Source organism: Amblyomma americanum, chromosome 3 (assembly GCF_052857255.1).
Source record: "Amblyomma americanum isolate KBUSLIRL-KWMA chromosome 3, ASM5285725v1, whole genome shotgun sequence".
NCBI classification, from domain to species: Eukaryota; Metazoa; Arthropoda; class Arachnida; order Ixodida; family Ixodidae; genus Amblyomma; species Amblyomma americanum.
Window position 1 is genome coordinate 190999644 of NC_135499.1, and position 489002 is coordinate 191488645.

Sequence of the window (489002 nt, forward strand, 5' to 3'; positions counted from 1 at the left end):
GTATGGATATGGAGTCTGATCTCCACGCCCAGAAACGAAGTGGGTCTCCTCTGAATATTGCAGGCCCATCTTGCCCCCAGTCTAAGACAAAGAAAAGTAACGCAAGTCAAAATGCTAAGACTAGGATTCTAGAAAAGGCAGTCGCGGCTGCGGCACTCCCGCCAAGATAGGGTTCTTAAGAGTACTACACTGGAATTGTCGATCTATATTCTCAGCTTCAACAGATTTAAATTGCCTATGCAATCAGCTTCTACCAGATTTAGTTGCTTTACAGGAAACATGGCTAACTTCAAATTTCAATTATAATCTCAAGAATTACCGTCCTTTCCGGGTTGACCGGTCATCACGAGGGGGAGGGCTGTTAGTGCTCATCTCTACAAAGTTTTGCCACAGGGCATGCATTTCTTTCCAATATGCGGACAATGAATGTGAAATCCTTGCGGTTGACCTCAGCGTCCCAGGTCACCAGCCCTTTACGGTAGCTAATGCATATTTCTCGTCTCGTGTGCGTGACACTCGGCCCCTTGACTCACTCATGTCTAGTAGCCGATCTCAGGTTCTATTACTTGGAGACTTCAATTCGCACCATGTGGCGTGGGGGTTTCAAACAGACAACTTTGGTTCTAGATTATTTTATTCGGCTTCTGACAATAACTTGATCTGCAACAATTCCGGATTGCCTACGTTTGTTCGAAGCCAATGCCGCTCTGCCTGGGATTTAACTTTTTCCTCCCCAGTAGTATCTGTTATGTCTTGGGCGCCTGTTGACAATGCAACAAACAGTGATCATCTACCGATTAGTTTCAAGTTTGCGTGTAAATTAACTCTTCCTGAGCGACATCAGCGCACGTTAATAAATTACAGTTGCTTTAAAGACACGCTAAAATCAGCCCTCCAAATCACTTCAGACACTTGCGTTCCGACAAGTGCCAAAAGCAAGGCTGCACATCTATGTTCAGTACTGGAATATGCAAGGCAAAAGTCTGAATTTTTGGTTAAGAGAACCAAGGGTGCAATCGCGAACAATTGTTGGAAAGCTGAGTGCACGCGTGCATATAGACGACGGAAAGCAGCTTGGAAGAAACTTCTCATCAATCAATGTCCAGAAAATTGGTTGGATTATAAGTATGTTGCAGCAACATTTGAGCGCACCGTCGTCCGTGCAAAGGAGGAGTATAATACAAATCATTACGATTTTCTTTCACAATCGGGAAATAAACGAGCTTTGTTTAATTTCATGAGGTGCATCAAGGTGATTCCACCGGCTGCCAACATTAAATCCCTCGTTCAGTCCCCTGCTGATATCGCAAAGGCCTTAGAGGATATTGCGTGTGGCTTAGAGCTTCGCTATACATCTGCCTTACCTTCTCCTACTATATTTACATGCACCTCAAATAATTTCAATGAGGTCTCTATGCCTGAGCTGTCGCAAATTGTTCTGCGCTTATCTCCAGCGGCTCCTGGCCCCCATAAGGTCACTTCATCTGTGATCAAAATTTTGTTCAATGAATCTCCTGCAGACCTGTTGGCTCTAGTTAACCATTCTATTAAATGTCCTTGGATACCGCATGAGTGGCGTCTTGCTGAAATAGTTCTACTGCTTAAAAAGCAATGGGAGGGCTTAACTTTAGACAATATACGCTCTATTTCCTTAACATCAAACCTAGTGAAATTGGTGGACAGGGTCCTTCTCAGGCGTGTCATGTCATTCATTTCAGAAAATGCTATATTTAATCCATGTCAAATTGGTTTCAGGCCGGGTTGTTCAATTTGGCGTGCTCATACTGACCTAGATAGTCGTATTAAATTAGCTCGCAATAGAAAACAGTTTGCGGCGCTTGTCACCTTGGATGTCAGTAAAGCATACGACAGCGTTGAGCACTCGACTCTATTACTAAGATTACAGGAACTGAACTTCCCATGCTATTTTGTAGCCTGGATTTCTTCTTTTTTTGGAAAATAGAGAATTTTACTGCTGCCAAAATGGTGTTTCCTCAAGGAGATTTCCACAGACAAGAGGTGTCCCGCAAGAATCAGTTCTCTCACCTGTTCTTTTTAACATTTTTCTTAGCTCAATTCTATGCATTCAAAATGTGAACACTTAGGTGTACACCGACGATATTGCATTTTTTGCAACAGCAGGTGACATTTACATCTTTATCGAACCCTGCAAAATTACCTCAATGTTCTTGGCAACTGGTTAGGAAGAATTCAACTGTCCCTTAATGTGAAGAAATGCGCATTGTTAGTATTTCCAGTTTCTGTTCCTGTAAATATCTGCCTTGTCTATAGAAATAACATAATACCTCAAGTTCAGACGGTGAAGTATGTCGGAGTAATATACGGCTCTACTCTTGCCTGGCGGCCACACATTGAGCAACTTTCTGCAAAAAGAGTTCGGGCCATTGGTATCCTGCGTAGGCTTTGTAGTGCTAGCTCAGGCATGAGAAGGCATACACTTCTGATGATTTATAAAACGTACGTCCGCCCAATTTTGGAGTTCGGGTGTGTTTTATTCTCGGGAGCTCCTGCCTATAAACTTCGCCCTCTTGTGCTGTTGGAGCGTGAGGCGTTGCGCCTTTGTCTTGGGCTTCCAAAATATGTCGCCAATGCTGTTCTGCACCTTGAGGCACGGATGCCATCGTTATCAGCTAGGTTTCGCCTTTTAACAGTTCAAACATTTTTAAAATTGTGCGACTCACCTCTTCACGCTTCCAGTATAATATTTCTTAGTCAACCTTCCGCCTTTTTTAGTGCTGCCTGGTCTCGTTTTCATACCCAGCAGATATGTTACGTGCAGTCCCTCCTTGATACCATAAATATTCATTTCACAGATGTCCGCCAATTGTATAACAACTCATCATCTCTCCAGATTGAATTCGATGACATTTTCCCATCGAATGCAAAGCTGCAGCCCTTCCCGCTTCTTCAGGGTCTGTTGCAGGACCACCTAAGGTCCTTTCCCTCTCATGTTCTTATTGCTACCGATGCCTCGCAGGATCGCGAGAAGGCAGGTGTGGGAATTTTTTCGCCTTCACTGGATTGGTCTTTTTCTCTCAGTCTTCCTGACTTCACTGTCATTTTTCTGGCTGAATTATTAGCAGTAATCTTAGTCTTACGAAAATTAGAAACTACCGTTTCCCAGGTTGTGGTTATGACAGACTGTCTGTCCATTTGCTCTTCCTTATCCTCACCCACTGAGTCTCGGGCATTACGCCTCTTTAAGTTCCTGATTCCGCTCCATCTAAATTCGGTAAGGTTGCTTTGGGTACCAGGTCACATGGGTTTTCACTTAAAGGAGGTTGCAGATTCCTTAGCAAGAGCCTCTCTCTGCGGCCCAATTGTTGCTGTCCTACCAACGTGTGCATATACAGCTGCGGTCAGGTTTCGCAGCTACACAATATTTCAGGAAATTTGCTGCCTCGACTCTTACATCATCTCCCGAATATCAGCATCTTCTGCATCCTTGGAGTAGCATAGACTGGCGCTCACGCAGACTAGAGGTCTCTTTCACGCGCTTGCGTTGCCGGGTTCCACTTCTAAATTTCTACCTTCACAGAACTGACCTGGCGGCTTCCCCACTGTGCCTTTTTTGTGCCGAACTTGAGACAATAGATCATTTCCTGCAGTTCTGCCGCCGCTTCTCTCATTTGAGGAAGCGTCTTTTGCAAATTCAATTTCATCAATTTCATCAACTGGGCTTGCCTGTGTCTTCCGCGGTTGTTCTTTTAATTTGCGCTTATTTGCTTGGACGATGCGACAGGAGTGTGCGCTCTGCTGTGCAAAACGCAGCGCCTCCCATTCTAATTTCTTCTTCCCGCTCTCAGTCAGTATGACATTGCAACATTACAGGCATTGTGTACTATTATGCACATTAAGACATTGTCCCGTCTTCGATCTCCAAGTTAACAGGACCCCTGTCCTTCCGTCTTCCAATCTATCAGCCTACATCCTATTACCACTCCTTTTCCCGTCAAAACTTTCTTGTATCCAGCAATTAACCGCCTGTGTCTTGGCCACTCCCCCGTAGTGGGTATGTGCCAGCAACGTCTGAGGCCTTCCTTCCTTCCTTCCATTCGGTGAGGTGGAGAGAGATGATTCGTGGAGAATAGAAGAAAGAGAAGACGACGACAAGGCTTACGTGCACTAACGCCAAGGCTATAAGAGGGCGAGGGAGAGCGAGACACTAGGGGAAGAACAGAGAAGCGGAGGCTCCGGCGGTTCAGGGACGCCGGCTACTGCTCCGATGAGCTCGCATTCTACGGCTTCGCATCGGTCGGGGCCTTCCTGCCATTCCTCAGCCCGCTCCGGGGAGTTAACTGAGGACGCTACCACCTGCTACGGCCAGGGGCGTCTCCAGCGCTGTTGCCACCCATCCGGGTGGTGCCCCCAACGCCAACAACACCGGCATCAACTCCACGGGCGCTTGGACCGGGAGCTTGTACGGCGCAGCCAACGACGCCGCCAGCGACGCCAGCCCAAGCATGTCGAACGCCACCTCGACGCGGGCTACTGGACCGATGCAACGCCGCATCCGCATCAAACCAACCGTGAGCACGAACGCCGACCGCTAACAGTAGAACGCTAGTAGTAGACGCTAGTAGCTGTGTTCCCGGGCGTGTGTATTGATAGTCGTTGTGTTTTGCGTTAGTTCTGCTAGATTTTGTGCTTGTCGTTGTGTCACGTAGGGTGTATTGCATGTGCGTTTGTGTGGGTACACCTGTCGCCTAGTCCGTTCTTTCGGTCCAAGTGTTCTCCGGGGAGATCCGTGACAGTGCGGAAGAGAGAGTTTTTAAAATTGTATTGTAAATTATCGGCTCGCTTCCGAGGACTTGTACGCGGCATTAACGCTCGTTGGCTTTTTTGTACTCTATATGATGCGAGCTTTTTACCGCCAACCTGAAACACCAGTTTAAGGGACCCTTTAAGTCCTACGCTCGAGAGATTCAGCATAGCGCGAACTGGTTCCGCGGGGAGCTACTCGTGCATGTGCAGATGACGTCGAGGTGCGCACACCTGTCACTGCACAGGCGCATCTGGGCCCCCCGCGTAAGCCGGTCACGATAGCAGAACGCGAATCGCGTTACGCTCCACGTATGTTATCTTTATCTTATACGCGTACCCTTGGAACTACCGTCGGACGCTAACCGCGTACGTGCAGCATGCGTTCGCGGGCGATCCAATCTTGAAAAAAAAAGAAAGTAATTAAATAAATCAAGTATGTAAATTAAGAGTGAAGTAAGTAAAAATAAGTACGCCTGATTCTGTTTACTCTAGCTTGTAGTTACTGCTGTGTTATTAACTCCACATCTGGTTACTACCGTGTTATTCTGAGTATTTACAAAGCATGTTGGCGTTTGAAGTTATCTTTAAAATAATGCGTCGAAGCTAATACAGCGTTGTGCAACTTGCGACTGATGATTGACATCTTTGGATACATACAACGTCTAAGGATTTTCTTCAACATGCACAGGAAACACCAGACGACCGAGGAAATTTAGCAAATCCTACCTTCTTTGATGCTAAGGAGCACACACTTTGTCGCCTTGCTTAACGTTCGTTGGGTGTGAAGAACGAAGTGCTTTTTCGTTATGCACCGCAGTAGCTGGCGAGGTTGCAAAAGCTCTGGCTGACACAATCCTTGTATGAACTGCGCCGTGCTATAGTTTTTGTTTTGTAGTAGACATTTCTATACTGCCAAGATTCTGAATAAAATGCTGAAACGGAAACACTTGCATTTCACGGCGACGTAGGATGGACTCCTTCCCAACCCTTTTCAGGAGTTGTTTCGTGGTTTTCTGCCGGCGCTTTTGTAACGAAGCAGGCAAGTTCAGAAGCACGTGCACATTTGAATCGTCGTTCAGACAAGATGAAAGGCTTAGAACACAAAGCCCGCGACAGAACACAGGCACTGCTTTTCCAAGTGTTTTGTGCCGCTTGTCCTAACGGGATGAAAGTCTTGCGTTATCAATATTAAGGCGCCGGAGGCAGCCATGTATAAATACTACATTACATGACGCCACACGCCGGTTTCTGCACCAGACTCAAGGTGGAGTTTGTTGTCCGACGCTGTAATATTTTTTCCCGAACTGACCAGGTACCTATGAAATTAACTGCTCTTCAGCTAGAAATAACCTGATGTATCCAGGCAGCTAGAGTTCTAAAATCCAAGTACCCAAAATTTATAATGGGCTTCCTGCATGTTTTATTATTTATTGACTTCAAGAAACTTTAGCAAAAGAAAAGCCCATAGACACTGTGCTCATGTGTTGCAACGCTTCGACTCGTCGGAAAACTCGTTGATGAACCAGCCGACGAGTTTTACGAAGTCGCACAGCTGGTCTTCTGGCTTTTGACGTGGCCTCTTTCCGCTCGGTTTCGTCCCGGGCCGGTTTCTGCCTCCTCCCTCTGTCCGACTTGGTTTTTTGGCTGCTTCCGCTGGGATGACAACGGAGTCGCTGTCTATCACGTACACGTATCTGTAACAGACACATGAAGGTCGGAAAAGAAAACCGGCGAGTTTCTTGACAATCTGGCGTGTCTTCCCCAGCAACTGAGCAGACACAAAGCCGCGGAGTTGACGAAGATGTCAGTGCCAAAAATAGCTTGAGCATTGACCGTCATGTGCACGCTTTTGAAACAATCCTGGATGAGCCGCCGCGGTGTCTCAGTGGTTATGGCGCCCGGCAGCTGATCCAAAAGACGCGGATTCGATGCCGGCCGTGGCTGTTGCATTTCGATGGAGGCAAAATTCTAGAGACCCATGTACTGTGCGATGCCAGTGCACGTCAAAAAAGCCCAGGTGGTCGAAATTTCCGGAGCCCTCCACTACGGCCTCCCTCATAGCCTGTGTCGCTTTGGGGTGAGGCGTTAGCACAAACAATATTACACCTGTGCAACTAGTTTGTTGCTAAGCAACCGACACTGGCTGGCAGCCTTCGAGCTACTCTGAACTGCGCTCGCTAAGCGGGCGGCTTTAGACAGCAGTGTAAGCCAGGATGGCGGGGCAAACACCAGGAAAAATCTTTAAAAATATAAGGCCCTCTGGTGTGGTGTCGGCACACGTTGCATTAGAAGAAGGTGTTCAGATGTAATCGCATTTCATCACCACGCTTGGCACTCAGACGCCTACGAATTCTTTTTCAGAAACCAGAAACAGCAAGTGGTGTAAGTTTGGCAAGACCAGGAAATACTACAAGCTCTTTAAGAAGCTACTTGTTTAAACAAAGGTAGGTGGTAGAGAGGAAATAGCCGCTGATTAATAAATCAACTTTTATCATGCTCCCCACATGAAGACGCATTCTTATGTGGAACAGAACAGCGAAGCATTGGTCGCCTAGGCCTTCCTAACCACCTGACGGGCAAGTATGATGTATTGGCTGAAGTCCAGAATCGAAGTTGGTTGATCTAGTCGGTTGTTCGTGTCATATAAACAGTGCCAGTACAGGACGGGACATGAAAGTGCACACAGCAGCACGAACGCTGGTTTTAAACTTTTATTCCTTGGTGAGGCACGAATTATGTACATACATTTGTACGTTGTGTGCACATAAATCGTACCTCAGCAAGAAAAAACCGTTAAAAGCCAGCGCTCACGTTGCTGTGTTGCCTTTATCCTGTCCTGGTTTCGCGCTCTTTATGTGGCTCAACCCAGAAATATTCTGAAACAGAAACGGAACGTAAATGAACTCACTTTTAATTGTTTTTTTTTTTTACAGAGCAGTCCGTCAGCGTTTCAATGTACACTTGAATAATTATTTATTACTTCTCTGACTAGCCCTCAAGACCATGTATGGCTTTTTCCTGTCCCCCTCCCCCCCCCGCCCCCTTCCCCCCCATCGGGAAAAGAGCAATAAAACAGGTTTTGTACAAAATTACTAGTATGTTTTTTTAGCCGTCCTATCCCTATCGACAGACCTCTCTCACGTCTCTTGTATGCGTCTTATGCTAGCGCGGGCGCTGCCTCATGGCAACTGCTTTGCACTCGCAAAAAACACATACAAGCTGTGAAACATCGCTGTGTACAAATATACCTGGCGTTTCAGGGAAGATTTTAAGTGATTTTCAAAAATAGGATTTTTGAGGTAAATATGGCTTTTGAGGCATGGCATTGCCAGTGTTGGCGGACATCAGAAAACCGGTGAGTAGCAATAACTAGTAAGCTGGTTAATTAATTGCCAATAATACTAATTGACTTTTTGCTATTGCAGTCAGGCACTTTGTTGCACTTAGAGATTTGTAGCCGGTCGTCGGTAACCGCCATATCAATTTTTATACTTTAGAGAACGCGATTACCCTCCGTGGTGCGCCCCAACAAATTCTGGCTACACCGTTCCAAAATACATGCGCATTCGAAGAGCATGCATCGAAAGCAACCCCTCCTGTGCACGTAACTAGTCGAAATAGCCAAATTTTTTCGAGCCGCAGCGCCGAAGGTAATCGCGTTTTCGAAATTCTAAAAACTGGTAATGCGCTTACTGACAACCGGCTACAAATCTCTTATTGCAACAGGGCGCTTAACTATAAGCGTTAAAAAGTTAGTTATTGGAAATTAGTTAACCAGCATACTAGTTGAGAATTAAGAAAATTCATCGGGTTTGTGGTCTCCGAGAGCACTGGCACTACCGGGCAGTGAGAGCTATATCTTTACTTAGAGAATCGTATTTTTGAACGTTGCTTAAAGAATTCCCTTAAACAGCCGATATATATCCTTCTTCCACGCATCGTTTTGCGCAGAAATTCCCGAGACCACTTTTCTATTTCAAATCTACTTCCCAATCTTTTTATATTGTGCTTACTGCTGCAGTAAACAAAAATGATGAATAGTGCAAAGATTAAGTGTGCAAAAATTCATACGCAACTCTACATTTTGACACACCATGCTATTCTGGAACATTATGTGGCAAATCGTCCTCTAGGCTTTACCATGTGTTTCTTCTGACCTTCTTTCATATCATTTATTTTTGAAGTCACGGCAAACTCGTTGCTCCCAGAGAAAATGAAAGTTGTTCATGAAGATACGTAAGCAAATGTTATCAGGCGTTGCGCTTATCATAGAGGCTGGGATTCGGGTCATTCCACGCCAATTGACCAAGACTTTGCGCTCGACCATCTTCGATTTTCTTAAAAAAATCATGGTTTATTGCATTACTAGTACAAACATTATCAGTGCTAGTTTTTCCGAAAAAAGTTTTGTCCCTTGGCCGCCGCCCTAATTTTCCAAACTGTGGTAGAACCAAGCGTAACATAACACTTTGTAAAAAATGAAATATATTGCGCATGACTTAACTTTTATTTGCTTGTGAATAAAACATATTACTCTCTCGCACAGAACAATTTGAAAAAGTTGTTTTATATTTCCTTCACGAAAAAGGTTCAAATCTAAGCAATTTTAAAATTTCTTATAAAATTTTTGTTCTCACAGTAGATATTCCATCTATTTTCGCAGGCTGCCTGGAAGGCAAAGGAACCGATAAAAATCTTTCAGCGAGCAGAACACGTAAGCCACGTCAGAAAGAAAAATTCTCAATTTGAATAAAGTTGCTTATTGCGTCATATTTGCCTATCATTTGCATACTGAGGTGCTCTTATTAAAAGTATGAAAGGTAATAAGTTAAGTTTAATCGCAGTGATTTTTGTTTAAAGCGAGAAAATAATTTTGCAAGCTGCAACTGCACTTTCCGAATAACATGGTTCACTGGTCTTGGACGCTTTCAGCTTCGGTATAACAAAAATCTGCTAAAAAATAATATTAAAAACTAAGCTGCAGCGTAGCAGGAGCATCAGGTCCGACCGCGGCTTTTCGTCCGAGCATGAGGAGAGTGTTGCACAACGTGACCAGCACTGAACTGCCCTCCTGTCAAGAAGCGCTCTCTGCTGTCTGATAACAGAGGGAGAACTGCTTCGCCCGATAGTGCCGTATTCCGTGAGCGACGCGGAGCTGGGGTTGTTTGGGAGTTTGGCCGTACCCGTGGCAGAAAGAAGTCCCGGCGAACGAGTTCGTCATTTTCAGTCTCCGTCTGCTGGAGTAGGAGGCGCTTGGCAGCAAGAGCAGTCTTCAGAGGCCATGCAAATGTCGAATACTGCTCCTATGAGCTATTTAGAAGGACTGACAAAACTATGTAAGAGGCTGCCGCTCTCTGGATTGCGCAAGAAATTATTCAAAGAAGAGAAGTTGAACTCACTGGGCAGTTGGTAAACAACACTTAATCAGATTAGGTATTCATGTTTCTCAACCGTGCATGCAGGACTTACGTCGTATTCAGCGACCTTCCAACCCCCGGAAATAAGAGCATCAACTGCAGCAGCTTACAGCGGTGCTTATATTTCTTTGCAGCCGGCTCCATCGTGCACTGCAGTGAAGAGCGGGCACGGAGCAACACCGGGGCAGGGTGTCGGTGCTCAACTTGCAACATTATTTGCGTGCTTAAAACAAAATCTCTCCGATTTGAACTTTCTAGAACAAATGCATTGACTGGCACTCTGTAACTTACTACCTTTCATATTTCTGCTAGGGCAAACTCAACGGTATTGACGGCTGAACATGCCGCAAAAAGCAACTTTTGTCAAAATGTGATTTGTTTCGCTAATACTACTTTTGTTTTCTGATCGCTAGAACATTTTTATTGCCTCCTTTGCTTTCTGACAACTTGGAAAAATAGTTGGGATGACTCTTGTGGGAACATACAATTTATCAAATAATTTTAAAGTCGCAATAATTTGAGCCTTTTTCCGAGTTTTATAATAAACAAAAACAGAACTAATTACTCTCAAAAGTAATTTATGTGAAAGGGTAATGTCTTTTGTTTACATGAACACAAAGTAATAAAGTCATGCATAAAATATTTCATCTTTAGCACATTGTTTTGTTATCCTCGGTTTTGTTACCGTGTGAAAACTTTAGATTGAGACCACTGCCCCAATAAATGTTATTGTTAAAAAAAAAAGCTGGGAAAATGTTTGCCATAGTGATGAAATAAACCGCGATTTTTGTTAAGGAAATCGATGATAGTTGAACCCAGAATCTGTGTCAGTTGGCGTGGAATGACACGTTTTTGATCGCGCCTTGTCAACTAAAAGACATTAACGAGCCACGTAAGTGCCTATTGTGTTCAGTGCTGTTATCGTATATTCTCTCAATCACTCAGTCATGAGCAAGTCGCTTTTAATGCATTGCAAAGAAAGTCTATTTCAGGTGCTCCCTCCCTATGCTACGCATACCTCGCTACCATACCCCAGAGGTTTTCCTTTTCGGTAAGAAAAGAAACACCCGCACCAAATTAAAGATGCTGCCTGTCAGTACACCCAACGCGCAACCCGTGTGTCGTGATTAAAGTGCGTTCAGCCATCCTTTCACGAGAAGGTGCCTTTTTTGCGTTGCCTGTGAGGCCGCAGCATCGCTTCGCTATGGCCCTGTATTTTCGGTTTACCGGCTTCAAGGAACGTGGGGCCGGATATCTACCCGCCACCCTGAGCTCGCAGCCAACCATCATGGCTGCTGAGCCACCGCGCACTACGAAACAGAGTTTCGCGTTGGTGTTGGTTCCGAGATAAGCGCGAAATTTCGCATGCATACAGCCCAGCTCCAGCCAGCCAGCCCTGCCAGCCCAGCTCCAGGAGCCTGGAAGGCTGTTTTCCCCGGATTTTGAATGAAAGCGCTGTAATCAATCGAAGTGCGTTTAGGTGACCTGCTAGACTTCACTTAGAGGCCTTTGTTTCTTCATGAAACAAAAAGCGAATAATAAAAGAGAGGGAACGCACCAAAGTAAATTAGACAGACAACACAATTCAAATGCTTCTGAAAACGCTGTGCTATTTTTCATAATCAGCAATTCTCGACAAACCATTTTTGAGCGGAAAAGTGTTGATGAACGCAACGTTTCAGAGACTGCAAGATTTCACTATAACAATCAGTATATCCGCACAAATCGCCTCCGCAGGCTTGCAATTTGTCGCTGTGACGTTTGGCTATCGTCAAAAACGTTCCCCACTGGTTTTCTATTGCAGTCGTAAACACTTCATGCAAGCCATGGAAAAATTTCAAAAGAAAGTGTTAGGTAAGCTTAGAAAGAATGAACCATTACCTTTTATATTTCCATAACAATATCTAACAATATTCCAATATTTCAAAATGTTGTGCAAGAATGCTAGACTTGGTAATGACTAAATATTGTCATATATACAGTCGTATAGCTGCAATGATATTTTTTTATCACTGCCGCCCATAACGTCTAGGAACGCTATAAATTTTCGCGATAGCGTACACAGCTCTTTTGGTAGAAAAGCCGTCGGCGTAGTAGTAGGTAGTCGGCGCCGCATGCCGGAAACAATCGGGGGCTGTATAAGACAAAAGGCATCATGGTAATTTGTAGTTGTAGTGATTGATGAGTGTGTGACCGCATATGACGAGTTAGTGAAATAATTGTAAAAAAGTGATTATTTAAGAAAATTAAGAATTGAAAAAAATGGAAAGAGGAGGTTCAAGGCTGGAAAATGCTCAGAATGAAAAGCCAATGGTTGATGATGCTAATTAAGAAAAATTAGAGAGTGTAATCGATAAATTAATAAACTGAAACAATTGAGAAAAAATGAAAAATGCGCTCAAAGGTGTCAAACTGCTCAAAATAGAAAGCGAATGTTTGCTGATGCTAAGTATTGGGGTATATCGTCGTCCTAATAAAAAGAGTCCAGCAAAAAAATTCTAAAGAACCTCATCAGATGACACCCCAAATAGCGTAAGCTATCGCGTCAACTCAGAAGCGCTGCATTTTAATCTTCCTGTCGTTAAGCATGGTCATTGCATTATGCAGTAGCAACAGTGTAACAATTAGCTTCTAAACTGCAGAGAAAAGTAACCTCTACAGAATTAAAACCCGTTAAGGGACATAAAACAAGCCAACCAGCAGTTGGTATACTCACTGTTCATCGCCGAAGTGGGGGTCCTTCTCCTTGTACTTGGCGTCCTTGCCCATGATGATGTATCGGCTGCCTTCAGTCAGTTTGAAGGATTCGCAATTCTCGCGAGCCTTGACCACTCGCGTCTTGTTGAGAAGGTCCTGCTGTGACTCAATGCCTGTGTTAGAGGGATTACGCAGAACCAAAATGGTGGTTAGCATAAAAATGAGAAACTGCTTGCATGTCTCATGCGTCTGCCAAGAACATGTAAGATACCTCGCGATGCTGCTGCCTGCAAGATCAGTGCTTCGACAGGTGCGCTGTGTTCAGTCAGAACACGCTGCGGTTACGTAATGTATCAGCCCTTCACCTAAATAGTTTGCGCTGAAATTTCGAATAAGACGTAATGGTTTTCGCCTCTTCCGAACCTTCTCAGTAGCATAAATTCGAATGTAAATGGCAGCGTCAGCTGTTTTTTGTTGCTTTTGAGTGGTCTGTGAAGTAAACAGCATCCGACAAATTAGGGTTAATAAAATAGGGGAAAACATTTATTTCTTTATTTATTTGTCAAAGAACTCGCACTGCCAGAACATTACAATTAGAGGGGGGCGAGCTTGCAATAAAATTACGTAAATTACAAAAAATAATATACGGCTGATGCTAGGCAGCGCAAAAAGTATAAAAAACAAAACAGACAAATGGAAGGTAAAGCACTCAGACATGCACGTCTACAACATCGAAAAGAAAGTTTCGTTTGCCAAAAATCCTTCCCCTAAGTCATGCCGCATACACTGATTAAATCTTCTTTCTGGGCTTACATACCAATTCTGGTGTTTATAATAATAATTGGCTTTTGGGGAAAGGAAAAGGCGCAGTACCTGTCTCATATAACCATGGACACCTGAACCGCGCGTGCCGTAAGATAAGAAATAAAATAAACGAGGGAGTGAAAGAAGAAAGGAAGAAAGGGGTGCCGTGGTGGAGGTCTCCGGAATAATTTCCATTACCTGGAGATCTTTATCGTGCACTGAAATCGCACAGCACACGGGCGTCTTAGCGTTTTACCTCCACAAAAACGCAGCCGCCGCGGTCGGGTCGAACCCCGGAACTCCGGATCAGTAGCCGAACGCGCTAACCACTGAGCCACCGCGGCGTGTCCAATATCTAGTGTTTCGTCTCTCGTTCTGTGGTTGCACGTGTTAGCGCTGTTATTTTTCTAGAATTGCATACACCGAAATACTTAATTCTTTCTTCTTTATTCAGACAATACCCTGCAGCGTGAGAATGCATAGCAGAAGGGGGTTACAAGAATAGAAAAAAATGGCTGTGGTTTAGCTCTGGTTAAACCTGGAGTGACGCCATAGCTATATCTGGCCGAGTGGCACTCGCTCAGTCGTATTGCAGTCAGTCTTTCGCCACTCCGTTTCGCAGGGCGTTCGTTCATCTTCGTCCCTGGCCGTGGATTCACTCTCTCCCGGTCTCTCCCCCCCCCCCCCCCCCCCCCCCGTTGAAGTTCGCCGTCTCGCCAACTGAAGGACGTTTTCAGGTTTATGGTTTTCAGGGTTTTTTTTTCTTCCAGCCGTGAACCTGACTAGTAACATAATTATGCGCCTATCCACTCATTGGATCAGACAGGGCATTAACAACAACATCAGTCACAGAGTGCCCTCTGTGCAAGAAGCTTTGCGGAGACAGCGACTCCGTTCTTGCCTGTAGTACATGTCGCAATCTCTATCGTGTTGACTCACACGGCGATACTACTGATCAGTCACTCAGATCAGACAGTTGATCACCTCGGAAAAGCTGAAAATGTCAACCTATTAGAAAAAATAAGCCCAGCCAGGATGCCGGTTGCAGTGAAGTTGCATTGCACCTAGCGTAATTCTAAAACCAGCTCATGCCTTTAAGGGATACAATGCTAGAAATGAAGTGCTTCGTTCAGGACATATCCATCATGATCGATGACATTCTCAAACGCCTAAAGCAATCGAATAAGGAAATGAAGTCACTTAAAAAAACCTGCTGACAGAGTCTAAAAAAAAGTTAAGTCTTGAAAGGCTTTTCAGTAGGTACAAGAAGAGACCGTTAATCAATTTAAATAGCACAACAGACGCATGAATCAGGAATTTATGGGGATACTGATAACCCCTTGAGAAGACCTGCGAGATTTAAATGAATGACCGTTCTAGTGTTCTCCACGGTCCCCGTCTCGATTTGAATGACGTAGCTGCCATTCATCGCCTTCCGCAAAGGCAGCTGAAGTCCCAGGCATACTGGTACATTAGAGCCGCTAGGCAGACTGAGGTTATGACTGAAGAAGCGTAAACGTTTCAAACATAACGTGACGAAAACATAACGGAACAAAACCTCGAGCTCCTTCAAGGAACAAAATACTGGGCTACTAGTCAAGGATATATACCGCCCTTGCTTGGCGCACAAGCAGCAAAACTGTGCTGCAAACGGGCGTAGGTGACCCGGAAACCGCGATCAAGTCATTAACCCCGTTCAACGGTCTTACTTGATACGCAAACTTGTGTAGCACGCAATATGGGTGTCTGCCCCATGAATTTTTAGATTTGAGCAGAAGGCACAAGCCTTCTATTTCTTTTTAAAATCTGACTGTCGTCGCTCAGCGCAGTCTAAGGGTGTTTAATTTGAGATGTCTTTTTTGATACTCTCAATTTATTGATCAAGGTGCTTATACGCACTGGAACCTGGTATGACAAGTTCATAAAAGAGCGCCTCAAATTCTTACTGTATTCATATAGTAGTGTGTGGCAGTCCTGATGTCAGAAAGATGGCAAAAAGGCACGAGAAGAAATTCTCCGTTGGGCTGACTCGCAGTCACAAAAAGCTGAATGACTCGGCGGTGGCGATAGCAACAAGCGTGCCCTGCAGTGGTAAGCGATGCGCAGTAGACTAAATACTGCAGTCCCTTACAACGGACCTTAGCAGGAGGAGCGAGAAGGATACAATGCTGCACAATATGAATTCATAATGAGGGCTTGGAACATAAGTAACAACTTATTTGCAATGGAAGATGTTGAACAGTAACAGGCGAAAATTTATACCATTGCGAAACGTGGCTATGTATAAGTGTCATCAATTTGTCAATAGAGTTAACGGTAATATTCACACCAGAAGGCAGCTTGGTCTATCCCACAATTTATCGCCTATAAAGCAATATTTTTAGAGGTTTATTTTGGCGCGGTATGTATGCATGATGGTGCCCTGTATGCCAAGTAGTAAGGTGCATAAGATAAGGTTGAGTACTCATAGAACGTTGGTTGCATTTAAGTAAAATTAAAAACTTTGGTCTGAATTTTCCTTCGTGCTTGCATTGGTGGGATGGCTTATTCTTTCACTGAAACGGAGGGACAGTCGGTAGTGCGATATTTTGAAAAAATGAAGCGTAGGGCTTCGCGCTGGATTGACTCCAGTTCCTCAATATTTTGTTTGGCGTAGGGATCCCAGCCCGTACAACGATGGTCTAGTTTTGGTCTGATGGGGCTGTAGTATGCTAAGTGCTTTACCCTGGAAATAGCGATTTTTATTGCGTGGCAGAGAACGCCAAGTTTATGGTACAAGGACGAGCAAATGTTCGCAATATCACTTTTACAGCTTAGAAAGTTTGTTATGGTAACACTGAGATATTCACATTCATTAAATTCTATAAGGGTATGCGATAGAAGGGTGTATCTTAAGGAATGGACAAATTTTTGTTGGTAATATAACTCAAGGAGCCAGCGCTGAATGCCCCTCAAAGGAGGCGGTTCAGCCAATGGCGTCGACCGGTCGTCATGAGATGCACTAATCCCATTTCACGGAGACATCTGCATTAACCTGCGACGCGATGGTAGGGGTTAATCGCGACGTAATGTGAACAGGCCAACGCCATTTTTGTAGCTAAATTTAATTAAGGCTGATGTTATCGTAACAGACATTAGCGACCATTCGCCTGTTTTTATGTTTCTGTCCGGTGCGAGAGAGTGGCAGTAGGCGTGAAAAACAAGTCTTTCAGGACAGTTCAGAAACAAGTTTACGAGAGTTCAGAAGAAAAACACAAAAGGCTGATGCGTGCTCATATGGCGTTTAAGAATATATTTTATTCATGTATATATGCATCTTTTCCAATTAAAACTCTTAGGCACGCAAAACAATACCTTTAGCCATAAATAAACAAGAATATCCTGCAAAAATTAATCTTAAGAACCACCTTTACAGGAGCTTTGAAAATACATAATATACGTTCTACACAAACTACTTTACTAAAGAACAAAGAAATCATTATTAAAAATTTTAAAAAGCAATGCTTAACACTAAGGCCTTGCATCGGCTTATTGAAAGCTTTCGGTTACTTGTGCCAGAGTTCTTTGTTTAAAGATACGAGTAAGTAATGCACTTGGTGTCGCATATAATATCTGAGCCGCTTACTTAAAGTCCCGCAAAGCAAATATATACGTTTCACTAAATGAATACGCATCAGACTTAAAACTCATGATCGCAGACTATCGCGAGGAAGTATTTTGAGACCCATTCTTTTGTGATTGCACGAAATTATTTAACTAATATTAGGACGATAACAGTTACTCATCTGCAACGCAGACGAGAAAAATGTGTCCGTTAGAGGCAATTTTCTAAAGACACTGAAGCAGGTGTGAAGGAGCCGTTAATGCACCTGGAGTAGCCTTAGGTATACACATAAAGGGTAGAAAGAGTGAAGTCATCTGAAGTTTAGGGATTGCACTTCTCAAGCAATTTCACTTGGAACCACCACATACTAAAATCCATAGTAGACTATGCAGAACCATAGGCCTACACATGAAAGGTTCACGCTAGCAGACCACGTAAAATTATTGTAGCCCACTTCGTTAATTTGCCCAGTTTTTTCCAGCCTATATATTTGCTTAGAAAGTTTTGGGTAGGCTATTCGTGTTGCAGAAAAAGATAAATACGGTAATCTATTCTTATCGATATTGGATAATGAACGTACTCAATTTTTGCGAGTATATTTAACGTGGTCATTTTACCAGCTTGTAAGAAGGAATAACTCATCTCTAAATTACACTGCGATGTTAAAAATAATCAAGCATATATAACACAGGCGGCTTGCACCCACAGCCCAAAACAACTATGATTTACAATCTATGATGATGGTTCATTACAAATTTTAAGGGGAACCAGATGTATGCAAGAAGCTTGTTACAAAAGAGTTTGCAAGCTCTCTTTTTTTTTTCATTGTCAGAGCTTCCATGAGTGCACGTTTCATTTTTGCTCCTTCACTTTTCTGAATTTGTTCTCATAAATGTTCTTCCGTTTGTTTTGTTACTCTTTAAGTACTTATCATCATATATGTTCGCGTACAAGGGTTTCCCGGCAGCCGCAGTGGCTTAACGGTTATGTAAAGAGGTCGGCTGATGAATCCGAAGACTCGATTTAGGTGCCGGCAGCAGCAGTCGAATTTAGATGGAGGCGAAGTGCTAGATGCCCGTGTACTGTGCGATGTCAATTCATGTTAAAGAACCCCAGGTGGCCGAAATTGTCCTGAGCCCTCCACTACGGCGTGTCTCATAGCCTGAGTTGATTTAGCACTATAAAACCAGACCAAACCTTGTGTTTACCAACAGCCTGTAGGCGCCATTAATTTATCGAAGCTGTACACGAAACACTTGCCAAATGTGAAACTCACTTTACGCAAAACGCCTTGCTAGCCAAACAGTGGCAGCAACCCTATCAATATGTTTCTGACAGTAGTTTCTTCTTTTTTTTCAGCTGTCACGATTTTCGTAAAAGAAAGAAAGTGATTTTATTTGATTCGAAATTAAGATATATTCCTGTCTTACCTGGCTTGAGGATTTTGTTGATAAAGAAAGGAACAGTGATGAATCCATCTTTGTGGGCTCCATTAAGGGGCGTGCCAAGCCATACTGCAAAGAAGATAAAGGTGTCAGCGATTTTTATAAATATTTTGAAATCTAACCTTTCTAATGCCGGATTTTGCTTGAGTTGGAAGAGCATTCATCGCATGTGGCTGCCACTTTTCTGCCAGCCGCTTTTGTTGTGGTTTACGGAAACGTCCTACTTCATAGTAAAGCATTGAAGGAACCATTTATGTATTTGTGTTTAGAATGATTACTTGTTATTCACAGCATTTGCAATCGCTGTTCAAGGAAATTTTCACCTAGAAAGCAAGACTTGAAAACTATAGGATTACAAAAAAAGTAATATATATGAGGCTTCAACACAAGCATGTCAGTTAAAATTGTTATGCAAAGAATGTATATTTAACCGATCACTCTGTTTATTATTATGATGCAGAGTAATCCACCTAGTCCGTTCGCCAGTTCGTCACTCTTCCGCTTCCACAATTTTATAGTTCTTTTGTTTCTATTTCTTTTTCGGTTGCTTTGGGGGGAAGTAACTTACTTTCGCCCCACTTGCCTCCCAGAAAATGACTCAAAAAACGGGGCCGACACACAGCAGCTGTTTTCGAGATAAAACCTACCAGTGTTGCACAGAAAATTCACAGCGTCCGGCGCCCGCCTTAGTTACGGCTTGCCAGAACTTTGACGGTGGGCAGATCACGCACTTAAAGTGAGTGTTTATGAGGCTAACTGTGGCTGAAGTGCCGTCAGGTTGCCTAAGTAGGCCCGGCATCTTGGGTTAGATTGGTTGACTTTAATGTTAAGCCCAACATGACTTCCGTAATTCGCATCATGAAGCACAGATTTATCACGTTCTGCGATACTGAAAAGATGCGCTCAGTGAAAACACGTTATCCGACGAAGACACCAGTGCGCATGCGGTGTCAGCTTCTTGTCTGTGTCCTGATTTGCGATGCCGTTCATTTCATCATGCACCAACTCGCCCCTCAGGCCGTTATTCTGACGTTATCCGACTTCCTCACTATGGGGATACTGCCTAGTCAGCTTCGTCGCAAAAAAAGACACAACTTTTAAAGAAACGCTTAAAAAGAGTGCATTCCAGATCACACGAACCATTAGAATCGTAGGACTGTACCAATAATGGAGAGCTGATATAATGCCTACCAAAATCAACATTGTCGCAGGCGTGGTATCTCATGTATTCTCGGCAATCTGAGGTTTTCAGAACAGCACCCTCTTCTTTCGTGAACATCTCCTCGACTTCTTGGGGCGGGCAACCACCTGCAGAAGGAAATAGTTTGGTTACACTGAAGTAGGCAAAGAACAATGGGGGCGTGGCTCACCAAACACATTTCGCACAAATGTGCTTCGTAGGAATCTAGAACCTTTCTCTCGAAGTTTATAATGATTTGCGTTTTAGCAGCTTGGCAGTCGCACAAAGTTTTCAAGTGCAAAAAAAATTTGCGAAGAAACCAACTTAACCAATTCAAAGTGCTATTAAAAGGACCCTGAAGTGATTTCTATGGGCATATTCCAGTGCAACAGATCTGTAGAGGTGGTCGTTGTGGGTAGTTTCGAAAAACTTTTTGCTATGCGAGTTGGTGCATGCGTATTGTTAAACACAAATGCGTACACATAATGGACGAACACAGGAAAGACGATGTAGATGTAAAGGCCGCCAACTATCAACTGGTTTTATTAGGATCAGTGCTGCCTATATAGGCATTGTACACATGTGCCTAAAAGATACGGGGGTGGAGGGGAGAGAGAGGATCAATCAAGCTCAGGCACAAATCAACAAAATGCGCGCGGAAAGTTCTCTTTTTCTCCGCATTATAGAAGGCAACTGATGTGTCACTAATACATTCCTCACCCTTTAACTTGCCTCTAGCAGCACACGGCCTACTTTGTCTTTACTTATGCCAAGAATCGTCACACTCTAGAGCCGTGTCTCACAAGCATTGCGTGTAACTCAATGAGACGGCAAATTTACTCCTTCCCTCTCCCGAATTGATCGTGCGTGCTCCCCTCTGCATTTATTCCCGCAGCCGCCTGTCTGGCCAACTGTGGGTATTCGAGTCAAATTTGAAAAATCTGCGTGCAACCTATATTATGAAATAATTATTGGAAATCAGTGCTTGCAGTAGCTCACAACCGATTAGGGTGACACCTCACTGCGTGTCCTCTGTCCCGATGGCGTCAGATAGCAGTCTGGGCGAGCATTAACTTGAATAGCGACAAAGGCCAGTTATACAGATCTGTTGCACTAGAACATATCCATAGAAATCATTTCAGGAACCTTTAATGTTCATCTTGGCCCATTTTAGTTTGTCCGCTTTTGGGAACGGAGAGAAATTCTTCATCCTCTTGTCGAGTGTAAAACTTTCTGTAGTCGTCGTATGTAAGTTTCTTCTATCTTACTTTCTCGAAAAACAAGGCCTGTGTTGCCCTTCAATGCGACAACAAAGAGTTGAGAAAAAAAAGTGGAGCCCGTTGGCGTAATGAAACCTGTGTATCATAGTAAGCTAACGAATCAAAGCTGATCATAAGCTATTCAGGCTAACTGCTAATATAATCCAATTGGTTAAATCAATTTTTCAACGTTTAAATAGAGACGGTAAACAACAATTTCGTAATAAACAAGCATTTGAAGTGTCACAAGGAACTATATTTCGTGGTGTTAGTATCAGGGTAGATTTGTTATGAACATTTCTTTTTCTCAGACTATTGGAAGCATGTGGGACCACGAAGAATTGCGAACGATTCTACACACTTATAAGGAATGGAACCTAGCTAACCTCAGCACGAAATTCTGAGGGCGACCCAGGAAAAACTGCATGGTGCGTGTTTCCCTAAATGTCCTTCAATGTCGAAAAAAGTATCTCGCGCGCTGATTGAGTGAGATTCGAAAACATTTACACAATATTCCTATTGTTACAAAAAAATTACAGCCCCAGAAAGTAGTTTCTTTATGCTTGCTTAAATTTTTCACTGCTGATTTTCAGATTCTAGAGGAGTTGAAGTGTTAAATCAGTTATTTTGAAACACCTAATATCGAAGATATATTTCTCCTTGATGTACGCTACACCAAACATCACTGTCCAGTTTCAAGTACGCCAAATCTCACATTGTTTTTTGCAACTTTGGCTCATCTACAACCTGGAGGTGCACCCAAAACAGCCGCACCAATCTGAATGCAAAGAGGCAACATTTAAAAAAAGAAGACGTTTTCTTGCTCAGTGCCGGATTTAATGCATTATACCAACTCCTGTGCCAGGTATAGTATACCTGCACAGGACTAGAGAAGATGATGCTCATTTAGCTTACCTTCCAAGCATCTGCAGACTTCAGAGTGACCCTCATTGTCACCGCTGCAGTTTGACTTGAGCTTGGGACTGGTGCTGTCTGGCGAGTAGAATTTCCTACACGATATATCTGTAAAACAAATGGCAAATTAAGAGAAATATAAGATGTAATCTTGCAAGCCCAGAAAAGACCAACAAATTCCAGAGAACTCCACAGCGACAATCCCAATAACCTCCTTCCACTTATGCATTTATGTTCTGCTTACAGTACCAAGCCCGTACAGTTTACCAGGCGAATGGCCCATCCATGGATGACGAAAAATCTGGGCGACAGTAAACAACAGAAAAGGACATGGCACGAATCTTTCCCGCAATCTCTTAGTTCTTTTCTTATGTTTGCCCCCGTCTTATTACGAAGAGATACTTAACAAATGTCACTTCCTTCGGTGCCAGATGCAGTGTGCATTTGGTACAATGTTTAGGGGAATCCCCCAAGGTGGAGTGGGTTTGTAATAAGGGAGTAAGTACTCTTCGGCATCCACCCAAGCGCAGCCGTACGGCTACAAAGGAAAGCAACACAGCTCCCACAGAAACTTCGTGGTTAAAATAAAATTCGTCCTGGTCCGAGGTTTGAATCCGGGACAGCCGCTTCACCAAAGCAGTCACTCTGCCAACTGAGTTAAACGGGATGGCTAGCATATTTTAGGGCGAGAGCGAATCGATCAGCAACTCGAAGTTGGAACGGTTTGTACAGTTGTGTCGCGTGCAGCATTACCTAACTGGTGTCGAGGCTGTGAACGAAAGGATGTGAACCTCAACAAGCATAGTGAGATTCATTCTGAAGTAACACTATTCGCTCTCAGAAAAAGCTTGTGCCGGACAAAAAAAAACACTAAGCTAAAAACTAACACAACTCGTTTTATACCTAGTTACACAGCTCTAGGAAACGGACACTCATTTCCGTTAAAAAATTTTCTTTTTGAGGGAAGTAAAAGAGCGACTTAGAAGAAAAACAACAGACAGCTTCACTCTCGTGTATCACGTGACTTGCATTGAAGAATATTGAATGCAAAGTAGATTTTAAAGATGTTAAAAGTATTTACAGCGACTACGAAGTGACCACAGTTATTAATAAGAGGAATGAGAAAAAATGATTCACAACACATCGAAGCTAGTAAAGGTCGACTGACACTTATATATTGCGTCCCTGAAGGAAGGTTTCAGAGCTTTAGGTATGGAAGGCGTGGAGGATAAAGGGGGATACATAAGTAACCTTTAATTTTTAATTACTTTGTCATATTAGACAATCCTAAAGACGAAATACAGCGGGTAATGACGGCTTACAATCCGCAATCTATAGCGGTTCGCTTGAAGCATGATATGAGGACAAATGAGGTAGTCTTCAACATTCTACTCAAGAAACAACAGTTTACGCCGGACAGTGAGGCGTCGAGAGTATAGAAGAATTACGATGCCTGATCTGACTGGCGCTGTTACTCAGTTACCACAGTAGTGAGTGCAAGGAGGGATAGAATGGGGGCCTCTTAAACCTACACGTGCGTAATATGACTAACGAGGTGTTTTTGTGGGTCACTTGGTGCAGCTTACTAAAAGTGACCAAGCTGAAAGGTTTAGCTGTTGTAGGCTTAGCTGTTGTAGCCGTTGTAGGGTTAAAGTTGTATCTCGCTTGCTTTCTCTCATGCCTTATCAGCGTAGCGTTAGAGGACAGCGACTTCTATAGTGTAACACGCCAACTGACGCGCCTGAGCACCTTTCTGCAAAACGAAGTCACTTCGGGGGCAGAATGAAAAAGACGGTCGAAAACAATATCTTACGTGTACACTGACGCATGCGACTTACCGGGGTCGTAGTAGGCGTACGCCTTCACAGAGCCCGACTGCAACTTGCCTACGGCGAATGCCTGCTGCAGGCCAAACTCGACGCACACGCTGGCGTTCGATGGAATGGTCGACAGGTAGAATACCACGCTACGCTGGCTCAACTCGTACGAGTCCACACGTTTGTCGGCCACCATCTGGAGCAGTGCAAATAATGGGGTGTCGAGGTAAGATCTCCGAAAAGGAAGAGCACCAGCCCGCCTCGTATTGTAGTAATTTCATAATGTTTTAGCAACGACCTACAGCCGTGACGTTATGGCTGGACTTAACATAAGCCTTCGTGTGCACTGCTAGACTGGTCAAGACCTCAGGGAGCATTATACTAGAAGCTTCATAAGTGTGTCATGTGTTCCACGTAATTTTAGCGCGCTAACACTAGATGGGTCACTGGCGAAACAGCAATGACTCCTCACGTTGAAGCCGTGCAGTAACTCGGGCAAGCTCGGAGGAGCGTCACGCCAGCTGCAGCCGAGTCGAGAGAGGGTGTGATGATGAAGAGCGAGAAACGCCGTTCCGTGCACGTGCGGATGTCAGAAAGAAGAGGCGAAGGATGAGGTCCCCGGAGGCACGTGCTGTGCAGTAAAAGGTAAATCATGGAGGAAGCCGGTCTTTCGAGAGATTCAGAAGCCGAACGAAGTGCGCAGTGAGCTGAACAGCAATGCAAAAAAAAAATGGAGAGTGATAACGTGAGTCAACCGATCCAGTGAATATAGCGAGGCGGTAAGGCGAGGCGGTAAGGCGAATACAGTACAAGCTTGATAAACAGGAAACGGAAAAGATCAAGAAAGAGACACGCGAAGAAGAGCGAAAAAGAAGAAGCGAATGATAAAGCCGCCTCACTTGCCTCTATAGTTAATACAAGCCGGGATCACAGAGCTCAGCAGACGGTTTCATCTTTGCAGAATGAAATAGACCACTCAATATTCGCTGTGCCCGCAGCAGCCTCTAATAAACAGCCGTCTCCTTGGTGGACAGAAGAATGTGAGAAGGCCTATCGTCACAGAAAAGTGGCCTGGAAGAGGCTGTCCTGCAACCAGAGTCCGGCTAATTGGTTAAATTACAAATTCTTCTCTGCATCTTTCAAAAGAACACTTACAAAAGCCAAGGAGGAGTACAACCAAAATTTAAACACATATCTTTCAAATCCTCGTCATCGGAAAGCCCTGTATAGATTCATGGAACGTAACAAGAGTTCTGCCGTCCCTCTTCTCACTAGTTCAACAGTGTTATCACCACAAAAGGCTCAGGAGAGCCTGGAGTGTATTGCTCAGGGATTGGTGTTACGCTTCCAGACGCAGAGAAACGTCCCTTTGTGCACAATTTCACCCTCTTCAGATTATACCGAGGTTGACGCATCGGAGCTCCTCTCAGTCCTGGCAATGTTGCATCCTGCAGCTCCTGGACCAGATGGTGTCACTGTTGGTATGATTAAAATTTTAGCCCAGGAGTTTGCAAGCGCCCTCTTAGATATGGTCAATGCTTCTCTGGAAAATGCATGGATTCCAAGCATTTGGAAGACGGCGAAAATTATTTTATTAATGAAAGATGTAGGAAAAGGATACGTCTTAGATAATATTCGGCCAATTGCGCTGACTTCAAATTTAGTCAAATTAATAGAAAGAATAGTGCACAGTCGCCTCACAAAACATGTTCATGACATCAACGGTCTCAGCTCAGCCCAGATTGGCTTTCGTCGTGGATGCTCTGTATGGACCGCGCGTGTGGATCTAGAGAGCAGAATCCGGTTCTCGCTACGCAGAAGAGAAGTTTCAGCTTTGGTCACTCTTGATGTAACAAAGGCCTATGACAGTGTAGAACATATTATTTTACTTAACAGACTTGCTCAGTTACATCCTCCAACCTACATTTATGCGTGGATATCTGAATTTCTGAAGGACAGATTCTTTTACTGCGCCGAGGGAACCCTATGTTCAAATACATATTATCAATCAAGAGGTGTGGCGCGAGGATCACTGCTATCCCCACTGCTTTTTAATATTTTGGTCAGTGGCATCCCCATTTCTCCTGATATAACAGTTTTTGTGTATGCAGATGACATAGCTTTTTTCGCCTAGGCCAGGGATATCCACTAGCTTTACCACATTATGCAGGGATATTTGGATGCTCTTGGAGTATGGTCGCAGGGTATTAATTTATCCCTGAATGTAGACAAATGCGGAGTTATGGTATTTCCTCCAGACAGGCCTTTGCACATTTCATTAGTCCATCGCTCTCTCCATATTCCACAAGTGGAATCCGTAAAATATCTTGGTGTTACTTATCACCCAGCATTACATTGGAGCCTTCATATAAAGAACAATGCGTTTAAAGGAGAACGCGCTCTAGGCCGGCTGACAAGAATCGCCAATAAAAATTTTGGGATGCGCCGCGACACGTTATTGTTAATATACAAAGCCTACGTGAGACCTATACTTGAATTTGGTTGCATTCTGTTCTCTGGTAGCGCAAGCTACAAGATGCAACCCTTAATCTTACTGGAAAGGCGCGCTCTCCGCCTCTGCCTTGGTCTCCCAAAATCAGTTTCAAACGCCCTGCTTTATCTGGAAGCCCGTATCCCTGATCTAACTTCCCGCTTTCAAATACTCACGGTGCGAACTTTCCTCAGGTCGATGGACCCAGTGACTGATGTCAGTACTCCTATTTTTGTGTCTCAGCCAGCCTTATTCTTTTCTCATCATTGGCAACGGTATCAAATGCCACAAATTATGTTAACGCAGAACGTTTTAACACCGATTGGTGTTTATCTCAGTTCTTTGCAGTGGGTTGATGACACGCCGGCAGCAGTGGAATTCCATTTCGACCACATCTTCCCATCTCATGCGAAACACATGCCCGCAAACATTTTAAACGGTATTCTCTCGGATCACATAGAGGAATACCCCCATGATACGGTGCTTGCTACCGATGCCTCCGTCAACTGCCAAAAAGCTGCAGTTGGCATCTTTTCTCAGGATTTGGCATGGAGCTATTTTGTCCGCATCCCAGATTATATTCCTATATTCATTGATGAATTTTTGGCTCTTGGAATGGCCCTTCACAAAATTCCATGCCATGTGTCTCATGTTATTATTCTAGCTGATTGTTTTTCAGTGTTAGTCTCCCTTGACACTTCACAAGAAGATTTTTGAGCCGTATCTTGCGATTTTTTGTCCCATGCACTTTGAAGGTGGTCCGTTTTGTCTGGGTGAGCCGGGATTTCACTAAATCTCTGAGCCATTGCTCCTGAAAATATGGCTCCGGAAAATTCAATGCAACCTAATGTTTCTGCAACCCATGAACATTTGCAATCCGGCATTCCAATTTCCCAAGTTTCAATCATTAGTAATACTTCTGGCCTAGTCACCAACTCATGTTCACATTTACCACAAATCGTGAATGCAGTGTTATGCGAAGATAATCGTAAGCGTCAAATCTAGAACTGATACCATTAGACCCACGCGAAATGTTCGGTCTCAATGCGCTCCAGTCAAAAATTTTGAAGCCTATACGGCAACCAGCTGATGCCGCATGTACATTGCACTAAGGCAGGTTGTAACCAAAGCGACACACTACAACTAAGTACTCCGTCTTAAGATAAGAATGTTTAGTGCATTTTATCAGTACCAACAACTGGCTGCCCTTCAGTTACGTAAAGGCTGCCGGTACGCGCCACTAAATGGCAGACAATAGCAGGATTCACATGTCCAAGACGACTTCTCATGATTTCGGTGAGCGGGAGAGAGCGGTTCGATGCTAACCTTGTCCAAATCGGCCAACACGGGATTGAAGCCGGTTAGGAGACCTACGTCCAGGATGGCCATGCCTTTCAATTTTTTTTCAAGAGACCTGCAGTAACAAGATGTGAATGACACCGGCGTTTAAGCACGGAACGACACTTTAGCCAAGCTATACAAATATGTGGCCCTTTTAGGGGCGGATTCAGATTTCATGTTGGCACTCTGGCTGTGTTGTGAGCAAAGTAGATAGGCTTACCTCCGCTGAGATGCATGTTCCTCGCCTTTTTTTCAGATGTTTTTGGCCATCCCCGCCGCATTAGCAGAGTGGACAAAAAGACATTACATACCCCCTGAGCTTAGTCAGCAACGCTTCAATGCACTGCTACAATGTTTGGTGCACCAGTTTAACGGGCCAAGGAACTTTATGGATGAAAGCAGCATTGCGAGCTGTGAGGAACGCTGCGGATTTATTTAGACCTTCCGGGATTCTTCAACACGCACTGAACTCTCACAGCTCTCTGGCTTCTTTCTATCTTGCCTCTATCAAAATGCATTTGTCACAGGCGTGACTTTTGAAAGGTAAATAAGATATAACAGCGGCTAATTTGTATTTTCCAAGCACATCATTCCGTTCAAGCTTTGTTAGTAAGATACTCCGGTAGAGGGTTAATTCACTTCATTTTGTGGTCCCTTTTCGATAAATATGTTTTAAAGGCGCTGAAATTTAGCTGTTATTCGCTCTAAAGCTGGCTTTTTCTCTATAGCAATGCAGCAAATGTCATACTGTGGTCTCTGCAGACATATGGTACAGTGGGTCATAAAAGGAATTGAAAATAATGGTGCCCCGCCCGCAGACAGACAGAAAGACATCTCTGCAGACAGAGAGACGTCGAGCTTTTCGCGTGCGAATGAAAGATCTGTTCTTACCTCGCACAGACTTCCATCGAGTAAATCTCTTTGAAACTCCCTTTACCTGCACACAAAAATGAACGCAAAAGCAGCAGATAATTGAAAACACTTGCAAAGTTTGTCGTTGGCGCCACAGCTAATAGGAGCCAAAGATGACGCCGCAAGGCTTTCCCCGTGAATGATGGAAAGGAAGGAAATTTTAATATGTTAGCATTAGAGGCCCCATTGTGAACACCCGCCGATGTCAGCGCACGTAGGTACATGCAAGAGCCATATCTCTCTGCTGGCAGGGGAGAGGGGGGAGAAGCCGCGAAGTGGCTGCGACGGGAATAACTGCCTCCAAAAAATCTTGCTAAAGAAATGACCTTATGGCCGAAACAAAGCGGTAGGATTCTGGCAAATAGGCAAAGTCCGCCAAGAAACGCAGCTACACAAATCGTTACGTGGTGCACCAAGGCTTATAAAGCTAACGCATTGTAAACACGTAATGCAACTAAACGTCCTAAATTCTTCGTCGAATTTCTTGTGAGGGATGCGAGTTGAAAAGATGCAAGAAACATGTCCACAACTCGAGTGCATTCTAGTTTATTCATCTGAAATGAGATGCAAATGCAATTCCCATAACTTTTTCCCTGCCCCGAAATGCAAACGTGACGATAGCTGTGTCGCACTCGCCCTCCAATCCCTTTCCGTTCCCTTCTTTTCTCGCCACATTAGCGCACCCACTGTGACGTCCTCCTGCACCAAATGGCAGATGGCAGGCTGTCGAAGCAAAACGTAATGAAACGAAAGCTGCATCTAAAAGTGAGGTAATACTAGGACCATTCGGCCTTGAAGCACGTGCGCGCATTGCAAAACTCTCTGAGGTTTTTCAGAAGGGAAAATAGAATACCTTACCTTCCAACGCTTTCGACACGTTGACCTTGTGCTGTGTGAAGTTTATCTTCAGATCAAACTGCAAATAACGTGTGAAACAGCGTCACAAAAGAAAAAAAACGAAAAGCAAGTACATTCACAACCCGGAATAACGGCTTGTAAGCATGTGGGGTTTCATGAACGCATTTGGCTACAAGCATCTGTTAATTCCGTTTGTTTCTGCCACTCTCCGAACCGAATGGAGACGTATATTATCGACTGTAGTGCACCGAAGGTTTTTTCTTGGGAGCAATACACAGTCTGTTGAAGTCGTAGCGTCCAGCACCAAGCCTCTACTCAAGGTCATCCCACCGTTTGAACGTTGGACGATGAGACGACGCTTTTGTTGCTGTACTAAGGGCGATCACGGTTGACGACATGACGTGCCTGTCGGAAACTGTTCTTACTGAGATTCTGAGAGTGGCGTGTGGTGCAGTTTCTGGAGATGCGTCTTCTGTTACAGCGCGCAATGAGGTATGCAGTGCAACACAAGTCTGCAAGTCCATGTTGAGGACAAGCATGCAGAATTTCTTGGAAACAAAAAATTAAGGCCTTATTTAATATTTTCTTGTTTCCCGAATAGAAGCTAACCGCCCGACGAAATAATAAGCTCGAGAATATTATTCTTAAGACGCACTCTATATAATCAAGGTTAAAATCTGATTCCTTTTACTGCTGTGATTGGTCAGTAGAATAGTGCAGGAGACGCGGACCATGGCCTATTTTTTGTTACCAACTGTGGTGTTTCTTTTTCGAAGCTGATAACAAAACTTCTAGGCCTACAGAACATGCTGATAAGCTAGGTCTTAAAGTCCACGTCCCAGAGTACTCGCCTCATATTTCATCACGTCCCCATCGTTCATCGGGGTACAGAAATTAGCTCAAAAGACGAGTTCTAGACCAGCGTGCCTTTCATCCAAGCAAAAACACACGTATAACACTCCAGGCATGCCACACAGCATACTGATGTGTGGGTAGGGATATAAACAGCACAACATTAAGCAGTGCCCCACCTTGCACAAAAGGTCCACACTGACAGGGGACTCGTAGCTTGTGACAACGTACATAGTCGCCGTTCCAGTTCCTTTCACATTGACAAATATCTTGTCATTGCTGTCTGGAATCTGCGCAAACGACACGAGAAAACAGTTTGTGAATCAAAAGAAGAAATAGAGACAGGCATCCCGAGGTCATAAACTCTTGGCACGCACATGTTATTTTTTCTTGTTCTATGGGACCAATATTGCGATGCCAGACAAACTGGAGACAGCACTAACTGTAAATAAATAAATATTTACGCTCCATGGAATAGCAGCGTGTTTCTGCACGGCACAACGCTGAAAATATTTTGTGATGTGGTGTCCCTGATATCCACTCATTTTCACTCAGGTGTACATCGCGCAAACTGCACAACTTAGGGGAAGAGGAATTATTTCCGGTGCCTGCTGCAGATGTTCGAAGCAATCGTCTACAGTCATTCATTGCGCGTAGTTTTAATACGAACTGACAAAGGGTGGCGATTTATGCTAGTTTGTTCATTATAGAATATGCAAAGCAGCGCTAAGAACACGGATGACCGAAACAGACAACGCACGCGCCGACGAAGGGCTGCTTTACCTGTTCCTATTTTTTATGGGCAGCATGCCGGCCGCGTGACTCACATGCACACAGGCGGTCGGTCGGATCACCTGCGCGCCGGCGCCCACTCGCAGAGCTGGTTTGCTGGACGTAGCTCCGCTGCCCTACCGAACTTGGAGCACTCTTCGCGTTATACAAGATGGGGCCTCGCAAGGGGCCACCACCCACAGAAGAGGTCTCCTTAAAGAAAAGACAAAAAAGTGCCGTGCAGCCGCTGCCCTTACGTAGCGAAGCAAGATGATGCAAAGCAGCGGCGCCTACAATAGATGCGGGAAGTAGCCGATGCACGCCGATTGCTTGGGAGCAATGTGCCTACAACAGACGTGGGAAGTAGCCGATGCACACCGATGGCTTAGAAGCAACGATGCCTACAGCAGACGTGGGAAGTAGTCGATGCACAGCGATGGCTTGGAAGCAACGGCGCCTACAAGAGACACGGGAAGTAGCCGATGCAAGGCATGGGTTGGGAGCAACGGTGCCTACAACAGACGTGGGAAGTAGCCGATGCACAGCGATGGCTTGGAAGCAACGGCGCCTACAACAGACACGGGAAATAGCCGATGCACACCGATGGCTTGGAAGCGACGGTGCCTACAACAGAGAAGGGAAGTAGCCGATGCACACCGATGGCTTGGAAGCAACGGCGCCTACAAGAGACACTGGAAGTAGCTGATGCACACCGATGGCTTGGAAGCAACGGCGCCAACAAGAGACACGGGAAGTAGCCGATGCACAACGATGGCTTGAAAGCAGCGTTGCCTACAACAGACGTGGGAAGTAGACGATGCGCAGCGATGGCTTGGAAGCAACGACACCTACAAGAGACACGTTAAGTATCCAATGCATAGCCATGGCTTGGAATAAAGGGCGCCTACAAGAGACACGGGAAGTAGCCAATGCATAGCCATGGCTTGGAAGCAACGGCGCCCACAAGGGACATGGGAAGTAGCCGATGGCTTGGTAGCAACGGCGCCTACAAGAGACACGGGAAGTAGCCGATTCACAGCGATGGCTTGGAAGCAACGGCATCTACAAGAGACACGGGAAGTAGCCGATGCACACCAATGGCTTGGACGCAACGGTGCCTACAAGAGACACGGGAAGTAGCCGATGCACAGCGATGGCTTGGAAGCAACGGCGCCTACAAGAGACACGGGAAGTAGCCGATGCACAGCGATGACTTGGACGCAACGGCGCCTAAAAGAGACACGGAAAGTAGCCGATGCACAGCGATGGCTTGGAATCAACGGTTCCTACAACAGACGTGGGAAGAAGCCCATGCACAGCGATTGCTTGGAAGCAACGGCGCCTACAAGAGACACGGAAAGTAGCCGATGCACAGCGATGGCTTGGAAGCAACGCGCCTACAAGAGACACGGGAAGTAGTCGATGCACACCGATGGCTTGGAAGCAACGGTGCCTACAACAAACGTAGGAAGTAGCCGATGCACAGCGATGGCTTGGAAGCAACGGCGCCTACAAGAGACACGGGAAGTAGCCGATGCACAGAGATGGCTTCGAAGCAACGGCACCTACAACAGACGCGGGAAGCCACCGGCGACGGCGCACCCTCGAAACCGCCGAGAAACATGAGGCTAGCCTCGAGAAGATGTGTGAACTTTGGCGTCGTCGTGTCCCAGATCAACCATCTATTGCCGGGGCGAATCCTAGGCTGCGAATAACTTCATGCAAGAGAAGTTGGGAGTGTTTTGCAGGGTGTACAATAAACTTTAGTTTACGTCGGACGTCAAGCGTGTTCAACAAAGACACCACGAAGTGCTCGCATCGTATCATTGTGCTCATTGTTAGCTTCCTCGAAAATATCATGGCGAAGGCTCTCGCGTTTCACAGTCCACAGACGCCCCCCATGGGGCGAAAAGCCGGTAGTGTCACATACTTCACACTTTGAAAGTGGCAAATCTGCCAAGGTTGGTACAAGGAAGTGATAGCTGCGACCTGCCACCTGCCGCGGTTGGCAATTGGATATGTAGAGTAGGAAAAACCATTTTTTTGTACATGATATGTGTGGTCGTGCTCTGTCATTTCGCAACGAGGTACTTATGCTTTCACATTGTCACGGCCAATAGCAATGAGGTGTCTTCCAATTTTGAGTTTCGTAGTTTCGCTCTTGTCTGTGTCGGACCCCTGCACACAAAGAAGCACTGAAATACCACCTGACGCATAATCGCTCAGCAGCATTGCGCTGTAACATGTCAACGTATGAATGCTCAAATCCCATGTGCCTGACACGTAACTGAAGAAAGCAAGAGAAAAGAAGAAAGGACAGCTTTCCACCTAGTACTTTCAGTTCCTTATTAAGTTCAGCGCGCTCAAGTTTTTCTGTTTAAAATTGTTCTACACTGATGTCTTCTGGGTTCGTGGAAGTGACACTGACGCATCTCAGAAGTTAAGAGCAGAGCATTTAATTAACTTGAGAAAGCATGGTGGGTCTGTGCTACGAAGATGTTTCCGATGTCGCTGCACAGACTAGTTGGAAAGAAGCAGCCAGCGGACGGATAAAGAGCCGGCGTTACGTAGAAAGGTTAAAATCGAACGTCTGACCACATCTTCCTCTTTCGAAACTCATCCCCAAACCTTACCGCGATAAAATGATATAGAAGGGCAAGGGCGTTTGCAAAGACCGACATGATAAGAACGCGTTGCACTTCTCGGTGACGTCCCAAATGAAAATAGGCAGCTACTGACACAGCCAGTAGCGCTCAAGGCGCTATCCTTAGGGCGCACCTACCTCGATCCTGTTGCGCTGTTGGGCGTTGTCTCGCTTGATTCGAAGGGTGCGGTTAAAGTTACGGTCCCCGCTCAACGTCACTTCACAGGTCAGGTCAATGTCTGCGTCTCGTGCGTAGAGGGCATACTTGGACAGGGCTTGAAGCGCCACCACGGTATCCTGCGAAGACGATATTCCACAAGCGTTAAGTAGTTGTTAAAGAGGTGCTTTGAACCTAGACACAGTTGCAGTTTTGCTGTTGGCACTGTCGCGGTTTTTATGATAAAATAGAATCGATAGAATAGGTAAAATCAACTTTCGTCGATCCAGCACAAAAATGTGACTGGGGGTAGGTTCCTTCAGGAGCCTATTATGTGGTCAGAGAAAAAAGTTGCATTGCATAAATAATGATCAAAAGTCCATTTGGAAGCTAAATGTGTAAAATTACGCAAACATTTTTACATTCCCGCGCCTTTTAGTGGCGTCCCCATAAGTGGACGTCGCATCCCAAATCTGCTGCATGCACAAAACCACTGCAACATCTCTTTCATTTTGTTCTGTACTAATTCAATGTTTTGGCATTGATAAAATATGTTTATCGCAGAATGTGATTGACATGAATATTTTTTTGGTGCGCTACTTGAGAAAGAGGTATTTTTCAAAGATGTACAGAAATAGATTCCACAATTTTTGTACGAAATACGAATTTTAAAGTGCAGCTTTCACGTTAGCACAGTTGCGGGTTTGGCAGGCACATGTGCTGAGGCCATTGATTCCGCAATAATAACACATTGATTTGTCGGAAGTGGCTCAGTATTGTGAAGTTTTTTAGGCCATCTGTTGTCTTTCATTTCTCGGTCCGCTGCGGTTCTTTGGAGGTGCTCTCTTTTAGGCGAATTCGCTATTTGCTATATTAGTTTGAAAAACAAAAAAAGCTAACGCTCTTTTTTCGGAAGTTTTTCTTCGCACTTTAGAGGTTTTCCAAAGTATTGTAAAGAGTAAATTAAGTAAATTGCGAGACGACCCAAGGCCGTCGTTTCCTTGCTTATATAAGCAGTGAGTACAGGGAAAATGAAAGTCTAGCTTGTCGATGCCCCCACGAACTTGACAGGAAGTGTCTAAATGTTAAGGGCACGCAGTTGAAAGGCGGAAGTTCGCCTTTTATACTAGAACCTAATTACGTTTATGCCACGCGCGTATATTTCAACAAAGTGCCCGAAGGGTTTTTACTGCTTCTGAAAGACACTCTAGCGTGAAAGGCGGCAAATGCGACCTCATGTTGCAGGGAAGTTAGATTTTTGATCGCGCAACAGTGCTATAGTAAGTGACGGAGATCGTGCTTCAAAGCGAGCACTTCTCGACCATGTTTGCGTGGACTTCCTGGGCATCAACCTGCCAGTCTCCCTGCAGTCTTTATTTCTTCCCTAAGCTCGTTTTCCTTGGAAATACAAGTTTTGATTGCCCAATTGACAGATCCAAGCTTGTCACTCTCTGCGCAGCTTAAGAAGCTTGCCGCTAGTTGTGTTGACGTAAGCTGCAGCTTTCTTGGCCACCAAAACATTCTAAGGTGTCCTAAGGGAAAACTACACGCGGCCTCTCCGACAGGCTATGCATACATATATAATGGGTACGTCGGCAAGCTACTTAGCGGTATCTTACCATACCAGGTGAAACGGCGTCGCACCACGTTGAATGCCAGCAGGCGCATGGACCACAAAAATGGTGTTGTCTTGAATCAACCAAATTCTGTCTAAGTTTACATCAAGCAACAGCCATAATCGCTCCTGCTAATACACGCAGAATTGTTGTGAAGGTGGCAACAATACCGGCTTTTCAGAAATTGTTGAAACGCGCCATGCAACCGGCACAGTAACAACATGACAACTATGAAACACGCGGGCACAAGCATGCCGCCACATCTTGCTTGCCATAAAGGGGCATGTATGTAAACGCTGTCCATTGCGAACTGGACAGTTGTAGTGGGTAGCTTCCTCCTGCTAATCACTTGCTGGACTTGTTTCACCGAAATATGCTGACTGATTGAGCGGATCCTGCAACTATTGCTCATTCTAGATGTCCGTTCTTCTTCGTTAACATTCATCCGCGCACTGAAGGCGCAGGTAGAAGCCACACATTTGACGCTGTGAAACATGGCGCCAGCATGGTGTAAAAACATAGAAATATAGGAAGGAGTGATTTCCCGTTTAACAATGGAAAGCCACGAGTGCGTACCTGGCTGGACCGCAACGACCCGCTGGGGTTCATTCGCAGATTAAGCCATTGCACCATGGCCGTGATGTCGTCCCTACTCTCGCCGGCATTGAGCAGTGCCATGAGCGCGTATGACGTGGCCTGCACCGACAGTGGCTCGGAACCGGCGGACACATACAGCCCTCCTTCTGCGTGTTGAGTGACAGAGGACACAGCTGACAGCAACGTTTGAAGCACCGAGTGAAAGCTATAAGGCACAGAAGCAAAGGTTACAGCAGTCAGTATTCGGTTGACACAGGCGCTGGTGCAGATTATCACGACGTTCGATTATTTTCCGACGTAGAGACTGGCTGAGTAAAGACTTATCAGTGGCACTACGGTGTTGCAGCCAATGAAGAACAACAGAATTTCGTCTGTGTAAATCGTAAAGGGGCCGCCAACCGACCAGAAAGCGTCATGAGATTACGGTGGAAAAAATTCTGAGGGCTCTTGAGTCTTCTTACGTGGAGGATTGCGAAAGTATGTGCTTTGAGGATAACTCGTCACCTCTCTTTGCTCCTTTTTCTCCTCTAAGGAGCATTTCACAAAAACGGTCGCACAGTTACTGCAATTAAATCCCCCTTTCAGCACCTACATTCTGGTTTTTCAAATTTGGCCCCCATTGTGGCTTTCCCGTCCACCTACTATATCCCCGTCCAGCCCATTCAGCCGTCCTACGAATTTTGCTTCTAATTGATTAACTAATTACTGCATGTCAAACTTTATTGTTATATTAATTATCACTCATTAAACACATTTCAATTCATTTCAAACTATATTTACACTACTTTGCCTATGTTTTCACTATTTTGTCGACCATGGTTGTTTTCCAGTCCACTCGCTATATCAACATCCACGCTATTGCGACGTTTTTACTTTTTGGCTTTAATTAATTACCTAATCATCCTATCGCCCTCACATTATCATCATCCTCGCTGCCGACACATTTAGAGGACACGACCTCGCCTACAAAGCCAAGTAATGGTTCCGCATTAATGAAAGAAAACTTATCTCATAATGTCAGAAACCAACTCTCTAATCTTGAAAAAACGGATTTTTGATTTCTCTGGGGCACTGAAAACCGCGTAAAAGAAACTGATGCGAGATCTTGTGATTAAACTTTGCTATTTTCGTGTGTCTTAATTACCACGTGACCCCATCTTCGTAAAGTGGGTACAGTGTTCATTCATTCCTATTTGTTGGCGACGTTTTATTATATTTTACGCTACCTTCAGAGTATACTTAAACTGAAAGCAGTGCTTCCCTCTTACCTTCGTTAAAGTGCTCTGTGACTTCATCACAAATGGCACCACAGCCGTATATGCGTCTTTTGGTAAAGCGCTAACAAGGCTAAACTGTCGCCCACAAGACGCAGCCGTGCCGTAACAGTTTCGGTGTGGAAGCTGAAGTAAATGTTACTGTGCACTACGGATGTTTAATTGTTGCCTGGCGGCTATGAGTACGTCAAGTTTGAGTTAATCACTTATTCAAGAGAGAGGGCACTATCGCACTCACACATCGTGGTTGCCAGCATGGGGATATATAAAAACGAGCTCGTCCGCAGACTGAGGTAATCTTGATAAAAGTATTACACAACAATTCTAACACCGCAGTACCATAATCGGGCACCATGGACACTAGGCTGCCCGCTGCGAGGAACAAAAATCCCCAAAATTCAGTTTGCGATCACTCTGAACTTAACCATATATTTATAATATCAGTGTAGTGATTTGGAACGGCATGAACAACTTATCTTTTAAAAGTATAATGATACACAAGATCAAAAACTTACAAAAATTTCTCTCCAAGCCTTATACATATATAAAACACCCCTGAGGGCCCTTTACCATTCCCTCTCTGGAAAATGCCGCCGAGCCGGCGCAGGGTGTCGTTCTTTGAAGTGCTTTTGCCCAAGGAGAGCGCGTACGCTGCCAGCGAGAGCACGTAGGGCGAAGTGTTTGGATTCAGCTGTCCCTCGATGAACCCTGTTGCTTTTGCGAAGGACTCTGTCAGGCCGGCCATCTGCAATGATATGACCGACTCCACTTTAAACGAAGGAACCGCCGAGTGTTCTTCCACGATAGCTCACCGTATACCAACGTAGGCGCCTAGGCCTCGGGACGCCTAGGCGCCGTGAAGCGACTTTCCGGCTGGAGTTTCGCATGTGTGCTCCTTTGCGCATTCCCTTTCATTTATCCTAAGATATTTTGTGTCAAAAACGTCCAATTGAAGTTTACCTTCGTTGCCTTTGCTAGCAAGAAGCTCTTTCATTTCTCTCTTGAGCGTCAGCCTTAACTACGCAATTACCGTTATTATCAGCCTGACTACGAACACTGCAGGGCAAATTCCTCTCCCATGTCTCCCCAATTAACCCTGTCCATTGCCAGTTACGGCCACCGTATCCCCGCAAACTTCTTGATCTCATCCGCCCACATAACTTTCTGACGGCCCCTGCGGCGTTTGCCTTCTCTTGGAACCCACACCGTTACAGTTAAGGACCAGCGGTTACCTTGCCTTCACTCCACATGCCCTGCCCCAGCTATTTTCTTCCGCTTGATTTTGAATGGGATGTCATTAACCCGCGTCCGTTCCCTCACCCACTCTGCCTTCTTCTGGTCTCTTAACGCTACACCTATTATAATTTTTTTTCATAACTCGCTTCGTTGTCCGTATGTCTGTGCATTATCCGTGTGATCGTTGTCCGTTGTCTTCGGAATAGACATTGGCCTTGCGTTATCCTCGCTCGCAAAGAGGGAAAATCACAGTAATACTACAACCAATTTCTGGTAGAATTACTTTCAACATATTTTTTTAATGAAATCTTAATTTTTAGTGAAGCAGGTGTCATAGAACAAACAGATAGGCTAAAATCTTCTTATTTCTTCAGATATTTCCTTAGGTTGAGCCGAAAACACCCCCCACAAGTAGCGTCCACACTAAATTAAGACAATTATATGCGCCGAACGAGCAGTACTTGTACTAGCTCCCAATTTCAAATTTGCCTTAAAAATCGAGCGATTTATCCTTTTCTTCCCCATAAAGGAGCTTACATGGAACCCTATTCACTTGCCAGCAAACCTATTTGTCTTTCTGTCGGCTAGCTTGCTTCCAAAGTAGTAATAAAACACAGACCACTCTGCGCTATAATATACTACGGGGTTCAGAAAGGAGCCATCACCTGAACGCCTTCTCGATCGCATTCTTGCAGGGTGAGAAGGGTGTACGCGGTCAGTGGAACCGGTCCATTCACACCGCCCTGGAGTGAAATAGAAAAGTATCATACAATGCTAAGCCTTTTTCCGCAGGATGTAAACACTTGAATCAAGAAATATCGCGAAGGTATTTCGCATCAAAAAGATGAAGTGGGGCAGCTGCTGTTGGCCACCGGCCTCACTCGCACCAAAAGAACTCATTTTGGTTGCATGTTGTCTATCCTGCATAATTTGGCATGACAATGTTTTTCGTTTTCAAGCAATTATTAAGGTGTTTATTATTATTTTTGGTCTTTTATGACTGTTCTAAGTGCGCAGGTGCCCGCCTATGTTTCCTTGATTTATTTTCTTTGTTTCGGAATAAATTTTATTGGGAGTCCTGTTCCTGTTTTCTTGCATGTTCTTTTAGTCCCTCATCCCTCCAACGACGTTTTGCGATGAGAACTGAGGGCTCGAAATCTTAATCGCATTTAAGGCTACACTTTGATGATCCTAAACTTTGGCTTTATTGTCAACTTGCGGTTTATTATCAACGCCTTGCACTTCTAAGAGCAAACAAAATAGCTCATTATCATGGCAAGACGTACCGCACTGGCTGTGCAACTGCTGAAAGACAAAAATGCAGATTAAACAAATCCGCATAAGCCGCCACGCGTTTGTTGACGAAAAGCAATTTTCGCATGTTTAACGCGAGCAATTTAAAATTTTACAGTGAAGCCATCTCGGCCCTTCCGCATTCTGACACAAAGTGACAGAACGATACAGTCGAATTTATTATTTGGCTTTCATCGTAATCGTGATCATCATCACCATCCTGACTACGTCCGCTGCAGGACAAAGCCCACTCCCATATCACTTCGATTAACCTTCACCTCTGCCGACTGTGCCAACCTTACCCGCCAACTTAATCTCATCCGCCTACCTAACTTTCTGTCACCCACTGCTGCTTCCCTTCTGTTAGAATCCACTCCGCTTCCAGGTGCTCCTACTGTCGCATGCTAACAAGTGTTACAAGTGCTGGTACCCTGTTTGTCACAGTCTTTGTAGTGGTAGTTACAGTACGCCACCTCTACGAGCCTTCAGCGTGGCCACCGTGGCCACCCCAGGTCACGTGGTTGGCCACGTGGTGCGGCGCAGCTGCTGCTGCCGGCGGCGCGGTGCGCCGGCGAAACCCAGCTGCAACAGCTGTGCGCATGCGCCGTGTCAGGTGGGAGAAAGATGAAGAAGGAACGCAATCGAAACGGAGCGGCGAGAGACTGACTTTGAAATTCGACAGAGCAAGTTCCACACGGTCAGCTGTAGCTGCTTCGTCACTCCAGGTTTAACCAGAGCTAAACCACAGTATTTTTAAATAGCATTTCAGTCCATCCACATTCACCTGAGTGCGCATAGTGACGAAAATTGTCGTCATCCGCAGCAGCCTATCTACACCCACTGCAGGACAAAAACCTCTCCCATAATTTTCTAACTAATCCTGTCCTGTGTCACTTGCAGCCACCATATCTACGCAAATTGCCTAGTCTCATTCGCCCACTTTACTTTCTTCGGCCGCATGCTCCGCTAACCCTCCCTTTGAATTCATTCCGTTGCCTACAACGCCCATATGTTATCTTGCCTTCGCGTCACATGACCTGGCCAAGCCCATTAAAGATGACCCTTTCGTTAGCCTCCACAATTCTGCTCCGTTGGTAAGTAGCTGTAAGATAGAACTGTTATATATTTTACTCTTGAGAATAATCGCTATACTGTCTGTCATTCATGATCCGAGAGAACCTGCCAAATGCACTCTACACCATTCTTATTATTCTGGAAATTTAACTCTTGTGATCTGGATTTGCAATCACACTGCCCCAAGTCAATGTATTTTCTTACCTCTTCCACCGCCTCGCTACCAATCATAAACTGCTGTTCCTTTTCGAGACTGTTTAACATAACTTTGGTTTTCTGCATATTAATTTTACACCCACCATTCTTCTCTGCCTGTTTAAGTCAAAGATCATGCTCTGAATTTCCTCCCCTGAGTGACTTAGCAAGGCAATGTCATTAGCGAATATCAGATTACAAAGGTATTCTCTATTAACTCTCATCACCAGTTGTTGTCATTTGCTTCACTGAAACCTAAAAGTGTCCCAACTCTATTAGCGATTAGCTTGCTAAATGTCTTGTTGGCAAGGCCACTAAGCTGATCAGTACGTAAATGTTTCAAGTCATTGACGCCCCCGTTCTGATGCATTCAGATAATATTAGCGTTCTTCCACGCTTCAGGTACTCTTAAAGTCATAAAGCTTTGCGTATACAGGGTGGCTACTTTTTCTGACACAACCTCATCCTTACAAGCAGCTTTCTTCATCTGCATTCTTCTTAAGGCTTTTTTACTCCCTCTTTCGTTAGTGGTGAGATGTTCGGTTGTTGTGTAATACTACACATCTCATTTACGTCCTGATTTCTTTGGCTACGGTATAGATTTATGAACTATTCGGCTATTTTAACTACATTTTTAATATTGCAAATGACATTTCCCTCTTTGTCGCATAACGCGCACATGTGATTTATTTATTCACAGAGGCTGCTGTCTTTGGTGAGATGTGCTGCAAGAGTCGTTATAAATGCAAAAACAAAGAAGAACATGTTATTAGGTACTGGCAATGTAAAGGCAATGTACTGGCAAACTCTTCAGGAGGAATACTGTACAAGGAACCATAAAGGTTTTCCAAATTTCAGTCGACATGAGAAAACCAAGAGTACTTAAAACAGTCTAAAAAGCACGAAAAAGTACAATGTTCAGCGGGTCACTGCGTCGTGTTCTACGCAAGGAATGAGTAATGAAAGTGACAGGGGCTGCAATGGATCACAGTAGTTAATGGACGATCCTGTGCAATCGGACAATGCGGTCCTGCACACACAGTACTTTAATGGCTGGAGCGATAATTCCTTTGCAAGCGACGAAGGGGAAAAGTTACGGTCGAAACAATGACAAACAAAATTCACTGGTTTATTTTGAATGGATTCCAACTTTTCAATATCACATGCGCAGTGCGGGGACCAGACGTAGGCCTGTGCCTAGATTCCTCTTCACGGCTTTTAGGCTACCTCCATTCTTTCTTTTATCCTTTATCCGTTCTTCCCGTTATCCGTTATTCTTTCTAGCCACCCTACCGCCTACTTCTACTATACTCTTAGTAACGATAGCTGTGAGGTTATAGTTAATTGCTTGAACATTAAGGTCGTCGTCCGCAGTTAAAGCCTAATATCTGTTCTGCAGCGAGATCCTGAACATCTTTACTTTCCCCACACCGCAAACTCTTTAATTGGCTTCCACCTCACTAGTTTCTTCTGTTCCGTCTTCAAGTCTAGGCAAGTTCTAAAACTTACCTTCCTATTATCCCTACAATGCACCTTTCCGAGGACTCCTGTTTCTTTCATGATACTAGGGTAAGCGCACAGTATGAAGTCTATTTTATATTTGTCTCATCGTTGGGGCTATTACACGTAAACTTTATGTTCTCTCGTATGCTGAAGAAGGTATTCATGATCCGAAAGATGATTTCTCTCGGCGAACTCTACACGTAACGCCCCCTGCTATTCCTGGATCCTTTGTCATATTCGCCCACTGCCTAGGCTTCTCGCCTTCCCTGGCATTAATGCGCCCATCAGCAAAATCTTCTGTGTTTTCACTTTGCCCATTGCCGATTCCACGTCTTCAAAGACGCTTTCGACGATCGGGTCATCATGGCTGCAACAATAGCGCGTCAGCTTGTGCCACCTTCAGTTTGTACCTCTTATTAAGCTTAATTGCGATAATTACCACCCTCTCGCAAATTCTATACCATGACATATTATGCTATGCCTGGCTTTACGTGTATGCAGACACTCGCTGCATCACAGTGCGCCGTCCTGCGGCAGTAGACACACGATTGCATGAGTACTGTTACCAACCAGGGGTCTGAAGGGATAATGAGGCACGTAAGGTGCTATGAGACATTCCCACAGGCAAGTTGCGAGAGATCTGCGATTCGTATTGCTCGTATTATCATTGTTTTAAGCTGGTGAGGAGTCTTCCAGATGGCTTAACACGAGTGCTGTGATCTGCACACGTCTTTATAAATGGCGGCACTCATCACCAGCAGTTGCTGTGGAAGGGCTTTCTGGTGTCAAAACGAGAACCATTATATCGCCCATGAGCAAAGAAGTCGTCGCTGACAACATATAGTAAAGACTTTAGGGTACACTAATGTAGCGAAAAGCGTGTGTTTTTTATGATTTGCCACCTACACAGCTGGTTTGGTGTTTAAGAGATAGCGCGTAGTGTTTCGTCCAAATTTTATTTTAGTGCGAACGCTCTACGTCGTGACCAAAGCTACAAAAGTCGTATCACAGCTGAAACCGTCTAAGGAAAGCATAATATGCCCAGCCCTGTGCCTGGCACTCAGGCAGTATATCATCTTGTACCAGCACGTTTAAATATAAGTTCTAACTTTAGCTTCCAGACCTCGTTACGTACGCTGTGCGCTTAAGTGCAACAAGGTTTTCCCAACATGTACACTCGTACTGGAGCCCAAGTATCTGAGCCATGCGAGTACAAGCCAGTAACTCGTGCGTAATAATCCTCCAATATTGGTGCTCTGAGGGCGCAGAGCACTCTTAGCGGAGTCTCCTAAAGCGAGCTTAGTGATCTTACTGCAAGCGCCTGAGCAACGTGGTCTTTACTTTTGCTTGCCTGACCAAAGGATCGTTTCAGCCGTCTAGGCGAAAGAACCACGCTGCATCAATAAGACACCCAGTTCTGTACTGAAAAACGATGGGGCACAAACCAGGAGGTCACCGTGGATTAGGTTGGATATGTCGTGGAAACTGCCGTCCTGCTTCTGCTGGGTCAAAATGTAACGGAGCCCACTTGTGACGACCTTCTCGTCGATGAGGATAGACTTCCGGGCTTCGCACAAAGTTCTCACCACGAATGCTGTTAGCCTGCGAGGACATGAGAGTGAGACACGCGTGCGACGTCGTGTATCGCACAAGGTTATTGTACAGTGCCACTAGCAAACAGGTGTAATCGCTGCTTCACCCGCGGCCTCCCATTTCAGCTTTGGAGGCCACCCTGCTGCTCCTTCAGTACACCATATGATTTAGAAGACCAATATTGCTTGCTAAGATTTTTAATAAAATAGCACTTATAATGTCGTTTCACAAAAAAAAGTGGCAGGGTTAGTCCATAGTTAAACCGAGTAGACGTCCGAATGCACGTGTTTATCGTGGTTGGCTCATTGCCCGGCCGTCGGCACGTCTGGCGTATTAGACTGAGGCTGAGCTGTTATCGAGGTTAAGCTGATATGATCTGTTCTCGCCGAAGATGGAAGCTGATGTAAACGATGTGCAATGCACAACGCGAGATTGAGTCGCATTTTTAACACAAGGTGCGATCGGATGCCGCGGCAGCGTAGTGCCCTAGTGCAGTGGCCAGAGAAGCTGATCTGCTCGCGCCGCCGCGGGTTCGAAATGAAGCGGGGCAATATTTATTTCATTTCTGCATGGGCTGTTGCTTTGCTCGGTTTGGCCAAGGTCACCCTCCCATTGTCTACAGCATGCAGGAGCGACGCTACTCCGAACTAACCTGAGCTTGCACGAGTTACTTTTAGGCTTCACATCATATTCTTGGTTGGTATCGTCTTAAGTGGTGCTTTTGTACTAAAAATCAGACTTCTGAGTCACGAAATTCGCTGTCTGGTCGAGAGAGGTCGCGGGGCCTTGTGACGCCATCACATCCTGCCCACCGGAATGTGAACAAACTTCGCAACATTGCCCTATTCAATGCAACTGCCACCTGCCCATCGTGGCGCTGAGCATGCGCCTTACGGGAGCTCGGGAAGAGCACCTGGGTGTCACAAGCCTCACCGGTGGCTGTGTTTGAGGCAGTCACCTGACGGAGCAGTGGTGCATGTTTAACCGCTGCACCACTATTCCAGTATTGTTATGAAGGCTCCCCTTGATGTAGGAATTCCACTGAGTGGGCTGGGAGGTCATCAACTCCACGTGACCGCCAGTGGATCAATGATGGAGTGGAGCGAAATTTAAAAATCTGATGGCTTCCAAGATTTGGAAGTTCGTCCACTCCCCTAAATTCTAAATTACCCCAAAATTTTGGTAGAAACCCACCCTCCCACCTCAGAAAATGAGTTAAGGTGGATTAGTGGGGGAATTAAGGTGAATAAGTGGGTTGGTTTAGTAAAATCTCATAAGATAATTCAATGGAAGGTACATGAACATTCTAGAAGGCAATGACTGATGTGTACCATATAAGGACACTGGAAGCCGCCGCTGTGGCTCTGTGGTTACGGCGCTCGGCTGCTGACCCAAAAGGCCCGGGTTAGATCCCGGCCGCGGTGGTCGAATTTCGATGGAGGCAAAATTCAAGGGTCCCATGAACTGTTCAATGTTAGTGCACGTTAAAGAACCACAGGTGGTCGACATTTCCGAAGCCCTTCACTACGGCGTCCCTTATAGCCTGAGTGACTGAAATATTAAGCCCCCATAAACCGAAACCGCTTCCAGCCTTAGTTTTGGCGGGAATTTCTCAAGAAAGTGATTAGACACTGAAGTAGACACCATAGGAGGCAAACTATAGGCTATCACATTTTCTGCCTTAATAATGTGGTTAAGAAGGCCAGCAAGATTTTTTTCCTCCATTCGGCGAGAGTATAGGAACGCTTCAACGAGTGTTAAGAAGCTCAACACCTTTGACTTACAAGAGCAAGGATTTAGTAACACCATTGAATGTGAACTGCTGAAAAATGTGCTCTAAACACACTCACCATAGACTGGACCTGTAATGATTCCAAACCGCGAAGGACCCGTCAGGTTTCCGGAAATTGAGGATCCGCTGGTAGCCTGGAATAGGGCGAAGCATTTGTTCGCACAGAAAAACCACAATAACGGTGCGAGCTTTTCTTATTTTTTCATAACCGCCAACAACAGCGAAATGCAGGGGACGAGTCGTTCTTACACGCACTTTAGCCCAATTTAGCGCCCTTTAGCGCAATTCAGGGCACTTTAGCCCTTTCTGCCCTGGTCTCGTCAAATGACGACAGGACTTACAATCGGAATTTAAGCATGAAAATGAATCGAAACTGCTTGTATTTTCCCCCATTGTACTATTGGAAGTACTAGGGCCACCGCCATGGTCAGTCACGTGACTCTACAGAGCCGGGTCGAACGAGGAAGAAGAAATGACAATAACAAAAATGGCGGACAGGCCATCAGGTACGTGCGCTTTTTTTCATAATTGAATAACCCCTGCGTAGTTTACGTTGCGATTTTTTTATAGTGTCTAAACAGACTGCAGAGAATGCATGTACCTGAATAAGTGTCATTGCATCGTGATATTGCTTGTAAGAAGATGTTTTTTCCGTGTGCGGTTTTGACGACAACACGGCTTTCTGGTTGTATATGGCGTGCCGTCGGCTTGCCATTGCGTGCGATTTCAGTGCGTCTTTTTTCTTTTTTCAGGCCCGCCTATACCGTGTATACCGACAGATTAATTCTATTCCCACCACAACTTGCGTTCTAGGCATCTGGAGGAATTCACGGACGCAGTTTTCCGAGAACTTGATAATCGAAACTTGTCTGATGTGGAGAGAGAAATCGACGGATCTTCCGACAGCGGTGACGAGTTTGAGCAGCCTGAGCCAGAACAGGTGGAAAGTGAGGATGAAAGCTCGGACGATGATTGCAAACCATCGACAGCTGCATGGACAAGGAATAAGTTCGTAAAACCGGACACAAATTTTGAGTGCGAAGAATTTGCTTCATTGATTGCTGTCGAAAAAATGCGCTCACCGTGGGAGTATTTCTGTCGCTACATTCCGAGGAGCGTATTAATTGAACTAGCCGAAAAGACGAACCAGTATTCTCTACTGCAAGAAGGCAAATCTGTGAACACAAACGAACAAGAGATCCGACAACTCTGCACTTCACCTCGTCATGGGCTTCATGCCATACCCAAGGCTGCGGTTATATTGGAAGTCGGAAATGAAGACTAGGCTGGTTGCATCTACCGAGCTCTCACGCAACCGCTTTGAAAAGGTGAAAAACAATCTCAACATTGTTGACGTGTCTCAGCTTGACCGTGATGATCGCCTCTGGAAGTTAAAATCTCTTCTTGATAAATTCGAAGAAAGGTATCAGGCACTGCATGTGGAGGAGCGATTGTGTATCGATGAGCAAATTGTTCCCTTCAAGGGAAAGCTGGATATAAAACTATGTGGAAGGGAGACCACACCCCCGCGGTATAAAAATCTTCATGTTTTGTGGAGAGTCTGGCATCGTGCATTTTCGCTGCCGTATCAGGTGTCAACGACGTGGTTAGAAGAAAGCCACAAGCAACAATGTGGTGTGACAGGTCCCTGCGACAAGGGACACAGACTATTTTTCGAAAATTATTTTAACATCGCCATCTCTCCTGCGCGCGCTGCTAGACAAGGAAATATTTGCGGCAGGAACTGTTCGAACCAAAAGTTGTGAAAAATGCCAAATAGAGTCAGAGAAAGTTCTAAAGAAAAATGGCCCCGGAACTTCAGCTTCCATGTCAGCAAGGACGGAAAAGTAGCCGTCACGCGATGGTATGACAACAAAGCTATGACCATGGCATCGAACTTTGTGGCCGTCGAGGACGAGGACACCGCCAGGCGATGGAGCGAGACATATAAGTGCTACATTGAACTGAAACGCCCAGCTCTTGTCAGGATGTACAACAGCAGCATGGGTGGTGTCGATAAAACCGACTTCCTTGTATACCTCTACTGTACGAAGATTCGGTCGCGAAAGTGCACGCAGAGGACGACATTTCCCGTTATCAATGCCTCAGTTTTGAAGGCACGGCTGGAGCATAGACGTGATGCAGCTTCACGAGGGCTGATGCCTGAAAAGCAACTGGACTTTCTCGGCTTCATCCTCCATATTAGTGAAGCACTTGCACAAGCCGGCAGCCTGCCAAAGATGCAAAAGCGAGGAAGGCCGTCACTCTCCCCTCTGGTGACTTCGAAAAAAGCAAGATATGCTGAAAATAGGCCTGTACAAGACATCAAGTTTGATAAGGCAGGACACTGGCCTCTTCGTACTGACAGCAGGGAACAGCGTTGTAAGCTCGAGGGATACACAGGACAAACCCGTATCGTGTGCGAAAAATGCAACGTCCACCAGTGTCTTGTCAAGGCTCGAAACTGCTTCAGAGGCTTCCACATGAACAATTAGTGTGTTTGCAAGGATTGTGTTCTCCACCTCTGAATAAATAAGGTTTTCGCTGCCTTTCACAACCACTGAGTCCTGATGTGCAGTATTGACGACATGATTGTAAATCGACAAATAATAACACAAATGACTTAGTTTTTGCTCAGGCATGTTTCTGGAGTACTTGCGGTGTCAAATATGCGAAGCAAAAAAATATATGCAAAAATAGAAAATCCAGGGCTTAAAGGGTAAGAAATAAAATATTGCTTTAGTGCACCTTAAATACTCGTCAAATTAAAAAAAGAACTTTTTAAAGATGACTAGAGATGACTCAGTGCTGCTAATGAGAAAACAATGTTTGTGGAAGATGCAGTTCTTTGTCCGCACAGATGTCAATGCCACGACAAAATGATGGCTTTTCCTGCGGAGTGAAGGCAGCAAAACACAATAAGCAAACCACGTAAATGAAAATAATAAAAGGCGCTTTGCCGATAGTCAAGGCAATTTTTTCATGTACAGAAAACGCATAGGTGCGAATTTACCAGCTTAATTTCACAAGCGGAAATCAAGCAATGCTTGCATTCATGACTAAACAAGGGAAGGGCCAGCACAAACATTGGGCACAACGCAACAATAATCACTAAGACTCCTGCTTTCCTGGCAGGCGCATTCTGTGTGAGCGCAGGGCACTTAACGTCGCTCTTTGGAATTCTTTGTAGAAAACGCATTCATGACAGACACGCCCGTGAAGATTTTCGCAAAATGCCCTGTACCGATATGCAAGGCATCCGCGATAGCTAAGGTGCGATGTGTTTTAAGAAACCAGCAGAGGAAGTGCTACTGAGAATTATTCTAAAGCCCAAAGGAAAAAGGCGAGCACGAGCACTGGAACATATCTGACATGTTCAGGAGACTACGGATGTCAAATATGCCTATGCCGTCATAATTCTCGCGAGTACAGCATCTGCGATGACGGCATTTTTGCTTTCCGCCAGAGCAAGTACTTTAGGTCCTCGGTCCTATTGCTTTAGTTAGGGATGTTCGAAGAATTTCCGACAACAAGAGCTGTAATGAAGACCGAAGCAGGTGTTGAGCGCCGAGTGGCCGGATATAAATCACGTACCACTGCTGATGAAGCCCAGCGCTCTGTCCTCGTCTACGGGCGATATGCGGCTGGCGGTCTTCAGATACTCGTAGGCGTACAGCGTTGGTGCCAGGCCGATCATGGTCTGTTCACCGCAGCCATGTGGCATCCTCAGAAGCGTTCCCGGGTTCTTTACGGACGCCTCCAAAGCAGCGCCCATGTCATCACCTGCAGGGTAGGCACGAGAAAACAGAATGGAAAAACAATTACGGAGTTCGGCGACGGATTTAAGCCGAACATCACCTGACTGAAGAGAGACTACGGCATTCTAAAGTGGGCATAGTACTGATTAATAGGGCACCACAGATCCTAATCAGCACTAGTAATGAACGGGCCCAGTAATAATACTTGCTCTGAACACTTAAGTATACAATTCGTATACTGTATTCACTCTTGATATTGCTACAGAGCCCTGAACACTTTTTATGCGTTTGCCACTGCAAGAAGGGTTGGCGATGCAGTATCCGCATTTTGTTGTGAACATTCCAACAATACTCGCTGTTTTCGCACTTATGGCATAAACGTTTTCCCATTCGAGCTATCATCTCTTTAGAGCCTGGAGGCAATAAACACTGCTGTAAGAAAAATGTGCGTGTGGATTAGGAAGCGCAACTCGGAGATGGTTTTAGAATACTGCCAATTTTGTTTCCACAGAAACGATCTTGAGGCAGGCGCTGGACTGCACTGTCATATGATCGAAATATTGAACTTTTTCGACTATCCAAACATGAATCAGCTCTTTCAAACTTGTTGCTTCTCCTCCCACTCCTAACAACGTCTCTCCCTAGGCTGGATGAAACGTGCTTACCACAGCAGTTGGTGCTGTATGAGTATACTGCCCTCCAGTATCTGTGCGTAGAGATTCACAGGTGCAAGTAATCAAAAAGCGAGCTTCCGAGCACATGTCGTTTGCCAGAATTTTCTTCAGAAGGTGTGCTGGCTGTACATGTCGACGTTCTCGCTCGATGTGTATGTCTGGCGTTCATAATCTGACGGCTGTTTTTTTTAATAGATAGCAATGAGTTCTAGTAGAAGTGAAGTGGGCTGCACCCATCGTTACGTGACAAACACGGCGAGTACTTATAGCCAGCAAGTGTTAGTGCACTAATTATAGGGATATCTTGTGGACAAACCTGAAGCACGTCTAGCACTGCCGCGTATCGCAACGACGTGCAACTTTGCTCTATACAAAAGCACCTGTTCGCAAATATCAAGCGGTGGCTGACAACACCAGGGCTCTTAATTAAAAAAGCGTACTACGTGGCAATGAACAGACTACATCTGTGTGAAGCTTGCCACAAGCAACCTTTCTTCCTGCGCCAAAATCTCGAACTAGATGGTTTCTAAGCGTGCACCTCAGAACAGCTTCCACACAAGACATCTTTTTCTCACGTTTATTGAAACAATCTCTCAATATAAGCACAGCTGTCCAATGCAATAGACAATGCGTGCTCACCAACGATGTCGATCTCACAGCGTTCGGAGCCAGGAATCACTTCCTTAGGGGATCGGCCAGGCCGCTTCATCTGGATGAGTTGCTTGCCTCCAAGCCCGAACTTTTCTGCGGACAGCATGTTTCAGGCGCACCATCTTAAAGACAAGGCACCACTGCTTCAGCAGAGGGCGGTAATTATTATCATTATGAGAGCAATGAATAACTGCGCAATAAGGACAGGACAAGAGAGAATAACCACACGGGACAAGCGCAGACCAACAACTGGTTTATTGCACAAACGCCTACCTCCTTCAACAACAAAGCGCCTGCGCACCAACCACAAAGACAGAAGCCATAATCATCTCGTCAAACCAGGAAACTCCAACTCCTTGCGGTACAAGTGTATAGAAGCTTCGCTATCGCGTTTCTCAGGCCCGAATCTCACGATTTCCAAGACTTCGATAATTTTACATTCTTTCTTATTCCTTGCGCGTCCGATAACTTTAGTCCTGCCGAAAAGCGGAGTGCATTCTTTCTCATCATACTTGTAGGTCTTACAATGCCTAGGCAGTACCAACTAGCCCCTCACCGCACTCTTCTAGATTTCAATTATTATCACCACAATATAAATCAGAGTGCTTCATTCCGGCACCCAGTTTAATTTCCATGAATCTGTCCAGCAGTCCTTTCGATAGCTTTTCCGCGCGCCTATTCTGTCATAAACCTGTAGTAGATGGGAATAAATTCCATTTCAGTTCAGTTATAGTCAATTCAATTGATTTAAGCACGGTCAAGAAGAGGCTAAGCGTAGCTCTGTGCGGAAACCACTACGCGAAGTGTTTTGCACCATAATGCAAAATCTAGCCCAAAGCTAATTTTGAGTGCGAATACACATGCTGTAGGTCGCACCCGAGTACTTTTATGCTTATCCCAGTACTAAAGTACCAGTGTAAGGGGTTAAAGGGACGATTTCTTTCTCCTCTAAAAAGCTCGGGGAAGTTTACGCAAATCACGCCGATCTCCGCAGGCATCAATGGAAGAAGAGTCGTGGGAAAAAGTGAGAGGGCCCTCCTACTATCGAGACCGGCCCATGGCGCCGTCCTTAACAGCAGAAGGGCTTCGTCAGTTGGCGCCACCGTGTAGAGCGGCAATGTTCGGAACGCGATGGGTAGGGGGTCTTTTAGTTTTGCGCACGACTGCACAAGCCCGGTTTTTGAGCTTTTGGTTTTTCCCTGTGCTTTTGTTGCCTCTGGTGGCTTTTTGGAAACCACAAGGCAGCTTAGTTACGCAACAAATATCTCCAAAGGCCACCCTGTAGTACAGCACGCGGCACTGACAGGTGGCTTATATTTAGCACAGGGTTCCGTGTGGGTGGGTCGATATATATATATATATATATATATATATATATATATATATATATATATATATATATATATATATATATATATATATATATATATATATATATATATATATATATATATATATATATATTAAGGGATCCAACAGTTACCGGAACGAAGGTGCATAGGGGAATGTCTAATTTTTTTTAATGTGTAGAGCTGATCAGTGGGATAATAATACGTATATTTTATTTATTTATTTATTTATTTATTTATTTATTTATTTATTTATTTATTTATTTATTTATTTATTTATTTATTTATTTATTTATTTATTTATTTGAGTACCCTAAGGGCCCATTAGGGCATTACATAGGCGGGGGACGAAAAAGTTCAAGCATGAGTGAAATCTGTACAATGTAAATATATGAAGGCATTAGGAACCATAAAAAACATCTAGCAGAATCAAACAAAGAAAGAAAGAAAGAAAGGAAAGAGTAACGAAGTTTATACAATGTTTAGTAGCGTGAAACACACATAAGAACCTAAAATGTGAAGCAAACAATCAGTACCCATCGGAACACGAGTTTAAGGATACAATCAAATAAACATTTAGGTAAACAGCCTACACAGATACATATCAGATGAAGCGGAATAAATTTTACACAATGCCAAGCACTTGAAAACACTGTTTAAGTAAATAATCAAGGAAATGTGGTTTCGGACAGGTTGACACACTCTAAAAAGGTTAGCAGTGCTGCATGAAATGATGATGATTCCGTAAGCGAGACAATGTTTGCAGGTAGCGAGTTCCATTCGGCAACAGATAAAACTAGAGGCGAATTTTGATAAGCGTTAGTCCTGGCAAATATAGGTTTTACTTTATGAACATGGTCTGTGCGGGTAGAGATGTGGGGAGCGGGAAGAATATGGGCTCGAGCGAATGCAGTGTTGCTGTGGTAAAGGCTATGGGAGAAGGTCAACCGTGATAATTTCCTGCGCATGTCAAGTGGAGGGAGATTAAGTAATTTCTTTAAGGCGGACACACTTTGATATCGCGAGTATGAAGTTAAGATGAACCGCGCAGCTTTATTTTGAACTGATTCGAGTAGGTTCGTGAGATTAGAGTGATGGGGGTGCCAAATTATTGACGCATATTCTAAAGAAGGCCTGATAAGAGCATGCTTTTGTGGTGATGTGTTCAATGTGAGCATTCCAGCTTAAATTGGAGGTGAACAGGACACCCAAGTACTTGATTGAAGATACTGAGTCAACAGTAATACCGCGTATTGCATATTGGTCAGAGGTAGGTCGAGGTATCGAAGCAAATTTTACGTGTTTAGTTTTGGCTATGTTAATTTCCATCTGCCATGTGTCACACAAGTCAGTTAGTTTTGATAAATCAGACTGCAACACAGAGATGTCGGCAGGGCAGCTTATTTCATTATACAAGACGCAGTCATCTGCGAAGAGACGTATTTGTGAGGTAATATTAGTTGCGATGTCATTTATGTATATTAAAAATAGCAGTGGCCCAAGGACGGATCCTTGAGGAACACCCGAAGTGACGTGAGTGCGGTTGGAAAAGCAGTTGTTGAGACTGATTACTTGAAATCAGTTCGTTAGGAACTCCTCAATCCATCGCGTCGTGTTGTAGTTAAGCTGTAGGTTTCTAACTTTCAGTTTTAGTCGATTATGAGGTACTCGGTCGAAAGCTTTAGAAAAGTCAATAAAAATGGCGTCTGTACTAATCAATCTATGCAAAGAAATGTGAATATCTGTTACAAGTTCATAAGGTTGCGTCTGACATGAGCGATTTTGGCGAAAGCCATGTTGGCTATTGAGGAGCAGGTTATTATCGTTAAGATAGGCTATAATGTGAGAGTATAGGATGTGTTCCAGTAATTTGCAGCAGATAGATGTCAGTGATATAGGTCTGTAATTATTAGGGTCTGTTGTATTACCAGATTTAAATACCGGTATCACTAATGCTGATTTCCAATCTTCCGGTAGGCACCCTGTATCGAGTGATTGCTGAAATATTAGAGATAACAAAACTGAAGAGTAGGGCGAGGTTAATTTTAGAAGTTTAATGTGTCGGTGACTGTTGGATCTCTGTAGTTTGTCAAACGAGGCCCTCATTTCCTTTACCTTGTCTGCTATATATATATATATATATATATATATATATATATATATATATATATATATATATATATATATATATATATATATATATATATATATATATATATATATATATATATATATATATATATATATATAAACACATGAGACTTGATTAATTGGTGGTAAGGTTTTGAGCAGTATTTGCTTAAGCGTTTTTCATCTACAACACTACCCCAGATATCTAGCAATAGGTCAACTGCGGCAGCGATTACGTGAGCCTTTTACAGACCATGCTTCTTCCATTGTACCTTAAAAGTGCCCACCCAGTACCTGGGAACTAGCTGCCACGAAAAGAACGAAATCCGGTGTCATCACTGGTAAAGATCTTTGTGGCAGCCTAATTCGAGCTATTCCAAGCGAGAACTTCCAGAAATTATAGAAATATGAAGAAAACGGTAATTCCGCAGTGTTTTCCGCATAAATCCTTTCAAAATGAATATCGCTTCTTGGCATCCGATCCTTTATCTCAAGCTACCAACATGACCTAGACGGAATGATCCGTATAAATTGATTGGCCTTTAAAGGAGGATGGTGTTAAGTAATATGCACAAATATGTTAAAACATGAAGGCTTCTCAGCATAATAGACCGAGATCTTGACGTTCAAACCGTTATACCGACAGGTCTGTCAGAAATTATTTTCCTCACCTTCGTAGCTGTACGTGGGGCTCGCGACGTTCCGCGCTGGCCGTTTCTGTGTGTTTTGAGGGTCGAGAATGAGATTGAAGCTCTCATTCTTGCTGACACCAGGTGGCTAGAAAATAGAGATATGGCCACACATTTGTCAATCTTGGCCAACAGGAGAGAATGGGATAATGGGGAGTACTCTCCTTTTCGTTATCAGAGACATCGCCTGGGAAAACAAAAGAGCACTGATAGAGCAGCTTTTTAAAAGCAATGCATAACACACACACGCAAAACGCTGTCACAATTTGTCACTCACTCCAGTCGCTCTCAAGTATACCTTTTCCCCTTCTTTATTCCACCTTTTAGTCCCCTAAGTCCGCTTTCCCAGTGCAGTGTAGCCAACGGAACCCCTTTCTGGTTAACATCCCTGCCTTTCCCTCCTCCTCTTTATCTGTAAATCTATCTAAAAGCAATGCACGGCTTTTGTATCGCGTTAAGAGCCCAAGCAGCTTACTTCACGACCATGCTGTGCGGCTCGTTAAACATCGCCAGCTTCGCAAAAATTATGATCCTGGGAGGAACTCTCGTCGTCACCTCTCACAAGTTTGGACATCGACAGGGGCTGCTGAATTCCGACCACGAGGCTTAGCAGCAAACCTCTCGAGCTCCTTATTTTTGACAAAGGTTGTACGAGTCACGTAAAGTCAGAGACAAAAGTTTCACGGATACCGGTTCGCGAGAAAAAAAAAATCCTGCAGGAAGGAGGTCGACAAAAAACAGAAGCATGAGGGAATATGCGTGCTCCACCTGCTGGAACTAACACCACTTCAGTGGATAGCGGAACAACGCAAGAATGCAGCCTTATCCACGATCCCACACCGTGAAAAATTTTGTAGATGATTGGCGCCACTTTAACATAGAAGCGCAAAAAGATTTAGTTGACCAGACTGATGACTTATGAAGTTGCTCTGGCGGGCCATAAAGCTGGAAGAGACTCACCTCTACCCTGAGCATCACTTTGACAGAGTCCCTAGCTGACCCATCGCTAAGGGCGGCCACGCGGATCTCCCTCTCGCCAGCAGCCAACGGCACCACGGGGAAGACCACCGTGCGGCCCTGTCCCGCCGGCACGGTCAGCGTGCGCACCGATGAAGGCTTGCCTTCTTTGACACCCGAGCACACGTCCTTCGTCCCGAGCATCGCCACCCTAACCTGCGCAGAACGGCACGTTTATGTTCTGATGGGTGTCACGTTGCGCCCTTATTTTCAACAAACATATGCGAAAGGAGATGCTGCAAAGTTAGCTCCCAGGCACAAATCAGTCCCAACAGAACAAAGGCCTGCCTTGAGATCCTTGTGGTCGTAGTTGTACACCGTCGCCGGTATCTCGATCTGTTCCTCCTTGATCACGGAGTAAGGGAGGTTGACTTCGACGAAGAGCTTCTTGAAGACCGGAATCTGGAGAGGATCAAGTACACATATCCCGCCAGATGGGGCCACGCCCACAGCGCTGACCTCCCACGTGGTGATCGAGTCTGGGACGGTCACCTCAAGGCTAGCCTCTCCATGTTCCCTAGAATGTTGCACAAAGAAAGCATGTAGAGCAAAAATGATCGCACATGCGTATTCATTCATCTTTGCCGGAGCGTGTTTCATGGTCAGATACCTGGTTGGATACCTCTGTACTTTGGGAGTCGTTGCACATCGCTGTGATCAGCTACGCTATTAACTAATTATGTACGAATTTAGGTAACCTAATGCTACTACAAAGCAAAGGGCCTGGCTTTAGGCAATTACTGCGATTAAAATTCAGAATTAATCTGCTTGAGCCGCCCCTCTTCCAGACCTTATGTTAGCCTGTGCCTTACCCACTCACATTTTAAGAGCTGCCACAACTTGCTTCTCATAACTTCATTTGTCATAATCGTTGAAAGAAAAATAACTTTCACCATATATTGATGAGTGAAAAGTGCACTAAATGCAGTTAAGTGCCCATTAAGAGCGCTCCTGATATCGCGTGATGTTTTATTCCATGATCTGCCCTTGCGCGCTTCCTGAAACGAAGGCGAACTTCAATACATCTGCTTTTTTCCTCGAATTGCTCATTCTCTCTCAGTAATTGCAGTCAACAGCTAAATCTTTAAATAAACAAAGCTTCTGAATACGCAGTTCTAAAAGAGTGCAAATACTTCGTAAAGATTGTGTGCAAGAAACCTGTGAATTTCATTTGCAAATACGTGGTACAATTCCTGATCTGGAGAGTTAGCATCACTCATGTAGGTACGCCTTTCAAAAGAATTGTAGTCACGACTAGGCGTCAATAAAAAAAAAATGAATTCGTTACAACGCTTAGACGATTTACTTCCAAGCCAGGATAAAGTTAACAACTTCGTCAATGTTAAATGCTGGACAAAAACGCCTCCTTTTTCGTGCATGTGGGGAAAAATGACATGAACTCTGCATTAAAATATAGTTAATGATGATGGATTACTAAAAAGCGGAAATAACTAATGAGTCCGAACCGAGTTCACCACATGAGCATTCAGTCAGTCCAAAGTTCTGCAATTAAACAACGGCGTGGAAATCATTATTTTGAGGAAGGCTGCCTACCGTAGGGTTAGTTGATTGAATATCCACGTCTCTCTAAAGTTTCGCCTTTCTTCACCCTCTAAATCTTTGAAGTTGCTCATGCCCAACACGTCGGCTTCCTCTGCAGATGACCTTCCGACAGCCTGGTTGTCTGAAAGTGAGAAAAAAGGACCAATTAAGCGAACTTTCTGCGTGTTGCAAACCCGTCGGGGTTAGTGCGTCACCGGCCAGCACCTGACCAATGCTGCGATCCTCTGCCTTCAACTTAAACTAAGGACAGCTTGGAGCAAAGGCAGGTGAAGGGTGTATGTCTACACTGCTGTGTCTACCGGTACAACCCAAATGAAGTGATGCGGCGCCGTAGGCACAAGCTGCCGAAAGAAAGAAAAAAAGCTATGGGTGTGCCTAATAAGTAACCTTTAGAGCGGGAAGCGATAGCATTATATTTCACATCTGTCGCAGCTTCTGTTACCATTTCTGTGTGTGTTTGCATCAGTTTCTTTGATAGTGCCGATCTATCAATCACCATATTCTTAGCGCTAGCTACCGATGCAGGGTATCCGCTATTCTGTGACGGTGCCGACCTTTTCATATATCGCACTTTCTAATTTTTGATTTCCCTTCTTTATCTAGCCTCGTCTATACCAACTACGTTGCTCACAACCCTGTGGGCACGTTGCGATAACGTCACAAAATATGGTGGTTCTCTCGACCAATCATTAATTTAATTGCCGCCTACTATGGTTTTCAGGCTGCCGTCTGCCGCGGAGATGTGATGACGTAGCAAGGTCACGTGAACTCTCTCAACGAGTAAGCTAAGATAGTGACACCGGAAATCGGCGGGGTTTAGTTGAGACCAGAATTCTGATGCTATTGTATTAAAGTTTAAGAGGCGCTGAACTGCATTAAGCCTTTTAAAAACGGGTTAGGAAGAAATTTATGTAGCTGCGAAATTGCTGGGCGGACATTTCCTATTTTTATGAATGCTACCACTTTTCTTTTTGTAGCGATGCCTACATTACGGTAGCATATCGAGCCTTCAGCGTGGCAGCGCGCCACCCTGTGGCTGCGCCGCCACGCTGTCACGTGGTTGGTCACGTGGTGCGGAGCAGCTGCCGGCGGTGCGGCACCCTGGCTGATCACGTGGTTGTTCACGTGGTTGGTCACGTGACCAAGTTTCACTCAGCCAACGTTACTAGATAGGGTCAGTTTCAAAACTCCGCTCTGTTGCGCGGAACCACCACCGGTTCGCGCTTTAGTGGCGCTGCTGTCAAATCCGGCTCCACCTGCCACGCCGGCGCGACCAGGCGCGACTGCGACGGAGCTGCGCGTCGCGACTCGTCTTGGCCTTTCCGACTTCTGCGGTGGATGCGTGCGGGAAGATCTTGGTCGCTTGATGTTTGCGATTAGCAAGCGGTCACCATGCCCACGTGTAGCGTGCCGGGCTGCACGAGCGGCTACCGGAACGACACGAGCAGCTCGTCACGGCATTACTTTTCTGCACCCAGCGACGACGCCATGCGTGCTGCACGGAATCGAGCCATCCCGGGTGCTGACAGGGAGTTATCAGCCAAGTCGAGAGTATGCGACGTCCACTTCCACGACCAGGATGTCCTCAAAAATTACGTGCACGCAATGACGGCAAACCAGTGGAAATGCCTCGCGGTAAGTGGGCCCTCGTAAGTGGGGCTATTCCGAAAGTTTTTCCTAATCTTCCCGCATACATGACAAAGCCTCCAGCTAAGAAGCGCAAAGTACGATACAGCACAAGCGGAAGAATTGAACAGCGCAGCGAATTGCAGTGCAGAAGTGATCAGGACGCCAGTTTTTCAAGCTTTGAAGATACGCAATTCAGCCTAAGCGACATAGAATGTGTTCAAATGCCGAGGTCCTGGAAAAAAAAGATCGTTGAAGACGAAGGCGCCTAATTCATCGCAATCTACACACACAAGTCCGAAAACAGGCTACTGCGGATTGAGAAGTGTGTTGCTGTGGGTGAAGATGATGTGGCCGCGGCAAGTGCTTACGGGCGCGCCGCGAAGGCGTTTACAAAGGTGCGCATTCGCAACGTCAATGACATAAACTCCCTGGTGGATTCATTAAATAAGCTGCGCGTCTGCCAGGGCGGCACTGTCGTTGGGAGTGTGTGTGAAACTATTTCAGTGCAGCCAATATATGCTAGATGCCGCACGCAAAAGAAAAGGAAAGTTAAGGAAACGTGCCAGAAGAAAGAGCGTGTGGCGTTCATGAAGGAGATAAAGAATCTTCACAAGAAGGCCCTGAGTGCAGCAGCGGTCAGAGCTTTCTTTGTGAAGAACATAAATACCTTAAAGAAGCAGCTGAAGAATGAGCGTTCAGAGGCGATAAGGAAAGCATTGAACTCGTTGCCTGCACTGCAGCAAGTGGCCTTTGAAAATTCTTTAAGGCAAGTTGAAGCAAAACGACCGCAGGGGATAAGATACACACGAGCGTGGATCATGAACTGCCTTTTGCTACGCATTGCCAGTCCTAAGACATATAATTTGTTGCGCAGCATGAAGCTGCTTACACATCCAAAGTGGAGCCGCTTAAACCAGATTATTTCAGGTGTGCCATGTGAGCATGGCTACAATCAGATAGCCCTGGAAACAGTCCAAACATTCTTTAAAGGATTCAATATGATATAACTGTTACCTTGTTCTTTATTGCAGGCTGCCTCTGACTGCATTAATTTTAAGGATATTCAGCATCTCTTCGACACAGAAAAGAAGGCACACCTAAAAGTCGTCCCAAAACTTACAGCGCCGCATGTGAACCCTGGAAAGCTGAAAAAAATTAATATCCGGCTGGCAACTCAGGTGCATTCATAAGCTTCAGTGCTATTTGGTCACCCTGGCTGTCTTTGCATATTTTAAACATTTGCAACTGTCAATCAAGTTTGAACGTGCATGTTCTTTGCATTTCTTTCTTTATTTAACATGCATATTTTTTTCAGCTGTTTAGCAGAAGTGTTGGAATAGGATTAAAGTTTTATAGAGAGCAACGTACAGCAGGCTTTCAAAACACAGAGGGCACAGAAAGATTCACCTTGCGCATGAATGATCTCTTCAATGCTGAGATTGCAAGTTTTTACTTGAGGGATTGAAGAACTCTCGCCAGATCAAGGTAATATTGACTTTTTTCTGTATTCAAGTAATTGCTGTTTACTGAAGGCAACAAAATAATACATAATTGTGTGCATTTCTTTTGTGCGGTGTTGTGGTCATTCAAGATTTCCTTGAATTGCTGAACACAACCGAAAAAAAAACAGCCTCCAGCAAAACACGAGGCTTTTTTCCTCTCAGATGACAACATAGCCTCTCCGCGTGACCCTCATGTCTGTTCTGGATATAATTTCTCTGTTGCATGACAAGAATGTCCTACACGCCATGACTGCAAAGATTAATCAGGATCCCTTGGAAGTAAGTATACGTATATGTTGCTTTTATTCTTACTGGTCACTTCCTTCGCCCCACAAGTAAACAATTTCTTTAATCTTTTTACCCATAGCGCATTTTTGATGTGGTACGGAGCTTTGGCGGAGACGAAGACCACCCAACAATGACGCAGTTCAGCCAGATATTCAGGCTGCTTTGCCCCTACACGCCTTTAAAAATAGCGACAAAAGTAAACTGCTCTGGCGATTGCAGATCCGATGTTGGTGACAGTTGAAGAGAGCCTCAGCGGCGAGAGGCTAGCTGCTCTTTCAAGAAAACAAGACAGAGAGGAAAAAACTCAGACAGATGCTTCACAAAATTCACTTCAAGGATTCTTCAACGTCGGATCCAAACCAGCATGACTGCAATCGTGCCACTCCATTTGAAGCTGTTTTTTACTATCTTGCAGGCTATGTTGTAAAGAAAGCCAGCAGGTTTTCTAGCTGCCAGAACTACCTCTAAACCATCACTGCTGCCAATCATGTCCAACCAGTAGCTGTCCTCACAGAGATGAGGTATTTCGTATCTGGTGCTTTAAAGCACCCATCTAGGGCCCTTTTACAAATGCTTAATGCCATTGAATCTCTCACTGAACAGAAGACACAGGACAACGAAGTGTTAGGTGACTTGTTTTGGGGTATGGTGCAGGAACCTTCGAAAAACCTCTCGTCCCTGTAGGCTGCTCCACGCACTCAGAATAGCTTTGCGCCCGAATGATAAAGTTTTATCTAGTTACACGCATGCATTTTTATGCAGGTTTCTGAGGCAGCAAAAGCTCCCCAGTGTGCAAGCAAAGGCAGCAAAGAAGAAGGCAAAGTTTCTTTAGAGGCATTCTCGCTTAAATAGAGGCTGGTTGAGATCCGTAAAATTTGGATACGAAAAAAAGTATCGTGTGCTTTTCTAGCATGACATTGAGTAACAATGAATGCATTTCAGCCACATATTCGTTCAACAAGGCACAAATGATGAAAGTGTATAGCTGCATAGGGCGGCGCATGCTATGCGTGTGGAAAGATCTCCGCCTCTTTTTTTCTTCTAGGCTGCAATTACGTGCAGAATTATAAATATGCTATTTATGGCAAGCGGCACAACCAGGACTTACAGCCTGCGAAATAAAATGCTTAATTCTGTGACTCTAAAAGGTGAGCGCGCGTCAGCAGCCCGATACCAACGAACCACCGCGCACGGCCGCGAACGGCAGTTGCGGCAGTAAGCTGAGCCGGATGAGACGGTTCCGCCACATGGCAATAGGCGCAGGAATGGAGACGCCGCCGATGCATGGGGAGATAGGGGAGTTTTAAAACTGACCCTATCTAGTAACGTTGCACTCAGCCAGCTGTAGCTATCGCGTCACTCCAGGTTTAACCAGAGCTAAATCACCGCCTTTTTTTTCGGTCATACAGCTGCCTAATCAGATGCGGTCTTTATTTGAACTTTCAGAGGAGTGCCAAGGCAGGCGAAGGTGCTCGTCCACAAAGCCAGAGCCACCATCGGAATCTCCCCGATCTGCCACTGACTCCACTGCGCCAGTTTAGTGTGATGCGTGCGATGCCGCCCAGAAGCTCAGACCGCTTTAATATGACCACTGCAAAGCCCGTGGAGGGAGAATGGAGCCCCGTGATAACTTAAAGAGATGCAGAGGACGAATTGAAATTGGCCTGTACCGACCGACTGGCTTCTATAAGATAGAAGTTTAAAAAAAAAACGAAATAAGGGTGTCGCTATCATCGCCCGATTTCACAAATCAACTGCTTACTCCGAACTTTTTCTGAAGGGTTCCAAAGGCTATATTATGCCAATTTTCAGGTTTAAAACGGCGGCAACCAGCCCTTCTTGGTAAGGATGTCACAAGTTTGAATCAAGTGGTGGGAAGCATTTTAATTCAGTTTTGTCAATCACAAAAAGTTTTCTACTGCCGGACAAAGGTTAAATTTGTTCAGAAAGAGCCAGAGCGATAACAGAATGGAGCTGCCTTCAGTGTATCTTTGAGGGCCATTGTCTGCCCTCAAAATTTTCTTTTGACCACACAAGATACTTACAGAGAGGGTTATCTGTGTACGTATTGTTGCCATTTCTCTAGTTTTTCGTACAAGCTGAATGCTTCGCGGCTTCACCATCTTAAAATTGAAGTTTGAGCCACCGGAAAGGCATCTTTTTGTTAGTAAACGAGCTGAAATTCGCGCCTCATGGCGCTTTCGTCAAGGGCTACGGTGAAATTCTCAGTTTCCTGCAACAAATCCACAATGCGCAAAAGCGCCAAAAGGAACGTGGTGAGTTCTGGCGTAGCTTTCCATACCTTCGACATGGATGCAGCACTTGCGAAAGGCTGCGACACATTCTATCGTGTAGAGGGCCACGCCGGCATCCAGATAGCTGAGCAGAGCCTCCTCGCGTTCCGAGCAACTGCGTAGGAGCTGGTCAGGCTGCATCCCCCGCGAGCAGCAGTCTCGGAGCGTCTCGTTTTCGTACTCTTTCACTGCGGAGTAAAACCTCCTTTGCACCACCATTTCATCATACCATGGCCACTAGTGCACGAAAGGGAATGCAAGATTTGAAGTGGAGCGCAGTGGTGGGGCCATCGAGAGGACTTGTCATATAAAGCATGAGATGCTTATAGCCTCCTGTTTCCGGCAGTCTGAATCAAACTTTATACCGAAAACTAAACCCGCAGCTTAAGTTGAAACCCTCTGTTTCCAAGGGCATAAATTTCGCCAGAATTGTAAACACACGAGAAATAAAAGCTGGTAGCTCCACGAGCTGCATTCGAACCATCGCTAGCGCAAAGCGATAACGTCCGGCGTCTGACGTCGCAGGCCTTCAAGCCTTAGTTGCGTGGCACAGAGGTAAATCAGGCTAAAGTTGGTTGCTCTCAAAATAAAGTGTTGCTTACCTATGTCCAGCTTGATTTCACGTTTTGCGCGCCGTCTCTCTACCGCTGAAACAAGAAGTCACATTCTTAAAACAGGCTGCTTTCTTTGATGTCGAGTATTACAAGACATACACAAAACACAGGCGCTCTGTTCGGTTGATGAGTAAAAGTTCAAAATTTGTGGAATGCCTCATCACATTTTATTGCCATATTACTGCATCATGACAATAAATGCTCAGTACTGAGTAATAGCGATTGATGTTCTCTCTCACTGTGGCGTGCAGCATTACTTTCTACGGCGTGACAGCCTGAAAAAAAACTATTTTGTGGTATGTATTGACCCATCAAATAAGGAAGCGAGGCAGCCGAAAACGATTAGGATGAGATCGAGATTAATAACGGTGTTCGTACGATGTTCCACACACTTCTACAGGCCTCGTGAAAGACGCAGCGCTTAGGCACTTTACGTCACTTAAGTGCGGCCAGGGGGTCGTAACAGCAGCCTACTGTACGGATGTATTTTCTTCTGAATTGTAGCTTACGTGTGATGCCTCAAAAAGACATGTAGATATCATAAGACTGCTACTAAGGTTGTCAGCAGACTCACCACAACATCCGAGCGCATGCGGGTAAAATTTCGCCTTTACAACAAGAAATATTGCACAGACGAGACAATTAAAGTTTAGGAGCTAAATTAAAGAGACAGTAAACGGCGCCCCAGAGGATGAGGCTTATCCTGCTTTTCGTCGCACAGGCCACTGCATGTGAAAAGCTACGCAGGTTGAACAACTTGCTTTCGTATGCGAAGGTTCTGCGCGAGCCTTTTTCACTAAATGCTAAATCGTTGAGAGTCATGCTGGAATCTGATGACGTCGCATTATGTCGCAGTATTATTATCCTCATCAGCAATGTCCTCAATTTTTTTTTCTCTGCGACAGCAATTGCGAACACATTACCACATGGCTACACTTGTTTTCTATTGCATGTCCTAGAATATAGACTCCAGTGCGCAATGCGCAGAACGCGTATACTCATAGGAAAAAGGGCGACAGAGGACGCACTACTATTTCACTACACGCAGCACTTTGTCTACACACAGAGTGTGAAAATGTTTCCCTGCCTGGTGCGCCGTAGCTGGCCTGTGATGTGAGCAGCACAACGCCCGCATTCGCAAGGGTTTCCACCGCTTTCCTGCCAGCGTCCTGTCCGTTGCCCATGTCCTTCGCTTCCATGGACTGGAACACCTGCAAAAGAACCAATGCGCACGCGAGTTGTCCACGTTACACTAATCAGTGAACTCTCCTTATTGCGACAAACCTCACGCAGAAGGGGCGCCACTGAACCGAAAAGAAGCATCCTGGCACAGAAGTACAATCAGAGGCCCGTCTCAGCCCACGGTAGCCGTTCTAATAATTCACACTGATAGCATTTGTAGCATTTCTACGATCTCTTGTAGTAATGCTGTGTCCTGGAGCGAAACTACCAAAAATAATTTTTTAACGCAATTTTTGTTGATTCAAACAAAAAGCTGTCATGCCTGTGTCTCGGAGTGCCCCCTGACAGAGGTGGAACATTTAATAACAGCCTTTAAATAGTTACGACGAGAACGTCGGAGTTTTCTGTGCGGAGCTATCAAGGCACCCAGTACCAAATCCTGTAACCAAACAAAACGTACATCGTCAGTGCAAATTTTCATATTGAGCAATCGAATTTGGCGGTGCTGAGCAGCCGTCTAGATAGGTGTGAATATCAAGCACGTAACACGTTGCAGCCCAGAGATAGGTGTTGATCTCCCATTACACACAGTGATCCAAGCTACCCCGCTATTCCTCTGGGTTTGGCTTTTGTTCTTTACCGCTGTATTTTGTATCATCGAAGCTTACGCTGTAATGATCAGGGGTCATTACCATGGTTCTGTACAAATCAAATCAATTCAAATTTTATTTTCCTTCGCACGAGGTACAAGGATGGATCAGCTACAAATACTGCTGCTGCCAGCAGGTTGACTAGGCGACTGCTCTATTCTTAACAATTTCGTGATTCGGCTGTATTCAGTCATCAGGGGTCTTTATAGGCTTCGCTCACCTTCTTTCGCGTTAGGAGGTCCTTGCGTCGCAGAAGGTATACTGCCTGGTCCACGCCCAGCAAGCCAACTCGTGTGCCTTCTCTACCCTTCAGCAAGAGCTTCTCAATAGAACCGGGTTCCAGCACTGCTCCAGGGGTTCTCCGGGTCAAAGTGAACTGCACCGAATGACCAAGAATCATGAATGGAGTGTAGGTGCCAGCGAACAAGCGACCCAAGATGCCAGCAGTCTTCTGAAGAGAAAGCTTTCTGGACCCCAAGCTGTCCCTTAAATCTCTTCAGCAAGATAGGTGTTTAGCAGGGGATTTCTTCCTAGGACATAAATCTTCCCGTTCATGATAAACTGCCCTGAGGCATATGCCCTCTGTTTAGAAAGATAGGTGTTTAGCAGGGGCTTTCTTCCTAGAAAATAAATCTACCCCTGCATGCTAAAACTGCCCTGAAGCATATTCTCTCTCTGTAGCAAGATGGGCGTTTAGCAGGGGTTTTTTCCGAGACATAAATCTTCCCCTGCATAATAAAACTGCCCTGAAGCATATGCCCTCTGTTTTGCAAGATAGGTAGGTGTTTAGCAGGGGCTTTCTTATTAGGACATAAATCTTTCCCTGTATTCTGAAACTGCCCTGAAGCATATGCCCTCTGTTTAGCATGAGAGGTGTTTAGCAGGGGCTTTCTTCCTAGGACATAGTTCTTCCCTGCATGTTATAACGGCTCTGAAGCATATACCCTCTGTTTAGAAAGATAGGTGTTTAGCAGAGGCTTTCTTCCTAGCACATAAATCATCCCCTGCAAGCTAAAACGGCCCTGAAGTATATGCCCTCTGCTTAAAAAGATAGGCGTTTAGCAGGGGCTTTCTTCCTAGGACATCGATCTTCCCCTGCACGCTAAAACTGCCCTGAAGCATATGCCATCTGTTTAGCGAGACAGCTGTTTAGCAGGGGCTTTCTTCCTAGGACATAAATCTTCCCGTGCATGATAAAACTGCCCTGAGGCATATTCCCTCCGTGTAGCAAGATAGGCGTTTAGCAGGGGCTTTCTTCCTAGGACATAAATCTTCCCCTGCATGCTAAAACTGCCCTGAAGCTTATGCCCTATGTTTAGCAAGATAGGTGCTTAGCAGGGACTTTCTTCCTAGGACATAAATCTACCCCTGCATGTTAAAAGTGGCTTGAAACTTATGCCCTCTGTTAAGCAATATAGGCGTTTAGCAAGGGCTTTCTTTCTAGGAAATAATTCTTCCTCTGCATGCTAAAACTGCCCTGAAGCTTATGCCTTCTGTTTAGCAAGATAGCTGTTTAGCAGGCGCTTTCTTCCTAGGACACAAATTTACCTCTGCATACTAAAACTGCCCAGAAGCACATGCCCTCTGTTTAGCAAGAGAGGTGTTTAGCAGAAGCTTTCTTCTTAGGACAGAAATCTTCCCCTGCATGCTAAAACAACCCTGAAGCATATTGCCTCTGTGTAGCAAGATAGGCGTTATCTGGGACTTTCTTCCTAAGACGTGTTTCTTCCTCTGCATGATATAACTGCCCTGAAGCATTAGCCCTCTGTTCAGCAAGATGGGTGTTTAGCAGGGGCTTTCTTCCTAGGACATAAATATTCCCCTGCATGCTAAAACGGCCCCGAAGCATATGCCTTCTCTTTAGCAAGACAGGTCTTTAGCAGGGGCTTTCTTCCTAGGACATAGATCTTCCCCTGCATTCTAAAACTGCCCTGAAGCATATGCACTCTGTTTACCAGGATAGCTGTTTAGCAGGGGATTTCTTCCTAGGACATAAATCTACCCCTGCATGCTAAAATTGCCCAGAAGCATATGCCCTCTGTTTAGCAAGACAGGTGTTTATCAGGGGCTTTCTTCCTAGGACATAAATCTTCCTTCTCATGCTAAAACTGCCCTGAAGCATATGCTTTCTCTTTATCAAAATAGGTGTTGAGCAGGAGCTTTCTTCCTAGGGCATGAATCTTCAAGTGCATGCTAAAACTGCCCTAAAGCATAGACCCTCTGTTTAGCTAGTTAGCTGTTTAGCAGGGGCTTTCTTCCTAGGACATAAATCTACCCCTGCATGCTAAAACTGCCCTGAAGCATATGCCCTCTGTTTAGCAAGGTAGGCGGTTAGCTCGGGCTTTCTTTTTAGGACATAATTCTTCCCGTGCATGCTAAAACTGCCCTGAAGCATATTCCCTCTTTGTAGAAAGTTAAACGTTTATCAGGGGCTTTCTTCCTAGGACATAAATGTTCCCCTGCGTGCTAAATCAGCCCCGAAGCATATGCCTTCTCTTTAGCAAGATAGGTGTTTAGCAGGGGCTTTCTTCTGAGGCCATAAATCTTCACGTGCATGCTTAACCTGCCCTGAAGCATATTCCCTCTGTGTAGCAAGATAGGCGTTTAGCTGGGACTTTCTTCCTAAGAGCGAAATCTTCCCCTGCGTGCTAAAACTGCCCTGAAGCATATGCCCTCTGTTTAGCAAGTAGGCGTTCAGCAGAGACTTTCTTCCTAGGACATAAATCTTCCCCTGCATGCTAAAACTGCCCTGAAGCATATTCCCTCTGTTTAGCAAGATAGGCGTTTAGCAGGGGCTTCCTTCCTAGGACATCAATCTACCCCTGCATGCTAAAACAGCCCTTAAGCATATGCCCTCTGTTTACCACGACAGCTGTTTAGCAGGGGATTTCTTCCTAGGGCATAAATCTACCCCTGCATGCTAAAACTGCCCTGAAGCATATTCCCTCTTTGTAGCAAGATAGGCGTTAGCAGGGGCTTTCTTCCTAGGGCATAAGTCTTCCCCTGCATGCTAAAACTGCCCTGAAGCTTATGCCCTCTGTTTAGCAAGATAGGCGTTTAGCAGGGACTTTCTTCGTAGGGCATAAATCTTCAAGTGCATGCTAAAACTGCCCTGAAGCATAGAGCCTCTGTTTAGCGAAATAGGTGTTTATAAGGGGCTTTCTTCCTAGGACATGCATCTTCCCCTGCATGATATAACTGCCCTCTGGAATGCCCCACTACCATTCAGTCTCCCTACGTCCACTCCGCGCCCTATCTTTCATATAGTGCTTCGCTAGCCTCGGATCAGCTTTTAAGGGGCACTAAAGCAAAATACGAAGGACTTACAGGGTAGGCCTACCTCATGGCAGATAAGTCATTTTGAACCGGAAAGAAGGCTTTTATAATCCAGAAAATTGTGTAACAGCACGTCGCGCCATGCTATTACGAACATTGGTGCAGTGGCGGCGCAGGACGTATTCACCGTCTCGACCGGCAATTACCGTTCATATACGAGGAAAGCTGTGCGGCGAGCATAGCCGACAGTGCGAAAGGTCTCGTAACTAAAACAGCGCAAAACAGACCACGAAGAGAAATGTTAGTGACAAACACGAGCGCTGGAGCTTCCGCCTCGCATTCGGTGCACGCAAGCTGCCTGCAACCGCAAGCTCGAAACCGTCTCTATCTTTGTGTTTGCTACGCGGCCGGCGAAGCAGTTCCGCTCTCCCTTCATCCGTCCATTTACGCGCTCATACAGAGACGCGCATGGATGCGCGTTGTCAACGTGTGAAGAGCTATGCGAGTGGCATGGTCTACGGTGTTTTCTGCGCAGTCAAAAGACGAATATGCTTTTAGATGTGATGAGAGATATCTGAGAAGTTTCACACGCATGCACCATCACCTCTCATTTGGCCCCTTAAAAGTGAAGGGTTGCCTAGCGCGATTCATCGTGCACGCCGTACGTGAGGCGCCAGAGGGCAACGGAGGGTGATTCACGAGAAAAGCGTTCAACCAGTAGAGGCGCGTTCGCCAAGATTATGCGTACACCACCCTACTGAGAGGCAGTGTCCCCGTGGAATAAGCCTATCCATCTTGCCTAGTTTGATATGCGCGTTCAGTGGCCCTTTAGGACCAACTGGCCCTCGCCAGGCCCGTTAACTCTGGGTGGCCTTAGTTCATATATTCAGGAATAACGACGCAAGTTTTGCGCCGGCCGCGGTAAGCAACGGGTATGCTTCTTCACGGACTTTGTACTCACGTGCGAGTCCGTCGTGCACGTAGGCACAGCGTTGACGTAGACGGCGTCTGTGACCAGATCGTTGTCCACAAAGGCGACCACCAGGATTCGGAAGCTGGGCGTCATCTCCGGAGTCACGACGAAGGCCACCTTCGGGTCGAGGACACCACCTTCCGTGGCGATCTTCGCTGCCTCCATTACCCGGCCGCGGGAGAGGACCTGTGTGCAGAAGACAGCGTGAATCAAGAATGAACCAAGGGTTAACAGAATTAACCAAGAACACCATTTCTTCGCACACAGCGAGCCCCTAAAACCGAGCAATCATGCACTGGGAAAAATTGAATTGAAGGTCATTCATTCATTCATTTGTTCATTCGTTCGTTCATTCAATTTATACCTGTGAAATTGTTCACGAGATTTTAAGATAAATTTCCCGTTTATGGCCTAAGAAGTAAAACCCCTCATGATCCTAAATATAAAGGTGATCAGTTGCAGATCTTATAAATTTTGTAAACAGACGTCACATGACAGGCATCTGTGAAGAGTTTGCGTCGGTGAATATTTAGGATGAATAATTCAAGCAGCTTGAGCGAGCTCGAGACTGCCGGTCTAGACTGAATATTCTGATTTATTAACAAGAGTATTGAAACAAGGCCGTCATTCTCGACACCACTAGCTGTAAACAGCCTTCATAGATTTTTATTTTTTGCTTACGCATGTTTTTAGCAGCAAATGCTCAATTCGTTTGAAGGATAATGATGTTTATGCTCTTACTGTGTTCTCGTAGAATATAATGTGATGCAGATTCGAGACATATGTTCTTTTCCACGCACAGTTCAAGCCAAAACATCGCGAAGTTTTCTACACCGCTCTAGGCGGAATGACACGGAACCTGCGAAGCCAAGCCGTCCCGATCTCTGGCGAACGTTTATTAGCACGCGTTCTTTCCTATTACGCAATCTTACAATCACCAGAATAAGTTTTCCTAACTACTCAAAGCGGAATCCTTCCAGGCGCGTGGATTTGTTGAATAAGTGGAAGTCACTAACAGGAACCCAATATCTCCGTACGAGCTTAAAAAGAGCAGATTCCCCATTCCCTCTACTTTCACCTGCCGGATGCAACAAGTAGATCGAATGAGTTGCGTGCATCATTAGCGATTTTTGTAAAACGCTGCCTGTAGGACGACGATATTGCGTGACATTGTTGTAACCTTATGGCATTTGGAATTTGGTGTTAAATATTGCAGTTCTCCGTAACTACGGGCGCATTTTATGATTTTAGCCGTCATATTTTACTGTCCCGGCCCACGATGGGCATCTTTTTGTGTTAAATCAGCCGAAGCAGCTACGATTATCGCTACTAGTTAGGAGCAAAAACAGCCTTTCCTACAAAGTGGACTGCAACCTGAAGGGGACACGATGTAACGGTAATGGCTGCTAGGCTTTAATCTTTACGGCCTTAACCCTCCCATCCTGACAATGTACCGCCGAACGTCTAGACAAACTGTATCAGCACCACGAATCTAGTCATCAACAAATCGCAAGGCTCTCTTCCGAAGTCAATGAACCTGTTTATTTATAAAAGAAGTTTTTGAAGTTAGAGGCAAGTCAACAGTGTTCTGACTTGTCCGCTTCGCCTGTCCACTGTTCTACTAACACAGTGCTTCTTCCTGCAGTGACAGTTCATACCTTGTGATCAGAAGAGGGCAATTCCTGAGAATTCCGTAAATATTCATGGTTTTTTGTTTTTTAGAGTAGGGGAAAGAAAAATCATGCTCTACTCTGGTCAACTGATGCGTGCGTAAAGCGGTGTAGCTAGAAAACGCGATGGGCTGGAATGAGATTTCAGGGTTGTTTTCCTTACCACGTAATACGCTGATGTCAGCTGGGAGTTCTGAGGTTTGAAGATCGAGGCCTCATACGTGGAGCCCGCCTGCATACAAACAAGGAAGAAGCGATCTTACAGGAATTCCTGTTTCAGTTCACTGCTTGCAGCCATAAAGGGGTGGAATGCACGCAACATTGAGCACGCTTGAAGGTGCCCTTGCCCTGCCGAAGCCTCTGTGCCCTATGATACAGTCTATTGCAAAAAAAAAATGCATACACCAATCTTTCGAAATAAGCCACTCCTGACCAAAATAAGTAATCATAGCTTACACACGCACCGAAAGCATCTCATTCTACAATTTGTGCTGAAAACTGATCTTTGACTAGGAGCGTCTTTGACCGGGGAGGGTAACAGGGGAACATATACATACGCCCAACATAAAAGCACCATCACACTCCACCTAGAGTAAGGTTGACACATTAAAGTCAGCAAGCTTTGCCTCGACTAACTGCACTGCACTAAGGATCTTTGTTTGCTTATGTTCTCATAACCTCCTGACACCGTGACGCTTTTCAAAATGTGCTTTTATTTTCAAGCTGGATATAATTCCACGTAGGAGCGTGCACTAAATTCGCATACTGGTTGTAGTTGGTCAGGCGCTAAAAATTATACATGACTTACTATCAATGGCCAGTTTTTTTTATACGAGTGAAACAAAAATTGTTCTAATACCCATAAATTAAACACGATAAATAATGTTTCGCGCTCACGTTTGCAAGGTACGAAATCAGGGATAGAGAGTTAAAAGAACGAATACAGTTTGAGTGCTCCCGAAAGAACTCTTGATCGGTGGATATAGCTGATCGATACTTACCGCAACTAAAGCCCTGGGATCCTTCCTCTCGATGGCGATGTATTTTGCTGATCCGTCTTTGTATGCCTGCAGCATGACAAAAGCTTTGGCCTGCTGATCCTCCGGTAAGTCCTGGTCGGCGGTTTCCACCTGTGAAGGTCAGCACATTCTTCACAACACTACTTAATACACATATAGTGGCAAAGGCAGCAGTTTCGGTTGGCTACTTAAGAGCGATGTTCCTTTAAGTTCCCTGCAAGTTACTTTACAGTTGAAAGTTGTCCGCGAAGCATCAAAAGAGAAACACATCAAGGCACTGAGGCAGCAAAACTCACTGCCTTAAGGGTCTGAGGTATCAATAAAGAAATAAACAAATAACCTAACGGGTTGCAGTCACTCGGTACTTGTCAGGCAATAATTACACCGGTATAATGGCGTAAGGAAAAATTCAACTAAGACTTGCTTAATACCAAATTCACGGCACACCCACATATGCATTAGCGTAGCATGACTAAACCTCCCGCTTTCTGTGCGATCACTGAGGTGCCGTCTCATAAGTGTATCTTAAATATCCAGTGATATCAAAAGCAAAATATGCGGGAGCATTTCTAGCACTCTTCCCACATACCTGCCATTTTGCGAGCAGGTTAAAAATGCGCAACTAGCAAGGCCCCGTTCTTTTTTGTGTGTATGCTTGACAAACGCTACACCGTACATGTAAGCATTCCGTATGGTAGCCCTTCTATAAACTGCATCAAGCTTCCAATTTCTCGTTACGCCTTTTCTCAAGAGGGTACATGATGAGACCACATCTTAAGAGAGTGTGCTCCGTCATCAGGAAAAAGTCTAATAACAGCGCCAAATTTCACTTCTGCGCTAACTAAGCATACAGCCTAGCCAGTATAAGTAGACGGGCGCCGGCGCGCATCTGCTTACTAAGCCGCTCCCTTTGGTATCGGCTGCCCGAAAAGCCTCCGCGTGTGTGCGCACTTACCGTAAACTTGAATTCACCGTCACCAGACTTGGAAATTATGAGGAAGGTCACCACGCCGTTAACGTCCGTCCTGTGACTCATAGTTTGCACTCGACCGTTTTCACTCGTGAGTCTTGTCGGCACGCGCGCGGCTGGCTCACCGTTGGTGTACGTCACTTCCGCCTGCGAGAAGTGCGAGAGAGCAGACGTCAAGTCCGCTTGCAGGACGGAAGGACTGTCTTAGGAAGAACTGCGAACCAAGGTGGCGTCGCAGTGCAAACACACTGAGAGGCAGATAATTGAATTTAGCAAGAAAGACAGATATCAGCAGGAGCACCCACCCTGTGGTCAGTAGCTCTAAACTAGAAAAACAGGAAACCGGATATATTATTGTTGATGACAATGTGTACAGTAGGAAGATGCGAATATGGCCAGATGGCCGAAGTTGGCCTGAGGCCTTCAGTGCGTAAGAATATCAGTAAATTCCGAGCAATTTAGACATCTTGGCCAGTTTCTGTCCAGAGCACCAGTATGCTATAGAGTATCCATGCGACATCATAAGCCTCCCTTATCGCTCACGTGGAGTAATAAACTATGCTTAGTGCCGTAGCCATTGCAACCACCGCAGGTCTTGTCTGGCCATGCGCACACCAGCCGCGTCCTCCGGGCCCACAGAGAGAGCGAATACGCCCAGCGAAATAGAAGCAGTCGCCCGATATCACTAACCTCGCGTGAGCCACATTGTGGGAAAAGGGTGGCACAGCTGGCGCCTTTGCCGCAGCAACCAACATGGAATTTGTCTGGCTGTGCGCACTTTGGGAAGATCTTCGACAGGCTCGTCGCTTTTAAACTTTTGCGTCTTTACTTTAGAGCGGCTAGCGTTGCGGACGATAGAGCAGTGTGCAAAGCCCCACTCAGAAAATCGCGCCCCTAGATTGGCATTTTCTTAGTGTCAACTTGGCTTGGAATAGTGGGAACTTTTACTATTGGCTCAACGTATCCAACTAATTTCCTTAGGCGGCAGTGATAGTGACCAGTCTCCATTATTATCGTGCAGCCACTTCCTAATACTAATACTGGTACTAATACTAGTATTGGTAAGCAGGCGACGCCAGTCGCCATCTTGAACAAAGGAGACAAACAGCACTTGTGTCGTTCAGTGCTTAGGGAGAGTAGCATTAAGCATAGGATGGGAAACTTGTGCGTGCACTATAAGTACGGAAATTTATTTCATCTTTATTATGACAACACGATAGATGCTCTTCGTACCCCTCCTATCCCTATCAATTGCTCATCCCTCAACCCCGCCGTTGCGCATACTTCGGCGCCCTCACTCTCAACATTACCCTAACTCCACCCTCCCACCTTCTTTCCCTTGCCGCCTCCGTCCAGCCCTCCATGCCCCAGTAGCCCCGAATCCAGCGCTAATCTGGAATATCCTCTTCTCTCCTGCCCCGTTGCCGTAGAACCCCTCATTATCCGTACCCCTCTCCTACCAAAGTCGCGGAGATAGCTAGCATTTGAGGACCCTTGCGCATTATCTCCTCGACAACTAATGCTCAACCGCTCTAAACATTTACAGCGACAGCTGTTAGGCGCCTGTCCCTGGCCTGCGCCTCGCCGTCGTCGCCGTCGGCGTAACCGAGGGGTGCGTTACTATGGTTACCATGTTAATGGTAACGCACCTACCGGTTACCATGGCCCCCCGGGTATGGTTATCATCCCGCATGACACCACGTAGGATGTGTTAAGGCCTTTACTGATGCAATGAGTCTGTTTGGGTCTCGTCGTCTGCTGTCACTTATCTCACGGCCAACCTGGGTCGCATAAGCCTACGAGTGGCACTGTTTGCAACAGCCGCCTGCCAAAACTAAATGCCTGCACAACTATCGCTGAATCTCGCGTTTCGTAGTCGTAACCGTCCTGCGAATTTTTTTCTCTCTCCCTGACTCTTCACACTTCAACCGGAGCAATGCCCTATGCATGTGGTTAGCCTTATACCTCCAGTTAGCACTTAAATGTGATTCTCCCTCTTTTTTTTTGTTGCGGATATTTTCATCACGGAATAAAACAAAGCAGGGAAAATCTTACTGGCACACAGATGAGACAAGGCAACCAGATGACGTAACAAGAAAAGTGGGGCGCGGCAGAGATTATACACGCAGCTATGAAGTCTAGGGGCGCATCAGATAGGCAACACGCAGTACGCGCAAAAACAAAGCTGACGAAAGTAACGCTGAGCAAGCAAAACCAAAGCTTGGCAGGGCCTTTGTTTCTGTCTAGTCGCTGAAAAATTGCCCTGAATTTTTTTCGTAGCGTCGAGCCAAAATTTTTTACAGTTCAATTATCGATCAAGATCACAGATTTTTTATTTCGTTCAGGTTCGCCTACAGGGCAGGATTTCGTTGCAGGTCAAACCGCTGTAACTAGATGACACGTGTTCGGATAACTGAGGTGAAGCTGCTCTGAACAAACATCCCATCTTAGGAAAAAGGTAGAAATTTTGAGATAATGAATTTTCCATGTGTCAGGATTTGCTTTATCATATCAGTGCAGCGATAAAATGCTTACTTCACTCTTCGAGATGAAAATAAGCACCGTTTCAAGTTTGAAGTCGACAAATATCGTCAATGCGGTTCACGAGGTACCTCACAATGTAGTTCTATCGACGCGATAGCTCGCACGGTCCGCGACAGTACTTATCAGCAGCACTCCACGTCAGAAACGAAACCCGCTCACAAACTGACAAACATAACTTTTCTTCCCTAAGATTGTATGCCGCGCTCTATGATTAAAGGTAAGTTCGCTTAAGCCCGCTGAAGGCAAGATCTTTCCAACTTCTAACGATGAGATGTCCAGTGCAAATACAGAAATAGTAAAAAAGGCAGGTGGATTGTAATAATTCACTTTTTTTTTGTGGCTTCTGTGGGAAGGACATTGCAGCGGTTTCAGTTAATGGAGTAACACACTAAGCAAACCACGAGACCGCGCACAGTTCTCACCACCACGTAGAACTTGGTGCCCGGCTTGAAGCTTTTCTCGCTTCGTGCTGTCGATATCAGGTAAGGCGAGGTGGTGAAAACGGCCTGCTCATTACGCCCGGTCTCCTGGATGCCCGTGGCCTCCTCGGTGACGGTTGCCTCGACCACCAGGCGCGCTCTGGTTCGGAACAGGGCGTCCAGCTGTCCCTCGCCCAGCCGGGACACCAAGTCGGTGCGGGCCAGCTTGTAGGTGCAGTCACCTGCCACTAGCTGCACGTAGGCCATGAGGCAAAAGATAGCCTCTCGATATTTGCAATTTCTCATAAAAACAAAACGCTCAGTTAAAGCTGTATGCTAAGTTCGGCTGCTGCTTTTTCTACGACGCATCCTGAGATCAAGTAGCTATTGTTTGGCGGAGGCTATGAAGGTTAACACGGGAAAAAATGTGCCAGCACAGTATGGACAAACCATGTAGTTATATAGCTATTACTATGGCCCTGTGGTGGCACAACACAGAGAGAATATAATAAGGAAGTATTTATCCTTCGACATGCATTCAAGCGCGTTCAAATGGCTACAATCGAAAGCTATAGATCTTTCACTACAGATTTTATGCGGGAGCTCTGTAGCTTTCCTTTACAGCCGTAAGGATGCGCTTGGGTACTCCTTTATTCCACACCCTCTCGACCTTAGGGTATTCCTCTAAATTTTGGACCACAGGGGAGAAATTATGAGAGTATACTATCAGCAAGAAATGAAGCGCGAACAAGAAAACTGAAATGCTAACAGAAAAACAGCAAAATGTCAGCTACTGGCGATAAAGTAAACCCAGGTTTATTAACACTTCTAAAGGAGGGTCTTCGCACCTTTGGTGTAAAGTTAACGTCCGCTAGTACTAACATTTTTCCAGCTAAGAAGATCTCATTTTGCGGCGTGTGTTTCACTTGTCTTGTTCGCGTTTCGTTTGATGCTGATACTACGCAATAACACAGTGCGTTTTTCGCCATGCAGTATACATACATTGTCCATGAAGTAAAGTTTTCACGCAAACAACTTAGGTAAACGATGCCTGCCTTTTGAAGGAATCGCTTCAGTGAAACATTTCCCGTGCTTGGTGCTAGACGAAAGGGCCTGGGTCACTGCCCGGCATCAGTCTCTTCTAAAGCGTTCTGTCTGTGGTGGCTCAGTCGTTATGCCGAATATCGCCGGAGAGAATGGTTTGGCTTGATTTATCGGAGTTTAACGTTCCAAAGCGATTCAGGCTATGAAGGACGCCGTAATGAAGGGTTCCGGAAATTTTGACCACCTGGGGTTCTTTAACGTCCATTGACATCGCACAGTACACGGGCCTCCAGGATTTCGACTCCATCGAAATTTGACCGTTGCGGCTGGGATCGAGCGATCGAACCCACGTCTTTCGGGTCAGCAGCCAAACACTGAACCACCGCGGCGGTCCGGATAGAATGCTGGACACGGCCGCTGCACTTTGACGGATGCGAAACGCACAACACACACGCATGCTGTGCGATGTCAGTGCAATTTAAAGAACACCCAAGTTGTCCAAATCAATCATGGGCCTTCCACTATGGTGTCCCTCATGATCCACGTCCAGCTTTGGGTCCTTAAAGGCCACATACCGTACCATAGACTCCTTACACTATGCGAAACTCTCCGTGTGGTTAAGGATCCCTGCATGCATTTTGTGTAGACCCAGAGGTGGCTCAGATAGTAATTTCGAGGCGTGGGCTTTGGCACTCGAGAGTTCTTTCATGGGCGATACGCAATGCTGCATGCGTCAAATTTACGAGCAAATGGGGGTTTATCATAACGTGAAGCATCCGATTCCAATTTTCCTTCCGCGTCTTACAACCGCACAGAAGATGCAGGCGTTAAGCAGGAGTCCAGTTTCTGTCAAACGCGAAAGGCACGTGTTCTAGATTGTGGTAGCGAAATATTGTTTCAAGGTTAATTTAGAGCGCCCGCGGATGCGTCGGTGGCTGCGCCTGTGGATGCGTCTGCGGATGCGTCTGAAATTGGCATTAAGCCTGGACTCCATGTACGCGAAAACTCACGCGAACGCGAAGGCGACGGCGGCAAGCGACGAGCGACGCCGTCGCGCGAAGCAAAATGCATGTGTCGCTTGTCGTGTCGCTCAGATCTGCAGCCACAGAAAATTTCACTCGTCGCCCAAAAGTCCCCCACGCGACTGGCCAATCAGAGCCCCCCAAAGCCGTTTCCGGTTTGTCCACGGTTTCTCACGGGTACATCTCACGAAACCAGCGCGTCGTCATGGTCATCGCCACCGTCGATAAAATATTTGGTTTTGTAGCTGAGAGGCAGACCCGCATGATTTAAATAATTAAAACAATCTACTTGTTGGGCGCGGATGGCTAACAGCATTTGGAGCGGGCTACGCGAGCGGGCGTACTGCAGGGAGAGATGCGTGCCGAGCCGCAGGTACCGGCGCTCGATCCACCGTGCCGCTGCGCTCCAACTGTGCAGAAACCCTCGCGGCGCGCATTCTCACTGGTAAATTATAGTTTGCTCACTTACAATCAAACTGCGGTGACAGTTTATGGGAGTGTTTTTACTAAGCCGGAGTGCACAGGCACCGAACGAAAGCACACCTCCCCGTGAACCCGTGATGTGACTTCGTCTCCGCAAGCACGCCTTTGGCTATCTCCGCTGCCGCTACACCGCTGCCGTAGAGGAAATATTCCCTTGGCCCTGACTATGAGGCACACTCGCAAAATTTTAAGAGAGAGAACAGGTTACGGGCGCTTTTCTAAGCTTGAGTGCGCAAAGACCGCTGTGCGCGTCGCGGGTTCGCGTCTCCTGCCGCCTTCGCTTGCATGGAGGTTGCCCACAAGCGACGGAGCGAGCGTCGCCGTGCCGCCTTGTCGCGTCGCTCGCTCTTTCGCGCACATGGAGTCCAGGCTTTAAGCACAATGCCTTCAGAGTCAAAACTGGAGGATGGCAACGCCTTAACTTTTTTTTCTATTTTACGTCTACCCCGTCACCAGTGCCTGAGCTGTTTTCGCTACAAACACGCTGATAATCAAGAGTTCAGCTGTTCCATTGTTTTTCTTTGGCTTCCGATTGGATACTGCAGATCTACAGCATAAGACTTTAAGGCTGTAGGTACTCGGGGATAATTAAGGAAGAAGAAGTACGTAGAAAATGGCGCTATTGTTAGGTAGCTAAATATTGGGTCCTCACATCGCGCAAATCGGTAGCGAGACAGGGACTGATTTTCCGTACCTGTTTCGGCTTGTTGCTCGTGCCGATCTTTGTCAAGTCGCCGACCTCGTTCTTGACGGAAAACTTAAATGACACGAAACCACGGACGGGCTGCTGGTTGACAAACCTGTGGGGAAAAAAAGTGACCAGCGCCTCACTATTTTCTGAGTTTAAGCCGCGATGACAGCATGGCAGGAGAGAGAGAGAATTTTTTTGCCAGGAAAAACAACTTTAGTCGCAGATGTGTTGCGGAGCTGCCACTCCTTGCTGCATACCGTGCGTCCTCATGTCATCCTACACCTGGCTGCATCCGATCAGAGGCCCATTAAGAAAGCGTGAGTTATGCGCAAGAAGAGAACATGATTGGCCGACGTCTATTATCGCGCAACGCTCATTCGCCTTCGGCGAGCCTTTCTGTCTATTTTTCGTCATAAAAAAAGCGCATGGCGAGTCATCTGTTTAAGGCCCGCTGGCGGCGCTAACTTCACGACAGGGGGACTCTGGACTTCATTGCATTCATGATTACTCTGAGGTGACTCATTGGCTGTGCCGTCCTCCTCGGTCTGATCGCTCCTTATATTCCGGCAGCCATAGCGGATCTTTTTTTAACGGTAGTGCTATACATATGACAGCGTACTGAAGTTTGAAGCAGATAACAATCCGTGATGGCTGAAATAAATCCAGAGGCTTAAACGCAGCACATAGCTCAGTTGTTGATTTAGTGCGTAAAATTTATTTTTTTTAACTACTCATCGACATTATTACGAGGTGCGCGCGTAGACGGATAAACTAACCGCGGCGAATTCAGCCACGTAGCATGCGTCTCATCGCTTACAAACGAAAAACCCTTTCGCAAAGCGTATTACGCCTCGACAGTGGCTTACAATTTTTATATATCGCGTTACGCTGCGAAATGATAATTTCAATTTCAAGCCAACTGCCATGTTTCGCTGCATCCCGCTTCCTGAGTCTGAAGAAGCAAGGCAAAATGCACCGCCTATTGCAACACTTAACATTCGGTTACCTTCGGTGGTCTAGAAATACAAGACTTACTTTGCTCTGACATCAACCGTAATGTCGGCAAAACCAGGCAGAATGTAGCCGGGGGTGTGTGTTTGCACCGAAAATCTTGGAAGTACTGAAACAGAAAATTGATATCTTGATCAATGTTTGCATATAAAAAATGGGAATTTTCCCGCTTCTTTCTAAAGTCAGCCTTTTGTGACAATGCAAGGCTGCAAACTCTGGAAAAATGTGCATTTAATTAGCTCTGACCATTTTCAGCCTTATAAATGACGCCCTGTGATTTGCTGCTTAAACGCTGCTGCTGAAAAAGGCAAAATGACAAATATCTTTTTTAGGGAAACCAAATTTCCTTTCCCTGAAAAGCCTCCCGCATAAGGCGCTGTTTATTAAAATGCAGAAACATAGAGTTGTTTTGAACAGTCCCGGAAGAGTGCAAGTGCTTACGATAGGAAGCGATGCGTTGGAAGTGTTAAAATAATACGTTTGGTCAGGGCTGGCAGTGACCGCAGATTCGGACCACGAGAGTTAAAATAACTAAAAGAATAAGAATGGGGTGCAGTGATTTGGCAGGAACTCTCAGGTGATAAGTAGCAGTTTGTCAATATCCCCGAGAGAAAAATAAGGCAACTGTATCTTAAGGTTCGCCTATTGGGCAAAAACGTGGAAGCTAATGAAAAGTGTTCAACTGAGCTTGAGGACAACGCAGCGAGCTATGGAAAGGAAAATGACAGGTGTAACATCAGAGAACAAACACGAGCTTCTAGTACTCTTGTCGAAATCAAGTAGGAATGCTCATGGGCAGGGCATATAATGTGAAGACAAGATAACCTATGGTCGCTATGGGTAACCCAATGGATTCTAAAAAAAATGCAAGCGTATCAGGGGGCGGATGAAATTACGAAGTCTGCAGGGTTAATGCGGCCCCAGATGACACAGGAGAGTTATTGAAGGGTCCTTTGCCCTGCAGTAAGCGTAGTCAGGCTGATGACGACGGTGATGATGACACTGATTCATGACGACTTTTTCTTCACATGAGTTAACCCCGTTCACATAACAGAAGACAGGTGACCACTCGTGTACACTGGTTTTGCCGCAACTAAAGCCACCACTGAGGCCATTCATTACGCTTCAATAAAGAAAAATCTGACTCATTCTGATTTGGAGAAAGAAAGCACTGAGTACAAAGCAAGAAGCTGCCACAATCTTTGCTGGAGGTAACTGATGCTGCCCCTTTTTCTTCACTGTCTGAAAAGACAGAAACTTGTCTTTCTGACTCTATGCCTTAGTACCAAAGTGTCGCGCCGCAATAAGGTAGCCCCCACCTATGTAGGACCATCTATGCGCAAAGTAAGCAAGGCGTGCTTCATTCATTCGCTCAGCTGACGTTGTTTGGCGCCAGCTTCTGTGCATCCATTTAGACACACCGTGGGCACCACATGTGCATACAGGAGTGGGTTGATAAGAAGAGAAAAAAATGCAAGCACAAAAACTAAGCAAAACGATAAAAAGCAGCTCTGAAAATTACAAAAGAGCTCAATCATGTTTCGTTGCCATTATACGAGTGCATAATAAAAGCATCAAAAGCGACATACACGTCTCGTATTCCAAATAACAATTCAGTTTTATCGGTGATCACTACAGATGTGGTATTCACAACGTCATGCGGCAACGCTTTCCATGTCTGTATCGCCAGTTCAAAAAAAAAAGATTAACTTTATAATCACTTTCAACCAATGAGCCTAATGCGCAATGCATGTTTTCGGAAGGGTTGTTTAAGGAAAACATTCTTGTCTCTTTTTGTACGTCTACGGTAAGCGAAAACAAGAGAATTTCATAGATCTCACGCACCGGAGGAAATCAAGGTCGGTATGCATTCGCAGAGCTGTCACGGCACAAGTACCGGGGAGTAGATGAATCGGAGAACCAGGCTCTGGATTCTTTCCAGGTCATCAATGGGATATGTCTGTTAAGTATTCCACACTATGCTGCTTTATTCAGGTATGGGACGGATCAGCTTCTTGTACGATGATAAATTGACTTCAGGGGATCCAGCGCACGTTTTCTTCGCAGAAAGAATCAGTGTCTAAGTGCTTTTGCGCAAGGGTCCGTCACGTTTACATGCCATCCTAATGGGTCCATAGATGTCAGCCTCAAATATTATGCTCTCTTTTTTTTTTTTCTGTCACAATGGTACCCTTTAATCCCGTGAAACTTTTAGAGGATCTTTTTTTTTTTGACGCAATGCTGTTCAAGGTTTTCATACTTATTTGCGTCCCCCTCTTCTAGGCATCAGTCAGTGTTGTTGTTTAGCTACACGTTTAATTTTATCTGGTCTTCAAGGCATGCGAGATACTGGATATTCTGTAAGCTTCAACCGTTAGGCTCTATATAAAACAACAAACGACTACAGTTCATGTGCACCGTTAGGCCGCAATACAGAGGTGTTTAACTGTTTAAAGACTCGGCAATAGCCAGAAACTCTCCAACATCATCGGTAGTAAATAGCCTCATTGGCCTGTCACGCTTATGAAATCCACTCACCATATTTTTCCACAGCGAAAGTCGTTGTCGTGTTTTGCTCAAACTGCAATGCAGAGCAGGAAAAAAAAAACGAAAGCCAATGTTAAGCTTGGTTTTCTTCCCAAACCATGAGCACCTCACATTACTGCAGCTATGCGCGTTCAGGTAGCAAGCACCGAGTCGGTGCCCGCGCTAATGCTTGTCGTTCTTTCCCTGAAGGCAAGAAGAAAGGTAAGCAGCAGCAGGCGTCGCGGAGGCTCTCCAGCAAATGCATTTTTCCCATTTAATCATGTTAAATTCATTTTCAGGGATGTCCTAAATTTTTTTAATCGAGTGACGAAGACTATATGCTGGCTGCTTCCCCATTTATATGAAACGAAACAATGACACCGCCATTTATTTTGTACTCAAAAGAGCGAGGCATGTCGACCCCCTTGCGGTAGTAGTTGGCGGAGCATAGAAGCACAAAGAGCTCGACCACCACAGAACTCCTTTATCTCTCATTTCAGGTTCAAGTCATCTATTAAATCGGTTCGCAAAATTCTTCCCAAAGTTAGAACTGAAAGGAACATTACAGGCGCGATGAAAAGGAATGCAAAAAAGCGTGGCTTACGCGCTCCGCTGTTGGCAGTTTTATTCACCACGCTTTTACTTCGGCGGTAGCAAAAAGACACTACAGTCGTCAATTGTACATTCTAGGACGACTCTGACATCTTTTTCTTACCATCCAGGTAAAAGCGAGATGAAAAGAAAATTCTAACAGCGAAGCGCATTAACGCCGCGTTGTTAATAATAATAATTGCTTTTTGGGGAAAGGAAATGGCGCAGTATCTGTCTCATATATCGTTGGCCACCTGAACCGCGCCGTAAGGGAAGGAATAAAGGAGGGAGTGAAAGAAGAAAGGAATAGGTGCCGTAGTGGAGGGCTCCGGAATAATTTCGACCACCTGGGGATCTTTAACGTGCACTGACACCGCACAGCACACGGGCGCCTTAGCGTTTTTCCTCCATAAAAACGCAGCCGCGTTGTTCGCATTCCTTTTGATCGCGATTTTAAGCAGGCTTTCATGCGCTTGTTTTGGCGGCATTTAATCCTATCAGTCGCCGTTTGTAATTTCGATGCAAAAGAATATTTTTCTGCCCGAATATGCACAGGCCTCCAGAAAGACAATTCGTATAGGAGGTACGAGGGTCATTATTTGCTGCATTCGCTAGTTGTCACGAAATAGCGCCCATTACAAGATGAATTATGAAGGATCCTGAAAGAAAGAAATTATGAGCACACTCTGAGAAGAAGCTGAGTTCGCATAGTAGACTACTGTGTACAAAGTGCCCTAAAGGTTTAAGAGAAAGAAAGTTGTCACGCACATGCGTTGAGACATCATAACATTGTGCACAAAGTCGTTACGAGAAAAGAAAACCTGCCTTGTGTCCGTAGCGCATTACCAACGACCACTCGCCGAGAACGGTGGGCTTTGGCACTGAGAATTGGTGGCTCAGCATGATGTCCTGCCCCGGATTGAACTCCTTGGCCTCCAAGACCACGTTTTGAGGATTCTGGAGTCACGAAGCCGCATGGAAAAAGAAGTGCGGACGAAGTTCTGGAACTGTGCTGAGCTCGTCAAAAAAACATAAAAAACTTACTGAATTGACCACCCTGTGCCACGCTGGTGCTCATTAAATCGACCGGTGGCGAGGAAAGGCACCAATGGCAAAAAGAAAAGCCGCCCGTTTATCGTCTCTGAGCCACAAACAAACTTTAAGCGCTATGACAGAAACCACAGCATTGTGCGTGCTGCGGTATTAAGAGACGGCCGGCGATTCCTGTCCTCAGCTCCTCCTTTTCTTCGCTGTAACCGGCCATCTTTGACTCAGTCGCCTTCCACTGTTTTTTGTTTTTTTCCTTTGTAGTATTTATTGTGAGCAATGCAATAAAACCTGCAGTTTTAAGTCAGCGCTGTGTGTGTGCGTGTCTCCTTTCTCGTGTCCCGTGTAAGCGCGCTGTTTTTCGGTGACAGCAAAAGAAGACACAAAATACGAAAGAAATGGGCGGGATGATGATCGCTGATAATCGTTAGCAACAGTTGACGATTTCTAAGCAACTACGCAACCACAGCGACAGTGGTTGTGTGGCCTCCCAGGATATTTTCCTTAATGTCAACGAGAGAAAAAAAAAAGACCAAAATTAATACGCACCCTGACTTCAAGCTTGAACGGAATAGAGGATGGCTCCAGAGTTCCATTCAGAGCAATGAACCTGATGTTCACTGCGTCGAGCACACAGAAGGAAAAACGAGATAAATTAGGTGCCAAAATAGAACTGTAATATCTTTGAATATTTCAATCCAAACGCGTACTGCCGTGTCCCGCCGTTAACATAGGAACCTTAAAGCGAAAGTGCCGCTTGCTTACTGTCCCGGATCTACAATTATTGTTCTTAACATCAGCCTTAAGGTATCTTTCGCGCACATCGACCCTTGAATGTGAGCGTTCCTGGTATTTTATGAACAAAATCATGTTTTCGGGAAATCAGATGCAAGATTCTTCTGTAATGTTGAATAAACGAATAATATGCTACTCGATTCGAAGACAAATTAACAAAGCGTTCATAGGTTCAGTACTTGATCTGTTCACTTACTAACACAATCTTAATTCACCAGTAGCATGATTCTCTGGCTTGAGCACTGCTCTGCGATCACACATTTTTCGAAGCGACAATTGACGAGCCCAGAGATCGATGCTTACCGGTGGATCCGGGATGGTAGATGGGCTTATCCGTCTGCAGGAAGAGGTGGTCTGCGGATGCCCCGCTCAAAGGCAGCAGCACGTCACGACTCCACGCTCCGCATTGCACAGACAATTTCACCGTCGCGTCTCCTTTCGTGAGCTGCATATCGGGAACGTCTTCGGGCCTGACCAATACTTCGCCAACCACCGTAGAGCCTGGGAGCGCGCGCATAATCTTCATCAGCGTACACAGCGACTGGAAAGCTTGCGGGCAGATGTTGCCGCTAGTGGTGCTATTGTTGTCATTAAAGCGACATTTGTATACGGAACGCTCTCCGCGGTAAGCTGCTTCTTCACCGTAATATTTTGTGACCTAAAACCGCCGCGTTCGCCTTCTAGCGAATAAGATGTGTATTACAGGTGGATAGGGGGTATAAAGAATATGAAGGCTGGTGCCGGCGAAGGCGTTGTCGACAGTGTTCCATTTCAGATGGGTTTACGTCGTCGAGTCTATGCGGGCCACGTGATTATAGTGGGCTTAGGGGCCATGTCCACAGAATGTGTCATGTAGTTATCGCTGTCCCTGCTTTGCTCAGGAGGATGAAGAAATCAAATGGAGTTTTCATTTTATTTATTACTGTCATTACTAGAAAAGGAGTTCTTGATCTTGAAGGCCCACCTGGTGAAAACACAACCTAAATCAAATATAGTAACTTCAGTATTGAGTTATATGCCAATCTCTGAAATCAGAGGTGTGGCGAAGCGACTTTAATATCCGCTGCGCACATTGTTCTAATTTAGAGAGCAAACCGCCCTGATTTTCGGTAAACCTTCTGTCCCGAGCACCCACAATGTATAATGTCGTGAACTTCGTGACTCGTGTATCGGAACCAGCGAATAGCTGGGACAACTTGATGTTATTGGTTTCAGTATCAGGTAGCTGATGTTTTTAGTTGTTTGCATTTCTTTGAGTGCACCAACTGAATGGCTTCGATAGAGCTGTCGGACACTAAAAATATACAATTATTGTTTGAGTCAGTGGTTACCGTCCTTACCAGAAGGAATCTGCAGTGCGAACGGAATTTATTTACATCGGCTGAGGTCCATCACAACCCATTTAATTGTGAGTATGGTGACGCAATTACATTCTACTTGACTCAACGTAGGCTGGCTGCACGCCTAGAGTATAAATACTCCAAGACATCCGAATGGTTCGTGAGCACCGGTCCTGCTGTCCGGGTATTCCTCCAGTGCCAGTATGCCACCGTTGAACGAAAGCACAGGAGGCCCTGACTCTGCTTACAATTCATTATCATAACGATGCCATGCTAACGGCTGTGACTCAGTCAGAATCACAAGAATAACCACTCGCCGTTTCGCAAAGATAAAGGCGAGAATTCAGCTTCCACCCACCTGCTGCCACGTCCAGAGTCGTCTGAAAGAAGGCGCCGCGTCCAGGCCGGTTCCCCAGGAGCGAAATGCCGACCTTCTGGGCGCGGCCACTGGCCATGGCTACCACGGTCTCCCTGGCACCCAGGCGGAGAGCGTTGGGCGTCAGGACGACGCACTCACTGCGCACGACGTCAGCGTGGTACTGGTTAATGATGAATGAACTGCAAAAATAGCGAATAAATAGCAGCGACGGCGTAGAGGTATAGCATCCGCCTCGCTTGCCAGAGGAACGGTGCTCTAATCCCGGTGCCACGCAATTCGCCATCGGATAAAAAAAAACCGCTTGTTGATGGAATTGCACAAGAAGGCCCAGGGCGCGGCCTGATCTCGGTGGCCAGAACCGGTAACGCCCTCCCTCACCAGAACAGGGTGTGGCCACCTTGTTGTATTAATTGGCCACAACCTTCTACATGAATACGCCAATTAGCCCTCGGCCCTCGGGCCCCAGCGGCTACGGAGCAGCTGACCAAGCGGCGGTCTGACCTGCGACGCAGCAGAGGGTGCTGATAATTCCTGGCTTTGGACAGGTCGCTATTAGAAACTGACCCTAACAACGTTTAATTCTAAAAACTTATTCAGTGAGACTAGTCTGGTAATCTTGTTCGAGGAACTAGCGGGCATTTTTGAATGCGATTTCATAGGACATTGTGAGGCTAGGAGGACAGATGGGGTGTATACAATGCTAAAGATTAGCGGAGAGACCATAGCTAGATGTGGGATTCCTTGTCAATCAGGATACAGCCGGCAACTATAGAGGAATTATACAGTGTCAACGACAGGGTGGTAGCTGTAGCAATAAAGCTTGATAGCAGGTACGAACTGAAGGTGGTACAGGCCTACGCGCCCACATGCAGCCATAACGGCCAGGTCGTTGAAACTTTCTACGAAGACGGGGAGTCGCCAGACAGCAAAGAACACAGTACACGGCACTGATGGGTGACTTCAGTGTCAAGGTAAGCAGAAGCACGCTGGAGGCCAGGCAGTGGGCGACTATGGCGTAGGCTCTAGGAATGGCAGGGAATAGTTTGTTAGTAAAGTTCGCAGAAATAAATAGTTCACGAATCATTGATACCTTTTCTCCAAACGAAAAATTAGGACGTGGATATGGAAGAGGCGCAATGGCGCGACTGAAAACGAAATAGAGTTCATACTGTGCGCTCACCCTGGCATCGTGCAGGATGTGGAAGTCCTTGGGAAGGTACGTTGTAGCGACCACAGCATGCTAATGTCTTGAATTAGACTATACTTACTCTAGACTAGATTCCAGCACAACAACGGCTGCGTACCACCATAGTGTGACAAGCTTTCAGGCCTGCAAAGCCGACGAAACCGATCGGTGGATGGTCGCCACACCAGTCCTCGAGAAATCGGCGGCCAAGCGAAAACATTTTCACTCCGACGAAGCGACGGCCTATATACACATCCACGCTTCTCTCTGCATTATCCGTACGAAAAAAAAAATGGCCAGCGGTTTAGAATTGCAACACGAATTATTGTGCGAAATCACAGTTATTTACAAGTGAACTGCACCATACGTAACTGAAAGCGCGATTGAGGTGTCCACTGGCCCAGGGATCCAGTTAAGCGCGCCTTCAAGTTTTTGATCGTCAATGCCAATTTACCCAATATACGCCGGTGGTGGTGGTGGTGGTGAAAAACTTTTACAATGCTCAAAAAGAGAGTCTGGGAGTCAGAAGACCCCGCTACATGGTCGGGATCCTTAGTCCGGTACACCGCACGATCGAGTTCCCGTCTCGCGCCCGCACACTGGACTCCAGTGTGGAGCAGTTGAGGAGGGCAGTCTCCCATGCCTCTCGGGTAGGAGTACGGGAAGGGGAAAGGGGGGACTCTGAGTACATGCCCCCACCATGTGAAAGGTATCGCTGATCTCTCCAGGCATGGATTGGGAGCGACTTCTGTGTTGAGTAGAGCTACCGCTCTAAAATACAACACATGAGAGACCTTATTTCTTTTGGCGAACGGCACGTGCGCATGCTCGATGAGAAGAGCTGCGCCGGCTCCATCGGCAGCCGTCGCTGTCTCGTGTGGCAGCATCTCTCCGCCAGGGGAGAAATGCAGCGCTAGCGTCGCAGAGCAAACTCCCGTTTGCGTCCCTATCGCGCCTGAAGTCTTGAAAAACACTGCCAGAGTACCAAGCCTAAGACTGTTAAGCCACATTTTAGACCCCAGCCTTCCACTCCAAGGCGTCCATAATCCGCTCAGCGAAATTAAGAGACCCCTTCCAGCGGGGCCCGATCTGGGTTAAACTAAAGCCCCTTGATAATATCAAATTATATTATCAAGGGGCTTTAGGCGAAACTAAAGTCACTGGAACGGGAAAAGTACCGCAACCAGCCGCCATATTTGGTCCAGCGCCACTGAAGCGACGGCCGCGCGCAGTCTCTACGCAGGCATGAACTGCACAAGCGTCACAACGCGACTGGCAATGCTGTGCACGCTTATCTCGGCCCATAAGAGCAAGTGCTACGCAATCCTCCGGACGATCTGTGTGCCGGCGGCCGCGAGAAAGAAGCCAGCGGACCATTTATGGCGGTGACGTGGTCATTCCCCGCCATAAATGGTCCGCGCGCGCTGGCCCGCCGGCGGGAGAAAACGAATGCGGTACTTTTCCCGTTCCAGTGACTTTAGGCGAAACTGCATACGGGCGCCACCTGACGGAGCATTTATGCGGTCGAAGCCTACGCAGCGCAGCGCGCGAGGTGCGTCGCCCTGCTCGAGATAAGCGCCCGTCTCGACACCAGAAGTGCCTCGTCATGCGGAGCTCGTGAATTTTGGCCCGGTTCGGCACGCACCGGCTGGAGTCTCTTAGTTTCGCTCACGATAGTACTCCCAGCAAGCTCGACATGAGTGGGGCTCTCGGTTTCCCGAAACTACGTCATCGCCGCTAAGTTGCCTAACTGCGCGGCACGACCCCAGGTGCGCGCTTTTTTTAGAACAAAGCCTTTTAAACATTTGCGAAAACAGGAACAAGCAGGGAACTGTCACGATTAGTTTTAACATACCAAGGAAATTGAGCCATTCTATCTAAACTAAAATTATGTTGCAGTCGGCCTTGAAGGGCTGCAAAAATTGTTCACTCGTCTGCTCTCCCGCAAAAAAAATTCTAGGTGAGGTACACACGAAGTGCAGATAATTTCTCGGAGCATGGAACAGCGTAGAATCTATTTTCTGTCCACAAAACAGGTGTTTACGTATGGCGTGTGTTGGAGCCACAGGCTACGATATTGCAAAACTTGGGCTAATATTCTCCTTTTTATTTATAATTTAGATTTCGCAACCAAAACATATGGGCCCAAAGGCCCGGATGGTTTGCCTAATCCTTCACAGTAACCGTTTCTCCGGTGCTTTTTTTTCGTCACGAGATGTCTTGCGATCTTTTTCTGTTTAAAAAAAAAAGCCACAAATCTTACCAGCGGAAAAACCAAATCTTCTCTACATAACAAGAGCTCATTACACACTTATGGACATTGGTAAGGCAGTGGAGAGCTGTACAGTGCCACGAGTTTAGACGTCGTCTGCACGGACGGTTCAGTTGCTTGCGAACAAGTTGGACTAAACAGAGCAATTGAGTTTTCTCTTAATGGCAGGTGTTTCAGATGAGACGTCGAACAAGATAACTATCTCGTTAACTAAATTTTAATAGCTAAATTTCATTCAGCAGGTGCCATTTTTGTCACGCCCGCGCTGCGGTGCTGACTGCTGCTCGCTGCATTAGTCGAGGGGGAAGATCTCGTGATACCTGCGCCATTAAATGACGCCAATTGACGGGCGTCGCTCAGCACTCACCGCGGCGGCGCAATTTTCGACTCGCAGAATAATGACCAATGCTTGCAGAGCCACAGTGCCGACGGAGATCACGTTTTCGTAATTCAAGGAATTGATATGACTATTACTATCAGCCAGCTACAAATTTCTAATTGGAATCAGGCGCATATCTAATAGTTAAAAAGTTAACGATTAAAATTTGGTGACCATCTGTCTAACTTGTTGAAACGATGCGTCCGGCAATAGTGGTATTACTATTCCGGAAAAGCCATATTGTAACTTAAAAAAGCCTATTTTTAAATATGAGTGGTCAGGCCTCTAAAACAACTATTATATTCTACACAAGCAGGAGCAAGTAACCTTTTCTTTAGGTCTAATTTATCCAAGATTATTGTTACTCAGAAACGTGCGATAAGATTAATTGCTAACATACCATGGTATGCCCACACAGAAAGCTATTATTCCGAGTTTAACATCATTCAAGTGCCTAATCTTTATGCCTTCAAATTAATTCTTATGTACAAGAATGCTATTAGAACAAACAACGCAGATATGTTGATAGTATTCAACCTTCAAAGCCATGTGCCCATGTACAATGTACGCCGTTGCACCGCCTGGTCTACACCGTTTTGTCGGACTGCGTACAGATTTCAATCAAGCGCCTATAAACTTCCCTGTTACCTTAACACACTTGAACGTAATAACATCTCACTGGAAGAAATATCCAAAAATAAGTTAATTAGTGTCTTGCCGCTCCTGCATTAATGTATGGTGTTTCATTTCTGTTTTTTTTTTTTGCACTAAGGCTGTTGTCAATTTTGTGCGTATATTTTCTTACTCATCCATACTGTATTTTTGCCCTTGTACGTTCACAAAATTCGCAATGTATTCCAATGTTTCCAGTATTTCTCTGCATTTGTCATGACTAAGCTGTTCCCTCGTCATACTGTCATGTGGGGCGTACTGGGGCTTTTTCAAGCCGCTGCATGCGGCTTTTACCCTTACATCCGCTCTCATTCTGTATTCTGTGGAAAGAGAGAAATAAAGATTATTATTATTATTATATTATAAGTAACAAGCAGCGAATGCACCACACAGAAACATCCTCATTTTATTGTTTCCTTTCGTGTTAATGTTGCAAGTGCGATTTCTCAGGGTGCCCGGTCTACTCAGAATCATCATTGCATACGAAAAAGCTGCACGATGCTTCTGCCTACACCTGCATACAGCGATGTACTACCGCTGAGATGAAACTCAAAGAACCGCGCTGACGATGGATGGGTACATTAAATTTATGCACAGTCCTTCTGTTACACTTTTGACGACAGTGTATATTGTTACACCGAATAGACGTTCTTCTGCTCCTTGTTTTGCAGCAAATGAAATTCTGGCGAGCTGTAACATAGTCCACAAAATTAGCAGCTTAAATAGCAAGACAGCTTACCAATCGCAGTGCGTGAAGTAGCAAGCAATATTTCTCAGTGCTGTGCAACTCCTTCAAGAGCAATTTGTCTCGAATAAGCGAGTCTTGTTAAGATATAAACGGACAATTCTTTTGAATATACCTAACACAATACGTCCTAACCTATTCATTACTTATCGAACGGAACAAATAGCCTAACAGCAGGAAATTTGTTGTAAAGAACGAAGCATATCCGCCGGCAAAAGGACTTGTTTGGCGCCAGCGAACTGTTCAGACGGTGCTGTTTAGTAATAACGTGCCCATGTAGCTTCTAAATGATCGTTGATAAGTGTAAACAAAATGTCTAGAATAAGGCGTTTCTGAGACCACTGCAAGACATGAGTCAGCATCAATATGATTTTACCAGAACGTAACAACGAGTACATTTTCACGCTATTTGTTTAGTATAGTTCAGTCAAAAATAAATAGGGAAAACTTAAAACAAGGTTCCTTGTGTAATTATGCCTGCCGCGGAAGGAAAGGCTTGCCATGTCGATCAACGGTACCGTACACAGGTCAATACGAGGACAAGGGCTCACAGAACTCCGAAGCTATACGGCTGTACACGGAAACCAACTTTCAAAACATGCCGCTATATGCTCTCTTCACTCACAACGGCTGATGCTTTGTTCCTGACAGTAAATATGTGCACTCGTCCTAAACTTACACAGTGGCTAATTTCAGACACCATTTATGCTCTACGGAGAGATATGCACGGTTTGCATGGGGCGTGGGTAGTCAGTACTTCAGTGCTGTTCTTTTGCTCAGGAATTCAGTGAAACTGGCAACGGCCTGACTCGTCACTTGGGCATCAATTGCGCCCCGTGATTATCACGAATTGCGCGCTGTAAGCTTGGTTGGGTGGCGACTACGGGCTGCGCAGAGATCGGTACCTTAAGTTCGTGCAAAGAAAGCAGCTTTTAAGGATTAAGTTAAGTAAGGTAGGTTCAACCTCAAATACTCGTTTCTTGTTTACTAGCAACCGCTTAAAAAAACGAAAAAGCAGCACTGCCAGCAGTCTTTATAAATGAAGGCAACACGCCACCAAATAGCGTGACAAACTAGTACTTTCTTTTAGTCGTCGGCTGGTAAAGAACATAGAATCAACGTAGAGGGGATGAAATTCAGTAATTTAGGGTTACCTTTGCAATAACGCATTCGCAGCGAGAGCACTTGTAAGCAGAACTCGTCAAAACTCGTTTGCCTTTTTCCGTGCAACCTGACCGCCATGGCTATCTTTCTTGGCTGTCTTCTCGCAGCAGCTGTGCCCGCCTACGCCGCATAATTATGTCTGCGGACATTTATGATTCTGGCATGGTTTATGCTCAGGCTCCGCTTTATTGTGAAGCCCTGAGAAAAATAAAATTACCTGGAGTAAGTTTCGTAGCAACAAACCTCAGCTGCGTTATGGTGAACCCAAAGCTTACGGATGCATAATTCAGGCACCGTCCCTCCTGACGAAAGACACACATTTCGGCCATGACGACAACTCTATAAAACTTGGTCACAGTGACAAGGCGCGAAAGACGCCTCACATGCGGTTCCGCTCATCGTTGACGGACGAAGAATACACATTATCAGCCGTCGCTGACGCATTTGATGTCTCTACGAATACTTAAGCGACTGTGAAGTCGAAAATATGAGTTATTTGCGAATATGGAATTGTTATTACTCAGTGCTCTAATTATCCTCGCCGTGAATCAGCAAACATTGCATGGTAATGAACAGGCCCTTAATATAGCACCGTGAAACTTACTTATTTGCCTGGACCCGATTTGGCGTTGATGCGATGAGCGCGCAGACGGCCCAGAGGATGGGGCCCGCGTTCATGTTGGCGGCCGACAGCAGACTGAGCCCGAAGCCGATCTGGACGTAAGGATGAGAGTTCGGCCGACCAGGAACTTAGCCGCGACTCGCTTGCATCAGGAATAGGCAAGAGAGGGGCAGCTGCTTTGGCCCGCGGTATCTTCGCGAGATAGAAGCCAGCGCGCTAGTCTTAGGTTACACTGACTTAAGTGCGTCGCCTGGAAAAGCCACACTCGTGGCCGTCCTCTAACTGACCGTGTCGCAAGCTGGGTTGTCCTTGGTCAGCGCTTGAAGCACTTGGAACCCCGCGATTCAGACAGACACTGAGTGAGCGGGAAAAAAATCGTAAGGCAGCATACCAACCATTCTGCTCCTATGACACTCCTATAATTTTTGTGCCAGTCTTCCCTAAGCAAGGGCGAAAAACTTCATTTGCAAGGGGGTGAATGCAGAAGCTTAAGGACGGCCCATACTTTACCTGCTTGCGGAGGCTACGATTTTGTTTTACTCCCTGCTAAGCACATGGCTGTTGTCCACTCAATGCAGTGTAAGTCGCTATATCGCGCTTTTTCAAGGAGGTGGCGCCAGTTGGTTCACATATGTAGCCCCATTCAGGAGAGCACTGAAACAGTCGGCCGAAGGTTGATAGCGAACGAAGACCAAACAGAATAAGTGGCTTTTGTATGAGAACCACACATATCTGACGATAAATAGACGACATCTTTCTTAGTTTACGTGTTAGATCATGCAGAATTAAGCTTTGGTGGTTTCAAATCACGGCGGCTGCGTTTTTATGGAGGAAAAACGGTAAGGCGCCCGTGTGCTGTGCGATGCCAGTGCACGTTAAAGATCCCCAGGTGGTCGAAATTATTCCGGAGCCCTCCACTACGGCACCTCTCTCTTCCTTTCTTCTTTCACTCCCTCCTTTATCCCTTCCCTTACGGCGCGGTTCAGGTGTCCAACGATATATGAGACAGATACTGCGCCATTTCCTTTCCCCCCCAAAACCAATTATTATTATATATTTCAAATCAAGTGCGTAAAGAAATTATCATTATTTGCGGATGCATGCTACCGGCAAGAATTGCCACTTCAAGGGCGACAGCTCATTGTGGAGCACGCGGACTCGTTTCCCTGTACCGCCCGCTCTGGCGGCCGCGCAACAACCAAGCACTATGCGAGTGATGAAGCAGATTAGACAGGTTTTGCGTACACGAGTCGCAGACCACGTGGCCGTCACAAAATGCAGTGGTATTTGTAAAATGCTGTCGGTGCCAATTTATAACTTTCGTGTATACAAAGCCAAGAATATGTACGAAGCGTTTGGCTTTTGCTAACTTTCAGATTGCATGAAAGGCAAGAGGTGTAGCAAATTTGTGTGTGTGTGTGTGGGGGGGGGGGGGGGGGGGGGTATCAGAATATGTACGTTGCGGCAATTGAAACAAAGCATGCGGCTTCAGCTGCCTCACTTCTGGCTGAGTAGAAGCGGCGGGCGCACAGCTTCGAGCAATTGGTGGTCGTCGCAGCATGTGGGCAACCCCGTGATAATAAGCGGTGAAAATACGACTTCTCGCCATGAGTTTAGCTTCCCAACTACCGGCACAATGCCGGGTAGTCATGAATGGATGTTGTTGCTGTTTTCCAGCGCTTTTTTTTATTAACTACATGAAAAGTTGACATCGAAAAATGCATGGTAGTCGTGCTCTTGCATGAATTGTGTAGTAGTGATAAACTGAGAAACCTCGAGTGATTTTGTATGAGTCACAGTAAGTCCTGCTTTGACCTGCCTAACCGCGAAAAGAACCTTCTACACATCAAAATGTATTTTCTACACAAGCCTCTATGTTCGTGGCTCACTGAAGTGGCTGTAGCTAGCTATACGTTACCGAGGTTTAATAGCTCCTTCAGAACTTAAAAAGTCGTAAAGGATGGCGACATACGCCCAACTCCCCCCCCCCCCCCCCCCCCCCCCCCGAAGAAATTAAATCGTTAAGAAACCATAGCAGCCATTCCTCGGCACCTACAAGCAAATCTGACGTTCTGGACCGGTACATTAAATGTAACCAAAATAATTCCCGTTCGCGGCATCGCAGTGCCAAAGTGAACTAAATATTTATAGAGAAATAATTTTCCTAGGTGTGCTGAAAAAATGGTCAAATTAGAAGTAGCATAAATTCTCTTAAATTTACTTCGAGAGACGGGGAAAGGGACTTGGTGGTAGTTTATCGAACATGGATATGAGCAGGAATGCCGGCAAATTGTGGTTTCATATTTGGATTGGCTATCGTTGGTTATAAAGCAAAGATTCAGTCGTAACAATAACACTCTTCTGGAGCCAAACCTCCAAGAAATGCTTTGAAAGTTTTCATGCCAGCCTGGCGCGGATATTTCACTCGCGTTAAATGTATTCGAGAAGTGAAAAACGTTCTACAGAATAATTTATTCTGCTCACACAGGAGAGCACCGCAGCCCAGCTCCTGATTCCGAGGCAGGAATCAACCAGTTATGTAGCCACATCTTCCCCGCACTTCCTCGGTGGGTGAAGTGTTCTTTAAAGAAACTCGCATAAGCGACGGAGCCCTTAGACATAAGTTTGAAAAACTCAATGAGAATTAGAAACATGGAAACTCACAAGAGTTATACCTTTAGCAGTGGCGAAGAGAAATCGAGGTATGGAAACATCTCATTCGAGGCTGTCTGTTCCTTGACAATAACACGTGGGGGGCTAGTTGGTGCATATGAATTGAAAAAAACTGACAACGCACAGACAAAAATCAGACAACGCACAGAAAAAAAAATGTACAGGCGCCACTTGCAACTGTTTATTCACTGCGTGAGCGAGTGCATATAAGGCACATCAAGAGGGTACGGAGAACTCACACTGGGCAGTGGTGGGCAACCTCATGACGTCGACCTCAAGCTCAAAACGACCTCGACCTCGTGAGGTGAGGTTGAGGTGAGGTCGGCGACGGCTCGAAATTTTGTGAGTGAGGTCAGCAAATCAGCCCTCAACCTCACGCGCGAGTTTGCGGTTGAGTGAGGTCGTCATTCAGTGAGGTCGAAATTTAGAGGTCGACAGTTGCCACGTCGTACTCCGACGAGGGCCGCTTCCAAAGCGGAGTTGGAGCGCACCATTGCAATGTTCAAGCAATGACGCTTGGTGTTCGGTTTCCCCTATCTAGAGAACCGGATGCCGCAGTCCGCCCCGAGCTTTCGGGGCTGAGTCGTAATGTTCGTTCAGGCCGAGCCTACAAGAGGACGCACCCCTATGGCCTTCCTGGAAGGAGTGTTGCTGTACCGGCACGCCATCCTCTTTCCCCCTTGACCCGCTTGCGTAGCGCTCGTAACTTCCTGTCAGTCGGCTCAAGCTTACAAGAGCGCGAAAAGCACATAACTCACGTTGAACCGCGGTAGACTTGTTTGATGCCGCAAACAACTTAGTTCAGTCCAACAAGCACGCAATAAATTCGTCGCAACGCGGGATGGCCCCAAGCAAGACTGCTTCGTGTTCATGCTCGTTCCCGGCGCTGACGTCACGACTCTCGCCTTGCAGTCGAGTAAAGGGGGTCCTGCTGTACATTACAAGCAGACTTAACAGAAACTCGAGCAGTCGGCACAGGCGAGACAATGTGATTCAGGCGGTTCCTAACAAATACACCTGCTGATTTGATTAAAAAACCGCGATGCCAGGAAAACCTGTATAACACCGTCGAAGCTTTTGATCGGTGACTTCCCCTTTCGAATCTCACACCAATTCTGTATCTTCCTGTTCCGTAATGCAAGATGATGCAAATATAATTTCACTTTTTTACCCTTCCAAATAACCTCTCTTTTGGTCTCCGGTTACTTGTTCCGTCTCTGAAATTCACTTATTATGCCGAAACACCGCAGAACGGGGCGAACGTACCAGCATAGTGGTGTTACAGCGGTGAGAAAATGCAAAACTATAATTAATGTATGTAAACGTGGTAGCTGATTTCTTTTCCTTTTTTTAATGAATATCTGTGAATAGAACTGATTACGTCCTGGCGCTGTGCTGCTGAGTCGCTGTTTCAAACCTTCTAATAAGACGTTTAATGAGGCACACTGTTGTTCGCTTCTGTTTTTAGTGTGCGATTTTTGTTTGTATGTTTGTAATCATTTTTTTTCTTTTCTCATATGGGATCAGTTAGGTTGGTAGCCTTCCTTGCAGTCGACCAGGCACTACCGGTTATCTTTCTTTTAACTATTTTTAAAAGACCCATGATTCACTTTAAACGGCTTCGCAGAATGCTCGCGCGGTGCGTGCGGGTAAAAATCGTCGAGCATGCTTGTGTACCGTTGATATGTTCGATTTGGAAGAGAAACGAATGATTGACTTAAAGAAGCTTGTCTCAGACTGGTCGACGAAATGTTACCCAGAATTCTGTTCAGGTGTATGAGTATTTAGGCGGTGTTTTTTTTTTTTTTTTCGGGGAAGGGGGTTGGGAAAAGGTTTCGCTGTGGCGAAATTTGAGCGGAGAGCCGTGGTGCTCCTGACAGAGAGAGCGGTTCACGCTGCCCAATCTAGGCCAGTCGTTTTGTCCTGTGTGAAGTTAATAGTCGGCACTTTGTTCGAAGACATAATCTAGCCCTTTCCTGCAAAATGTCGCGGGATCACCGAGCCATCGGAGAATTCCCAGGATTTGGAAACCATTTCCATCGTGACCTGGAGGGAAGTGGCGGAAACGGGGGAGGGTCTTGACCTCCCAGTAACATCAACATCATCATCATTGATCATTAGCTGCAGGTATTTCCTTTTTCCCGCATAATAATTGTCTTCGGTTGCTGGGTAATGTACAATATTTAATCAGCATTCTGGCAACATTTAGTTTGGTAGCGGTATATCAGACTTCCCCGGACTCACAAAGATACACATTAGCATTATCATCATAATCGCCATCATTTTGAGAGTCAGCGGCATGTGTCGTGCATGATCTTTACAGTATGTCATACATTATAACTGACGCGTTTACTACTGGACAATCCAAATGTCATTAATGTGGACCGGGTTGTGGGAACCCTTTGTAATGCGTCATGCGCGCATGTGTAGTAATGTGGGATCCATATGGATCTTGAAATTGGGGTGGAAAGGGGCGGGTGGGGGCCTGGTTTGACGTGAAATGGCATCGCTGACACGTGACTAGGTGTGAAGTCGTAGTACATCGTCGTCAAAGAGTAGGTTCGACGTCACATTACATCGTTGTCACGAGACTTGGTATGACGTCACACTCACAGATGTCATCACAAATAATACTAATTAGTTTTAACATTATCTAGTTACATGAATTAGCATTAATTAATTATATGACGTCACCATCTTCGTGACTTGACTCGTCGGCTTGTGACGTCACATGGTGTCTTTTCTTGCGGACGCTTTTTCGCGGATATGACCTTGAAAGTGAGTCATCTAATGCTTTCGCATTAATAACATAAGCCGCTCGATTCTACACAGACATAAATGCAATGCGCCTCTGTTGGTGTACTACAGTCGCAGCTTGTTAAGTGTTTTCGAAAAGAGCATACAGAGGACTTAAAGAGCGTTCGCTGAGTGAAAAAATTATTAGCGACCTTTAGCATACCATGTACCGTGTTACCGCTACCGTGACCGGAGTACCGGGAGCTCGCGCGCCGTTACTGCGCATGCGCAGATCGCCTAGAGGCCGTCAGATGGCGCCAGGTACCTGGCAGCTGCGCGCAAGCTTTCCGCATCGGGACGAATTAGCGCATGCTTACTGCCGGTGGGCGGAATTCCGGTACTCCGGTCGCGCTAACGGTAACAGGGTACACGATGTGCTAAAGGTGTCTATTATCTATGTTAAGTCATCTCGCTATGCAGGACAGAGCAAGAAAATCGAAATATGCTGATATGCGTCTGCCTAGCCGTCGCAATGGAAAGTACATCGACGACCAGATTCTTTACATTCACTAACTATTCTCAAGTCTAAAAAGAGTAGCGTGAATACCTTCCCCCGCCTCCCAATTTCTGGTAGATGGTGTAGAAGGTCTGTGGTTGCCAGTTCGTGCGTGAATGAGCGAGAGGCATTCAATACGAACAATATATATATATATATATATATATATATATATATATATATATATATATATATATATATATATATATATATATATATATATATATATATATATATATATATATATATATATATATATATATATGAATCAGGTTGCCGAATATTGACACCGGTACAGTACTCACCGAGGTACTGGTAGTAGTCACCTATGGGACATCCCTGCCCGCAGGCCATAAACTCTTCAAAGGTTTATCCCAGATTATAAGCTTCTCCTACTGCGTGCATGTCAATAGTGTATGTATGCACCTTATTAAACAATACCATCATCATTTTGGCCTTCCCATCTCACAGGATTCTCAGAATTCTTTTTAACAGAAATACTTTATCGCTTTTTGCTTTTTGTCTGTTTTCTGAGGTCGACCAGCGGAGCTCAACCTCAATTTTCGAGGTTGAGGTCAGGTTGAGTGATGTTGGCAGTCGCCTCAGGAAAAGTGAGGTGAGGGCGTCTCAGGAGACCGCAACCTCAGCTGATGAGGCTGAGGTTGAGTGAGGTCAGCAAATGTTTTTGAGGTTGAGGTGAGGTCGAGATTTTTAAGGTCATATGCCCACCTCTGCCCACCTCTGCCCACCCATAAGCACAAGGGAATGAATTTCAGGAAGAAACAGCAACACACACGTGTCTCACCTCATGCTTTCGAAGAAAAAGCTTTCATTCCTATACAAGGTGATTGATGGGGTGCTTACAGGATCACTACCCTTTTCTAAGATAAGGAAAATCACGACCAGTCGTATCTTATCCTTACTCCTTTTTAAAATATTGGTGTCCCTAAGCCTCGCCACGCAAATGCTCGTGTCTTTTTTGCCGCACGCTCTACAGTGATGAGGCAGATGCGTGCGGAGTGGCGGCATGAATTTCAGTGGCACCTTGTTCACAAAATGGGAGAGTATCGCGACTCTCTCGAGCCGCCTGAGTAGCTCGTTGAAGACGCCTTCTCCATGCAAAAGGAATATGATCTCTTCTCCGTTCTCCGTTCCCTTACTGCACAGTTTGTGTGTCTACCGAGATATGTTGGACAGATACAGCGTCATCTCCTGTCCTCAAAAAGGAATTTTTATGTTTAATTTTTAATTATATCTGGCAAGTAATGTAAGGGGCTCGGCAAGTCTCGAAATCTCTTTCGACGAAACCTGAGCTCAGACGAAGTTCGGGTATCTACCGAGATATGTTAGACAGTAACGGCGTCATTTCCTTTCCTCAAAAACAAAATTTTATTTTTTATTATTTCTAGCAAGTAGTGTAAGAGGCTCGGCAAGTGTTGAAATCTTTTTCGACGAAATCCAAAACTTGAAGAAACCACAGAGGCAGGCAACCCCTCCTCCGCAGCAACCCACCAGACAAACGACCTCCCCGGAGGCATGTCAACAGCAGCAGGGAGATGACAAGATGATCACATAGGCGTCCCCCCCGCCAGCGGTGAAACTCAAAATTCAAGACGACCTTATTCAGGCTTTGGAAAAAAGGATGAAAAATTTGGCAATGTTAGATGCCAAGAGGAATGAATTTATGAACCATATCAGCATCTATATACAAGCAGTCCTCGGGGCTATTCAGAAACAGGCCGAGAAATGCCAAAGGCTAAGGAATGAGATGGCCGCCATAAACGGGTGACAACAGAGCATGGAGGCAGGTCGTCTCGCAAGTGAAAAGTGGCTAGGCGCACAAATGAAAATCAAATCTAAGATTTATTTATTTCTTTAAAAATATATAAATAAATATCGCAGTGGAACTCTCGCGGCTTCCGGCGCAAGCGGCCGATTCTGCAACAGTACCTTCCGCTATTAGATGACACTCAATTGGGGATTGCTCTCCAGGAAAATGGGGGCTCCACAAATTGTCAGACTATCAGGCATTTCATAGTGGCAGTGGGGAGAATTCCGCGGTCACAACGCTCGTGAAAAGAAATATCCCGACTATTGAACACGATCTAGAGTCGAGAGAGGTCGAGAACGTGTTTGTCGAAATTTTAACCGAAAAACAGGACTCTAGTCTTTTCCTTTTAAATTTATACAGCTCACCCAAGCAAAGGAAGTTGAGGTTCAGGGCTCTGCTTCGCAAGGCTCTCAAAATTTCAAGCAACCAGCTGCTGTTGATAGTGGGGGACTTTAATGCACGTCACCAGGAATGGGGGTACCCGCACCAATGGCCAAAAGGCAGGCAGCTGTGGGAGGATACGCATGACCTAGGGCTCAACCTGCACACGGACCCCGAGAGTCAAACGAGGGTGAGAAATAGCGTTAGTAAGGATACATCTCGAGATCTGATATTCTATAAAATCGTAAAAGGTTCAAAATGGCATAATTCGGATAAAAATTTTGGCAGCGACCACTACATTATTGTTTCCACGCTGAAACAAGCCCTTAAAACGCGCAGGGCTCGCGCGCCGGCCGTCGTTGAGTGCGATCAATTTAGAGATATCAGGAGGGCTCAGGAACTGGAGCCCATCAAAAAATTCGACGTTAGAAAGGCGACAAAAACTCTAGAATGGGATAACGCCCGGAGATTGCGGACAACCGTCTTCTGCTTACGTGGGAAGCTAAGCAAATAATGGAGCGTCGTCTCAAAAGCAGAAATGGAACCGCAAGGTCAGAAGGAGGATTGCAATACATAATAAGGATATCGAAGATTATACCTTCAGATTATGCGAGCAAAATTGGGACAAGTGTCACGAAATGGAGGGGAGCATGAACCTCTCAAAAACGGGAACTTCGTCCGGCACTTGCTGAACGCTGAAAACTCGGAGACGCAAACCGGTATAAGATTGGCCAAAGCAAGGCACGCATTCTAAAGGAGTGATGGTGATTTTGCGAGCAAATTAATTTAAACGTACGTGGAGGAAACTTCGCGAACTCCACTTCCTGACTATGGTGGAGCGCATAACGAGGCGCAGGACGCCCGCATCACAGAAGCGAAAGTAAGGGCAGAGATTGTAAGACTTACAATGAGGTTGGCTCCTGGTCCTAACGGGGAAAGGAAAAAATGCTCAGGAACTAGACGATGACTCAATTAGGTACCTAATGGAGTACATGCAGGAATGTTGGGAATTAAGGCGAGCTGCCACAAGAGTGGAAGACGGCAAGCATTATTTTAATACCGAAACCAGGGAAGCCTCCTCAATTGGCTAATTTGCGACCAATTTCCTTAACTTCATGTGTTTGGAAATAGATAGAGCACGTCGTAAAGAACAGACTGATGAGCTTCATGGAGCGGCGCGATGTGTGGCCACATGAGATGGTCGGCTTCCGACCTCACTTGTGTACACAGGACGTCATGCTCCAAATCAAACATGACATAATAGACTCAAGGTCTAAAGATGCGAAAGCCATTTTCGGGCTGGACCTCACGAAGGCTTTCGACAACGTGAAGCATGAGGCGGTCCTGGAAGGGCTGAACAAAGTTAATGTAGGTACCAGGACATATCGGTACATCAGGGACTTCCTGGCGGGCAGAACTGCCTGCATGAAGTTCCAAACGCTGGAATCCCCTGCAATTGAGCTGGGGAGCAAGGGTACGCCCCAGGGATCGGTGCTGCCTCGTTTAATCTTCGACGTGGCTATGAGAGAGCTCCCCGAGCAATTGGCAAAGCTCGAAGATTTAAATTTAGTATATATGCGGATGGTATCACACTTCGGGTCAACCGGGGAAGTCATTCGGCCGTCGAAAACCTGCTCCAGGCCGCCACTGACATCGTCGTCGAGTACGCGGCCTAGCATGGTCGCCGCAGAAATCAGAAATATTTATATATAATCCGAAGCACTTAAGGTGCAAGTCGCCGTAGGAGATCAAAATTAAAGACGCGGGTAAGGAGGGTACCAATAGTCGAGCACATCAGAATCTTGGGCCTGATTCTCCAGTCACACGGACATAATGGCGAGGCTATCAAAAGGCTGGAGAATCAGGCGATGCAGACCCTGAGCCTAATTAGGCCGGTAGACAGCAGGGGCCGAGGTTGAAAGGGAAAAAAGTTTGATTAAACTGGTACAGGCGCACATCTTCAGCCGGGTGAGCTACGCAACGCAGTATCTACATTTGAAAGCAGTGGAAAAAGAAAACACTGAGTCTCTGATGAGAAAATGCGTAAAAAGAGCGCTGGGTTAGTCTATGTGCACATCCACAGAGAGACTGATGGCTCTAGGGGTACACAACTCATGCGCAGAAATGGTGGAGGCGGTGCGAACCTCTCAATTTGACTTAGCACCACGAGGACAGGAAGAGCCATTCTGACCAAAGTTTGAATAGAACCGAATAGGGGTCCCACGCAAATGATGGAGGTAGATAGGGAAGTCAGACAAATTCTGATGATTCCCCCCCCCCCCCTTCTGCCAAAAAACGTGCACCCGTTATAAAACAAACACAGGTGGCAAAAACGAGCCGAGGCCTTAGAAATTAGATTCGGAAAAATTTCGGAACATGAGGTGGCTTATGTAGACGCGGCGGGAGGTGGTGGCGGTTTTACGGTTTGCAACGGTCGTCAAAGGCCGGGGCAATCCCGTGACAGCTGCCACTTTGCGCGGGCGGAGCATAGAAGTTGCCGAGGAAATTGCGATCGCGTTAGCTTGAGTTGTAACGAAAGCGAAGTTTGGCATCAGTGACAGCAAAACTGCAGCCATACAAAATTTTAGCAAGGGAAGCACCTCGCACTTAGCGACCAGAATCCTAGGCCAGAGAAATTTGGATAGGAAAATTCAAATAATTGGGACTCCTGCGCACGAATCCGCCACCGGCAACGAGGCGGCCCACGAGCTGGCTCGAGATCTCTACCGCCCAGCCGGAACAGGGCCCTTCTTAGACGGAGGGAGCGGAGAGCGCATGCAAAAATATGGGGATATCGCGCAGCATTACAGCTTTGAGCGTAAACTGGTACCCACGCCAGACCCGAAATTAGACAACAGACAAGCAGTCGCGTGGGGGTGACTGCAAACTTATACGTATCCGCACACGGTTATGGCGAACCATATGTTCCCCGAGGCCAAGGGCGATAAATGTAATCTGTGGCGTGAGAGGGACCCTCGAACACATAATATGGGAATGCCCGCACTCTAACGGGGGACGAAAAAATATAGGCAGTAGAGCTACATGGGAGACCCTGCTGCGCAGCTCCGACCCTGAGCTCCAGCTCCTGCTCGTCCAACTGGCTGAAGAGGCTGGTGGGACCTAAGACCTCCCAGCCTGCACCTGAGGCGGCGGCACCCGCCCCTGACCTGCGTGTCGGGGAGTGGGTAGATCACTTTATTTGTTGGACATTAATGTTTATTCCATCCATCCATCGACAAAACCCGAGTGCGGAGCAATGGGAACTCTGCTGTCCAGCGACCGCTGTGAAGACCAACAAATTCTAGTACAGCGAGCTCAACGGGTGGTAGTGGCCAGCGGAGCCCTGGACAGAGAGCAACCGTCCATTGATTGAAAATGGACGAGCTCAACAGAGAAGGCTCCTGGGGCTACAGCCAAGGAGAGAACAACTCTGAAGGTGCCCCAAAACCGCAGAGTACAATAATGTTTTCTTCTCCTCCTCTTCGACGAAACGCCTGTAGTAGGCACACAGGTCCAAAAACCTTTAAAATGACCCACAGCAGCACCTTTCTCGGGGTCTGGAGAAACTCCCCCAGCACTGATCACGTGGCTAAAAAACTCGAGCTCCTGGAAACCGAAGTGGCATTTCTGTGGCTTATTCTGTGCGGAACGCAGGTCCTGTAGCACCATTCTCAACCAGTTGACGTGTTCCTCGAAGCTAGGAAGAAAAAATTGGCGGTGGTTTAGCTCTGATTAAACCCGGAGTGACACGATAGCTACAGCTGGCCGTGTGGAACTTAATCACGTGACCAACCACCCGACGAACCACATGATCAGCCACAGAACCGTGCCGCCAGCAGCTACTCCGCACCACGTGACCAACTACGTGACAGCTGAAGGTTCGAAATGCTACCGTAATGTAGCTATCGCTACAAAATTGGCTGTGGTTTAGCTCTGGTTAAACCTAGTCGAGTAGCGATAGCTACAGACCCCCGGCTGCGCTTAGGTTTCACTCTTCACTTCATTTCTACGGCGATCCCTGGCCTCCTTCAGGCTGGCCGACTTCTCACCATCCACACTGCGGCCTCAACTATGGCTGCGGCGACGCACAGCTGCGGAGCGCGAAATGTGATATCATACAGAGGGCGCAGCGAGTGCCCAACGGCTCAGAGGTATTTGTAAAGGAATAATGGTACCAGGGCTTACTTTCGGGAATGCGGTTCTATGCTTAAGGGTTGAAGTTCAGTCGCGATTAGAAGTAAATCAGAGAACTGTTGGAAGATTAGCACTAGGTGCCCACGGGAAAACCACAAACGAGGCTGTACAGGGGGATATGGGCTGGGCAACGTTCGAAGCACGGGAAGCTAAAGAGTAAAGTACTATACGAAGAACGCCCGAGGAAATTGGACGATAACAGGTGGGCAGCTAAGGTATTTATATACCTGTACAGAAAGAGCGTTGACACACAGTGGCGGAAACGAACTAGAAAGCTGGTCAGTAAGTTTGCCAGAGACGAGTAAGGATGAAGAAAGAGCATTAAACGACAGGTTAAAAACGTCGAAGGTAAAAATTGGATAGATTCAATGAAAAAGAAGCATATTGTAGAACTATATCGATGATGTAAAAGGCAGATCAGGAAGCAAACGTTTTATGATAACTCAAGAGGCAGTGCCCTCCTCTTTGAAGCTAGGTCAGTGTGTCTTAGAACGAGCAGCTACAAAAAGAAATTTAACGAAGAAGATGACACATGTGCTGTTTGTGGTAAATCTCTAGAAACAATAGAACACCTAATTCTAAAATGTGATGGTATCCATCCCGATGTCGATGCAGGCACAGTCACTCTTCCTGGGGCCTTAGGGTTTAGAGATAACAATAGTCATGTAAATAAATCTGCGGTGGAAATTAGCAAAAAGCGATTGGAGGATTGGTGGCTCGAAAGCAGAGAGGTGACATAAGTTTTAAAGTGTGGGAAGGCGTATTTTAAAGAAAATGGCGAATTTTATTAACAACTTACAGCAGAGTTAAACAAAAATAAAGGGGAAAAAACTGAGCATGGTGGCAACTACCACCGCCCGGTTTCAAAGGGCACGCTCCTACCTTCCATCCATCCATCCGGCTAGGTTGCCTCGATGCCCGCTCGCCTCTGTTTTCAGGGTGGGGACACCCTTTGTACTACCCTTGCCGCCGATTCCCCCTCGCAGCGGCATGTTGAGTGCTGCGCGTCAGTTGCGTACAGTGCGCTGTGTGCCTGGCACGGTTTCTGTGCGGTCGCGTGGCGACTCTAATAATGCGACTGATCAGGAAATAGACAGTACAGACTTGTTTCACTCGTTGCAGAAGTGTTTTGCCAGTTTTGAGCGTATTTTATGCATAATGCACTCGCTCCGACTGCACGATAATCTGATAATAATAATAATAATTATTGGTTTTGGGGGGAAAGGAAATGGCGCAGTATCTGTCTCATCTATTGTTGGACACCTGAACCGTGCCGTAAGAAAAGGAATAAAGGAGGGAGTGAAAGAAGAAAGGGAGAGAGGTGCCGTAGTGGAGGGCTCCGGAATAATTTCGACCACCTGGGGATCTTTAACGTGCGCTGACATCACACAGCACACGGGCGCCTTAGCGTTTTTCCTCCATAAAAACGCAGCCGCCGCGGTCGGGTTCGAACCCGGGAACTCCGGATCAGTAGTCGAGCGCATCACGCACGCACGATAATCTAAAGGTTATGACTGACTGCTGTGTTTCCCAGTCAATGGCTGCACTTTAAAAGGACAGCAGTTATTTGATGTTCCTTGATAGTGACAATATGGACTATATTAGGGTCACCGAATTCCATTGAATTAGGCTTCTTTTGTTGTTTTGAACATAAAGACTGTTCACAAGACCCCAAGTTTCTCTTGTATAAAGCAAGGCGCAGCATGCATGACCTGCCCAATATAATATTTTTGCGTAGTCAACATCCACCTTTCCAACATTCTCTGAATGCCTTTGTCTTGTTGCTGCACCGTATGTGAAAACTCCACGTAATAATGTCAAATTTATCTTCCAAGTAATCTGTCGACTCACTGCTCTGGAGTCAGAAGCTGAGGACACGTCTGAAACCAAATGGTCATATTTTCTCAACTGCTTCCCTTACGTGGCTTGTGCCGCAACAAAATAATTTAGATGCTTGCGTTTCCTTTCGAATGGTGTTGACTACACGTAGACTGATGATGCGATGCGACGACATATTCCTAATTCGTAGTGACTAAGTCGATTTATTCGATGACAAATTAACCTAAACAATTTATTTTTTCCTTTCAATACATGAATAAAAATCATCAAAAGCGACTGGTCCATAAAGCGACCTCACAAAATCAGCCCTGATAACTACTTATTTTAAATCACATTGTCCCTGCCAGGCTAAACTAAGAAAGAGAATCCGGAGCAACACAGTAAAGAATTGAAAATTGGTTTTGAGGGAAGCAAAAAATGGCGCAGTAACTGTCTCACATATCTCGCTCGACACCCGAACCGCGCCATAAGGGAAGGGATAAAGGATAGAGTTAAAGCAGGAAAGAGAGAAAGAGGTACCGTAGTCGAGGACTCCGGAATAATTTCGACCACCTGGGGACCTTTAACATTCACTGACATCACACAGCACACGGGGGGCCCTTAGCGTTTCGGCTCCACTGAAACGCGGCCGCCGTGGTCGGGATCGAACCCCTTACTCGCTTCCGCGGAACCTTCCGCTCCAGTTGCTAAGAGACGCTGGCTTTGTCTCACTCGATAGACGTCGGGCAGGGCAATAGATCTCTCATTAAGGGATCAGTCTGGGCTAGTTGGAAAACCACGTCTGAGGTAAAACACGCAGGAAGACGTGGGCTAGTGAACACGACCGACAAGCTTTCATCCCTGCTGCTGATGTCATCGAAAGAGGCAGAAAAAAAAGATAATCTATAGGATATGCTTCCCCAGAAACTCGCATGACGAATTTTACTGACGTAGCTGCGTGATGGCAATGAAAAGAGCCCCTTTTCCCCAGTAGTGGTTTCATTGAAAGCGATATTTAAAGGAAGGAAAATAAACCAATACTGCGGAAAAAACCGTCTTTCGTCCGGGTCACGCAGCCACGGCTTCTTTGTGTGGTAAACGCTTGCTTTCCAGAACATTTTCTGCTGGGGACGGATGTCTAATTAACAACTTATCTTTGCATCCACATAATTTTTTTAATTAGCAACCAAAAAACGCCCCTTCTCGCATTGATTTCATGGCGAACGAGAAACTGCAACTGCAGTTCGAAAAATGTAATCCTGATTGTTGGAAAACTAATCAAAATGTAGAGTATCGGGGTCAAGAGATAGCACTGGAATATGCAACGCAAGTTGTAAGAAAGCTATACTAAGAAGGAACACAGCGGGAAATGAACGCTACAGAAGAGAACCAACACGCATGAGTGCACAGACTGTTCATAACGCGCCGACTTCCTCGGCAGATTAACTGCGAAAGATAGTATACTTCAGAGTACGAACCTCTGTTTCACTGTTCAAACAATCTCTGGCACCGCTCTGTCTCGGTAGAATACCGAATTTCCTGAATTCCCAGCGGCAGGTGCAGTTTTCTCTTCGAAACGGCGCGCCGCCGCATTGCGCTCAATGTAGGCGAAAGGGAGAATGGGACCCAACATGCCCCCGCCGAGAGCGGTGTCTTGCCACGGGTGTACCAGCCTACGGCACGGTTTCACAGTTGTGTGTGTCTTTGGGTGATTTCAACAGGAAACAGTACTCTTAGTCAGTGTATGAAAAAAAGTTTGTCTTTAATTTAGCTTCAGACCCTCACGTCAAGACTACACAATGTAGAAGCAGCCGCGCCCGGCACAGATGATTCGAGGCCCGAGCCAGCGCAGACCAGTTATGCAGCAAACTCTCCACGTGTCCAAGCGCAGCCAAAAACCAAGAAAGCTAACGTGGTACTGTCAAAACCGTAGAGATGGCGCTCGCGTCTCCTTGAGATGAAAGCGGTAACGGAAGTGGGGCCGATTCCCGGAGGCAAATTTTCCAACGGTCCTTATCTAAGAACGTTGGCTGGCCCATCGAGGCACCCTACCAACGGCAGGAGCGGTGGCCCCGCGGCGACCACGACGAGGCGAGTCGCCGGAGAATCGAGGCCCATGGTGTGACCACTGATCTCCACTAGGTGGCTGGATAATAATAATAATAATAATAATAATAATAATAATAATAATAATAATAATAATAATAATAATAATTGGTTTTTGGGGGAAAGGAAATGGCGCAGTATCTGTCTCATATATCGTTGGACACCTGAACCGCGCCGTAAGGGAAGGGATAAAGGAGGGAGTGAAAGAAGAAGAGGTGCCGTAGTGGAGGGCTCCGGAATAATTTTGACCACCTGGGGATCTTTAACGTGCACTGACATCGCACAGCACACGGGCGCCTTAGCGTTTTTCCTCCATAAAACGCGGTCGGGTTCGAACCCGGGAACTCCGGATCAGTAGTCGAGCGCCCTAACCACTGAGCCACCGCGGCGGGGCGTGGCTGGATGCCGCATTCCGGCTTTCTGAAGTGGGCGCAAGTGAAGCCACCGGAAGTTGGATTGCATGTCCCGGAAGTTCGGTGTTTGCTGTGTATTTCAATGCAAAAAGTCGCGTCTTTCGCCCTTCCGTTCTCAGTTTTTCGCGTTGATTTCGCGTGACATCTGCTAATATCAAAGGAATAAGCAAGCTGAACGTGATAAATATGAGCATTGTTCGGGGAACACTGTAATTTCAGAGGAACCGAAGAAAACAGGCATGCATGTTTCACCATGCCGCGGCAAAGGGGTACGTGCATTAAACACGAGGAGAACGCCGACTGCGCTCGGAGCGAGCGGACGCATCTTATATGCGGTCTGCGATTTTCCGTCGATTTCACCAGTTTCCGGCTATTTACAGCCACCAATTTTTCACAGGACGGCCCGCCACCCATCCGGCGTCACCTGTGGGACTTTTAACTACTTTCAGGCGAGTGTCTTCAACTTTACGGCCGATTTGCGGCCACGCCCGACCGCGGGAGCTAGGCCTAACGGCTCAGCACGCCTACTGCGTGCTCTGCTCCCACCTGCGGCGGCGACGCCCGCTTCGCCTCGACGGCGCTTCCCTGCATTTAAAGATGCAGTACACAGTCACCGGCACGGATGTTACCGCCGCGGAGCTGGCCGATGGCACTTGGACGGCGCTCGAAATGCAACGCCGCTACAGACGCCCGCCACCACCGGCAACGCCGCCGGCCAACACCCAAACGCCTGCAGCCACCACTGTCCTGTCAGACCAACGACCCCGCGGCCGTCCACCACCGCCGACTAAAAAACGACCACTTCCTCGCCTGCCTACAGAGGACTACAAAATCGTCTTCCGACCGCAAGGTACCGTCGACCTCAACGCAGTCGGCCCGGCCAAATTGGCGATGGCCATCTACAACGCCGCCAAGATCGACGGCCGCCTTGCAATCACCGCCGACCAAGTCCGCATCCACCCCACAAACAACACTGTTACCATCAGCACACCGGAAAAAGAACGGGCGTTCCTGTATGCTAAAATACAAACGTTAACCATTGACTCCAATGCCATCCGGGTAGCCACGTACGCCCCAGCCCCCGATGACTCCGTTCGAGGAATCATATACAGAGCCTACAGTCACGAGACCGACTCTGAGATCCTCGCTGAGCTCCAAGCTCGAAACCCTGATCTCCCCGTAGTCGCCGCACGCCGCATGGGCCGCACACGACATTTCGTGGTGACTATCGCCAATACCAAGCTACCCCGCTACGTGAGGTATCTCGGCTTCACTTTTGAGGTGTACCCCTACAAACGCCGTCCGGAGGCATGCTTCAACTGCCGGAAGCTAGGCCACAGGGCGGATGTGTGCCCCCACCCGCGACAACCGACCTGCCGACGCTGTGGCGCAGCCCATGACCCTCCTCCAGCTGGCCAACCGCCCACGTGCCAAGCCTCATGCATCGTCTGCAAAGGTGCCCACCCTACAGGCAGCAGAAGCTGCAAATACCGGTTCACGTCCTCCACTCGGCCCAAGTCTTCCCCGTCGGTCACTGACACCGATACCGGCTCCAACTTGGCAAACCCCGGACGCCAGTCCCGGTCCCGAGACCGCAAACGCGGCGACGACAACCTACTGCGGGACGGCTCCTTCCCCCCGCTTGGCAGCGACGGCAGCGCCAGCCCTTCCAGCCGCACTCGCAGCCGTTCCACATCCGCCTCACCCAGCTCTCGGGCCAGCTCTCAAGCCCGGCCGGGGACCAAAGCAGCCAAACAAGTTGGATGGAAGACTCCTGCACAAGTCACCGCTTCTCCACCAGATTCACAGGTAAGGGAGCTGGCAGATATGGTCAAGGAACTACAGCTACAATTGGCCAAAGCAAACGCTAAAATTCATAGCCTAGAATCAGCACAGGCAAACCCCAAATTGCAACCACAGCAGGTGGCTCACGCTCCCACATCCGACCCTGTAGGTGATCCACGCATGGACACTGAGCAGCCTAAGCGCACGAAGCGTAAAGCACCTCTCCCCTCCTCCCAAGCAGACATAGATGCCAAATTCGAGGCAGCTGATGCGCGAATGGCCCAATTCGAGGGCGCCCTCCTTCGACTCGCCCCCACCATTGACCGTCTAGTAGAAAGCTGCGCCACAATGGCAGCCAACATCCAAACCCTTCATGCCAGGCTCGATACCCTCACGAATCCCCCGACATCAGCAACCCCCTTGCAGTCGCCAACCCCTCCTAACTACCCAGCACCCATTATTGTCGCCACATCGGAGAGTGCAACCGCGCGCTCACGTGCAGGCGGCATTCTTAAATCACCCGTCGCGCTATCACAGCGCCCCGAACCCTACGGGAAACGCGATGGCTAGCTCCCCCTTCACAGTTTGGCAATGGAACTGCAGGGGCTTCAAGGCGAAGCGGCGAGCCTTGGAGCACACCCTGCAGGCCCAGCCGCACACCCCCCACATCATCGCACTTCAGGAAACATACATGGACACGAAACTTACCAGCTACGCCGCATATAACCAACAAACGACACCAGACCAACGGCCCAACACCGCCATCCTGGTCCACCGAAATTTAGCAGCTAATCATATAGACCTTAGTTACCCCGAGGTTCCGCACACTTTCGTACAGGTCCTACCGAACAGTCGCTCACAAGCCCCGCTCCACATCCTTAACGTCTACAGCCCCCCTAGCGACAAAAGCACACGAGTGGCAACCCTCGTTCGTAAGGCCTGCGCGACTGCACAAACAGGGATGCTACTCATCTTAGGTGACTTCAACGCGCCGCATACCGAGTGGGGCTACCCCCGCAAAGCATGCGGTCGTAAGGGAGCCAAAGTGTGGGAGACAGCCCAAACACTGGGCCTGACACTACTCCTAGACCCCGACAGGCCTACTCGCATTGGAAACAGTGTCACACAGGACAGCTGCCCCGATCTCACTTTCGCCCGCAACATCCCAGACGCACGCTGGGAAAACCTCGGCATGAACATAGGTAGCGACCATTATGTTCTCAGCACAACCTTCACGGCTACACACAGCAAAGCCCCCAACCGAACAATCAGGCACACTAACTGGGACGCCTTCCGATACGTGCGCGCCAAACGCACTTCGGCCCCCATAGACGACCTGGACGCATGGGCAAACGCACTTCTCGAAGACACCGCCAATGCCACCTCCACGACTACCCAGAACGAGGATGGCCCCTCTCCCGACGCCAAACTAATACACATGTGGGAGGCCCAGCGCAGTCTTAGGGCTCGCTGGCTCCGCCAAAAGCACAATCGACCCCTCAAGCTCCGTCTCGTTCGCCTCGAGCGAGAGATCGAAGCTTACTCCGTCAAACTGAGTCAGGAGCAATGGCATCAAACCTGCGACCGTCTTAACGGCCAGTTAGGATGCAAAAACTCGTGGTTCTTGCTCAGACATTTACTGGACCCAACTCACACCAAATCCACATCTCACAAGAACCTCACCCGTGTCATACACGCTTTTCAGGGAACAAATGAGGTAACTCCTCGCTACCCTGAAAGACAAATACATCAATACTTCCACTGAAATTCCCATCCCTTCAGGATACACGGGTGCTCAGAACACCAACATGGACGCCGACATCACGGCAGGAGAAGTCCGCACCACCCTCAACCAGATTAAAACCACCGCGGCCGCTGGCGACGACCACATAACCAACAAGATGCTTCGTAACCTCGAAGATCAGTCCGTCGAAGCACTCACGGACCTCTTCAACCAACATTGGCATGAGGGTCGCCTTCCAGACACTTGGAAGCATGCCAAAGTGATTTTCATACCTAAGCCAGGCAAACGACTCGAGCTGGGCAACCTTCGGCCCATCTCGCTCACGTCCTGCCTGGGAAAGGTCATGGAACACGTCATACTCAATAGACTCCACACTCACGTAGACCAAGAGGACCTTTTCCCCCCCACTATGATCGGCTTCAGAACCGGCCTCTCCACTCAAGACATTATGTGGCAAATCCAACACGACATCCTCGATCCGAGACCCATCCGAGCTACACGAACCATCCTAAGCCTAGATGTCAGCAAGGCTTTCGACAACGTGTCACATGCTTCCATCCTGGCAAACCTATCACAAATGAATGTAGGCACTCGCACTTACAACTACATCGCCGACTTTCTTCATAACCGTACAGCAGAACTTCATATTGCAGACCTCCACAGTGAGAAGATCACACTAGGCACCCGAGGAACACCACAAGGAGCAGTCCTATCTCCGTTCCTTTTCAACACTACAATGAGAGGCCTCCCTCTGCTCCTGGAAAAGATACCTCACATTAAACACTCAATATATGCCGACGACATTACCCTGTGGACCAACTCTGGCTCTGACGGGGAAATCCAAAACTCCCTCCAAACAGCAATCGATAAAGTACACTCCTTTGTACAGGCGAACGGGCTCACATGCTCCTCCACGAAGTCCGAATTACTAGTCATCAGGGACAGACGAGCTCGCCTGCCTGTCCCCGACCCGCAAGAACCTATTGTGCTTCAAGTCGACACACATCCCATACCTCCGGTCCGCACTATTCGCGTTCTGGGTATGTTAATACAGAACAACACGCAAAACTCGGAGGCCATTCAGCGCCTCCGCACCACAGCCAACCAGATCAACGGCCTTATCCGCCGCATCAGCACCCGCCGCAGAGGTATGAAGGAGGATGACCTCTGTCGGCTCACGCAAGCTTTCCTCATTAGCAGGATAGTCTACTCCTACCCCTACTATCACCTCCGCCGGAAGGACGAGGAAGCTGTGAACAGCATTATACGTTCAGCTTACAAAGTGGCACTGGGGCTACCTCAGTACGCCAGCACACAGCACCTCCTCCAACTCGGCATCTACAACACGCTCACAGAACTCATAGAGGCACACAAGACCGCCCAAATCCACCGCCTCTCCCGCACTAAACACGGGCGGCTCATACTTGACCGTCTCAACATCAACCCCATAGGCGACGTCCACCCCACGACGCCCATTCCGATAGGGGTCTATAGCCGCCTAGTTATAAAACCAATCTCCAAAAACATGCTACCTGGCCGCCATGATACGCGCCGTCAGCTGAAAGCCCAAGCACTAGATGCCACATACCTTGCCGACGAACACGCAATATACGTAGATGCTGCACGGCAAAGTGCAAACACATACGTGGCTTGTGCAGTCACGCCACAGTCTACTCTCGTCACCGCCGCCACAGTAGTAGCTCACTCTCCGACAGCGGCAGAAGAAACCGCCATCGCGCTGGCCATCGCTGACCCACGTACGCGCACAGTCCTCAGCGACTCCAAAAGAGCAATACAAAATTACTCGGCAGGTTTTATCTGCCACCCCGCTGCACGCATCCTTCGCGGCTGCACTCCCGACCATAAGATCAACCTGGTCTGGGTACCCGCCCACGCGGGAAACTCTGGAAACGAAGGGGTCGACCGACTAGCCCGAGGACTAACCAACTGGGCGGCCGGCCCCACGGACCCAGACGCTCTTGCCGAGGCTCCCCAGACCTTTGCCGAAATTACCAACCTCTACAGAGAGATGAGACGCCAGTTCCCGCCTCCACACCCCGACTTGAACCGAGCGCAAGCCACCTTGCTCCGCAGGTTGCAGACACACTCTATCCTTAGCCATTCTAGACTTTCACTCATCACAGACGGGGAATACGACCCCGTCTGCCAAAATTGTTACCAGGGAGAAATCGCCACCCAGGCTCACATCCTCTGGGGTTGCGCGGGAAATCCGCCCCCTCGAACCTTACTGCCAGCTCCCTCCGAAGATGGATGGAACGAACTCCTCAAAAGGCCAGACAAGAGCATCCAACTGGCACTCATTTCGTGGGCCCAGGAAGTCGCCCCCACCTGGGGGCCACACCAAGCCCACCTGCCCTAAATCCCGCCAATCTATGGCAATAAAGTTGTTTCTCTCTCTCTCTCTCTGCATTAAACACTATTTTCTGACGTGGTTCTTGTCTTCCGAGCGTATTTAGGAGAAGCAGCGGATGACGATGAGCCTAGGTCATCTTAAAAACAAATTTTCGTGTATTAAAGAACAGGCAATGGCGCGGAAATCCTGACACTCGAAGAGCCATTCGTTATACAGCTGCCGCTGTTTCAATTTCGGGTTGGTGGCGGACGATATGTCTCTTCTCATCGATGACAGGTGATGTTTATCGCTTTAGTGTGTCATTTACATTCCAGACGTGCTTTTAATCTAACTCTATAGCACAGCCCCGATTCATTGACACAGCACGAGAGAAACGACTGCCGAGAAAGACGAATGCAGCAGCGCATATATGTGACAAGCGCTGTTAGAAGTCAAATGCACCAAGCATCACAAATAAAAGCCCATTCAAGCATAATTTGTGACAGTACGAAACAGTACTTGATACACTCCGTCGAAAAAGCTGTACCATATACACTTTGGACGCGCTAATGTGAACCAGCAGAACACCGACGGCACCTCACCAGATTGTGGTCTTGCCCTAGCTCGCTTCGGTTCGGTCTAAACGCAATTCGGTAAAATAGTCGCTGCAAATTCGGCTGCCTAATGAAGGTTTCCACCTGTTCATCCTTAAATTTATCCCTAATTGATGGTATAACTTGGGCTTAGAACGAAACAACGTGCATCACAACAAAGAGCAGAGTTGATGACGCTAGCGAAACGGGACGACACAGTTGAGCAGACGAGGCTCCGTACGTACTGTGTGCAGCGACGTTCTGTCGTCTGCTAGTGTCGTCCCATAGCGATGCAATGAACCCTTATTCTTGAAACGTTTTTCCCGAAGACTTTGCTGCTCTCCTCATGCAGTTGACGGCGCAACAGGTAAGCATTGCCATGAAAAAAGACGAGAACGTCGAAAAGACAAGGTGCTAAGTGGAAAACGAAAACTAAAACAGAAAAACCGTGCTGAGGTCCGATTTCATGCACTGCCAAAAGCTGACTTCCGGGACATGCTGCCCAAATTCCGGTGGCTTCACTTTCGGGCGCCCGATGCGGCATCCAGCCCCCTAGTGGAGATCAGTGGGTGTGACGTAACACAGAGGGCACGGCGAGCGCCCAACGGCTATACAGGAACACTACCAACGGCTAAAGTGCCTCGATGCCAGCGTCGCCGTTCAGGATGGAGACAACTTCAACGGTGCCGCCATATTGAATCACAAGGGATAACATGCGCTAGCGTTCATTACGGCGCCGTTCATGCTCTCTGTGCGCTTCAGAGTGCTTTAACTTGAACAGTCTTTTTCATCAGTATCGAACTGCGCATTCTTTTTACTCATAGTATCCATTTTAACATCCGAGGGTCGAAGACGTAATTGTACGACTTAATTTTAGTGCCCGGCAGAGTGGTCGAGGTTGAACAATTAGTGTGGCGTCTGTTGGTCCAACAGACGGATTTTAAAGATCCGTCGCCGAGCAAATGTTTTCGCTCCGTGCGAGTGGAAGAAACTGTTTTTTTCTTTTTCTACGTGCTTTTTAGTTTTTCAAGTCCTGCGCTTTAATAACTGCCGCGCGTCGTCAGCCGCTCGCGTGCTGCGGTTGGTATCGCTTTCGTCGTGCGGGCTGTTTCCGTTTCTTGTGCTCGCAGACTGATGTCTGTCTTCTTTTAAATCTTTCAAAGTGTAACTGCGAGTTGCTCGACTGTTTATCGCTCACAGGGGTGCAATTAGATCTGTTTACAGACGGGCGCTGGTATATAAAAACGATGCCACCCTATACCAACGTTTCCGCTCCGCCTGCGTTTTCTTTCTCGAGGCCCACGAAAACTGATTGCCCTTCGTTGGCGATAGGATAAAGTATTACTGCAACTTTTTTAACTCGTTTCATTTTTCTGACAGGCGCACAAAAACCGAGCTAGTGCTCTTGTATGCGCTCATATGCAGACTTCGCTTGCACCATTAACATGCGCACCGGTTGCTCTGCTGTGATTCCTCAGTTGGTGAAAGCCATTTCTGCATATATTTTTTCATTGGATTTATTTTTTTCAAGCCCATCTGCACTCATTAATAAATCATTCATATAATCCTGCACAAAAAACGGTGAATTTCAGGTCGTTAAATAAGTGCAGTAATTCTCTTCTTAAAATTTTAAACCCGAAATTAAAGTAATCGACTTTGAAAAGTGATGCTTTGTGAAAAATAATTGACCGGAAACGGTTTAGTTTAGAAAAACTGCAATTTTTAACGATGCCTATGCGCGCAATTCCGATTTTGCTTGCCTAATTGGGTGGTGAAGGGTTAGGCGTTTGGAAAAATAACTGGTACCTAAAAATTGAGCTTCATTACTACTACAGCTTCATTACTGCTCCGAGTTCCGGAGGTAGAGAAAAGAACTCCTTTAAGCGTTGACCAGGAGCACACTATCACATAACAGCCCGTCATGATGGCTCGGTGTACTTGACAAGCTCGTCAGCCATGCGGTCGAACACTCGCAAACAATTAGAACCATCAGCGAGTCGACCGCCGCCACTGTGCCTCGAGCACCGTAAGCATAGGAACAACACAGGTATGTACGTTATGGAGATAGTACTACAGAGGATAATTGTCAAATAGTGCAGGCTGTTAAAAATTACCGACCAGTCACCCTCCCATGTCAGGAATCAAAACGACTGTAGGGCAGGTATTGCGGGGATCAATGCCCGATTTATACCGTGATAAATTTTCTCTCGTGGTAATCACTTGTCGCGCGTACTCAGTAGTGGCTCCCGTAAGGTTCCAGCAAAAGAAAACAAGCTCTGGAAGTACGCACGCAAGAATATGGATGGTTGTTCACTCATATCGGTAGAAATCCTGGGCTCTTAGTGAGCCATATACGTGTATCACCTTTCCAAAACAGTATGTAGCGTCGATACCTTCAAATAGTCCCGACGCATGCCTAAGCAAAGCACTAATTTCGCTACATAACGTATTTGGTGCAGCAGTATCGGACCGTAAATATTTTCTTAAAATGGGCGAGTTCCACATGCTCATGATGTCAGGTCAGTGATGTCACATTCAAGTTTCAGAAAAGAAAACAGGTACAGAGTAGATATTGAAAGGATAAATTGATTAAACCCACGATTCGCACTTTGGTAAATTTATTTCGCATGGTTATCACTTGTCGCGCATTATCAATGGTGGTTCATGGCGGAGTGGATGTAAGCACGCGATAATTGATCGATGGACACTCATCATGGCGAAATTTTAGGTTCCTCTCCAGCTGAATCACAGATACAACCTTTCTCAAAATGTATCCGGCGTCGGAAGCTATTAACAATGAATGCGGTAGGAAGCAATGTATTCTAGTTGCGTATGTGGTGCAGGTAAAACTGGCACGTAAAATGCGCGTAGGTGTATGCTATAAACCACCAAGGATATTACCGAACTAGAATTAGCTTTCTCCTCCTCGTATATAAAGTTTGAAGTCCATTTTAAGCCTGTTCGGTTAAATCGGCGATTACCTAAACGCGATACTGATTGTTTATAGTTTTTTTTTCTGAATTTCGATGAAGCTATACAAAAGCAGTCTAAATTTCTGTACTTTCTCGAAATTTGTTAAACAGCACCTTCAAATATTTTCTTACCTTTAAAATTGCCATAAATTATTACCACTCCGTTTTCCAATATTCAACATTTTTTTCAAGAATGTTGGGCTTGAGTATTCGTGCATAATGTTAACTAAGATAATCTTATATTCAAGGAAGGACGGGTGTGAGCTGTGAAACTGATGGCAGCTACGTACAAAAATTGCCTTTTTCTGTAAAACAAATAATTTATTGAGGTTTGTTTTTGACGTTGTTCCCAAAACCAGACGGCAGTAGTTTAATTAGTAATTTAAGCTGGAATTAAGTAGGAGCGCATTCCTAAGAGTTAAGTTTAATTCGGAGTGAAATAAACGGTTAGTTTTAAGCTAAGGTTGCTCAAATGCAGGTGAAGTTACAACACTTGGAATGTTGTATTTGTTTCATCTCGAAGTTACTTATCCAATATACCTGTATAACAGAGCTAATTTTCTTCTTGTTTGAGTCGTATTCATGGTTGCATCTCGCTTTGCCAGCTAGCTTCAATTAGCAGTCGAACGGGTAGTGCACACCCTTTGTGAATAGTGACCACGATCTGTGTCGACCATAAAAAGCATGCAGTATAGTTGAGATATGCGGCAGAATATTACTATACAATGCAAATTCACATCACCTTTGGTCATAAATACTATGCAACACGAATACATCAATGCGCAAGGCATGTGCAGGCCTGCGGATTGAGTATATACAAGCCTGAATACATTCAAAATATTTTGCAACACTTAAAAAACTCGATCAGCGAGCGAAAGCGCCAACGTGCCGCAGCATTTCACATGCGAGCGGCCAGTCCGCCGGCTAAGGAGCGGTAGGGTCGCAGCGCCACGTTCGCGCAGCGAAGGCAGAGACACGAAATAACCCCAGTGCGCAGGCCGCACAAAGCGCGCGCCGCCGCCGCTACTCGAGCCCGGCCGTGTCAAAGGATGGCACCACCCTGAACGGCGGCGCTGACGTCGAGGCACCCTACCAACGGCTAAAACCCCTCAATCAACGAAAGGTAACGACATCTCTCTCCCCCTCCTATGCCAGCGCTTCTTCTCTCAGCTCCACCTGGGCCACGACGGTGGCGGCACCTAGGCCGGGAATGCTAGCAGACGCTCCCAACGCTCGCCCTTCGACGCGAAGTAGACCACGCGTGCGTTTTCTGCCTTAACTGCGGTTGAAATGGGATCATATCATGGAAGATTAAAACGTTAGGTACTCATACAACTGCCGTCAGCAACGTTGCACTGCTTTTTCGAATTTTTAGCACTGCGATCGCTTTACTCGCGGTGCACATGGCGGAAGTGGCGCGCGCGGCCGAGCTCGCAGCCCATCGTCAGAGTGTTGTTTCCAAACGCTCGCGCTTTGACGCGCAGTATATCGCGCGCACGAATCTTTTTTTTTTATTCGAGAAGTGTGCCATGAGGCATAAGTTGAAAAAGGAAAGGGGGGAAGGAATGCACGGGATTGAAAGTTAAAAGAAGGAGTGAAGAACCGTTGCGCTGAGGTAGTCGCAGAGGTTGTTAATGAAACGGTTGTCCATTTTCCACTTCACGTAGTCACTTTCGCGGTTCCACCGCAGGCCCACCTCCCTGAGGAGCCGTTTTCTGATAGCAGCCGTCGCTGGGCACGTCCACAACAAGTGCCGCACATCACATATGTCCGGTGCAGCGCTACAGTGAGGGCACCTGTCAGGTAGTGGCAGATCTTTGGCACGCCACCGATGACGGACAGATGGTGTCAGAGCCGCCCCTACCCGAATCCGGTGCACGGATACCTCCTCCTTCCGAGTAAAGGCGCGCTCACACTAGCGGGAAGCTTCCCGCACCGGCACAGCGTCAACGTCGACGCTGCCTCGCAGCTCCTCAGAATGACGCTCACACTGCGCGCGTTTTTCTCGCTGCGGTTGTCTTGGAATGTGGAGAGAGGAGGCGCTGAGGGAGGACCCGAACGAGCAGAAAGAGAAGGGGATAGTCACGTGACACCAGAGAAGACTGGAAAGCGCGCCCTTTTCTCGCGTCGTCGTCTTGATCGTCTGCTAGCTTCCCTCCCGTCGCCCTTCTTGTCTCGAGGATGGCTGGTTCGAGCGATAAGCTGTTGGCTACGGTAAACGTACTTATACTTGTTTGTTCGCTGCTTCTGCACCGTCGCTTGTGCACCGTCTCAAGTCGCATGTTCATGCTGGCAAAGAAGCCGCCGAGTGCCCGGCCGGCCGGCCGGCCGGGCGCGCGCAGCCTCCGCCTCCGCCGACGGCGTCACTGAACTGGGACCGACGTCACGGTTCACGGTCGGCGCCCATTGGCTGTTCTCGTCAGCGGCACGGGAAAAATAGGTACCGGAGCCATCGCTCTGCGGGACGGCACAGCAGGCTGTCTGCGGGAGAAAAACCGGCTTGCGCGGGAAGCGGCACGCGGAAAACGTCCTGCGTTGCGCGTTTTCCCGCTAATGTGAGCGCGCCTTAAGACTACGGGGGAGAGGGTGCGAACACGGAGGAATTAGAGCGCGTGATCGCTGGCGCAGAACTTCGGAAGCGGAAACGTGGGACAGGAACGGATCTGGGGGAAGAGGGGAAGGTGGCGGATCGTCTAATGTATGAAGATGAGTCATAGCATCCGCTTGAATGTTATGTGGATCCTGGGCATGGCCGCGAATCCAGTGTATGCGCACCGGACATGGATACTTTGCGCAGAGCACATGAATAGATTGTGAAATCTGGAACGTTCGTCGAACAGCCTTAAGCCGTTTAAAGGCGGCGCGGGAGTCGGTGTAAATGTGAACTGTATTGAATGTTGGAACGAGCGGAAGGGAAGCAATGGCATTATAAATGGCTTGAAGTTCCAATGCCAGGGGAGCGCACGTATTCGCAGTATACGTCGCGCGAGAGTTGAGATGCGGATGAGATGGACTATACACAGCAGTAACTCCCCTCTCTGCAGAATGAGATGCATCCGTGTATAATATGCACCCTTCAGGCAGATACGCTGCTGATACCGACGGGGAAACAGTGGGGCGATTGTCAGTGAGCTGGCAATAGGACCACGGTGGAAGTGTCTTTAAACGATGAAGTTTGAGAGACTATTTTCGAGCTCTATTTGCCACCCGTTGGTCGATGATTTCACTTAGTGTATTAAGTTGGGCGAACTCCTGTAGCACAGGTATGGGTGTTAAACGAGGCAGATATGTTATGACGCGCATAGCCTCACGATTGATAGCTTCAAGGGAGTCCCACTGTCTGCGGGTGAGGCGTTGAAATTGAGCCTGATATACTATCCGTGGCTGAAGGATAGAGCGCACAAGCTGGCGGGCCGTATGAGCACGTGCTCTCTGGCTCTAGGGTCTCTAGGGCTCGAACAAGAGGAATTAAAGCCACATTAAATAATATGGGGGCGAGAACGGAGCCCTGCGGCACTCCTCTATTGGAAGTGAAATTACCAAAGGGCTTTCCGTGGACACGCACGCACGCGCGCCCGAATCAATCGTTCGTGACGTGTTCTGTCTTCGATCCAGCCGATGTGAGATCATGGCATGGGAGATAAAAAATTATAGTAACCCAAACAACTGCCCTGACCCATGTTACACTGCTTTATCAGAAATTACTGCACTGCGATCGGTTTGATTGCGGTGCACACTGCGGAGGTGGCATGCGCGATCGAGCTCACGGTGCAGAAGAGAACATCCTCGGAGTTTTGTTTTTAAACCGACGTCTTTTGCCCAATCTTGTTCAAAATTTTACTCCGCAAAGACGAAGTGGACAGACATACAACTGTACTTGTGGCCTAGGCTTTATTTGAACGGATGGCGATGTAATGCTGCCGTAATCTATTCTCTCAAAGGTGCGCTTACTCGTGCAGTCGGCTGTGCGCAGGCACCTACTCATCTTAATCTTTTTCTTAGTGCAGGAAAGCTTAGCGGTTATCTCGGAGTTACTATACCTCGAACACCTCGCAAGCTAAGGTTAAATGGATCCGACTGACGGTAGTTCCTTATTTTTTGTTTGTAAATAGGCGAATACGGTGTCCTGGTTGCGCACTGTAACACGGTTGCGAGCACAATTTTGGTCTTGGGTTAATTGTTTTGGTTCAGTAGCAGCAATCAAAACAGGCTTTTAACCATCATGAGGAGAAAAACCGCGAAACAGGACAGGACTGAGGCAGGCTCCTGCCTCCTGTTTTTCTCCTCGTGATGTCCTACCAACTGGCCTACAACCTAATCCTTCTAAGGCTTGTAACCGCTGCTTCGTGCTCGCTCAGCTACAGCTCTGAATGACTCACTAGAATGTTGTTTGTTTAGGTGGTTGTCATCTTCGGTCAGCATATGCAATAATGGCTGAGAAGAGAACATTCTCTTCCATGGTGTAATTTCCATGCATAACGCGCAGCAGCCTGGAGAGCCGCAGTTAATTAATCACTTTCGGTCGAAGCAGCGTAGAAAAAAAAATTCACGCGGTGAAAAACCAAAACCCGAATTTACTCAGCCCTGTTTGAAGCAAAACCTTGTTCATTTAGGAAGTTGTTTGACATGAAAATTCAAAACACAAGGAGAAAATGCATGCATCTACGTTTATCGGAGGTTTTCGATTACATTCTAAAGTGTTATCCACGCAGATATGGAGTATTCAAGTGGTAAATGGCGCAGTAACGACCGAATTTGGTATGAACTCTACCAGAACATATATAGTCAGTAATGTGCGCAACATGAAAGCTATACCTGCACCGCGAGCAGCATGAACCGCATCGCTCAAACAGCGAGAACCCGTCTTTAGTATCGAGTTCGTGAGGGTAGGAGTCCAACTGCAACAAAACAAGTAAGTCCGGCGATACGCGATTGCGATGCGCGCAGCATGAAAGCTAGACATGCACCGCGAGCCGCGTAAACGGCGGAGCTCGAAGAACATGAAGCGAAAGTTTTGAGTGGAGCCCGCGAACGAGCCCGACTAGAACCAAACCAATACGCCACGTAATGCCCGCGACATCAAACCTACACCTGGAGAGCTTAGCAGAGCCAGCAGCGTGAACGGCGGGGCTAGGACAAAAATTAGGGGGGGGGGGGGGGGGGGCGAGTAAAAAGGAATCAAGAATAATAGTGCCCAGCCCACAAACGAGTAGCACGGATTTCGTAGCCCGCGAGCGAACGAATGCATCGACAACCATGCCAAACGGCATTAAGACTGCAGTCGCTCGCGCTTTACAAAAAATCAAACGAAAAAAAACGCGACAACTGAAGAGCGGCCACTTTCATCGTAAAGACGCGCATCCAGCACATTATCACAGTTTGCCTGGCCCATCTTACGAAGCCAAACCTTTCGGCGAGCCCCGTTGCTTTTTCCGGACGGCATGACGAGAAGCCTTTTCCCCACTAGCTCCTCGGTTGTTACACTCGTAAGCGCAAAGGAAGCGCGGCATCGCGGCAGCGCGTAGACTCTGTCAAAGCTAGAGAAACGCTTCCCGCCAAAACTCTGTCGCACGATAAGAAAACGAAGCGCGATTTCTACTCCCGTCAATGGCGCCGGTGTCTGTTGCGGAGCCAAAAAGCGCGCGCTAACACGTGACCACGGTGCCTCGGCAAATGGGAGGCTCGGGAAGCCGGAAAGTTCAAAGCTTTGCGTTACTTTTGCTTCATTGAGATGCTTTACCAAAGGCTAGGGTTCATTGAGCGGCTTTACCAACGGCAGGAGCGGGGGCCGCGCGGCGACCACGACGAGCCGAGTTTCTGGAGAATCGAGGGTCGTGGTGCGACGTCACAGTGCGGCCACGGCTCAAAGTGCGGCGACGGAGAAGAGGCGAAAATCTGGTGTAATGTAGCTGTCGCTACAAAATGACGAAATCGTCAAGGTAAGCTAGGCACGCCTGCCATTCCAGTTCAGAGAGAACAGTGTCCATCATGCGTTTGGAAGGTTGCTGGAGCGGAACAGAGGCCCTTCCACTCTGAATTCATAAAGGACATCAGGGGTCACGGAGGCTGTCTTCTCTCTGTCCCTTTCGTACACTTTGATCTGCTAGTAGCCATTCTTAAGGTCGAGCGTGGTGAAATATTTAGCATCACGCAGTCGATCCAAGGCGTCATCGATACGTGGATCGGGGTATAGGTCGCGTTTCCCGACGCGATTTAACTTCCGATAACGGACGCAGAATCGCAAAGTGTTGCCTTTTTTCTTCACCAGCACCACAGGCGAAGTCCAGGGGCCGGTGGACCGTCGGACTACGTCGTTGGTAAACATTTCTTGCACTTGGCTCCGTGTAGCCTCGTTCCATCGGCGACGCTCGGTATGGGTGCTGGGATATCAGGCTTATCTCCTCGTCGACGATAATGCACTGTTTAGCTACTGGGGTGCGCCCTACACGCTAAACACAAATACGCACATATGGGAGCGAAAATAGAGCAAAGGCTGTCCTCTAGCGCGCACCCTTTTTATAAAAGGGAGTGCTCATTTTTTCACTCCTTTCTGTTTAGAGTGAACCTTTGAGGACGTGGCATAGCATCCGGCAAAATCCTGAAGGAGCTCTAACAGGCTCTGACCCGCCGACAATCCGGGATTGATGTTCACAGTAGACAGAACGTTGGCTGCATCTCGTCCTGTTGGCGACGGCGATTCCAGAGCACATATTTCAACGGGGTCAACAAAGTCGGTAACATGTGCGACGGCCATTTCTTTCCCAATGGGCTTAAACTCGGTTCCGAAATTGGTAACGAAGAGTGTCGCACCGCGATTCCGTAAGCGAACAAGCCCTCTTGCAGCGCAGATACCCTTCTCGATTAGAAGGCTCACGTTTCTTGGCGCCGTAACATCGCGGTCACCGGGTGAGACACTTTGCACTGGTATCACACAACGGTGCATCACACAACGTGGGAGTGCAAGCACAATTATAGTTTCCATAATCAGAAAGAACCGTGTCGGGAGCAGTGGGAGGAAGCGCTTTCCAGCCACAATCCAGCCTTCCAACGAAGGCTGGTACAACATGCTGTGAAAGCTGCCAGATCCAATGGGGCCCTGGAATAGGGGCTCCAATCCAGAGGGCGAAGACATCGCAAGATGAAGACGACCTCTGCACCCTGAATTGTATAGGAACTAGAGCAGTAAAGTTTATCCTATCCTATCCTTGCACTGCTACCATCATGCTGCACCGCGGCGGCACCGTCACGTCATCAGTAGCAACACGTGAGGCGGGCATCCCGGAGTCGTCTGGGTCGGTTTGCGCAATGGAGTGGGTAGGCGAAAACGTCACGCGCGCCTCTTGTACATTAATAACGGCGCCGTTATCTTGCAAGAACTCCAGGTCGAGTGTGACGTTGCGCGAACGGTGAGGTAGGACCACAGAGTCACAAGCGTAGACGAATCCGCGGATTGCAACCGTCTCATTACAGCGGCCAGCAGGGGTAATTAGGTGCCCTCCAGCCGTGCGAATCTGAGGCTCAGTCTACGCGGTTAAAATCTTCTCGCGTTCCGATAACAGCCCATTGCTCATGACCGTATAGTACGCTCCCGTATCGACCGCAGCGATAACTACGAAATCGTCGATAGCGACCGGTAAGACCGAAACTGCGTATCCGTTCTTAGTACCACGTGTTCTCTTTTAATAGCCGTCATCTGGTCGCAAACGCGATGGAGGATGTTCGACTGTTGGACCGTAAGCGGCCCAACCTCCGCAGGCCACTGGTTCTAGTTTTCCCGACGGGGACTCGGTAGCGGCCAGAACGGCTTGTCGAGGAACGGGGGCTCGGCGAACGATGCTGGGTAGATGAACGATACTCGGGACGAGGAAGATCGGGGTAGATCGGTTCACCATTTCGCAGGCACGGAGCCCTCGGATGAAAACCACGAAGGCCAGCGCGGCGATAAGGACACAGCCTCAACATGTGGCCAGCTTCGCCGCAGTGTTAATAAAGAGGCCGGTGGTCGGGCGCCCACCAAACGTCAGTCTTCCGGAGTCTTCCTTCGGCCAGTAGAAGGACACTAGTGGGGGTCGGCTGGAACGCAGATGATTTGGTGCAGGAAGACGGTTTATGGAGGTTCGACGTCCCTAAGCGACTCAGGCTATGAGGGACAGCACAGGAAGAGCTAAGGCCGCTGTTCTGCCGGAGTACGCGTACGTCTACGGGATGGGCGCCGGCGGTAGGGCAGCAGGCGCAACCGGTTGAGGGAGCGCCTGCATTACTTCGTCTCGAATTACTCCCGCTAACGAAGCAAACTGCGGCCTCGTCGGCTGTGCAGAGAGATGCATCTGGTGCAGCTCTTCTCTTACGACAAACCAGGTGAGCTACCGCAGGGCGTCGGCGGAGCCGCTGATTCTGACGCAAAGACGGCTTCGGACAAGGTGTTCACGTCGCGGTTGTAGGGACGAGCGCGTTGTTTTAGGGTGTTTTAGATAGTGGTTGCCTCCGCTAGAAATTCCGCAGTGGTGCCAGGTGGGTTACGCACAATCCCAGAGAACAGTTCCTGCTTGATGCCATGCATCAGGTGGCGCGCATTCTCGTCCTCGCACATTTTCGGATCCGCCCTTTTGAACAAGCGGGTCTTGTCTTAATAGTACATCGCGACGCTCTCATTCGATCGCTGGTCCTTAGACTGCAGCACAGACTCGGCTCGTTCCCGACGGTCATTGTTGGCGTATATAGTCTCCAGCAGCTGGCTATGAAACCGGTCCCAAGAAGATAGCGTTGCCTCGTAGTTCTCATACCGCGTCTGCGCCGAGTCGTCGAGGGCGAAGTAAACATTGTGGAGCTTCCGCTTCGCATCCCAGCCGTTCTACCTGCCGACGAGTTTGAATTGGTCGAGCCAGTCTTCCGCGTCCACGGTCGGTGGCGTTCGCGGCTGGAGGACCACGAACTGAGCTGCTAAGCTTCCGCTGCTAGCCGTAGTAGTCGCGTCCGCCATGAGCATGTCGGTTGGAGGTCTGGTCGTAGGGATAAGGGTCCGAACTCTGGTGACTGACCTTGGAGTAGACAGCTCGCAGTGCGGTGGACCGGAGTCAAATCCGCGTTCAGACAGCCTTCGGGGGAGGGGGGGGGGGCGTAGGAATTAAAATTTACCCAGCAGATCTCCACCAGACAGCGTAACGCAGACTTGCCACAATCACAGTGACACAGCAAAGAAGACTGCACTCTGACTAGATGGCTGTTGTTGTTGTTTACTCGCCCACAGGCATATTTTTTCCTCGTCGTCTGCTCTCCCATAAGCACGCGGCAATATAAACTCATGATGAGACATTAACGCTTTCGCCTTCACCGCACATAAGCAGTCTTAAGGGCGCTCTGTATTTTTTTTACGTCCTCTTTTGCTACCGACACGATGTTTCAACATCATCATCATCCTGACCACACCCACTGCAGAGCAAAGGCATCTCCCGTGTCTCTCCGATTAACCCTGTCCTTTGCCAGCTGTGTCCTTCCTATGCCTGCAAACTTTTCATAGAAGGTTGTGGCCAAGTACTGCGTCAGGGTGGCAAAATCCTGGCTGTCCCGACGGGACCCTGTGATTCCCTCCGAGAGATCTCCTCTGTACTCTCGCAAGGGCTCCATATCTCTTCACTTCTGCCTCATATGACAGCTGTGAAATGGGAACATGAGTCTATTAGTCGTGGTCAGTGTTTGTACGGACAGTCGAGGTGCTTTTCCAGCACATGGGGCACATAATTACGTATCAGTGCTTTTTTTCTAACGTTACATCAAAAACTGGGGCAACTTTTTGGTTACAACGATTAGTTTTCCATTCTGTTTGGGTTCTGTTTTTGTTTTGTCACCCCTTGAGAATGTCTCGAGCAGCGCCCCATCCCCACCGTCGCTGAGCTTCGGACAGGCGGGAACGTGGCGCCGGACATCCCTCGAGCCAGTCGCATATATCGAAAAAACAAATCGGATGGGAACCAAATATCATCCCAGAAAAGCGAAGGCTAACGAAAAGGGCTCAACTTAAATTGAGGACAACGAAGTGGGCTACGGAAAGGAAAAACGATAGGTGTGACGTTAAGAAACAGAAAGAGGGCAGAGTGGGTCAGGGAACGAACTCGGACTAATGATATGCTAGTCGAGATCAAGAGAAAGAAATGGGCTTGGGCAGGGCATGTAATGCGAAGGCAAGATAACCGCTGGTGCCTTGGGGCTTAAGGTAATGGAGCGGGTTCCAACAGAAGACGCACGTAGCAGGAGGCGTCAGAAAGTCAGGTGAGCGGATGAAATTAAGAGGTTTTGCGGGGATGCGATCGACGCAGCAGACACAGGAGAAGGCTAATTGTAAAGATCAGAAGAGGCGTTTGTCTTGCCGTGGGCGTGGTCAGGCTGCTCCTGCTGATGATTATGATAATTATTATATAAACCCTTGACAATGATGGCACCGATAGCGGCTACAAATTAAAAGACTATGTGCAACAAATGTGTCTGTATCAAGAAAAGTTTTACACGCGTTTCAGTTTCAGACCAGGCGTTTTTTAGGCGCATTTCCTACCAGAACCAAATAAATCCGCAGTAAATGAAGTTAGCTAGTTGTTTTATTGATCTAGCTGGCTATATAACGTCCTACACTCTTGGACAAAATTTTTAATATTGAAAAATTGTAAGGATTCGTTATGCCAATATTGAAGGAAATGATCCATTATTTCGATGTGGAGCAAGATCTTTCCTTTAAAGTTTTTCTATCGCTCGCATCGTACAGTTAAGGCTGTCATTGAAAACCAACGGGGAACGCTTCTGACGTTTACACTGTTAAAAGAGTTAACAGCAAAAATATACAAGCCTGCCGATGGGCGATCTGTGGATATATCGATTGTTATAGTGAAATCGTGCAATAAATGAAAAAATAGCATTCATAAGCTCTTTCTCGTTGAGAAATTGTTTTGTCCAGATTAGCTGCGTATGTTATCAGCCAGGAACTGTGTCGTTTTTAGAGCGCTTGGAGATTACCACAGCCATCGGACCGGACGGTTCACCAGCAGCCCTACTATCTTCTTGTTCTTCCCGTTTACCAAAATGAGTCCGGAATATCTTTACCAATTGTGGACAAGGCGGCTCTTTACCCGAAGAATGGAATCGTGCAGACATTATCACTGTTCACAAATAGTGTGCTTGAAATAACGCTTCAAATTACTGTCGAGTGTCTTTAGTGTTATTTGTAAATTATTGAGAAGTATTTTACACTACTATTACGAACCATCTTAAGGTGTACTACCAAATATCTGTCTGTATGGTTCTCCCAGTGATGACCTATGAGTCACTAGCGCACCGAATTCTTCCGTGATTTAAAAAAGGCATTGAATAGAGAAAGAGGGAATACATCTTTTGTTTCTGTTTATTTTTAGTTTTGTCAAATAGGTCTTAATTTTGAGCCGGAAGTGAGGGAAACTACGCAGCTGTTGGGGGGAACCGGCGGCCTCTTCATCCTCAAGCTGCATGGGCCCAAGATCTTCTCTGTAATAAACTCGCGACACCATTCCTGTTTCCGGAAGTAATTCTGGAAAGTCCGACACAGTGGGTGTGCGTCTGGAAGACCGATGTCTGAAAGCGGATTTGTCCACTGCTTAAATGTGCCAGGTCGGTGCCTGCCCAATGATTGGAGTGTTACCTTCGGATGGATGGATCGAAAACTTTATCAGCGAGCGAGTTTGGACCCTTTAGTACAGCGTTAAAGGATGGACAATACGAAAAGAGATGTTCGCACGCACCTCTGGCTCGGCATGCAAGACACTAAGGTGCGGGCATGGCGTGCGAGTCTTAATAAAAGGCAAAGCCTCACTTGTGAAATTGGCACGACAGTCTGGGCTCAACGAAGGACCGTCTCCGCCTTTCGGACAGTGCTGGGTGGGCGCCGGTATAGTCGTTCTGGGTTGACCAGGCGCTTAACAGCGTTGCGGTGGCAATGTTGTGTGCGGTACCTGGTCTCGGCCATGTCCGTAAGAAGCGACGTCGGATGAACAAAGGCGGCACAGGTACAAGAGGTGGAAACGTGAGTGAACACAGGCAAAGGTGCGGAAAGAGCTGCAGCTCGTGCTGCCTGCTGTGCCTTTTCGTTTACAGTGATCCCTTAATGTGCGGGAATGCATTTGATAACTATAGCGAAACCTTCCTACCGCAGACAACGCCGTTCGGATAGCCTTGAGAGCGGCGTAGTCTGCTTCTCCTGCGCGGCACCTGGTGTACAGTGCTTGCGAGTCCGCGTGAACGTGGTGTAATGAAGCAGGACCCTCTCTTTCTACTATGCGAGCGATGGCAAGACGCATGGCTCTGGGCTCAAGATTAGGGACAGTCTGTTCCGCAGGCAGGCGTTCGACCACAGTGGTGCTCGACTAAGGATCGTGAAAAGCTATGGCTGCACTATGCTTAGACTGAACGGCGTCGGTGTATAATTGCATGTCTGCTTCCTGAACCAGCTTGCTTAACAGCTTGGCGTGGCGTTTGGTGGCAGCTTTACTCCATTGGGGATTGCATGAACTCATTTTCTTGGCTAATGACATCTCTTTTACGAAATCAAGGAGCCGTTTCAGATTATCGTTCCAGCAACCTAATGCCAACAGGATCTGACGGCTAGCCGCCGCTCTACCACATCCTGCAGGGCTTTAATTTTACCGCATCCGTGTAGGTTCGCGAGTGGGCAACGGTGTGGCCGGCCACTGACCAGGCGCCTCGCCTTGCGATTGGTTCGTTCGAGCTAGTGGCTTTGAGTAGCTTTGAGCTGTATTTACGTGTATCCGTGGATAATTTTAGCTGTTACGAGGCGTATGACTATCTTCCGGAGTCCATGCCTCTTAGATTACCCCGCACGCATGAAGTGATGCGGCGCAGAAGATGTAAGTCCCGATGGTAACTAAACACTGTGCTATGAAACCAGCTTTTTGTTCCGCCGTCCACGACGATTTGCATACTGAGTATACGGATCGATGGTATCCGTAAAATCACTGCATCGCCCGAAATCAAGGAGATGAGCTTCCGTTCTACTTCGGCGCGAAACTGCGTACCATTCATGATAGCAACGTACCGCGTTTTTTTTTTCTTTTTTCTGTAGACGGTTGCATTCCGCACTCCTGGGTGCAGTAGTGGATGCCATTCAGGACTGCCAGTAGGGTATGCTCCTGCTCCTCAGGGGACCCCAAGTTGGTCCACAGCGCTACATCGTCTACATGCACACGGCGCGTTTGAGGCTCGATATGGTTGTGTGCATTGCTAGGAGGCCTGTCTATTTATTTATTTATTTATTATTTATTATTTTATTTATTTATTTATTTATTTATTATTTTTTATTGCAAGTACCTACAGCGCCCATGAGGCATTATTGTAGGGGGGATATAGCTGCATACAATAACACATGCAAAGAAGATATTGGGAAACATGTCAGCAAGGTAACAACAATACTATAAGTAGACTAAAAAAATACGTAACATAGACCGGCACAGCGCTGCTAAAACGTACGAAACCTGGAAGAAATACATCAGATCAACATTTCAACAGCACTTTGGAAATAAGGTGCACAAACCACATCATTCGGAAGCTTATTTCAGTCCAGAACTGTGTTAGGGAAAAACGAATACTTAAATACATAAATGCGACATTGATAACTCTTAATCTTTTTGTGTTGTCTAGTGTCTCCGAAATGTAAGATGGCTGCTTTAAGTAAGTGTTTTTATTAATACCGGTACAATCATTGTAAATGCTATGCAAGAACTTCAGCCTGCAATTTTTTCTTCGGGTTGCCAAAGTCTTCCACCCAATACGGTCGCGAAGTTCTGAGCTCTTTATATGAAAATTATAATGCATAGCAATACTAAAAATAGCGAAATAGGATGGGCCCATTGGGGACGCCTATTTCTTTACGTTGGCATTTTCACGAACTAATCACACCCGCAACCTGTACACATTTCTTATTGTGTAAATAATTTGTGTATATTGCCTCTACCCCTATCTATCCTCTCTTCCTGTCCCCTCACCTCTTTCATTTCATTTCTCCATTCTGCCTGCTATCCCTTATTTCCGCTGCCCCAGCTCAGGTGCTTCAGTATCGATGGCGAATGCCGGGGCTAGCAAAAGTCTTACCCTTCCTTTTTATCATTACTTTAATAAACCACTACTACTATTACCACGGGTATTCCCAACCATCGCCTAGAACGTACTGCTCACCTGAAAGGCGGTGAAGTATAGTAGTCTGTGACACGGAATCAAACGCTTTTTCGACTTCTACCCCCAACGACCTCCGAAAGCTGCGCACGGATATGGTATGCGAGAGCATCACTGTGAAACCTTCTAAGAATGTCCTGTGCGCAGAGCTCTTCAGGAAAACACACTTGCGTAGGGAAGAGAACGTTGTACTCCTGTAACGAAATTTTAGTCTCCTTAGGGCCATACGTTATTTTACCATACAAACGCTGGAAGTTAAGGATGTCGCCCTTAGGTCTTGTAGTTTGCGACTCGGCTTGCTAAGTTTTGAAATAGGTGTCCCTATTGATTTATTTCACGCTGGTGAAAGATAACTGGAGTTCTCTTAAATGTTAAGCAGTGCAAGTTTTTTTTTTTAATTGGCAAGGTTGAAAAATATAGAGTAGCGTACACCATCCGGCTCCAGGAGACCACTGTAACTGGCGTCATGCAATGCTGCCTCTAGCTCATCTATTGTGAAATGGACGTTGTATTCACGTGATGAATCCGAAGGGGCGTCCGCAGGCAAGGCGCCCACATTTTCCGATTGGGGAAGATATTTCTTGCCTGTACAGCTAGTTCAAGCGGGGAGACGTTCATTTTCAGGGCCATGTTTTGGGATTCCGGTCGCTTGCGTCCAAGCCTAGCGCGAAATATGTAGTACGGGGCCATGAGGATACACTTATGCGTTGGCTTCCTTCTTTGACAGAAGTCAACACTCACCGAAAGCACAATGATATATTTTTACAGTGTTTATAAATGCAGAATTAGCAATATAATAATTTTAACTGACATTGATTGATTGAGTAATTGATTTGAAAGCACCTAAAAATAACGTGGGCATTTTTTATCCTTAGATAAGTGTGGCCTAACATTGTGAGAACCCTGCACATAGGCAGCCTACTTGTGAGTGCTCTCCAGTGCCGCGCCCAACCGTAGCTGTGGGTGTGGTGTGCTGTTGGTTTAAGATTGGTGGCTTCTTTTATATAAATACCGAACGAATACATTGCAAATGCTCCGGTGAGGCGGCGGCCCTGAGTTCGAGTCTCGGACCAGGAAAACTTTTTCTTTAAGCGCTAAGCATCTGAGAATGCTGTATAGCTTTCCTTTGTAGCCGTTAGGCTGCACTTGGGCGGATTCTAACGAGTAATTGCTCCCTTTCATGAATACCAATGGACCCATCATGTCCCCTAGTCCTATCTGCTTCTGTCTTTTATGTTATTGACCTCTTTTGAATAATATCTACAGCCGATGCGACATTGGTGAGAGCTTTAACGTAGAACCCCTGTGATGACAACTATCCGACTGGGCGCCACGGGACAGCATTAGATAGAACGCTGACGCAGTTAACAGAGATCTCCCATGAGCTGCTATTGCGGCTACTGCCGCTGCTTTTACCCCTCATGTAAAGCCCTCACCCAAGGGCCCTTGAGGTATCTGTAACAAAAAAATAAATAAATAAATAAATAAATAAATGCACGGCCGTTGGTGTGCTGGGTCATCGTCTTCTACCTTTGGCGCTGGCCGCTGGTTCCCCCAGCACCGACCGGCTTCCACTTCCCTGAGTTATGACTAGTGTTATACACCTGTCATTTCTTTGTGTCGCTCATTCCCCCTCCCTGTCCTCTCATTGGTCGTTCAATTACCGCTGGCCGCAGCTCAGGTGCTTCACGCTTCGAAAGCAGATGCCACGGCTAGGAAAATATTTCCCTCCCGTTTTATTTTGTTCTGAATAAACCACTCATCATAATCTCTCTACGCAATAAACCTGACGCCGTAATCTGTGTTTCTATAATCACTGCTAGAAATTGCATTTCAGCCGCAGTAAGGGGCTTCATTATTTTAACTAGAGCGAATATGAACAAAAAGTTTTTAATTCGTGGCTGGCTCACGTGACCTGCAGAGAGTAGACGCAGAGAAGAAGCAGACGAAGAATACGAACGAGCCGGACGCCATGAAAGAATCGAAGACCCCGACGCCGCGCCGTAAGTCTAGCGGGCCCAGCACGCCTAAGACGGAAGTTCCCGTGGCCGATACAAAGTCCACCGAGGTGACCTCTTCGGGCCCTACCGTGGACTCCCAATGCGACAAAAAAGCTTCGACATCCGGAGCTACGCCAGTCCATAAGAGTTTGCCCAGCGCCACGCCACAACCGTCCCAGGCAACAAACGAATCCGCCTCTCAACCATCTTCACAGAAGACGATGGGAAAAACCAGTGCGCCCAGCCCGGCTCAAGAAGGGCGTCCCGCTACGGGAGGCACCGACGCGACTCCTCCCACGCCGATCCCAAGTTCCATGCGCGACATGCAAACTCCGCCATCCGGTGCCTCGTCAGCCCTTCACGCCTTGCTATTGATCCCGCCAGTACCAACTGCCACGCTGAAGCCGGCCCAGGCAACGACCGAATCCGCCTCTCAACCATCTTCACACAAGACGATGGAAAAAACCAGTGCGTCCAGCCCGGCTCAAGAAGGGCGTCCCGCTACGGGAGGCACCGACGCGACTCCTCCCACGCCGATCCCAAGTTCCATGCGCGACATGCAAGCTCCGCCATCCGGTGCCTCGTCAGCCCTTCACGCCTTGCTATCGATCCCGCCGGTACCAACTGTCACGCTGAAGCCGACCCAGGCAACGACCGAGTCCGCTTCTCGACCAGCCTCACAGAGAAAAAGCAGTCTGAGAAAAAGCAGTCTGCCCCGTGTGGCTAAACCAGAGCGGCCCTCGAGAGGCACAGAAGCCACCGACACCGACTCCTTGTGCGGCAATCAAGCTTCGGCGCCTGACATTTCGCCATCTCTTGGCAACTTTCCTTCAAACCTGCCAGGACTCAGCGTCACAACCCAGGCAAATACTGAACATGCCTCTCCGCCATCACCACAGAGGGCGCGGGGAAAGAGCGCTCACCGGACACATTCAAGGGAGATCACAGAAGACCGTGACGGACCGTTAAAGTCACATAAAGTGAAACGTCATGGCAGAAAGAAGAAGCATCACCGGTCGCATGATGGCCACGTTACTAATAATGCTCCTGCGGTCGTTCGGGAAATCAGCCACCAAGAATCGACGAATACAAACGGCAACGGAACACATGAAGGCCCGACGGTCGGCAGCGACGCATTCTCGGGTAACTTAAGTAATGAAATGTGCTCTGTTGACACAAACCTGGCTAAAGGCACAGCGAACGCGTCGGCCAGCGCGAAGAAAACGCGAAAGCGAAAGTCAAGGAAAACGGCATCTCATACTTCCCTGTCGCAAAACTCGGATTATTCCGAGGTTCATAGGGAGCCTCCCTTGCACAATAAGCCGCCACAGGACGCATCCATGCTGGATACATCATGTACCCACAGTAAGTCCGACATCCCCGCGCTGGTCAACGTGGCACAATTAGACACCATTTTCCTCGAAAAGAAAGCTGGACTGACTGAGGCAAGTGTCTCAGCGTCACTTCATGGAAACACGCCACAGCGTGCATCGCTTTCTCAGAGTGAGATAACTGTCTCAGCCAATATATCTGAGGCCCCAAAAGAGCAGGTTGTGCATTCGAAGCAGGAAACGGAAGCGGAAAACTGGCGCGAGACACGTTTACCAAGTTGGGAAGGACCCCTGACTGGGTCACCACCCTCGAAGCAGTCGTCCACTGAGCACTCAGGAGGGCATTCACCAAAGATGCTAACGGCGCGGGCTGCTGCAGTGAATGGAGAATTACTGGATTTGCCACGCCAAAAGATTTCCCTCTCCACGAAAGTCTCCGATGCTCAGCTGCCGGATCAGCGAGCTCCCTTGCCATCGAAAGAGGCGGAAGGTGAGCGAGCTGCCTTAGACCACACTGGTTTCTCTCTTTCCACCGTCGAACGGGATGAAAGACAACGAGATGGGCCTCAGGATTTCCCGGTTTCCGGCAAGTCAGCTGGTGCTGCAAGTGCGCCTGGAGCGCTGCAACCAACGTCTCTTCAGCCAAACGTCGAAACGGTGAAGGAGAAGGAACGTCCAGCATTACGTCGTATTTGGGGAGGCCCCTTCAGCGGCTTGTCTACCAAATGTTCAACTCCCCAGCCTTCTGGGTCCTATGCATCAAGCGTGTCGTTGGCGCAAGGGCACGAGGCGAAGAGCGAAGCCCGAAGTGCACCGCACAATCCTACTTCCTCGTCAGCGGGTGCAACTTACCGCGAAGTTCAGAGGCATCGTTCTCATCAACAAGTCTTGTCCCCGACGTTCGGGCCAAAGAGGAAAGGAACGGGGCACGAGTTTAATGAATCGGCTTACTCGTCGATCATTGCGGAAAGTAGAAGCCTCCGAGACGTACCGCGCCTCAAGGAGCGGTCGCTGAGCTCGGAGCTTTTACACGAGAGCAGCGAATATTGTACCTCTGAGGGCTCTTACGTTCCGTCTCCGCACGCTGAGGAGTATGAGAAGCAAGCGAAGGGACCTCAGAAGGTGCCGTCGATGTCACTGGTGCTGATTGAAGATTTACCACAGTCACCGCCTTCTTGTATATCCCAAGCCATTGCTCTTCACAGCGGGCCTTTCGAGCCGGAAGATTTCTGCCCTGAACCTCCTCGTCCGATCGCCAAGGATGAGCTCCGCAAGAAAAAGAAGGCAGCACGGAAACATCGCAAGACGAAATCAGAGAAGTCTCCGAAAAGCGAATCCACGGCAAGGGAGTCTTCTTCAGCGCCGACTGGTCAGCAGAGCCTCGAAAAGCCCGCAGAGAAATCCCAGCACTCCTCTCCCAAGGAATCTCCGGCCAGCGTCCCCGTACCTGCAGACGAGCTAAACCGAAGGCTTCGAAGCCTTCGGTCCCACGACGACTTTAGCCCGACGTCCGGAGCGACTTCGCCCCTGCGACCGGAAGACTTCGGTCAGGACCACGCCAGCGTGAACGAGGAAGGGGAAGTCAAGCTATATCTGGACGTTTCCACGCGCGAGGCGACTGGGATGCTGTGGCCTTTTGGGCCGGACTCGACGGTTACGAAGAAAGAAGACCCGCAGCTTCAATAGCTTCGTCTCTACGAAACTGCCTTGTATTTAATAGCCAACGCGCACAATACGATATGCGTTCTTTCATTGAGAATTTGCTGCAAGGGTCCTTGCCAATAGAAACAATTAGACGAGGTTGCGAACTCTAAATCTATTGTGATATCGTGTCTGCATGACGAAGTCGTCTTGCTCTGGCCGCTGAACATGACGGACAAGTCGGAACTCATCTGCCCGATTTCCATCGTCTTACCGATCCCGTAAACGTTGAAGGTAGATCATAGTTCAAGCAATCCTGTATGATGATCATGATATTTTTTCCTATTATTTAGCCGCCACTAACACCCCAACTTTATAGTTCAGTGTAGGCAAACCATGCACCTATATCTGATGAAAGTTGTGCGTAGCTAAATGTGTGCCACGAGCCAGCAAGTTATTCGTAGCGGTACTCATAGCGGTACATGGTTTACCTTGCTATGTATATCATATCTTGAGCTTTGGCAAGCGTATAGTCGGCGGTAGATAACACAATAATCTATTTCTATGAGACGTTTTGTCTCCTCTAGCCGACCAAAGTAGTGCGTAGCTAAATGTGTGCCACGAGCCAGCAAGTTTTTCTTAATGGCATCGGTTGGTTTACACTGTGAACAAAAGACGTCAGTGCTGAAGCAAACTCAACTAGCGCAGCTTTTGTGCGTGTCTTAAAGGAACAAAACTCTCCATGTGAATAAGTACTAGAGTTCACACTTGCTGAGAAAAGGACTGTCACAAACCTTTTCCGAAGGCGAACTCACTCAACCAACTCGTTTTTCGCAGAAGTGGGAATTTTGTAATCACGAACTCTAAAAAATAAAGCGCTGCAGGCGGGATTTTGGGTGTTCCTCTTTTCTTGCTGAGGGCGAGTTTTCGATCTCTAAACAGCCATAGCGTCCTGGGTCCCTAATGGCGATATTTCTGGCACCCACTAGTGCGTAGCGCTGTACAAGAGATTATGCCGTCATGCACTGGAGGCTTTGACTGTCCGCTTATGTAGTGGGAAGCACCAGACCTATACAGTGCATCGAGTTAGCATCTGCGATTGTGCACCACACTCGGACAAGAGCACATCAGACACCGCGCAAGCACACAAGCTGTAGAAAAAGCGGCTAAGCTGCTGCTTGACGCGAGCAATTCAGCTGTCCCTGCAGGCGGCATTCTCGCTTGCGGCGTTCCACTGCTGCTGTTCGACTTTGCAAGCACACTGCTCATCCGTTAGCACACGTCCAACGGATGCTGGCTCTGTCGACTGTAGGGGCACGGCCAAGAGGGCCGCTAGTCCGGTTGGTTTCCTCTTACGCTTGCATACTCCGGAACATATGCTGCTTTGTTTTAGTGGCGATGTTCGCGTTGAGCCTCACGCACGGCTGGATTCTGCCGCTGCCAACGCTTTTTCTCGCGCTCACGAGCACGCCGAATCTTGGCCGCTGACTGCGGCGGGTCGAGCGTATCCGGCGTCTGCCATGGCGAAGGGGCCGGTACTGCGCACAGCGTTCAGAGTGTGCCGTGACGTATCGTTGTACATACGCCGGGTGTCCCGCCAAGTCGTTAACTAAACCGTCATACACGTCCCCATTAAGCACGTAAAGCGTTCCTATGCCGAGCATTGTGCGAGTGTCCCGCACCACCTCCGCTCTGAGCCGCTAAGACGACGAAGCGAGCGGCCATGAGCGCGTGAGGAACGCTCGGGCTGCGTTGTAGCTGTGGCTCGGGGACTGAAGGCCATCGTAGATGAGCTGGACAAAAACTTTCTGCTGTAAAGGCAAAGCTTCATATAGACGGCCTCGTGTGCTGAAACATACCCTCGGGGAGGTGAATTTAGCAGTTCTGTAACCTCACCCGCACAAAACTATAAGACTTATGGCGACTCTTGGTCGCGCGTGTCAGACATTTTACAGTGCCAGTTGAGGAAAACCGCTAACCTCCTTTCCACCATCTCTGGCAAAGGTAGAGACAGAAATATTTATTGTTCTTTCTTACGATTCGACGATTTATATGCGAGCTTTGTTTCGGCTTCTTCGTGGGATGCATACAGCGGGGACGAAAGAAGGAAGCCTCGGGATGCCAGAAAGCGCCTTGCATAGTTCATTTATTGAACGCTATTGGCGGAAGGCAACAAATCGGGTGAGAGCACCCTTCTTCTCTTGTTCATACTTTCCCTTCTGATTTATCAGGGATAATTAACACTAGAACGGTGCCATGAACGGCGGTCTGCGCAATATCTCTCATGTGGTGTGAAACAAAGTCAGCAAGTACACTCTCCTGTGCAAGTCACTCAGTGCTGCGAAATCACCCTCTCAAAGGAAAAAGAAGAGAAAAAGGAAAATAGTCAATTTTTGTGTGAATAAAGCATCAGTTTCTCCAGTGAGCAGAATTTCACAGTTCCTTTTTTTCTTCTACGTACACATTTTAATGTGCGGTACAAGGAAGGAAGTGGTGAGTCTACAGAAATTGTGCACAACGAGCGGTACGTTCTGAGCATCCATGAGCACGCTTTCAAACATCTAACGCTTATAGGAACTTACAAGTCTAACTTTCTACACATGAGCAGGTACAAAGTGGCACCTTGCTAAATCAACAAGAAACGACACGAGATGAAACAAATTAACAGACATGGCAGCGACTTTCTTAGCCCCTTAGAAAGTACGCGGTTGCAAACTGGACGGCTATGGAGAAACGATGACCTTGACAAAATCATCCCGGCCCTTACGTAAGGTTTCTTCACTGCTGTTTGTTTCTAGAGCACAGGAAGAGGCAGACTATCACGATCATCTAAGCTGCGCTCTTGCTCGTCCCTGACGTGATCCTCTGTTCTGCGCGGGGTGCATTGTTTTGCAGTGCAACTCCCGTGCCTTCCCGACACCCCTACTTTGCAACCCAACTTTTCGCCAGACGTTCTCTGTAGTTACACCTGATTGTTGGCTACAAACAAAAAAGAAGACACCACCAAGTCAAATGAAAGTAGCAGTCGTGGAGGAATTTCAAGCTACGATCCAGGTAAGATCATCGTCAACACATGAAAATTGAAAAACTCTCCATGCTAGTCTTTGCTTTTACGTCTTTCTTTAGGAATTCTAAGCGCCCATTTTGCAAGGAGTATATGAATATCACAATCTAAAATACAAAAACAAAATTTTGCAAACTGAGCCAAAGCGTTGAGTGTTGTTTACCTAAGTTACTGTTAGTGTACAGAATCCATGGTCTACAGAGTAATGTTGGCTGCAGGTGACAGCACGCTCGTTGTGCACGCAAAGAGAGACTCAAAAAAAAGCCCACAGATGGCGACTCTGCAAACTATTCTCTCCGATTTGGCCAAGCTATGCAGCTCACGTGGTGACACATTCCAGGTAAATCTTCACCCCTATGGTTCCAGCTGCTCGCAAGATTTAAGCTAGCTCACTGGTAGAGATGTTTCGCTCTCATTTGTCAGCGTGCTGCGAAGTCTGGCGCTGCAGCGCTCTGCACCGCTGCAGAGCATCAGCGCGTCAGATCTTTCACACACCTGGCTTCACTTGCGTCACCTTGTCAGGTCTTAGCGCACTAAATCGATGAGACGACAGCGTTCTTTATTTCTTTAGGTATGTAGGCCGCTCAGTGCTGTTCAGCAGTGCTATCAGCATGCTTCGGACTTGCGTTGGTCTGAACCCACACGGAAATCAGCGTGCCGGTGCTGTCAAACACTTTAGCAACCAGCAGATCCGTGGTGTTTAAGGTTTTTAATTTGCGTACCATTACTGTTCTAGTTGTCCAGGCACAAGGCCTGTTTCTTTTTTTTTCTTGAGGTGCGATGGTGGAAACAAGATCTGCGACATCAATGCCGTACTTCCTGTGCGAAAAAACAAAACAAAACATAGAAGCAGCCACGTTAACAGACCCGTTTACACGATGCCGACACTTTGCTGCACCGAGCCGAGCAAACCAAATGAGCGCATAACACGCACAACAGAAATGAAGAACGCATGAGAGTGGTGATGAGTAAATTTACTGCGAAGTAGAAATAATGTTCGTAGTACATATTTATAATATGTATAATATGTACAAAGAAGTGAGCATTAACATAAGCAGCTTTGCCGTCGAATGAAGCCAAACAGTTTTCTTTTTCTTCTTCTTTTATGTACAAGTCAAAAAGCCGGAGTTGTCGTCTAGCACAAGTGCGTCATCGCTAACGAACGAAGATTCGGAGGCGAGTGCATTCCTGTAGTCGGCACCAAGAAACACTAACGCGATGAGCTTTGTTCACAGGTTATGAATGTGTTTGTTGTTAATGTGCGCGCGCACGCCATAGGAGGGCGCCGAAGGCCGCGCCCGATAGAGGGGGGCCGCCTTCTTACCGCACGAAGCAAGACAAGGGTGAAGAAGTTCGAGGAAGCGTGGCCGCTGTTCACCCCCACAGTGCGTTATTACGCCGACTAATGTGCAAGGAGGCAAGAATGTCGATATCACGCAGCTCGTACAAAGCGGCGCACGGTCGTGGAAACGCTGAAAGTAAATAAAAAGGGAACAACAAAGACGCCGATCGCACCAACGTGGACGACGGAGGTTGATATCACAAAAAACTGTATTGCGAGCACCCTTAAGAGCGTCGTTGAAGGAGTGATGGGTGCTGAGGTTAGGATGCGAGGTCTCGATGCCGCGCTTATACTGGCGAAGAAAAGGGCTACTCAGACTGCAGGAGGTCCTCAGGAGAGCTCACGATTTCAGCAGCACGCAGCGATATACCGTTTTACAGAACTCGTATCGCCCCGGGTCACATTACGCGCGCTTTGAGATTTCGCTTGCTAAACTGTCGTCACTTACATGCTTGAATTATGCGTACTTCTCCGTCGACCTCTTATGGTCACGATGAAACACGTTGTTTCTCTTTTTAGCGCTTTTACTCTTCGGATAAACTTTAAAATATGAGCTAGTCCTGTAGGTTTCTTCAACGTCGCGTGTTCACTGCCATTCCGAACTATATTGCCTACACTAGTGCGCATCACTGCCCATGAAAGGCCACATAAAAGCAGCTTAAACTGAGCATGACTTCCGGAAATGATAGGCGTTCGCGGTTCACGCGTACACGCTCAATTAGAATACACTGAACAGTGCAAACTCGATTTTTCCTTAATTTGATGTGCTACGGTCTGTTCCTATCCCCCACTGTGGGCCTACATGCTTCACGCACTTTTAATCACAAAACGTCCACCACTGTGTTTTTTATACACACTTGCCATTACCTTGTTTCTTGAATTACTGCAATCAAGGCTCTCAAGTGTTTGGAGAAAACTCGAGAAATGAAACATGAGAAAACACAGTAGCGTCAGTGTACAGTCTCTCTTAGCTTTCGGGGTCATAGATAAACCATAGCACTGTAAATGGACCAATACACAAGCTGAAACCAATAACGAAGCGGTAAATATTACTGGTTTTCATCCCGGGTGCGGAATACACCGCCTCACTTCACTTGCAGCCTTGCAGGAGCATTACTACTCCCTGCGACTACCAGCGGTGGTGGAAATTCTACCGGCTGCACTTACCGGGGAACTGAAGAGTTAACAGCAGCATCGATTTGAGTTGAGCTTTTGAATGAGCTGGACCAGTTTCGACTACTCAGACGAGCTCCGCAAGATCTGCTGGGGCATTGCTTCCGTTAAGTTAAGGTCCATTATAGATTTCAAACCCTGCCGGCCTCTGATAACCTTCTGACATCCAGGGGTGCAGAGCGAACGCAGATCGTCCACACGAAGAGAATGCTACTCACTAAAAGTACAGGAGTAATCTTAGTGCCAGTGGAAATCGCCAAGTAACCGCAGCATCTTCAATCGTTGGTGATAATTTCCTCAAAGGCCTCGTGGGATCCCTGGCTGTCCCTTCCCCTCGACGGGTGTCAGATTCTGCTGGTCCGCCGTGCGCGGAAGCACTAGGCTTCTGAACCACGAGGACCGTCCTCGAAGGCGAAAACTCATTACCACCTCTCTCTCTCTCTCTCTCTCTCTTCATTTGAACATATTAATTACTGCTAAACGCTTTCAGGTGGATGAATGGACGTTCCATAGTTTGCATTCTTTCATCGATGCGCTGACGACAGCTAAGTTCTTTTCTGCTGCTAAGATATTTTGGCGCTGATCTAATCCATTATTCTTCTTTACCCACATGTTTCCGCTACCAAACTCCATTCTAGTTTTTGCTTTCTGCAATCAAAAATCTCTTCGACACTTTTCAAACGCCCAAGCACGTTCGGATGTCCCCTGATGACCAACAGTAACATGAGAAACTTGCCTCTTTGGAATCATCCATCACGGGCCTAGTAGCTAATTTGCCAACTGAGAAGCAATGCAACAATCTGGCGTGAAATTCTATGGCCACTTGGAGTGCTGCCTACCCTTTTAGCGCATGTAGCACGTGTACCTTTCCAGCGAGCACGACTAGTGAGCTCCGCTTACTGCAGACAAAACTGCTTACCAGACAAGCCACAACCCGAAACGATGCTATCTCGCCTTTTACTCTTCGATCCGAGAGAAACACGGCAGTCAGAATGCTTGCACTGGCGCCCCATGCGGGCTTAGTCCGCTCACGCGCACGAACTAAGACCACGGGTGCAACTTACGCACTGACGATGTCTGTAAGCACTACTGTAGGAGCGGCTCTCAAACGTGCTCAGTACTCTTCCTCTCTCGATATGTCTGCTACTGGATGGTTTGGAAAATCACGCAGGAGATCACTTCGGAAGTACATAAACCTAAAATCACTTAGCGGCTTCAGTTGAGCTCCTGGAAGTACGTTTGTTACCGTCCGAGCTCTCACTGGCGTACGTCATTTCTCTCTAAGTTATCCTTATGACACCTGTCCACTAAATAATAACACGCTCCAGCCTCGTATGCATTTGTATTTGGCAAAACAGCGTGTCGAAATAAAAAAAATATTATGAAAAGAACGTATTTTTTATTCTTGGCTGTACTTCAACAACAAAGACGACCTTGGAAGGGGGGGGGGGGGGGGGGGGGCTGCTTGTCAGTGTGCGAAGTTCGCGATCCCTCCAACAAGGATCTTCTGTTTCTCCTCGGAAAAAAAAAAGAAAGTTTGCCAGCTTCCTTTCGTCTTCACGAAACATTGCTCCCGCTCACGAGTTTAAAACAGTGCTGAGGCACCACGATATGCATTTTCTTTGTCTTTTTCGCTTTCTCTCTAAAGTTGAAAGCCGGCGGACATGTTCGTTCAGGAACGCCTCGTCGTTAAAAGTGGTATATGGTTCACCAACTACATCCTGCCGCAATGCATGCTTTTATGCCCTACAAGCAAAAACACATGAAACGGTTACACTAGTTGAAAATGCAAATAGTTCACATTGCCAGCTCGGCTTTTCACACATTTCATGGGCTAAGGGTTGTTTCTACTTGCACTATATTTCTAAATTCCTCAGTGCACCTATTATCTGTCACTTAGATGCCTGTCAAGTCACTAAACGAACTTACGCCGCTATTCCTAGCCAAATCTGAAAAAAAAATGAAAGGCAGTCTGATAGAGGTTGATGGAGTTGGGCGTCATCCATTCGTAACACGCGCAATTCACGTCACACCATTGAGGCGGTGGATCCGGACACAACACACTAGCAGAACGACAATTAAATCTCCTGCTTCTCGCCATTATTTTTCAATAACAAACCGTCAACGCTTATCACGTTAAACAATTAGTGTGAATAGAACGATATCTCGACAGCTTGAAGAGACAAAACCACAACCTTGTTTAAAGCCTGGGAGGTCGGGTGTTCAGATAAGCAACACTATCTACGATCCAGCCGCTTAGTGTAGATTCTAGCAAGGCGGCGAAGTTACAGCCACAGTTGTCTTTGAAAGCAAGATGCCTAAGTACGATGGATGCTTTAGTGGGACCAACTGCCTAGACGAGTGACTGCCGTAGCCGGAAAACTACTACCGGTAAGCTGAAAAGGTCGAAAGCGGGGTTTTTCTGACAGTTTAGTCATCCAATGCTTACAGGTTGGTTCTGTGAAAATTGGAGGAGGAGGAGTCTTGACAGGAAGGAGGAATTGGAGCACGGGGGAAGGAGAATTACGTGCGATTGTGCAAGCGACGCTAAGGTCTAAATACATCTTCTCTAATTAACTCAAGACTGAGGCACTTAAAAGAAACGCCCTACCTGCGATTGCGTACCCACTCTACTCACGAAGTCGAAAAGAATGCTTCCAGGCGGCGTTGCATGCCAAGCTTGGCTACCAAACAATTTACTTTATGCATTTAGCTTCGCGCTCAACTGAGTCAGTTTCTTTCAGGTTAACACGGCAGCAGAATTATAAGGGCATGAATTAAAGTTTCCGATTTATTTTTGTTTTCAAACACACAATACGCGCAATTATCTCTTGCTGCAGGCATTTCAGAGTACTTCGGTCACTGTGAGTGTCGTCCTTTGCAAATTGCAGCCTTTCGCTACGCCGATGGTAAGTGTGGTGCCGCTGATCTAGCTCAGTCATATCGTCATTAGCGTCAGTCGACACGGCAGTCACTGTCAGTTGTTATTCGAACTACAGCGGCGATCTGCCTCACTGGATAGTGTTAGCTCGCAGACGCGATCGCATGTTGCTTCTTGGACGAATAGCAGAACAACACGGGGAGGGCGAGAATGTGGGGCGGTTCGGTGTTTTTAATGACGTCGCGGGCGACGGAGTTAATGGTAGCGCTGCATTGGTCCTTTGCTGCGGTCGATAGAGGGCCGGCTTGCCTGAGTGAATTATTTGCAAGGGAGAGACAATGCGCCGTCGTCACGCTGCTCTAATAAGAGGCATGGCTGAAAAAAGCTCGCTAAGCTCGAAATCCCGAAGACTCCCCCTGAGTGTCGAGAAAAAAAGACAGAGGCAAAGCGACACAACCTTTCTTTTCCCGTCTATATATTTTCTTTCTCTCGGCGACACATCAGAGCGAGAAGCTATCCTCTCGAGCGCTTCCATCCTCAACGCAGATGAAAATGGTTCCCTCGTTGCTGGCTAGGAGGCGATTCTCGCGCGTGAGTACGGAGGGCAGAGCGGAACGAAACAACAATTACTAAGCGAGAACGCTCGTTTAAGAAAAAAAGCAAGCAACAACGGGAACGACGTTGAAGTATTCAACAAGACACGATAACCTCCGAGCCCGTAGTGCTATAGTCACGAGAGGGAAGGGCGGTGCAGCAGCTCGCATAGCCGGCGGCAAGGCACTCCGAAGCGCACCGTAAAGTGCGACAGCAGCGACATCACCTGCGCAGCGGTACGACGCGAAGGAAATCGCCGGCGTTGAAGCGCAGCTCTGGAGATCATGAAGAAGGACGCTCAGTGCGGGTCACTGTATTGTTTGTTCTTTTTTTTTCGAGTTAGGTTGACGGCAAGGGTACTACGTGTGCCAGCAGCCTAAGTATTTCGCGTGTCCCACAGCACGGCCGTTGCAGGCTGAGCTTTTTCTTTTACTGTTTTTTGTTTGTTTATTTAATACGCCAGTCAAGCTGGCTGTCCGACAGGATGATCAAAGAACCCTAATCACTGCAACTGGTAGCTTAAATCAACTGGAGCGAGTGAACTCACTGATGTTCAGAAGGAGGACCGATGTTACTGAACCGAATCGGTCTGCCAACTGAAATGCCGGTTCGAGAATTCAAGCTCACCGTATAGAGAAACTGCGATTGCACAGAGCAGCGAAGAAGCGAAGAGGTTTGGTCAATATGCTTCGTTTTCAATGTACAAAGTTCATGACTACTCCTACACCCTACAGCGCAGCAGAAAGTGCGCATATATTGACGCTTCAAGTCTCGGGAGCACTAGCGATGCTTGTTCAGTGAGTCAATGTAGGATCGAGTAAGGGCGAGGGTTTGCTTCTCGTCCAGTCGTCCGTGCTTTGCTATATACCGGTGCACTAGTTTCCACACGCCTGAGTAGGCCGTCACCATGATCGCGGTATTGCTTTCATATTGAGTTCTCCGCCCCGGCATCTGTCTCTTTGCAACGGATCGCGCCTCATGTGATCCTATGCGAACAGGTGTAAGAAAAGCAAAACCTAGCAGCCTTCTCCGACCACGCGTAGGCGCAAGATTCTAACGGCGACTGATACTTGCGACAGTAATTCGCTCTTTCGGGTTTTAGTCACCGTCTCTTCAGTCTATAGGCTAAACTATATTCTGCCGGGAGACGAGTTTCTGAAGCATCGTTAATAAACTGGGCCTTGTGTGCAGGTATTATTGTTCAAAGACTGTGAAACCGGTTGAGAGGCCGTGTGCGAATAGGATGCTTCGAAAGTTGTAGCCGAAAGCTATTAGTGGCCAGATGCAGAAAAAAAAACGAAAAGAATTATGCTACCCTTCTCCTCGAGTCTCCGGAACGCTGCACATCCATCCAACTTGTTTTGGCGGGAATAAACAAGTGCACGCTCCGCGCAGGAGCAACTTCTACCGACATGAGTGAAGACGTAGGAGGAGGCTCACTCTTAGATTTTTCGGTGTTCTACGATCAACTTCCGCGCATGCGCCAGCCCGTACTCCGTAAAGGAGTTCAGTGAACGTGCCGGACTTGCTATAGACGCGATTGGAATGGTGCAGATCTGACGTCTGTGATAGAATAAAACTGCCGTCGTTGGGCCAATCACGACACGCACGCTTCAAGCTATTTCCGCTCGCGCTTGTTTGTATCAGGCCCGAAGAGATTGAGCGGAGAGTGGGTACGTCGCTGAACTTCACCGGCCGTGGCTACTCTCTATTAGGGAAAGGGGGGGGAGGATTTGAACAAGCATGCTGCGGACGCTGAATGGGTCAGTGGACGCTGCGAATGCCGTATAACCCAAGCGCCGCACCGCGCGCTTTCCTTGAATGTGTCTGCCACTGTGTTTCTTGACATTATTACAGAACGCGTTCTCAAGCAGTGAGTCGACAGTTCGATCAACTTTGACCCTCGCTGCGCAAGGATACGTCACAGTTTGTGAGGAAGCCGAAAAGTGCATCTCACAGCCGACGCACTTTCGTCCACTGATAGAGAGTTAAGTACACTGTACGGCCCGCCGACGACTCGGGCGGCGACAGCACGACAAATACGGGCTAACGGGGTCAAAAGCACGAACCTTCAAATTGTGATGATCCTAGTGGTGGCAAAACGATATGCCGAGTAGAGAACATGCGAAGAAAAAATTAAAAGACTAGACGCGAGACAGGAGAGGAAAATAAAATTATGATAAACCCGCGGAGGGGGAAAAAGTAGCCGAAGTGGGTCCTTGGAGCGTTCGTGTGTACACAACTTCGTGGCGAGCCCACCCACGGCGGGGACTCACTCGGCGGCGACACTCCTTTGAAGAGTTCAGGTAAACGAAGGGAGCGCGCGCAAACGCGCCAAAATTGAAAATATAAGAACGTCTTATTAATCCAGGAGATCCGTTCGAGTGCGACGTGGCGAGGGGGAAGGGGTGGCGGAGGGGCGTGGGCGGAGGAGCAGCGTCCACTTTGTGCTCCGGCGCTGTTCATAAGCACACAACTCTCTTTTCTCTCTCTCTCTCTCGCTGTACACGAAGGAATCACAGAAGCGCAAACAAGGCGGCGCGCGTTGTCAACAAGCTGCGCCGTCGTAATATCCAGGAATGTCAGGTGACGTGGGCGTTGTTGACCTCTCGAGTAGTCTTGGAAGAGGCAGCAGTCTCTCTCTGGTTCGATGAACAGAAGGCCAAGCAGGAATGAGCGGCAAAGGGCGGTCGCCCAACTGCTCCCGGGCCGGACTGCGCGCCCGGCACTGCCCGCGGCCACAGATTTTTGAGACGTAAGCAGCCCTATTAAAGAGATATAGTGAGGCCTAGCTAAGCCTAACAAGGCCTAGCCACAGAACGCAAAGTAAGAGCTAGGAAGAAACAGCCGGGCTGGAGGAACGAAGGGGAGAGACAAACACAAGTGCTGCGTTTCTCTCGTGCTTTCGTCCTTGTACAGCCGCAATGTTTTCCCTGTGTAACTGTTAGAGCGACTAGCCGAACAACGGACGTTGAGCAAGACCTTTCCTTAGTTTACCTAGGTGCACGGCCGACAACTGCTTACGTGCATCTCTCTTAACGCGCCCTTGTTCCCACCTGCCATTTGTTTCTGGCATACGTTTGTAACATGTACAAAAATTTTGTGAGTTGGTGAATGGAAGCTAACAAATGTTTATGTTCACATCCCACTCAGATATTCCGGCGAGGCGCGACACCAGTACTGCGCAGTCTTCTTCAACCTCTTGATTAGTATGTGGAAATACACAAATTGTTTTCCGATTAAAGAACAATTAAGACACCCGCCAATGCTGCACCACATGTATATGGCGTGCAAGATGGGAGAAAAGTAAGAACGCCAAAACTGAGCAGTCATATGTGCTCTCGATACGGCTGTCGCACGCGAAGGCTTCGCCACTATTTGTCCCACTACCCCACCGATCGTAAGCACGGCGCAGTAGGCAGGTTGTAATCCGCCAACTGCGGAAGGCCTCGATGAAGCAACCAAGATAAGTACAAGGGGTGCTCCGTTTGCTTAGTACTCTGTATCCTGAAAAACGCAAAACGTTACAGGAGCCAGAGATGGCATCAGCTAACTGGGGACCGGGCTCATAAAGCTGTTCTCTCATAAGTACGTTTCACAAGTGGCCAAAAACCGTGTGCCGACCAGTCGGGATAACAAAAGACACTACAGCCATGCCACCACGCCGACACAAACGTTAGTCATGATGATCACTGCAGGACCAAGGCCTCTCCGGAGAATAATGAAAGTTACGACGTGAATAAAACCCCTATAGCTTTAACAGTGCTGCGACGACGGAACGAGAAAAATAGACAAAGAAGACGCTGAAATCGACGAACAGACAACAGACATCGACAAAGTAATCAACCTTTTTTGTGTATTCCCGTCCGGCCGTCGCCTCAGCAGAGTTAAAATTGTCCAGTTCAACGAACCAGCGCACGTTGTGACCCTTGTCAAGTAAACTGGGCCTGCGGTTGCCTTACTCTGGCTTTCTGCTTTACGTGAGATGGAGTAAAGACCGCGTCCTCTTTAGCTTCCCTGGGATCTGTGGCCACGAGCGGGTGCCGACCGCGCGGGTCGACCCGGGATGCGGCGGGGGCCATCGCCAGCCGAGACTCAGTCGTCCGGGGTGATCAGCCGACGGTGGTCGCACGTCACTCACCGAAGAGGCACTGAACGAAGAAGCGGAGGCAGCTCGGGGGGCGAGCTTGTGGGGTTAAAAACGAACAGCACCATTCACCGAAGGCCGCCGAACGCGAGAGCACGCGAGCAGCCGGTGGCCCGCCAGCCCCGTTCGTCACACGTCCGAAGTCCGACTGGTCACCCTGTCCTTCGCGGTGGCGATGGCCGGCGGCGTCGTCGACGACGACGACGCTGTCGACGGCGGGCTGGCGGCCTCGCGGCAATCGTCGTCTTCCGCCGGCGTCCGCGTCAGCCGTGGTCTGTGCTGCTTCGTCGACTGCGTGAGACATGGGCACAACGTTAGCGCCTGTCCACACGCACAAATTCCGGCTGTCGTAAGGTTGCAAGTAGAGAAAGGCAAGCGATAGCTGGGCCCTGCAAGCCAGTTTTCGCCACATTTGAGCGTTCGCAGTTCGTGGCAATACCTTGGCATCCGCTCTGCATTGCTCGCCATAATAACTCTAGGACATCTAGGTCTTTAACTCGCTTAGTCAACAATAGAGGTCACCCTTGTTCTTAGGAGCACACTGTATACCATATGGCCGCGTGCAGTGTTCTCTGGATGATTTTCCGCGTAGGGAGGAGGATAGGCTATCAATGGTATCCAAGCGAGCATGCAAGAAGGGACACAAGTAGACGAAGGAGGGTGTGGACTCGGTAGACTACTGGAGCTCCTATGAAAAATCGTTGCGACTGCATTGCTGCCCAGCAGTCGCGCCAAACGTGGATTCCAAGAGAAGGCAAGCGTAGCAGGGGGCGGCAGGAAGTTAGGTGGGCGGATGAGATTAAGAAGTTCGCGGGGAAAAGGTGGCTGCAGTTGGCAAATGGCAGGGTTAATTGGAGAGACATGGGAGAGGTTGTAGTCAGGATGATGATGATGATGACAACGAGCACCTTGTTTATTTTCGTCTTTTCACCTTTCTCTCGACAATCGATCGCCCTCAAATATTCACGCGTGCTAACAATTGACGCTGAAAGCTCATTTCCTGATACTGAGCGGATGTGCAATGTAAAGCGCGTGTGTATCTAACGCGGATATATCGATTTATTGTTTATGTTGAACAGTCAGAACATCCGCCTGAAAATAACATGCAAAAGTGTATCACTACTGTTCGCCTTTTGTCAATGTCACGTCCAACGGAATGTTCGATATATCGAACGGCGCACGCGCTCCTGCAAGTAACCCTTCTCCTAACAGCATTCTTCGATCACTTTTGGTGCGCGGAGACGGCTGCATGGCCTTAACACTTGCTGGAAGCTGTGAAATCGCACGACGAGGAGAACGTAGGATATGTGCTTGCTTTTCCGCGGCACTTTATTGTCATGAGGTAAAGCCTAACTGTGGTCCTGGCTTGGCGTCTTTCGCGCGATTCGCTGCCGAAAGCGTACGGTAGCCAGCTGTACCCAAAATTTTATAGAAGATTATTCTATACATAATGTACTGGTAACAGGTTTAGACGTCTTGTGTTAGGCAGTGGCTAGTTCGAATGCAGCGCCCCCTGTGGCTTCAATGCAAGATGGTTAGGCCTGGTAACGCCTAGCGAGCGGTGCGCTGTCAGCACGCCGGGTGAGGCACGTCGCTGCAAGAAGCGCGCCAGCAGTGTGAGTGCAATGTATTCTTGCTTGTAGAACAGATAAACTTTCCTACTGCCACTTCTATATATCGAATTGTCGACATCGAGCGACTGCGCGATCCCCCTCGTGTTCGATATATCCAGGTCCGACTGTATGCACAGAGACACAAATCATACACAAGTCGGAAGCCAACAGCCACTGAAACTATGGAGCATAGGAGGTGTTTTTTTTTTCAATATGTGGAGTTCATCAATGAAACGGTAATATGGCATTGTTTTTAAAATAACTTATTAGAATGCAGAAAAAAGCAACCACATGCCGACGGTGGGATCCGAACCCACGACCTCCGAATTTCGCGTCCGGTGTCCTACCAACATGCGGGACACGCATGGCTTACTGATGCAAGTGATTTCCTTTTTGCTTGAATAAATATGCTTCTACTGTTTCTCTTACTAGTCTGTCTTTTGGCCAACCAGAGAATCCAGTTTTTTGAAAAACTGGAGAGCATTTACATTTGTTTTTGTGCCTGTTTTTTTGTGTGGCGTTGAATTTTCTTAGGCTGTGCCTCGTGATGGCCAACTACCGCAAACAAAAGTCTTGCTTTGACAGCTTTTCTTCTGTCAATATCGCTGGCACACCTTAAGCGCGAACAAGCCAGGAATGACCGAACAGATATAACAATTCTCGAACACCCCCTGCACAGCAAAATGATACACCGAGGACCCTGTAACGCCTTCAGCAGCATGTTTCCCATATCTTCTGAGTCATGCACTGAGCAACACAACTGTGCACTATGCGCATCATGCCTGTGTTTCAAAACGCACAAATATCAGAACCCATATCGTAACAGTACTTCTAACATAACCCTGCTGAATTTGGCACTGTATGATTATCCACGTTTGCACACTATGCAACAAAAAATCGCGGCAAATTACATTTAACACTTCCTTTATGTACTGTCAACAATATCCCAGATCTTCTCTAATCGGCGAGGAAAGAAATGTTGACGCTGTATCCAGCATCTATGTACGCTCTGGTTTGCTCCAGCGCTTGTATGCCAGAGCACTTTTAGCATGAGCGCGAAATAACGAGGAAGGCAGCGTGCGAGTACTGAACAAAACTACGGTCACCTCTGCAATACCTGCTGCATTGTGTAGCGTAAGAAACAATGAAACCACATTATTATCGATTCCAAAAAGATTTGCAGGATGAGTCGAATTTTAGCAATGCTCCCATTGCGTTTTACAAGGGTGATTACAAACGTTGGTCAACGTGGCTAAGCCCAAAACTCTGGGGGAAACAAACTAGAGATATGAACAACGTGAGCAACATTGAGCCACGACTTTCCACTAACTGAGGATGGCAGAAAAATGAAACCGATTGGCTCACCTGAGTCAGGTCTCCCGGATGTGAGGCACTGCGCAGCGGTTCTATCCACGGGTCCGAGCCTGCGGGCCACGTGCATGAACCGCCCACCGCCCCCCTGGAAAAGAAACAAAAACAAGTTCTGTTTTTAAAGGTGCGACATTTATTATCTTTGGTTTACACTTCAGGAGATTCTAAAACTTTATTTATTGTGAGTCTAGAACAACAGGTTGCATGGAAATTATGTAAAATCTTGCACCAAAAAGATCGACGAAAGAGAAGATAGCTTAGGCATGAAGTATATTTCTGGTGACTAACCATAATTTTCGTAACTACGAGTCACAGCAGCTTCTTGTTTTTCAAGAGCAGCTGTATCGTCTACAAACTTGGGGTTTCACATCGAGTGGGTAAACACAAAATCGCGGTGCCTCCTAGTGGCCAAACCGTGAACCACACAGCGAAGAGGGTGAAGGCCTGTGGTTTAGCACTGATTAATTAATTAATCTCGTAATACTGCAGGCGAACATTTTAGCGCGTGCTGGAGGGGCTATAGAAAGCATGAAAACAAAGAGTGACACAAGAAATGGCAGTTCACAAGGTTGCAAACAATAAATTAAACAAAACCTTTATTCAATCAAACAAGTGACGTTTGGTAATGCTCCCACTGCAAATGCTTTACCAAAACTAGAGGACTGGAAATTGGCCACCGGAAGGCCAATCCAGTCGCGAATAATCCGCGGGAAAAAAACAGTTCCTGAAACATTTCAGTGTTTGCCAAACTGGTTCAAGCAAATGGCTTGCTGGCTGGTGTATTCCTCTCGACAATATCTGTTCAAAATTTTGGGGTGAGCTATGCTTAGTTTACTTGCTAAGAGGTTATTAATAAACAATAGACAGGACATTTTTCTCCATACTTCATGTAGTGGGATGTTAATGAAGCCACTAACGCCGTCAGGAGCAGAAAAAAGAAACACAGCAAAATGGACAAACAAATAAAAGAATACTGACGCGTGTTGAAACCACAGTGCGGATCGAAGCGCCAACAATGGCTGCATTTGGGTCACTGCCCCCAAACAACTGTGCAGCAGCAACGTGCTTCCTCAAACGCTTCTTTTAGTAAGTTTTGTAGCCCTGGTTGTGAATTTTCAATAATGATGACAGTTCTTTTGAAACAGCGATCGCGTCGAGAGGATTTTCATTTCACTTAGAAAAGTAAAAATGACCCTAAGAAATTCAGCTTACGAGTGGCGGCGAATTATCGGATTTATCTGCATTGATTCGACGGCGGGTTCACTAACATGATGCAGCATTGAAACTATTTTAGCAAATTTTTCCCACCTCACACAATCTCCACTACGTTTCGTAGTCCTCGGTGCTACGCATTATGCCATTACCCGCCACGGACGCTTAGTGGTTAAGGCATTCGGCTGTTGAACCCGGGGTCGCGGGGTCAAGTCCCGGATGCGGCCGGCGCATTTCGATATGGGCGAAAGGCAAAAAAGCACCCGCATGCTGTGTGATTTCAGTGCCCGTTCAAAATCCCCAGGAAATTAACCCAGAGTCTCCTCTATGGCTCCTCTCTCTTTTTATTCTTTCACTCCGTCTGAGCTGGGCGAAACGAAAAATGCGCCCATGTACTGCGCGATGTCAGTGCCGCAAGTTAAAGAACCCCAGGTGGTGGATTTTTTTTTTATTCCGGAGCGTTCCAGTCCGGTGCCTGTTCCCTCGCGGTGGGGAGAAGCGTCCACAGAGAAGCAAGACAGTTACCGCTCCTTTCCTTTCCTGATAAGCAAGATTCTTTGCCTTATTACACTTTCTAAGAAACTGATAACTTGCTCAGAAACTGAGAAAGAGAAACAAGGAAAGCAACACTGAGCAAGACCTCTTTGGTTAAACTTTGGCGAAACTTCAAGATCTGAAAGATATTGTTAAACTGCTTGGGCCTCTTTAGATCATGGTAAAAATTGTTCCGCCCTCTGTGGTTACTCGCATTTTGTTTCGGGGTCGTACAAACGCCGTTGAGGCATCCCCAATAATTTTATTTTTATATTTTCATACTGCAAAACTCATCCGAGAAGCTCTTTAACTCAAGTGAAGCCGTCTCTGCTTTCGGTCTTCTGACAACGGCTGTGGCTCAAAATCCGACGCAGCACTGTCAATTGTAAAGATATCACGCACTGTTCCTGAAAAAAAGCCTTTTAAGCTTTTAGAACTGCTATGTGACTGCCGGTAAGCATTAATTTTTTTTCCTCATTTTAAGCAACCTTTGAAGCTGACGGTGTTCATAAATGTGAGTAATCATCAATATATGCATGGCCTATACTTAAAAAACTTGTTCGCTACTCACTTCCTGTGCCCCTCCCTAAAGCGGGACCCAGAAACGCTAGGTGTTTGTGAACAATTTTTGAGTTTCATGGAGATTTACCCCAAAAAGCTTAGCTACTCAATCTCATCAATTGCAGTCTGAAAGGAAGAAATCGTAAAGCACAGAGAACACGATCTTACTCATTAATATAACAAAACAGGAAATTGAAGAAATATTAAAGCAACACTCAGCTCAATACCTAACACTTTCAACTAAATCTATATGCAGGGTGCATTCAATCATATATTCTTCTGCTTCTACATATTTTTTAAACCTTACAAACTTTCCGAATAGACCTCGCAAACGGTGTCGAGCCAAGAACACAATGCGAACCGGTTCCCCGACACTGACGCCCTAAACCGGATGAATCCACCCAATTTGCATAAACTTTCTGGGACAACCGCTAAGTTCACCGCATTATTCAATAACGTATGTTTATCGATGTTCTCCTGCTTCCCTATTACATATCATTATAACAATTTATTCGGAGTGACCCCTCCGTTTATTTTCACAATTTCATTGTTAAAAGCTTGCTCATATTCGTTGCATTTTACTTTCATTTTATTGCATTCCGTTATTATTTCGTAATTTGCGATTTCCCCGGTATTTGCACTTGTGTCCTCTCCTTCATTCACTTATTTGCCCGAGGGTGCTTTTGTACGCTTGAGTACAAAGCAAAAATTGGCAGTGGCTTAATTTGGATAACCCTGGAATTCAGCGAAAAGTAAAGAAGCGTCTGAGTCTCGTCCATGCCAGCTCCGCTATACGCTCGCGACAGCCGTTCTATATTTACCCACACGACCACGTGGCTATGACGTGGTAAATCAGATGGTCTTACGGCACCCCCATCTGATGTCATCATGTGGCTTCACATCACCACATCGGATGTTCTTAAGGTCAAAGGTCAACCCATAGGTCACCCAATGTCAAAGGTCAAGGGTCAAGGTCATAGTTAAAGGATTCGACACCATAACTGCACCACATATGACCATACACTGCTAACGTGGTTGGGCTGAAGGTCGTTCAAGGTCATTCTCCGGCCTACGCGACGACTGCTTCACCTAGCGTAGTGAAGCTTTTCGCTTCAATAAACCCCGCCCGGCGGCGAGAGTAGCCGCACTTGCCTGCTCGACTCCGGAGATTGGGTGGGCACCGAGAGAGGGGGGGCGGGGCCCTGAGCGGTGGCCGCCCTCAGCGGCAGGTCGACGGGCCGAGCTGCCGCACTGCTCGCTGCTTCGCGGGAGCGGCGCTCGGCGCTGTCAGGGCTCAGCAGCCGCAGGATGGTCTGCATGTCCAGGGCTAACCGACTTTCCATGGCTGCCACTTGCCTGCGCCCAGTAAAGGAAGACCACAGGGGGGGGGGGGGGGGGGGGGGCGTCTCGTCAATTCTCTCCACAGAACTGTACAACCAACGTACGACGAATCATGTGAGGTTCCCATAAAAGTTTTTGAAACACTAAAGCCACGAAAATGTGATTTTCCTGACAGTCTAAGTGTGCAGCTAAGAGTTGCAAGCTGCGCTCTGCGCCTGCCTGCGAAATGCACCTTTTAATGTCAGGCCACGCCTCCGAGCAGAGAGGAAATTTGGCATTCTCGTGGCTTCTTTGTCGTTTTTTATGGCCCCATTTCACACCAGACAAGGTTTGTCGGTTGCGACTAGGTGTGATAACTTTTTTTCCTATTTATTATCAATGCTCCTGTATGTGTGTGTTCCCGTTTTGTAGTGCGTCTTTCTTCTCGATTTTCATACGGGCTTTCATATCACTGCTGGCATAGGTCGCGATTAAATCTGACGACAGCCTTGTCGAGCTTATTATTTAAGTTCATGCGTGTGTTCCAATTTCATGCTAGTTCTAATGTCATCCCAATGTCGCGATGAAAAGGTGTTCATGTCTGTTTTCACTGATATCAAAACCATTCTCCCGAAGCATTGTTTCTTTTTTTTTTTACGTGTACCTGACCGAATTTTCTTTTTGCAGCTTGTATTGTGCTCTATACATTTGTGTTTGTAACCCCGCCACTGTAATGCCGAATGGCTTTGTGGGTATCAGATAAATAAATAAAATAATTCCGTGTCAAGAAAGCGTCTTTGCGCAGATGCGCGTATATTCAAGTGCTGAACTTGTACATGAAGCTTCTCTATGCAATATGCACTCAAAGCCGAAACACATTTTTAGTGACTTATTTCTATTCTAAACGAAAGACTATTGTTGTATGTGGTCTTGAGTTTTCTGACATCGACATAAGCACATGCTCTCTACGGTTCACACAGAGCTTTGCGTGTCTATTTGCCTTTGCACTGTTAGGCTCAAATTTGAAAGGACTAGTAATTTAGTGACCAATGACCGCAATAGGCACAGCGGCACAACAATGAAGCTTCAAGAAGTAGATAGGCAAGTACAGTGTTCTGCTTCTGTTCTCCTCCATGTCGTGCGCACTCATTGCCATGATTGCGGTGCCCGCCGTTTGCATTTGAGCATTCGTTCATAAACTACTACACGTTACAATTGATCGAAGCTTCCAGGTCATGTCATGGCCGATCTCAAAACCGCCGAAATAAACCTTTTTGAATGCAAATGTCAAGCGTGTAGTAAGAGGGCGATACCAAGATAGACAATGTGCCTGGGTAAGGTGCGGATTGTCGAACAAAGGCAAGCTGTACCACTGAGATTTTTTTTTTTTACGGCTGTTCAAAAAAAAAAATTCATTGCGTGTACTATACATGTAAAAACTATGACGTTGAAGTCAGGCCAGTCCTTAAAACAGCGCAGTGTCATCTGCGCGTACTTATCGCTTGAATCTGTTTGTGTTACGGCAGATGTTCCATAAGCCTTTTCCATAAGCTTTATCACCACCCATCCCTTCGCCGTGATTTGTTTCAGTCACCTGATGCTCTCTTTCCACGCCGTGATCATTCTTTCAAAGTTAAACGCGTAAACTGTCATTCATCGTCTTATGCCAATTCATTTATTCCCCGTACTATCACTGAATGGAATAGTTTGCCATCAGTCATCGCCACAGAAACTGACAATAAAAAATTCCAAGAGCTTCTTCGCTGTGACGGAAATGTGTAAATGTTTGCTGTTTTTGTTAGTGTTCAATTTTTCTTTGTGTGATGCCTTATGTTTTAATTAGCGTTTTTTTTTTGTTACACTTACTTGTTGAAATGTATCGCGATTACTTATGATTGTACCCCCCCCCCCTATGTAATACCCTCTTCTGGAGGGCCTTTAGGGGTAACTTGAATAAATAAATAAATAAAATAAAAATGTAGAAGCAAACGCTCCGCCACAACGCGTGCAATCTTCACAGGCGAGCCTAACCACCCGCACACCCAGTGTGTTTAGCCTACTGCTGGTCGGGTAGTAGGTCAGGAACCGGCCCAAGTCGCAGACGAGCAAGTAATTGCACGTGCTTGCACATTCCAGCTGCACAGAATGCCCTGCAGATGCTGGATTTGCTAAATTCGGTGCTTGGATGCTCCAGCCTCATCGTTCCGAGAAGAAGTCGGGATGTCTTACGTTGTCATCAACATTATCAGCCGCAACGGCAAGCAGCCCTTCTACAGACTGGAACGTCTGCGCTGCCTGTCTGCCTCGCATTAATGATGGAGGAGTGTAGATCTGTTCCACTCACGTCCCAGCGCTCGGCAGCCCTCAAGGTGTGCAGGCTACAGCTGCGGCGGCCAGTGACTTTCCGTGCATTTGTCATCGTTTGTCGTGCTAGATACAGACCACACTGCGCTACTTCTTAATCTTTTACGCCCCCCTCATCCCTCTCCCCCAGTGCAGGGTAGCCCACCGGAACATTCTTCTAGTTAACCTCCCTTCCTTTCCTCTGCCACTTTTCTCTCTCTCTCTCTCTCTCGAGCCTAGAATTTTACGGACACGTCAACTTGTCGAAAGGTAGAATCGCGGAGGGCAACACAAGAAACACGCCTGGTGGAACGCGCACGACAAGTCCAGTGAAGGGAACGCGGGGCAGACCTGGCCAGTTGGTCGATCCTGGACTCGAGCAGTCCCAGGCGGGCCTCGTCCCCGGAGGGCGGAAAGGGCGGCTGCGGAGGCGAGGCGCCCGCGGGGCTGCACGACACCGGCAGCGTGACGCTCGAGCTGGACTGCGCAGAGGCCCGCGGCGCCGGCAGCGACGACTCGCGGGTCGACGAGGCCGATGGCGCTGCAGCCTCCTCCTTGGGCGACCAGCCGGGACTGCTGCGGCTCGACCCTGCGGCGCGGGTCACTCGTCAAGTACTGCGTTAAAACGGACGCTTGGGCGAGTTGGCGAGTCACTTTAAACAGAACAGCGCGCAGTTTGACAGCGACAGCGAGGGAGACACGACACGGACGAGCGCTGACTTGCAACTGTTGTTTATTGCTTGGAACGAAGCATATATAACTGTAGACTGTATATAAGCCTCGTTCCAAGCAATAAACAGCATTTGCAGGTCAGCGCTCGTCCGTGTCGTGTCTCCCTCGTTGTCGCTGTCAAACTGCGCGCTGTTCTGTTTAAAATCAAATACTACGACCTCGATATCAATCCTAGGTTCCCCAGAGAACAGAAAAGAGCGCCCACATCTTTATGATGCGTGCGGACTACACAGACGAGCGCGTCTAGCGTGCACTGCACAGATACCCGCGTAAACAGGAGTCGAGGTTATCCTTGTTATTCAGGTGTCCTTGGATGATAAAGAAGAGGAAGAAAGGGTGACTAATGAAGAAAATAGCCTTTACAAAATGCAAGGGCTTCTCCAAGACCACCGGTGGGATAAGTGGAATGAATGAGGAGGGACTAAATGTCTCTGAACTGGCAGCACTCGGTGCGCACGCCTTATAACATCGCACGGCGCAGCGCGAATGAATTCCATGCAGCAGTCTTCCCAAGGAGTAGCGTATGCTGACCTGCAAGCCTTTTGTTGCTATTATAACCCCACACACAGACGCACACACAGCATTGAAGAGCCAGCAAATGCATAAGTTTAACGTCCCGGCTTCTGTTTTTCTTTTAATAAATTAAAGACACCGCCCCCCTCCCGCTAGAATGTAAACTTCATTACAGAAAAAAGAATAGTATTGCGCTAATACGTGCTTAATTTAAACTTCGAATTTCAAGGGAGAGGGAAAAACACGAACTATACGAAAGTAGAATTAACGAGAAGGCTCTAAAAATTGTCATAAACCTTCCGTATTATAGTAAATTTATGTCATAAAAACCTGAGCACCTTTGTGATTGCGGGGAAAACAGCTTTCGCAGTTCTACGAGATGCTTTTCTGGGTGCATCCTAACTGTCGAAAAACTGTTTAGAAATGTTGTCTAGCGGCTCCCGCGGCCGCCTTCGGGCTGTGACACGCTAGCGGTGGAGCCTCCTGAAAAACGGCGGCGTCGCTTCTAGGGAGTCTTCACCGCATAAATAGCGACCAGCGTGCAGGGGCGGCGCTAAGAGGGACAGAAAAACCACACAGCCAGAAGTGAGGGATACGCTCAATGACACCGGAACGGTGTGACGCTCTCTGAAACGAAAAGGAGAACGCCACCGACGCACTAATCAGCCTCCGAAACGGCGCGCTGCTAGGCTCCGCTGGCCGACTAGGACTGGTAGCGAAGCTCATAAAAAGAAACTATGCAGCCGGACAATTTTAAGGCGGAAGCCTTTATAGGCAATCAGCTAATTATTAATTATTTAAACAAATTGCTAGTGGTTAGCGGTTAGTTAATTAATGACTAGCAATTTTGTATTATACTAATTAGTAATTTTTATCGGTAATTCCTATTTAGTAACCTTTTAATTAGTAAAACAACGGTAGTCGTTTGTGTACTATGTTGTAACTGGAAACTCATGATGTGGCAAAGCAGCCACATCAGCTGTGATCTGGAGCGGACACGCCCTTATCCACTACAAAAAGAATATCTCACTGGAGGGCTTGCCGACCTGCCTTTAAGGCCTTAACCATTAAATTACTTTTTAATTAATTCCGTTCAAAATGAGACTCTGCATGGCCATCCCAGCTTTCCATAGATTTCTTAAGAGTTCAGCTAACTCCCGCAAGATTTCCACAAATCACCTGCAGTTAGATCAAGAGTCCTTTTCTTGGAATTATTAATCGGGGCTGTGCGTCAACAAAATGACTTCTGAAACGTTCTGGTACAGGCGTGCCGGAGGCAAACGGCTTTAGGATGGCTGTGGCGGGATAAACGGTGGGCTGAATGCATAAAGATGTTGTCCGATGGCAGAGCATGAAAAAGCCTGCAGCAGAGGTAGACAAGCGCGCGTTTACGGCGAGAAGCTAAGGTGTGCTCATGACAGCGTCAAAAAAAGCGAACAGCATCGCGTTGCTGTCATTTGCGCGTGCATATCGTAGTTTTTGCGGTTCCTTGCACTTATATTTAATTGCTTTCCACCGCATAAATCATTCTGCTGGTGCTTTACTGCATTTAATATTTTATGCCGCGGATAACGTTACAGCTGCGTATGTTACGGTTGTGTATGCTGCTCACAGTAAAGAGTCGTCAACGAAATACGGCCGTCAGTAGTAAAAGCCAGTCTCGGAAGCAATCATATAATTGCGTTTTCTTCATTCCTTTTTTCGTTCGTTATGTCTTTTCTTTGCGCTTTTGCGCTTACCACCTACGGCTTCCGCGCTACACGAAGCACGCTTATAGTACTTTTCAGCACTTGTAAACAAAGCCGCGGCGGCCAGAACGAATCTTCTTCATGCTCCATCCCTGTTATTTTCTACCACGTCCGCTATAACACACTTCACTGAATACAATGGCTTTGGGGGTAAAATTTACGAGGTACGAAAGATGGCACTGTCGCTGTGCCTACAGTATACTTCCTTGGCTCAGCGTAATGGGTACGGGCACACCTCGCCTTAGTTTATTGTGTCACAGGGGTGTTAGCTGGTACACAAACACGAAGGCAAAGACACAAATGTGAGTTATACTGCGCAGCCAATAACAGGGAACATGCCAAGCCGCAGACTCGCCTAAATAAATTCTCGGTCTAACCCGTGCTACGCCTTTTTTACTTCACTGCAGGAATGCATTAATGTCTGCCCGTGTTTTCCTGCGATGCATATACAGCGAGTGTTGTAAAGAAAAAAAACGTTAATGCGCTTGCTTCGTTACATGAGTAGGTAACAACGGTAACAGGTGGTAACAACGGCGAAGTAGTGTGTATGAATTCCAGCTCTTTCGTGCATCATTCACAACTCAGCCAATCACTCAAGTTCACTCCGGTGTGCCCAGAGAATGCTGAAGCTTGCTTTCTCACAGTGCAGATTGTCATATCACTTAGCAGCATGATTTATCTTTCGATATACAGAGCGTTCAAAGTTAGACTTTAGGATTTAAAAAAAAAATACAAATCTCGAGGCACGAGCGCCTGCGCTATGCCATATCCACACGCAGCTTGAATCTGCGGGAGTGGGCCATGTTGGGCACGTCAAAACAAATTCGAAGGTTTTAACAGCACAAAGGTACAGCCTTCCTGATTTTTAATAACATAGCGCGAGCGCCGACCAAACTGCTGGTCAGCGCCTTATAACGGCTATAAGCGTACAACACGGTGAAAGTTCACACACGCGCACGAAGGGAGAGCGTCGTCTGCTACGCTGTTCTGATCACGAGGACACACGCCCTGCCACAATATCTGTTTGCAAAAAAAAAAAAACCGGCGGGCAGCAGAGCACGTGTGCATGACTAAGATATGACACTAAGACTTGCTTTTCCTCTTTTTTTTCGTATTACGGGAGGCCGCGCTGGCGAAGCAGAATTGAGATACGAAAAAATAAAAAAGGAAATACAGCAGCACATGGAAGCTATTGTCTGGAATGCGAACTTTCTGATTTGAGCAGGCCTCTGTGAGGTGGGAACACGATAAAAGGGGCACCAGATGGTTCGCATTCCAGGCAATGGTGTCCACGTGCTGCTATGTTTCCTTCCTTTTATTTTTTTCTTTGTTCTTATCCCAACTCTACTTCGCCAGCGCGGCCTCCCATAAGAGGGGAAAAAAAGAAGAAAAGCACGTGTCAGTGTCACATTTTAGTCATGCGCATGTGCTCTCCTGCTCGCCGGTTTCATGCGGACAGTTGTTGTGGAAGGGCGTATGTCCTCGTGATCGGAACAGCGTAGTAGACGACGCTCTTCCTTCGTGCGCGAACTCTCTCCGTGTTGCACGCTTATAGTCGTTATGAGGCCCTGGCCAGCAGCTTGGTCGACGCTGGCGCTATATTATTAATACTCAGAAAGGCTGCACAAACGTAGCGCTACCTGGGCAGTGCGGGTTCCCACTTCCTTTGTACCACTTACTACTACTTCGAAATCCCGGTAATGCAACAGCCTAACTAACAGCCACGCGGCCTTTTCTCGAGGCAGCGGGCTCGACTGCAGTGCACTCACGGGCCATCCTGGGCGACACCGCGCGTCCCGCGACTGACGACCTCTGGCGCTCGTCGGACACGCGTCCCGTGCTGAGCGACTGCTGACCATGGCCTGAGCCAAGGCGCGAGCCCGCATCGGCGCAGGGGCTGGCGCCCGTGCTGTGCGTGGCTCCAGGCCCAGTTCCGAACACAGCAGTGGTCAGGTTCGCCACGCTGGTGATGGCACCTGCCAAGCCACAAAAAACACAAGGCTAAAGAGAGAAGAACTGACATTTCCAAGACGCTCTCAATGGGCGCCTTCAGGATGCACAGAAAGGAATGATGCAAACATTGAAACTATCGGCACTCGCGGCCAAAGCATTTGAAGTGAATTTGGATTCCTGCTACACCAGCTGTACATCAGCTGGCCTCCTGAACACTACACCACAGTCGTTTATGAACTAATGAACCCTCCCCCATCTTCCAATTTAGCGCCGACCGCCATTTGTCTTACCGGCTTCAGCCAGCTAAATACTGGGCGTTTTATGGTTTATGGGGAGTCTAACGTCCCAAAGCTACTCAGGCTATGAGGAACGCAGTAGTGGAGGGCTCCGGATATGTCGACCACTAGGGGTTCTTTAACGTGCACTGAAATCGCATAGTACACGGGCCTTTAGATTTCGCCTCCATCGAAATTCGACTGCCGCGGCCGGGATCGAACCCGACTCTCTTGGGTCAGCAGCCTAGCGCCATAACCGCTGAGCCCCCAGGCCGGTAAATGCTGGGTGGGCCAATGCATCTATATACAGGCAGCATATGATGCGAAGTTAATGTTGAACTGCCCTGTGAAATTGCAAGGAAAGCCCTTTGAGTCGCATTCCGTAAAACATGATAGCCATGCCCTCGCGGAATTTGCTTTCACTGAACGAAGGCCAAAAAAAAATTATGGCGGTTTAGCATTGCTAAGAACGAAATATTGCGCGAGAGCAGAACTTTTTGCAGGAGGACACCACAACCACGTACTTGAAAGCGCGATTTAGGTGTCCATGGACCCAGGTTGCCATGTTACGCGCGTCTTCAACTTATAATTATGAAACATCATTCCAGCGTACAGAAACACACGAACAAAGAGAGTAGACACGATGGACGCCGGACTTCAACTAAGATTTATTCCACAAAACAGGCTTTTTATGTCCAAAGGGGTACAGTGACCACTGGGGCTGAAACCAGATAATTATTCAGGGTGGCAGAAATCAAAACAAAAACATAGGCATAAGGGGACCTTGCCACTCACATTCAACACATCAGCGCGCCTCCACACCGCCTACCTGGCTGACCCACCAAGCACATTTGCCTTGAGATAATCTGTTTTATTTTTTCCCCAGCGCAGAAGAAGGGCTGCTGATGCACTTCTCTTTATTCAGCTGAGATGCAGATTGCTTCAAAAATTTCCCGGCTCTTTTGAGAGCCCAACTTGCGCAGCACACGCGTTTGTTTCAAAAACTCCTTGCATACTGGCTCGTGCGAGCAACGGCGAATGTGGTCAGCTAAATTATCTCCGCCACTTAATGAGTCAGTTGTCCTGCGATGATCAAGCAAGCGTTCAATGACGCAGCACCCAGTTTGTTCGATGTAACGTTTGCCACAGGCAAGGGGGATGCTATATATACAGCACGCCAACCTCACATGTAACGAGGGCATTGGTGTGCTTAATTTCGCAGGCAGGCCTCTTCTTGACGTGATTTACCAGGCGGCACATGCGTCCCAGCTTTTGCGGGGCTGAAAATACGACACGTTGGTAGCATTTGTCGCCGACCTTTTTGAGGCGGTGTGACACCTAATGCCAATAGGGCACAACAACAGGTCATTGTTGCGAAGGTTTGTTTTCTTCTGGCTTCCGCCGCCCAGCAGACTACACCTCGCGAATCTGGCTTTCCACCACTGAAGCCACAAGTTCCCCTGGGAACCCTGCCTGCTCCAGTCGCCTTAGTTGGTCATTGACGCTTTCAAGGACTTAATTGCTCACACGTGGTGTATAGCATCCCCCTTGCCTGTGGCAAACGTTACTCCGGACAGACGGGGTGCTGCGTCATTGAACGCTTGCTTGAGCATCGCAGGACAGCTGATTCATTAAGTGGCGGAGATAATTTAGCTGACCACATTCGCCGTTGCTCGCACGAGCCAGCATGCAAGGCGTTTTTGAAATAAACACGTGTGCTGCGCAAGTTTAGCACTCAAAAGAGCCCGGAAATTTTTGAAGCAATCTGCATCTCTGCTGGATAAAGAGAAGTGCGTTAGCAACCCATCTGCCGCGCTGCGGAAAAAATAAAACAGATTATCTCAAGGCAAATGTGCTTGGTGGGTCAGCCATGTAGCCGATGTGGAGGCGCGCTGATGGGTTGAATGTGAGCGGCAAGATCCCCTTATGCCTATGTTTTTTTTATTTCTGCCACCCTGAATAATTATCTGGTCGCGGAAATACTTTGCAGCCCCAGGGGTCACTAGTACCCCTTAGCACATGAAAAGCCTGTTTTCTGGAATAACCCTCTGTTGAAGTCCAGCGTCCGTGGTGTCCACTCTCTTTGTCCGTGTCTTTCTCTACGCTGTAATGGTGTCTCATAATTATAACCAGAGCTAACTAGCCCAACTCTCTACGCTTAGCCAGATTCAACGTTTTCATCGCCATTGCCAATTTACCTAGCCGGCGGCCTTTGCTCCAGTACCGCGTTTTTGCATCAATGTTGTCAACGCCAACGCATGCAGCGCGCATCTCTATGTCACTAGCGCCGCATAGCTCAAAGCGCGAATATTAGTTTGATAGTAGTATTAGTTGAAGAAGACGATGCGCAATGCATAGCGTGAGAGTGTGTTGCAGTTTAACACGAGGCGTGTTCGGCCGCTCCGGTAGCTCCGATAGTGGCCAGCAAGCTGATCTGTCCGCGCCGCCGCGGGTTTCAATCCCAGTCGCAGACATTAATTTGATTTATTTTTCTTTATTTCACTTGACACAAACGCACGAATATCGTAAGAAGCTTCTCGGGGTTTACCCATGAGAATAGTGCTTTCGCGCTAAAAAAAAAGAAGCTGGCGCTAAACATTTAATACAGTTTCAGAAAAGAGATATCGTTTTGCGTGCGTATGGGCTGCGCCATACCAAACTGCAGTCAGCAGTGAGCCTTCGGCGCTTGCAGGTGGCATTCATTGCCCGACTAATCCCACAATTTAACCTCCTATCATTAATAACTTGGTGACAGATCTGAAACACGCTGAAAACTACAACTATTAAAAAAACAGCGTATTAAAGTGCGTGGAAGCGGCAGGTAATCAGGCCAAGGACTGAAAACCAAATGTAAAACGAAATTTTTTGGCATTATGGCATTCATTTGTCGTCCGCCTTCTGTCAAATTCTTGACAACGATTTGGGTTCGTGCTAGTTCGTGTAAGATAATACCAACAACACAGCGCAGTGAGCGGTCGTACAAATTAGGACAACTCCAGTCCTTGTGGCGCGTCATTCACTTCCTACGCCCGTCTGTGAGGCGTTCTCACTTTACTGACCAAGTAAGTAGCAGAATTCACTCATCTACTTCCGAAAATGCTATAGTACTCGAAAACTACCGGGGCACTTAAGTCTCCTTACGTGCTGTGAATGTGTCACATATATTAAGGAGCCTAAATTAAATTTTAAAGGAAAAAGGTGTGAAGAAGACGACGCGAATTAACCGAAGAATAAAGAAGAGGAAGAAGAAGCATTCGTTGAGGTAGAGAGAGATGATTGGTGGAGAAACATACGGTGACGTGGAGAGAGATGATTGGTGGAGAAGACAAGACGACGACAAGGCTTACGTGGACTAACACCGAGACTATAAAAGGGCGAGCGAGAGCGAGACACGGGGGGGAACAGCAGAGAAGCGGAGACTCCGGCGGGTCAGGGACAGTTTGGCTGGAAGAGAGCGACGCCGGCTACTGTTCCGGTGAGCTCGCGTTCTACGACTCCGCATCGTGGACTTCCTGCCGTGCCTGAGCCCGTTCCGTAGAGTCAACAGAGGACGCTACCACCTGCTACGGCCAGGGGTGTCTCCAGCGCTGTTGCAACCGATCCGGGTGGTGCCCCCCACGCCAACAACACCGGCATCATCTCCACGGGCGCTTGGACCTGGAGCTTATACGGCGCAGCCAGCGACGCCAGCCCGAGCACGTCGAACACCGTGTTAGATGCGGGGCTTCTCTCCCGTAGCAGGCCACCGGTGTTGGGGGATTGCGCTTCGATCCCACTGCTGCCACCAGTTGTTAGATGCGGGGCTTCTCTCCCGTAGCAGGCCACCGGTGTTGGGGGATTGCGCTTCGATCCCACCGTTGCCACCAGTTGTTAGATGCGGGCCCCTGGTTCGCCTGTGCCGTCTCTCGCCAAGGTCGGTGTCCCCGGGTTCCGGATCGGGAGACTGCTGTAGTGGGGTTGACGAAGAGATGAGAGGGTCTTCGAGGTGAAGGAGAGACTGAAGGGTTTATTTACATTTATACAAAGATTGAAAGAGTGAATCGGGAGCTGGCGAACACACGCCAGGTCGCTGCTTAAATAGGGTCCGCTGTCCCCAGGTCCCTAGTTGGGGAATCTAGTTCATTAAAAATGCGTCGAATCACTGTGATGTAGATCACGTGTCCAGTCTTCCGGGTCCGCCCCCATCCACACACTCTTGCCACTTCTGGCAGATTAGTGTCCGCGCTGTCCAGGCTTCAGTGATGAATAGCCCGAAGGGGGTCCCATTGAGAGCGTTGAAGGTCAGTCACCTGCACTTCACAGCGGTAGTGTGGGGGCGAATGGATCCCACCGCAGTTCGCAGAAGCTGTCACGTAGAGCGTGGGAAAGCACAGTCCAAGTCGAAGTTGTTTTCGAAGCACGAAGATTCCAGAGACGTTGGCTTAGCCAAACCCGGCCGCATTTGTCACGGCTGATTTGCAGTTCCGCCGCTCGCCGGCTCCCCCGCCGTCCCCTCCGGGAGAAAAATGTCCCGGGTTGGTCCGGCGTTGAGAACAAAAGACAGGTTCACTAAAGCCTTTCTCAGACAGCGGGGAGCCGTTTCACCCCTTAAACAGCAGGGGGGGGGGGGGGGGGAATGACCCTTGTAGACGCCACCACCTGCACTCGTAGCGCTGCAACCACATCGACGGCCCTTTGAAGCCTCGGTAGATTGATGAGTCCCAGTGGCTTTAATATTCTTGGCATGTTGGCGTCTCCAAACGTAACAGCTCCTCCGCGGCCAGGACAATCTCGATCGGCCAGTGGTCACAATCACTGGTCGAGGAGAGATGACTTGAGTTGTAGCGTGGGAGGCCCTTCTGCATCTTGTCTGCAAGCACAGAGTAGAGTCCTAAACCTCGGACAACGGAGGCATTAGTCGAAATCAGCCACTCAACATGGCGCCACTCCCCAGGCAGTGCACGAAATTCACCCGAGAGCCGCCAGGCTGTTTTGCAATACTACTGCATTGTCAATGTAAACGTAAGCACAAAATTTTGTAGCTGACAGCAGTAATCTCGGCTACTAAGAACAGCTTCCATGTCTGCCAAATTCGCTGCCAAAGTCCGATTCGCCGAACACGGCTTGAAGAGAGGTGGCAAATTTGGAAGCAAAAGAAAAAGGATAATAGGACACCACGCCAAAACAAAGCTAACTAGCACCTAAAAAAAATACGAAAAGGCACCGAATTGCCACCGAACGGATACCTCAATTATGGGAATAACCTGCTCAATCCGTCGGCATTGCCATGACATTTGCCCCTTTTGTATCGCACAGAAAAGTTATATTGCTGGAGGGCTAGACTCCATCGAAGCAAGCGGCCATTCTTGGGCGACATTTGACGCAGCCATGTAAGCGGACAATGATCTGTCTCGAAAGTAAATTTCGCCCCGTAAACATAACAGGCTAGCTTCTGTGCGGCCCAAACCAGACAAGCGCATTCCTTTTCCGAAGCGCTGTAGGCTTCTTCCCTTACGGTTAACTTCCTGCTGGCATAAAGGATAGGGTGCTCCTCATTGTCGTCGCCGACTTGGCTTAATACGACCCCCATACCCCGGTCGCTGGCGTCACACTGGACCACGAATTCCTTGCTGTAGTCCGGCGCGCGTAACACGGGCCGCGAAACCAGCACGCTCTTCAAGCTCTGAAACGAAATTTCTTTTGCTGCGTCCCAGATAACGCTATTCGGCTTTTCTTTGCGAAGCGCATCGGTCCAAGGACTTGCTAGCTGTGAATAGTTGGGTATGTACCTTTGGTAGTACCCCACAAGACCGAGAAATGACCGTACATCCGTCTTAGTTCGGGGCTGCGGGAATTCAGCGATAGGGGCTATCTTGAGGTCTGACGGTCTCCTCGTCCCTCTACCGACAACATGTCCAAGATAGGTGACATGCGAGCAGCCAAAACTACATTTTTCGGCTTTAATGGTTAGCCCAGCGTCCCTCAAACTCGTCAGTACCCTCCTGAGATGGGAAACATGGTCTTCCCAAGAGTTAGAAAAAATGGCCACATCGTCAAGGTAAGGCAGCGCGAAATCCTGCATGTCCTTGAGGATGATGTCCATTAGCTTTGAAAAGCTAAAAGGTGCATTCTTTAGCCCAAAACTGAGCACCAAAGGTCGGAATACCCCCATGGGAGAAATAAATGCTGCATACCGACTCGCGCTTTCCGAGAGGGGGACTTGCCAGTACCCTCTCACTAGGTCAAGGGTGGAGATGTACTGTGCCGCGCTGTCTCGATCCTTTCTTCGATGTTCGGTATTGGGTACAGCTGGTACTTTGTTATGGTATTCAGCTTCCTGTAGTCCACGCAAGGTCGCGGATCTTTGCCTTCGCCTGACATTAGCAACACTGCCGTTATGTAGCGAAAAGCACTTGGTATCTCGACCAAGTCTTACATGTCTGAATGTACTAAATGTATAAAAGCAAACCTGTGCCAAATTTTCAAACACAAAGAAATTTGCTTGCTTGGAACGGTTCTACATAAGCAAACAGCTCATCATCAACTCGGGAAATGTCTTCGCTGAACTCCTGTGAGTGCCTTTATCACTTGGTAGCATCTCAAATTGACACACGTCCTTTCTAACTCACTGGCACAATCACCTTTATTTAAGTTTTAGGAAAACAGTAGCACTTGATCAAATCCAAATTTTTTTAACTTAAAACAAAGTAGCATTTCCTTCCCCGTTTTTACACGCACACAAAAAAAGAGGAATAAAAAAAACAGCTACTTCGAATTGCTACGCGGGGTCAAACATGGCTCACCACCCCCGCGTCGAAAGGATTAGTCCTTCAGCCGCGCCCGCCGGGGTCGCGCTCTGACTGATTGTACGACTGTCAACTCATGACAAAGGGCAAGTGAAAGAAGACATTCCTGATCGCTACTGTCCTCTCCACAGTCCCTCGACGCGCTCAGTAGGCCCCGGTAGCTCATGCAGTGCCGATAACCGATTCCGGGCGACGGACAGCGACCGGAGCGAGAAGCTGCTCTCTGTACTCGCCCCAAGCAAGCCCGCCTACCCTTTCGCCCTGCGCGCTTCCTCGAATACAGTGCAGAAAGTGCAGGACCCATCCTTGTCAATTGTGGGCGCCGAACACGCCTGCATGCGTGGTCTTTATTGCTCGACCCCTGAGCTCGCATGCGCCGAGTGTACCGCAATCTAGCGCCCTCTGATCTTTCCTGCCACTTTGCCTTTTTCTTTACCGCCTTTCTGTCAGGTCGGGGTTGTCTGGGTCTTAACGCTGGCCGATGCCCTTTCAAGAACCTTGCTCCTGTCCTGCTTGCAAGACGCGTTTTTCTCTTTCTGTTACTGCGGTCACCTTCAGAAGCATCTGCGCGTGCCGCCTGACCAGTAACTTTAGCTGCAAAATTACAAGGTCCCATGCGGGAAGTCTTTTCTTTCGCTTCTGCCGCACTTTTATCTGTGCTAACGTTAGCACCTGTCTGCGCTCCTGGATTTAGGGCTTGGCATTTCAACCGTTTTTTCTTGGTCCGTGGCCTCTTCCTGTTTTTACGTCTATACACTTCCGTTTGTGTCTCCTGATCGCAACTAGCTTGATCTAGTTTTTCAGAGGCACCTCGGAGACCTTCATACAATTGCAGACTGGCCGCTTTGCCTTCGCAGGTCAGTGTCAGCTCCACACCGCTGACAAACGAACCTTCCGCTGCCCCCGAGTTGGGCAGTTCGCTTTCCTGAAGGCAGTCATCCACCGCCCGCTTATCGGCTTGAGCGCTTACCCCTGAAACGCCCTGCTCGTCTGCAATTGATCTTTCGTCCTCTGTCTCCGCGTGGCTTTCGATACTGCGTTTCAACATTACAGCTCCGCAGTCTTCCTGACGGTTGTGCGCTGTTTCACAGTACTGTTTCACGTCGTCACGTCTGTCCAACTGGAACGATCCGGCCTGACTCGCTCTCTCTGGAGTCCTGCCTCTCAAGATCTCATCATCCAGTTTCTTTAGCTCATACGTGGGCGCTGTTTCACAATAGTGTTTTATGTCGTCACGTCTGTCCAACTGGAACGATCCGGCCTGACTCGCTCTCTCTGGAGCCTTGGCTCTCGAGATCTCATCTTCCAGTTCCTTTCTCTCATGCGCAAGCTGCAACCTTCTGAGCTCCCATTTCTTTTTCTCTGCCGCTAGCCTTTGTTCCTCTATGTTTCTCCGCTCATCTTTCTTTTTCTTTAGCTCATCTTCCTTTTTCTTTCGCTCAGCTTTGAGGAGTTCCCACGTATCGGTAATTATTCCTTCCTCGGCGGTTTCCAAGAGCAATTTGCAAATGTCCGTCTTTTTGATCTTAACCCCTACATCTACATCCAACTCTTCACACAATGACAGCAAATCTTTCCTTAGCAACTTCATTAAATCCATGTTTGCTGCTCTGAGCCTTGACTTTGCTGAACAACTGTTGACGTGAGCTACACACACTCAGACTCACTGATCAACTTCCCTCGATTCCCAGCAGATCAAAGTTATTAACCCAAACATTTGAAGCCTGGCGAATCTCAAGCAAAGTTCAAGCACTCACCCACGGAAGCAACACCACGCCGCATGGTCGATCCAACCACTGCCAACCAGTTGTTAGATGCGGGGCTTCTCTCCCGTAGCAGGCCACCGGTGTTGGGGGATTGCGCTTCGATCCCACTGCTGCCACCAGTTGTTAGATGCGGGGCTTCTCTCCCGTAGCAGGCCACCGGTGTTGGGGGATTGCGCTTCGATCCCACCGTTGCCACCAGTTGTTAGATGCGGGCCCCTGGTTCGCCTGTGCCGTCTCTCGCCAAGGTCGGTGTCCCCGGGTTCCGGATCGGGAGACTGCTGTAGTGGGGTTGACGAAGAGATGAGAGGGTCTTCGAGGTGAAGGAGAGACTGAAGGGTTTATTTACATTTATACAAAGATTGAAAGAGTGAATCGGGAGCTGGCGAACACACGCCAGGTCGCTGCTTAAATAGGGTCCGCTGTCCCCAGGTCCCTAGTTGGGGAATCTAGTTCATTAAAAATGCGTCGAATCACTGTGATGTAGATCACGTGTCCAGTCTTCCGGGTCCGCCCCCATCCACACACTCTTGCCACTTCTGGCAGATTAGTGTCCGCGCTGTCCAGGCTTCAGTGATGAATAGCCCGAAGGGGGTCCCATTGAGAGCGTTGAAGGTCAGTCACCTGCACTTCACAGCGGTAGTGTGGGGGCGAATGGATCCCACCGCAGTTCGCAGAAGCTGTCACGTAGAGCGTGGGAAAGCACAGTCCAAGTCGAAGTTGTTTTCGAAGCACGAAGATTCCAGAGACGTTGGCTTAGCCAAACCCGGCCGCATTTGTCACGGCTGATTTGCAGTTCCGCCGCTCGCCGGCTCCCCCGCCGTCCCCTCCGGGAGAAAAATGTCCCGGGTTGGTCCGGCGTTGAGAACAAAAGACAGGTTCACTAAAGCCTTTCTCAGACAGCGGGGAGCCGTTTCACCCCTTAAACAGCAGGGGGGGGGGGGGGGGGAATGACCCTTGTAGACGCCACCACCTGCACTCGTAGCGCTGCAACCACATCGACGGCCCTTTGAAGCCTCGGTAGATTGATGAGTCCCAGTGGCTTTAATATTCTTGGCATGTTGGCGTCTCCAAACGTAACAACCGCCAGCGACGCCAGCCCAAGCACGGCGAACGCCGCCTACTGGATTCATACAACGCCGCAGCCACACCGAACCAACCGTGAGCACGAACGCCGACCGCTAATAGTAGAACACTAGTAGCAGACGCTAGTAGCAGTGTGCCCGGGTCGTGTGTATTTGTAGTCTTTGTCTTTGCGTCTTTATAGTCTTCTTTATTCTTCGGTTAATTAGCGTCGTCTTCTTCACACCTTTTTCCTTGAAAATTTAATTTAGGCTCCTTAATATATGTGACAGAATGCGAAAGCGTTGTGAACTGCCGTTTCGGTTGGTGCGTTTGTGATTGATTATGTCTGTGGCATTCTGTGCGTTTGTGTAATTTAGTTCGCATTGGCCATCCCACTCCACACCACTGGAAAATCCGTAGTCTTATGCACTTATATTCCGAAATGTTCATTCTCTACTCAAGATTGATAGATGGCGGCGAGTGCTAATACCACTACCAGCACAGTGGCGCAGCGGTTAAGCGATGCGCCACTGCATTGGCAGGGGGCTGTTCCTGTCACAGCCACCCGTAGGGATTGTGCGACACAGGTTGCTCTTCCCGAGCTACTTCTCGGCCAACTGGTGCGACACTCCTCCGAACTTACCCCAGCTTCCTCCCATTGGCTGCAGCTTGCGCTAAGCTCCTCCGAACTTACCCCAGCTTCCTCCTATTGGCTGCAGCTTGTGCTAAGCTCCTCCGAATTTACCCCAGCTTCCTCCTAATGGCTGCATCTTGCGCTAAGCTCCTCCGAACTTACCCGAGCTTCCTCCCATTGACTGCAGCTTGTGCTAAGCTCCTCCGAACTTACCCCAGCTTCCTCCTATTGGCTGCAGCTTGCGCTTAGCTCCCCCGAGCTTCCTCCCATTGGCTGCAGCTTGCGCTAAGCTCCTTCGAACTTACCCCAGCTTCCTCCCATTGGCTGCAGCTTGCGCGGAGCTCCTCCGAACATACCCGAGCTAGCCCGAATTACTACCGAGTAACTAAGGAAGTGGACACTTCCGTTGGACACTTTCTGTCAGCGCTACGCATAGCGCGTACAGCAATGAAATGCTTATGCATTAATATATCGAAACTTCTTCACTTACGCATAGCTGATATAAGGTTACGTCACAAAATATAACGCTTAAGGGAACAAAAACTGGCTTTTCCATAAAACGATCCCGAATATTCACGTCATGTTCCTGCAGTTTTCTTGTTACCGGGCTGGAGCTGAACCAATAAGGGATGGCTGTCGCTTACAAATAGGGTGGCGCTACCTTTCGCGCACATGATGAGCATGGGGCTGATTTATTCAAAGCATTGGGGTTTAAGGACAGCGAAGGAAAAGTAGATTATAAGCGGGTAGAAGTGACCAAGCGAAGGTTATCTGATTGGTGGCCAAAAACAAGACAAGAGTAAAATTTCACAAGTCATGGCTAGGCATCTTGAACCACCGCCCGATTTAAAAGGTTAAGCCTTATCCATCCATCCATCCATGATGCTGCCTCTTACGAACAAGAGTGCCGCCGTTGCGAACAAAGTGACGCTCATCATCATCATCATCAGCCTGACTACACCTACTGCAGGGCAAAGGCCTCTCCCATGTCTCTCCAATTAACCCTGTCCTTTGCCAGCTGCGGACAACGTATCCCCGCAAACTTCTTGATCTCATCCGCCCACCTTTGTGCCGCCCCCGCAACTGATTGCCTTCTCTTACCGAAACGGGCACTGCTGACTGCGAACAAGGTGATATTGCACTTACAAACTTACGTTTCAATCATATTTAAATGTAAGTGTGCTGCCGCTTACGAAAAGGGTGCTGCCGTTTGGGAAAAATGTGATACTGAGCTTACGCACAAAAGGTGCTAGCACTTACGAGCAGGGGTGCTGCCGTTTGTGAACAAGGCGATGCTTCCACTTATGAGCAGGGGAACTGCCGTGAAGAACACGTGTCCGCCGTTATGAACAGGATGGTGCCGGCATTTACGACTAATGACGCTGCTTTTTGAGAACATAGTGATGCTGCAGTTTACAAACAGGGAGACACTACCGCTTACGAACGCGGGTTCTTCTGTTTGCAAAGAAGGTTTTTATGTATTTATAATTTCATGTAGTTTAACAACCTAAAGCACTGATGCCATAATAGCCGCAGTGAAGGCTCCGGATGATTTCGACCCCCGTACGTGGGCTCTGTACTTTCCACTGCCATACACTGGTGTCCAGCATCTCACCGCCATCGAAGTGCGACCGCCACGGCCGGGATCGAAACCGCGTCTTTCGAGTCAGTAGCACAGCACCATAGGCACTAAGCCACCGTGGCGGCTTTTTTGCAAAGTGATGCTGCGTTTACAAACAGGGCATCCTACCGCTTGCGAGCAGAGGCACCGCCGTTTGTGGACAAAGTGACGCTGCCTCTTAAGAACAGGAGGGTGCTGCCGCTTACGAAAAGGAGTGCTGCCATTTCCGAACAAGGCTTGCACACAGGGGGTGCTGCCATTCGCGAACAGGATGATGCTGCCGTTTACGACCAGGGGGACGTCCTCACCGGCGATGGAGTTGAGCGTGCCGTTGCGGCGACGGGGCTCGGTGCTAGGGCTGCGGCTTCCAATGGCGCCGCCGTGGTGGCCCTCCTGGAAGTCGTAGTTCGCGGGCGTCACGTCGAGGCCGGCCTTCTCAGGCGAAAACTCGAGGATGCCTCGGCCGGACTCGGTGCGGCGCCCGCTGCCCGTGGGACCGATGCCGCCGTCGTCGCCCTCCTCGTCGTCGGAGAAGCCCATCCCGCCGACGCCGAAGCCGCCGTCGTCGCCGCTCGAAGAACCTCGCCGGCCCCGCCGCCGCCGTCTCCGCCGAGCGCGTGGGTACTGGTACGCCTGGCTCCGGGACTCGCCTGCGCGCCACGGTCAGGCTGCTGATCATGCGGTAGCAGTGTAAGGTCGAGATCATTTCACTCCGCGGATAACCGCAGTGCAATGGGACAGCGAGACTACTTGTGTGTGTGTTATTGATGAGGTTGTACGTGCTCACCCTACATAAGAGGTGGCTCGCCGATGCGAAACGTGATGTGACAGAGCGAGCTTCTTCACAAGCATAACAAGCGCGCGCAAACATCTGGTGTACCATATGTAGACATGCTGTGTCTAGCAGCGCGTCGTCAGCTGGGAACCGAAGTGCATGTTATGAGCGTTTTCGAACAGCCGTCACCGGTATGTTATCGTACCATTCGCTTTTCGTGGTTCTAAGCCGCAGTTGTGAATGTGCCTCTCTGCGGACATACCGGATGTTCATGTATCAGAATGTATACGCGAGAGGACGGACGCGTAGGTCGTAGCTCGTATAAGCTGCGTTACTCGGGAAAGACACAGTAGCGCGAAAAAGGCGAACACCGGCTTAGCGAGGGAACAGGACGAGCGCTTTAATTACAACGGGCATTATTTTACTGCTTTTCCTCAACACGGAAGTCTCCTCAAGAAATATTGACAGGAGTCAAAATTTATGGGCTAGTTGAGTAAGGTTAGTGCTAGAACCCTAGAATTACAGTTCACATTATCCATGAGACAATTTGAAAAGGCATACAATAAAAAAGGGAAGTTGTTTGGCAAACCGACGCAAGCTCTTCGTGCAACCACGACGCGCAGATAAAGGAAGGTGCGTCAATCAAAAAGACTACTTTTTTGAGTGCAGTTTACCGAGCAACAGTAACACAGCTGAGAAGCACTTGTATCTGGGCGTGTTGGTGCATATTCAAGAAAAACACAGTAGCACAAAAGGCGAAAACTGACGCAGTGAGGGAACGGGGTGAGCGCTTCACTTGCAACAGGCATTATTTGACTAAGATCGCTTATATAGCTTCATTTCTACCCAGAGGCCCCAAACAGTCACGTGTCAATAGATGGTAGAATGCATCTTGAAACCGCGCAAAAAAGACAAGGGACGAGGAAGAAACCAAAAGGACAGAGCGCGGAACTTCGCGAAGGACGTTCCGTGCTCTGTCCTGTTTCTTTCTTCCTCGTCCCTTGTCTTTTTTGCGCGGTTTCAAGATGCATTCTACTAATAGTCACCAACTAGCCCGTCTCCCTCTATTATACTTGTCAATAGATAGAATCAAGAAGAGGGACCATTACTCGCGTTTACAGATATGTGTCAAGAAACGCCATTTCACTCCCGCGAAGCACTACAGAGGTATCACTTATACAGCGGGAGTGAAATGGCGTTTCTTTCTTCTTTCACTCCCTCCTTTATCCCTTCCTTTACGGCGCGGTTCAGGTGTCCAACGATATATGAGACAGATACTGCGCCATTTCCTTTCCCCCCAAAACCAATTATTATTATTATTATTGACGCATATCTGTAAGCGCGAGTAATGGTCCCTCTTCTTGAGTCTATCTGTTGACACGTGACTTTATGGGGCCCCTGGGTAGAAATGAAACTATATAAGCGATCTTAGTCATATAAAGCCTGTTGCAAGTATAGCGCTCGTCCCGTTCCCTCACTGCGTCATTTTTCGCCTTTCGTTCTACTGTGTCTTTTCTGAATATACACCAACACGCCCAGCTACAAGTGCTTCTCAGCTGTGTTACTGCTGCTCGATAAACTGCACTCGAAAAAGTAGTCTTTTTGATTGACGCACCTTTCTTTATCTACGCGTCGTAGTTGCATGAAGAGCTTGCGTCGGTTTGCCAAACAACTTCCTTTTTTATCATCATCATCATCATCATCAGCCTGACTACACCCACTGCAGGGCAAAGGCCTCTCCCATGTCTCTCCAGTTAACCCTGTCCTCTGCCAGCTGCGCCCACTCTATTCCTGCAGACTTCCTAATCTCATTCGCCCACCTAACCATATGCCGCCTCCTGCTACGCTTGCCTTCTCTTGGAATCTACTCTGTTACCCTTAAGGACAAGCGATTATCTTGCCTTCACAGTACATGCCCTGCCCAATTATTTTAAGCCCTTTAAAACTATCCCGTGGATATGGTGAACCGCAATTCTAGGGTTCTAGCACTAACCTTACGACCCATAAATTTCGACTACTATCAATACTTCTTGGGAAGACATCCGCGTTGAGGAAAAGCAAAGCCCAATACGTATACAACATGGGCTTCGCTCCTTGGTCCCTTTGTCATACGGAAAGGAAGCGTTAGAGAAGGTAAGGCTACTGTTAAGTAAAACCGAGCATCTGTCGCGGCCTCGCTCGTTTGCGTGCTCTCAGGGACAGTTAGTTTCCTCCGGCACTGCAGCCAAGGCTCGACAGGAAAGGGAAGGAGGCCGCTCTTTGTCAACGTCCCACTGCTTAAAGTAGTCCGGCCTGTAAACGAGCGTTTCCGCTTTGGTCTTCGGTGGATTCCTTGACCGCCACCCCTTCTTCAGCCGCCTAATGCTGTAGCTGCAAGGGGCGGCCCACGGGTTCGCTCATTTGTTCAGGGTGTCAGAGGCTTAGAATCATTTGTTTAAACTTTCCAGCTTCGTCTAAGTCGTCTTTAAAACTATATTCTAGGGCGGAATGACACCTGCGCTTTGGCCCTTTGCTGCAGTTTCACAGAAAGCTTCCCGCGAGTACAGTTGTGTCTTGGAAACCTCCAGCACGGTTGCGTGGTACACCAGTCTTTGGAGGATGGGCTAGCACATTGCAGTTGCTACGCACATTCTGAGCCCTGAGCTTCTGGCCTGAGGGGGCAAGTGGAGCCAGGTGGCGTACCTTCCTCGGGAGAACTGGCGGGCCGGTTGTGCATGGACTTCCCCCTGAAGAGGTCCGGGTCCACGCCGTGCTGCTCGTCGTCCCGCAGGTTGAACGTAATCTCCAGGTTGGCGGAGAACTGGTCGTGGAATTCCGGGTACATGTCTAGCACGTCCAGGAGGTCTTCGCGCAGGATCTTGTGCAGGTCGCAGTAGGTGAGCGCTCGCACGTTGCACGATGACTTGCCCACCGTGCCGTACAGGCAGCCGTTCTCACCGAAGATGTCGTCTTTGCCTGCGCGGGAGCGGAGGAATTTCGCTGTTCATTTATCAGTTTATGGACTATTTCATTATTTAGCCTACAGATTAGGAGAGTTCAATCAAATGACTGAATTTATCTATTTGGATGATTTATTTCGTAGTTTATTTATTCATTTATTTGTTCACAAAGGGTAAAAAATACTGGTAGCATTTGACGCGTTTCTTTTTTTCGAGATTCAGTCGCAGATGAACAAGCTAGGGTGAGACACATGAAAAGCATCCTAACATAATACACCCAGTGCAAAACACTAGTGCAATACCCCATTAAACAGGTAATTTTATTCAAGAGAAGTTCTGTAACGAAGAAACGTAAGGCACCAGCCAAACCACGATATCTTACGGCAAAGATCAGGCGCTTGAAAACATGAGTTGGTGCAGTATACGCGTACGGTATGAAACTTGATCGTTTTTTTTTTGCGCAGCCAAGCAGTTAAGTCCTTCGCAAATACATCCTCGTCTGCACGGCGCATATGACTGTTCTTTAAGCAGTGCAACCTCCAGATGAATGAAAGAGTACGTGTTTTGCGTCACAACAATAAAGTCTTGATCAGAAACTGGATCGGCCGTGTTGGGCCACAATGCTGGGAGCTTGTCGCTCATTGAATTCACACTCTTCGTAAATTTCATTTTTATATTTATTTATCACTGCAAAAGCAAATCCACAAAATGTCACATTTTTTTCACCCGCACCACTTTGGTTTCTCAGTAGCAATTTACAAGGCGCATACAATTAACTTGTTCCTCACAAAATTGTCATCTGTAGCCATAGTGCGGAAAAGATAACTGTGAGTGGAAGCCAACAATCATTATCTACTGTAGGTCTATTCAGGTTTAGAGCCTACAAGAATCCGACACCTGGATGTAACGGATCTTTCGACGGAGAGTCAACGTCTTATGACGCTTGGACGCAGGGACCGCATCATCAGTCACTCCTAGACTTTAATCGATCGGCCAACTTCTTTTCATTTCCCTAATCATCCCCCTCGTTTCATACTCAGAGCAATTTTTCTTTCTTTAAAGAAAGATAAAGAATAACAAGTCGCCCCGAATGCAGAATTTTGCCATTAGCGAAGCTCTCCTTTTCCCAACCTACCTACACTCAGAGATAATATTTCCATGTTCCCATAAACAACCGTTCAGCGTGCCCGGAGCATCAGGTCCGTGATCGAGGATGTCGCTTTTCCTCCGAAAGACCTCGCTGCAAAGCTGGAAACACCTAGCTTGGCCGTACAAGCGTCACGCGCCGCTGAGCTATCCCAAACGTTACATTGTGGGGTACATATACTAAGAACCTAGCAGCAACCTAGCGTGCGGGATACTCTGTACACAATACTTACTTGCATATGCGCATGCGCACTTAGCAACAGTAAATGATACGCAGCCGTCTTCCTAGTCGGGGACGCTAGCTACCATGTACCAATTGTTAACCACGCTAACAGGCTCTGCGCCACATGACCACTCTCGCTACTGAATGGATAAACTGAGATGCAACCCCGCGGCCATTCACCTTTCACGGGGCACAGGGGAATACTAAGCAAATACTGCATCGTGTACGGTTATCGCTGTGAAATAAAAAGGAGAAACGTTTTTCATCTTGACCATCGTCTCAGTCCGACTTCGTCTGCTTCAGGATGAAGGCCTCTCTCAGTGATCTCCAATTAGCCCTGTCATATGCCGTTGCAGGCAGCGTATATTGGTACATTTCCTCATCTCATTGTCTTGGGGAGCCAGCTTGCACGTATTGTGATGCGTCGGGGGGGGGGGGGGGGGGGCAAAAGACGGAAAAGGGCAAAGCAACAAGTTGCCGAGGTAGCGTCTTTCTTCGCACCAGCAGTGGTATTGTGTCTGTCATTCTATCTTTAATGCTTTATTCCTGCCTTTCTTTCTTTTTGTTTCTTTTTTCTTTCTTTCACTTCTTCCGCTCTTGTGCATCAGAATACTTTCAAACTGGCTCCCCAAGACAACGTCAGCCTAGTAACCCAATCGCAAACAATGCCCTAAATTTATCGGCTCATTTGGCTCTCTGCCGCCCTCTGCAAAGTTTACCCCTTCTCTTGAAATGCACTCTGTCATCCTGTCCAGAAGACTTTACTGAGAATCTATTTTGTACCAAAAAAGATATCTCGTGTAACTCATACTTTCGCACCCACTAGTTCCTGTTTCAGTGTCTAATCGCAACGCGTGCGGCCCTGGCTTGTTTCGAGGCAAAAGAAACACCCTGTACAGAAAGCTACTTGGAAGCCCCACCAACGATCGCGCCGATGCAACACTGGACACGTAAACGACTCATTTCTGGCTCCATCTGAATTCAAGGTAATGGACGACGCGAAGCCGGCAGTAGAACGCCGAAGTACCAAATAGAAAGGTCAAACCACTCGCCGCAGGCAGAGAGAAGCCCTGGCGGCGCTATTGATCCAAAGTTTTGTGGCGCCTGCCGGGCTTCGTCATCGATCCCGAAGCTTGTTTCCTACTCGCGTCCTCCAAACACCGCCGCGGCCCGACTGCCGAAGCCCGTCCATGCATAATGCGTGCGCCTCCCTTCGCTTGCGCGGGATGGTAAAACGCGGCCGCTAAGCGAAACCTAAGTGAATGGCTGGTGGGAGTACGTGTCTGTGCGTAGACGAGCGCTATTAGCCATTGCAGGGGAGAAGAGAGTTGGTGGAGCGCACGCCCCAAGTTGTGTCGAATGCCCGGACCACGCTAATCAAGAGGCCACAACGAGGAGCATGAGCGTATGCTTTTTTAAAGGGTATTGACTGGCGGTTATCGGGAGAAGCCAGCCTTGCTAATCTGCCATAATCCCCGAACGTGCGCTACAGAACAAACTTAGGTAATTTTGTCCCCGGTATCGGTGCGCACCTATGACTTAAGTAATATTTATGTGCTTTGTCAAGGTGTTAGTTGCATGTGATCCGTGGCAGGATACAGGACGTTTGTGTCTCTTTGGTTGCGCATTGTTTATGATGAATCGCGGCTAATGTCTCGTTGCGGTTAATCTTCAAGAAAGTAATGGATGGTTTCTGAAAGGCTGATGGTTCTGAGAACATATTCCATCAATGGACTGGCCCCTGCAGCACTTTTACCCCTTTACAATTTAAAAGGTAAGCAGCGGATTCGTACAAGGGCAGCTTTTAATGGCACCCTGTGTGATGACGACAGGCATAAGCGACAACGAACAGCGTTTGGCTTCTACGTGCGGGCCGGATATAGTATTACGTTTTTCAGTCCTGGTGGCTGACAATCGGGACTTTCACTGAGACACACCAACATGTCGCCTGCAATAGCACAGTAGCAAGTTGAATGCCCTCAACGAGTTGGCGTTGGCAGAGCGAGGGCTCACCGAGAATGGCCATGACAATGTCGTCCTTGAGTATCTCGATGGTTCCGCGAGAGATGAAGTAGAGTCCCGTGATGACGTCTCCGCGATGGACGAGTGTGTCACCAGGCGGCGCATGCGTCGTCTTGAAGCGCATTGAGAGTGCGCGCAAGCAGCCCGGGCTCGCGCCGCGGAACGCCGGGCAGTTGTTGAGCAGGTTCCGGTTCAGGTGCAGGCAGATGTCCGCCTGAAGGCACTCCGGAAACCCCTGCGGAAGGCGCGCAGTGAGTCACGCACACGCAGTTGCAGTGCAAGCAGACGGATGCCAATGAACTCTCGTGCTTCGAGAAAAAATGTTCAAATTTGTTCACTGCCGACGAATGAAAGCATCTCGGCACGCCACGTTGCCTCCCCGTCGATTCGCATCGTGCTGCGTTATTAACCTTTGTTGCGGAGGAACTTCAGAACAACGGCGGTCCAAAATCGAATGGCAGTTAAAGTTGGGGTACAGAGTGATCCCCGCTACTCTGCAAGCTGACGCTGTGCAGTTCCGACCTCGCTTTCCTGCAAATCGCACACCGTTTAAGCCTGAGTATGCCCCAAAGTAACGAGTATTTTAATATTCGCTATAATTCCTTGGTTAATTTTACCGGATATAAAATAGAGCCGTTGAATAAATTTTTTTACACTAACATATTCACGTTTATCGACACTCTGACGGTCCTTGACCTGTCCAAGTTTCATCCAGTGAGAAAAAAATTCTGAGGGAACTTAAGGCTGCTTACGTGCAGGAATTCGAAACCATTGTACTTTCTAGAACGCGGGTTGTTTCCAAGATGGCAGTACGCGTTGTATTTTCTTAATTTTCGGTTATCTTTATTTTTTAATTTTGATTTAGTTTTATTTTATTTTCAATCTTTTGGGGCTTTTTTATTTTTCTGTTTTTATTATTTTTATTCAGTTTCATGTTTTCTGTTTTGATTGTCTTGTCTTTTATTATTAATTTTAGTTTTGATGACGTCATTGTATTGCAGGTGAGGCGGACACTTCCGGCGGGCTCATGAGGCAACTAAAGCTTTCGCCTTAAAAGGACGAAGATTTGTGGATGGTTTGCTGCCTCACCTTGAGCACCATGTTCATGTCGATGCCGTTGGTGTACGTCCAGGCATGCTGGAAGTACTCTTCTAGGCGCTGCCTCAGGGGGTTGGGGATCTGGTGGAAGCGGATGAATTCCTTGACCCTGAGCAGTTGCGTGTGATACCGGGCCGTGCCCGAGTACAGCCGCTGGATGATGGCCGAAACGTTGCCGAAGATGCTGGCGTACATAAGTGCTGCAACGAGCCGACACCCGTGAGCGGGGTGACGGGCAGGAAGAAAAGCACTGACCGAGCCACAACACGCGCGCAAGTCTTGAAGCTGACCGCGACTTGGGGCGCAGTTCGTAACCGGCCATCCTGCATACAGGCGCCGTTGGAAGGTTTTACAACATGGAGATCAGAAGGAAAAAAAACTGAATTTTTCCATGCCTGGAAAAGCGCCGTGATCTTAATCGTCAGTGCGCGGTACCAGGCGCAGTTGGGAGGTGGCCGGTGGTTGGCGTTCCTCTTGGATGGAGGCTTCACTTCCCAGCTTCCAGACAGATGGCGGCGTTTCCGCTTTGTGGCAATGGCACTACTTTGGCAGTATTAAATTAATAGAAAATTAAATCGCGTGCAGAGTACATATTTCGGTTTCTGGCTGCACGCTTGAATGGAATAAAATTAAGCAATTTTCAGGTTTGTGTGTTCGGAAAACATCTCGATGCTCACGAACACTGCTTCATTTGTGGACTTGCTAGCATTGGTAGAAACGCCACAAACATCTGTAGAACCACTTTTCTGCTATTAATTACGGGCCAATGAAAGCATCCCTTTACCTGATAAGTACCTCTACTGTACCGCTGTAGCGGAGTGTGTTACGGTCGCTGTGAGTTCGTTGGTAGCACTGACGTAATAGAGCAAGATTGCGGGGCTGTAAGGAGCGCCGTGTACTGAAGGTCTCCGGAGGACTAATTCCGGCTCCCTAGTGTTTTCTTTTTTATTGTTTTTGGCGTGCACTTATGTCTCAGTACTCGCTTGCAAACATATGAGGCATAGGTGGTAGGGATCAAATCAGCGAACTCGGGCTGAGCAATGGAGGCGAAGTGAGAGGAACAGGAAACGCTCTGGACACATCGAAGTTATAGATCTTAATTAGCGCAGAATTTGTCTCAATGTAGAGCCTGAGCTAAACACCTGAAATCTGAAACGGAAGCGCCAAGGTTGCTTTTCAGCGTGTCGCTGAACATCGAAGAAGGCGGGTTTGGTCCCCTTCGAAAACGCACAACGAGCATTGGGGGAAAAAAGGCACTAATTTTTACCCGCCGCCATGGCTTCGCACGGCTTCACTGTGGAAGTACGTACGAAGCTGGGTCACGGGGCAGCTCTCACACGACACTTGAATAACAAGCAAACCAAAAGCTGGCTTCCATATGAAGGACTAAGCAGGTTCAAGTAAGTAGCCCCGAGTCGGCTACAGCCCGAGGCTTCCCACAAACAGGCGCAAGGACGCTGAGTGTACTCACATCCGATGAGCATGACGAGGATGGAGAAGATCTTCTCCATGTTGGTGTTGGGCGATACATTCCCGAAGCCGACCGAGGTGAGGCTTGAGAAGGTGAAGTATAGCGCGGTGACGTACTTGGACTTGATGCTGGGCCCGCCCTGGGTGCCATTGATGTAGAACTGGTGCGTCGCGTTGGCCAGGTGGTCGAGCCAGCCGATCTTGGGCTGCCGGTAGGGGCGCTCCGCATTGGCGATGGCGTACCAGATGCAGGCCAGCCAGTGGGCGATCAGCGCGAACGTGGCCATGAGCAGGAGCAGCACGGCCGCCCCGTACTCCGAGTACCGGTCGATCTTGCGCGCCACGCGAACCAGCCGCAGTAGGCGCGCCGTCTTGAGGAGACCGATCAGCGTCGTGGTCTGCGTTTCGGGGGCTCCCTTTCCTCAGAGTGTTTCTTTCGCCCCCGGCACACGGCTTCCGCTACAAAGCGGCCCGCCCTCACACTCTCTACCTTGCCTCGCTTTTTTTTTTTCTAATGCCTACGCTGTCACGGTGCGAGAACAACGCATACTCAGCGCCGCTCAGCGAATTTGAGTTCAACGGTAATGTCCCGGGACACAGCCTGCCACAAAACACCTGCGGACCTTGCCGTGATGACGAAAGCCCAGAAGACAGCCTGCCACAGAGACGAAATTATGAGTTGAATTCCTGTATTCTATCCTATTCGGAACCATGTCCTTTTCTGTGTACTCAGCTCACCCGGATCGAGTCATTCTGAACGGCAGCGAGACGTCGCAAAGCCTACCACCGCAAGGAGCCTAAGGAGAAAGCGCATTGAGGACGGATAACGTGCAAAAAATAGTAGACATCTGTACAGCGGTGCAAGCTGTGCCTACGTAACTGTTTATAAGTGTTTTAACAGTACTCACTATGTAACTGGCGGAAGCAATACCAGCGAGTCATTAACTTCATATGAGACCCAAAAGCATCGTAAAAGCAGTTCCACAATACTGGTGCTATTGTACCCTCTAAATGGCCATGCAATAGATGAAAGCTGCGATTGCCTTCCGCGGCTCTTTTCCTTTTATTGTCTTTCTCGGCCATTACTGCCGCCTGGAGACAGGACTGCGTTATGCCGGTATCTTTTTTTCGATGTGCTCTGCATTTCCCTTTAATACTGCAAAGCTGCAGCGTCGTCAAGTGTTGGCGCACCTGCAAAACGCACGCCGTCTAATTACGCGTGTTCACTGTGAGCGACGCGATGCCAGTGAGGAAAACGAACGCCCCATTAAGCCCATCATATAACGTCGCGGCACTCTAGGGACTCAATGCGGCTTTAAGCTCAGCTCTTTTATACTACACCATCCTTTAGCACCAGTGTCAATGACTCGTACCTGACTACGCTGAGGTACCACCTACTTATCACCGCGAGAACAACGTCCCAGGGGTCACAGCTTTGCACCCCTGGTGGTTTTAGCAATGCTCCTTGTACTTCTGTACGCATTTTCAACAACTGATAAACGTATATATGCATAAATAATGGCGCAGGTTTAAGCTGTAGACGGCTTCCGATCGCATGACAGAGCCCATTCAAAGTTAAATCTCTGCTTTGTCTCTCACCGTGAAATGCGGTGTGAGCTGCATAACGGTTCTGCGGAAGCTTGTGCGGCACACGTGGCCTAGAAAATACCTCGATTACTTCGACCCTGATTAACCCTAGAACGATGCTTATATATTTCGTTCGCTATACCGGAGGACATTCTTGTGCGGAGGCACCAAAACTAATAAGATATATTCGCACGAGAGTGGCTAACATTTTTCGCCAGCGTTTGTCACCTCCGCCTACTACCGCCTCTGTCGCAAACATATGTACTTTCGATACACGCATGTAACTACTGGACGCTTAATTTGTGTCCTAAATAAAGCCGCTAACCACTGCACTAGCGTGCGTTTTCGGCGCTGCCCTGCCACTTATCGACACTTCAAAAGTACTTTTGTAACTTTTAAAATTGGAGTAGACCTTGGCTGACTCTACTCGTAATCCACAGAACCAATAAGAACCGGCTCGCTATTTTAATCAATGATTTCTTCCAAGTGGACCAAACATATAAAGACATCCGTTTGCAGCGGCACAACGGAATGTTCATGACTGGAAGTACCTAATCCTGGGACTACAAAGCTAGGAATTGAGCACTTCGACAAAGAGGTCTATGCTTGAAGACTTACAGGCCAATACATAGACGCCCGCTAGAAAAAGTACAGACTCAACGGAATAATTATCAATTATGCACAAAAGAGATACCGAGGGTAATGCTTTCGGTATAGGCCACAGCTCTTGAGAACACTGACCAACACAGAACACCCACGCTGTGGCGAGGGCAACGGACGCGGTGCACCTTTCAAGTCGTGCGCAGCGACTATTCTCAATGTGAACTTTTTTTGGTACGCTAGCTGTCTATATTATGTCAGTTATATTCTTGCCAGGAGATGCAACAGTATAATTAAGGCAAGCGCTCACCCGAGACTGCTGCTTGTTTTGCTTGCGGTACATTTTCCTTCCCTTTTTTTTTTATACGGCAATTCGTGTTTATTGCATTGTTGCACATTAAGTATTTGATCTCTTCTCTACTACACGCGTTCTTCTGCATTCTTTTAGTTACCGACAATTTAAACTGCGACATCACAGCTGCTCGGTGCGCGGCTACTCTCAGAAATATTCTTGTCAAAGAATGTTCTTGCCCTGAATTCAGTCTGCTCACTGCTCCTAGACAAATACGGCCGGTACAGCTATCATAACAATGCAAGAAATCAAAACTCATCAAAGAAAATTTGCACCAGCGACGTAAATACAAATATATTATTTCATATCTAGGGCGACATAAATACATGGACGTTCCTCCGACTTTAAGGATAAGGCTTGCCCCACACGAAGGAACACTAGCAAGTACTAATCAGAGTTTGTTTTTGCTCCATTTGTCACCTAAACCATAAAGCGCCGAGGTCACGGCGTTTACAAGTCTGCGACGTCGGTAATAAGTCTAGGTTTCATTATATAGCAGCTTCTGCCGTTGCATTACGTTCTCGATATCAAAGCAACAAAATTTGGGACTTTCTTAACCACATTGTTAAAGAAGAAAATGCGATAGCATTTAGAGGGCACCTCTTGCGGTGTCTGCGATGAGAGTCTAATATTATTCTCGCGATTTTACGGCCAAAACTCTGGTTGTAACCGGTTCTATTGCTCTTATATAGTATGCATGACTCATCGTCCTCCAGAATGTTAGAGAACCTTCTGTGGGATTATCATATGAAATTATAGTAATCGGATCCACTAGTCCAGCTTATTCCATTGTCTGGGGTGGGCCCACATCTTAACATTTAGGGCTTCTTAGAAATTTCTGCCCCTGGGCCAGCTTTCAAATTTTGGGGGTTCTCCCATTTTCAACTTCGGCGGTGCCCTATGATTGGCCTACTAGTGGTACCGCGGTGTTGATGCGTCACGACCCTCTCAATCACATTCATAGATCACGAGGAGTCTCATACCCCCACTGACACAGTGGTGCCGAGGATGCGCCATGGCTCCGGCAGGTGGCTGCTTAAAACACTGTCACCGCTGGGGCTTGCGAGACTCAGGTTACTCTTACCGAGCTCCCGTAAGCCTCATGCGCAGCGCCTCGGCAGGCAGGTGGCAAATGCATTACATTCGGCAACAATGAGCAGTTTGCTCACAGTTCGTGGGGAGGCTGCCACCTTCCACAGCGGGTAGGTTACGATGACGTCACAAGGTCACGTGACCTTCTCGACCAATCAGGAAATTTCGTAGGGAATAAAATATCGCGGTACTCTCCAATTGGTCAGTTGGCGTCACGTGAATCTCACTATTCGTCAGGGAATTGACCAATCGGGCATTTCGTAAGCGAAGCCGAAAGCTTTTTGTGAGACGACAGCTCAAATGCTATCGCCTTAATAACCGAAGCCAGGAACAAATGATCATTAATGCGAATTGGTTCGCTAAACGCACTTAGGAGCGCATAGTCGTTTGGGAACTTGCGAACAGCACACAGCGTAGAAGCAGTTCAGCATAAAGGTGCTGTTGCAATGCAAAAAAAAAGAACTACAAGTTTTCATGCTTGGCTGTGTCCTTGGGCGAGAAACAGCATTTGCTTTGAACGTAAACGAGAACAGCCCATAGCCGGATAAAACTCAGGAATGCAGCGGCGAAGGCCCCTCAGGAGAGAGACTCCAGCCATTGGCGTCTACGTGTTCTCATGACATCGCGGCTAATCCCCGAGATAGCCATTGCAAGGGACTGGCACTAGCCTCCGTGAAATGATTTTAACCACGACGGCATAACCATCGGTCGACGCCATTGCCTGGAGGGCCTCCTTTGGAGTGTAAATTTGCCACCGTGCTCTTGAGTTGTATCAGACTGTATAATAGCATCTGAGCCAACTTAAAGTGCTGGCAGAAACCAAGAAGAGAAAGAAGCGACGGGACGCCTCGGTTCGGTGCGGAAATAGTATAACGGAGAAAGGCGAAGCGGTGAGAGATAACTGGTGAGCAAAGCAACGGTTAAGTAAACGCCCGCCAGCGGCCGCCACATCAGCGCACACGCGGAGTATAGACACCAACGGCCATCACATTCCAGCGACTCAAGCAAAAGAACGGTCTCTGCGTACATGCACCGCGACAGACACGCAGGCACACAGACAGGCAGTTCAGGCAAGACGGGCGGCTCACAGACCAGCCAAGCGACAATGGCTACGACCTTCTTTGGTTGCCTATCGAGCAAACCCTGCTGTCACTGTCACTCACGCGCTATGCTGCGCCTGTCATCTCTCTGGGCTACCTTCTCCTGCTCGATTTTTTTTTTGCCAATGACGTGTGAAGCTGCTTCCTCTGCTGCTTAGCCAGGAAATATTAAGCTTAGCAAGAAGAAGAGAGAGAAAAAATAAATGGGGACGTCTGCGCACGAACCCACAGGGACCAGCCGATACAGCTTTTTAAGTTGCAAAGGTGGTTGCACATTAACAAAGTCGATTGCTATTACTGTGGCCTTTAAGCCTAGCAGCTTCTGTGGGATTGTACAAGAAAACGCGTGCCGGTCCTTTCGTGCTGTTCGAAGTTGCTTAGCGCAGAGTGAACTGCTGGCAGCAGCCGACGCCGCTGCTGCTGATGCTGACCTGCGCGCTAGAAGTGCCGAAGGTTGCTTTCTTTGAGCTCAGCTAACACGAGCACGATAGACCGAGATCGGTCAGCCATAACCCACGGCTTTGCCGCGGGCGGTAACTCACACCTGAAATTATTTATCGCTCTTGTAAAGCCCTGTTTATGGCCTCATTGCAAGTAAGCTCTGTAATCAGGTTTCTCCTCAATCTTGCGCAGACGTTCCAGCGTCATACTCGTTCTCACTAAACACTCGTGGAAGACATCACAGCGCCAACAGTGGAATTTCCTCAGCCATCGCTTCGTATTCCTCCCGAGCACCTCCTGAGAAGGTGTATTCTTTGGCCCGATTTCGTGCATCTACCGTCGAAGTTTTCTACGCCGCAGTGCTAGTCGAGCAATACTACAGCCACCTCCGACAGCGGCAATAGGTACGCGCTTCTCAGAGGCGGCGAAATGCGAACAAGACTATATACACCTAACGAGGCTCTATTTGCAGACAGCGACAAGCGAATGATAGGCTACCGCCGACACACGGAGTTTGCGCGCTGGTGCGCTCCGCTACAAAAAGCGGGACGGGGGGCCGTCGTGCTGCTCCGGCCCGTGGTCGCTGCCACGCCGATCGCCCACCGTGCGGGCCGCATTGGCGCACGGAGGGGGAAGAGACACCGGTGTGAGTGCACGCACCATCATCACGACGACGACACAACAGGCACAACCAACGCCACAGTCATCACAGAGAGCGTGTGTGTGTGTGTGTGTGGTGTGTGTGCCCCTAACGTCAGTCTCTAAACTGCAGGGAGAACGGCACACGTGCAGGCCTAGAGCTTTGACGTCAACATGGAATGGTAGCTGATAGCCTACGTACAATGGCAGTCGCTTCCTCGCACCAGTGGCCTCGTAAATTTAGCATCGCCGTTGAAAAGCAGCTGGCGCTTATTTTGCTCACACGTGCAGGCCCGGAGCTTTGGCATCAATACGGAATAATAGACGGTAACAACGACTCGTTCGCGACCAAACAAACGATTTGTTCCTAGCTTCTACTATTCAAGTTTCATGCCACTTAATGCATCTAACTTAAAAGGCATGAGAAAAATGTATTTAAATATTTCATTTGATATATTGCAAATCACGTCCATTCATTTTCCTTCTTAGAGTCTCCTCTGAGCGCCTACCACTTTAACGCAGAAATTTACTTTTTTAGCATACCTTTCATATTAGAAGAAACCTTAATAAACTATTTTCGTAATGCTGCGCTTGTCCAAAGGTGGGTGCCTATGACGCCCCTCTGAGAAAAGCAACGATTCATCGGAGCGCAAATGAAAAGCGCTAGCGAAGTGCCTAGCCGCTTTGAAGTGGAAAGACCAGATAGGAACTGAAAACTGGCTTTTTTTTTTTCTTTCGCACTGCAAGATGCCTAGAGGGCGGTCAGTTGCAGCGGATTTTATTACACAGAGCAAGCAGCAAGCTTACGGAATGACCGTTAACTGCAGGCGCTCTTTCATAGGGCCGTGTTGTAAGCGTCTCTAAGGCTGTTCCCAGCCACCTCCCAAAAGCGTCGATAATGTTAAACGCTCTGAGATCGAGCCAATCGAACGGTGCCGTTTTTCTGCAGTGTAGAGGCGCGTTGGTCAGCAAGGATCGTTTCACACACAAGAACACACCCACTTAGAAAGAGCAGAGAGTAAAGAGACAGGGGAGTAAAAAAGGCTTGATGCAATAACACCAAAGACGTCCAGTCAGTCGATTAACACACAGCAGGAGCACAGTCGTCTTGAAAAGAGCCTCTCCGCCCGGACGCTGAATTTGGCGGTTTTGAGCAACTCTAAATTTTTTTAGAAAAATTGAAGTTTTGAGTAACTTGAAATTTATATGAATAGGTGCCCTATATACACGAACTTCCTTCCAGGCAATTGCGCCAGTAAACCATGATAGCCTACCAAATTATAGCCAAATCATTAGAGGCAACGTGAAAAGCACCGGCCGACGACTGCAATGTCTGTCATATCAGCTCAAAATGCTGCGATATTTTCAGCAGTGAGAACTGTAAAAAAACCATCCAATACAATTGGGATAACGGCGCCCCACGTAAGGGCTCTTCTCAAGCGACGTCAGATTACAAGACCAGAACAAAAATAAAAAGAACACTGGTTACCATGTGCAGGCACAAGAGAGCTGTTTAAAGTAGTGAGCACGTTAGAGGCAACAGGTTACAGCTCATAAACACGGGAGAAAACCAAGCTCCTGAGCCACTGGTCACAGTCAAAAATAAACCAAGAGCAAATGAGGCGGCCATAAAACGTGGTCTCACTCACCACGACACATCGAAATTTTAAATATCCATTTTTTAAGCTATTGTTAGTGTCTTTCCTTTTGGTAAGTTTGATTTATTTTTTCTGAAAAACAGCGGATACCCGTAATTTGGGGCGTGCAGTACGAATGGTAACGTTCACGTTTCACAGGTGAAGGCACCGCAGGGAAGGCACCAAGCTGACAATTAGATGGCTATTTCGTTTTCACCTTGAAGCAGTGCGGAATCAGTCGAAGCAAACAAACAAATGATGCGGATATATAGCGAAACAACCACTCTTTTGTTAAAAAAGCAATATATTGCGGTGTACCATAGTTCACGGCTGCAAACTCTGCCTGAAAATAAACAAAAAAAAAGAAAACGAAGCTGGATTTTTCATTCGCTCCTCACGTCACTCTTGCTGTCCAGTGGCTCACGAGGACGTCTTCACAACAGCGTCAAGCAGGAGACAGTTCTACGTCGGCATGCCTAAAGACTCAGCCTACGTGGGGCAGCCGTACACGTGCCACAAACTGCGAAACGCCTTTCGGCGATGCCGCACCCCTTCTAACTACGCTAACCTAAACACACGAGGGATAGGGGTACAGAGACAGACAGCGAGAGTGCACTCTTTCCACAATTCTCTGTGAGAGACCGGAGGCACACAGTGCAAAATGTGACGACACGCTAAGCAGACCACGAGGCAGACGATAATTCCACGCAGACATTCAGACTCGCTACATTCGGGGGTGTCCACAGACCGGCTTGCACGCAGAGGCCGCTCTGCTGCAGTTAGCGTCCAGAGACGCGGTCGGGTCGAGCAAGGCAGGGCCGGTTTAAACTCGCCGATGTTTAATGGACGGTTGCTGAGAGAGCGGCGCCACGTTAAGTGCCGTTAGTGAGGGTAAGGAGGGTTAAGTACGGAGACAATCGAAAAAAGAAAACTGAAACAGACGCAGTGTGCACTTCAAGCTATGGTAATCACAGGCTTATTCTGACGGCACCAAAAAAAAAAACATACAGTAAAGTAATATTGTTGACTTCCTGTTTTACCGACATATCCTTTCCACAGTAAAAGTCAGGGCTAAATGTTCTTTGTCTAACCCTAACAAATCGCTGGCACGTACCGCATACGTCCACTGAGCACTCTTATTTGTCACACGCTAGCCAAACCAAAACAGTTGTTTGACTCGGGTAGCGCTTTGGCCACGTCCAATTTTCCCCGTTTTTTGCCAGTGCAGCTGAACGCAAGAGTTTTGCCAGTTAGTCCGTGCAACTGGTACCGAATTCGAAACTTCTGAGCCACGCCTAACAAGTAGCGATCGCAGTAACTGGCGGTGAGTCGCTTGTTTGAGGACTTGTTGAAAACGAATGCATGAGAGTGGCATACAAAGAGCTCCATTTTGATCGATTCCACAGTTCACCGAGTGACCATGTTTACGCAGCCTGTGAGTACCTCGTGGTTTAACTCAGCAAGCTTCAAAAGGGGATTTTCTCCAGACAGATGCATTGCTAGCACATTAAGGAAGCCGACATATTTTGCATTTAGTTTGGTAGTGGCAAAAGCTGCAATTCAAGCGCAAATATAAAAAAGTATAAAAAGTAAATGAGCCAGATGAAAGAGTTACACACGTACAGCATGACTGACAGTGTTTATTTCTTCTCCGCCAAGACCTGCGCCTGACGTTATATGCTCACCCAAATGATAATTAATTTAGCAATGTTTTGTATACGACTTATATTGCGATTGCATTTTCGAATTCATTCCTGTCTTAGTTTAACTACATTCAGCCTGCGCAATTATTTCTCCAAGAAAGGGCTCGACGTCACGTTGTGTGTGCTGCAAGCCTTTTAGATAAATATGCGAGATCTCAACGAAGTACGCAGGAACAATTGTTTCCATTTTGAATTAATCAAACGCAGGTGTCTTAAACAAATAGTCATGCCTAGATCCAGCAAAATATACTAGTACAATCGAAATAGTTAGCTACCGTTTTTACCCAGAGGTCGTGTTGTAGCTGCACAACTTGGCGTAGTGCTTCGCCATATGTTAAAGCCACAATCGACTAAAGCGCCATATTTATTTCGTATCACATAGCACACTCTTCTCCATATCAGCATGAATTCCGAAACATGCAAGAGTTCTTCAATGAAAGAAGTGTGCCACTCTAACGCTAACGACATGAGTATTATTAACAAATTAAATTGCATGTTTCCTATAAACCCACGCAAATAAGGGGAAGGCTAAAATTCTAGCAGCACATATATAGCAGCCTAATTATTATACTGAACAGTAAAACCATTCTTAATACTCACTGACGGCCCAGTAATAACACCGCGACAACGAAGATATGTCCACGAACACACGCGGAACTTCATATTATAACATTAAAGGCATAAAATTTTGCCGATACTAAGCTCCGACAACCGCGACTTCCGAAAAGGAAAATCTTCCGAGAGATTGGCAGGAAGCGTGAACATTAGCAGTTCTCAACGTCATTTTTACCGGCGGCAGATGAGCACGTTAACATCCCCTGTTTCAGCCTTTGCTGCGAGCAGAGATGCTTTAAAGCTTGCCCCGTGCGTGATGGCATGCCATATGAGAGATATGACGCACCACTGGCTTATAAAATGATCCGTAAACAACGTGGTCCCTGTATACCATAAAGCTGTCGAAAAAGACAGAACTGAGTCGACGCATCCCAGCTTCTCTAAACTGCGTTTGGGCTACGAGGGCTGCCGTGTCTTGGTTCCTCCGTTCCAACCGGCGAGTGAAGAGAGACGCGCAAAAGGCTCTCACCTCGTCGGTCTCAGAGCCGAAGAGAAGCAGGTCGAACGGGATGGCCGCCACCACGTCGATGATGAACCAGCCGCGGAGGTAGTGGACGGCAATCTTGCCAGGATGCGAGACCACCTCGTCGTTGGAGTTGACGTAGGTGGTCCGGAAGTTTATCAGGATGTCGATCATGAAGAATATGTCCACTGGAACGGATTACGAGAATAACGACACGAACGATTAAAAAGGCCTCCACTATACCGCCGCTCAGGACATCATGGCGCGTTACGCAGCCCCTGTATACAGGCGTAACCTCGAGGCAGTATTGCTACCGGCTACCCCTTGTGCTGCTACTACCAGCGGCGAATTTAAGGTGGCGCTGGAGAAGGGGCCGGGGACGACTCTCAACCGCATGCTTACGGAAAAGAATCACCCGACGACAACGCATACACTGAGCTGCTCGGAATCCAGAATTAAATCCTGAATTCACTCAAAATTATGGGCTCTAGCTCTCTGGATCATTGTAGGACCATAAAATAACGTGCGTGCCTTGCAGACCACGTTTTAACTTGAGCACATTTCTTTTTTCTTCAGATTTCTTTCTCAAAAGAAACAATTTAATTCCACATTAGACAGTTTTAGCTGTGCGTACGCAACGGCTTAGCATACGCAAGGAGTTCGCGGGGACGGTAGTGCGCATGCGCAGAACGCAAGCGCAAGCCCTGCGTCTTGCGTGCGTACGCTAGCCAGCGGACTTTGCGTTGCGGCGCTCGCGTGGCTTGCGTACGCAAACGTTGACAAGATGGCGGCGCCCTGCTCGCCCGCTTCGTAATAAATACATGTCGCCGCTGGGTTATCCGACACAATAGCGCGCTCAAATAGTAGCGGTTCGCTTTTATTTCGCCTACTCTTGCCCACACCTAGCGGTATAAGCGATAAGCAGCCCCCGTTTTTCAGATAATTTGGCGATTTTCGAGCTCCTAGGCCTAACTGGATGCAGTGTGGTTTTCCTCGCATCAACGACGCCTGGCGAAGCAGTTTTCTGGCTTTTAGCGAGTTCTTACATTTTCTTCAGTTTGCATAGTTTTTCTTCTTGGAACAAAAAAAAGGCTCACAATGCATTCACACTAGTTATCAGCAATCACGGATGAAATTTTCTTCAACCGAGCGTTGATGTGCTTTGACGTCTTATCACTAGATGGCGCTACATGCGCCTGAAGGACGCTACGGCTCGGCCAGCTAAAACTATACTTCGGAGCGGACAGTGTAAGGCGCGCAGCGCCGTAGCGCTTTGCGTACGCAAGCACTTGCGTACGCACAGCTAAAAATGTCTATTGTTGCAAGCGGACATCCACTTCTTACGCCGCTGAGAGCGGGCATTCTCTGCGTGCGGCCATCGCGGTTATGCTGCTCGGATTCTGAGCCGAAAGGCTCGAGTTCAATATCGACCATGGCGGTCGAATTTCGATAGAGGCGAAATTCTAGAGGCCCGTGTGCTGCGCGATGTCAGTGCACGTTAAAGAGCCCCGGGTGGTCGAAATTATCCGGAGCCCGCCACTGCAGTGTCCGCCAAAGCCTGAGTAGCTTTGTGATATACTTTCAATGAAACAGATTAACACAACGGATCGGAACGAGGACGAGAAGAAGAAACAATCCTGTGCTTTGTGTTTATTCTCCACGTCCTGTGTTTCTTCTTCTCGTCCTCGTTCCGTTTCCCTGTGTTAATCTAGTTCGTAGAAAGTATGAACCAACTAGCCCACGCCAGAATTTTCTTGGGGTATAAAACCCCATATCCAAACAAAAAAACAAAAAAAATCCCCGCGTGCGGGACGGAAGTGAAAGCTCTCGGCGTGGCAGCCCAGGGTGCGTACCAATGAGGTCGATGACTACGATGGGGTCGTCGCCGTACTTCCGGTTACGGCGCGAATCCGGCCTCTGCTGGTCCAGGAGGAAGGCGGCCACGTAAGGCGTGAAGATGGCCGTGTAGATGACCAGCAGCAAAATGACCCAGTCCCACACTGCCTTGAATGGCGAGTAGTGAAGGATGGTCCACTTGTGCGTCCTCGGCTTCTGCAGCTTGTACTCGGGGAGCACGTCCGCGCCCAGCGACAGAACCTGCGACAGCGCCGGCGGTCGGGCCACGCAAGAAGGGGGGGAGTCTCAGCTTCGCCAGCAACGCGACCGACGCGCACCCAGCGTCACGCTGCTGTCTCTCTCTCCGTTAGGGGCCCCCCGAAGATGCGTCCGAGGAGCGGCCGACACTGAAGCCACCTGCTGCTTGCCAGATCCACGGTATGCACGACCTGAGCGGAGCTCGCATATCGCGGCGCAGATTTTGAGCAGCCTTTTTTGTTGCCCCAGTCAGAACACCTTAGAGCCGGATTGGGATGCTTGGAAGCAGACAAGCGAGACACCACTCGAGTTGCCTAGCGGGTCGACACCTTTTGCCATCAGCTTTTGCCTGGTGCTTCTCTTAATTCTGCTGAGGAGCTGCCACGCCTCACTATGACTCACATGCAGCGACTCTCGAATCTTTTTCTGACAATATTGACGTCGGAATCACGAAGGTAAAATGAGAAGCGTAAAAAACATTTAGTTTTAAAAAATGTACACTGACAGGCGACAGGGCTTTCGTTTTGTAGTGTCGGAACGTTACACTCAAGCGTGGACACCAATCCGTGCACCATGTTCTTTTCAAGCGGTTTTAGAGCACCGGTCCAGACAGGTCCCCGTAACAGCGGAAGCCGTAAAGCTCTTGGCGGCCTTCTCGAACTGCTCCCAGACGCATCAACGAGCGGGACCCATTTAGCGCACAAATGCGAGCAAGGCTTTAGTAGACTTTTTCTTTAACAACATAGCAACACCTCCGGACACGCATTCGGCGCTCAGCGGGCAGATACTGTACAAACAGATAAGAGACACGACACAACGACCACAGCAACACGGTTTGAACGGGTCGGATACGCTCGAGGGAAGAAGAAAAGAAAGAGAGAAAAAAGAGACTCGGTTCACGGCAAACGCCCATGCTGAGAGTGTGCGAATAATTATATACACGCAGTCCCGAGCCATGCAGCAGGTCTCACGCATAGTCAAGAGCGCCCATGGCAAAAACCGCGACACTTGGCTCGGCTACCAGGCGAGGGCCTTGCTCGCGCGACAATGCTAGGCAGCGCGACGCCGGTGCAGCGTTACGAGGGTGGTGTGTTCTTTTCTTTTTTTATTTATTCCCACGTAAGTCGCGTAGATTCTAGCGCAAAGAGCTACGTACACCGATTCCCCGCCGCCGCTGGCGTGAGGCGGCGGAGGCATGCGACGCAAGCCGTCGGGGACGACAGCCACACAGTGACACGTGCAGGCAGCGAAGCAAGAGCGGCGACAGAAACCGGCCTCAGCTGTCGCAGCGCCTCTGGGGCACACTCCATGCACGCACCATAACGCCACGTGCGAATTGTATTACAGGCCATGAAACAGTGAGGCCTCATGAGCGCGGGTTGCTGAAACCAGCTTTTCATTACGTTCCAGGCAACTGCTCCGCTGTAGAAAGACTTCAGATCAATGTCAGCTGGAGACCGTAGCTATTGGTGGCACAAATGGGTACCCAAGAAAGCACACTTGGTAGTACTGATGCTCCCAATTACTAGCCTTACATGCGAAATGATTCCCGGCGCACAAAAAAGACGAAGACAGACGGAGAACACACCACGCTTTGTAATGTGTTCTCTATCTGTCTTCGTCTTTTTTTTTTGTGCACCGGGAATCATTTGGTATATGTAACCAACTAGCCCACCCGTTCGTCCTGAGCTTACATGCCAATATGGGCGACCCTGAAATGTCGTATTCGGCCGTTCAGGGGCATTCCGCTCGCTCAGATACGTGTGCAGAAGCATGCAGTGCCAAACAAAACCATTGCCTCCACATTAGCCCTGTTTAGAAAAGCTTGCCCTAGAGAACTAAGGACGCAGTTTTCTCTGGGAAGCGCGCGTGAACGCGTCACACGATCTAATCTACACACAGCGGGCTTAATGGAGGAAGACTCCAGACAAGAATCTCCTGGGTCATCGGCGCCGTGACAGTGAGGCAGGTTTCTGGCCCGACCGACAGCATCCGTCAACAGCGGCAGCAGCAGTAGCAGCATCAGCCATCTGCAGTAGCAGCAACAACAGCGGAGGCAGCAGCAGCAGTAGCAGAAGCAGCACCAACACGAGCAAGCAGTTAGTCGTACACACACGGCGCATGCAGGCACAGCAGCTGAGGTGATAGAGGATGCCCCTCCTACCGCCGTGGCGAATCGAGGCTCCGTTCCGGGATTTCGTCCAACGCGGCGTGGCCCCGCTGCACGCGCCCTCCGTGCGAACCTCTTGGCACTGACGCGCTCGTCCGCGTGTCCTTAGCACACTCCGGGAGTGCAGGTGAGTTGCTTTACAATTTCCTCAGGTGTGATCCTCCGTCAGCGATTCATTAGCCCAGTCATATGCGCTCACTGCGTGGATGTTTTTCTTAGCTAAATATGTACGCGCACTTCATGAACATTTGAAGCGGTCCTCTGTGTTCTTTTACAGTTTTTTTCTTCTCGCCTTTCATTTCATTCTGCATTTCGACTCTTGAATGATGGACTCCTTCACGAAACGCGATTGCAGTGGACGTCAACAGGTGTGTCAACGAAATAAACAGAACAAGACAAAATTCGGCTTTCACGACTGGAAAACAAGTAATCCAGGAGCTTACATGTGCCGTAATTTTCTTCGCAAGTAAAATGAAAATTCTCGACAAGAACGCTACAACGGCATCTCGAAGGCGTTCTGTAATGACCAACGCGTCGCTAATAATGCGCTTGGCAGACCTTCCCTTCCATGCGTTCTTAGCCTTTTTGCCACTTACTGACGTCCATCTTTCTTGTGCTTGCAGCTTGCCGAATGTAGTAAGAGAAATCGGGGCAAATAGCAACGTAAGCGTACAATGTGACCGTAGAATTCCTTTCCGAGTGTCAGCACTGCGAAATATTAGCTTTACCTAGGCTTAACCTTTCTGTAAACATAACATTCTTCTCCCGGCGCGAATGTTTTATTTGACATCAAGATTTAGGCAGAGCTAATTATGGCAGAGTAAAGGAGCCTTCGATATCTGAGAAAAGACAGAAAAAGGAATTTATTTCCGACAGCTCTCTTTAATCGCGAGCGCTATATTTCAATTATTTACCGCATTAGCTAGCGTTTAAATCAACCTGCTGCGCTCCTGCGCCACTCCTTGACGTTTTCCGAAGACCGTTTAATTTCTAGCGACCTTATTACGTCGACAAAGAGAAAAAACAATCAAACATTTAATTTATGCTCCACCGTAGTTTTGCTCTATCTCAATCCTTTGCGTCTGCGGCACAAGTTAGGAATAGAGACGCAGCTCAACACTGAGCTAGTCTTTCTGCCTTCCTTAAGTCTTAGAAGGCAGTCAACCTAAACATAGACGTGTCTCCTCGATGCAGTAAAATTATCACTAATCAGCAGTTAGTGTCACTAGGGCTGCGGCAAGGCATCATCATGATAAGCCTGACAGATTAAAACAGTCATATGTTCGTGCTAACCTGCGCCGAAAGGCCTCGAAAACAAACTTATCTCCGAGAAGGCGACACGCAATCAGAGCATGAAAGTAAACGAAGCACATTCGACTACAGCACAAGAGAACACCTGACTAGAAGAAGTAATGTCACCTACCATTAACCCCACAGAATGAAATTATGTTTAACGCAATTTCTACGTGAGCAAAATGGACAGCTGGTGAAATGCAGAGGTGGCGTTTCTAGAAGCAGTGTCGTCCAGTGAATGGGTGTCCGATGAAATAAAATATCCCATTAACAGAAGGCGCAAAAATAAGAATGTGCTTTTGTGCACCTTTCTAATATTTTTATATTCACTATTAGCTAAACCGAAGCGCAGAGCTCTGAGGCAAGTTCTTGCAGCGAACAGCGCTAAGCAGCTTCTCGACATGACAGAAATATTTATGGTGCACACGGAACACGCAGTCGCCATAAGCAAAAGCCAGCAATGCTTGTGTAACCACGAGAAATGCGCAACTTCGTAGAGCGAAAGAAATGTAGGCACAAATAAACTGGAAACGATAATATACAATAGTACCATGACTACGGTGTAGATCTGTCTTTGATCATAGCAGCCTTTTCTTTTTTTTTTTCCTGGACGCAAGTATGAGCCGACGACAGCCAACAGTGATTCAAAGTTCGGCCCTTTTTGTATCAATCTATGAAATGCGGAGCGCGTCTCATTCACCGATAACTTACAGCCAACGCGTCTGATTTCTGGACTCTTGCTACTATTTGTGTATTTTTGTGTACTCACAAACAAGTCATTTTTTTGTGTCAAAATTCCAGACCTCATGCGAAGAGTTTCATCAGGTCGTTGCGTTCGAGCCGCATAATTATTAAACACCGATCACAAACCCCGTCGGTGGAGACATTGGCGACGCACAAGAAACACGCGTTTTATTTCTATTCATCTCGCGATTTTCTAAGACAGAGCATGTTCAGTGCTTTTGTGAGACTAAATATATCTTTAATGTTCTGAAATTTGTGATGAGCTACTTCTTTGTGAGGCGACCTCACAAATATTCACTGCACTTTTATCTTTTCTTCCCCTCTGTCGTCCCATTGCTCTCTCTCTCTGTTATTATGTTTTTTATTTACCTTATCTCACGCACATGATCTTCTTCTGATTTAATTTATTTGTCCCGTTGCTTCACGCACCTCTATTTCACAACTTTCCTTGCTTTACTGTCAAATACGAGTGTTTATCCACAGTAGGCTTCTGCTTGCGGCCACAGAACCGCCCGTTCCCCTCGGTCGCGCTGAAAACAGAAATAAAAATTGAAGCTTCACCGCCGTGGTGAACCAGAACAGACAGTCGGGACAAACAAGGCCACTCCACACGGTACACGTGCAAACTGTGTTCTCTTTTTATTTCATCGTTGTTGCTTGTTTGATTTTTCGTACATTGAGCGAATGAAAGAAGACTAGTGGGCAGCTGGCGAGGAAAGCTTCGGGCAGCCGCCAGGCGACGCGCGCTTCCACGGCGGCCCGAATGGAGTCCAAGGCCGCCAGGGTCGATGCCGTACGTGGCCCGGTCACGCACGCTTCCGCCCGCTCTCGCCACCGGCCACCACTGGGCCATGCCGTGCACGACCAGCGGGGCCGATAACAGACAGAGGAAAACGACATGGACGCGCAGAATGACCCCAATTCCACCGGACCGACGCTGTTTTGCCACCGCGGAACGCTTGCGGAAAAAGAGGCGCACCGATCTTGTTGTTCCTCATCGAGCTAATGTTTGCGAAGAACGCTGAAGTGATATGTGGAGCAGCTCTGACATGTAAGAAATCTTCGCCTCAAGCTTACGTGCGTAACGTGGAAAAGTTGGCGCGAAAAATTTGTCAGCGAATTCAAACGTTAAGCGATTAAGTTGTGCGAGAAAGCGTCCAATAAGAAAGGTCTCCCTCGCACTTTACGACATTCACGTACCCTAAGAGAAACCACCTTGGCTCCTACGCAGCACAGTGCGTGCATTGTTAAACCCCCCCCCCCCCCAAAGTAAAACCTAACACCAGTTCCTGTGCCGTGACCTGTTATGACTGAACTTTGCTTCAAGTAGAAAGTTTTTCTTCCAGGAACCGACTTCCTTTCCTTTGCGCTGACGTGAGTGGTTCTGAGACAAATTTTCTCTTTGTTTCCCTTCGTGCATTGCTTGCCCTGTTTGCCCTGTAGAGATCTCCCAAAGCAAACGAAGTCTCCATAGATTGACCGCTAACCCTGTACTAGAGATATTAACAGCACACAGATACTTCCTATGAATGTTTCCTGTGAGACACACGCCGCACTACCGCTCTTTTAGCTCTTTTTCATAAATTCACCCATAACACAAGCCTACATTCACTGACACTCAAGTAACCTTAGCGCATCTCCAGACGAATTAATAATACTATCAGTTTCAGGCTCATCTTCAGCAAATCGAAGCCATTCATCTCACTTGCGTTACCGCGTGCCTCAAAAAAATTAAAATAATCTGCCTGACCGCATGGCTCCCATATCTAGCCACCAATTATGTCACGAGAAGCATCTTGAACATTTCAAAGATCACCGAGTAAATTTGAGTATTATCTGCGTTTTCTTTTTTCTTTCCTCTGTATTTTACAAATTTCTGTTCGGGATTCCCGGTGACCTGTATTTGTTAATAAGCTGTAAAGGTTTGTCTGCTCTATGATTCATTATTCTGTTTCAAATTTTCTGTGTTTCCCCCTTACTCATTGACATAGCGGGCGTGTAAGGTATAATAAATAAATACATTACGTAATCAATTTCCTGCATTTGAAAATATTTATTAGTGCCGGGACTCTATAAGGAACACTCCCCATGCAGTCGGAGGCCCAAAGCATCAAACCTAAATTCGCAGCTTCTCAAAGCAATTGCATCTCGAAAAAAAAAAAATGCCATGAGACCACGGCTCGTCCTCCAAGCACCAATTATTATATATGCAGATATAGGCGTTTTAGCATCGATACACTGAATCAAGGACGACAAAAAGGAGTACAAATTGATGAAGTTATTTTTCACGGCATTGCCGCTGCCCCGGTATTGTCTTTTTTGCAATTAGCATACCTGTAACCAAATGTCATATATCTCCATTAAAGGCTCCCTTTGAGAAGCAGCCCGGAGCAAAAAATCGACAAAATCGACATGAGAAAACACCGCCGCCATTTTTTTGCCGCCAGAAATTAAAGTCATGTAACGGATTTTCGTTTTTTTTTTCGTCTTGACAAGATTGCTTCTTTGTCGTGATCCTGCGGTCGCAACTCGATTTCAGTTCAATATCCGCCAGACTGAAGTTGAAATCCCCGTATTCGACGCCTTCTCTTCCTGTAAAGGGTGCACCGTTGCAAGCACGATAGCTATGCGGAAAGACTTCTCCAACAAAACCAAGGGGAACGAAGATATAGATGTGCTCGCATAGGCGTCACTTAGAATTTTATTTGAAACCAGCATAACAACCACCTCTCGACAACTAGCAAATAACTAACAAGAGCCATTTTATCACTAGAGTGATTCGGGTTTTTACAGATTGTGCCTACTAAATATCAGCTTGTCATGTCCACAAACTTAGGTGTCACCTTATAAGGCTCTAAGCACAGCAAATATAAACGACGATGTCATGCATGCGATACAGACTGCACGGCCTTTTGAGGCTGTGGCAGTAGATGCTATTGCCTTCGGAGTGTGAGGCATATGCGGAGATTATTTGTTTAAGGCTAAACTCGCCTGCATCTTAACATCAACCCCACCCACGAGTACGACAGCAGAACCAGCATGTGTACAGCGTTTTTTATCCACAGCAATAAAATAAAATATCGAGTGAGTGAGTGAGTGAGTGAGTGAGTGAGTGAGTGAGTGAGTGAGTGAGTGAGTGAGTGAGTGAGTGAGTGAGTGAGTGAGTGAGTGAGTGAGTGAGTGAGTGAGTGAGTGAGTGAGTGAGTGAGTGAGTGAGTGAGTGAGTGAGTGAGTGAGTGGGCGAGTGAGTGAGTGAGCGATCACCATTACAGTCATCAGGTCACTGTCATTGCGCCACCGATTCCAAGAAAGTTCGAGCCCAAAGAAAACACAAAAACCGAGGCGGCATCAGAAATTCACTGTCCTCCCACACCTACCTGCCCTGTTATTTGCGCTTCAGAAAATAAAAGGGGCAAACATGGAGGAAAGCAGAGGATTCATAAAGAGTCTCAGAACGAAGAGAGAGAGAGAATAAAAAAGCGAAGTCATAGGGACGGCAATGAAGAAAGAAAAGAAAGCAGAGAAGGCCAATACGGCACAAATCTATTTTGGGAAATACGCGCGCCGCCGCGCACGCTCTTTCACTCATCGGCGAGAACAGCGCCCTTGGACTCGGGAAAACGGTGTCGTCGCAGCTCAATAGCGTCCCCTCGTCCTTTCTCGGTACCGGAGCGGCCTTTTGTGTGTGCGTTGCCTCCCAGCTGCTTCGCGTTTGTCGATGCTCCGCGTTTGCTTTTACCTTTCTCTAATTGCGACATACGCGTTATTTATAGGTGAAAAAAAGAGAAAAAGTGTTGCGCTGCCGAGAAAAATCAGAAAACAGAACGCGCTGTTACCGTGGTGCAGGCCAGGCGGGCTCGTCTCGCTTCTCTTCTTTTTTCTCCGTTTTACACTGAGACCAATAACTGTAAGGCAGTGTTCTCACAGCCTCGGGTTATTGCGTTTCACACGCTAGTTTCTTTACCCTTTGCCGCCTATTTCCCTTCTCAATCTGGCAAAGATCTTTGGGACGGTAGCGGTCTTTGCTGCGATAGAGCTCACCGGCCCATTCGTGCTTGAAATAGAGTCGTTTCGCAGTGAAACCGGGTGCAAAACTTCGGGTACACTTCTTTAGACCCAAGAGGGCGGCTTTGATCTCGAGGTATCGTTTTTTTTATATAAATTGAAACACCATATTGCAGCGAAAGAGAATATTTTTTCCCTTTGGCGTCAAGTTCTCGCCCCCTAAATATGATGAATCTTTAAGTCCAAGGAGGAAATGAGAAAAAAAAAGATCCTTCTGAGACTATTCGGATGCAAATATTATTACTACTCCAGCTTCCTTTCAGACCTTCACCCGTTTCTAGATTTAAAGCTTTGCTTCTTTTTCACTTTTAAAATACTTGCTTTAAAAAAATACGCATTGGTTTCGTCCCGCTTAAATTCAGACAGCATTAACGATCGGTTCTAGGGCCAAGCATGAGCTCGGAACATCTTAAAAATTCCGCGCAGCATCCTTAGATATGAATAAAACAAGCCACAATTTTCTATTTGTTTGGCTTGCCGATATGTCGAGTATAAATGATCAAGTTATCACGGTCAAATTCCTGCCTCCCTTACAGGAACGCCAAGGCATGACTTTGAGACGTTTAAGGCTTCGCGCTATTGTTTGAAAAGCCGCTTACTTTCGCCCTTCTAGAAAATAAAGAGAAAAGAACACACGCACCACGGCATTTAGCGGTCGCTCTAAAAACACGTGAACCGTAATCCACCTTAGTGCCTAAAACGCGCGTTTGCCGGCACAAAGCTTTTTAGAAAGGGCAAAAAATAAAGTCTACTAAAAAGACTCCGCGAGGCAGCAGGAGCGGTGGCGTTTCGAGCGTTCATAATATTCGCGCAGGCACTAAAATATGAAAAAGAATTTGCGAACCGAGGCGTTATAGCGGACAACACTGGGCGCAAAAAAAAGGAGGGGGGAACTAGCGGAATAAAAACAATAAAAGAGAAAGGCGAGTGAAATGCGCCATGATCAAAACACACGGGATCGATGAAACGCAGCGGGCCGAAGAAGACGGTGCACCTGCCGCCGCCGCGGGGCCTCATTGCCGAGGTGGCGGCGTGTGGCCATGGCTCCATTTACGAGAGGGCCAGGGCTCGGAGCTGAGCGAAAATGGCAGCATCCCTTGAACCCATTTTTACTCTATCCCCCCCCCCCCCCCGCCATTTCCACCCAACCAATTCACGCCTTCTTTTTTCCAACACTTTGATTCGCGTTTTTTTTTTCCTTGATCGCGCTACCACTGTACGATTATCTGCGTTAACGGTGCGCCACAGGCACTTGCTGTCGTCGGCAAAGCCCCATTTGAAATGGCCGAGCTTCCAAGGAAACGTCGCGTTAAAGAGCATCGCTGAAGCCAAAACAAAGGAAGAACACGTGCCAGCTCCTCTAAGCTGGCTTTGTTTTTTCTGTGTGCCTTGAGCAGAGTTATTTTTACTTCCTGGGGGACGCCGAACGCGTAGTGCGCTATTGCTGTTCCGAGATTAAGCAGTAGTTCTTCACGTCTTCCGTACTTGAGGCCGCAATCGTTTATTTCCACTCCTCCCCGTTTTGAAGCACGCAAATGAAGTCTTCCCGTTGTTACAGCAAATTATTCGGGTGTATTCCTCTTGCACTGTTTTTTCCCGACTGTAGTTTCGAAACCACCGACTATGCAATAATTGCAATAGGCAGTGGAGTCTCGGCAAAATAATGAAGAAGTATGCTTATAACTGGTGCATGTGCTAGACAACCTCAAGAATTCAGTCCATTTCCTGGCCAAATTCTTTACTTCTATACAGCCGCGCATACGAGCTTGTGGGGCGTAAAATAAAGCACATTTTTTCGTCAGGTGTCACAATAGGCTGCGTAATTACTTCATGATGTGACTCTGCTCCCCTTCGGCAAACAAGAAGCGATGAATGCCGAAGTATTTTCACAAACCTAGAGAAGACGATAACCTTCCCAGGGGAGGTAGCCTTTTGGAACCTCGCGCTCACATTTTTTTTTTCTTTACAATCTTGAACTCCCTAGATTTCCGCTGCCTGAAATCGCATTCTGAGTACACCCGCCGCTCACTTCTCCTAGTCTGCCTACCGAGGCATTTACCAAATTCACTGCTACCATTGGGTTTTCGTGTATGTGAGAATGGGATAAAAGTAACGATACCTTAGACGACTTTGATTAAGCAGTGTAGCTCGACGCCTTGCATGACGGCATGTCGTGTGTCTGATTTATTTACTTGTTAATTCATTCGCATAACCTATAATAAGGCTCAACAAGAGAATAAGTTTACAATATATGGAACTAAACAATTTAAAAATAGAAAAGTTTCGTTTCTGTTAACATTTCTCAATATACCAGGACAGACATGCAAGTACTTCTTTATGAAAAACCAAACGTATTCATGGACGTTTACTCACAAAGCTGGAAACGGTATTGCTTGAATAATTTTCATTTAATGATGTGCCCATTTCTTTACTTATGTGCCCTTAGGTAACAACGCCGTGCGTTGTCATTTTTTTTTCTATTTACAATGAAGCGCCTATGCGCAAGTAGCAAATTCAAGAACGACACCCGTATTTAAACAGATTAGAGTCACAATACGGACACAGCCACCAGATTTTGCAAGCGCGCTCACACGAACTCTTCAGTAAAGTTCCCATCTTTACCCGCCCATTGTCAGTCTAATTATTTCAATTGCAATTTTCATTTTCCATCCAGCAATGCTGTCCGATGCGGACACACAGCTCAGCATCATTCATTCACATGGCTCCGTGGAGCGTACGAAGGCCATCGCAAGCTTTTGTGATGTAACTTCCCAAGCTCGATACCACTTTCTGATTTCATCCACTGTTCCCCAACTCCTTTAACAGCAGTCCTCTTCCAGCAGATGGGCATTATTCTGCAGCGTGTTTTCCCCCAGCGAAAGTACAACAACTTCCTTTTATGCTCCATAAATAGTTCAGCGACCCGCTTCTGGAACCGAGCACAGGCCGTTCAACGAAGTGTGGCGTTTCAAAATGGCAACGAGAAATGCGCCCCTTGCGATAAGGCAAGGGATCCGCGCACTCACTTCAACCATTTACTTTCCGTTCAAATACTATTTTTATTTCCTTCCAGTGTGTAATAGTAGTCGACGTTTTCAACTTTAGCACTCGAGCAAAATTTGCCAACGGAAGAGTGATTTAGAAAACGACTTTTGCTCGCTTGGTAATCTTCCAGCGGCTGCACACTACTAGGTGCGCCTGGAATTCCCCCGCGCTTGGATTCCAGGGAAGCCTCCTCCTTCTCTCTCACCCTTCATTTCTTCCTTGTCCCTCTGCTATGCGCCTCACTCTCAACTTCCTATGCGGAGCTGTTTAGCTTCATCCGCCAAGAATAACACGCGTGCGAATGAGCTTCACCGTGTTTCGCCATTAGCCGCTCCGTTCCGAGATCCGGGAACCATTTGTCAAAGGCATGGAAGACGCGAAGGGTCGCCTGCTGCACATCGAGACCGCCGATATTTCTTTCACCCGACCTTCAGTGACAGCTGCAGTGCAGATGAGTGGGACCGACCGTTTCGTAACTGACTGTTCCGCCATGTTTTGAGCCTCATTTGTCCGCTTGTCACGAAGACCGGTTTTCCATGGCCTGGACCGGTCACGGGCATGTCGCCTAAACACGGTACATGCGCGCACAGTTAACCGTGCGCGCTCTCACTGCAGAGGTAAATAGTGGATGGGACACGGCAAACTAAAGGTGCTGCCACTGTATGGATGGTTACGGAGAGTGCTTTCGGGAGCACGGAGTTTTGAAAATAATTCTCTATGACACCGTTATACCTAATCCAGGTGAAGAGCCTTCCGTAATGTCCCCAAGCTCACTCAGCAAGACCTTCACGAACGAAATCCTAAATTCTTGACAATACGGCAAACTAGACTTATAGTACGTCCCACGACCATACACTTTCGTCCGCCGCCCAAAATCGGCTCAGTAATATGTGTGCAGGACAAGCCACTAAAGAATTAAGTGCACTTTCGTTCTCTTACCTGACTGTTATCATTGAAGAAATCGAGCGGGCGAGTTAGAGAGTGAATGAATGAGCGTTCGGCGAGTGAGCGAGTAACTCATTGATTACTTAATCAATCAATTATTTTATTGATTGATTAATTAATGAAAAACGCCCAGCTTTCTTAAGTGCCCTGTTTGCTTACTCGCGCTAGTGGCCGCAGGTGCCACGCCTTATCTGAACTAGCGACGAATGCCCACCGTCCCGCATTCTTCATCGTGCGCGCATTCCCCGAGCAGCACTTGACGCCTCGCGCGAGCGAGTACGGGCGCAAGGAGAGGATGGGGAGGAGAAGGAAGAGGAGGAGGAGGGAACGGGTACCGGAGAAGAGGAGAGGGGGCGCACATCGAACGCGCACTCGGGCGCGCGCGGTGCCGGCGCGGCCGCAGACAACGGAAGCGGGCCGTCCCGCGCCGGAAAGTGCCCGCCGTGCACGGGGCGACCGAATCGATGGCCGACCCTGGCCCAGTTGACCAGCGGCGCCGCACCACTGCCGCCGCCGCCGTGGCAAACGCTCTGCTGTGTGCTGCCCAGCTGCACGCGCCGTAGCGGTGGTCGTACCCAGCGCGCTGTGTTTACGGACGCCGCCTGATGCCGCCGCCGAGTGCGCGCTCTCCCGCAGTTCTCCTCTGCCTCACTACGAGCGTTGCTTTTTTGCCTGGCATTCCTCTTCCAAGCCCATTCTCTCCAGCTTCTTTGAAGCGACGGCTTTTTTTTCTTTTTTTTATTCCGAATTGGAGTCGCAATTTTTACGCCACTTCGTGCGCGTATCTCCTGTCAGGTTCCCAGCTGCAGTGCCGACTGCGCTTTTGAATCACGTAGAATCACGGCAGCGGCATACGACACCAATGTCCAGGCATGCAGACGACACTATTAATATTGCCTGTAGGACAGACCGCTGCGAGAAGCAAGGGAACTCTTGTCAGTCCCTTCTCTCATATATCCAGGATGGCAAGGTACTATATTGTCACATGTGGAAGTAAGGCACAGGCACCTCGCTAAGAGGACTTATTATAGAGCAAACTTGCGCTAAAACTGGAGAGAGTCCGCGGGAGCAGTCCAGGCATATTTTGTGCCTGGTTTATTGCTTTCCCGCCGCCCATCTGCGAGCAGGCGTGTGGCGAAGACAAAACTTGATATTAAGAGGCCATTCGCAGCGCGAACTGAAGATAAGTGCACAGTCCGTTGCCGGCCCCATTCGACAACAGATGTACCGCATAGCTCGCGGCAATATAGCAGTGGCATGTCTGCTCCTTGCGGTGCTGTTAAAAATACCGGACTTTAGGAAACCATGCTCTCCTATCACTTTCTACGGTCACATGTCATTGTCAGGTCTAGCCTGAACCCGCGGCAGATAGGCGCGATTCGCAGTGCGACTGGAGACGACGCAGCTTATTATAATATCGGCGCAAGCACTGGTTTCAGCAAGTGACCAAGTGTGTGTATGCATTAGGAATGCAAGCAGACTCAGCAAGCCTACCACAAGAAATATAAATGTTCTAAGCGAGATGCCTCACTTCGTTTGGGAATACACGGCCTAATTTCGCGCCATATCTTTCAAGACTTTCAAAGCAAAAATTGAATCCCAGCATCAGATTTTAAACACTATGAATGCCACAGACAAATTGACAGTTGTGATGACAACTGAGTTAATGAAAAATATATGACCTTCGGCAGCGAATATGCGACTAATTGCAGCTGTTCCCTCGCATGTTTTGAAACCTGTTTTTTTTTCACTTCCGTATTTTCATTAATAATGAATATGTGTTTTTTGGCTTCCCTGTTTTTGTGAAAATTGTAACCTAACTGTGCGTTCACTTCTTTGTTTCTTTTTTTTTTTGCATGTAAATATTTTCAACTGTGTCTGCTCCTATGCCTTGTAACGGCTGCCTGGGCCTCGTCAAGCTGTATATTAACAGCTTTTAGTCCAGGCAGCCGGCCAGAATTTTCTGGTAAATAAACAAAACAACGATCACATTTGCTTTGTAATCAATGTTGAAGAGCATGTTACATAGATTTTTACCATTCGTGTTTTCTCACCAAAGTTAAAAAAAATTTTAATCCGCTTTAGCATTTCAGAGTTTCTTATTCTCTCATTATGACTAAATTTAAGCTTGCCTGTTTCATCATTCAGGCGGCAGAAACTCATTCCTAACACTGGCATACTATAAATAGGTGACCGCACAATACCGTTGATGTAAATACACCCTGAGAGGGAATGCCACTGGATCATAAAAAACACACGTCTTGCACCGTTGCTTTACAAGGGCATCTGAGCCTGTCATGGCGAACACGTCCTATCTTTACCAGGGATGACCCACCAATCCCGAAAGCGTACGTTCCACCAATTCAATTAAGCTTGAATCCAGCTCTTGTTTCATCTGGCAAGTTCTTTGACGACGACTCAATGATCTGCTGCTTAATTGGAGAGCTAAATCGTCATGTTACGAAACAGAAAAAAAAATATAGAATGCGGGATCGTGCACAAAACGAGCTTAGTCTGATCAAACGTGTGCCTAGAGCAGAAAAAAAAAGGGAGTACCGCGGCCATCGACAAAATGACAGTCGCGACGGCAGCGCTTCAAGAGCTTCATACTTTATGACCGCCACCGGTGTCCGATCATCGCGAATAACAAAAAAAAATAAAAGAAGGTCGCGCCGATCGCGACGCAGACAAGGTCGATCGGATCCTGTTGTCAGCCGTACAGCTACAAAGATATAGGGACTCCTGCCAGCCCGGCCGCGGGAAACGGCATCGCCGAGATGAACCAAGTAGCCAAAGTCGGCCATAAACCCCGTTGATGTGTGTGCCCATTGCGGTTTATTTCGTTTTCGATGTTCGGTGTGCCGCGCGTCTTGGCGTGCCACAATTGAGAATCCTGCAGGGGCTATGCCAGAAGCTACTTCTTGGGGCACTCTTGCGAAAGAACAAACACTAAAATACTCCACACGAGGTTCCCTCCGCCCACGCGCGTTGAGAGTTCAACACAATTATTTCGTGGTGCCAGCTTTTCGTATAAGCGTCCTCGACATCGTCCCCTATGCCTGGCGGCAAGTTACCTTTTTGCAAGCGCGCTCCACAATTACGCTATTTGCCGACTGTGTAGAGCGTGTACAAGGCTCCCCACGTTCCAATTTATCAATCCGCATACCGGTGGGGGTCGCGGTGGCGACGCTGGCATATCGTTTCTGATGATGAAATTATCTACAACGGTGAAGTGGCTCCTGTCATTACGGCTTGTTTCTTTTCTGCCGAATAGGAAAGACAAGGCGCCATAACTGTCTAGCTTCACATTCGACGCCTGATTAAGGAGGCAGTAAAAAAATAAAATAGGAATAGGCAGCGTAGAATTTGGCTCCGGATTAATTTCGACCACCTGGGGTTCTTTAATGCCCACCGACATCGCACAGCAGACGGTCCTCTAGAATTCCGCATCCATCGAAATTCGACCGCCGCAGCCGGGATCGAACCCGCGTCTTTCGGGTCAGCAGCCAAGTGCCACTGAGCCAGTGTGGCGGCTCTCGTAAAAAGTTGTTTTACTATATACATTGAGATGCATTTGCGCCCTGCGCACATTGCACTTTAGTGTATAGGAAGGAAGTTCAATGGAAGAAAGTCAGCGTGAATGGAAAAGTAACGCAAATGCGAGAGACCATAGGCCTTAGTTTACTCTCAATAGTTCGAAGGCAGGGTGGAAAGGGGCGCAAACAAACGTTTACTACGCTGGACAGAATACGAGACGAATTAAGTCTGAAGAGTGCGTAATCAAGAATACTAATTAGATATTTGACTACAGCTGTAGAAGTTCCCTTAAGACAGTAATTTTGCCTTGAAAGGGCTTTAACTTTACTAACTTCCGCTTCCGATCTCTACGTGCGCAAATTCAGCTTCCAGCTAATAGCCCACACTCGACACCACTGATCATTCGGCGAAGTGACGCACGAGAAATTGGTACTAGCCAATGAATTTCTTACATTGCCAGCTCCAAGCGAAAAAAAAACGCGGTGTCACGCACCGATTACAGGCGTCACAAGGTTGCATTTCTCGCGCCCGCGCGAATGTTCGAGAACTGTAGTGGTGGTTCCGACACGTTTACACGCCTCGAAGCAATTCCCCTCGCTAACGTTCTCCCAGCTTTTTAAAGCAGGCGTCCCTAAACGTTGAAGTAACGTTGAACAGGCAGATGAGGCAGTGAGGGCAATAATAAAAAAAAGAAGAATGGCAGAAATACGAAAAAGGGAAGCAGCGCGCGGCGTACCTGCTCAGAATGCGCGACGCCGCAATATGCCTAATGGGAGACACCTGGGGCCAGTAGCCCGAACCTTATCTTGGCGAGGGCAGACACGGTCGAGCGCGCTTTCGAGAAAAATGTGGCCTCGCAGGACGAGCATGCGCTCACGGTTCGTTTTGTCTTATATGTTCTACGAAAAAACGTGTTCAATAAACATAGTTGGAGTCGGCGCCCGTCCTGTCATGTCTTCTGTGTATTCGTCCTAAAAGTTAGCGCTGCTTAAATTTTAACGAAAGAACCGCACGGCCAGTGGCGGCAAGCGCGTTTGGTTAGCAGCCAAACAGCGCTGCTTGCGTGTTTTTTCTTTGCGTCAGCTTGCGCCTCCCGATGTGCCAGGCTTCATCAAAGGTAAAAAGGTAGCAGCCGAGGAAAAGGTGTTCAGTGCAGACGATAGTTACCCCGAAGCCCCAGCGTCCTCACTAGGCAGCGATAATCTTTTCAAAATGCGTCCCACTTGCCGTGGACATGATGCACAGAATTCTGATTAGCTTCATTTTTCTCAGACGACGATTATAGAGTTGCTTAATTTCCTAGAATATGGAATACTTGGCTTTGCCTGGCTTCAACAGCAGCCCGCTCCACGCTACCAGGCCGGCAGTGGCACTTTAGCGAGTATTTTACCCCGGTTTTTTTATGCCAAGTGCGATCTCTTCAGACAATCATATTTCCCGAACAAAAAAGATGCAACGGGTGACACGACCTCCAGATGCGCCGAGAACGGGACTCTGCGAATGAAGTTTAATGAGTGGAAAATGCACAAAAAAAGTGGAAAACAATTAGAGAAACAAGAACGGGCTATACGTTGATCATGGAAAGCTGGAAGCACGTTAGCGACGCTAAGTTAGTTTTTCCCAGAAAGCACTAAGACGCTGAAGCGGCTGGCCCACAGCAGCTTCTATACGTAGTGTTGCTTCAGTGCTGGAAGCGAGAGAGAGAGAAAAAAAACAATTTTATATCTCTCTCAACACTGAATTGTGTCGTAACTGCAAAGCCTGCGAACTAAGACAATAATGTTATAATATTTGTACAAAACATTGCATCTCGTTGATTCAGATTTACTCATAGCTTCCTCGTCCTAGTCATATACCGAACGCATTGATCAAGTTCGTAGTTCAAGAATCAGCGCGGCATAGCGCGGCCAGGAGCAAAGGCTGCCAGCATATGTGTGTCGTCGCAAATATATTATGCTGCCAGCGATTTTCGCAATGCGAAAGTGCTGAGAGAGGAAATAGGTGGTACTCACCGCAGCGCAACTAAACCGTTGAGCTGCGCAAATGTCGAAAGTGCACTCACAAGCTGAGGAATGGCGGAAAGAGTGACAAGAACGTGCCGGCTGGCAGCGTTCGTTGCTGCCAGCCCGAAAACCAAACAGCTGCTCTTTGCCACTGACATGCCTTTATCATTGAATTAGATCTTCAGCAGCGCTGTGACAGCTACGCGAATAGGTATCATCATTCAGTGAACATTCTCGCATCAATAAGCAAAACTATCGCTACACCCTCACCCTCTTCATTTGAAAACAAAACGAGCGCTTCCCCGTTCAACGTCTCGGCTAAAAGTTTCTATCCTAGGAGAGCTCCACCACTTATCAGCTCTCCCTGTTTTTTTTTTTTCTAATACCCTGTCCACACGGGCACTCTAAAGGCACTTTGAACTAATGCTCCTTTATGCTCCCAAAGGAGCACTACTTCAAGGGAGTTCGTCCGTGCTATACACGGTCGCGGAACGACCTTCGCAAGAAGTTTTTAGCGCCCTCATCGGCGAAAAGCGTTATTAAAATTGCAAACCTCACTGCACATGTAAATACAGAAATGTCACCTTTTTTTTAGTAAATTAGTTTTATAGCCGTATTATGTTAAAGCAACAAACAACATGGCCGACATGGCGGCATATTTACCGTGGCTACCGTGACGCTCGTATATCTCGAACGAGAGTATGGCGTGGTGAGACTGCCATAAAACAAATGACCATCTTATATTTTAAAACACCACTAATCTTATGAAGTGAATTAATAAAATGAAAATTGAATGTTTCTTTTCTCAATTTATTTATGCTGTTAACTCGCTGGGAGAGAGAGTACTCTCTTGAAGCCTCAAAGGACGAACTCGAGCTGCCTTGTTTCGAAGCTCCTTTGAGCTAGGTGTCCTTTGGCGCGTCCGTGTGGCAGCGCGCGTTCGTCCTTAGAGTAATGGAGCATTAGTTCAAAGTACCTTTACAGTGTCCGTGTGACAGGGGTATAATTCTCCTTATTTAAAGAAAGGATCTGTAGTACTAGCTAAACTACAAACCGAAAGCGTCAACAAGTTGGAAACGTTCCCAGAACGCATAGGGACGTCTGAAACCAGTAATGTTACTGCATAGCTGCATAGTAATACTACTATAGAATTACTACGCATTATCACCACTTAGTAATATTAATGCATGCTACGGGTCACGATGACATGACGTCCCGGCGATAACTTCATGCACTAATTCGCTAAGAATTATACGACCGCCCGGACAGAAATCGTTCGAGTTATGAGAGCGCGGGCCAGCCTGCCTGAGGGCTGCTTTTTCTCCGCACAAAAAACAGACCAGACCAGCTGCAGAGAGCCCTTGCAAGTCAGGTAAATTAGTTTAATAAATGAGAGGGTCAGCCTTCCAAACTACAGGACGGGTTTGTGAACACTGAAAATAGTCTATATCACAACAGTCACCACATTACAAAGTTGCAAGACCGTAACGGCTTCAGAACTGAGGTGCCACGCCACCAGCAAGGATTGTTGTTATATCTAATATGAGTGCTGCGTCCGATGTCCACACACAGTCGATCCAAGTACACTTCCACCGCTTAAGTTTCTGTACAGATGAGGCTGAGTTTTTCGCGGCACCGTTGAAAGCGCGGCTCGGACATGGAGGAGGAAAGCAGAAGCAGCGAGTGGCAGTGCGCAGCGCCGACCACCAACGAGGCATGTAGAGCAAAGCGGTGCTCTGCAGAACTGGCACACTGTGCTTCGGGGTGCCGGGCGTGTTCTTAGCGAAGCGACGCTAGCGACGTTGATGGTGCGGGCTGAAGACAGCTTTGATTTCACGTTCTGCCCCTGTAAGTGGCACGGGTTCCAAGCAGAATGGTGTCGCAGTGCGTTTCTCTAGGCAACGAGGTGGTGACTTTTCTTGAGCAACTGCTTCTCACGGCAACTCAATTGGAATCAGTAATCGGCGGACTTCGAGCTGTTGCTTCACGAAAAAAACTGGTCCCAATGTTTGGGAAGCTTTCTTACCTATCTCCGAAATGTAACATAAACTGAAACTTGACACTTTATACGTTTCGTGGTGTAGACAAACCACTGCGCAGTAAAAGTGCTGGCCAGGACCTTTCTTTGCTCTATACTGCCTTCAGCAAAAATCTTTAAACGGGTTATAGGAAGCTTCTAGCGCTTCTGTGAGCAGTTAATCCTAATTTATTTTCGGCATTTCCATCCATAAAACTATGGCCTGACGACTGCTCTGCCTACCAACAGCAGGTAGAGAAATACTGTCAAGCAAATACACTATTTCCCCAGGCACTAGCCACAGTTTTCCCACCAGCACAGATATTATATTCTGCCGAAATCGACGGCAGACATTTTGCTGACACATGTAATTTCTCACGAGTCACCAGTGATCTGTTTGCTTAAAACCCATACGCAGAATGGACGAATTTCGCTCTTTTTGATGCCATTCACTCCTTTAAGCGTTGACCACAGCTTCTTGGCAAGCAAAATAAGTCTCCCTGAAAGCACATTTGGGGAACTGCTCTTTGCGGTTTTTAGCAACTGTGATTCAAGTGACTTCGTTCCTTTTATATCCAGCGGCAGGCGCCACATGCAAGAGCCCAATGTCTAAATTGGATATGCTACAATACGTTCATTTCCTTCTCACCCTGCGAAAACGCCTCTCTCACGCGATTTGAGACACGTAGAGTGAAGGGGCGGTTTCAGTGTCTCATCGCTTATTAATGAATGGCGCTAACTCACACCCAAACATAACATTCAACACATCAGACAAAAAGCGAAATCTCAAAATAAAGAGTTAGGTGGACACCACGGGAAGTTTGGCCTAATGTTCTTTATCACAAATCGCGAATGACACAAGCAGTAGCTTTGGGCTGTTCGAGAAATACGGAACTCAACAGCGCGTGATCGGGCAAGGCCACATGACGACTTTTCTCGCGGGGTTTGATTCGTCTTTCTCTGCTGACAGCAGCGTACTGCGAAAATGGATGAACTGCAAGCGGCAGCCGTATGCAAAACGCGCCCCTCCCCTCGTCGTCGAAACGCACCGTGACGTCACTCTCCAGGGAACCCTCCTCTCGTCCTTAGGGACGCGCGCGGCAGTCTCGGCCCCCCTCACCTGTCCTACGTCCGGTCTGATGCTGTTCTGGCGACTGTGTCCACGCCGGCTACCCTGGCGCTCGCTGCTCTCGTCGTCTTCGTCCCGTTCGTTCCAGGTGGTGGCGAAGGTGGCGATGCTCTTTCGCGGGCTCAGCGGTGCCACCGTGGGCCGCGGAGGCACGTGGTTGAAGAACGAGTGTCTCCGCAGCGGGGGCCGGGGAGCTGCCCCGCCGAGCGGCTTCAGCTCCATCACATCCTCCTCGGCGGGGGGCTCAGCGAGCGAACTCGCGTCGAGCCCGGCTCCGCGCGCCGCGGGCCTCACGCGCGCCACGAGCACCATGCATCGGCGCGGCCCCCGCTACTCCCCAGCCACGGAGCCCGGCTCGACGCGCGGGACACAGGTCGTCTGCTAGCGTCGCGCCGCCATTGGACGCCGCCCAGGGCGACGTCACGGGCGCCACTGGCGCCTGCGGCGACCCCTGGCCGGCGGCGCACGGTTCGATTCCGAGCCGCTGGTCCGGAGTCCAGACGGCGGCGCTACTACACGTACTAATCTATGCCGCCTCCGAGGCTTGAGAGTTTCTCCTTCGCAGTTCTTGGAAATAAAAACGCCGGAGGCAGTTGCAGCCACATTACCTTCATGCCAATATTCCCGAAAAAGTTGTCAACCAAGGAGTCCGACACGTCTACGACGCGCAGTTCATTTCGTTTCTACGCTACGAATGCGAATAACGAGGGGCAATACTCTCATTCAAAAACTGTCTTCCACCTGGAGGAAGCTCACCATGAGCATTGGAAGGCGAATACCGAGGGCATGGTTCGTCCTCGTTCACAATGGTCAGCTCCGAACGTTCCTTAGCTCCTTAGGATGCTTCCGCTGTCTCGAAAGGTCCACAGCGTCGAATCGCAAAATGTGAAGGCGGAGCATTCTCCGCCAAACGGCTGCCTGATGAGCGAATGTTCGATTCCGTTTTCTTTCAGGAAAGCGAGTACTACTGCTCCGCCACAGTTCGTAGGTGCGAGGCCGTCGCTTAGCGTCACTCATCGATTGGCGAAAGCGGGTCACGTGACGCACGAGAACGTCACATAGAAACAAATTGCTTCGCGGTCTTGTGGAAGCGGTGCTGCCCAAAGCTTCACGCTGTGATCTGCTCGGTCGCTTGGAAGGGAATTTGACGTTCAAGACTCAGTAGCCCGTTAGCGGGGCGCCCTGCTGAGCTGACGTGACGCAACGGCATGGGTCATTTAAGCTGCGAGCACGCGGGCACGGGCGGAGAATAAAAACTGATAGCCGAAGACGTTGTACAAGGCTTTCGTTTAGCCCGATAGTCGGTGCGCCCACCGCTTGCTCTCGCATTTTACCAGTTATTTACGTCAAGGCTTTCGTTTAGCCCGATAGTCGGTGCTCCCACCGCTTGCTCTCGCATTTTACCAGTTATTTACGTCAGTTCAGAACCCTTTCGCACCGTCACTTGAGCAATAATGTGTAACCGCCAGTGTCCTGTGGAACGAATGAAAACGTGGTAAGAACAATGCTCATCTCTATGCAAACACCGACGGATATGGGGCAGGTGACACAAGAGGAAACAGGTGTTCAGGCCATGACAGAGTTTATCACTTCTAAAAGATGATGCATAGATCCCAAAGCAACTCAAGCCATCATGTAATTATTTTCCTAACATGATGAGAAAAAAAGTAAGACTAGTCTCAAAAAGAAAAGAGATTCAATGCTTAAGCAACAAAAACAAAAAAACTGGTGGTTTAGGCTTGCATGAACACCCGCAAAGCCTCAGTTGTTGAGCCCAGTGTGTACGTGTAACGCTGGTCAAACCATTAAGTGGATTATTTAACTGCACAAACACTACAATGATGCCTAACTTCTCGATAACCAAAGCTGCAACAACTGTGCAAGGTTATTCGCAGGAAAGAAACACAGTCAGTAAACTCACAGACCTCTCGCCCTCCTCAAAGCGAAGAGGTGCAAGCAACTGTTCCAAGAGAGAGTAGAGAAGTCACTGCCACCTAGTATACAGGCGGCGCCCAAAGAGCAAGGAAAAAAGCTAAGTGTGTACTGGTAGTCACTCAAACCATGTAGCCTTCAAATATTGCCAATATGCGCCCGCCTGGGCGGCCGATGAAAGGAAAATCCAAGGTCCCTCAGACCTCTTGTACGTAGTTAAACAGGCTTCCCGCATCGAATAGTGCTGGTAACGGACTGCGTCAAGGGTTGGCTGTGACTGCACGCAAAGCGAGGGAGCACTTGGTATGCTTCCCTGCTGTGTGCGCCGGTGCCTCTTCGCCGCCGTCTTTTCTGCCTTGGACGGCGGGTCTCCCTCTCCTGCCGGCTGTGCCAAGACGTCTCCACATCCTTTGCGGCTTAGGTTGCTGCCGAGCTGGACAGCGCAGGTTTCTTCGAGATTCCCCCCTCTTACGTGATTCAATAAGCACAGCCCACGATACGTAGCCTTGCTCCGCGTCTTCCCGCTCTGGCTGCTCTGTGGGCAAGCGTTGTTCTCTGCGCTCCGCACAACAGCGGTACCCGCGTTACTGCGCTCGTGCCATAGGGCAGCATCGAGCCGAAGACGTTGCACGACTCGGCCGTTTGCGGAGGCAGTATGTCGGAAGCGCACGACGGCGTCACGTATGAAAGCATGCCGAAGAACAAGGCAACGACCATTGTTGGAGGCGTGCGGTGAAGATTAGGTGCCAGCTGTCAGCTCGGAGGAAGGATACTGCAGGTGCCTAGTCGCAGATGACTGGGACTTTTTGCGTAATTACAATAAGCTGTCTGAAAAAAAAAATGGTAGTGGCTTGGCTCGGCTATGCCACGATATACGTAGCGAAAGCTAAGGCATAGCTTGGTTAGCCTTGGTTAATCTTGGTTGTAAGTCCAGATTAGTCTGGTTGTCGGGCTAGTTGTCACGTGGTTCGTCACGTGGTGCGGTGCGACCACGGTGGGAATACGATCGCTACAAAACTGAAGGCCGCTTACCGCTTAATTACCATTACCAAATTGGCAATAGTAATGAGATAACGTTATATATATATATATATATATATATATATATATATATATATATATATATATATATATATATATATATATATAAATGCCGCCACGGGGGCTCAGTGGTTACGGCATGCACTCTTATGATTCTGAACTTCTGATTCTTCGCTCTTGCGTTGTTCGAATTAAGAAAGCATTCGCTCAAAAGAGCAACCATTTAGCTCTTACGCTGTTAGGAACGCTTTCAGAAAATATGATAGCGCCAGAAACAAGCAATAAAAAAAATAAACTGACATCACTGCTGTTTAACCTCAAACAAAAAGGGAAAAAACCCAACTTTTTTCTTTCGTAAACGCACAATGCAAGAAAAAAGCTCACTTATTTCTGAAGCTTACTACAATCGATACACTGACACATTCGTCTTTATCTCTGTAGAATTCCGCGCTATCTATTACCGGGCTGCCTCACTGCAACATCTGCTTATTCAAAGTGGCAGTCATGCCGAGAAACGGCAAGCAACTTCAATCATTATAGTGCAATAAAAGTTATGCATTCGTCCACTTGACACTATCGTACATTCCCTAAGCATTTCTTGAAGTACATTCGCATTTGACTTATGTGCGTTTCACCTTGCTTTCTGAAACATTAGAATTGTCTCGGGATGAAGACTCCCTAAGATAAAGCCTGCTCAATTACGTACTCACACAATGAATGAATGAATGAATGAATGAATGAATGAATGAATGAATGAATGAATGAATGAATGAATGAATGAGACATTCAATATGAGGCGACTTTAGGTCACTCACGCAGAAGCTGGGCCCCGGTGTCTAGAGCGTCGGACCGCTGGATCAAAAGCCGGCGATCGTCAAGGACCAAGCCAAAGCGTGACGCGACCACGTAGGCCCTGGGACAAAATTAATGGCCTGAACTGGTCTCTTGGCGCCGGCTTATTAAAACCTACTATGCCTCTACCACCGCCGCCGCCACTCATGGCGGCTGCAGACCACGTCCTAACAAGCAACGACCGTTCCCATCCACCCCCTCCTCCTCCTCCCTGTCCAAACCGCCCTCGCCGTAAAATAAGAGAAGAAAGGGTTTTTGTTTTCAGCTTTGATACTTTTGTTTCTGCTCATCCTTCCCTTTTACGAGAACACCGCTGCCAATGCGCCGCTCTCCTGTGAACTGCACAGCGTGACCTATGCGCCACAGACACATTGAAGCCGGCTGCCGGTGAGCACATCTCCCAGGCTTCGATGGTGTCAAGAACATCTCTGGAGGTGTGGTACGGCACCTGAAGTCACCTGGCCTCAGTGGCTCTTTTAGGCTGCATGTGCGCTGTTCTCAGTGTATGTTTTGCCTGAGCTTTCCTATCAACCCTCCAAAGGGATAAGGGGGCAAATAGGTCCGAAACCCAGTCCCCGAATTTAACTTTTTCTGAGAGAGAGGTATGCAGTACAGCTAAACTAATCTGTGCAGTCTAAGCAGGTTCTATGTACTCAAGCACAGCACTATAGTGCAGGCATTTAGCTTCTCGATCTTGATCCCACTGGTAAAATTTTGCGCCGCCATTCCGAAAGCAACTAATCTTCTTTCTTCCCCTCCACAGACTTCTTCGTCCTCTCTTTCTCCTTTCTTCTTTTTTTGCGACTCTACAGCGAAACGGAAGCACTCAGAGCAATTCTGCTGTGACGCTACAGTCGGATACAACTCAAGAACGAAGCGGGAAATGCCCCTCAAAGTGTGCTCTCCAGCCAGTGGCGCCGACTGATTTCCATGCCGTCGCGGTTAATGCGTGGATAATCCCAAGTAACACAAGGTTAATCCGTGGCTAATTCTGTGCCACAAATTAACCACGACGTCATGAAAATCGGTCGACGCTATTGGCTAGAGGGCCTCATCTACCTGTATAGTGCGCACACACAGCACGTATAAAAGTGCTGAACACAATGTCCAGCTTCATTTGTTCCCCAAGCTTTCACCTCGTAGGCGACTGGACTGGAAGGCGAGGCCGTTAGTCACACCGGCGCGCCGAACAATCCGAAGGTTCTCGACCAGGACTCACGAGATGGGCAGAAAGCAGGACTGATCACGCGGCTCACGGGTTACTCGAGGTGACACTCGGCAACCTTGATCATTCGCACTACTCCTTTCTAGCTCGTAGGGTACCGCAGATGTCGCATGTGACTGGCATTCCATTTGAAACTTCGGGTGGCGCAGCGAGAACTACTAGGGTGGCGAAGCAGTCGACGAACTTCCACCAAGCACAGATAGTAGATCGAAACATAAAACAAGAAAGTGAAGAAACAGAGGCACAAAAACATAGAAAGCCGTAGCCGATACACTCACGAGCCAACGCTGATACAGACGGACACCGGGGCCGGAATTCTTTAGTGCGCGGCCGTGACCAGAGCATGGTCGCCTCATTAGTTCGATTGGCGGTACTACGAGGACGGTGGGGAGGGGGAGGGGGGGGGGGGGGGGGGAACGAAGAAAACATGAAATACGAAGAGAAAAAACTCGGCCGAAGACGCAACTGAAGCGCGTCGGCACCGTGCTCGGGCATATGCGCTGCTGGCCAGCGAACCGGCGGGCTGCCTCTGCCGCCGAAGCCACGGGTTTCCCCCGGGCCCGCACTCGACCCTAATGGGGCTCTGCCTGCTCGAGTCTTCTTGTTTTGAGTGCCTCGTGGTGTCGCGTGGAAGGATAAAAAAAAAATACCGTTGCGCCTGCGACCTGCGCCACCAAGTGCACGATATCATACGCGCTCGCTGGAAGCTCTGCATTTTCCAGCTCGTTGGTTCGAGCCGCCGGAGGTCTTCTCCTCCATGAAACAACGCAACCGAGCGCCGTACGCGCCGTGTGTGGAACCCGCGACCCTTTAAGGGCAGAATCAAGGGGGAAAAAATTATAATCAGGTGAGGCACGAAACGCCCCGTGAATAGTAAACGGCCGGTTAGCATTTTAATAACAGCGCCACCTCGCACGAGCTCAGCGTTAACAAAGAGAAAACGCTAAACGATGACGCAGCGTCATGGATTAGAAAGCTCGTCACTGCTCGGATCCAGTGGCGTACTAAAATGAAGAGCAGCGTTACCTCTATAGTTGGGTGCATTGCGGTGCGCGCCACCGTGAATACGCCATCCTCTGTTGATCATCGCAGGTCGCAGTCATCAAGCGCAGTGTTTACTGCACCGTAAAGCAGAGACACAGTTGAGCATTCACTGACCACGACTCTGGGCTGATGAGGAAAATTTAGCTTTCCTATTCTTAAATAACATTTGCGGATGCCAGCGTGCACATAATACTCACGTCACGGCACACTGTGCCTATGTGAACGGTGAGCACGCTGCCTTCACATAAAACCGTTTCCAAAGACTTCTTTTCTGAAAAAAAGCACCTGTGAGTTTCCGAGTCTGCTGATGCGAAATTCATCGGAGGTTGAACAGTCGTACTCAAACTTAAATTAGTCGCTTTGGGACGGTAAGCCCCCATAAACCATAAGCCAAACTTAAATTAGAAAAAGAAAGCTAATGGATACAGGAACAAGAATATACTGGAAACAAATGTCAAAGGCACCGTTCTTGACCCTTATAGTAAAGGCGTATGGTTAATAAAAATTTCTTGTCCTTTTCATAGGGCTTCTTCGAGCTGAGCACACTCGTGCAGGAAGTACATGTAAGAGGAAGGCAAATATAAAACCTAGCCAGTGATCAACTAGCCTTGCGATAAAGTCTCCCAAACTACAAATGAAAAAAGAAAAACAGCGGTCGAGTAGCAAACAAGTACTGCCGCTCCATTCCACACTGCATCCCTGCGTCACGTTTGGAGAAGGAAAACCCCAATGGGGACACTGGCACTACATTGCGCTCCGGTCAGAACTGAATTAGTCGCAGCGTACAGGAGCACAATAACGGTAGTCAGTCACTTCAAAAAGTGCTCTAACGGAAAGAAAAAAAGTAGAGGAGAGAGAAGACAGGCCCTACTACCCTGCAGTCGTCATGCGAGACAAATGGCACCGCAGCTGTCCACTCAGGGTCGGCGCCGAAACAGCGGAGACCGGAGGCGACAGGAAAACGGTTCAAACCGATCGCAGCGCCCGCCCACGAGGTAAAAGGAAAGCAAAACACGCATAAAAAAAGTGCAACTGGCGCAAAAGTAAGGGATCGAGCGCGGTGGCCGCCGTGCGTAGCCTTCCCAAATAAAACAGCACTGGCTCTGCCGTCCTCTGTTCAGAGTAAGTGCGCGCGTATGCGCGTCCTCAGTTTTAGGCTTGGGCGACAGCCTTTTCACGTTGCTACTCTATGTTATCTTTGTAACGACCTTCTTATAGTTACTTTATTTTTGCTTGTAATCTTGACGTTACTACGCTGGTCTAAAGGTCGCTAAACTGACCACAAATACCAAAGGGTACAAATAAAGTCTGGCTCTCAAGCAGAAAAAAAAAACAACGAAGGAAAACAAAGATTTGCAGAGTTAGAAAAAAAAAGCTTCTGAACAGATAAAACGTGTATTGAACTCTCGGAACGCAGCATCGAGCGCGCACATAGCTGCCGCAATGGCGAAAGCCCGTAGCTACGAACAGACTGCGCAACCACTATTAACAAACAAGTCACGACCATTGGCATCGTAATGCAAAGCGAAGCCGCGGGCAGTACATTATTGTTAATGAATAGCCTTTTTTTTTTCTTCTTCTTCTTCCCTTTTCAACGCAAAACCTCGTGTCCGCTGCGCAAATAACAATGCAGACCAGCATGAGCCGCAAACTGTGCCGGTTAGGCACTCAGTTCATATAATAAAAATACGTACGGGGTTGCTCGAAAAACGCCAGGTGATTTTGCAACATATCTTAACGGCCCGTATCTTTGTAACGAAGCGATTATGTTTAAACGTACTCCTTTTTTTTTCAAAGTACATAAGACACATCCAATCACGTTGACAACAAACGCCACTTGATTACGGCATCCTAAACGAAGCTATAGCTCAAACTAAGCACAGGCTAAAATTACTGCCAGAGAAAGGAAAGCAAAAATTACTGCCAGTTTAAATGCAGACTACAGTATCCATATATCAATATCCATAGCACCCGTCCTGTCTGTTCTCTCTCTTCGTGTCCATTTTTTCGTTCCGCTGTTAATTTACATGTCAATGATAAATCGTGCACTACGAACCAAACACGGTAAATCTTTGTACGCATCTGCCAAACCATTCATTCCAAGCGCGTTTATCACAGAAATGATCATATGACGCTTAGACTCGCATTGGATCACCGTGCAGTATTAACATCTCGCGTTACTCAATCAAATCAAAGAAATAAATCGTAATAGTGATTTTTTTTAAAAAAAGCAACCTTAAGGAGTGCATCTGTGCATTACGAGTGCGAAGGCTGAAATGAGAATTCCAAGTAAACTTCATTCGCGACGATATCTTTGTGTCTATCAAGCAAAAGGAAGTGAGATGTGAGAAAAGACACTAGGTGAAGTTCACCCCTTGTGACAGCGAGGTCGTTTATGAAATCTCACTACTTTGCGGGGCGTCTTATGTAGGTCAAACAGGACGTTGCATCAAATACCGCCTGACAGAACATGGCATTACCATAAAGACGGGATACGGCAGCACGCTGACCGAGCACGTGTCAGCGTGCTGCCGTAAATGCACCCCTCATCTCTGACGATGCCAGACTCTAAGGTGACAAAATTAACCACCAGCACAAGCGCGAACTTTATGAAGCCTACGTCATTCATAATAAAGGCGCGACTTGCGCAAACACTCCATCAATGACGCTGACAAAAAAAAAACATTATCTAGCAAACAAGTGACAATAAGACGCTTTCTTGCATTTCTTGTGTTATTTCTTCAAGTACTTATTACGAGTCCTGCAATAAATATTCAGTCATTAGTCAGCGCCTGTGTCTGTCTATCTTCTCTTCACTTCCCCGTTTTTCGCGCCCTGTTTTCATTATAGTCATGTACCAACTGGCCCGGCTCCTTTACGTAACGCAAAAGGAAACGCGATTCATACTCGGAAATCAGAGAGAAATGCGAGATATATTTTCAAACTTGCGATGGCGATGACAAGGCCGGCAGAAGCAAGAGCGAGCTACTGAATTAGGCAGTAGCTCTTTAGAACATAACAAGAAGCTTATTTTGCGCCGCGCCTACTGGCATATATTACCGTCGACGTGATTCTTTCCACGCACATCGTAGAAAAAACGCTTTCTTCTGCTCATGAGTTAATCAGCAGCCTGCTTTGAATGCACATTTTCAGTCAGGCAGGTGTGAGAACGAAGGCACCTCGGGAAATAAATATTAGATAACTGTGCGCGCGCGTCACTGAAGAGACCTTATTAGGAAGTGAAAATCCAGACAAGGCCTGAATCCGAACGAAGGTCACGACAGGACCGAAAAAAAAAAGCCGGAAATTTGTTCATGACACACTGGCGCGTTGTTAGTAGGCACCAACAAATGCCAGACAGAAAGAGAGAGGAAGCGAGAGAATTTTATCTGAAGGAGCGCCCTCAAGGGGCGGGTGGAAAAGGTGTGTTGTGTTCAAAACGTCCGCAATGGCGACTGCTTGCGCATTTCTCTTTTCGTTCAAAGGAAAAGCGAAATGGCAAACTACCTGACTTGCATAGGACAAATTGCCGGGCTAGTTGGTAATGATCCATTCTTGTTGACAGCGCGTTTAGAGCACAGGGACAGACGTCGTCCTCTGTGTTTCTTCTGTCCCTGTGCTCTAAACGCGCTGTCAACAAGAATGTACCTGACTTGCGCGGTGTCCACTGATCTGAATAAACCCGCATGAGAGTAGGCTGTTCATTGTTGAGGAGCTCCAACACTGCCTTCTTTTTTTGGTTTTTGCCGACTGGAGACATTAATTTATGACGCACGGAGTTGAACCATCAACTTGAGCTGCCTGTCATCGTGGTGGCTTGCGTCAGTGTGGGAGTACCTGTTTGGACTTGAGCATTTGGCTGATGCTAGTGGCATAAACAGTGCGGAGGTTAGCACACTGTGGGTTAAAATCAAACCGTCAACATCAATGCAAAGCCAGAAGTACGCTGAGTTCCTTTGTTGTTTCTTCCGCGGTCAGGAAATGGGAGGCGGTGATGACGCGAGAAGCCGTCAAAGTGCCCGGCTTGTGTCAAGTATCTTAAACGAAAAAAAAAAGACGAAAGAACAAAGAAAGACTTCGAACAAAGACTTGGACAAATCAAGTTGCGGTGCGGCACTTAGGTTTCGGGGTCCCGTTCATATTGACTAACTAAAACGACCAGGCAGCGCTACCGTCTGCTACCTTTCCAAGGATTGGTGAGCAAAAAAGACTCCATAGAAGCTGGCTAGCGAGCCACTGGCGTCGCTGTAGGGGTCGCTGGGAAGGCCAGGCAGGGACGTGTGGCGGAATTCCACGCTTGCCAAGTCGTATATGGTGACGAGAGTTCGCCTTAACCTTTCCTTCTCTCTGCGTCACTTTCCCTCCCCCTACTTTGTCCTCATTCTTCTTTCTATTGCTAGATCGGCCAGGCATATAATAGACGAGAGGCATGTGCCCTGCTGATGACGTCGCCTGGAAAGTCGAAAAGGACGTGCCTCACTTTTGGCGCTGCTTGACGCGAGGCTTGAGTTTGGACGGCGCCTCCTCTGCTTACCGCTTCTCTCGGCTGTGGCCCGCGCGACGACTTTGTTTTGTTTTTTTTTTTTTCGTCTCGGCGTCCGCTCATTTAAATGGGAACAGTTTCCTCCACGACTGCTCCAGTCGCATTTGGCGCGCTCCGAGTCCTTTCAATAGGCAGCCTTCCTGCATATATGGCTCACTCGCCGGCGCCTCAAGCGTCCGCAGTTCTTCGAGAGAGTTTTATTCGCTATGCCTCCTCCGTGTCCCGGGCAAGAACAACAAACGTTGCAGACCGGACGGCAGATTCCAGCGAAGGAATGCACGCGCCGTCGCCTCCGCCACAGCTGAGAAAGGCCCTAAATTGTGGCCGTCCTTGACGGAGATATATACGCCGGCATTCAAGCGAGTTTCCTTCCTTGGCGCGAAAGGCAGGCTCCGCTCCGCTGCTGCGCGCAGGGTATTATTGGCCGTGTAATTTCTCTTTTCCGAAAAGCGAAAACGGAAGAAACAGCGAGGAACGTCGTACGCCCAGCACCGCCAGCGGCAATAATAACACGGCGGCGACGGCATATTCGCCGCTCTAATATTAACCCGGATGAAGACGGCACGCGCTATATTTACGACAGGCAAACATTAACAAGTGATGAGACACCGGCTTGCTTTTCCTGGAACCGTTCTTTGCGCAATTAGGAGGTGAGCGGAATTGTTTACGTCATTAAGCTTGTGGTTTCTGTATCTGAATGGCCTTTAAAGTAAATAATTAATCCGCGTACCTTAAGCAAACCATGTAATGAAAAAATAGGTATCCGCAGAAATTGGTACAAAAAAAAAGCTTAACAACTATTTCTACAAACTTTTCCCGTCGACTGCACTGATTGCGATTGCTAACTTTTTGCTATTTCTTCATCATCATCATCAGCAGCAGCAGCAGCAGCAGCAGCCTTACTACACCCACTGCAGGGCAAAGGCCCCTCCCATGTCTCTCCAATTAACCCTATCCTTTGCCAGCTGCATCCACCCTTTGCCTGCAAACTTCTTAATCTCACCCGCCCACTTAACATTCTGCCGCCCTCTGCTACGCTTACTTTCTCTTGGAACCCACTCTGTTACCCTTAAGGACCAGCGGTTATCTTGCCTTCGCATTAAATGCCCTGACCAAGCCCATTTCTTTTGATTTCGACTAGGATCTCATTAACCCGCGTTTGTTCTCTCACCCACTGTGCCCACTTCCGGTTTCTTAACGTTACACCTGTCATTTTTTTTTTCCATGGCTCGCTGCGTTGTCCTTAACTTAAGCTGAACTCTTTTCGTTAGCCTCCACGTTTTTGCCCCGTAGGTGAGTACCGGTAAGATAAAGCTGTTGTACACTTTTACACTTTTCTTCTTAGTCTTCATTTAATGCAATGTGGACAAAATTAGATTCTGCCGTCTCCTTACACCGTTCTAGGGCGGATAACAGGAAACACGGTGCGTTATCGTGCTTATCTTCTGTTCTTCCTCGTCTCACGAGAGTTCCAAGTTTGATTCATTCGTTCATCTATTCCCATGGAAGCCTGTATATTCAATCGAAGGTATTTTTTCCTGCTACATCTATTAAATCTTCTTTTTCTTCCTATTCATCTAAGCCTCGCCGGAGAACAGGAATAACACACACTCCAATCTACGCAGCCAAGTAAGCAGCGTAGCCTATATGTTGGTGTTTATGAACTTTGCACTATAAGGAACAATGACGGCGGATTAACCGTGAAAAAAATATCGACAGACGAAGTACAGGTGTCACCATCCCCGACAGACTTCACAACTAGACTGCAGTACGTCGACCCTTAGTTTTCTAGATATTTAACGGCACGCCAGTCTTGTGGAAAAGCACTGAACAGTTTTTTTTTCACGTTCACATAACAAAAAAAAAAAACAAGGAAAGAAATATGTTCGGACGTTTCCAAAGCATCTAGGGCGGCGAATGCTTCAGCGAGGTACCATCGTGTCACTTGTTCCTTTTGGCATCGGAAACCATGATGGGTGACAGACTGATTTCAGTTCCGGTCAAATTCCTTTTTTTTCTACGTTATTGTTTTAAAATTTGCACAAAAACGACCCCCTGTCGCCACAGAGGATATGAAATATATTCAGATATATAGTGATACAAAACACATTTGATATCAAACACTAGAGGCAGAAAACCGAGAAAGTTCTCAAAAAGCTGCTTGTACCGTTGTCTAATGATCAATGCTGTCGTCGCTAAGAGAACAGTTACTCAAATCCGGACGTTTTCGCCGAAAATATCTGTAGACTGCGATTTAGTATATCTGGTTTCCAGCGGCAAGAAGGCGCCCCAAACGTGGTCGGATGTCCAAGTCAGCTCAGACGGCGGGTGTTCTTCTCTTTTTAATTTCTTTCTTGCTGATTCATTTGAACATATTACCAGCCCCTCCAGAACAGCAACATGCAAGAAGCTAATGCATAACACGACACAGGCACACACACACAGACTGACAAACAGAACGCACAGCGACAAGCGCTGGCTCCCTGGTCCGCATGGTGCACACCACACGGGCACCGGGCAGAGCACAGGCAGACGAGACCACGTGACACACTGAGCTTGCAACAGCGAACAGCTGCGCGCGCCGCACGGCAGAACAGGGAAGAGTTGAGGGAGTTGAAAGAGGGTGGGCCTGAAAGAAGGAGAAGGGGGAGGGGAGGCCTAAAAGCCTAAAATGGGGGGAAAATGCCGCAAGGGGGGGGGGGGGGACAATCGCTTATTTTCTGATACTTAATGCAGGTCGGAAGGCCGGTGAATTGGCTCCTTCTGAGACATCGAAGTTCCGCAAGTTTTAGCAAAGAGTATCTATTTCTTTTAGCAAAGAGTATCTATTTTAGCAAAGAGTATCTATATCTAGCTACTTCTCTTATTTATTTTTTATTCATTTAATCGGTTATTCCTTGATTTCTCTTTCCTCCCTTGTTTATTTTTAACTCATATGCATGTTCTTCTCCTTTTCCTTTTCTTCTTTCATTCCTCCTTTTTTCCTTCCTTTCTCCTTTCTTGAATATTTATCTTTTTTTTCTGTTTTCCGCTCTTGCCACTCTTCTCTATTTCGTTCAAGTGTCTGAGCAAGGAACGAGAAGCCTCTAACCTAACCTCTTATGTTGCATTACCTATGGTGTCCCGACCACGCGCACTTACAGGCGTTTACGGCTGTAGACTCCGACATCATGTGATTAGGACAGCAAATGGCAAACAGCATTCGCGAAGTTATCTGCAAGACCAGAAGACCAGCGGTGAACAAAATATCCAATGTGACGATGGCCCATGCAACTATTTGTGCGGCGAAACTTACCCTTTCATGCATGCTGATGACTAGGTATGCACCTTTGAAAAACTTTGCCTGAATTGCACAGAATTTGCTTTTTGTGTGCACGATTGCGGGAAAAAATGCTATTCTCGAAAAATCGTCATGAAATACGTCCAGTCTTCTACACTGGCGTTAACTACAGTGTTATTTACCCGTGGGATTCTGGGATTACTTCCTTTATTCAGGACCTCAGGTAGGCACATACCTTGCGAAACCCGGGCTCTTTGCTTCTGAGAACACGCTCAATGCGAAAGGCTGTACAGCAAGGCGCGAAAAAAGGTATACAAACAAAGAAAAATCAAGCTCCGAATGCGAACAGCCAATGTTATTGTCGCTGAATGCCCATCAAACGCCTGGATATCCGCCAGGTTGAAAGGAAGACGGCGCATCGAGGAACCGTGAAAAGTGCGCCGTTTTCTCTAATGAAAATTGCGCAAACGGTTGAAGTTTTCAGTCGAGAGCGATGGTACCGAGGTTGAAAAAGCGAAACTTTTACAAACATGTCGTTTCAATCTCCGATAAATCTCATGATCGCTTCGAGAGCACTTGTCTGTGAAGAATCCGTGAAACATAGCAAGTACATCAACATTTTGTGTAGACTTTGCGCTTTCAAACGAAATTGCGGATTTTTCTCTATCATAAGCATTACACTTCGGAAGTGACACAGGAGCATATAAAGCTCTCTTAAATTTCAGACAGTGAAAAACGAAGACGCCTCTTGCAATTCCACTCCAATTAACGGCAGCTGATTAATGAGCTCATCAACGCTGCCGTACTTTCCTGTACGAATAATCGGAAAAAGATATATCTCTCTTCAAGGCAGCTCGAATGGCGCCTGGTTCTGACAGTGACGTATGGCCTTGCGCGCGTCGGCCGATTTGTAATCACATGACAATCGCCTCAAATTATACAATCCCAAAGTACTTCAACGCACTGTGGGAAACCTGCAGTATTTTATTCCTCACTGCAAGTTCGCTGTGCGATGGCACCGCTCTTACAACCATCACTATGTTTTTTTCCAGTATAAGCCCTGACACACTCTGGTTATACGGTTAATTTACCAGAAAACCCGTTTTCTCACCCAGATATGAGAAAGCACAGAGTGACTTGCAACGTCCTTCCTTCTTTGTTTCCTGAGCATGTGAAGCGGGAGGCACAGTGCTGGAAATGTAAGCCTGAAACAATTATTGGTGGTGCCAGGTGCAGATTTGGCGGGGCAGAACATGTGTTCTCCCGCACGTAACAAGGTTCACTACACCCTTATGAAAAAAAATTTTTGAAGGGACACTTAAGCTCCGCCTTAAGGGCATGACGTCATAGCGTTAATAGGTCAGTGCCCATGTATGCGGAATTCGTCATTCTCGACTTTACATTCATTGATCCCTGGGCGTCCCCATACCACTCCTACACTCTAAATAGAAAGGAGTAAAAATGGAGAAAGCTTACTATTAAGTGCTTACAATTAAGGATTTTAACGCAATGCTGGTGCATTCGGCAGTATGTACTGATGAAGGTCAAATGCTGCTGGCTTTCTCATTTTCTCTATGGCTGTGTATTTCAGTTTGGCTTTACACTTCCGTATACGGCCATTGGCGAGATTCTGTTCGGGGTCCATTAAGTATAATCAGCGGCAAGGCGAGCAGTTGCGTAACTGAGTTTTAATGTCTCCGAACAATTACGAAGAAAGTTTTCTCTGAGCGAGCCATGTAAGGTGATAGATTGCATGTATGCGTACCCGTATACAGCTTTCCCTTTTACTGCACTCAACAAGCTCCACTAAACTAAATACACTTGAATTCTAGCAGTTCTAGTCCTAGCAGCAACAAGATGAAATCTTCGCTACTAGGGGGGGTGTTACTGACAGATTCTAGGAATGGAAACAGAAAGTGAATGTTGCAGACAACGAAAAGGCGTGATGGGGTTGAAGGGTAAGTTGAGGAGGTCCAATGGAATTGGGTTGGAGAGATTGGGGGTGAGGAGGTCACGTGACTGCGGCGTGCGGCGCGGCCGCTGGAGGGATGCAGCATCAGCAGCAGCAGGGTGAGATACTAACGAATCCCTTGAGGATTTGCAAGGTGCTCTGGGGAGGCCGACCCCGGTCCAGCGGAACCCGAGACTGCTTGCGCTGCGAGACAGGCGCCGCGTCGCCATCAGCACACGTGCGCAGCAGACACTGTAGAAAGCTCTACCACTCTTCCACTCTCTTTCCTTTTCCTTCCTTTCTTTGTTTTCTGTTTTTTTTCTGCGTGCCTATTCTCTCACTGCAAGAACAACAGAAGCTATTACAACCCACACACTCAGGCAGCGGGCCGTTTCCTGACGGTTTACAGAGAACCGTCGTTGCGAGACAGTGCAGTGCCATTAGACAGTTTTAGCTGTGCGTACGCAACTGCTTGCGTACGCAAAGAGCTACGGCGCTGCGTGCTGTCCGCTCCGAAGTATAGTTTTAGCTGACCGTGCCGTAGCGTCCCTCAGGCGCACGTGGCGCCATCTAGTGACAAGAAGTCAAACCACATCAACGCTCGGTTGAAGAAAATTTCATCCGTGATTACTGATAACTACTGTGAGTGCATTGGGAGCTTTTTTTGTTCCAAGAAGAAAAACTATGCAAACCGAAGAAAATGCAAGATCTGGCTAAAAGTTAGAAAACTGCTTCGCCAGGTGTCGTTGCTACGAGGAAAACACACTGTATATAGTTAGGCCTAGGAGCTTGAAGATCGCCAAATTATCTGAAAAACAGGGGCTAGTTATCGCTTATACCGCTACGTGTGGGCAAGATTAGGCGAAATAAAAGCGAACCGCTACCATTTTAGCAAGCTATTGCGTCGGAGAATCCAGCGGCGACATGTATTTATTCCGAAGCGGGCGAGCAGGGCGCCGCCATCTTGTCAAAGTTAGCGTACGCAAGCCACGCAAGCGCCGCAACGCAAACTCCGCTGGCTAGCGTACGCAAGGCTACCGTACGCAAGACGCAAGGCTTGCGCTTGCGTTCTGCGCATGCGCACTACCGTCCCCGCAAACTCCTCGCGTACGCTAACTCTTTGCGTACGCACAGCTAAAACTGCTATTCTTGGAAGAACAAATTCGTTAGAAAACAGCGTCGTATCATACTGCCATGTCGTTGTTAAAGCAAATGCCTTTGTTGTAAAGTATTTTTCGTACCGATTCGCTGGAGGGCAACTGGAATTTGTAGCTGTAAGCTAATGGCTTTCACGAAACACCACAATGAGGGAAGCCTGGCGCCGCGATCGTTCAGCCACCCAAGGAACGGTAGGAAGTGGATGAATCTTGAAGTTCGCTTCCAACCTCTTTTTACCTCGTTTGCTTCTAATAGTTTTTTTTATCTTGCGCCACAGTCTCCGGGAGGTGCAAGGTGCCATCAATACTCGTTTAAAACAGGTATCTAGTTGTCACACTGTTTACATGATGTACGTGACTTGAAATTTACACTTATTCTACATACGTCGCCGCGTTCACGTAATGTTTCTGCAGCGCTAGCAACCACATGAGCAGCTTCTTTGTTATTCTCGAGCAGACAGTCCTCATTCATGCATTTGCAGGCTAGAAAATAGTACCGTGTAGAGCGTAAAATAAGTCAGCTGTCGGTAATGCACATCTTATGCTGACAAACCTTCCCCGAAAAGCCTAGTATAAAAACACGTAAAGACGCTCAAATCCAACTCTGTTACGGTCCGTGCGGAAACCTGGCTGCGGACCCAAGGTCAGAAAAGTTTGCTTTCGTGCTGTGTCTACTGGGAAAGTTATGGCCCAATAAGGAGTTTTATTTCGAAATGTCACAGCTTCAAAGATTCAACTCTGCAGATGAATTAGAACGAACCGGTCATTGCTATTCAAAAAGCTAAAGGTAAGCTGAAGAATAGAGTGCAACACGGAGAACAGTGAACAAGCACTAAGGCACGGAGGAAGCCTGAAAGAATCAAAAATAAAATTAGGCTCGGTCATAAAGCAGATATAGTACGTACCGGGAACAAAAGCATCAAGGACACGCGAATCAAGACGCATGACCTCATTGGACTACGACACACAAGAGCCCTAGAGCCTGCAGCCCTCCACAAGAGTGACCTCGAGTGACTGGCTAATAACTATCGGATTTGACTGCCGGTCACGTGTCTCTAGACTTTTGCCTCCAACTGTACGCAGCAAGAAGCAGACGGTAGCGTCATTAGCAATTATGATAAGATGGTTAGAGTAGAAGAGAAATTCTGTGTGGATTTTTGCAGGAGCCAAAATAATCGCAGCCCTAATAATAAAAATAGTATCGCGAAGGAAACAGAACCTCTGGGGAAACGGAATGGGCACTATGTAAAACATTGCGAGAAGAGCGGCGGTAGCAGATCAAGTAATTGCAGATCTCCATAGGGACGGTGGTCATACTACGCTAGGAATGCCTCAGTACCGCATGTGTGCAAGATGAATGATGGGATGCGCACATAACACTCTTTTTTGCAAACGGAGATGTCAATAACAAATAATTGCTTAAAGTTAGCTTAGGAACCGGCGCTCAAAAACAAATAATAATGTCTCCTAACCAAAGCACTTTGCTGTAAAATTCAAGCAACGTTTTTCTTCAAAAAACAGGGCGCTTTTTGAAATGGTATCCAACAACGAATCATATTAACATGAATATGCATAAAATAGCCAGAGTCTACAATCGCCTGCACTCGACGACATCAATTACATACCAATACTGATGGCGTAAGCTCGCATTGCGTAAGGTAGGCGGGAAGATTAAAACAAAGAAATTAAAATATTTCAGTCTGGAAAGTAAACAACAATTTAATGTCTGTAATGGGATACTAGAAGTAGCAAGAGGCTAAATATACTAAGGCGATATAGTGCTCGCAAATGAGGAGAATTGGCAAAAAATTGAGAATAAAGTTCACGTGAGCGGAAGTGTAGGTGCAGAAACTTTCAAGTCATCTACAGCAGTTTACCGATATCCTCTCAAATAAAAGTACGCAGTGATTGTGTCGCGGACTAAGCGATTAACTAGGGAGGATAACAAAAAAAAACGAATTGGATTCAGGAGAGAGACAGCAGATATGTAAAGGCAGCTGCTAGGGATAAGACCAAGAAACAGCAAGAGAGCAGGGGTGATTAGGTTAGAAACTCGAGTCAGTGATATCCTCGCGGAAATTAAGAATAGGATATGGATATAGACAGAGTATGATCCAATGGTCTGTTAAGGTGACAAAGTTCAGGTGACAGTGTTAAGGTGACAATTCTAAGCAAAGACAAACGTAGCTGACCTCAGTAGAGAATCAAGCAGGGAGAGACAAAGATATTTGCTGAGATATGGTAGACCAAAGGGAGAGGTAATTGTCCTCTAGTGGGTGCGCCCAGGCTGGTGATAATAACGGTAAATTCCCATAATTCCCACGGTGGATGAACTGGTGGCTCCAGCAGATAATAACGCCAGGTTTCCCTCGAGTGTTCTTAGCGTGAAGCTCTAAGCTGGCACATTAACGCTAATGGCAGTGTCACGAAATCTTGGAAGTTTATAGCGTGTACAGTGCCGATCACTCTTAGCTAAAACACTTGAGTGCATGTTTTTGCCATTCATGCGGCGCCAGCTGGGCAGGCCTCGTCTGTACAGCTAAACAACAGAGGGGACTAGAGACAAGGCAATTAACAGTTCGCCCGCCAGCTGAGCACGAACTGAGCGAGCCGCAGAACCATGCGCTTGAGTGTGCCCGCTAAATGTGATCGAGTTCAAGGACTGAAATGACTTAAGTACTGAGATTTATTCTTCCTCATTTGCTTCCGACTTCTTTGAGATGTTTCCAAAATGGCTACCACTAGCTTTTGAAAATGGCCCCTCATAGATCCCGCCGTATGGCTTTTTGTTCGCCGCGACGTGTAAAAATCATTACTGTTGCCAATTCTCTTTAAGCCAACGAATATAATGAGGTCAGGAAACATCGATACAAGAGCTGAGGCTGCAGAGGCTATACTACTATGCCACGACCCAATTTTCTCAGTCAGTATTTACTTTCAGGAAACCACAAGCTATGATGACAAAAGAACAGGAAGTTCCTTGAAACAACCGTAACAATATTCTGAGAGCACATAAGTTAGTGCCCCCCCCCACCTCCCTCGCTACTCAACAGTACGGAAGTAGCTTTCCAGCTCTGCCTTGAAGGCCTTCAGCGTTTGAACGAACTCCGAGGAGCAAGTACTTTCAACCTCCTATACTCGGAAATATCTTCATGGGACTGCGCGTTGATACTAATTTAACGCCATTTAATATCACTTTTCACGGAAGCAGCCAATGTGTTTCTGTACAGAACGGCAAGAACCTAATTGAACTATGTGCTATGATGATGGAAATAGCGCATGTCACGATGAACGTGGACACTGATCCGCTTACTTCCTACCACAATTTCGCAAAAATACTCTCAGTAACAGCGGCACACCAAGAAAGCGCAAAAGGCGAATTCATCAAGTGTGCATCGCAATATGCTTCAGCGCCGGAATCCAATCGGTGTCACTTTCTGGCATGCTAACAACGGCCCCAATTTTCTCGATGCATATATTATGCGTATGGGGCAAGTAACAGTACATATAATCGTCAGGATGAGCAGTTAATCAACGCGGCTGCAGCCTTAAAGGCCATCCCATGATTTATATCTGTTTCTGGGAGCTGACCTCGTTTTCCACTGAACAGGAGGGTCAAGCCCGCTCTGGCATTGGATACTTTTTTTCAACAAACATTCGGCCCTCTCTGTTCGAAGGTGTTCTAAAACGCAAGCGACACCGTGAAAAAGAAAATCTGCGAAGTGTTAACAGTTTGTTTTTTTATTCCTTTTTCTCCACGAAAAAAATACGATCGTTCAGTGTACGGCTATAGAGCAAGCAGTATGTGCGGTAGGGTAAATCTGGATTTTGGTTCTGCCGATAAAATTCCTCCGCCATCCGCACGAGCCGCGGACTGTAGTTACGAAAAGAAAGAGGAACGACCATTGCGCTGGGTCGCATGTACGATGGTGGCTGGTAGCCGCTGAAAAAGAAGAACCGTTACACACAAGAACATTTTCACAAAGCACCGGAGATGAAACAACGCTGCCCGTGGAAAGTGCTGCGCCCTGTATATGACCATCCTGCCCGCGGAACGGTCGGTCCGTCTGAAGCCCGCTGTGAACTTATCTAGATTTGCACGCACCACGCGTGACCCTTCTCAGGTAGATCGCGGCCTGTTTCCTTATAAGCGTGGCCTCACGTTGCCGCCCTACTTTTTTGCGCGTGTGGCACGGATTCACAAAGTTGAAATCCTTTCCTTGGTTCGCAGGACCGCACTTAAATCAAGGCGCTAAACCTGACCCAGAAAAGGTCGATACAAGAGCACTGCCGCAAAGTGGGTCCCGGGTCGAGTGCATCAGATACGGGCAGTGCAAGAACCCAGCAGCTGAGAAAAAGCTTTCTACCATATTGGCTTACAGCAAGGCGGTGCTCTCGTAGAGTCTTTGGCGCCACCTCGCGAACGCGGGCCGCACCGCAGCAAATATTGATCGATTCAGTGCATGCGAAGTGCGTTCGGAAGTGCGTGATTCGCCGTATAGACGGCGTCACCAGTCAGCGTTCTTTGTTTCACTTTGGAGAGCTTTTTCTCTGCGTTTATAGAGCCTATACATTTACTACGCTGAGGACATGTTAATAAAGAAGTTGCTCGCACCCAAATAAACAAACGACCTGCAGTATACCAGCAACAAAATTAGTGTCACCGGAGTGTAATCTTCATCACTTTACAATAACATTCACGCAAAAGCATACGACACGTGCTATCGGGAGCAAATGCAACCCTAGCGGCCATTGCAACTGGAAGTACTACTAAACGTAGCGCTGCCATTAGTGCTATACTAAACGCGTGAAGTGTATCATCACACACGAGAAGCTTTTGAAGCGCTAATATAACTGAAGCTAAATTTTAACCTACGGCAACTTGTCACTCATCGAGCAACTTGTCACTCATTGAAGGTACAACAAAAAACAACTTCATACCTCTTAGCAACCTTTTGTTATTTCTGAATCTCTTAACACGTTAGCTGAGTGGTGCTCCCATGGCAAATGTGTATTAACGTCAGCGAATTAGTGGCAGTAGTAAGAACAAGAAAAAAAGATGCCGCCACTGTCTAGAACGCTTTGAAGTAACGAGCGTTAGCTGTTTGGTTTACTGGAATTGATATGAATGAGATTAAAGTGAGGTACACCAATGGGAATACGAATTTGGCATCTTGGATTTATAAGTGACGTCACCAATCAGTCAACAGTTGGATATAACGGTGACGTCACCAATCAATCACCAATTACGTACACTATTGACGTCACTAATAAATCACAAATTGGGTTGCTATGTCGATTTAGTATGGGGGCCACCATCTTGAACTCCTCCGACTTAAAAAATTTCATGCCAAAGGGAGGTGGTAGCAGACCCCCAAAATCGAGAAACGTGATGAGTAAGAGCTAACGCTCTTAACACAATTCGCTCACTTCACCTTTCAATTCGCCCACTTCACACCGCTTTAACAGAAATATTTAGAAATAACATTGACATCAAGCCGTTCTTCGAAAACACGCATAACTAAAGTTACAACTACTGCGCTAGGAAAGCAGTTTTATCTAAAAGGACGCTTAAGACTAGCTGCAATGAATATTAGGCTTTTCGCCGCCTGTAAAAGATTTCTGGGACCTAATTTAAATACACTAACACAATCTGATTTCCTAATACAGAAGCTAACATAGCTTCGGCAGTCTACTTGCAATAAAGCCATGAGCACTTCAAAATAATTGAAGGGGGTCGGCTTTATACAGACGCAGCTAAGGCCAGACGAAGCGGGCGTGAATCAGAATTTCGCTGGTGGTGCCACCGCTGCGTCATGAAAAAAAAAGGCCGCCACCGTCTGCAAGGCGTTGAAGTAACGAGCGTTAGTTGTTCGGTTTACCAGATGAAGAAAGCGAAGAAGAACGCGCCGCTCGTCTCGTGAAACGGAATGTAATACCCTTTGAGACGGGGTGGATTGCCACCATGCGCGGCTAGGCGTGCACGCACGCCGCCTAGCGGAACGATCGCCGCCTAGCGCCATCTATCAGAGAAATTACGATGCACATCTACTCATTGTCGAGTTTCACCCTTTCAAGATACGTCCCAAACGGAATTTGCTTCGTTTGGGGGGTCAAGGTGGGCCTAGAATTTGACTTGCGGTTCGATATGGTAATGCTTCAATTAGTAATTGCATGTATACGATGTTTACCTGTTATTTAATTGTGGTTTTATTACTATACCACAACCAATACGGTTTTATTTGCCTACGAAATTCGGTATACAACTGTCCCCGGATGGGTGCCTGTTGTTGTCGGAGTATATAGCGGAACGAATGTATATAGCAGAACGAATGTATACATGTACAGCGGTCCGTAATGGTACACCTTTCTTACCCGCTTTAGGATGCCCTCGCGTTTCGTGCAGACCTTGGAACACTGGTGACTCTGGCGGACTCCCGCGTGCTGTGTCTTTCGTAGGTTGTACTAGGCGACGGAAGTGTCATTATTGTACTTGTTCGCTTGAGGGACGTTTGTTTTTCGCCTAATGAACTTCTCTTTAAACCCGTTTTAGGGTATTCTTTGGTGAGGGGTGTGGGGGGAAGAGATTTTAAACACCGCAACCAATTTTAAACGCCGCCATCTTGGATCCGATAAACCGAAACTATGCCTTCATTTCGTCCCCTGACGTCATACTCGCATAGTTCCGCCTCTATCCACCATATTAGACCGTGACGCCATCATTGGCACGTGTCAGGTGGTTGTTTCTACAATGCTGTTGTAGATGGCTCTTCAAGTCTCAATACGAGATGCGCTGTTTTCTGTACTTACAGCCACAGATGACGCTGTGATCAGGTGTAAAGCAGACCCCACGAAATCTCGAAACGTGATGAGTAAGAGCTAACGCTCTTAAAACGGTGAGCGCTTTCCTAGCCGGTAGGCACACCTGCTCATCTGGACACCATACAGCAGCATATAACAAGTCAAAATAGGCCACCTCGCAATCTCGGGTGCAAGCTAACCTATGAGTACGTACCCCTCCCCCCTTTCCAAATTCGATTTCTTAAGGAAACTGTACACGTGACCAGTTCATATCGTATTAAAGAGAAAATTGTCCTCGCGCCCCGAAACCGACTTTCGTTCTTTCCATGGAACACGCCTTCATCTATTCACAGAAGAAAAAAAACTAACACCTAGCATGACCATAAAGCAATGTCTTTTGGGCTGTCGACACTGCGAGCGAAAAGGTTGAGCTCTGTTAACGACCACTTCATTTCACAATATGCCACTTCTAAGGTCATCTTCTTTTCTGTTTAGTAGAAACTCCTCGATACTATAACCAGGAACGTGCAATCATATCCGCAGATTATGTTTTTGCGTTAGGAAAAAAATAGAAGGAGTTGAGCATCTGGTAGCTTTTTCCACTACCACAATAGCAGCAAGTGTCACACCGAGGTCCATTAGTTCGGGCGACTGATATGATGCTTTTGAGCTCAATGAAAACGCGCAGAAGCGCCTCTTTTTAAGTATTCAGTCATGATAGAAGCGGAGCGGAAAATATATGTTCCAAAAAATTAGGCGCACTAATTACCAATGCTCGGGACTGCATTACCTTGAATCCACGGGGAACTGGAAATTTCACCACCCCTTCAAATGCACGATGGTAGCAGCGCCCGTTCTCATTTAAAATCTGTTTCAACTTGTGCCGGAACGTTTATCGGGAACAGGTTACAGCACAAGTGCCCTACATAGCCTCTTCCCAAACGCCTAAGAGCCTTGTGGAGAGCTCAACATGAAGTTAAAACACATATTGTTGTTCCCGTAATATCAGCATACTGGGAACTGTCTTATAGTACGCGTAGCAACGACGAAAAAAAAAGGATTGAGCCTGATGCGTCACGACTAGAGGCACTATCAAAAAACGGATGAAATCGAGCTGTCAGCAGCGCCATCCTGTGTAGTTATGTTTAACCAAATCATGTCGAAAGTTTTGTTGTACCTACTATTCTACTGTTTAAGTGGAAAGCAAAGGAGAAGGGACGACTATTGGGATCACATAATTGTGGCCCCAACGTATGTACCGGTTGACATAACATGCGGTAGCAATACTACAAAGGTATATTTTTAGCTTCTTTTCCTCTGGCTATAGGTTTCGACAGTTGTCACCCTGTCTTAGTGGAACTCCTCTTATACAACTTCCTGCCAGCACCAGACAAAAGCTGTGTGCTTTAGGAAAATTAACGATCGGCGTACAATAGTTGACGGTACAGCGTAGCCGCTATTGCGACCAAACGATGACACTTCGTTAAGGTGCGCGCATGCGCAGTTATTTGCATGTGCAGTACAGTAACACTTGTACCACGAGCCAGGTTCTAATGCTCTTCTTCATCGGCAGCGAACCTGCAGCTTACGCAGCTCTGTGTAGCTATAATCAGGCGCTGTGCAAAAGGAGTACGAGGGAGTGGCAATGCGCATTTAGTTGCAACAGCACAACGCACATAGCAAGAGGCACAGTTTGGTACCATTAGATGTAAGAAATTTATAGCACATCGTGATCCGCGATCGGCTACCCAGATCAACTTCTGCGGCCCGCCAGTGGGAACGCGCTGACTGGTATCGACGCGGTAGGGATGTGCGTAACTGGCCGTGGGCACATGGCGCCATCTGGCGCCCTCAAGGCGATCTGCGCAAGCGCAGTGGGGTCCCGCGGAGGCGGATCAGGGTAGCGGACCGCGGATCGAGCAGTGCTATAAATCTCTATTAGGTATTTTCTGCAAAGCGCGTACCGCTACCGCTGACACTTATCGTGCACCACGAGCCGCGAACACAGATCACCCTGATGGCACCAGATGGCACCATGTTCCCGTCAATAGCGCGTGCTTCCTGCGCGTAGGAACCAATCAGCGCGGGCGTACTGGCGGGACACGGTATTGGGTAGTTGTAGTGGTGCGCGCTATGGTAAAGGTACCTACAGGGTGTTTCAAATTATTCAATAGAGATTTTTCTTTAAACAATTATGAAAGATATTTGGGGGCGCCGTCTGTAGCTTTATTCTGCACGAAGGGGGACATAATTTGTGATAAAATGCGGTGTAAAGACTAATAATTTACTAAATTTTACTGATCACCTTAATATATTTAGTTTTAGGGCGCGACGTTATATTGCAAAATTGAACCCTGTAAAAATCGAAGGCGAACACAACTTCTGAAATTTCATAATAGGCGTCATGCTTCGAGATAACGAACGTGAAAAAAAAAACACTTTTGAGATCTCTTCAAGTTGGCATTTCACGCTGCATGCTGATTAAGTGGGCGTCCCTTGAATCAAGTGCAGCCGTAGTTTCCTTTTTTTTAAGATATAGAAACCATGTTGACGTCATTTTCCTTGACGATACCACGTGCAGCGACGGCATCTTATCAACATGAAACGCGGAAAACCCAACTTCATGAGCGGCGAAACACGCATTATCTACGCTCATAATCTCGAAGCACGATGCTGATTCAGAAATTTTATAAAATGCGTTACCCTTCTATGTCGAAGATGTTCAATTTCTCTATATAATCTTGCATCGTAAAACCAAAAGTTAAAAAGTTTATCAGTTTATTTTAATTAATTACTCATAAATTAGATGCACTCTATCACGTAAAAAATGTACGCCATGCCGTGAATCAACCTGTACAGACTGCACAGGCGTATTCTTCACGGCATTTCAAAGAAAAATCTGTATTGAATAATTTGAAACACCCTGTATTATCACGGGTAAAAAGTTTTCCTTATGCACGTGCAAGGCGCACGCGCTAATGACGGGAACCATCTGGTGCCATCTAGTGCCATCTAGCGCCATCTGGTGCCCCCAGGGTGATCTGCGCACGCGCAGTGGCTGCTCGCGGTAAGCGGTAGCTATAGCGGCACGTGCTATGTTAAAAGTATCTATTAGCATGTCTCTGCGCTTCACTCCGCACGGACGAGACATATTTCTGGCGCCTTGAAGTAATGTCTAATTCATGCCATTAGCAAAGGGACACAGGGACCGATTGAAGTTAAACTGCATCGATAGATTAGCGCGTTCTAATGCTAGATACGATACTTAAGCAAGAAGCGGTGCTTTTATGATATACACAAGAAAAAAAAAGAAAATGCAGATGTTACGAACACTGGCCGTTTTCGCATGCAATAGGCGGTGTGTCAGTTAAGTTTTCAACGCGAATCCCTGAGGCTAGGCTGTCCCGCTGCTAATTTCAAAATTGTGATCACGGAGTCCTTTTAAGTCCTGACGTCAGAAAATCAGTTTTGATGCCGAAATTATTTTGAATTCCTTTCTCTTTACACTAAACGCGCATTTTACTGTCGGACAAATATTAACACAGCGAGAAAAAGACTATACCATTCTTTTTGCTAAGAACAAAAATTTAATGAAGTAAGTAATTGCGCATATGTTGTCCAGCAACGTTCAAGCTGCTGAGCCTTTGACATATCCCAGCCGCGGCCACGGCATGGTTCCGCGTACAAGCATCCTGAATTGGCAGCTGAAAAGTTGCGAAACATTCGCAACGTGTAAGTACACTAATTTGCAATCTGAATGTTGGCTATTGTAAAGATTTACCCTCAGGACTCAGAATAGAATTTTACCGAAAGGCCACCGGATACGCGAGGAGGGCAACGTTTCTGACGTTTCCCTTAGATACTCACTCTAACGCAAAGATGACCGATACTGATTGAGCAGCAGAGTTGCACGATAATCCCGCGAATACTATTACTGAAGACCACGAAGCAACTACGCCTAACTGTTACAGAGCTTGGGAGAGACCTCAAGACACTTACGCAAATGTATATGCGGGACGCCGGTCGGAAAAGCTTTGGGTGCACCGGCTGTGGGTGCGCGCCCTGAGAGCTGTCTGTTGGGTGTCCGCTTAACTGTGCCGGCGAAATCATGCGGGCAGTGAATATGCGAAGCAGAGGATGGAGTCTTCTCGTTGTCGGCGATTACACAGCACAACACCACGTCTGCATGCCTGCACTAGCTATTTCTAGTTGATTAATAGGGTTCGTGCGACAACGCTATTCACATTCATTATTGGGCTCATTTCCAATCTTTTCTCTTTGCACTATTTGATTTTGTTTTTTTTACATGGAGCTCAAAGAAATGCATCAGCCGAGATACGCAGTGCATGGCTCAATATTTCCGCAGAACGCTTTAAAAGAAGGACAACACAGTCGGCTGAAGCCTGCTCTTTCCAGAGGACCTCTCAAGCCTCGGATCCAGATATGTACAGACAGTGGTGCATAGCGACAGTTCCAAGAGAATCTGCGTTCAGCGCAAAGAAAAATTTAAGTGAAAGAGCCGTGCCATATATATATATATATATATATATATATATATATATATATATATATATATATATATATATATATATATATATATATATATATATATATATATATATATATATATATATATATATATATATATATATATATATATATATATATATATATTATGGAAGAATGGGGGCATGGTTCGTAAGTGCAAACTACTTAAAAGTACAGGAAACATGAAGTTGCAAGATGAAATTTAAACGGGATAGACACTACTCAAGCGCTAGCAGCTATAGCTGCCATGGGCTGCATCACTTGAGCTAAAATTTTTTTTCTGCGCCGATACTGAGCAATGAGAATTACTGATCCTACTTGAATGTAAAGCGCTAGAGGCAGCAACTTTTTCGACTAAGCTGTCAGCTTTGTGTTTTTATCTTTTATTCCCAAATGTTATTTTGCCGAATAACGGCGGCTCTAACAAGAGCGAAATAAAACGCTCCTTTTGGCAGTGAACAACGACCGCCCTACGCTCTTTTGATGCACAGATAGTAAATACTAACGCGAAGTGCTCAGAGAGTCTGCAACCAATGGATTGTGTTTGCCTGTAAGGGAGGAAGGCAAAACTGACTAAGCCTATTGCACCTTAAGCTCTGTTTTCCAACTAAGGATGGAAGGCAGATCGTCCTGATTGTTCAGGATTCAAGAGGCCCGAACAAATGCTAACGAATCCACAAAGTTCAAAGTATTCCGTAAATGCTTTCACTTCTATTCATAGCCAGGTCTCGCAGTGTGCGTTCTTTTAAGCGCGTCTGGTACGATCTCGAACAAAACTGTCCAAAAAGGGGCACTGAGTTGTCACAAGCCCATAGCTCGCTTAGGAATTGTTAGTATGCTCATTCGTACTGCACGGTTCACTCGACGTAGCACAATGTCGAATTATACTGAAAGAAGGCAATCTAATTTGGAAGCACTACAATGCCATTGGCTCTAGCCTCCTGAATCAGTTAAAACCGGGCTAGCTTTAGTGTCATTTTCAAAGTGCCATTAACAGAACTACGAAGCATAGTTGCGTATTTCAGTACCAACCAAACTAACGAAGTCCGGCGCGCCTACGAAAACCGCCAAGGTACAAAAGAAGCCAAAGTGAGCCTCCGAGGAGTCCGCTCGTCAGTTGCGCAAGTTAAGTGAAGCCGCCGTGCGCCGAGTCGCACACCTGCGGCTGAGAGAAAGAGAACGAGAGATAGAGAGAGAGGCAGTCAGTGCCCGCGTGCTCCTCAAGGCAAGACGCTCTCCGATCGTTCATACCAGTGTCACGCGAATTCGCTTGTCCCCGGCGCGATTAGTTCCGTTCTGCTTTCGTCATTATTCGAATTCTTTTTTTTTCTTCGTGACGGCGAGCCCGATCGCTGAACGGAGGTTTGCCAGGAATTGCCAGGCGGAGCGTCCTATGGGGACCGAACCTACCCCTGGGCAAGCGAGGAGCGGAGGTGAAGGGGAGGCGACAATATTCTTCCCCCGCACATTCTCTCATGAGGCGTAGGAAGCAAATGGTTCCTCTTCGGGTTTTTTTTTTCTTACCTTAGTTTTCTTTCTCTCACGTTGCCGCTACGTTCGCAGAGCGCGACTGCGAAAGCGAGCAAAAAAAAAGGAAAGAAATGCTCTCTCGTCGGAAGCGAAGTGAGAGAGCGCAAAGAAATAACCAGGTTTGAGGAAAGGAAGGCAATAACGGAGCAGCGTTAAGGGCGATGGATACGGCGTCGCGCGAGGGGCAGCGGCGGTCAGTGCGAAGAGCGACGGCGCACGCCCTGCACCCTCCTCCTCTCCCACCCTTTACTCGGACCGCGTACACTCGGAGCCGAATCGATACCCGCGCGGCCGCCGGAAATGAGCCTAGGCGAGGGACAAGAAGCGTACGCAAAGAAGAGAACAGCATTCGCCGGGTCCTGCCCGTCCCGCAGCCTCTCGAGACGGATCGCCAACTTTGCAAATGACCGCTCGGAAAACGGTCGTTTCACTACCGCTGCCGCCGACGGACGCGCCGTCCGCACTAGACGGAGCAAGGCGGCAGCAGCGGAGTACGATCTCTGTCCTCCGTCGCCTGGTAAACATCGGCCGGCTCAGGGCACCGCCGGGAACCCCGCGCAGCGCAAAGATGTGCAACCGCCGCCACCACAACGACGGAGACGAGGAAGAAGCCCCATCATTGTTTTCCTTTTTGCCTTTCACTCTGCCTCTCTCTCCAGCTCCCTTCCTGAACGGCTTGCTGTGTCAAGAGGGGTCAGCGGCGGTGAAAGCCTCTCACGTATAGTGCAGATCATTTCTTCCCAACGTCGCCACGCACGGAGGGGGAAATCCGATTGATTATCTGTTCATCTGTGCTGCGCGCCAATGTTATTTCTCTTTCTCTCTTCTTTCTTTCTTTCTTACTTTCCTTCTTTCTTTCCTTCTTTCTTTTCTTTCTTTCTTTCTCCCATTCTTTCAGTCTTCCTATCCCATTTCTTATCCTTGCAGATGTTCTGGCACCTTATCTTACTTTCATGGCTGTTGCATGTCTACTCCAGTGCTGCCGTGGGGTGCGAACATCGAGAACGAGCACAGCAGAAATCCCTGTGCGGGACAGTAGAATAAATGCTGATCGCCAGACTTTAGTTCCATCTTGGACTCTCCCATTCTAATCTGCAAGAGGAGCGGTGCCCTCTTTCCGGTTGTGCGGTCTTGTCGTCCTTGTGATAACACGACGCGTATATCCGCCTTCAGCGTTCGCTTCCTTTTAAAACAAGCGCACAATGACGTGAAGGCAAGCTGCGTGGATAAAAAAGGAAGCACGCAATGAAATGACTCACATGATATACGTGTGCTAAGAGGCTTTACGGGCCAAAATGAAGCCGGTCGAAGAGGACGGGCGAATCTTAACTGTTCTAACACATATACGGTGGGTGACCACACAATCTGTTTCAAAACGTGTAATACATGACGGATTTGAAAGTGCTGGGTGCGAACTGGCTTACAGCTAGCAAACGCGGCAATTTTTCCGCCACTATCGTGAAAAATTTGCTGTCCTCAAAACGTGTTCGGACCGCAGAGCCTACGAAACGGGCATTTCCTGAACATGGCCACATAATTTGTTTTTGGTCAGATGTTTAGGGGAATCCCTCAAAGTGGAGTAAATTTGTAATAAGGGGAGTAATTACTTATTGGCATCCACCCAAGCGCAGCCGTATGGCTACAAAGGCAAGCTACACAGCATTCTCAGAAACTTCGTACCCGGACCAGGACGAATTTTTCATCAACTACGAAGCTTCTGTGAAAGCTGTTTAGCTTTCCTTTGTAGCCGTATGGCTGCGCTTGGGTGGATCCCAATGGGTAATTACTCCCTTATTAATAATTTGTTTTTTTCATAAATAATTTATGTCTTTTATGCCTTGGTTAGCTTAGAGGCCTCATTAAATTTACAACCGCCAATATGGCTTGCACCGTTTCAAGCGTATTGAAAAGCCTTTTCTGCGCATCGTCGGTGAGTTGCACCAACACCGCAGGACCGCGGTAAAAATTTGCGCATTTATCTAATTCGCTTATTGTTACCTGCTCGGATTCGCACTGTGGCGGGTAATTTAGACCGCCATTGTCTTCAAGCAGACTAAGTTTTTTTTCTTTATTTTATGACGACGAGCGGACTAACACTGTTCTCGTACGCACTCTCGCGGACGAACTTGCTGTAAATAAGTGTGAACTGCACGATGCGCCAGCGCCGACTAAGTTACAAGCCGATCCCTGAAGACGGGAGGGGCCATTTCTTTCAGGGATGACATGACTTGCAGAAACTTGTTCGTGTTTCCAGAAGGGCCTTTGTCTCACCACACATTACGAACTGCTACAAACCATTAATCACATCCGCACTCGCGGCAACGACCCTGCGTGAAATCAACAAAAAGAAACTGCGCAATGTTTCAAACTGCCTAGAAGACCCGTTTCTTCACTAAAGTGCGATGTTGGGCGATTTGGCTCATGACGAGTACTGGTAAAACAAAACATTCGCAAGCAGAACGATGTTTTCGCCTGTTCTGCCTGCGGCCTTTGCATTTTGCGCAGTTCCACCGGGACCTGCACATCCGCCAAAGCCGTGCCGAAAGCTGGCGACCAGCGGTCCACTCTTACCGAATCCGTATCCAGCAGGCGAGCCGAGCGCAGGCTGCTGGTCGGCGTGCATGCCACGGTCGTGCTGTCGACCAGAGCGTCGGGAAAGCTTCGCTGGCTTCCCGCAGTGCGTCGCAGCATGGCGTCGTCGGACGGGCAGCAGCATTGTTTGTTCTCGTGCAGCGATCGCTTCTTCCTCGGCCGAGCCGAGGGGGGGAGACGCGTACGACACGATACGCAAGCAGCGACGGAACAAACGCAGCTGCTCTCGCGCGCGCGGCTCCAACGCGTCCCTGAGCAGTGGCCACTGCGCTCCCCTTGTTGTCCACACGTGCTAACAACGCTTTACGCATTCAAACTCTGCAGGCAGCGCGACGGCGCGGGACGGAAATAGATTATGACTCAGAGAGAACGCTGATTTTCATTAAAACCGATTTCTAATGCGCCGCTGGTGAAAGCTAACGAGAAAAAAAAATCGAAACTGAACAGCAAACAGAAGAAACCATAAAGACCTGTGTCGCCTCGTGTGTACGCAAAAAACAGCGTGAACCTTCGGCACTGCGAGCTTTAAACTTTACACCGCTTTAGAATGCACAAAAGACAAGGGAATGAAAAATAAACTCAAGAATATAACGACGGAATCAATTCCTTTCCACAAGCGACAGGGATTTACATATAGCATAGTACTATACAGTGGCACTCCTCACTAGTCTCATCTTACTAGTCTTCACTGGCGGTCGACGGAAGCACTTTTCATTGTGTTGTGCGATGTGGACAGCCTCAAGGGTCACTGCTTTGCTGTGTTCTCTAAAATAATCGATTCTGTGAATAACGGTGCGCAGCCACACGCATTGTAATGACTCACAAACTTCCATTTTCCTCTCATGTTCCTCCTCCCCCCAGCGCTCTCGCCGTCACATTACCTTCGTCACTTGCTTTAGTCTAGGACGGGCAACGCAGTCACTAAGACTATCGGTTGCCTGGCGCCCTTACGCGGGCTTATTGCGATCCTTAATGAGACGATATTAATTATACGATCAATCATTATCCATTACAAAAAGAGCTTTACTTGTCCTAACTGTCTTGGTCACGAGCCTGAATCATCGCCTTACCGCTCTGAAAGGCACAAGTGATTTTTCTACGTCATATGTTCGACGAAAAGCGAAGTTCTGTTTAACGATAATCCTTTTAATGCTAACTGCTACTGGCTAAATTAAGAGCCAAGAACTCAGAACCAAGGACAAGTAAACGCATGTGTAGACCACTCACTGGACAGTCACCAGGCGAGAACATAACTTATTATATTTCCGGTGCCCGCCGAATAAAATCGAACTTTGCGTTCCCTTCTTCGCCAGTGTGGGCAGGAGGCAGAGCTGCTGCAGATGCTGTCAGTAATGCGGCCTTATTGTAACGTCCGTCAGATGTCAAAGTAGCTACCGTATGCCTGCAGAACATCATCACTGCTCAACTTTTGAGCACCTTCAGCGTACAACGCAGCGAAACATCCGTGTGTGGTCTGAGGAGTCACGGTGCCATAACGTGCAACCGCGTCAAGTTACGTGAAAGCGCAGGCACCAGACTAAAGCACTGAGAACCGTTCCTGGAACCCGCGGCACAATCCTGTGCAGAGCTAAACCATGCGATGAGAACTAGAGAAGGCGCCTGTAAACCATGTAACAACGGCGAGTGGCATACTGACATTGTTGCGTGTTCCAGTCACGGCAGCCGGTGTAACGACAGCAAGCCTCTGGTAATCATAAGCTGCTCGTCCGCGCGATGCGCTTTGTAAACAAAGCCTGCGATCATTTGAACGTCAAACATAGTTTTTACAATGATGAGCGCTTTTTCAACACAGCACAGTCACTATCACTGCAAACTTGAGTTACCCTATAAAGGAGTAAAAGAAGGAGTAGGCTTTCTGCTAACGCACTCACCATTAAGGGGCAGAAAATGCTGCCCAAGTCCCGGAGTAGATTTGTATCACTGAATGCACGGAATGCTTACTGTTGGTAACGAAGTCATATCTACACTTGAAAGGATAGAAACTTGATGCAGCTAGCAGTGGAAAGAGACGCGGCACGGCACGACCTGTGGTTAGCAATTACAGGAGATTGAAACACCGGTTAAGACATTGGTAACTACAGTTAGGTTCGCATGTTCTGAACAGTAAATCTGTTTCAGTTGCCAACTATAAGTAGCCCGTATTTTTAGTGATCGGAATGTACCACCGGGATTGCGCAACATACCCTACCTTTATAAGGGAGTGTGTTAGAGGACATCTTACTCCGTTTTTATTCCCTGTTATGTTAAATCGTGCTTAGAGTGTGGGAAACTGCTAGATGTCGCTTCCCATGCAGCAACGTCACTTAGTGCTTCTTTACTATTTAATCACCCTATGCCCACCGCAGGGCAAAGGCCTCTCCCATATCTCTCCAACTAAGTTGAGTTGAGTTGAGTGGTTGTAAACTACCGGTGGGATTAGCCTTGCAATCCTGTCCTGTTCCAGCTGCGTCCACCCCGTCCCCGCAGACTTCTTAATCTTATCCGCAAACCTAACATTCTGCCCCTCCCTGCTGCACGTGTCCTCTCTTGGAATCCAGTTCCGCTAAACCTTACCACAGTCAGTTACCTTGCCGTCGCATTACATGCCCTGCCCTAGCCCATTTCTTCCCCTTGATTTCGACTAGGACCTCATTAACCCGTGCTTGTTCCCTGACCCACTCTGCTTTCTTCCTGCCCCTTAACGGGGCACCAATAATGTTCCTTTCCATAGCTCGCTGCGTTGGCCTCTTTATTGTTGAACCCTGTCCGTTAGCCTCCACTTTCTGCCTTCTAGGTAGTACGGGCAAGATACAGCTGTTGTATATTTTTCTCTTGAGTGTTACTGGTAAACTGCCATTCATCGAATGAGAGATAAATGTTATCCACCGCATTCTTATTCTTCTAATCATTTCACTTCCAGCGCCTCACTGCCAATCCTAAACTGCTGTTCCCTTCCAAACATTACTTAAGCTTTCGGCATATTAATTTTAGACCTGCCATTATTATTTGCATGTGTAAGTCATGAATCATGCTTTGAAATTTATCTCCTGAGAGATAAACAAAGCAATGACATCAGCGAATCGCACGCTATAGCGGGGTATTCTCCATTAGCTCTTATCCCCAACTGCTCCCAACCTTTACAATTTACATTTGAATAATACGAACGGCGAGTCGTTATGAAGGGAACGTATACACTATATGGCAGCGTTTCAAACGTTATCATATATTCGAGGTTGTTCAATACGGCAAGAAAAATAGGATAGGCGCGGTGGCTGAGCGTCTTATTAGAACAATATATGACGTGATTCTTATTGAAATACGCGTAGCCGCTGTTTTCACCGATACCTAATAATTGGCTTATTTATGAAGAGATGATTGAAAGTTAAGTAAGCCATTTTCGCTGTTCTAGTATTCGCCCTATGCCTGGCATGACAGACGCCGACCTCATATTGCACACCCTGGCATATACAAGTGGAGCAAACGAATTACGGTTGCGAGATCAAAGCTCCCTGTCATGCAACCCTGCATAATTTAGTAGACATACTGCGCTCGCGTATAAGCCTTTGGGTGCAGCTTTAAGGCCCAAGTGTGCCAGTTTACAGGGCCATGACTGGCAGCACTGCGTTCCGCTCACTTTTCACTGGCGTCGCATCTGCACCGTAACGAGTGCATAGGAGCTCACTGCATTGCGAACAAGAACGCCAAGAAGCACCGAGAAGCTCCCGCCACCGCGGACAACACAAGAACGCCGCGTACTAAATTCTCTTTTTAACAAAATGCTAATTCACGTCGCCCAGGAAATATGCTTCTCCTATAACACTCTCGTTTGTGCGTTGCCAAAGAAAGCAATTCACCTCTCTTTATGCATAGCATGTGCACACAGATCGACAATAATGAATAGTGCGGGTTTAACGAAAATATCACAAAGAAACTGCTCTCCTTTCAGTTGGCACCAAAGTTCGGTGTAGGCGTAGTCTCCGGAGGCTAGTGTTGATAATAACGGGAAGTGCAGGCTATGAGCAAAGTGAGTACGGCCGAATTTTAAGCCGAAAGCCTTTAATGGGCCATACTGACGGTGTCCATCCGTCCGTCCCTCCGTGACACTCTTCAAATCGATAAGAAAACAATCTTTGTGCAGGATGCGGTTCGAACCACCATCCTTCGTTCCGCAGCCGAGCGTGCTGACGACTACGCTACTTCCCGCCAACGCATATGTAGTTCTCCTTGTCTAGGAGGCAGGAGAGTGTTTGCCGAAAGGCGTCGAATCAGACAGATGCCTCCCAAAGCCCTCCAGTGTCTCCGGCCTTTAAGACTCGCAAACAATTGTGTGCTTGATTACCGTCTTAACCACATATCAGTCACAAGCAGCAACACCGCGCCAAAGGCTTTCGCCTCACCGCACTTTAGATCAACAAAGTGCCCCCTGAACTTTTTTTTTTCTTTCGATGAGACCTTACGATAGCGATTACGAGCAAACATCAGCGCTTAGTGTGCTGTTGGTTCCGCCAACAACGCAGTAAACTTGTTTAGAGCGCCGCTATTCCTTTCGTCTTCCTCACTGTTAGGGATGCCTAAATTGGAGGAAGTCCCGAAGCTGTTGATAAGATTCAACAACACTTGAGCTAGCTTTGTATACATTTCGGATAAAAAATACACAAACAAAAACAACGGCATTTTGGGCTGTGCAATGGTTTTCGTGTCATTTCTGTCCACCATTTACTAACTACCGGGCATAAAAGATGCCAGACAATTGTTCCGCGCATTTCGGTGGTGGGTTAAAGATTCCTTTTGATCGAAAACTCTGTTCAACGCTTAGTTTTTTAACTGGCAAAAAGAAGTACCTCGTAATTTCTCTTCCTCAATCTATTATTTTCGCGTGTCAAGCGCTAGCGCTGACGCAAAGCGGTTAGCGGAGTGCCATTGAAAGCTTAGCCAAGCTGCTGCTCTGAAAGCTCCACAAGAGGTAACCAGTAGAGATGGAATGTGCATTTCGAAGCACAAGCAAGCTACGACGCAAGACACAAGTGCGTTTGTGTTCCGCTATCAGTTCGATATCAGCAACGATGCCCGGCGTTGACATGCGTGTAGGTGAGTGTCACTACGCTGCAAAAAAAAAAGCCATGAAAATATATAATGAACACTAAATTAATGCACCTACTTAATCTGGTTGCGTGGTTACCGTGAGAACACAAACAAGAAAATGCGCCTCAAAACAGCTATACAGTGGCCGCGCAAGCTTTATCCTCTTCGCATAGCGCGCAGGAGCAATACACAAGTTTGATGTTAAGACCACACAGCGAGAAAACATCGTTACATGTGTCCAGTCAAATCCATATCATCAATGTTCTTGTCCACGTTTTTACCGAAAGACAACTTGCTTTATTCATTTCATATTTGAGGTGATGAAAAATATTCACTATCTCAAATTCATCTCCACGAATTTCACAACTTGATCATAGAGCGGCTGACATTCTAGCCACTTGCAGTTCCCCGAAAAGATAGTTTTTGTCGCATTCCTTCACTTTAAAAGACAATTTTGATTGAAGACTGAGTGCTTTGGTGCACAGAGATGCAAACAAGCTTCTCAGAGCCAATGGTCTCATTTGTATATTCTGGCTATTATTTTCCCCTTACCTTGATGGTGAAAAAAAGAACACCTAAAAAACGCTGCTTGTGCCTTGGGTGGTTTGGAAGAACTACTGACAGATTCAGAATTGTTGCATCACCGAGAAAGTTAAAATATAGATGCCATGCCAGTAAGAACAATTGGTAGGTTCCCGGCAGCTCTAGGTTTATAAACAAGTTTCTTACGCGTTCGAGGTGGGTGCTTTAACACTGCTAGTTTCATTTTCGTTCCGTTGGCGAAAAAGGAAAAGGGTGAATAAACTTAATGCCAGTAAAGAGTTTTATGTTCGTGTGCCGGCATTAAAAACAAGGAGCTAACTACTTAACCGCGATTACAAGAACGAGTGTACGACGGGCAGCCTGCCAGCTTTTCCATACAGCTTAAACAAATAGCTCGCATAGGGCCAAGCAGTTACTCTCTCTTGAACAGTAGCTGCCATAGAAAAGATAACCCAGCACATTTTTTTTAATCTGCTTCCTGAGTATAGGTTTAAATACGTCGCTTTCATCTGAAAATCACAGGCATCTGTTAAAGTTCAAGCACACGAAAAAAGTTAATGTTTGTAGCTGTGGCTACACAGACAAGGCTTTAGACTCTTAGATGTGAATACAACACGCTCAAAAGTGTTTTCAAAGACGTTATAATTTTGCTTAAGCAGGCCTAGATGCTAGCAAAGCTGTTTTCTTTCCCGAAGTTTAAGGAAACCCAATGCCAGAAGGAATAAAACTATCGCGTTTTGTACTTCGAAGTAGCACTCGGAGTATGATAGACTCAATGCCCGGTTGTGGTATATAGTTTTATACGAGAGACTTCGTACAGCAGCGGATGTTGGATAAAGCATCACTGGCTGTATCCTAGTTGGTTTTTGTCTTGTCCTACTGCAATTTGCACGAGACATGAAACAAAGTGTTGATTAAAAAAAAACAGCGAAGGAATTAAATTGTTAATGTATTCGTAGATTTGTTCAGACAAAGTGATCGTGACTGTGCGAGATGAGATTCCTACGTACTCTGTGATTTGTCTCCTGTAGGTTCTTGCCTGATATACTTGACAAACCCTAGTACACATGGAAGACTGTAGCCAAGATGATTTTCGTAAGGTGGCAGTCAATCGCGCACCTCAAGCACGCACTGCCGCAGCTTCCGCATCCCTTGGACGAGTACCATGCGGCGACAGACATCAAATATAAACACTTCGCACTAAGTTAGTCCCACTGGGAGACGAAAAGAACACCTAGTGCGTTCACCGCACGAAGACTAGGATTGCATAGATGCCTGCCTTACTTGCAACTCTTGATACTGGAGCCACCCTTCCAACGTGAGACTATGTCCTCCGTCTGATAAGCCAACGCTCTGAATGTCTTTGACACGTTCTAATGGCTATAACTTAATTTTTTAAAAATTACGAAACTTAGTATTGAACTAGCATCAGCGTACCTGATCCCTGGACAATCTGGAACCTGCATTATCTTCCTTTTTATACCATGCACCTAAGCAGAATATTAGGATATAACAAAACGCATAGACTTCTTATTGCAGTCTTAACTTGCCTCAGCTAGCGACGCTCACTGGCTGCACGGCTTCGTTTCAAGCCGGCATAAGGGCCATAATTCAGGTTGGCTAAAGGCGTGCAAGTCTTACCCCTCAAGACTTTTCTATTCTTCGTATACAGCATAGTGCAATGCCTGGCTCATTCCCAGCAAAAAGGTTGAATTGCAAACAAAGGACCTTAAATATACTGTACAATGGAAGAAAGAAGACGAAAATGCGAAGTTTCCCAAATCTCGCCGTAATTCACGGATGCACGTCCCGTAAGTGCAATAGCAGCAGCATGAAAACTAGTCTCACTGCAGCATACTGCGTTGAGGCCGCTTGAATCACTATCTAAAGTTTTCGCGCATTAACGACGTCAACGTGGATTTCAACATGAAGGCTCCCGCGGGTGGCGAACCGACCTCCGTCCTTCCCCTCACCTGAGCCACCTTCTCTCCGACGTGCTGCTTGAAGCTGTGCGACTGGACCTCCTTAAGGACCAGCTTGGAGGCGGTGGACGAGTGCGAGTTGTCTTTGCGGGGATCGACCGTCACCTGGCTTAGGGAGGGAGACTTGGCCCGCGTCTGACCCGTCAGCGCGGCGAAGCGCCCCAGGTCGGACTCGGAGGAGGCGTTCGGCAGCGCCCGGCTGCCCACGCTGTTGGCTGCGAGCGAACAATGGGAAATAGCAAGCGTAAATCGCACGCTAGGCAGGTCGAAGCTCACAGCTAGAATCTGCACATCAGCTACACGCCATATCCAAGACGGTGCACATGTTGTTCACACACACACATCATCGCCTCCCATCTACCCTGAAGTTAGCAGCGTAGAACGCAGAAGGGGACCCAAGGAGAACCAAGGAGCCCAAGCTGCAGTTCTATATACGCTCTCCACCTCTTTCCTTCCTTTCCTTCTAATCTCTTTTTGTCTTTTGGGGAGCAGCCGGCCAGAGACACGCTGCACCGACCGACCCTCTCTCCTTCTTTGTCTGCACAGGAGCGCAAGTCGTGTGCCACATGTACAGTCGGCGACAAATGTCTCTGGACCACGTGTTCCTCAAACGAAGCTCGTAGCTCTGCTGTTAGCCTGCGGCTGGAGACCACACTTGTGGAGGTGAAAGTCAATATTTTGTTCTTTCATCTCCCCAGGTGTGGTCTCCAGCCGCCGGCTAACAATAGAGCTATCGGCTTCGTTTCAGGAACACGTCGTCCAGAGACTTTTGTCCCCGACTGTACGCTCCCCGGCTAGGGAAACGCAAGGTGGCGCTTCTCGAGATCGATGTCGTAATGACGTAAATATGACGTATACACGCGTGACGTATACGTCATGTGCTGAGGAGACAGCGAAGACCGCAGGCTACTCGGCCCCGGCCAAATCAATCATCCAGTTTTTCAGCCGCAAAGATACTGTGAATCTAGTAACAGAGGAGAGGTCTAAAGAATAAATTAACTGTTTTCTGGGACAAGTTCACAAGGCGAAGTGAGCCACTGTCGTAGTACCTAGCTGCGTACCATTCGCATACTCTATGCCATGACCACGACCAGCTTGCGCCGTCTGGCACGTAAGCGTCGGCTTTATTGTCCGGGTGTTCTTAGTAGGAAAACTGTGGTGTGAGTTGAGGGCTCACGGGCTTCGACCAGTTGTATGTTTCTTGGGACAAAAGTTTCTGAAGCTCAACCACCTTCAACAGAAATTCAAGCACAGCGGACGCAGTTTTCGGATGGGTTCAAAAGCAGATGTGAACAGAGTGCCACCCGTGTCCTGAAAAGAGGTAATAAACTAACACTCTTATATTGCCTGACGGACTTTGCCTGACGGACTTTGCTGTGCATTCTTCACGCTTCTAATGCATTCCATTCCCTTTCCTCTGTTTAGCTGAATGCCTTTTAGGTACAGAAAAACTAATAACAACAGAAACATCCTGGTCATCAAAAGCAATTATTACTATTCTAAGCCATCGCTAGGCACGTGTTGGCAAATGGCAACCCCGGGAGAAATTCATCACGGAATACAGTAGTGAAGCATCAGAGGCGATGTCGGAGAAAGACCCTTAAAAAGCGTCTCCTTACCCTTGACATGCCCTATTCCTGACAATTTTTTGATACCAAAAACAAAGAATATAGCTGCCCTCTGTCAACACTTCGCATATTTCAGCTGACCTCAGGCTGCGCGAACAAATCTGTACTTTAAAGTACGGTGTGCATCAAACGCACTGCCTTAGACGCGTTGGAGTAAGGTGTAAGGTGGATAAGGATTTGGCGAGCAACAAAGTCTTAGCAATGAGCTGGAGGCAGTGCCCGGGCATTAGTAATTTTCCCGTAGCTAAATTACTGACCCACCTGTAGACACGCCAAGAACAAAATTCCCAGCCGAGCATCTTTAATGACGACAGCCCCACGCTGCATAATGGTTGTCCGAGACAGCGCTCTTCTGGCCGCCATGTTCTTTAGAGTCCTTTGTAAACAAACTAGCATATATTTTCTTATATACTCGTTTCTTACGAGTTCGTTACGAATTCAAACATTCTCGCGGCCACGGGAGTGAAGGACGCCACTAAACTCAGAGTTGCGAGCGTCTTGAGGTCCCGACACAGGGCTCTCCGGTCACTCAAGCCGTAGTCGGCGTCGCGCACCGCCGTCCAGATGGCAAGGGCATCCTATGCGCTGGAGTTGCGCTGCGACCAGATGAGAATTAACGAGCGCCAGTGAAGGGACATCGCGCGACAACGTGTGCCGAAAAACAGCACCCTGAATTTTTTAACACTAGGCGGTAGCAGGGATGCCACCTGCAGGAAGGAAGAGGGAGTCTCAAGAAATAGCGATAAGAAGGAGACAAGCAGTGTAGAAAGGAGGAGGGCAGTGGGTTTATACTCCAAAATACAGCGCCGCACTCGGGCGCGGCCATTTTCTGCTGACTGGCGCGCCGCAGTGCGGGCGTTTCTTTGGACACTGCGGAGCTGCGGTAACTCCGTGACCGCGCCTGCAAGATAACCGCGATTTACTGCCCGTGCCGAGCACATTGCCAAGCATATTTCCGCAGCGCTGTTTGGTTGCAGCAAGCATTCGGGTTGTCATAGAGGTGAAATCGATGCATTAGTGGTGCCATTTAGTTTAAAATTCATGTTAATTGTCCCGGCGCGCGCTCGCGCTATCGTTACCGTCTTGGTAGCCTATCGCAGAGAAAACTGTTCTAGAGAATTGCAAGCGTTGGGTGTATGGCTCGCAGCTCCAATTCTAATGTGCCCTTGACCCTTCCTGCCAGCCATAGAGAATCGATATATAGAGAGTTATGTTATCGAGGCAGTGCGGCTATGCGCCGGTCGCACCAATAAATTACAGTTGTGAGCTCAGCTCAGTCGCAAAGCTTACAGAAGAGAAGTTTTGTCGTGCTTTATTTAAACACTATTTCCTTGGGATTCTTTCTATTATGCTTAGCAAATCGAGTGTAACGTCAAATTGTTGCACCTGCGTGTCACCAGGTGCATCATACATTCATCATACATCATACATTGCGCATATCAACACAGTTTTGCTCATTTCATCAAAGCTTCTTTATAAATATCAGCGGGGAAGACAGCTTTTACGATTTCTGCAGCCGGAAGAGGAGTATATATTTACCTATTCGGCAGCTCCCGGCGCGCGTGATAGCATCGTGTTACCGTTTGAGCCAGTGGCATAGAATGTAGTGAAATCTCGTGCATTGTGCTTGACAGACATTGGCAGCAGAAAAATACTATGACATCTTTGGCACGTTGACTTTCCTCTGACATACGGAACCATCAGTTTAATTTGGCACCTGTCATAGTTCCTTCCTCGTATCCGAAATGTGTTCAATGCCAGCAGTATCAAGCTCTGCAAGTGGATGCTCGGTTTTCAAAAAGTAGGAACAAGTAACAGACGACTGAAAGATTTGTGGAGGGGCTCAAGAGAGAGTTTAGTAATGGGGTTAAGAATTGACAGTTAATATGAAGATATTGAACATGCTACGAATTAGTGGTTAGGTGGCAATTTTCACCACGCCAATGCAAAGTGGATACTATAATGATCTATCTAGGAGTGCGTCCGCACCCTGCGTGCGAGGGTAAAATAATCTAGCCTATACGTTGCGCACGGAACTGCGCGCAAGCAGAAAGAAATCCTTCACTGCTGTATAGTGAGGCCACATAGCACTAGGCAAACTGCAACACGCTACACTTCCGCCTACTATTTTGAATGGATTTGTTGTGCACAGACAGTGGTGGGGCCCCAGCCGACAATCTCCGAAGTTTAGGCTTCAAATGAAAAGCCGAGCGTGGACGAATATTCATCCGCAACCCTGGAAAAAACAAAGGCTGTACATTAACGCAACACTGAAGTGACGACCAATCACAAGCTTGTGCCATCAAGAAGCTCAATCTCTCGAAAGCGCCATCCGCAGCGTTTGGTGTTGCGACTGAAGGAAGGATGAAAAAGGAAAGTGCACAGTACTGCCCATTGGCTCGAGCTGAACCTCAATCGCTGCCAGGTGCAGGCAGAGGAGAGCTGAAAGTTGTGAGAGGAAAGACTGAAAGAACAGACGTGCTTCGCAACAACCGCGTCCGCCGAAACGACGACGTTAAGCAGCGGTTGAACACTCCTCCACAAGGCCACTCATGCTCGTCCCTCTGAAGTGACCAAGAAGCAGTCGCGAGCCTTGATTGAGTTCGTCTGCACGCATAGGTCGCAAGCTCTACAGTGCAACGCAATTTCTGGTTTCCTTTGAACTTGCTCTGCCTTGCAGAACGCCTTTTTTTTTAATCGCCCGAAGAAGACATCTCCACAACGACTCGATGTAAGTGAGCGATCCGCCTTTTCCACACGACCTCTCTGCGCATGTGTGCGCCTCCCTTCCTTGTTCTCCACTGGCTGAGAACCCACCGACCGGCTTCTACTGCGCATGCGCAGTTCCTGTTAGCGACAGGCGCAAGCGAAAGATGGCGGCAGCTGTCAAGCGCGCACTTGTCACTCCGCATGAGCATTTGGAGACTCGTGGAACCAGATTGCACGTGCGTCTGTCGCCTAAGTTTATTTGCAACCAGTTTCCGCCCATTTCCCATAGGGCCCCACATCTCGTAAAGAAAGGGGGATAATAGAAAACGCGCTCCCAATGTTGTTTTGAGCAGTAAGGCGCAGGTAATTTCTGCAGTGTCAGCTGAGAATACATAGGCACATTCGTTCAGAAATAGCACACTGAAAACCGTGCTTTTTCCTGGCCTTGAAATAGCGCGTGTTCTGTTCTACGCATCCATCTACAACAGCTTAGAACATTCATATACGCCACCAATATATCTTATCATAATATTATTTTCTGATTGTAACTATTATAACTACGAAGTTATTGTCAGGCACGCACAAGAAGAGGCAAGTGTTACATGCTTGAAACAGGGCGCTTTCCGCTCATTTCAACCCCTAGAAGGCCACAACGCGGCTCAAGCCCTTGCTTACAACTTGGAGAAAACTGCTGCACGTCATTAACTGAATATCAAACCGATTCGGAAGCGTCATGCAGCAAATTGCTAAGCTGTTGGCAGTGGCCGCACTTATTTCGCGCACATGGTGTGGAGGCACTCATCAACACCTCACTGAAGTTCAGCAATGACACCTCGAAACACTCAAAAGCCTAAATGTACGGCTAATCACTGGAGTCTCCCGTCACAAGCGAACTGTATAGTTAGACTGGTAGAGTCAACTTTCTCAAATCACAAATGTTAATCGAGGCACTCACAAAGAGAAACAATGATAAACGCCTGTTCATCCTCCAAGACCAGTGACTCGCCGTGACATCGCCGCACAGGGCATAAAGCAACGTTTTCATCTTCCTCGAGGTGCCCAACTGCTCGTCATCGAGGCGCGGGAAGGGTTTGCACTCACAGACGGCCTTTTGCAAATGTGGAGTTACTACAGTAGAGAACTTAAATCCATCCAACCATCACCCGAGAAGATGCTTGCTTGCAGAAGGGACTGACCCACTGTCACACACCTCTTGTGGGACTGCCGCTCCACAGATGACATGCGCATTCGACACAGACGAGCATGTGTGCACTGTCTCCAGGACTGGATCCAGCCCAAAAAACACGCCAAAGAAAGCATGCTGGCACTGTGGGCACACGCAAAAGACGCAGAGATTTTTTAACAAGGGTAAACATGGCCGATATAAGGGTGACGATGTCATCCCAATCCACACCTCGTCATATTCAAGGTCATAGAGCTGTCCCAGATAAATTAGTTTTATTAATAAATCAGTCAACGCCTTCAAGCACAAGTCTGGACTGGTAGTAACGCTAGCAAAAAAGCGAAATCCTAGAATAGTACACTAGTTATACGCGAGTATGTGATACGGCTGGCATCAATGACCTTAACGGGCAATCGGTGTTCTGGCTCCTCCAGTGCACCCGCCGCGGTGGCTCAATGGTTAGGGCGCTCGACTACTGATCCGGAGTTCCCGAGTTCGAACCCGACCGCGGCGGCTGCGTTTTTTATGGAGGAAAAACGCTAAGGCGCCCGCGTGCTGTGCGATGTCAGTGCACGTTAAAGATCCAGGTCTAAATTATACCGGAGACCTCCACTACGGGCACGTCCTCTTCGTCACGTCTTCTTCTTTCCTTCGTCTTACGGGCGCGGTTGAGGTGTAGGCGCGGTTGAGGTGTCAACGATATATGAGACAGATACTGCGCCATATTTCCTCCCCCCCCCCCCAAAAAAACCAATTATTATTATTATCCTCCAGTGCGCATACCCCTCCAGCTCCTCACCTATATGTCATACTTTTGTGCGATAAGAGGTACATAAATTTTAAAGGAAATGAAAACGCGGAATAAAAAGCAGAGACTACAGAAGCGCAAAATAGTGGGAAAATTGTTTTGGGTGGAAAGGAAATGACACAGGATCTGTCGGACATATCGGCAGACACCTGAACCGCGAAATGAAAGACTGAAAGAAGAAAGGGAGAAAGAGGTCCCGAAGTGGAGGGCTCCGGAAAAATTTCGACCACCTGGGGATATTTGACGTGCACCGACATTGCACAGCACACGGCCGCCTTTGCGCTTCGCCTCTATTGAAACGTTGCCACCGTGGTCGGGTTCGAATCCGGGAACTCCGGGTCAGTAGCCAAGCGCCCCTACCACTGAGCCACCGCGGCGGGTGGTCGCTGTGCTCCGCGCATATTGCCCCGGTTTCACGACATCCCGACCGCAAGAACCCAGCCGATTGCGTACAGTTGCAGATGATGGGGAGAGACTTTTGTGCGATGGACGTGACCTTGTCGACAAAGATTATGGTGCTGGGAATGTGATCATAATGACTACATGAGGGCCAGCTATCTGGACATATGCAAGACAAACGACGTGCACAAAGCCCTAAATACGTCCTTTTTGTGTCGGTGCGACTCGAGAAGGGAGAATCTGTAGCTTCTCAGAATTCGAGCGGTACTGGAGGGGAAGCTGCGGGCGCAAAACGATTGTTTTCAGCCATGTGCAGTTGACAAGCCAGCGTGCGAGAGTAACACAAAGGTGAAACTCGTGGCATTTTTTTAATTATGCCATTAGGCATAATGGGAAAGGAAGAGGGGACATGAAAGAAAGTTAGAAGAAGGAGCGTAGACAAGCCTCTCTTAAAAAAATGGCAAAAGTTCTCGATAAATCGATTATCAAGTGTCCAATTGCGATAGTCGCCTCCAACGCCCTTGACATATGAATCCCCTACTACAACACACTGTTAACTGTTAGGCGGTGGTGGTCGCAGCAAGCAGCAGTGGTGGCTGGCGTTTGTGAAGATCGCGGCTTCTTGAGCGACCTGTGCCCATTCGACGAGAAGCTTTTCTGAGAACCGCTGTCAATCGCCCTCCCCTTCGTTCTTCCCATTTCCACCTCGCGCCCCCATTCGGTCAATCCGAGTGACGGTGGAAGCGTTTTTTTTTTCCGCGAGAGGTCGCGAACGGGAACTGAACAGAGAAAGACCGCCACCGACCCGGGTAAGAAGCAAGGTTCGTAGTGCTTTCGTCTCGATTCCCTGCCCTTTGCCAGGGGACCAAGAACGTGGGTGGTGAAACGCGCACACGTCGTGTGTATGCTCGGCTCTGGGCCTGAACGGAGTCCTGTCGGCCGCCTGTGCAGCGCTGGCGGACCGGAGTACGGAGGGCCTGATTTGACTGGTTCTCCGTCCTCGCCAGCCATTGGCGATGGCGATGCTTGATGGGCCATCGACGGGAGGCCTGTGTCGCCAAGATGGGCTGTGCCTGTTGCACATCCTTCTTCGTGATGCGTCGCGCAAAGAACCCGCTTTGGTTGGACGTGCGGCCCGTGAATGCACATGGCTCTGCCGCGAACGCGTGTGTAGTTGTCGCATAACGCGCGACTCCGCGGACCCGCTTCTAGGTGCTGCGGCAGGACTGTGGGACGCACTGAGGTTTGGAGATTAGCGCAGAGTTTTGTAACACAGCGCACTGAGTAATGAACATTAGTGATAACTGCGCCTTCCTTCTTTGGCAGCGAGAGTGCAGGTGCGCGATGAGCCCTAGTTGTACATTAAGCTTGCTCTTGCCAGAGCCCACGTTGTGCTTACTGATGTGTGGGCTAAGCGTGCCTAGCACACCTTTATCCAGACACCCCACACCTCACAGGGATGAACGTCGACGACTGCTTCGCCTACAAATAACTGTGAGACGGAGTATCGCCCTTCGACATGTTAAGACGACTACCGCTTAGGCTCCGATGATGCGCAAGAACAGCCGGTGACGGGAGGGTTGGCATACCGGTGCGGTGCAGCAGCGCCCCCCTGTCGGGGCGCTCGTAAGGGGCCAGCACGGCGACGGCCTTGGCGGGCCGCGTCACCACGCTGGGGGTGGTGGTCGGCTGCTCTGGCGTCTCGGACACGACGAGCGCCCGCAGCGACTCCGGCGCCGCGTCGTCCCCTTCCACGGTTGACCTGGAAAGCGCGAACGAGGTCTTGCGGCTGCCGGGCATCCGGAGCCTCAGGGACCGGCTCCGACCCGCTGCCCGGGCTGTAAAGAACGAAGAGGAGGAACGGGGGCGCCGGTCACTTCGCGAAAAACTGCAAAGTTGCCTTTGATCGATAAAGGAGCGAAACTCGCAAGTCATGCAACCTTAGGGTCCGTTCTGTCAGCCTGTATCATGCGGAAACGCGGAGGCGATTACAGTGAGGCACAGCACCTTTGTTCAAAAAATTCAGTCGGATGCAGCCTGTGATGGAGTAGGTTACATTAGGGTTAGATAAGGTTATGTTAGGTTAGGTTACTTTGCGTAAGGTTAACATTTTTTGGCAGGCGAGTGGGTGCATTCGCTCACTTAAAAAAATCGCGCAAAAATACCAGGGCGTAGTGGCGGGAAGAGGCACACAACGCTGAGTGTGCCTCTTCTCCTCACTATACGTCCTCATCTTATTGAGCAGTGTATAATAGGATAGGATAGGATAGGACAAAATAGGATAGGAGAGGATAGGATAGGATTGGTTTGGATTGGATTGGATTGGATAGAATATGATAGAATAGGATAGAATAGGATTGAATTGGATTCGATTGAATTGTATTTGATCGTTTGGAAGGGGATGATTAGGCACGATAGGCTAGAATGAGGTGGAATTGGCTGGGGATATTTTAGGTTATTTGACAAGGTCAGGTTAGGATAGGCAAGGTGCGGTGCACAGATTAACCTGACCAAAGCTTTCAGCATAGACTGTACGATTAACCTGACCAAGTTTCGTAAGCGCAGCGAGCTTAACCTTCCGACACAAGGGCGATGTTCAAGCGTGCGTGGCTACGTACATCGCGCCTCGCGGAGACAGCCAAGTAATTTCGGACGCTGGGACGCAACCCGCCCCCTGCGTGCGTCCTATCAGACCTATGCGTGACCTTCCGAGGCCTGGCCTCACAGCTCACGCAGATCGGTTTCAGCGCCCCACGAAAGGGAGTCACGCGAGCTGTACGTGCCAATACGGCTACGGCTAATGCCACAGCTTTGGCCGGACACCGGCAGGGTCAACATGGAAGCTCGTCCTTTGCTGTGCCCACCGGAAGTTTAGGGCGACCACGGGGATATTCCTACGCTGTGGACACAGCAGAAATCAGGCGAAACAGATGGGTAGCGCCCGCTCGGGAGCACCCACAGTGGTGGAAAAGCCAAGAACGATAAACGGTTGCATTTTTTTAAGCGCTCTGTGATAAGCATGTTTGTATCGTTTGTTTGTAACGAGTAGACATTGATCACTTCAGCGCATCGCTGCCTTGCAATGCCTGGTAATTCATGACACGAAATCCCCGCGGGCGCAGAGTAAGTCCTTGTGCCGCCGATCATATCAGCAACTATATGAGGGTTTTAACAAAACCTAGGGAAACTTACGCTCCATTTTTTTAATAATAGTTAACAAGAAATCGTTACCTATTGCGTGAACAGCGATCTTATTTGTTCTTTGTAGAAATGAGAGCGCCCAACAACACTCTCGGTTGATCCGACGCCCCCCACTCACACATAGAACAAACTGATTTTTATTTTCACATAGAACGTCAAACTATCTGTGAGCGACCGTTTGATTTTAAGTTCGTAGTTAAAAACAAGAGAAAACAAGCATGATATGCATAGAATGCAAAACAATGCGCGCGACAAAATTGTGAAAAGTGACGCCTTTAGCCACGACTGTTTACACACTACTTTGTTTGAAGATGCCTCCCCCCACTGATGACGGCAGTTCTGCAGGAAGGCGGCATAGGCTTCCAAAAGAAAGAGTTTATTGGGGGAACACGCGCCCGAAAAAGGAAAAGCAACTCAGCAGTGGCGACAGCAGCAAGTGCGCTCGGCGATCATCGCAGAACAGAATCGCCACACGACCGCGGCGGCCGCGTTTCGATGGAGGCGAAACGCAAAGACGCCCGTGTGCTGTGCGATCTCGGCGCGCGTTAATGATCCGCAGGTGGACGAAATTATTCCGGAGCCCTCCACTACGGCACCTATTTCGTCATTTCTTCGTTCACGTCCCTCCTTTATCCCTTCCCTTACGGCGTGGTTCGGGTGTCCACCAAGATAATAATAATAAATAATTGGTTCTTGGGGAAAGGAAATGGTGCAGTATCTGTCTCATATATCATTGGGCACCTGAGCAGCGCCGTAAGGGAAGGGATAAAGGAGGGAGTGAAAGAAGAAAGGAAGAAGAGGTGCCGTAGTGGAGGGCTCCGGAATAATTTCGACCACATGGGGATTTTTAACGTGCACTGACATCGCACAGCACACGGGCGCCTTAGCGATTTTCAGCGCCCGTGTGTTGTGCGATGAGATCTGAGGCAGATACTGCGCCATTTTCTTTCCCCAACAAACAATTTCCAATTTACATCGCTCTCGACCGCACTTTATTAAAAAAAAAAACGGCGGCCAAATGTCGAGATAACGTGTATTAGACACTCGCAGCAATGTGGAATATTGTAGGAAATGCTTCAAGGAATCGTGACAGTTCCAGATCGCTGTGGTTGCATCTCGCGTAGCCAAAAATAGTAAGGCCGAGTGCCGGCGGTGGTAAGCAAAGAACAAACGAAACAATGTTTTGTGGCACTATACAAACGAAAGACTGTTCCAGAAATACTGGCTATAACAAAACAGCTTTATCAGAACAAGGACGGCTGGTGCTCTATGCTTGCTGCGTTCGTGCTGCTCTGTATATAGCCGCCTCATCTGCCGCTCATTATTTAACGTCAGTCGGGGCCGATGTACGTATAGGTGTTCGTAGAAATAATAGTAAAAATGGCCACAAGGAAATGCCTTTCCTTTCGTTTTATTTATTTATTTATTTGTTTGTTTGTTTGTTTCCTGCGCCGCCTGTTTCAGGCGATAGAGGCAAGTGGGGGGGGGGGGGGTACATCTGGACAACAAGAATACAACAAGAAATTACATTTGCAAAGCGTCCTAAAAGTCATTTCTTCGTTTCTCGTAATCAATAGAGATTTTTTCATTCATTCATTCGTGGTTTATTTGCAGAATTTCTTTCAAGATACAAAACAATTGCTGCTGAAGCAATATTTGGAAGCAAAACATTAAACTAACTCTCTTACAGCGCGCACGAAAAAAATATAATAAGGCTAGACATCACTTCTAAAAGGAAGTTCACGAACTTTGAAACAGTGATCGCGCTTTTGCTATATATGGGAAGGGGGATTTACGTATTGACCTTTAATTATACACGCATTAGAGGTACATATTCTGAGAAAATTTTCATCACAAATCTCTCCTGCGCTCTTTCAGCTCCTGACATTGCAATCTAGTTTTGATTTCTTGGACACTGAGATTTCTATTCATATTTCCGTGAACAAATCAAACTGATCTGTTTTGTACCTTTTCAATTTTATCAACAATTTCGACAGTGTACGGATCCCTGTACGCGCAAGCATATCCTAATAACGAGCGGACATGAGTAAAATGTAACTTTTCTTTGCGACTACTGGTCAACGGACTAAAATCACCTTTTAAAAATCCAAACACTCGCAGAGCTTTTGTCTTCATGCAGTTAATGCGCTTTTCTACCTCAGTTTTGACGAAACATAGAGCCCAGGCATTTATATTCAGCAACAGTATCCCCACAAACTTCTTAATCTTATCCGCTCACTTAACTTTCTGCCGCCCCCTGCTGTGTTTGCCTTTTCCTGGAATCCACTCCGTTTCCCTTAAGGACCAGCGGTTACCTTGCCTTCGCATTACATGCCCTGTCCAAACCAATTTCTTTCTCTTGATTTCTATTTGGAAATCAACCGCGTTTGTTCTCTCAGCCACTCTGCCCGCTTGCGGTCTCTTAACGTTACGCCTAGAATTTTTCTTTCCATTGCTCGCTGCGTTGTTCTTAGCTTAAGCTGAACCCTTTTCATTACCCCCAATTTCTGCCCCGTAGGCGAGTACCAGTAATATAAAGCTGCTATATACTTTTCTATTGGGGGATATTGGTAAACTACCATTCATGATCTGAGAGAACCTGCCAAATGCACTCCACTCCATTCTTATTCTTTAGTTATTTCACTTTCAAGATCCAGATCAGCGGTCGCTACCTGCCCTAAGTAGACGTATTCCTTTATCACTTCCAGCACCTGGCTACCAGTCGCAAACTGCTGTTTCCTTCCGAAACTGCTGAACGCTAATTTTCTTTTCGACATAATATTTAGACCCCCCGTTCTGATATGCTTGTCTAAGTCATTGATCATGCTTTGGAATTCATCCCCTGAGTGAATTAGTAAGGCAATGTCATCAGCGAATCGCAGATTACTAAGCTACTCTCCGTTAACCTCAATATCAAACTTTTCCCAATCCAAGCCTCCGAATACTACCTGTAAACCGGCGATGAACAGAATTAGCGAGATGGCGTCACCCTGCCTGACACCCTTCCTTGTTCAAATTTTATTGCTGACCTTATGGAGGACTGCGGTGGCTGTGCAGCCGTTATAGATTTTTAGAGTATTTTTACATACGGCTCACCTACCGTGATTTCGTAATCCCTGCATGACTGCTGATGTTTCGACTGAGTAAAATGCTTTCTCGTAATCTATAAAGGCTATATGCAGGGCTTTGTTATATTCTGCGGTTTTCTCTATCACCTGACTGCTAGTGTGAATATGGCCTATTGTCGAGTAGCCTTTACGAAAACCTGCCTGATCATTTGGTTGATTGAAGTCTATGGTTACTCTGACTGCATTGGCGATTACCTTAGTCGATATCTTGTAGGCAACGAACCGCAAGCTGATCGGTCTCTGTTTTTTGCAAGTCATTGACGTCCATTTTCTTATGGATTGAGATAATGTTAAAGCTCTTCCAAGCTTTCAGTACGTTAGAGGTGATAAGGCATTGTGCCTACAAGGCAGGCTATTTTTCAAACAGAACCCCCCCCCTTTCCCCCCACTCCCGGTCCTTCAAAAGATCTGCTGTTACCTGATCCTCGTCAGCTGGCTTCCCCCTTTGCATTGCTTCTAAAGCTTTCTTTACTTCCTCTTTCGTTACTGGAGGGATTTTTTTCTCAATCACTAAGTTTCTACGAATGCTGTATGTTTCCTTCACCGCCGTAGTTATTTATTTTCCCTTATGTGTCCGGCTCTGGTGTCGATGGCGATGGCGACGAGTGGCTAACATGTGCAGGACCGGAAGCGGCAAACCCAACGTCGTTCCATGCGGTCCGGCGATGAACCAACGTTTTCCGGGGCCGCGCAGAGCGCTCCCTGTACAACCGCGCCCGCGTGTCGAGCGTAAATGGAGAGGTAGGGGAGCACAGAATCCTCACCGCAGGTCCTGACCAGCGCCTGCGGCAGCGGCGCCAGGTCCCCTCCTCCTACTCCTCCACCACCGGAGGCGGCCTCCTCGTCCGCCTTATAGGGCGCGTCGGTGACGTCCTCGAAGTTGACGATGAACATGCAGATGTCGCCATCCTCGTTCCGGATGGGCGCCACCACCTGGCTGCACAGGAACTTGGACCCTGCGCCAGTGAGGCGAGAGCACGCACATACTCTCAGTGAAAAATTCCGAGGGCACTTAAGTCTGCACACGTGGAGGAATGCGAAAGCATGGAACTTTCTAGAACGAGGGTTGTTTTTTCCACAGCGCCTGTAGGCACAGAATTTTTTCTTGATTTTATTTTTATTTTTTATTTTTATTTTATATTTTTAATCTTTTCTACACATTTATTTTTCATTTTTATTTGCTTTTTATTTCATTCTTTTTATTTTCCTTAATGATTGTTGTTTTTAATTTTTTTTTACTAATGAAATATAATGAATAATTCACTAATTACTGATCCCCCTTTACTTAGTAATTACTACGAGTATGTGGGTTATAGCAATTATGCCATTGATGACGTCATAGTGTGACATATTTCGCGGACGGACGGACGGACGACGATGAGCCATTAAAGTCTTTCGCCTTAAAATGTGTGGATAGGACAAACTGCGCCACTTATTCATGCCGAGGAGCGGTCAGTCCGCGGAAAGAAACTAACCGTCTTTCATGTCCCTTCGTATTCAACTCCTAAGGGCACAATGGTTGCTCACTGGAGGACTAGCAGTTGAGTGTTACTGCCCTAAAAGATTAACTGCGGTCAAAAAGACTAGCTACTCTAGAACTTGGTACTTTCTGCATTATGGAGCGCAGAGTCTCTGGTACGACCACATAGGAACACGCAAACACACACTGCAAGTACAGTGCACACACACACACAGGTACGCACGCGTACAGCTTGCAACTGACTGTTCTTTCGAGCTGCTTATAAGTGCGTTTTATCTCTGGCATTCTAGGATACAATAACAACAGTTGACTCATTTATGGGTAAATCGTGACGCGGTAGATGTGCGTTAAAACCGGGTCAAATAAAAAGGAAACGAAAAAAATTACATTTGTTATTGGTCTTTAGTTATTTTGTTTATTATTCTGGGTCATAGCATGCACACAAACATAGAAAGAGCAGGCCTACAGGAGTCACTATTCAGCATGCTGAAGTCTTCCATCCTACAGTTGTAATTCAAAGCCTCTGACAGTGGTTGCTTATAACAGGAAATGTTGTAACAATGCTAATGCGGAAACTAAAAGCAAAGGTAACAGACGATCGATAACACAAAAGCGTACAGACTGCGAAAAGAACAATAAGAAAATAACGGGGTGTACTATGAGAGTGCCAGATCACTATACCGTTTCTAGAGCTTTGGCCCTTTGCTTTTTTCGATAGTTTATGGTTTATATGGGTTTAACGTCCCAGAGCGACTCAGGCCATGAGGGACGGACGCCTTAGTGAAGGTTTCCGGAAACTTCGACCACCTGGGGTTCTTTAGCGTGCACTGACAGTACACGGGCCTCTAGAAACTCGCCTCCATTGAAATTCGACCGCCGCAGCCGGGATCGAACCCTGGTCTTTCGGGCCAGCAGCCGAGCGTCATAACCACTGAGCCACCATGAATGCCCTACCTTTTCTCGATGTTGTGGCGAGAAGTCGAGAGTAAACGTTTAGAGTTTGCATCATCACAATTATATTTCTGGTAGCCACAGTTAGTACGAGATTTTTAAACGAGTATAGTTGGCACTTCCAAAGTTGTAAACTCCAGAAGTGTCAAGACATATGCATTCAAATACTTTTTATTGCGTTCAGTTTCTTTGCCTTATAAAGGACCAAGTCGTTCTTGTGCATTTGTTCTCACTGCAGGGAACTTCCGGTATCTAAATCGCTCACACGGGGTTGCCAGAATACAAATAAAAGTATAACAAGGAATATTTTAACTTTGAGGACAACACAGTGCGCTACAGAAAGGAAAATTATAGGTTTAACGTTGACAGGGAGAGGGCAGAGTGAGCCAGGGAACAAATTCGGGTTAATGACATCCTAGTCGAAATCAATCAAGAAGAAGAAATGGGCGTGTGAAGGGCATGTAATACGAAGGCAAGATAACCAATGGTGGTCAAGGGTAGCAGGGGCCGGCGGAATGTTAGCAGGAGGATGCGATAAAGAAGTTTTGGGGGTAGGGTAGCCGCAGCTGCCACAGGACAGGGTTCATTGCAGAAATATTGGAGAGGCCGTTGTCCTGCTGTAGGTGTAGTCCGGCTAATTATGATGCTGTTAATTTTTCTTGTCGTGAACTCAACTTACCTTTGTGACTCAGTGTTAGCCGATTTAGCGTAGAGATGAACTGCCGCATGGATGCAGGTCCGTAATTATCTATTACTCGAATGAAAAGATAGCATGATTGCAAATCTGGAGAAAATCGGTTAACCCCTCTCATTATTGTGGCAATATTCTCAACCTTCAGGGCATTTAATGCAAAGGCAAGATAACTGATGGTCCTTAAGGATAACACACTGTATTCCAAGGGAACGAACGCGTAGCAGGGGGCGGCGGAAAGTTTGGTGGGCGGATGAGGTTGAGAAGTTTGCGGGGAAAGGGTGGCCGCAGCTGGCACAGGACAGGGTTGATTGGAGGTTTATGGGAGAGCCCTTTGTCCTGCGGTGAGCGTAGTGAGGCTAATAATGATGATTACAGGCAGTGCGGTGCCATCTAGCGGGCGAAATGTAATCGGTAAGGCTTTTAGATAGGAAAAAGGAAGAATTGCAAGACAACACCTAAACAAAACATTATTTGAATTGGGAAAAAAAAACCTGAAATTTTGCTGCTTGTGATGTAAACTTCAACGGTAGTCCGGCAGCAAAATACAAATAATGATCGTTCTAAGAAGGCGGCCGGAATGCACCTAGATATGCTCTAGATCTAGATTACCTTTCTTGATACATATGGCTGAAGCGATAAATGCGAGTGCTAATCGAATCAATAAAGGGCCGTCGATGCTAATTAACTTAGACGCGACAGATACGAAGAAGACAGCAGGCGCTCGGTATATTGGGCATGCGCTGTATACCTACAATCACAGCGCATGAATTGTCTATCATTCTGCCGCAGTGCTAGCTCAAGTTGTGCGCTTGGCGCTGAATTAGCCCCGCCCCGGCTCCATCCTGTACAAAAAAGCGTACAAATAAACGCTGCTCGTTCTTGTTCCGTCCACTATGTAGTCGCCTCTGTCTCCCCACGACGCGATACATTAGGCCGATATCTACCAGCGTGGCATTGTGAGAAACGAGACGGAAGAGATACAAAAAGCGGCGTAGAACTGTGTCAGCACGTAACGACTAAAGAGCAGGAAATAACACCGACACTGCCCTTAGCCGCGCACGGTGTGAGAATAAGAACAGAAAGTTGGGCTAGTTGGTGTGGATTCATACTTGACAGCGCAAAAAAACGAGGACAAAAGCGAACGAGGAGACACAACACAAGCGCAGCGTGTTGTGTCTCCTCGTTCGCTTTTGTCCTCGTTTTTTTGCGCTGTCAAGTATGAAACGGTGTGAGACTAGCATTACGGTGATCACCTCCTCCGGCTAGCGAAAAAGCTGGAGCCTGCCATTGGAAACGAAACAAGTGGTCACGGCGCACCAAGTGTGTAAAATGTTAGAGCCAACAGCTGACTGCGCTATACTGACTAGCAGAGCCCCTGCGTAGTTGTCCTCTCTGCTTCTCTTTGCGAGTAAGCCTCCCTTTTCGCCCTCTCTCTCCTTCTTACGGAAGCAGTAAAATAAGAGTGTGCTACTAGGACCTGCGTAGTTGATGAAAGTAGTCGCATGTAACAGCAGCTCGCGACAGGGTAGCACCTGTACGCCCGTCATCATGATAAGCAGGCCAGAGGCCGAACCGAAATTGCCCTTGCGTGAAAGGCGTGTTGCGTAATTAGATCTCCACTATGACAACATTTCATTCACAAAGGTGAACCGTTTTTTCGAGGCCGGGTATGAAGCGTAGCCGCTCCGATTTTGCACTGTACACTTTATCGCAAAGTTATCCATTTTTAAATGAGCGCGGCATAAGTGAGGTATCTATAAATTCAAGGTGCAGTCGTTGTTATCTAAATGTCTTTCGCAAGTGAAAATCTAATGAGCCGACGCCGCCCCTGCCCCCCCCCCCCCCCCCCTCCGACTAATGACACCGGTCCGAACTTGTGGCCTGGGCAACCAGTAGTGTTAATGCATCATCTACGGTGATGATGTAAAGGTGGCCTACGAGGCGGATACTGCAAGCGGCGTCTCCTTTCTTCAAGCCAAGAAAACTAGAAACCTGAATAAACAAACGAAAAAGAAACATATATTAGTCTTTTTGTTTCTTTTCAGCCACCGTTATTATGGCGCGAAACGGGAATAGTCCAAAATCATTGTAAGAGAGGCTTTTTTACTGCAATGGACTCAAATCAAATGAATTAGACGACGAGGATAGTGATGATGATGAACGTGACGACAATGAGTACAGTTGAGCTCTAGTTAAGCTGTACCACTGTGGAAGGATAGGGATTCAAATGCTGAAATGTCACGACAGCCAACGTTAAGTTCACTGACGTGTACGTGCGCTGCGGGTGGCAAAAAAGTACTACGAGAAATAAATAGAAACGAAATCTCATGGACAATAACTAATATTTGGAGGATCAGTGGTAAATTTCAACGTCCATTAAAGAAGCATGGTGCTGTTCTTCTAAGTGCACATGTACAGTACTCACGGATTGAAATAGGACATTCGGAGCGCGTGGCCGTCGCTTCATGGAGCGCCGCCCGTAGACGCTCATGGAACCAAGGTGGTGCATTGTGGTATGGCGTGAGAGGGAGAACATCTACAAAGCAGAATTGTTCCTTCCAGTAGCCAATCAGCCGGCCTGTGGTTTACCACATGCCTGCGTGGCACTGCAAGGCTAGCGCTCCGAATGTCCTATTTCAATCCGTGAGTACTGTACACCAACGTTACAAGATACTACATCCGGGCTTTCAAAGCAACGAAAGCATTTCCCGTGTAACACGATTCCTAAATATGCGCACGCTTGGAATTTAATCACTCCCTTTTTTTACTAAAAAGCAAGCACGCCTTTCAGACACTATTTTATCACGATGCTTGAAAAACCTTGAAGGTAGCCATGTAAACAGCCGTACCTTATATTTCTCGTGAGTGAATGATATAAGTGCAAGCTCGACGATCCTGAGTAATGCATTTAAACATTTACGAGCGCCGAGTTTGAGTCGAGAAATAAATAGCCGTTTTTGAGGACAAAGCAACCACTGGAAACTTTTCAGAAGAAGAAACGCCATCAGCAACGGCTGCTTTTGTCTTCGTGATATGCATCTACGCTTGGCGCGGCATCGAAATGCGAGTTGCATGTTTCCCGGGCTCGAACTTTATGGCGACGTCCATGGTTCGTCGCTGCAAGGAGGCCTTAAATACACTGGAACGCATGTATGTGTCCCTAAACAGCGTTAGAGTTTTTTTGAAGACCAACTCTCCAGGTTGCGCTGCTGTTTACGTGAACACGTAGATACAGGTGCTCGCCACCGGTGCATTCGCTCGCGGGGGTAGCAAGAAAACTGCGCACCGATATGGTCTGCCTTCTGTGCCGGACTTTTTTGACAACGTCGGCGAAAGGCGGGGAAAAGGGCCATTAGCGAGCGTGTACAGGAGCGCAGCACCGAGTCACGGGGCCGCGCTATAGAGCGGGGCAAGCATTCACGCGTCGAAGAACGCCCTGGAGTGAGGGGCCAACCGTCTCGCAAACGAGGCCCGAAGTGCGGAGAGGGAATATTCCGCCACGCAAGCAACCTCGCTAACGGGCCGGCGTCGCGGGGTCACGGCGCAAGCGACGCTGAACGCGAAGAAGTGGGCCTGATAACCAACGAGGCAGTCCTCCGGCAGACCAAAAGGAAGAAGCGGGAAAGGCCAGCGGAACAGCGCAGAAGTTCTGACCCCACGTATGCACAAGCTTGCCGATGGCACACGCACGAAGTTGGGTCCGAGTGGGACTGGTGAATGCGCGGGCGACGTAAAGTAAACAGCGAGACAAGATTCTCGGCTCGCGCGAGAGTAAAATGGACGTTTTCCCGCAAGCTGTACATAGTTAGGGGAAAGGATCCTCCGCGCGCTTCTTCTATTTCGGGCAAGTTGCATCGGAAACGTGAATTCTCTCCCGACACCCCCCCCCCCCCCCCCCTCTTTTCCCCGCGCGCCTTTCTTTCCGGGGCCCCAGCCACGCATTGTAGCGCACCATGGGTCGCTATCTCACTCCTAGATGCAGAGGTCACAGAAATGCGACGCGAAAGGAAACGATTTTAGCGCAACGCTCGTGGGCAACTAGCGGCGAATACGAAGTCAACGTCGAACCTTTCCTATGCAGCAGGCTCGCGCCACCCGAACTCCCAGATTGTTTTCTTTGACGCACTGGGTGCAGTTTATGGCTTCGCCCACCACGGGGCCGACAGGCAAATCGCCAAAAGAGAAGGGAAAAATTGTCACCGTTCACGCCTGTGTAGTAACGCGCGAAAGTCAGCGAAAGCTGTTAGTGCGCCCGCGAGTACGCGGTGCTCCGTCGATCTCGTGTAGCAGGACGATGTTGCTCCCATTCTGCCGCATGGACTTCTGGTCTAGCACTGGTCTAATTGCGGGAGAGCGCGCTCGACACTCTGCAGCCTTGGCGAGCCTGGTTGCAGTGTCCTTGCGTGGTGTAAGAATAGCAACAACCCGCGCAACGCCACATCATATGCGGGCCGCACCGTCACCTCACGTGATGTGTTACACTAGAGCTCCTTACTGCGTCGGCGGCTCTCCGGCGGCGTTACTGCAGCGCGCCCATAGCGGTGGCCCCGCGAAACGGAGCTCCTGTGTCACCGTGGAGTTAATATAGTGACTCTAGAGGGAAAGCTGCTGGACCCAGAGAAGCCAGTGGCAACCCACGAACGTCGCATTATCCAACGGTTCGTGTGTTGCCACCTGTTTAGAGGCTCGCTAAATTTGGACGAAGGAAGGAGTTGGAGACTGGCGACGTAGTTCGTGAGAAGATGGTGGCATGCAGTGTAGCTCTCGTCAGCTGTACACGTGCTGTAAAAAACGAGCAACTCGTCGCGTTTGAAGCATTTTTGATGGAATGCAGCGTCGCATGCCTGTCGTAACTTGATGTTAGGTGCCTTGTTTCTTCTGAACCGGTATTTGAAGGCGTGCACCGCGGATGTGACGCGCTTGGCGAGTATTTCTTACAGCGAGCACACGGGATTTTGCATGTCCTCTGTTCCCGATTGCCAATAGACGTCAGAAATTTGCTTTGGCTCCAAAACGACGAACAGAATTACCCAAGTAAACAAATTCCCAAAGTAAATAGAGCAACTGCTGTGCTTGGTTTATTTCGGATGGTCAGCGTTTTGCCGTAGTAAATGCCTAAACTTTGTTAAACTACCGCGGGTCTCATGCATTTTTTTATTTTTATTTTTCACCGCGAACGACGGTGTCGTGTCTTTTCTGACGCGGGACGGGATTTTTCGTCCACAGCAACGCTCATAGCTTCTTCACGAACGACTGAAACAGCAGTTTGTCGGTATGATCGAATGCGTGGCAAGTAGGTGGAGGCAAAAATGCACGAAACAGCGCCACCTTTACTTACCGCATGCGCTAGTACTGCAAAACGTGACACTAAACACATTTAAACGAGAACACCTGTAACCTTCATAAGCAGCCCCAATGTGTGCTGTCAAGCATATTGAGTCAATGGACTTAAGAAGGCCGAATGCCGTGAAAAAGTAAATAGCAGCACGGTTGATTCGCTAGGCGTCACCCGCATTGAAAAAGTGTTCCGAGTGCAGGAGATTTTCGTTCATGAACTTTTCAGTACGCAGTTGTGAAATGTGCAGTTGTATCATTTTGACACGTTTACTCGTAGGTGCTGCGACATGCCCGGTCCTTTCGGAGCGTTTCCCTTGTGTACAACGCACGAAGGTGGCATCGCGCTGCTCCAAGAGCGTTTACTCGTGAACATCGTTTACAGTCGTCCGATATTAAAACAAAGAGCTACAATTAGTATGCTAAACATTTCAAAATAAGTTTCAGAAAATATAAAATACGTGTAAGAGTGGCATATAATTATTTTATCGACCGCAGTTTTCCGGATTCAAGTTCAAACTATACCCATCCTTGACGTAGCGAGAAAAAAAACTGTGCTGGCCACAATGACGTGTTGTAAGAAGTCATCCAAGGTGGCGACTAAATAGTGTGGAGCGCTTTGTTGGCTCAGCTTTACCCCCGTGTGTGTCGCGGCCGGACAGGAGCGGCGGCGGCGCGCGCCGCCATCGCTCGAGTCTGGCCATGCCCGTGTCGGAGCACTTCGCACCAATGGCGTAGCCAGAAATATTTCCAAGGAGGTTTAATGCACGGCCGGTAAAAAAAAAGAGAAAGAAAGCCTACGCCCAAGCAATATCTTTGTCATTTTTCTGCTTTAATAAATCCAAAGGGTTGGTTATTCCGCTCACTAATATCTACGTAAAAATACGAGCGCACACAGAATTCGGAGGACTTGATTCGTAAAGAACATTCATTTTCTCACAAAAAAACACTCGTGCGTTAAAATCGCGGCTATTTACAATATTTTCACATGATATACAAAAACACAAAAGCATCTACACAAGGGTAGACGTTTGGGCTAGTTGGTGTGGGTTCATCCTAAGAAAAACAGCGCAACGGACGGGACAGGAAAGAGACAACAGCACGAGCGCTCGTCCTGTTGTCTCTTTTATGTGCCGTCCATTGCGCTGTTTTTTTTTTTAAGAGGAAAGTTTCTGCTCTACAACACAGTCATCAATTGCGAACGAACGGCACAAGTGAAAACTTCTACCCCATGCATGTTAACCTGCTCGTGGCCGCAAGGCGCTTTTAAACAAAACCAGTTTTTTATTTTCGCGATAGTTCATGATCAGTTGAAGACAATGCACGGGATGAAAAAGTAAGCAAACGTGAAAATTGGGAGAACTTTGCATACAATTAAAAGGGGTGCCATACGTCGTGCGATGGCAAAGAAGAGGGACTCTTTTCTGCAGTAACTTACGCTTCCTATGCTAGAGCCGTGACCACGTAAATCAATCTTTTAGAGAATAAACCGACTGTGTTCTTATTTTAGTTTTTACATTTTCATTTATCGATGCGAAGTGTAAGCAGCATGGGCGAAAAATAGGCCAAAGAGAGGGGAGGAGGGGGGATGCAGTGCTCAAAATATTGGGGCGGGAGGGGGGGGGTGTCTGAAACCGAAACCCCCCTCGCCTCCCCCCCCCCCCCCAGCTACGCCCCTCCTCCACACAGCTGGTTTGTGACGACTGAGCTTCGGCACAGTTTACATGGTGCGACACCCAACCATGACGTCTCGGTGAACGTAGCACAAAACGCTGTCTCTGCAAGAGGGCTGGAGGTGAGCAATAAAACGAGAACCACCCGCGCCTAAGCCTAGACGTGAACGCTGCATGAATAAACGAAATAAAATGCACCTGCACGTCCACACCGCAACGACGCATGTCATAGACTACCTTTCGGGGCTGCAAAAGGCAGACCGGCGAGTTTTAATGCCCGTTCGTGTTTCTGTCCACCGCAGCAGCATGAACAGTCGCGGCGACCAATCACATCCATGACGCCGACGGCACGTTCTCTGACAATTTGTGATTCGGATACCAAAGAAAGTAGACCGCGATATCGTCGAAATAAGAAGGCACGTCATTAACTGTCCAGCGCACGATATTCTCGCGGAGAGGTGCACTCGCGTATATCGGCGACCGGTCGCCGTCATTAGGCAGCGACGATGCCGAAATATTTGAACAGCCAGCAGTTATTCCTCGACTCAAACTAGAGAACAAAGGAAAAAAAACAATATTTCAATCAGCGCGCGATTTGAATTCAAATTTTTCCTCTTTCACTCATTGCACACGTGCTCGGGAAAAGGAAAAGTAGACTTGGCCAGGGAACGCCAGCAGGAGCAGAAATCGAGGAGCACCTGTGCCCAGGCACGCGCGGGGATGCCGTGCCAGAGATCGGACCTCGATGAGCTTCGCTCTCTCTCTCTCTCTCTTTTTAATTCTTCTTCGCGTTTTCTCTCTCTCTTTCCCTCCCTTTCTTCGCTGGAAATAGCGCGCGAGCGCAGATGCTGCACGCAGATGGGAACTGGAACCCGCGCGCGCCGCTCGGAAAAGCAAACGGACCGAGGAAGATATAGTGCGCGTGCTCGGCTGAGGAGCCAGTGTGGGAACGAGGCACCCAGAAGAAACGAGGATGAGGAGGCCGTCGAGTGCAGCGGCAACAACCACCGTCGTAGCTCGCACCACACGCCTTTCTCTCCCTCTCTCTTATTTTCTGCATGCCTGCGCCCCGGAACCCTCTCGGCAACTCCTCTCATTTAAATTGAAGCCAAAGTTGGATTTCCCCGCTTTTGTTTCTTGTTTTTCTCGATATCTATCGCCAATCGCCATCGATATCACACTGCAATTAGAGCAGCACGCACTGTTGGGCGAGTTGGTTTGATGTTTTCTAAGACGGGAGCCTGAAAGTAAGCGGCAGACAGAGAAGAACACGCAAGACACGCATCTAAGTGCACTAACGACTGATAGTTTGTTTATTGTTTCTCAGAATAAATGTCGGGGGCCAAGCGACACACATCCAGAAAATTTGCCCCGTCAACCACAACACGCAAAAAAGTACGAGATACAGTAATATTTCATAGTTTACACACTGAACCCAAGGTATACCAGGGCCTTCATTGTTAAGGACGCCGAGGAATCCCTAACACAGGTCTTTATTGGTAAAGGAGCTGGCATACGTTGGGTTAATTCAGTGCATAAACGAAAAAAAAATGTAACTGTATCGCGTCCTTTTTTTTTGCATGTTGTGCATTATGGGGCAGACTTTCTTTATGCTTATTTTTTGGCCGCTGTTATTTATTTTGCGCAACAAGGAATAAACTATCAATTGTTAATGTGCCTACGCTTGCGTCTCGTGTGTTGTTCTTTGTCGTTTGATTTCGGCGCGTTCTCGCAGAAAGTAATTGCAATTAACTTCTAGAGTGTGCGACAGCGTTATCTTCTTCCGTGCCTCATGTCCAGCGCACGCAGTGGAGTGTTTTTGCTTTTTTTCATGTGTTTTCATAGCCTTCAGCTGCAATGTCGTCAGTGGATCGCAGGCTTCAGCGCTTTTATCACAAGCCATCAAGTACACGAACGAGTTACAGCGGCTGAAGCCCAGCGCTTACATTCTTTTGTGTTTCTTTTTTGAAGGCGCAATACTGTGATGGCTGGAATAAATGTGAGATGAGGATGAAACAAGGGAATTAATACAGAGTATAAAAGGCAGGCACGTCGTCTCATGCGCAGGCGGTGAAAAAAAAGACTACTTAAACAACTGTTATGAGCCGGCGGCTGGGCAGTGGCGGTGGCTGCTTCGCGGTTACGCATCCTACGCTTCAGCGCGGCCCTCCTAGCACAAACCTCGTCCGAAACGGCAGTTCCGGAAGTTGAAGGTTCACCCTCTATGCGTTGTCGCCGGCGCCGCTCTTGCTGCGGCGAGGTCTTCCCCTTACAAAAATGGTCTATAGACGTTCTACAGACTTACTACAGACTCTACTACCTTCCTATAGACATTTCTTTCTGTCTATTCATAGTATTGGCGGTGTGGGCTGGGCCACTTTGTTTTTCTTTCTTTTTTATGTGCCTACACTAATATATGCCTATTCATAGCCTACAGACTGTCTCTAGACAAAAGTCTACCAAAAGTATATGGTCATAAATCTATCGATTGTCTATAGAGTCTATAGGATTTGCATTGCCCATAGGCTTCTCTGGGCCTTGTCTTTAGAGGGTCTATGGACTTTAAAAACAGAAGTCTATGGACAGTCTATAGACTGTCTGAAGAAATTTTTGTAAGGGTTGTCGCCCTTCGTTCCTACGTCTGGCTGAGCAGCCGATCGACTCATCGCTCGGCGGCGAGCACAGCTGGGTCTTGCGACGGCAAGCCTCGCGAACGCGAGAGCGAAGGGAGTCATCCACAACACTGCTGCACGGCAGCTGCTGCGCTGGTTTTTCGGATTGTTAATTTGTTCCTCCAGACACCCGCAGAATCTTGGCCGAGCTCCCCCTCACCGAGCACTTCGCTTCTTGGCTGCAGCCATTCATGGGGAGAGAGAACCATACCGATTATACCGGCCCACCTGGGCGATGACCTTTCGGTATTCGAAAGCGAGCGGTCGGTGGCATCGCTGCGTGCGCGTGGAAACAACTTGATATTCAGATCTTTCTATTTCTCCATCCGCAACAGCGCAACACCATCCCTTCATTTTCACCCCTACTTCTCTTCTTCCTCCCTTGGCCGCCCTTCTGGTTTTCTTTCTCTTCTGGCCACTGTTTTCTTTTTTGTATCTCTTCTTTCAACCTCTTTGTCGGCAACATTGTCCCTCTATTTTCTCCCCCTACTTCTCTTCTTTCGCCCCTGCATTCGTTATCTTATCTTTCTATCCTGGCCACTTCGATCGGTGACCTTGGACGGGCTTCATCCACGTGACGGCTCGAGGTGTGCTCTGTATTACTCATGCCGTAAAAAAAAGAAATGGCAAAGTGCAGCATTGATGCAGCCCACCCCTTGGGCGCTGATATCTAGCGAATGCTTCTAAAAGAAACACCGTTTTATTCAACATTACAGCGCGAAGATGCCACAAGGGTTGAAGTGGTAAAGTGCAGACAGCGATGAAGAAGGCAGTGGAGACAAAAGAAAAGGTGGGCAATATTCGAACGTATGAGAAGTTAGTTACAAAGTGGCCAGAAATTTACAGTTTGTAGAAGCCTATTTAGACACATATGCTAAAGATAGATCGCAAATATAGACAGGTTGTTTCCGCGAAAGTAAAGCAGAATTTAAATAGGCTTTTCGAGACACCGAGACAGCTTCTGCGGCGTTGTAATACCAGTGTTGGTAGACATAGAAAACAAGCGAAGGTAATCTGGTTAACTAATTTTCAGGTCACCTTTTAACTACTACAGTTAGGAGCTTGATTGCTATCGAACATTTGCAGCAGACGTTAGTAAAAGCAATGTATATTCTTTCGTCGAAAACGTGGCATCCCTCGGCACAGTGGCTCTAAAGATTTCGGTCACCACGCGCCTCTCAGAAATTTTTTCGCCGCTAAGCGAAGTCCATCACTATACGTCACCCTGTGCCGCATTGCCACGTGACCTACTCTGTTCTGCCCGGGCTGCGGTGCTCGCCACTGCTCGCTGCTCCAGCCAACGCACAAGAGGGACGGTCACGAGACAATTCGCTGCGCCATAACACCCAGGATAATCGCGTTTTCGGAATTACAGAATGTGATATGGCTACTACTAACTGCTGGCTACAGATTTACCGATGCAGTAAGGTGCCTATAACTTGAATAGTTAGAAAGGTAACTGCTGCAAAATCGCATCGTGGCAAACATCATGCACCGGTTTTCTGGTCTCCACCAACACTGGTATTACAATTCCACAGAGGTCATCTCGATATCTAAAAACACCTTGTTTGAAAATTGTGGTTTTTCTTTGCTGAAACAACTAGTTCAGGGTATATATAATGCCCTAAACAAGTTCTTTCAACAACTGGTTGTTTCAGCAACCTATACATGAGCAGAGATGGCAGGTCTACATTTCCACCGAAGTAACCCTCACTTAGAAGTATATCTGTGCCGTTATCCGGCTACAGACAAAAACTACGACTGCGCCACTCATTTTTAATTAGCTTGGCATGAAACCGGCAGCCGAGTGTTTACGATCCCATGTGGTTTAGGCCGACTGCAGCTCTAAGCTTCCGCCTCGGTTGGTTCTCAGCACCTATCCAGAAAAAAACTCAGAAGAGACTAACACTTCTCTGTTCGCTTCGATACAGCGTTCTATTACACGACGGTAATAATTTATATAACAGCAAAAGACAAATTATTTTTAATAAACGGAGCGCAGTAGAGCGCGCTTGATAGCATTCGGGTCTGGTGAATAATTAGCGACCGCTTGGCGTTTGACTTACGAAGCTGGTTTGTTCAATGCCGTGTGGTATACGCGCAACTGCGAGAGATTTAGTCTCAGAAGTTTTTCTGGGCCATGTTAATCATGCCACCCTCTCCTGCACCATGGCAGATAATCCGTGGTAAGCAGGTTCTTCATGTTGACGACAAAGGGCGTAAAAGCGCTGTGAAGATAGGACATGAGCGAACGAGTAGGACACTTGCGCAAGCCTCTTGCCTCGTTTTCTCATGTCCCGTCTTTACAGAGCTCTTACGTCTTTTCTCGCCAACATGCACAAGCCAGCCCATATTGTCCCTCTTCCAAGCTCTTCACATCATCAATGTTTCCACAACGTTCGAACGAACTGCACAATATAAGCGTCAAATAATAGACAATGAGTGTCTGTCATCTGTCGAGCGCCTAATTTATGGGAGCTGTGCCACCACTAGCAGAGGATCCTGGATAACAGAATATAAAAACTTACCGCGTAGGAAGCATTTATTCCCAAAGTCAGCCTTGTTACTAGCTCAAGCACGATGCGCCTTCCGGGTGAAAAAGTGTGCTGCTTTTGGCAAGAGCAAGGTGGAGCGCTCTAATTAGACGCGTTCCTGACGAAGCAGCCCGTAGCTAATACCACTTGGCCGGTGCCCGGATATATTCGTCGGATAATTAATGTTGCAGAGGAAGATGTGAACAAGTAGGAAAGGCAGGCAGATAAGTAGAGTACAAATCTGGTCCCATCACGTTCACGGCTCTGTACTACTATGAGATGATAGAGAACGCAGATAAAATACAGGTAAAAAAAAAGCGGACGGCGAAGTGAAAATGATGTGTCGGCAAAAGGAAATAGGTGTTCCTTGCGCGCGCAACCAGGTGGAGGCATGGTCAAAATTAATTTTAATAAGCTGGCGCAGGCTGTAAGTTCTAAACTGCGCTACAGGGTTTCACGAAGATTAAGAGCTACAGAATTTCGACTTTAAATAAAAGGCTCTTCACTTAAACTTAACTGCGAAAAAACGGTACACAATTTCCTCCTTGCGTTGTTGTAGAAACCAGGGACGGCTTAATATGGTTAAAGCTGTATCAGCGACTTGTCATCCAGGAATCACACGTGCTATCATGTCGCCTCATTACTTTCTACTTCCTGTTCGCCATTAAAGCTAGTGCAAGTACACGAGCGAGAAATGTTAAACAAAAAAAAACACTCGGATCATATTTCATAACAAAACTTAAAAATATATTGATAGCAGAGGAAGTTTATGTAGCCCCGACAACACAAAAACGAACAGGCTAAGCTTTCATGCAGTAAAAGTTCTGCATTTAAATACCACAAACAGATTAACATATCTATTCTATTATGACTATCTCTTTCTTCCTTCGTCATTAGTTGAAGTAGACGTTGGCACATCCTCGTTATCACCGTGATCGGCCACTCGGCTCGAGGAATGATACCAATAAAACAGAACTGAATGAAAAGAATCAGTTTGCTCTACGAGCCAAGATTCTTTTTGCGTCTTATGCGTACATCCGCATTCCATTTTGAATGTCGTCTGACGCCCTAAGTCATATCAATGTCGACACCGCCAGAAAGGAAAAAAACAAACCAAGGTACACTTATTTCCAATTAGATAATTCCGAAATCGAGTAATCGCATTACTCGAAAGCCGCATCGTTCCAAGTTCACGTGCGACGGCGGTTTCACCGAGAACACACACAGCAGCACTCCGACCGTTCGGATCAATTTCAGGCGCGGAATCAGCACAGAGAACAAAGGCTCCAGGTGCGCCGGCTGCAGGCCTCGCAGATGGGGTTCCCGCACGTCCCAAGACGCGCGAACCTGTCACCGCGGCGCTGTCTTCTCGGCTTTCCGATGGGCCATTCGAGTACCACGTGTCAGCCTCCGGAGCACTTCGAAATTGGCCGCCCTCAATGGGCCCACGTCCCACTCACACGACCGCTGCTGGAGCCCGGTGATCGTGACCGAGAAAAAAAGCAGCCGTCGAATGCCGGAGCACGGACGGGGAGACGCGGAACATTTCGGGACGTCCGGAGCGAGAAACCAATCTCCTTTTTCTCCCCCCCTCTCTCTCTCGCTCTCTCCGATAGCTCCTGCATGCGGCTCAGAGTTGCCGCCTTAGGCTTCGCGTGCCGAACACTCTCCTTCACCCCACTGCACTTCTCAATCAAGATATTCATGCTATTCCTCAACGGAGCGCACGGCAGTGGAGAGAGAGAGAGAGAGAGACGCGAGGAACTGGCGTTAGGCTTATTTTTGATTCATTGTTTCTTCCCAGATGCCCCAGCATCCCGAATTCCCACGCGTAGAACGAGAGGTGGCGTGAAGTTCCGCCCCTCGGGGCACCGCTATTATGAACGCGCACTTTGATTTTTCTCCACTTCGCGCTAACTTCAATTGATTTGACGGCAGGGGTCGCAGAGGGACAACACGTGCGCCCAAACAATTGGTGCCCAACTAACTGCCCTCCGAAGCGGTAGTACTGACGAGTTTGCTCTATGGGGCGCGCGCGAAAATTTGAGCACACGTGGGCGTTTCCGCGCATTTGCTTGTGCTACACGGGAAGGTTCCCTCACCGCGACCCGAGAAGCGAGGTCACGGGCTTCGTTTAAGGCTGCCTCGCTTGACCGAGCTTGATATCTGCGCCATTAACTTGGCTAAATGGCCGCTTTCACATTGCATGTGACACGCTCTTCAAAAAACACATTTAAGGGGCGCTCAATAAAGGTGCGGTAGTCTTGAGATTTTAAAGACGCCGCTTTTCGAATATCCTGCAGCAAAAAAAAAAAAAAAATTTGTCATGCGTTTCCTAGAAGCTTTGTTATCTGTAGCCAAGATTTCAATTTCAGAGTCTTCGGCCCTACCTTGAACGATTAATAACGGGGCGCCCCACTACAGCTGTAGCCAACACAGTGCTGTGCGCGTGTATGATTTAATTCCTCTAAAATGAACTAATCACGCGCACAACCTGGACACATTTCTTATTGTGTAAATAGTTTGTACATGTTACCTCTCCCCCTATCCTCTATTCCTGTCCCCTCACCTCTTTCATTTCATTTCTCCATTCTGCCTGCTGTCCTTCATTTCCGCTGCCCAGCTCAGGTGCTTCAGTATCGATTGCAGATGCGGGCTAGCAAAAATCTTTTCCCTCCTTTTTACTATTATTTAATAAAAAACCCACTACAACCACCGTCTTCGGCCCTTTCCCTCTGCTTTCGTCATTTTTTGCACGCTCAAATCTCTGCGCTCGTCCACCGGCTGGGAGGGGGGAAGGGGGGGGGGGGGCAGCACCGCGGCCTTGGTAGTTGCGTGACGCCTGAAATTATCTAAGCAATAGTATTCTCTGAACAGAATTAGACAGCAGCGTACGGCGCAAGAGGGCGCTAGCATGAGAAAGTCGCCGGAAAGGACACGCCAACTTTCGAACGCGATTCTGGGTTCTCTGCTGCATGTAAAAGTGCATTATTTGGCTCAAGTGTTCATGACAAGAGAACGTAGCGATTGAGCGAGTTTATGTACTCTCCTCAGAGGGTGTTTCAGAGACCCATTAAGCAGTGGCATCAGCGCAATGCGAGCCATAACGCTATGAAAACAATAAAACTTCGAACACTAGACGAAAACTTTGCGGACAGAAAGAAAAAAAACTCATCCGTACTCTGAACGCGCAGCTACAATAGCGAAAAGCGGTCATTTATAGCAGTCAACACAAGACCTGGCATTATTTTACCGTGGAAAGAATCCGCAAAGCTACTTGCACGCGAGCTTCACTCATTAACTCACGTGCTCAGTCTCACTCGAATACTCATTCATTTATTCATTCATTCGTTCATTATCAAGCAGCAAACTGATATTGAGCGCAGCTTCTGCAGTGCTGCTTACGCTTATTTTTTGTACAGGATCGCAGAAGGAACTACAGTTTCTACAGAACAGCACTGAAACGACGACTTTGTTCTCAGGTTCGAAGCACAATTAACAAGCGCACAGAGGCCGCAAGGGAGTCGAACAGGTGCAGTCGAATACTGCAGCGCTGCCCGAAGGGAGATTTCGTGGCGTACGTCCACTAACGTTTTCAAGGCTATACTGGTCATTTAAAGCACTAGCATAAGAACCCTCATGTCGGAAATACCTGCCCGTTCGTCTGAAGCTTCGATTGGGGGAAATGCTCCTCTCACTCTCAGAGGAGAGAGGGACGATTAGGGGAAGACAAAATGGGCGAGGGAAGACGAAAAGAGGGTGGGGTGGGAGGCGACGAGTGAGAAGGGTGAGGGTTCGGGCTAGTGGGTAGGGAAAATGAGGATCAATAGAGCTGTAGCAATGGAAAAAGAGGGATTGGAAAATTGTATCAGTGATCCTTCGCTTTTATTATCAAGGAAGGACACAACTTTCTTAGATTCAAAGAGTGTGTGATATTGTGAAACATGCTCACTGATTGGTGGTTTTTATTGTTCTTTTTTGTTCTCTTTCCTTGGCACATCATGACTTTGACAAGATAATCATTGTTAGTAGGTTATACCTGTAGGGCACGTGATCTTTATGAGGCTGTCAGCGCCAAATAAAGTTCATTCAGTGGAAGTTTAGCACTCGTGTTGTGTCCCGTCAATCGTGTGCGCTATGGATCCTCATCATGACGAGTGAGAGGTAGTAGAGAGGGGGTAAGACGTCTCATTGTGACTGACGGACTTGATCACGCCACCTGCTCGCACAGCCTGAACCCGTAAATGGCAGCTACTGCTCCGTCCGGCGGGAACGCTGAAGCTAACGCAAACTATGCCGCATCAATAGCATTGATCGTCTATGATTTTTTGTTCGACGGATCGATGCCCATTAGCCTATCATTTGGCTTCCAATTCTCTCTGCACTCCTCTCAGTGAACCCTTTGAGTTTCTGTCCCCATGTTTGGTTCGTTTTTGGAAATGGAAGCAGCGGCGTATTTTTAACGTTATTCTGCGATTGTTTCTCTTTAATTTTATTTTCCCTCTAATCGTCGATCACCGTCCTGGACAGGAAAACAAGAAGCCAGCCGTCGTTTCAGAAAGGCATTTGTCGCCGGAAAACCAGCCGTTCAACCTCGCGGCCTTTTTATAGAGCAGCTACTCCGGAGTCAAACACACATACAGGCCGACCTCGGCGCCCTGACGCCACTTGTCGAAGCGATGACACCGAAATCGGTGGGCTTGCGCTACTGTTTACTTCCAGTTATACAGAGCACATATCTTCTGATTTAAATTACTGTGTCATGAGCGTGTCGCCATTTTCATCTACTTTCCTTTATCATATTTGCAGCCTCTGGAAAAAATAACTAAACGTGCACTCACCTACCACTATCGAACACTTCCACAGAGCCTAGAACTAGTTTTTTTTTTTAAGATTGTCAACTGAGGCCGTTGAAACGTGTAGCGAATATTACACTGGCAGAACGCAAGCGACACAGAAAATAAAAACAAGCTCGCTCCAGAACAAAGCCTTGAAACTTTTCTTCGCTTCATGATCGCACCTGAACGTGATGCGACTTGTTTACGGGCGCGGTTTGCTCTGTGAGGATGGGCTTTTGAGAAAAACAGTGAGTAGCCTTTGATCATTGAGCCAAACCAAAGTAATATGATTGAAAACGAATGTATGAAAGTGATGCTTCCGAGCGATGTCTTCAAGCGTTTCGACAGTCGTCTTTCGCACGCTAATGTTGTATTCGAGTAATTTACCCCTTTTCATCGTACGCGGAGTAAAATCTGGCGAAACAGTCATTTTTACGCAGTTTTAGAAAATTTGCCTAACACGGCCTAACACTAAAGCCGATGCCTGGCAAGTTTTGTGGAAGAACTGAAGTGCAGTATTTACCGCGGCGGCTGCGTTTTTATGGAGGCAAAACGCTAAGGCGCCCGTGTGCTGTGTGATGGCAGTGGACGGTAAAGATCCCCAGGTGGTCGAAATTATTCCGGAGCCCTCCACTACGTTCTTCCTTTCTTCTTTCCCTCCCTTCCTTTACGGCGCGGTTCAGGTTTCTAACGATATATGAGACAGATATTGCGCCATTTCCTTTCGCCCAAAACCTATTATTATTATTATATTATTATTATTATTATTATTATTATTATTATTATTATTATTATTATTATTATTATTATTATTATTATTATTATTATTATTATTATTATTATTATTATTATTATTATTATTATTATTATTATTATTATTATTAAGATATCATTCAATGGTCATAATGGCTTGCCGTGGCTGTTGTACACCGGTTGTGCCCCTTCAAAACGCAAGAGTCACCCATACAATTTCACCAAGTCGCCAAAGCCACTAAGTGCCAAGCCTCTAATTCTGCGTAAAGCCAACAACGAAATACGCTTTGTTCGGCAACGAGCGGCTAATTTCGGGTAGGGTCAGCAGTGAGGCTGTACGTAGAATCACGCGTGCTGAAAGAAACGAGGGCGTGTGACTTGTACAACCACCATACACTCAAGCGCTCTGTTCCACCCCCGCTCTGTTCACCCCCATACCCACCCAAGTATGCTATTCTTGAAAGAGCTGGACCGATCATCCTGCTGCGCTCCACCCGGTACTGTGGTTTACTAGCTGCCTATATCGCCCACATGCTGGACGATGCAGGCTTCACTGCCGGGTTGGGAAATAAAAGTTTGTTTCTCTCTCTCTCTCTGTCCAGCTCCCGCTCGAGACAAACGATCCGCCCATGGACATGTCATCACTGTGGCCTCTGCAATGGCCGCGCAGGGCGTAGATTCCTCGGAACATTAACTGCACTCATTCGAAAACTAAGCCTGAACGCCTATATGTACGAACAGGTTCCATCTTTGTTTTTTTTTTCTGAGTGCAATCGCTGGACCACTGCGTCAAACATAAATGAGGGGAAAAGAAACTGCAAGGAAATCCTCGCCTGGGCCTTTAACCAATCGCTCTGGGTCTCAAAGCTACTTATTTACGTTCACTTGACTGGGCCATTCCGCCGTTGCGGCGCCTAAATATGACCGCTTCACATCTTCCGGCGCAAAGGTCAATGACCCATTTATGGACGATGCCATGCCACGTGGACACAAAATCACCCTCGGGAGCTCTTTTCTTTTCTCTCCGTACGCCTTCAGGGGAGTCTTTCGTTTTCTGTTACTGAAAGCCGCGTACGAACACTGGCTTCGCCAGCATCGGCTCATGTATTATTAATAAACCGATCCGGTCGCTTTGCACTCGTAATATGCCAGCCTCATTTTTGTTTTTGTGGCGCGCCACGCAAGTCATGGCGGCCACCAGCCGTTCGGTTCTAAACACATAATATTTGAGATGGATGATGAGCACGGCTCGAGGAAAAACGAAGCTATTACCCGTCGACACGTCCACCCTTCGTTCGAGTCCATACGGCAACACACAAGCGGGAGGGTAATGAATAAAAAAAGGGAGGGGGGGGGGGGGGCGGGAGCGGAGAGCGGGAGCAGACAGGGGCGCCGCCTATATCACGCACTGGCGCCTTCTTTCACGCCCCTTGTGTACCATCGCTTTTGGTACTTCCGACAGGTAGGACGCAGTATCTACATACAAATCTGTACTTCCGTCTTCTCATTCTCCACGAGACTTTGTTCTATGTAGAGTGTATTGAAGTATTACTGGCATCTCCATCCGCACCTTTGTGTAATAGCGGCCTTGATGTGTGCATGCCCTACCGTACCGAATATAGTCTGGTCTTTTTTTTTTCCCCCTTTTCAATGCGTACAAATGCACTGCACGGTCCCCACTTCTACTTTCTCGTGTCTGGTCTGCCGCTTTCCACTCCCCAGTGTCCGCTTATTTCTCTCCGCACATCCGCACGGGATCACCTGCGCTACTATGAGGACAGTGACCTTTTAAACTGGCCAGCGTGCCTGTAACCACGCGTGTGTGCAGGTAACAGTGCATTACATGGCTTTCAGTGAGAGAACACCAACCAAGCAGGTCTAAGATTACTTCAACAACAAAGGAACTCCCATGGATTTAAAAGTGATGACTATATCCTCAAAGAATACAGGGGAGCTCCGTTAGTAGAAGCACAACTAGAAGGTACTATCGCGAGCAAGAGTGAGAATCCCCCCCCCCCCCCTCGTGTTCCAAGCCTTGCTGTTGTGCATGGGGCTGCTCCGTCGGTTTCGCCACCCGGAGTAATTCATCAGGCGGAAACCCCGCGCACAGAGGCAAGGTTCGGAGCACGAAGAGGGGGAGTGGGTGTTACTTTTGCTCGCGATAGTATGAACCTACTGCCTAGAGGAGCACCCTACTGCATTTCGTGCAGTAATAGAGTAATCCGGTGTAGCACGGATTAGCCAAGGAGCTTTTTTTGCTTTCTTTCAAGCTGACATTAGTCACTTTTTGTCTGCACATCCTACCTTTACAAAGGGCTGTACTACAACGCTCTTCATTTCTTCATTCAAAAATCATTTTTTATCGCATTAGTAACACATAGTACCTTTTAAAAAGCTTACAGCACAAGAGCAGCCCACTCTGAAAAAAAGCATGCTGTGAATTATCGAGAAAGAGGAAAGAGATGCAACGACCTACGCGAGGTTCACGAAAACCGCTTCAGACACCATGGGAGTGGCGGAAAACGTGAAATTTGTACTTGGCTGCACTCGATACAACTTCGAAAACGCCGATACAACTTCTGTCGATACAAGCGCTTGTGGTGTCCTTTCTTCGTTGTGTCCCGTCGTTTTATTGCGCTGTTCAAATATCAATCAATACCAACTCGCCCAGTTCGCAGCTTTCGAAAACACACCTGCGCCGTGACGCAGTCCATTGGTTGTCCTAAACAATATGATTAAAGTTCCCCAAATAGGAATTCTACAGAGAAGAAGGCTCTAATATATTCGAGCAGGCTTTCGCATTTGCGACAATGAGTTGCACTGCCCACACTGGATGAAACAAACTCGCTTTAACTGCAAGTTTCTCACTTCTTAATTTTATTTCATTCAGTTGCACGTACTGTGTAAGGTGAGTTTCACTACCAAAAAAAGACTTTTTTTGAGTACTGCCATAGATAGACAGATAGGGCTTGAGTGGCAGCGCCTAGCAGGCAGCGAATATTGGCAAACAAAGAAAAAATAGAGACATTGCAGCGAACTTGACAAAAAGAACTTAACGATACAGAGAGACCAATATAGAGACATAACAATTACAACATCATAACGCAAAACATGAAAACAAAAGCCACATTTCAAAGCCAAATATCCCTGTTACCCTTTCTCGCATTGCTATCTTCTTCTTTATATACTGCAAACCTTGCACAGGTCCAAGCAGGGTGGGGTTAAATGGCAACAAAACAATAATAACAAAGCTATAAACATCTATCTTCGAAGAACGATCGCAACGCCGCGCACTCGGCAGGCAGGCAGGCAGTCACGTGCACGTGGGAGAGAGAGAGAGGAGGTGGGGCACTCACCGTCCTTGCGGTAGTAGAGCAGCTCGGTCTGCCGCTCGACCATGTTTGTCGAGGGCATCGCGGAAGGCGGCCACGGCGTCCGGGTCGGTCAGGGGCCCGTGCAGGAACTCGCAGAGGCAGGAACGCTGCATCAGCTCGGCCCGCGTCCAGCCGACCAGCTCGCAGAAGCCGTCGTTGCAGTAGAGTGATGGCAGCGAGTCGACCAGCGCGTTCGCCACCAGGAACCGACGGTCTGCGACGGAAGAAGGCACCGTCCATGAATGAACACGTGGCGTGGTGGACCACTGTATGCATGGTGGAGTCGGGCCCCGGAAATTTTGAGTACCACCAACGCTGCGTTTCTTCTCTTCGGTCATGTCTATCTCTCTTTCTCAATGAGTGCAGGCCGACTGTAGCGAACCATCTAGTTAGTTTTGCTTGAATGCGTGATCTTCTGCGAGAATTCATGCGCATATCACGTTCAGCACTCGGGGACTGTTTCTTGCACATTTTCTGTGTTCTTCGCTTTTGGGAGGTTATATGTGAATTCGATGTCATTGAACTCCGTTTCCTGTCAGTCAAACTAGCTTAACATTGTCGGACAACCAACACAGAAGTGCACAGGTAAGTATCAGCGAGAAGAGATGTATCCGAGCTAACTCAACGACAAATTGCAGAAAATCGGAATAACTGCAACTACTGTCTGCTGTAGTCGGCACAAACCCCAGGCCTGCTCTACGGAAACATGAACAGAAACTGAAAGGAGGTCGCCAGCATAAAGAAGAAGGCAAATAAAAAACAAATGCAACACTCAAAAGCACAAACAGATAGAAACTTACTGAAATACAGAGACACAAAAAATGACACGCCAGAAAACCAGAGGAGTACATTTTTTCACGAGCGCACAGATCTCACAACGATCGACTGCACTCAAACAGACGGCTTCGCGCTGGTAGAACATTCCGCAGGCTCCTTTCTCTCCACCACCCCTCCCCCCCGCCCCCCCCACCCTCCCAACCCCTCTTTCGATTTGCCCGCGGAAGCGGCGCGACTAAAGGCGCTTCGTTTGATGTTCTGCAATTCATTTTTAATTAAAATTCCTCTCCCACTTTTAATGGCAAAAGAGGCAATGAACTAGCCTAATTTTCGGGCCAATTTTAAAACAGGACGCATTCCTGCTTACACGAAGCACCACAGCCCAGCATTGCTGCAATTCATGGCCGTTCTCTCAATGCTTATTTTCTTTATTTCTGACATCGCTCCGGTGTTCTTGGTGGCGCACCATGTGCGCCATATAAATGATAAAATCAACGGTCAGCGCCATCGAGATCAATGCACAACTTGACTGCTGGATGATCATCCGCCAGTTCTTTAGATGCAATGGCAGCTTCGTCAAGCGGTGACGTATTTTTTCTAGCCTTTCACCCTTAGTGAAGCCTATCCTTGCACCCAATGAAAACCAGTTAAAGCCCAGCGGCACTGGAGATGAAATGATAATAAAAAAAAGAAAAAGAAAAAAAGATCCAGCCCCGCACCTTCCGCGTACGTGGCGGATGGTGAAACCACTCTGCCACCGCTGCGGTGCAGTCACTTGCTTGTTACCGATCTGCTACGGTAACATACACTAGCACGCGCATAATGTATGATAGATGTTCCTTTCCAGCTGGCGCCACCGTGTATTTAGCAAACGGAACAAGACTTATGACGACTGCACCACTTAAGCCCTGACAAGCGACAAGCGGAACACAACTTAAATAGCAGGGCCGCAGTGAGACTGCAGGGCTACGCATGTAAGGCGCGTGACTCATGCCTGTCCATTATTACTCCGTGGCTGCACTCACGCAAGCTATGAGAAGCTGCGAGACCTCGGTAAAGGGGTGTTTTTTGTATAGACCGTTTACCGCGCGCGGTTCTTCTATCTGAGACCAGATGGCGCCACAGGCGCTTTAGGAACACGGCGCCAATAGGGGCATCGTAAGTCGCCAGCGTGTACGCCTCGACGCAGCAGTGGAAAAATCACGGGGTGGCTGCCGAATGTGTTCTTTGATGTGAAAAGGCAGAGGAAATACATGCTGTGTTGTGAATTGCAAGAATTGCGACAGAGAGTTAAAGGTGCGAGATGCGATCGTTTGCGATCATCACGGAACCGAACTGTACAATGGCGTACTGTCAGATCGCGCCAGTTCGGCATGCAACCTTTCGGAACGTGCGAACACAACAGGCACGTTTGCCAGCGCTAGATAGCCGAAACCCTCAGTTCGTGCTTTCAGATGCTGTGCAGTTGTGTCCGCGTGTCTAGCGAGACCCCATTGCTCGTAAGTTAATGTGTGCAGACATTAACAACAGCTGCGTCCGAGGACGAATTAGGTACGGAAAAGAACGACGACTTACGCTCCTACATACCGCTACTGCAGATTATGCAGTGCACAGCCGCGCGAGCGGACAACGCTTACCATCAGTCCATGTGTTACATGACGTCTTGGTGCTACTGTTGAGCTTCGCTCCAAGTAGCGCGGTTTTCGTGGATTATATTCGAAATAAAGCATTTGCGTTACGGCTGGTGTGCTAGGTGGTTGTCACTTCCTCGCGGTTCATGCGAGACAGTCACTAAAAGTGGCTCCACAGGCCATCGCTCAGAGTGAAGCTGATTGCTTACCACCAACGAGACCTCAAGCATTTTAATGTCCGTGTATCGAGCGTAGGGCCCACCACAATTTCATATGTGAGGCTGACATAATTGTGAACTTCGTGTAGTATTAACGCGTTTCCATGTGCGCGTTCTAACAATAATATCGCGGAATCCTTCGAAAGATTGCACGCCAGCTCGTGAAGACTGCTTTATGCATGGTACTGCTACGATATTAGTTAACATTTGTGTGTCTATTTATATTTGTCGCCTTTTAGTGTTTAACAAACCAGCAGAAAATATTTTAGGTTTCCTAAGCACCGCTAACAGGTTATAAAGAAATGCGTACGATGGGCATGTGAGCGTTTTAGAGGGGTGTCGGCATGCATGTACACAACACGACAACGACCTGCGCTGCCGCAGGAGCATTAAACCTTGTTGTTCTAGACAATAACAATAAAAACATTCAGCGGATGCAAAAACAAGCATTCAGGCGACCCATCCCTTGGCTCGAAGAGGGAGAGCTGAGCGGCTCTCCGCGACATGAAGCCCGATCACGTTTTCACCCCACAGGTGATCAAATTAGGCCTGTCACATGTGTTTCAAAGCTTTGGCCAAACCATAGTGTCGTCTGCCCACTCCTTTACGACCGTATCACCCGAAACACTTCCTGTCGGAACCGGGCCATCAGGCGCAGCAGCCGTTGCAAGAGGCGCGCGACGAGCAGTGAGGAGGCGTGTAATGGCGGCGTGATCACGTGATCAAAGATGGCAGCCCCCATGATGCGGCGCTGTAAACCATGTAGAGTTGTTGCGCTCCGAACGGATGAAGGTGCGCAAAAAGTCCAGTAACAAGAACCAAGTGCAAGAGTCACCTAATAGGCCTGTGATGATGATCGCAAGGAACTGTGCAATATCCCTGCAACTCTGCGCAGAGTTGTAACTACTAGCTGCGCTGTAAACGAAAGCTGAAGTGGTGCCAACTTACAAAGCCAAACGGCAAAACATGAAGGGCGATGCAGTTATGTCTGAGAGCCTTCGCCCCCCTTTTCAAAAGGAAGGTCAGCGAATGACAACGCCACTCTAGCGCTGCGCGCGGGACATATCGAAAATGATGCCGCGATATCATGACACATCACGCCCTCCGATGTGCTCTGGCGTAAGTAGCCACTACTATGTCGCCAGCTCATTCACGCACAGTTACTGTGCCATCTTCGGGCCAACATTTACGTGCTGGCATGCTTAGCTCAGCCGCGCCATCGGCACTGCACTGAGCGGGCAACACAGCACCACTGCCACATACATGTTCTTGTATTTTTTTTCCTGTTACAACAACCTGGACTCTACGAGCTTCTAAAATTCCCAATTCGTCATCCAAACTTTCATCCAAAGAATAGCCATTTTGGCATTTTTGAAACTTGCAGCGCTCGTGCTGCCTGCAGTTCACCACAACAGTAAATGTTCCAGCTCAACATGTAAGACGGCTTCGCCTTGCAGTGCGAAGCAATTACGCTAGTCTCGGGGAGAAATATGTTAGAGACAAGGTATTTTGTTGTTTACGGCTTTCGCTGCAGCTACCGTTAACTTTTCGCAAGTATTTATTTCATGTGGATGCGCACTGCAGGTAGCGTCACTGAAGAGGATTTTTTCGACCATCCTACCGGCCACGCTGTATTTCGACTAATCATTAACCTCGCTTTCATACCGTGGCTGCTTCGAAAAGTGGGAGACAGTTACTCGCACCCGCGCATGATAAACAGCTCGACGAAAAAGAGCGCTTGGATTTTTTTTATACAAAAACATGTCCACAGGACGGAACACTCATGTTGTACACCGCGACGCCGCTTCGCGCATTTATAGAGCACACTCCCCCTTCATAACTCCACTGATCGAGTATGATCAATGGCAGCGATTGACTGCGCTACAAAGAGCGCAGCAAAGCCTGGCGTCAACATTCGTGCAAACACACGAGTGTGAAGGCGTCATAAAGGTGCGAGAATCCTTCGTCGTTGTCATCCATCGCGCATCTTGTTCCGCGGGCCGGCATCAAAAAGGACCCAAATGAGAGTTTCGCGTCATTCCGGCAGCAAATGACAGCGCCTAACTGCCGCCGCTTCCAAAGCAACGGTAATTTAAAACGCGCGTCGGCCATCTCTACAGCTGCCCCGATGGGCGACGGAGCACAGAATTCCCCGGATACACACGCACTCCGCGAGTGGCTCTCGTTCAGCGGGACTCGTCGCGGCCACCGGTATTCATCGCTTAATAGCGCCTGCCTCGCGAAAGACCGGAGAAAAGAGCCAGCGATGAATGCCCTAAAATATACCGCCGTCACTCGTGCGTTTATATAGGCCTATACTGGGTCGCGCAAAGACATCCGCGGAGTCAATATGCGTGCTGAGCATTCCTTAAAGCCACTTTGATGACGCCGACACACGAGGAACTACAGTGACGTGAAGTGCAGAAAAAAAAAAAGAGGAAAACAAATCATGTCAGAGTGATCCGCATTAAAGGCGCCTATAGAGTTAGCAAATGGGTGAGCCCAGTGCCGACAGAGCAAAGCCGACGGTCGCATGAGGCGACGTTTTTGTTCATCACAGAGCTGCAAAGCTGCCGCCCGCTTTGTGTCACGCTGTTTCAGGACACAAAGAAAGAAATGTGGATATTGCATAATGGAACATTGCCTGTAGGGAGGAATAAAGGAAAAATGGATACTGATTCAAACAAAGCTGAAAAACCTTTTGAAAAGAGCGCGAAGTTGGAAAACCTTTCGCACGTCACAAAAAAGCGGATCGAAATTCTTTCGGGTGACAGTTTCTGCGTACTTTATGGGCGTAGACCGTGACTTCGATAAAACCGGTAGAATGACGGCTGTCCTTTTGTCCTTGCCGCGAGCTCGAATTATTTTATTAGAATAGCACGCCTTTATTGGGAAAATACCACGCTTCTTGCGCGTATGACTAGCTGAGTTTTGTATAATTTTTGAGCCTATAACGCATCCTTTCGTTCAGTACGAACTGTGCGTCGGTTAAAAATTGTTTGATTTGCTTGGTGTTTCTTTAACAACTTATTTTTTTAAATTCTTTTGGCTCTGTGCGCGAGTGTGGTTTGCGTGCGCAGGTATATTAGATCGTCAGCCATTTATCTACTTTTAGATGCAGCATCCGAAACTGCTCGCTGTAGCTTTCAATAAAAAAAAAACAACATACACCCGCGAAACATTGGGTGTACCCGCTGCAGAAATGGCCTGGCGCCGAATGCGCTGGCGACTGGTGATGGATTACAGCGCCTTTCCGTTGCCCTCCTCCTTTTCTTCCTCCTCCTCTTCTTCCTCCGGGAGCTCCCATCGAAGTCCTACCGAGGACAATAGCCCTCAGCCGCTGCCAGCGCAACAGCGACCTCCTCCGCTTCCGCTATCCTGCAACTACACGTAGCGTCAGGATAGCGGAAGCGGAGGAGGTCGCTGTTGCGCTGGCAGCGGCTGGGGGCTATCGAAAAGACGAATCATTGGTCATCCTAACGGACTCAAAAAGAGACATGCAGAAACTATACGAAAGGTAGAATCTGCAGGGCTGCCTTAGCCATCCTCCGCGAAGCAGTACACCTCAGAAAAACAGCAACCCAAAAATTAATCTGGATTACGGCACACACGAGGATAGAAGAAAACGAAAGGGCCGACAGCTTGGCTTGAGATATCACGTACCGAGCCGAGCGGCCATACGCCCTGGGACAGCACTTCACCGTGGAGATCGGATTTTCAGAATACCTAAACTACCAAAGAGGCAGAAGAATTAGATACTCCCCGCCACATAAGGGCCTCACACGACAAGAAGCAGCTAGTTGGCGGAGGCTGCCAACGGGAACATTCTTTAACCTACATATACTTAGCAAGATGTATCCTACACAGTATAGGAACACATGCCCGTGGTGCGGGGCAACCCCCACGCTTTACCATGTAACCTGGGAGTGTAAGCGAAACTACACGTTCCACCAACACAAAACCCCGAGTGCGGAGCAGTGGGAGAGCCGGCTCACCAGCTGCGAGCTCGCCGCCCAAAGGACAATGGTGCAGCACGCAAGCGAAGCAGCGCGACTCAGTGGAGCCCTGGACTAGGGGCCCAACCCTGCTTTGAAGGTCAAGAGTCTGCAGGGATGAAGACGAAAACCGAACGCTAAACCCTTAATGAACCAAATAAAGTTTCTCTCTCTCTCTCTCTCTGATGAGCAAGCTTGATATTGCATTTCAGCGATAATAAGTAAGCGCCGCATGCCAATAGTTCCGGACATTTAGTGACGAGAACTTTTGGCTGCCGCGCCAAAGCTCAACGCTGCGATCACAGCCAGCCGATCCTATTGGCCCGCCCCGCCGCTAAGTCGCTCGAGAGGTGTCGCTCAAGCACAGAGAGAGAGAGAGAGAGAGAGAGAGAGAGAGAGAGAGAGAGAGAGAGAGAGAGAGAGAGAGAGAGAGAGAGAGAGAGAGAGAGAGAGAGAGAGAGAGAGAGAGAGAGAGATGCGACAGCACGCATCCACGGAGACGAACACGACGGCAAAAGGAAGCCGCGCATCGGCGGAGCCATCGTCCTCAGCAACGTACGGACAGGGTAAAACAGCCAGGATATAGCGGAAACGAGTCTCTTTCTCTGCCTGTTTCAAATTAGTTGTCCCTGCAATTATTAAGTTTTTGTCCGGATTGTATACTTGCGCCATCTCGGATTCTTTAACGTGTTTTATCGCAATTTTATTACAGGATCATTTCTTTTATTTTAATGTCCGATTGAAATATCGCCGCGGCCGCCGCGGCCGCTGCGGCCGAATAGGTATACCAGCCTTGCGTTCAGACGAGCAGCGATTCAGCGGGTTAGTAGCTCTTCAGTTTAAACTGTTTTTGAGTATGAAAAACAGCATCAAACGCCTCTATTTAAACCGCACGTGGTCTGAAATTTTCCGACTGCCCTTTAAAACGGCCTCCCGAATCTATTGAGGCAGTTCGAATGTTAATTGCTTTCTGAGCAGCGTGCCTCTCGACTCGCGGCTGACACAGCGGGGATGCGCATGCATGTATATTTTCTCACTTCTCTTCTGTCTCCATCATGCCGCTCTTTCCTCCTCCCCAGTGCGGAGTAGCAAACCACAGAACCATAATTCAGGCTGCCTGCTCTGCCTTTTTTTGTAAATAAGCTCTTCTCTCTCTCTCTATTTCTCTCTCTACTTCAGGGCGACAGAAGCCAGTGCAGTGACCAAGGTACATGTCATGTGACAATTCTCGGTGTTTCTCACTAGAGCGTCATCCCACAATTAATAGAGAAAGTTGCTCAACTTTGTAAAAGTTCATGATTTCCCTCCCCTCATGTTTTGCCTAGTGTTTCCTTCACACTACCTTTCAACGTGAGCGTCATGCTGTATTGCTGCACTTCATCACCAGTGGAAGATAAAAACAAAATAAAGCGACTCATTGGGTATTTCAAGAGCAATCTTCTTGAATTTTTAGTGAATATGTATGAAGTTCTAACTCACAACAAGCTCAACGACAAGGAAACTCAAGGACAGCTTTGGAAGGTCATTTGACGACTCCTTACGTATCACTAGCACAATGATATAAATGCGCGTGAAGCGTAAGGAACTTTAACAAGGTGAAAAGTTGGGCTGGTTGGTGCGTGATATTGTGGCGGGAGTAGCGCAGCGCGAGACAAAGAAGAGAGAGGCGGGACACGACGCTGACTAACAACCAGATTTTTAATGCAAGTTCGTCCAATATATCAGCGTCGAGCCCCGCCTTTTTCTTCTTTGTCTTGTGGTGCGCTGCTCCCGCCACAAGAAGCGTAAGGACTCGTCAAGAAAAGTAGTCCTTCCTTTAGAAGCAGCTTTTCTGCCGTGTTACAACGTCGAACAACCCGACTTTTGCCAGTTTATAACGAAACCTTGCTCGCACGAATAATCAGTATAATATTTCAGCATAGGCATTCACTGTTTCATGCATACCTCCTCGCACCACATAACTTTTTTACGCCTTACTTTTCACGGCACGTGACTTAATGCAGCATGGGCAAGACCTATCCCAAGAAACAACACTTCGTACACTCTTCCCATTCGTTTCCCAGGTCCGATGTGAACTATACTGAAATGTCCAGCGGCCGTACAACTCTGCTGTTTATATTTGACAACGTAGAGGCTATTCGAAAAATGCGACCATGCCGCAAAGCCCAATTTCTGGCTCGCAAAACCTATTTTTCAACCTTGGTACACCCCGTAGCCAGAAGACATACTTGCAAAACCTCCCGCGCGCCACTATCACAAACATAAGTGGCTGCACAGATGTGGCGATTACAACTTTTTTACAGTAGTTTTGGTTTATCCGTCGTCTCTTCTCTGCCGACCAGCATACGAGTGTGTGCACAATCAATAGGCGACCCACGAGCCAATGGGAACGTCAATTCAGTGTTGAACGCTTCATCCATAGCCATGGTGTTACCACGGCCATGGCATGAGATAATGAAATGTCGGAGCTGAAATTAAAACGTCAATTGACAAAACGCGCATCGGCGCTCACCTTGCGCCCAGCTGGAAGACACAAGGCGTGCGAGTGTGACGTGACGACGGCGGCGGACCAGCGCCCGCTGCCTCCACTGGGGCAACAGCCAGGAGGACGCCATTGTTGGTGGACACAGCTAGGCAGGCAGTCTACACGGGGAGCTCATTGCGCAAGTACCGTGCAACCGGGTCGTTGGCCTCGGCTGCGGACCCGGCAGGTCTTCAGGGACGTCCGCTCCGATGAACCCGCCTCGCGCCGAGTCGCGGCATTCAAAAGAACACGCAGTCACCCTGTGCGGCAGGTCAGACTTTCGTCGTCAAGAAGCGGCTCAGAGGCGGAATTGTCCGTAGGACTTCAACGGAATTTAAGATCTGCATTCCGAACAGGATGTTCAACCGTCCGCTGCTAAGCGAAAGATTGCAGCAGTTCTCTGTATTTCCTTTTGTGACTTAGGTGTTCGCTAAACACTAACGCCACCACCGATAGTGCAGGCAACTGCGCATCATTCGCCACACTCGAACTGAGGTTGGCCCAACGTTGTTGTCACCTTCTACACTCACGGCATACACTGTGAAACATGTGCGCCTCAGAGGCAACGTAAGATCGTGCTTGCTCTACGAGCTTCAAAAGGTGCGAGCGTTAAGCGGATAAGTCAACACCATAATTTCTGAGCTCATTCACACTGATCCGCAAGCAAAAGGAGCGGAGAACTCAAACTGTTGAACTCGAGGGTAAGTGCACAACTAACGTCCCGCACAAGTGACCCCATAACTACGGACGTCCTTAATCATGACGACAGGTCTCAGAGCCAACCTGGCCCTCTTCCAGCAGCGCTGACTCCCGACGTTTTGACATCGCTACTACTAACTCCAGCTTGGCTCAATCTCACCGAGCTAACGCGTCGGCTCGGGTTAACGCAGCACCGCTCACGGCAGCTGGCATGTGACGTCGTCACCAGCTGCCTCTTCATCAGCTAACACCAGGGGTGCACTTTCCACTTTCAGGCCCTTTCACATCCTTCTTCGGGATCTCCCGGTTGCCTGGATGAGGCCGTTCCAGGCCGACGCGAGTCTTTCTCACAAAGCCGGGGCAGCGGAAGAGGCAGAGGAGAATCCAAGCGCAGCAACCCTCGTCGCGTGTCCAGGGAAGCACACAAGCAGCGGCAACGAGCGTGCGGCATCCCGAACCGTGCGTTTCGAGGCAGATCCGATCTTCGATCGCGCTCCGGGCTCTTCCAATCCGGCGGACAAGCCGCCAGTAAGACGGAACGGCCACACTGACTTGTGGGGCCCGCCACGAATCTCTTGCACCCCCTCCGAGTCCTCGATGAGGGCTGTCATTCCGGCTGCATCCGACGGCGACAGGAGGCTACGGTGTTTGGAAGCCCGCTGTGCCGCTGCCACCGCTTGTCCCACTGCCAGGCTTTCGCAGGTGTTGTTCGTCTCCCGGCCCGGAGAGTCCCGCGGATACGGCTTCTCCTCTGCCGTCCTAGCCGGTGCTGCTGCGGCGATGGGAGGAGGAATGAGGGAGGGCCGACTTTCGAAAAACTCACAGGAGGCTCCATCGGCGCCGTGGCCGGAAATAACTCGGGCCGAAGAATTAAACGGGCAACAACCATCATGCGGTGGCCGAAGGCTCCCGGCGGCGCAGGAAGCTGGTTATTTGCGCCGGCCGCCGCCGTTTTGGAGAGCGGGCCTGCCGGCGGGCCGCCGCCGCTGCTGGCCAGTGTGTGGACGTTTACAAGTGCTGCCTGCGGAGCGCGCGCGAGAGCACGCAAGACCCCCCTTGAAACAACGTTGTATTCATGGTGCGCCTTGCGGCCGAGCAAACGCGATAAAACAGGCCCCAGAGCGGTGACCAGGCGTGGCTGCCCTGAGTCAACGGTCGGAACTACCGCGGCCTCCGCAACGAAAGGAAGCTTCTTGAGCGCCGCTTTTCTTTGTGTTCCGAGCAGGGCAGTTTCCACGCGCAACGGTATTGTCCGCACGCGGGTGTTTCTTTCGTACGTTTGAAGATGAAGCTTGAAGGGGAAGATGAAGAAGGCATGGAGCGTCCACTAGTTCTACATACTGCAGGGTCACAATAGAAGATGCAGAGAAGTGAAGGGAAGGGGCGGAACGGTTCTGTCTTCAGTCAAGTGAGCTCGTTTACGTGGCTTCAGTTCATCGAGCGTCACTCGTTCTCTCGCTCGATCGACAATAACGGACACTTCAAAAAGGACACACCAAGGACAGACCTAAATTATGCTACATTGTTGACCGAGCAAAAAAGGCCGAACCCGCCATTTGAGAATTATTTTTCGGCGTCGTTTGTATTGAACCTGCACGCACGAGACGAAAAATGTAACCCGATTGACCGTGTGCTTAAAACAAAACACGCACTGTTAAAGCGACGGGCGCTCTCAGCGAGCAAACTGAAAGATACCGAAAGTGAATCCTGTAAGACCCGCATAGCGTCAGTCACCACTGTGTAGAGGAGGATGAGAAGGTATACCACTCTCAGCAATGACAAACTCTGCTCTCAGTTTTCCCCCAACCGGCCCGCAAAATAAGGCCGCGTGGTACAGCACCCGCCTCGCATTAAAGGAGTGCTGGGAATTCACCGGATTTTGTAATAAGTACAAACCCCCCCTCCCCCATCCCTCCCTCTTACCCTGAATCCTCCAGCCAGTTGCACGACTTTACTGACGGAGGAGGAGTGATTGTAAGAGGCGCCACCTGCAGGACTCTCTCACAAGGACGCTGCTATCACAGGCGGGCAGAAAATCGCGGGGTTTAAAAATGTTCAGCTCCTATATCACTTGACGCGCACGACAATATCGTCTACGACAGCCGCGCGATGACTCTATAGCATGTGGTTCCTCTTTGTCAATCGTCCAGAGCCACAACCCATAGATAGATTGTATTCGATTCTTCTTTTTAGGGTGCCTGCACTTTTCTGTAATTTTTGCATTTCACTGCAAAGCTTACACTGAACTCAACCTCCTTGTTTCTCTTGTATCATTTCTGATGCCTCGAAATTGTGGCAGATTCTTGCATGTCTGATTCACCGCTTATATTTTGCCGTTGTTTTGCATGCGGGCTGTGAACCCCATCAAACCCGTTTAGAGGCTCTTTCTTCACGGTCCTCAGCGCATGTGATGTTGCAAATGAAGTGAAATGAGTCGAGGGGGCTAGCACTACTTTGTCTAGTAACTTCCGGCTAAGCAGCGCCACTCAGTACAAAAATGGGACTTTCCATGAGAACGGATAACTCCCTCAGACGCAAGGCAATTCATCAGGGCTGCAGCGCATTGGATAAGCTGTACGTTTCTGGTCACGGGAGACAGCAGTCAGAATCCATACGCTTTAGTTATTGCTCTTTATGCTCAATATTTACTTTGCGCAAATCATTTACGATCTATTCTGGGAACGTGAGTGTGTTACCTTTTATACGTTGGGATCCTTAACAGCCAAGCTCGCTGTTTAGAATGGTGAAAATTAATCTTCAATTACTTCACTGACCAGTTTTTTTTATTGATTTCTTTACTCTAAGGGTGCCTTCGGACATTACACAGAGGTGGGGAAAGGCTGTAATAAGTGGAAAGAACGTGTACACGAAGAAAAACTTGCATACGGAGTAAAATGGCACACTAAATAACAGCATATTGTGGTGAGGAGGGTATTTAAAGACAAATATTTCAGAGATAACTTATAAACAACGAATTCAAAACATTAAGCAACACAATGTTAAAATTTTGAAAAACGTGCGCCCACTATACTCAGAGGATACATGCAACCATGTACATATATGATACGAAGAAAAGAAAATGTAACAAGAAGAAAAACACCATTAGCGCTCCAATCGGTCTAAATCATTCATAAATAGGTCCCGCCGCGTAGGTAATGGGATAAGGGGAGTGTAGTTCGCAGATGCAAAACGCGGCTGCTTCCATACTGCCGCTTGAGGACAGGGCAGCGTCCGCGAAAGCAGTGGTATGGGTGAAAGGAATGGCAGGACGACCTGAGGCGTAGGACTGTCGGCGGTCCGCATGTAGGGTACGGTACATGTTTCTTGGGGTGAGGGCGAGATTCGATGAGGGAGGGGTTTTTTGAATATCCTGAGTAATATGGATGAGAGGAACCCCAGCCCGCTGCAGGAGTCAATGGTCCTGCTGCATGCCTGAGAGCCGGCCAATCTGGCTGTCCTTATTTAGTTGGATGGTGTCCGCAAAAGGAAGACAGACCAGTGGCGTAAAGGTATGCGCAGGTAGATGAAGAGCAGCTTTGTAGAGGGTGTGGAGAGCAGGAAAATCTTGGTGTATTGGGCCTGGGTGAAGTGAACTAGGGCACGGAATAGAGTACTCGAACGAGGGACAGGCCAACGTGTGAGCTGACATACCTGCTTCTCGTGCAGGCCCGCATGCCTCCCGACCACCCGCGAAACTAGGTGGATGACCGAGTGGCATATGGTGACGGCAGAGTTGACTGCTGTTTTCATGGGAGCGTTCTCGGGGGGTGATGCCGAGGATTGCGCATGCTGAGACGCGAGTGATGGGGTGTTATCTAGGTGACATCAGAGGTGATGATTGACTGAGCGTTGATATGGGGTATGGAAGAGGATGAGGAGCTCACTCTTTATGGGAGCGGGTTGAGGTCCGGTGCTGGACAAAAGGGAATAAATAAGGTCGCGACCGCGTTGCAGAGTTGCCTCCACCTCCCGTGGTGACCCGTGGGTACACCAGAGGGTGATGTCATCGGCGTAGAATAGGTAATAAAGGTGGGGGAATTTCTCAAGCTGTTGCGCAAATGGAGCGATGCCAATGTTGAACATGGTGAGAGAAAGCACAGCCCTTTGAGCTGCGCCGCGTGTCAGTAGGATTGGTAAGGTGAGTTTGTCGTTCAATCAACTGTCTAGACGACTTCTGCGGGCAGACTGGTGCAGTCTGACATGAAAAGCAGGACAGAAGAATTCATGCCTGCAAATATGAAACTCATTTTAAGTGTAGAGATCTAAACGTGACATGTGTGTGTCAGAGCGCAGATATGCTCCTCGAAAGCAAGATGACCGACGGTAAAGTTTGCGGATGAAAGACAGACGGGCATGACTTCTGTTTTCAAGGGCAAATAAGTGAAAGCATCGTTTTAGGTTGTTATGCCAGTTAGATAGAAATAGTCACGGGCAATAAACCTAGCTGCTTAGTCCTGAACTTCTTAAATGGCGTCTATCAAGTATGCTTGGTGCGTATTTCTGCCGATATGTGCGTACTGGAATTGAAACCTAGCAAGTACAGTGTAAGTGAAAAACTTAGTTAATGGATTAGTTTAGCAGAGGGTGCGTTTGAGGAAGCGTAATGTTCAGGAATCTTTGTTCATAATATGCTCAATGTAAACAATCCACGTCATGTCAGAAGCTATGCTAGATATTTCAATGATGACACATGTTCAATGGCATCGTCTCTGGAGAATTGGGTATATTGAAGAACGTGTGGTTTCGTAGTAAACGTTAGCGTTTCTTTTTATATGCATAGGCCACCTCGTGCGCCCAGCAGAATTAGCATTCAAGTCATTTCGCAAAGTGTTCTAATCAATAAAGCTGTTAATGGGACCGTATAGGTCACAGTCGTCTTCAAACAATCGAACGTATTACCTTATTTCATAATTTAAGTAATTAATCTAGATGAGAAACGGCGCCTTGTGGCACGCCTGATTTTGCTGGGACAAGAGCGGATACGGTTTCAACAAGGATAACGAGTTGAGGGCGATTTGAGTGAAGACTTTCGGTCCAATTGATAATATCAAAAGATAAGCAATATTTAGTCAGCTTGCGAATAAAAATGGCACCCGTGGTTCTAGACGAATGGACAAAAAAGTAATGTATCAGTAACAACTCGAACAACTGCTACTCACACGGACTTGCACGTTAGAATCCATGTTGAACAAAAAAGATGCGGTAGAAATTAATCGAAGATCCCATAATATAAAATATTATGTTCTAGGGGCTTGCATAAGACACAAGAAAGCGATATGAGCCTGCAATTATGAAGGAAATTTTTACCTTCGGATTTAAAAGCATGGATGGCATGAGCAACCCTCCCGTCTTCTGAAATATTACCATTTGAGAGAGACAGCTGAAATAATTTGCACAACAGACGTCCAGGTACAAGCTTGGTTAGGTTTAGCAGTTTTGTGGCGATACTGTCTGGTCCTGGATCATAGTTCAAAGACAGAATTCTTTAGTCAATGAATTAGCCAATCAAATTAACGAAGAAATCGACTTGTCATTTAAAAAAGCCAACCAGCTCTGCTGCTAAATCAATCAATTCATCCTGCAGTCAATCATACAGTCGATTAATCAGTGGGCCAAGAAATCGAATTGCGGCCCGCGTTCAGTGTACTGAAGGTAGCTGACGGAAAGTAACTAAACACAGTTACTTTCTATTGGCAGTATCTTTTCACTTGACGAAGTTGCTTGAATTGTGCGGGTGGTCGCTGTGTTGCACTGGTAAAGAAAGAGTACGAGTAGTATAAGATCACGAAGCCGCACGAGCATTGCGAATGAGGCCGTAGTGGAGGGCTCCTGATTAGTATCGACCGCCTGTGGTTATTAGCATACCCTGGCATCGGACAGTATGTGTACTTAACTTTTCTTTCATTTCCCGCATTGGGGAAATCATGGAAAATGGGGACACTTCGTCACTCACTCGCGCCTTTTCGTCAGCCTTTTCAACAGACCGTCCATTACTGTTAAACCGTTTTTTACTCAATAACCATGCATCCGTTAATATTTCAGCGTCGCAAAGCCTAGTGTTTCTATACGCTTTCCTTTTGCTTTTCTCCAGCGATGCGCTAACGTACATTTCGTAAGCAAGTCGTCCCCTGTAGTGAACGGCTGTCTAATAAGAACGGGGTGTGGCTTTCCCGTGCGGCTGCTTATAACCATCGCCGCCTTCGGTCGGTCGGCGGAACACAAGCCCTTGGCCCCCTCGGCTCGGGCATGGTAAGAGAGCTTGTATTCGGGCCACGCAGCCAGCAGTGGCGGCAGCCCATGACGGGTCAATTATGTCGAGATACCCGCGCTCGGGGCACGCGTCAGGCAAACGATGCCGAAGGCCTCCCAGGCGCTATTACCGGCATCGACTAACAAACAGAACGAAGGCTACAGGCCTAGGTGCGCCTCGACCGAAATGCACCTCTGAAAGAACAACGCGATGAAAACATCGGAAATACCACCATGTCGTTTAACATGCAAGCAAGACGGACGAGTTGACGAAACATTGTAATCTGCTGAATTTTTGGATGTTTGCCATACTTTGGCACAAGTGTTATCCTGCACGATCGCATGAATTCTACGCCCTGATTATTCGCAACTCAAGAAACAATCAGCAGAGGCCAGACCACGGCGCCTTTAAAAGGTACTGAGTCCTTTTGCGTGTACACGGTGAAGGGATTCTTTTGAATAACCTTTTCGTTACGTGGTTTCGTTATGCCAATTATATTTTGCGCATGATCTTTCGAATAGCATACTGTTGTGAATCAGCGCCTGCCACGTGCTCCCTCATACTGACTTCCGTCTTCCGTGCCGCTCGACTACAACAGAAAAGCAAGCATATAAAAAAATTTCGGCAAAGACTCTTAAGACTGCTTACGTGTGGTAATGTTAAAGCGTTGATGTGTTATTGTTCATTGCACGAGCGCACACACAACTGGCCACAATGAAATCCAAGGGCGAAATGGCGCACCGCAGACAGTGCGCTCCACTGCCTGCGCCGTTTCCGGTGGCGCGATTTATAAAGCCACCTCTCCCCCCCCCACCCATACACACTCACATGAATGTATTATACCACCCGTAACGCTGTACGACGGACGATTACATCACAGTTTTGTTGCGAAAGTGTGGGAAGGCATACAACTGACGGAGCATATGTCATCGGTCCAACTTATTAACAAGCCTTGATAAGATATACGTTTGTTTTACAGTCGCCTCTTCCGAGAATTGCCCATTCTGAACGCCCCCTATAAAGTCGTTGTCATGCCACACTGGGCAGTCTACATGCCTTTGTACGGCAGTTTCCTTGCTTTAAAAGAAATCCATTATCCACGTAATCACTGCCTGGCTGCGATCACTACGGAGGGCACATCTGGAGTCTTTCATAAGGTCTGATACCTGTCGCACAACAAATCAACGCGTCATAAGATGAATCTGCGCTTTGAAATACCGATCTATTAAAAACAGGTTGAAGCGTGCCTACATCTAAAGGCAATCTTCTCCTTTTATCCAAAGTGCCTTCTATGTAATGAGGGTTCTTTGTAAGTGGTTCCTACATATTGATTAAAGTTGTATAACCCTGCAATATAGAGAGACAGAATATTAAGGAACCAGAGAGAATATACGTTGAAGTGGACCTGGACCTTCCCTGATTGCTTTTTCCCGGAGATATTACCCACGGCTCAGGAATCTCAATATATTCCTTTAGAGATCAAAGGCCGTCTTCGGTGTTCAGAATGAGAATTCTTTCACGTTTGATAACCCCACTATAAGCAGCAATAAAATATGCACTTGGATATACAGCATAATATGCGTGATGTTTCAGCGAAGAATTTCATTGTTACTTTAGACAAGCATTTTGAGGTAGAAACGTGGCTTCTTCGACATGGTAGTGTATATGGTCGAGGAGGTTAGAAAGCAAGCGAGCTGTTTTATTTTGTTAGGTTGTTCACTGAAACAGAATATTGGACTATTAGAGTGAGCCCCACTCAATGTAATTAGTGTTAGTAATAGCCTAAGTAGCATCGGCATCAGTTTATCGGTTTTGAAAATGCGGCACCTTGACATCTGGTTAAAGGGAATTCTACCCTCAGGGAGCGTGAAACCGAAATTGAATGATCGAAAAGTACACGGAGCCACACACACAATCAAACATAGCTCGGAGTGTAAGGCGCGCTTTTCTGAAGCAGCTGAGGTCGAGTAGCCAAAGGCAGACCAGCATCAGCTGCCAACCCGCCAAGTGGCCATAAAGACGATTAAAGTTCATGATAATTTATTTAGTCCTCATCACCTACTAATTAACGCATCTTCCTTGCTATCTGGCACCCAACCAGCGCTGATGCTAGTATGGTGGAGACGCCAGTCAATTGCCTTAAAAAGCCTGCTTTGAAAACCTACTTTTGGTGAAGTACCGGTGAGTCTGCAAAATGGTTTCTGGCGGACCTCTGCACTTTACAGCTCACTAGAAAGAAGTACGACGACAAAAATGAGAATATTTCAGGCTACGGGTATATCCGTACTAGAAAGTGCACCCAAGCAACAGAAGGGTTCGAAACATTTGACCGAACCAACAAAAATTGGAAATTAACTTCAAAGTATCCTAAGCACTGTCTGTCATGTCCTGCACTTGATACTAAGAAGGCCTGGCCAGGCATATGTAGATAACGCGAAGCAAGTCTAATGTATTCTCAGCGCGCCAAGCCTTGACCGTCCGCCAACCAGCAGCATGCTCTGGTACACTAGCGTTCTTCTTAACTCGTCCAAGCACGCCGAAACCTCATCTTAGACACATAGCGGACCCATTCGGCATGGCGTTGCTCTCACCTTAACCGAGGCATGCTCTGGTACACTATCATTCTTCTTAACTCGGCCAAGCATGCCGAAATCTCATCTTAGACGCATAGCGGACCCATTCGGCATGGCGTTGCTCTCAGCCTAACCGACGCCGCAAAACCAACGCAGCCGATAGACCAAGGTACCTGGCTTCGTGGCTTTTCCAAGTGTTCAGCCGAATCCTCCTGTGTCAGTATCACGTTCTCCAGGTTCTCGGAGGATTGAGCGGACCGACAAGGATAGCGAGAACGTTTTTTCAGGCTAGTCGGTTCATACTGACAGCGATTTACAGCGCAGACAGACAAACACAGGAAGAGACGAAGAGCTCTGTTCTGTCATTTTGAGTCTTCTGGTGTTTGTCCGTCTGCGCTGTAAACCCCTGTCGACAAGGATTATTTGCCCCGCAGAATAGGTGCTCTTTTTCGACTTGTTCCTCAGCTGTGCGCCTGCGGAGAGGTCGCAGCGGTTGAATTAACGAAAGTTAAGATCGCTGATCTCCCTCATAGGAGAGCTTTCTCTCATTTCCGCCCATGCGCACAAGCCACCGATCACTGCACTCTCCCCCCCCCCCCACTTTAGGCCCTCTCCCAGTCCTGTTCCTCCTCTTTCCCACAGATCATGCAATCACACTAAAAGGAACACGTAACTACTACGCATCGCCTAAACTCTCAATATCAGGCTGCCATCTGTAAGAACAAACATTTCCCGATGCTACACGCCTTTAACCACCTGTGCGCGTGCATGCGGCGTGCTTGCGCATGAGTATGCACGTGAGAGTGCGTGCGCGTATGGATGTGTGCCGTTTGCTGCGTATGTGCGTGTGGGTGTTGTGCGTGTATTCGTGCGTGTGTGCGTGTACTGTGCGTGCCAATATATATGCGTATCGTGTGTCTGTTGTGTCTGCACGTGCGCGACATACCACGCTGTAAATTCAACGTGCCACTTGTTTCAGAGAAGCCTACCACTAATTTTTAGGAGTAGGTTTTTCATATAAAGATAGGTCGTTTGCGGCATAGCAATAAATGTGCTGACGGACGTTAAAAAGCAGGCGAATCATGTTAACTAGTAACGTGGTTAGGTAAATTCTTAAAGTTAACTTTTATCTGTTACATACAGGCGCCTGACTGCAATTATAATTTTGTAGCTGGCCGTTAGTAATACTCATATCAATTTTTACAGTTTAGAAAACGCGATTACCTTCGCCGCTGTGGCTCAACAAATTTGGACTATCTCTCGAGCTTTTCTAAAACCGCGCTGTTGCGGAGAAGCAAAGCAACATCGAATAAATCGGATCACTCCATGGCACACGTGCCACGAGATATTAGGCAGTTTTAGTTTCACGTACGTACAGGGTTCACGTACGCACACGTGAGAAGTCTAGGTAGCCTTCACGAATGCATTTTGAAACCATTACAGTTACATGTACGCGACTCACGCCGTGCGATATTCCTAGCGCCATCTACTAAGATACAGACACTGCTGTAGCCAATCGAATACAAGACGAATCGAAACCAAGCCAGTCTAACTGCGTCGAAGCGTTGCTATGACAACGACAAACGGTACTTCGTCAGGCTTGACAGCTGAAAACTCACCCTTCTATCTGAAAAGCAAAAGCTATCTATCTCTTGAAGTTTTATGCGAGGGTTAGAATTGGCAAACTGAAAGCGAATACAACAGTTCAGAGCACGATATCGCGTCGAGGGATTAGCGACGAAGCTGTTTTCACTGTGAAGCGGGCGGGTAGTGCGCCGCCATGTTGTCAACGCTACGTACGCAGGCAACGCAAAGACCACAGTGTAAGAATCCGAATCAAACGTACATGCTCGTGTACAAGGACGATGGAAAGAAACGCAAAAAGAGCGGAGCCTTGGCGCTCCGCTGTTCGCATATCTTTTCACCACGCTTTTACTATGGTGGTAGCAAAAAGACGCTAGAGACGTACGTGATGCATTATATACGACGACTCTAATCTCCTTTTTTACCACCAAGGTAAAAGCGCGATCAAAAGAAATTCGAGCAGTGGAGCGCGTAGGCGTAGCGCTGTTCACGTTTCTTGCCATCGTAATAGTACGTCCGTGAGACTCACGCAGACTCTTTGCGTTCTGCGCATGCGCACTGGTCACCCGTAAGTGATCTACATATGTGCAGCTTGTACGTACGTGAAACTAAAACTGTCTGTTCTCTGCCTCGCCCGCGCTGGAGCAGTGAAGTGGCGAAGAGCGGGAAGCACCACGGTGGCACGGAGTGACGCAGTTCGTAACTCACACAAAATATCGCAGTAACCTTTTAGAGTTCTGGCGGGCCAGTTAAAGCCCACAGTTATTCACTACTTCATTTTTGCTTCAAATATCCGCATGATCTAGTATGTTCGTTCTTCGTAAAGCAAGTGCACCGCTAATGACTGCTCAAAACGCTCCTTAGCAGCCTTTACTGAAAAGAATTTGGTTATCTACAGCAGGAGAATAAAGAGCAAGCTTTCCACGGGGGCAGAGTTAAATACATCAGGAATAAAATTAAAGCGTTCCTCTTGTAAAGCACGCATCCAGTAGGATATCGTGTCCTTAGCTCGGCAGCCGGGAGGAGTCATCATCTTTCTGCATGATGTTCTCGCCATCTACTCAAAACTTTGTAAAGCGGGCATCGTGCACGTACAGCACAGTCGACGGAGAAGCCAGCTTTAAAGGCTGACCGCCATGACGACGACGGCAGCGCGGGAGGCAAGTGATGTAAATAGATGAATGAGGTTTCATACTATAATGTGATCGTCAAAAACAGTTGCGTCACTGCAGCTTCAGACAAGGTCTTTCTTTTGTGCCGTTGCTGCTGCTGAGCGCACTGAGGAAGCTGTGTGTACTACGGGGTTGCTGCGAACTAAGAGAAGCTAAATGCGGTTCTATGAGCCACACCAACTTCTTCGGGCCGCTATAAAAGGCAGCCATTTTTAGCCTACGCACGTCATCGCCATTAATTAGACAATGGTAATTTTGGTACCATAACCTTACACAAAAGCGTGACGCCGCTTTTAGTGGAGCCACAATGTGGCAACGGTTTCCGTAACAGAGACAGGGTTTCAAAAAGGAAGTCTGCTCGAGTGCGCGATTAATTAACCAACATGAAGCAGAAGGTCAGCCAAGCGGATAAAAGCAGGAGCAGAAGAAGAGAGAACTTTTTTTTGGTTTTGTTGTTTTCTACGCGCGACGTAATGTTCTTAAGTGTTGTGTGCATCCATTACTCAGCCCGATGCAGTGCTTTTCAATTAGGTAAAAGTTTTGTCATGGAAATACTCAGTTCATAAAGTTTCCGCCTTATTTAGAGCAGAAAAAGCGCGCTCGCATTATTTCTGCGCGCTGAAACGAGGCACAGCTGATAGCTTCTTTAGTTTTTTTTCCTTTGCTTTTCTCGGTTTTCGAGCGTAGTGGTACGTGAGAATACTGACCACACGCTGCGTAGTTCCTACGTCGTTCGCTCAGTAACGCAGCCTGTGGACTTAAGCCTCTGTGTTGAGCCGCTGGTATTAATTTAGAGGCGTCGACACGCTTCACTATTTTTTTAGGGCTGTTCTGAAGGCCAAACCACAAGTCCCAGTGGAGGGAGAGGCAGTGTGTCCAGCCTTACTTTTCAAAGATTAGATTTATCGTTTTTATGACGCCAAAGCAACAGCTGCGTTGACAAAATGACCGACGTGAGAAGATTTAGCCGCGCCCAGACTTATGTGTGGGAATCGGCAGCGCCATTCTTGGTTCCCTAATAATGCACGCTTAGAGAAAATTTCCATTTTTTGCGGGGGAAAAAAATAGTGGATGACATTGAACTAACCATGAGATGATAAGGATATACTTCGAGAAAAATCTTTTTGTATTCGTGTCATTGCTGAATAATTAATACTACAGCGCGATCACTGTACTGTTGAAACTCAAGTCTTCAAGCGTATATGCTCTACTCTTTTGTTTACTTATGACTCAAACGCTAGCAACACTCTAGTCACGCAGTTCTAGCTGAAGCGAACATAAATAGTCTTCTAAAACAGCTGTCCTAACTTTCTTCGAGGAAGTGAGTCGTCTTCCACTCATATTCAGTTTTAAGACCTGGCGCAAAGATAAATCGCTTAAGAAACAATATTTTAGCATAGCGTGCTTGCTGCCTGCTGCTAAACAAAGTTCACACCGATAGCGAACGCCCCACAACCTTGGGAAAAAAAATTTTTTATGCCCTTTCGAAAACTAGACCACCTTTATCTATGTGCAGGACTACACAAAAACTACATATTAGGATCTCAAGGGTTTTCAAAAGTAGTAATGAGAAAACGCTGAAAAAAGGCATCAGCTCCCCGGCGAAACCGAACTTTCGTGGCATCGACTTCGCCGGCAAACAAGCATCGTACTCTTCGCACATCATAAGCAGTAGCATGTAGGCTTTAGTCCTCGGAAACTAGCATGCAAGGTCAAGGTTCGCCCTCCGCTCTTCTCTGTTTGCGAAACGCAGCCAGCATTTCCCAAGGTCTCCCAAGAAAGCGCGAAACCCGCTGGGCTCAGTGGGGACCTTAGAGTGCAGTGCGCACAGATTTCGCGGCGTCAACGTAGCCTCGCACTTAAGCAGTTCTCCTGCAGCGCGCCGGAATGCTCCAGCCCGCGCAACTGCGTAGATGGCGATCAGCGTGCGGTCGACGGCTATCACGAGACCACCGGCGGGACCATGAGTGCACGGAGGCTGGGAGGTCGTAAATGCAGGCCTGCAGCTCGGCGGGACAGCACAAGCACCATTTCAAAGCCGAGAAAACCTCCTCTCCCCCGGGGAGCCATGGGACGCTAGAAAGGGGAGTAGGCTGTTGGGGGCATGAGCCTGGTCCTAGCGATGGCTCCCTGGCAACTAGCGACTACCAGAATGTCAGTTCGGCCAGACGTTTCGCCACGGAATAGGCTAAAAAATAGCGCAGCGGACAGAGACAGTACCCTCGCAACACAAACGCCCACTGGTTTCTATTCCGAAAAGCAGGCTAAAATATAGCTGCAGTCAACGTCACACATTGTGAGTAAACGGCACAAAAACAATAAAAATAAGATGTTTCATACAGAGTCTCTGCGGTTAAAACTAATAAAAGTGAAGGAACTGTACTCTAAAAGTTGAGAAAAGAAATTAAACTTATTAAGACCCAAGTTAAAGGCCTTATATAAATGTAACTCCTCTCCTCTCTCAGGTGACATCGCCGCTAATGCCGCATGGCGACGTCATCGCTTCTACTAACTCTAGGGTCTTTACACCTTGTATGAAGTTGACGAGAGCTGATATATTCTAGATTGACAGCATATTTCCAGTGATTAGCCTAACCTGCGCATCCTTAGCAGCCCTGTTCACGAATATTAAATATCTGGTGTGGCTCCGTAAAGCATGAGTGTCGAAGCATGTAGGAAATTCTCAGCCATTTTTCAAAACACCAGACGCGCTCAACTTTTCCGGCATACTTCCGCTTAGCTAGCGATCAGCTCTTTTATCTTTCTACCGCATACGAAGTGTTCGCTGACACCAGATTAAATACTGGGACGCTCAATTAAACGAAAAGCTTATAGTCGTCCGAAACAAATACAAGACTCCAATTGCTTTCATATTTATACATTAGTTCAGATGCTTAACTGCACGTCAACCTCAATTTGCAGATTAAAAGGCAGAATAAACTATCTATATTTCGTTAGAAAGCATCGGCTTTCTGACCGCTTAGAAAGTAATTTCATCTCAACTCACCAGCCACAGATCACTTGACTGTTTTTCTTCGAAAATAAAGAAAGCCAGTTTTCTTGCCATAGCAAGGAACACTGAGTTGCAAATTGCGAGCGCAGCAGTCATATTCACAAAGTGATGACGACTCTGTTCGTAAGGTTTGGTTTGTTTGATAGTGGTTTAATGTCCCAAAGCGACTCACGCTATGAGAGACGCCGTAGTGAAGGGCTCCGGAAATTTCGACCACCTGTGGTTCTTTAACGTGCACTGACATCGCGCAGTACACGGGTCTCTAGAATTTCGCCTTCATAGAAATTCCGCCGCCGCGGCCGGGATCGAACCCACGTCTTTCGGGTCAGCAGCCGAGCGCCGTAACTACTGAGCCACCGCGAAGGGTCTCTCTCTTCGTAAGTATAACATGGGTAATACTATTATAATTGCTGTAAATTACGCTGTCAGAGAGAAAAACTCAGCCTGCATGAAACTGAGAAGAGAAACGCGCAGAGAATTAATTCCACAGCCGAGGCAAAAGTGTCCGCAGTGCACACGAGGTCGTATTTCACAAGCATCATATTCCAAGAAGGGACGCGGTCTTGAAAAAACCCTGACTGCACTTGTAAGACAATTGCACAATGCAAGAAAGGAAATTGATCGAAAAGAACAGACGGAGAGAGACAGAAAGGCAGCTTTACGGTTCTACTAAGTCTGGTGCTCCAAGGTGTAGCCTACATTAAAGAGTTTTCTTGTTTTGGTATATATATATATATATATATATATATATATATATATATATATATATATATATATATATATATATATATATATATATATATATATATATATATATATATATATATATATATATATATATATATATAAAGTGAAGCTAAGATGCAGAAGGGAGGGAGAAGAACAAGCTGGAAACCACGGCCGGAAGCGGTTAAGCGCCTGAATGCTCGAGAAAGGAAGCTGGTCCATCAAAAGCCCTCGAAGGACACCCCACGCGCGTAAAGAAAAAGCACGCGTGTAAGGTCGTCTGAGTCGTTTCGTTGTTTCCTGCGTCAGTGATTCTCCGTCGCCCGTTCCCACGGCAGTAAGCCTCGTGTAAAAGCAAGCAAGAGGCTGTTCAGCCCTGAAAAAGATAAATGTTGCTCCACAATATCCGGGCAAGCGGGAAGCGCTCGCCATCTGGTGTTCAGCGGCCACAGCTCCCAGCGGCGTGGGCGCGGAGTAGGAGCTGTGCTGTTAAGGGGGATACGAACGGCTCTCTTGTAATGGCTAGGACAGCACCGGGAGTAAGCGAATCTGTTTCACGCCGTAGGTGAGAGCAGGCAGAAGCAAAACTTGAGATCATTTCATCGGCAGTCGAACGTAGTCAAACGCAGGCAGGCAATGGCTTGACACGAAATATTACCAGCCTGCGGTGAAGACGCCATTTGCGGGGTTTATTTCTTGTGAACCCAAGCCTTCCTTACGCAGTCGAGATTTCTGATCTGTTTTCCTCTGTAGAGTTGTTCAGCTATACCAGAAAATACAACCCATACAATCAACCTGCGGCAAAGAGAAAGGCGCGGTTCCACATGACTACTATTGGCAGCAAATAAGCCCCTCTACGATACTATTTCAAAGTTATAGCGTACAGCTTCCGTGAGGACACGGACATTCGCCATGTGCCGGTCGCTAACGTTCCACAGCGCAGTGAAGCAGCTCGCACAAGTAGTTTCAAACCTAGCAACGACAGCCAGGAGGACATATACATATTGCAACGGATAGAAGAAGAGATGAATGAAGACACTTGGAGGCGCGCGTGCTCTGGGATTCGGTGCTCTGTGCCTGGTGCTCTGTGCGGGCCGCCTTGTGCTCTTGACCTGTGTGCTGTGCCCGGGCGTTCTCGCGTCGTTCCCGCCTGGATTACGTAACAATATATAAAGAAATGTACGTTAAAGGACTGCTTGCTGTGAAGAAATAAAGAAATGAAATGAAATGAAACAGCGAGGGGTGGCGCAGATCTGAGGAGGGCTCTCAAGGGTGACTGAGAAGCCAAACGTCCAGGCGTCTACGGAGTCGACCCTCGCCCCATCGACGGGGCGCGGCCACGAGCGGCCAGCACGACTCTCGGGCACCGTAGGTTCTCGTTTTTCGTTGAGTGCTTCTTCAGCTCTCTCTTTTCTGCCGACCCGTTGATGGAGCTCCAAGGTGGCGGAAAATCGCCGCTGCGGGGCTAGCGTGCCGTCCGAGTGTCGTCTCCGTCGCGCTCTCTGGGCCGCCCTCCCTCTCCTGCCCCTCCGCTCGCTCAGCGCTAATCCACTCTCCTCCCTCTCCCCACGCTCTTACCCCCCCCCCTCTTTTCTAAAGGAAAGAGAGAGACAGAGAGAGAAGCGAGGCCGGGTCTCTCCTTCGCAGAACGTGGCTGTTCGTCTCATTCGCTCCGGGCTGCACTGTGCACGCCCTGAACGCGAAGACTGATGGCATAACACAGCATGTTCCCGCTTCTTTTGTACGACCCCAGATCAGCGCCATCGTTAGTGCAGCAGACAGAAGAAACATTCCTTCGATTGCGCCGCGAATGGCTGACTGGATGGGTGCAGGCACCCTTCTTGAGCTGACCATCAGTGGCACTGTCAGACAGGACGGACTCCGGACGTATACAGTAGAGCACCAACCACAATCAAAGACTCTCTGAAATAGCCACGCGGCGACTATAAACGCTTTCCGGCGGGAATCTGGCGTGACCGCGCCACGCCCGGTGGGGTCATTCGTGTGCGCAGCGGCTGGCTACAGCCGAACTTCACGACAGAGGCACTGCAGTATGACGTCAAATAGGTGGAGCTGCAGCTTCCTGACATTTAGAAGTAAGCGAGCACGCAACTTGACCGTTGCTCACCAGACCATAACTGGAAAAGAAAAACTACCCTTAATTATGACTTTTTGACACAATGGCGATGCATTAAAAGCTAAAGAGCAGCGTGTTTGGGAAGCCTGGTTAGAACTCTAAAGATGTAACGAATGAAACACTTCTGAGCGGCGTTAAGGTAATGGAAGCAGAGGTATTATGTCGGTGAACTAAATCGTTTAGGTGTCGCCACTTAGGGAGTGCTTGCCAGCTATTATCGCTGCACTGATCGGCGCAGAAAACTTAGTAGCGGCTGCTGATTGTGCAAATGGACGTAGCCGCTTCATATCTCTTAACATATGTGTGAATTGTGACGGATTAAAGGAGATACGCTCCCTCTTTAGTCGCATCGTCTTCGTCATCTTCCCCTTGATGGTGCATGCACTTGCTCTTTGTTAAGCTGCTCTACAGAATACACAAATTCCTACGAAAAAGACTGCGCTCAAGCTCAGCACCCTTGCCCCACGCTGGCGTTTGCGCCCGTGCGTTATTTAGTTACCTTGGCCTTTATAACATTACGAAAAATTACTTCCTGTTCTCGAAAATAATGAAGGGGGAATTTTAGTGTATTTATCACCCTGTTGTTATCACATCTTTATTGTTTTTTTAGGAAAACAAAATATTCTAGATTGACACATTGTAGACACCTTTAAGCTTCTGTTCAGTAGCCTACCTCAACCACTGATGCAAGTTAAAACTGATGTTTGGGAGAGTCGGTAAGCCATTTAAAAAAAAAAACCAGCACGTACTGTTGACAGTGACGAAAATAGAGCCACATGAGAACGGGCGCTGACTTGCAACAAACGCTTTATTGCTTGGAACGAGAATATACACTGTGAACAATGAACGCCTAATGAACGCCTAAGAGCACCCATAACAATGTGTACCAAACTGTGAAAGATCACCGCAGAATACTTTCAGAGATTGCGAAAGTATACACCTCGCCACCCGCGCGTCGCACAAACACAGGCATTAATTAAGGAGCCACAGTAATAAGCTGATGCGTGAAATAATTGAAGCTGAACACACCGCATGCGCCAAAGACGCAGACGCATGCGCTAGCAGCCCCGCATTTGCAATGTCAGCAAAAGAATCAGGATTTCTGGCCGCAGGGAAGTGATGATGTTGTTGTCATGTCCTGTGTATGAACGAGTGTGAATCGTCATTGTTTTTCTTTTTGTTGTTTGGAGCCTCACATATACATTTCCTTGTCCCATGCAGTAAAAATTTTGTTGCAAGTCAGCGCCCGTCCTCAAGTGTCTCTCTTTTCGTCCATGCCAAAAGTACGCGCTGTACATTTTGAGCTGAGACCAACTGATTAATATATAATTTTCTTTCATAAGTATCATTCTCTTGCCAAGCTCGCACATTTCACCATTACCTGATCTTCCATTCTACCAAATATTTAGGCCAAATACGAACCGCGCCCTTGGAGCTTGTGCAAAGGCTACTAAAATATTTGCCGTGCTCCATATGGGAACTTTCGATCCGGAAACTGTGACCATAGCAGCAGCATAAGCATTTCAATTTACGGCGTGGTATCTGGGGCCGGAAATTTTCAATTTGCTACCCTGCAAAAATCACGAATTCGTCGCCGGTTGCAAACGAGTTGTACCGAAGCTCTGCAAAGAGACGGCACGGCGTATTATTGAGCACCTGTGCACCACATAACGCTCGGCAACCGTAAATACTGGTAAATGGAAATCATTGAGTAAATTTCGTCGCCTTCCAAAAGATGGACAAAATATCTTTATGCATGAGTTCTCTACTATGCTCCAACTTCAACCGCAACTCCGCGGTCACAAGAAAAGAAGCTTCCGAAAACGTTGACGTATTCACGCCAGTTCCAATACATTCGCTTAGCTGTTCACAGCAAAAAGCCAGCCTTTTTGTCCCTTCTGGCGAGATTTAAACAGAAGCCACAGCATCCCGTCCAAGACTGAGAGCAGCTCTGCATGCGATAAAAATAAATAAATATGAAAAGCCTGGCGAGAAAGCCGCGGCAACGGAAACAAAAATAATGCTTTCAAAGAGCAAGAGAAGATGACAGGGACCCGCGTTGGAGCGTCTTCTGCTTAAGAGCCCTTTGGCAGCGGCCTGAAAAACTTCCCAAACTTTTATTCCCGGTCCTCTTAAGCGCCGGCCCGATATGTGCGCCTATTGTCCCCCTGCTTCCGACCTGTTATTCTTTATATCTCACGTCTAACGCCGCACAAGAAGGGACAGACGACAGACGAAAGGGGTCGTTGTCTATCGACACGCCGGTGCCTTCCCGCCACGCGTCCTCAACGACGACCCATATATGCCCCCCCCCCCCCCCCCCCTTCTTACCCTCCTCGCTTCCGTAGCGCGCTCTAGCGAACCACGCTGCGTAGTTTGTTGCTTTCTTATCCGGGGCTGTTTTGCTTTTTTTTTTTGCTCGCAGATTCGCTGCTCTGAAACCCCCTTTCCCTCAGCGGTCACGTATTCGCGTTGCCTACGCCGATGTATCACCGGCCTTTTTGGAGAGGATGACGGTAAATCGAACCCAACTCGTGGGGTCGGAGAGAGGGGTGGCGGCATCTGCCGGAGGCCCATGGAAACGGGAATTATTTCTTCCTCCCAGCCCATATTGAATTACGGGACAAATTGCAGGTTTCCTCGTAACCTCCTGGCCATGTCGATGCATTATGTTGTTGCCGGTGGTGTCGGTGGAGCTACGTAAAAAAAACGAAACGCAAAGTGCACGAGGCAATACATACTACGACGCATTGCACTTTTAAAGGTTACTGTAAAGCGCCTCTAAGATAAGCGGCTCCGCGATTTTGCCCTTTATCTAAAGGCCAAAACCAAAACGTTTGGTTGCCTTTTTTAGAGCCCTTTTTAAGATTTTGTGCGTACCGAGAGAGCAGCGCTGATTGTGTTTGAAGCAAGCACAGAAAAGGCGTGTGATAAAAAAAAAATCTGAAAACCCTTCTATTTTATCACCAATAAAAAGGAAAAATAAGTTACCAGCACAAGCAGTTCATGTAGAGGTTATAAACTTCGTTTAGTTAAATTTGTTCCCTTCTGGTGACTTGTAGTTTCCATGCCGGCCAGTCAACAATAAGACAAAGTCTGGGGCTATTTATCGAAAATTCTATGACAACTTTATAAAGCAATAAACATGTGAAAATACTGTATTATTATTCGGAAAATTTTTTGGTTCTTTCTCACATTCTTTCTCTTGAGGGGCCTCTTGAAGGTTTCCTGCGCTTTTCGTAGGGATTATTCCTTGAAAACATGAGCTGAAGCGCCGCATCTCACATTGATCTTCCTGTTTCATTTCACAAGACTCTGTAAATTGTTTACGTGCAAGAAATAGAGGCCGAAGCCAACGACTCCGCTTCACAAAACAGGAGAAGCGGGGAATAACAAACCCACGAGTGGGGGGTGTCAGTGGAATTATTTGCCCGTCTGAGCACGGCTTAAATGTGTATTAAATGTCCGGAGACAGTCATCTGCAGTTCAATGCCAATGGAACGAAACCCTGTTTTAGGAATTTCGCTATTTAGCGAAGGTACTTCGGCTCGGCGTTTGAGCTTGTCCACTTTCACGACGAGTCAGTCGATTAAGCGAGGCAACGTCCGCCCGTTCTCGGCTAATCGGGTTTCATCTGTAGCAAGAGCACCTGCACGATACAAAAGAGGCTGACCACACTAGTTCATATTAGCCGGCCATATTAGGCATCCTCACTCGGCATCATCTCTGTCGGTCGCTGTCTTTTTCCCTAGTATCGTATTACGAGTTAAACTTTAATATCATAAGAGGTTTGAATAAACAGCTCTGCGCGTAGCATAGGCTCATCTATTCGATCGTATTCCGAATATATTGCACAGCAGGTGAATACGGCAGTGCTCATTCTCACTGGCCGCAGGTTGACCACGTGATCCGGAGGTTCTGCCCTCATAAAGTTTCTTGTAACTACAAAAGTACCACAGCGGCATCGGACGGTGCTGTCAGCAATGCAAAACGTACCGGATAAAAATATCGTTGTAAAAGCCGGAGAAGCCCTAAAGTCTGGTCGAACGTCGGCAACAGTTGTTTTTCGACGCTCGTCTCCTTCTGAGAATGTCTCAGCTTCAGATTCGAAAAAAAACGACCTTAAAAAACACATCAGCCCTCAATATCGCACACTGAGATACGCGTTCACGCATTTGTGCACTTCAAATAACAGCGCGAGATATAGAATCTCAGTTGCCGCTTTGCAAGGTGTGCATGAAACCACAACGAGCGTATTTCCGCCTTTCGAGCTGAGCAGGAACCTCAACGCAGAAGCCAAAAAACGAAACAAAGAGCTGGCAACTCCGGCGATTCCACCTTTGCCGTTGTGGTTATACGCCATCGTACGCCATCGATCCGCATTGCGTAAGGCCGCGCTTTACTGAAGATTCGCTTTCCTGAGATTCCGGGCTCTTGGCGCAAAAAAAAAATACCGAACAAAACAGTGGAGGACGAAATAGTTGGCGGTTGTTATGCGCGGGCCTCGACGTCCGCAAGGAAAAGAACAATGCGAACGGGTAGAAACGGGAAACAAAAGGCCCCGAGTAGACAGCGCTCGCTGAGAGAATCCAGGCGCGCAACCTGAACGCGACTCGGAAATGAAGCCCCTCGACGTGCTTGCTCCGTGAACGAGTAGTAACGCAAGCAGTCTTTACGTAAGCATTTTACGTAAACACACCCGGAAGGTGACCCTGGTGTCCCTCAGCAAAGAGAAGCGAGGTGCAAAAGCAGGAACCGACCGGTCCCACGTTTAAAGGAATGGCAGTCGCCTCGTAAGTCGCAACGTTGCTGAGGTTATAAAGCCAGGACAGAGGTGCAAATGCAGTTGCCCAGTAAATAGGGTAAGTGAAGCACGAAGTCTGAGCACGAAGGATGTCTAAAGGAGATTTGTCGCTTGAGATTTGGCGTTAGCGTCAGCGCCTTGCTTACAGCACCATTCATTATGGTACTCTTAATTCAATTCCACAGCCAAGTACGTACTCATTTTCTCTTTGCTAAAATGTACACAAGGCCTCGTGCAAATCAGATACTAGTTTTGTTTTATTCTTCGTATTTCCCGTTAAAGACGGCCTCGCATTTTCAAGTTACCAGCATGGGAGCGAGCAGCATGGGTGCCCAAATAGCGATCTCTGTGGGTTAGATTACGCAGGCGAGCCGAAATCTGTAGTGTTCCATCACTATACTTACCTTCGTGCTTGTGTTTTCGCCTCGTCTCGCATTATGATGAATACACTTGCTGTAGCACCCTTACTTTAAGACTTTAAACAGATAAAACACAATAAAAGGATGCCCTACAACACCCTTTTCTGTTCCTCTGGTCCTACCAATTTACCACTGAACTTTTGATACATGGGTATTGACGAAGCGACGTCACGAGCGACAGCGGTTTGCGGACATCAGCTCATCGTGCTGCCTCAACAAATTTTCACGTCTTCATTCTAGGCTCTCTACGAAAAGGAACGCTTTTTCCGAAAGTGCACGCAAACAAAAAGAAATATGACTTCTTTTTCTACACAATTTCCTCACTGAATCCTCGGACTCGGAACTTGACAGCGTTAGTGGTTATTTGCTTCTTTCTTTTTTACTTAGTCCATCTTTCTAATTACACACACTCATTGACATGCCAGACCACGGGATACCAGACCATGTGATGTATCACAAGACACACATGGTCTCCCTTTAACGAAGTCGAACGAACGTGCCTCAGTGGCCTAGAGGCACCAAGTCTGGCTCAAAACCAAGAGTCATTCATTCATTCATTCATTCATTCATTCATTCATTCATTCATTCATTCATTCATTCATTCATTCATTCATTCATTCATTCATTCATTCATTCATTCATATTTTATTCATACACACGAGTGTACAGGAGGCCAAGGTAAAAGCCATTCTACGACGGCTTGAGGGGTCCCTGGCCCCCAAATACAGAGGCAGCGGAAAGCATAAACACATCAACAAAAAAAGATTACATCCTTGTGCTACTTGTATGTGAGCATCATCAAACATAGAAAGATTATACAGAGATTATACAGGGAAATTATATACAGAGAGAATTCAATTCCCAATTTAGTGCCCCAAATTTCTATACAGCGTAAATGAGTTCATTTACGTCATGACGCCAAAGACACAGTTAAACATCAGTTCTACTCATTTCCGTTCCACAGCTCAGCGTGTGACGTCACAAGCCCCTCGACTAATCCTGATGAATTAGCGTGACAACGCGCACAGCTTTTCCTCCCAACGTCCGCTACGACACGAAGCGACAGCTACGAAGGAAGAGACCATGACGCGATTCAGGGACGGCGCAGAAGGAAGCGGACGCCAGCGAAGCAGCGGCGACGGCCAAGGCGTGGCGGCGGCCACCAGTGGGAAGGAAAACACGGGGAGAGGTGGAGGGTGGGAATACCGCCGCCGAGGAGCAAACCAAAAATCGGATTGAGCAGCGAGTCTCGCTTTCAGCGAATCGATACAAACCCCGCACTGGGATTCAATTTGAAGCCTTCCCGGCCGTAACCCTTCCCCTTGTACACCCTTCCTCCTCCTCTCCCATTTCCGGCCGCCGACGCCCCGCTGCTTTAGTTTTGCAGCACTGATGCGTCCGCAGGATAGAACGAGCCCTGTATACGTGCTGCACACAGCGCAGTGCCTTTCAATAAGTTCATAGGTAGCATGTGCCCTGTTTAACGTTCCGAACCTGAACATGGGCAACGAGAGGGTTCCGCATTAACTTCGACCACCTTTTGGAAGCGTTCACTGACATGGCATGAAGCATGTCACTGACTGACCCGCAAAACAGATGGTTGCTTGATGGCAAGGTGATGCACGCTTTTCGGAGAAATCAAGACGGCACTTCTTTTTTTCAAGTGGCCAGCATTTTTCCAATCATTTCATGAATTTTCATTCTTTCGTCTTCTTCATAAGCCATGGACGATGTAAAGGCGCAGCTTCACGAAGCCCGGAGCTTCTGCTTCAGTAAAAGCGAAAACACATGGGCTAAAAATGAGTGACGACATCATTTTGCTCAATTTGTAGCTTAACATTCTTCTTCCGGTCTTCAAACAGCTGCATCTCGCCTATTTTGTGACGAGTCCGACCAGCGACGCAGTCTTTCAGCTTCTGAAGGCCTATGATATCCTGTACTCGCCGCATGTTCGACCATCCCACAGTGCAAGGTCATTAATGATGAAGTCCCTTGGACGTCAGTAACGTTCCAGCGGTATTGCGATGCACGCATCACGCACAACTCAACACATCAGGGACACCTCGCTTTTCGACGAGCAGTACCTGAATGGGAATGTTTACCAAGAGAAGTGTTTACGGCTGACGGTGTAAGCTCAAAGACGCCTTTCAATCGCCGTTGCGTCTCCAAACATTTTCTCTTGCGTCTGTTATGGTATCTCTCTTCTCTCTATATCTTTCCTGATTATTTTTGTTTTTCTAAGTGTTTCTTTTTCCTGCTGTAAAAGCTATATGCCCCGCTCCTAATGCTGATCTCTTCTTCTTCGTCCTCTTAAGACATGAATGCAGATATGTCGCACTCACTTCTTCCCGTTTTCTTCACCCTCCATCTCCTGGGTACCGTCATCAATAAAAATGCGAAGAATTCGATTTTCAGGTTTGCTTTCATTTTCATTTTCTGTAAACTGCACGCAAATAGCAGCTCAAGTGCTGCAGAAACGTTCTCTTGTAAGTTGTTCCTCACACCAGCCTTGCTCATGATGGATCCTATGTTAGTGCATAACTAAATAAACACGCCTTTGTGTGAGATTCTTGAGCATAGCATTCGTGCTAATTGGTCTTCGAAGGCATTCCTCACGCATGGAAAATCGCGTCAAGAGCTGCCAATGCTGAGCCAGTCCAAAGCGAATTGAGATGCCTCAGGTGGCCAGCGGACGAAATGACCTTGAATAAGAAATGCATCTTTAAAGGGACGCTGAGAAGAAAATGAAGTTGGTCTGCATCGATAGATTACCGCTTCCAATGGCAAAGACGCTAGTTTCACTGGAAACGGAACCTTAACGAGCTAGAAAATACCGCAAGAATGAAATACAAATGTCGCCATCAGCGGCCAATTTCGCAAATAAACTGCATGCGCCGGCCGTTTCATACACGCGAAACCCAGAGGCTAGACTTCAAACTCATTCACTTCAAAACGATGATCACGGAGTCATTTTCGACGTAGACGGCAGGAGTTTGAACCGAGTGGCGGGAAAATTTTTAAATGTGCTTTTCTCAGCAAATAAATGCATCCTTTGCTGCACGCGAAACATCAACATAGCCACAAATAGCTCGAAAAGCCATTTTTACTGTGCACAGTAATAGGCTGTAAATCTCAGTGTCCCATTAATGAGTGTATCGTGCAGAGTTGGCGTTCAATGCCGTCTGCGGCGCTTCTTTTTTAGTTTGATTAGCCGATGATAAGTAAGTACTTCAACTGTAATAACTGGTAACTCTTTTCGGACAACATAATGACCATGTATCAAAATGAAATGAAAATTGGTTTTTGGGGAAAGGAAATGGCGCAGTATCTGTCTCGCATATTGGCGACACCTTAAACGCGCCGTAATTTTTTTTAAATTGGTTTTTGGGGAAAGGAAATGGCGCAGTATCTGTCTCATATATCGTTGGACACCTGAACCGCGCCGTAAGGGAAGAGATAAAGGAGGAAGTGAAAGAAGAAAGGGAGAAGAGGTGCCGTAGTGGAGGGCTCCGGAATAATTTCGACCACCTGGGGATCTTTAACGTGCACTGACATCGCACAGAACACGGGCGCCTTAGCGTTTTTCCTCCATAAAAACGCAGCCGCCGCGGTCGGGTTCGAACCCGGGAACTCCGGATCAGTAGTCGAGCGCCCTAACCACTGAGCCACCGCGGCGGGTTAAACGCGCCGTAAGGTAAGTGATAAATAAAGGAGGGAGTGAACGGAGAAAGGAAGAAAGAGGTGCCGTAGTGGAGGGCTCCGGAATAATTTCGATCACCTGGGGATCTTTAACTTGCGCTGACATCGCACAGTACACGGGCGTCTTAGCGTTTCGCCTGCATTGAAACGCAGCCGCCGCGCTCGGGTTCGAACCCGGGAACTCAGAGAGACGAGACTCACTGCAAGTCGAGCTTTTCTGTGTCCAGCTAGTTACATCAACTAGCGCCGCCTGTCGGCTGCTAGTAGAGAACACCGAGTAACTCAATGGGGATATTTTCACCTAAGTAAAACTGCGTTAAATATGAAAGCGAATAGCGCGGCATAATCCCCGAGCGGGTATGGCAAGAAGCGAAGGGAGGAATGTGAGCGAACGTATCCCTCTAAGCTGTATCCCGAGAAACGCCGGTCATACACAATGTGTGCTCGGAAACGTGACGGACCCGCCGCGGTGGCTCAGTGGTTAGGGCGCTCGGCTACTGATCCGGAGTTCCCGGGTTCGAACCCGACCGCGGCGGCTGCGTTTTTATGGAGGAAAAACGCTAAGGCGCCCTTGTGCTGTGCGCGATGTCAGTGCACGTTAAAGATCCCCAGGTGGTCGAAATTATTCCGGAGCCCTCCACTACGGCACCTCTCTCTTCCTTTCTTCTTTCCCTCCCTCCTTTATCCCTTCCCTTACGGCGCGGTTCAGGTGTCCAACGATATATGAGACAGATACTGCGCCATTTCCTTTCCCCTAAAAAACCAAATTATTATTATTATTATTATTATTATTATTCACCTCTAATTGTGAGACAGTGACGACCGCTATTCCTCCTGCGCGCTGCAACTGACATGGGAATTAGTTCGTGCGCCCGCATTGACTGTTTCTGACTGCCATAGAAAACTGACTGGGTGCACCGAACATTTAGAATTTCCACTGTAGTTTTGGTGGCAGCTGCGCAAACTAAAACCGCATTTTATGGGCTAGGTAGCAGGATCGAAGCGGGAATAGGCCGGGTAGCAAGGAGCCAATAGTGATGCAGTTTACTTACTTCCCCTTGTGGCAGACTGAACAGGCGATAACCATCTTTCAAAATTTAGCGCGCTACGCTGCAGCGTAGCGTACGCTTTTGATGCGTACGCTATCTGTAAAATTTACTACCGGCTCCTTCCGGCCCACATTCGTGAATCATTGGAGTGTATTCGCTGGGTTGTAATTACTTATATTTCCAGCAGCCTTAGGCTCTTCATACTCGACTTTGTTAGATTCAAACACCGACTCAAATGTCCCCCTCCCTCGATCGAGCCTTTGATATGAGGCTGCCCTGAGGCTGTCAAGCTGTCCGATGATTAACAAAGGCGCCTACGCCGCGAGGCACAGAGAACTGTGTGTACATGTATTAAATGCGTATTATACGAAGGACAAATATTGCGTAAAATTACTGAACAACGCGAAGTCAATTTGCTGGCTGTCGCATCAATAGAGAAAAATCATACAAACGCAGAGCACAAAGAAATGCCGACCTTGTATTGTTGAGTTCACTGATGTTTACAGCTGTGATTTGTGAGTGCGATTTTACGTGATTTTCATGCCTTCGTACGTGGGACAAAACCTACTTTTGCCATGTAACCATTACACACGAGCTGCTTGCTCTCAGTGCTTGACTCATAATGCTGGTACATTTTTTTTTCATGCAGCTCAACAACGCCCCCGTAAATGGTGGCAGCGAAAGTGAGTGATGGTGATAAATATTCATTAACGTGAGGTTAGCATGAAATCCTAATTAAAGTGGCATTAGGGGTTGTGGCAGCAAACAATTCTTTGTATGTGTGTGTGCGTGTATTGAAGTCTATTTTAGCATTAAAGATGGAAATCTTCCCAGCAAGACACTAGTGACAGACACGTAGCCCCTGTCTCCACTTTCAATGAAGCGTCGCACTTAAACCCGGCCGCAATATGCGCCGCCATTGCTGCAGATAGGGAATCAAAAATAAAATCAAGCAGAGGAGGAGCAGCGCCTTAAAATCAATTGCAGAGGGAAGCCGCAGCCGCCTCGGTGGCACGAAGACATCGCGCCTGCATCTCCGCCCGCGGATCCTCAGTAGTCGTATAGCGGTGGTACGCTGGGCCGGGGGGGGGGGGGGGGGGCGGGGGGGGGGGGGGGGGCCGTCGGGCTTGCTGGAGAGAGGGTGGAAGGCGGAAGGAGGCCTCGGCGCGTCGGGCGACGCGACGTCTCTCCCGGCGGCGTCGGGCTCTGGCGTTGGGCACGCTGCACTGGGTGTAGAGGAAAAAGCCGTTTCTCGGAGGAGTCGGCGGCCTCTCCGAAATCGATGGCACCGCTGCTAGCGTTGTTGTTGGCTGTGCCGCCGCTGCTGCTGCTGCTGATGCGAGGCGCAAGCGAGCCCTTTAGAAAGAGCATCCCCGACGGCGCCGCCTTCTTTGGCGCTTTATTCGGTGCCAGCGCGTGCTCCGGGCCGCTGACCAGACGCGGCATATCGGTCTCCGCGCCACGCCTTAAACCTTATCTCTCTCCCTCTCGGCCGCCCCCACTCAACCGTGTCGAGCCAGGGGATGGCTCCCTCTGGCAAGTTCGGTCCGGCCCCATCAAGCGAATGAGGCTCTCGCTTAGTGGCAATGCTAACTGCATGAGGACAGCCACTCTCGCGTCCACAATGGAAAGCATCGAAGGTTTGTTGGTTAGCGTGGCAGCAGCCACGTCAATTATTCGTGGAAGGGAGACGGGGGTGAAATGCTTTGCGCCATGTTTTTTTTTTTTGCTCTGCCCTCTCCGCTAGCCTAACCATAATCATCACGATGTTCATTTTATTGCAACGATCACGGAGCTTACGTTTGTACAGAACGAAGACCCCTCCCATTGATGTTCAATTAAACCGGTCCCACGTCATTCGCAACTATTATACGTATATACCGTAACAGGCTTTCAATCTCATCCCACTTCTCCACCCGACCACCATGTTACGTTTCCCCTCCACTGGTATCCGTTCTGCTGCCCCGACAGACCACCGGATCTTGTTGTTGTTGCCTTCGTGACATGGCACATACTCACGACGGGGGATTGGCCAGGGTTCAGTGAGGACAGCCCAAAGAAGAGGGTAAACTGGTGCCAAGCTAATGATTGCGCCTTGGGTGGAATTTCAGAATAATAAATCTTTGCTGCGCCCAAGCCAATTTCTTCCTCTTTCTTTGCAGCTAGCTAGGCTATTATTAATTCGTGTTTCTTCCCTGATCCAATGTACCTTATTCGTCTCCTAACGGTTCCCCTTATGGTTTTCCTTTTACCAGCTTAGTGCGCTGTGCAACCTAATTTTGAAGTTTTTCGTTAGCCTTCTAGTTTCGCTTCCATGCGTAGGTGGTTACAGAAAAAAAAATGTTACGTACTTCGTTTTTAGGAGATTTCGCGTAGCTGTCGTTCATAATTTCAGAACACTGCACCAAATTCACTCCAGACGATTGATAGTTTACTCAATATTTATTACTCATGGTCAGGAACTCCTGTTACTTTGTCACTGATTTAACTACTTTCAGTAAGTAAATACCTATTGTAAACTTCAGTTTGCTTCTCGGCCTGTTGAACATTAGGCTTTGTTGTTACCTCAATAAACCTTTAAACCCCTTACGTTGCCTTTTGATGTCCTTAATCCTGCGCTGTAGTTAATCCGCCATGTTAGTCAGCGGGACAAAAATTTGAGGGGACAGTTAAGCTCCTCTTTAAGCGGATGATGCGATAGCGTTAATGGGTTAATTAATGCTCATATATGCGGGATTGGTGATTCTTCACTTAACATTCATAGATCCCTGGGAGTCCTCATACCACTCCTGGCGCTGTGGTGCAGTGGTTAAGCGATGCGCCACTGCCCTGCAATGGTTGATCCTGCCACCGGTGGGGCTTGAGCGAGCCAGGTTGGTCTCTCCGAGCAACCTCTCGCGACCAGACATTAATTTAACTGCCGAGGTGGTCAGTTTGCTCACAATCTGGTGGGCAGATTGTGACGACGCTACAAGGCCACGTGACTTGGTGGACCACATAGGTTGCTTCTCCGGGACATTTTCGCTCACAACGCCGACGACGCCGGATAGTCTGCAGGATGGGAGCCCTGACGTCATCGCGTAAATATAATCAGCAACTCGGAAATATTTGAAGTACTACACATTAATTCATGCGCCTTGCTTTTTCCGGCCACACGCTCTGAAAGCCTCACACGCTGCGAACTGTAGCAGAGACTGAGTCTCTATGTCTCACATCTTCTCTGATTGGCAGTCTCTCACTCCTACTGCAGTGGACCGTGGTCGCTATGCGCTCCCTGTAGATGACTCTCTGGCGTATTTACATGTCCTTCCTCCAGACCATCCTCTACGAAATCAACGGTCATTTTTCATCGAACCGAATACCCACAGCCAGCATTCGGACAATCTTCAAACAATGCAGTGCGTTCGTAGCGCTCTTATATTTTCTAGGGCCCTGACGAGGGTTGCAGTTAGATAAACTGAACGCCGCAGAGTCAAAATTCGAATTCTGGGCGGTCCCCTCCCCCCCCCCCCCCCCCTCCAAAAAAAAAACGCACTCACTTCCGCGCTACTTATATGCGGTTCACCTTTGCGTTCATTTTGCGTCCCATGCAGTGACCCTAAAACGTGCGATTATTATTTTGTTTTCTGGCAGCCGCGCTCTAAATTATCGTGGCAAATTCACTTTACCCAGTTCAGCCCTGAGTGCGATAAGTCCATTGCAGCAGGACCTCTCAACATGCTGCGACCTACTACGCAGCTCGCCTCAATGCATGTCTTCGTCGTTAAATCTCTTGCGCCGCTGGCGACCGTGACAGCTTGGCACCCTCAGGCGTGGCACACACGCACTCTGCTCCGAGGCTTCCCAAACTCTGTTCCTGGGGGGCTTTCGTGCTTTTGGGTCGGGCTGTACCGGTGCTGCACTCCCCTCGCGCTTCTGTCTTCCCCTTTTACAGTGCAGCTGTTAGGCGCCCGTTTCTGGCTTCTGCATCGTCGGCGTCGTCTGCGTTGTCGGCGTAACCGGTTGTCCAAAAAACGCCACCTGGAAAGCGGCCGCCACGGGTAAGGTCTCGGAGGGTGGCTAGCATCGTGGCACGCCACGTGCCACTGCGCGTCGGCGTAGTCGGCGTAAAGGCGCGCTCACATTAGCGGGAAAACGCGCAACGCAGGGCGTTTTCCGCGTGCCGCTTCCCGCCCAAGCCGTTTTTTCTCCCGCGGACAGCCTGCTGTGCCGTCCCGCGGAGCGATGGGTTCGGTACCTATTTTTCCCGTGTCGGTGACGAGAACAGCCAATGGGCGCCGACCGTGAACCGTGACGTCGGTCCCAGTTCAGTGACCCCGTCGGCGGAGGCGGAGGCTGCGCGCGTCCGGCCGGTTGGCCGGGCACTCGGCGGCTGCTTTGCCAGGGTGACGGGAGGGGAGCTAGCAGACGATCAAGACGACGACGCGAGAAAAGGGCGCGCTTTCCAGTCTTCTCTGGTGTCACGTGACTATCCCCTTCTAGTTCTGCTCGTTCGGGTCCTCCCTCAGCGCCTCCTCTCTCCACATTCCAAGACAACCGCAGCGAGAAAACGCGCGCAGTGTGAGCGTCATTCTGAGGAGCTGCGAGGCAGCGTCGACGTTGACGCTGCGCCGGTGCGGGAAGCTTCCCGCTAGTGTGAGCGCGCCTTTACAAGGCACCTGACTGGTGACAGGTGGCAGGCAGTAGCAGAGCAATATGCCACCTGCCACGGCGAGAGCGGAGGGATGGACAGCCGGAAGGCGGCTACCCCGGGGAAGATCCCGAAGGGTGGCAGTACTTAAACCGCTGTGCTCATACTTCGCATCCCCGACTATCGTAATCGTCTGTCAATTTTTATCCCTTTTTTATTCCTTTATTTCCTTCTCCAGTACAAGCTATCAAAACGGAATCTTATTTTTAACCATCCCACCTTTCCTTCGCTTTCTCTCTCTCTCTGATCTTGTCTTTGAGTGCAGCACCTCTCACCACCATCCGCCCGAGAGGAACATGCCGACTGTTCGTTTCTCTCTCTCTCTCTCATGTGATTGCTGTTCCAGTGCACAGATTAAGCGTTGTATTCACCAGGCAGATTCTCAAGCGTCAGACTGGGTCGTACAGAAATGGTCACACCCTCTTTCCGTGATTAGTGTGGTTTTAAGGGGTTTTACGACCCAAAGAGAATCAAGCTACGAGGAACGACGTAGTGGAAGGCTGAGGATAATTTCGACCACCTGGGGATGTTTAACGTGCACTGCCATCGATCAGTACACTGACCTCTAGCATTTCGCCTCCATCAAAATGCGACCGCCGCGGCCTGGTTCGAACCCGCGGCTTTCGGGTCAGCAGCCGAGTGCCATAACCACTGAGCCATCGCGGAGCCTTTTCCAATCGTTAGCGCCGCTACTTTAATCACCACAGCGATAGAAGCCTAGTATAAAACTGCACACCTCGTAAGACACAAGGTCGACTACATTGAGAAAGCTACCACTAAAAACAGTTATTAATAACGATCATTTGAGTAGTTAAGAAGCTGCGTGGCATATTTAAGGTTGATGTCGTGCACGGCGAATTTGCGGCTTTTATTGCTTTGTAACTGCGCGAGCCCTTACGAGAAGTGATAGGTTAAAAAAACGCCGCATGGCGGAATTCCTTAAAAAAAATAGCAAAAAGTAATCTGGATGTATACAGTTAGGCAAAGGAAAACGCAAGTGGTAGTTAATGTACAACAGGCCACATAGGAGTACACGGCGCCAAGTGCCGATAATAACAGGTAAAAACAACTGAACATTTTCAAAGGCGTAAGATTAATATTAAACTTAACACCTTGTTTTACACTCAGTTTTTTTTTTAGGAAGGCTACCAACGCCATCTTCCGTAAACCAACTCGCGTTGTCGATACAACCGTGCGCTGTGTACAAAAAAAAAAAAAGTCCGTCGGCACCAGCTTTTTCGTTTACCGACCTAATATTTAGACACACTGTGAACGCTGGGCGGCTAGTTTGGAGAAAAAACTCCGACACCGAAACAAAACAAATTGGGCGCCCCATCCCCTCCGTTTTAAAGACAGCCTGGCTATATACACCAAACAGAGCGTCATGAATAAGTCACGACAGCGCGCCTCCCGAAGACGAGCGGACGGACGAGCTGCGGCCGGAAAAAAACTTGGGCGTGCAGTAGAAGCAGCAGCCGCAGTGGCGCACGCTGGCCACTTGCCGCGAATCAAGAATCAGCGCCCAAGAGCAGCGCGAGAGCCTGTCGTACAAATGAACACGAATGGCATCCGCGCAAGCTCTCCAGCGGCAGCGGCGGCCACTCGCATGCTAAGGGGGCGGGCAGACCGGTTGCCCCGCGGATGTTTGCAGCTGCAGCCTCCTCTCGCTACTATCTGTTCCTCTGCAAACGTCTCCGATGGATGGAGGGATGTGGCAGCAGCGGCCGGCCCCCGACGATGCTCGGCTCATTTCTCCGCACCCATTAGGAATGCCGGTGTAGTTTGCCGCTTCCGTGTACGCGCACGCTGGCGGCTGCCCCAGTTCGATGCAGCGGTCTCTCGAGGCACTCACCGCGCGGCCCACAGCTTCGATGGAGAGCCATCGCCGTTCGCGCTCCGTATCGCGTTGAGCACACTGCGCCTCGCCTCTTCACTTTTCCCTTTTTTTTCTTTTTGCCACCGAGGCAGGAGTGCAGACCAGCAGGAAATTCCTAACGACGGAATGAAAGCCAGGTTTTCACTGTGACTGGCCAGTCTCTTTCACAAGAAGTTAAAACAACGATTTTCCTCATTAATAAAGAAAACAGTTTTATTGATACTTTTAAATTCAAGCCACACCTTCGCATGGTGATTCGAAAAGTAAATTTTTTCCTATTACTCAGGCCAAATTGGTATCGAAAGATGCAAAGTCACCCCTTAAAAAAGGCCTGACGCGGAGGCTGAGTGCTTTTGGCGGTCGGCTTCTGAGCCCAAGGCCGCGGAATCGAACCCTGGCCACGGCATCCGCATTCCGGCGGAAGAGAAATACAAGAACGTCATTATGACGCGCAATGTCAGCGACGGCAACAAATTTTGTAGAGCTTTAAGGCACGTGCGAAAGCATGTGTTTAGCCTGAGTGGCTGAATGTTTTGCTTTGCTGGGTCGTCGGCACGTCTGGCGAAGATATTGGACGCAGGTTAAGCCCTGACCAAGGTTAAACTGATCTGAGCTGTTGGCGCCGTTGATTAAGCTGTTGATTAAGACGACGTCATGCAATGTACAGCGCGGGAGAGTGTTGCAGTTTAACACGAGGCGTAATCGGCTGCGGCTGTAGCGTAGTGCTCCCGTGCAGTGGCCAGCGAAGCTGATCTGTTTGTGCAGCCGCGGGTTCTAAACCCAGTCACGGCAACGTTTATTTTATTTCTCAAGGTCGGCAAAATTCATCCTCAAGGCCAACCTGCCATTGGCTACAGCTGGCGCTATGCTCCTCCGAACTTGCCCGAGGTTCCTTCCATTGGCTGCAGCTTGCGCGACTCCTCTCAGAACTAACCCGAATTTTTAACGCGAGACCGTTAAAGGCCCCGTTGTCCAGAAAATCCGGCGTCGGTGTTGTGAGCGAAAAATCACGAGCATGAGTCAGGCAGGTGGCACCCAGAGAGCAGCCTAGGAGGCAGGTAGTCCACCTAGGTCACTGGACCTTGCAGCGTCATCACAACCTGACCACCGGATAGCGAACTAACTGCCCACCGTGGCAGTTAAATTATTGATTGGTTGCTCGGAAAGAGAAACCTCGGTTTGCACAAGACCCACCACTGGGAGCACCTGCCATCGCAGGGCAGAGGCGCATTGCTTAACCGCTGCACCACTGCGCCAGGAGGGGTATGGGGACTCCCAGGGATATATGAATGTAAAGTAGAGAATGACCTTCTGCATATATGGGAATTTATTAAATACGCTATCGCGTCATACTCTCCAGACGGAGCTTAAGTGTCTCCTCCATTTTTTTTTTTTTTGGAACCACGTGAAGTAGTGCTTTCGCACCAAAATTCGAGGTACTCGAAATAAATCGAGAGCCCTCCACTACGGCGTCCTTCATAGTTTTCAGAAGTTTCGCCACACATACCATAGCGTTCCACGCCATACCATATCGTACTACAGGATACCATGCCCCACTATACCGTGCCCTACCGTACCGCACATCACACCACGCCACATAATGACACGCCATACCACACTATACTTTAGCACTCTACTCCATATCATACCATCCCATAAAACGAGCCACTTCATGCCATACGTTTTCATGCGATTCCACACCGCCACTACAATGCCGCACCATACCGTGCCCTACCACTGTACACTCCACAATACCATACCATACCATAACATACCATACCATACGTCATACTGTACATTACGAGGAGCGTCGTTTGCGGGACACATCCGAGCTCCTGCGTACCACTAAGTGACAAGGGCGTTTAAAGCCGCAGAAAGCTGAGCCCGGCGTCGCCTTTTTACTTTTCCTATCTTCATCTAAGCGCCATCATTAAAATTCTCCGCCCGGTTGTAGCGCCGGCCCCGGAAAGATGGATGGTAGGCCTCGGCTGTGCCGCACGACTTCCTCACCCGCGCGAGAATATTTTTCAACATAGGCTGTCAGAAGAAAATCTCTTCCGTCCATTACACTGATTCTCGTGCCCCATCATGCTGCAGCGAAAATAGAATTACTTTTAAACTGCCCTGTGCAGCGGCCATTGCTTTCCTGTTTCTGCTCTTTCTAAGAGCATGTCGTGCTGTTGTAAACATTTGTGTATTAATAAGTTTGTTATTGCATACTACGAAGGCTGACCTGGTTACCAGGGACTGCAAAAGAACGGCACCTGGACGATATATGAAAGAGAGCGTTATTTTTTAACATTTCTTGCTGAATCAAAATATACAGCCTCAGAGTAAGTTCGCATCTCCTAGATGATCTTCGATTTAAAAATAACGTTTAATGGAATTATAGTATCCGCACAACCTGAGTAACGCCTGAGTTGAGAAAAAAGACGATTCTTCAAGCTCGTTCGAAAAGCGTGCAAGGCACTGCCTCACTATTTTCCCACATCATCGGGGTGGCGACTAATGATTAAGTTCGCTCGCATACTCGGAAGCTTAGCTCACTGCTAAAGCTCGCTACTTCTTGCTGTCGATTTCTCTTTACTGTTGATCTTCTGATTAACGTAGGCGACCTTTACTGGAGAAAGTTCGGTAACCGCAAACCTAAGACGTGCTCACTTGTCTTTTTTCACAAGGTTTCCTCCCGTGAATGCAGCTCTTTTTCAACGCAGCAAAGTCTTCCCTGCCGCACACTTCCTTCTCCTTCAGTGCCGCACAGACACGACAAGAGTTCGTACGCAGCGCCGTTAACTTGCACGTGGCCCTGGGGCAGTCGCTGCCGGGTACCGTACGCCTGTTTCCCATTCCAAAGTGGGAGGACAGAGCAGTCCTTGGCGTTGCAGCCGCCATTTCTGAGCCCATCACAAAGAGAGCCTCCGAAGCCGTTTACACAATTAGCGCGGCACTTCACTGGTCTCCTGAAAGAGCGTTCTGCCTATACGCCTGAGGCGGTAGACGCGAACACACCCGCCCGAAAAAATTGGCCGTAACGAAACACTAATTGCTGCAACCAGGTGTGGCAGTTCTCTCACGAAGGCTGCCCCTGACTCCGTGTAACGCTTACGCTGTGAACTAAAGGAAGTACCCCAAAAGGCGCCCGTTTATTTTAGCCTCTTCTGAAACGAAGTTTTTTTTCTGCGCTCTTCACGAGACTTGAGGAGCCATGCGAGATGGTCGGCTCTTTGTGAGACATCGTTAGGCTTAGAGCGCGATAAGCTGGCGCCACTAGAGCTGCGCACCCGGGTAAGCATGGCCGTACATGTGAACTGGCCTACCTTGAGCTGGCGGGATTGCCGGACACGAATACTAACGAATCAGCAACACTTGTGTTGCAGTTTCACAGTTCTTATTTGTGCCCTTCGTATACTATTGTGTTGTGGGTCAAGCGAAGACTGTTGGAGAGAATTACCTCTTCACTCTCAACCTTCTGTCTCGTTAAAATGCATCATCTTCATTACCAGCAAAATCATGTGCACTGCAAGACAATGGTCGCTTCCAGTGACCACTAGCTCTTTGGTGCGCCACACCGTGCGTACTTCCTGATATCACCTATTCACCCGACCCACGGCCGTCGTTGGCTGCGTTGGCTGCGAACAAAGGCTCAACAATGTCCCTCTCATCAACCCTGTCCTGCGCCGCAAACGTCCTGATCTCACCCATCCACCACACTCTCTGCCGCCCCCCGCTACTTTGCCTCCTCTTGTAATCCATTCTGTTACACTAAGGGAGCATCGGTTATGTTCTTTTCGCAATACGCACCCTGCCCATGTCCATTTCTTCTTTGTTATTTCCATTATGATATCATTAACAAACACTACAGTCAAGTCGCATATCAAAGTTTAGCTCACAGCATTCCCGTGATGGATGCAGCTGCCTAAAGGAAACTCGCATAGACGGCGGCGCCATTTTCCTCTGGATACTTTTAAGAAACGCCATTCCGCGTTCCTACGGAAAGCATTGCTCGCGTTCGCTGAAGACGACGCCCCGTGACTGACGGGTGGCCATTTTGTTAAAGCCGCCGCCAGGGCGTACCGGACGCTCGCCTCAGATCGTCTCGCGTAAGCAGCGACAAAGTGCCGAGACGCGCTCGTTCTTTCCTCCAGCGTTGGCCCCGGTACATTTGGCAGCGTGCCAAGGGGTAGACAGAATGGAGTGTAGGCGTTGCTGGCGGCGCGAGCCAGCGTCGCCCCTACGCTGTTCTGCGGGCGACGGGAATGGAATGGCAAAGGGGAACGCTCGCGAAACATGGCGCCGCCTCACTCGCAGACGGCGCTCGCGGCGCCCTCTGTTCCGAGGACTAGCGAGGACAGCTGCACGCACTCAGACAACGGGGGCTCACACTTGCGTCAGTGACATGTCTTCCTGGGCTGGAATTCGGCACACCGTTAGGCACGGCGCCGAAAAAACACTGGCGATGACGGCGCGAACCCACCGTCTCGTCGTCGGCAGTAAGAAGACACGATGCCAAGCGCCACAAAAAAAAAGGAAGTAAATAGCCTTGCCCTAGGTAAAGTTTACGAGAGACACCTGTCCTGTAATGAACACCGTTGTAGAGGGCTGCTAGCATAATATAGGCTTAACTGGAATTATCAGCCGTTCATATTCATGGATGTTGCGCCGCTCAGAGGTCTCTCTCGCGTCTTGCAGTGCGTCCGGGCCCTAGAGCTTGGCTATCTAGTGCGCAACACAGCCACCACTCTCTACTGCATAACCTGGCGTCACACAGCAAGTTCCTCGATCTCGTGCGCATAAGTAAGTGAAACGTCCGCATTATGACTTTTTCGGCAGCCGGCCTCGCACGCGGTCTGGAAATTTCTCTTCTCGAGCACCAATAAGAATCGCGAAAGCTGTCAGCACACACTCTCAAAGCAAGCGGCTACGATCAGTGGGCTCCTCATTAAATACGTCACTGCATTCATTTTATTGTCATTCGAATGGCAATAAAGACTCTCACAATTCACCTGTGAGTGGGAGGTCCGTGACGAGATGGGAAGGAGCTTCGAATTCTCAATCTACCTCATTCTCCCCATTTCGTGAATCTTCGGGCAGGTTTGTTTTATTGAGGTTTAACGTTCAAAAGCGACTCAGGCTATGAGGGACGCCGTAGTGAAGGGCAACGAAAATTTCGACCACCTGGGGTTCTTTAACGTGCACTAACATCACACAGTACGGAGGCCTCTAGAATTTCGCCTCCATTGAAATTCGACGTCGGCGGCCGGGATCGAGCCCACGTCCTTCGGGACAGCAGCCGACCGCCATAACCACTCAGCCACCGCGGCGGCTACACTTCGGGAAGTACGGCGATCCGTATACGTACAACATTTCATGAGTCAACCTGCACGTGACACCAAGGCATGGGATAATACATCCCCCCCCCCCCGAATCCTCTGTCTATAGGAAGCCTAGGCACTCTATAGTCTATAGTCTATAACTATAGTCTGATCACAAAAATGACCCGCTGATGATCATGGCTGCAATAGCGGTGTTGATGGCGATGACGACAGTAAGAGGCGTTGTAACGCTCCCGAATATGCTGCACAAGCGCATATTTGACGCCCTACTGGCAAACAAATTCAATACCGCAGCACAAGAGGGAACGCCTTCTTCCTCCTTCTGGTTTCATCCCTTTGACTCCAGTGCTTGTCATTTCCAGGTCCGAACGCAAGAGAGTCCGTGAAGACGAAGTGCAGGTGGACGAGCTGGCGTTGCAGTGGTCCGGCTGTCCGTAGTCCGTGTGAACCATTAATCCTCCGGAAGTTAACAACAAGAGCTTCACTACCCGACCACTGCGCGCTAACCGTGGGTACGAAATAAAAGAGAACTCTTCGCCGACCCCGACCCGGACCGACGACGAAGCAGCGCGGTGTCTTTTCACCAACTCGATGCGGGGAAAGGGTCCTGGTGCAGCACCGCGGTGGCGGCGGCCATCAATTAGCGTGTCGGAAGTCGTTCTCCGCGTCGGCGACCTTCCGGCAGCGCTCCGCTCGTTATCCCGCGCGAGCACCGTAATGCTTCCGCGGAAACTTCCCCCCAGCCGGCCTGACACGGAAATAAGCGCCGCCTTGCTTGCACCAACCCTCGCTTCCCACGCAGCGGCTTCGGCGAGGTTATCAGTTTAGCGAAATGGCATGGCGCTGCGATTTGTTCGCGCCCAGCTGCTGGTTGGCCTCTAGCGCCCTCTCAGCTGGTTTGCTGTCTTTCTCTTTTCTGCGTCCCAGTCGAATCTTCTGATGGCGATTAACGGCTTGTTTCCTTCCACTCAGCTTCGGCAAGCAGACAAAAGCCTCCTCGAACAAGAGCCGCCTCGAAAGACTTCCTTCCTGCAAAGTTCGCTTTGTTTTTATTTCCTCTAGCCCCGGCGCCTTGTGTGTTTTCTTAGCGAGAAGGGCGGGGCCCTTTTTAAAACTTGGCTGGAACCCCGGCAGTAAAATTGAGGATAATAAAGCAGCTAGCCTGGTTTCTCATCCATTTTAATATAACAAGCGAACTTGACGAGCAATCTCAAGAATATGGTCGCAAGAGGTCTGCTTCGCGATGTACTGCAGTTTTTTTTTCACTGTGGATCTCCGACCACTAGTGTCCACGAGTAGGTGCATACTAACGATATTCTTCTCAGTCACCTTAGAGGAAGTTATATAAAGCGAATTGTCTCAAAAAAAAATATTCTTTTGTGAGAAAGAGCTCCTTTCAGTACTGAAGCAACGGTGGTCTGTCGCCCGTTTGCGTCTGAGCCGAATAGAAAGCGGCTGAACACATGTAACAGCCACTACTATAATGGGACGCGTCTAATAAAAGTGGTCTACGCTTTTCACTTAGACATCTTGGAGGCGTAGGAAAGAAATCGAATTTTCGGACGAGTAAGGCACCTGTAACGTGCTACGCTAGATTTGTTTCAAATTCCGAAATAAATATGTTAAAACATGGCAACGAAGCAGCAGTTACTGCTTACTGATACTGAAATGAGCTATTTTGGGGTATCAAATGACGTAGGCTCTTCAGGTAAAAGTGCATAACACAGCGCTGACATTAAATGGCGTCCTCCTCAGTGACCGTCGCAGCTTTAATTTGCAGAAAATACTGCCCTTCATGGCATGACCGCTGAATGTAAGACTAAGAAATACATTGCGATCGGCTACCTGGCACGCGTTTCTCCGAGTTAGATTTCCGCAGAAAATGTTGCACAAATCATCTGCCTCTGTTCCGTAATGTCTCTCGACGTCACACGATTACGGGATATCGCTGGACGATCTGAGCAGCCACAAGAGCAGCTACAAGAGCGCATTACAGTGAGATGCTGCAACCAAAAAAAAAACGTAGTATCTGCTGCATTAAGTGTGCTTAAAAAACACAAGATGCAAACGATTTATTGATAAAGTGACAAACGGTCCGGAAATGAAAGGCGCGGTAACAGTCTGAACGAAAGATGAAAGAGAGAAAGAGGTGCCGTAGTGGAGGGCTGCGGAATAATTTCGCCAACCTGGAGATATTTAACGTGCACTGAAATCGCACACCACGCGGGAGCATTTTGCCTTTCGCCTTCATCGAAACATGGCCGTCGCGGTTTCTGCTGGAGGCGAAATAATCAAGGCTCTACAGACATTCATTCCACAGCCCTTATGTACTAGTCGCCATAAACCCGGATGCCATCGAATCAAAGTGCGAATTCTGCGGGGAGAAGGTAGACATGTACTAATCTATGGTATGGGCCTGCCAAAAAAAATGCAAGACACTGACATTATAACTCAGCCAATGCGGGAGGGGTGTGAGGCGGCACTGTCTAGCTCGAACGAAGGAAGTCAACGTCAGCTTATCGAACGAGCAAGCGCAGCAGCTTGCGCCAATGGAGTCACAGACTAAGGACACCACCCTCCACTTCCCCACCCTCTACATGTGCTACAATAAACATTTTCATCATCATCAACAACCTCCCTCTCCTCTCCCACCTTCCGTCATGCTTTCCCTTCGTGCTAAGAAAGTCGAGTGCGCTGATGCTGCGAGTTCCCCTGCTCTCCCAGCTTCCAATCTCACCTGGTTTCCCTCACCCGGGAGGACCGACAGCCGAGCGGGCTGGCGTCGTGATCACGTGATTATTAAGCGGAGCCTTACGCGGACATAGCTACGCGTCGGCAACCACCGAAGAAGTCCCATATACAACAGCTGACGTTGAAAGATGTTGGCACTGTAAACGTAAGTTTCGAATGGCAATCGCCCCGGCGTTTAGGCAACGTGCAATGACGCATAGCCATTAAGGAACGAAAAATAGATGTCTAAAGAGCGTCTGGGTACCACCTCTCCACCGCTAAGGTGAAAAAAGAACTAAAAGCAATAACGCAAAAATAAACTGCAATTAACTTAGTCACATCGCGCGGAAGCGCCTATGACGTGGATTGCCTGCAGGGGCTCCTGTGCTATGCAACGAAGGCTACTTTCCGTCAATGCTGACGGAGCGCTGGAGTGCATTACGTAGGAGCCTACTCAAAGGGATAATAATAATAATAATAATAATAATAATAATAATAATAATAATAATAATAATAATAATAATAATAATAATAATAATAATAATAATAATAATAATAATAATTGATTTTGGGCGAAAAGAAATGGCGCAGTATCTGTCTCATATATCGTTGGACACCTGAACCGCGCCGTAAGGGAAGGGAGTGAAAGAATAAAGGAAGAACGCAGTGGAGGGCTCCGGAATAATTATAACCCAGACATTGTTATTGACCTATGTTATCCAGCTTTTTAGAAGTCACGGCTCGTTCCACATTTTGCCAAAGCTTCAACATGCGCTCGTCTGACAAGTACGCTGTATGCATGTATTCGTCTTTGTTAGTCTTCTGTGGTTTCATTGATTTCGCAAGTATGTTGCAACGCTGGCGGATATTTCTTTCCTGTGCTCGAAACAGATCACATATTTCCAGAATCCCATCACACGGCCTTTTAAACCCTGCTGTCGGTGAGTTATCGTTACCCCAACCTGCAGCTTCTAAAAGTGCCTTACCGGCTCCGCAAACGCGCTAAGCCGACTGAATTCGGGACCCAAGCGAGGTGCCTCAAGAGGTCGGCCGTAGCTTTACGAACAGCGTAGCGACCCCGTTTCCAGAGTGCATACCATCGCAGTCATCCCAATCGGTTTATGGCGGTTTAACGTCCCAAAGTGACTCAGGCTATGACAGACGCTGTAGTGAAGGGCTCCGGGAATTTCGACCACCTGGGGTTCTTTGACGTGCACTGACATCGCACCATCCCAATCGGTAGGCGCAATTTCATCCTTACAGCAAAATAGCTGGCCAATATCTCATGGGAAGGTAGAGTCATAACTCAAATGCATCCACGTGTTTTGCCCAGCGCGTGAGCGTGTACTGTGCGATGTCAGTGCACGTTAAAGAACCCCAGGTGGTCGAAAGTTCCGGAGCCCTTCACTACGGCGTCCCTCATAGCCTGAGTCGCTTTGGGACGTTAAACCCCATAAACCGTAAACCAAACCTTTCATTAGTTTTCTACCTTCCCATTTCACTTGAACACTACCAGCAAGCGTTTTCAAACATTTCCATACTGCTGATGTTTAATGTCTTGTTTTAATCGCTTAAAAGCGGGGACTTCGCCTAGGAGTGCAGTAATTGAAGTGATGTGGGAGAGGCATTTGCCCTGCAGTGGGCGTAGTCAGGCTGATGATGACAATGATGATGATGATGATGATGAAGATGCGCCATTACACGCCACTGTAGCTTGTGTAGCGGCTTAGAGTTCTGCCGCTCATCACGAGACCGCGGGTTCAATACCCAGCAGCGGTGGCCGCATTCCGATTAAAGTGAAAGGAAAAAAAATGTATTTGTACTCAGATTACAGGTGCGCGCTAAGAATTCTGGGCGGCGGATATCGATCGGATCTATGCAGTGCGGCGTGCAGAGGCGCATTTAAGGGCAGCTCTTGGAACTGGTGAATTGGTGGAAAGGGGGAAGGTGAGGCCGCATTCTTTTTTTTTAGCTTAATTCGAAGAAAAAAGCAGGTCGATTTGTTTCTTGAACAAAAAATTTCCCTCTGAAGGTAAACGGCCGTCCTCCCTCTCCTAGCGATTTTTTTTTTAATCGGCGCCACGCCTGACGGCGTGCCTCATATATCGGATACTGCTTCAGGGCATAATAATACATTGATTCAAGAATTCGCGATGCAAACGAAAGAGACGCGTCATCATGCCTGGTAACTGCGTCGGATCTTTACCGGGCTTAATACGGTCAGCGGCTGCGGCAACCCGCTCTGTTACCGAGTAGAAACAGCCGCTCGTAGCAGCTGCAAGATCGCCAGCCACACCGGGGCATCCGGCGCCACAGCTGCGTCGTGCATCGGCACGCGACGGCGGGCGCGTGGGAGAGTCGATTTCCAGCACGCGGTTTGATGCCGGTGGGCCCGAAGCCAGCGAGAGCTGACTCATTCGGGGCCACGAGGTGCGACCCGTGTGTGTGTGTGTGTGGGGGGGGGCACACAAGTACGGCTGCATTCAAGGTTGTTTGTCTCTATTCATGACGTGAAACAAAGCAACAAAAATATTTACAGCACTGATTCTTGTGCATTTTCTGATAACGAATAGCAATAACAGCTTTTGAGGCAATTACTTTGCAGGTTTCCCAGTAATCGAAGGCATGACGTAATTAACGTATCCCACAAGCCCCAAATGTGTCTCTTCTTACTCGCAATTTTGGGATAGTTTCCTGGTAGCCAGCTTCATCCGCGCAAAGCTCGCGTCAAAAATCGCCGCGGCAGTATTGCTACCGTGACGTTCTGCTCCTAAGGACAAAGTCTCAGCAGCCTCGTTCTCAGCGGCCTCGTTCTAAAGTATAGGCACTTGCAAGAGGGCTCCTAAGTCGCAAAACCGGCGCAAGTTAGAAAGCTCTGGTTGTTTTTTGTGGTGAACATCATTCCCTGAGCCGTCCACGAGAGTTTTACGGCCGGTGCTTAATGCGTGCTCTGCGGGGACAAACGAAAGCAGCCTGACAGGCCGCGTCACGTCTTCGACATCTTGGATTAAGCGGCTCGAGCATTTATGCCAGGCTTTTGTTCTTTTCTTTGGTTCTCTAAAGCCACCCCAACAAGCCAGACTGACGGACGGGACGGTGTGACTCAACTCCGGACGCGCGAGTCAGCCCGGCCGTAACGGTCGCGCCGATTCGGAGAGCGATAGCGGCCCCAGAAATCGACGCGACGCGCCTGGCACGGCGGCGGGGGCCCAGATCGTTTTACAGCGCTCCGGTGCATGCGACCCAGTTTCGCCCACATCGTTACTAAGGCGACGGGGGCGCACTGCGCACAGAGACGCGAGGAGAGACGGAAATGCACGGGTGTGCGTGCAATGGTGCCGCTAGGCAATCAATTAATTTCCGTTGCACGAGCATGAGTCGGGCTGCTACAATAGCAGCGGAAGCTCGCCACTTAGGCAGGCCGGTTATGGCGCATCAACCTGCCCCCACCCCCACCCCCACCCCCTCCCGCAGCCCACCGGGATGCTGAAGCAAGCTCTCTCATATGCCCTGGCGTTGCTAGATCGAATTGTGGTCTGCGCAGGGAGTAAAACAAAAAAGAACATGCCAGCGTTGGCTCACTGCTAGTGCGGTTCTTTGCCTCTGTACCGTAAAGAGCGCGCTTAAGTCTGCTGAGCAGACTTAAGTACAATCCTGCATTTTTTTTTTAGCGCCATTGTACTTTCGGGAGCTGAACACCGAGGCTCCGAAAGTCAGACTGCACTGCAGCGCCCCATCCCTGCAGCGCCTACTATCGAGACAGGCGACGATGTGGGCGCTTTTACCTTAAGACATGTCGATTTGCTCTATTCAATACGTAGAGCTCCTGCTTAGCGAAAATGGCGAAACGCTGGAAAGGGCAACGAGCCACGAAACTCTCTCTCCTTTCCACATCAGTGCGTCGCCCCCCAGACGCTCGCTTATCACGCTACCACGAAAGGCACGTTATCGAGAGCGCCAGTTCCTGGTTCACGTGGGGCACAGCGCTGTACAGGCTCGTTGTAAGGCGAGTTCTGCGTTACAGCATTCGACGGGGAATGGAAAGCAATTTACCTGGAGACAGTCTCCTTCAGGAAGATTTCAGAATACAAAATCATCCGCTTTTTCATGGAAGTATTCTTCTGAACATCAACTTCTTAGTCGCCGGTTATGCAAAGGACACTCGGCAAATGCACTGTATTGCGCGTGGCAAAACTTGAAACATCTGACATCGAATCTAATTTCGCAGTTATTATAGCACGAACATGGATGCACACAACACAACGCTTCCAAAGAGAAAGCTTTGAGCCTATTAAACCTATTCTAGCGGGCGCTTGTTTTCATACTAAAGACTTTTAAAGTTACCGCGCAGAAAAGTGGCGTCTTACATGTACCACACTACAGATATAGTATGCGTTAAGAGACCGCGGGACCGTCGACAGCAGCGTGCGCGTACAATATACGCCTGCATTTGTGTGCACACGTCTGAAGATGGTCTATGCCTGTCCCATTCATTTCCTATAAGGAAGCAGAGACAGTCCAGTGGCTTTCTGGACCAATCAACGGTAACAAAATCTTTGTAGAACGTTAATAAAGGCGCACAAAAAGAGACTACAGACTGCCAAAGAATTTGTTTGTTTATTTTTTTGTTTTAGTGCGAAAGCAATACTTCACGAGGTCAGACTGGCTCACCGAGTGTGTGTGAAGCTTGACCTTGAGGTTGACCTTGGCCAAGTCATAAATATAAAATAAATACTGCCGCGACTCGGCTTTGAACCCGTGGCGGCGCACACAGATCAGCTTCGCTGGCCACTGCACGACAGCACTATTTTGTCGTCGCAGCCAATTACGCCTCGTGTTAAACTGCAACGCAGTCTGGCGGCATGCATTGCACATCGTATCGTCGTCTTCATCAATGAACAAGATGAACATGCACCGACGCTAATGACGACGAAGCTCTTGAGGCGGCGGGCTGACGCTCGTGCTAGAGAACTACTCCTTGTGACCCCGCGTCTGGCCCCGCTGCTTCATCAATTACTTGTGCAAGAGTCTTCGTCGCCGGCGCTTCCCAATAAACCACCCTTCACTACTATCGAACTAATATCGTCGCCATACGTGCCAACGACCAGCAAAGGAAAACCATGAGCCAACCAGGTTGAAACATGTGCTTTAGCATGTCTACTCGGTTTAACTACGTTAAAATCCTACCACATTTTTTTTAATTTTTACTTCCATGGGAGACTTCATTGCTCGCCCCGGCAAAACATGCCGGAAACAGGTCGTTCAAGTGGGCGGTGCGCTTCCCCGGTAACGCACGACGACCACGGCCATGGCGCGGCGAGCGCCATTTCATTTCGCTTTGGTCAATACGGGCGCGACACGCCGGCGACCCACATTACCGCAGAAAGAAAAAAAACTGAAGTGTATCAGGAACCGGCAGGGGTCGCTTGGCGGGATGCGGCCTCAAATTTATTTCGGCCGATCGCGGTTTAATCCCCCGAGACAGGAAAACAGAAAGGTTGTAAGGACGTAGCCGATGCCTGTCCGGGTATTATGTCTCGCCGATACATCAAATCCCGTCTGTGCGCCAGACACGGCAAAAAAAAAAAGTGAAAGACGGCCCGCGACGAAAAGGTGCCTGCATGATTGAAATCAATGCAGAATTTTTTTCGCTTCCCGAAATTACCCGCGAGCTACAGGATACGCAGCAGTGGAATGGTCCTGATTGATTTTCACGTTTAGGCACTCTCTAGCATGCTCTACTTCCCCAGTACGCGGCTATCTTTTCGAACTGAACTACCAATTCACGCTTAATAGCAGAAGGCTGAAACCGCGGAGTTTTCATGGTCGGCCGCCTGAGTGTTTTCTGAATTCTCAGGACAACTAGGCAACTTTCCTGCCATTGATTTTCCGAAAACCGCAAGAAAGAATGACGGAACGATAAGACACCTGATGCGACGATTCTGCGAAAGCAGTTGGGTTTAACATCGATGATTTCGTCGATGTTCTTAACTTAATGAATGGCTTTATTTTAAGCCGAGGCTTCCCATACGCGACAGGCTTTTGGGTGGGTGAGCAGGCCAATATCTAGAGGGGTGCGGCGAGGAGGAGTTGGGGAGTTGATTGCATGGTGGGTGGTGCTTCTGGAAGGTGGCGGGCACAGACTCTCTCGCTTGGGCTGGAGCCTTCGCTTTAGTAGACGTCAGATTTACGAATGGAAAGGAGGGGAGGGGGGTGCATATGGCTTAGAAATGTTTAAAAAGGTTGTGAAGATTGTTAATTCCGTTGTATAATGAAAGCATCGAGAGCGCTACCATTACTTTCAAGAAAATCCGAAACTTTTTTAAAATGTAGAGAAAAACTGCATAAGCAGGACCAAAAAAAAAGCATGGTTAACGTCCCAGATACTATATACAGTATTATTGCGCAGCACCCTATCTCCAGCAGCCAATCCTTGGAGAAACTGTTCTGCTTTCTTGTTTGAGACAAGCTTTCTAGTAAACTTATATTACGTTTTCAGTATAAGTTCCCGGGTTCGAACCCGACCGCGGCGGCTGCGTTTTTATGGAGGAAAAACGCTAAGGCGCCCGTGTGCTGTGCGATGTCAGTGCACGTTAAAGATCCCCAGGTGGTCGAAATTATTCCGGAGCCCTCCACTACGGCACCTCTTCTTCCTTTCTTCTTTCACTCCCTCCTTTATCCCTTCCCTTACGGCGCGGTTCAGGTGTCCAACGATATATGAGACAGATACTGCGCCATTTCCTTTCCCCAAAAACCAATTATTACTATTATTATTTTCAGTATAATACTTTCTATGTGTGTTCATGTTGGCTGCAAACTTTGTAAGGTGGTGTATTCAAGTCTGAATGAACGTACTTTATCGTTCTGCACTTCGTAAAAGTGCGTCTTTGAAATGTAATGTGTTTCTTTTCCTTTCCTTGTATGAATCAATAATTCAATTAGTGCTATTTTTATATGTACATCTCAAATGACTTTTTGCGACTGCAGCACGATGTTTTCAGAGCGGGGGCCTGCGGCTTTGTCATGCTGCCAATGTGGCCGCTTTTTCAGCAGGCCTCCGCCATTGTGTATAAGCCACGCAAATGAAGTCATTTTTATAGTCCGGTAGTGCAGCACTACTTTCGCCGTAAAACGCCCCACAACGCGGCTGTTTTGAATTCGGACGGGCATCAAACAGCATAAGACCCAAGAACGCCGAACACAGTCAGAAAACACGATACGCCATTGTAGAGTGTTTCCCACGCCGCGGTGACTCAAGGGTTAGGGCGCTCGGCTACTGATCCGGAGTACCCAGGTTCGAACCCGACCACGGCGGCGGAGTTTCGATGGAGGCGAAACGCAAAGGCGCCCGTGTGCTGTGTGATGTCAGTGCACGTTAAATATCCCCAGGTGGCCGAAATTATTCCGAAGCCCTCCACTACGGCACCTCTTTCTTCATTTCTTCACTCCGTCCTTTCTCTCTTCCCTTACGGCGTGATTCGGGTGTCCTCCGGGATATGTGAGACACATACTGCGCCATTTCCTTTCCCCCAAAGAAACAACTGTCATTTTTTTTTTGTCCGCGGCGGCTGCGTTTTTATGGAGGCAAAACGCTAAGACGCCCGTGTGCTGTGCGATGTCAGTGCACGTTAAAGATCCCCAGGTGGTCGAAATTATTCCGGAGCCCTCCACTACGGCACCTCTTTCTTCCTTTCTTCTTTCACTCCCTCATTTATCCCTTCCATTACAGCACGGTTCAGGTGTCCAACGATATATGGGACAGATACTGTGCCATTTCCTTCCCCCAAACAACCAACTATTATTTTTTTTGTAGAGATTTTCTGCTTTCATCCGTGTCCAGCTTCCGCCCTGTTCGCTCACAACACGAGACAAACTCGCCCATCAGCCTCTCTTCTGAACAAATGGAAGGCGTTTCGAGGTCCCGATAAATTAGCATCGTTCACATGCGAAGCGTTTTCTTTTTTTTTATGCAGTGAGCCCCTCTGTTTTTCTCCATTTTACAGCGGTCAGCGCCGAGCAGGTGGGGATTTCGTCAAGCACTAAACTTCACGCGAACGGGACTTTCAAATACAAAGCAAGCGACGAGGTTAAACAAACAGGAGTGCCGTCCGACCGCCACCCTCGCCCGAACGTGCGGGCGTGGTTGCCGGAAGTACAAGAAAATCAAGTGACATTGAGCTGAATGATTTGCACCCTGAAGAGACTCAGATGTCCTCGGGCATTGCGCATTAAGGCGCCCCACTTCCCTAACATATAAGCACCTCGCCATATCAAACCTCAAAATCATTGCAGCGAGGCCCTTGTGGAGGAACATCCGCCTCGTATGGTGGAGGTCCTCGGTTCGAATCCCTGCACCACCGGGTGCAATCTTCTCTAGTGTAGCTGCTCGGCTTTCTCAGGGGTAAACGCTTGGTAAAGGCACTGCCTAATCTTTGACCGAATGGTTGTTACTTTGCTGAATGAAATAAACATTAAAGCGATATTGCGCAACGGCTGCATCTCCATACACACACAATATCGCACCACATGTGGGTGCTGGCGCGTTGGCCTGGAATCTACTGCCGCGGACAATGCGTATAAGAGCTGCCCATAAGAGGACACATTAGGGCAACACTCTGAGACCTAAAAAAAGCGTGCTTCGAATCTGAAAACCATTCTCGAAATATATTTCGTCAGTCGCTGCCAGAAGTGCCCCATGGAAGTGCGATTAAGGAAGACATCAATCGAGGTAACATCACTGATGTAGGTATGCGATGGTTTTCAATTATAACACTGTCGAGAGCTAGTCGAGCCCGATTACGCATCAATTAATTCAGCACGTAATTGCGATGTTTCCGAAATTTGAGACCCCCCCTCCCCCTTCAAGTTAGGACGCTTCTGTTGCGCGCCGGAACTCAGAACCTCAAAGCGCTGGAGCGGTGAACCCCGGCCTCTACGGCAGGCAGAGCACGCGCCAACGGCCGCGCAAACTGGCCAGCGCCATGGCAACGGTCACTGGCAGCAATCAGAAAGCATGGCATGTTTATACAACGCGCCTCCTGCCGTGAAATGCATTAATATCGAATCGGTATTACTATCCCGTCCTGCATACTTTCCGTTGGGCCTTTTTAAGAACCCACTTTAATGTATGCATTCTTCTTTCCTTTATTCTTTCGCAGTTCTTGTTTCTTTAGCCGTTGTTCTGTGCAGTGTTTTCCTCTTATTTTAGTTTCTGACGTTATGTATTCCTTTTCACGCTGTGCAACTTTGTGATCAACCTTTTTGACGCATGAATCAAGTCGGGGCGTTGCGCACACGATTCTCTCCCATTTTTTTGAGGTCTGCACCGTACGACGACACTTATGCGTCCGCTCTTCACAGCTCGCCAGGAAAAGAATTTTGGTCTAACCTCGAGTGAATAGAAACAGAGGCAAGTCAAAAGCGCACGCTCTGTAAACAAGTCCACGTATAGGGTGCGGCGACGGATAAAAAAATGGTTAGCACAAGTGAACCATCCCCGAAGCGGCGAAATCTCAACCAGGGGGGCTATGGTTGACGACAGTCATCGCCGGCGAAGAACAATCTTTTCTCCCTTTCTTTCGCTGAAAGGTTTGCTTACAGTACAACAGTAACAAAAAATTGGAAGACGCTTAAGCTTCGCCTTTAAGAGTGGAACGCGACAACGTGTTGCAGCACTGCCAGGGAGTCCACGGAACGCCATCGCCCGTTCGGCGCGGCGCCTTGCCCGTTAGACAAATCGCTCTGCTACGTACGGCGAAACGGATGCGCGGGGCGGCAAACCACGTAGAAGCGCTGCCAGGCGCCTTGCCGAAACGCGCGGGACCCAAGTTGCAGTCATAGTTCGTCGGCACATCGTTCTCGACAAACACAATGCCACGAACCCCAGCATAGCTTCCGCGCCGAACGAACGGGCAGCAAGCCGCAAGCTTCGTGGTGAACGCGCTTTGGATGTGCACCGCGTTGTTCGCCGCTCACCGCGTGATTCCTGCGTGCCCGCAAGGCCCCACTGCGCCTGAACGAGACGAGCGGGAGGCACTGCCGTCGCGCGCTCTCTGTTGGGGCAGTGGCGTACATTGCGAGGAGGAGGAGGAGGAGGAGGAGGAGGAGGAGGAGGAGGGATTTTTCGCTCACGGCCAACGCGGCCGACGTCGACGCCGACGACACCGGCTTTTCTGCGACAATGGGCCCTTAACGCTGTCGCGTTGAAACAGTAATAGCAATAACGATATCGCGGCTCACGACGACACGTGGTGAGTCACGCATGGCCAGCCAAAAATCTCAGCCAGCACAATGGGACTCCAACGCTTGATACGCAGCGCGATACACATGAGCTGCCACCTGCCGGCCTCCCCTTGTTGGAAACTTGGGAACGGCCCGGCTCTGTCGCTGTGTAGATGTCCGCGAACCACAGCATCGTGCAGATGAGATTCCGCTCACGTGGTCGTCTGTCGGTTGAGCTAACCTTTACCTGCTCGCCACTGTGCACTCCGTATATCACCACGTGGGTAGAAGAAAACGTTATTCATATTATTCAGGTGAGCTTGGAGGGAAGGAAAATTGAACAAAGGAATGAAGCGGTAGAGTAAAAATAAGACACTTTCAACAGGATGCACTGTCTTCGAATCGGTAGAAGTGCATTACTGCAGCAGTCGCATTTGTCGTTTCGGGCGTTTCTGTAACTTTTGTTCGCCTTTGACGTTAGTTCCACAAAAGCAGATTCGTACGACCGCATGAGTTGAAAGTGTTTTCATCTTGTCTAACTCAAAGGTTAATAAACAACAAAATGCACTCCTTTTCAAAGCAAGATGACCAATAGCAACGCCACGCCAGCTTCACCTTAGAAGAAAAATTTCGGACTTTTCTTTCGTGCATTGTCCTACTACTGTCTGCCAATGTGCGAACGCCTACACCTTCCTGGCCGATTTTTAATTCCTGTCAGCTTCATTCGAGCTACGAGTCAGGTTCTTTCGAGCTACGAGCCGCTTACAACCAAAATTCTTGTCATCAAGAAGCACAGCGAGGATCTTGGATGTGGCAGCCTGCATGTGAAGGGCGGCAAGACACGTCCTTGCGGGTGGCCTGCTGCTGACGTTAATTACGCCGCCCGTGATGAATGGCGGTCTAAAAAAAATGGATGTTCCACGTCCGCTGCCGCTGTCAGACACGCTGCTCGCTAACAGTTTCTAGCCGAGATATCACATATACGCACAACGCGGAAGCTTACGATATGCAAGAGGAAACAAGCAATGGCTATTTGGCCAACAAAGCACCGCACAGTGTGCAGCAGCTCACTACAATAGTAGTTTTGTTCTTTTCTACATTCTCGAAACAATTATGTCTGCATTTTTTTTTTCGCGAACTGCATTTCACCAGCCAAATTATTAGATCATACTCATCTCCTTTTTTCCCACTGTACATTTAAATTAAGGGCGTCTCTCTTTCTTCCACATCTGAAAGTTAAAGGAAAACGAAACAAAACAATCAGCCCAAAGCACGGTGTACGCATCAGCCTTCAAGATCCTCGTACTGTCTTCCGTAGCACCCCCTGCTCACCCTCCTTCAAACCATTCATGGCGAGCTCTTATCTGAAATGCGTGTAGGCAGTCGTAAGAGCTTAAGATATCCGCGGGCACGCCGTACGCACGCCCGCCGGCTACATTGCGACCGTCATTTAACTGCATCTTAATACTACCATCCAAAGAGGGCCACAAGCCCATGCAGCGACCACCAGAGGCTATCACAGTGCAACCTTCCTCGCGCTCTTCACTTTGTATTTGCACAGCATACACAGGCCGCTCCGCTCAACGTCTCTCCCCATCAGCGCTTTAAAGGCCACGAATTTCCACATGCAACTGCGACAGAAAACTTCGCCGCGCAAGCCTACTTCAAAGAGCATTTCCCGGCAAGATTGCGGTTCACTGATATAACAACGCAGTACTTCTAACTCTCCTGAAATAAAAAGAAATGGGGCATTACGGAAATACGGGGACATGTTTTTCCGAGTTAGTGTCCGACTGGGGCTGCCGCACCGGGATTAATGTTGCTCCGGCTTCCTTCCTCGCTGAAACAAAGTAAATAACCGTCCACGTCTTCGCCACGCGAAGCGACGATTAATTTAGGCCACAGCGCGCCCGCGAGCTTGCAGAAGGGACGCTCCCGAGAGAAAGGCGAAGGCGCCAAGAGCGACGTCGGCAAAAATACGGCGGGATTAGAGGCGACGGCATAAAAATTAACGCTTGTCAGTTGCGGGGACAGAACGTAAGGCAACAAGCGACAGGACAGCCCACGCGAGCGCCGCCTGCAGTCGTCGCCGTCGTTGTGACGATCGCGGGAAAGCGCAGCCGCATCGCGCGGCCACGTGTGCGCAACACCGCTGGAGCGCGTGTCTCGTTTGCAGACACACGTATACGCGGCGGGCTTCAGTCTGCAGCGCATCCGTCGACGCGCGCTAGGAACAGACTCGGCGGTGGCGATTGTTTCCGCACCGGCGTCGCAGGTGGTCGCGGCAGTAACAAATCGGCCCGCGCGCGGACGGGCCGTGCACCCCCCCCCCCCCCCCCTCTTTCATTGTGCGCTTGACGTCGAATGACGTCTCGCTAGACGTCCCGATATATATACACCACGCTTAGAAAGAAGCCGCCGGCGCAGCGGCAGCCCTCCTATGAGCGCTGCCCACAGGATTCACAAGCATCTCGGCCTTTGCTATTTGTGTCGGTCTAGGCACGAATAACGTAGCGCTGCTATCAAATTTATATTGCTTTTCGCATTAAGTCGCTGGCTGAAGCGCAACCGTTCTCCCTTTATTACTGGAATCGGACGTTGGGCTAGCAGGATGGTAAGAGCGGAATTTCGGAAAGGCAGGAAAATAACCCCGCTGCATTATGCCACCCCTAGGCAAACACGTTTTTCTCCCTACACATCGCAAATAAGACATTACACACATTTAGCACGGCGGAGACGTGACAGCGTAGACGTATACCGGCTCACCGGACGCCGGCTGCGCACGCGCAGATGCATGGATGCGGCCAGGCGGGGCCACTGCGCATGCGCAGGTGTCCAGTAAACTGGGTCGAGGCTAATACGTCTCCGCTGCGCTAATGATCTGTATTGTGAGACTTCATTCCAGAGTTTGAGTCTCCTAACGGTTTTGTCAACGATGTACATGAACGGAATGTCTCAACAAGGCTGTCAAAGCTGTCGATACTTTCGAGCCACGCTCAGGCCAAGCCATGTTACGTTTGTACTTATCCCTATGGTATGGGAAACCTGCGCTGCCAAGGCGGCACTGCAATTGTTCCATTCGGTGACTCAAAACTGCTTTTGGCAGCCGCTTGGGCCGCTGCAAACGCGAGAACACTTTCTGCGCGATTAGATGCCCGCGTTTGGCTGACAGCATTCATTGCCTAGCTTCTCTCGGCGTAGCCCAGATAGCTGACGCATGGCACGTGCGCCTTCGACAAAGCGCGGAGGCTCGCGCCAATAAGCGCCTGAAGGTGGCGCGGAAAAGTACTAAGAGTACTACCCAAAACTGCTTGCTCTTCTCGCTAGGCAGTGTGTTATGGCGCTGCAATCGGCACCGCAAACTTCAGCGCAAGTTCCCCATATACCGTACATTCACTTGCCTGGAATCAAGAAATGCTTTGCGGTTGGCTGCGGCAGTAGATATGCTGAAAAAAAGATTTTATTCCGTGTGTGTCTGGCAATAGCATGGATCTAATCTAAGGCAGCTTTCATGTAGACTTATCTCCGGCTGTGACACAGATTCAACGACAGATTCCAGGGATAAGTATATATGTACAGTTATGGAAAAAAAAGTTTTCGGGATGTGGATTCGCAGAAAAAAAAAATTATTTGGGCGTTGCCTCGCTGGCCAGTCAGATGGCATTCTTCTGGCAGACAGAGCACGCCTGTCTCGTCGCGCTTATATGCATTTCATTCACCTGCTGTGCTTCACCGCGCCGTATTAAATTTCTTTCCACGAATCCGCATCCCGCAAACTTTTGTCCATGACTGCACCACTCCTCTCTGGAATATATACAGTATGTGCCCCCCGTGCCCTTTTTTCTCACCTCTCATTCGAGTCCCTTTACTCCCGTGACGAGCCTGTGCTGTAGGTACCGCTATCATACGAGCATACGCATAAGTAAACGAAGCACGCTATTCCGTTATAAGTGCAATCAAGCATTCCCTACGGAAAATAAAGAAACATGGCTTGTCCATCAGATAGCGCACTAGCGTCCACAGCCAGCACACACATATCATGGCTACCAGTTTCAATTAGGTGACGCGCGAAATATATTAGAAGCCAATAGCGCACTCCACTTGCTGTTGTGTGCACCTGTATACATGCAACGTGTACTATACACGAGCACAGCCATACACTTTGTTACGCAAGCGTCATGTGCGTGCATAAGGCGCATGTGTTCAGTTCGCTGGACCCCTGCAATTTTTGTTCCACACCGTACATTCTACTTATGTCTACCTCGCAAGATTTGTCTTTACGCAACTTTCCTTCGCATTCTCCATTTAGTTCATAGACCGCAACTACACCGCCTCGCAAGTAAAGAGTAATACTAGCGCAATCCTTTCATCAGCCGCCTGAGTGAAAGCTGATCAGCTCTTTCTTGCCACGTTACGCAACCAAGCGTTGTGTACCAGTCAGGCTGAGCTCAGACTGATCTATGCCATAACACTTAGCCGCGCAACCTTACGACGCGCTCGGACATTCGGTGGCTTCATTACGCCCTCAAGTTTCGCGGTACATGGGCCCAGACTGATGCAGAGTAAACCAAAGGCAACGTCGAGTATTGCCGCGCTGATCGCGTGTACCTTCACTTCGCAGACCACGGCTCTTTTCTTGATCGACATCTTTCAGTGCGCGTGCAAAAAGCTGAAAAGAAGATGCTGGGAAAATAGCAATGCACGGTATAGACAGCGAGCCTCTCGGCCATCACAAGTGTGGAGCAACATCTCCCGGACACACACCACTAGCTTTCTTTTTTTTTGCGTTCGTTTGTTTGGTTCATGTTCCCCTGAGTGCAACCAGCCACCCCGCGTGGTTAGGCCGGAGTGAGCGCGTGTGACGGCGAAGAGCTCCGTGACGCTTATTTTTATGCCAGCATCGATCGCGGGTGGCGGCATCGCTGACGAGCACGCCACCACCCGAGGACAAGTCAAGGCAAAGCCAAAACGCGCCCTCGTTTTTTTGCCTTTTTTTTATTTTTCTGCCCTAGCGCGACAGCTTGTTTGTGCAGCGCATGCATGCGCTTCCGCAATTATTAACGATACTGTGTTTCCGAGCCTGAAATAACGACGGGCGCTCAGTTCGCCCCTGCATTTACGACGTTGCCATGCCGACACCGGACGCTCAGAAGCAGAAGAAGAAAAAATCGTTGAGAGATTCGACCGACTCTGCTGTTTGGTGCCACCCTAGTCAAGGTTGCATACGGCGTGATGTGGACAGCAAGCTTTGTATTCGTGTTACCGAGGCATAAACATTGCTTGCGTGAGTAGTGTATTGGCCTATATACTATGCACATCTGTGGCCCACTGTTGGTCACGCGAATAAACCTTGGTCCTTGCGTAGTACACGCTCGCTAACTTAACGTAACGAATTTTTCAATAACATCTCGCTTTCTGTGTGACAAGGAGCGACACAAGCACCGGAGTCGCAGTCACATACAGTCTCCATGTTTTGTTGCGCCTATGCTATAATGTGCTCTTCAGCATGACGGTCTCTTTACAGCACGTGTCAGCAAGTTTTGGGTGCCTAACTACAATACCTATCGCGAATAATGCGCACCACCGCTTGCACCAGCATTCCGCTAAGCAACACTAAGCAAGACATAGCGACAACCACACTTTATGCAGCAAACCCCGCACATGTCCTCATGGTGTGGTTTATTTCTCACCGCTGCACTGCACTGTTGAATTTGTTCTCGCAAGGGCCACCCCATTTAGGACATGCAGCCAGTAATACTAAGCAAAGCGCTCGGATATCCATACGGCGAGCCCTACCTCCAATACACTCTATACGCACACATTATATCGCCGCGAATGTGTAGAGTTTGTTTGTTCATTCTTCAAAGCTGCTGACACGACGCTTTATCGCTTTGTTTGCGATTCAAGACGCGACCAGATTTATCTCGATTGATCGCATCCAGGTGGAGCCGATTCTACGTTGTTCCAGAATTTTGTAGTAACTTTGCAAGCTTTATCTAGAAAGTCCGCTGTCAGCTTTAAATTGAGCACGGCTGAGAGCGGCGGGCATTCTGTTCGACGACCGCCGAGCACGCTTGCTACTAGGTCGCCGCCGAGTGATCAAGTCCATTGTGGGCGCAAGTCAGCCCAAATAAAGACTTTTGTTTAGGTGCCATTTTCGCTGTTTTTCTGCTCTCCGGATGGCAGCCACCACTTCGTAACAATATATAGTTCCGTAAAGACAAACTTGTTCGTAAAAACTCTCCAGCCTGCTTAGTTTGTACCTTATTATTAGTCTCTAAATGATTACATTTTGAACAGCGCCCAGAATAAGAAGACATTCGTTCCGCTTCCTCAATCGCAAGAGTACCTTTGTGCGAACTCGAGCAGTCTGGCCCTTCGTCGGGCCACCTAGTATTTTAGCCCTTACCGCCGGAACGTTGTTAAGCGCGCATGCACAAAGTGGTTGATGGATGTTTACACTGGTCGTGAAAAGGTTGCTTTGCCCCGTCGCGTATGCCGCAGGGAACGACTGGCAAAAGCCTATCGCGCCTATAAATCTCAGCCCAAGATACTCTAGACGGGAGTAGACCATCTCGGAGCTCCTTTTCACTACACCTCTGATGGCTGACATCTGCCGAAGCCACTTACAGCAACAATCACAGCTGTGCCGTAAAAGTGGCCAATTTCTGGGGCCAACTTATCCGGGCATAAAGGCTGTTGCTTCGTTAATAATCTTCGCTAGCCTAAACTAATCAAAAAGACTTCATGCCTGTGCGATGTTCCGTGACTTTCCCGTACTCCCTTACATCCTATTCTTCGTTTTTAGCCTATCTCCCTTTTATGTTTTCTATTTTATATCACCCAGCCCTTTACCACCCAGCGCACCGGTAATCTCTCGTGGTTAACTTCGTTGTCTTTCTTCCTCCCCTTTCACTTACTCTCTATTTCTATTCAGAGGAATTCTTGGAAATGCCGTTCTATATCAGAAACAAGAAAAAACTAGAATGGAGACTTGAGCTACGCCCTAAGAGTATGACGCTGTTGCGTTAATGAGACCCTTCAGCGGCTGCTGGTCCTCTTTGCCTATCACTTCGAAGACACGGACTCTGTTCTTTCTTTGACTATCGCATAACGCCTAAACTATCTTAAGGGTACAATGCGATAGCATATCCCTTACACGCACGTACTCCTCTGTCGCATAGGTTCTGCCTACATGGCCGTATATGCGGAATTGATCATTCTCTACTTTTCATTCACTTTTGGCCGTTTCTAACACAGCCGCCGGTGGGCCTTGTGAAATCCCTATTGCTCTTCCCAAGCAATCTGTCGCTACCAATCTTTAGTTTAACTACCAGCTGTCATGGTGGGCAGGTTGGTCACAACCCGGTGGGCAGGTTGTGATGACGTCACAAAGTTCGCAAGGCGTCACGGATCACGGCGGTCGCCGCCATACCCAACAATTCCGAGCAATATCATTACTGAGCGGGAAACCGTTTTTTTTTTCACATAATTAAGATTTCGCTATAACTCCTGATTCTGATGAAAATGTACGCGCACAAGAAAACGAGGGCAAGCGAGAGACACGGGACAAAGCGTCTTTCTCTCTCTCTCGTCCCCGTCTTCTTGCACGCGTACATTTTCGTCAAAATCATGAGCAGCAACCAACTAGCCCAAGAAATAGGCTTGTTTCACTTTAACAATCAATATATCCGCAGATCAAACGACGGCAGTCTTGTGTTTTCTTTTTCTATTCACGTTTTTGCTATCGTCAAAAGGTTTCCCCATTGGTTTTCTATGGCAGTCTTAAGTGTTTGATCCGACAGCTGGAAACATTTCAGAAGAAAGATTTTGCTACATGTCAGAAGAATGCAGCATCACCTTCAATACTTTCATAAGAGTACTTTACAATATTCTAATTTTCAAGAATGTTTGGCCAAGAATGTTGGACATGCTATTGCTAACACATTAGTAAAACAATAAATAGTTTTTATGGTTGAATAGAATTAAAGTAGGAAAGTTCTCGGTTATTAAATACACTGTTTACCCCGGAGAAAGCCATTAATGCCACTATCGATGTAAAACACGTGATATATTTCAGTGTTTATTTCTATTTCTTTGTTATACCTTTCTTTTTCTTTTTGGCGATGTCAGAAAGATAAATATATGCTTTTAAATGTGTCTTCCTTTACTGTATCTATTCTCCATGTTCATTTGCGATAGCGCAAGCCAGCCTTTTAATGAACAACGCCTCAACTCAGGAAACTAAAAAAAAAAGACTCATTTTCCAAGAAATCCTAGTGGCTAATACTTAATCTCTCATTCTTGGCAGCATTCCGCAGGGCTTCCGCGTTTTGAAATCACGCCACCCATATATCACTACCTACCGTGTCTACATGAAAGCAACATAATACCGTTGATGGAAAAATAAAAAACAATAAGAACGTGCAGTTTGAAAGTCGAAATGCGAAGTTGCGAGGGGGAGTACAAGAGGCCCCTCTCCCAGACATCGCTTTCAGCAGCGGGCAGCAGCACAAGTTCAGAGCACAGAAAGACACGAAGGCAAACAAACAAACAAACAAACAAACTTCTTTATGTCTTTCAGTGCTCTTTCCTCGTGCTTCAGCGCGCTGCTGAAAGCAATGCAGCGTCAACTAGCCCTACAGCTCGTCCTGTTCAAGCCAACTCAGCCGGAGGATGAATGAAGGAGCGTAATAGCGGAAATCCGCAAGGGCTAGCGTCCAGTTCAAAACCGTGCGCTCCGTTGTGAAACATGGTGGTGCCTAGTTGACGGCACTGAAAATAAAAGCGGCGTCGCATGCCAGGGCGAAAGACCTCGCGCGTTTCCTCAAGCACGTCGCGTGAAGTTTCCCAGAAGGTAGAGATGTCACGCATATTCCTCCGGCGTCGTGCCGCTTCCCGGAGGCGCTGCGCCGGCATCCCGGTTGCGAAGCTCCTCGTTGGACGCTTAACGGAAGCCGCCGCTCAGGAGCACACGGCACCGGCGTAAATTTTCAATTTGCCATGTATTACATAAAGTAGCCTCGGGTCAGTATAGACGATAGGGCTATCCATGAGGTTATCTGCTGCAACATATTACGACGTCATTGGCCACGGGGAAATACAGCTACCGTTTTACAAGAAGCACACAGACACTAATTATCTTTGTAACTTCAAGGCCGTGTCAAGGACGTGTTTGGTTTGGTTTGGTTTATGGACGTTTAACGTCCCAAAGCGACCCGCGCTATGAGGGACGCCGTAGTGAAAGGCTCTGGAAATTTCGACCACCTGGGGTTCTTTAACGTGGGCTGACATCCCGCAGTACACGAGCCTCTAGAATTTCGCCTCCATCGAAATTCTACCGCCGCGGCCGGGATCGAACCCGCGTCTTTAGGGCCAGCAGCCGAGCACCATAGCCACTGAGCCACCGCGGCGGCATTTTAGGCTTGATGAATGAGAAAGCGGTCAAAAAAGCGCGAAATTTGCATGCCACGTTTTTTGAAAGTGTGCAGTTAATTGTACCTGGAGGTCTAGATTAACGTAAGCGTTTAGTTATTACAACTGCTTATTGTACTAATCTTATGAACAGTTTAAGATAAAAAATGCCGCAAGAACAAGTTGTTCATTGCATCACCCTGTGCATTCTTTGGCAAAGTTTGGTGCGAAATTAGTTAGTTCTGCATAATTTAGAAGTAAAAAAGTACAATCAAAGGCATCCACAGCAGCACGAAAATGAGGAGGCAAACGCCATTTTTATTATTAGAAATCATACACGTACTTTAAAACCTTTAAAAGAGGGCGCCCAATCAAAATCTGCTCCAAAGAACGATCTACATAAGCTGAAGATATGTGACAAAATGGGAGCCAAACAATATTCAATACAAATCACATTCAGATAAATAAAGAGATGGTTGTAAAAATGATAAAAGTAACCTTAGGATGATCATCCTTAGCATGGCAACCTTAAAAAAAAAAACAAAAAAACTTCGGCACTCCAATCGAGGCCTGAAACGAAAGTTCGCCTATTTTTTCACTGCAATCCTTCATGGCCACTAAATGATCAGTGTTTTGAACAGAGTAGAAGAAATCTCCAGCATAGTTGAAAAGGCTTAGCATACGCGTATATCCTGTGATTATTCTGTTCAATCTCTGCTATATACAGCGACTTCTTTGTCTGGGAAAGATAGTATACCTCAGTCAACTTGAAGGGGCCCTGAAACGCCTTCCGAGGAGAGCACATTAACTCACTTAATCACTGCACTGTGTTGCCATGAAAACCAGAGCCAAATAATACTCTTCTACACGCAGCAGACGACCCACAATCACGTGTCAAAGTTGGCGAGCCCTTCCCGGCGACTTTTTCATGCTCGCACCCTCCTCCGTCCACCGCATCTGCGTAGACAAGGTTTGAGGTGGCCATTGGTTAGATTCTTGCAGACGTCAGGCAGCCACCGTGGCCGCGGCCAATAAGCCGCTTAGCTCCGGCGGGTCGGGAAGCTCCGCTCCCAGAGGTGGGGGGTCGGCGAAGGAGCGCCTACCTTCCAGCGTGAAAAAAGTGACGAGAGGAGAGGGAAAGGCGCGAAGACGCTGAAATTCAAATTATAACTACAGATAGCTCAGCTTGTACAAAGTGCATTTAAAAAATCCTTGCTGGACACTATTCGTGAAACGGCGTGATTCAATATCCCAGGCATGCCGCAACTTTATTAGAGCCCCCTTCACAGCCCCTTTAAGCTTCTTTAACAGAAACCGGCTAACATACGGTGCTGCCATGAACCGTTCTCGTTTACAACGGTCCTAAATGTAACGTGAAGTTTGTGCGTCGTTTCAGTGGAAGTGTCAAGTGCCATAGTATCTTCTTTTTTCTTCCATTGCGTGTTCACCTCCATTGCTGTCATTTTTTTTTACGCAGCGAAACTGGTACCTATAGTTACTCTTGGCAACAGCGTAAGTCGCGTCTTGCTGATAGCCTCATTGTTCTGATGAGCTGATAGGCTCTCACTGGCGGTGATTGACCCTGATGGCCTCTGATGGAATCATCGCTCAACAATTCGACTCCTGCCTCCACCCCCGATGCATGCTACTCTCGCTGTGATCGCGCTACTTATCTCGAGGTGGCAGGTTTGATTCCCATTCCCGGGGGCCGTATACTGACGGAGTCGAAACCCAAAACCGCCCGTGTGCTGAGACTTTCTATGCACTTCTTAAAGAACCCCGTGCGATCGAAATGAATCCAAAGCCTCCTACAGGGGGGTGTGATAAGAGCCTGAGATTATCTTTGAAAAAAAAATAACGACGGTTAACCTACATTTAATCTCTAAATCGATAACATTAGAGGTCCTTCCTGTGCCAGTACTCTTTCATTGTCGCCTAGATTCTACGTAAACGCCCATGTTGTTCACAACCCGGTGGACAGGTTGCGATGACGTCACCCGTTCAAGTGATTTCTCTCGACCGATGGTTATAATTTCCACCTGCCATGGTTGGCTGGTTATATTGAAATCACAAGTTTACATGACCTCTCTTTAACAGTCAGAGTGGCCCATCAGGGCAGATTATTATGGCCTCACGTGGTAAAATTACCTCTCTCGACCAATCAGCGAATTTCGCCTCGAACATCGGCGGAATTCTGTTGTGGCGACAACTCTGATGATAGTGCATTAATACCAATTATTCAGATGCGTGTCTATATTGAACCTCAATGCGCACTTTTCTTCTCTTTTTGTCTCAATTCTGGTCACTCTCTTAAAAAACAAACCCGTTCGATAGTGCACACCTCATCAGCAAGTGTCGGCCGAACTATACGTATTGCCCGAAACAGAGCTGAAAAATATTGACAGCCTCTAGGTGGAAGGGAAGAAGACTGAATGCTTTACTACGCGCGCGGAACTGCGTCGAAATTGTGCTCTTTTACCCCTACCTGTATTGGCTCGCGTTGTTCCTAGCGTGCGATTGTTGTGTCTCGGCCTCAAGCGTGAATATTTTGATTTAAGTCCATCTATGGCCGGTAATGGAGGTCCTGAGAGCATGCGGCGTTCTCCAGCTCTATAATGTGAAGTCAATAATAACCGAATTTTATTTTCCGACAGTCATCATCGCGGCTCTTCTCGGTAGCCATTGCTCTCGTTTCATTAGGCACGTACCATTCAAAGCGACAGGACCGACGTCCGCTTCTTAGCGCGCTACGCCAGCCTTTCACGCCATTACTGTCGGCAGCAGGGCACCTCTTTGAAGACCGGACACGACGGCACGCTAACCTTGGAGCAGACCGCATGCCTCAGTAACGGCTGTGTTTCAGGGTATAATTTCGCATAGAGGGAAGTGAGAATACGAGTCTCAAGTTTTTCGCAAATGCTTTCTTGTCACGCTATGATGAGCTTATGTGAGGCACGGTGTCCGCCCGCAAACCTCGCCACAGTGCAACGGTTCACGGTACGTGCCATTCGCACACCACTGCAGGCTGAGATACGTGCGCGTTTCGGCACTAAAGCTGTACAGTGCAAATACAGCCTCATTCAATTGTCTACAAAGCATTTTCACTGTCATCATCATCATAATCATCACCCTTATCAGCTATTGATGACGATGATTTTCGCAATACATAGCCATAATTATATGGAAACGTTCCCGCTCAAATCTGCTTAGAGCTAGTCGTTGTCGTCCTCTATAGCGTGATAGAATGTAATGGAAACGTTAATAAACAGTAGAGCAGCCGCAGGAGACGTCTTCAGGAGGTACGAATCTGCCGACGTGATCCTGTCAGCGTTAATACGTGCTTTCTCTAAAAGCATAAACGGCGAGAGTTCAAGTGGTAATGACACGCCAGCACACATGCCTTTGTAGAGTGCCCTTCGCAAGTTGCTGCCCCCCATTTTATTTTTATTTATTTTTTTACAAGTTCAGGAGGGGGAGTCATACGCACTTAGCAATCCAATATGTGCTCCACATTACTCGCAAGGCCAGGCAGAGCCATGCAGCGGTGGATTTCGTGCAGTCGTCGCTTTCGCATCGAAAAACACGACGCGGAGCCCTGTTTCGCGTGTTTGCTGTGTTGCAAACGGCGCCCCGTCTACGTGCAGGCATAGGTGCACACGCACGCACGCACGCACGCGGACCCCGAAATATAGAAAGAGACGGCTCGATTTGTTCGATTGCGCGCGCGTTCTCGGCCCGGCGCTGAGAAAGTGTGGCGGCCACGCCAAAACGGGTCGTGCCTTCCAGTGCCGCTGCATGTGGCCCGAGACGGGTGCGTGCAGCAGCAGCAGCAGCGGCCCCAGGTCCGGCCAAGCGCCGCCAATCGATGCGTCAGGCCAGCGGAGGCAGCCGCGTCTCGGGCGCTGTAGCTCGCGTCAAGAACGAAACGCCACCGTACGTAGGACGCGTAGTCGACCCAAGTCTATAGAGTACGATACTATCCAAGTCAGAAGTATAGTAAGCTTTCTAAGCAAGAAGTAGAGTAACATACAAATCACCAGTGAAGTATTGCCAAAGGCGGGAGTATATACTCCATTCACTCCCAGATTTGGCGGCTGACAGAAGGCTCTTGCGTGGCAACCCTGTACCCTGCCAGCCGGCATACTGTTGGCAGGTTCGAAACTAAAAGCTCGAAATGGGGGCTGCTCGCGACAACAAGACGCTGCGGAAAAAAAATGTGCCGCGGTGGCAGCGCACCGTGCTTCTCAAGTAGGCGTACCGAAGAATGCTGACAAAAGTCCGCTCCGCCCCGCCTTGGAAAGAAGATCATTATCGAAATGTCCCGCCTACTGTGGCCGCGAGCGATGCGACCGCCATGTTGTTGAGTGTCATGGTTTCCTGCATTGGCACACCGCGCAAATGACGTCGCATGAATGAGCTCTATACTGCTACTCAAGTCGATACTGCTACTCAGGTGTACCAAGTCGAGAATACAGTACTACCCAAGTCATGAGATAGTACTACCACAAGTCAGGAAAATAGTACTATCGAAGACGAGAGTATAGCACTACCAAGCCAGGAGTATAGAATACCCAAGTCGTGACAATAGTAGTACCTAAGTCAGGAGTATAGACAGTGTGGTACTACGCTAATCAGGAGTACAGCACTGCGCGCACTAAACAGCAAGGGCAAGGGTGCGGGCTAGATGTATATATAATAGGTTTTTGGGGAAAAGAAATACCGCAGTATCTGTCTCATATATCGTTGGACACCTGAACTGCGCCGTAAGGGAAGGAATAAAGGAGGGAGTGAAAGAAGAAAGGAAGAAGAGGTGCCGTAGTGGAGGCCACAGGAATAATTTCGACCACCTGGGGACCTTTAGCGTGCACTGACATCGCACAGCACACGGGCACCTTAGCGTTTTTCCTCCATAAAAACGCAGCCGCCGCGGTCGGGTTCGAACCCGGGAACTCCGACCGCGGCGGCTGCGTTTCTGGGGAGGAAAAACGCTGAGGCGCCAGTGTGTTGTTGATTCTTGACTGAAGTAATACATCGCTACACAGGAACAAGAAAACAATTTGGAAGTCAGCGCTTAGAATGCGCCTTGTTTTTGTGTCGGTTGTTTCAGTGCTGCGCTGTTGTCCTTTATACACAATAGAGCTCCACACATATCGACGGCGTACTCGCAACTGCCGGCGCCGCCATTGCCGCCCTATAATGGTTCGGCTTGCAGATGAGGCGTGGCACGTCTTGTGATAGCGACGCAAATGTTTCCGCTAGACTGATGCGTGCCGCTCGGGAGCGGCGTGGTGCTAGCCCCAAGGGAAACGACGCCGGGGAATCGATTTCGCCCATCACTGCAGGCTGGCGAGAAACAGACTCTTTCTCCCCTGAGGCTAGTTAAAGGACGAGGCTTAAAACAGTGCCAGTTAAGACGCACCGTGCGCTGCGGACGAAAGGCAGACCCTTGGGGAGGTAATCACTCCCTCCAGGTTTCGACCGCCTGCTGCAGACACTCCTGGCGCCTGGAGTCGAATTTTCGCAGGACCGCCTTCGTGGGTATACACCGCACCATCCACCACTGCTATAACTAGGCGGATCAGCAGTACAAAAATAAACAAATAGTTAATGTTAATAACCATGCATCCATGCGGTTTGGAGCTGAAGTGAATTGACGTTATCTTTCCTACGCTGCATCTAGGCGCAACCAACAACATGAACCAAATCTCCCCGTAGAAAACGTTATTAGAGGCTTTCGACCAAGCTTTAATGTCCGTCGCTACCGCATACCGCTAAAGCCAGCCAGCAGCGCATGCGCGGATGGTTGCGAAGGGCCGGGTGCGGGCGCTGCCCATGCGACTTGTGGGTAGCTGTAGGCTTAATCTTTCTATACTCTCAGTAAAGATGAGCTTTGTACCTGCCGCTCCCTGCGACCACAAAATAACAAATTTTACTTAAAAAACAATAAAATGAAGCTAATTGCAATAAGGGCTCAATTACTTATTAGCATCCGCCCAATTGTAGGCACACTGTTACAAATGAAAGCCGTGCAGCTTCCACAGAAACTTCGTAGTGGAGAGAAAGTCCCGGTCCGGAGATCGAACCGCCCTATAGGTATTTATTATTGTGTAAGAAGTTTTTGTGTATATTACCTCTCCCCCACCCATAATCTCTTCCTGTCCCCTCACCTCTTTCATTTCATTTCTCCATTCTGCCTGCTATCCTTTATTTCCGCTGAACAGCTCAGGTGCTTCAGTATCGATGGCAGATGCCGGGGCTAACAACAATCTTTTCCTTCCTTTTTATTATTATTTCAATAAACCACTTACTACTACTAGATCGAACCGCGGCCACCGTCCTTCCGAGGCCGTCGCTCTAATAGCTATGAAGCTCCTTCAGCAACGAAGTTTCTGTGAAAGCTGCATAACTTTCTTTTCTAGCCCCATGACGACGCTTGGGTAGACGCCAATAAGTAATCACAACCTTCATCATCATCATCAGCCTTACTACACCCACTGCAGGGCAAAGGCCTCTCCCATGTCTCTCCAATTAACCCTAACCTTTGCCAGCTGCATCCACCCTTTGCCTAAAAACTTCTTAATCTCATCCGCCCACCTAACGTTCTGCCGCCCTCTGCTACGCTTACTTTCTCTTGGAATCCACTCCATTACCCTTAAGGACCAGCGGTTATCTTTCGTTCGCATTACATGCCCTGCCCAAGCCCATTTATTTCTCTTGATTTCGACTAGGATGTCATTAACCAGCGTTTGTTCCCTCACCCACTGTGCCCGCTTCCGGTCTCTTAACGTCCTTATTTCACATCCTTATTTCGACTGTACTCCTTATTGGAAGATTTTCCTGAACACACAGGACGTCTTTGGAGCGAGAGCACAACTCCACCGGAACTTTCACAACCTCTCGTTCACTCCTGCACTGGAAAATTCGAGATAAGCTTGCCAAGGAGGAGTAGCACTAATTAGTGCTTAATGAACCTGTGCTCTCGGCCTCTCCGGTGCTGACGCCGGTATTGTCCAAAGTAGTTTTCTTTAATACCCACCGCGGTGGCTCAGTGGTTATGGCGCTCGACTACTGATCCGGAGTTCCCGGGTTCGAACCCGACCGCGGCGGCTGCGTTTTTATGGAGGAAAAACGCTAAGGCGCCCGTGTGCTGTGCGATGTCAGTGCACGTTAAAGATCCACAGGTGGTCGAAATTATTCCTGTGGCCTCCACTACGGCACCTCTTCTTCCTTTCTTCTTTCACTCCCTCCTTTATTCCTTCCCTTACGGCGCAGTTCAGGTGTCCAACGATATATGAGACAGATACTGCGCCATTTCCTTTCCCCAAAAACCAATTATTATTATTATTATTTCTTTAAGACCGCGTCAAATTATATTAACCGTACCCATCTTTAAGTAAGGGCCTCGCCCACTTAATTACACACGTGCAACAAGACAAGGGGCAAACTTGCGCCCCTACGTTAAAGTGAGCAGACAGCGCCGCCAATGTAGAGAGGGTCGCAGCGTCGCCGCGAAACGTCCCGTACTTCTTGCTGGACTAGGGTCATCAAAACGCCGAATAAACAAATAACTTAGACCTTCCAGACACATGGCGCCTGCGTGAATCTTGGACCTTCCTCTAATCGTACACTCTTTGGCGGGCCCAGCAGCACTGTTCTTCACATTTTTAGCACGCGGTCTCACACCAAATAAGGACGCATCTAGGCCTTCAGAGGCCCTGAGCATCAAATGACATAGAGGTAGACGCAAATAAGAAGTTTTTAAAGCTTGATAAGGTCCTACGAGGTCTCACGTCTCTTGTTTAAGAAATGAAAATACAAAAATCGGTTTTTGGGAAAAGCAAATGGCGCAGTATCTGGCTCACATATCGGCGGACACCTGAACCGCGCCGTAAGGGAAGGAATAAAGGAGGAACTGAGAGAAGAAAGAAAGAAGGAATGAAAGAAAGAAGGAATGAAAGAAGGAAAGAAGGAAAGAAGGAAAGAAAGAAAGAAAGAACGAAAGAAAGAAAGGAAGAACGAAAGAAAGAACGAAAGAAAGAAAGAAAGAAAGAAAGAAAGAAAGAAAGAAAGAAAGAAAGAAAGAAAGAAAGAAAGAAAGAAAGAAAGAAAGAAAGAAAGAAAGAAAGAAAGAAAGAAAGAAAGAAAGAAAGAAAGAAAGAAAGAAAGAGGTGCCGCTATGGAGAGCTCCGGAATAATTTCGACCACCTGGGGATCTTTAACGTGCACTGACATCGCACAGCACACGGGCGCCTTTTGCGTTTCGCCTCCATCGAAACGCGGACGCCGCGGTCGGGTTCGAGCCCGGGCACTCCGGATCAGTAGCCGAGCGCTCTAACCACTGAGCCACCGCGGCGGGACTCTTGTCAACACCATCTTCAGTGTCACGACTAATGTGTATCTCGAACGTTTTTGTTTCGCTGTGCTACATAGCGAGTGCGGGTTGCAGTGCAGCTCTTGTTTCACACGCAGTCATCTATGCTCTTAGCACTCAATGAAAACGTTACTGGAGGGCAACCACAAAGACGAAGGTAGCGACGTCCCAATTTAGTTGAAGAGGTTCCGTAGCAACGGCTGCGCAGCTTCGCCATACTTGACAGGGCATGTAAAATGCAAAGCGCTATAATCTGCATTTTTTCACGGTAACCACGGCAGAGTCATCGTTTCTGCCCGCGGCGAACATAATGTGAGGTTATGCCAAGCACGAACACTGCACGACAGCCTGACTTCTTGGAGAACGCTAAGCTACGAAAATCGAAACTGCGCCCGGAATAGAATGCCTCCTGCAGTAGCGACCTAAATTCTGCGCGTGACACTGTGCTTCATTGATTGATTGATTGATTAATTGATTGATTGATTGATTGATTGATTGATTGATTGATTGATTGATTGATTGATTGATTGATTGATTGATTGATTGATTGATTGATTGATTGATTGATTGATTGATTGATTCTTTGTTTTCTTCCTTTCTTTCACACTATTTCTGAGCAGCCACGATTGATTTCGGAAGTTAAGCACGAAAATACGATTTCGGCATGAGGGACGCACAACAAGTAGGCTATGGTGCCTAAAGACTAATTTCTCGTGGTGCAAAATATTTGCACTGCTGTGTTCCTTCATGTCTGTGTGCGCGAAATACCAGAAAGCCAGGCGCTTAGCCCGAAGCACTTGAAAAGCTTGTTTCCAACATCAAAAAAAAAAAATGATAGTAGCCTTCATCCTCCAATTGTGTCCGGTTATGCATCTGAATTTTTAATTATAGCAGAAGCTGTAATTATTGAATTATATATTGTAAGCTGGGCGACCGAGCTTTACTGGCACTGCCAATAATGGCGCCGAAGAACGAGCCCAGGAACGAGCGTTGATGACGATGATTCACAAATGAGGTTGAAGTTCACGTGAAGCGAAGAGCGATGGTGGATAATCACAGATGCGGATGAAGCTCACGAAAAGTGCTCAGAATATATATATATATATATATATATATATATATATATATATATATATATATATATATATATATATATATATATATATATATATATATATATATATATATATATATATATATATATATATATTGTAAGCTGTGTAAGCGACTTCCTCTGCGACAAGCGGTGTCCGCGTCGTAGTAAATCTCGACCGAAAACTGCTTAGCTAACATACTGGCCGTATCGAATGATCACGTGATCATTACTTTTTTTTTATTCAAAGACTTACCACGTGGCATAAAAGAAGCCGTCGATAAGCTAAAGTAGGTCGTGGAGGCTGTTTTCTTCCAGAAACCTGAGCAGGCTCCTGCACTTAGTGTTGCCGGCTAGCCACAAGGAAAAATGTTCCTCCTTCGTAGCCGTAAGTCCAGCATCCATTAACGTTCTCCAGTCCCGCGTTCCTGGGCACGTCCACAAACGGTGGCGAGGATCCACCCCAGGGGCCGTCGCGGAGCATATGGGACATGTGCTGGGCACTGCATCTTCCTGTGAGTCACCGACGGGGTGTACGTGCCACCCGGCCCTTATCCGTCTAAGAGGTTATGAGGGGAGGGGTACGTTCACGGGGGAATTAGGGCACGGGTACTTCTCCTCATAGCGGACGACAAGATGGGAAGAGCGAAGCGGAGATCAAAAGCGGAGCTAGTCGCGGGTAGGCATTCGTATTTGGGGCTTGGTGCCTACAACAATCTACAACACAACAATCCGGAAAACCTTCGATGGAATAGAGAGACAATTTTTCTGCACCCAGAAAGCGAGGCTCAAGTGTTTACAGTTCCCTATTGAAAAATGTGTACGGGTTGAATAGGTCGACAATTAGGATTCTGGAACATTTCGTTTAACATTACAGGATGAAGCTTCCAAAGCGATTCAGCCTTTGAGAGACTCCTCAGTGGAGGGCTCCGTATAACTTCGATTACCCGTGGTTAATTACCGTGCACTTACATCACACAGTGCATGCAAGTCGTGGGTTCGAACCCGCCCGCTACGGTAGCACTTCGATGGAGGAAAAATGTGAAAGGTCCGTGTACTGTGCGTTGTTAGTCCTCGTTAAGAGCCCCAGGTGGCCGAAATCATCCGGAGCCCTCCACTACGGCGTCCCTCATAGACTGAGCCACTTTGGGACGTCCATCCTATAAAGCCAAACCAAATGTGCCATAATCCTATTTGATGACCCATTCAAACCTATATACATTTTTCAGTAGGGTTGTAACGAGCCTAAACAAAAGTAATGCCAGAGGTGTCGATGGTTTTAAAATGAAACCTCTTAAATATGTTGCTGATCGCCTTGCCACAGTTATAAGACATATTTTCAACCTTGGTCTTAGTCAATGTGTCTTTCCCCGCAAAATGCAGCTTGCACGGGTAACTGTTGTTCATCAAAAGGGCGACAAGAATGACATGAACAATTATCGGCCTATCTCTATCTTACCTATTTTATGTAAAGCTTTCGAGAGAGTGATATTGAGCCGCTTTAGCACATTTGAAGAAAAACATAAGTTAATAACTAACGCTTAGTGTGGCTTTCGGCGAGGTCTAAGTACGGAATTTGCTCTTCTGACAACAAAGGAACATATTTTAATACATTTCGAGAAAGGTAATTTTATATACTTGGAATATTTCTAGACTTTTCCAAGCCGTTCAACCTCATAAATCATAATAATAATAATAATTGGTTTTTGAGGGAAAGGAAATGGCTCAGTATCTGTCTCATATATCGTTGGACACCTGAACCGCGCCATAAGGGAATGGACAAAGGGGGGCGTGAAAGAAGAAAGGAAGAAAGGGGTGCCGTAGTGGAGGGCTCCGGAATAATTTCGACCGCCTGGGGATCTTTAGCGTGCGCTGACATCGAACAGCACACGGGCGCCTTAGCGTTTTTCCTCCATAAAAACGCCGCCACCGCGGTCGGATTCGAACCCGGGAACTCCGGATCAGTAGTCGAGCGCCCTATCCACTGAGCCACCGCGGCGGGTGTTATAAATCATGAAATATTAATTCTAAAATGTCAGCGGTATGGTTTTCGTGGCAAAGTCATACGTTTAATACAATCTTACTTCGAACATCGAAAACAAATAGTTAAAATAGCTTTCTTCTTTCACTCCCTCCCTTATCCCTTCCCATACGGCGCGGTTCAGGTGTCCAACGATATATGAGAGAGATACTGCGCCATTTCCTTTCCCCCAAAAAACCAATTATTATTATTAAAATAGCTGAGTTGGTCTCTGAACAACTATAGATGCGTAGTGGTGTACTGCAGGGCAGTATTTTTGGCCTATTCTTGTTCAACATGTACATAAATGATATTACAAACATTTCCCCCACTGCAAAACTTATTATATATGCCAACGACACGAGCTTTTTTTTTTTCACAGGAAAAAGATAGTGAAGAATTATTTGATTCCGCACAATCTACACTGCTTGCTTTTGAGGAATGGGCTCAGAAAAACTGCCTGACAGTCAATGTGCCCAAAACTAAATGCATTTTGTTCAGGTCTAAGGGGAGAAATATAACATTAAGCAGAAATATAGCCTTACATTCTATTCCGATTGAAATTGCTTCTACTTTTAAAACTTTAGGAGTTGTTTTTCATGAAACTTTATCGTGGGATTATTATATCAACCATCTATCAGCAAAACTCTCTCAGGTTATAGGCCTCATATATCGAAACCGCTGTATTCAGCCCCGAAAGGTTATGCTGGCCATTTATAACACCCTGTTATCCTCAAGGTTAAACTACTGTCAGTCTGGGCGTCTACAACAAAGGAAAACGTACAAAAGCTCCATATACGGCAGATAACGTTTCTTCGTACAGTAGAAAATGTACATAGTCGTTTTCACACCCATGAGCTATTTTTAAAATACAATGTGATGCCTATTATGACAATGTATGACTACCGACTGAGTAAGCTTTATAAACAGGAAGTAAAGAATGGTGGTACGTCCTTAAAACAGTTAAACCTACAAAACAACACCCCAAGTCGCGTCACCCGTTACAGTCAATACTGGAATACAAAAACATACCGCACAACATATGGTCAACAAACACTGCAAAATCAGTTGCCGAGGTTATTAAATAAACTGAAAAGAGAAAATATACATTTAGAAATATATACATTTAAAGAAATCAGAAAATGCTGCATGTCCAAATGATCATGCCTGATTGTCGCTGACAATCCGCAATTACACTTCTTTTTTCTGTTTCTTAATACTTGAGTTTGTTTCAACACCTATATTATTTTCGATTGAATCATTTTCTTCATTCAAAGTGAGCATGTTTACCTAAAGGTTGGTTATTGTATTGCATCCATGCTATTTCCCCCTGACAAGTGAACTGTAATTATGCCTGCCTTTTCTTGCCTTACAAGGTTATAACCGCATAGAATTTTACTTGTCATTGTTTCATACCTTAAATCACGATAATTTTATGTTCTATCCATCAGGTTGTATGTTCTATTCTATGTTCTATCTATTAATTTATGTAATATGTAATACAATTTTATGTTACATCCTGTCTAGAAAAAGGGAATTTATTTTTCAGGGCGTACTGTGAGCTGTGCTGCGTATTGTATCTTTTTTTTTTGCTTATAAGCATTGCCGCTGTATTGTTGCCAAGTGCATGGGGGCCTGCGGCTCTCTCAAGCTGTCGTTTTTGAAAGGTTTTACTGCCGGCCTCCAGTGTCGATTATTATTATTATTATTATTATTATTATTATTATTATTATTATTATTATTATTATTATTATTATTATTATTATTAATATTATTATTAATATTATTATTATTATTATTATTATTATTATTATTATTATTATTATTATTATTATTATTATTATTATTATTATTATTATTATTATTATTATTATTATTATTATTATTATTATTATTAAGAGCGTCTGTTCTCCTCTGATCAACATTCTGGGCATCTTCTTGTGCCCGACGTATCTGGATGCGTTTCATTATTCTCTTATTCAGAGCACGCGTCTCCTCAGTGATGGTTAGTGCCTTCTTCAAGCTTCTGATTTGTTTAATAACCGCTAAAGAGTCCGCGTAGATATGGGCTTCTATTATAGACGCAATGTTATTTATACACTCCAACCCATCACGGACAGCATAGAGCTCCACGATAAGCGGGTCCGGATGGTGCGAGACGAATTCCCGCTGTGTGGCTACCTCGGAATGTGTAGAACTAGTAGTCGCCGTTGTTCAGCACATTTCTATCACCAGTGCGTCCGTAAAGCTTTGCACGTACCCGGATCTATATCCTGAGTGACATGCGCCTCCTCCCCGCCCCCCCCCCCCCCTCCAAAAAAAATGACATCCATGTTGTAAATAGTATCTTGTGTTTTTGTTTTTGTTCTGATTTATTATTCAGTGTCCTGTATCTTGTTTGCTGATTTTGATGTTTTCGAATTTGTTGATTTGTGTTGTCCACTCCTGCCTAAGGCCTGATAATAAGGCTGGCAGTACCTGTAAAATAAAATAAATAAATAACCACTGTTCCAGTTGTCGGCTTTGCTTTACGATGGGGTTTGGTCGTCTTGTTTGTAGTTACTGTAGCCTATGCCTACGGAGGGGGTCTATCCTTTTCGGTGGCTGCGCTGTCACCTCACTGCGTACAGCTGCAACGGGCGTTAGGTACTTACTCTTGAGATATCTAGTTGCCTCTCTCTCAGTGCTCAACAACTTCAATAAGTGTGTTCAGCTGTGCATATTCCTCAAAAATCGGGATGGGCGTGAGTTTTGGCAAGGCCGTGACAGTGTGCATCGGATTCCTATTTGTTGTCTCTAGCGCCGCCTATTGGTGTCTTGCCACTCGGTGGAACTGAACCTGCTATAGTACCCTGGGTTGAAGTACTGAACGTACAAGACGTCTGGTCATCTCGATCCTGGCCCCTCCACCCCTAGATGAGACGTGCTTGATCAAGTTCAACGTAGCCGCTGATGCTTTCTTTGTCCTCTGCAGCCATTGTGTTCCTTTGAGTTATGCGTGTCTAGCCCAAGGACCCTCAGCTCGTCCACATCGTGTAATGTGTGGTTACGAATCTTGAGCGTGAACCTTGTACCTGAAATTTCTTTATTCCGTTATTGCTAGCCACGTGAATGCAGCTAGACTTTTGTGGCCACAGCTTCGCCGACGTACTCCTTCAGTGTGTTTAAGACTCCGTGTAAATGAAGTTTCTGCGCCTCAGTATGTTTATGAGCTGAGAATATCGTAACATCAACTGCGTAAATTATGAGCAGTATATGTGGTATTTCTCCTAATTCCCAAGCCAGTGGTATGAAAGCTATATTAAATAGTAAGGTTGCTAATACTGAGCCTTGTGGCACTCCACTATTTGAAGCGTAATTACCGGTTTGTTTTCCATTAAGCCGAATAGAAAATTTCCTGGCAGGTTGTGCCCAACTTCCGTAATCTGCAAGGAAAGACTCAAATCTTCCAAGCTCTCAAGGATGTTTGCACGTGACACATTGCCGTACTTTTTCGCTACGTCAGTAGCCACCACCGTGCGTACAAGGTGGCTAGAAGGCGACACATGCATGACGTCTTCAGCCAGTGTGGCCAGTCCTATTTCCTTGCCGAGGTTTGACCTGAGCCCAATTTGTCGCGAATGGTATCTTTGCTCATTTTAAAGCCACCATGATAAGCGCTACCCTCTTCTCACAAATTTTACAAATTGTAGGAGTTAATGATATTGGCCGCAATGATTGTATGCTGGCGGGAGGTCTTCCAGCCTTTGGTGTCGGGGCGACGATCGGGTGTTTCTACTCTTGGGAAATTTCCCCTCTTTGCCAGACCTCATTCATCACACCTAAAATGGTATCAACTGCTTCTCTTTCAAAGTTTTAAAGATTTCATACTGAATATTGTCATGTTCCGGCATTGTTCTTCCGCTTGCTTCTTCTATAGCAGTCATCAGCTTCAATTTGTTAAGCAAAGATGTTGTTCCCATCTTGTCCATCGCGTCTTTCGTCGGCGGTAGAGCGAGGTAGCGCTCTCAGGGAAAAGAAACAAGTCTGGCTGCTTTTGTTGACTGAATTTTCATTTCTCTTTTTGACTTAAAACCCATTCGTTACGCTAAACAATAAATTTTTTATTATGCAGCGAGTTTTCAAGCGTAAACTAGCGCCACGTAATCCCAAGGGACGATGAAAACGAAGGAGGTTACCAGGACACGAAAGGTGGACTAACTGTCGCACTCAAGATGGTACCTGAACGGCGTCGTGGGAGAAAGAAATGAGGAAGAGGTGGAAGAACGAAAAGCGAAAGAATCGCCGTATGGGGGATACTGGAATCATTACTTCCGCCTGGGGTTCTTTAAACGCCCACTCAGATCGCGCAGCATACGGCTGTCTTTTTACCTTTCTCCTCCATAGAGAAGCGGCCGCCGCTAGCGGAATTTGATCTCGATGTTTTGCTGGGCTGCCGAATGCCCCATTTCCAATGAGCCACCACGGCGGTTTATGCAAGAGGAGAACAGAACCTACAAGGTCATCGGAAGCCAGCGCAGGGTGAGAACGAGGTTTTACTGACATAGAAATATACACGTATAATACACTTTTTTTCTTTGTAGCGCACCGACATCCACGCCACTTTGCGCACTACACGAGGGGCCGCATATCCAATACACCTCTCGTGAAATGACAAAGTGTGGTTTCTCCAAAATTCGCTACCTCCTTTCTCCTGTTCAGTTCACCTGGCCTCCGTTCAAAATAAAACGTCTTCCTTTTCTTCTCTCACCTGTTTCATTCGTTCCATCTCCCCCTCACGGCGTGGTAGCTTCCTCATCCGGGCGGATGAAGAAGCTACCACGCCGTTCCGTTCGTCAGAACTTCCTTTTCCTACTTCTCCTTAATGCATACATCTACGGGCACCGCAACGCACCACAATGATTTTCCGGATCACTACTACGACAATCATAAACGAGAACTTTACACGCGCGCGCCACTCAAACACCACTAATGAATGGAATGGCCTTCCCGAAGACATTGTCTGCATCACGAGCAACGAAAATTTTGGAGACAGTTTGGTAACGCATCTAAGTGATTAGGCAGAATTACTGACCCGAGTGTGAACTGTTTTACCTCCTTTGCTTTATTGTTGTCTGTTTGTTTTCTTTTTCGCCTAGTTTTACCCCAAAAAATCTTATGCATATCCTCTTGTGTATGTACATCTGTAAATGTACTACCTCGATGGAAAGAAACGCGAACAACCCGGCGCCAACACGCTCCGCTGTTGGAATTTATTTTCATCGCGCTCTTACCTGGGTGGTACGAAAAATACCTTAGAGTCGTGTTAGAATGTATCATGGACGAGTCTAGGGTCTTTTTGCTATCACCGAAGTAAAAGCATGGCGAATAGAAATTGAAACAGCGGAGCGTGTTGGCGCCGGGTTGTTCGCGTATCTTTCCATCGAGGTAGTACACCGCACCTACTGCACTTTCTTTTTAGACTGTTTATTTGTTAACGTATAATGACACAATGTAATGCCTTAATGATGTTGTGATGACGCCTCCCCCCTCGCCGTAAGTAATTCCCCCCACCCCCCCACCGGGGGCCTTTAGGGTAATAAAATGAAATGAAAAAAATACAAGGGTGTGGTTCCTCGCTCAGCCAAGCCGCTATCACTGTTAATTTTTTACTAAGCCACCCTCGTTCCCACATAATTTATTAGACTTCCCATAATAAAAAAGAGTAATTTTCATAATCAGAAACAGAAAATCTCTCCCTGCTTTCGGACCCACGTGGTTGACTCTATCCAAAACTTTAGCAGACAAGCTAGTTTTAGTGAAACATGTAAAAAGCGCTTATACTACACCAAGGCTAAATACTACGGAACAAAGTACCTGCACAGAGGGTCTCTCATAGTGCCTGTAAAATAAGATAAAGCTTTCTTCTTCCTGTTCTGGAGCAGGGAGCAATTATGACGAGCAAGCCAACAGCATGAAGCTCATGCGTTCACTTTCTGAAGATTCGCTGTCATATGGGACGCGTATCGCATTCCCTTCTTTTTTCCCCTCATTTGTAGGGCTTCTTCTCCCAAAGTGTGGCCCTTTTCTCCAACTCGCGGTGCGTGTCTCTGGGACCTGGGCTCTGCGTGATACCCAAACCCCGCTGTTTCTCCATCGTCAATTGGGCGTAGCGAGTGTCCGCTTCCTATGCGGGCCCCAACTCCCTCCTCCGCCGCCTGCAACCCGCACACATAACGCCGTACAAGTAACGCGCAGCGGCGACGAGCAAACAAGACTCCGTGAACATCACGAGCAGGCGCCGCCCGCATCCGAAACCTCACGACGGCGTGGGGCTCGCGGTCTTCGAGCGGGCTTCTTCGCGTCCCTGTCCGCCGTCGCAGTGCGCAGTAAAATAAAAACAAAACACAAAAAAACAGCATGTCAGTACCTCCGTCCGCTTCGCTGAGTTGGTAATTCACGACAAACTTTGCGAACCGTTTTGGACGGGTATAGGCAGACGACAGGCAGATTTCGTCGAGCAGTGTCACCGGATCACAGAACACAGCGATGTGGGTGCAATAAATCTATAATCTCAAAGCGTTACCTTTTTGCGCTGCTATTTGTGTGCCAGTTTGAGATGGGCAATGTCTGGTTCAAGCGAGCGAGAAGAGACAGGTAGCGGCCCTCAGCGAATGCCCTTCTATTTTCAGCTCGCTCATACGCGCTAGCATCTAATGTGTACGTAATCTTGTACTGATCTCGAATGTGTGCATTTGCATGCCCTGGAAACTGATCGTTCCACTTCAGTGGCCCAAGCCCAGTAAAGTTACCATTTCCTTTCCTCGTTAATTTCTCCATATCTTTTACCTTTTATCGATTTCAGATACTTACAATCATGCTGTCAGCCGGCGTTTTGTGTACTTATTCACATTTGAACAATGTTCGCTTTTAATGTTAACCCAAGTTCAGGATTCTTGGACATCAATTTTAATTGTGAGGCAACTACGAAATATTATAAGGTTTACAGCTGCAGAAATATTGAAGGTAAGAATCCATTATTCCGATGTGTAGCAAAGTATTTCTTTTAATGTTTGTCCATCGCACGCAAAAAAAATATCAATGAGAACCTTTTTGACGATAGCAAGAGCGTTATAGCAAAAAAAATGGAAGCCTGCCGAGGGAAGATCTGCAGACTTATTGATTGTTATATAATGAAATCTTGCTATAAAGAAAAAAAATGCGATCATCAACAATTTTGCTTTGAAAAATGCGCTTGTCCATAATTTCTGGGCATGCACTCTTCAGAAAACATGGTCTGCTAAAGATTTAGCAGACATACAACTTTCCATTACTGTAGTATATATAGAAAAAGAAAGCCTATTATATAACACCCCCAAAGATACCAAAGATACCCCTACAATTAAAAAAACCTTCTGCAAAATGAGGAGGCCAGTTCCAAGAACCCGAACCAAATACGCTAAAGACAGTTCGAAGTATCAGGTCCCAGGGACTCCGAATGCGTTTAGTTTTGAAAATGAACTTAGCCCATCTATGAATCGCTTTAAGAAAAAATCAAGTATTTTATAGACATTGATCCTCATTTACCATGGCCCTTTCTTAACATTTTGTTATCCTTTGGCGCATATTTGTCATTATTATTTACTGTCACTTTTCCTTCTTCGTAATATTTCAAGTTTCTACTCTGATCTCCAGTTGATTATTCAATATTTGTTTTTTCTGTGTTTCCAATGCAGCGCTTGTTCATTTGCTTTTGTCTAAATGTTGTCACCACTGCAATACATTTTCCGCGTTCGTGGGTTGCGCTGCCGTTTTTTTTTTTCCAATGCAGTGCGTTTTCACTAGCGTTTGCGTAAATGTTCTCATTGCTTCATCATATTTTTACGCGTGTTGTGTACCGCTGCCACTGTTATGGGTGCTGGGACCTCGTCAGGCCAAATGGTCTTTTGTCTCGACTCTCACTTTCTGTTTCGAAAGGGGAAAATAAAACTTCAAACTTCGAAACTAAGTTCATGTGCCACTAGGTTTATTGCTTTAACTGCACCAGCAAATACCGATGCGGACCCTCGTATGCACAGCCTGCTTCCTACTTTCCTGCTACTACCAACGGCCGCGTACTTAAAAAGCAATCAGCGATCAGTTGCGGCCGGCGGGAGACGGCGGTGATTGAAGCTCGTTGGGCGAGGCCCTTGTTCCGCAGCGGACTTGCCTACCCTGGTGACCATCGCTTTCCAGTCTGTCTTCCTCCTCTCTTTCTTGCCATTTTGTTTTCAATTCGTAATTCCAAGCATATGATCGCTATATCATGCAATGCCGCAAGTCCCTCTCCCATTCAATACAGAAGTCGTCTGCTCCGACTGTGTTTGCCAAGTTTTAAACATTTTAGGCCTACGTGGTGTAACTCCGTATCCGATTGCAGCGTTTAGCGCAGCATTCCTGCCTGACTACGTACTGAAGAAAAGAGATGCGACTGAAATAGAAGCAGCAGACGAATAGAAGCTCGCAGAGAAAGGCGAGCATTCGCTGCGCACCTGATGTCGCCGTTCACTGCGGAACTGCGGCGACGAAACATATGAAAGCCTTAGTTACACCACGGAGTTTTTATCAGCGATGGTAGCTCTTTTCGGACAACATAATGACCATGTATTGGAAAAAACGAAAAACTATCTATTCAATTCGTTCCCTCAAACTATAGATGCGCAAAGCAAACTATAACGCTTGCAGTTCCTAAGGATACAAGTGTCCACGTCTGTGAATGCTTCTGCACTCGCCTCCACTACAGTACTCGAAGCGCCCTGCGCCCGACACTCCAAACTATCTTTCAGGCGATTTGCATGTACAGGGACGGAAGCCGCAGGTGGCACACAGCAATGATCTTGAGGATGGTACCATGTGCTACGCCTCGTAGTGCCATATATCATCTAACCCAGAATAAAAGTGACAGCCGTCCCGAAAGTCTTTCACAATAACAAGCACACCCACTGTGCCTCAAAGGTTATTTGGTTATTTCCACAACCCGTTGGACATACTAAACGGAAGCACTTTAAATGGCAACAATGACATTCATTGTACTGACGTGAAAGAAAATGACAAGGAAAGTGGAGAAATTTGTAACAAGAAGACTTCCGGTCATAAAAATCTAGTGGAAATCGCGCTTCATCAGTAGCCTGACTACGCCCACTGCTGGACAAGGGCCCCTCCCATGTATTTCGAATTAGCCTTGTCCTGTGCAAGCCGCGGTCATCTTATCCCTGCAAACTTCTTAATCTCATCGGCCCACCTAGCTGTCTGCCGCCCACTCCTACTCTTTCCTTCTCTTGAAGTCCAGTCTGTTACCCTTAAGGACCAGCGGTTATCTTGCCTTCGCGTTGCATGCCCTTTTCATGTTTATTTCTTCTAGATTTCGGCTAGAATGCCGTTAACTGTTGTTTCTTCCCTGACCAACTCTGCCCTCTTCCTGTCTCTTAACGTTACACCTATAATTTTCATTTCTATATCTCGCTGCGTTGTCCTCAATTTAAGTTGAACAATTATCGTCAGCCTCCACGTTTATGCCCCATAGTTAAGTACCGGTAAAATATAGATGTTAAATAATTTCGCGTTTAAGAGGCTGCAATTAGTGAGGACCACGTCATCGCCGGCAGTGGGTACATCGCGTCAACTTTAATCGGCTCTGTACATTGAGAATCGTTTTATGTTTAGCACCAGCAAAATACTCGTCTCAAATACGTTTTCAATCTGGAAAAGACATAGTGGACGCGTAACAAGCAAAAAACTGACTCGCCTAAAAAAAACCGGTATCGAGAGATTCCGTCAAAATAGCACTCGCGTCAGCATGCTGATACCACGGGCAGCCTGAGTGCCTCTTGACCAATATCAGCGAGCTATGGCAATTTGAACAGCGAGACAGTGGTCGTTGGTCAGGACACCGACAACCGACTCGTCAGCAGGGGCAGCCAGGACCAAGTCTTAGTCAAAGGATGAAGACACTAATCAAGGCGCTTAATGGGCAAAAGGAATGCGATCGGATCGTGACTGTAGCGCGAGAGCTGACATTTACGCGAACTTCTTCGTAAACACGATCGCACGATAAAATCGGCAGACTGCTATGAGAGTGGGCTGAGTTAACAACGGCGTAGGCGGTTTCCTTTTAATATTTTTTTAACGTTGCAACGACGTTTCTGTGGCAGCTTCGGGCGGTGAGGAGTAATTTCTCAGCGCAGAACAAAGGCTCCAGCTTCTGCGACGCGATTCGCGCTGCATTTGGTTCAGCACACAGACGCGTACGCACAAAGATTCTGTCCGCGCCAACGCGCGCCGTCTTCTCGGAAATGTCTCCCTTCGCGTTCCGAGCAGACGATCTCCCAGGTCGCGCGAGTGGCACGTGACAGACGAAACACGGGTCCCCGAACAAATCGATGGCACAGCGGCAGAGGCCCCAAATTTGAGAAATAAAACGGAGGACGAAAAAAAAATGCAGCGAAGAAAGAGAGAAGAACAATGAGAGGGAGAAGGCTCGGCGGCCAGCTTCTTCGCACGGTGGTGGTACCGCCGGTGTATAATCGATTCGATTCTTCGCGCAATATGTCTCCATCTCGCAGGTCTTAGGCCAGCTGAGGGGGCCCCACCCAAACAATTCACAGCTCGATGGCGCGTCGAGCCCAACAGTTAGACTAGAAATCCGCGGGGTGCTGCAGAAACGCGACGTCTCCTGTTGATGTCATCGTCGGCGATTATCAGCGGCCGGCCGTCTCGCCAGCGGTGGCAGATTGAAAGGAGGCATTTCCCATTCCTGGCAAAGAGCGAGAACGTCCTTATGCTGCACTTATTAAGTGCAGCGGCTCGCGATCGCTTGACAGCGAACAGGTTACCTCGGCTCATTTCATGAATGACAACGCTTTGAGAGGCGTTCAACGGTGTCACCAGCCATTTCGTTACCGTGCAGCGATGAGTGATGAAGGTGGTGGTTGTTGAAGCCTCTGGAAACAGACCGTTTCTGTTTCGTTCATTTGAGGTCGGACATTATCGAAGCGAGCCATTTTTTTATACTTAACCAGGTTGTTCCGTTACCTTAAGTGTGTGGCACGTAATTCTTAATAAATTGCACAATCGGCTTAATGGAAATTCTATGAACACTAGTAAGATTAGCGTAGGTCGAGAGAACAGTGGGACGACCACATCACAAAGAACGAGCACGCCAGCGTGATCTGTTACATTTGCGGCATTTTACAGTTTGACAAGAAAGCGCTTGAAGGTTTTGCGCACGCTTCCTGCTTTTTCGTTCCATACTCAGCCGCAACGCGCACTAACAACATGCTACAGAAACCGAAGCCCGGCATGCACCTGACAGAGCCAACTGGCAAAGCTAGGCGACCATTCTGCCACCTTTCAACCGCGACAAAATTACATTTTCTCACCCAGAGAAGACAAAACTTTAAGGAGACGTTGCCATTTTAATCACTACTGTTTAAAATTTAGCGTTTGTTTTTATTAAAGGCAGTGGCACTAATCTGCTCACGTGTACCGGAGCACGGAGTTGGGTGCTTTTTGCAAAGAGTTGTATTACTTCATGTACTTCTCAGAAGCACCTTCATCCAGCCAGCAAGCCGCCGCTTGGAAGTGGACGCCGTGGCGTTTCCACAGTCTCCGCTTCCACGGACCCTTACAGCCGCTTTAAGTGACATAATCACCACTCCTCGAGGCACACAGATACTGCGAATTACAGCGACACGCTACACGAACTATTCTGAAGTTACAATACCCGGCTATATAACGACGCATGCTGTAACAAAAAGAAACCCATTTGGCCTTTCTTACTTATAAAGAAAGCAAGCGATTACCGAAGTCTCGTTTAATAAGCCACTTGTAACTTTCATAAATCGGAGCTGAAAGTATTTGTTTCACGTCGTGTATGTTTCCCACGCAAGGCAACCGCACCAGTGAGGTGCTCTTTAGACAGCGAAGCATCTACGTTGTTGTGCACCCACCGAGACAACCAACCACATTTAACCCAGCAACTACTTGGTCGATATCACGTCGTACGCGGCTCTCGAAGCTTGCTTTACAGAAGCCTGAGCAAGGAGAAACACGTTCTGCATTCGCACCTACCTCCTCCTTTGTGCGAAGTCAAAAACAAGCAACCGAATCAACCTTCGGCTCCGTGAACAGAGCCCGCTGGAGCCGGCGGCTGACACCTAAAACAAGAAGCGCTGGCACCGGGGCCCTCTTCTCCGGGTTAGAAAAATAACTCGCAAGTTCACGCAGGGTGCAAGTGAAAAGTGTCAGCACACGGAAGCGGCTGCGGGAGACTAGCGTCGGAGCAACTGGTCGGCACGGCGCGGCTGAGGACGACGCAGCTACCGCGTCATGTCAGCGCCGTGCGGAGGACGGGGCGCAATTAGCGCAGTGGCCGCGGAAGAGGGCTGCCTGTGTTTATACCGCGGCGGGGCTTCAAGGCGAAAGCGTCTCTCAGAGCAGGAAAGAGGTGCAGCGCTGGCACTTACTCATGCCGTCGAACTTGCGGATGATGGAATCGATGAAGGTGTTGTGGGGGGCAACGTGCCCCCTGCGAACGGGCATCGTGGCGCCGACGTCGTCTCACGAGTCAGGGCCAGACGACGACTACGTGCCGCGTCGAAGGCGACGACGAAAGCGGGGCGGCCCGCCGCGGGCGAGCCGCCGCCATCGCACCACTACGCCACCGGAACAACAACAGTAACTGGCGCGGGAGGCGTCTCCTCGGATGGGCGCTCTCCTCGGAGCGGGCATAGTCCGCTGCTGTCAGCCTCAGCGCTGGCCGGCTCGCTCAGCGGCGGCCGCAACAGTGCGATGCTGGTCGGAGCGGAGGCGCCATTCGGTGCTGCACTGGTCTGCGGGAGACGCGGGGTCGCATCATCCTCGCCGCTGCTGCAGGCGTCGAGCTTCCCACCGGCCGCAAACGCATCGTCGTCCTAGCCCTACTACACTGCGGCCGCTCTCATATCGCCGTCTGCTCCTCGTCCCCGGGCCGCCAACGCCACCACACCGCCGCACTCGTCGGCACGGATCGCGGCGGCACCAGCTTGCGGATCGCTGCGAACGCGCGCGCTCGCTCTCGCCCGGACACTGGCGCCGCGCCACGGCCGCGGGCGCAAACCCGGGGAGGAGGCTGCCGCGGTTCGAGCGCCGCGACATGAAGCTTCGCGCTGTTCAGCGCCCGGACGACACTCGTGAAACTGGAAACCCTGGCGCCACGCCGCCCGACAAAGGGGGGGAGGCAGCTTCTCGGAGCGCCCCGGCAAGTTCCCGGAAGGAGGAGAAAAGGGTGGCGAGCTTCCTGCGTCGGCGTTCTGATTAGGGATACAGGACGCTGTCCCAAAACGCATCGTTCGGATTCCGGCCCGGTGAAAAGCATGAGTTGACCTGGCGTCGCACAAGCCCGGCCATTTATTGCGGTGACGGCAGGTTTTTTTTACGGGACAGACCGCTTAACAATCGTGGGCGACACGGGATAACTTCTCAGTACTCCCGTGAAATGAAATTCCCCAGGTGCTTTATTGCAATCAGTAATGTAAATGTTTGATTGTTCGTGGCTGATGCCTCCGCGTTTTGATAGAAATAGTTGCAGAAAAAAGGTATGCGTCGCTGTGCGCGGTTAGCAAACTACACCAAGCAGCAAAAAAAAAAAAGGTTGCTTCTTCAAGGGAGCAACTTACCTACCCACAGAGAGTTCTACGCGCGGGTCACATTACTCGTACGATTGCATTGCTTTTTCTGCGCTGTCATACTCTCTGCATCATTATCCTCTACCCTAATATTTCCTTGCTCAAAATGCCTCTTCTGACCCCACTACTCACTGAAACTCACGTCTTCAGTGAATAAGCTTTTTTGCACAACACACTGTTTCTACAGAGAAGTCCGATTTCCGGAGTCCAGTTGATCAACGGACAATTTGTTCGTGCACAAGTGGTTCAGGCTCAGCTATTTAAAGAGCCCGGAGGGACACGGGGAAGATAAGATGTAAAAAAGAAACATAGTAAACTGCCATGAGGTCATTTCGTAAAGCAGGTGAGAAATGCAAGAAGAAAAAAGCGAATTTCGAAATGTCGCTAGTCTGCAAATGATGCGAAACTTCAATATACTATCGAACACTTGAAATCCAAAATAAAATTTCCACTGTTATTGCCAAGATGTCGGACGATGAAGATGAGCCAGTAAGAAAAAATGACGAATAAAGTATGCTGGGCGCTTCAAAAAACGATTAAGAACACAGTGCCGTCAGCCATAAGGCAGCGTTAAACGTACTGCAACGTGTATTCCGAAGCCTGCAGCCTTTGGAACGTCTATAAGAAAATGTAAAGGCATGAGGCTTCCTTGGATTATTCCTATCTTATGCTTTATTAAAAGTATATTATGTAAAAAGTGAAATAACAATAGAGTATTCAAGTACATTACTACACGTCTGTGATATAAACAGATTTTATTCTATTGGATATGAACTCATCACGAAGGCACGACCGCTTTTCCCTTAAAAAAGTAGTTGAAGTGGCTTTTTCATTTTCTATACTTGTAGCGTAATTTAAAAATTAGAAAATTTACGCTTAGCAAACCAGATTTGTTGTTACTGTCGGGGCTATACGAATGGCGTTGTTTCTAATATGTGCCTTTGTGCTAGCTTCTGTGGTGAGTTCATTAACATCATGTAGCGTTTTGTTTTGTCATTAAAATAATACTGAGGACAGATGGAATATTATCGATAGGTTTCTAATTACAAAGGGACCACACTCTCCGAAAACAGAGCTTTTTATAAACAAGAAAAGACCAAAATGCGAAAGACAGGTGGCGCCATCACCAACTGATTGCGCAAGTAAAATGTTTGCATCAGCACCTATTTTTGGACACTGATCCCAGAGGCTAGGCTGCAAAACGGTGACTACTCGTCCTTTTCGGTAAGGACTCAGTATTTCGAATCGGCTGGCCACAAGATTTTTAAATCCAGTTTTCTCAGTAGTAAATCCGTATTTTCCTGCCGGACAAACCTCAACAGATGCAGAAAGTGCCAGGGAGGGATCTTTGACTGAGAGCAATAAATAGAGAGGCTTGTCCCAAGTGTCCCTTTAAGCAGTTCTATATGAGTTTTGACGTTTTGTAACTGTTGTCACGCAGAGTGAGTTGCGGTGAAAGCCTCGTTAGGAAGTTTGCTTTGCCTTTTTGTGCGCGTTGTACGCACAATGGCCAAATAAAGTCTATTCTGTTCTTTAAATATTCCCATTTTCGGCATAGTTAGCACCATGTCGTTACCTGGCTCCGTTAGCGCATGACATGAAACACCAAAATGCCCAACATGCAATAAAATCTCGGATGCCAAAGAATCTGCCGTACCACGTGATGAGCCGAGTAAGACCTGCCCTGGCATCCAGTGGTTTCACCAGGTCTTAGTGACTTCTTGCTTTTATGGAGTGTTCTTATTGCATACACTTCGTTTAAAGGACTGGTTTTATTCTTAAAACATTGCATGTGCCGATCAAAATTTGAGGCATTTACAGCGAAAGCTGTTATTTGGAACCCTTCGCGATCGTAGCTTCAGCGTGGGCCGGCAACACTGGCGTTTGCTACGGTAACCACACGGAGCAGCCCAGGGGCTGCTCCGGATGTGACAACGTAAGCCAAGCACGCGTCACATCAGAGCCGAGCAGCACCAGAGGCGAAGCAGGCAGCAACTGCAGTGATATGCCGATTCGCTCCAGGACGATGAAGCTTTCACCCACCGACACACTCAAAAGGCTATTGTTCGCAATGGTCTTTTATGGTGCTATCGCTGCTGATATCCTGCTGTTTGCACTGCCGAACAGTTAGCGGATCGATCGAGGGCGTTCCATACTGAGCATCACCGGCAGACAGGTGAAGACTGTATGAACGAGAACGGCGAAAGCGACAACGAGAGGTAGCGGCCTTGTATTTGGGCCTTCGACGACCCACTTGTGCCACTTGGGTGGCGCAGAACGCAGTATAACCGCTCTTGTTGAATAATGCGCCAAGCAGCTAAGCTCAGCACTGCTGAAAATTTTTTCTTCAGCGTTTGCGACGAGTCTATTAATACCAACAGCAGTAAAACACTTTCAAATGACGGCGTCTTCCTTGCAGCATGCAGTGTACCTCAAAACTCGTTTATGCCGGCCAGTGAATTTTATTAATTCCAATACCACACCTACAACCTCAAAAAGAGCTTTTTTGGCGCCTCTCAAGAATAATATTTTGTCATGATCTTCTGTCCGACGCTTGTTTCCTTTATGTCGTACGGATCCGATCGCTATGTTTTCAGGATGTGGTTAACTGAATGTACGTCGCACGGACCCGGTACATTTTTTTTTCACGGCCCATCGAACAGACGCAATCAATGTTTTTCAAAGTCTGACGCTGTATCATACAAGATTTTCTCGTGGGTTTGATATCACAAGTTTCTATTATTATTATTCATAATGTGTTGCATGCATTGGTGCGGCGCAAGCCGGAAGGACATACAAATATTAATACAGCAAAATTAGAGTAGCACAAGTAAAAAAGATTAATTAACAGTGCACAGAATACCAACGCGGTCCACTAGCTGCGAGAACAAAACAAGGAAAGGAAACATTCTCTGTGGTAATGAAGGAATGCCCAAGGCAATTAAAACAGAGAAAGCGAAGAATATATATTGCACTGAAGTATGGATACAGTTTGAGTGCAGTAAAGGAACAACAAAATTCAACTTGGGTAATAGTTATTTCACAAGAAAACAATGATGTCAATATTTCAGAAGCTCAATGAAATCAGTACTGGTTAGTACCGACTGAGGTAAATTGTTCCAATATGTAATAGTGCGCGGGAAAAAAGAATGTTTAAAAATGTTAGCTCTGGGATTATAGAGACTTAGAGAGTCAGCGGGACGATGTCGTGTTCGGCGTGCTGCCAATGAATGGCATTACATAAAGCTCGGAAGCGAGGGATAGTACATAATTAAAAACAATCTAGCCTATATATTATTCTTGTCATTCCTAGCTTCTGGATACTATGCTGTTTTATTAGCGCTGTGGGGAAGTCATTCATGTGGTTCTTTGATAAAATAAATCTGACAGCTCTGCGCTGAATTCTTTACTGTGCATCAATGTTTTAGTGTAAGGGTTCCATATTATGTATGTGTATTCCATTTTTGGTAGAATTAGTGACGTATAGGCTAACAGTTTAGTTTCAGCGGGTGCATCTTTAGTTTATGGCGCAAAAGGCAAATTTTACGAAAGGCTCAGTAACATACGTTAATAATGTTTGTGTTCTAGTTTAGGCTATTTGCTAGCGTGACGCCCAGATATTTGAATTCCCTCACCTCGGTTAATGCTTCAAACCACAGGGTATAATTAAAAGAACGACTATTAATTTGCTTGGTTATTTTCATGTACATTGTTTTGTTAGCATTCAGTTCCATATTTCAACTACTGCACCAAGATATGTTTTGAAAATTATTGTTCAGGGTTATTTGATCGTCGCGGCAGGTTACTTTCTGAACAACACTTCATCAGCAAGCAATTTGATTTAGACGGTATCCGTAATTACGCTTACAATGTCATTAATATGCATTAAAACAATAGAGGCCCTAAAACACTACCCTGAGGGACAATTGGGTAACCAGGGAATGGTGGGTACCGATACTAATAAACTCCTTTCAGTTAGTGAGAAACGCAGAAACCCAGTTAATAATGAAACAAGGAAGTATAATTAATCAAAGTTTTTCAATCAGTTTAGAGTGTGAAACGAAGTCCAATGCTTCTTTGAAATCTAAAAATATTAAGTCTACGTGGGTGGATGTGTCTGAGATATTCGCAAAGGAATGAATTACCAATGTTAAGTGGGCGACAGTGGAAAAATCTTTTCAAAAACCATGCTGCGCAGGTGAGAGGAGACTGTCATCACTTAAAAATTTGGTAATAAGGTTAGCTAAGATATGTTCTAGCATCTTTCTGCAGGATGAAGTTAGCGATATTGGGCGATAGTTACTTATCAATGTTAGGTCTACCGTCTTCGGCACTGGCACATGTGCAGTTCGCCAGTCAAAAGGAACTGTTGCAGTCGATAATGATGCCCGAAAAATTACTACAAGAAATTGGGACAGAATTTCAGCGTATCGGCAAAAAAAAATATATTAGGTGTGTTGCCAGGACTAGGAATAGAGTTGCTTTTTAGATTAAGAAGCATACAAACCACACCCGCTACAGATACAAGCTCCAAGTTGGTGGCGCAAAATGGCTAAATAGGAGGTGAAAAGTAATTTGCAATCGAAAAGACACTGCGGAAGTACGTGCTGAAATGCTCCGTAATAATTTACTTTTCGACGATGCAAATTCCATCATCCACTAATTGCTCCACTGCTTTTTTTTTACTCAAGAACGAGCAAAATTTTTGTGGCGCGTTACGAATAAAATTGGGCAAAATGTGACTAAAATACCCCCGTTTCGCATGCACAACAGACCTGCTCAATACAGTTTGTGCGTTTTGAATTTTTATTCGAGGGGCATTCCTTCGTCTTAAGGGCTTCATTTTTTTTAGTGAATAACTTTACACTCCCCCCCAAGGGTTGACTTTAGCTCCTTTCTTTGTTTTGTTTGGCACAAATTTTTCAATACTGAATGTGCACAGGTCTTTGAACTTGTCCTAAAGTTCAATAAAGTTGTTTCCTTGAAAGCTGCTGAGGTGGGGATTCAGGTGTTTCGTCTCTGGCATGTGAAAAGTCTTTCATAAAAACACTTTTCGTCTTACTAGGATTATGCTTTTTCCAAACCGCATGAATAGCGCACCACTTCATGGTCAAAAATGCCGCATTCAACTGATACTGAAAAATTTTCGACAGTTCTGCTCACAACCACAAGATCAAGTAATGACGACGAAGAACCGTGAACGCGAGGAGGTCAATTTACAACTAAAATTGTGGCATAGCATCATTTCACGAATATAGCTAACATGAGAAGTAAGTTCAGCACAAGAATGTCTACGATCCCAAATAAATACTGGAAGATAAAATCTGCAATCAAAAAAAAATTGTGCGATATGGACGTCATATGTGCACGCAAATCACGCAAGAATTGGGGTGGTTAGCCGGGCGCTGCATTAAGAGCAAACTGCAAAAAAGATGGTCCCCAGCAAGAAACCTTCAAGCTAATAGTTTCAGTATAATCAGCCTGACGCAATAAAAAACGACTGGCATGTTTTTCTTTACCAGCACAGCCACCCCGCCTCCTCTCGGTGACCTGTGGCTACGAAACACACGATAAGAAGGTGGGCACATGTCTTCGTTATTTAGGCCACTGTGTAGCAAAGTTTGTGTTACAATAACAATATGCGGATAATATCCCAAGAAAACAGCTTCAGCAAGAAGCGGTCAGCTGGAGGAGGCTGCAGACTGGCACCTTCTTTAACTTACACGTCCTAAGCAAAATGTTCCACACCCAGTACAGCGACAGCTGCCCCTGGTGCGGGGACGTCCCGACACTTTACCACGTCCCATGGGAGTGTAAACACAATTACACCTTCCACAAACAGACTAACCCGAGTGCGGAGCAATGGGAGGGCCTGCTCACCAGCAGCGAGCTCACCGCCCAAAGGGCATTGGTGCAGCACGCGTGCGAGGTGGCCAGGACCAGTGGAGCCCTGGAATGAGGGACCACCCTTGCTAAGGAGCCCCCGACGGCGGCGGCGGCTGCGGCAAGCGCCAAGAAGCAGCTGCAAGGAGACTCTCCGGAACTGACCAAAAGAATTCAATAAAGTTTTTCATTCATTCATTCATTCAAGCTGGTAACATTTGCTGACAACGCCACGGGCATTATTGTTTATATTACGCAGTTCTTTATTGTCAACGGAATAAAGGCAGCCTTTCTTAGAATTGTACTTTCCGATTAGTTCTCTGGAGAGAGTGAGAGAGAGAGAGAGAGAGAGAGAAAGAGAGAGAGAGAAAGAGAGAGAGGGTTTATTGAAAGGAAAGGCAGAGAGGTTGGCCTGAAAAATAAATATCTGGCCTGCTACTCTGCTCTGGGGGACGGGAAGAGGAGATAAAAGAAGGTCACGATGGGGGACGATGATGATGGGAGGAGGCAGATGAAAAACTACTTTTAAAAAAAACAAGGCACACTTTCTGACATCACAAACGCGAGACAAGGTCCGTGTCGCTCAAAAAGCGTGAGAGCGCTCGCGTTGCCTTTACAGTTCTAAAGCTATCTGGCCAAGCGCCGAGGATCAAATCCTCAGAGAGGAGCGATGTGTCCATAGGCTTCAGAGCAGATGCGAGTATGAGTCTTTCACGTGCATACGCTGTACACGCCACTAAAACATGTTCTAAAGTCTCTAGCACGCCACATGTGGTACATTCCGGGGAGTCCGCTTGTCCTATTAAGTGCAAGTATTTGCGCGTGAATGCCACGTTTAAACGTAGTCTACGGATAACGCATGCAATAGGGCGAGGTATTCCGCGAGTAACTGAAAAGGTCATCGTCGGATCTAGCCGTTTAAGGCGGATGTGGAGGGTGTCTGGCAGGGCCCAGTACCTAGCCGTCGCCCTCCTCATCAATTCCGAAAGGAGACAAGTTGTGTCCACTATAGAGAACGGTACAGATGTACGCAGGCCACTGCTGAAGGCGCTCCTTGCTTCAGCGTCAGCGGTCTCATTACCATCGAGTCCGCAGTGTCCGGGGATCCACTGAAACACTGTACGGTGGCCGTTTCCCTGAGAAAATGATACGAGACTAATGATATCAAGAGCCAGAGCTTGGTAGGCTGTGTGGCGTAGGAAGCATCCTAAAATGTGTAGCGCAGGTTTACAGTCAGTGAAAATGCACCACTCCTGAGGCGGTTCTCCGCAGATGTGGCGAATCGATTCCCGAAGGCCCACAAGCTCTGCAGCGGTTGAAGTAGACTTGTGTCCCAAAATGAATCTGCGGGTCGTCTGTTGTGCAGGGATTGCGAAAGCTGCTGTTGATGTTCTCTGGAGTTTTTCGTGTCATCCCAAACACAAATGTCGCAATCTACACGAAGTTCTTCGTTAATTAAAGTTACTTTTCCTTTCTGCTGTCTTTCTTCTGAAGCACTGTCCGACAGAAGTTAGCGCTTGCTGAGCGTGTTTCGCGAGAAGTCATTTTGTAGAGATGAATCGGTACCTTTCGGCTTGTAAGCATGCGTCATAATTTGTCGTTTTTCTTCGTAGTTTTGGAAGTACTAGATGACTGGACATGATTTACCAGGCTTACCAAGGCGATCAATTCTGCCGACTGACTTGCGTGTAATTTCAAGCTTGCTGGGAAAAAATATCAGTTAAAACTGAGGCGCAACACATCTTCCGTCTCATCGTTATCCTCTGATACAGAAAAGATCACTAAATTCGAGCATCTACTCTTGCCCTCTACACCATTGATCCTTGCTTCCCAAGGACTCCACCGTGCCTTCAATGCTGTCTACGCGCGCAGTTTGTTTTTTCTGTTAGTGAGAATCGAGCACCCCAGTACGCTAGGCGTTTTTCCAAAATATTTGTAGTGTGCGTAGCTCTGTCGCTTCCCCAGCTAACTTGTTCTGGCTCAAAAGCAATTTTTCCAGCAATTCACGAGTGCCAGCCTCACCTGTTCCAGTACTGGGATGTATGTCAACGTCCCCGCACAAGAGAAACAACCATATACAGTACGCATCATATGCCATTGAAAGAGTGCTGTGGGCACGGCAGGACCAAAAGACGACAGTCCTTTTTTTTAAGGACGTGTACTAAGGACTAACCTGCACAAGGCAGAGGAATGGCTTATTAGGCCACATGCTCACTGCCGGTCCGCCGAGCCCGCTGAAGATGAAGGCCTGAGCCTCCTGCTTTATAGCCCGGCAAGTTGAGGTCACGTGCTGAGAAGATAGAGCTTTGGGAAGCCATGAGGCAGTGAAGATACGTCAGGAAAGCGAGATGCCGAGCACTGCGACACTTGTGACGCAACAGTGGGTCGGGGTTGCCTTGTGGTGGTTTGCAGAGTCTGATGCTTCGTTGATCTGGCAAGTCCAAAAGCGAGCACCTCTAGTACAAGGCAGAGGAATGGCTTATTAGGCCTCATGGTCACTCCCGGTCCGCCGAGTCCACAGGTCGTCGTAACAGGACAAAATCGACGTGAAACGATTTCTGCCCGAAATGGTACTCGGTGTGCGTACTACGAGTGCGCCAGCAATGATTTAGTTGCGATTCTATGCACATGACCAACACAAGTTCTTTCGGTTGGTTGGAACAAGTCGTGTGGTCACGACGTGCAAAAATTCTCAGGACTAGTGATTTCCATGCAGACCGCATCACTGCTCGCGTGTAACTACGGCTGAACGGTGGCCGTTCGGCTCGCGCTAACCTCGAACCCGCTAGGGATTAAACTAATAATAATAATAATAATAATAATAATAATAATAATAATTGGTTTTTAGGGAAAGGAAATGGCGCGGTATCTGTCTCATATATCGTTGGACACCTGAACCGCGCCGTAAGGGAAGGGATAAAGGAGGAAGTGAAAGAAGAAAGGAATAAATAGGTGCCGTAGTGGAGGGCTCCGGAATAATTTCGACCACCTGGGGATCTTTAACGTGCACTGACATCGCACAGCACACGGGTGCTTAGCGTTTTTCTGTGTGCTGTGCGATGTCAGTGCACGTTAAAGATCCCCATGTGGTCGAAATTATTCCGGAGCCCTCCACTACGGCACCTATTTATTCCTATACTCCTGGGACGCGATCTTTCCCAAGAATACAAAGCTGCGAGCTGGGCACTTTCCTAATCTTCCCCAAGCAACGGCGCTGTCTACCCGGAAGCGGATAGTTCACGCTTCCGGCTTTCCGACTGATCCCTCGTACATTGTGGTGGCGCAGTCTTTGTCTCGGCAGGCAGAGAGTGCGCTCAACAGCCTGTTCATCGCCGTTGTACAAACGTAAGCCTCGAATACATTCGACATGCTTTTTTTCTACAGCTGTGAGGTGGAATCTAAAAACTTCTGATGAACATCCTATTTGCTTACTTTGTTGGTAAATAAAAGCTGGTGTAACACTTCTTACCACATATTACGAAAAGGTGTCCTGGACGGTGAGATGCATGCCGTACCGGCTGCGGGCACTCGGTCCCCTTTACATATACCTGCTCTTCAAATGTCGGCGCAGAGTCGCCGACGACGCAGATGCAAGTGATAGCTTGCATCACGCCTATAAAGCTTCCTTTCAGTGAATAAAAGTTCAGTTGATAGTCTGCGCCTGTGTTGTGTCTCCTCGTTCGCTTTTGTCCTCGTTTGTTTGCGCTGTCAAGTATGAATCCACACCAACTAGCCCAACTTTCTGTTCTTATTGATAGCTTACCCAAACTACGGAGTTGATCGAAGGTGACAGATTACGAGGCATCGTGCTAGTGCATATCTCGACTGGCGTCCTCCGCGTCACCTTCCGTCGTCGCTTGCACGCAGCCCGGAGTGAATTACAGCAGTGCTCGCCGCGCGCAACCGGGCGTGAAGACGCCTATCTACGTTATTTTTTGGAGTGTGTACAGGTATGAATAGTCGAACTTCTCTTTGCAGCTAGTCGAAAGTCGCTAATTTATCATATAACCTGCGTACAATTTCCGAGGAAAACCGACTGGCAAGCAGCATGACGGGAATACGTTGCACGTGATTAGGCATGGGCCTATAGCGTTGTCGAACCTTTAATGAGAATCGATTGAACACGTCGGACGTATTTTTAGACACGACGATGTAATAAGCTTGGTTTGTTCGGCGGGAAATAACAAGGCAAAGGGAAAAGCCTCCGATTAATCCTAGACGCTATGTACAGCCTCTGTCAGAACTACAAAGTCCGAGCAGTTTATTTCTGAGCCATGTCTTGGGCCTCTTGTACCGTCCGTGGAGGTTTAGAAGGGGAAAGGAACGCTGGCAAAGCAAGACGAGCCGCACAGCATGGCCGAGAATAAAACATATAGGACTCTTTAATCTTGAAGCAGGTTCAGACTGCAGCACAAAGTTTCAGACGTCTTACGCGATACACGGGCGCAGCAAAGAAAAGAATACCCCCTGAAGGGGGTCATTAAGGTGAATAAAGTGAAGTGAAGTGAATACATTTTGTGTGTTCTTTTCTTTGTTGTGGTCGGCGTCTTCAATGTCACGTTTTATGATTCAACCCGACCAGGCGGGTTTTTGTAAAACTCGACTTCACGGGCACAGCATGAAGCGATGAATTTTTCACATATTACAAACTATAGAAGTGCAATATAAGAAAGCCTCTTAGTTTTCCATAACTATCAGGTGCTCAAAAAGCCGTGTGCAAGGTGCATCTACATTAAAAATAGATATAATGTGCAAAAAAATTCGGCAGAGACACTTTAGACTGCACACATGTGGGAATGCGAAGGTGTTACTGTTTCTGGGTGCATTGACACCCACCTACACAAACACACGCCAGTGCTTATGACACCACCCTTAATGCTGTACGACAAACATTTGCATCACAGTTCTGATACGAAAATTGGTTCTTCAGGAAAGGAAATGGCGCAGTAACTGTCTCACATCTCGGTGGACACCTCAACCGCGCCTTAAGAGAAAAGGTATTCTGGGAAGGCATACAATTGAAGGTGCATATGTCGTCGGTTCGAATCCCTGTCGCCAGCTAGCCTCCAACTTGACTTGAATATGTAATCTATATGCAGCAAGAAATCTTTAAAACCACCCGGAACGCTGTACAACAAACGGTTGGGTCACAATTTTGGTACGAATGTTGTCGGTAAAACTGGCGCCACATTGAGGTTGGCCAATGGAGAGAGTATATAGAACAACGACATGCATATGACTGTCTGAAATGACAGTGCTCGGCATGCTGCGTGTGTCATACGGCCGCTCGGAGACGTCACCCTTTTTGTCTCTATGGTTGCCATCGCTGCGATTTTCTTTGTCATCTCCGAGTACGTGTAAACGCATGCACGCACACACAACAGACCAGTAATGTTTTCGCATTAAAACCCAATAAAGAGGACTAAGTAGTAGTAAGTGGTTTTTATTAAAATAATAATAAAAAAGAAGGAAAATATTTTTGCTAGCCCCGGCATCTGTCATCGATACTGAAGCACCTGAGCTGGGGCAGCGGAAATAAGGGATAGCAGGCAGAATGGAGAAATGAAATGAAAGAGGTGAGGGGACAGGAAGAGAGGATAGGGGGAGAAGTAATATGTACAAACTATTTACACAATAATAAATGTGTAGAGTTTGCGCGCGTGATTAGTTCATGACGGAGCAATAAAAACACTCGCGCACAGCGCTATGCTGACTACAACTGGAGTGGGGCGTCCAGTTGTTAATCGTCCAAGGTAGAACTCGCGACGTTCTGTCACTGCGTGTGACTACTTGGCGGAGAATAGACGGGACGTCAAGCGACAATTTGATCCGGGTTTTCTTGTGTACTGTCTCGGTGGTTCCGTAGCAATTACTCCAGCATATCTGTTTTCCGCAGGTTATAGTGGAGTAACAGCCGGTCACAAAGAATAGTAACGCAAATGTGCAGTGCGATTTTGGCTAAGGATTGATGTCTTCAAGTGTTCGTCGCCGTTTGACATCTGTCAGCAATGTGAATTGTTGGCAGCGAGATGTAGATCTTATCACGTAAATCGGCTGCCACGCATAAAGTTGATTTACTGGACCTCGTGTCAGGCATCTATCTCACTTTTCCAACAAGAAAGGCGAAGTTGTAGCGCTTACTGACTGAATGGCAAGGCACTATCAATCCATTTCAAGCATTTTATGGTGTCGCTCAAACTTGACGAAATGGCTTGCAAGAACATTCATAACGATTAAAAAAAAGTAATTGCAAACGCTAAACAGGTGTCAGCTGACATCGTGCCATTCCAGATATAATGTTGAACTAAATACTGCGATGAAGAAATCAGGTCATAAAAATATATATGAACTAATAATTCCAGTATCGACCAACGCCATTTCACACCGGTGCCACGAGATAAGCCAACCCGCTTAAAAACAATCTGTGACCTTTGCATATTTAAACTGCTTATCTCAGTCGGTCGCAAAAGCCGGAAGAGGTTCAACACATGACAGCGTTAAGAAAAAACTTTCGAAGAAAGAAAGGAGACGCTGAGCCGACGTATTGCAATGTGGAAAAATGTCCACGAGCAAGATATGCGAACACGCGAAATAATATATGAGCGGCGAACCTTTAACGACGAAAACTCAACGAAGAAGCAACAAGCCACAAAATCACGCGAGCACCACCACGGCGCCCGGCACACGGCCAGCAAATCCCTTTAAGTCATTTGAAAAGGAAATCGAAACGCGAGTCGGGAAAACTACGAGAAACGCATCCAAGCAAAGAAAAGCGCTGTAATCCGCGCAGGCCCTTCTTAAATTTTCCGACATCATTAGTAAGCGCCGAGGCCGCGCTGGCGGGCGGTTCCACTCAGCCACGTTCTAGAAATAGCGGAACATAAATAACAGGAAGCGAAACAGAGGCACGCGGCGGGGTGAGCCGACCTTGCCGGGATGCAGTTGAGGCTCATTAGTTTATGAGTATAGTTTTCAGCGACCCTTGCTTTTGCACGCTGTTCTCTCTGCGCGCGCAATCACTGTACGCGCATGCACGCACGGGCATGTTTGTTTTATTTGTTTTCTCGGCAGGCATTCTGATGCCTCATCGAGCATCACACTCTCAGCAACGCTCTGCAACCAAGTTCTCACTTTACTGACTGGGCTTGCTTGGGGGGTGGTGCACGGCTGCCTGATTTTTGGGGAAGACTGCACTTTTGTCTTGGATAATGCATGGCTAGAAAGAGTGGGAGGAGCCCAGAGTGGTAACGATACCACATGGGAGCTAGCCAGTTGCTGCTGAAGTCACGTCCACTCTTACCGAACACTCACTTAGTGAGCAAAAGCGACCTGATCATCACAGTGCACATTAAGGCTGCAGCACTGAGCCTCCAATATAACTAATGCAAACAACTTTGTTAAGCAAATAGGCATGCACAATGAACTCTTCCATAATTACATGCCACACAGGTGCAGTCTTTGTGCAGGAATGGGCAAGTGTCAGAGCCTCAGTGCCTTCATTTTGCACACGAAGGACACGAAAACGATGCGAGTGCATGGGCAATGGCAGATGTTTAAAAAAATGTGGCTCTGTTTTACAGGTGCACCATTATTGTGGCTTGCGCTGACACCGAGGTCCCTGTACTTAGCTGCCAAAGGAAGTTAGCTCTGGGCCGTGGCCTAGTGGTCTGGGCGTCCGCTTCGGCTGCGGAGGGGTGGTTGGTTCGAAACCCACCGCCGGACACCCGCCGATAAACATGGGTGCCAGCCACCCCCGGCCCGGCGCCCGGCTTCTTCAGGGGTGTGTGCTTGGAGGAGGCCCCGCAAACCCCGCTTCGCCCCTTCGGGGGCAAACCCAGTTTCGAACAACTCAGCCTGCAAATGGGGTAACCAGCGCTGACATCAGCGTTCAAACACTAAGGTCCTTCGTCAGAAGCGATTCAGAGTATCACTACTTTCTGGCTGTCTGACCTTGTGAGAAAATCCAGGTTCGATGAAGTTCTGGCATGCCTGAAACATGTACGCAGTTTACCACTATTCGTTCCCATCGTGGTAGTCGTCCTGGAAGTTCATTACGACTAATCTTTTCCTTCCAAAGTGCGCCAGAACAAAGGCTTTAGCTGTTCCTTGAGGCTATAAACACTGATATAATGATCGCTTGGTTGTGGTTATTATTATTATTATTATTATTATTATTATTATTATTATTATTATTATTATTATTATTATTATTAGTAGTAGTAGTAGTAGTAGTAGTAGTAGTAGTAGTAGTAGTAGTAGTAGTAGTAGTAGTAGTAGTAGTAGTAGTAGTAGTAGTAGTAGTAAGGAAGTAATTGCTCATTGGCATCCACCCAAGTGCAGCCATAGGGCTGCAAAGGAAAGTTATACAGCTTTCTCAGGAGCTTAATAATAATAATTGGTTTTTGGGGAAAGGAAATGGCGCAGTATCTGTCTCATATATCGTTGGACACCTGAACCACGCCGTAAGGGAAGGGATAAAGGAGGGAGTGAAAGAAGAAAGGAGGAAAAGGTGCCGTAGTGGAGGGCTCCGGAATAATTTCGACCACTTGGGGATCTTTAACGTGCACTGACATCGCACAGCACACGGGCGCCTTAGCGTTTTTCCTCCATAAAAACGCAGCCGTGGTGGCTCAGTGGTTAGGGCGCTCGACTACTGATCTCAGGAGCTTCGCAGTTAAAGAATTTATTTGGAAAGAAAGAAAGGAAAAAAAGGGATGGAAAAACAGGGATGAGGGCGCGACTGACGAAAAATTTTCCATTCCTTTTTTCCTTTCTTTTTTGCACTTGTCATTCATGCTTCATCATAGTATAGTGTGATTCTTGTTATCTTTTGATGCCCTGGACAACGTTCGTTCGCGCGCTTTGATTATTCCCCCTGGTGGGCATTTACCTGGTGTGTGTGTATACAGGTTGTCCCCGCCAACTTTAGCTAGGGTTTAAAAATATGCCGCGGCACTCTAAGACGACGCGACCCAATGCATGGTGCTGGCTATTGTATGTAGCAAGTCACACTACTTTTAGTATTCTGCCTAATTGCATGATTAGTCGAGATTAATTAACCAACTTCGCAAGCAACGAAGATAGGCAAAGAAGTCCAATGAGAAAGTTGTAGAGTGGTCTGCGAAACGTCCAACTGAACAGTTTCTAACTTTCCATCTATTACGTATCGGCTTTTTTCCGCTCTCTGCAGATGCCCGCGAAATACGAAAAATACCGCGTGACATGTCCACTTACGCGCCGCGATTGCAGTGCTCTCAAACGCTCCGCGTAGGAGCGAACAGATCATTTAGCCCGATGTGCTACTGCTAAAAAGGTGACAGGACTGCGACGCAGGCTCTGGCTGTAGGATTTACGCGAGCCAAGCGATAAGGACTGTGTCTGCTTGTCGCTATCAAGCGCCACAAGGGAAGCATACCGCTGGCCTATATCGCCCAGCCAGCTGCTGAAGAAGACACAGCATCGTATTTTGGGAAAAACTTTCGCGCTGCTTCTTTGGCGAAATCATCTGGCGACAAGTTAGCCGCGAAGCATGCGGTTGCTGCTGCATCAGTCGAACCGCGACCGCGTTCCATTGTACGGAATGTTCGCCAGAGAAAGGCATTCGAGGATTTTGCAGAAAATTGTTCGCACCACGCAAGCCACTGCCGTCGAGAGAAGTCGCGTTCATATTTGCGTGCTCTAGCTGTAAGATAGTGCAATCGCGTACGTGCCTGCGACGAAGAAGGGTCTCGCGTATCAGCCAGCTCGTCTTGACGGCGTGCCGCCCACAAGTTAAGAAGGCCGAGGTCTGGTGCCGGTCGACCAACATCAGTCTAGGTGGTAGTTGTGACACTGTTGAGCGCTGTTTGTATGCGCTCAACAAGGACTGGCGAAGAATCTGAGCAGAGATCGTCCAGACAGGAGTGAAAACTGTCCCAGTTGATCACATAACATTTGTAGCGTAAAGGTCGGAAATGTGAGGCGTGAACACCGATGATGATAGGGTGATGATCACTTCCCCAGCAGTCTGGCTCCATGTGCCAGGAGGGAGTACCCGGACCCAACCACCATGTCAAGTCTGGAGCATAGGAAGCACTGCGAGTTTGACGCACTGGCCGTGTTGCTGTCCCAGGATGGTTGAGTAGCACAAAGTGGGCATCCGTGAAGGCGTCCCGCACACGCCTGCCACGAGGGCTCGAAGTGGGGTACCCCCAATCCTGGTGAGGGGCGTTAAAGTCGCCTCCGACTAAAATTGAACACCCGGGATACTGCCAACGGACACTTGTTAACCAGCCGAGATTAACACGAGAGGAAGCACCACCGGCTGGTCTAACTTAAAATGAAACGACCACAACGGTTCCCTGCTTAAATTTCGCAGCCACTGCCAGAACCTCTTATACGACGTGCACCAGTTCTCGAGAGCAAGGCGTACATGCGGAAAACGTGAGTCCGCATACACCGCCGCCTTTCCCGGGGGAGCAGCAGTTTGTACATGACGGTCTATCATTGAAGGAGACATGTAGGCGCTGAAGCCTGGAATCGATGGCAAGGCGTTTGTTTCCTGTAGCAACATGGCCCATACCTGGAGCTTGTGAATTCGTAGTCGCGTCTTCAGCTCTCCCACCTTCGTTGAAATTCCTTTTCAGTTCCACTGCAGCACACCAGCACGACTGGAACTTGCCATTTCTAGTTACTAGCCCAAGCGCTATAGAATCACGGACGTCAGGTTGGACAACTGGTTAACCATAAACCGGAGCAGAGTTGCAGAGTTGTCCAGTGGCATTGCGGTAATCTGCGAAGAGGCGGCAGGAAATGACACTGGTGGGCGGCAGGAACGCGATGTTGCGGCGCCATTGACAGATGTGGCGGATGATTCCGCTGCCCGTCTACGTCGAGCGAGCAGTTCACGGTGTTGCCGGAGCTTGGTGACATCCGCTAAAAAACGTGCGATTTGTTCGTCGACTGTGGCCATATCGTCCTGCGGTAGTTCGGGCACACTGCGCTGCTTTGTTGGCTGTTTTCGGGGGGCGTTCTTTTCGCACAGTATCCAGTGGTCCAGTGTTCGAAGACGTAATCAAGCCATTTCTTTCAAAAGGCCATGGGATCAACAAGTCGTCAGAGAATTCCCAGGATTTCGAAACCATTACCATCGCCACCTCGAGGGAAGTGGCTGAAACGGGGGAGGGTCTTGACCTCCCAGGAACCTCAACATCATCATCCTTAATTATTACCGGCAGGTATTCCTATTTTCCCGCGCAATAATTGTCTTCAGTTGCTGGGTAATGTACAATATTTAATCAGTATGCTGGCAACTTTTAATTTGGAAGCGGTATATCAGACTTCCCCGGGCTCACAAGGATACACTGTTAGCATCATCATCATCGCCATCATCTCGAGAGTCTAAGGCATGTGTCGTTGCATGATCTTTGCAGTATGTCACACGTGAGAACTAGCGCGTTTACCTGCTGGACAATCCGAATGTCATTAATGTGGACCGGGTTGTGGGCACTCTTTGTAATGCGTCATGCGCGCATGTGTAGTAATGTGGGATCCATACGGTCCCGAGGTCGTCAGCTTCTTCGTTGCCGGCGATGCCGCAGTGACCGGGCACCCACTGCGCACGCACGGCACAACCTCTCTGCGCGAGGCGCTCGATGCGCGAGCGAATTTCCCGCACTAGTGTTGTGCCGCGGCCGTTGGATTGCAGGCGGCTGAGGGCGGCGCGGGAGTCGCACAGCAGAGCACTCCTGGGCGGCGGAGGGCCGAGAGTGAGCAGCACGTCCAACCCGAGCCGGATCCCCATCAACTCCGCCGTGGTGGAGGAGCCCAGGAAGGTTGCGTGTTGCTGGCTGTGCAGTCGCAGGGCGGGGATGGTAGCCGCCGCTGCAAGGGAGCAGCTGTCGCGGGCCACTGAGCCGTCGGTGTACACGAGGAGATGGTCCTGGAGCTCCTCGTGTATGACGGCTCTGGCCAGCTGCTGCACAGCACAAAGAGGTGTGCTCCGCTTTCCCGCGATGCCAACGATTAACAACTGGACGCCCCACTCCAGTTGTATTCAACATAGTGCTGTGCGCGTGTGTTTTTATTCCTCCATTATGAACTAATCACGCGCACAACCTGGACACATTTCTTGTTGTGTAAATAGTTTGTGTATATTACCTCTCCCCCATACTCTCTTCCTCTTCCCTCACCTCTTTCATTTAATTTCTCCATTCTGCCTGCTATTCTTTAATTATTTCCGCTGCCGCAGCTCAGGCGTTTCAGTATCGATGGCAGATGCCAGGGCTAGCAAAAATCTTTTCCTTCCTTTTTATATTACTTTAATAAAAACCACTTACTACTACTACTACATCCATATGAATCTTGAAATGGGGGCGGAAGCGGGGTGGATGGGGGCCTGGTATGACGTGAAATTACATCTGTGTCACGTGAGTAGTTGGGATGCAATATTACAGCGTCGTCACATGACTAGGTTCGATGGCACATCCCATCGCTGTCACGTGACCTGGTATGACGTCACACCCGCATGATGTCATCACTAATTAGTCTTATTATTACCTAACTATATTAATTTACATTAATTATGTGATGTCGTCATCTTCGTCGCGTGACTCGCCGGCTCGTGACGTCACATGGTGCCGTTTCTTGCGGACACTTTTTTGCAGATATGACCTTGAAAGTGAGCCATCTAATGCTTTCGCATTCATAAAAGAAACCGCTCGCTTCTACACAGATATAAATACAACGTGCTTCTGATGGTGTACTACAGCCGCAGCTTGTTAAGTGTTTTCGAAGGCAACATACAGAGGACTGAAAACAGCATTCTCGCTATTCCAGATATAGCTAGAAAATCGAAATATACTGATATGCGTCTGCATAACCGTCGCCTTGGAAACTACATCGACGTCCAGTTTCTTTATATTCGGTAACTATACTCAAGCCTGAAAAGAGTATCGCGAATACCTCCCCCCTCCTCTCAATTTCTGGTAGATGGTACAGAAGGTCTGTGTCAACTGCCGGTTCGTGCTTGAATGAGCGAGAGGCTTCCAGTACGAACAAGTATACGCGAAGCAGGTTGCCAAATATTGACACATATAAAGTACTCACCGACGTACTGGTCGTAACCGCGTGTGGGACACCCCTGCCCGCAGGCCATATACTCTCCGAGGGTTCATCCCAGATTATAAGCTTCTCCTATTGCGTGCACATCAATAGTGCCTATACAAACCTTATTAAATAATACCATCATCATTTTGGCTTTCTTGTCTCACAGGATTCTCAGAGCTGTTTTTAACTGAAAAACTTCTTTATCGCTTTTTGTTTTGTTTTTCGTTTGTTTTATGAGGTCGAGCAGCCGACCTCAACCTCATAATTTGAGGTTGAGGTGACGTTGAGTGATGTCAGCGGCGGCCTCAGGAAAAGTGAGGTGAGGGCGCTTAAGGAGACCTCAACCTCAACTGATGAGGTTGAGTGATGTCGACAAATTCTCTTTGAGGTTGGGGTGAGGCCCAGATTTTCGAGGTCAAACGCCCACCTCTGGTCGTGACAAGAAGTAGACGCGGGGGAAACAAAAACTTTACGCAGGGCTCCGGTCAGATCTACAGATTCTGGTGGTGAAATCGCAGGGGGTGGCAGATGAATGGGTTTATTCGGATTTATTGCAGTGAAAATCGGTCGATGCCAATGGTTGGGAGGATTCCTTTGAGGGTCATCTGCCGCTTCGTTCCTGAGTTGTATCCGACTGTAGTAGTAGTGGGGGTATTAATAGTAGTAATCGTAAGAGTAACAGTAGTGTCAATAGCGGTAATATTGTTGTCCCTGCTTGTTGCCGTTACCATGATAGCAGTACGCGATAGTTCATCAGGAATGTCACCGTTGAAACCGCAACCAAGAATTTCTGAGCTCTGTAACAGTGTTGGTATGGTTATCTAGGTGAATTGACGTGTGGCCTCTCTAGGAAATGCGCCTCGAGCATTAAGGTGCTACAGACATGTCTGGCACACCTGGAACTCGCTGCTACGAAGAAGGCCGGCAGTGCTTCTCGTGTCACTTCCCAGTGCTTGAAGAGAACGAAGATCTTTTAATTTTATGGTCGTCACTAGTCGCAGCAGCTGAAGCCGCAGACACGACCACACAGCATCGCCTTCAGGCTGAAGGCGCACAAAAGAGGCAAATGAATCCTTTCTACACAGCGGCAAGCAAGCTAAATGAAAGGGTCTTCAGCAAGACGCTTACCCGGGCCAGTTAGAACATTTTCCAATCTCAGAAGAAAAGAATAACAACAGGAGAGGACAAACCGGGCGCTTGTTTGTCAGCGCCTTATTCGTCTTCCGCCGTCGCCCCGTCCGACATGGGAATGTGAAAGGGAACGCGAGCTCCGGTTCCTATCTGTGCCGGTAGCGCGGACCTGGCTGTCCTTATCATCAGCACATTCCGCTTCACCTACACCCGCCGCTGCTTTTACGTGATCTGTGTGCAGCGCCACGACGTGCGGACGCGGAAAAAGTAACTGGCGCAAGCTGAGCACTTCTAACAGCGCCCGCTTCCGTCATGCGTGGTGTGCACGCGCGTCTGCGTCGGCAACGTGCAGTCGCGCATCGATAAACCACGCATAGCTACTGCTGCCAGGGAACGATTTAGCGCAGTTAGCAAGCTGGCCCATCTCACTTCCGGCCGCGCCTGTACCTATAAATAGCGCCAACTGTATTTATGCAGGAGCTCTGGCACGCATATGCAGAAGTCGAAGCTTGATGACGAAACCCCTTTGTTTGGAAGAGCATCTCTTCTCACGCTTGGCCTGCTTATTATGCATACGGTGGTAAACGTTTACACCCGATTGTCGCCCGTTGACGGCTTCTAGGGGTGCGACGGAGCACGAGTAAACAAAAAAAATAGTAGTCGCTTAGCTCGGCTATGCCAGGATATACGAAGAGAAAGCAAGTGTGAAACTCCCCAGTTGGCCTTGTTCACATAGTCCACAACGTACGAAGCACAAGCATAAACGTCTAGTATGACCTGTAGGTCCATGTTTGATTTCAGCTCCGAGGCTATCCAAGGATTGAAGGGGTCGCGTCACTCTTACGCCTATTCTCTAGGCTAACGGCACGTTGTTCTTCGGTTTCTTGAGCCCGCCGGTGAAGTCTCTTGGTCGCATTCCATCGTTCATCACGGGCCGTCCTCAGTGAAGCAGGACTCAGGTCTCTCCGCCGACTGCTGTCGCTGCTGCTAGCGGTCGAGACACCGGACGTTAAACGTGCCTGTCTCGCGGCGGCATATTCACGGCGGCATTTAGCCAGTCGTTCGGCGCGTTGTTCGTCTGTTTCCTGGGTGGTTCGTTTCCTCTTCATCTCCTTCCAATGTCGATTCCAGGCCTCAATCTGCTTAGCAGACTTGTCGCCGTCTATACTGCCGCCTCAATTGTGGTTGCGGCGCATGCGAGCACTTCTTTTTAATCCTCCGACATTGTTCTCAGGCATGCGACACAGCTGGCGAAGCGAACGGAGGCGAGCGCAACGACGAGGGAAACGGTGTGACGTCATACCAAACTGCGGCGAGGCGCGCGGTGTGACGTGATGCCAGATGGCGCGGCGAGCGCGCGGCGTCTTAAGCCCCTCAATAGACTAAAAGTAACGACATCTCCTCCCTCCTGCTCCTATGCTGGCGCTTCTCCTCTCGGCTCCTCCCGGGCGCCGACGGTGGCGGCACCTAGGTAGGGGGATGCTAGCAGACGCTTGCAGGCTATGCGGAGCGACGTTCTCGGACGTTTTCCATATGGTCTGGGCCTGCCCTTCCAATCCCCACCCTTCCCAATCCTTCATCTCCCACCCTTCAAGGGAGGCCTGGGAGGCGGCGCTGCTCAACTGCCATGACCTGCAGTCCCAACGGACCTTGGTCGCCAGGGCGCGAGCGGCGCTAGACGCCATTGGGGCTCCGGAATAGGGGCTCCACCTAGATTTGTGAGGACCTGGGCCATAGGGCCTGGGCCCAAGCACCTCCTTGTAAATAATAAATGTTTACCACCACCCCCACCACCCAACGCTCCCAAGCACACCGCGTGCCCGAATGAATTTTGAGTCGCGTTTTTCTTTTTTTGCCTTGGCTTCGGTCGAAATGACATGATGACATGGAAGATAGAAAAATAAGTTACTGAAATAATTGCCGCAACCAGCGCTGCGCTGCTTTCTCGAAACTTTTTGTCCTGCGATCGCTTAATATACTCAGCGCGTTGTGTTCCCAACGCTCGCGCTTTGGCGCGCAGCGGACCGCGCGCCCGAATGAATTTGTTGTTGCGTTTTCTGCCTCTTATTCGGCCGCATGGCATGGGAGGTACAAATATTACTTACCCAAATAACTGCCCCGACCCACGTTGCCCTGCTTTATCGGAACTTTTCGTACTGCGATCACTTCAATCGCGGTGCACACGGTGGAAGTGGAGTGAGCGAGCGAGCTCGCGGCACTATATATTGAATGTCTCGCAGTCGTGTTTTTCAACCGGCGTCTTTTGCCCACTCTTATAAAAAATTTAACTGCGCAAAGAGGAAGTGGACCGACATGCGACTAGATGTGCGGCCTAGGCTTTATTTGAGCGGATGGCGGTTTAATGTTCCTATAATATATTATCTTAAAGGCGCGTTCGCTCGTGCAACGGGCTGTGCTATTCAGTGAGTAGGTGACTACTCGTCTTAATTTCAATTATTTTAGTCCAGGAAAGCTTGGAGATTATTTCGGAGTTAATATACCTCGTAGACCTTGCAGGCTACCGTTAAAAATATCCGATTGAAGGTAGCCACGTAATGTTTGTAAATAGGCGAATATGAAACCCTATAGTTGCGCACTGTAATACGGTTGTGATCAGAAATTTGATGTCGGGTTAATAGTTTGGGTTGATTAACCGCAACCAAACAAGGCATTTAAATGTTGTTTCGTGAGCAACTACCGCTCCGCATGAGTCATTCGAATGCTGCTTGTTTAGGTGATTATCATCTTGGGTCAGCATATGCAATAATGGCTTGTAAGAGAACATTGCCTTCCCTCTTTTAATCTCTATGCCTAACGCGCAGTAGCCTGGACTGCCGCAGTTAATCGCTTTCGGTCGAAGTAGCGTGCAATAGAAAAAACTCAAATGCTGAAAAATCAAAACGCGAATTTACTCAGTTCTCTCTGAAGCAAACACGTTGGTTCGTTTAGGAATCGCGAGCAGCATGAACAGCGGGGGCTTCAACAGCGAAAACCACCCCTTTGGCATCGAGTTTGTGAGCGACGGAGTCCAACTGCAAAAAAACAATGTGGGGACCTGCCCTGCAGCCCCCTGTGTTTGCTTTTCCGCGAAGCACCGTTCAGCAGCAGTCTCACCTCGAGAATGAACGCATTCCCTTGTCAGTTACATTAACTGGCAAGAGAGGGCGCCAGCGTCGCTGCGCGGAAGACTGCTGAAGCCGGCGCGCGGGAGAGGGGGCATGAGGCTCTTCGGCTGGGTTCGTCGGCGCGAGCGGACGTGTCGCTCGCGGCTCCGCTCTTCGCCGGCGGGGCGAGGAAGCAACGGGAGACCCGCTCCCGCATATCGTCCCGTCCGGCCTTCGGAGTATATATCCCTTGCCCCAGCGCGGGCGAACATTCGCTCGGAACCTTGCCGGTGAGTCGTACGACCTCGATTCATTAGCGTACCTTGTTGCTAGCTGGCGTTATTGTTGCTGTAGCAATAAATGCCTGTTTTTGTCAGCCAATGTGTCAATCATTTGTTCCCTCAGAGCAAGGCCCGCCGTGGTTGGCGTGCGCTCGGTAGCGTACGCGATCACGGGGTGGGGTCCGGGCGGCTTTGAACCGTGTCAGCCGCGATTGAGTGGGGAGAACGTATTTATATCTCCCCAAAATTCAACCCCACCACAAATACGTCCAGCAATGCGCCAAACATGAAAGATAGACCTGCACCGCGAGCAGCATGAACAGCGTAGGTTCAAACGGCAAGAACCGCCATTTTACTATCGAATTCGTGAGCGAAGGAGTCAATATGTAACGACCCATATACGGCAAGTAATGCGCGCAACATAAAAGCTAGACATATATTGCGAGCATCATGTACAGCGGGTATCAAACAGCGAGAACCGCCTCTTTAGTATGGGGTTCTAAGCGAAGGAGTTCAACAGCGACAAAAATTCCTGCAGCAGTGCGCAACATGAAAGCTAGACCTCCAGCGCGAGCAACGTAAACATGGAGGCTCAAATAATATGAAGCGTAACTTTCGAGTCGAGCCTGCGAACGATTCTGACTGCAACCACGTCGACACGCCACGAAATGCACGCAACATCAAAGCTGCAGAATCTAGCATAGCTGGCGCGGTGGGTATAAGACAACAAGAAGCACAGCTTTCGTAGCCTACGAGCGAACGAGTCCATCCAAAACTATGCCAAACAGCATTTACTGCGAAGAAAGACTGCAGTCACTCGCGCTTCGCACCAAATCACCCAAAAAAAAACACGACTGACAACTGAAGAACGGCCACTCACCTCACAAAGTGGTGGATCCAGCACATTATCGAAGTTTGCCCGGCCGATGGAATTGGACTGAGCGGACGCTGAGCGGACGTGTTCCGCATGAGCTCCCGCCTTGAGACCGTTTTTCGGTGGAACACGCTGTGCCTTGGTCTTGCTTTTTGTGGAATCGTCTGCAGGAAGTTGCCCTGTACCTGTGGACACCATATTTTGGCAAGTGTTCCCCCTTTTAGGGGTTTTCTTCACGATTTGTACTCGACCACGGTGCGGCAAAATTAGGCCTACTGTGTAGGCCGAGCCGACGCCTACGGCGCCGGGCTCCAGGGCCGTGCCTTGTGGTAGTGGGCCTTTGCGAGGCTAAAGATGATGGAGTACTCCGTTGAGGGAGAATCTATAACGCCCGAAGAATTCGAGGCGGGAGAATGGGCCTGGGTTTTGCAGGCGCAAGATCGCTTCAAGAAGACTGTGTACGGGGACCACACCGAGTAGGCCTACCGAGAAACAGGCGGGCAGCGACGGGCGCCAGACGCACGGAGCAGCCCAAGTCAAGCGGGGGAAAGCGCCGGTGTGGAAGAAACGGGGACCGTTTCTTCAGATGCCAGCCAACGATTTCAAGGTTGTGTGCCGGCCCAAGAATTGGGACTTGAGCATAGTGACGCCGAGGGAGCTCGGATGTGCCCTGAGAGCGGCAGCGAAGCTGACGAACGCGACTGCGGTGGAAGAAGACCTGGTGCGGGTCAATGAGAGAAACAACACGATGACGGTGAGCACGCCGTGTATGAATCATAGTGGGGCATATGCGAATGTCAAGACGCTCCAGCTGGGCGGTCGTGACCTTGCGGTTTCGGCGTACGTGGTGGCGCCGGAGAATTCTGTGCGCGGAGTAATTTACAATGCGTACAACGGATGCCCACTGGCAGAAATTCGCGCAGGATTCTTGAAGAGGAATGAAGACATGGAAATTTTGGATGCCAGACCTTTGGGCAAGTCAAAGGCGATTCAGATCACGTTCGGGGGGAAGCGCGTTCCCCGGCAAGTCATCTATTGGAACTGTCTGTACGCTGTGATCCCATATAGAGAGTTAGTCGAGACCTGCTATAACTGCAGACGAGTGGGACATCGGGCGGACGTTTGCTATCGTCCGAAGACTAATTTGTGTCGCCGCTGCGGGAAAGAACATCCTGCACCACCGGAGGGAGAGTCGCTGACCTGCACGCCGGACTGCATCGTGTGTCATGGGGCGCACAACACGGGAAGTCAGAACTGCAAGTTTCGCCTAGCCCGTCAGCAGCCGACGGGTCTGCAGCAGAGCAACGAGGACAAGAGCCAAACGGGCAAGGAGGAGCGGCGTTCGAGGCCCAGGAAGCGGTCATCTAGCGGTGCGAGAGGCGATAGCAAGAGCAGGGACCGGTCGCCTTCCTTCCCGCCACTGCCCGGACCCGAGCCTGGCAAAGGAGGAGGACAAGGTTCCGGTCATGGAAGAAGCCCAAGTGCCACGAGGAAAAAGGTGAGCTGGCCCAACGCGGGCTCCCAAAATGAGACTGCTCGAGAGAAGGAGCTACAAAGGCAGGTGCTGCAGCAAGCCGAAACTATCAAAAAGATGGAAGCTAGGATAGCAGAGATGGAACGCGCGCTTAAAACCGGCAGAGTAGACAGGGTACAGACGCCGTTGGCCCAAGCCCCACAGCAAGCGACGCAGGCGAACGCTTCTCGCGTGGACGATAACACAGCTATGGAAGTGGAGAAAGTGGAGAATCGGGGGACGGTCAAAAGGCCACCTCCGGCAGATGAGGGAGCTCGTGCAAAGAGAGTAGCAGAAACTTCGGCGGCGACACGCCGCAGCCAGTATTTACAGTCACTTGTCTTAAGAGCGACATGCTTACCCTTGCGGAGAGAGTAGGAAAACTGGAAGAAAGACAGGATAGGCTGGATCGCCGGGTCGACAGGATAGAAGCTAGACTAGGCAACATTGAGGAGCGTCTTGACGCCTGCACCAATGACATGCGGGGTTTCCAGACCCAGGTAATGGACATGTTTAAACAGCTAAATGCTATGCTAGCGGTTAGATTGCCTCCCGTAGTCGGCCAAGTGCCGATGTTAGTGAACCTAGGGCTTCACCATGGCCCCTCGCCAGCAAATTGAGGTTTGGCAGTGGAACTGCAGGGGCTTCCGTCGCAAGCGAGGGAACCTGCAGTTGCACATACAAAATCTGGATAGTAAGCCGGACATTATAGCTTTGCAGGAGGCTAGCGGCTCGGTGAAATTACCGGGATTTAAGACATTTACACCACCAGAGATTGATCGAGGGGGCGTATTGAGCGTCTTCACGGCCGTGTTAGTCCATCGCAACACCATAGTGATTCAGCATACCATAGATAGCAGCAGGGAGGACTACGTCCTGCTGGAGATTTTGCCGAAAAGAAAGGACGATAAGAGTCTATTTGTTCTTAATGTATACTCTTCTCCAAAAGATAAGCAGGTGGGCCTGCCAGACCTTCTGATAAAGACGCAACGGCTAGCGGCTAGGTCTCAACTCATCGTGGTGGGAGATTTCAATGCGCCTCATCCGGAGTGGGGCTACATCCGAGCCAGCCCGAAGGGAAATAAGCTTTGGCAGGTAGCCCAGGACCTGCGATGGACGATCTTAAACAACCCGCTAGATCATACCAGGATAGGCAACAGCGTAAGCATAGACACCTCTCCAGACCTCACATTTGTGAATGGTATCAGGGATGCACAGTGGGTAAACACGGGATGGTGGTGAAAAACATTTATAAGCAATAAATTTTTTACAGAAAGGTGATTGGGGTAGGACCCTATTGGCCCTTTCCCCTCACAGTACTAGGTGGAGCCCCTATTCCGGGGCCCCATTGGCAAGCAACGCCGCCCGCGTCCGTTGAACCAAGGCCTTTTGGCTCTTCAGGTCTTGACAGCCGAGCAGGGCCGCCTCCCAGTCCTCTCTGGTGGGGTTGGGGTTGGGGGGGATAGATGGGTTAGATTGACACGCCCAAACCATGTGGAAGGTGTCAGACACCTCCCCACAGAACTGGCACGTGCCATCAAAGGATGTATTGAAGTGTTTAAGCACCGCCGGGCACAGTACAGTGTTAGTGAGAATTTTGATGAGGAGGCGCTCGTCAGCGCGATCCAGACCCTTACAAGGGGCCGGGTAGCGCCGGTGCTCCTCCTTGTAATAATCGGTGATTTGTTTGAATGTAATGGCCAGATTGTCTGATTGGGAGTACCCTTCCAAGGACAGGGAGATAGCCCGGGGAGAGAGTGCGCGGGCGGCCTGATCGGCCTGTTCGTTTCTCTGGAGGCCCTGGTGACCGGGGGCCCAAATCAGGTTGCGTGGAGTTGGATCTTCAGATCGACAGCGATATTCCAGTATGCGCCAGGCAAGCGGGGGAGCCCAGCCCAACTCGTAGTTCCGACAGGCCCCTCGCGAGTCGGTGATGATGTGTTTTGACTTGGGATTCGTGAGAGCCAGAGCAATGGCAATCTCCTCCGCGTGTGTTGCGCTGTAGGCTTTGAAAGTGAGCCCGTTAACTGTGTTTGTGTTGTGTACGACTGCGGCCGTGTACCACCCCCCGTGGTGTGGGCCGGCAACGTCTACGTAATACACATGTTCTTGGTTACCATAGTATCGCGCCAACGCTTCCGCGCGCGCCTGGCGACGACCGCTATGGTCTTCACTGGACATGTTGCGGGGAAGGGGTCGGACCCGGAGGGCGCGTCTCCAGGGTTCTGGCACTCTCTCCCTTTCCTCAATGTGGTAGTCGTGTTTGATGTGTAGCCGGTCCAAGAGGCGGCGACCGGACGTGGTCTGTGCAAGACGCGTGTATTGGTTGCATAAGTGGGCCTCTCGAAGCTCCCGAAATGTGTTCACCACGCCCAAGGCCAGAAGCCTCTGGTTGGACGTGGCGATCGGAAGATCGAGAGCCCGCTTGATGACTTTCCGCAGGATGACCTCCAGTTGGTCATCATCATGTTTGCGCAGGTGCAAGTAGGGAGTTGAGTAGAGGATTCTACTCGTTACGAAAGCATGGGCAAGCCGCAGTGCATCCTTGCTTCGTAATCCGCCCCGCTTGTTTGAGACCCGGCGGACCATTCGGCCCACCTGGTCTCCCACCGTGCGAAGTTTGGCTATGGTGGTGTCGACTCTGCGTTGGTGGTGTATGAAGAGGCCAAGGACGCGGATCTCCTTGGCCTCCCGGATCGGTCCCGAGAGGAGACTGATGCGAAGCGGAGTTGTGTCCCGGGGGGAGGGACGTAAGTGCACAAATTCTGATTTAGCTGGGGCGCACTGGAGTCCGCAGTAGGCCGCGTAGTCGTCGACTAGGGTCGCTGCTGCTTGCAGGCAGGACTCCATGTGGCCCAGGTTGCCTTGCGTGGCCCAGATTGTAATGTCATCCGCATAAAGAGCGTGATGTATCCCGGGCAGAGAAGACAATTTGGAGGGAAGGCGAAGCATTGCCAAATTGAAGAGCAGGGGAGACAGGACCGCGCCTTGAGGTGTTCCCCTCGAGCCGATGGTGTATGGCCCGTGTTCCGCATCTTGTATGCGTATATAGGCTTGACGGTCTGTAAGAAATTGACTTATGTAATGGAATGTTTTGTGGCCACAGTTGGTGTTACTGAGGTGGTCCAGGATTACTGCATGTTTGACGTTGTCGAATGCGCCTTTAAGATCCAAGGCCAGGACCACCTTGTCGTTTTGGGGACATTCGACAGGATCTAAGATGTCGTGGTGGAGCTGCAGAAGTATATCCTGTGCTGACTTGTGAGGACGAAAACCGAACATGGTGTCCGCGAAAATGTGCTGTGTTTCGAGATAATCGGAGAGTCTGTCGCGCACCATCGTCTCCATCAGCTTGCCGACACAAGACGTCAGAGAGATGGGGCGAAGGTTCTCCACATCGATAGGTTTGCCGGCCTTCGGAATGAAGGTCACGAGAGCCGATTTCCAATCGAGAGGGAGAGGAGTCTCTCCGTCCCAAATGGTATTGATGTATTTGAGGAGCGCGGTGTAGGCTGCGTCGGGAAGGTTGGCCAAAAGCTTGACCGTAACCTTGTCGCGCCCAGGTGCAGTGCCCCGCTTCATCTTGCTTAAGGCCGCCCGGAGGTCGTGGAGCTGGAACGGCTTGTCCAGCTCCGCGTTCTCTTCGCCTGCATACGAGTACGCCGCCTGCCGGGGGTCCTTAGTGGTACAAAGGTATCGATCCCTGAGCGTGTGCGCTAGCTGTGTTGTCGTTCCTGTAAAGTTGTTCAATGCCCTATGTAAGTGGCGTTGGGTTTCCGTGCGTGTTTGTATTGGATCGATGAGAGCGCGGAATAGGCGCCACGTGTTGCGGCCAGACATCTGGCGCGCAGCCGCGTTGCACCGGTCCACCCAGTTAGTGTCGGCTAGCTGAGTAGCATATTCCGCTGCTTGTTGTGTGAGTTCGAGGATGCGTTTCTTTAGGCGTCTGTTATGTTTCTGTTTCTTCCATCGTTTGGTGAGGCTGCGGCGGGCCTCCCAAAGGTGGAGCAAGTGGTTGTCCACGTCCGTTTGTGTTTCTGTGAGCTGTATCTGCTTCTCGTGTTGCGTGAGTGTAGACGTGAGCGATTTGGACCATGCGTCGTATCCCGACTGGAGGGGATCTACGATAGGTAGAGATGTGCGGAAAGTCGTCCAGTCCGGTACACGAGCTTGTGTTAGTGGGCGTTTCAGGGGACGCATGTAAATGGTGGTGTTGATTATACAGTGATCACTACCCAGAGTGTCCTCTGTATTCAGCCAGTCGGCATGGCGTATGTTGCGTGTAAATGTGAGGTCCGGGCAAGTATCTCGTTGAATCGAATTTCCGACTCGTGTTGGGTTGGCGGGATCAGTGTGTAAAGTAAGTCCAAGTGTGGAAAGAAGTTCCGCAAGCTTCCGCCCACGTCTGTCCTCCCGGGGGTACCCCCATAGCCTGCTCGGGGCGTTGAAGTCGCCGACGATCAGAAGGGGATCCCTTCCCGCCACCTGCATTGCTTGGGTGAAAATTTCATTGAATGTGACGTTCTTAAGTTTAGGTGGGCAGTAAATGTTTAGAATGTGTACAGGTGGGTCAGACCGCTTTAGGGGCAGCACGGACACCATCGTGTATGGGAAAGGCGGTGTTGTGGGGAGCGTGACTTCCTGCGCAGTATACTGCTTGTGAACAAGTATACATGTCTGCGGGTTGTGTTGAAATGTAGTGTAGTTTGTGAGTTTGGCACCGGCGCCGGGTTCCTGAAGGGCAACCACGGCGACGAGAAACTCAAAGGTCTCAAGATAGATGCGCAGATGAGTCCGCTTCGTGCGGTTCTTGAGACCTCGGCAGTTCCACTGCGTTATTGTAAGCGGCTGAGTTGCTCTTGCTCGCGACTTAGGGTTGGGGGCCATGGTCGGAGGCAGAGGGTGGGGTTACGTTGTTAAGACTCCCCAGTCCGCTAGTGCCCGGCGCAGACGTGGAGGAGTCTTCCGAGAAGTCAAATTCATCGGGAATAACTCTGTTGAATTTGGAGGGGCGGTTATCGTCCCTGATGGGCCCTACGCGTTTAAGGACGCGCGGATTGTCTTTTATCCATTTTTGGATAATGTGAGTTACTGCTTGGGTCACCTGTGCGATGACACTCTCCACCTGACGCGCAATAGTATCGTGGATAATTTGGGGGAGGTCAGCCAATTGTGTTTCAATTGCGGTCACCCGGCTCTCCAGGGCCGCGGCGCGACTCTCCACATTAGTAGGAATCTCCCTGTCTGTGATATTTTCTTCCTCTTCGCTCGACGCGGGCTGAGTAGGGAATTTGGCTTTGAGCGAGTTAAGCTCGCTGGCTAGTTTTTCGTTTTGAGCTCGCAAGAGGGCGAGCTCGCGCTTGAGTTCTTGCGTCTCGGCGGTGCTGGTGGGGGAGGAGGGAGGAGGGGAAGAAGAGGAGGCGACCCTCGCCCAGCTGCCTACCTTGGGTTGGTTGCAGGCGGCTCCGCCAGGTGAAGCGCCGAGAGCTGGGAACTCCGCTGCTCCGGGTGGTGGCGTTACCGTTGCTGTCTTGCCTGGGGGAGGCATCACGCCACGTCGTGGCGTCTTCTGGTTGTTTTGCTGCCGCCCTCCCCGTGTAGCGCCGGAATTGGCTCCCTTGGATGGCGTCCTGGGCCCTGGCTGCGGCAGCTTGATGAATTTGGCGGTGCATTCGCGGGAGCTGGTGAGGTGCGGGCCCCCGCAGATTAAGCACATAGGGTTGCAGACGTGGGGGGCCATCCCCTCAGTACCAAGCCCCACGTTTTGACCACAAAGGCCGCATCTTTCCTTGACCGGGGTGGGACAGTTGTCCACCCGGTGCCCCAGTGTGCCGCAACGGTAGCACGCTGGCACCGTTTTTTTATACTCCTTGACGGGAGTCAGTTCTGCATTATAATGGACGTAACGCGGAACGCTGCGTCCCTCGAAAGTCAACACAGCTACATTCGATTTTCCCAGCTTGCGCACATGGACTAAATCACCACCGCGCCACTGCACACTATGTTTCAAGGATTCGCTGGTTTCAAGGTTATGCACAGAAATCACACCACGACACACATCACCGGTGAGCTTGAGGTGTCCGTGAAGCGGGAGCGATCCTTTGCTGGTTGTAATTTGGATGTCCGTCAGAAGCTTTTGAGCTACACGGGACAGCCACTGGGAAGTGATCACTATATCCTTTCCACGATATTTAGTGCTGCTAAGCACAAAGACACGGTGAAAGGAACTCGAGTGACGGACTGGGACCGATTTCGGCAATACAGGAGTGACATAGTGAACGGGGAAATCGAGGACTTAGGAGCCTGGATTGACACGCTCAAGCAGGCCGTGAAGAGTACCACAGAAGAGGTTCCGACGGAGGAGGAGGGCTTTACGGCTGACTCTAGATCGTTACACATGTGGGAAGCACATGCGAATCTCCTTCGGAGGTGGAGGAAACAAAGGCATAATGGTGTCCTCCGTAGGAAGATGGCCAAGCTAGAACGAGAAATCGAAGCCTACACATTGGAGTTGCAGTGTCAACAGTGGGGGCAGATTTGTGACCGGATGAATGGGCAATTCGGATGCAAAAAAACATGGCAGTTGTTGAGGCACCTTTTAGACCCTGCCGCAACCAAATCTGCGCAAAAGGGGCAAATGGCTAGGTTAGTGCATCGGTATCAAGGCACGATTGGGGAATTTATACACGAACTCCGAAGTCGTTACATAAACAGAGAGGCGGGCGGTTGCTTGCCGGATTACTCGGGAGAGGAAAACCTTGAATTGGATGCAGACTTTACGGTGGCGGAAGTGGAGTTTGCAATGGGCCAGCTTCGTACCACGTCAGCAGCGGGTCCGGACGGGGTTACTAATAAAATGCTGAGGAACCTGGATTTCAAGTCAGTGGGGGCACTCACGAATTTGATGAATAAATATTGGGCGGCCGGGGAGATTCCGCCAGAGTGGAAACATGCTAGGATTACATTTATTCCTAAACCAGGGAAGAAGCTCTGCATTGAGAATCTGCGTCCCATCTCGCTAACGTCGTGCTTGGCCAAATTGATGGAGCATGTGGTCTTGAACAGGCTTCAGGGTTATGTAGAGGACAATGAGTTGATACCTGAAACAATGATTGGCTTCAGGGCTAATTTATCGACGCAGGACGTCATGTTACAGCTCAAAAAAGACGTGGTTGATCCTGGGTACGGCACGGGCACCAAGGCTATCTTGGGGCTCGACCTCACTAAGGCCTTTGACAATGTTACCCATGAGGCAATATTGAGGAACCTATCAGACATACGACCGGGGGGTAGAACCTTCCGGTACATCAGATCGTTTCTGGAGGGTAGGACTGCGGAGATTGTAGTCGGAGAAATGAAATCGGATCCCTTCCCATTGGGGGGAAGGGGGACACCGCAAGGGTCGGTATTGTCGCCCTTCCTATTTAATCTCGCCTTGATCAAGATACCACCCAGGCTGCAAGGGATATCGGGACTTAAACATACATTTTATGCGGATGACATTACTCTATGGGTAACAAGAGGCAGTGACGCACAGTTGGAAGAAACTCTACAACAGGCGGTGGATACTGTGGAGGAGCTAGCAGGGGAAGCAGGACTCTCGTGCTCTCAGCCCAAGTCCGAGCTTTTTGTTCTGAGGGATAAACCAAGAGGGATACATGCGAGGCCCTATACGCCGCCACCACCTTTAGAGGTGAAAGTGGGGGGAGTACCGGTCGCTGAGGTCCAAACGATCAGGATCCTGGGTATGTATCTGCAGACTAACAGGAAGAATAGCGAGTCCTTGCAAAGGCTTAAAAATACGGTCAATGCTACCGTGCGGCTAATCAGGAGAATCGCCAATCGTAAGAGAGGTGTTAAGGAAAAAGACTTGTGTAAGCTAGTGCAGGCATTTGTGCTCAGTAGAATAGTGTATGCGACGCCTTATTTGAAGTTGGACGCGGCGGAAAAAGGAAAGGTGGAGGCTATGATTAGGCAGGCGTATAAAGCGGCTCTTGGGTTGCCTCAAAATGCGTCTACCGAAAGGCTGCTGGGATTAGGGGTGCACAACACCCTAGAAGAACTACGGGAGGCGCACTTGGTGATGCAGCTCGGTAGGCTTTCAAAAACAAAAGCAGGAAGGGACATATTGGAAAGGATCGGCATTGGAGTTGACGTTCCAGCCGGTGACACGAAAATTCAGATGAGGCGGGAAATGCACAAGGGCTTGTACATAAAACCTTTGCCCAAGAACATGCATCCAATACATCATGAGGACCGCAGGAAGGCAAGAGCCAAAGCTTTACATGCTAAGTACGGGAAGTACAACGGGGCAGTCTATGTAGATGTCGCCGAGTATAAGGACAAGGATGCATTTGCAATTGCGGTGGTGGACGGGCGAGGACGCTTGATCGCCTCTGGATCAGTCAAAACCCGCTCCCCAGAAACTGCAGAGGAAGCGGCGATAGCACTAGCTATGACTAGTAGTAATGCTGACCTGATCTTCAGCGATTCAAAAACAGCCATCCGAAATTTGGCGAGCGGCAGAATATCTGTCACAGCGGCGCGGTTGCTGAATCGGGCCACGGAGCGAGGGATTACGGAGACGGAAATTGTCTGGGTACCTGCACACTCTGGGAACCCTGGGAACGACACGGCTCACATGAATGCTCGAGGTTTCGTCAGCCGAGTAGGTGAGCTGGACGTCCCGGGAAGGTCCACGAGAGATGGGCTGGTATCCTTTCATGACATTACTAATCATTTCAGACTTGAGCGGAGGATTTACCCACCCCCGGACAAGCAATTGGTGAAGGCGCAGGAATGCGTCTGGCGACGATTGCAGACTAGATGTTTCTTCAACCCATACGTATTGAGCAAAATCTACCCGGACATTCCGCCGGAGGGCAAATGGTGTCACGAATTGGCAACCTATGACCACATATTATGGAGCTGTAGCATAGCACCGCCACCGGCGGACATTATGCGTGATCCTTCCCTCGAGCAGTGGGAGGCCGTGTTGGCCAGCTCAAACCCGGTCGTCCAGACCAGGGCCGTGGAGTGGGCCACCCAGGTCGCCGTCAGCCATGGGTTGATGGCCATCTGACACGGAATCGTCCACACATGCTCTCTGACGAAAATAAAGTTTTTCCATCCATCCATTCCATCCATGCCCGGCCGATCCCGTGCATCCAAACCTTTCGGCGAGCCGCTTTGCTCTTTCCGGACGGAATTACAAAAAAAATCCTCCCACTGCCTCCTCGGCTGTTGCATTCATAAGCGCAACAGAAGCTTGGCATCACCGCAACGCGTAGACGCCGTCAAAGATGGAAGAACACTTCCCGCCAAGACTGTTCCACAAAAAGAAAACGAAGCGCGATTTCTACTCCCGTCAATGGCGCCGGTGTCTGCTGCGGAGCAAAAAAGCGCGCGCTAACACGTGACCACGGTGCCTCGGCCAATGGGAGGCTTGGTTATCCGGCGGCTCAAAGTCTGTCTCTGAGCCTCCTCGGAGCACCGCCACGGCGAAATCGCAAGTTCGCGGCCAGCAAAGCTTTCGCTTTAAAAAAGTGCGGCACAGACAGGCTGCTCACGTGTGGGAATACGGAAGCGCTGATGGTTGACTGTTCATTGCAGGAGCACCCACGCAACCGGCCGCAATGAAATCCAGGGACGACATCCCGCGCCGCATGCAGAGCGCTCCATTGTCTGCGTCGTTTCGGGTGGGTTGATAGGATGCATGACGCCGTGCGCTGTACAATGAACGGTGTTCCAACACAATTTGATATGGAAGTCCAGGAAGGCACTACTGATCTGAAGTTACCGGGTTCGAACCCGACCGCGGCGGCTGCGTTTTTATGGAGGAGAAACGCTAAGGCGCCCGTGTGCTGTGCGATGTCAGCGCACGTTAAAGATCCCCAGGTGGTCGAAATTATTCCGGAGTCCTCCACTACGGCACCTCTTTCTTCCTTTCTTCTTTCACTCCCTCCTTTATCCCTTCCCTTACGGTGCGGTTCAGGTGTCCAACGATATATGAGACAGATACTGCGCCATTTCCTATCCCCCCAAAAACCAATTATTATTATTATTATTAAGTCCAGGAAGGCACACATTTAAAGTGCATATGTCGTCGGTTCGAATCCCTCTTGCAAGCTAGCCTCCAACTTCACTAGCACATGTAAATTATATGCAACGATAAATGTATGACACCATCCGGAAAGCTGTATGACAAATGGTTGCGTTACAGTTTAGATACGAATGTTGGCAAAACCGATGCGTCATGGAGCTCAGCCAGTGGCAAGTATATATAGATGAACGACATGTATAAGATTGTATAAATGTCCGGACTCCGTAGAGTATCTGTTACGAGTCCAGTTGGACTTTTTTTTGGAAATGTGGCGGAGAATTTGAAGGATGCTTCACTCCCGGCACCGGTTGGCCCGGTATTGCACTACCTCCGGGATCGGCCTTGCCTTTAGCGCGTCTTTACTATCCTGTCTTTCTATCCGATCTTTCAACTCTCCTGCTATCTGCACGTGGTAGCGACTGTGGCCCTTCTTGAGCCAGTGAGCAGGCCTGTGCACTTTCCTTTTCTTTCTTCCTGGCAACTACCTACCTGTCTGTCTGTCTATCTATCTGTCTGTCTGTCTACCTACCTGTCTGTCTATCTATCTGTCTGTCTATCTATCTATCTATCTGTCTGTCTGTCTGTCTGTCCGTCTATCTATCTATCTATCTGTCTGTCTGTCTGTCTGTCTGCCTACCTGTGCCTGCCTGTCTGTCTGCCTACCTGTGCCTGCCTGTCTGTCTGTGCCTGCCTGTGCCGGTGCCCGTGCCCGGAACATTTATACAACGCATATTTGAAACAACATCTGGATCCCCAGCTAAAAGCTAGCTGGGATCCCCAGGTGGTTGAAATTATTCTGGAGCCCTCCACTATGATACCCCTTCTTCCTTTCTTCTCTCAGTCCCTCCTTTATCTCTGCCCTTACGGCGCAGTTCGGTGTCCGCCGAGATGCGAGACAAATACTGCGCCATTTCCTTTCCCCAAAAACCAATTTTCAGTCTTCAATTTCCGTTGACAACGATTTCTAGGCCCAGGTCTCAGAGACTACGCCAAACTGCGATACATTTAAAAACGGTGCCAACCCGTTCTTTTCGCTAAAGGCGTCACGAAATTGAATAGACGTCCGGGAAGATTTCTAAATCCAATTTTGTCGCCGAAAAATGCGTCTTTTGCAGCCTGTGAACGTCAACATAACCACAAAGAGCGAGTGAATCAATTTTTAACCAGAACACTAATTAGATGGAGCGGTCTTCAGCTTCCGTTTAAATCATCCTCCATGGCAAGCATGAACACCATTTGACATTCCACGTGCTTACTGGCAGGAATTGGAACACGCTTGTTTCGGGGGCAAAGTTGGTCCTTTTTTTTTCTTTAATGCCATAATATTGCTTTTGCGTGAATGTCTGGCGCGAGTAGTGCAGGAAAAGTCGTTAAAGTAAAAATATTATTAAATTTCGTAAGCGCCACACTCCACCTCCCGGCGGCGCGCACTTTATGTATCAAAATGGCGCGGTTTATAGGCATCATAATGATCCTTCGGTGTGCGCGCTTCTTTACTTAAATCGTCTCACCAAAATATAGTAAATGCCATATTGTGGTACCACGACCGTCACTATCTAGACATTCCCGGGAGGTGAGATGACACTATTTGGATATTAGTCCAGAGTTCGACGAAAACTCGTCTGGCGAGGAAATGATGTCATTATGAAAAACCTAACACTCGCCAAGAAAAGGAAGAACAATAGGGTAAAAACAAATGACGCTTCGGGACCATTACGGGTCCCTTGTTCACATATGAAAACGAAAAATGGAACGGCCGTGTTTATACGATCCGCCGCGGTGGCTCAGTGGTTAGGGCGCTCGACTACTGATCCGGAGTTCCCGGGTTCGAACCCGACCGCGGCGGCTGCGTTTTTATGGAGGAAAAACGCTAAGGCGCCCGTGTGCTGTGCGATGTCAGTGCACGTTAAAGATCCCCAGGTGGTCGAAATTATGCCGGAGCCCTCCACTACGGCACCTATTCTTCCTTTCTTCTTTCACTCCCTCCTTTATCCCTTCCCTTACGGCGCGGTTCAGGTGTCCAAAGATATATGAAACAGATACTGCGCCATTCACTTTCCCCAAAAAGCCAATTATTATTATTATTATTATTATTATTATTATTATTATTATTATTATTATTATTATTATTATTATTATTATTATTATTATTTTATACGAGTGAAGGTCGCCGTAATGAGCATGCGTATGCTGCAGGCTTGGCCACGTGTCCGATTAAGTGCGTGCGGAGTTGATTGGATATGGAATGACTCTAGGAGTAGGCGGGATGATAATGATTTCTCGGTGGATATGATACTGGCTGCGTCCCAGGCGATAATGCGACCGGTGCACTTTTGGTGATCTTCCAAGGCGTTTTCCTCGGTGCGCCCCTTGGCAACGTTGTTTTTATTCTTATTTGGCTATTGCGTCAATCGTCATAGAAGAGGCAATGATGAGCGAAGGCAGTGTTTTCAAAACCGCAAGAGCCAGACCTATCAGCGGGCTTGGCAATGACATGTCGTAAAGAAATCAATCCAGCACTGCGTAACCAACGTAACGCCGGTTTATTCTGCTGAACCGATCACTGTGCTCTTGCGAAAACATCAGTAATGTGTCTCGGACAATAGCTGGCCGGACACTTTTTTTTTTTCGGTTTCCGCACTATCACAGCGAATATAACTTACTAATAGAGAATTACATTTCCATCGGAAGTAGCCGCCGTGGGACATTTGTTAGTTCGTTTAAAAAGAATACAAAGGTAATGCAAATAGTGTCATTTTAACTGCTAGGTGTGACAAGACGGTCACACCCGGATGTGGCAGGGGTCGGTTATATCGGCGGCTGCCACAAAGGTTCTCCCACACCTCTCTCGTCATAGCCTAGGCTATAATCCATTTGTCTGCCTTTCTTAACTAGACTTGAAAAGGCGCTTGTTTTTCATGCGGCATTTGCAAGAACCAAACGTGCACTGCATTTCTTCGATGCGCCTTGGCGCGGTATTATAGGTACCGACATGCCTATAATGCCAATAACGTGAGAAGTGCAAGGAAATAAAAATAAATAATTTTTTGAGATATTGAGCGACCTAGTTATGAACTGCATTGAGCTGGTAATTTAATAATTAAATCAACGAGCCAGTTTCGGAAGAAGTAAGAGTACTTAGTCACAGCTTTATTAAAAAACTAATGCATTTCTATGGTTATTTCGCCACAAGGCTACCCTTTAAACTGACCAGCGCAGATGTCATCCTAAATATGAGCTTAATTTAAAGCAACTAAAAGTCGATTTCAGGTATGGTCAAAGGCCCGTGCACAATCTTTATATATATTTTTATTTTGGTTAATTTAGGGGGTTCGACGTCCCAAAGCGACTATTACTGGAGGGCTCCGGGTAATTTTGACCACCTGGGGTTTTTTAACGTGTTCGGACATAGCACAACACACGGGCCTCAAGCATTTCGCCTCCATCGAAATGCGACCGCCGCGGCCGGGATCGAACCATGACCACATAACCACTGAGCCACCATAGCGGCTGTTTTTATTATTATTATTTTTATTTTGATAAGAAGTATACTGCTCTTGGTAGGGCGTTTTTGCAGGCTAGTTTGTGCATTACTGGAATTGGTTTTAAGCGCAGGAGGAGAGCACAGGAAGGAACGAAGTTGACCACATAAAAAATCTCGTCCAGAATTGTTTCTGTAAAATTGAACTTCCCTCTGATTGAAAGGTCTTTATGTTTGTTCTTCAATTCCCGCCGTCTCGTTTCGGGAATTGCGTCGATTGGTTCTTTATGGAGTTATAAATCGTAACGAGCTTCAAATCATCGGTCATTTTATTTCTTAACAAAGCCACGCATGAAGTTAAATGAGAAAATATATATGATCTGGTTTTCAAACGTCACTTGCTATTTTTTTTGCGTAGGTGACGTTCACAACCATAACATGCTTTAGTAACGTGCCTATTATCGGCGAACATTCACTTTGCACCTGAAAATCCCAAAAGGTGGAAATTACCTTCGCCTTGAATAGATTCTTTAAAAAAGATTCCCAATTTACGAGTCGCTAGAAAGCGCACCTTGTGTCGAAATATTGACCATCTTCGTGCCATTGACATAATTCGCAATGTTCTCATGTTCACTGAATAAACAAAACAGATGTCCACAGATTTTCAGCTCCCTTATGCTTTCATAAACTGAAGTCCAATGACCACACGCAAGGCTTGTGCGTGCACCATATATTTGCATTTCAAGACTTACAACTAGGCGTTGGACTTTTCGGTCTTTATTTTTTTTCGTTTTTATTTCAGGACACTACTTTCGGTTTTATTCGGCGAATATTATTTTCAACGAATGAAATACTGACTTTTTTCGGTGACTTAATGTAACGATTCTGTGTGGTCAAAGGTAATTTAAGGTCTATCTGGCAATTTTTGTCATCCTGAAAAAATTATTTTCCGGTAATTAACATGCAAGCGGTAGTACTTGGAGCTGTGCTTGCAGAAAAAAAATTGCGACCCTCATTAAAAGAGTAACTCATGTTAAGCAAATTAATTAATTAATAGTTAAACAAAGACAAAAACGGAAATGGAGGTTTACTTCTAAGAATAGGTTGATATGTTACCGTTGGGTTGTCACGCTGCGTTGAGCGCGAGGGCGGGTCACGTGGTCTGCGTGTTGATGGCAGCGATGGAACTGCCGCTCAGCTGTCGCGGTAGCCAATACATACTTTTTCGTGGCGTCCATTCGTGGTTTCGTATCAATGACCTACGTGGGTTTGATTAACGTCATTAACCGACTAACTGCTCCAAGCAGTTGATGACGGTGAAGAAACGGCGCTTAGCCAGAAGACGGCGGCGAGATGACGCTTCCCAGTCCGCAGAGGCGTGTAAGCTAACGGAGCAATACTTCAAATCTCGCAACTGCGCTGCGTATCCTAAAATAAAATCATCGCATCATGCCCCTGCCTTCCTCACTTAGTTAATTTTCAAGTTTAAGTGAGTGTAATTCGCACTGAGCAACCAGCTATAGCTAGCCTTGCAAGCCAAAAATGCTGACCTTTTTCAGTTAAAACCGAATTTTGAAAAGAGAATTCGGCGTACTTGTATGTTTGTTTCTTTTTCGGTTTAAACCGAAAAACCCAATCCCTACTTGCGACGTACCGAATGAGACATGATTAGTAATATTTCTGGAGGTCTCAAAACAGAGGTAAAAGGTGCCACAAAATATGCAAAATTATCGGAAGAACTGCGCAACTGCAAGAACTTGTTCAAGTTAACAACGTATGAAGTATGTTGCTTGAAAGTTTATGTAGAGTTTGTGTACCTTGCAACTGTAAGGCTTATGAGCACTTCCCCCGAAAACCACTTGGTCAATTTCGCCTTCCCTTCGCCTGTGCTTTTTAGCGCGCTGCTTTCCCTCCTTGCATGAGTAATGCGCCGGCCATCTTGCAAGGTTATGACGTCAAAGCGTTCTAGTTACTGGAAAACTAAAAGAATGGGTCTCACAATCGCTGTGATAGCATTCGATCCTCGCATTTGCAGCAGCGTGCGGAAACCAATACTTATCAAGCATTCGTTTGGCTCCACTTTTTATTTCATTTGAAAGTGCACGGTTCGGAAGAAAAAAAAATAGGCTAATTAAATTCGGATATATATGACATGTGCGGGTAAGTGCAATGATTGATCTCTGCTCTTTGCTGAAAATTGTGACACGTGGCGGTGTCGAGATATTCCTGCTTCTGGAAATATTCAGAGCGCTCTTTGACGCACCTAACACCGCACTTTCGAGAAAAGCGTGCCAAAAGCAGAACTTTCCTCTTTGTTTCTTTTCCGCTAAATTAAAGCGCGCGGAATATCAGAGGTCGAAGAGGAGCGCGCTGCCGCGGATTATTATGGCCACACACGTGCGCCGACGACGAGACCGGCTAATTGAGCGGCATCGTGACGCCAGGGATAAGGTCGCCGAAATGGAATGTCGCTGCATTAAAGACGCACTTCTGTGGTGACGAGCATTGCTATTATTTCCCCTCTTGGCATTTTGATTCGTTAATGTGCTGAATTACAGCTCGATTCAGTCGCTGAAGAAGAAAATTACTCGTTCATTTATATTTTTTGTTCTTGCAAGCAGGTCGTGGTTTTCTTTCTTTTTTTTAGTTACGAAGCTTGAGGTAGCCAGATTACGGTGCGCTTTACGCCCCTAAACAGAAGAAAGGTGTAGCTGAAAAGAGGGAAGCGAAAATGAATCATTAAAAACATTCCATCAACCAATTCAAGTGGGCCTGTATCGGCATATAAGCGCGTTCTAACAATGAAGAGGCAACCTTCACTGAAAACCACGCTCTACAAGCCACAAAGGGCAAAATTGTTTTTTTTTTAAATGACGTATAGGTGTCACCACCACCTGCCGTCTTCGCAAGCAACTTGCGGTGCGTCAAAACAGTTCTTTAATACGCGGATTGTTGAAGCTATGCTAGGCAGAAGTTCACCGCCGAACGGTGATCACGGAGTCTATTTCGGTCTTGGTGCAACGAGTTTTAATGTAGTTGCAGGAAAATTTTAAAATGTTATTGTCTCAGCAACAAATGCGTCTTCTGCTGCCGTACAAACATGAAAGTTCAAATTTATTGCTTCGCGCATGAATTAAAAGAAAATACAGTAAAACTAATCTTACACAGGGAGGTCCCAAAGTACAGCCTTTGTCAGAAGTTTAGAGCACAGGATTTTTGTTGCCCTTTAAACCGAGAAGTGGGGGGGGGGGGGGGGGGGGCGCTCCAGTAGCATTTTTGAGATTCCTATTCTTTGGAGGAGGCAAGACCTAGGGATCCAGTACGAGCCACACGGTGTGCTTCAGAAACAAACCCCCTGGGCTCCAAACTTTTGAGCAAGAGTGTACGTTGATGTCAGAGGGACCTCCTAGAACTAAGCAGGTGATGTAAAATTACAAACAATTGGAGCTGTGTGTCAGGTCGTTAGTATAAAAATAAGTGCAAAAACCAATGGTAACATAAAACTAGGGCTGTGCGAATATTACGAAATTTCGAATACCGTGTCGGATACCCTCGTATTCGATTATTCGAACGAATCTAGTAGTGTATGTTCAAAATTATTCGAAACGGACCGAAAATTCCTTCAAGTTTCCGAATACTTTTCTAATAATAGGCGTGAAATTCAAATAAGGCCTGCCGTATTGTTCTTCCGCGACTATTCCAAAAACAGTGACCGTACACGCCGCGTTACCATGCTGCCGCGATCAGTATGCGCGTAATGGATGGTTCAGCACCGTGGTGTGACCCATTCACGTGGCGGTTTTCGCAATCGTCATAAATGGCCTCAGAGGTTGGACGACGCGACAGGGCCCAGTCAGCTAGGTTCAACAAACCCGGCCTTTATGCCCGACCTCGGAGGCGATGCTTCAAACATGAGCTCTCGCCCGCCTCATGCACCTGGATGTGGCACTAGATTATTTTTTTCCGACATCAACAGCAAAAGGTAATTTTCCTACGAGCATAACATTAGAATGATAAACTTAATACACTGACGTGATGTTGAGACCCCCAGATGGAAATCAGTGTTCGCATTTTAACAGATACAGCTATAACTGCAAAAGAAGCGCTTCGCTGTTCCTCACGATTGCTCATTCAATATTCGCACAAGTAGCGAACATTCATCAAAATATTCAATTCGTATTCGGTTCGATTTTCAGCTAAACTATTCGTATTCGATTAGGTTTTGAGAAAGCACTATTCCCTCTCCCCTAATCAAAAATATGCTGATGACATTGCCTTGCTGAGTCACTCAGGAGGTGAACTGCAAATCATGATCAATGAATTAGACAGGCAGAGCAGATCGATGGGTCTAAAAATTAACATGCAGAAAACCAAGGTAATGTTCAACAGCCTAGCAAGGGAACAACAGTTCACAATTGGCACCGAGAGCCTAGAAATTGTGCCGGAATACGTCTACTTAGGGCAGGTAGTGACAGCTGATCCGGATCATGAGAGGGAGATAACTAGAAGGATAAGAATGGGGTGGAGCGCATATGGCAAATTCTCGCAGATTATGAGTGGCAGTTTACCAATTTCCCTCAAGAGGAAAGTGTACAACGGCATAATCTTACCGGTACTCACCTACGGGGCAGAAACGTGGAGGCTAACGAAAAGAGTTCAGCTTAAGTTAAGGAGAACGCAGCGAGCCATGGAAAGAAAAATGATAGGTGTAACGTTAAGAGATCGGAAGCGGGCAGAGTGGGTGAGGGAACAAACGCGGGTTAATGACATCCTAGTAGAAATCAAGAGAAAGAAATGGGCTTGGGCAGGGCATGTAATGCGAAGGCAAGATAACCGCTGGTCTTTAAGGGTAACGGAGTGGGTTCAAAGAGAAAGTAAGCGTAGCAGGGGGCGGCAGAAGGTTAGGTGGGCGGATGAGATTAAGAAGTTTGCAGGCAAAGGGTGGATGCAGCTGGCAAAGGATAGGGTTAATTGGAGAGACATGGGAGAGGCATTTGCCCTGCAGTGGGTGTAGTAAGGCTGATGATGATGATGATGATGATGATGATGATGATGATGATGATGAATCAAAAATATAACGGTCAGTAATACAGGACACGCATAAAGCCAGGTTAAGCATATAATAAAGAAAAAAGAAAACAATAAAGGACGCAATATTCCGCTTTGAGCGAGTTAACCACACAGCGAGTCTATTACATATATATTTTCACACCCATGAAGAGGCGATGACGTAACAATATTAGAGCGATGATGAAATGAGTGAACAGAGAAGGATGATTTAATTTCCCAAGGTAAATAGTATTTCAAGCAAGGTATACGCCTGCAAATATGGTTGCATATTTCTCGTAATTAGTTCTGACGTCAGGCGAAAGAATGTAAATACGCTCTTTAAATACGCTCCTGTGTCCCTATCTGAGCCTGCGTCCTTCCGCTGGTTTTTTCCTTAGAACTATGTACCAGCTGGGCCAGCTCTACCCTACTGAAACATGCAGGGTAAGTACTGAGAAGCTGATTAGTAATACCATCAATACAAGTCGCCGCGATGCTTTAGTGGTTATGATGCTCAGCCGCTGACCCGAACGACGCGGGTTCGAACCCGGCTGTGCCGGTCGCATTTCGATGGAGGCAAAATGCTAGAGGCCCGTGTACTGTGGGATATCAGCGCACGTTAAAGAATCCCAGCTGGTCGAAATTATCCGGAACCCTTCACTACGGCATCCCTCATAGCCTGAGTCACTTGGGACATTAAGCCCTATGCAACCAACACAAACCATTTATATGAGCCTAATGATTGACCAGCTTGTTTTCACTCGGTTGGAGCTCGGCCCAAAATGCGGCCGGAATAACTGTGTGATAGCCCAAAGCGCTAAAGGACCAGAAGTCCTGGTGACTTTTCACAAAGATTGAACATGCTGTCAGTATAAGCTCCGCAGAAGCGATATATGAAGAGCTCGCTTCCGCCTGCTCTCTGCCGTTTAGCGCGACAGACGGTAATTATTCAAGGTGCAGTCGAACTTACCCAAGAGAAGCATGGAAATATGGGTCTGGTAGGAAATGATGGAAAAGGGATCAGCTAGAATGGACAAGGACGTCGGCTAAGAATGGGACGTTAATAACTCAAGGCTCATTAAAATCTACAGATCGCATCTTCCATACACTGCGCAGCCTGTATATTAATGCAAAACATGCAGGGAAGCTAGAACGAGAGCTTTTATGTAGGAGCGCCAATTGATCGCAGAACCTACCGCTGTGCCTCGGGAGTTAAAGCGCTCCGGCTCATTAAGTCGGAGCACCCGCGGGCTCGAAGCCGACCGCGGCGGCCGCGTTTCGACGGAGGCGAAATGCAAAAGGTGCCCGTGTGCTGTGCGACGTCAGTGCACGTTAAAGGTTCTCAGGTGGCCGAAATTTTTTCGGAGCCCTCCACTGCGGCACCTCTTTTTCTCTTCTTTCACTCCCACCTCTCTTCCCTCATGGTGCGGCAGAGGTGTCCATCGAGCAGTGCGACAGTTACTGCACCCTTCAGTTCCTCAAAACCAATCTTCATTTTCAACTAATCACAGAAAGCGACCACTGTATCAGTGCGCAGACCTTGGTACGCACGAGAGAGAGAGAGAAGTTGTTGCCAGGAAGAAAGAAAAGGAAAGTGCACAGGCCTGCCCACTGGCTCAATCCGAGCCACAATCGCTACCACGTGCAGATAGTACGAGAGTTGAAAGATGGGAGAGAAAGACAGGATAGTAAAGACGCGCTAAAGACAAGGCCGATCCCGGAGGCAATGCAATACCGGGCCAACCGGTGGCGGGAGTGAAGCATCTTTCAAACTCTCCGCCACATTTCCAAAAATAAGTCCAATTGGACCCGTAACAGATACTCTACGGGGTCCGGACAATCGCATTAGCCCATAATAGGCCGAGAAGCGATTGGTACGCACGACCTAGAAAGACATTTTTTATATTAAGCTTCGTGGTTTAATCACAGGCTCGCCGTCTTCTGCCTTCTTGCCTCTTCTGTAAAGCCTCCTCATTACTAAAAGTGCGATTATGAAGGAAATAGCTCGGGGCCTGCGTAAAACTGATGCCGGAATTTGTGTGCCTCAGTAAAGTTTTCTTGAAAGTTAGCGCACGTCCTGCCATTTTCCTTGCCTGTGTACTCGGTTTTTCACGCCGCTTCCATCATTTGTGTACAGTCCCTGCGACCATGATTGCTCGAGTCGAAAATGGGCGGGTGGTCAGATTTTTACGCTTTGAGCATTCAGGCCGGAGATATCGATGAGAGCGTTCGAATGCTGACATACTAAGTCCGCTGTGTAGCAAGCTCAATCAACTTTCGCCCTACACGAACTCATGCGGATGCAGAATCTGAAAACAGCCACCAGTGTCAAGCTTTCGTGGGAAAACAAATATGCGAAGCACGCAACCAGAAGTACTCAAACGCAGCAGAATCATGAAGCAGACGGCTGTAAGCCTCTTCGGAGACCTCATTGCCATCCACAACGCAGACTGCGAACCACAGCGGTGGTTTCTAGAGGAGGGCCTAGAACTACAGAAGTGTGCGCGGGGGACGCGCGGGGCTTTCGGGTGATGAAGTTTTCTGGCAGCATCGATCCACCGCAGCCAAGCAGAGATTGAGGCGTTGTGATGCTGCTTCTGACTCAAAAGCGCTCGACAGCCTGCTCCGTGGCGGCTGGAATTCGGTGAAGGGGGCGGGCGAAACAAGCTGAAAGCCGTCGTGTGTACCGGGAATTCGAGGCTCTATCTGCTGCAAAACACTATATCACTCGACGTTCCACAAATTCCTATCGTCAGCCCATATTGCGACGTCGATACACGGTGGAAAGCCAGCAACAAGAGGAGAGTTCGGCTCGTAACGCAATTATGGCAGGGCCTGCGAGAGCCGGCAGCGAACGACAGCGTTGCACAGAAAGTTGGTTTTAGGGAAGGAAAGGCGCAGTACATCAAAGCACCGTCAGGGGAGCGATGAAGGAAATGAAAATGAAAAATTGTTTTTTTGAGGAAAGGAAATGGCGCAGTAAATGTCTCACATATATCTCGGTGGTCACTCGAACCACGCCGTAAGGGAAGGGATAAAGGAGGGACTGAGAGAAGAAAGGAAGAAAGAGGTGCCGTAGTGGAGGGCTCCGGTATAATTTCGACCGCCTGGGGTATTTTAACGTGCACGGACATCGCACAGCACACGGGCGCCTTTGCGTTTTGCCTCCATAAAAACGCAGCCGCCGCGGTCGGGTTCGAACCCGGGAACTCCGGATCAGTAGCCGAGCGCCCTAACCACTGAGCCACCGCGGCGGGTCTAACTGACGGCCAAGAATAGTTTATTGTACACCTTTATCGCGAAGTCGAAATTTTTCGCGGCTCAACTGCCGCCTCGTTTACGATGAAACTGCGCACAGAGCTTGGGTATTGCGGTAACTTTTTGTCTCAGTAAGTTTGACTAAGCTATTTGCCTGGTTCAGTAGCATATGATTCAAACCTGTGATCGTCCGCGCCGAGATCGACGAACCAAAAGTTACCCAAGCAGGGTTTTCGCTGGATGGGTGGATGGAAGGTAGGAGCGTCCCCTTTGAAACGGGGTGATGGCAGTTGCCACCATGCTCAGATTTTTTTTCCTTTATTTTTGTTTAACTGTGTGGTAAGTTATTAAAATTCGCCATTTTCTTTAAATACGTCTCCCTACACTTTTAACTTTATGCCACCTCTCTGCTTCTGAGCCACCAATCTTGCAATCGCTTTTTGCTAATTTCCATCGCAGATTTATTTACATCGCTATTGTTATCTCTAAACCCTAGGGCTTTAGTAAGAGTGATTGTGCCTGCATCGACATCGGGATGAAGACCATCACATTTTAGTGTGAGGTGTTTTATTGTTTCTACAGATTTTCCACACACACCACATGTGTCATCTTCGTTGAATTTCTTGTTATAGCTGCGCGTTCTAAGTCATCCTGACCTAGCTTCAAAGAGTGGGGCACTGCCTCCTGAGGTATCATAAAAAGCTTCCTTTCTGATCTGCCTTTTCCAGTATCGGTATAGTTCTACACTATGCTTCTTTTCTATTGAATCTATCCAATTTTTACCTTCCGCGTTTTTAACCTCTCGTTTAATGCTCTTTCGTTCTCCGGCCTCGTGTCTGGCATACTTACTGGTTAGCTTCCTAGTTCTTTTTCGCCAATGTGAGTCAACGCTCTTTCTGTATAGGTATTTAAATACCTTAGCTGCCCACCTATTATCTTCCAATTTCCTCAGGCGTTCTTCGTATAGTATTTTACTCTGAGCTTCCCGTGCTATAACTTGAAGACTTCTCCAAATTTTTCCGCCTCAACCGCTGGCTCGCTTGCGGTAAAACTACGCACCTAGCTTGTGCATTGTAGTAACTTTTGTCTCGTAGCAAGTTTGACAACGGTACTTCATTGGTGTGGCCGCACATGATGCAAACTCGTAATCGTCTGCTGAAGGGCGGTGACGGGCGGTGAAGGGCGGTGGTATCGCCATCTGTTGTCTGCAGGCGAAAGCGCCATGTTGCGAAAGGGGTCGAGGCGAGCGTTGCATGCTGCGCGGGTCCTTTGATGGCGCCAGCACCTCCCTTCGGCGGCAACTCAACGCTCACGGCTTTCAGTTCGTCAGTCTCGACGCAGACGATTATGGGTTTGCATCATGTGCGGCCCAACCAAGGAAGTGCCGTTGTCAAACTTGCTACGAGACAAAAGTTACCACAATGCACAAGCTAGGTGCGCCAGTGGTTGAGGCGGAAAAATTGAGACGTTTTCAAGGTAAAGACGCACAATACTGTACGTGCACGCTACGGCAACCTGCATCCAATCGCGTATTGTGTACGTTTTTAGTTGTAAACAGCCCTGCAATCACCATCATCCGCCTGCTGATGATATCCAAATATTCCTGTCTTGAGCTAGCCACTCACCACCCAATACCGGAAAATTTCATCACTCCATGTGATCTCCTGACAATATCGGTTATTCTTTATTCTTTATTCAACATATTTTTATCATCAGTGCACTGTTGAAGGGAGACGCAGCCAAAAAGCCCAAATAAAGGCTTGATTGGGACTATACGCAACCACACAAGGTAGTTGCAGCAGCGAATATTTTCGCTTTTCACAGCAGTACTAAAACCAGTATGAGTTTAGATATACAAGAGTTGATAAAACTGACGAGAATTTCCTAAACAGTCATGGTACGTGCGTGCAAAATGCAGCTGCAGATACTTAAATAGTCGGGACTGGCAATTATGGACACGTTGGCTCTCGAGAACAACTGTTTATAAAGCCAGTCGTCCGTAACAGCAAATTTTGAGAGAAAAAAATCAGGAAAAAAATGATTCGTTAAGTTAGGTCTACTTTTGGTACAGCGGTGTGCAGTCAAGTGAAAATAAGGCTCGTGTAGACAGTGTCATTTTGTATAAGCATTTCATGTACGTTACTTGCATTCATCAAACGTCGAACCTGCATGATTTAGTTAATTACAATTGCCAAATGCCTTGATATGCCTTTCAGGAGGACAAGCCTCTGTCAAGAGGACAAGCCTCTGCCTGTTCCTCTTTGATTCATGTGGTTGAATCGGAATTTCATCAACAAAAGCGTTAGAAGACATTAAAAGACATGATCTCCACCGCAGCGAAGATAGAGGAGAAATAATTGGTGTTGTTTTGGCTTTTTGAGTTGTCTCGTGCAATCAGAACACCTGGTAACGGTTGACCTGGTGGGGTAGCAGTTGTCGGCACGGTGACAATACGTCAGGCATGCGGAACACAACTGGTCTTTGAGGTGGCGGGGCAAACATCGGAACATGGCTCGGTGATAAAGAACTTTCTTGGGTACAATGCTGCCTTCAAATGTGTCCGACCCATCATGCGGGCTGGCAGTATGACGGGTCCGAAGATGCCAAAGTTCTGCGTCAAGTGCTCCAATGGTGTGCCGGCGTCCACTCCATGGATTATCCACCTGCAGGAGTTGGCCGGTGTGGTTCGGTTCACCCAAGTGCGAGCTGAGTCACGGTCGTAATTTTTACCGCTGCCACTGAACTTGTGATCTTGATGACTGTTATATTGTTCCATGGCTTCATATGCAGCGAAAGACCATGTGCTTTGTGTTGCGTGAGGATGGCTTGTTGCCGCAGGGCTTGCAAGATGCAATTTTTACTGAGGGATGTTCGGGTCTCTCTGTGTTCGGATTACGACTGTGTGATGCGCTGTATGGTGCAGCGAGTTGGTAAAAATCTTCTTGTATCGAACAAAAGTCCAGACGTCTTCAGCAGCGTTCTCGTTTTGTTGAGTGTCCATTATATTGGCTTGCTCTGTAGCGAAAGCAGTTGGAGAATTCCCATAAACACATATTAGAAAGGGCCGCCGTCGACGGGAGCCGATGGATGGATGTAAAATCTTCATTTCACAGCCAATCAGTCGGAGGTTCGCAGGACTTTGTACCCCCCCCCCCCCCCCCCCGCCCACACCCTAGGCGGCGGCCGTAATCCCCTGGCACACGGCGGCGGCCGAAGCTTGACTGACGATGCTTCTTTGGTCTTCTGGGTCTGGGCAGTGCATCAGTCTCCCATGAGTGTGGTGTGCATTTGTCTTTGCATTGTAGGCATGTCCGGACCATGTGTACCATGTACCATAGTCGCAAATCCGTCACAGTGCTTACATCTAGCGGAGGTATACGTTTCAGGGTTGCGTCTCAGCACCGGCGTTAGGCGTAGCGGCGTGGTTTTCCGAATAGCTCGTGAAATCCACAAAATGGGCGGTTCACTTATGGAAAGTAGGACATCCGGCGATTCCGTGAGCGAAGCTCTATCCGGTGGTGGTGGTAGTGGTTTTATTAAAAATAATAGTAAAAAAGGAAGGAAAAGATTTTTGCTAGCCCCGGCATCTGCCATCGATACTGAAGCACCTGAGCTGGGGCAGCGGAAATAAAGGACAGCAGGCAGAATGGAGAAATGAAATGAAAGAGGTGAGGGGACAGGAATAGAGGACAGGGGGAGAAGTAATATGTACAAACTATTTACACAATAAGAAATGTGTCCAGGTTGTGCGCGTTATTAGTTCATTTTAGAGGGATTAAATCACACACGCGCACAGCAACTGTGCGAGGATGGCATCGTCGATTGGCTGAATCCAGAGAAAACAACGAAGCACATGAATTTGTCGGAGCCCAATGAGAACGCGTCTTAAGTGGTCGGCACCATCACGCGCCCTCCTTGTATTTTAATTGTTGAATAACTGTTTTTTTTGGGGGGGGGGAGGAAGGAAATGGCGCAGTATTTGTCTCATATATCGTTGGACACCTTAACCGCGCCGTAAGGGAAGGGATAAAGGAGGGAGTGAAAGAAGAAAGTAAGAGAAGAAAGTAAGAGAGAGGTGCCTCCACTACAGTGGAGGGCTCCGATTTTGGAGCTCGCGAATTTTGCAGGCTTGTTCAGACAGCCACCTCGCTCTCATGGCGACAGTTAGTTGGCAATAAATTTGGAGTGATTTTTAAAATGTGCGCACTTTGGTGCAAGTCTGTTTTTCGCTTACCCCATCTATATACATTCGCAACTCTTCGTGAGTACAGGAGGGCTGCTTTTGGAATTCGTCGGCGCACTATTACTTCTTTTCGGTAACATTTGTTAATCAATGCTGTAGTCGTATGACCGCGTCTGGGTGCATGGTAATGGATAAGTACTTCCTTATTTTTAACCCCTCCCTTGGAAATTACAGCCGCCGCTGTAGCCCCAGTCGGTAGGGCAGCGCGAGCGCTAGGTGAAGATGATAGGTAGCGTATTGCGTTTTCTTACATAAAATTATACTCGTAAATATTTTATCGTCTTATACAGTAATTAAATATCCCCAATGCGTTTCTTTCTTTAAAATACTGTTCCTTTCCTTCGTATATGTTCCAACAAGCCTCTCGTTCACTTTAAGAGGTGAGCAGTCTACCGGAATTTTGTAGCGAGAGCTACACTGGGCTACCAGTCGAGCATTTCGCGGTGCATGGGAAAGGCCAGTTGTGCGCATGCGCCGCTACCATGGCAACCGGAGAGGAGCAAGGTGCGGCATGCGCTTCGCCGTCGCCATGGCCGCGCGCCCGCTCGACCGTCAGCGCCATGGTCAGAGCCGAGCGTGACGACACGCGGATGAGCAGTTGTGCGCATGCACCGATACCATGGTAACCAGAGAGACCCCACAGCTGCGCCGCGTTCTTCGTCGCCGCCTCGCCGCTCCATCACCCGAACCGCGCGTCGCATGCGCAGCATTGTGTATAAAAGGCGGAAATGTAATGGGCGTCGGTATCACGTTTGACATGCATGCAGAGGAGAGTCCAGCCGCTGCTAAACGGCGGTATAGACAAGAGAAGATTAACTCTTCCGATCCTGAGGTTGTCGCCTGGCAGTTGGCTACTCAACAAACAGAGAATGAGCGTCAGAAGGCGAAGAGAGCAGCGGAGACGCCCAAACAGAGAGAGGAACGCCTTGCTAAACGGAGACGCCAGACAGACGAGCGTAATAGACGAGGCGTAGCCGCCGAGATAGACGCTATGGAAGGCGTCAGTCAACGGGAACCAATAGAAGAGGATGTGAAGGCCCGTCGTGTGACTGATCGCATCATTCGAGTTTCCGAAAAACAAGCTCAGGCAGGCAAACGTATACACCTCTCACTATACTTATATCCTGGCATAGCCTAGCTAAGTCACTGCCAATTATTTTGCGAACGTTTGGTTTAGTGTTCATTTCTCAAACAGCTCAAAGTGCACAACAGAAGCGGTAAACAAAAATTCCAACAGGCCTTGTCTCTAAAGCGCGTTGATTAAAAATTGTGTAGCGTTTTTCCCGACGAGGTGTGACTTTTCCGCGCTATCAGCTGCAAGAGAAAGTCGGCAAGCACACATAAGACTGCTTACGTGTGAGAAGGCATACGCCCGCTCGCTCACTTTGTGAACGCATTTGCCATGTGGTGCGGCGCGATGTAGCCCGATGCCACGCAGCTGGCAGTTCTACCTCTGCATGGCTCCGCGTAGCCGCCGCCGCACCCCTCCTTATCTGCTCGCTAACTTCGTGAAGACAGTCGCCGCACTACCGCGGCCCGCTCCCCCACCAGCTGCTGCATCAGGTTGCATATACCGTCCGCATGACGTCATTCTCAAATTTACATTGATAGATCCCTCGGAGTTCTCATACTACTCCTGGCGCAGCGGTTAAGCGACGCGCCTCCGCCCTGCGATGGCAGGTGCTGCCACCGGTGGGATTTGTGCGATTCAGGTTGCTCTTGCCGAGGAACCGCGCGCGACAAATCATTAATTTAACCGCCACCTGCCAGGTTGCATGAGGCCACCATCTCTTATCGGTACCATCGAGTTTGAAACTTGTTCCCTATTGTCTGCAGCCTTTACACGCACGCACGCACGCACGCACACACACACACACACACACACACACACACACACACACACACACACACACACACACACACACACACACACACACACACACACACACACACACACGCACGCACACACGCACGCACGCACACACGCGCACGCACACACGCGCACACACGCACACACACACACACACACGCACACACACACACACACACACACACACACGCGCGCGCGCGCGCACGCACGCACGCACAGACGGGTTTTCGCTCAATGGGGCAAGTAAGGCTTACGCCTTAAACCAAGCACTTTCCCTTCAAGGTTGGTTTGAAAAGTCCCCGCAACGTAATTGACATCTGGGGCTAATAACCGACAAATTCTGTCACAAGTTATTGACAGTGACGTCAAAATGACGACACGATGAGACGTCACCACGTGACGCAACGAGTAATCAGGCGGAGCCCCGAGAGCATTCAAGGGATCGTCTGCTTAAATTTTTGTAAAAAGAAATAAGAAATAAGCGACGATGAAAATAACTAATATTTTATTTTGTCAAAACATTGTGTTTAAAGTTCGAAAATTTTAGGCAAAACAAAACGCGTTCGAAGTTGTGCTATTAAATTGATTGCTGGGTAACTTTCGGTGCCGTGGGGGTGTGCTGACGGCAGTAAAAAGGCCGCTTTGCACTAAAGCAGCTGTTTCACGCAGTGTTATTGTTTTTTGCGCGGCGTCTGGAATCGAGCTACTGTACGGTTGACCTAAGTGCGCAGACAAATTTCAACGAATGCAGTGAAGGCTACGTGCCTGCCAAGCGAACTTTCAAGGAGCGCATGGAACGAAATCGACAAAGGCAGCATGTTGAAGTCTGTGTTGTTCGGCTCTTTCGATCGATGACAAAAATGCCAAAAGGTGAGGTGTTGCTGTATGTGACGAGTGGTTGTTTGTTCCTTTCCCCTTGGGAAACAGAAGACGACCACGAAGTTCCCTTTGCAGGGAAAATAAAGTGTTTTGCCAGCATAAGCGTGTCTTATTTATATGTAGCTGTGGGTCACAGAGGTGACGACGGCACGCACCCCTTCTGCGCGCCAACTTTACAATATCCTGCGCCACCCGCCGCACGCATTTGCTCACCGTCGGTTGTGCGATGCCGACGTGCGCCTCGCTACCAACGGCAGCCTGAAAGCCGCCCGTGGCAAATAACCGCAGTGCACATAGCACCTGCCGCCGCACCGACAGCGCGCTCGCACGCAAACCTCCCAGTTCATCGGGGACTTCGTTGCACAGCCACTCCACCGTCAGCTTCTCCAGTCGAAACAGGCTTCGAAACAGCCTGTCCGGCAAGTAAAACATAATCAAACGTGTCTTCGTGCGCACTCCTTCGCCGTTGCTCGCGCCGGCGCAGCCGCCTCAGTCGTATCGCCGCCTACACCGCCGCCATTTTCTGTCACAAAGGCAACAGTCAAATTGACGGCTTCAAAACTGTGACAAAAAAACTGTCAAATAGCGGCTGCATAATTCGGTGTGCAACGTCATCACTTCTGCCACATCCGTGACGTCATCTGCAGCCACCCATGACGCAAAAAAGCACTATGGCCGCCGGCCACGACCGACCAATAGGAGCGAGGCTTATTGACACCTTTGTGACAAGTTTTTAACAATTTTCCTAATTGACAGTTACGTAATCTGGCCCCTGCTTCGGCAAGGAGAAGAAAAGGAACCATGTACAGCTAAGTCAGCTAATTCCGTGCTCATTTCAAGTCCTCCAGTCCTGGCAGCAGCAATTTCCAACAGCGTCCCCGTTCAGGCCCTAACAAAAAAACTGGCCGAGCACTTCCTCCCAGTGGACGCCGCTCCCCTTGTACTCCTCGCAGGCCCTCCCTCCAGCTGGCACCAAAGGCTCCTTGCACTGAACCAGCGGTAGACGTCTAGACCCAACCGCGGTGTACGGTCAACATCTGTGCAGCGCGGCCGTCACACTCCACGAGCTGCAGCAGAATTCTTCTGTGCCGTGACATAACCGAGCCACTCTATGCCGAAACTCGGCACCAAAACTGACCGGCTGCGCTGCACGCACGTACACGACTTGCAGCTTTTAATATCAGTGGAAAACTGTCTGTTACTCATGCAGGACACATCGTGGATAAACAGCACATGATTAATTACCCAAATTTCAAAACTGGCACCGCAGAAACTCGTATTTCCAGCGGCTGTACGCAGTCCGCGAGCTGCTGAAGCTTCACAGACGGTGTCTCAGCAGGAAGGCAAAGCGTCATAGCTGCCTTGTCATAGCTGTCATAGCTGCACGACAGAACGGTCGATCAAATACTGTCATGCGCGCGCAGCACGAACGGCAGACCCAGCGAGAATTCTTTGCAGTTTTCACTGTAGCACCGTATAAGCGCTGCCCCGAATGCACAAGGCCTGGAATCTAGGCCGGTTCGCGGCAACGCGATGTGCAGCTATTCCGCTAGACATTAGTAACACGTCACTTTCAGCAGACGAAGCGAACAGGCACTTCGAATTACTCACCTCTAAAAATGGCGCCTCGGCCGTCGACGCCCTCTGCACGGCTCTTGGGCTCGCCGCTTGTCAAGCAGTTGCACCCTCTTAAGCCGTGCGCAAGGCGGGCGAGCCTCGATATCGGTGAATTCAACGCGCGGCAACTAACTGGCACACCACGGCGGCGCCTCCGCGTTCCTATACGGGTAGACGTTTTCACGAAGCGCAACCTTATCAGTGCACCCGCTCGTTTCTATCTCACGCAGTTCACGGCGTATCCACTCAGTCACACAGTTTTACGGGTCGGGCAGAAATTATCTGCGACGAGACGCGAAATGCACTCACACTTCACAGATCACCAGCGAATTAAATGCAGCGGCTGGCTGTGGCGGCCGCGCGCGCGACCACCAACATAGCGAAACCCGCGCCGGCCGTTAGCGCCCCTTGAGGTTGACGGCACGTGAATAATAACTCCTATAGACCAGCACCAACCTGTGATGTAAGCACAATGCGGTGGCATGGCTGTCGCCGGCTGTGACGACTGGGGAAAAACTTGGGGGTGAAAAGTAGCAAAAGTTTTCAAAGCAGTTTTCTGGTTACACAGTGCATCCCTTCGTGAAGAACAACTATCTTCATCCTAGAACAGGTTCTAAAAGCACGAGCGTCATTTCGAAGGCGATGTATTTTTAGAACACCGTGTTAAGTGTGCGTGGTGGTAACTTCCGGCTGGGGCTGCGGAACGGGAGCGCTGGCCATTGGAACACTGTAAGCAAAACATTCAGAAATATTTTTCTCGTTTCACAGAGCACCCATGCAATCGGCTGTTTGTTAACAGTTTGCAAGTGCTTTAAAGAAGAATGTGAGAAAGTACGGTCTTTTTCTTTAACGCCGCGATAAACGTGTTCATGAAGCATGGTCATACCCCTACAAGGCGTTCTATCCGCCAATTGTTTCCCCCAAATCGCACAAGCTTTCTCATGCAGTCCGACATTACATCCCACATGATTTCGCGCACACGCTACATTTGCTAATACAATCGTTCAAACTAGACAGCCTAGACAGCATTACCTGAAACAGCAGTTCTCAAACGCCATGGAAAGCGCACGAAATAGAACCACGCACTTTAGCAGATGGCGCCACCTCCCGTAAAGCCCTCCGGCATAGATCTAGCTACCCTCCGGCGTCCGCCAGTATTGCCTATGTGTGATCATGGTGCTAGTTGCCTGCTACAGTGCTCAGTTCGTTTACCGTGCTGTTTGAGAACCATCTGCAATGTAAACCTTGCTATCGTTTGAACGGCAATATCTGCGAGAGAATATGGCGTGCGTGGCAGAAATGTCCGACTACACGAGATGCTTGCGCGATTCAGGGAAACACGCGGCGGATATCATAACGTAAATTTATCGTGGTATTTTGTAAATATAGCTTCTAAATGACGTAGCATGCGCTCAGTCAAACGAGAATGTAAAGTTTTGCTAACATAAGTTTCTATGGGTCGCGCTACCGCCTCGTGCTCCCATGGCGGCGAGAGGCTCTCATGCGCACGTTTAGACGATCGCCTTCGAAAGGACGTCTCATGCTTTCAGAACATGTTCCAAGCTGAATTTGGTTGTTCTTCAAGACAGGGTGACGTCATATATGTGCACTGCGAGATTACAAAACTGTATTGAAAACGTTTGCTTCCATGTGCTGACTCTTGCGTAAATCAAAGAAAATCGGAAAAAAATTCCCTCGGCCTAACCGTCCGCTCGTTAGCGCTCAAAATTCGCACAAAGGTGGCATTTGGAGGTCATGTTTTGTTTTATGTTACGTTTGGGCGGAGTACTTGCCTGATTCGGTCAAAATTAATCGGAATCATCGTCTGTGGCGACGGGGAAAAAATGCGAGCTTTCGCAGTAATGATGCCGGTAGCGCCATCATGCGCTCTCCAGACAAACGAGCACTCTGCCGTGCAGGGAGGCTGCGGAGAAACTCAAGGGAGAAACGCAAGGTGCGGGGAGGGTGGCAGTTGCGTGCAACAGTGTTTTCTGCGCCCAGTTTTGATAAAATATCCCAGAAAGCACTTTCAAACCAACCGCGCAGCCGCCTTCTCCCCCTTGTATTTCGCCGCAGCCTCAATGGTAGAGTTACGGTGTTCTAGCCTTCTAGAACACCGTAGTAGAATGCTCGTTCCTTCGGTGAGCACAGATGGCGCTACGGGTACGACTGCTGTAGGATGGATGGATGGAAAGTAGGAGCGTCCCCTTTGAAACGGGGTGATGGCAGTTGCCACCATTCTCAGCTTTTTTTTTCTTTTTTTTGTTCCTTTAGTTCTGTAAGTTATTGAAATGCGCCATTTTCTTTAAATACGTCTTCCTACACTTTTAAACTTATGTCATCTCTCTGCTTTTGAGCCACCAATCTTCCAATCGCTTTTTGCTAATTTCCACCACAGATTTATTTACATGGCTATTGTTGTCTCTGAACCCTAGGGCCTCAGGAAGAGTGGCTGTGCCTGCATTGACATCGGGATGGATACCATCACATTTTAGTATGAGGTGTTCTATTGTTTCTACAGATTTACTACACTCGGCACATGTGTCATCTTCGTTAAATTTATTGTTATAGCTGCACGATCTAAGGCATCCTGACCTAGCTTCAAAGAGTAGGGCACTACCTCTGGAGTTATCATATGTATACCTCGAGGAGACGATTAAATCCCGACTGGTTGTCGGTTCTCCTTGAGTACAACGCATAGCATGAAGATAATTCGCACGACGCCAGCTCACAGCGAGACATATGCAGCGAAAATCAGCGAGCTGCGGCCCAGAAACATCATCTCAAGGCCGACGCGGCGGAGACACCGATCGAGCCGTGCTCGTTCCGTATCGAGACACGTGTGCCGATCTGCTGACGGCAGAACTCAACTGTTCTGTGACGTGTTTTATCTGCAAAAAAGGAAGTAACATATACAGGCAATGCTACATTAACGCCTCAAGATAAGTTCACCCAACGCAAAGAGCTTAAAATTCAAAAAAAAATTTTGCCCTGACCCCTGGCTAAAGTAGAACTTCACTTCCTCAAGCTGCATTACTGACATGCTGTGAACTCAAAAACTGCGCAAAAGACGGGGAACAGAAACAAGGCACACCGAATAATTCATAATAATAATTGGTTTTGGGGGGAAAGGAAATGGCGCAGTATCTGTCTCATATATCGTTGGACACCTGAACCGCGCCGTAAGGGAAGGGATAAAGGAGGGAGTGAAAGAAGAAAGGAAGAGAGGTGCCGTAGTGGAGGGCTCCGGAATAATTTCGACCACCTGGGGATCTTTAACGTGCACTGACATCGCACAGCACACGGGCGCCTTAGCGTTTTTCCTCCATAAAAACGCAGCCGCCGCGGTCGGGTTCGAACCCGGGAACTCCGGATCAGTAGTCGAGCGCCCTAACCACTGAGCCACCGCGGCGGGGCAATAATTCACAGTTGTGTATTTGGAAGCACCTGGAAGCTCCAACTGGAATGCCTGCAGTCAAAGAACTACCATCAATATCCAATTGGACCTTAACTCAAATCTTTATAGCATTAGGAACCAATTCGAAACTCCAATGGGATCCAATAGGGGATGGCTTCGAAGTACGGGAAAAAATTGCGGACAAAGGAGCATGAAAATGTAGCCGATAAATGCATTCCTACACGAAAAAAACATTGTGTATAATTGGGCTTTCCAGCTGGATAATTCATAGTTATGTATTTAAACGAATTGGAAGCTCCAGTTGGAATGCCTGCTCAGTCAAGAATGACCATTGGCATCCAGTTGGACCTTCCGAACGGAAAATCTTAAGTTGTGTATTCGGAACAGAATCGCTCGACATAGAATTTCCAATCAGACATTGTAATTCGGCCTACCATTCTGATTGGCTGTCCAGTTGAGTCCACTTGATTCCCATTGGATTGGAATAGAATGCACAGTTGAACACAAAGTTTTTTGTCTTTTGCCAGTGCTGTCAATGCCCCGTCGCTGATTGCATGAGTTGTTCATTTCCTTGGGGGTGCAAATCAGCCCCAAAAAGTTGTTCTTTTGGAAGCCTTTTGCCATCTTCCCGATTGTCGGACTGCAGTCACAACATGACAATATGTTAGTTAGAATATGGTAGGACCCATCCAGATGTGGATACAGGCACAGTCATTCTCCCATGAGGCTTAAGCTTTAGAGATAACAAAGGTAATGCGACCAAATCTGTGGCAGGCGTTAGCAAAAAGAAATTGAAATATTGTCGGCTCGGTGACGTAAGGATACAAGTCCAGTTTTAAGAATTAGCCAAACATAAAGGTCAGTCAAATATATATGTGTAAAAGATGCAAATCTATAGATGATACCATGAAGCTTTCCAGGCTGGTTAGAGAAATATAAAGAAAAAGAAATGGCGGGCATGGCAGCACCTGCCACCACCTCGTTTCAAAGGGGACAGTGCCCAGCTCACTGTGCAGCTGGAGGCCGGAAGAGAGTGCAGAGAAAAATACAACCCAAATTTGGGCGCCGCCGACATCGAGGCAAAACAGCACAGACATGAAGACTCAGCAGTGCATGCCCCCAAAACGAAGGGCATCAGAGGCAATTTCAAAAGTCAAAGGAGCAATGAAGAACCCTATAAGGAAATCCAAGGCGAACCCATCTGGGCTGCTCTGCTGCCACTGAAATCTGCCATTCGCGCAGAAAATTTCAGCATTTCAGAAAAATTCTTCGTGAGGTTCGCTGCTCTTTCCGGACGATGCTCGCCTTCGAGACTTGGAGCTAAGCTAAAAGCATTCATAAACAAGCTGGCAGCTAGCAGTCTCTGCCTTTCATGCAAAGTGTCCCAGTTGCAGTTTGCCGCTCAAGCTCCATGTCCCCACTGACATCACAAACCCTGGCACAGTCAAATTTTTATATACACACCTGTCCAGACATTACAGTGTGCTCTCAAGGAGGAAGCCTAAGCATGGGTTTCATACAAGTGCCTCTTTAGGTAATTTCCGCATGATCGGCATGCGCAACTTCACTGCAAGGACGTACGTGCAGGTGTTCCAGCACACAGCAATGCAGCCACAAGTCACACCACACACAATGGGCATAAGCCCCACGAGGATGGCCACTTGCATAAAAGATAGAGCATGCTAGCAAAGAAGCAATGGGCTAGTTGATGTTCACTTTCTGAAGATGCAGCACCAAAATGGCAGATATAACAAAGCATCGAACATTGTGGCCCACTTGAAGAGTCAGAATGCATGATAGCCAAATCATGTTCACTGAGCATAGCTCATTTTCAGTGCAAGCTGAAAGCATTCCTATATCCACTTCCAAGACTATGATTTGTATTTACTATGTGAATGCTGACACTGCAGAGGAGAATGTGGTTTTCGTTACTTTTTTTTTATGCATCAGGCCAGGGTCAAGTTTCTGCCAGCCAACGTATCTTTCCTCTGATTGAACTTTGCTCTCTATTCTCTTGTTACTTCTCACACCCCTGGACGCCCTGCCCAAGAGCGCCACACATTTGAGGCAAACAACCAAACCATGCTTGTGTTAACCATTTTTAATTCCTCCAACGAACCATCAACCGGCACATACTGTCACGCATGTACAGCAGAATTCTCAAACATAAATACTGTACACTGCCAAAAACATCCCTGCAGAAAAAAAAAAAAAATTAGTGACGGCGTGTCATCAAATCAGGTTCATCCCACACCTGCTTGTGCATGAGGGATGCCAGCCTGTCAAAATGATTAAAGCACATCTTGGATTTCTTCAACACATTATAGCCACTGCATTCTGCAACACAATGCCTAGGGTAAAATCATCTGGGCTAAAGGTATCTTGAGCAATACAGATATATTGATGTCAGTAACAAGCCCTACATTAAAAATAAAAGGAACCTGAAGCCTTTCCTCCTCAACAAGCAGTCCCGCTCGGCTGCTTTTTGAGGAGAAAGATGAGCTGCCTTGCTCGAGATATAAAACTAGTCTATGTACACGCGAATCTCGCACATGCCATGCCACCACTTTATCTCAGAATCTCACTATATGCCACAAGCAGGTACAGCACGAGGAAGCAGCTGGTCAACTGGAAGCAACTTCTTGCACAGTGTTTGCTGCCTAGCTTGGCATCCACATATACTTCATTTCAGCATTTGTGATACCACCTGTCATACTCTGTCCCACACACAGCATATAGCTCTGTGTAAAGGTGTGCAGGAAAACATCAATATTATTGACATGAAGCTAGAAAGTTTTAGCTGCTGATTCAGAAACACTAGCTGAACCTTAATGGCATTCGGGGCCCATTTTTTCTGGCTCAATAACAATTACAGTTCTGAAATGCCTCAGAAAGCCCACTGCAGTTTTTAAGCATGCTTCGTTCTGCACAATAAGGCCACAGTGAAAAATAAGAATGCACAGGCTTCACAGTATTGTATGCTATGACTGAAATGAAGTAGACGAGTAATGTGGCATTTGTGATTCAGCGTGCCTAAGGGCATGGATATAAGCATATCTTCTTGGTGTGCACTTAGGTATTTACATAAAATGCTGGAACAGCAAGAGGTGCAGACCTCACAACAATGGCACTGACTCCCCAGTACACTACCTCCTAGTGTTGCAAGCACTATCTGGCCACGATGCATTCAGCTCTTCAGATGCTAGAGAATACAACATTTAGGCACTGATTGGTCTCAGCCCTGCTGAGACGTATGAGCCTATCCTGACAAACATACACACAAAGAGAGGCAATATTTATAATAAAACGCTCAGTGCCAGCTGTAAACAGGAAGAAGGAGACTACGACAATGCCTGACTATAGGGAGCCATGGGGGCAGCAGTTAGGAGCAGGACATGGAAGTAGGTGCAATGCCAACAATCGTGCACGAGAATTTGACCCGCATGTATCGAAGGCACACAACAAGGTGCAATCAAGAAATACAGAGCACAAAAATAAAGTGACTGAAGGCACTCAAGTGAAGGCTGCAGTGTAGATGCTAGCTAGTCAAGGCAATGGTGCCCTCGCACAAGCAAGCTACGACCAGATACAAGGTACTCAGAGCCACGCAGGCCCATCACGCTGACCGAAGGCCACACACGTTCAACTGCCAGGCTGGTTCGGTAGAAACCTGCACAAAGATGCATTTTAATAACTCAAAAATTCCAACATGCAAACATCAACTTAAGAGTAAGTGACACATAGAGAAGCTGCATTCTGGAGGAAACAGAGGCAGCAACTTTCACTCCTTAAAATGTCAGCAACGAAGACTACCAGATGCAGTTCTTAATACAGTGAATGCTAGAAGAACTGCAAGATGCAGGCAAACGCAGCTAGAAACAAGAAAAAAAAAACTAAGCATCACACCATAGCCAAAGGACACTGGACATACTCTCATTTTATCTTATTCTAACTACATTCACGCCATTCTAGCGTCACATCCATGAAAGAAACACTAGATTTGCCTGACCTTTCACAACAATGTAAGTACTCCCACCTCTGTCTTTTTCATAAAATATACTACCTTAACCCTTTGCTGAAAGAAAATCTTTTCATTACACCCAGTTACATCTTTTCTCGTGTCGACCATCCACACAAAGTTGAAGTGCCATCTTGTCGCACTAATTTCGTGCCATTCTTCCTTTATACTGAGAACCGCCACTGAAGAACTGCCTTCCCGCCTCCACAGTTTCCATTTGTGACACTACTAACTTCAAGATTGCCATCCAAAGTACCTTATAGTTTCTTTTTTTTTTGTTCTGTACAGTAATATTCCAATAATTCACCACTCCTTTTTGCTATGCCTACAGGCCTTCAAAGTATGTATAATAAATAAATAAATAAATAAATAAATAAATAAATAAATAAACAAATAAATAAATAAATAAATAAATAAATAAATAAATAAATAAATAAATAAATAAATGCCACTTTTTTTTCTTTCAGGAGCAGGAAGTTATTGAAACACCTTGCTAATATATGCAAGTGAAATGGTAGATGTAGTCATACAAGACAAAGCACTGCAAAAGACAATCAATCTTTAACAGCCATTTCCACAGTAGCCAGCTCGTTATCAATGCAAGCACATTTATGCCACAGTATTCTGAAGCTTTTAGAAATGGTCCACCTTGCTAGTTACTGTTTGCCTTCTTGCAGAAAGTTCAGACTGTTTACTTCAGATGAGGGGCCTTAAAATACTCATGTAACCTGCGCCTGCTGTGCCTGTTGCAATTTGGAATAATGCATTGCCTATCTCCCTAATGTCGTGGCTACATGTACATCGTGCATATTGTATACCTCATTTCTAAGTTTTTATGCAAGTTTATCCCCAATCCTGCAGTCACACTTTGCAGCTTTCTGTTTCTTATTATTATTGTCCTTCGTTCCTCTGTCACTGGCCTCAACTTCTATTGTGGCACAGCACAAAGTGTGGTAGACAAAACTAGTGACAAGGGACCGAAATGAAGGGAAGCAAAACACCGCAAAATACAGCTCCTTTATAAGCTTGACAAAGGCATACGGTACAGACAAATAAATAAATAAAACTGCTGCTTTCTTCCTTTCTTATAAGCAAGAGGCACCTACCTTCCTGAGGGAGCTTTTGCCACCAAAGTTGCGGATCTCATCCATGAGGATGTCTCTGGTGCCGACGACTGATGCCTGTGAATTCCTGGTTACACTCTGGGAACCGGACTGTGCTGCAGTCACCTTACGGGGTCCATCACACTCGGATGTTGATCGCTTTAAGTGGTCCGAACTGCGCTCTGTCTGAGCTGTGCTGTGGTCCTGCACTGCCTGGGCAGAGCCGACATGCCCGTTCACTTTGACCACAGAATGTGCGGAAGCCAGAGGTTCCACGGTGACACCGGACTTCAGGGTGGCCTGCACAATGCTTGGCTTGTTGTTGCTGCAGCTAGGGTGCCCAGTGCCACTCAGGTGCTGCTCCGATGTTGCACTCGGCTTCTTTGCCAAGCGAACAATCTCGCTCTGGAGGTATGGTGGCAGGGATCGCCGGTCTGTCATGCTGTCATGCTGACTGCTCACAGACACTTCTGAACTCGTGTGAGTGCTGGTCACAGTTACCCTGCCCTTGTCGGAAGGTTGCACTGATAGCAATCGTTGCACACTCATGGCCACTGGAATGTCCTCGTGAGGCGTAGCCCTTTCCCGAGATTGGGACACCTTATGCTGAAGAGAAGCTTCTTGTGACAGCTTCTCGATGGCCTCCGCAGAAAATCCACGCACCACGGGCGCTGCATACAGGATCCCAGTGGGCTTCTTTGATTCAGGCTTGGGCTTTGTCTGCTGCTTTGCACCTGACTGCACTGTCAAGCTTCCATGAGGCTTTCTCGTCTTTTCCTCTATGCCCTCCAAGCCCCCAAAGCTTTTCTGACGGTTGATCAAGGAGCTGGTGGATACAATGGCTCGCTCTTCTCTCTGGTCTTTCCATGTGCCGAAGCTTACAACTGGTGCTGTCATGCATTCCGCGGAGCCTGGCTGTTTAAACGCTCGGCTGCGCTCTTCAACGAGGCTCAGTGGACGTGCTGGCTTCGTCCTGGGTAAGGTGGAGACTCGAACTTCATGCTGGCCATTCACGGCAGCGGTGCTGGCTGCCTGCGGTGCAGCAGCAGATGTGGCTGTGGTGCTTGGAACGATCTTGTTGTCTTCCAGTAAGTTCTGATTTGATGCTAGCTGCTGCTTCCAAGCCACGAACTGCTCCTGAAGGCGTGCATACTCACTCAGCAGGTTGTCCTTCTCTTCTTCAAACTGAAGCTGCCCCACCTCCCTTGACGCTGGTTGAATTCGCTGGCTCGGACACAGATCTGCTGTGGAGACTGACTGCTTGGCACTTTGCTTCAATGCTTGATTGTCCCCACCAGTTTCCCAACTTCCAATTTTGACTGTGAAAACAGTATCTCCATCGGATGACTGCTTTTCCTCAGTTCGTGTTAAGGTTGCTGAACCAAGTGTAGGACCTGATGACACCTTTGATGAAACTGGGTGGTGCACGCCACTTTTGGCGGTGCTAGGTGAAATGACTTTGATATTCTTGAACCTCTCAAAGTTTGGCTTGGGTGCCTCACCACTGTAGATGTCATCAACAACCTCGGTCTTGTATGACCCATATGACCCTATAGAGAAAGAGATTGGACCAGCCACAATGCTGCGGGGCCGCGGTGTTCGTTCTCGCTCAATGTCTTGCTTGTGATTCAGCTTGGTATCCTGCTCGGGAACAGAGGCTTCACACTCTTTGACCTCTGGTGAGATTTCATTCGATGCCTGCAAGATAGCATTTTCAACATCAGTTCTTTTTTCAGCAGCATTCGGAAAGCTGCTCATCTTAACAAGCTCCCTGCGGTCTAAAACACCCGTTTGTGGTGTATCACGGCTGCTTTCTTCAGAATCCTCTGATATTACACATTTGCTCTTTGATGCATCGACATTAACTGAACCAGTATGAAGGTATTCAACGGAAGCCATCTGCACTGTAGTCTTAACTTGGCCTCCCTTGTGCTCTTGGCTCACAACAACTGTTTGCACAAAAGTTTCTTCTTCAGGTACTGAGTTAGATGCCTCCACTTGCATTACACAGGTGCCTGGCTCCGACAGTGGCTCAGACGCATTCTGGGTCTCGGGAGAAGGTGAATCCTCATGCCTTGCAGACACCTTGACTTCTTTGAGACGATAAATCTGCAGGCTGTCCCTACGAGGCATTGGTTCCTTCGTGACAACTGAGCTGCTTTCATCCGACTCCTGATCCTGGTCAGGGCCGTTTGAATGTGACACAGCAGGTTCCTCAGTAGGCACTGCTGACAGGCTCGATGTTTCTGAGCTCTCAGCGCCTGATTCAGGCTGCTCTTCCTTTGCCAGATTTGCTACTGTCTCCACAATGCTGCACCTAGACTCCACTTCTTGTTGCACAGTGAGTTCAGCTTTGACTGAAGTACTCCCAGAGGTGGCTGGACTGATAGAATCCCTTTCCTTGCTCTTCAGCTCATCTTGGTCTGCCGAGCAGCTGCCAACACTTCGATTTTCAGTAACTTCATGCGGAGTGGCATCTCTACTTCCCACGTCATCCACGAGTCCACTGTCATCTCTCGAAAGATTACTTTTGGGTGAGTCCGGCTGTGGAGGCTCAGTCTTCATTTCATCTTGAGACACCGCTTTTGACTCGGAAGCAATGACTGATCTCGTTCTGAATGGTGATGGTGGCTCAGGAATGGTATACTCCCACGACGCACTGTCTGACACACAGGCTGAACTGTCCACAATCAATGAATCTGGGTCCTCTGGTGAATCTAAAGAGGCATCGATATGAGGTAACACAAGCTTCTGGAAGTCTGTAGATGCTTCACCATATTGTCTTGAATAGTCGTCTGAAAGAACAAGGAAAAAAATTGAAATAAGGGAGTTAGACAGCTACTGATAATCACTGCAGGGGCTCTGATCAGAAGAAAACATAATATTGTTTGTATCTTAATTTTGCCACTGAACTAAATGCAATAAGTTATTTCAGGTGAAAAATAACTTTCGCACGTTTGATTAGAAACAGACTCAGTACACCACATGGTAAGAAAGTACCGTAAAAACCGGAATATAGGTCGAACTTTTTTTCAAAAAACCATGGTGAAAAGTCGATCCCCGTCTTATATACCGGTCATTGGCGGAAAAAATACGGAAGTCTTGCAACAATGGGTGGATGAAGTCAGCAGCCTCCATCACCATCGCCATCAGCAGCAGTGCCGCCATTTTGCGTTTCAGTAGATGCAAAGCGGAAGCTAACGGCAATTTACCGTCGCCTTCAAGAAAAACACGATTGAGTACGAGGAAGCTCACGGGAACCTGGCGGCACAGCGCGAATTTGGAGTATCCGAAAATAGCATTCAGTACTGGCGGAGGCAGAAGCTGCGTATTACAACTTGCAGCAACCAGAAGAAAACATCATTTCGTGGGCAGACCATAGTGTGTCGAGAATAGGAAGGAAACGTTGCGCTGCGAGCAAGATCGCTGCCTGTGACTGCCAAATGCATCCGCGTGAAAGCGGCAGAGATCGCGCGTGCCTCTAGACTCACGAGGGCGCAATTCAAAGGCTCGCCATCCTGGTTGCGGCGATTCATGAAGAGGAGGGCTTTGCTCTACGGCGCCGTACTTGCCTGTGCCAGAAACAAACACGCGGGCCGATTAGTGCGCGATATTGTTAAAAAATTTGCCGGGTGTACATACAAGCAGCATTTAAATGAAATTAAATACTGTCACCATTGTGCAACCTCTCGAGTCGTATTTGTTTCAATGTAAGGATGTCTTTCGGTACTTTTCCCATTGAAAAAGATCTTTTTCATTTTTAGATTTGGTTAGTTAGGGGGTCGACCTATATTCCGGTCCGACCTATAGTCCAGTTTTTACGGTAGCCTAAAAATATGTATGATAAGAGAAAATTCTAGCTGAAATAAACTGAGAGTTAAATTAGTGGCCCACATCTTGACTCTGCACTTGACACACTGAACAGCCAGCACCCTCCTTAATTTCTGGATGTTTACAAAAGGCATTCCCATTGTCATAACTGTAGAGCCAAAAAAAAATCTATCGATAAGCACTGAAAGATGTTTTGTGTCCTGCATACAGTCACCCTTCAGCATTGCGCATGCAGCAAAGCAATGAGACCACATGTTAGTGTCAAACAGAGTCAGTACAGTTAGTTAAAGCCATACAAAGCAAAGTGCTCAATCTCTACTATACAACAAATGCAGAAGCCAGAAAATGCTGCCTAAAGATATCAAAATCAATCACTGCTTTCGCATAGTGCAGAATCTAACACACAGAGAAAAGTCAGAAGTAGCAAGGCTGAAGTCGTCTTCCTTTGCAAGTATGATCATGACATTCCTTCTCAATGTATACTACTAGAGGAAAAGTGTCATTTACAAGGTGCTTCCCATGCCATTTACATTTGATGTAAATGCCAACTCACACAGGCTGAGCTCCCCCTAAGAATACCAACAGGCCCACCATTCAGCATTGCCCACACCACATTTCCAGCATCCCCCCTGGTTCCTAGGTATACATGTGCATGAATCCCAGATGCACACTGTGCTGTGCTTCTGTTGAAGTTGTGACTACATAATCCATTCCATCACAAGTGAGACAGCAAAATTTCATGCCTCTACTACCTTTTTTTTATCACACTGCATGTGTATAACAGTTATGCTGCCAATGTCGCATCTCAAAAATCACATATCTATGGCCACATTACATGGGGATATAAATTTAATAAGAAACAAGATACTTAAAGTTAAATTAATTTCCTCAGCAACGCAGCCGTTTTTTTGTGCACAAAAAAATGCTGGCAGTATTCCCGAAGGGTAATCTATCAGTCTTGTGTAACTTCTTCTCAGTGATAATTCCCATAGGTGTCATTTAAACCACCTGCCTACGCACTGATCTGTGGCTGAACTATATCACTTCCAGCCTGAAAGCAGAGCTGGTGCGAGCATATTCATTATCGGGTGGTGTAGAAAAGTGGAAAGGGGGAGGATAAATTTAAGGCAGGCATGCTTCTTTGGCATTGCTCCTAGTAAACATAAAGTTAATCAAATGAACCAAATGCAGCAGTGAGTGCATCACATGCTCAATTACACGGAATTCATTGTTGGCTTCTTAAGGCAGCAATCGGCAAAACTTTGGTTTTATTCCACAGATTTCTGGGGTGGAAACTACCACCCCTCACCGCACCTTGATGCCCTGAATTCCTGGAAGCACTGGGAGAATAGGCCTAGCAAAATACCGACAGACCTATGCAGGAAATATTTCAAGCTCCTCCCCAAAGTTTGCCCTTGTTTCATCAAATTCAAGCCTGGGAACCTGTGCAATAATGCATTTAAGCACCTTATGCTTACAAAAAGCACACTGCAAATGGCATGCAACTTCCAAAGTGCACATGCACCAGCTTTTAATTAAAGAAGTGCAAGGCCGTGCAGGTCAACACAGAAACAGCGAAAGCGTCTGGAAGCATGCAGAAGCAGACACCAATGGAGTAAGTGAACCTTCTGGGAGAGGTTGCCACAGTGGAATAGTTAGTAGCCGTGGTTTGGGAGTGGGGGCCTGGTTAGAATTCCCGGTGACCAAGGTGGGTGCTGCAGGTGCTGAGAAAGGTGATGGTGGGGGCAGGAGGCCGATGTCTTTGACGGGTTCACCTTTCTCTTCAGTAACTGGTGAGGATGGTTCTGCCAGTCTCTCCGGCACATCCGAGACAGGGGCTGCAATTTCGTGAAAAAAAAATAGTAAACAGTGAGTGACAACAGCCTTGCTAGCCAGGAATAGTGGAATGAAGCATAATAAAATAACATGTCCACATGAAAGCACAGTCAGCGTTAAAAGTTGTGCAGAACACTCAAGCAGAGGGCAATGAAGAGCGAAATAAGAGAAAAGCTGGTAACTTAGAGGTGACACGCTGAAGTCCATAAGGCTTGTAGGTCTATGTGGCTCTAGTTTTGAGTGAGCATTTCTTGCGAAAGCTGATGACTGCAGCAAGATGTTGCTTTGTCTACAAGGCAATGCATCGCTTGTGCCCTTCACACAAGTCTGACGCTAACTGCACACAGTCCGAGGCAAGTTGCATTTCCAGTCTGTGCGGCACACCAAGCTAAATGTAAGTACCTGAAATGACTTCTCAATCTTCTGCTTCATGTCACATTTCTGAGGCTGTTATCCTGGTACTGCAATTACTTGTACAGCTGGTTTCAGTTCAGTATAACTAAATTATACTTTTGGTCCAGAAGTATCATAAAATCATAGTTTCTGCCAAAGTTTTTGTGTTTTGGCATGTGCGAAATTCTGCATGTTAGTGTGACACTACTGCAGATATCTTCATGTGACATTGTGAGTGGTATATTAGTGCATGAATGTCAGCTCGATGGCCTGTCCAATGTAAACATAACAAAACATGGTGGCATCGCTCATTTGACTTATTGGTGCATAGTACACGAAAAAGGTGTAAGCAACAGAAAATGAAAGACAGTGACAGACATGAAGAGCACTCAATCTGTTACTGTCTGTTATTTTTTTATTGCCTTCAGTAGCTCTACAGTTTTTTCATAAACTATGGAGCGGCAATAACAGTTTGCAAACATGATGGCCAGCATGACGTCGTGACAACATCAGCACAAGCAAATTGTTACTTCATTTGCTGTTAATGAGCATTTATACACAGGATATCTCACCAGATATTTCAGTAAAGATTACGGAGCCAAGATGCATACAATTTTGTACAAACACAAGACTGATGCTTAACATTGCTGAGATTGCTTATATGGCAAAACCTTGAAGCATCACACCAGGAATCTTGAAGGCCGTAAAAGGTGCCTCCTACAATTCTCAAATCATTTCATATATGTGCAAAGTAATATGGTTGTAGTCATACTGCCTTGCCAATAGACCTCCTGCATGTTTTCAAACAAACAAAGTGGCGCTGCAGTCTCTAACAGGCTCGCAGTAGTCAAGAACTAGGGGAGCGGGCGTCACGGGGAAACCTTGAGCGCGGGTTTTAAAGGCTTGTAGACGAGTTTTCAATTTATTCGACTCACAAGAGTGGTTCATGCATTGAACTTAGCAGTTTCGCTCAAAGTTTACGAGCTCTCATTGACCACGAACAGAGTGTTCCAGGAAATAGCTCGGCACTGAGCACTGGAGGTATTTATGTGGTTCGTGGTAAACAGAAAACATTGTTGCCATTGATTTCTACTCTAAGCATTGAATAAAATCACCAGTTTTTGACACACCTTACTAGCCAGCATGATCTTACTTCAGGACAGTATTGAGAAGAAGCACGGGCATTGCCTCGGCTGAGCAGATGTGCACTCACTGTGTTGGCACATCTGCCCTACAGTGAGTTGCCAGCTAGCGCTGCAACTAATAACTTAATCCCCAATATCTAATTACAGCGTTTCACCTGACAGTTTCTGTTAATTTACTACTTTAACAATTTGGTTGCTAAGCAACTCTGGTGTTTGAAAGACGCAGTGGCTCAGGTCGCAAAATACCACTCACTTGCAAACTACACATGCTGGATGCAGCTAGGTGTGCTTGCAGTTGTTACCGCGTGCTTTATGGTATCCTTTGCACGCCATTGTCATACGATGACAAAAACAAAGTCCAAAGAACACTGCAACTCGGGCGATTCCCGCCTGCATCTGTTTCCTTGCCAACACTCTTTGCAATCATGCGTAACCTAATTAACCAGCTTATGGCACATCATGCAATGAAAGGAACTAAATGTGCTTACGTGGCTTTTCAGACATGTTAAAGTGCTCTGTTGTAAACACAACAATGTGACCGTGCAAGAGCGGCACAATTTAGGATATCTCTCTACATGAATCAAATATAGTTATGTCGTTTGTATTAAGAAATTGTCCCAAGTAAATATCCAGTGCAATGAATGCTTCCTTATACGTTCGTACAACTTCCACACTCGTTAAAATATGCTGTGCTATAAACAAGAATGCATTCTTTGGTCAGTGAGCTGGCCTGCACCTCATGCACACTGAAACTACTTCGGTAGATAATTACATGCGCAGCTAAATCTGTGTTGGTTTCTTCCTTGCTCTGTTTTAAGCGCACTATGCTGATGTATAGGCAAGTGAGACTAACATCTTCCCTGCTAGGAAACCTTCGCCACACTGACTGGCAGCGTCAATCGAGATGCACACTATGCTTTAAACCACAGCCTGGTGTGGTATTAATCTGCGAGAAAGATGTCAAGGTTGATTTCATTTTCCTTTGTATACTACTCTACGGATCCCACAGTGATGCAGCTGGTCAATACACGCTGCTTCTGCATGTGCGCGGGCACGATGCAGCCATGCCGTCCTGCAAATAGCTGCGACAGCTATGACAGGCACGGGCGGGCAGAACCTGTTTTGCCTATCATGCGCAAGTCTCTGCTGACATCAGCAACACCGCACTTTCGTGCCATCGCGGCGTGAAGGAGATGTATACTTTCAAATGACACCACAATGATTACGCTACTGTTAGATCAGGTCCACCACTATAAGAACCACAAATGTTGACCACACGAAAACAGCTTGGGCAGGCTGCTGGAGAAGGTCGATCATGTAGGTCCTAACAGGTACAATCCTTGACAACACAGTGAATACGAAATGCGCTTGATGCTGGCGGAAAAATTCTGCAAAAGGTACAGAAGTAAATTTTGCTGAGTGCTTTATGCCTCACTGATTCTCATCTGGAAAATCTGCCTCAGCCAAGAAACTGATGTTTTTATAATTTTTATTGCTCTTGGTACCGATGGTAACTAACTGCATGCAATGTATGAAGACAATGCTCGACTGTGACTGCGAAAAAATATTTTGCTATGTCAGACAAAATCAGTGCACTGCTCTGAATTAAACTACAAAGGAAGAAGGAAATTATTCTGTTATACAAAGAGCATTTTTAAACCAAACCTCGTTATATCAAGCTTCAACTGTAATCAGAGCACCAAAAGGTGCACTCAGCATTCAGAACGACATAACACTAGCTGTATAGCACAACACACTATCTTTAAGTATTGCATGTCACATGGCAGCGAATTTCCACAAGGTGCTCATGAGTACATATTCTGTAGGCTGTTTTTGTTCAATTGCATTTGAAACAACATTTCAGATGGCATTTAAACAAAGAAGGAACAGTCAGTCAGATGATGTGAGTATACTTTAAGGCAGCATTACACAACTCAGCCCACTGCTGACAAACACTGAATGTAGTGACAAACACATGTGAATATAATCTAAAGCAGTTTTAAGCCAGCATTAGCACAACCTTTACTGGCAATGTATTCGGCTTTTGTTTCTTTTTGCTGCTCTCTGGCAGATTATATATATATACACAAATCAGATTATTCAGCAAACGGTTCCATAACATGGGTTTAATCAGGCCATAATCTGTAGCGGAAGACAATTCACTGTAAGTGCTCGTTTTCATGCGGGACATAAAATTGTCTAATTTCTGCGCATTTTTTTGTAAACAATATGGAAAAAGCAAGCTGCAACGAAAACCTGCTATAAAATCAGGTTTCTTTTTTTTTTCCTCATTTATTATAATTATTTCCCCTCGCACATTCTCATCTACTGTGCAGAACTTCTGCATACGTGAAACACCCATCTGCCATTGTTCACTGCAACAACATTCATTCAATTCCAATTCGATCATTTTAAATTCAGCAGAGCCTTGAAGCAGGATGCCATCCGCATGGACAGCACTTGATACAGTAATGCCCATGAGACGTCTGGTCAGTACCCTCACTTTTGCTTTTGGCTTCTGAAGCACATTGTTCGAATGTGGCTTCAAACTAAGGTATCGTCGTAAGTAAAAAGCCCTAAAAGGAGTTTTAAATGACCTTGATTCAAAACGCCCCTATGGACGTACGCACAAAATTTCCACTGATTTGCTTGCAGTGTCTTCAGCTTTGTCCGCACGGAAACTAAATTTCGTAGAAGGTTTCTTTTTGGGTAGAAATTGGATTTAACATTGCATTTAAAAAAATTTGCTTGGAGTGCAAAAATTGTGTAAACTTGGGTTTTACCAGAAAACGAAGGACCCTAAACATATAATGCGAACAAAAGTTTTTGCTTCCTCGCTTATATTAATATACTGCCCAAAAATAAAAAGAAAGAAGCCATACACAAAAACAGTCAAAAAGAGCAGTGAAGCACAGCTGAAGCACACAGGTTACAAATCGCTTCTAGTGCATTTTCATCAACTACATCTATATACGGTTTCAGCATATCCAATACATTTTCTGACAGTTCACTGGAAATTGATGTAACTTCTTAAATTATTCATTGCTCTTTTTCTCTGCTTATTTCTAATATATGTTCAGAAACAAGAGGTTCCACTAAAAAGTTGTGCTCAGGGGCTTTGGTTGGTAAGCTATAATGAAATTGTGTACACTAAACTGTTCCAGGTAAAATGACATTGGACTGACCCCGACCATGCAAAGCAATGCCAGCACTCACCTAGTTGTGTATTAGCTGGCTTGGTCGCTTCCACTATGGGTAGTGTGGCTGTGGATGGCTGCAGTGCCAGCGGAGGTGGTGGTGGTGCTTTGCGCTTCTTGCCATGGCCCAAGGTGCCAGCTTCTGAGATGGTGCTCTGGGGTCGCACTGCTCTACAACCAGAGTCCACCGGTGCACTCCGGCGGTGCACAGCAGCTGCCGTGCCAGTAGCTCGCGATGGGCTCGGCTGCCTCAGGTCTGTGGGAGAAAAAAGAGAAATGAATGAGCTGCTTTGCCAGCTGAGTTAGTTCAGGTAAAAATTCATATTAAGCAATAAATATTTTTCTGCGCACATAGTACTGGCTTATATTTCATGCACAGCTTAAGACGAGTGCCAGACATATATGACCCTTGCATCCCTGCCAAGTGTCCATGCTACTAGAGCCCTGAGGTATACTTTTTATCAAAGCATATAACATGGCTCCATGAGGTGGCAAGCACTTCACTAAGGCACACAGCCATAGCAATTAGCACACAAACCACCAGCTACTACTGCTATCACAAACACCGATATAGCAGAGACTGCACTCCTGAGTACCTACACCCGGTGAGCATAATACCAGTGAGAATGGTGCCCCAAGCATGTCCGGAGAGTGGCGTGGGTTGATATCACATGTCGTATGGCCAATACGACCATACTCCACATCGTTGATAACGTCGACACTGAGGAAGTAGAACTTACAGCTCTTCTAAAAGCAGTGCAGTGGGCTCTGCAAACATTTTCGCACTACGACTCCAGGCACAGACTCTACCTCTTCACAGATTCATCTCACGCATATGAAATGTGCAGACAAGTAAACACAAGCCCACCAACATACCGTACCATCGTCGGTGAATTATAAACAGCATTTCCAGAACTATACCTCAAACTAAGCATCACAACGACGATTTCCTATGTGTCGGCACACACAGGCATCCAAGGCAATGTGTGGGCCAAAAGCGGGGCGCGAGCAGCAGCACACAAGATAGCATCCTTGCTGAACACTCTTACCACCTTAGTGGGTACACACATCTGCTTGTTGGGCCCCTCAACTTTCAAAGAAATCGCAAAGAGGCGATGCAATGCCGCAAGGCCTTTCTGCACCTCGAAACATGCCGAGGCGCAGGCATGCCCTATTCCTCCTACGATGGAGGAGCTACCGAGGGCAACACAAACTCTAGTCCGCCTCTTCACAACCAACACTGCGCTAACTACATTATTAGGACACAAGTTTTAGAACAATGACCATGACAAAGGGATTTGCCGTCACTGCCAAAGTTCGATAACCGCTACCCACATTGTCTGCAAATGCCAGGATATTCAGAGCTTCGTAGAAGACAGCTCGCAGAACTTCCTATTGCTCTACGCCCGGCCATGTACAGGGACTGGGTCCTGCCAGTAACCCACGACAGCACGACATCGCTCTACTCTGGGCAAAGCTCGAGGAATTTGTGGCAGAAGGCCCTCGCACCAAGCTTTACTGCAGTCGGCGATAACCGAATCAGCTCCCACCTCGGCCAACACGACAGCTGCGGGGCCACATGTCTGCACAGATGCCTTTAGGGCAATGGACACATGACGGCTTTTAATAAAGGATGTGTTTCAATCAATCAACGTGACTCCAGCAGTGCTGAACCTAATTCATATAAATATAGAAATGAAACTGGTGAGCTTCATTTCCACGTTAATCAATGACATAATATGTCACAATCACTAATGATCTATCAGTACATTTGCAATTCTTATATGTAACACTAGAAATGCCACTAAAGTAAACTTTAATTTACCAGTCGCCCGAAACATGTATGGTCAAGGCCTAATTCAGTATCATGGAACAAAAATATGGAATGCGTTACCAATACCTTTGCGTTGTTCATGAAACAGTTGAGCAAGTTGCATTGCCTCTATGTTGCCACTGTTTTGTAACCAAATTATATTCTCCCAGCAACCAAGTATACGCTTTTGTTAATCTTGTTGATTTTCTAATCCATACAGAACTGCTAAGTTCTGTGTCTGACTGCTGCTGTATACATGTGCATAGAACTTATGGGTCTACACTAGCTTTGGCTATTGGCTCAACAGCTGTTTGTAAAATATGAATATCCACCTGACTTAGCATCTGATGCTAAAGTAAGGGGTGTGATAAATATGGCTTTCTCAGTGTGCACGCAAGTCCTGTGCATCTAGTAAAACTGAGATGGAAAACACAGCTAGCATGCAGTACACCTGCTTGCAGCCACTGGTGGCAGCACGCACAAGCACATGAAAGTCTGAGCAATACTGAGCAGCACAACAGCCATGCTCTACCAAAAGCAGATCCTTTTCAAAGGAACAGAGAAGCCTGTTATTGCTCACCCCAGCAATTAAACCTGACTCATTCATCTGAATACAAGTTAATTTGTCACACCACTGAGTGCATCTCTGCATGACATTGAATACTGTTAAGAAGACTTCGTGCTGACGACATCACAACCAATAAATGGCAGACACTCGCGGGAACACGTGTGCTGGTGACGTACAGCAACTGCTTTCTGACCACATATAAGGCAGATGGACAATAGATGTTTTTAGCATACTGGAGACGTACTAGCGTATACGTAGATGTATACGTCTACGCTAGTACGTCTCCGGTACGCTAAAAACGTCTAATGTTGTGGCAATAAACAAAGGAAAGCTTCCTTTGCACTTTGTGTGTGAACACTATGCGCTGAATAGGCTAGAGTAAGCTTGGCCCATGCATTCACGGCAGCACACTCTGCACACTGCTAGCCCACTGTACTCGAGGGGCTGCTCTTATTCTTGAAGCTTCATGGCTCAAATGTTTTTGCATCAAAAATTTCAAGTTAGGTACTATGTTACTGCAGCCACAATCTCCATCACCAAATCTTTGTACAAGCTGGTAAACTATGATTGCAGTCAACAGCTCTTGCAGTTGCAGAGCTGTTGCAACCCTGTGAATTGTAAAAAATTCACAGGGACCCCTAATTACATTATGGGTTGGCAATGCAGTAGCATCAGAGGCTGTTAATGCCCTTATGTCGAATTTTGTGTCTCGTGCATGGTGGTGTTTGCAGACCACAACACGTTTGTATGCACACAACCAGACATTCCTTCGGGCCATCTGGCAGGCAGTTAGAGGTTCCCTTGCAAGTGTCTTGAGGTGGCGACACGGATGTATAGCTGTCATTTCTGGACTAGTAACGTCACTTCCCTCCTGCCAAAGGGAATTACCCAGCCAATAAGCAAGTTCTATGACTGACAAAACATTTTTTTCCTGTTGAGGCTTCTAATGCTATCTCATTAAAAAGATAAGAAGCAATGGAGTAGGATTTCAGTACTCACTGCAGTTGGGTCTGCCCTGTGGTGCCTCAGGTGAAGGCGTGTCAGGCAGGTCACTCAGCACCGAGGCTTCGTGGTAGCCACTGGAGTCAGAACTCTGACGCGAGTGGCCTGCACCCTCCCGGCGGCCTCCTTTGGTGGGAAGTGTGGTGGTGTCCCCTTCCTGCTCCGGAATGGTGGGTGGTGGCGAGGAGGGCAGCGGGGGCGGCGGTGCTGGTCGTTTCTTGCTTGCGGGTCGTGAGAACACTGTCGGCAGTTCACTTCGTGTCGGTGACGTTCCTCGGCTGCTCGCACCGTCACTGCTGGAGCCGGTCAGGCTCTGTTATGTCAAAAAGAATGTCACAAAGTCATGCAGCTTAACTTAGCTCTGAAGAATGCAAAAATGGGCAAGCAAGTCTGAAATAAACATGGTCCTAACAGCGCGCTTAAGACAACAGACAAGAGAGACAGCACAATATCGCACCATACTGTTAGAAGAATGTTTAATTTCATACTCATTTATATCAACCTTACTCAACACATCTAGAGCCATGTGGAAATATTGTGTCTGGGAGCCACCCTGCTAAGAAAGCAAGAAGAGCACTTTGGGTGGCAAAAACAAAACTGGTAGTGATTTATAGATATACAAACAATGTTCTTTAGTGGCCCTAAATGAATACCTGCTAAACTGCCTAGTCACCTTTCCAACTGAGAAGTGGAATCTCATTCAATGTTTTCAGTGAAAACAAAATTCCACCTTCATGAATGAGATAGCAAAATTGCATGTGTAAATAGGGGAAGGCGGACAACCTGTACACATGCAAATTATATAAAATCTAGAACACAACTCCAACACACCTAAGCAAAATCATGTCACGTAGTGCGCAAGTCAAAGCAATATTATTATGAGGTTAGTTCAGCGGCAAGAACGATAGGCCGCACACAGAAGACACACCAGAAAACAGGTCACTCAAGCACTAGCGGCAGCGTCCTCGTCTTCGTCAACTGTCCAGCGCGACACAACAACGTCGTCTTCGCTTCGCGACTGTGTACCATAACACTACCCCCCCCCCCCCCCCCCTCCGCCCCGCGGGAAAAGGCACACACCCAGGGAGGCCTAGGGGGGTGGGTGCGAGTGGTAGGGTTTAAGACGGGCGACGTGCACAAGCTGTGTGGAGGGGGCCACGGAAGGAGAGTGGGTGTGCAGAAGGAAGGAAGGAAGGCCTCAGACGTTGCTGGCACATACCCACTACGGGGGAGTAGCCAAAACACAGGCGGTTAATTGCTGGATCCAGGAAAGTTTTGACGGGAAAAGGAGTGGTAATAGGATGCAGTCTGATAGATTGGAAGACGGAAGCACAGGGGTCCTGTTAACTTGGAGATCAAAGACGGGACAATGGCTTAACGTGCATAATAGTATACAATGCCTGTAATGTTTCAATGTCGTGAGTTCTTAGGCCACATAGCTCAATTGCCTCAATATGCGGTAAGGACCGATGTAACGAGGCAGGAGCTTCTCACACAGTCCCACACGGCGTGCAGGGAGCCAGAGGAGCACCAAGGAGCCGGGAGGGTAATGGATATCGCGATGATGAAGGTCGTAATGACATTTTTGAGCGGTCTGAGAAGCGTGGAGACGATCCCTAGCAATTTGGCGGGCGGCGTCAGCACGGGCTATGGCGTCACAAGCATAACTGCTAGTGGAAGGGTCAGAAGGCAGTAAGCTCTCAAAGGGTAACAACGGGTCACGGCCAAAAAGCAGGTAGAAGGGGAGTATCCGGTGGTATCATGGCGTGAGGAATTGTAAGCGAGCGTCACGAAGGATAAACTGACGTCCCAGTCACAATGGTGGTCGGAGACATACATGGACAGCATGTCCGTCAGGGTGCGGTTAAGTCGCTCAGTAAGGCCGTTAGTTTGGGGATGGTAGGCCGTGGTGAACTTGTGACGGGTGGAGCAGGAGCGGAGAAGGTCGTGGACCACTTTAGAAACAAAACAGGGGCCTCGATCTGTAAGCAGATGACGAGGAGCGCCATGAAGCAAGACGACATCATGGAGGAGAAAGTCGGCGACATCGGAGGCACAGCTGGTCGGGATAGCGCGCGTGATAGTGTGCCGGGTAGTGTAATCAGTTGCAACGGCAATCCACTTGTTCCCGGAAGTTGATGTGGGAAAAGGCACGAGCATATCAAGACCAACATAAAAAAATGGCTCAGTCGGAATGTCAATGGGCTGAAACGGGCCACTAGGCGGGAGCGGGGCATTTTCCGGCACTGACATTGATTGCAGGCAGCAACGTAACTGTGGACAGAGCGGTAAAGGCCAGGCCAGAAGAACCGCCGGCGCACGCTGTCGTACGTGCGGGACACGCCAAAGTGCCCTGCAGTAGGAGCATCATGAAGCTGGGCAAGGACTGCGGGGCGGAGATGCGTCGGGATGACGAGCAAGAGGTCGGCGCCATCAGGGTGCAAATTGCGACGGTACAGAATATCGTGATGCAGCACAAACAGGCTCAGATCAGGATCAGAAGTGCCGCTTCGGAGGCGGTCGATTATAGGGCGCAGAGAGGAATCACGGCACTGCTCGTCGTCGATATGTAGAAAGCCCGAGATGGACAAAACACAATCGTCGGTGAAAGTAGGAACAAGAGGAGAACGAAGACGCCAGCTGTGATAGCTGTCCGGCGAGCCGAGTCCCCCGCAGTGCGGCGGGAACAGAAGCAACATTTTATCAGAATGCAGCCAGTGATTGCTTCCCAGGCATGACTAAGGGCCATACCGCTGTTTTTTTTTTCTTGGTACTTCCCTCTACATGCACAATAAGGTTTTATGCCCTTTCAATTTTTATCCAAAAAAAATTTGGCTTTGAGAGCTATAGCTGTTCCCTTCCATTTGCTTCTCACCATGTGCATGAATAGAAGACCAAAAAAAAGAGAAAGGCCTCTGCATTTGAAGCATGCAGCACCTAAAGGTATATTGCAATAGCAGGACTAAATGTAGGGTCAGCAGCTTCAGCAGATTCCAGAACGCGGAAAAGTAGCTTAATCATATTGTCTTCAAATGCCGACCGAGGCAATAACAGTCTATGAGTCATGTAATAATAAGGATTAATATGGTCAGCAGAAATTGCACGATCTCGTAAATGACTGCTTCCAGGCATTAGTAATTTTTTAAAATTTACAGCAACTGGCTGAAATGTATCTCTTAGCAGAAATTCTCTAAGTATACTCCAAGAAAAACAGGGAGCACTAAGTGATTTAAACACATACTATATGCAGCATGGCAACATTGAAATTCTTCCGCTTTGTCCCCCGCATCAAACACTATTCCCTTTTTGTTAAAGGAGTACAGACACCTAATTTTGGTGGCATGTTTTCTTCTCTAGAATGATGCAGAAGACACTACTATGCATGAATCACCATGTGATATTCTTCTACAACCGCTAAATAATCTATAAACAAAGTTTTTCTGTCGTGCTGTTTTGGTTTCAACAGCCGAACGGTGGCTGTGACGTCAAAGAGTACTTTTGTGTCACGTGAGGCATGAAAAAACGTCCATATAATCGCTGCTTCATCGTTTTAATTCACTACAGTGCTGAAGCCAGCCTTCCTCAAGAGCCAGAATGACAGCGAATGTGGAAGCAGTGATTATATGGCCGTTTTTCATGTCTCACGTGACCTGTAAGTACACAATGTCACAGCCCTCATTCGGCTGTTGAAACCGAAACCAAAACAGCATGAGAAAGAAATGCGATTATAAATTATTTATTGGTCATAGGAGAATACCAGGTGGTAATCCATGCATAATAATGCTTTACGCATCATTACAAACAAGAAAACACGCACCCAAAATTTCGGTGTCTATACTCCTTTAAAAATTCTTGCCTTCAGGTGACTAGCTAAAAGCCGTGAACAAATCTACAACACTTCATGATGCCCATGTGCCAGCGATGCAAATCAGGTCACAGATCAGGGGCCTTTCTCTCCTTAAGGTAATGTGGTGCTGGATGATAATGATGAATTTTTATGGCCCAAGGGCATCCATGGCCAAAGAGCGCCAAGGCACAAGGTTTTTTTTTTTCCCCTCAAGGTGGGGTCAAAGACCCATTTCCCAAGCATTTCACCCCAAACAAGCCGAGCATAAGGCAGGGGAAAGCTTGTACCCATTGCATCACCGGTGGGTACCTGCCGGCACTGACGATCGAACCCCGCACCTCCCACATGCGAGGCGGATGCTCAAACGACTATGCCACCGCTGCGGTGGTAATGTGATATGCTTAATGGTGTGAATCAAAAGAAATGAGTGTAAACAGAGAGGATGAAAAATAAGCTTCAAGCTTGTTTTTTGCATGAGGTTTGTAACACAGTCACTGTTGATACAGTGCTTAAGCCAGTTTGTTCGATATGCATTGCAGGTATTGGCAAATGAAAAGTAAAAAACAAACTGTCAGCCACTTCAAGGAGATGGGCAAAGGCTGCAAGCAAGAAAAAGGTAAATTCCTATGAAAGTTGGATTTCAGTCATTTTAAGCTACAAAAATGTCAGTCTACGATGTTCATTGAAAATGCCTCGCAGGGAACACTGTAATGTCTTGCAGGTGCACAAACACCACAATGCTCCACATCACTCATTTATGCTTGTCTTCCAAATTTTTAGCCTTTTTGGTAAATTTAGAATTATGGACATGTTGACCGCGGCGGCTGCGTTTTTATGGAGGAAAAACGCTAAGGCGCCCATGCGCTGTGTGATGTCTGCAGGTTAAAGATCCCCAGGTGGTGGAAATTATTCCTGTGATGTCTGCAGGTTAAAGATCCCCAGGTGGTGGAAATTATTCCGGAGCCCTCCACTACTGCACCTCTTTCTTCCTTTCTTCTTTCACTCCCTCCTTTATCCCTTCCCTAGCTTAGGCCCTGTTCATGTGTCCACTGATATACGAGACAGATACTGCACCATTTCCTTTCCCCAAAAACCAATTATTATTATTATTGCTTCATTGTACCTAGTTCCTCCCAGTAGATGTGTACAAAGAGACGTGGCACAACAGCTGGCTTATTGCATAAGACTGAATCCCTCACCTTTAGCTGTGTTATGCAGAGATCAGATACACATCTAAAAAGCACATACCGTAAATCTCATGACAGCTAGTCAGTACATCAAAAATCACATTGATCAGTTTTTCAGTGAGAAAAGCATTATGCATTTAAACTTCTGTGAACCTGGTATGTTGATTATAGCCAGAATGTCCGTTCAACAGGAACAGGAACTGCGACAAGGCTTCCACTAATGCCAGCAAGCAGTTTTACTCACCCCTTTGCTACCAGCATGCGGTGGAAACACGTGGCTTCCTCTTTTGTTTTCCTGGTTAAGAGAGTAGCTCATGATGTCTGCGGTGGAATTTTGGATGTTGTTTGCCAGTGCTGCAAAAACAAAGGATCACCATTCAATTACGAAGAAAACTTCAGGGGGTGGAGGGGTGAGGGGGGGGGGGGGGAAGGGGGGGGGGGCTCATTTTAAAACAAATATTCGATAAAAACAACCAGGCGAGCAAACGTCTCGTCTAAAACAAGCTGCTTATTGAGCAAACTTGTTCCGCAATCTGTACGCTAACAGCATGCAATGAGCTCCAAGCCATTCAAAACAGCTGTGGCACTACTATGTTGTACCAGAAATGCACGAGCTTCACATCTACATACGTATTCTTGCTTTTTGGTTTATATTCATACTTTGTGTCTCTCTGCAGGGTCTTGATATTAAATTTTCTGCAAGGGTGCTACTGCTGTTTTGAGAAATAAGAAGCAGCCTTGTAACATGCATTTTAATGCCCTCTTTCAGAGCAGAGCATAGAGCAGAATGTACGCACTGCGGTTGGACAGCAGAGTGACCTCTGAAGCCCCATACTCCTGCAGGGTGCAGCTGAGGTCAAGGGGCCGAGTGGGGACACCTGGCCGCACCAGCTGGTAGCCTTGGGGATCCAGGCTTTTCTCTGTGCAGACGTTCTGGCGAAGCTCTCCCAGCGTCGTGGTCAGGGGCAGCCGCAGAACCATCAGCTGCTGTCGGGGCAGCCGCACCTGGATGCGCTGGGTGGGCTGAGTCCCCCAAAAAAGATGCCATGTAGCAACACAGGGGCCAGAACATAGGACATGGGGTCATTTATACATGAAATATGCAATCACAGATAGAAGCTCCCATTACTGCAGGTAACAATTTAAAGTGGCTCTTTTAATTCAGGAAAAGCGGCTTCAGTAGACCAGTCTCACTGAACTCCCCCCCCCCCCCCCCTTCCTCCGCCTTTTCTTTCCTTCTTGAAGAAAAGTGCTCATTCATCACCAGTCGCTTGATGGCTTAAAATGAAATCATTCAGAGGCCAGACTACACAGCAAAGCCTAGGCACGCAAATATGAGAGTTTCAAAAGTATCCAGGCAGGAAAACCAGTCACACACCTCGAACGGTTTTGATGGTGGCCTCATGCCTTTACGCTGCCAGAAAGCAGGGTCTGCAGTCCCTCCCCCAGTAGCGGGGGCTCCTTTGGGCACAATAAGCAGATGGCTCACATCAAGCGAGCCAATGGCTGTGTTGGGCTTGCATGTCAGCATGTCACCTCGCTCAGTTGGTGCCTGTACAAAGTGGCCGCTCGGGTTTATCTTGTGTGCTGTGGCCACCTGGACCAGCAAGTCCATCACAGGTGTCCTGAAATTAGAAAGAAAAAGCGATGAAGTGTGAAAAAACATTTGGGATTCATTGCATGGGTGCTGGAAAGGCACGTCATGCAGGGTAACAGGCACAATCTGAAGCCTTATGCAGTTCACTTAAAATTTCTGCAGCCCCACATTGAATGAAGTTCACCTGGCATTAAGCATTCACATTGAAACGCGATAATTTCAGTCACACATATTACAATTAAATAAAACATTGTTTTGCTGGAAACAGCCAGCTACAGAACCTGGACGTTTAATTATGTTGGAATCATGTATAGGTGGTCTCATTTCTAGACTACTCCATTTGGTAGAATAGTTTCCGCAGAATAGCATGTGTTCCGAGATATTCTCCCTCAGTTTCGACTGATTTCACATAAATATACTTATGCATGCAAGGCGGTAGACACGAAACCCTAGTATGACACGTAGCTGTCAGTGTTTTTAGATTAGCTTTTGTGTCAGGTGCCTCTTCAGTTTCGATAGCCCATGGTGAAAGGGAAACAGTCATCAGCTTCACTGATTGCTCTATGCCGTTGGCAGGTGAAACGCCGCGTCACGTCAATAGGAGCTTTACCCCGATCGCTACCGCTTTGCATGTGTGTGGATCTCCAGCTGAAAATTTGGACGCAAATATCTCGGAACACACGCATGCTAGGACAATTCTGCAAAACGGAATAGTTTAGGAATACAACTGCCTCTTAGTTTCCAATATAAACATATAAACGATATAAGCCCACCGACTAGAGGCACTAAAAAGCTTATTAATCAATTTTAGTTAGGTGTCTGACGGCTGTTGGAAAAACTGGAAAATTGAAAATTGTTTTTTTTTTTTGTGTGGAAAGGAAATAACACAGTATCTGTCTCACATATCGCCTGAACATAAGGGAAGGGATAAAGAAGGGACTAAGAGAAGAAAGGAAGAAAGAGTTGCGGTAGTGGAGGGCAATAATTTCGACCCCCTGGGGCTCTTTAAGTGCACTGACATCCATCGCACAGCACACGGGCACCTTTGTGTTTCGCCTCCATCGAAATGTCCCCGTGGCCACATAACTATGTGCAGAGGTGGATTTAATTCACACACCACTGAGTGCCTAATTTTAAGAAATCATTACATCTTCTAATTTTGAACATTCTGTATTGTTACGGAGTACACGGACACGAGCGAACACCGAGTAGCCCTCTAGGCATCGCACCGACACTCCGTCATCATAATCATACTCGCGGTTCAGTCAGACTTCATCGTCGTGACGTTTATCTCTCTCTCTCTCTCTCTCTCTCTCTCTCTCTCTCTCTCTCTCTCTCTCCTCTCTCTCTCTCTCTCTCTCTCTCCTCTCTCTCTCTCTCTCTCACACACACACACACACACACACACACACACACACACACACACACACACACACACACACACACACACACACACACACACACCACACACACACACACACACACACACACACACACACACACACACACACACACACACATCTTAATTTTTGTTCTTTTTTCTTTTATTAATAATCAATCTCTCAGCTGCAAAATAATTACACTATCAATTCCGCACTCATTACAACACCACTAATTAGATTCCCTTATGCCATACGGCATATACGTACAGGTGCCCACAGAAGTTTTCAGAACACTGATATCATGAAGAAACCTGAACTTACTCGCGGCACGGTCAAGTATTCAGGAGTGTAATATGCAGACCACACTGAGAAGTGCAAAGCACACCCTTCAGCAATTCACAGCCGCACTCCTCCGACTACCTGCTATAATTTGTTGTAACTGTAGTAGTTTTTGTGATCCGAAAACTTTTGTGGGCACCTGTACGGTAATGCGCGTTGCAGTTGCTACCGTTGTCAGGTTTTTCTAGCCCATTTGCCGGACAGTGCAGTTACTGTAGTTACGCGTGTTTACTGTACAGACGTACTAAAGCTCTCTATTATTTTGTTATCGTGCTGAAGCGCACATCCGTGCGCTTGTCTTTGTCTGGTCCTGCTTTTACGACAGTTTTCGCCGCTCACTACTCTCCGCATATCCCCAAGTCTGCCTTAACTGCTTGCTTTGATCGGCTCAACGGCGCCCAGCATTCTCTCTGCGTTGCCTGAACTACAGTGCCCGAACCGCTCTATTCTGACTCCATGTGTCGGACAACGATGACAGATCGACTTTTCTGCTCAAGCTGTTTCGACCAGGGATGAGCAAAAGGCTGATCCCAGTTTAGAGTTTTCAGTGAGACTTCCTGAACTTGATATTTTTAATCAGTACCCCGAAGAATATTGATATCCTTTTACACGGCACACAATATTCGGCTTTTACAACACAACATGTGGCGCCATCTGGATGGCGCGTGAAAATTCGCCAGCTACCGAGAAAATTTCTGGATGAAAACAAACGCACGTCAGCGCGATCCTCTTTGACAATAATAATAATAATAATAATAATTGGTTTTGGGGGAAAGGAAATGGCGCAGTATCTGTCTCGTATATCTTTGGACACCTGAACCGCACCGTAAGGGAAGGGATAAAGGAGGGAGTGAAATAAGAAAGGAAGAATAGTGCCGTAGTGGAGGGCTCCGGAATAATTTCGACCACCTGGGGATCTTTAACGTGCACTGCCATCGCACAGCACACGGGCGCCTTAGCGTTTTTCCTCCATAAAAACGCAGCCGCCGCGGTCGGGTTCGAACCCGGGAACTCCGGATCAGTAGTCGAGCGCCCTAACCACTGAGCCACCGCGGCGGGGCTCTTTGACAAAGCGCCAACTGCGCATGCGAAGTGACATGAGTGTGCTAGCGGTGCTCGCGGCTGCCGCCAACACGAGTCGCTCATGCACGGTACAGGCTGCCGCTTTATTTTCCACCAACAGAGCTGGGAGAGGCGCGCATGCGCAATGCGGCGGCGTGAGAAAGGCGAATCGTCGAAACACAGAAACATGGCTATCCAGTACGAACGTAGGGCAGTACAATCATTCGCAGGTAGGGCGAGCAATGCTTTTTTTTTTTTAAGCGCGAGGGCGCTACTTCGCTAGCAAAGCCCGAGGTATGTGTGAAGCCTCAACATTTCACCTTTGATGGAGCGCCAGCGGCGAGGCCTTGCGCAGCTTCTTCCCCCCCCCCCCCTCCCACGGCTACAGTTCACACTACTAATAATTGGCTTTGGGGGAAAGGAAATGGCGCAGTATCTGTCTCATATATCATTGGACACGTGAACCGCGCCATAACGGAAGGGATAAAGGAGGGAGTGAAATAATAATAATTGGTTTTGGGGGGAGGGGAAGGAAATGGCGCAGTATCTGTCTCATATATCGTTGGACACGTGAACCGCGCCATAAGGGAAGGGATAAAGGAGGGAGTGAAAGAAGAAAGGAATAAAGAGGTGCCGTAGTGGAGGGCTCCGGCATAATTTCGACCACCTGGGGATCTTTAACGTGCACTGACAGCACACAGCACACGGGCGCCTTAGCGTTCTGCCTCCATAAAAAGCAGCCGCCGCGGTCGGGTTCGAACCCGGGACCTCCGGATCAGTAGTACAGCGCCCTAACCACTGAGCCACCGCGACTATACTCAGAATGTAGTTTTCGTGCACAGAGGCGGCATTGAATACCGCTGGATTTAAACTAGTACTAAACAATTATACGCAAAATATTAAGAACACTTTCTTTAATCAGGTGCAAATATGACAAACCCTACCACTTCATAAAATTCAGTTGTAACATGGTTTCAGCTGTTCTGGCCCGTTTGATGGGCATTATTTCAGAATTTATCCTAAAGAATTTGTTCCCGATGTGGTCATAACACGATCAGCCACTCGCAGCAAGCACTAACGGGGGTATACAATAATCTCAGACGGGGCACAAGTAAAGCTAATTTTAAATTACATTTTTATTAAAATTTCAACATTAATTCTATTTGCGCCATGCGGTCCGCAACAGCTCCACACTATAGTTTATTCATCGCGAAACCTTTCTTTCGTTTCCATATTGGCCATGTTGACTAAACTGTTATGCGGATCCACATCTTTTCTTCTTCACCAAGGTCCTCTTGGGGCGCAGAGACCGAGCGGTCAACTTGTTACGCAAACTGCAGCTTATACATCCCCAGCAAGAAATGCAAATTAGCGATTGCACCCCTCATTCGAGAAGCGAGGCACGCCCGGCCATTTAACCGCTAAGCCTCGCTCCCGACGGAGCCCCGGGGCAAGGAGACCGGGCATCATATAACACACACGCACTGAATGAAATGCTTGCGCAGCAGGAATTCTGCCAAGGGAAACAAAAAAAATCGCACATGGCGGCGAGCCAAGAGCGCACTTGTAGCATCTTCGTGGTCGTGGCGAGCACGTGAAAGTGCTCGGCAATCGCGGGCGCGCTATGAGGCTACGCGGTGCGCAGAGCAAGCAGAAGAAAGGAAAAGTGGAGAAGAGACGACGCGACGGCGGAAAGGTTTTGCCATTCTGGCGAGGTAGCGTCGCTCGTACGTCCCCCGGCCGCCACAAAGCCACAGCGCTGCGACCATTAGAATCGCTGCTTTCCTTTTCGAGTCTTTTGTCACGCGTGCGTCGTCCTTTGTCGCGGGCGAGCACACGCGCGGACATGCACACACATTGCCTCTTCCTCCTGACCGGAGCACCAGCCGCAGCCATGTGAAAGAGAGAAGAGAAAGAAAAAAAACATTCTTTTTTTTCTCCGACTGCGATAGCTAAGCGGTCGTGCCAAGAGGAAATCTCGCGAGCGTCTTTGAAGAGGAGGGGAAGGAGGATGCTTTTCCTTGATCTATCCCATACGCACACCGCACAAAAGGAGAAAAAGACGTCTTAATAACGACCGCTCGAACGAAAAACACGAAAGCGAAAGAAAGAAGTGAACTGAAATACACATGTCGGTTTAAGAGGGCCGTATAAAGAAAGCGCGTCAAAAAAAAAAAATAGCACGGGAAAAACCGAAGAAATCTGTGCGCAGCCAAAGCGCAACAGGGACGATTAAGGTATGTGGTCTGTGCCTCTCGCAGGTAAGGACTTTTGTTCATCGAGGTACTCGTGAGTTGTTCAGTCTCTCTGTCCCGTGAGTCCTGACAGATCCAGGCCGCAACATGTAAATATATAATTCTGATTCCGATCGATCGACGGGCCAAACTTTAAAATTCATGCCTATTAATAATGCAAGAAGAAACTGCAGATTACCAAACAGCATATCAGACACAGGATTCATTATTTAGTCGCCAGCGAGCGCTGCGCAGTTGCTCGTCGAGGCAGCTAGCGGCGCGCTCGTCGACAACGAATATGAGCCAGCAGTTTAACCTCGATGTAGTTATTCCCTTTACTTGCATAAGTCCGCAGTGCAGCATCCGTAAGCTCAAGCGTGCCAGATTACCATCAACTGCGGCCAAGTCTGCAACAGCTCTAACGACACCCCCCCCCCCCCCCCTTTCCTACAAGATTTCCGGCCCTTCCTGCTGGAGAATGCCCTGAAACGTGACGAGCGAGGCTACTGAGGACTGAAGTCTGTCCAACCCCACCGTCCCCCGCTTTTGTCCTTACACCAAAACCCGCCGGATGTCGAAAAATTCCGTTTGGTCAAGAAGTCTGCTGACGTCACATGTGTCACGTGACACCTCTAAAGACCACTCGCAGCGCGCTGCCAGAGTTCACAATTCATCGCTATCCGGCGCGTGAAACCGGAATCCAGGAGCTAACGGGCGTATTTGTATACGCCGTCAGTCGGTCACTGTGGCGTGCCGCGCCTACAGCGGGGCAATTCAAGACAAGGCGGGGGCAAGACACTGTTGCCACGCTTATCGCAATATGGCGTTACAATGGTAACATCGCGGCGATAAGGTGGCTTCTTCTCGCAGCACGGTATCTTTTTCAGAGAGGCAACAAGCTCCCTAGAGTACCTCTAGGACTGAGCCCCCACCCCCACCCCCCTTCCCCCCCTTTCTGTTTTGCTCCTAGAAGGGCACCGGCAGCAATTAAATGCATGGGCGAACTGTGGCGAGTATGAAAATTGCTCGACAGACCTGCCTCCCCTCAAGTGAAACACAGAACGGGCACACCGAAATCTATTTCGTCTCGCGCGAATCGTATCTTCCCGAGTACAGGGTTGCGGTGCAAACGGCTACAAATCTATAACGGCGACACTGCGTGTACAGATGCTGCAATCCAACGTCCCCCACTCACTAGCTAAGCTCGGTTAGCTTAGCTCGCTTACCTTGGTCAGCTTAGCTTTGCTTGCTTGCTTGCTCGCTGGTTCACTCATTCACCCCCTCACTAACTCGCTAACTAATTCATTCTGCCATCCCCCCCTACCGTACCCCGCACTCATGGTCTTCGGGCCTCCCGCTGGGGCACTGCTTGCTCCAACTCAGCCGCTGCCCTACGTTCGTGCTTTTCTCTCCCGTGGATCGTTCCATCGGGCCGACTGAAAACACGCGCAGAGCCGTCTCGCTCAGCCTTCTGCACAACTCGAGTTGCCTGAGCATTAGTGGCGCAGGCAGACGGGCACTTTCTTTTTCTTTTCTTTCCTTAACCTCAGCATGCCGAATGTAGAGCCTTAGACAAAATTTTACAGCCCAAGAGGGTCAGCTTCTAACCCGTGCAGTGGGGCCCATGTACATACACAGCATCCGTGCAAGTCCAAACCTTCGGAGGCGAAAACACCAACGTTCCTCTTATCTTCAAGAGATAGCCACAAGTTGTGTCCAAGAAGCAAAACCCCCCGGGCTCTGAACTTTTGACAAAGGCTGCGCTGTACTTCTCGAGCGAGCCTGTCTCGTGTCGTGTTGTGCTCGCGCTCCCTTCCTGCTGTTGAGTTCGGCGAAGTTGGACATGGGGGAGGATTCCCTGAAAACCACCGCGAAGGTGAATGAGACCCCCCCTTGAGAGATACCCTTTGCTGGGAGAGACTCCCGACTGCTAAGAAGCTCCCTTTACTGAGAGGCACGTACTCTCAGTTGCTCTCACCTGTACAATATGTAAATAGTCTTTGTATAAAGTTTTCCAAGTTTTCTTCC

General features: G+C 47.8%; 4 protein-coding genes and 1 pseudogene across 4 annotated transcripts in view; all 5 read right to left on the minus strand.

The window, feature by feature from the left end:
- Positions 1 to 6197: 6197 nt before the first annotated feature.
- On the minus strand, positions 6198 to 95093 carry LOC144125707 (venom factor-like). Its single transcript, XM_077659339.1, has 39 exons — positions 94935 to 95093; positions 87892 to 88049; positions 86497 to 86694; positions 85948 to 86018; positions 85177 to 85308; positions 83773 to 83815; positions 81259 to 81343; positions 80227 to 80332; positions 76987 to 77235; positions 74006 to 74167; positions 73033 to 73161; positions 72195 to 72263; positions 70350 to 70547; positions 66333 to 66488; positions 65368 to 65491; positions 64269 to 64313; positions 63675 to 63854; positions 57945 to 58074; positions 56679 to 56907; positions 56334 to 56546; positions 55356 to 55461; positions 51194 to 51298; positions 49717 to 49905; positions 46181 to 46256; positions 44183 to 44339; positions 39338 to 39415; positions 38007 to 38181; positions 36142 to 36308; positions 33931 to 34089; positions 30557 to 30667; positions 29526 to 29583; positions 28647 to 28692; positions 27741 to 27828; positions 23945 to 24119; positions 22107 to 22214; positions 19944 to 20060; positions 18738 to 18821; positions 12919 to 13072; positions 6198 to 6479 (listed from the first exon to the last, which is right to left on the minus strand). Exons 1-39 carry the CDS (start codon positions 95006 to 95008, stop codon positions 6263 to 6265), a joined length of 5121 nt encoding a protein of 1706 aa, XP_077515465.1. The 5' UTR covers positions 95009 to 95093; the 3' UTR covers positions 6198 to 6262.
- A 54663-nt stretch (positions 95094 to 149756) lies between these two features.
- Positions 149757 to 395648, minus strand: sei (potassium voltage-gated channel seizure). Its single transcript, XM_077659340.1, is given in 19 exon segments — positions 149757 to 153773; positions 156461 to 156554; positions 159926 to 160129; positions 162788 to 163025; positions 167199 to 167405; positions 179834 to 180175; positions 182983 to 183255; positions 186622 to 186865; positions 187720 to 187928; positions 189200 to 189596; positions 199434 to 199615; positions 201281 to 201524; positions 238470 to 238541; positions 262564 to 262787; positions 270889 to 271137; positions 276393 to 276584; positions 299914 to 299956; positions 299958 to 300145; positions 395432 to 395648. Coding segments are annotated over 19 exon segments (3840 nt in total). The 5' UTR covers positions 395508 to 395648; the 3' UTR covers positions 149757 to 153611.
- Positions 395649 to 423749: 28101 nt separating this feature from the next.
- LOC144123553 (uncharacterized) lies at positions 423750 to 428638 on the minus strand. Its single transcript, XM_077656371.1, has 2 exons — positions 427947 to 428638; positions 423750 to 423941 (listed from the first exon to the last, which is right to left on the minus strand). Exons 1-2 carry the CDS (start codon positions 428241 to 428243, stop codon positions 423798 to 423800), a joined length of 441 nt encoding a protein of 146 aa, XP_077512497.1. The 5' UTR covers positions 428244 to 428638; the 3' UTR covers positions 423750 to 423797.
- A 14198-nt stretch (positions 428639 to 442836) lies between these two features.
- Positions 442837 to 443007, minus strand: LOC144126431 (U2 spliceosomal RNA; annotated as a pseudogene).
- Positions 443008 to 458506: 15499 nt separating this feature from the next.
- The window catches only part of LOC144125709 (uncharacterized), a gene marked incomplete in the record, with an annotated part of 78781 nt that continues 48285 nt past the window's right edge, over positions 458507 to 489002 (minus strand). Inside the window, 8 exon segments of the mRNA XM_077659341.1 lie at positions 458507 to 460090; positions 461545 to 464336; positions 466998 to 467210; positions 471963 to 472199; positions 475324 to 475639; positions 480605 to 480714; positions 481158 to 481383; positions 481739 to 481985. Coding sequence (XP_077515467.1) covers positions 460037 to 460090; positions 461545 to 464336; positions 466998 to 467210; positions 471963 to 472199; positions 475324 to 475639; positions 480605 to 480714; positions 481158 to 481383; positions 481739 to 481985 — 4195 coding nt within the window.

Excerpts from the sequence above, each read along its gene's own strand:
- LOC144123553 (XM_077656371.1), bottom strand. The coding sequence starts at position 428,243 with ATGGCCCCCCACGTCTGCAACCCTATGTGCTTAATCTGCGGGGGCCCG. Across the intron at positions 423,942-427,946 it reads CCGCCTGCAACCAACCCAAG|AGAGGACTGGGAGGCGGCCC; the intron begins GTAGGCAGCTGG and ends CAACCCCACCAG.
- LOC144125707 (XM_077659339.1), bottom strand. The coding sequence starts at position 95,008 with ATGAACGCGGGCCCCATCCTCTGGGCCGTCTGCGCGCTCATCGCATCA. Across the intron at positions 30,668-33,930 it reads AACAGCGCAACAGGATCGAG|ATTCCAGACAGCAATGACAA; the intron begins GTAGGTGCGCCC and ends TCGTTTGCGCAG. Across the intron at positions 18,822-19,943 it reads CTGCGACAATGTTGATTTTG|TATGGCTTGGCACGCCCCTT; the intron begins GTAGGCATTATA and ends TCTTCTTTGCAG.